At 48.5% G+C, this 576,716-nt stretch overlaps 4 protein-coding genes, 2 long non-coding RNA genes and 8 other non-coding genes across 37 annotated transcripts; 6 read left to right on the top strand and 8 right to left on the bottom strand.

Annotated features, from left to right (window-relative positions):
- Positions 1–69,657: 69,657 nt before the first annotated feature.
- Positions 69,658–103,745, bottom strand: LOC127048473 (class I histocompatibility antigen, F10 alpha chain-like). Its single transcript, XM_050948343.1, has 5 exons — positions 103,547–103,745; positions 87,375–87,650; positions 73,144–73,419; positions 71,043–71,180; positions 69,658–70,682 (listed from the first exon to the last, which is right to left on the bottom strand). Exons 1-5 carry the CDS (start codon positions 103,662–103,664, stop codon positions 70,642–70,644), a joined length of 849 nt encoding a protein of 282 aa, XP_050804300.1. The 5' UTR covers positions 103,665–103,745; the 3' UTR covers positions 69,658–70,641.
- On the top strand, positions 96,958–97,059 carry LOC127048551 (U6 spliceosomal RNA). Its single transcript, XR_007773727.1, has one exon. It is a non-coding gene; the product is annotated as a U6 spliceosomal RNA (small nuclear RNA).
- A 28,763-nt stretch (positions 103,746–132,508) lies between the features above and the next one.
- On the bottom strand, positions 132,509–173,159 carry LOC127048459 (class I histocompatibility antigen, F10 alpha chain-like). 2 transcript variants are annotated; one of them, XM_050948313.1, is made up of 8 exons: positions 173,021–173,159; positions 157,333–157,596; positions 142,844–143,119; positions 141,921–142,196; positions 139,490–139,591; positions 139,095–139,127; positions 133,579–133,617; positions 132,509–132,797 (listed from the first exon to the last, which is right to left on the bottom strand). In XM_050948313.1, the coding sequence occupies exons 1-8, from the start codon at positions 173,100–173,102 to the stop codon at positions 132,793–132,795; spliced, it is 1,077 nt and encodes a 358-aa protein (XP_050804270.1). In that variant the 5' UTR covers positions 173,103–173,159; the 3' UTR covers positions 132,509–132,792. The 2 variants fall into 2 exon arrangements, with proteins under 2 accessions (XP_050804270.1, XP_050804269.1); XM_050948312.1 differs by having other exon boundaries at positions 133,579–133,620; positions 173,021–173,157.
- A 32,590-nt stretch (positions 173,160–205,749) lies between these two features.
- On the top strand, positions 205,750–207,314 carry LOC127048490 (uncharacterized). The gene is made up of 2 exons (XR_007773684.1): positions 205,750–205,836; positions 206,826–207,314. It is a non-coding gene; the product is annotated as an uncharacterized LOC127048490 (long non-coding RNA).
- Positions 207,315–261,840: 54,526 nt separating this feature from the next.
- Positions 261,841–535,348, top strand: LOC127048439 (zinc finger protein OZF-like). 7 transcript variants are annotated; one of them, XM_050948262.1, is made up of 6 exons: positions 514,490–514,644; positions 518,487–518,576; positions 519,271–519,397; positions 524,840–525,070; positions 526,946–527,059; positions 527,420–535,348. In XM_050948262.1, the coding sequence occupies exons 4-6, from the start codon at positions 525,049–525,051 to the stop codon at positions 529,030–529,032; spliced, it is 1,749 nt and encodes a 582-aa protein (XP_050804219.1). In that variant the 5' UTR covers positions 514,490–514,644; positions 518,487–518,576; positions 519,271–519,397; positions 524,840–525,048; the 3' UTR covers positions 529,033–535,348. The 7 variants fall into 7 exon arrangements, with proteins under 7 accessions (XP_050804220.1, XP_050804219.1, XP_050804217.1 ...); XM_050948260.1 differs by lacking the exon at positions 524,840–525,070 and adding an exon at positions 516,312–516,419; XM_050948261.1 differs by having other exon boundaries at positions 519,271–525,070.
- LOC127048417 (deleted in malignant brain tumors 1 protein-like) lies at positions 262,731–413,931 on the bottom strand. Of its 15 annotated transcripts, none has more exons than XM_050948160.1 (22): positions 413,887–413,931; positions 347,142–347,453; positions 330,551–330,865; positions 329,761–330,078; positions 326,651–326,968; positions 325,348–325,662; positions 323,522–323,836; positions 319,051–319,365; positions 313,116–313,430; positions 307,812–308,126; positions 306,629–306,940; positions 298,020–298,334; positions 295,755–296,069; positions 294,362–294,676; positions 290,947–291,261; positions 288,296–288,610; positions 287,821–288,135; positions 285,661–285,975; positions 281,938–282,252; positions 271,519–271,833; positions 269,381–269,695; positions 262,731–263,045 (listed from the first exon to the last, which is right to left on the bottom strand). In XM_050948160.1, the coding sequence occupies exons 2-22, from the start codon at positions 347,371–347,373 to the stop codon at positions 263,041–263,043; spliced, it is 6,225 nt and encodes a 2,074-aa protein (XP_050804117.1). In that variant the 5' UTR covers positions 347,374–347,453; positions 413,887–413,931; the 3' UTR covers positions 262,731–263,040. The 15 variants fall into 15 exon arrangements, with proteins under 15 accessions (XP_050804117.1, XP_050804116.1, XP_050804115.1 ...); XM_050948159.1 differs by lacking the exon at positions 413,887–413,931 and adding an exon at positions 350,332–350,393; XM_050948158.1 differs by lacking the exon at positions 413,887–413,931 and adding an exon at positions 349,208–349,291.
- Positions 437,242–437,324, bottom strand: TRNAI-GAU (transfer RNA isoleucine (anticodon GAU)). The gene has a single exon. It is a non-coding gene; the product is annotated as a tRNA-Ile (tRNA).
- Positions 479,755–479,947, bottom strand: LOC127048529 (U2 spliceosomal RNA). Its single transcript, XR_007773717.1, has one exon. It is a non-coding gene; the product is annotated as a U2 spliceosomal RNA (small nuclear RNA).
- TRNAK-CUU (transfer RNA lysine (anticodon CUU)) lies at positions 499,861–499,933 on the top strand. The gene has a single exon. It is a non-coding gene; the product is annotated as a tRNA-Lys (tRNA).
- LOC127048489 (uncharacterized) lies at positions 506,585–513,848 on the bottom strand. Of its 3 annotated transcripts, none has more exons than XR_007773681.1 (3): positions 512,241–512,976; positions 511,099–511,225; positions 506,585–510,180 (listed from the first exon to the last, which is right to left on the bottom strand). It is a non-coding gene; the product is annotated as an uncharacterized LOC127048489 (long non-coding RNA). The 3 variants fall into 3 exon arrangements; XR_007773682.1 differs by lacking the exon at positions 506,585–510,180 and adding an exon at positions 513,585–513,848 and having other exon boundaries at positions 510,595–511,225; positions 512,241–512,329; XR_007773683.1 differs by lacking the exon at positions 506,585–510,180 and adding an exon at positions 512,985–513,067 and having other exon boundaries at positions 510,595–511,225; positions 512,241–512,329.
- Positions 535,349–539,653: 4,305 nt separating the features above from the next.
- Positions 539,654–539,726, bottom strand: TRNAV-UAC (transfer RNA valine (anticodon UAC)). The gene has a single exon. It is a non-coding gene; the product is annotated as a tRNA-Val (tRNA).
- Positions 539,727–541,502: 1,776 nt separating this feature from the next.
- Positions 541,503–541,584, bottom strand: TRNAS-AGA (transfer RNA serine (anticodon AGA)). The gene has a single exon. It is a non-coding gene; the product is annotated as a tRNA-Ser (tRNA).
- A 16,255-nt stretch (positions 541,585–557,839) lies between these two features.
- Positions 557,840–557,921, top strand: TRNAS-GCU (transfer RNA serine (anticodon GCU)). Its single transcript has one exon. It is a non-coding gene; the product is annotated as a tRNA-Ser (tRNA).
- Positions 557,922–566,348: 8,427 nt separating this feature from the next.
- On the top strand, positions 566,349–566,420 carry TRNAQ-CUG (transfer RNA glutamine (anticodon CUG)). The gene has a single exon. It is a non-coding gene; the product is annotated as a tRNA-Gln (tRNA).
- Positions 566,421–576,716: the final 10,296 nt, after the last annotated feature.

Genomic DNA, 576,716 nt, shown 5'->3' with positions numbered 1-576,716 from the left:
AAGAAAAATTCATCTAAACAGAACTGCAAGGGCTGTGAAAACTAATAAAACAGTAAAGGCCAGCAAGGGGAAGACAACAGTTTTCGCATCTCTGAAGCCGGTATGCTTTGGAAACGCTAAAAAAGTCACAAAAAGTCAGTTCAAACTGGTACAAAGAGCATGGAAAACAAAGGTCCCTAAACAAAATGCCCCCAAGAAACCCCCAAACTTAAAACCCTCCTAAAAGCTAAAGCAAACCCTAAACTGCCTGTGCACAGGACAAAACTCTTGTCCACCTTTCCCCCTCTTCTTACGTTACACCCAGGCTTGCCCAGCCTTGGGTTGTGTGTGTGTGAGTATAAAAGCGGGTTAGGGCACAGGCACTAATGCTTTCTTTCTTCCTCGAAGTGACGTGGGAAGTACCCCGCACTCACCACAATTGTTTTATTAATAAAGCTTTAAAACTTAAATACTTGGTGTGCTCCTTCATCTCCTCCCATAACAATCCTGCGGCCTCAGCATGATCACCTGACGCTCCAGGCAAATTGGTAACATAAATCTGTCACAGTTTTGGTGGACAACTGCCGGGGGGGGGGGGGCCTGCAGAGCGCACCAACTGGTCTGCCCTTGGTATTTCATGTTTGCTCTGCCCAGCAAGATTGGTATTTCAAGCTGAGGATTTTATAATTAAAGGTGTGCCCCACCCTCAGTCGTAGTATGGCTGAGAACCAGAGAGGGGTTTAGTGTTCCTCTCTCCACCCTGGTCGACAGGGAAAGGGTGCAGGTGGGTCTACCCCTGGCCATAAAAGTGCCAGGCAATAGGAGGAGGACTTAAAAATCCTGAGTCCGAGCGAAAGAACAAATCCTTGGTTCATATACCCTCAGCCGTAGCATAACTAAGCAGCAAAGGAGAACTTAGGATTTCTCTCTCTGTCTCAGGGGGGTTGGAGTTTGGTGTATGAACCCTCAGTGGTAGAGGCCAAGTAATACAGAGGGAGGCTTAGTGTCTCTCCCTCCAGCCCAAGGGGGTGAACATTGTAAGCCCCAGTGCTGGCGTGGGCAGCATAAAATTTCAAGTAACTGAAAAAAATCTAAGAAGTTATACTAACGAATTGTTTAGAAAACAAAAGGGTACAGGTCTCACTAAGATGGGATACAATCCCTGGGGTCCCATGGCGGAGCTTCAGAGAAGCGTGCATATTTGGCAGGATTTGTTAAACCTCTATGCCGAGTATAAAAGGCAGAAGGGTAAAAACTTAGGGGTTTCTGGTAATGGAGTCATGGGCCTCAGTTGTGAACCAACTACCTGCCTAAACCATCCAGGTTTCCATCTGTCCATGGGATTATCTGGATAATTACAATTATAAAAAGGAAAAATACCTCCAAAGGCTCTCCCTGGCTCAAGCTGTGAATGGGCCCCGAGCCACAGTGTGGCAAAAGGCTGAAGGGGAAATGCCTTGGGGACAATGTATAATCCAGATAGACCCCGTAGGGCCCCAGCAAAATACCTGGTGAGTGGTCCCAAACCTTCCCTAAACCCAGAGAAACAAACCCTGTTCCTCATGTGGTGGCCTGAAGCAAAATAAAAGGCCCTTTGGCAAGCAACAGTCGTCCCTAATCCCTAAACACAATATTGCTGTGGTAACCACCTAAACCAGGCAAACATCCATAACGAAAACCAGAAAGGGCTATAACGGAACAACTATTAATTGAACAAGTTTGTACATGCCTCAGGTTCCCCAATAGGTGCATTTACGTTGTTTTTTGTCTTTCCCTTTTGCTTTGTTAACAGAACAGGCAGTAAGAGTGGAAGCCCAGAAACACCTCAAACAAAAGTGGTAAAACAGCGCTTGCTACTTCAAGCCTTCAAAATCCTTCACTGTAATACAATGTCTGTATAGTGGCATATTTTTATGGGACTCCTTGGGTTTTGTCCTCCTTTGTTAATTTTACCACTGTTCAAAATTGGCCATGGTAAAAAAAAAGGTCAATTATCCATTGGCAGAGAGGCAATTATGGCATGTCATCATGGGAATGTGGCATCATGTATTCCTGGGTTTTTCCCAAGGGTGGCCCCCTGTCGAAAGCCTCAGGTCCCCTGGCCCTGCATATCCCTCCCCAATTAAATCCCAAACAGGATTACTCAAAAAGGGCTCCTTACCCCGCCAGACAACACCACATAAAACAACACTACATCCCATCGCCATCCAAAGCCCACTCCCAAAAAGTTTGTGTCCATTTAAAACCAATGGCCCCTACCTTTAAAAAAGAAAAATCTCCAGCCATACTGCTAGCGCTTATGGTTTCACTGGGAAAGAAAAATCTGAAAACAATGGCTTAAGTAAACCACCAATGACAGGATATATAAAAAGGTTTTTAATGTCACGAAAAAGTTCAATATACCATCCAAGTCAATACTCCACATTAACAGCTGGCATCAAAATGTGGTGGCAGTATTGGTCCCCGAATGGTGTAGGGTTCAACCTAACCCCCACAGTTCCAAATGTTGATATATCAGCCTCATCCACACACACGTCCAACCAGTATAAAAAGGTAAATATTAAATGCCCCAAACAATTTTCAGCATCCCTTTTAAATTGTAGCCTCTTCCGCTTAGCCCCTATTCTTCAGGAAATAATTCTAACAAAGTACCTCCCCATCTCCCCCCACCAGCAGTGGTGGCCGATGTTACTGGCGATCAAATTAAAAGCACCCACTCAATGCTAAATCCTCCTTAATACCACCTTAAAAACTTTAAATGTTTACCTGCCCCTAACACTTTCAGGTCCCTGCCTTCCTTCCTTCCCAATTGAACGGGGGGAAGGGGGGGCCACCCTCCAACTTGCCCTCCTAAGGCAAATGTTGTCCTTGCCCGCCGCACCCCCCCACCCCAAAAGGCAAACCTTGGTAAGCTCCTTGTAAAACGGGGCCGATACGGAAGCAAATATTTAAAATATTCAGCAAGGGGCCATAAAAAACAAATGCTTAAAACAATAAAAAAGGCCATGGGGCTGGTCACAAGTGCAAATCTCACCCACCTTACAGTGATCACCTCTGCCCTCAAACGCACTGCTAAATTTTCCCTCTACACACGAAACACCCAGTGGAAACTAATTAAAACCATAATCAAGGCTGAAAACCAACTAGTGTGGAATTCGGTGTGCTCCCAGCTTCAACAGTTTTTAACCCAACAAATCTGTAGCATCCAAAAATATGTGCTCCATTAAGCCTGGCCTGGAAAAATCCATTCCCACTCAAAAATCCCCCAAAAGCAAAGGCTTTTTCACTATTCCTAAAGGCTCACAAACTAAAAATGCACAGGCACAGCCTGCTCCTTCACAGCCCTTAGTCTCATAAAAAAAGTGTAAGCCTCCACTATAAAAATCCAACCAGGCCGTTAAAAAGGCTGCCTCTAAAAATGAGTAATCCATTGCAATGTGTAAAAGGTGGCTCCCCCCAATAACATGGCTAAGCGGTATGTGCTAACTGCATCCCCTGACTATCAGCACATTGTGACAAAGTTCCTCCTTTACCTTGAGCCGTCCTGCGCTTATTGGATCTTCCCCACAGTCTGGTTCAACTCCTCCTGTGTCTGATCAGGAGTTGGGAGGTTTAGGGGGAACCCAGGCCCGCTCTCTACTCCGAGTTCCAGCCCAGGGCCCTGTGGATTACAGCTGTCTATAATAACAGCTGCATGACATCTACAGCTCCCTGGGCTACTTCCCCATGGCCTCCTCCAAACACCTTCCTTATCCTCACCACAGGACCTTCCTCCTGGTGTCTGATAACACTTGTACTCCTTAGTCCTCCAGCAGCACAGACTCTCTCTCTCAGCTCTTTGTGCCTCTTGCTCCCAGCTCCTCACACGCACTTCCTCTCCTCTAGCTCCTCTCAGAACTGACTGAAGTGAGCTCCTTTTTAAACCCAGGTGCCCTGATTAGCCTGCCTTGATTGGCTACAGGTGTTCTAATCAGCTTGTCTACCTTAATTAGTTCTAGCAGGTTCCTGTTTACTCTAGTGCAGCCCCTGCTTTGGTCACTCAGGGAACAGAAAACTACTCACCCAGTGACCAGTATATTTGCCCTCTACCAGACTCCTGCACCCCACTGGCCTGGGTCTGTCACATATCCCTCCCCCCTGCTCAACACCAAGGGGTTGGGCAGCTTGGGAAGCCAGACAGTGCACATGTGATAAGCCATCGGCATTGCCGTGACGGCTCCCTGCTCTGTGTTGCACACGGAACTGGAAAGGTTGGAGAGATAAGAACCACCTGGTCACCCTTGTGTTCTTTTCCTTGTTCCGCTGCATCCATTGGAGAGGGGCATGGTCGGTCACGAGGACAAATCTGCGCCCGAGCAAGTAGTAGCGCAGTGCTTCCATGGCCCATTTTACGGCGAGGCACTCCCTTTCCACCACTGCATATTTTTGTTCCCTGGGAAGGAGTTTCCTACTGAGGTAGAGAATTGGGTGTTCCTCCTCCCCGACCATCTGAGATAGAACGGCCCTCAACCCTACTTCTGATGCATCCGTCTGCAGGATAAATTCCTTGGTGAAATCAGGGGCTATCAGTACAGGGTTACTGCAGAGGGCAGTCCTTAGGTCTGTGAATGCTTCCTCTGCTGCGTCAGACCACCTTACCAGATCAGGTCCACGGGCTTTCACTAGGTCTGTCGGGGGCTTGCCCTTGTGGCTAAGTGGGGGATAAATCATTGGTAATACTCCACTACACCTAGAAATGCCCGGACTTGTTTCTTGCTACGTGGTCGCGGCCAATTTTGGATGGCCTCCAACTTGTTCACTTGGGGTTTTACCAGACTGTTTCCCACAATGTAGCCAAGATATTTGGCCTCCATAAACCCTACAGCGCACTTGGCAGGGTTTGCTGTAAGGCCAGCTCGCCTGAAGGTATCAAGTGCTACGTCTACACTACAGGATAAATTCGAATTAGGTTAAACCGATTTTATAAAACAGATATTATAAAGTCGATTGTGCGCGTCCACACTAGGCACATTAATTTGGTGGTGTGCGTCCATGGTCCAAGGCGAGCGTCGATTTCTGGAGCGGTGCACTGTGGGTAGCTACTGTAAAATAATGAGGCCAATAACTTTGATTTGCATCCACACTAACCCTAATCCGATATAGTAATATCCATTTTAACATTACTCCTCTCGTTTTGTAGGAGTACAGAAATCGATTTAAAGAGCCCTTTAAATCGATATAAAGAGCGGTGTAGAGTGGACTGGTGCAGCATTAAATCGATTTAACGCTGTTAAAATCGGTTTAACAGCGTAGTGTAGACCAGGCCAAGGACTGCCTCCACCTTCTCTATGTGAGTTTCCCAGTCTGGGGTATGAATGACCACATCGTCCAAGTAGGCAGCAGCATAACTGTTATGCAGGCGTAATAGCTTGTCCATGTGGCGCTGGAAAGTAGCTGGGACCCCATGTAGTCCGAAAGGGAGGACAGTATATTGAAAAAGATCCTCTGGTGCAGAGAAGGCAGTCTTTTCCTTTCCGTCTTCCGCAAGGGGAATCTGCCAGTACCCCTTTGTCAAGTCTAGAGTAGTCAAGTACCGGGCATTACCCAGACGGTCCACTAGCTCATCTATGCGAGGTATGGGGTACGCATCAAACTGGGATACTTCATTCAGTCGCCAGAAGTCATTGCAAAACCTTGTGGTGCCATCAGATTTGGGCACCAGCACGACTGGACTGGACCACTGACTGTGGGATTCTTTGATGATCCCCAACTCCAGCATTTTTTTTACTTCTGCTTTTAGTTTCTCCCTTTTGGCTGCTGGCACCTTATAGGACCTCATTGTTATTCTGGCCCCAGGGTTCGTGATGATGTGGTTATACGTCTCGGTTGTTCGACACAGTTTTGTTGAGAACACATCTTGATTCTGGAAGATCATCTCAGACACCTCATTCTTCTGGTCTGGTGTTAAATCAGGAGACACTCTCACCTGTTTGGAAGGCTTGTTTTCTTGGGTTAGGTCTTTTTGGACAGTTATGCATGTCTCTGGTGCATGCCAGGGTTTCAGAAGGTTGATGTGATAAATCTGTTCTTATTTTCGGCATCCTGGCTGCTGCATCTTGTAGGTTACTTCTCCCACGGGTTCAACCACCTCGTAGGGCCCCTGCCATTGGGCCAGAAGCTTGCTTTCTGCAGTGGGTACCAACACCATCACCCGATCCCCTGGTTGGAACTGTCAGAATTTTGCCTGGCGATTGTAATAGGTTCTCTGGGTCTCCTGGGCCTTTTCCAAATGTTCCTGTACAATAGGGGTGACACGGGCTATCCAGTCTCGCATCTGTATTACATGTTCTATTATGTTTCTCCCCTCATTGGGTTCCTCTTCCCAGATCTCTTTGGTGATGTCTAGTATGCCACGGGGGTGACGTCCGTATAATAACTCGAAGGAGGAAAACCCAGTTGAGGCCTGAGGTACCTCCCGGATAGCGAACATAAGGTAGGGTAGTAGGGCTTCCCAATCCTTCCCGTCCTGACTTACCACCTTCTTTATCATAGCCTTGAGGGTTCGGTTAAACCTTTCTACCAACCCATCAATCTGTGGATGGTAGACTGAAGTTCTCAGGGTATGTATATGGAGCAGCGTACAGAGGTCCTTCATTAGTTTTGACATAAATGGGGTTCCTTGGTCTGTTAATATCTCCTTTGGTAGCCCTATTCAGGCAAAGATCCCCACCAGCTCTTGGCTATCATTTTAGAGGCTGTGTTCCACAGGGGGACGGCTTCTGGGTAGCGAGTAGCATAGTCCAAAACAACAAGAATATATTGGTGGCCTCAAGCTGTCTTCTCCAGGGGTCCCGCTAGGTCCATGGCTATTTGCTCCTAGGGCACCTCTGTCATGGGAAGGGGTACTAAAGGTGCCCTCAGGTGGGGATGGGGACTGTGCAGCTGACATTCTGGGCAGGACGCACAGTATCTCCCCACTTCTTCATGTACTCCGGGCCAGAAGAACCATCATAGGACTCATGCCAGGGTCTTCTCTACCACTAAATGCCCCCCCAAAAGATGACTATGAGCAAGACAATACAGCATTCTCGTGTTTTTAGGTACTAGGATCTGCTTGCTGTACCTTCTGCCTCTGTACTGGTGCAACCCACTATAAGAGATTCTTCTTCATTATGAAGTAGGATCCTGGTCCCTGGGTTTTCCCTTCCATGGGAACCCCATCTATTTCAGTCACCTCCTTCCAAATGTTGTCGTACTTTGGGTCTTCGGCCTGGTCTTGTCCAAAATTTCTTCTTCCGGGACTAATCTGCCCAAGATCTAGGGGCCCAGTCTCTGTTGCTTCTACTGGTTCAGAGGCGTTAGGTTGGGGGTCAGACTCGGGTGCTTCTCCCTCCTGGGTGGCCTTCTTTTCAGCTGCTTGGGTCCGCCTGCCTACGAGAGTGACCTTCTGGCTTTGAATCAATATTCGGGTTCCTAAGGCCTTAGCTGCCCTCCTTTCCCTTTTCTACTTTCTACCATGTCTGGGGATGGAAAATAAATCTGGGGATATTTCAGAGAAAACTGGGGGTTGACAGTCTACTATGGAGGCCTCACTAACTTCAGGGTTCCCCTTTTCCTCCAATCCTCCTACTGGGAGTAAGTCTCCAAACTCTGGGAAGTCCCTCCCTATGAGCACCGGGTATGGGAGTTTAGGGACTACACCTGCTGCTACCTCAGTAGTGTTCCCCTGAATTTCGAGTTTTACTGGGATGGTGGGGTCATAACCAACTGTCCCATGGACGCATGTTATCCCCGTACGCTTAGCCCGCTGCAGCTGACTACACTTCACAAGCTTCCTCGAGACAAGCGTGATAACACTCCCCGAATCAACCAGTGCCATGGTCTCTATGCCATTTAGCTTTACTGGTCTAGTATACATATGTAGGGTTAGTGAGACCCTCACAAGGTGGATTAGGGAGCATGGGTCTGCCCAGTTCCCCAGGTTACACTGCATAGGCTCCTCAGCATTGGGACACTGTGCAGCTATATATCCCCATTCCCAGCAGGCATAACATCTGTATGGAGCACTAGGCGTTCCCCAGTCTCTTGATTTGGGCAATCTAACCTCTCGATCCTCTTCTCTCTCAGTTCTCTGACTCTTCGTGGCTTCTGGTGAGCCTTCAGCCCCTCTCTTTTTCCACCTGGGTCTCCTGGTGGCCCCGTCACTGGAGCTCTAGGGCTTAGTGCTGCTAGTTTAACCTGAGGTGCCTCTTCCTTAACTGGTTGGGTCAGCTCCCTCGCCGTCCTTCACCTTTCTGCCAGTGCAACAGCCTCATCATAGGTGGAGGGTTCGTTCTGGCTTACCCAGGCACGAAGGTCTGGCGGTAGCCCCCTCATGTATCGGTCGACGACCAGAACCTCTAGTATCTCTTCTGGACCCCGGGACTCCGTTCGCAACCACTTTCGTGCGAGATGGATGAGGTCATACAATTTTGACCGCGGAGTTTTATTTTCCTGGTACCTCCACTCGTGATATCACTGGGCCCGCACTGCAGTCGTTACCCCAGATCTGGCCAGGATCTCTGCTTTCAGCTGGGGGCAATCTGCCGCAGCATCTTCAGGCAGATCAGAAGACCTCTTCAGGAGGTCAGACTAGATGATCATAATCGTCCCTTCTGACCTTAAAGTCTACGAATCTATGATCCTCCTCCAAATTCCTCCTGAAAACTCTTTTTTTCACAAGATGTCTCCAAAAAGCTTGACTATTAATGAGGCTGCTGGTGAGCTGAGACCACGGCCTGTTGTGCTGACCAACACTGTCTCATTGTTTCCTTGCACCTCTGGTCGTCTGCCTCACATCACCCACTGGGGATAAGTTTACCAGGTAAGGGATTTACAGTAGAGGATATGTGGCAAACTTCATAGTCGTCAGAGAAAATAACAAATAATGATCTTATGTCGGACCCCACTCAGCATCAACTCAGGTTTGAATTACCACAAAGGGAATGGTGCCTTGTGAACCAGTCCGTACCAGATGTGGAGTTTGTGCTGCAGAGCAACTTCAGCACTGTTATAGAGACAGTCACTATGTCAGTGTGGGCAGCCACAAACCATGGCACATATTGCTGAAGTTTGCAAAATGACTTGACTTCCTGGAAGTATTCATGCCTTAAACATAAGATAAGAAAGCTGTGACTTGGCTTGACCGGCTTGTATATACCAAATAAATTGTCTGTCTTTCTCCATCTGTGGTCTCATCTTATACTTAGACACTAAGATCCTGCATGTGTTTCCACAGTGCCCAGCACCATGGGGTCCTGGTTCATAACTAGAGCCCCCCCACAAATGCTATGGTTTCTTTTCTGTTTCTTTTTCTCTTAAACACCCACACACACAGAGCTCCACCAATCCAAGCCCTGAGCTCTGCATATGAAACCTCTTGGGCCACATGATTCAGCTTCTACTCATGTTTTTCCATGTGCCTGTGGCTTGGGTGTTACTGCTATTACTTAGCACACTTCTCCACATCATAGGTGCAGGAAGTACAGGTGCTAGCCTCGGGCTCTCAGCCCAGCGTCTGGGGTCCTGGCTGCCAACCCCGTGCTCCTGAGGCTCTGCTGCCAGCCTGCCCCACCTGAGGTCCTGGCTGCTGCCCCTCTTGCCTGGAGGGGTGGGATTTTGTTGCTATGGGCATGGGGGCTGGACAGGGGTAAAGGGGCTGGCTTTCAGCAGCCACCACTCTAAAAATTTTCCAGCGCCACTGCTATACATTTACCCTGGATGTCAGGTGGCAGTGTGCTCACCCAAGAATAACAAGGATTAATCCACGCCACAACAGTGTGTTATATGTGCATTAATAGAGTCTGAGGTAGGCACCAGCATTTTGTATTACTGTGTGAAGTGTGCCTGGTCTATATTTTGCACGGAGTTAACAATATTGGTTTCTAAGCCAGTGTAATCAGTATGAACCTTGTCTATTTACCAGGCCTTAGAGCATTTGGGGCATACATTGTGTTTCTTTAGCAGTGAAGTGGGTTTCCTTGTGACAGTGCAGTGTCTCAGTGTGATCGGTTAATGTGGCATTTGGAAGTTCAGGTAAGTTGAAGACACCTGCATTACCACATATCCCCATGCAGTTCTGGAGTTGTAACAGGAACTTTTCACATAAACACTTACTGGAATCAATACATTTTAGGTTGTTTAATGTATTTATAATCCTAGTTTCTTCTGATAAAGGGGAATTCTGAGCCCATGGAACCTGACAATAAGTGTTTTACAACAAGTGAGACACTCCCCTTCTACTGAACAAAGTCTCTTTCAAATCACAGGTGGTTTCAGAATGTCCCGGCCCTAAATCCACAGAATCATGCATTTGCTCTTATTCTACATTCAGATCTGACAGTGATGCAACTATGTGTTTGCTGGAGGAAGGGATGAATACATGTGTCTATGGGTGCAACCTTTGCGACATCATCTGCCTCTCAAGATTGAGCTGCAGAGATGGGAAAGCCCTATTAGATCCCATTCCATCCATCACCTAGGGGCTAGTGTGTGATTGTTGCCTATTCTCCATTCTCCAGTGTTTTATCCAGTCCATATTACAAGCCCTTGAGGAGAGGCTTCCCTAGCCCAGAGCTTTTTTTGTTTTATAGCTTCTTGTATTCATGTTAAGGTCAAATAATTTCACCCGATGACTATTGCATCCAGCTCAGTGACTTCTGGTTGAGCAGATCTTTTACAAACTGTTGGCCAATCTCAATTTAAAGAATCCAAATGATGGAAAATCCACCACATTCCCAGGGAAGCTGGTCAGATGGCTAAGTAGTGAGGTCTCCCACAGGATTCTTGCCAGCAAGTTAATGAAGTATGGGCTGGATGAATGGACTATAAGGTGGATAGAAAGCTGGCTAGATTGTCTGACTCAATGGGTAGTAATCAACGGCTCCATGCCTAGTTGGCAGCTAGTATCAAGCAGGATAGCCAAGGGTCAGTCCTGGGGCCTGTTTTGTTCAGTATCTTCATTAATGATCTGGAGGACGGCGTGGACTGCACTCTCAGCAAGTTTGCAGATGACACTAAACTGGGAGGAGTGGTAGATACGCTGGAGGGTAGGGATAGGATACAGAGGGACCTAGACAAATTAGAGGATTGGGCCAAAAGAAACCTGATGAGGTTCAACAAGGACAAGTGCAGAGTCCTGCACTTAAGACGGAAGAATCCCATGCACTGCTACAGACTAGCGACCGAATGGCTAGGAATCAGTTCTGCAGAAAAGGACCTAGGGGTTTCAGTGGACGAGAAGCTGGATATGAGTCAGCAGTGTGCCCTTGTTGCCAAGAAGGCTAACGCCATTTTGGTCTGTATAAGTAGGGGCATTGCCAGCAGATCAAGGAAGCGATCATTCCCCTATGTTCAACACTGGTGAGGCCTCATCTGGAGTACTGTGTCCAGTTTTAGACCCCACACTACAAGAAGGATGTGGAAAAATTGGGAAGAGTCCAGCGGAGGTCAACAAAAATGATTAGGGTGCTGGAGCACGTGACTTATGAGGAGAGGCTGAGGGAACTGGGATTGTTTAGTCTGCAGAAGAGAAGAATGAGGCAGGACTTGATAGCTGCTTTCAACTACCTGAAAGGGGGTTCCAAAGAGGATGGATCTAGACTGTTGTCAGTGGTAGCAGATGACAGAACAAGGAGTAATGGTCTCAAGTTGCAGTAGGGAAGGTTTAGGTTGGATATTAGGAAAAACATTTTCACTAGGAGGGTGGTGAAGCAGTAGAATGGGTTACCTAGAGAGGTGGTGGAATCTCCTTCCTTAGAGGTTTTTAAGGTCAGGCCTGACAAAGCCCTGGCTGGGATGATTTAGTTGGGAATTGGTCCTGCTTTGAGCAGTGGGTTGGACTAGATGACTTCCTGAGGTCCCTTCCAACCCTAAAAGTCTATGATTCTATGCACTGAAACCTTCTCGCTCAGGGGTGTGAAAATTCAGCCACCCAAGTGCAGCAAGTTTCAGCACTGGGAGTAACACCCCTCGTGCAGGTGGTTTTCTTAGAGTGCTGGGAGAGCTCTCTCAGCAGCGCTGGCACACGGCCACACTGTCGCATTAAAGTTCTGCCATGGTAAGTGTAGACAAAACCGAAAACAGCTTAATAGAGCCTGACGAAGAACTATCTGCCAGAACCAGGAGGACCAGATAATCCGTCACTGGTGGCTGTTAGTGCTACAAACGGTAAATGAAAATTCTGTCGGCAGAGGGATCATGATCACTGGCAGTGAATGTGAAGAGTCCTGGAGCCAGCAGGGGGCAGCAGCAACCTCCTGAGAGAAATATCCTTCAGCTAGTGTCTCTGGGGTCATTAGTCACCACTCTGTACTTAGCTGTGCATTGAGGAATGCACAAAAAGCAGGACTGACCTGCCTCTTTATATAGTGTGATCATTACATAGAGACTGCAGTTCTGGCACAACTGAACATCACAGGACAGCTGAATTTCCTGGGCATTTTTTCTGAGTGGACAAATTGGCCAAAAAAATGGTTAAAAGCCTGATCATGTCCCCAGAGTCTCACTTGCCACCCCTCGCCCTCTTTACGGGGCTCTGTGTGCTCAGAATGGTCCCCTCTGACTGTAATGTCTCTGACCAGGGACTCTGGGGAAAGTGTCTGCTCTGCGGTGGCCCAGCTGAGATACACCCTTAGCTAAGCATTAACGGTCTGGTCCCTAGCTCGTCCATAGTCCATGCAGAGTGTGTCTGGTTCCAGCTCAGCAAACATGTAACACAGACATCTGTCCCTTACCTCCCTCATGCCAGGGAGGAAATCAGCTCTTTTCCCATTGGCAGTGATACCAAATGGATGGGTACAGAGTCATACATATAGTTCATATATATATTACCAATATCCCCCCATCCCTCACACCCTCTTACCCCATTAGAAGTTGACAGGGCTAAATGAGCCCCTCCATTGACACTCTTAGACACCCAGTAACGGCTCCCTGTTGGAAGCTGCTCTCCTTGCCCAGGCATTGCACAGCTCTTTCCCAGCAGTTACCCAGGGTCTGTGATAAAGACAGAGGCACTTTTTCTGCCCCAAGTCTGTGCTGCTGACTCACAGATCTACCTCCTCTCTCGGCCTGTCTCCTTCTGTCCAGAGGAATGGATCTGAACAGGGAAAAGTTGCATTAGTCAAGGCAAGAGAGCAGGATGCTGCTGTGATCGACACACAAGATGACAAGAATCTGTCCGAGAGTTTCTGCTTGGTGAACAAATAGGACTCCTGGATGTCTCAACAGCAGTTCACTCAGCATAGCTAAGATAGAGCTCATAACCTAGCCCTCGCCCAAACATCTCACCATTACATCCTTTCTCAATCGCTGGGCACAATACCCCCATCCTGCCTGGAACTCAAGTCTGTAATCTAGGCATCATCTTCAACTCGCTCCTCTCTCTAGGTCCTCACAACCAGGCAGTGGGCTAAATGCTGCTGATTCTTTCTGCTTAACAGCCCTAAATATAGCCTGCCACAGGGCGCTTCTGTCACTACCCAGTGCATGTCCCTGCCTGGCCAGTTCGTGTGGTGTCACAGTCACAGACACACCCCAGGTTGTTACCCCTTCACCTGTGTTCATTCTTTCCTTACAAAGCCCCACAGGGCAATGCAGGCTGATAGCGGGAGTGAGGGGGTTCCCCACAACCTTCATTGCTCAGCCTTGGCTCCCCTTCGGAGCTTCTCTTCTGAGCCTCCTTTGGCTTCCTGTTCCTTCCACTTCCAGTTACATTGCTACACCAGTGATTGTCTCACAGGTGTTCATACCCCCTATTGGAAAGCATTTAGCTCCTGCTGGCTGGGCCTATAGCCTTCTCCATGCTGCAGCAACATCAGTGACCAGGCTTCTGCTAACACTGCCTGTCAGCCTGTCCTGTTCACTCACCCAGCTGAAACTCTCAGCCAGTCTCTCATCATCCTGTGTCTCGATCATGGCAGCATCCTTCTCTCTGGCCTTGACTAATGCAACCCTGCCCTGCTCAGATCCATTCAGAATGATGCTGAGAAGATCAGTTCCTACCTGTTGCTTTGACCATGTCACCCCATCTCTTTTAATCCATCTACTTCCTCCCCCTCCTCTATTACATCAAACATAAGTTGTGTGTCTTCATTTTCAAGGCCTTTCATCACAAGTCCCCACCACTGCCACTCAGAGGATTCAGTGGACCTGAGGTCTTTGGCTGCGGGGAGCCCTGCTTTGGCGGTAATTCAGCGGCGGGGGATCCTTCCATTCTGGGACCTGCCGCCGAAGTGCCCCAAAGACCTGCAGAGGAGGCCCTCCGCCGCCGAATGACCACCTGGTGGAAACTGTTCCCCTTCCCCAGGCATTGCCCAGTTCTCTCCCAGCAGTGACCCAAAGGTCTGTGATAAAGGCAGAGGTACTTGCTCACAGATCTACCTCTGCTCTTGGCCTGTCTCTGTCTGTGCAGAGGACTGGATCTGAGCAGGGTAAGGTTGCATTAGTCAAGGCCAAAGGGAAGGATTCTGCTGTGATCGAGATACAAGGTGATGAGAGCATGGCTGAGAGTTTCCGCTGGGTGGATGAACAGGACTCGTGGATGTCTCACTCCAGTTTGCTCAGCATAGTTGAGGGCACGGCTATACTTGCAGATGTAGAGCATTGTGAGTTAAACCATCTTTTGGAGAGTGCAGTAGGGAAAGCACTGTTGTGTGTTTACACTGTCATGGCCACATTTGCAGTATTTGCAGTGGCATTGCGAGCAGTGCATTATGAGCAGCTATCCCACAGAGCTCATCTTCCCATTTTGGTGCTGTGGTTTGTGGGAAGAGGGGCGGGCGGTGCAGGGCATTCTGGGTCCTGTCCCAATGTCCTGTGATGCATCGATTCACATCCCACCAATCCCTGTGTTTCTGTCCACATTTGGCGCCATCTTTCAATGATTTTTGTGCAGCGTGATCTGTCTTCCCTTTTGGTCTGTGGGAATGGAGCCCAAAATGCTGAGGAACATGCTGACGTCTCACCAGCATGTCATGTTTGGCAGTTGAGTTACTCCTTAAGCTACAAAGTGACAGTGAGATGTTGACGATGATATCGATTTGCATACCGCTTACAAAACGAGATAGCTTGTGGCATTTACGGACATGTTTACCATTGTTAAACACCGGTTTTGGGATTGAAAAACAAGAACTGAGTGGTGGGATTACATTGTCATGCAAGTCTGGGATGACAAGCAGTGGCTGCAGAACTTTCAGATGAGAAAAACCACTTTCATACGACTGTGTGAGGAGCTCGCCCCCTGCGGCACAAGGACATGAGATTGAAAGCTGCCCTGCTGGTGGAGAATCAGAGAATCATAGAATATCAGGATTGGAAGGGACCTCAGGAGGTATCTAGTCCAACCCCCTGCTCAAAGCAGGACCAATCCTCAACTAAATCAACCCAGTCAGGACTTTGTCAAGCCTGACCTTAAAAACCTCTAAGGAAGGAGATTCCACCACCTCTCTAGGTAACCCATTCTACTGCTTCACCATCCTCCCAGTGAAAAAGATTTTCCTAAGATCCAACCTAAACCTCCCCCACTGCAATTTGAGACCATTACTCCTTGTTTTGTCATCAGGTACCACTGAAAACAGTCTAGATCCATTCTCTTTGGAACCCCCTTTCAGGTAGTTGAAAGCAGCTATTGAATTTCCTCTCATTCTTCTCTTCTGCAGACTAAACAATCCCAGTTCCCTCAGCCTCTCCTCATAAGTCATGTGCTCCAGCCCCCTAATCATTTTTATTGATCTCTGTTGGACTCTTTCCAATTTTTCCACATCCTTCTTGTAGTGTGGGGCCCAAAATTGGACACAGTACTCCAGATGAGGCCTCAACAATGTCGAATAGAGGGGAATGATCATGTCCCTCGATCTGCTGGCAATGCCCCTACTTATACAGACCAAAATAGCATTAGCCTTCTTGGCAACAAGGGCACTCTATCGACTCATATCCAGCTTCTCGTCTACTGTAACCCCTTGGTCTTTTTCTGCAGAACTGCTTCCTAGCCATTCGGTCCCTAGTCTGTAAGAGTGAATGGGATTCTTCTTTCCTAAGTGGAGGATTCTGCACTTGTCCTTGTTGAACCTCATCAGATTTCTTTTGGCCCAATCCTTTAATTTGTCTAGGTCCCTCTGTATCCTATCCCTACCCTCCAGTGTATCTACCACTCCTCCCAGTTTAATGCCATCTGCAAACTTGCTGAAAGTGCAGTCCACGCAGTCCTCCAGATCATTAATGAAGATATTGAACAAAACCGGCCTCATGATGGACCCTTGGGGCACTCCGCTTGATACCAGCTGCCAACTAGACAGGGAGCCATTGATCACTAACTGTTGAGCCCGACGATCTAGCCAGCTTTCTATCCACCTTATAGTCTATTCATCCAGCCAATACTTCTTTAACTTGCTGGCAAGAATACCGTGGGAGAAGCAGGTGGCTATTGCAATCTGGAAGCTGACAAGTCCAAACAGCTACTGATTGGTCGCTAACCAATTTGGTGTAGGAAAGTTGACTGTTGGAATCGTGTTGATGCAAGTTTGCAGGGCCATTAATCACATCCTGCTCAGAAGAACTGTGCCTCTGAGTAACGTACATGATATTGTGGCTGGCTTTGCAGAAATGGGTTTCTCTAACTGTGGTTGGGCAACAGAGGACACATATTCCAATTCTGGCACCAGCCCACCTAGCGATCGATCCAGCTGGGGTCGATTTATTGCATCTAGTATAGTTGTGATAAATCGATCGTCGAGCACTCTCCCGTTAACTCTGGTACTCCACCAAAATGAGAGGTGCAGGCAGGAGAGCATCAGCTGTGGACTTACCACAGTGAAGACCTTGCAGTACATAGATCTAAATATGTGGACTTTTCATACCTCTGAGCAATGTAGCTGGGTTGACCTAACTTTTATTGCAGAACAAAGCTTAAGTCATTGGAAGAATTCATCCATTGACCTGGCTATCACTTCTTGAGGAAGTAAATGAACAACAGCAATAGAAAAATCTCTTCTGTTTCTGTAGCAAGTATTTCTCCCATCTTTCATGACTTCTCAAAGACAATAGCTAGTGGCTCAGATATCTCCTCATCATCTCTTTGAGTATTCTAGGATGTATTTCACCAGGCACTGCCAAACTGAAGACATTCAACTTGTATCATTAATTACTTTTAATTTGTTCTCTCTCTGTAGTTTAGCCTCAGAGCCTAGAATATAAGAATGGCCGTATTGGGGGTATGTATACACTATGCAATTAGGTTGAATTTATAGAAGTTAAACTTTTAGAATTTGATTTTATACAGTTGATTGTGTGTGTCCCCACTTAAGACCAGTAAGACCATTAATTTGGCAGAGTGCGGCCACAGTACCAAGGCTGGCGTCGACCTCCAGAGAGTTGCACTGTGGGTAGCTATCCCACAGTTTCCGCAGTCTCCCACCGCCCACTGGAATTCTGGGTTGAGATCCCAATGCCTGATGGGTCAAAAACATTGTCGCAGGAGGTTCTGGATACATGTCATCCGCCCCCTGCTCTCTCCCTCCCTGAAAGCAACGGCAGACAATTGTTTCACATCTTTTTTCCTGGGTTACCTCTGCAGATGTTATACCACGGCCAACATGAAGCCCACTCAGCTCACCGTCACCATATGTCTCCTGGGTGCTGGCAGATCTGGGACTGCATTGTTACACAGCAGCAGCTTGTTGCCTTTTGATAGCAGACTGTGCATTATGACTGGTAGCCATCATCATTGTCTCCTGGGTGCTATTTTAGCCGACCTCGGTGAGGTGTCAGGGGCACCTGGGCAGACATGGGTGCTGCTGGCAGACCTTGAAGAGGTCAGTCAGGGGCACCTGGAAGTAAATGGAAGTGACTCCAGCTCATTCTCTTTTTAAGTTTCTTCTCATGGAGATTCAGTCCTGCCTGCAGTCGTACTGCACCGTCTTCTGGTGAGCAGCCAGGAGACGAGGATGGCTAGCGGTCGTACTGCACCATCTGCTGCCAGCCTCAGATATATAAAAGAGATGGAGTGGATCAAAACAAGAAAGAGACCAGATTTATTTTGTATTCCTTTGCTCCCCTCACCCTGCTTCTAGGAGGGATAGCTCAGTGGTTTGAATATTGGCCTGCCAATTAAGGAGTTTTGAGTTCAATCCTTGAGGGTGCCATTGTGTGTGTTTCTCCTTGATACAGCCCCTCCATTTATTGATTTTAATTCCATGTAAGTCATGTCTTCTGTCACCCCTCCCTCCATCAGAGCAACAGCAGACAATTGTTTCACACCTTTTTTTCAGTGCAGAAGCCATAGCACGGCAAGCCTGGAGCCTGTTCAGATCACCACGGTAATTATGAGCACTGTAAACACCATGCGTATTATCCTGCAGTATATGCAGAACCAGAATCTGCAAAAGCAAAATCCTGTGAGTAGGTGACAGAAGAGCGGTGACGAGAGTGATGAGAACATAGACATGGACACAGACTTGTCTCAAAGTATGGGCCCCGACAATGTGAATATCATGCTGTTAATGGGGCAGGTTATAGCAGTGGACGCTGATTCTGGGCCCGGGAAACAAGCACAGACTGATGGGACTCCATAGTGTTGCAGGTCTGGAATGATTCCCACTGGCTGCAAAACTTTCACATGAGTAAGGGCACTTTCATGGAACTTTGTGACTTGCTTTCCCCTGCCCTGAAGCGCAAGAATACCAAGATGAGATCAGCCCTCACAGTTCACAGGTGACTGGCGATAGTGCTCTGTAAGCTTGCAAAGTTAGACAGCTACCGGTCAGTCAGCCATCAATTTGGAGTGGGCAAATCTACTCTGGGGGCTGCTGTGATCCACGTAGCCAACACAATCAAAGAACTGCTGATATCAAGGGTAGTGATGTGCAGGTCATAGTGGATGGCTTTGCTGTAATGGGATTCCCTAACTGTAGTGGGGCGATAGATGGAACCCATATCCCTATCTTGGCACCGGAGCACCAAGGCAGCGAATACATAACCTGAAAGGGGTACCTTTCAATGGTGCTGCAAGCACTGGTGGATCACAAGGAATGTTTCACCAACATCAATGTGAGATGGCCAGGAAAGGTACATGACGCTTGCATCTTCGGAAACTCTGATCTGTTTCAAAAGCCACAGCAAGGGACTTTCTTTCCAGACCAGAAAATAACCATTGGGGATGTTGCAATGCCTATAGTTATCCTTGGGGATCCAGCCTATCCCTTGATGCCATGGCTCATGAAGCCGTACACAGGCAGCCTGGACAGTAGTCAGGAACTGTTCAACTATAGGCTAAGCAAGTGCAGAATGGTGGTAGAATGTGCATTTGGACATTTAAAAACACGCTGGTGCAGTTTACTGACTTGGATAGTCCTCAGTGAAACCAATATTCCCATTGTTATTGCTGATTGCTGTGCGCTCCACAGTCTCTGTGAGAGTAAGGGGGAGATATTTATGGCTGAGTGGGAGGTTGAGGCAAATCACCTGGCCACTGATTACGTGCAGCCAGACATCAGGGCTGTTATAAGAGTCCAGGAGTGCGCGCTGCACATCAGAGAAGCTTTGAAAACCAGTTTCATGACTGGCCAGGCTACGGTGTGAACGTTTTGTTTGTTTCTCTTTGATGACCACTTTTCCCAAGCTTGGTTCACTCTACTTCCCTGTAAGCTAACCACTTTCAGCTCCCCCCTTCGATCACCACTCGCAGAGGCAATAAAGTCGTGGTTGCTTCACATTCATGCATTCTTTATTAATTCATCACACAAATAGGGGGATGCCTGCCAACGTAGCCTGGGAAGGGTGGGAGAGGAGGGAAAGACAAAGTCACACTGCACTTTAAAACTTATTGAATGAAAGCTTTCTGTCGACTGGGCAGTCCTCTGGGGTGGAGCGGTTGGGTGCCCAGAGGCCCCCCCACGGCATTCTTGGGCATCTGGGTGAGGAGGCTATGGAACTTGGGGAGGAGGGTGGTTGGTTACACTGGGGTTGCAGTGGCAGTCTGTGCTCAAGCTGCCTTTCCTGAACATCAGCCATATGCCGGAGCATATCAGTTTATTCCTCCAGCAGCCTTAGCATTGCCTTCTGTCAGCAAACTGACACTACCTATCATCTTCAGCCCACCACTTATTATCTTCAGCCTGCCGCCTGTCCTTGCGTTCATATTGTGCTTTCCTGGACTCTGACATTATCTGCCTCCACATATCCTGCTGCGCTCTTTCAGTGTGGGAGGACTGCATGAGCTCAGAGAACATTTCATCACGAGTGCATTTTTTTTGGCCTTCTAATTTTTGGTAGCCTCTGGGTTGGAGAAGATAGTGTGAGCATTGAAACTTTTGCAGCTGGTGGAGGAAAAAAAAGGGAGAGTGGTAGTTAAAAAGACACATTATATAGAACAATGGGTAAACTCTTTCATTGTAAACCTTGCTGTTAAAATTATATAGCACATGTGCTTTCAATACAAAGTCGCATTTTGCCTCTTATTGAGGGTATGCCGGTTTGGTGTGAGAGATCACATACGCAGGGCCAGGCAACAGAATTCGGCTTGCAGGCAGCCATGGTAAGACACAGTCTTTTGTCTTCTTTAACTTTAATAACATGTGTGAATGGTATCAAACAACAGCACCCTCATTTCCCATACCAACCAGCCATTGGATTATCCATTTATAATAGGCTGACAATTTTAAAGGAAGGGCTGTGGTTTTCGGGTTAATGTGCAGCACAAACCCAGCTAACCCCCCACACACACAGCCAATTCTCTGGGATGATCTTTTCACCCCTCCTCCCACCATGTGGCTAACAGCGGGGAACATTTCTGTTCAGCCACAGGCAAAGAGCCCAGCAGAAATGGACATCTCTGAATGTCCACTTAATAAAATCACCCTATTTCAACTAGGTGACCATGAATGATATCACTCTCCTGAGGATAACACAGAGAGATAAAGAATGGATGTTGTTTGAATGCCAGCAAACACCAGGACCATACGCTGTGTTATGCAATGATTCCAGACTACGTGCTACTGGCCTGGTGTGGTAAAGTGTCCTACCATGGAGGACGGAATAAGGCTGCCCTCCCCAGAAACCATTTGCAAAGGCTTTGGGAGTACATCTAGGACAGCTTCACTTGGATGTCCCTGGAGGATTTCCGCTCCATCCCCAGACAAGTTAACAGACTTTTCCAGTAGCTCTACTGGCCATGAATGCCAGGGCAAATTAATCATTAAACACACTTGCTTTTAAATCATGTATAATATTTATAAATGTACACTCACCAGGGGTCCCTTCTTCACCTGGCAGGTCCAGGAGGCAGCCTTGGGCGAGTTTGAGGTGGGGGGAGTAACTGACTCCAGGTCCAGGGTGAGAAACAGTTCCTGGCTGTCAGGGAAAATGGCTTCTCCACTTGCTTGCTGTGAACTATCTTCAACCTCCTCGTCCTCATCTTCCTCATCCCCAAAACCCTCATCCTTGTTGCGTGCTACTCCATTGACGGAATCAAAGCACAAGGTTGGATACGGCTGTGCTGCACCTCCTAGAATGGCATGCAGCTCATCATACAAGCAGCATGGCTGGGGCTCTGACCGAGAGCCGCCGTTTGCCTCCCTGGCTTTTTGGTAGGCTTGCCTCAGCTCCTTAAGTTTCACGAGGCACTGATACGGGCCCTGTTATGGCCTGTCCTTCATGTCCTTGGAGATTTCTTCAAATGCTTGGGCATTTTGTCTTTTGAAAAGGAGTTCTGATAGCACGGATTCATCTCCCCATACAGCAGTCAGATCTCGTACTTCCTGTTCTGTCCATGCTGGAGCTCTTTTAAGAGTCTGGGACTCCATCACGGTCACCTCTGCTGATGAGATCTGCACTCACTTGCATATTGCCATGCTGGCCAAGCAGGATTCAAAAGTTCGTGGGCCTTTTCCTGTCTACCTGGCCAGTGCATCTGAATTTAGAGCGCTGTCCAGAGTGGTCACAATGGAGCACTCTAGGATAGCTCCCGGAAGCCAATACTGTCGAATTGCGACCACATTACCCCAAATTTGACCATACAAGGTCAATTTCAGCACTAATCCCCTTGTCGGGGGAGGAGTACAGAAATTGATTTTAAAAAGCCCTTTAAGTCCAAAAAAACGGCTTCGTCGTGTGAACAGGTGCAGCGTTAAAGTGATGTAATGCTACTAAAATCAATCTAAACTCGTAGTTTAAACTAAGGCTGGGTCAGACCAAAGGTTCATAGAATCATAGACTATCAGGGTTGGAAGTAGGTCATCTAGTCCAACCCCCTGCTCAAAGCAGGACCAATCCTCAACTAAATCATCCCTCCCAGGGCTTTGTCAAGCCTGACCTTAAAAGCCTCTAAGGAAGGAGATTCTACCATCTCCCTAGGGAACCCATTCCAGTGCTTCACCACCCTCCTAGTGAAAAAGTTTTTCATAATATCCAACCTAGACCTCCCCCACTGTAACTTGAGACCATTACTCCTTGTTCTGACATCAGATACCACTGAGAACAATCTTGATCCATCCTCTTTGGAAACCCCTTTCAGATAGTTGAAAGCACCTATCAAATCCACCCTCATTCTTCTCTTCTGCAGACTAAACAATCCCAGTTCATTCAGCAGCTCCTCATAAGTCATGTGCTCCAAACCCCTAATCATTTCTGTTGCCCTCAGCTGGACTCTTTCCACTTTTTCCACATCCTTCTTGTAGTGTGGGGCCCAAAACTGGACACAGTACTCCAGATGAGGCCTCACCAATGTCAAATAGAGGGGAATGATAACGTCCCTCGATCTACTGGCAATGCCCCTACTTATACAGCCCAAGATGCCACCAGCCTTCTTGGCAACAAGGACATGCTTTCGACTCATATCCAGCTTCTTGTCCACTGTAATCCCTAGGTCTTTTTCTGCAGAACTGCTGCCTAGCCATTCGGTCCCTTGTCTGTAAGAGTGAATGGGACTCTTCTTCCCAAAGTGGAGGACTCTGCGCTTGTCCTTGTTGAACTAGCAGGATAAAGTACTGATTTTGCACCCACTTCCTAAGTGGCTCACTTGAGGATTGAACTCACAGCTCTGGATTAAGCAGGTCAATGCATAAACCACTGAACTATCCCTCCCACTTGAACTAGTTGCCCCACTAGCCCAGTATCCTGTCTACTGACAGTGGCTAATGCCAGGTGCCCCAGAGGGAGTGAACCTAACAGGTAATGATCAACACGGGCAGCTCCAGGCCCCAGCACGCCAAGCGCATGCTTGGGGCAGCAAGCCACTGGAGGTGCTCTGCTGGTTGCCGAGATGGTGGCAGGCAGGCTGCCTTCGGTGGCTTGCCTGCGGAGGGTCCGCTGGTCCCGCTGCTTCGGTGGACCTCCCACAGGTGTGCCTGCAGGAGGTCCGTTGAAGCCGCGAGACCAGCAGACCCTCCGCAGGCAAGCCGCCAAAGGCAGCCTGCCTGCCCTGCTTGAGGCAGCAAAATGCCTAGAGCCGCCCCTGATGATCACGTAATCTCTCTCCTGCTATCCATCTCCACCCTCTTGACAAACAGAGGCTTGGGACACCATTCCTTACCCATCCTGGCTAAAAGCCATTAATGGACTTGACCACCATGAATTTATCCAGTTCTCTTTTAAACCCTGTTATAGTCCCAGCCTTCACAATCTCCTCAGGTAAGGAGTTCCACAAGCTGACTGTGTGCTGCATGAAGATCTTCCTTTCATTTGTTTTAAACCCACTGCCCATTAATTTCATTTGGTGACCCCTAGTTCTTGTATTATGGAAACAAGTAAATAACTTATCCTTATTCACTTTCACCACATCACTTATGATTTTATAGACCTCTATCATGTTCCCCCTTAGTCTCCTCTTTTCCAAGTTGAAGAAGTCTATCCTCTTTAATCTCTCCTCATATGGGACCCGTTCCAAACCCCTAATCATTGTAGTTGCCCTTCTCTGAACCTTTTCTAGTGCCAGTACATCCTACCTAATCTTCACTGGCATTCACTCTGTTAGATATCAAATTGATACTAAACTTTTTGATGAAAACTGAAAAACAAAAAGTCATCTAGCACTCCTGTCATTTCCACATTTTCTGTTATTGTTCTCTCCCTTATTGAGTAGCAGGCCTATCCTGTCCTTGGTCTTCCTCTTGTCTCTAATGTATTGAGATAATATAATATTTTCTTGGTACCCTTTATGTCTCTAGACAATTTAAACTCATTTTGAGCCTTGGCCTTTCTAATTTTGTCCCTACATACTTGTGTTGTTCTGTTTATATAAAGTCTTCATAATTTTTGTAGGACTCTTTTTTTGAGTTTCAGATCATTGAAGATCTCCTGGTTAAGCCAGGGTGGCTGTTTGCCATCCTTCCCATCTTTTCTATGCGGTGGAATAGTTTGTTCTTGTGCCCTTAGTAATGTCTCTTTGAAAAACTGCCAACTGTCTTCTATTGTTTTTCCTCTTAGACTTGCTTCCAATGGGATGTTACCTAGCAATTCCCTGAGTTTGCTAAACTCTGTTTTCTGGAAATCCATTAACTTTATTTTACTGTTCTCCCTCTTCCCATTCCTTAGAATCAAGAACTGTATGATTTCATGATCACTTCCCCCGAGCTGCCTTCCACTTTCAAATTCTCAGCCAGTTCCTTCCTATTTGTCAAAATCAAATCTAGAACAGCCTCTTCCCTAGCAGCTTTCTTCACCGTCTGAAAGAAAAATTATCTCCAAAATTATTTCCAAAAGGAAATGAGCAAAGGTCCCTGTGGGGGAGAAGTCCAAAGTAGCTAGGGTAGCAATCAGAATACTCAGGAGGTTCCAGATAAGAATGAAATCATGGGGTGGGCACACTGTTGATAGGTAGGGGAGAAAAGGACTGTGCTTAGGCACATGCAGGTGCTGGGTGTGAAGCAGCACCTGTAACTGCATTTCCTGGTGCTCATAAGTGTATGTTTGTTTTTGCTCGTCACACTGACATTTACTTTGGGGTCAGGTGGAGACACCTTGAATGCTTTCTAATGGTGGTATCTGAGGGCTTGTCTATGTTTACATTTACATTTCAACCCCCTCAGCACAGCAAGTTTGAGTGCGTTAAAGTACTAGCGGACAGGCTCAGCTCCCAATGCTCAGAGATATTCCCCCTGGGCGCAACCACCCATGCGCATCAAAGCGTTCCCGTGGCAGCGATTTGAAGTTTCTAGTGTAGATGTAGCCTGAGATACTGAATCCCAAATGTCACACAGAGCAGAAGCCCCCGCTGTGCAGCAGCTATCTGAACTCCAGTTTAACACAGATTTTCATAGATGAACGTTCTGTGTGTCTCCATGTGTCTCTGTCGTGGCATTTAGGACACTATGGTTGAAGTGCTCAAGTTTTTTGCCTCAGCTCAGCTTCACAGACCTACTCCCCTTCAGCTTAGTTAGCTGAGGGCCTGGATGCAGACCAGCACACACTGCAGATGCTTACTGGCCCCCCTCAGTGTAGGCCTGCTGAAAGAGAAAAATACTTGAGGTTGTCTAGAGTGGACAGCCCCCTATCACACTGTCTCAAGTGTGGCTGAAATGATTTGTACCTCATTTACATGGGCAGATATGCTGTTTTCAGAAACAGTTCAAGGATGAGATGAATCACTTGTTGAAAGCTATTGTCAAACAATGGATAATTTTCCTAGCACAGATTGGGCCACTGTGTCCCTCCCATTTTCCCTGGGTGGAGGTTCTCTCAGTGACGTGTGGATAGGCTTATCTGTGTTCCTGAGGGAGTAATGGTGTTTGTTCTGCCTCCAGGGAGCATCTCCACAGAATTTGACCAATAAAACTGCTGCCAGGACCTTTGGACTGACCCGATTTCTGAGGGGCGAGGCACCTTTCTGCTGTAAGATGGACACACTGCAGAGTACTTGATGGTGACAAGGAACTTGTTCATTCTCTCTCATACAAAGAACCATGGCAGCTACAGATCCTGCAAAAAACATTAAAGACTTGTTGCATCTGTTCAGATTTGTTTAGAGACCCTGTGACTACTGAGTGTGGACACAGCTTCTGCACAGAATGCACTGCTCAGCACTGCGAGGAAAAGGAGTTTAACATTGTCTGTCTGTAGTGCAGAAAGAGGTTTCAAAAGAGCATCTTAAGGCCAAACAGGGAGCTGAAGAATATTGTGGACTCAATACCCCAGTTATTAAGTTCAGAAAGACAGAAAACCTATAGAAGAAAATATATGTGAGAGACATGGAGACCCTTTGAAATTCTACTGCAAAGAGGATCAGACCCCTGTGTGCATGGTGTGCGAGAGATCCCAGGCTCACAGCACTCACACGGTGGTTCCCAGGGAAGATGCTGTCCAGGAGTACTGGGTAGGGAACATTACTTATCTTTGCTCATAAAAATGTAAGGAAAAAAAGCAAATTTCTCCTTCTAATATAAAGGGAGCCCTTTTAAAAAATTGGCATCACTTTAGTTCTCGTCCAGTCATCTGGTACAGAAGCTGATTTAAATGATAGGTTACAGACTACAGTTAGTAGTTCTGCAATTTCACTTTTGAGTTCCTTCAGAACTCTTGGGTGATACCATCTGGTCCTGGTGACTTATTGCTGTTTAATTTCTCAATTTGTTCCAAAATCTCCTCTAATGATACCTCATTCTGCAACAGTTCCTCAGATCTGTAAAAAGAATGGCTCAGGCTTGAGAATCTCCCTCACATCCTCAGCTATGAAGACAGATGCAAATAATTCATTTAGTTTCTCCGCAATGGCCGTATCGTCCTTGAGTGCTCCTTTAGCACCTCGATTGTCCAGTGGCCCCACTGGTTCTGTAGCAGGCTTCCTGCTTCTGATGTACTTGAAAACATTTTTGCTATTACTTTTTGAGTCTTTGGCTAACTGTGCCTCAAATTCTTTTTTGGCCTTCCTACTTGTGTTTTTACGCTTCATTTGACAATGTTTATGCTCCTTTCTATTTTCCTTACTAGAATTTAACTTCCACTTTTTTGAAAAATGCCTTTTTGCCTCTCACTGCTTCTTTAACTTTGTTGTTTAGCCACGGTGACTCCTCTTTGGTTTTTTTACTATGTTTTTTAATTTGGGGTATACTTGCGGGGGACTGCTTCACCGGCAGCGGTGGGAAGAATAACATCCCAGACCCAGCCCACTCTGCTTCACTGGCTCCCAGTAGCATCACTCCATTTCCTGCTGCTGGTGAGTGTGGGGATTGTTTCCACCCATTCCCCCAAACTGCCTCCCCTGAGCTATGTGGCTGGGAGCTGGGGGAATGGAGAGGGCTAGGGCTGGGTGGTTCTGCTTCCCGCCACCACCAATGAGTGCGGGGGCGGGCACCACCCCTGCTATCTCCCTGCATGGCTACAAGCCTCACACTCCTTAAGTGCAGCCTTCCTCCTCTCAGACCAGAGAGGGACAGCTGTGTAGGACACCGGGATTGCTAGGAACATCCCCACCCACTGCTCTGAGCAGGGTGTGCAAACCGCAGAGAATTTTTAGACCACATTAAATTATATGCATATATGCAAATTAATATATTACATTATTTACATATAATGTCACATAAAGCAGCACAACACTTGACCATCTTGGTCAAAGTTAAGATTCTGCATTGCCGTGTGAGGTAGCTTGTGGGTTGTGTGTTGCTTTCTCCTTTGGAGGAGGAGGTTCACTCTGGAGGTCCTGAGTCTGTCAGGGACACTGGCCAATGGGATAAGTAAGCATGCAGGGGCAGAATGGAGAGTTTCCCTTTACTTGGAAATTCCTTGCTTGTATGGGTTTAGATCAATGGGATGAGGCCTAAGATTACCTTGACTGGTCTCTAACATCATTTGTATTTGAAGGATCTTATCATAGGGCCTGGAGGAAGGTCCCTTGATGACACAAATGTAATATATTCTTGCTTCAAAATGCAAATCAGAACTATAAAGTGTGACCCAATCTGATAACATCATGGTCCTTTAGGCTTAAACCGCTAGCCTGGGTTGTTTCCATCCAAGGGAAAAATGGCTGTTTTCATTAGGATGAGAATTGGATGATACAAATCAGGTGTTTCTTTGGTGCAGTCCTCTGTGTTTACAAAAATGGACACAAAGTCATGTTCCCCTGAACACGAGAGGAACAAACAACTTCCTGCAGTTCGTTTTCACTAGCCCCACGTCTGCTTCTCCAGCTGCCTGTGAGCTCTGTGCATTTGCTATCGGTCAAGACCACACTGACAATGGCTTCTCCTTGGTTTGCTGGCTTTCTCAGAGATTCATAGACTTTAAGTGACCTTCATGGGCTCTTTAAATCGGTTTCTGTACTCCTCCCCAATGAAAGGAGTAGCGCTAAAATCGGTATTACCATATCGGATCAGAGTTCGTGTGGCTGCAAATCGATGGTATTGGCCTCCAGGTGGTATCCCACAGTGCACCATTGTGACCGCTCTGGACAGCAATCTGAACTCGGATGCAGTGGCCAAGCAGACAGGAAAAGCCCCTCGAAATTTTGATTTTCATTTCCTGTTTGCCCAGTGTGGAGCTCTGATCAGCACGGGTGGCCATGCGGTCCCAAATCCAAAAAGAGCTCCAGCATGGACCGTACGGGAGATACTGGATTTGATCGCTGTATGGGGAGACAAATCTGTTCTATCAGAGCTCCATTACACAAGACAAAATGCCAAAGCATTTGAAAAAAATCTCCAGGCTATGATACAGAGTCCACAGCACAGTGCTGTGTGACAAGCGTAATAGAAAGCCAAAGAATCAAATGGACGCTCATAGAGGGAAGGAGGGGGTACTGAGGACTCCAGCTATCCCACAGTCCCCAGCAGTCTCCGAAAAGCATTTGCATTCTTGTCTGAGCTCCCAATGCTGTAGGGTCAAACACATTGTCCGGGGTAGTTCAGGGTATAGCTTGTCAATTTACCCCCGCCCCCCCCGTGAAAGAAAAGGGAAAAAAATCATTTCTTGACTTTTTTCAATGTCATCCTGTGTCTACTGACTGCTGCTGGTGGACGTGATGCTGCAGCAGTGAAGAGCAGTATCCTCTCCCCTTCCCTCCCCGGTGGCAGACGGTACAATATGACTGCTATCCGTTGTCATCATCAGCCCGTGAGTGCTCCTGGCTGGCCTCAGGTGAGGCCGGCCAGGGGCGCCTGGTTAAAAACAGGAATGATTCCCGGTCATTCCCAGTAGATGGTACAGAACGGCTGGTAACCGTCTTCATCATAGCAACTGGGGGCTGAGCTCCATCAGTCCCCTCCCTTTCATGTGTAAAGAAAAGATTCTGTACTGCCTGGACTATCAGAGCAGCGGGATGCTGGGATCCTCTCCCCAGCACCGCTTAATGTTCTGCATGGACTAATAGCAGCTGGAGGCTGCCTCCCCCTCATTTTATCTCACTAACAAGTCAGTGTTTCTTATTCCTGCATTCTTTATTACTTCATCACACAAATGGGGGGACACTGCAATGGTAGCCCAGGAGGGTTGGGGAAGCAGGGAAGCAACAGGTGGGGTTGTTGCAGGGGTGCCCCCTAGAATGGCAGGTAGTTCATAATTTCTGTGGGATCTGACATGGAGCAGCTGTGCTCTCTGGTTCTCTAGTACACTTGCCCCATATTCTAGGCAGGACTGACTCTATTTTTAGACACAACATAAAGGAGGAAATGACCCAGGGAGTCATTCCCATTTTTGTCTTTGCGCCCCCGGCCGATCTCAGCCGGGGGGCACCCATGACAGCAGCAGACAGTACAGAACAACAGATAACCATCATCTCATTACCAACTTACAATGGCACAGCAGACGGTGCAGAACAACTGATAACCATCTCTGCTACCTTGCAACGGCAAATGAATGCTGCTGTGTAGCACTGCAGTACCGCCTCTGTCAGCAGCATCCAGTACACATACGGTGACAGTGACAAAAGGCAAAACAGGCTCCATGGTTGCCATGCTATGGCGTCTGCCAGGGAAATCCAGGGAAAAAGGCACGACATGATTGTCTGCCGTTGTTTTCCCAGAGGAAGGAGTGACTGACGACAGTTACCCAGAACCACCCGCGACAATGATTTTTGTCCCATCAGGCACTGGGATCTCAACCCAGAATTCCAAGGGGCGGAGGAGACTGCTGGAACAATGGGATAGCTACGGAATAGCTACCCACAGTGCAATGCTCCAGAAATCGATGCTAGTCTCGGACCATGGACGCACACCGTCGAATTAAGGTGCTTAGTGTGGCCACGTGCACTCTACTTTATACAATCTGTTTTACAAAACGGGTTTATGTAAAATCGGAATAATCCCATAGTGTAGACGTATCCTGAGTGTGACAGCCATTTGTGCTGTAGCTGGCAATTACAGAAAGGGGAATGAAAGCTGTGCTAAGTCAGAACCATGTAGCAGTGCTCCATCCTGTGGTTTATGCCTCAAAGATGGAAAGAACCCTAATAAACCACCACTACAATCAGTAATACAACAAAGTCCATAAACCAAACACTGAACAGTGCAAACAGGGCCATTAAAAAAGCACCCTAATTTTGTCAGTCCCCTAGCATGTTTTCATTTCCCTTTCTTGTGCAGTTAGCATGAACTTGCTGCTGCCAAACAGGTACCTGCTGGGACAGGGAGAGGGAATTGTGAACTGGAAGGTGAAGGGAGCCAGCACAGAGGTGGGGGACTTCAGGAGATGGATGTGCCCTGTCCAGCTGCTAAGGCCTGGTTGCATGGAGCACCCAATCATGGAATTGTCCAACATGTTCCTGGTATGTAGCACATGGTACTGTGAAGGGGACTCAAGCTGTGGTGTGAGAGCCCTCATTCTTGTAGCCATTAGTGAAAGCAGCCACTTGGATAGGTCTTTCCTTTGAACTGTGTCTTCTTCCCTCAAATGACATTCCTTTTCCAGGAACTGCAATGCCAGTGTCCACTCACAAGTTGCAATTCTGTCCTCAAGCTCTGCAACCTGCCTGTGCCTTTCTGCTTGACTCTCAGTTTGCCTTTCCACTTGCCATGAACCTGTCTCCCTTTGGTATCACACCACGGCCCAGCATAAATTATCACAGAAACACTTCCTCTTGTTCTGGAGTGAGCGTGAACTGTAGAGGTATTGGGAGCAGTAGAGGTTGATGGGCCTGCAACCAGATATAAAACAGTAAGTTACAGTGTCATTCAAAAGTGGGGTACTGCCCCACCAGAGAAAAATGCCTTGTTGAATCTCACAGCCAAAACAGGCAGTGATAAGTTAAAAACCACAATTCTTTTTTGTTTGTTTTCAAACTGCAGACCACCTTGGGCTCTGGGAAAGAGCAACAGGGTGGGAACGGCTTACTACTCCATCATGCTTCTCTGTCATTTCAGGCATTCCACATTTTGGAGGACATAACAATTCTTGTGGTGCCAAATGGCAAAGAGATATTTTATTCCAAGCTACCAGTGGAAAGCCAGCCATTTATCACAGAAATTTTCAAACGTATGGTGACTGAATAGCACACCAAGAAGTGGAGTGGACTGATCTTCTACCAAGTGGACCCAGAAAATATGCCATTCCCCCAAAATGTGACTATCTCTCTGGAGTTCTTGCTACAGGAAAAGTTTGTTGCTATTAGCAAATTCTGGGGAAATCAACAGTTTGCTGTGTTAGCATCCACTTGGATTACTGCCTCCTTACAGTAGCCAACACAGCCTGTTATGACTGCATGCATACACATGAACCCCTTCCCCCAATGTATTTCTGGACTGCCTACACCCTGCTAACTATATCTTGGACACATGATTTCCTCATCTGTGGACTACATGGGCTACATTAACTTAAATGTTCTGCATTTGTAAATGGATGACATTTCAACCTTCCCCACACTGCCCATTTTACTGGTAGATAGTTATCCCATAGCCATGGGAAGGAAATATAAGGTTCTTATTTTTAAACCCAGCACATCTTCCCATGAATGTATGAGTTTCCAGCAAAACTTAAATCTTAAAATCTTGTTTCACTGGTTGATGCCACATCTCCATTTTGAATTCCACATGGCAGGGGGAAGCCAAAGTGCTGGCAGACAAACCATCCTTAGTGGATACATGCTGCTTGTGGCTCTTGTAATAATTGTAGATTATTAGGGTTGGAAGGAATTTCAGGAGATCATCTAGTCCAACCCCCTGCTCAAAACAGGGCCAATCCCCAAATAGCCCCCTCAAAGATTGAACTCACAACTCTGGGTTTAGCAGGCTAATGCTCAAACCACTGAGCTATCCCCCCAACTTTTGCATTGGTTTGTAAAATGGAAATCCCTCCAATTCCTATATTAATAAACAAACATGGAGCCAAAAAATTACTAGGTTCCAGGGTAAGTTCTTCCTCTCCCATTTCTACTGCTGGTTCCACAGGGGCTGCTCCTCCAGAGCGGCATTGAAAAGCTCCTCTCCAGGATGTGCTGCTGCTGTTTCAGTGGCAAAACTTCCTCAGGGACTGGTGTACTCACCAGAGTCTCTTAGTGGCCTGATCCAGCACCCACTGGCTCCTCTTCATTCTAATGCCTGACTCTGGGGTCATCAGGCTGCCACCCTGTCTGACCACATCATGGTGAACCACTGCCAGCTCAGTGTTTGGCTCAATACCCAGGACCCGCTCAAACGTCTCGTAAAAGGGACAGAAAGAGGGTGAGTTCCCAGAGGTGTGGCTCCTATCCCTGGCTTTCTGGTAGTCATGCGTGAGCCACTTAATCTGCTCCCTGGAATTGATCAACAGTTTGTGCTGCATTGCCAGTGTCTTCACTATTAGCTGGTACATGTGGTCATTGCTGGAGCTCTTGCTAAAGTCAGACTATTTGCTCACCACACACCCAGTGTTTAGTTTGTAACAAAAGAGGTGCTGGGGCTCAAACAGTGTTTTTTTCCTTTCATAACTGTTGTGGCAAGGCCAGCGGTGCCAGGACTATGAATTGCCAAGTCTATCAGTGCTGATGCTCAGACCTGGCAAGCCCTGGCACAAATTAAGCACTGCGCACACCAGAGATTCACCAAAATCTGCCTGTGTTCCCCTGGCCAGGAAGCAGCACACTTGGAGAAGGACTTCTTCTGCCTGGTGACCACTGCCAATGCAGGAGAATGTTCACTAAGTTTGAAACACAGAGGCCAGAATAAAATGGGAGGGTTAAATACCCAGCAGCTGCACTCGTGAACAAATGTGGTTGCTTCAATTTCCTGGGAATTATGAGGCTGCTCTTGGGACAGACAGCACAAAGAACATTAGCCACAGGAATTGTGGGATAGTGCTAGAGGACTCCCAGGGCCCAATTCCAGGGGCGCCAGGAGCAAACTGTGTCCATGCTACAAAATGATGAAGTTTGGGCCCAACTCCCACACAGATCCACACTTGAACCCTCCACTCCTGTGGAGTTCTGGGGCCTGAGTCAGACATAACTTGGGGGAGGGATAGCTCAGTGGTTTGAGCATTGGCCTGTTAAACCCAGGGATGTGAATTCAATCCTTGAGGGGGGCACTTAGGGATTAGGGCAAAAAATTGGTCCTGTTAGTGAAGGCAGGGGACTGGACTCAATGACCTTTCAAGGTCCCTTCCAGTTCTAGGAGATTGGTGTATCTCCCATTATTATAATTGTGTGTAGACAGAAAGGGACTTTGGGACTGAACCTGTCTTGAGTCCACCTTGCAGTGTAGACCTATCCTGTGTCTCAAGCAAAAAGGGACATTTATTAGGAAAAGGTAGGGGAGGCAAAATTGTTATAGTGAGTTTAAACTAGGGAGAGTCACCCCTTTGACACTAGCATTGATTTTTTTTTTACATCAATGCCACTGCTCTGCTGAGCAGTAGCAGATTCCAAGGTTTTCCAGGTTGGTTTCCCATTGCAGGAGAAACCAGTGATGTGGAGTCTGGGTATTTTCTTAGTTTAATTTGCTTATTTACACTACACACATCAGTGATTGAACAGAGGTCACAACCTGCTCCCGGAAAACTCTGTCAGAAATCTCAGCATCTGCAACACAATTCTGCACTAAAAGTGATTAGAGGAGAGAGGAAACCTTTCTGTTTGTAAAGCTTCCCCACAAAGAAGTCACGTCACATAACCAATAACAATATTTCTTCAGAGATGGGGCATTTACTTATTTACAAAGGAAAAGAAAGTAGAAGAACGTGTATAACTGCGCCACCTCATGACTTCCACCATAGTAATAAGAACAGGAGTACTTGTGGCACCTTAGAGAATACAAGAAACGAGATAACCAGCATTCTAAAATAGAAACAAAAAACTATATACAAACTATACCAGAAACCCAGGCTGGATCCTCATGCCCAGCTCCTAGAATGCTGCAGTGTGGTGACAGCAATGCTCAGGCAGAGATGAGGGAGCCTGAGGCCATGTCTACACTACAAGTGCTACAATGGCACAGCTAGAGCACCACACTTACATAGCTGTAGCACCATAGATGGACGCCTTCTACTGTGATAGAAAGTTGCTGTTTTTTCCCCACCAATGGCAGCTAGGTCAATGGAAGCATTCTTCTGTCAACTTAGCCACATCCACAATGGTGATTAGGTTGTCTTAAATATAGTGCCTGCGATGTGAATTAGTCACCATAACAATGTTAACCTAAATTTTAAGTGTAGACCAGGCCGCAACTGTGCTGACATTCAGGATGTGGATAACAGTCAGGAAACCTTGGTTATATTTTGAATTTACATAAAACTATTGATCTTCTTGGCAAACAGTAATGTATTTGCACAGCACCCCGTTCCCCGCACCCCCGACCCCCCTCTGCATGAAGAGTAAAACACAAAGTTAGAGCTCAGATAACAACTGTGATGAGTTACCCCCGGAATCAAAACTTTTTTTTCTTATTTGGTGAATGATCAGTTGAAGTCAGTATTTCTGTTCTAAACTGTTCAGTGGATAAAGAGAAATATTAAACTCTGGCAGGGGCACACCTTGATATAGGATCCTGTAGACCAGAGGTGGAAAAAAGGGAAAACTTTCTCAGTAAATTCAGCAGTGACAGAGTAAATCGGAGCCATGTTCTCTGCATTGTAAAATGTCACCTCATTACTTACATAGTTCAAATAAACTTTGAGTTTCCTGGGTGTCTTATGCAGCCACTGTAATACCTTAGAGGAGGTAAGAACCCACATCCCCTCCTCAGGTTTAAGGGGGATCCCTCCCTTCCTCCTCACAGAATATCTGGCAACCCCAATAGCCCAGTCACCGGTTTCCCCCATCTCCATGTCCCAGTAATGCTCTCTGAGGCGAAACCCTCAGATCCTAGGACAAAAACAGAAACATCAAATCGCACAGGATTGTTTGGCAGATCCTGCCATGTTTCTCCACATCTCACACTTTTCCGATCTTCAGACAGGACGAGTCAGGGTTGGGCTGTGGCTGGATCCAGCGTCACATCCTCTGGGGTGAGAGAGAAAATCAGTTTTTACAGTCAGAGGATGGGCAAAGATTTGGTCATTTCAACAACAGGAAGTTAACTAGAGCTTACATGGCAAACTCCAGAGTGAGACACAGTAATGTCAAGTACTGTCCCACTTCTGATTTCATTAAAATGAACCCTATTAAACATCTCATGTAAACATTCCAATAAAATGTTCTGCTAAAATAATAAATTCCATACCACACATACCTTAATGGAACCCGCCCACAGGGTTTATATGACATCTTAGTCCAAACTTCCTGTTTGAACATAGCAGGCAATGTTGTGTTCATTCAAATTAAGAAGACCATGGGTCTCAAATATTAGTCCATGAAGATATTAACCCTATTCTTGCTGCTTTTTCAAACATAGAAATGTCTGTTTAAGCACACAGGAGGTGTTCTGAGCCATCCACCCCTTTTGACAAGTTGAATTGGATTTCACCCACTCACTGCCCTCCTGGTCTTGGTGTCAGTGATAGAAAATATATCTAGTGATACATCTAGGCTTTGGTGCTTTAAAGTTATGGTACAGGAAAGTGGGATGCAGGTAACAAGGCAGAGATATTACATTCCTTCCTGTTCAGATCCTTAGACTATGTTCATCCTTGGGATCTGAGTATCTGGAGATCCCTGAGCCCCACCATCCCACCTCGGAATAGGTGACTGACAGACTGCCTGCTGGAGAGACAAAGGCCATCTCATATGTAGGGAAACTTCCTGCCTAACTCAGATGCCATCACTAAGCTTCACAGCCTGCTTAGAGGCCCTTCTCAGAGCGATGGGGAAGTCCATGTCCTGCTGTCTGACACCTTCCCTGTGCGGAGTCTGCTCTGTAGTTTCTCCACCCACAAAATGTGTGCTACCTTAAGAATCCCTGAGCAGAATGTACAGAAGGTTTAGTAGGATGCTAACTGCTGGGGCTACTTGGAGAGAAGAAGCCTGAACAACACTCTGGGAGAAAGAATCAGGAGTGGGGACATGATTAACAAGGCCAGTGAATAGCATTTCCCACAGGGGGCACAGCAAGAGCTGGGCTGGCTCAGTTACACTGCCAAGTGCTACCAAATGGTCAGTCCTTAATTAATCTATAGACTAAACTAACTACAATGATACATTCTCAGAGGGGCAGGGGCCCCTTTCTTTACCTTCACATCCCCATAACTCAGTCTGGGAGGCCACATTCCCTCCAGGAGAGATACTGTCCTTCCTTCTTCCTCCATAGTCCACTGATGTGTTTGGAGACATTGGATTTACAAATCTAAACATAATATGTACTGTGATCACTCACTGCCTTCTCCACATGGACATCAAACATCACCAAGGGGAAACAGAGGTTTCTTGAACTCCTGATCCAGTGATTATATGGGGACATAAGAATTAGTCTGGAAGGCAACTCCAAATGGCACAGGCACATCTAACACATCTCTTATTCCCTTTATTTTATTCTCCACCTTCCCTAATGGATTGAAATGGCTCATTGAAAAACTAAACACCCCTATGTCAGTAGGGAACAGTGTGGGAGGTGATCTAGTGTCTGAGACTCTTCAACCCTGTCCACAGCTCTTCACGTTGTGATGCACAAGGGGTAGGGAGCTTTCCCCACAGTTCCCCAGCACATTGCAGCGCAATTCACAAACCCATCTGGTCCTGAGGGACGTCACATCCACCTGGATGGGAAACAGAAAGAAAAAAAACATTTAGATTCCATTCCATAAGATTGTTCTACCGGATGATCTGGGGATTGTATCACCATGATGCTTTGTCCCCCAAAGCAACACCTTGGGACCCCCATATTTACCACTGTCATATAATTACGATATGTTTTGTACGAAGTGTGCCTTAGAATGATAAAATCATAGACGATTAGGGTTGGAAGAGATCTCAGAGGTCATCGAGTCCAACCCCCTGCTCAAAGCAGGACCAACCCCCAACTAAATCATTCCAGCCAGGGCTTTGTTAAGCCTGACCTTAAAAACCTCTAAGGTTGGAGATTCCACCACCTCCCTAGGTAATCCATTCCACTGCTTCACCACCTTCTGAGGTATCATTTTACAAGGCTTGATGATGAACATTAATATCCTGTTGGATTGTATGTGCTGTCACTGTATGTGAAGCACTGCTATATGTGTTACTGAAAGATGTGAGTTTGGGAACACCCACAAGCAGCCTTTCAGGTACAACAATGGAGAAGCAAGATAGCATGGATGGCCCATTAAGGGGAAGCCACACTAACAATGACTATCACGGGATCTGTATACAAAGAAGGCTTCTCAGAGGGAGAACGTAGACTATGGACACTGTTTGACTCTCATCATAGCAAAAGATTTTTTCAGAAATCTGGAGGAATCTATAAAGGAGGGGAAGCAACATCATCATTTGACCTAACTGTCCCCACATCTCAAAACCTGGATACGTGTCTGGAGAACAAAGACTGAACTGGGGAAGTGCTTCCAGGCTGGAAAGGAGATTCCCAACCTGTTTATTAAGGAAATCTACTTGGAACATCTGTAACCTGCTTGTATTGTCTATCAGGTTGAGACATTGCTTGATTCAAACACTACCTAGTTTATAGAACTCAGATTGTGATCTTATTTTTTACTTCTTAGGTAACCAAATTTGATCTCTGTGCTTACTGCTTATAATCACTTAAAATCTATTTTTCTGTTTTATATTTTACCTAAAACAATGTGTTGCTTGAAGTACTTGGGAAATCTGCTTAGAGTACAAATGCTGGTGCACATCCACTTTCCCTTGTAGACACGGCAGACTGAGTAATAAACTTACACTGCTCAGGCTTCTGACGAGGGCAGGACAGTACAGCTCTGGGGTCCTAGGCTGGGGAGATGGTGGGAATCAGTTGGAGTCTCTCTATCGTTGGTTCATGAGTGGCTGGAAGAAGCATTCATGTAACTCAGCGGGGTGTATCCCTGCCTGTGGATGTCTATGTAAGTGCAGTATCTGGAGAAGTTTGCAGCTGTCACAGCATCACAGTGTGAGAGGGAGCCCAGGTTGGTAAGCCAGAGGGCTCAGCAGTACCCCAGTTCCAGGTTGCACCCCAGGGAACGCATCACAATCATCCTCTGAACTGCAGAAATTATTTCCTGGTTTCATCTGTCATCCCCTCTCACTGCAAGAATGTCTGATGAGCAATGAATGGGAAGAGGCCTGGTGAAGCTGGATGTCTCATTTCCCATTTACTTGGATACTTGAGAGCAGACATGATGAAAGCCATATTCCATTTCTAATATGTCTCAGAAATGATTTTGCAGACACAGAGATCATCTTGCCCAAACACTGTGTTAAAGTGTAGTTAAAGTTGAGATTATGTTTCAGTAACTAAAGGGCAAAATTCTTTACAAGAATGATGTAATTAGTAAATAAACAGCCATAAAAATCCAGGAATTTCTGAATCACATTTACCTGAATAAGAAACCCAAACATTTGACAGTTTGGAAATTCACTGCTAGAGACCTCAGTTCCGCCCTTATAGTGATGTCACGAACAAGTCAGAAATGCTGACCACCTAATCCATCCATACTAAGTAATTGCATTTTGTCAGTGACCACAAACCAAAGGAGTGTACTCTGAACTGGGCAGTGGCTAAGCCAGATTTGCCTTTTGTATAGTCAAACACACACACGACAGACAAAGTGTTGCTCTGATGTGGCACAGAGCTCACGGAGGGCAGTTGTTGCCCTCTCTTCAGCACAGCCCCAATGCTGCCAGGGGTTCAGGTGAACCCTGGGCAAGTGAACTCCCCACGCACCATTGGACACACAACGAGCACATCTACACATGCAAACATCCTGTGCTTCAGACATGGAACCAGACATTATTAGTGAGACAGGGTGAGGACAGATTGTGAATAGTGGAACTTGGTTCAGATAGAATGTTTTTTAAAGCCTAATGGCTTAAATGGAGCTGTATCTAAACTTCACAGATTCCAAGGCCAGAAGGGACCATTGTGATCATCTAGTCAGACCTCCTGCACAGCACCAAATAATTCCTAGAGCAAATCTTTGTTTGTTTGTTTTTTTAAAATCCAGTCTTGATTTTAAAATCATCAGTGATGGAGAATCCTCCATGATTCTTGCTAAATTCTACCAATGGTTAATTACTCTCACTGTTAAAAATGTACACCTTATTTCCAGGCTGAATTTGTCTAGCTTCAATTTAATGCAATTGGATAGATTGTGCTATATCTCTCTCCGCTAGATTGAAGAGCCCATTATTAAATAGTTGTTCCCCATGTAGGTTCTTACAGACTGTGATCAAGTCACCAATTAATCTTCTGCTTTTTAAGGTAAATAGATTGAGCTCCTTGAATCTAACACAATAAGGCAGGTTTTCTATCCTTTAATCATTCTTGAGACTCTTCTCTGAACCCTCTCCAATTCATCAACATTCTTCTAATCCTTCTTAAATAATGAACAATGGAATTGGACACGGTATTTCAGCAGCAGTCATACCAGTGCCAATCACAGAGGAAAAATAATCTCCCTTCCTACTCAAGATTCCTGTGTTTATGCATCCAATGATTGCATTAGACTTTTTGGTCACAGGATCACACTGGGAGCTCATGTTCAGCTGATTACCCACTATGATCCCCAATCTTTTTCAGAGTCACTGCTCCCACGATAGAGTCCCCATCCTGTAAGCATGACCTACATTCTTTGTTCCTGGATGTACACATTTACATTTTAAAACACATTTTAAAATGTTTGCACCCAAGCAATTCAGATCACTCTGTATCAGTGACTGGAGCTCTATATAATTGACCACTCCCCCAATTTTTGTGTCAGTTGGATTGGGATTTTCAAAGGAGCCTAAGGTAGTTAAGTACCTAATTTCTATAGACCTTCAATGGGATATGGGCATCAGCAGATGCTTTGAACCTCTGAGCCTAAGAGTAGACATGTGTTAGGATATAGATATTCAGGTCTGTCTGCAAAGGCCTATACTTTAAGAATTTAGGTGTATTCTTATCACCTAGCTAGTTATAGAGGTATAAAAGAAAGAATCAAAAATCACGGTCTGTCTGTGTAATGACCTTCTTTTACTGTGACAGTCTGAGGCCTGGTTCTTCGGCTAAGCAGCAAAGGAAGCCATAAGCTGGGAAGTGTATGGTCACATCCTCACATTCCAAACTAGTCACATTGAAATAACGTGCTATTAGGCTATTAGGAATACAATCCTGTCCTGATATTCCCATCACCTCCAGAGAAAGGGAAGAGCCTAGAAGATGTAAAAGGAAACTTAGTTTGATCGCATCCTGTCTGGCAAGAACTCACTTATCAATAGACACAGCTGGAAAACCCTTATGTCTGTATAGATCAGGGGCCGGCAACTTTTCACAAGTGGTGTGCCGAGTCTTCATTTATTCACTCTAATTTAAGGTTTCGCGCGCCGGTAATACATTTTAATATTTTTTAGAAGGTCTCTCTCTATAAGTTTATATATTATTAACTAAACTAGTGTTGTATTGTAAAATAAACAAGGTTTTCAAAATGTTTAAGAAGCTTCATTTAAAATTAAATTAAAATCTTGATCTTACACCACCGGCCCGCTCAGCCCACTGCTGGTCTGGTGTTCTGTTCATCTACACCGGCAGCAGACTGAGCAGGGCCTGTGGCCGGGACCCTGGCTGGCAAGGGTCCAGCAGCCAGAACCCCAGACAGGCAGTGGGCTGTGTGGGGCCAGCGGCCGGGACCCCAGACCAGCAGTGGGCTGAGTGGCTCAGCCTGCTGTCGCTCAGCGGTTCCATCTGCCGGCTTCTGCCAGCCAGGATCCCGGCTGCTGGACCAGCTCAGCCCGCTGCCAGTCTGCGGTCCAGGCGCTGCCCAAATAAAGTGGGTACCTACCTTCTCCCTGGTTCTGGCCCATTCTCTTCCTCTCTTTGCACTGAGCTGAGGGTGGGAGGGCACTGAGCACAGGGCTGGGGGTGAAGGGTCTGGCCAGGAGCTAGAATGAGGGAGAGGGCTCAGCGTTGGGGCAGGAGGTTTGGTTGTGGGGCACTTACTTGGGCAGCTCTCATCTGATGCGAGGGGTGCATGTGGGAATGTGGGGGGGGGAGTGCAGAAGCTCCCATTTGGTGCTCAGGATGAGTGTGGGGATGTGGGGGGTGCATCGGGTGTGGGGAGGCTGGGGATGTGGGGGGGTGCAGGCGTCAGGGCAGAGCGGGGGCTAGGTATGGGTGGCGGTGCCAGAGTCAGGGCTGGGGTCGTGGGGGGTGTGTGAAGAAGTCAAGCAGAGGTCTGGGTGTGTATGAGGGAGGTACAGGGCCAAGGGCAGGGGCTTGGGGTGTGTGGGGGGAGGGTCAGGACTCAGGGCAGAGGGCTGGGTGACTGCCCCCCTCAGAACCTCCAACACCCTCACTCCTTGTCCCCAGACTGCCTCCCTAGGAAACTACCCCCTACCTGTTCCCTGACTGTCCCAACTCTTATCCACACTCCCACCCCCAGGCTGACTCCTGGGACTCCCATGCCCCATGCAACCGCTCCCTGCCCCCTGACAGGACCCCCAGAACTCCCGACCCATACAACCCTTCTCCTACTCCCTGCCTGCTGCAACCCCTCTCCACACCCCTGCCTCCTGACAGTCCCCCCTCCGAACTTCCGACTCATCCAACCCCCTCAGCTCATTGTCCCCTGATCATCCCCTCCAGAGACCCCACCCACCCTAACTGCCTACCCAGGACCGTCCTTGCTCCCAGTCCCCTGACTGCCCTGCCTCCTATCCACCCCCTGTCCCCTAACAGACCCCAGAACTCCCATGCCTCATCCACCGCGACCCCCGCTCCCTGACTTCCCCTCTCCAGAGACCCCTGCCCCTAGCCACCTCCCCCCAGGGATCCCACCCCCTATCCAACTCACACTGCTCCCTGTCCCCTGACTGCCCCCACCCCATATCCACCCCCCCAGCCCCGGACCCCTTACCATGAGGCTCCAAGCAGAGCCAGATACACTAGCCCACGGGAGTGCACAGCCCTGCCCCTCAGAGCACTGCGTGAGCAGCAACCAGGCTCCAGGTGAGCGGGGAACATCTTTTCCTCCCCGCGGAGCCAAACGCTGCCCCACGGGAGCGTGCAGCCCTGGCCCCCAGAGCTCTGTGTGTGCGACAGCAGGGCTCCAGAGGAGGGGAGAAGGCGGGAGAGGGACCGGCAGCTTACTGCACTTGGCCTGGTGCTCCAGCCCCGGATCGCGGAACCCGCGGCTTGCCGTGCCGGTCAGGATTTTTAATGGCACGTGGACTCCCGGCAAGCAGCCGCGTGCCATTAAAAATTGGCTCGTGTGCCATAGGTTGCCGACCCCTGGTATAGATGTAGTTGTGAAATCCTCACTTCTGTATTGTTTTGCATGTTTATTTGCATGGTCTCTGTCTGGTTCTGTGATTGTTTCTGTCTGCTGTATAATTAATTTTGTTGGGTGTAAACCAATGAAGGTGGTGGAATATAATTGGTTAAATAACCATGTTACAATATGTAAGGATTGGTTAGTTAAATTTCAGTAAAGTGATTGGTTAAGGTATAGCTAAGCAAAACTCAGGTTTTGCTATATAGTCTTCAGTCAATCAGGAAGCAAAGGGGGTGGGAATGGGAACAAGGACTGGGGATGAGGGAATTAAAATCATGTTTTGCTAAAGGAGGAAATGGAAACAGGGATGAGAACAGGGACAGGGACACAGGCAAGTCTCTGTGATGTCAGAGCTGGGAAGGGGGACACTAAGGAAGGAAACTGGAATCATTGCTTGCTGGAAGTTCACCTCAATAAACATTGAATTGTTTGCACCTTTGGACTTCGGGTATTGTTGCTCTCTGGTCATGTGCGAAGACTAGAGAAGTGAGAGGGTGAAGGAATAATCCCCCTAACAACATGCATGCTGTGAGAGAGACGCACATTGTAATGAACTCATTGAGATGTTTACAGCCTAACCTGATGACTAATTATAGCTTTATATGGTTAAAAATGCAGAGTTAAATTATGCAAAAATTAATTAAAAACAGCAACAGATGAATAAAATTGATCTGGTATATTTGAAGTTCTGTATCCAAAAACTTGACCACAAGGAGACTTTTTGTGTGTGATTTTCAATATATTATTTGCATAGGCAGAGATTGGGGGAGCATGGGAGGTATTGCCAACCCCCACCCTCCAACTGTACACATTGCAGAGGTGAGGCATGTGTAGGGGAATGGGTGCCTAGATATGTCCATTGGCGTTAGCCCTGCTTCGTTCTCATAGGGAGGGTGAAATAGTGTTTCCTAATGTCCAACCTAGACCTTCCCCACTACAACTTGAGACCATTACTCATAGACTCATAGACTTTAAGGTCAGAAGGGACCATTAGGATCATCTAGTCTGACCTCTTGCACAAAGCAGGCCACAGAACCCTACCCATCCACTTCTATAACAAACCCCTAACCTATGTCTGAGTTGTTGAAGTTCTCAAATTGTGGTTTGAAGACCTCAAGCTGCAGAGAATCCACCAGCAAGTGACCCATGCCCCACGCTGCAGAGGAAGGCGAAAAACCTCCACGGCCTCTGCCAATCTGCCCCGGAGGAAAATTCCTTCCCGACCCCAAATATGGAGATCAGTTAAACCCTGAGCATGTGGGCAAGACTCACCAGCCAGCACCCAGGAAAGAATTCTCTGCAGTAACTCAGATCCCATCCCATATAACATCCCATCACCAACCACTGCGCATACATACCTGCTGATAATCAAAGATCAATTGCCAAAATTAATTGCCAAAATTAGGCTATTCCATCATACCATCCCTTCCATAAACTTATCACTTGTTCTGTTTTCTGCCACCACTGAGAACAGCTGAGCTCCATCCTCTTTGGAACTCCCCTTCAGGTAGTTGAAGGCTGCTATCAAATCTCCCACTCACTCTTCTCTTCTGCAGACTAAACAATTCCAGTTCCCTCAGCCTCTCCTCATAAGTCATGTGTTCCATACCCCTAATGATTTTTGTTGCCCTCTGCTGGACTCTCTCCAACTTGTCCACCTCCTTTCTGTAGTGGGGGGCCCAAAACTGGATGCAGTACTCTAGGTGTGGCCTCACCAGGATGTGGCCTCACCATGATCGGGAAAGGTGCATGATGTGTGTATCTTTAACGACTCCAGTCTCTTCGGAAAGCTGCAAGAAGGAACTTTTTTCCCAGACCAGAAAATTACCACTGGTGACCCTGAAATGCCAATAGTTAATCCTTGGAGACCCAGCCAATCCCTTGCTCTCATGGCTCATGAAGCCATATGCAGGCAGCCTGGACAGCAGTAAGGAGCGGTTCAACTATAGGCTGAGCAAGTGCAGAATGGCGGTAGAATGTATCTTTGGGCCTCTAAAGAGTTGCTGGTGCAGTTTACTCACTAGGTTAGGTCCCAGCAAAAGCAATATTCCCATTAATTTTTCTTCTTAGAACATCAAAGTTAGAAAGGACCTGAGGAGGTCATCTAGTAAACCTCCCTGCTCAAAGCAAGACCAATCCCCAGACAGATTTTTAGCTTAGCTCCCTAAATGGACCCTGCAAGGATTGAACTCACAACCCTGGGTTCAGCAGGCCAATGCTCTAACCACTGACCTATCCCTCCCTCTTGCTTGATGCATGCTCCATAATATCTGTGAAAGTAAGGGGAGGGGGAATTTTCTGGTGGAGTAGGGGACTGAGGCAGATCGCCTGGCAGCCAATTATGAGCAGCCAGACACCAGGGCAATAAGAAGAGCACATTGAGGTGCACTGTGCATCAGAGAGGGTTTGAAAACCAGTTTTACCAATGACCAGACACAGATGTCACAGTTCTATGTGATTTTCATTACCAAGCTGCCCCCTTTTGTAAATGTACTGCCCTGGAACACCCCCACCACCACTCCAACCACAGCTGGCACAGTGAATAGAGATCCTATTATTCTGAATCCATGCATTTTTGTTTAGTTAGGACACCAAACAGTGAACACAGGCACGACTTAATAGAAAAGCAAACCCGGATGTAATAAGGGGTCTAATAACACGGCGGGGAAGAGGGGTGGAAAGACATGGTGACAAAGCTGTGGGTATGACAGCCTTCTGCTGAACGAACCATGCACTGGAATTGAGTGAAAGGGCTCTGGACTTCCCCCCACCCCGGTTCTAGGATGTCTGGGAGAGGAGGATAGGGAGTTTGGTGAGGAGGGCAGGTGGTTCATCACTGGGCACAGTGGGACACTGTACTCCAGTTGCCTTTCCTGCACCTCTACCAGACACCTCATCATCTCTGTTTGCTCCCCCATAACCTCAACATCTGGTCCTGCGTGTTACGCTCATGCTCCCTACATGCTTTCCTGTCCTCTTGTTCACTGTGTATGACCTCTAGCAAGGGTAGATAGACTTTACAGAAGATACATGGTTGAAAACAGAAGGTTCACTCTTTAATGGTGAATGAAGCACTTCACAGCATAAAGCACATGTGTTAGGTACAAGGTCGCATTTTGGGGGTTAAACTGAGCGCATATCAGTAAGGTAAAACACATGGCAGAGATCTGGGGAGCAGAATTCAGTTTGCAGGCAGGCATGGTACCCAAAAGGGCAGGAGGGGTCTTCTTGCTGCTGCTTGGAAAACATCTGGGAAATGGTGGTTGCAAACTCTATGGCCTTTCTTCTCCATAGCAACCAATGCTGCCTGACTGTTTCTTATAATTACTGCGCTTTCATTTGCAAAGGAGGAGCTGTGGGTGTGGGGCACCAGGGCACAATGTGCACGCTCGGCATGGGACCCTCCCACCCCCCCACACACAGCACGGCTATTCGCAGGGGTGATCCCTTTTAGCCAAGCGCAAACAGGGCAGCACACCTGGGGTCATAATTTCTCAGGAAACAGCAACCAGAGCAGATTGCTTCAGTACTGTCCCTCTAACAAAACTTACCCCATTTCACCCAGGAAACCATGCGCAATATCAGTCTCCTGAGAGTGAGAGAGCACGAGAGGGACTGCATGGTGCATGAAGCTGGCCAGAGGCCAGGACCATTTGCTGCTATGCTTTGTGCTGCAATGATGCCAGATCACTTATTACCGGCTTGACGTGGAGAAATGTCCTACCGTGGAGGACGGAATAAGGGAGCCCTCCCCAGAAACCTTCTGCAAAGGATTGCAGAGTATCTCCAGGAGCGCTTCATTGAGATATCCATGGAGGATTCCTGCTCCATCCCCAGACACATAAACAGACTTTTCCGGGGACAAGGCATGCCCTATGTGTAGCTGAACTGGCCATGACGGTGTCCCAATTGTTCAGGATAGATCAAACATTAAACATAATTTCATTTAACCCCTGTACTGTGATTACAAATGTGCACTCACCAGAGGTGTCTTCCCTGCCATCAGGGTCTGGCAGCAATAGGTTCTGGGAGGGGAGTGGCTCCAGAGTTAGGAAAAGGTCCTGGCTGTCGGGCAGCATGGATCCTCCGTTTGACTGCTGTGCATCCTCCTCTTCCTCATTCACAAAGTCCTCCTCGTTGTTGCCAGAGGCTGCCTGAGTCACCTTGGAGGTATTCACAGAGAATTGCAGGGTACTGGCTGGGTCCCCCTGCCCCAGAATTGCATGCAGCTGTTCATAGAACTGGCATGTCTGTGGCTGTGAGCTGGAGTGAATGTTAGCCTTGGTCTTTTGGTAGGCTTGCCTGAGCTCCTTTATTTTTACATGGCAGTGCTGTGTGTCCCTGGTGTAGCCTTTCTTCCCCATGCCCTATGTGATTTTGGCATATATATCAGCATTTCTTCTGCTGGTTTGGAGCTCTGCCTGCACAGATTCTTCTCCCCAAACAGCGATCAGATCCAACATCTCCTATTCACTCCATGCTGGAGCTTGTTTGCGACCCTGGGACTGCACAGTCAGATGTACTTGGCTTGGTGCAGCAGAGTTGAAAGTGCTGTCCAGAGCAGTCACTTTGGAGCACTTTGGGGCACCTCCTGGAGGCCAAGAATGTTGAATTGCCCAGCACTGTGTCTACAGTACCCCAAATTCAACCCTGACAGGTCGAATTTAGCACTATACCTCTATTCAAGGAGGAGTACAGCAGCCGATTTTAAGAGCCCTTTAGGTCAGTGGAACAGGCTTGGTGGTGTAGACACATTCATTATAAAATTGACCTAATGTGGCTAAATTCGACCTAACCTTGTAGTGTAGATCAGGCCGAAGTTCCTTGCCAGTGTGGATACCTCGGAAGTTACAGCACCAGGAGCTGCTTTACTGCACTGCAACTTGCCAGTGTAGACAAGGCCCAAGCTTTAGGTGTAAACCAGGCCTAAGTCCTACACTCAAAGGGAGCTAGGCACCAGTCCAGGCTGCAGGGAAGTATCACTCTCTGCTTGTAATTCACAAGCATGAACCCTCTCCTGGTGTAGCTACCTCAGCCAGGTCAGCACTTTTTCAAGAAAGAACAAGAAGTCGGAGGCAGTTCATCTTATAAGACTTTCAGCCCAGTGACTAGACCCCACTTCAGTCAGGCTGTAGGAGACCTGGTGCAATGTCTCCCTCCCCGAGAGGGCACAGGGTCTAGGAAGTCCCGTCTCTGATCTTACAAGACAGTGCTCTAACCCAGTGGGATGTTCTGAGACAGGACTCCCTCTGTCTGTTTTACTGTATATAAGTAATGAAATAGTTATTGGAAGAAAGAAAGACTCTATCGTCCAGGGCACCCATCTGGGAGACCCAGGGTCCTGCTCCAGGGACTATTTAATTATTCATAACAAGAGGAACAATTTCAACTGTTCATATCCCTGTCTCACTAGGAAAAGTGAACCCAGGTCTCATGCATCCTTGATGAGTATTCCAACCACTGCACCGTGTATTATAAATGGGTGAGAGGCACCCTCTCCTCTGGCCTTTTTTATGGGTCTCAGGCAGGCTCTGAAAATATCTACCATAGCCAACCCCGAAGGGGAGGCAGGCAGGAGAATGTCTAGCTGGGGCTCAGGCAGCAGTTAGATGCTAAGCTGCTGGGTAAAGCTGGGACTTAGGTGGCTGAGCACATGGCCAGCCATTGAGAAGTAGGCACCTCATAGACTTTAGCGGCAGTTGCACAGGCCCCCAGGGTTAGACAGCAGCCGAGCAGGAGGTTGTGAATGTGAGCACTGCCAAGTGCTGGACCTAGTCACTTACAGTGGCTGAGATTTGCTGATCATCAGCAATCGGGGCTGCAGCAAAGCCAGTCTCCGGGTGACCTAACAAGCCCAGCTGGCCTGTAATAGGCTGGCAGAGTGGTTGGAGGAGGCAGCAGTCCGGCTCTGAAGCCCAGCAGCAGCAGTTGGTCACTGGCTGCTCCAATCTTTTGCCCACGACTATGATAGCTCCTGCCTTGGCCTCAGCCCTGCTGCTGCCTTGGCTCAGTCTAGGCAATCTGGGCCTGACCCTGAGCTCTCATTGCTCACATCTGACTTCAGCTCTGGCCCTTGGATCTGGCATCTGGCTTCTCACCAAGGGCTCTGATTCCTGGCTACTGACTCCTGCTGTGACCACTACACATGACCACCCCTACCCCAGTTTCAAACACCGATGTTCCCCTTGTGAGTCCCATCCTAGGTGCCTATCTAAATATACAGGCACCTAAATACCTTTGACAATACCTTAGACATGTTTCCAACTGTTCAAGAAAGAGCCTGGGAGGAGCTGGAGGGAAGTCAGACAAATTTAGCTCTTTCAGTCACTCCCCATAGTTCACTCCATCCCTTCTCCTCTGAGTATTTCTGGGGCTCCTCTCTGAACTCTTGACAGGCTGCCAATATCTTTCTGGTAATGTGCCTAGAACTAAACTTACAGTTTAAGGTGAAATCTCCCCAGAGCCCACGGAACAGGATTGTCCCATCCCTCATTGTGACTTATCTGGCTTTCTCTATGCAGCCCATATAACTGCATCCATTTTGCAGCCATATTGTACGTCAAACTCACATCTAATTTGCTCCAATACTCCCCCTCTTTCTTAGTCTTTCTTGTTTCCCAGATCTCTCCTTCCCATTGAGCCTCTGGGTTCTGAAGTACTTTTCTCCAGTTGCATTTTCCCAGATTGACTCACAATGTTGTATTCTGCCCATGTCTCTAATCTCTCTAGGCACCTTTGTAATTTTTCTGTTCAGGTTAACGTTTGCAGCTGTTCCCAATGTAATATCAGCTGTGAACTTCATTGGTGTGCTCTTTAGTCCCTCAGACAGATCATTCCATTCAAAACAGAGTCCAAAAATAAAGACAGTTGCTGCCGCAAAGAAACTGCAGTCTGAAAGACATGGAAGAGTCATAACAAGGGGTGGGGATGTTGTTTCTCCTTTAAGTCAGAGGTTCCCAGGCTGTGGGGTACGCCTTCCTAGCAGGGCATGAAAGAACATTCAGGGGTTCGCATAGAGGCCCAGGCCAGCCCCAATGGGAGGGGGCAACAAGAGAGCACTCAGCCCTGCTCGGCCCCCAGCTCGACTCTGGCTCCACCCCTGGCCCCAGGCAATGATCAAGTGATCTCTCTCTTGCCATCCATCTCCATCCTCTGACAAACAGAGGCTAGGGACACCATTTCTTACCCATCCTGGCTAATAGCCATTTATGGACTTAACCATCATGAATTTATCCAGTTCTCTTTTAAACGCTGTTACAGTCCTAGCCTTCACAACCTCCTCAGGTAAGGAGTTCCACAAGTTGACTATGCGCTGCTTGAAGAAGAACTTCCTTTTATTTGTTTTAAACCTGCTGCCTATTAATTTCATTTGGTGACCCTAGTTCTTGTATTATGAGAATCAGTAAATAAATTTTCCTTATCCACTTTCTCCACATCACTCATGATTTTATATACCTCTATCACATCCCCCCTTAATTACCTCTTTTCCAAGCTGGAAAGTCCTAGCCTCTTTAATCTTTTCTCATATGGGACCCTCTCCAAACCCCTAATCATTTTAGTTGCCATTTTCTGAACCTTTTCCAGTGCCGGTATATTTTTTTTGAGGTGAGGAGACCACATCTGTATGCAATATTCAAGATGTGGGCGTCCTATGGATTTATACAAGGGCAATAAGATATTCTCAGTCTTATTCTCTATCCCCTTTTTAATGATTCCTAACATTCTGTTTGCTTTTTTGACCACCTCTGCACACTGCGTGGACATCTTCAGAGAACTATCCATGATGACTCCAAGATCTTTTTCCTGACTCGTTGTAGCTAAATTAGCCCCCATTATATTGCATGTATAGTTGGGGTTATTTTTTCCAATGTGCATTACTTTACATTTATCCACATGAAATTTCATTTGCCATTTTGTTGCCCAATCCCTTAGTTTTGTGAGATCTTTTTGAAGTTCTTTACAGTCTGCTTTGGTCTTAACTATCTTGAGCAGTTTAGTATCATCTGCAAACTTTGCCACCTCACTGTTTACCCTTTTCTCCAGATCATTTATGAATAAATTGAATAGGATTGGTCCTAGGACTGACCTTTGGGGAACACCACTAGTTACCCCTCTCCATTCTGAGAATTTATCATTAATTCCTAAATTTTGTTCCCCTGTCTTTTAACCAGCTCTCAATCCATGAAAGGACCTTCCCTTTTATCCCATGATAGCTTAATTTATGTAAGAGCCTTTGGTAAGGGACCTTGTTAAAGGCTTTCTGGAAATCTAAGCACCCTACGTCCACTGGATCCCCCTTGTCCACATGTTTGTTGACCCCTTCAAACAACTCTAATAGTTTATAGACTCATAGAGTTTAAGGTCAGAAGAGACCATTATGATCATCTAGTCTGACCTCCAGCACAATGCAGGCCACAGGCCCATCCACTTCTATAACAAACCCCTAACCATTGTCTGAGTTATTGAAGTCCTCAAATTGTGGTTTGAAGACCTCAAGCTGCAGAGAATCCTCCAGCAATCCAGAGAATCCTGCCCCATGCTGCAGAGGAAGGCGAAAAACCTCCAGGGCCTCTGCCAATCTGCCCTGCAGGAAAATTCCTTCCCGACCCCAAATGTGGCGATCAGTTAAACCCTGAGCATGTGGGCAAGACTCACCAGCCAGCACTCAGGAAAGAATTCTCTGTAGTAACTCAGATCCCAACCCATCTAACATCCCATCACAGACCACTGGGCATACTTACCTGTTGATAATCAAAGATCAATTGCCAAATTAATTGCCAAAATTAGGCTAGCCCATCATACCATCCCCTCCATAAACTTATCAAACTTAGTCTTGAAGTCAGATATGTCTTTTGCCCCCACTACTCCCCTTGGAAGGCTGTTCCAGAACTTTACTCCTCTAATAATTAGAAACCTTGGTCTAATTTCAAGTTTTAACTTCTTAGTGTCCAGTTTATATCCATTTGTTCTTGTGTCCACATTGGTACTAAGCTTAAATATTTGCTCTCTCTCTCTAATATTAATATTAATTTAGTAAGACATGATTTCCCTTTACAGAAGCCATGTTGACTATTGCTCAACAGTTTGTTTTTCTATGTGTCTGACAATTTTATTCTTAACTATTGTTTCAACTAATTTGCCCGGTACCGACATTAGACTTACCGGTCTGTAACTGCCGGGATCACCTCTAGAGCCCTTTTTAAATATTGGCGTTACATTAGCTATCTTCCAGTCATTGGGTACCGAAGCTGATTTAAAGGACAGGTTACAAACCTTAGTTAATAGTTCTGCAACTTCACATTTGAGTTCTTTCAGAACTCTTGGGTGAATGCCATCTGGTCCCGATGACTTGTTAATGTTGAGTTTATCAATTAATTCCAAAACCTCCTCTAGTGACACTTCAAATCTGTGACAGTTCCTCAGATTTGTCACCTACATAAGCCAGCTCAGGTTTGGGAATCTCCCTAACATCCTCAGCCGTGAAGACTGAAGCAAAGAATCCATTTAGTTTCTCCGCAATGACTTTATCATCTTTAAGTGCTCCTTTTGTATCTCGATCATCAAGGTGCCCCACTGGTTGTTTAGCAGGCTTCCTGCTTCTGATGTACTTAAAAAACATTTTGTTGTTGCCTTTGGAGTTTTTGGCTAGCCGTTCTTCAAATTCCTCTTTGGCTTTTCTTATTACACTCTTGCACTTAATTTGGCAGTATTTATGCTCCTTTCTATTTGCCTCACTAGGATTTGACTTCCACTTTTTAAAGGAAGTCTTTTTATCCCTCACTGCTTCTTTTACATGGTTGTTAAGTCATGGTGGCTCTTTTTTAGTTCTTATACTGTATTTCTTAATTTGGGGTATACATTGAAGTTGGGCCTCTATTATGGTGTCTTTAAAAAGCGCCCATGCAGCTTGCAGGGATTTCCCTTTAGTCACTGTACCTTTTAACTTCTGTTTAACTAACCCCCTCATTTTTGCATAGTTCCCCTTTTGAAATTAAATGCCAGTGTTGGGCTGTTGAGATGTTCTTCCCACCACAGGGATGTTGAATGCTATTGTATTATGGTCACTATTTCCAAGCGGTCCTGCTATAGTTATCTCTTGGACCAGCTCCTGCGCTCCACTCAGGATTAAATCTAGAGTTGCCTCTCCCCTGGTGGGTTCGCGTACCAGCTGCTCCATTAAGCAGTCATTTAAAGTATCGAGAAATTTTATCTCTGCATTTCATCCTGAAGTGAAATGTTCCCAGTCAGTATGGGGATAATTGAAATCCCCCACTATTATTGGGTTCTTAATTTTGATAGCCTAATTTCCCTTAGCATTTCATCATCACTATTACTGTCCTGGTCAGGTAGTCGATAATAGATCCCTAATGTTATATTTTTATTAGAGCATGAAATTTCTATCCATAGCGATTCTATGGAACATGTGGATTCACTTAAGATTTATTCCTTCATTTGAATCTACATTTTCTTTCACATATAGTGCCACTTCCCCTGCTGCACGACCTGTTCTGCCTTCCGATATATTTTATACCCCAGAATGATTGTGTCCCATTGATCGTCCTCAGTCCACCAGGTTTCTGTGATGCCTATTATATCAATATCCTCCTTTACCACAAGGCACTCTAGTTCACCCATCTTATTATTTAGACTTCTAGCATTTGTGTACAAACACTTGAAAAACTTGTCCCTGTTTATTTGCCTGCCCTTTTCTGATATGTCAGATTCTTTTTTATGTGACTGTTTATCATCTGATCTGGCCCTTACATTATCCTCTTTCATCCTCTGCTCCTGACTATAACCTGGAGATTCTCTATCATCAGACTCTCCCATAAGAGAAGTCTGTGTCCGATCCACATGCTCCTCTGCAGCAGTCGGCTTTCCCCCATCTCCTAGTTTAAAAACTGCTCTGCAACCTTTTTAATGTTTAGTGCCAGCAGTCTGGTTCCACCTTGGTTTAGGTGGAGCCCATCTCTCCTGTATAGGCTCCCCCCATCCCAAAAGTTTCCCCAGTTCCTAATGAATGTAAACCCCTTCTCTCTACACCATCATCTCATCCACACATTGAGACTCTGAAGCTCTGCCTGCCTATCTGGCCCTGTGCGTGAAACTGGGAGCATTTCTGAGAATGCCACCATAGAGGTCCTGGATTTCAGTCTCTTCCCTAGTGCCTAAATTTGGTGTCTAAGACATCTCTCCTACCCTTCCCTATGTCATTGGTATCTACATGTACCACGACCACCGGCTCCACCCCAGCACTACACATAAGTCTGTTTAGATGCCTCGAGAGATTCGCAACCTTCACACTGGTGCAAGTCACCATACGGTTCTCCTGGTCATCACAAACCCAGCTATCTACGTTTCTAATGATCGAATCTCCCATTACTAACACCTGCCTTTTCCTAGCAACTGGAGTTCCCTCCCCCAGAGAGGTAACCTCAGTGTTAGAGCCAACCCCAGCACCATCTGGAAGGCGGGTCCCAACTATGGGAAGGTTTCCCTCTACTCCCATTGACTGCTCTGCTTCCCTAGGTCTTTCATCCTCCTCAACAGCACAGGGGCTGTCTGACCAGAGGTGAGACAATTCTACAGTGTCCCGGAAAGCCTCATCAACATACCTCTCTGCCTCTCTTAGCTCCTCCAGTTCCATCACCCTGGCCTCCAATGTCCGTACGTGGTCTCTGAGGCCAGGAGCTCCTTGCACCGACTGCACACATACGCATCCGCCCACAGGGCAGGTAATCATACATGCTACACTCAGTGCAATAAACTGGATAGCCCCCACTCTGCTGCTGGGCTTCTGCCTGCATTGTCTCCTAGTTAATGGACGGGTTGTTTAAAGCAAGAGGTTTTGAATGTAGTTTGGTTTATAGGTTTGAAGGGGAATTAGGGGACACAGATAGAACCATCACAGGACCACGCTCTCTTCCCAACTCCCTTGCGAAACTCCCTGTTAGCAGCCCCTGGTCGCAAAGCTCCCTGGTCGCTCGTGCACTGCTTTATAAGGCCCTGGCCTGTGTGAATGTCCCGCTCACTGATTAAGGCTCACCAATTACCAGAGGCTTCTAGCTTTCAGACCTTCCTTTGAAGCTCACGGCCTCCAACTGCCAGCCACAGAACATGGTCCTTCAAACAAACAACCAAACAAACAGACTGACAAACACAAGCTAAACACACAGCAAGTAACCCCCAAACACAAACAAACACACACTACAGACAGTCACTTACCCCACAGATGCTGTATTTGCTCCTCCTTCACCTGGAGAACTCCCTTGCAAAACTCCCTGTTAGCAGCCCCTGGTCACAAAGCTTTTTCAAGGTAGATCAGACTTTTTTTTTTTTCCAAGGTAGATCAGACTTTTACTCTGCCTTTTGGGGTAATGAGGAACAGCTAGAGTTCTGGTTCTGAGAGCAGAACCCTGGTTCTTAGAATTTATGATGCCGATAAAATTTCATTAGTATCCAAAGCACAGGTTTAATAATCAAATGGACTTTTTCAAAATAGCTTTAAACTTTGAGTTATGCAAATGAGCCTTCATCCAACAAAAAATGAAACTGGTCTAGTCTCAATGACCAAACCCTACACAGGCTCACCGATAAACAAAGAAATGACCAAGCAATCTTGGCACTAGAAAGCCAGTAACCTAACTGACGGGGCTCTGATGTATAATTATTTCATGGACATATATTGTATTCATGTATCTGGATTTATATAAGGGGGTGTAACAGAACACCTTAGATGTTCCAATGCAAAAGTCATCACAAAATAACACAGCAGTATATTTTACTCTCCCTCCACATATAGCAATTCTAAATCTCCCCATCCTTTGCATCTCACTCCACCACTGCAAAACCCACCCCACCTGTCTCAGCTGTCTAGTGGTACCTGCTCAAACAGATAAGTTTACAGTGTGCCCAGAAGGCCAAGAGATTCAGGCCATTTCAGACCAATGAACATCCTGCCAGCAGCCCCTCTTGCACACCAAAGAGGGAGGGGACTTTAGCTGGAGTGTCTCCACTCACCTCTAATGGAGCAGTGTCGTGGCATGTGAAGTGAGGTGTCTCTCAGGTAGGAGGGTCTCAGACCATGTAGATCTCTCTGTTGTTAGTATATAGGCCTGTTTGTTAGCCTGAGATAGAATTTTGGTTTGACTTTTGATACTCTTATATCTTACACTAATATGTGTGTGAACAAAAGACAAAGACGCTGTGTGTGTTGCTTCTGCCTGGCCAAATGGGTTTGTTAGTAAAATGGGAAGAGATAAGAACAGTTGAAGTGTTACAGGGCATGGAGGGAGTGTAATATATATGAGCATACACTGAAAGGCTGTCTGGCTTCTTTCTCAAGCCAAGGTCAAGCAACCAGTTAGGAGGGGCAAGGAGGTTGGGGGGAGGGGAGGCATAAGAAACAATAAAAGACAAAGAAAAGCCTGGCCTTGGCCAGAGCACAACCTCACTCCTTACCCCTCCCATTGGGTACAAAACAGGAGGGATGAAGACCCCAGACTGATGACCCTCCAAAACGAAACATGACCATAAAATGTAAGGGGTGAGACAAGGGGCATGCACGGTGGGTATATCTGGGTCTGCTAAAGAGGAAGAGGAGGGAAAATGGGAATGGAGAACAGGGACATAGGCAAAGGCTCTGTGTTGTCAGAGCTGGAAAGGGGGACAGGGGGTAAAGGCTCTGTGGTATCAGAGCTGGGAACAGAACACTGAGAAACAGACTCTGCTAGCAGGTAAAGCTATGGATATGCTTCCTAGGAACTAACCCCAAAAAACATTGCATTGCCTTCACTTCAGACTTCTGGTCTCCTGCTTTCTGTCTGTGTGAAAAGAACCAGGGGAGGGGTGAAGGGAAAGCCCTCTAAGATAATCTAAGAACATAAGAATGGCCAGACTGGGTCAGACCAAAGGTCCATCTAGCCCAGTATCCTCCTGTCTTCCAACAGTGGTCAGTGCCAGAAGCCCCAGAGGGAATGAACAGAATAGGTAATCATCATGAGATCCATCCCCTGTCGCTCATTCCCAGCTTCTGGCAAACAGGGGCTAGGGACATCATCCCTGCCCATCCTGGCTAATAGCCATTGATGAACCTATCCTCCATGAACTTATCTAGTTCTTTTTTTAACCCTGTTATAGTCTTGGCCTTCACAACATCCTCTGGCAAGGAGTTCCAGAGGTTGACCGTGTATTGTGTGAATAAATACTTCCTTTTATTTGTTTTAAATCTGCTGCTTATTAATTTCATTTGGTGATCTCTTGCTCTTGTGTTATGAGAAGTAGTGAACAACACTTCCTTATCTACTTTCTTTACATCAGTTATGATTTTATAGACCTCAATCATATCTCCCCTTAGCCATCCCTTTTCCAAGTTGAAAAGCCCCAGTCTTATGAATCTCTTCTCATACGGAAGTTGTTCCATACACCTAATCACTTCAGTTGCACTATTCTGAACCTTTTTCAATTGCAACATATCACTCTTGAGATGAGGCGACCATATCTATACACAGTATTCAAGATGTGGACATACCATGGACTTAGATAGAGGCAAGATGATATTTTCTGTCCTATTATCTATCCCTTTCTTAATTACTCCCAGCATTCTGTTCGCTTTTTGACTGCTGCTGCATATTGAGTGGATGTTCTCAGAGAACTATCCACAATGACTCCAAGATCTCTTTCTTGAGTGGTAACAGCTAATTTAGACCCCATCGTTTGATATATATAGTTGGGATTATGCTTTCCAATGTGCATTACTTTGCATTTATCAACATTAAATTTCAACTGCCATTTTGTTGCCCAGTCACCCAGTTTTGAGAGATCCTTTTGTAGCTCTCTGCAGTCTGCCTAGGTCTTAACTATGTTTAGTAATTTTGTATCAACTGCAAATTTCGCTGCCTCACTGTTAACCCCTTTTTCCAGATCATTTATGACTATGTTGAATAGGACTGGTCCCAGAACAGACCCATGGGGGACACCACTATTTACCTATCTCCATTCTGACAACTGACCATTTATACCTACCCTTTGTTTCCTATATTTTAACCAGTTACCAATACATGAGAGAACCTTCCCTCTTATCCCATGGTAGCTTACTTTGCTTAAGAGCCTTTGATGAGGAACCTTGGTGAAGGCTTTCTCAAAATCTTAGTACACTATATCTACTGGGTCCCCTTTGTACACATGCTTGCTGATCCCCTCAAAGAATTCTAGTAGATTGGTGAGGCATGATTTCCCTTTACTAAAACCATGTTGACTCTTCCTCAACAAATTATGTTCATCTATATGTCTGACAATATTGTTCTTTATTATCGTTTCAACCAGCTCTTTTTAATAATTGGTGTCACATTAGCTATCCTCCAGTCATTTGGTATAGAAGTTGATTTAAATGATAGGTTACAGACTACCGTAAGCAGTTCTACAATTTCACATTTGAGTTCCTTCAGAACTCTTGGGTGAATACCATCTGGTCCCCATAGGATCATAGAATCATGGAATATTAGGGTTGTAAGAGACCTCAGGAGATCATCTAGTCTAATCCCATGCTCAAAGCAGGACCAACACCAACTAAATCGCCCCAGCCAGGGCTTTGTCAAGCCAGGCCTTAAAAACCTCTAAGGATGGAGATTCCACCACCTCCCTAGGTAACCCATTCCAGTGCTTCACAATCCTGCTAGTGAAATAGTGTTTCCTAATATCCAACCTAGACCTCCCCCACTGCAACTTGAGACCATTGATCCTTGTTCTGTCATCTGCCACCACTGAGAAAAGCCAAGCTCCATCCTCTTTGGAACTCCTCTTCAGGTAGTTGAAGACTGCTATCAAATCCCCCCTCACGCTTCTCTTCTGCAGACTAAATAAGCCCAGTTCCCTCAGTCTCTCCTTGTAAGTCATGTGCCCCAGCCCCCTAATTATTTTTGTTGCTCTCCGCTGGACTCTCCAATTTGTCCACATCCTTTCTGTAGTGGGGGGACCAAAACTGGACACAATACTCCAGTTGATGCCCCACCAGTGCCAAATAGAGGGGAATAATCATGTCCCTCGATCTGCTGGCAATGCTCCTACTAATACAGCCCCAAATACCATTAGCCTTCTTGGCAACAAGTGCACACTATTGACTCATATCCAGTTTCTCATGCACTGTAACCCCTAGGTCCTTTTCTGCAGAACTGCTGCCTAACCACTCGGTCCCTAGTCTGTAGCACTGCATGGGATTCTTCCATCCTAAGTGCAGGACTCTGCACTTGTCCTTGTTGAACCTCATCAGATTTCTTTTGTCCCAATCCTCCAATTTGTCTAGGTCTCTCCCCACCTTAGTGTTATCTACGAAATTGCTGAGGGTGCAATCCATCCCATCATCCAGATCATTAATAAAGATGTTGAACAAAACCGGCCCCAGGACCGACCCCTGGGACACTACGCTTGATACTGGCTATCAACTAGACATGCAGCTGTTGATCACTACCCGTTGAGCCCAACAATCTAACCAGCTTTCTATCCACCTTATAGTCCATTCATCCAATCCATACTTCTTTAACTGGCTGGCAAGAATACTGTGGGAGACTGTATCAAAAGCTTTGCTAAAGTCAAGATATCTCACATCCACCACTTTTCCCATATCCTCAGAACCAGTTATCTCATCATAGAAGGCAATCAGGTTGCCCTTGATGAATCCATGTTGACTGCTCCTGATCACCTTCCTCTCCTCCAAGTGCTTCAAAATGGATTCTTTGAGGACCTGCTCCATGATTTTTCCCGGGACTGAACTGAAGCTGACCGGTCTGTTATTCCCCAGGTTCTCTCCTCCCTTTTTAAAATATGGGCACTATATTTGCCTTTTTCCAACTGACCGGGACCTCCCCCAATCACCACAAATTTTCAGAGATAATGGCCCATGGCTTTGCAATCACATCAGCCAACTCCCTCATCACCCTTGGATGCATTAGATCTGGACTCATGGACTTGTACATGTCCAGCTTTTCAAAATAGTGCAGCAGTCTGGGAGCTGACTTTGTCTGTGAAGACCGAGGAAAAAAAAGCATTGAGTACTTCAGCTTTTTACACATCCTCTGTCACTAGGTTGCCTCCCCCATTCAGTAAGGACCCCACACTTTCCCTGACCTTCTTCTTGTCGCTAACATTCCTGTAGAAACCCTTCTTGTTACCCTTCACATCCCTTGCTAGCTGCAACTCCAATTGTGTTTTGGCTTTCCTGACTAAACCCCCACATGCCCTAGCAATATTTTTATACTCCTCCCTAGTGATCTGTCCACTTTTCCACTTCTTGTAAGCTTCCTTTTTGAGTTTAAGCTCACTGAAGATTTCACTGTTAATCCAAGCTGGTTACCTGCCATATTTGCTATTCTTTCTGCACATTGGGATGGTTTCTTCCTGAGCTCTCAATAAGGCTTCATTAAAATATAGCCAGCTTTCCTGGACTCCTTTCCTCCTCATATTAGCCTCTCAGGGGATCCTGCCCATCAGTTCCCTGAGGGAGTCAAAGTCTGCTTTGCTGAAGTCCAGGGTCCGTATTCTGCTACTCTTCTTTCTTCCTTTAGTCAGGATTCTGAACTCAACCATCTCATGGTCACTGCTGCCCAGGTTGCCACCCACTTCTACTTCCCCTACCAATTCTTCCCTGTTTGTGAGCAGCAGGTCAAGAGGAGCACGGCCCCTAATTGGTTCCTTCAGCACTTGTACCAGGAAGTTGTCCCCAACACTCTCCAAAAACTTCCTGGATTGTCTGTGCACTGCTGTATTGGTTTCCCAGCAGATGTCAGGGTGACTGAAGTCCCCCATTAGAACCAGGACCTGTGATTTGTAAACTTTGTTGTTTGAAGAAAGCCTTGTCTACCTCATCCTTCTGATCCAGTGATCTATAGCACATGCCCACCATGACATCACCCTTGTTGCTCTTGCCTCTAAACTTAATCCAGAGACTCTCAGGTTTTTCTGCAGTTTCATACCGGAGCTCTGAGCAGTCATACTGCTCTCTTACATACAATGCAACTTCTCCACCTTTCTTCCCATGCCTGTCCTTCCTGAACAATTTATATCCATCCATGACAGTGCTCCAGTCATGTGAGTTACCCCACCAAGTTTCTGTTATTCCAATCATATCGTAATTCCTTGATTGTGCCAGTTCCTCAGCTCCGTCACCTAAAAAGAATGGCTCAGATTTGGGAATCTCCCTCATATCCTCAGCCATGAAGATCGATGTAAAGAATTCATGTTGTTTCTCTGCAATGGCCTTATCATCCTTGAGTGCTCCTTTAGCACCTCAATCGTCCAGTGGCCCACTGGTTATTTAGCCAGCTTCCTGCCTCTGATGTACTTAAAAAAATGTTTGCTATTACTTTTTGAGTCTTTGGCTCAAATTGTTCCTCGAATTCTTTTTTAGCTTTACTAACTATATTTTTACACTTCATTTGCCAGTGTTTATGCTGTGTTCTATTTTCCTCACTAGGATTTAACTTCCACTTTTTAAAGGATGTCATTTTACCTTTCACTGCTTCTTTTACTTTGCTGTTTAGCCACGGTGGCTCTTTTTTGGTTCTCTTACTATGTTTTTTTAATTTGGGGTATATATTCAAGTTGAGCCTCTATTATGGTGCCTTAAAAAATTTCCATGCAGCTTGCAGAGATTTCACTTTTGGTGCTGTACCCTTCAATTTCTGTTTAACTAATCTCCTCATTTTTGTGTAGTTCCCCTTTCTGAAATGAAATGCTACAGTGTTGGGCCACTGTAGTATTTTTCCTGCCACAGGGATATTAAATTTAATTATATTATGGTCAGTATTACCAAGCAGTCCAGCTATATTCACCTTTGGATCAGATCCTGTGCTCCACTTAGGACTAAATCAAGAATTGCCTCTCCTCTTGTGGGTTCCAGGACTCCAAGAAGCAATCATTTAAGGTGTCAAGAAACTTTATCTCTGCATCCCGTCCTGAGGTGACATGTACCCAGTCAATATGGGGATAGTTGAAATCCCCCATTATTATTGAGTTTTTTATTTTAATAGGCGCTCTAATCTTCCTGAGTGTTTCACAGTCACTATCACCATCCTGGTCATGGGGGGCAGTAATATTTCCCTATCGCTGTATTCTTATTATTAGAGAATGGAATTTCCATCCATAGAGATTCTATGGTACAGTTTGATTCATTTATGATTTTTACTTCATTTGATTCTATGCTTTCTTTCACACATAATGTCACTCCCCCACCAGCATGACCTGTTCTGTCCTTCTGATATATTTTATACCTAGGTATTACTATATCCCATTGATTATCCTCATTCCACCAAGTTTCTGTGATGCCTATTATAGCAATATCTTCATTTAATACAAGACACACTAGTTCACACATTTTATTATGTAGACTTCTAGCACTGGTCGACAGCACTGCAGTATAGACACTGCCTCCAGCACCAGAAGGGGCTTTCCCATTGTTGTAGGTAATCCACCTCCCAGAATGGCAGGATGTAGGTTGACAGAAACATTTTTCGTTGACCTAGACAAGTCTACACCAAGGGTAGATTGACATAGCTACTTCGCTCAGGAGAGTGAATTTTTCACACCCGAGAGTGCCATAGCTTTATCAAAATCTCTTTTCAATGTAAATCAGGCCCTAGAACTGTTCCCCTCAGACACTGCCCTGCCTGAAAGGTCACAGACAATTTGGTTTGAATGTGATTGGTTATCTTCAAAAAGTAACCAGCAATTTCATTCACATCAGCAACAAGGCAGCTGTGACTGACCAAACACTTCACCACTTGGCATAAAACACTGAATGAGGCTTTGCACATGCTCTGGTGCAGCCAAAGAAACTTGTCTTTGCCTCCCACAGAGCTGCTGTGTAAGATTTCAAAAGCTGTTTAGGAGAAAACCAATCAGCTTCAGCCTGAGGGGTCTAACACTAGTTCTCCTTCCCTCATGTTTCATCTGTTGCATGGCAACTGTGAACCCTTGGGAGCTGGAGGAAAGAGCCAGGGAAGTAAGGGTTTAGAAGTCACTGTACTGATGGCTGAGGACAAGACCATCATAAAATCCTTCCAGGCCATCAACAGAGGGGTTGCTCAGTAACAGAATGTTCTCCTCAGTGTCCTCTGGAAAGTCTTAGATTCCACTAGCCTCCAAAAAGGGACTATCTAGCTAGCTACTCTTAATGTCTCCCATCACCAGAGCTTCAGAGCACTTCACAGTTATTAATGTGTTTGTCCTCACACACCCCAGTGCAGCAGGGCCACGCTATTCTCCTCATTGTACAGGTGGGGACCTTTAACCCACAGAGACTGAGACTTTGTCGACACTGACATTTCCATGGCTAAAACTTTTGTCACTCAGGGGCATGAAAAAATACTGGTGTGAACAGTGCTTTGTGAGCAGGAGCCATGCTCCCAGCAACAAAGTTATTGTCTCTCGATGGAGGTGATTCTATTTTGTCACCGGGAAAGAGTGGCCAACAGCCACGCTGTTGCATGGTATGCAGTGTAAGCAAAGCCTTAGGATCAGATTTTCAAAGCTATTTAGGCAAAAAAATGTGCAGCTGGGTGCCTAGTGGAACTTGTAAAAACTTCGAAGCAGGTTAAGTTCCTAACTCTCATTAACCTGAGAGTTGAGCATCTAAACCACTTAGGCTGTCCCTAGAACAGTGCTCTTCACTATTTTTGAAGTGGGGGGGGCACTTTGTCAAAAAACCTGCAATGTGAGAGCCAATGTGTGGGATGTGGGCATGAGGACTGCAGGGTGGGACCAGGGATGAGGGGTTCAGGGTGCAGGAGGGAGCTCAGGGCTGGGGCAGAGCATTGGGATGTGTGTGTGGGGGGGTGAGAGATCTGGCTGGGGGGATTCTGGGGGCGCAGGGATGAGAAGTTTGGGGTGCAGACAGGCTGCCCCAGGGCCAGAGGATTCCCCCAGTCCTCTCCCTGCCGGCAGCAGCAGCTAGCTCTGAGGCCGGGGCCTCTCTCTTAGAGGGAACCTAAGGAGCCACACTTAGGGTCAATGGGAGCCGCTACTGGCTCCCGAGCCTTGCAATAAAGACCACTGTCCTAGAACATGTGTTCTGGATTTGTTTGATATGTAATCATTTGTTTCCATTACCCTTGCTCACTGTCTCTTGAATCTTTGGTAATAAATTTATCCTTGTTCCCACTATAATGTATTTGTGCTGCGATATTAAGCGCAGTGCTGGTCCTAAGTTGAATCATACAAGCTGGCGTGTGCACTGTTTGTTTGGGGACAAAGACCTGGTATTTCTGTGAGTGTTCAGTGGATGGGGGTTGGACACTACAGGGGAACACTACAAAGGGATTTAGAGACTGAGATGCATCTATAGTTAACCTGCAAGGCAAAACAAGGGCCAACATTTCCCTAAGGAGAATGCATGGGTGGTTGACAGGCTGGTGGTGTCAGGGAGCTGATACCTAGTTTAGCACAAGCAAGACTCTCTCATGCTGGAGGCAGATGGTAATAAGGGTAAGAAAGGGAATAAAGTGATTGAGGGAACTATAGGCTTGTTAGTTTGATGACTCCCAAGTTTAGAGATTCAGTAACAAGCCTTGCTATTGGATTTGCAATTTCATGTGCCAGTTCCTTTGATATTGTTGGATGGAGATTATCTGGGCTCAGCTGACACCTAACCCAGCAGGCTCCTAGATGGCTAAGTTACTGCCATTAAGGTCACACAGGCACCTCAATTTCAGCAACTGAGCATGAACACACCCACCTTCTTCCTGACAGCTGCCGGCAGCTTGTTGCCTAACTAATGCCTAAAGCCCAGCGGGATTCACAGAGTAGGTTTTCCCTGGCCTATCCTGCCTGTAGAACCCGATCCAGTAGCTGTGATCAGGGCACATCTAAACACACAGACAGCCACTGGAGGATGACGTGGTCGTTACCCCCACCCCCATATAATTTTTAGCCCAGTAGTTAGAGCACCTACCAGAACATGAGCAACCCAGGTTCAATTCCCCCACCTGTCTGAGGTGGAACAGGGATATGGCCTTCTGTCTCTCAGGTGTACAAAGATAGGGACCCAGACTCAAGTACCAAACTTCCTTTGAGGAACATGGCTTAGGCAAGCCCCCTACATGACTTTTCCCAAGGCATAGCATAGATGGTACCTCAGCCCTTTTGCTGGCTTCTGTGAATCCCATTTTTAGGCACCTAACTCTCCCTGCGAATTGCACAGGGAGCCTGGGCACTTAACTCAGGGATAGGTATTTCACTGGGCAGCAGAGTACTTAAAACTCAGGCACTACAAGGGACAGTGTTGTGGTGTGTAGGTCCCCCTTGTGTCTCCCACCCCTATTGGAATTTGCAAAAGCAGGTTAGGGGCCTAGCTCCCATTAAAATCAATGTTCCAGGTTTATACTAGACTTTTAACATGTGTGAATGAGTATAGTCAATGCACCTTAAATCAGTCTAGACAAGCCATTTGTGGCTTAGCTCTGGGGTAAACCACAAATGTCTGTATTCTACAACAAATGTTTGTGAAGTGTTGAGATGAACATTTACAATTGTGTGTGTTATCTTGAGTTAATTGGTACTAAACTTTACTCAAGTTAAAATGGGGGAACAAACTCTAGTCTAGAGAAACCCCATAGAATATCTGAGAACACACTGCAAATATCTGAAATCTGTGAACACTATGGAGGGAGAATAGTTTATTTAGGGGCAATTTATTTCAGGTGAAGTGGGTAATGAGGGTGAATGCAATGATAATAAGGGAAAATGTGGGTTGAATTACAGAAAATAATTATTTAGGATATTTAACTGTCGGACCAGCTTCCCAAGGAATGTAGTGGATTTTCCATCACTCAGAGTCAACACTTTCTGAAAGATCTGCTCAATCACAAGTCACTGAGCTGGATGCAGCAGTCATTGGGTGAAATTCTTGAACCTTAACATAAATATAAGACTCTATCAAACAAAAAAAAGCTCTGGGGCTGGAGAAGTTGGGGTATGGGATATTGAAATCTAGGACTAGATGAAATACTCGAATAGCCTCTGAGCGATGGATGAGTTGGGATCTAATAGGTCTTTCCCATCTCTGCAGCCCAATCCTCAGAGCCAAGTCATGGTACAAAAGTCCATACAAACATTCAGCCCCTCCTCCAGCAAACATACAATTGAATCGTTATCAGAACTGCATGTATAGAGTGGGAGCAAAGGTATATTTCTGTGAGCTTAGTGCTTAGACACTGTGAAACCATCTGTGATTCCAAAAAAACTTTGTTCAGCAGAAGGAGTAACTGCCTAGATGTAACACATTTATTGCCCTAGTGTATGAGACATCAGGTTTTATGGGTTTAGAGTTTCCCTTTATCAGAAGAAACCAGGATTATAAATATATTAGGATAAACAAAAATGTGTTGATGATGCTCAAGGTTGCTTAGGTAGAGAAGTACCTGTTACAACTCCAGAAATGCATGGGGATGTCATTCACATACCTGAATTTGCACACGGCACATTAGCCTATCGCACTGAGACTCTGCACTGTCACAAAGAATGCCATTGCACTGTAAAAGAAACACAATTTATGACCCAAATGCTCTATGGCCTGATTGACAGACAGGTTTTGTAGTGATTCAACAACACTGGCTTAGAAACCAATATCGTTAATTCAGTGCAAGTCCCTTAGTGGATGTCATTACATGGTAATAAAGGTGCTTGTATTGTGTAGTTTATTTAGGTAAATATGGGAAATCTAAATCAATAGAATTAAATCAGTTCAAAACCTGTGTAGACCAGGCCCACTTCACACAATAATACAAAACTCTGGTGCACACCTCACACTCAATCCATGGAGATGTAACCCACTGTTGTGGGCTTGGTTGAATGTTGCTATTGTGGGGTGGGCAGAGCTGACACCTGACATCCAGGGTAAATGTGTGGAAGTGGCCTAAACTACAGCAGTAGCACCCAAGCCACATGGAAAAACTTGAGTAAAAGCTGAATCACATAGTTGGCATTACATAACTTAGGTTGGCTTAACCCCGTGGTGCAGACCTGCCCTGAGAGAGAAAGGAGCAGAAAAGAAGCCGTAGCACCTAGGAGATCTAGTCATGAACTAGGACTCCCACAGTGCTCGGCACTGCGCAAACACACAGTCCCTGCCCCAAGGAGATTGCAATCTAAGTATAAGACAAAAGAACAGATGGAGACAGACAAACAGGGGAGTACAAGGAACCCATGACAGAACACTGGTCAGCATGGTACAGGGCCGGCTCTAGGTTTTTTGCCGGCCCAAGCAAAAAAAATTTTGGCTGTCCCCCAACCTAGCCCTGGGCTCCTCGCCACACCTCCCTGCTGCCCGAGCCCTGGGCTCCCCCCACCCACACCCTCTGCTGCCCCACCTCTGGGCTCCCCTCTTCTCCCCCATCATTGCCCCCCCCCCACACCTCCTGCTGCCCCAGCCCTAGGCTCCCCTCTTCCCCCCCACCATTGCCCCCCCCCACACCACCTGCCGCCCCAGCCCTGGGATCTCCTCTTCCCCCCCACCATTACCCCACACACACACATCCTGCCACCCCAGCCCTGGGCTCTCCCCTCCCACCACCTGCACCGTCCTTCCGCCACAGCCCTGGGTCACTGGTAACTCGCTCCCAGGGCAGGTCATTCAGCAGGAATTTTGGATGTGCATAGAACACAGATAGGATTAGTTCCCATATGGTTATAGAAGTGCAGTAAAGTGGAACAATTTTCAGCTTGTGTGATTGGAGGATATCTGGATGCATATTATAAGACTGTCCTCCATAAATGAGGAAAAGTTGAGGTGCCTTTATTATTCTTTTGTTCCACCCTTTCTTTCTGTGGGGAATTTGCCAATGTGATATCACTGTCTTCCTTTAAAACAAATTTTTAAAAAAGGCAATGGCTGTTGAAAATAGCAATTCCAGTCCTAAAAAACACTGTGAAGCATTTCTTGCTCAATTTTATCCTATGTTTTCTATAGCAAGTTACAGTGATCAGTGTATTTGATCTGGGAGAAATGAAGTACCAGCTGCCCAAACTGAGCTTGAGCAGTCCTGAATTTTGAGGTGTTCAAATCTGGAAGGCAGGTGCTATGTGTGTGTGTAGGGGGGGGGCTGTGGGCTCCGCGGGGGAGCATGGCAGCATGTATGCAGCAGCGTGTCTGGAGTTGCACACGCTGGTCTGAGTGGCACGGTAAGGGGGCTGGGAGGTTGGAGAAGGGGTAGGGGGTTCCGGGGGGGCAGTCAGGGGACAGGCAGCAGTTGGATAGGCATGGGAGTCCCAGGAGTTTGTCAGGGGACAGGTAGGGGGTGGGGTACTAGGGGGGAAGTTGGGTGGGGTCTCAGGAGGGGGCAGTTGGGGACAAGGAGAAGGGAGGCTCAGAGAGTAGGTGGGGTCCCAAGGGGCAGTTAGGGGCAGGGGTCCCTGGAGGGGGCAATCAGGGGACAAGGACCAGCAACACTTAGACAGGGGGTGGGGTCCTGGGGGGGCAGTTAGGGGCAGGGGTCCCTGGAGGGGGCAATCAGGGGACAAGGACCAGCAACACTTAGATAGGGGATGGGGTCCTGGGGGGCAGTTAGGGGCAGGGGTCCCAGGAGGGGGTGATCAGGGACAGGGAGCAGGGGGGATTTCTGTGGGGGGCAGGAGGAAGTGGATGGTGGCAGGGTGGGGCTACCCTCCCTCCCTGTGGAGTGTCCTGTTTTTTGAATGTTAAACTATTGTCTCCCTGCCATTCACAGCAGGCTGTAGCATGAGCTCTCAGCTACCTCACTCCCACCCCCTCCCTTTCCAGTTGCTGTGGCCAAGGGAATGCTGGGAAATGTAGTTCTTTCCCTGCTCCAGGGCTGGCTCTAGAGGCAGGGAGCTAACCAGGGAACTACAGCTCCCAGAGGCCCCTGTTGGTTCTCAGCTCCCATGCCGCCCTTGCAAATGGGCTGCCCCAAGCAGGTGCTTGCTTGGCTGGTGCCTAGAGCCACCCATGGCATGGCAGACAATGGTCTCAGTAAACCAGCAGCCTCACCATAGTCGAGTATTTTGTAGATTTCTTTGCAAAAAGTTTTTAAAGAGGAGTTTGAAGCAGCATAACGAGGTAGCTGTGTGGGTGTTTATTGAGGGGCAGCCTGGGCTGAGAAGTGAAGGCTGTGGGGAAGTTTCTTCTTGCTGTCAGCCTGCATTGCCCTGCGGTGCTTTGTAAGGAAGGAATGAACACAGCCATGGTGAAGGGGTAACAACCTGGGGTGTGTCTGTGACTGTGACACCACACGAGCTGCCAGGCAGGGATGTGCACTGGGTAGTGACAGAGGCACCCTATGACAGGCTGTATTTAGGGATGTTAAACAGAAAGAGGCAGCAACATTTAGCCCACAGCCTGGATGTGAAGGCCTAGAGAGAGGAGCGAGTTGAAGATAATGCCCATGTTACAGGCCTGAGTGCCAGGCAGGATGGTGGTGTTGTGTGCAGTGACTGAGAACAGAGGTAGTGGGGGAGACAGGGGCCATAGTGAGGGGGAGGTTATGAGCTCTGTCTTAGCCATGCTGAGCTTGTGCTGCTGTTGAGATGTCTGTGAGTCCTATTCACGCACCCAGCAGAAACTGTCAGCCAGGCTCTTATCACCTCGTGTCTTGATCACTGCAGCATACTTCTTTCTAGCCTTGACTGATACAACCCTGTGTAAGCAGGGGAATAGTCCCGCTATTGTGTGGACCTTTCCTGGCTTATACACTACCCCAGTGAAATGGGCTAGCAAAAGGATCTGAGTCCTTGCTCCCACTTCCTTTACCCAGAGCCCTGCCTGACCTCGAGGGCTCCCCTCCCACTCTCCTGTGTGGCAGAGTCCTAGTACCCCGGACAAAGCTGGGCCCAGGGTTCCTGGGGGGCTCGACCCCCAACCTTGTTTTGGTCACTTAGGGCAGGGGCTGGGGTGTCCCCACTCTGGGGTGCTCCCTCTGCACTGGACGCTTCTCTGACCCACTGATCATTACATACCACTCAACAATACAATTTATTAAATAGCAACCAATTAAAAAAATAAGGAAAAATGGAAAAGGTGAAAGAAAAACACATCACCCTGCTCTGTGGTAGGCAACATCACAAATACACATCTCTGGAGTGTAAGGGCAGTTCACAGTCTGTTCCTCACATGTCCCAGGCCTTCTTCTCAGGCCATGGCTGTGCTTCAGGGATGCTGTGGGTCAGACGCTCTGGCGGTGGCCAAACACCCTCAGGCTCTAGGTGGCAGGATCCTTCTTCCCAGTGTCAGCCCCTCTTATCAGGGTAACAATCCCCTTCCAAGTCATCTTGGCTGGTGTGTCTCCCTTCGCTGGACCCTCTGCCCAGGGTCGTCCCCCCATCACTCTGCCCCATCTGCTCACTGCACCCAGCTCCGGACTGCTCCAGCTCCAGCCCCAGCTCCACTCTCCTCAGCACTGCTCTGCCTCCAGCCCCCAGGCAGCTTCTCTGGCCCCTCTGGCTCTGGTTGCTGCAGCTCTGCTCCCAGCACAGGTCTGCTCCCTGGGCTGCTTCTCTAGTTATCTCTGGCTCAGCTCTGCTCGGGCTCCTGCTCTCCCCTGAGTTCAGACCCAGTGTCTGACTCAGATGATTCCAGCTCACGCCCCTCACCCCCCCAGCCTCCTGACTCCCTCATTAGCCTGCCTGTCCTGTCAATCAGGCTGACCAGGAGCATTGGCCTCTCCCCATTGCCCCTGGGCACTGTTAGTCTCAGGGTCCCAGTTTCCCATCCACCCTTCCCCTTCCTTCTGGTACGGGGGGGCTACCCAACCAAAAACGCACATTGAGTTTTAGTAAGGGGCTAAGAATGTGTTACTTTTGCCCTGCTCCTTTCCTCTGGACAGACAGAGACAGACTGAGAGCAGAGGTGGATCTGTGAGTCAGCAGCAGTCTTGATACCACTTTATACCAAATACTGATGGCTGTTCGGAGGTGGCCACTTGAAAAGAGGCGATGGATTTGTTGTCACTTACTCTGAGCTACAGCATAGCCATCTCCCTTCCTCCCTGCAGAGAAAAGGCAAATGTCAGTGACTGCAGCTCCCAAGGCAGGAACCGACTACGATCAGTGTCCAAGCTCAGAAACAGGGCCCCTGGCCCAGCACAGCCCCCTGGCGCTCAGTAATGGACTCAAGGTCCCAGGTGCTCATGATCAGCAGGAGAGAAAGAGACAGAGTTTCTAAAGATCTCAGCCCACTGGCTACTGAGCTCTTTGGAAAACCTAACCCCATATAAACAGTTTCTGGGTCTGACCCTCCAGCAGCTCCCATTGGGTGTCACTAGCTCAGTCCCGCAGTGGTGCAGTTACACCGCACTGACACTGGCTCCTGTATTGCTGCTGTCCTTAGGGGTGTTTGCAGCGCTCACCAAGTCCAGGGAATCCCCCCATCCCAGGCTCTTTACCTGGGCGTTCCTTTTTCCAGACGACTACTCCGATTATACCACCAATCAGGACAACTGCAGTGATAACTCCAGCCACAACGGGAATCAGACTGTTATTTGGTTCTGAAATGGATTGGAGAGAATAATCAATGGGGGAAAATCCCCAGTAAAACCCTCTTTTATCCCACTGCAGGGATCAGTCAGTCAGCTCCCCAGATAAGGGCTGAGTCCTGCAATCCTCCACCTCTTCCAATGCAGCTACCATGCATAGCACCCCACCACAGAAAGTCCTGGACACCAGACCCAGCCTCTACCAGCTCAATTTGTAATAAATATTTAGCACTTAAAATAGAGGACTTTTACAGCATTAATCAATCTTCATAAACCTAACTGTGGGGAGAGCAGGGATGTCAGTATCATCCCTAAACAGGAAAGGGGGAGACTTGCTGAAGATCACACAGTGAGTTAGTGCAAGAGCCAGGAACAGACTCCAGGAATCCTGACTTCTAGCCCCTCCCTCTCTAACCTACCAGCCCCCACTCCCCTTCCAGAGACAGAATCCAGGAGCCCTGGCTCCCAGACCTCCAGCTCTAACCTACAAGACCCCACTCCCCTTCTAGAGCCAGGGATAAAAACCAGGAGATCTGGCTCCCAGCCCCCTTAGTCTTACCCATTAGCCCCCACTTAACTCCTAGAGCCAAGGACAGAACCCAGGAGTCCTGGCCCCCAGGCCCTAACCCTCCCTTGACCATGATGACTTTCATGACTAATGGAACACGGTCCCATTGTGGGAGTCTGGTGACAAACTGGAAACTGACCTCAAAGCTCTGGATTCCCTGCCATGACTGGAGTTACAGACACAATGCGTGTTTTTTGAGGGGAGCAGGAAGTGAAGAGGGGACGATAGAGATATTTTAATACTGTTCTTGGCTTATATACACCTGTTAAAACCCAAGTTCTGTATACACTTTCAGTTTCACTAATCAGCTTTGCTTGTTTTCTGAAAGATCTACATAATAATACAGCAAAAAGAAAAAAATTTCTAAGAAAATAAGGAAATGTGACTTATGACACAAAAATTGGCAGGGGACGTGGTAGCAGGATTATGATGTGAAACCATCTGATGACTAGATTTCCAGTGCAGGTTGCCCTTTTAGAAATGGTTTGCACTTCCAAATGCTGCATTTTTCCACATCCAAATTAACCAAGCAAAAAGATGGCTGGAAGGCAGCTCCATATGCAATAAATTCTTCCTCAACTTTCTAGTACTAGGGGCATAGGAGACTCTCCCCGCTGATGCAGGGCTCCAATCTGCCTCCTCACTCCATTCCAAGGCCACACCCTCTCTTCCAGCATCACTGCACACAGAAACAAGCTGCTCCCAAAATTAAACATCTCTTTCTGGCCACATGGGCAAGAATGAAGGACCCCCAGAGCTGCGTTTCTGAGAACCTGCTGGATCATAGGACTGGAAGGGACCTCAAGAGGTCATCTAGTCCCGTCCTCTGCACTCATGGCAGGCCCACGAGTGCATGAAGTTGAGACCGGGCTGCAAACTGAAGCAAGACCAATTCTGTCTGGAAATAAGGGGCAGATCTGAGCTTTCCCTGGGATGTGGTAAATTCTTCATCACTTGGAGAGTTTACATCTGGAATGGGCATCTCTTTCTGAAGGATCAGATCTAGTTCGCCCCCACATGACCAGACTGGATTCTGGGGTCCCTGGTGAGATTCCCCTCTGCCCTGGGCTATGCAGGAGCTCAGATCAGATGATTAGAATGATCCCTTCAGGCTTTAATGTCTCACTGTTAATCTTCTCCCTTCAGAGACACTGTATTGCTGGGATGTATCCAACAGCCCCAGAGGCTGCAAACTGGAGAACAAGACATGAGCCCCAGGCACTGTGGGTCATAACTGTAGCACAAGAACTTGACTGCGAGGGACAGGGCCAAAGGGGACAGGGCCTCACAGACTCTCAGGAAATTCCAGCTTCAGCCAATAAATCCGAATGAGAATTTTTCAGGGGTTGAGAGTAATGGATTCCCCATCTCCTACTAGGAAAACAGACACACACACAAACTCCTTACCCCAGGTGACAGAGAGTGGCTCTAACAGGTTCTCATGCTCCACGTGACATGAATAATGGGCTTTGATCTTGGGATCAATCTCCATTGCCACCCAGGTCTGGTAGGTCCCATCCCCACTGGGTAGGATGCCTTCGGAGTAGGTCTCTTGCTGTCTGTTCTCCCCATTTCTCAGCCAGGTCACGGTGATGTCCTGGGGGTAGAACCCACTGATCTTACAGGAGAGGGTGGTGAGGCCGTCATGAGATGACCTGTCACTCACTCTAGCTGTTGGGCGCACTGGGAAAAAGAAGAAATTGAAGTTAGCTATTTTCAAGCTCTAATCCAGGCACTCTTTGCTAGAGGTTTGCAACATGAAATTCTGAGACCCCAGCAGTGGGAGAAGATGAGAGTCGATGAAATGGAATCCCTCTGATGAGGATTTTCCACCATGTTAGAGGATTTCTGTGCCAAATTCACAGCATCAGCATCCCTGACCATATAATATTAATCATAGAATCATAGACTATAAGGGTTGGAAGGGATCTCAGGAGGTCATCTAGTCCAACCCCCTGCTCAAAGCAGGACCTATTCCCAACTAAATCAACCCAGCCAGGGCTTTGTCAAGTCTGACCTTAAAAACCTCTAAGGAAGGAGATTCCACCACCTCCTTAGGTAACCCATTCTAGTGCTTCACCACCCTCCTAGTGAAAAAGTTTTTCCTAATATCCAACCTAAACCTCCCTCACTGCAACTTGAGACCATTACTCCTTATTCTGTCATCTGGTACCACTGAGAACAGTCTAGATCAGGGGTCGGCAACCTATGGCACGTGTGCCAAAGACAGCACGCGAGCCAATTTTTAAAGGCACACTGGAGCCTGCCGGGACTTCAGCATGCCATTAAAAATCCTGCCCAGCCCGGCCCGCTCTCCTCTGCCCTCTGCTCCCCCTGTGGGGGCAGGGAGCAGAAGCATAGCCGTGCACCTGGGGTGGGAAAATGGCCACACTCTCCCGGCACGGCAAGCCACGGGGTCCGCGCTCCCAGGCCGGAGCGCCGGGATGAGCGCAGCAACCTGCTGGCCCCTCCCCCACCTTCTCCCCTCCCCTGGAGCTCTGCTGCCATGCTCAGCGCTCTAGGGGTTAGGGTTGCGCGCTCCCGCGGGACAGCGTTTGGCTCCACAGGGAGGCAGAAACGCTCCCCCCTCCCCTGGAGCCATGCAGCCCTGCGCACTCCCGCGGGGCAGCATTTGGCTCCATGGGGAGGCAGACATGCTCCCTGCTCAACTGGAGCTCTTTTGTCGCCATGCGCAGCACTCTGAGGGCCGGGGCTGTGCTCTCCCGTGGGACAGCGTGTCTGGCTCTGTGTGGAGTCTCAAGGTAGAGGGCCCTGGGCGGGGGGGGGGGTTGGATAAGGGGTGGGGGCAGTCACGGGACAGGGAGCAGGGTGGGTTGGATGAAGGGAGGTGGGATCCTGCGGGGGGGGGTGGCTAGGGGTGGGGGTCTCTGGAGGGGGCAGTCAGGGAGCAAGGGGGGTTAGATGGGGCATGGGAGTCCCCGGGTTTGTGAGGGGGCAGCAGGTCGATAGGGGTCAGGGCAGTCAGGGGACAAGGAGCTGGGGGGATTGTATGAGTTGGGAGTTCTGGGGGTCCTGTCAGGATGCAGGGGTGTGGAGAGGGGCTGGGGCAGGCTGGGAATGCGGGGGGGGTTAGATGGGTTGGGAGTTCTGGGGGTTCTGTCAGGGGGCAGGGAGCGGTTGGATGGGGCATGGGAGTTCTGGGGGTCTGTTTGGGGATGGGGGTGTGGATAAGGGTCGGGGCAGTCAGGGGACAGGTAGGGGGTAGAGTCCAGTCTGGGGACAAGGAACAGGGAGGTTTAGACAGGGGGTGGGGTTCTGGGGGGCAGTTGGGAGCAGGGGTCCCAGGAGCGGGTAGTCAGGGGACAAGGAGCAGCAGGGTTGGAAGTTCTTAGGGGGGCAGTCACCCAGCCCTCTCCCCCGAGCCCTGACCCCCCACACACACCACGCCCTCTGCCCTGAGCCCCGCACACCCCCCAGGCCCCTGCCCTGAGCCCTGAACCTCTCTCATACACACCAAGCCCTCTGCTTGACTCCTTCATCCCCCACACCCCACAACCCTACCCCTGACTCTGGCACTCCCACCCACACTTAGCCCCCCCTCTGCCCTGACACCTCCAGCCCCCAGCCCTGACTCCAGCCCGCCCCCAGCCCTCTAGTCCTGGCTACTGGACCTCCACAGCCCGCTGCTGGTCTTGGGTCCTGGCTGACAGACCCTTGCCAGCCAGGGTCCTGGCCGCAGGCCTCGCTCAGCCCGTTGCCGGCCTAGGTGAACAGAACCCCAGATCAGCAGCGGGCTGAGCAGGCCGGCAGCATAAGATCAACATTTTAATTTCATTTTAAATGAAGCTTCTTAAACATTTTGAAAACCTTGTTTATTTTACAATACAACACTAGTTTAGTTACATAATATATAGACTTAAAGAGAGAGAGCTTCTAAAAAACATTAAAATGTATTACCAGCGCGCGAAGACTTAAATGAGAGTGAATAAATGAAGACTCAGCACACCGCTTCTGAAAGGTTGCCGACCCCTGATCTAGATTCATCCTCTTTGGAACCCCCTTTCAAGTAGTTGAAAGCAGCTATCAAATCCCCCCTCATTCTTCTCTTCTGCAGACTAAACAATCCCAGTTCCCTCAGCCTCTCCTCATAAGTCATGTGCTCCAGCCCCCTAAGCATTTTTGTTGCCCTCTGCTGGACTCTTGCCAATTTTTCCACATCCTGATTGTAGTGTGGAGCCCAAAACTGGACACAGTACTCCAGATGAGGCCTCACCAGTGTCAAATAGAGGGGAATGAGCATGTCCCTTGATCTGCTGGCAATACCCCTACTTATACAGCCACAAATGCCATTAGTATTCTTGGCAACAAGGGCAAATTGTTGATACATATCCAGCTTCTTGTCCACTGTAACCCCTAGGTCCTTTTCTGCAGAACTCCTTCCTAGCCATTCAGTCCCTAGTCTGTAAGAGCGAATGGGATTCTTCCATCCTAAGTGCAGGACTCTGCACTTGTCCTTGTTGAATCTCATCAGATTTCTTTTGGCCCAATCCTCTAATTTGTCTGGTCCCTCTGTATCCTATCTCTACCCTCCAGCGTATCTACCACTCCTCCCAGTTTAGTGTCATCTGCAAACTTGCTGAAAGTGCAGTCCACACCATCCTCCAGATCATTAATGAAGATATTGAACAAAACCGGCCCCAATACTGACCCTTGGGGCACTCTGCTTGAAACTGGCTGCCAGCTAGACTTGGAACCATTGATCACTACCCATTGAGCCCGACGATCTAGCTAGCTTTCTATCCACCTTATAGTCCATTCATCCAGCCCATAATTCTTTAACTTGCTGGCGAGAATACTGTGGAAGACCACATCAAAAGCTTTGCTAAAGTCAAGGAATAACACATCCACTGCTTTCCCCTCATCCACAGAGCCAGTTATCTCCTCATAGAAGGCAATTTGGTTAGTCAGGCATGACTTGCCCTTAGTGAATCCCTGCTGACTGTTCCTGATCATTTTCCTCTCCTCTAAGTGCTTCAGAATTGATTCCTTGAGGACCTGCTCCATGATTTTTCCAGGGACTGAGGTGAGGCTGACTGGCCTGTAATTCCCTGGATCCTCCTCCTTCCCTTTTTAAAGATGGGCACTACAGTAGCCTTTTTCCAGTCATCCGGGACCTCCCCCGATTGCCATGAGTTTTCAAAGATAATGGACAATGGCTCTGCAATCACATTCACCAACTCCTTTAGCACCCTCGGATGCAGTGCATCCGGCCCCATGGACTTGTGCTCGTCCAGTTTTTGTAAATTGTCCTGAACCACTTCTTTCTCCACTGATGGCTGCTCACCTCCTCCTCATACTGTGCTGCCAAGTGCAGCCATCTAGGAGCTCAGCTTCTTTGTGAAGACCAGCGAAAAAAGCATTGAGTACATTAGCTTTTTCCACATCCTCCGTCAGTAGGTTGCCTCCCTCATTCAGTAAGGGGCCCACACTTTCCTTGACTTTCTTCTTGTTGCTAACATACCTGAAGAAACCATTCTTGTTACTCTGAACATCTCTTGCTAGCTGCAACTCCAAGTGTGATTTGGTCTTCCTGATTTCACTCCTGCATGCCTGAGCAATATTTTTATACTCCTCCCTGGTCATTTGTCCAATCTTCCACTTCTTGTAAGCTTCTTTTTTGTGTTTAAGATCAGCAAGGATTTCACTGTTAAGCCAAGCTGGTCGCCTGCCATATTTACTATTCCGTCTATACATCATGATGTTTTTTTCTTGCAACCTCAATAAAGATTCTTTAAAATACAGCCAGCTCTCTTGCATTCCTTTCCACCTCATATTAGTCACCCAGGGGATCCTACCCATCAGTTCCCTGAGGGAGTCAAATCTGCTTTTCTGAAGTCCAGAGTCCATATTCTGCAGCTCTCCTTTCTTCCATCTGGATCCTGAACTTGCCCATCTCATGGTCACTGCCTCCCAGGTTCCCATCCTCTTTTGCTTCCTCTACTAATTCTTTCCAGTCTGTGAGCAGCATCTGAGGTAGAAGCCATACTTGAACAGCTTAATGGGACAAAATCGGAGGGCCCGGACAATCTTCATCTGAGAATATTAAAGGAACTGGCGCATGAAATTGCAAGCCCGCTAGTGAGAATTTTTAATGAATCAGTAAACTCAAGGGTTGTACCGTACAACTGGAGAATTGCTAACGTAGTTCCTATCTTTAAGAAAGGGAGAAAGAGTGATCCGAGTAACTATAGGCCTGTTAGTTTGACATCTGTAGTATGTAAGGTCTTGGAAAAAATTTTGTAGGAGAAAGTAGTTAAGGACATTGAGGTCAATGGTAATTGCGACAAAGTACAACATGGCTTTACTAAAGGTAGATCGTGCCAAACCAACCTGATCTCCTTCTTTGAGAAGGTGACAGACTATTTAGACAAAGGAAATGTGGTAGACCTAATTTACCTCGATTTCAGTAAGGCATTTGACACGGTTCCACATGTGGAATTATTAGTCAAATTGGAAAAGATGGGGATCAATATGAGAATTGAAAGGTGGATAAGGAACTGGTTAAAGGGGAGACTACAACGGATCATACTGAAGGGTGAACTGTCAGGTTGGAAGGAGGTTACTAGTGGAGTTCCTCAAGGATCGGTTCTGGGACCAATCTTATTTAACCTTTTTATTACCAACCTTGGCACAAAAAGCGGGAATGTGCTAATAAAGTTCGCGGATGACATGAAGCTGGGGGGTATTGCTAACATGGAGAAGGACCGGGATATCATACAGGAAGATCTGGATGACCTTGTAAACTGCAGTAATAGTAATAGGATGAAATTTAATAGTGAAAAGTGCAAGGTTGTGCACTTAGGGATTAATAATAAGAACTTTAGATATAGATTGGGGACGCATCAGTTGGAAGCAACAGAGGAGGAGAAGGACCTTGGGATATTGGTAGATCACAGGATGACTATGAGCTGCCAATGTGATATGGCCGTTAAAAAAGCTAATGCGATTTTAGGATGCATTAGGTGAGGTATTTCCAGCAAAGATAAGGAGGTGTTAGTACCGTTATATAAGGCGCTGGTGAGACCCCACCTGGAATACTGTGTGCAGTTCTGGTCTCCCATGTTTTAGAAGGATGAATTCAAACTGGAACAGGTTCAGAGACGGGCTACTAGGATGATCCGAGGAATGGAAAACCTGTCATATGAAAGGAGACTCAAAGAGCTTGGCTTGTTTAGTCTAGGCAAAAGAAGGCTGAGGGGGGATATGCTTGCTCTTTATAAATATATCAGAGGGATTAATATTAGGGAGGGAGAGGAATTATTTAAGCTTAGTACCAATGTAGACACAAGAACAAATGGGTATAAACTGGACACTAGGAAGTTTAGACTTGAAATTAGATTAAGGTTTCTAACCATTAGAGGAGTGAAGTTCTGGAACAGCCTTCCAAGGGGAGTAGTGGGGGCAAAAGACATATCTGACTTTAAGATTAAGCTTGATAAGTTTATGGAAGGGATGGTGTGACGGGAGAGCCTAATTTTGGCAATTGATCTTTGATTATCGCCAGATAAGTATGCCCAGTGGTTGGTGATGGGATGTTGGATGGGATGGGATCTGAGTTACTGCAGAGAATTCTTTCCTGAGTGCTGGTTGGTGAGTCTTTCCCACATGCTCAGGGTTTAGCTGATCGCCATATTTGGGGTTGGGAAGGAATTTTCATCCAGGGCAGATTGGCAGAGGCCCTGAAGGTTTTTCGCCTTCCCCTGCAGTGTGGGGCATGGGTCACTTGCTGGTGGATTCTCTGCAGCTTGAGGTCTTCAGACCACAATTTGAAGACTTCAATAACTCAGGCATAGGTTAGGGGTTTGTTATAGAAGTGGATGGGTAGGGTTCTGTGGCCTGCTTTGTGCAGGGGGTCGGACTAGATGATCACATTGGTCCGTTCTGACCCTAGAATCTATGAATCTAGGTCTAGAAGTGCTCTGCCCGTAGTTGGTTCCTCCAGCACTTGCACCAGGAAATTGTCCCCTACACTTTCCAAAAACTTCCTGGATTGTCTGTGCACTGCTGTATTGCTCTCCCAGCAGATATCAGGGTGAATCAAGTCTCCCATGAGAACCAGGGCCTGTGATCTAGTAACTTCTGCTAGTTGCCGGAAGAAAGCCTCGTCCACCTCATCCCAGTAGTGTAGCTAGTGGGATGCATCAGAAGCAGCTGCTTCTCCTCCCCACATTTTTTAGAAAGTGGCGCCTCTCGGGCTCCGCTCTGAACGGCCTGCTCGGCTTCCGCCCCACCCCCGCTGATCAGCTGTCTCTCCCAGCAGGAGGGAGATAGCTGATCGCGGGGCGGAAGCGGTGCCTGCTGGCCAGCACTGCCAGCAACACGGCTGAAGGAGCCATGAGGCGGGCAGCTGCGGCAGGCCAGCGCAGAAGCAGCTCGCTCAGACTGCGCTTGGCGGGGCTCGCTGCCTTCTTCCCCCACCCCCCAAGAGGTAGAGCCAGCGCTGAGCTGGGCTGCTGCTGCACGCGGCTAGCCCCTCCCAGGCTCTTCCGGTCCCGGGGGCAGCTCCAGCCCCCTCTGCACAGAGAGCCCCGGGAACTCCAGCCCACTCCCATCCCCGATAACCCCTCCCCAAGCTCCATACCCCATGTACCACTCCCATGTACCCTGTGCTCCTGCCTTTCCCTCCCCGTCACCTCCTCTCATACCTCTGTCCTCTGCCAGCCTCCCTGTACAGAAATGGGTGGGGGTAGGCGGCGTGGCCGGAGGGGTGCAGCATGGCCGCAGTGTGGCTGGAGGAGCCAGCCAAGGGGGGGAAGGGGGCACGGCATGGCCGGAGGAGCCGGGGGGCATGGCTGGAGGAGGAGCCAAGGGGGGCACCTTTTTTATGTTTGCTTGCTCCCCCTGCTGATAAAACCCGGCTACGCCACTGCCTTATCCCCCTGGTCTGGTGGTCTATAGCCGACTCCCACCACGACATCACCCTTGTTGCTCACGCTTAATCCAGAGACTCTCAGGTTTTTCTGCAGTTTCATAGTGGAGCTCTGAGCAGTCATACTGCTCTCTTGCATACGATGCAACTCCCCCACCTTTTCTGCCCTGCCTGAACAGTTTATATCCATCCTTGGCAGTACTCCAGTCATGTGAGTTATCCCACCAAGTCTCTGTTATTCCAGTCACATCATAGTTCCTTGACTGTGCCAGGACTTCCAGTTCTCGCTGCTTGTTTCCGAGGCTTCTTGCATTTGTGTATAGGCACTTAAGATAACTCGCTGATTTTCCTGCTTTCTCAGTCTGAGACAGGAGTCCTCCCCTCTTGCACTGTCCTGCTCGTGCTTCCTCCCGGTATGCCATTTCCCCACTTACCTCAGGGCTTTGGTCTCCTTCCCCCGGTGAACCTAACCAGAAGCCTTTGCTCCCAGCCACAGTGACACAAGTACCTTGAAAGGCTCCACTAAGCTCCAGATACAGGGGTCAATAATACGCTAGCTTTGTGCCCATTTCCTCTCAGTCCCTGGATATGAAAAAAGGAATAATCTTGCCCTGGCCAGGGAGCAAAAAATGGACTTGTAGGGCAGTTCGGCTGGGGCTCATGCTCTTCCGGGGCGGCGGGAAGCCAGATGGCCTCACTACTTTGGGCAGGTGTGTCGGGGAATTAGCTTGGCTGTGTGGCAAACTGTCAGCAGCTCCAGCCCTCTGGCAGGGGCTGAACAAACAGTTCAATAGTAGCAGGCCCAGGCCCTGGGTCAAGGCGGGGCAATAAGCAGTCAGTACCTCAGGCCCTCAGGCAGGGGCTGTGCAAACAGGCTGAACATCAAACCCCAGGCTCCTGGCGCTGAGCAGCCGGGGAGACTGACATCCATGGGTGGGTGGCGGGGGGACACAGGCCCACCCAATCCACTGCGTCCAGTCCGGGGCCCTAGCAACGGCAGAAGACCCGCTGCTGTGTCAGAGGGGATCCTTACCACAACACACTGACATTGGCTCTGGCAGTGTTGCAGCCAGACTGGGGTCAGCTGCCCCCAGGCTACTTTTAGACTCTCTCTCTAGAGGTACTTTGTCTGGATGGCGTCCTCCATGGGGTCACACACCATGGGCTCCTCGGGGAAGCTGGCGAGCGGTTGGTTTGGCAGCTCCTCGGGGTAACTGGCACACGGTAGGCCTGGCAGTTCCTCAGGGTAACGGATGAGCGGTAGGCTTGGTAGTGTTTCTGGGCTCGGGCTAGCAGCAGGCATTGGCTAGTCTGGCCAGTTCTTGGTTCAGCCGCCGATCACCATGGTCTCCCCACTGGGAGCTACATCACAGGCATCTGGTCTCTCCAGTGGCTGAGCTTCGAGTGAGCTCTGGGCTTTTATACTTCCTCTTCTGTGCCTTGATCTCTGAGGGGCAGGCGCAGGGTTTGCTGGCTCCACCCACTTTGGTGTCCAGGGAGGCTCATTCCCCTCTGGGGTGGTGGGGAGCCAGACCACCTTGCTACACACTCCCCCTTAAGTCTGGCTCCCACTCATCAGGGCCAGATCCTTCCATACCCCCCAGGCCGGACAGGAAGTCAGCATTAGCATGGTCCTTGCCTGCCTTATGGCGAACCGTAAAGGCATAGGGCTGGAGCACTAGGTACCAACACTGTATTCTCATATTATTGTCTTTCATTTTGTTCAGCCACTGAAGCAGGATGTGGTCAGTGACTAAGGTGAATGGGGCTCCAATAAGGTAGTAACATAGGGCATCACAAGCCCATTTCACTGCAAGGGCCTCCTTCTCCACCACCGCATAGTTCTTCTCCCGCAGGAACAATTTCCGGCTGATATATAAGACTGGATGGTCTTCCCTATCTATTTCTTGAGACAGGACGGCGCCCAGTCCTACCTCCGAGGCATCTGTCTGGAGGATGATGTCTTGGTTGAAATTTGGGCTGCAGGGAACAGGTTTATGGCAGAGACTCTTTTTGAGTTCCTGAAAGGCGTCCTCCCATTCCTGGGTCCAAACCACACATCGAGGGCTGTCCTTGGTTAAAAGGCTGGTAAAGGGGCGGCGATCGATGCAAAATGGGAAATGAAACATTGATAATAGCCAGCAAGGCCCAAAAACCGTTGCACCTGACGCTTTGTGGTGGGAGGTGGGCAGGCCACCAGGGCCTGGACTTTTCCCGCAAGGTACTTCACTTGTCCATTCCCTATAGTGTAGCCCAGATAAGTACTCTTTTGCCATCCAATGCAGCATTTTTTTGCTGACAACCCAGCAGCCCGCAGGGATCTCAGGATTGCAGCTATCCGTACTTAATGATCCTCCCAGTGGCGGCTGTAGATGACCACATTGTCCAGGTAGCCGGCCGCATAGTCTCGATGGGGTTGGAGGACACGGTTCATCAGCCGTTGAAACGTGGCTGGGGCCTCATGGAGGCCAAAAGGCATCCAGGTGAATTGGTACAGACCTGTTGGGAAGGCAAATGCCATCTTCTCTCTCGAAGCAGGGTCAAGGGGGATTTGCCAGTAGCTCTTGCAGAGGTTAAGTGTGCTGACGAAATGAGCCTCCCCTCCCCAGCCAAGCAGCTCATCTACGAGTGGCAGAGAATATGCATCAAATTTGGAAATGATGCCAACACGTCAGAAGTCAATTGGGCTTGGGTACTAGCACTATCGGACTATGCCATTCACTCTGTGAGGGTTCAATGACACCTAACTCTAGCATGGCTTGTCCCTCTTCCTGGACAATCTGTGGCAAGGGCCTGGTCGCTTCTCGGATCACTACCCCAGGTTCTGTCTGAATGGTATGATAAACCAGGGTTGTGTAACCCGGCTGGCCAGTGAAGGTTCGCAGGAACGCCTCCAGGAGGCACCAGGCTTGCTTGCATTGTTCGTTCGTGAGGGTCTCTGTGAGCTGGGGCCACTTGGGTCAGGGTCTTGGGTCAGGGCGGCATGGGGCGCAGTTCTGGCTTTGGTGGGTAAGGGTTAATTAGGGATGGTAAATAGAGGTGCGCAACTGCTTGATTCCCAGGAGCCTACACACCTGCCGCAGCAGTTGGGAAATAAAGTTGGTGCCCTGGTCAGTGAGAATATCCCAGGGCAGGCCTAAAAGAGCAAAGACCTTCACGAGCTCGCCCACAATGATGCGGGTGGTGATGCTCCGCAGCAGTATCGCCTCCGGGAAATGGGTAGCTTCTAGACACGAGTAGTTGGCTCTGGGGTTCTCCAGTGCACAGGTCCCATTCTATCCGATAGAGCTGATCCTGTCGTAGTTCAAAATGTGGCTGCTGCCTCGCCCGGTGTGGGTCAATTATGGCCCCATCAACCGTGGCTAGTTGCTTGTAAGCGTGACAGAGGGTGGGATCAGCCCTTTGGTCACGACAGAAGTCAGTGTGAAGCAGGGGTTCAGTGGCAGCTTCTGGAATGGAGTCCTCAGGCTCTTCTTCCTGACCGCTGGGGGCTGGTGCTTCCTTCCGCTCAGACTGGGTCTCAGGGAGACTCCCTTCCAGTACCGGGGTAGTTGCAGGCCTCTCGTCAGCATTGGAGCGGAGAACTTCTGGGAAGTCTGGCCAGTCCTGCTCCAGGATCACCAGGCAGGCGAGCCGAGGAGCCAGGCCAACCACCATCGATCACGTGACCCCTCCATCCACAGGCAGTTGGGCTTGGGCACTGGAGTAGGGTTGTACGTCGCTGTGAATGTATTGTAGATGGATCGTCCCCAATCGTGTGTCAGCCTGGAGGCCTAGGCTTTGGCGAACCAGCCTCTGGCTGCAGCCTGAGTCAATTAGGGCCAAGGTTGGCCAATTCCCGACAACCACTGGCACCATAATCTTGGCAGCCTGTGGGCGTCGGGTGCAAGCTTCTGCCGTGCAGACCTGGCCGAAGCTGCAATCCATCTAGGTGCAATCTTGCTGTAAATGGTCATATTTCCCACCAGAAAAACAGGGCCCAATATCTGAGCGCCCAGGATGGGTCAGTGTTCCCGCCTGGCCCCTGGGAGGGCTTCGGCTGGTCCCTCGGGCATCTGGTCAAGATGCCAGGCCTTGTCGAACCGGCACCTCAGCAGGTCAGGGTCGGGGCTCCAGGCCCCATGATGGATTTTGTGGTTTACTCCAGATGGCCCACCTTTTCTCTGGGTTAGGGTGCTCCGGTGCTGGTGGGGCAGCTCAAGTGATTGGTCTCACTGGTGCTTCAGCAGCGAAGAAAACCTCCATCAATGTGATGGCACAGTTAAGGTCATAGGCTGATGGGAGAGGACCCAGGCCCTTCCTCGCGATGGGAGTATATGGAAGAATTGCTCCAGAATAATTTGTTCAACGAGCTCATCCGGGGTTCGCCTTTCGGGTTGTAGCCACCACTTGCAGGCTTCCCTCAACTCTTGGGCTGTCATCCGGGGTCGGGACCCTGTAGGGTAGACCAAACTCTAGAACCGCTGTCGGAAGGTCTCCAGGCTAACATTCAGGGCATCTAAAATTGCCGCCTTTATCTGGTTGTAGTCCCAAGCTGTGTCCATGGACAGGCTCCCATATATAATTTGGGCCGTCCCGGTCAGATATGGGGCCAAAATAGTAGCCCACTGGTCTTGGGCCCAGCCTGCGACTAATGCTATCCTATCAAAGGTTACTAAAAAAGCTTCTGGGTTGTCATTGGAGCCCATCTTTGTCAACCGGATGGGAGGGGCCAGGCTGGGGGGCCCAGTGGCACCCACAGGCTGGGGTTCCGCAGGACAGGGCAGCAAGGTCGCCAACTGCTGCAGGCATTGCTGCTGGTGGTCCCAGTTCTGGCATCCTAGCTCCAAAATCAACTGTTGCCATTGGGTCCTGAGCTGCTGGACCAGCTGCTGTTGCTGCTGGAACTGGGCGGCCTGCTGTTGCTGTTGGCTTTTGGCTAAGAACTTTATAAACTTGTCCATATCCATGGTCGCTTGGGCAAGCTCCACTGCAGATCCCTTCTCACAAGGATCGGGGGATCGTTGCCCGCATTCTCCACCATGTATAGGGCAGCCAAGGAGACTGGAAGACGGCTACCCACGACAGACTGACATTGGCTCTGGTAGTGTTGCAGCCGGATTCGGGTCAGCTGCCCCCAGATACTTCCAGACTCCCCCTCTAGAGGTTCCTGGTCTGGATGGCATCCTCCACGGGGTCACACATCAGGGGTTCCTTGGGGTAGCTGGTGAGCGGTTGGTTTGGCAGATCCTCGGGGTAACTGGCAAACAGTAGGCCTGGCAGTTCCTCAGGGTAATGGGTGAGTGGCAGGCTTGGTAGCGCCTCTGGGCTCGGGCTAGCATCAGGCGTTGGTTAGTTCGGCCAGTCCTCGGTTCGGCCACCGATCACCGTGGTCCCCACTGGGAGCTACGCCATAGGTGTCTGGTCTCTCCAGTGGCTGAGCTTCAAGTGAGCTCTGGGTTTTTATACTTCCTGTCCTGCGCCTTGACCTCTGAGGGGTGGGCCCAGGGTTTGCTGGCTCCACCCACCTTGGTGTCCAGGGAGGTTCGTCCCCCTCCGGGACGGCGGGGAGCCAGACCACCTCACTACAGGACTGGATAAACTGACCAGTTAGAGATGGAAAGGGCCCATTTAACAAAAAGTGACATGCACTGCTAAACTGCCCCTCAAACTAGTTAATATTAATTAGCTAATTTCTCATAGGTTGTTACCAAAACTATTTACCCCAATATTAGAGATTTCTAAGGGAATTATGTTGAAAAATCAGTTTCCCAGCCCCTTGGTACTGAACTATACATTACATTGCTGTGTATAGCTTTTACTTCTTGGCATTTGTAAAGAGGGCCAAGGACAAGATAATGTTCTGCTGAGGTTTGTGAGAGAAATAAGCAACTAGTATAATTGTTGCAAAAAACTGGGTACAAATTTCAAGTAACTTTGAACAGAAAGCGCAAACTGTTTGGGAAGGGAAAGATTAGGGTGTGTAATGATGCTAACTAATTTGGGAAATTTGTGTTCACGCTAATAGACAAGGTACATACAGGGGTAATAGTGAGTTAACAGTTTGAAGCAGATTGTCCTCCTGAGTCGGAGTATTAAAGCATTTAACCTCTTCCCTTCTATGTTTGTGCTGATTAACCTTTAACTAAAAAGCTTTGGTAATAAATTGGAGTGTGATTATCCGATGTCTTATTGATAAAAGAATCAAGTAACAAGTGTGTTGCAGCAAAGACAGGTCTTGAGGGGGGGAAACTTTGAGGACACAGGTAACATTCTTCCAGGTTAGTATGGGGAGGGGAATTCCACATGTAGGGGATGGCATGGAAGAAAGGACATAGATGACTGTGGGAGAAGTTTGGACAAAGAGGCAACAAGGACAAAGCTACCGTCATTGTGGAACACAGGGGCTGGGGGTAACAAAAAATATGATGGTACAGACAGTGAATGAGGAAGAACTACATGGTGTTTGAAGCTGGTGTCCATAGAAGTGGTGGCACTTCCATAATTAAGCAAAGTGCTCTAAAATGCACATGCACAGGTAGATTACCTTGATAACTACTGTCTCTCTACAGCGAGATGCTTTTAATATTTTCAATTTCTTATCTTTTTTTCCAGCAGAGTTGGGGGGGAGGGATTGTTTCCCCACCCATCCCTGGTGCAAGGTTAGCTGAATGGCCCCCTATCCGCCTGCTTCATTTTGGAACTGGGGCTGGGGAATGGAGATATAACTTGTAGTGACCTTCTGGGTGGGGCTTGTCCCCCATCTTACCTTTCCTCTGTTGAGTCTCCTTCCCATACTCTAGAGAACTTCTTAGCCAGGGGATACATCTCTCCTCCAAGTAGCGTTTCCACTGCTGGTTGTCAAATACTTCAGCATCCCATCTCCTTTTGGTGATCTGAGCCCCAATATCTGCTGCTCCTAAAGTCATGCTCTCCGTATCAAAGGTAAGAAAGTATCGCCCATCATAGGAATCCTGGTAAAACCCCCAAGTGGTGTTGTCTTCCCGGAGATCACAGCCGTATTTCATCTGGATAATGTGAAACCCTGAAACACAGCTGAGGGTCAGCAGCAGCAGCAGCTCTCTGAAAATCTCACCAAAATCCCACTGCAGGTAGCCCAGTGGTGGTTCTCCTTGCTACTGGACCCTCCTTCCCCTGAGAAATGGGGTTCCCACTTATGCTGTTGGGTCCTACGAGCGGTTCACCAGCAACGGAAACAACCCCATCACCTACATCGCTTCCGGAGGGACCAAGCCCAAGTCCACAGTCTGAGGAAGAACTGGTGACCCCAGCCTCAAGGGAACAGTTCCAGACTGAGCAGGAAGCAGATGACAGCCTTCAGAAAGCTTGGGCGGCGGCACGGAGCACCCCACCGCCTCTCAGCTCTTCTAATCGATCCCGGTTTGTTATAGACCAAGGACTTTTGTACAAGGAAATTCTTTCTGGTGGACACCGGGAAGAATGGCAGCCGCAAAAACAGTTGGTGGTTCCAACTAAGTACCGGGGGAAGCTCTTAAGCTTAGCCCATGATCATCCCAGTGGCCATGCTGGGGTGAACAGAACCAAGGACCGGTTGGGGAAGTCCTTCCACTGGGAGGGGATGGGCAAGGACGTTGCCAAGTATGTCCGGTCTTGTGAGGTATGCCAAAGAGTGGGAAAGCCTCAAGACCAGGTCAAGGCCCCTCTCCAGCCACTCCCCATAATTGAGGTCCCATTTCAGCGAGTAGCTGTGGATATTCTGGGCCCTTTCCCAAAAAAGACGCCCAGAGGAAAGCAGTACGTACTGACTTTAGTGGACTTTGCTACCCGATGGCCAGAAGCAGTCGCTCTAGGCAACACCAGGGCTAACACTGTGTGCCTGGCCCTAACAGACATCTTTGCCAGGGTAGGTTGGCCCTCTGACATCCTTACAGATTCAGGGTCTAATTTCCTGGCAGGGACCATGGAAAAACTGTGGGAAACTCATGGGGTGAATCACTTGGTTGCCACCCCGTACCACCATCAAACCAATGGCCTGGTGGAAAGGTTCAATGGAACTTTGGGGGCCATGATACGAAAATTTATCAACGAATTCTCCAATAATTGGGACCTAGTGTTGCAGCAGTTGCTGTTTGCCTACAGGGCTGTACCACATCCCAGTTTAGGGTTTTCACCATTTGAACTTGTGTATGGTCACGAGGTTAAGGGGCCATTACAGTTGGTGAAGCAGCAATGGGAGGGGTTTACGCCTTCTCCAGGAACTAACATTCTGGACTTTGTAAGCAACCTACAAAGCACCCTCCGACACTCTTTAGCCCTTGCTAGAGAGAACCTAAAGGATGCTCAAGAAGAGCAAAAGGCCTGGTATGACAGACATGCCAGAGAACGTTCCTTCAAGGTAGGAGACCAGGTTATGGTCTTGAAGGCGCAACAGGCCCATAAGATGGAAGCATCATGGGAAGGGCCATTCACGGTCCAAGAGCGCCTGGGAGCTGTAAACTACCTCATAGCATTTCCCAATTCCTCACTAAAGCCTAAAGTGTACCATGTTAATTCTCTCAAGCCTTTCTATTCCAGAGACTTACAGGTTTGTCAGTTTACAGTCCAGGGAGATGATGCTGAGTGGCCTGACGGTGTCTACTACGACGGGAAAAAAGACGGTGGCGTGGAAGAGGTGAACCTCTCAACCACCCTGGAACGTCTGCAGCGGCAACAAATCAAGGAGCTGTGCACTAGCTTCGCCCCATTGTTCTCAGCCACCCCAGGACGGACTGAACGGGCATACCACTCCATTGATACAGGTAGTGCTCACCCAATCAGAACCCCACCCTACCGAGTGTCTCCTCATGCCCAAGCCGCTATAGAACGGGAGATCCAGAACATGCTACAGATGGGTATAATCCGCTCATCTACCAGTGCATGGGCATCTCCAGTGGTTCTGGTACCCAAACCAGATGGGGAAATACGCTTTTGCGTGGACTACCGTAAGCTAAATGCGGTAACTCGTCCGGACAACTATCCAATGCCACGCACCGATGAGCTATTGGAGAAGTTGGGACGGGCCCAGTTCATCTCTACAATAGACTTAACCAAGGGGTACTGGCAAGTACCGCTAGATGAACCTGCCAAGGAGAGGTCAGCATTCGTCACCCATGCGGGGGTGTATGAATTCAATGTCCTTCCTTTTGGCCTTCGTAATGCACCCGCCACCTTCCAAAGGCTGGTAGATGGTCTACTAGCTGGACTGGGAGAATTTGCAGTTGCCTACCTCGATGATGTGGCCATTTTTTCAGACTCCTGGCCCGAACACCTACTACACCTGGAAAAGGTCTTTGAGCGCATCAGGCAGGCAGGACTAACTGTTAAGGCCAAAAAGTGTCAAATAGGCCAAAACAGAGTGACTTACCTGGGGCACCAGGTGGGTCGAGGAACCATAAACCCCCTACAGGCCAAGGTGGATGCTATCCAAAAGTGGCCTGTCCCACGGTCCAAGAAGCAGGTCCAATCCTTCTTAGGCTTGGCCGGATACTACAGGCGATTTGTACCCCACTACAGCCAAATCGCTGCCCCACTGACCGACCTGACCAAAAAGACCCAGCCAAATGCAGTTAAGTGGACTGATGAGTGTCAAAAGGCCTTTACCCAACTTAAGGCAACACTCATGTCGGACCCTGTGCTCAGGGCCCCGGATTTTGACAAGCCATTCCTAGTAACCACAGATGCATCTGAGCGTGGTATAGGAGCAGTGCTCATGCAGAAAGCAACAGATCACAACTTCCATCCTGTCGTGTTTCTCAGCAAGAAACTGTCTGAGAGGGAAAGTCACTGGTCAGTCAGTGAAAAGGAATGCTATGCCATTGTGTACGCCCTGGAAAAGCTACGCCCATATGTTTGGGGACGGCGGTTCCAACTACAAACTGACCATGCTGCACTAAAGTGGCTTCATACTGCCAAGGGGAACAACAAGAAACTTCTTCGTTGGAGTTTAGCTCTCCAAGATTTTGATTTTAAAATTCAACACATCACAGGAGCTTCTAATAAAGTTGCTGATGCACTCTCCCGTGAGAGTTTCCCAGAATTCAGTAGTTAAAAAGTGTTCTTAGAATGTAGAAGTCTGTTAGTTATACACTTAGGAGTATATGTAAAGGTGTATATGTTGTATTAATCTGTTTATTTTCAAGTTCTAGAAGGAAATCGCCGCCAGTGAGCTTCCCCACTGTCTGCAATTTGGGGGGCGTGTCATAAACAGATAGCTAAGGGTTAATGTCTCTTTCACCTGAAGCACCTGACCAGAGGACCAATCAGGAAACCGGATTTTTTCAACTTTGGGTGGAGGGAATTGAGTGTCTAAGGTCTTTGTTTTCCTGGCTGCCTGCTTTCTCTGAGCTTTGGAGAAGTAGTTCTACTTTCTAGTCTTCTGTTTCTAAGTGTAAGGACAAAGAGATCAGATAGTAAGTTCTATGGTTTCTTTTCTTTGGTATTTGCATGAATATAAGTGCTGGAGTGCTTTGATTTGTATTCTTTTTGAATAAGGCTGTTTATTCAATATTCTTTTAAGCAATTGACCCTGTGTTGTATCATCTAATACAGAGAGAACATTTGTACTTATTTTTCTTTCTTTTTATATAAAGCTTTCTTTTAAGACCTGTTGGAGTTTTTCTTTACTTCAGGGAAATTGAGTCTGTACTCACCAGGGAATTGGTGGGAGGAAGAAATCAAGGGGAGATTTGTGTGTTGGATTGCTAGCCTGACTTTGCATTCCCTCTGGGGGAATAGGAAAGTACTTTTTGTTTCCAGGATTGGGAACAGAGAGGGAGATTCACTCTGTTTGGATTCACAGAACTTGTGTCTGTGTATCTCTCCAGGAGCACCTGGAGGGGGGAAGGGAAAAAGGATTATTTCCCTTTGTTGTGAGACTCAAGGGATTTGGGTCTTGGGGTCCCCAGGAAAGGTTTTTCAGGGGGACCAGAGTGCCCCAAAACACTCTAATTTTTGGGTGGTGGCAGCAGGTACCAGGTCCAAGCTGGTAACTAAGCTTGGAGGTTTTCATGCTAACCCCCATATTTTGGACGCTAAGGTCCAAATCTGGGACTAAGGTTATTACAAACTTGTAGTGACCTTCTGGGTGGGGCTTGTCCCCCATCTTACCTTTCCTCTGTTGAGTCTCCTTCCCATACTCTAGAGAACTTCTTAGCCAGGGGATACATCTCTCCTCCAAGTAGCGTTTCCACTGCTGGTTGTCAAATACTTCAGCATCCCATCTCCTTTTGGTGATCTGAGCCCCAATATCTGCTGCTCCTAAAGTCATGCTCTCTGTATCAAAGGTAAGAAAGTATCGCCCATCATAGGAATCCTGGTAAAACCCCCAAGTGGTGTTGTCTTCCCGGAGATCACAGCCGTATTTCATCTGGATAATGTGAAACCCTGAAACACAGCTGAGGGTCAGCAGCAGCAGCAGCTCTCTGAAAATCTCACCAAAATCCCACTGCAGGTAGCCCAGTGGTGGTTCTCCTTGCTACTGGACCCTCCTTCCCCTGAGAAATGGGGTTCCCACTTATGCTGTTGGGTCCTACACTCTCCCAGCTCCTTTCAGGAGGGAACCAAAACCACAAGGGACGCCCTCTCCATCTGTTGGTCTTTGTACACTAAAGACCCCTCACTGCAGAGAGCTCACAACCTTCAAGGAGTACCTCATTGCTGCTTGATGGCACGACCCCTGTCAAGGTCTTTTTTCTACTTTGAACTTTAGCGTCCAAAAAGTGGGGACCTGCATGTACCCTTCTAAGCTTAATTTTTAGTTTAAATCTGATAGCACCGCCACCAGCCAAAATATAGTGTTTGGCACACTTTCTGTTCCCACAAAACCTTCCCTGGGGAACCCAAGACCCAAACCCCTTGTGTCTTAAAACCAGGAGAAAAATCATTCCCCCTCCTTTCCCCCTCCCAGACTTTCCCCTCCCTGGGTTACCCTTAGAGACTACGCTGATCCAAACTCCTTGGATTTTAAAACAGAGAGGAATTAGCCTTTTCCCCAGCTCCTTTCCCCCCACCAATTCCTGGTGAGTTCAGATCCAATCCCCTTGGGTCTTAAACAAGGAAAAAAATCTATCAGGTTCTTAAAAAAGAAAGCTTTTAATTAAAGAAAGAAAAAGTAAAAATTATCTCTGTAAAATTAGGATGGAAAATGTTTACAGGGTATTCAGCTCATATAGACTAGAGGGACTCCCTCCCCCCTAGCCTGAAATTCAAAGTCACAGCAAACAGAGGTAAAATTCTTCCAGCAAAATACACATTTGCAAGTTAAGAAAACATAAGACTAATCCACCTTTTCTAGCTAGCACTTACTATTTTGAACATGAGAGACTGTTTCAGAAAGATTGGAGAAACCTGGGGTGCATGTCTGGTCCCTTTCAGCCCCAAGAGTGAACAAAGAACAAAACAAACAGCACAAAGACTTCCCTCCATCAAGATTTGAAAGTATCTTGTCCCCCCATTGGTCCTCTGGTCAGGTGTCAGCCAGGTTCACTGAGCTTCTTAACCCTTTACAGGTAAAAGAGACATTAACCCTTAACCATCTGTTATGACAACCCCAAAGGGAGTACTCCAGATATTGCAGGGGTCTATCCCCTCCAGCTCTTTTCTGCTCTCTGAGGCTCCCCCCAATTCTGGTAGTTAGGGTCATTCTGGAGAAGAGATAGAGTTCAGGGTGCCTATACCCCACTCTCTCCTGCGTTGTATTAATTTTGCAGGGTCCTAAGGGTCACTTGGTCCCTGTAGCAGGATGGTGACCCGCTCCAGCCCTGGAAGGGTTAAAGCCAGCCCTGGGAGAGGGCTGAGGCTGTGAACGAAAGCCTGGGCTGATTGGGGAAGGCAGCCACAGCGGGGGCCAGGGCTCGCTCCAGGGTTTTTGCTGCCCCAAGGGGGGAAAAAAAAAAAGAGTCATGATCATGATTGGCACCTGCTCCACTGTGCCACTTTCTTCTTCGGCAGCAATTTGGCGGAGGGTCCTTCCCTCCAAGAGGGACTAAGGGGCCCGCCGCCGAAGAGCCCAACGTGCTGCCCCTTCCCCCTGGCCACCTCAAGCACCTGGTGCCGGCCCTGGCTGAGGCCACGCCCCAATCAGGCCCAGATGGTCCCTATAAGAGGCTGCGAGCCAGAAGCCCAAACAGTCTCTCTCTGCTTGTAGAGAGAGAAAGGCCTGGCTGCTAGGGAGCCAAGCAGGATACTGGGGGTGGAGCAGGGTTGGGGGAAGGCTAGAGGAGCCAAGGAGCTCCAGCCTGGAAAACCCCCAGGCTCTGGCCTAGCAGAGGGCCTAAGGCAAGTACTGGGGTTGCAAAGGGACAGCCCAGCAATAGGCAGAGGCAGCAGGTCCAGACCCAACCTTGCCTATGATGAGTGGCTGACACTGCAGTCTGCCTCAGGGTGTAGGGCAAGTTGGTACCTGGCAGTAGCCTACAACTGAGGCGAGGTGGGGGAAGTGGGTGGGGGGTCCCCTGAGCAGGGAGACCTGGAGAAGCAGTGGGGGTACTGACAGGGAGCAGCACCCAGTGACAGGGTCACTCGGGGTCCGAGAGCGACATGGGGGCCAGCGGAAAAGCGAGACATCAGCTGGCAAAGGGTGCTCTGGAGGCTGGAAGCTAATTCTCCTAGATGACCAGCAGGGGGCACTGCCGGGTGAGTCTGGGCCGGATTACAGTCCCCCACCTTCTCCATTCACAGTACCCCATGTCCCTGTGGGGAGGGGGTACAGGTCTGTCCCCCACACTAACCTCTGTTCTGGTTTAATGACCTCACAGAATCCCCAGGGTCACTCTGTTTCCCTGCCCCATCTCCCCGTGCCCCCAACTCAATCTAGGAATGGCAAAGAACCAACTTCAGTTGTTGGCCTCTTTTTCACATGGCCACTGTCTCAAGGTGATACCTTGAATGTAGGATCCCAAGGTGTAAGGATCAGGCCATTGATGGCCCTTAGTTCAGCTGGCCACCATTTTCCTACAGCCAGGCTAATCTTCACGACAACGGCCCCCATCTCGCACACAACCAAGAGTAGACTCAGTTAATACAGCCACTCCTGGGCTGACAGGAGGCAGGGAGGGAAACTAGGGGTGGGGGAACAGGGGGATGTGGGGATGGGAACAGGAAGGAGAGTTTAGGGGACAGGAAGGAAGGCTGTGGTGAACAGAGAACACTGTGCAGATAATGAGGAAGACAAACATGGGGAACGGATCAGACCCCTAGCTTGGTAAATGGGGCAGAATGTGGGGGCACAAAAATAATCCACACAAGGTCCCAAATATGTTCACCCCTCCCCCACCTTGCATTAGATACAGCGAGGTAAATGCCTAGATTATCAGCAGTCACTAGTGATTTTGGGTGCCCAACTGAGACCTTTTAAAGGGACCTGATCAGAAAGTGGGAGCACCCGGCCTCTGCATATGAGACACTCAAATATCACTAATCACTTCTGGAAAAATGTAGGCCAAGGGATTAAAATACAATTTGGTGTCACAGCTATAGGTGAGAGCCAAACCCACTAAGCTGTGTCCCTGAACAATACCACAGGTTTGGACAAAAAACAGTTACTAACCTTCCTGGAATGGTGGTTCTTAGAGACATGTTGCACACGTCCATTCCCCGCACACAGTCGCCAGAAAGTTCTCCCTTAGTGATACCCCTCAGCCTGGCTCTAGCACCTTCTAGCACTCTTATGTCATGGTGCAAGGGGGCTGGTTGACCCTGCACTTTCTCACTTCTTGCCAGCAACTCCAACAGAGGAGTAGGACGTTGGCTTGTGGAATGGACGTGTGCAACACATCTTAAGAAACAACAGTTACAGAAAGGTTAGTGACCATTTTTCCTTCTTCAGATGCTTGCACATATCCATTCCACATTTGGTAACTCCCAAGCAGCACCGTAAGAGGTGGGCTCCAAGTTCATGGACACGTAGATTACAACACTGCCCAGCCAAACCCAGTGCACGTCTAGCTTGCTGGTTGATGGCGTAGTTGGAAGAAAAAGTATGTCTGACGCCCAGGTCGCCTCTCTGCAAATGTCCTGGATCAGGCCTGGGCCATGAACACCACTGAGGAAGCTTGTGCTCTCACAGAATGGGCCGTCAGGAAGACAGGTGATGGGACACCTGCCTGCTCGTACCATGTGTGAATGCACAATGTGATCCAGGATGAAATTCTCTGAGCCGAAATGGGTACGGCTTTCATCCTATCAGCTACTGCCACAAAGAGCTGTGTGAATTTATGGATCAAGTTTCTATGTAGTCCTTTCTACACAGAACAAAAGACCCACATGCACAGCAGTTTTTCCCAATTTGGGAGGGTACAGCTTGCTTATTGGTTCCCCTGGTCAGGTGCCAACTCATTTTAAGTTAACCTCGTAACCCTTTACAGGTAAGACAGTTAGGGTACAGCTGCTAAGGAGGATCTACAGCTAACTGAATATGGTTGGGGAGTTACACAAGGGTGCTATCCACCCTCGTTTACACAGATGGATTCCCAGATTTGTGGGTACAGCCTTTCAAAGCCTTTGAGGAAGTGAATCGACATTTAATGTGAAAAAACTGATCGACCACCCAGCATGGGGTAGAATGCGGAGATCGCAGCTAGGTCTGCCTGAACAGATGAAATCGCTAGACCTGGCCATTTCCAGACTGTTCTGGAGTGTCTGGAGTATCTGAGAGATGACTCAGTGGGTGAGAGGCAGGGGTGCCAGAACAGAGGGACCAAGGGGCCATGGCCTTGCCACTTTAGCAGCAGGTGAGAGTGAGAGGGAGGGGGAGGAGCCTCAGGAGAAGAGGTGGAGTGGGGGGCGTGTCAGGGGAAGAAGCGGAGTCACAGTTTCAGCTGTGAAAGTAGAATGAATTATATTGTAAAAAATAAGAATGGATTAAAGAAATGCTGTATGTTCCTTTAAGCAGAAATAAGAAATGTTGAAATATAGTTGTCAGGAAGAGAAACATTAAGGTACAAAACAATGGGTCCACTTAAGCTAACGTTGGGACATTAACAGGAGATCGGTGATAGTTAGTAAGGAAATAAGATATGCAAGTCTAGCCCAGGTAAACTTATCAGATTCTGCTCCCTTTTGTTATCTTGTTAAGTGCTCGCCTTTTTATCTGTATAAATAAGATAGTTTGTGTCTTGCATGGTGCTCACATTATCTGGGTGTATTAGCAGAGCGCTTTGCTAATAAAACAGAGTGGTCTGACAAACTGTGAGTCCTGAGTCTGACTTTGACACAGCACCGGTGGCACCCCCACTCACAGGGAGGTTCTGGCACCCTGGTGAGAGGCCCTGCTGGGGAGACCAAATGGAGAAACGCTTCCACTTGGCGAGGTAAGTAGCTCTGGTAGATGGTTTCCTACTGCCTAGCAAGACACATTAAAATTGGAACAATAGAGAAGATTAGCATGTCCCCTGCGCAAGGATGACATGCAGATTCGTGAAGACCTACCAGACCTGCTCCGAACAGGCCAGTTCTACAGGTTTAACCGTGAGGCAGATGGAGCATTTGGCCGTGATCTTGTAAGATCAGGTCTGGAAGCGGAGGGAGCAGCATTGGAATCACCACCGACAGGTCTGGAAATAAGCCAAATTAGTGGTGATGTGGACAGGCTGAGGCTATGAGAATAACCTTCACCCATGACCTTCAGCAAGACCTTGTGCACTAAAGGAATGTTGGGGGGTGGGGCAGGGGAGGTGAGAGGCACAGAACAGGTGATTTCTCCAAGGGAGTAAAAAGGCATCTGGGAGCAAGCCTGGCTTATTTCCTGGGTTGCAGTCACACAGACAGCAGAACTGCTGAAATTTCCTGTTCTGTCTGGTTGTGAACAGCTCTACGAGGGAGGTATTCCGGCACTGGAAAATGGTCCTTGCTATGTCAGGGCATAGGGACCATTTGCGGTGAGAAGAGCTGATCTGCCAGCTCATTCTAGGCTCCCGAAAGGTGAGAAGCTTCGAGGTGGATCGAGTGCTTTAAGAAGAGCTCCCACAAGCAAATGCCCTCCTGACACAGGGGGAGAAGAGCGGGCCACTCTCTGCCTGCTGATGTAAAACATGGTTGCCATGTTGTCTGTAAGAACTTGCACCACCTTGCTTGCGATGTGGGGTAAGAACACCTGATGTGCTAGGTGGATCACCCTGAGCTCTCTGACGTTTATCTGTAGCAAGAGTTCCTGCTGGGACCATTGACCTTGTGTCCTGAGGTGCCCGAGATGGGCCCCCAACTGAGCTTGGATGCATCCAAGATTAGAGATACTGAGGGTTGCGGCCTGACAAAGGAACATCCAGGCCTACCAACCAGGGATCTGTCAGAGCACCGAATTTATACGATGGCTGTTTGGCCGGTACATTGAGGCCAGCCAAGTCTGAAGGGGTCTGAGGTGCAATCCCACATACTGCACCATGTATATGCATGAGGCCATGTGACCCAACAGACTGAGTGGGCCTTGACCTGTGACGACACTGACTGGAATTGGGCTTCTGGGGGGAAGGCCCCGGCCTGGGTAGAATCGAGCACTGCTCCAATAAACTCTATCCTCTGAACCGGGAGAAGTATCTGCCTCTGGTAGTTTATCAGCAGGCCCGGTGCTTGAAAGGTTGCTTGTACAAGGTGGACGCTGGCTTTTACTGGGGACTTGGACTGGCTCTTGGCCAGCCAGTCACTGAGATACGGACACACCTGCACCCTTCACCTTCTCAGGAAGACTGCCACTATTACCAGGCATTTCATAAAGACCCATTTGGCTGCTCACAGGCCAAATGGGAGGACGGTAAACTGGTAATGAGCCAGGTTCACAATGATCCTGAGAAAGCTTCTGTGGCCTTGAAAAATAGAGATGTGGAAATAACCATCTTTCAAATTGAGGGTGGCATCCCTATCCCCTGAATCCAGGGAAGGAAAGATGGAGGCCAGGGAGACAATGCACAACTTCAGTCTTTGAGGTGCTGCAGGTCTAGAATAGGTCAGAGACCCCCTTTGGCACTCAGGATTAAGGAATTGTGATGTTGCACTTCATATGCTCTATGGAAATATGCTTATGAATATGATGTAACTGGAATATGTTTCATGCAAAAGGTCTCTTGTATGATGTCATCAGAAAACTTGTAATCTACTGAGGGTGTTCATCCTATTTGTCTGCATGTATTATTTCTATGTCTGGAGTTGGAGAGATAAGATAAACTTGTATCACTGTTGTAGTCACACCAGGTGAGGGCCATCAATGGGGCATTAGGAACTTGATGGCTCCCACTGATTAGGACAATTGATGGTAAGTGGTTTATTTATCTGAAAGCCTTCCTCTGGGCGTGGGGTCGGGGTCGGGGGCAGCAACCCAGGAGGAATGGAGACTAGAGGTCTCAGAGAGATGTGACCATGTCACCTGGTAGTGAAATCCATCTTAAATCTAGTACTTTTTCCTTTAACAGGAGGGGTAGGGACCCAGAGAGACAAAAGATTCCTGCCTTGTGCCAAAGCTATAAAAGGCAGTGGAGCAGGACAAAGGGGGCAGCCAGTCATGAGAAAACCCCTGCTTATCACCTGAGATGTTTTCTGGATCTAACAAAGACTGTAGCAGGGGAAAAGATTGCGCCAGAACTAGGAAAGAGTCCCGTCTGTGAAGTAAACTTATTGGAACATCTTTGAGAGTGAGATATTTCTTGTAATCAGTTTCTTAATGTATTAGGCTTAGACTTGCATGTTTTGTTTCATTTTGCTCTGTGACTTACTTTGTTCTGTCTGTTATTACTTGAAATCACTTAAATTCTACGTTTTATATTTAATACAATCACTTTTGTTTATTAACAAACCCAGAGTAAGTGATTAATACCTGTGGGAGCAAACAGCTGTGCATACCTCTCTATCAGTGTTATAAGCGACGGACAATTTATGAATTTACCCTGTATAAGCATTATACAAAGTAAAACAGATTTATTTGGGGTTTGGATCCCATTGGGAAAGGGGTGTCTGGGTGCTGAAGACGGGTAACCTGCTGACAGCAGTTTTCAGTTAAAGCCTGCAGCTTTGGGAGCATGGCCCAGATCCTGGGTCTGTGTAAACAGGCTAGCGTGCCTGGCTCAACCAGACAGGGTTCTGGAATTCCCAAGCTGGCAGGGAAAACCTGCTCAGGGATGATTTCAGCATATCAGTGACAGTCCCAAGGGGATCTCTGTGACTGAACCCGTCACAGGAATAATGGTAGTGAAACCCTTTCCTTCTTAAGTTCTGAGTCAGCTCCCCCACAGCTCCTACCCAGAGAAGGGCTTGCACCTCCTGGGCTAAACTTTGCTCATGAGAAGGGTCCCTGAAGAGGGACGGGGATGGGGGGAGGGGTAGGAGGGAGGCATGGAAATGAACTAACTGTATAACCCTCCTCCACCATACTCAGCACCCAATGGCCTGTTGGCTGGAGCTGTAATCCATTGGTAGAATACATTTTCCTACCAAAATGGTCTTGCTTTTTTGAGTCTTTTGACTTGGAGGTTGCCCCTTACTACCCTGGCCTTTCCCTCTCATTGGCTGCCAAGGGCACCAAGGAGCCGGAAGACGGATGGGAACATATGTACTCCTACCCTTTGGTGGAGACATAGTACTTCCTATCTGCCTTCCTTGACGTCGGGGACAATGAGGAAGGGGTCTGACACAGGGTTTTAACTGGACCCACGATAGACTCATTGAGAAGCAGAGCTACCTTCGACAGGGCCACTGCAGCCCAGATGTTGACCAGGCTGTTGGAAGACTTTTTAGCTACCTCCACTTCCAGCCCCAAGTTCGAGACCACCTTCTTCCATAACTCCTGGTGATCCTGTCGCTCCAGGTTCTGATAGTCGGTACCTGGCTCAATATCGTAGTTGGGATCAGCTGCTGCTCGGTGTGACAGAGGACTCTTTCTCTCAGATACCACTGAGTACGAGCACCTAGATGGGGGGCCAGGCAGCGGAGAACCTCAGAGGTTCCAAAAAGGCCATGACATCTGCATGAGCCATTGCTCACTGGGCCAGACGATCGGAGGAACCACAACCCCGGGATCCACTATTGCATAGGGCTAATTGCATAGGGTATTGGTACCAGTCCCTCGGCTGGGTGCAAGATTCAAACTCCAGCTTGGATGATGAGTTTTCTTGTGGGGACGAGGGGTGTCTGGTACCCATCGCTCCAAGGGACGGTGCTGAGGATCCAGGGAGCAAGGGGCCTGCTGCCAAACAGGAACTTAGGGCATCATGCTCCCTTCTGCTTGCCTGCACTACTGGCACCAACTGCTGTACTGCTGGCAACATTGGTACCAAACATGCCAGCAAATCCCTGGCCACAACAAACGCCTCCAGGATGGAACCTCAACCCTGCTAGTACCTCACTGCCCCTCTGGTGCTGGCGGCTGGTCGGGTACTGGACTCAACGGAGCCTGTGAACAGGGCGGAGTCAATGGTACTGCCTGCAGGGCAGGGGCAGGGGAGTAGCCAGACACAGGTTGCACTTCCCTGCACTGAACTGGTGGCAGAGCTGACAGCGATCCACAATACAAGTCTCATCCAAGCACTCTAGACAGCTAGAGTGCAGGTCGCTCAAAGGCATGGGCTTGCTGCAGGAGGCACCGGGTTTGAAGCCTGGAGACAGAGACATGCCCAGTTCCAGGAGTGGAGGAAACTCTGCTATGAAAGTCCAACTAACTATTTATTCCGATCAACTAAAGTCAAAAAGTAAGAAAACAACTGTGGGGAAAAGGGATGGAGTAACGAGAGAATCACTGAGAATCTTGAGACGTGCAGGGCAGCTGGTCACAGAACACGCAGAGATCCCAACCAGGGACTCGAGAGCAGTGAGGTGGGTCAGGCCTCCCCACCCACCCCTCTTCTCCTCCATACTGCACTCCACATGGATGAGCAGGGTGGGGGCACCGATGGGGTCTCAGAGAAACCAGACCCTGAAATCCCCCGTGTGTGTTAGAGGCAGACGCAGCTAGAGAGGGGAACACTATTGGTGGTCAATGTGCAGGACTCAGAACAGATTCCGGCGAGCTGGCAGCCTCAGGACTGCGAGGAGGGGGTAAATGGGGGAGGAGGGCAGGAGAGGGCAGCAGGAACAGAACAGCAGCTCCCCAGCGCAGGCTTAGGGGTGGGCGAGCAGAGCCCCTCTCTCAGCACTGGGGAGGCCAGTGTCCATGTGAGCAGGTCAGGCTGGACAGGCTCAGCAGCAGGGGACCAATGGGTGAGACTAGTCAGGAGAGGGTTAAACTAGCTACAGAGGGGGTGGGCTAGGGGGCCAGACACTTGGCAACCCTCTGCCCTGTCACTTAGTCCTGGGGCAGGGCCACCAGGAACCCAGGTGTCCAGGGCAGGATGGGAATTAGTTCTCACTGCTGCTGTCACAATGCTGGGAGCCAGGAGGGACTGGGGCGGGGCCAGGGACACTCCTGAGTGAGGACCAATGTGACAGGCCAGTACCACTCACCAGTCCCCTGTCAGGAAGTGCACAGCAATTACATCAGAGAGACCCTCACCTGCCAGGGACAGTTCAGCAGTGCCAGGCATGAACGCTTATGGATCATCACCCAGTTAAGTCAGACAGCACAATCGGGGGCCTGGCCAGGTGGCTACAGCCCTGCACACTAGGAATCGAGCAGAAAGAACGACTCTTTACACATCTATTGATAGTGTGCAGGGGAACCTGCCTGACCCCGGGCTCCAACCAGGGGACACGTGCTGGGGTTTGTGCTGCCAGGTGTAAGGAAGCCCGGGAGTCTCTGCACATTAGAGGGGCTGATTATCTAACTAACTCTCCAGCCCAAGGCAATGTCAGACCCTCCTCCTGTGGAGTGAAGAGGAATCTGACCTTAGATAAACTCACCTGGGAAATAAGACAAAGCGAACAATGAAGGAGGCTCACTGGTGAGCAGCTTCTCCCCAGGGCTGGAGTGAATGCAGCACTGCCGACTTTTGTGACTTTACTGCGAGTCTCATTATGCTGCTTGGGGAGAAGGATAGCTCAATCGTTTGTGCATGAACCTACTAAACCCAGAGTTGTGAGTTCAATCCTTGAGGGGGCCACTTAGGGATCAGGACAAAATCAGTACTTGATCCTGCTAGTGAAGGCAGGGGGCTGGACTCAATGACCTTTCAGGGTCCCTTCCAGTTCAAAAATTTTTTTGGGGTGGTTTTATTAAATCCCCAGTTCCTGGACTTATGGGATTAGAGGAGTCTCAGATCTCTTTTCTTACAGCAGTAACTTCTAGTCCTTCTAGGAGCAAGGAAAACCCTGGAAATGTGTCCCTTAAAGGTTCAAACCAGAGGGCAAATAAAAATAACCTCCAATATTATTCCCAAAATACTCACAACATTTAAGCCAAACTCAGGATTTTGGGGCCCGACATGTCTGAACACTTGGGGCTGTCGATATTGGGATTCCCCATCACTCGGTGTCTGGGAATTGAGACAAGATGCCTCAGAGCCCTGCTCTAGCTATAAGGTCCGACAGCATCACTGTCGTAGCCGGGAAGAACAAACTCCTCCGTGCAAGAATCACTGGGTGTGATCCTCTGGCCTCATTGACCAGGATAGTAACTTCTAGCTTTAGCACCTCTGCCACTCTGCCCAGGAAATTACAATACACGAGGGGCGGGGGGTCCCCCGAAGGGCAGCAGAGGCAGCTACAAGTGGGACTGGTAGCAGAAATCTGGGGTGTTTGGGGAGGGGACAGTATGAGAGTCCCACTTTGGAGGGTGTCAAAAAATCTCTTTCACATGGAAATCTCCATTCTGCAGCCCTCTCCCCCACCCCGCACGTGTCCCTCTGTCCCCCACGTTCACACTGACTCCAGTGACAAAATGCCTGAGGGCTGTCCCCTCCCCCCATCTCCAACATGCATCCCGGTGTCCCTTCACCCTGTTTACATCAACCACATGTCTCCCCCCTCAATGTCCCTGCATCCCTATGTCGGGTCGTGTCCTTCACTCACCCTCGCTCTGGTTGTAGAGCTGACCCAGGGTGTTCAAACTTGCTTTGAACCATTTCTGGTGGCGCTGTGCCCACCAGGTCCTCTCGTCCCAGAACTCCGGACCCTCGTTCTGCGCCATCCACACTGGGCGGGCTCCGCCCTCTGCATCCCGCTGGTGTAGACGTAGATGACTTGATCGTCCACGTACACAACACGGCTGTACCAGGGCAGCCCCGGGCCGGGCTCTGACACCACCGTGTCCAATACGCGCCTGGAGTGAAGGCCTGGGGGGGTGGGAGGGGGAAGGGAGAGTCAGACCCAACCAGACCCTGCCAGGGAGCCCCTGGCAATACACGAGAGGCGACGCCAGCCCTCAGGAGTGCTCCTGTGGGAGAGAGACCTTGGAAAGGGCTCACAGAACAGCCTGACCGGGGAGAAAGAGATGGTGGGGCAGAAGGAGAAAGGGAGGCAAGGATGGAGGGGGAGTGAGAAGGAGACGGGGTGCGGAGGTACGAGGGGATGGAGCAGATGTGATGAGTAGGGGAGCATATGGGGAGAGTTTATTGGGGGTACAGGGGAGTGTGAAGAAGGAAAGGGGGCCCAGGAGGAGGGCCACGGCTGGAGTGCGGTGTGGGGAAAAGGAAGGGGGTGTTATGGGAGAGGGTGGGGCAGGAGGACCGGGGGATAGGAGATGCAAGAGCTGAAGCTGGGGAAGGCAAGGTGGGCAGGGGAATGTGTCCAGGCTACAGCTGGGAGCCATGACACCGGCTGTGCACACATTTTACTATAATTTATTCAGAACATAAGAGCGGCCATACTGGGTGAGACCAAAGGTCCATCTAGCCCAGTATCCTGTCTTCCGACAGTGGCCAGTGCCACGTACCCCGGAGAGAATGAACAGAACAGGGAATCTTCAAGTGATCCGTCCCCTGTTGCCCATTCCCAGCTTCTGGCAAACAGAGGCTAGGGACACCATCCCTGCCCACCCTGGCTAATAGCCACTGATGGACTTAATCTCCATGAACTTAGCTAGTTCTTTTCTGAATCATGTTATAGTCTTGACCTTCACAACATCCTCTGGCAAGGAGTTCCACTGTCTGACTGTGTATTGTGTGCAGATATACTTCCTTTTGTTTGTTTTAGATTGGCTGCCCATTAATTTCCTTGGGTGACCCCTAGTTCTTGAGTTACGTGAAGGAGTAAATAACACTTCGGTATTCACTTTCTCCAGACCAGTCATGATGAAGACTATGATTTTGTCATGGATATTTTTAGTACAAGTCCTGGACAGGTCACAGGCAACAAAGAAAAGCTCACAGAAGCCCGTGACCTATCCAGACTTTTACTAAAAATATCCATGGCAAAAAGGAGAGCTCAAGCTCAGCTGCGTGACCCACACACCATCTGCTGGGGCGAGGCAACTGCAGGCCACTCAGAGCTCCAGGGTCCCCCTGCCGCCTACAGAAACTGGGAGCGGTTGCTTCCTCCACAGCCCATGGAGCCCCCCGCCATTCCCAGCTGCAACAGGTGGCAGGGGGACCCCACAGCTTCCAGCGGCCACGGGCTGAAGTCATGGAGTTTGCTGAAAGTCACAGATTCTGTGACTTCCACGACCTCTGTGAAAAAACACAGCCTTAGTCTTGATTTTATAGACTTTCATCATATCCCCCTTAGTCGTCTCTTTTCCAAGCTGAAAAGTTCCAGTCTTATTACTCTCTCCTCATGTAGCAGCCATTCCATATCCCTAATCATTTTTGTTGCCCTTTTCTGTACCTTTTCAAATTCCAATATATCTTTTTTCAGATGGAATGACTATATCTGCATGCAGTATTCAAGATGTGGGCGTACCATGGATTTATATAGAGGCAATATATTTTCTGTCTTATTATTAATCCCTTTCCTAATGATTCCCAACATTCTGTTAGCTTGTTTGATGGCCACTGCACACTGAAAAAATGAGGAGTCCTGTGGCACCTTAAAGACGAATGCATTTATCTGAGCATAAGCTTTCGTGTATGCATCTGAAGTGGGTTCCAGCCCACGAAAGCTTATGCCCAAATAAACAGCCCCCCTGGAGCCTTCCGTCACCTCAGTAACGTGACATGCAGCATTTGGAGGACTGAGGCCTTGTTCTCTAGTTCCTAATGGCCAGTTACAGACCAGAGCCCCCCCCATGCTGGGCGCTGGACACACACAACACGCACAGCCCTGCCCTGGCTTATGTCTGAGCTGAAGAACAGACAGATCTAACGGGGACAGAGCTCTCCCCTTTTCTTCCCCCAGCTGCCGAACACCCTGTGTCCCTCCTGCCATTCCCCTTCAGTCACAATCTCACCGCCTGATCTGGCAAGCAGGGCTGCTGATGCTGCTCCTCCTTGGCTAACTAAAGATTCAGTGGAGCAGAGGGCCCGGACCCGGGGTCTCCACCTCCCGGGTGAAGGCTCCAACCACCCGGCTACAGAGCTGTTCTCACGCCCTTGCTCTCTGGCCCAGTTCTAGTTCTCCCCAGAGGAACAGCTCCCACAGGAGTGACGGAGGGAGCCCCACAGCAGAGGGCCCCACAGCTCAGGGGCTAGGACACCCTGGGAGCTGGCAGAGCCCTGCTCTAATCCAGTCTCTCCTGCAGGCAGAGACGGCCTGGAGCCCGGAGTCTCCCTCACCCCAGGTGATGCCCAAACCACTCGGCTCCTCCCACACTGTTGTGAGCTCATGTGCGGGTTCGATCCAGCAAACGGCCTGAGCACACCCACGGCATTGGGCCCCCAGACGAGTTAGGTGGAGGACACTAGTCGTCCCTTGGTCCATGCATCGCTGTGGGGCTCAGGCATCCGGGCACCTGGCGGGAAGCTGTGGAGCGCAGGCCCAAAGGCAGGAACATAGATCCCAAGGGACCTGTTACTGCATAAACAAAGGTGCCAAGTGAGTTCAGGCACCTACAGGGCTCAGTAGCAGCTGGGGCAGTGAGGGGGGGTTCTGTGAACCCCAGGGGGCCTGATGCTGGGATTTAGGCACCTTCACCCCTTTACGGCTCTAGCCCTTGGACACTGCAGTGACGGGAGCAACAGGGGCACCATAGATCACAGTCTGATCCCGCTCCTGCCTCTCAGAGACCTGGCTCCCTCCCTCTGACTCTGCCCTGCAGCGACCTCTGCTCTCCACTCACCTGCTGCTTCCAGCCTCTCCGTCTCCCCTCCGCACTCCACCTTTTCTTTCGCACAGCCCTGCACCTAACTTCTCTCCTTTCTTCTCTCCATGCTGCTGTTTGCCATTGACCCCGCTGCTCCCCTCAGTCACCCTCTCTGACCCCAACCCCAGCTCTCCCTTCATTTTCGCCACTTCCCACACTCGTCCTCGGTAACTTTAACTTCCAAGTCGCTGGCCCATCTGACCCTCTGCTCCTCATCTCCTAACCCTCCCTTCTGCATTCACCTAGCAGCCCTGGATCAGCTCCTCCACACTTAAAATGGCCATGCACTGGACTTGGGGTCATCAAGCCCTGGCCTCTGAGCTCTCCGGTGTGGATTTCCCCGCTCCGACCATCAGCTGGTTTTTCTCACGCACCAATCATCTCTCCCCATGATTCGTAATGTGTGTGCCTCAGTTTCCCTATGAGCTGCATGGTTAAAGAGGTTATGGAAAAGGTTGTTTACTCTGCAGAGATCCAGGTGTGACTGATGCCTGGCTGCCTGGGGTCTGGGCCCCATGCTGATGGGGACTGCCCGGACATTTGGAACCTAGCAACTAATGAGACTCATCCTCTGCAGGAAGCCTGTCTGTGACCAGCTGGAAAACAAAGGGCTGAAGAGGAGGCCAGGTGACAGTGTTTGCCAACAACAAAGGACAGGGTGGGTGGGGGCCCCTGGGGTTAAGTGTGGGCTTTTGGAAAGAGAAGCATCTGGACTGGGACTAGAGAGAGAGCTCTGTGTTCTGGACTGACCCAGGTCTTTGCTGTAGCTTCCCATTCTTTACGTTAACTAAATATTTTTTACACTGTGTTCCAGACACCCAGCAAACCCTCCTGTTTGTACAGTGCTGGCTGAGAGTCACCCCAGAGTCCGGAAATCGGGAGCACATTGTCCCCTTTGGGAGTGCAGGTCTCCACAGGTGTCTGGTTACGGTGGAGTCACTGAGGGGAGCTCATGGCAGGAAGCGGGGGTGCTGAAGGCTCTGAAATTCTGTCCCAGAAGGAAGTGGAGCCAAGCGGCTCACTTCAATGAGAGTGAGAGACCCTAAGGGGGTTAGAGCACTAGTCGGTCAGGTGGATTCCTGACAATGAAACGTAACCTTCTCCCTCCTCTCCACGTTCCCTTCCCCTCCTTCAATTCCCACCTCCCTCTCCTTCACAGATGCAGACATTTCTCATCTGCTCTCCTCCTAAGCCCTCCATTCACCTCACCCCATCTCCTGATCTCCCTCACACCCACTCTCCTCCCTCCCTCACTCTTCTCTTTAACCTCTCACTCTCCTCTGGCTCTTTCCCCTTCACAACACAAACACATTTTAGAGTCTTCCATCAGAAAGACCTTTGACTCCATTTGCCTCCCCAGCTACCGCCCCTTCTCCATTTCATCTCTCAGCTCATTGAATGTGCCTCTGCAATTGCTGCCTGGAATTCCTGTCTTCCGGTTCTATCCTAGACCCTACCTACACCAACTTCCATGCCTTGCGCTCCACAGAAATTGCTCCTGCCAAAGTCTGTAATGCCTTTTCCTAGCTAGCACTCAGACTCAGCACTCCATCCTCACCCTCCTTGGTTTGCCAGCCACCTGACACCATTCACTACAATATTCTTAAAATCTTGTCCTCCTTGGCTTCCTTAACTTTGTCCCCTCTGACCTCTCTAATCACTCCTTCACCATGTTCATCAGAGGATTTTCCTCATCCCCCCTCCAGCCTGTTGATGTCACTAGGCATAAATCTAGGCCTCAGTGAACCAAAGCTCCTCCATGTTGAACTCTACTTGATCTAGAAAGCTAGCAGCTGTGAAATTAAATGTGTTACAGTACATTATCAGTTGCAGCACAGCTAAAACTGGTCTAAAGCAGTAGTGATAAGGCCTGTGCACCTTTAGCAGAAGGACAAGATAACTTGCAGAAGGAAAACTTACTAATGAGCTGCCGCGGCCAAGATTACTTAATGCACCTGCGCTTACTTAACTGTTACAGGGGGAGAAAGGAGGTGAGGGGGGAGGAAGAAAGAAGAAAGAGAAAAAAAACTTATAAAACGGGAAAAGCCATTTGTGTAGGGGTGCATGATTTGAGGCGTTCGTCTCCTTGCACCGCTTTGAGATCTCAAATAAACTTTGCTTGCTTCTCCACCCTGGTGTGTGTTCATTGGTGCTATGCACTCTGGGCAACGAACCACTGTTGCTTGCCTCGGGCACCCTCTGTGTCGGCAACAAGCCCTCTGTGGAATTCTGTCCCCACCAGGACTCTGTCCTTCGTCCCCTTCTCTTCTTCCCTACACTTTATCTCTCGGCAAAGTCATCTACAAACACAAATTCAACTACTATCTCTGTGCTGATGACTCACAGATCTACCTATCCCCTCCAAACTTGTCTCTTTCTGCTCAAATTACAGTCTTGGCCTGTCTCTCCGATGTCTCCTTGTGGCTGTCTCATCATCAGCTCAAGCCCCGTGTGGTTAAAACAGAGTTCCCAACCTTCCCCCCAAGATCTCCCTGCTATCTCCTTTGTCAGACACTGTGGATAACGCCACCATCCTGCCTGTCACTTAGGTCCATAACCTGGGTGTCATCTTTGACTCGGACCTCTCTCACTAGGTCCTCACATCCAGGTTATGTCTAAATCTTGCTAACTCTTTCTGCAGAACCTCTCTAAGATGTGGCCTTTCCTGTCCACCCCCACCGCTAAAACTCTGCTCCAGGCTCTCAGCATCTCGTGTCTCAACTGCTGCAACATCCTTTCCTCTGGCCTTGACAAACACAGGCTCATCCCGCTTAGATCCATTCAGAAGATGCTGAAAAGATCATTTCCTAGCCTGTTGATCTGACCACATCACCTCTCTCTTTGCCTCACTCCACTGGCTCCTCCTTCTCCACTGCATCAAATATAAACTGCCTGATTTCAACTGTGAGGCCCTTCACAGCCTAACCTCACCTGACCTGTCATCTCTCATTTGCTACCAAAATGTCGACTCCCACCTCCGATCTGCACACGAGTCCAGCCTCTATTACCCACTTTTTACATTTGCAAAAAAGCCCCTTTTTGTCCCATGCTGCCCCTCATGCCTGGAAGGAGCTCCTGGTAAATGTCTGCAAAACTACCTCATCCTTCAAAACCCTCCTCAATGGCCTCCTTTGCCAAGGTGCCTAAAAACTTAGATAACCGTTAAGCCACTGGTACTCTGAGACCACAGACTGTCACGCTGGCTAGTGCTGGCTCCTTATAATCCCCATCCGTCTACATCCATCTGTTGTCTCCTGTCTTATACTCCGATGGGACCGTATTTTGTTTTGTACCTGTACAGAACCTGGCACATGGGGGTCCAGGACCAGGACTGAGGTGCCTGGGTTCTGCCATAAAACAATAATAAATAACGAAGATGATGATAGTAGGGCAGATAGGTTTACTTTTTTAAATTGGCTTGCTCCTCCCATGAGACATCCCTGTCTCGTTGGCCTTGTTTTGCATGAAAGACTCTGTGGCCAGCTGGAGAACTTGAGAGGTGGATGTTTAAGCCGAAGAAATAAGAGGGGAAGGAATTATTATTTCATGTCTCAGTAGCACATTCTAGCTTTAATCATGCTGGGGCTCCATTGTACTGGGTGTTGTACAGACAGCGCAAGTGACAGTCCTTGCTCCGAACCCATTACACTCATTGTAATTGCCAATTTTGGTTGGATGTATTCCTGGATGTTTCGTCAGGACAAAATCTTTAATTCCTGGAGACTCCAGGACAATCCTGGAAGGTTGGCAACCCTATGCTGATGCCACCTCTACCTAGTTTTTGCTCTGCTTTTAACTATTTAAGTTTTCTTGTTTGTTTCTTTTTACCAAAATAGTTAAATAACCCCCCTAGTGCGAGTGCAGTTCTATCGGTACAGCCGTGCTTTACACCAGCGTAGCTTATTGCTGTAAATGAAGGGAAACAATCTGTATGAGTATAACCAGGGCTTAAACTCAGCCGGAGCTTTCCAAAGCGGAGCACAGGTAAATATTTTCAGACCTTGACTCCAGCCTGATGCTGCTGAATGGAGGAACAGAGAGGGGAACTGTGGGGCATTCCAGGAAATACTCGATGACAATTTAAGCCTTGAGTATAACTGTGTCCACATTAAGGCTATGTCCGCACTGCACTTTAGTTGGTAAAATATTTGACACACAGGAGTGTGAAAAAAACACCCTGACCAACAAAAGTGTTACCAATGAAAAGTGCTGGTGCGGACAGCGCTTTGTCAACACAACTGTCACCTCTCGTTGAGGGTGGTTTTATTTTGTCAGCGTGTCTCTCTCTCCTGCCGAAGAAGAGCGGCTACATTGAGAGCCTTGTAGCTGTCAGGTGAGCAGTGGAGACGTAGCCCAAGTGGTGATTTAGGCTAAGTCTACACTAGACAGTTCAAAGTGCTGCCGCAGGACCGCTCCCACAGCTGTGCTTTGACCTGACAATGTGGTCACCCGCGAGCACGGGGGAGAGAGCTCTCCCAGCACTCCTGGTAAACCAGGTCGACGAGGGGAGTAGCCCCAAGTGCTAGGAGCCTGGCTACACTGACGCTTTACGGGTGGAGTTTGTGGAGCAAAAAAAAAAAAAAAACCGTTTCACAGGAGCTGGGGAAATTAGCAGGCCCCACCCACACTGTGGCCGTGCTCGCTGCCCTCTCCGCAGCCCTGGGCACATGCGGCACATCCCGTCACCCCGCCGGGAAGGAGCCACGCCTGGATCGCAGCCGAGCGGGAGAGGCGCGAGGCTCCGGACCCTGGCAACAGTGAGGGAGAGCGGCTTGGGGCCGCGCGAGCGGGCCATGTAAAGTTTATCGGCTCGGTGGGGACCCCAGCCGGCTCCTCGTTCCTGTAGGGGGGCAGTGTCCTTGCCACACGCCAGTATGTCCCGCCAGCCGCCCACAGGCCAGGTAAGGAGCCAAGTCCCTGTCTCTCCCCCCCGCCCCCATCCTGGCTCCTCAGCTGAGCGGCATTCCTCCTCACTCCCATGCTTGCAACTGTAATGGCAGCGCAAGCCTGGAGGGAGAGGGTGGTGGCGCAGCTTCCAGTTCTTGGAGCTGATGGTGAGTAAGAGCTCCGGCACCAGGCGGGCAAGGGGGGCTGGCAAGGGGACTGCTCCCCCAGGAGGTAGATGGGGGGGGGCTCAGCTGAGGAGCGAGGGGGGACTCGGCTCCTTACCTGGCCTGCGGCAGCCGGCAAAACATGATGGCACAGGGTGGGGACACTACCCCCCTACAGGGGCGAGGAGCCGCCGGGGTCCCCCCCGCGAGCCAATAAACTTTACATGGACCACTCGCGCGGCCCCAAGCCGCTCTCCCCCACCGCTGCCGGGGTCTGGAGCCCCAGAGTGCCCCCGTCTCCCTCCAGGCTTGCGCCACCATTACAGCTGCAAGCCTGGGAGGGAGGAGGAAATGGAATGCCAGGTGCTTGGGGAAGAGGCGGGGCCAGGGCGGGGATTTGGGGAGGGATTCAATAGGGGAAGGAGGGGGTAGAGTCGGGGGGGGGGAGAGTCCCTCCGAGAGGGCAAAATTGCTTGTTTGCCCAGTGTCCCGACCGCACATGGGTCAGGAAGCGGGACAAACAAGCAAAAATCGAGACGTCTGGTCACCCTACCAGGGGAACCCCCACCCGCTATCCCCATGAAACCTCAGTCATGGCTACTGCCTGTCACCATCTAGCCCCCGCACCCTGGGGCGGACTGCAGTCTATCAGCCAATCATCATAGGAGACAAAGGGTTTGGACTGGCTGCCTTTACTCACACTCAGGCTGCCCCTCTGCAACCCCAATACCCACGTGGGCCTTTGACCAGGCCCTGCAGCCTGGAGAGTTGCTGGCCTATGGCTTCCCACCCCCTAAGGCCTTTCCTCAGCCCTGCATCACTCACTAGATCCCTCTGGTGAGCTCCCCCGCAGCCAGGCCTGTCTCTTTCTCTCCAGTCAGAGTGAGACTGCTCAGCTTCTGGCTGCCCCGGCCTCCTTATAAGGCCCAGTTGCTTTGTCTGGGGCATGGACCCAGCTGCAGCTACTTCCGCCAATCAGCCAGGGCTTTGCTCTCTTCCCCAGGCCCAGCCCTCTGCAGGGCTTTTCCAGCTCCTTCAGGGCTGGAGCGGGTGTTCACCCCGCTTCAGTGAGCTTGGCCCCAAAATCTGTTGGGTTTCAGGTCCTGCAGCTCCTCCCCTTAGGCTGTGGTGGGGATCCCTTAGCAGTGGGCGGACTTCCGCCCGTCCACTACCCAGAACCCAATAGGTACAGTGAGCTTGGCCCAGACCTTCTCTGATCATCATCAACATCCTTCTCTACCCATGCATACACACTCCTGCAGGCCCCAAGGCAGGGCTCTGCACCACTAGAGTTACATCCTGACGTGGGGGCCTCCTGTCTCATTGCTGCAGGGATAACCCAACGCACACCTCCTCCCACTTCTCTGCTTTCATTCCTGGTCCCTGACTCAACCCCACAAGACCAGACTGCACTGGGCCTAACCCTGTTTACGTCAAACCAAGCCTGTTACTGAGGTGATGTGAGGGCAACAATGTGCCTGAGACCACTTCACACAAACCCCCCAGGCCAACCCGCAGCCTCACGCAGCTGGATAAGGGCTGCTGAGCTGCCTGGGGCCTGAGCTGCTGCCGCATGGTGAACTCTGGGCCAAGACTGGGGCCATGGAAGATTCAAGTCCATGCTAGGAAATGCAAGATGTGCCTGTGCCTGCCCCTCCCCACCTTACTGGCACCTGAAGCTCTTTATCCAGCAGTCACAGGAGATCCCAACAGCACAAACACAGCAGTTGTGCCACACTCTGCAAAGGGAGCTCGCACCCAAACTGAGACCTGATCAGTGCAAAGATCCTGGAGCTCTAACCTCTCCCCTTGCCCTGGACACATCGCTAGAGATCAGACACATCCCCTCCCTAAACTGACACCTCTAATTAGACTTGTCTCCATTACAGACACGACCCACTGACTGTGGGGTGACTGGACTGGTGCTGACAGAGCCCAGCTGTATGTAGCCAAGGACAAGCCACACTCAGGAGTTCCAGGCACTGGGGTGAAACCCAGCGTGAAGAGCCTTCTGGGAGCCATTAAAGGTCAGAGATCCAAGAAGCCTTTTCCCCTCATTTAACCCTGGTCTATGGGGGAGGGTGATTTACTCCCTCTCACTAACTTTCGGCAAATCAGGAATCCTGTCTGAAAGCCCTGCCCTGCTTGGAGACACTGGGAATGAAACAGCCTGGGCAGCACTTGGAATAAGGTGACCAGACACCAAGTGTGAATAATCAGGACGGGGGTGGGGGGTAACAGGACCCTATATAAGAAAAAGCCCCAAATAGCAGGACTATTCCTATAAAACCAGGACATCTGGTCACTGTAGCCTGGAACCAGGGATTTCCCCACAGCCAGAGCACCTCACGGGGCTGCGAGGGGCCTGTCAGTGTGTGCAGCACCCACAAATGCTGGCCCCCATGGTGCCGCACCCCCTGGCTGGGAGCGGTTGGCATTAGATGAAGGGGTCACAGTTCGGGTCAGTGGCTCTCAGCCCCCTCCCCCCACTACACACATTGTCCCAGCAGCGCCGCTGACAGCACCTGGCACAAGGGGGCGGGACCCCCCAGTCACTATAGCAACATCAGTGTTCGCTGTCAGTGACCGCTCAGTGCTGGGGGGAGCGCGGGGAGGTTATCCCGACACCTCTGAACGCAGAGCCCAGAACTGCCCCCGGCCCCCAGCTCCCCCCTCCCCGCACCTCCCTCCCTTCTGCCCCCCCCGACACCCAGCTCCCCCCTCCCCGCACCCCTCAGCCCGGCTGCCCCCCGACACCCAGCTCCCCCCTCCCCGCACCCCCCGGCCCGGCTGCCCCCCGATACCCAGCTCCCACCTCCCCGCACCCCGCGGCCCGGCTGCCTCCCCCGACACCCAGCTCCCCCCTCCCCGCACCCCCCGGCCCGGCTGCCCCCCGATACCCAGCTCCCACCTCCCCGCACCCCAAGGCCCGGCTCCCCCCCGACACCCAGCTCCCCCCTCCCCGCACCCCCCGGCCCGGCTGCCCCCCCCGACACCCAGCTCCCCCCTCCCCGCACCCCCCGGCCCGGCTGCCCCCCGACACCCAGCTCCCCCCTCCCCGCACCCCCCGGCCCGGCTGCCCCCCCCGACACCCAGCTCCCCCCTCCCCGCACCCCCCGGCCCGGCTGCCCCCCGACACCCAGCTCCCCCCTCCCCGCACCCCCCTCCCTTCTGCCCCACCCGACACCCAGCTCCCCCCTCCCCGCACCCCCCTCCCTTCTGCCCCACCCGACACCCAGCTCCCCCCTCCCCGCACCCCCCGGCCCGGCTTCCTCCCCCGACACCCAGCTCCCCCCTCCCCGCACCCCCCTCCCTTCTGCCCCACCCGACACCCAGCTCCCCCCTCCCCGCACCCCAAGGCCCGGCTCCCCCCCCGGCCCCCAGCTCCCCCCTCCCCGCACCCCCCGGCCCGGCTCCCCCCCCCACACCCAGCTCCCCCCTCCCCGCACCCCTCGGCCCGGCTCCCCCCCCCACACCCAGCTCCCCCCTCCCCGCACCCCCCGGCCCGGCTCCCCCCCCCACACCCAGCTCCCCCCTCCCCGCACCCCCCGGCCCGGCTGCCCCCCCGACACCCAGCTCCCCCCTCCCCGCACCCCCCGGCCCGGCTGCCCCCCCCCGACACCCAGCTCCCCCCTCCCCGCAACCCCGGGCCCGGCCCTCCCCCCGCAGGGCTACAGCCCCCAGCAGCGCCAGGCCCATCGCCGCCCCGCAGCGCGGCAGGACTCGGCCCATGGACCCGCTCTCGGCCGGTCCCAGCCCGGCCCGGGAACTTCCCTGCGCGCTGCCAGCGCCCGAGTCCCCGCTCCTGGCCGCGGAACCTCTGCGCTGCGGGGATTGGCTGAGAGGGGAACCTCCCGCCAATAGCGACGCAGAGACCCGCCCGCATCACCGGTCGCTGGGCAGACCCGGCCGGGCAGGCGGAGGGGCAGGGGAAGCGAAACTCTGAGGCGGATTTGGCGCCGCGCAGAACTTGTCCCCGGGGCTGTAATGACCAGAGCAGCGATTACCTGTAGCCCCTCCCCCCCTTTGCTACAGGGGCCAGTCGGACCTTTGTTGGGAGTGTCCCAGCTGGGGAGACGCTGTGCTCCACTCTAGCCCTAGAGACTACAACTCCCATGATGCCCCGGGGGAGGAGTGTGAGATGGGGATCTGTTTGGGGAGAGGAGCCGGGCTGCAGAGGTGGGGCTCTGTCCCTAGCAGGAGCTGCTGCTGGGCGTTCTCACACTTTTGTTCTGGTGACCCCTTTCACACAGCAAGCCAGTGAGTGCGACCCCGCAGGGCCAGCGCTTCCACTTGGCGACGCTAGGCAGTTGCCTAGGGCGGCAGGATTTGCAGGGCAGCGTTTCGCCGCTCTTAGTGGAAATTCGGCCGCAGGGGGTCCTTCTGCTCCAGGTTTTCTGCAGAAATTTGGCGGTGGGTCCTTCACTCGTTCCTGGACCCGCCGCTGAATTACCCCAAAGATACGGAGCGGAAGGACCCCCCCCCCCGCCGCCGAATGCTCAGAGGAGGAGTGCTGCCGCCCAGGGCGGCAAAAACCCTGGCGCCACATCTGCACCCCCTTTATAAATTAAAAACACGTCTTTGTCTATTTAACACCATTATAAATCCTGGAGGCAAAGTGAAGTTTGGGGTGGAGGCTGACAGCTCACAACCCCCCATGTAATAACCTCGTGACCCCTTGAGGAGTCCTGACCCCCACTTTGAGAGCACCTGTGTTAGAGTGACCAGATGTCCTGATTATATAGGGACAGTTCCGATATTTGGGGCTTTGTCTAATATAGGCACCTATTACCGCCCGCCCGCTCTGATTTTTCACACTTCCCATCTGGCCAGGCCAGCTGCTGCTGGGAAGCTGCTGGAGCCTGCCAGGGCTTAGAGCTGCAGGGAGCCTCAAAGGCTGTTGGTGGCTTCACTGCAGTCAGAGCAGAGACTGTTGCTGTGCTTGGAGCCTGCAGGGAGGAATGGGGAGTAACCCCCTGTCAGTAACCTAGTCCCAGATTTGGACCTTAGCGTCCAAAATATGGAGGTTAAAATGAAAACCTCCAAGCTTAGTTACCAGCTTGGACCTGGTAAGCTGCCACCACCCAAAAAATTAGAGTGTTTTGGGGCACTCTGGTCCCCCCAAAAACCTTCCCTGGGGACCCCAAGACCCAAATCCCTTGAGTCTCACAACAAAGGGAAATAAACCTTTTCCCTTCCCCCCCTCCAGGTGCTCCTGGAGAGATACACAGAGGCAACCTCCGTGAATCTAAGCAGAGGGATTCCACCCTCCCCGTTCCCAGCCTGGAGAACAGAATTACCGAGAGTCAATCTCTCTTCCCCCCTCACCCAGAGGGAATGCAAAGTCAGGCTAGTAAATCTAACACACACAAACTTCCCTCCGCCCAGAGTTGAAAAAAAATCCTGTTTCCTGATTGGTCCTCTGGTCAGGTGCTTCAGGTTACTTTTTTTTCAGGTGAAAGAGACATTAACCCTTAGCTATCTGTTTATGACACCCCCCTTCTGGCTTGGGAAAGTGCTGGCAAGGGAAGGGGCACAGCAGAGAAACTGAGTCTGAGGAGAGGCATCAGGGGCTCTGGGAGGGATGCATTAGCCTTGGGCAGGTGGGATCCAGCAGCCAAATGGAGGGAAACGCATCCCTCCATTGAACCGAGACCCAGAGCTGCTGACATTTGGTGGGCCCAGCTCCCGTCGGCAGAGGGGTGTGCAGCTTGCTGCCTTGGCTGGACGGGTACACAGAACCTGCAGAGTGCTGGCTCCAGCTGCAGATCTCCAACCGCTCCCATGCAAGTGTCTAGGACTCTGAAATCCAGAGGAGTGTGCGCTCCGGGTGGGGTAAATGGGGGCAGTGTAAATGCCAGTTATACATTTCATTTACTGCTGTACCCTGTATTTGTGAATTGATTTTATTCAACTGCCTCCTGTGGATTTAAATTAGTGGTGACATTTAATCTTAGTCTGTTATTCTGTTTCTTTAAATTAATTAAAGATATGTTAAATCTAATTTAAGTACATTGGATATATATTATTTATAACTGGTATTTTTGAATTAGACCAGCGCCACAGATTATTGTTAGAATAGGTTTATTCCTGGAGTGTACGCCATTGTGTGTGTACCAGGGCCCAGCCAGGTGGAGGCATCACCAATTTTAAATTCCTTTAGGAGTAAAGGGACTGTAGCAGAGAGGTGGAGTCCCACCATGGGCAGTAGGTTAAGGCTTGGGTTGGGGAGGCAAGCCCCAGACCCGCCCCTTTCACCCAAGGCCCTGCTCCTTTGATGCCCACTGGACTCCGGAGGCCAGCCCCCATTGTGGCCGCTGGCCCCCACCCTGTGCCCCCAGTCCTCTCCAGTTGGCTGCTAGATCCCCCCTCCCCCTGCCCAAGGCTAACACATCCCTCTCAGAGCCCCGAGCAGCCCCATCTTCTCCCCCTGGCCCCCAGAGCACTGGGCAACCCCACCCCCCAGCCCCCAGAGCCCCAGACAGCTCCATCTTCACCCCCCTGGCCTCCAGAGTGCCAGGCAGCCCCATCTCCCCTCCTCCCAGGCCCCAGAGTGCTGGGCAACCCCATCTCCCCCCTCCTCCCCCACAGCACCTGGGCATACCCATCTTCCTGCCCACCCCCCAGAGCACCTGGCAACCCCATCTCCCCCCCAGACCCCCAGAGCAGCTTGGCAGCCCCATCTTCCCCTGCCCCTAGCCCCCAGAGCAGCTGAGCAGTCACGGATCCTCCTCCAGCCCGACTCCAGCCCCTGGAGCAAGCTGGAGCAGCCACTCAACCCCACTCAGTCACCTACCAGAGAAGCCAGGCAGCCGTCTGGCTCTGTTTTGGGAAGGCTGGGGGGCCGGGGCTACAGCGTGGCTAGAGAGGGCCAGGGGGAAGCTGGCTGGGGTTGCCTGGAGCGCTGGGGATGGGGTTGGGGCGAGCTGGGGCCACACAACTGCCTGGCACTGGGGGGGAGGCACTAACCTTGGGCAGGTGCCAGTGGCCATAATGCAGGGGGGTACCTGGGGGCGCAGGACAGAGGCCAGTAGCCACAATTGGGGCTGCGCTCCGGGTGGCATGGAAGGTGTGGGGCCTTGCCTGGAAGGGGTGGTGCTGTGGCCAGGCCAGCTGTTCACTCACCGTCCATGCCCAGCACCCTGATGCTATTATCTCATCTACTCTGAGCTCCTGCTGAACGCAGGCCTGAGACCTTCCAGTGATGCCTTTATGGAGCTCAGTAATTTGTCTGTCGTGAAGGATCTCCAGACACTTCATGAATTAGGCCTCCCAGGCCGCACCCCCTTTGTGGGGAGTGATAACACTGTAACTCCCACGGAGCTGACCTAGCCATGGGCAGTTTGGGGAGGCAGGGAGCCATTACCCCCCAAATGGAGGTGAGGGGTTGGGGGCACAAGGAGCCACATGCCACTGTCCCCCCTCCCCATTTCTGCAAGCATTGGGGAGGGGGACTCTGTCCTCACGCTGCACTGCCCCCCCCCCCCCACAACTCTGCAGCTGGATGCCACGTCCCAGATCCTAGTGCCTGTTTTCATTGCCCTCTAGGTTGCTGGGTGCCCTGCATGGTCGCATCCTTTCCCTATAAAATGGGGAAGGGAGAAGGAGGTAGGGTGAAAGGGGGGGGAGACTGTGGGAAAGTAAGGGGAATGGGATAGGGCAGGGGGAAGAGAAGGGGATGGGGAAATGGGGACATGTGGAGAGGAAGGGGGCTTAGGGTTACTGTATTTCAGGTTCTTAAAAAGAGGAGATGGAGGGAGGAGGATGGGGTAGTGGGGGGGCACAGTTGGGGGTTCTGGAGGGGACAGTGGAGCTGGGGGTACAGTTGGGGTGTAGTTGGGTAACTGGAAGGCGGCCTGTGGGGAAGGTGGAGGGTACAGTTGGGGAACTGGAGGGGGAGCAGGGGATACAGTTGGGGGCACTGAGGCAGTACCTGCGGCTGGACAGTAGTGTCACTCCTTGTCATGGTGGCAGGGCAGCTGGCACAAACCCAGGACCCGGTGCCAGTCCCCCAGTCAGTGCCTCCCTGTGTGACCCCTTCCCCAGGGCATGTCAGGGGCCCCATTGGTGTGTTGGAGGGTGGCAGGTGCCTGCTCGGAGGAGGGGGCAGAGTCAAATGATTGACAAGGGACAGCCCAGTAAGAAAAGCTAACCTGACCCATAGGGAGTGAGATGCCTCTCGCCTGAGAAGCCATTTTGGAGGGGTCTGGAGCTGGCTACAGCAAGGGCAGGGTTGGCTGTTGGGGCTGGTGAGGCCCTGGCCGGAATTCAGGATCCCTCTTGGAACAGCAACACCCATCAGCCTGGCCCTTTTCCGCTCCAGGGTGATGCCCAGTTTAGAGTTTTGTTGCAAAAATTCCCCATCCAGCCTGGCTGAGTTAGCGCCCCCGCCCCGACCCCCAGCTGAGATGAGTCACCACATGGCCCCATTGCTCTGGCTGCTGGGGCAGGGTTGCTGCGAGCTGAGAGTGTGTCTGACTGCTCGGGTGGGAGACTAAAGTTATGTGTTTAGTAGAGTTATTGTAACCCGCACCCAGAGTCCAGCACCCCCTTGGGTGAGGGGAAATCCTGGGGGCAGAAGCAGCCTGACTCCTGTGTGAAGAGGATCCCAACCAGCAGCAATCATCAGCCCCTCTGCAGTGACTGAGGCATCCAGAGCCATCTCCAAACCTACTGTGTCACCATCCTTTATCCTTTAGTTAGCTAGTCAGGGAGATTGTTTGTTTGGCAGACCCCTCTGCTCCCTGAACTGTGTTCTCAAGCCAAGGGGTCAGGGGTTTGTGGATTTTATTACCAGCTGCTGCCTATAAATCTGAACAGGGACTTACGACCCTATCCCAAGTGTGAGTCACTTGGGCAGTGCTGAGTCCACTCAGCCATATTGCTAACAGCTGCACAGACGATATCGTAGTCACAGGTCATCAAGGGCCCCTACAAAGTACGTGCACCAAGAGGACACTAACTGTACATTTGCTATATCAGGTCAGGTTCCTGGGGAAATTCATCTGTATTATCAGCATGGGCACCAATGACCCTTAGAATAGTGTTTTAACCGGTGTGACAGACCCAAACCAGTGGAGTACAGGAATCTGGTCCTATTGGTATCCAAGAAGTGGGCGGGCGAAGGCACTTCATACCCTGACCCCGCCTCCTCCAGGGGCCGGTGGAGGACCCCTGCAGAGATCTAGTGCAGTCCTGGCCAAAAGAACTCCAGAATCGCCGTCCGGAGGTTGGCCAGGAAACCCGGGGTCGGGACCAGGATGTTGAGCCGGTACCAGAGCATGGACAGGACTAGTTAATTAAGCACCAGTGCCCTCCCCCGAAGGGAGAGGCACCGGAGTAGTCCTGTCTATTTCCGGAGCCGCTCCGTCACCCTGCCCTGCAAATCGTGCCAGTTCTCCGGCGGAGACGGATGCGTGGCAGAAAGGTAAACGCCAAGATAGAGCAGCGGACCCATGCTCCACCGGATGGCCTGAAGCGTGAGTGGGAGGGAGCTCACCTGCCACCGGTCACCGACCACCAGACCAGAGCTCTTGACCCAGTTGACCCGGACGGAGGCTGCCGAGTACACAACCTGGCAAGCCTCCACCCGTGCCAAGTCGCCTGGGTCCTGGACCACGAGGAACACATCGTCAGCGTACGCCGACAGGACCAGCCGCAGCCCCAGCTCCCGAAGCACCAACCCCATCAACCTCTTGCGGAGGAGACAGAGGAAGGGCTCGATCGCCAGAGCGTACAGCTGGCCCGAGAGGGGGCACCCCTGCCACACTCCCCGTCCGAAGCTGACCAGCTCGGTCAGGGTCCAGTTGAGCCAGACCAGACACTCCGCAGAAGTGTACAGCACCTGGAGAAAACCCACAAACAGGGGTCCGAAGCCGAACGCTCGCAGAATGCCCAGGAGATACCCGTGATCCATCTGGTCGAACGCCTTCTCCTGATCCAGGGACAAGAGGGCGAACGACAGACCATCCCTACACCCCAATTCCAGAAGGTCCCGGACCAGATACAAATTATCAAAGATGGTGCGGCCCGAGACGGTGTAGGTCTGGTCTGGATGGACCACGTCCGCCAGCATGGACACTAGCCGCAGCGAGATAGCCTTCGCAACAATTTTGTAGTCCGTGCCGAGGACCGAGACGGGACGCCAATTCCGTAAGTCGCGGAGGTCCCCCCTCTTCGGCAATAAGGCCAGCACGGCTCGCCTGCACGAGAGAGGGAGGACCCCGCTCTGCAAAGACTCGGCCCAGACGGTGACCAGGTCTGGGCCGAGGACGTCCCAGAACACGCGGTAGAACTCCACGGTCAGCCTGTCCAAGCCCGGAGATTTATTGGTGGGCATGCGACGGAGGGCTTCCGAAAACTTGGCCAGAGTGAGAGACAGCTCTAGCCGGTCCCGGTCGCCCATGCTGACCGTCGGGAGCCCGTCCCAGAGCACTCTGCAAGTGACAGGATCGGTCGGATCCGGGGAGAAAAGAGTGGCGTAGAAGGCCCTGGCCCTCTGGCACATCTCCGCCAGATCCGTGAGGGGGGTGCCGTCCTCCGCCAGGAGGCAGGTGACGTGCTTCTTGGCCCCCCTCCTTTTCTCCAGGGCGTAGAAGAAGCGGGAGCCGCGATCCATCTCCTGAAGGAGGTGGATGCGGGATCGAACTAAAGCACCCCGGGCCCGATGGTCTTTGAGGGTCCGGAGCTCCTCCCGCTTCTCCCGGCACGCTCCGCAGAGGGATGGATCCTCGGGGCTGGCAGCCAGATGCCTCTCTAGCTCCAAGACCTCCTGCTCCAACTGCCCTATCGCCACATCCCTCCGTCGGCTGGCACCCTGAGTGTAGTCACAGCAGAAGAGCAGGGCGCGCACCTTCCCCATATCCCACCACCGCCACGTCGAGGAAAAGGCGCGCCTCTGCCCTCGCCAGGCCAGCCAAAACTCCCGGAAGGACGCCACGAAGCCCGCATCCTCCAGCAAGCTATTATTAAAGTGCCAATAGGCCGGCCCCGGCCTCTCCGCGCAGAGAGAGGCCGTCACGGTGGCAAGGTGGTGATCCGAAAAGGGGGCCGGCCGAACGCTGGAGGAGTGGGCCCGTGAAAGGTGGAAACGTGACAGGTAAATACGGTCCAGCCGGGAATGGCGCGACCGATGGGCCTCAACCCGGATGAAGGTGAACGTCGAGACGTCGTCCGGGTGGTGGTCGCGCCAGACGTCCACCAGGGAGTGGTGTTCGACGATCTCCCGGAGGACGTCGCGGCGGCCGGGCACTATGATCTGCCTGAAGAGGCTGCAGCAAACTACCCCCAGCTGAAAGCGGAGATCCTGGCCAGATCTGGGTAACAACTGCAGCGTGGGCCCAGCGGTATCACGAGTGGAGGTACCAGGAAAACAAAACCCCGCGGTCCCAATTGTATGACCTCATCCATCTTGCACGAAAGTGGTTGCAAACAGAGTCACGGAATCCAAAAGAGATACTAGAGGTTCTGGTCATCGACCGATACATGAGGGGACTACCGCCAGACCTTCGTGCCTGGGTAAGCCAGAAAAAACCCTCCACCTATGATGAAGTTGTTGCACTGGTAGAAAGGTGAAGGACAGCGAGGGAGCTGACCCGACCAGTTAAGAAAGAAGCACCCTAGGTTAAACTAGCAGCACTAAGCCCTAGAGCTTGAGTGACGGGGCCACCAGGAGAGCCCAGGTGGAAAAAGAGAGGGGCTGAAGGCTCACCAGAAGCCACAAAGAATCAGAGAACTGAGAGAGAAGAGGATCATGGGGTTAGACTGCCCAAAGCAAGAGACCGGGGAATGCCTTGGGCTCCATACAGATGTTATGCCTGCGGGGAGTGGGGACATACAGCTGCACAGTGTCCCAATGCTGAGGAGTCGATGCAGTGTAACCTGGGGAACTGGGCAGACCCATGCTCCCTAATCCACCTTGTGGGGATCTCACTAACCCCACATATGTACACTAGACCAGTAAAGCTAAATGGGGTATAGACCACAGCACTGGTTGATTCGGGGAGTACTATCACGCTTGTCTCGAGGAAGCTTGTGAAGTGTAGTCAGTTGCTGTGGGCTAAGCGTACAGGGATAACATGCGTCCATGGGACAGTTGGTTATTACCCCACCATCCCAGTAAAACTCGAGATTCAGGGGAACACTACTGAGGTAGCAGCAGGTGTAGTCCCTAAACTCCCATACCCGGTGCTCACAGGGAGGGACTTCCCAGGGTTTCAAAACTTACTCCCAGTAGGAGGATTGGAGGAAAAGGGGAACCCTGAAATTAGTGAGGCCTCCATAGTAGACTGTCAACCCCCAGTTTTCTCTGAAATATCCCCAGATTTATTTTCCATTCCCAGACAGGGTAGAAAGTCGAAAAGGGAAAGGAGGGCAGCTAAAGCCTTGGGAACCCGAATACTGACTCAAAGCCAGAGGGTCGTTCTCGTAGGTAGGCAGACCCGAGCAGCTGAAAAGGAGGCCACCCCGGAGGGAGAAGCACCTGAGTCTGACCCCCACCCTAATGCTTCTGAACCAGTAGAGGCAACAGAGAGTGGGCCCCTGAATCTCAGGTAGTTTAGTCCCAGGAGAGGAAATTTTGGACAAGACCAGGCCAAAAACCCAAGGTATGACAACATTAGGAAGGAGGTGACTGAAATAGATGGGGTCCCCGTGGAAGGGAAAACCCAGGGACCAGGACTCTACTTCATAATGAAGAAAAATCTCATACCGGGTTGCACCAGTAAAGGGGCAGAAGATACAGCAGATCCTAGTACCTCAAAAACACCAGAATGCTGTATTAAGTCTTTCTCAGAGTCATCTTTTTGGGGGCACTTGGGGGTAGAGAAGACACTAGAACAAGTCCTACGACGATTCTTCTGGCCCGGAGTACATAAAGAAGTGCGGAGGTACTTTGCGTCCTGCCTGGAATGTCAGCTGCACAATCCCCGTCCCCACTTGAGGGCACCTTTAGTACCCCTTCCCATCATAGAGATCCCCTTTGAGCGAATAGCCATGGACCTAGTGGGACCCCTGGAGAAGTCAGCTCAGGGCCACCAATATATACTTGTTTTTTTGGACTATGCTACTCGCTATCCAGAAGCCGTCCCCCTGCGGAACACAGCCTCTAAAACAATAGCCAAGAGCTGGTGGGGATCTTTGCCCGAGTGGGGCTACCAAAGGAGATATTAACAGACCAAGGAACCCCATTTATATCAAAACTAATGAAGGACCTCTGTACACTGCTCCATATACATACCCTGAGAACTTCAGTCTACCATCCGCAGACTGATGGATTCGTAGAAAGGTTTAACCAAACCCTCAAGGCTATGATAAGGAAGGTGATAAGTCGGGACGGGAAGGATTGGGACGCCCTACTACCCTACCTTTTGTTCGCTATCCGGGAGGTACCTCAGGCCTCAACTGAGTTCTCCCCCTTCGAGTTATTATACGGGCGTCACCCCTGTGGCATACTAGACATCACCAAAGAGATCTGGGAAGAGGAACCCAATGAGGGGAGAAATATAATAGAACATGTAATACAGATGTGAGACCGGATAGCCCGTGTCACCCCTATTGTATGGGAACATTTGGAAAAGGCCCAGGAGGCCCACAGAACCTATTATAATCGCCAGGCAAAAGTCCGACAGTTCCAACCAGGGGATCGGGTTGGTACCCACTGCAGAAAGCAAGCTTCTGGCCCAATGGCAGGGGCCCTACGAGGTGGTTGAACCCGTGGAGGAAGTAACCTACAAGGTGCAGTGGCCAGGACGCTGAAAACAAGAACAGATTTATCACATCAACCTTCTGAAACCCTGGCATGCACCAGAGACATGCATAAGTGTCCAAAAAGACCTAACCCAGGAAAACAAGCCTTCCAAACAGGTGAGAGTGTCTCCTGATTTAACCCCAGACCAGAAGAATGAGGTGTCTGAGATGATCTTCCAGAATCAAGATGTGTTCTCGACAAAACCGTGTCGAACAACCGAGATGTATCACCACATCGTCACGAACCCTGGGGCCAGAATAACAACGAGGCCCTATCGGGTGTCAGTGGCCAAAAGCGAGGAAATAAAAGCAGAAGTAAAAAAAACGCTGGAGTTGGGGATCATCAAAGAATCCCACAGTCAGTGGTCCAGTCCAATCGTGCTGGTGCCCAAACCTGATGGCACCACAAGGTTTTGCAACGACTTCCGGCGACTAAACGAAGTATCCAGTTTGACGCGTACCCCATAGTTTGCATAGATGAGCTGGTGGACCATCTGGGTAATGCCTAGTACTTGACTACTCTAGACATAACAAAGGGGTACTGGCAGATTCCCCTTGCGGAAGACGGAAAGGAAAAGACTGCTTTTTCTACACCAGAGGGTCTTTTTCAATATACTGTCCTCCCTTTCGGACTACATGGGACCCCAGCTACTTTCCAGCACCTCATGGACAAGCTATTACGCCCGCATAACAGTTATGCTGCTGCCTACTTGGACGATGTGGTCATTCATACCCCAGACTGGGAAACTCACCTAGAGAAGGTGGAGGCAGACCTTGATACCTTCAGGCGAGCTGGCCTTACAGCAAACCCTGCCAAGTGCGCTGTAGGGTTTATGGAGGCCAAATATCTTGGCTACATTGTGGGAAAAGGTCTGGTAAAACAGCAAATGAACAAGTTGGAGGCCATCCAAAATTGGCTGTGACCACGTCACAAGAAACAAGTCTGGGCATTCCTAGGTGTAGTGGGGTATTACCGACGATTTATCCCCCACTTTGCCACAAGGGCAAGCCCCCTGACTGACCTAATAAAAGCCCGTGGACCTGATCTAGTAAGGTGGTCTGACACAGCAGAGGAAGCATTCACAGACCTAAGGACTGCCCTCTGCAGTAACCCTGTACTGATAGCCCCTGATTTCACCAAGGAATTTATCCTGCAGACGGATGCATCAGAAGTAGGGTTGGGGGCTGTTCTATCACAGATGGTCGGGGAGGAGGAACACCCAATTCTCTACCTCAATAGAAAACTCCTTCCAAGGGAACAAAAATATGCAGTGGTGGAAAGAGAGTGCCTTGCCGTAAAATGGGCCATGGAAGCATTGCGCTACTACTTGCTCGGGTGGAGATATGTCCTCGTGACTGACCATGCCCCTCTCCAATGGATGCAGCGGAACAAGGAGAAGAACACAAGGGTGACCAGGTAGTTCTTATCCCTCCAACCTTTCCAGTTCCGTGTGCAACACAGAGCAGGGAGCCGTCACGGCAATGCCGATGGCTTGTCATGTGTGTACTGTCTGGCTTCCCAAGCTGCCCAACCCCTTGGTGTTGAGCAGGGGGGAGGGATATGTGACAGACCCAGGCCAGTGGGGTGCAGGAGTCTGGTAGAGGGCAAATATACTGGTCACTGGGTGAGTAGTTTTCTGTTCCCTGAGTGACCAGAGCAGGGGCTGTACTAGGGTAATCAGGAACCTGCTAGAACCAATTAAGGCAGACAGGCTGATTAGATCACCTGCAGCCAATCAAGGCAGGCTAATCAGGGCACCGGGGTTTAAAAAGGAGCTCACTCCAGTCAGGGGGGAGGAGCCAGAGGAGAGGAAGTGCGTGTGAGGAGCTGGGAGCAAGAGGCACAAGGAGCTGAGAGTGGGAGGCTGTGCTGCTGGAGGACTAAGGAGTACAAGCATTATCAGACACCAGGAGGAAGGTCCTGTGGTGAGGATAAGGAAGGTGTTTGGAGGAGGCCATGGGGAAGTAGCCCAGGGAGATGTAGCTGTCATGCAGCTGTTACAAGAGGCACTATAGACAGCTGCAATCCACAGGGCTCTGGGCTGGAACCCGGAGTAGAGGGCAGGCCTGGGTTCCCCCCAAACCTCCCAACTCCTGATCAGACACAGGAGGAGTTGATCCAGACTGTGGGGAAGATCACTGAGGTGAGCAAGTCTGCCAATAAGCGCAGGACCCACCAAGGTAGAGGAGGAACTTTTACAAACCGGTTACATTATATTTACCTCCTGTTTAATATAATTACTGTGTTGAATTGTGTATGTATTTCTTGGGAACCTCCAAATATCTGGCAGGTAAATGGGGGTTACACTGGTGTTAGAATTTCCCTCCTAAGCTGCCCTGATGATCCTGCCAGGAAGGGGCACGGGGTGTGGAGGCACTGCCAAATAAATTCATATGGGAAGAAAATAAGTAGGTTACACCCTGCTGAGCTGGAGGCAGGATCCAGAAGAACCCAGGCCTGTCCACCAAAGCCTGTAAGGAGATTACCTCCTTTAGGGCTAGCCTGGTGGGTGGGGAGCACTGTGATGCTGTGGAATGTGAGAGACACTTTATCATACTGATACCAGTATTATAAAATTGCGATGAATTGTGCTAGATATGTCTTGTGAGGTATCTGTGAAAATGTTATGATTTGCCAAGTATGATCATCTTATTTATATGTTTGTATCACCTTTGTAGCATGAGTTATAGATAGGTAGGGTATATCTGTGTTTCCAAACTTGTGCTGTTTCTGGGTGACACCCCCACGCAGACTGGCATCAGCACTGCCTGGCCTGTTCAATGGCCCATCAAGGATCATCAGCTGTACAATGAACCATTGAAAGGCCAAGGGCTACACCTTATGACTCAGCAGGACTTGTAGGGGCATGTCTATGGACAGGGGACTCTTAAGGTTTTGTCTACACTCCCCAGCTTTTAGTGACACAACCCTGTCGCTGTATCAGAGGGGTAACCGTGTTAGTCTGGATCTGTAAAAGCAGCAAAGAATCCTGTGGCACCTTATAGACTAACAGACGTTTTGGAGCATGAGCTTTCGTGGGTGAATACCCATTTCGTCGGATGCATGTAGTGGAAATTTCCAGGGGCAGGTATATATAAGCAAGCAAGCTAGAGATAACGAAGTTAGTTCAATCAGGGAGGATGAGACCCTGTTCTAGCAGTTGAGGTGTGAAAACCAAGGGAGGAGAAACTGGTTTTGTAGTTGGCAAGCCATTCACAGTCTCTGTTTAATCTTGAGCTGATGGTGTCAAATTTGCAGATGAACTGAAGCTCAGCAGTTTCTCTTTGAAGTCTGGTCCTGAAGTGTTTTTGCTGCAGGATGGCCACCTTAAGGTCTGCTATAGTGTGGCCAGGGAGGTTGAAGTGTTCTCCTACAGGTTTTTGTATATTGCCATTCCTAATGTCTGATTTGTGTCCATTTATCCTTTTCCATAGAGGACTGGCCTGCCACCCAAGGCCAGATCAACAGAGCCAGACATTCACCCAGAAGCCTCCTACTGCAAGACAAACCCAAGAAAGAAACCAACAGGACTCCACTGGCCATCACATACAGTCCCCAGCTAAAACCCCTCCAACGCATCATCAGGGATCTACAACCCATCCTGGACAATGATCCCACACTTTCACAGGCCTTGGGTGGCAGGCCAGTCCTCGCCCACAGACAACCTGCCAACCTGAAGCATATTCTCACCAGTAACTGCACACCGCACCATAGTAACTCTAGCTCAGGAACCAATCCATGCAACAAACCTCGATGCCAACTCTGCCCACATATCTACACCAGCCACGCCATCACAGGACCTAACCAGATCAGCCACACCATCACCGGTTCATTCACCTGCACATCCACCAATGTAATATATGCCATCATATGCCAGCAATGCCCCTCTGCTATGTACATCGGCCAAACTGGACAGTCGCTACGGAAAAGGATAAATGGACACAAATCAGATATTAGGAATGGCAATATACAAAAACCTGCAGGAGAACACTTAAACCTCCCTGGCCACGCTATAGCAGACCTTAAGGTGGCCATCCTGCAGCAAAAAAACTTCAGGACCAGACTTCAAAGAGAAACTGCTGAGCTTCAGTTCATCTGCAAATTTGACACCATCAGCTGTTGAGAAATGAATACTGGGGGAGGGGGGACCTGATAATAGGCTTCATATAAGTTAGGTTAAGGGATGTTAGGGACAGGATGGTGAACAACTGTTCTCCAGGTGCACTGAAGATAGGAGAAGGGGGAATCAGCTTACTTTGCCGTGAGGGAGATTTAGGTTAGGCATTAGGAAAAACCTTCTATGAGGATAGTTAATCTGTGCAACAGGCGCACGCTCTCTCAGCTTCGACGGCCCATGGGAGGAACCGCTCTTTAGCATATTGACTGTACTCACTGCTTGGGATTTAAGCCGTAGGCTCCTCCACCGCCCCCTTATCACACCACTGAGACTTCAGCCTGCCTTCCTCTCTGTGACCTTGCCTCAGTGAGTCTACTTGGACTGGACCCATGGAGAAGGCTTCACACCCAGCGGAAGCAATGCAACCCCCACCTCTGGACTGCAGTGACTCCCAGCCCGTGCAAAACAGAAGGGTTTATTGCACCTCTGAACCCAGCAAGGGGCCTCAAGCAAGAAACTCTCAGCACCATCCTGATAACAGGCTTCATGTAAGTTAGGTTAAGGGCTGTTAGGGACAGGATGGTGAACAACTGTTCTCCAGGTGCATTAAAGTAGGAGAAAGGGAAATCAGTTTACTTTGCCATGAGGGAGATGTAGGTTAGGCATTAGGAAAAACCTTCTATGAGGATAGTTAATCTGTGGAACAGGTTGCTGCAGACCCACAGGCGAATGCTCTCTCAGCTTCGACAGCCCGTGGGAGGAACTGCTCTTTAGCATATTGACTATACTTGCTGCTTGGGGTTTAAGTCGTAGGCTCCTCCACCTCCCAGTACCACACCTCTGAGCATTCAGCCTGCCTTCCTCTCTGTGACCTCGTCTCAGTGTGTCTACTTGGACTGGACTCCTGGGGACGGCTTCACACCCAGAGGAAGCAATGCAACCCCCATCTCTGGACTGCAATGACTCCCTACCCATGCAAAACAGAAGGGTTTATTGTACGTCTGAACCTAGCACAGGTAGTTCTCAGGGGCCTTGAGCAAGAAACTCTCAGCACCCTCCTGCTAGGCTTGTCCCCATCCAGGTGGGTTCAGGCCATTCTTTGTTCCCAGTCCAGCAGTGACTCCTCCTACCTGTGTCCTCTACCCTATATAACCTCCCAGGCCCCTTCTCCATCTTCCCCAGGCAAACAGATCTCCAGAGGACTCTCCTGCACCTCTTTGTTCTCTCCACTGCCCCTAACTGGCTGGCTCCAAGTTGGGATGGGCCTTCAGGTCATCAGTTGCTAAGTTACAAAGTGTCCAGGCCATGGTCTGGGGTCCCAGCTGCTAGACTGGGTCACACCCATAGGTTTCGACTCCGTGGGTGCTCTGGGGCTGGAGTACCCACGGAAAAAAAATAGTGGGTGCTGAGCACCCTCCATCAGGGCCCCCCGCCTCAAGCCCTGCCAATCAACTCACCCCTGTCCCCCACAGTGCCTCCCACCGGCTGCCATCAGCTCTGTGGCAGTGTGCTGGGTGAGGAACGGGGGGCAGGCCTGGGCAAAGCATGGCCCAGATGCAGGGAGTAGAAGGGGTGGAACCAGCCACTGAGACGTTCTGCAGCCCTGCATGGCCATTGCCTGAGAGAATATGGCTGGGAAGATGACTCCCACTGCCTGCCTGGGCTTGGGTATTGGGGTCCCTCGTGGCCGAGCCAGGCAGGGAGCGGAAGTCACCTCCTCCCCAGCCAGGCTCTTTCAGGCAGCTACTGGGCAGGGCTGCAAAGAAGCGACTGGGAGGGGCCAGCCTTAAAAGGGGCTCCGGGAGAGCAGCAGAACATGCCAGGACAGCAGGCGCAGCAGACAAAACGCTCCCCTCCCCAAACCCTGCAGGTAACATGGGGCCGGAAGAGTGTGCTGGCCCCGGGGCTGGGCACGGGGGGACATACATGTGACCTGCCCTTTTGCTTGTGCCACTCCACTATAGGGAAGCACTAGCTGAATATGGGGCACCCTCATGAGAGGGGGCAGAGCAGGGGCAGGAAGAGGTGGGGTGGGGTGGGGTGGGGTGGGGGCATGGCCTACGACAGAGCAGGGGGTCGAGCACCCACCCCGGGAAATCTGAAAGTCAGCGCCTATAGTTATACCTAGTCCTCTACAATAATAAACTCCCCCCACCACCATCTTGGTTAGACTTGCAGCACATAATGGAAACTGAGGCACACACAGGATACACACGCAACATTAGGAAAATACCCCACTTCGTCACACAGGTTACCAAGAGAAGATATGGAATCCCCATTGTGGAGGTTTTTAAGAACAGACTGGACAAACACCTGTCAGGGATGGTCTAGGTTTATCTGGTGCTGCCTGAGCTCAGGGGCTGGACTTGATGACCTCTTGAGGACCCTACTAACCCAGCATTTCTATGGCTCTATGAATGGTGAAAAGGACATCAGATACACTTATAAACTAAACGCAGACACTTATTCCTGTCCAACAAACTTCCTCAGCTGAGGATGGCAACAGCACTACCAGCTGCGAGTATATGATTATATGTTATAAACATGAAATTCTACAGAAAAAAAAAATACATCCCCCACCATATACACACAAGCAGTTACTGCTCATATATCTTTCAGAGTGGCAGCCGTGTTAGTCTGTATCCGCTAAAAGAACAGGAGTACTTGTGGCACCTTAGAGACTAACAAATTTATTTCAGCATGAGCTTTCGTGAGCTACACCTCACTTCTTTGGATGCGTAGAAAGCTCATGCTGAAATAAATTTGTTAGTCCCTAAAGTGTCACAAGTACTCCTGTTCTTTTTGCTCATATATCTAGCGTACGGTACAGGGTGTGCAAACAGCACTGCACAGCACAGAGCACTGAGTACACACACTAAAACTAGCAAATACTAAAATCTTATTAAGAGTTTTTATCGATTAAAATTATGGAAATTATTTTGTGTAAATCAAACATTTTTACAGAAAACTATTACATCTGAACAGTAATAGTTTTGTGGTCCAGTGAGCAGATAGATGAGGCCAGAAATCCCACACTGGAGACTCCAAGTGCCAGAGAAAAGTTTGGGAGGGGCTGATTGGTTCTTGTAGGGAGACAAACTAGAGCTCCTCAATCTTCCTCTCTGGGATCCCCTCAGGTTGTGGCACAGACTCCAACAGGCTCGGTTAAGCTGCAGAATTAAACACAGGCAACGTCTATGAAAGGGAACCTGCCATAATGTTTTGCAATGACAGTGCACACTGCTGTGGGATGGTCACCCTAGTGGCTGCAGTGTTCATTGGACAGAATCTCTAACCCTGCTGACAAAGCTTTTAGCTCCAGTGTCAGAGATCCTGTGTTCCTGAAGATGAGGTGCTGGGCTTTGTCCCTGCTGCTTCCTCCCTGCAGTTTCACTGGAGACTGTTCTCTGAAGCAGCTGGATTTATCATTACAAATCTCAGCCCACGCTGTATCAGCAGCCACAGAGAAATCCCTCTCACTAGAGTCTTTCACACTTAAATTAACCTCAGAGAAAAAGAGGGATTTCACTGCAAACCTGTTCCTGCACCCCCAGTGTGAATAAAAGGGAAATAAGAGATCCAGAACTTCTCTGTTCTGTTCCTTGGGGCTGGTTTGCTAGAGGGGATGGGCCAGTGAGACTCAGGGTCCAATGACTTGGACGAGGTGTCCCACTCCAGAGGCCTTAGTGAGAGCAGTGAACCCCTAGGCTAGAAGCAGCAAAGAGTCCTGTGGGACCTTACAGACTAACAGACGTTTTGGAGCATGAGCTTTTGTGGGTGAATACACGACATGCATCTAACGAAGTGGGTATTCACCCACGAAAGCTCATGCTTCAATACGTCTGTTAGTCTATAAGGTGCCACAGGATTCTTTGCTGCTTTTACAGATCCAGACTAACACGGCTACCCCTCTGATATTTGACACCCTTGGCTAGAGCCCCCCTCACTTACCTTTGGCAGTCATGTCAGAGCCACTAGATCCTTGGTCATCTGCTGTGCAGAGGAGGAGAAGAGAGAGTATATTAGCATCTCTCACAAGGCAGGTTTCAGCGCAGTTAGTAGATACGAGGACTCTTATCCCAAGGCAACAGTCATCACCTGACTCTGCCCTAGCAGTGAGGTAGTGGGTGCATAGATTGCTCTACAGTGCAGCTGCCCTGGATTTCCATTATTCACATGCCAAAAACGTTACCCTTGTAGGGGGTGAGCACTGCTTTGTGCTCTTCATGCCTCTTCAGAACAGGAGCACTGAATACTCAACATTCAACGGCTAGCAAAGTAGGAGATGCTGGGCTAAGGATACTCCTGCCAAACAACCTCAACTCTGCTCCCTTCGGTCTGTGCCCAGAGGGGTCCCTCAAGCAGACCACAGACTTCACCCTCCCCCCCTGCCTACCGACAGCAATTCCTGCCTTAATCAATGACACTGCACAGAGTAGCGTGGACGGTATGAAGAGGAATGCTGATTTGGGGAGGTGCTGGGCACACAGACAAGGGCAAGTTTGGTTTGGCCTGGTGCTGTTCTTCCCAGACCCATTGGGGCAGAGTTTGAGTTGTGCAGGAAGCATCATTCTACCTCTGCATATCCTGGATTGCCAATCTTTGACTTCTGGGAATTAAACACACTGTACCAAAGGGGCGTGGCCTCCCTCAGAGATGGAGAGTGAGGGAGGGCCAGACCTCGGCTGCCACACTGGAAGTGGAAGGGCAGGACAGGAACTGGACATATAAGAGGTGAGCCCTGCAGCTCAGTTGAGCCGGAGTTGCTGAGGAAGTCACACGCTTCCAGCCCGCTGCTGGAGTCCTTGGAAGACTTCTGGTATCTTGGGGGCGTCATTGGGACAGCAGAACTGCCAGACATGCCCGATGCTGAGGACCTGCTGGGATTGCCACTGGCAGTGTGCACTGCGGGGAGACGGAGGATGATCCCGGGGTTCAGCTACACAAAGAGGGGAGGGAAGGAAGTAGCCCAGGGGCAGCGACTACTGTCCAGCTACGTTGCTGGCTGGCACTAGGTCAGTGTGCTGCGGCTGGATCCCCACTGATCCAGTGGCAGACTGTTCTGCCACTCTTAGAGCCACGGGCTGGGACACGGTGGAGTCGGGTGGGCACATGTCATCTGGCCACCCTAACCCCGGGGTTGGCAGCCTCCCCACCTTAGGCCAGGAGGCCTGAGCAAGTCGATAGCCCCTGCCTGAGCCCTATACTGTTTCTTGCTCTTCCCTGCCTGAGGGTTGGAGCCTGTCATAAATATACACAGGGCAGCTGTACTGAATTGCCTTACCTGTAAGGGGTTAATCAGTTCAATTAACCTAGCTGGCACCTGACCAGAAGGACCAATGGGGAAAGAAGATACTTTCAAATCCAGGGGCGGGGGGAAAGAGAGGTTTTGTTTGTGCTCTTTTTATTTGTTCCCTGTCTGGACGAAGAGAGACAGACCAAGCAAGTAAAGCATTTCCTGAAAACATACCTGAAATAACACATCTAAAATTACAGAAATTGTAAGTAAAGGCAAGGAAATGCTTTAGATTATCTTCTGTTTTAGCTTGTGAATTTTCCCTATGCTAAGAGGAGTTTTATTCCTGTTTTTTGTAACTTTAAAACCGAGCCTAGAGGGGAATCTTCTGTGTTTTAAATCTTTTTATTACCCTGTAAAGCTACCTTCCATCCTGATTTTTGCAGGTGTGATTCTTTAACTTTTTTAAAAAAATAAAATTCTTCTTTTAAGAACCTTATTGGTTTTTAGTGTCCTAAAAACCAAGGGGTTTTGTCTGTGCTCGCATTGTACCAATTGGTGAGGATATTATTCTCAAGCCTCCCCAGGAAAGGGGGTGAAGGGACCTGGGGGGATACTTTGGGGAAACAGGGATTCCAAGTGGCCCTTTTTCCTGGATTTTTGTCTAAATCACTTGGTGGTGGCAGCAATACCATCCAAGGACAAGGAAAGGATTGGTGCCTTGGGGAAGTTTTAACCTAAGCTGGTAGAAATAAGATTATGGGGTCTTTCACGCAGGTCCCCATATCTGTACCACAGCATTCAGAGTGGGGAGGGAACCCTGACAGAGCCCTAGACTGCTGACTCCCCCTTGCTTAGACTGTTGTTCCAGGAGTGTGTCAGCAAAGGGGCATGGCCTCCCTCGGAGACTGACACCGAGGGAAAGCCACACCAACCTACACGCTTACATACTCTCATTCTGAGGGAGCCCAGGGCAGGGCTGAGCACCCGCAACCTTAACTCCACATAACAAAAGTTCTTGCAAGTGAATTTCCGTTGTTCTGGAGTAACAAGGAGGAGTGAGGGAGGCACAACTGAGGGCCAACTGTAGGAGGAAGGGTGGTGGTCTCAGGAGGTTGTGTTGGCACGTCTCAAACCCCCTCCGTTACCCGCTGGAGGCACCCATGAGAGGGTAGAGAGAGATCCAGATGACCACATCCTAGCAGGGCCCAGCAGTTCTGCACATTTTATACCAACTCTTGGTGCTCGGCATTAGATGGCCTCAGACACAGTCCATCATTTATGTGAATATTTCCCATAGTTGTTAGTCTTGGTCTTGTTCCTAAAGGAGACAGCTGAGGAGGGGATTTGAACTCGTGGTCATCGAGGTGACAGAGTGGTGCTGATCTGACATCAATGGAAAGACTCTCATTGGCTTTAACAGGCTTTGGATCAGGCCCAGACTTCACAAGCACCAAAACCCAACTTTCAGATGAGTCAAAAGAAGTGTAACATTAAAAGCAGGTCAGACACCTTCAGAGTCACACTCAGCCACACACAGCACAGCTTTAGGGGGATAATTCAGTCCAAAACCACTGTATACATTCCTGACCAGCGCCTTGTCGGTACCAGCAAAACTGGAACCCATACCCGCAAGCAATGCAATTCCACCAGAGATGAGACTGATGGAGCAATTGAGGAGATGGGGTTCAGGTGGGTTTAATCACTGTATCATCTAGAGTTGCTCTGAGCAACGTTAGACAACGTGTCAACAGCCACTCTACACTACTGGAGAAGACATCTGTTGGGAAAATAATACAGCAGGGCACAGATTATCCAACAAATTCTGGGAATCTATTAGGAAAAATTTTTATTCCAGAAGGTGGAGAAAACTACTAGAGGAGAGACTGTTCTAGTTTTGATTTTGACAAATAGGGAGGAACTGGCTGAGAATTTGAAAGTGGAAGGCAGTTTGGGTGAAAGTGATCATGAAATCATAGAGTTCATGATCCAAGAAATGGTAGGAGGGAGAACAGCACAATAAAGCCAATGGATTTCAAGAAGGCAGACTTTAGCAAACTCAGGAAGTTGATAGGTAAGATCCCATGGTAACAGGGCTGTACGGCCCTAAGGGGGTGCAGGGCCCGGGACAATCCTCACTCCACCCCAGACAATAACAGAAAATGTGGAAATGGCAGAAGTGCTAAATGACTTTTCTGTTTCGGTTTTCACCAAAAGATTTCATAGTGATTGGACGTCTCATGTAGTGAATGCCAATTAAAATGAGGTAGAATCTGGGGCTAAGATAGGGAAAGAACAAGTTAAACATTATTTAGACAAGTTAGATAGCTTCAAGTTGCCAGGACCTGATGAAATGCATCCTAGAATACTCAAAGAGTTGACTGTGGAGATATCTGAGCCATTAGCAATTATCTTTGAACAGTCAGGGGAGATTCCAGAGGACTGTAAGAGGGCAAATATAGTGCCAGTCTACAGATAAGGACAGCCTGGGGAATTGCAGACCTGTCAGCTTCACTTCAGTTCCCAGAAAGATAATGGAGCAAATAATTAAGCAATTAGTTTGCAAACACCTAGAAGATAATAAGGTGATAAGGAACATGGATTTGTCAAGATCAAATTGCGTCAAACCAACCTGATAGCTTTCTGTGACAGGAAAACCTTGTGGATGGGGGAGAGGCAGTAGATGTGGTATATCTTGACTTTAGTATGGTCCTGTCTACACTGGCACTTTAGAGTGCTGACATTTTCTTGCTCAGGGGTGGGAAAAAACACCCTCCTGAGTGATGCAAGTTTCAGTGCTGTAAAGTGCCAGTGCAGTCACAAAACCAGTGCAGGGAGCCGTGCTCCCAGTGCCCCTCATGAGGGTTGCTTTTTTAGAGCGCTGGGAGAGCTCTCTCCTAGCGCTGGTGCCGCGATTACACGCTGGTGCCACAGCAGTGCTTTAACGTTGCTAATGCAGACAAAGCCTGTGACTTTTAAAACTGTCTCACATGACTGTCTCATAAACTAGGGAAATACAGCCTAGGTGGAGCTACGATAAAGGTGGTTGCAGAACTGGTTGGAAAACAGCTCCCAGAGAGTAGTTATCAGTGGTTCAGTGTCAGCCTGGAAGGGCATAATGAGTGGAGTCCCACAGAGATCAGTTCTGGATCCAGTTCTATTCAATATCTTCATCAATGATTTAGATGATGGCATAGAGAGTACACTTATAAAGTTTCTGGAGATACTTAGCAGGAAGGGGTTCCAAGTGCTTTGGAGGACAGGATTCTAATTCAAAATTATTTGAATAAACTGGAGAAAAGGTCCGAAGTAAATAGGATGAAATTCAATAAGGACAAATGCAAAGGACTCCACTCAGGAAGGAACAATCAGCTGCACACATACAAAATGGGAAATGACTGCCCAGGAAGGAGCACTGCGGAAAGGGATCTGGGGGTCATAGTGGATCACAAGCTAAATATGAGTCAACAGTGTAACGCTGCTGCAAAAAAAGCAAACATAATTCTGGGACGTATCAGCAGGAATGTTGAAAGCAAGACACAAGAAGTAATTCTTTCACTCTACTCTGTGCTCATAAGGCCTTAGCTGGAGTACTGTGTCCAGTTCTGGGCACCACATTTCAGGAAGGATAGTGGACAAATTGGAGAAAGTCCAGAGAAGAGCAACAAAAATGATTCATGGTCTAAAAACATGAGAGAAGATTGAAAGAACTGGGTTAGTTTAGTCTCCAGAAGAGAAGACTGAGGGGACATGATAATAGTTTTCAAGTGCATAAAAGGTTGTTACAGGGAGGAGGGAGAAAAATTGTTTTCGTCAATCTCTGAGATTAGGACAAGAAGCAATGGGCTTAAATTGCAGCAAGGGAGGTTTAGGTTGGGTAGTTAGGCACTGGAACAAATTGCTTAGAGAGGTTGTGGAATCCCCATCATTGGAGGATTTGAAGAGCAGGTTAGACAAACACCTGTCAGGGATGGTCTAGAGATGAAACTTAGTCCTGCCCTGAGTGCAAGGGACTGGACTAGATGACCTCTCAAAGTCCCTTCCAGTCCTATGATTGTATGGTACTAGAGCAATAGTTGGAGATTTCCCTAAAATCTACATTGTAAACAAGGCCTATGAGCGGGAGTGAGGATCTCCTGTCAATGGCTTCAGGCTAAAATCCACAAGCAAATACTGATGGTTGTTCAGGGATGGCCACTTGAAAAGAAGCAATGGGTCTCTTGTCACTTACCCTGAGCTACAGCGTAGCCATCTCCCTTCCTCCCTGCAGAGAAAAGGCAAATTTCAGTGAATTCAACTCCCAAGGTAGGAACCAACTCCGATCTCTGTACACAGCTCAGAAACAAGGTCCCTGGCCCAGCACAGCCCCCTGGCACTCAGTAATGGACTCAAGGTCCCAGGTGCTCTTGATCGGCAGGAAAGAAAGACACAAAGAGGCAGAGTTTTCCAAAGATCTCAGCCCACTGGCTGCTGAGCTCTTTGGAAAACCTAGCCTAATATAAACTGTAACCTGCACCTAGTTTCTGGATCTGACCCTCCAGAAGCTCCCATGGGGATCATTAGCTCAGTCCCACAGTGGGGTAAGGCCCAGCAAGTCCAGGGAATCCCCCATCCCAGCCTCTTTACCTGGACGTTTCTTTTTCCAGATGACTACTCCAATTATAACACCAACCAGGATAACTGCAGTGATAACTCCAGCCACAATGGGAATCAGACTGTTCTTTGGGGCTGAAATGGAATGCTGAGAATAATCAATGGGAAAAAATTCTACCCCCCACTAACACCACCCTTTCATCCCACTGCAGGGATCAGTCAGACAGCTCCCCAGGTTAGGGCTGGGTCTTGCAACCCTCCACCCCTTCTAGGGAGCTCCACGCAGCCACCATGCACTACATCCCACCATAGGAAGTTCTGGACACAGCCTCGACCACTTCAATTCACAATAACTATGTAGCACATAAAATAGAAGACTTTTGTAACATTAATCAATCCTCATAAACCTCTGTGTGGGGAAGGATGGATGTCAGTATCGTATTGAAATTGGAAGGGAGAAAAGACTTGCTGAAGGTCACACAGCGAGTCAGTGCAAGAGCCAAGAACTGAACCCAGGAGTCCTGGTTCCCAGCCCTTAAACATCCAACCCACCCCCCCCCCCCCCCTTTGAGCATACAGACTTTCATGACTAACGGAACACAGTCCCATTGTGTGATTCTGGTGACAAACTGGAAACTGACCTCAAAGCTCTGGATTTCTCTGCCATTAGTGGACGAGACGCTGGATATGAGTCAACAGTGTGCCTTTGTTGCCAAGAAGGCTAACGACATTTTGGGCTGTATTAGAAGGGGCACTGCCAGCAGATCAAGGGAAGTGATCACTCCCCTCTATTCAACATTGATGAGGCCTCATCTGGAGTACTGTGTCAAGTTTTGGGCCCCATACTATAAAAAGGATGTGGAAAAATTGGAAAGAGTCCAGCAGAGGGCAACAAAAACGATTAGGGGGCTGGAGCATATGACTTATGAGGAGAGGCTGAGAGAACTGGGATTGTTTAGTCTGCAGAAGAGAAGAGTGAGGGGGGATTTGATAGCTGCTTTCAACTACCTGAAAGGGGGTTCCAAACAGGATGGATATAGCCTGTTCTCAGTGGTAGCAGATGACAGAATAAGGAGTGATGGTCTCCAGTTCCAGTGGGAGAGGTTTAGGTTGCATATTAGGAAAAATTTTTCACTAGGAGGGTGTTGAAGCACTTGAATAGGTTACCTAGGGAGGTGGTGGAATCTCCTTCCTTAGAGGTTTTTAAGGTCAGGCTTGACAAAACCTTGGCTGGGATGATTCAGTTGGGGATTGGTCCTGCTTAGAGCAGGGGGTTCGACTAGATGGACCTCCTGAGGTCCCTTCCAACCCTGATATTCTATGATTCTATGATAATGGAGTTACAGACACAATGCGTGTTTTCTGAGGAGGCAGGAATTGAACAGGAGAGGAGAGAGATATTTTAATACTGTTCTTGGTTTATATAAGCCTGTTAAACCCCAAGTTCTCTATACACATTCAATTTCACTAATCAGCTTCTCCTGTTTTCTGAAAGAGGCAAATAATAATACAGCAAAAAGAAAAATATTTATATGAGAATAAGGAAATGTGGTTTATGACACAAAAATTGGCAGGGGACGTGCAGGATTTTGATGTGAAACCATCTGTTGACTAGATTTCCAGTGCAGACTGCCCTTTTAGAAATGGTTTGCAATTCCAAATGCTGCATTTTTCCACATCCCAATTTACCAAGCAAAAAGAGGGCTGAAAGGCAGTTCCATGTGTAAAAAAATACTTCCAAGACTTTTTTGTGCTAGGGGCATAGGAGACTCTCCCCCATGATGCAGGGCACTAATCTGCCTCCTCGCTCCATTCCAAGGCCATTCCCTCCCTTCCAGCATCACTGTGCACAGAAACAAGCTGCTCCCAGAATTAAACCTCTACCTCTGGCCACAAAGGCAAGAAAGAAGGGCCTGTAGAGCCATGTTTCTGAGAACCGGCTGAAGTTGAGAATGGGCTGGAAGCTGAAGCAAGGCAAATTCTGACTGTAAATAAGGGGCAGATTTGAGCTTTCCTTGGGAGATATTCTCCATCCCTTGGAGACTTTACATCTGGAACAGGCATCTCTTTCTGAAGGATCAGCTCTAGTTTGCCCACAGGCTACCAGGTTGGTCCCTGGTGTGATTCCCCGCCCTGGGCTATGCAGGAGCTCAGACTACTCTCTTCCAGACTTAATGTCTCATTGTTAATCTTTTCCCTTCAGAGACACTGTATTGCTGAGACATATCCAACAGCCCCAGAAGCAGCAAACTGGAGAACAAGACATGAGCCCCAGGCACTGTGGGTCATAACTCTAGCACAAGAACTTGACTGCGAAGGACAGGGCCAAAGGGGACAGGGCCTCACAGACCCTCAGGAAATTCCAGCTTCAGCCAATAAATGGGAATGAGAATTTTTCAGGGTTTGAGTTTAATGGATTCCCCCTCTCCAACTAGGAAAATAGACAAACACACAAACTCCTTACCCCAGGAGATGGACAGTGGCTCTAACAGGCTTTCATGCTCCACCCAACATGAATAATGGGCTCTGATCGTGGGATCAATCTCCATTGTCACCCAGGTCTGGTAGGTCCCATCCCCACTGGGTAGGATGCCTTCAGAGTAGGTCTCTTGCTGTCTGTTCTCCCCATTTTTCAGCCAGATCACGGTGATGTCCCGGGGGTAGAACCCACTGACCTTACAGGAGAGGGTGGTGAGGCCGTCATGAGATGACCTGTCACTCACTCTAGCTGTTGGGCGCACTGGGAAAAAGAAGAAACTGAAGTTAGCTGTTTTCAAGCTCTAATCCAGGCAGCCTTTTCTAGAGCTTTGCAGCATGAAATTCTGAGACCCCAGCAGCGGGGGAGGGTGAAAGTTCATGAGACAGAATCCCTCCGATGAGAGAGAGCCACCATGTTAGAGGATTTCTGTGCCGAATTCACAGCATCAGCAATGCTGAACCCCCAATCCAGGTCCCTCACCAGATTCTATGAGTGTGGTAACCAGAAGCCCCTGCTCCCAGCCACAGTGACACAAGTACCTTAAAAGGCTTCATTAAGTTCCAGATACAGGTGTCACAGATGTTAGCCCTTAATCACACGCTACGTTTGTGCTCATCTCCCATCAGTCCCCGGATAAGAGCGAAGAATCTTGCCCTGGCCGGGGCTCAAAAAAATGAACTAGATAAACTAACCAATTAGAGATGGAAAAGACCATTAAACAAAAAAATGACACACGGTTATAAACTGCCCCTCAAACAAGCCAATATAGGGGAGTTGTTTCCCAACCATTCCCGGTGCAAGGTTAGCTGAACGGCCCCCTACCCCCCGTTTCATTTTGGAACTGGGGCTAGGGAATGGAGATGTAACTTGTAATGACCTCCTGGGTGGGACTTGTCCCACTGCCTTACCTTTCCTCTGTAGAGTCTCCTTCCCGAACTCTAGAGCACTTCTCAGCCAGGAAATACATGTCTCCTCCAGGAAGTGTGTCCATCCTTGGTTGTCATCTACCTCAGCATGCCATCTCCTCTTGGTGATCTGAGCCCCAATATCTGCTGCTACCCATGTCATGGTCTCCTTATCGAAGGTAAGAAAGTCTCGTCCATCATATGAATCCTGGTAAAACCCCTGAATGATGCCGTCTTCCCGGAGATCACATCCAAACATCGTCTGGATAATGTGAAACCCTGAAACACAGCTGAGGGTCAGCAGCAGCCTCTCTGAAAATCTCAGCAAGGCCGCACTGCAGGAAGCCCAGTAGTTCTTCTCCTTGCTACTGCGCTCTCCTTCCCTGAGAAATGGGGTTCCCACTTATGTTGTTGGGTCCTACCCCGCCCAGCTCCTTTCAGGTGTGAACCCAAACATGCAGGGGGCGCCCTCTCCATCTGTTGGGTCTTGTACACTAAAGACCTCCCACTGCAAAGAGCTCACAACCTTCAAGCAGTACCTCACTGCTGTTGTTCTTGTATGCTCCCTGCAGGGGGTGCAGGGTGGCATGACCCCAAAGGGAGTACTCCAGATATTGCAGGGGTCTGTCCCCTCCAGCTCTCTTCTGCTCTCTGAGGATTCCTCCAGTTCTGGTAGTCAGGGTCATTCTGGACAAGAGAGAGAGTGCAGAGGGTCTGTACCCCACTATCTCCTGCTCTGGTTGTACTAATTTTGCAGGGTCCTCAGGGTGACTTGGTCCCCCACCTCCTCCATTCACAGTACCCCATGTCCCTGTGGGGAGGGGGTACAGGTCTGTCCCCCACACTAACCTCTGCTCTGGTTTAATGACCTCACAGAATCCCCAGGCTCACTCTGTTTCCCTGCCCCATCTTCCCTGTGCCCCCAACTCAGTCTAGGAATGGCAAAGAACCAATTTCGGATGCTTGGCCTCTTCTTCACGTGACCACTGTCTCAAAGTGATTCCCTGTAAGGATCAGGCCACTGACAGCCCTTAGTTCAGCTGGCCACCATTTTCCTACAGCCAGGCTAATCTTCACAACAACGGCCCTCATCTCGCACACAACCAAGAGCAGACTCAGTTAATACAGCCACTCCTGGGCTGATAGGAGGCAGGGAGGGAGACTCAGGGTGGGGAAGGGTGGGAGATGTGGGGTTGGGGACAGGAAGGAGAGTTTAGCGGAGAGGGAGGGAGGCTGTGGTGAACAGAGAACACTGTGGGGATCATGAGGAAGACTGAAACATGTGGGGAACAGATCAGACCCCTAGCTTGGCAAACAGGCTAGAATGTGGGGGCACAAAAATAACCCACACAGGGTCCCAAATATTTTCACCCCCCCCCCCCCCCGCATTAAATACATCAAGGTAAATGCCTAGATTTTCAGCAATGACTAGTGATTTTGGGTGCCCAACTGAGACCTTTTAAAGGGGCCTGATCAGAAAATGGGAGCTCCCGGCCTCTGAATATCAGACACCCAAATATCACTAATCACATTTGGAAAAATGTAGGCCAAGTATTAAAATACAATTTGGTGTCACAGCCATAGGTGAGAGCCAAGCCCACTAAGTTGTGTCCCTGAACAATGCCACAGGTTTGGACAAAAAACAGTTACTAACCTTCCTGTAATGGTTGTTCTTAGAGACATGTTGCACACGTCCATTCCACGCTAGGTGTGCGTGCACTGCACACAGTCACCGTAAATTTTTCCCTCAGTGATACCCAACAGGCTTGCTCTACTGCCCTCTGGTACCATGTGCTTATGTCGCAGTGTGAGGGGACTGGTTGACCCCGCACTTTCTCAGTTCTTTCTTGCCAGCAACTCCAACGGAGGAGGACGACAGTGGCTCATAGAATCGACATGTGCAACATGTCTCAAAGAACAAGAGAGTTACAGAAAGGTTAGTAACCATTTTTTCTTCTTCAAATGCTTGCACATATTCATTCCAAGTTCGATGACTCCCAAGCAGCACCGTAAGAGGTGGGCTTGGAGTTCATGGACACATGGATGACAACACTGCCCAACCAAACCCAGTGCATCTCTAGCTTTCTGGGTGATAGCGTAGTTGGTAGAAAAAGTATGTACTGGTGCCCAGGTCACTACTCTGCAAATGTCCCTGGATCGGGCGTGGGCCATGAACACCACTTAGGAACCTTGTGCTCTCATAGAATGGTCTCTGAGGAAGGCAGATGGTGGGACACCTGCCTGCTCACAGCACATGTGAATGCACAATGTGATCCACAATGAAATTCTCTGAGCCTTTCACCCTATCAGCTACTGCCACAAAGAGCTGTGTGGATTTATGGATCCACTTTCTATATAGTCCTTTCTATATAGATAGGGCGTGCCTAACATCCAGAGTATGGAGATCTCATTTCTCCCTATTCTTGTGTGGCTTTGGGAAGAAAATGGGCAGAAAATACCCTGATTGCAATGAAACTCCAAGACTACCTTTGGGAGGATCACAGGGTGGGGGTGACATTGTACCTTGTCGTTAAAGGACACTGTATACGGAGGTTTTGACATAAGAGCTCTAATCTCGGAGACCCTCCTGACTGAGGTAATTGCTACCAGAAAGCCGACCTTCCAGGAAAGGTACAATAGAGGGCACAATGCCTGCGGCTCAAAGGGAGGCCCTGTGAGCTCTGACAGGTTTAAGTCCCCCAGGGGGGTGGGTTCCCAGATTTGTGGGTACAGCCTTTCAAAGCCCTTGAGTAAGTGAATGGACGTTTCATGTGAAAAAACTGATCGACCACCCAGCAGAGGGTAGAATGCGGAGATCGCAGCTAGGTGTGCCTGAACAGATGAATCACTAGACCTGGCTGTTTCCAGACTGTTCTGGAGTATCTGCTTCATCTGAGAGATAACTCAGTGGGCGAAAGGCAGGGGTGCTGGAACAGGGGGAACGAGGAGCCATGGCCCTGCCACTTTAGCAGCAGGTGAGAGCAGGGGGTGAGGGGGCAGAGCTTGAGGAGACGAGGTGGAGTGGGGAGAGGGGCATCAGGGAAGAGGCGGAGTCATAGTTTCAGCACTGGTGGCCCCCCACTCAGGGAGATTCTGGCACCCTGGTGAGAGGCCTTGCTAGGTAGACAAAATGGAGAAACGCTTCCATGTGGCGAGGTAAGTAACTTTGGTAGATGGTTTCCTACTGCCTAGCAAGACCTAGCAGACCTGCTCCAAACAGGCCAGTTCTGCAGGTTTAACCATGGAGCTGTCAGGCAGATGGAGTATTTGGCCATGATCTTGCAAGATCAGGTCCGGAAGGGGAGGGAGTGGCATTGGAGTTGCTACCGACAGGTCTAAAAATAACCCAAACTAGTGCTGACCTGGCCAGGCTGAGGCTATGAGAATAACCTTCGCCGTTGACCTTCAGCAAGACCTTGTGCACAAAAGGAATGGTGGGAAAAGGCACAGAACAGGTGATTTCTCCAAGGGAGTAAGAAAGCATCTGTGAGTGAACCTGGGTTGCAGTCACATAGACACCAGAACTGCTGACATTTCCTGTTCTGTCTGGTTGTGAACAGGTCTACAAGGGGAACACCCCACCACTGGAAAACGGTCCTTGCTATGTTGGGGCATAGGGACCATTCGCGGTGAGAAGAGCTGATCTGCCAGCTCCTTCTGGGCTCCCGAAAGGCGAGAAGCTTCAAGGTGGATCGAGTGCTTTACGCAGAGCTCCCACAAGCAAATGGCCTCCTGACACAGGGGGGAGAGGAGTGGGCCACTCTCTGCCTGTTGATGTAAGACATGGCTGCCATACTGTCTGTAAGAACTCGCACCACCTTGCTTGTGATGGGGGGTAACAACACCAGACATGCTAGGCAGACTGCCCTGAGCTCTCTGACGTTTATCTGTAGCAAGAGTTCCTACTCGGACCACTGACCTTGTGTCGTGAGGTGCCTGAGATGGGCAGACTCTGTGAGCACCGAGTCCAAATGATGGCTGTTTGACCAGTACACTGAGGCCAGCCAAGTCTGAGGTGCAGCCTCGCATACCACACCATGTATATGCACGAGGCCATGTGACCCAACAGCCTGAGCGGGCCTTGACCTATGATGACATTGACTGGAAGTGGGCTTCTGGAAGGAAGGCCCTGGCCTGGGTACAAGCAAGCACTGCTCTGATAAACCCTATCCTCTGAGCCGGGAGGAGCATTGACTTTTGCTCCTTTATCAGCAGACTCAGTGCTCGAAAGGTTGGTTGGACGAGGTGGTTCTGGCTTTCACCTGGGATTGGACTGGTCCTTGACCAGCCAGTCACTGGATACGCATACACCTGCACCCCTCACCTTCTCAGGAAGGCTGCCACTATTACCAGGCATTTCATAAAGACCCATTTGGCTGCTGACAGGCTGAATGGGAGGACGGTAAACTGGAAAAGAGCCTGGTTCACAACAATCCTGAGAAACCTTCTGTGGCCTCGGAAAATAGAGATGTAGAAATAGGCATCCTTCAAATCAAGGGTGGCATACCAGTCCCCGACAGCCAGGGAAGGAATGATGGAGGCCAGGGAGACCATGCGGAAGTTCAACTTTTTGAGGTAACAGTTGAGGCACTGGAGGTCTAGAATGGGTTGGAGATGCCCTTTGGCTTTCAGGATTAAGAAATAAGGGGAGTAAAACCCTTTCCCTTGTAAGTTTCAAGGCACTTCCTCCAGGGCTCCTCCACAGAGAAAGACTTGCACTCCTGGGCTAAAAGTTGCTCATGAGAAGGGTCCCTGAAGATGGACAGGGATGGGGGGTAGGAGGGAGGCATGGAACCCACTGAAGCATATAACCCTCCTCCACTGTACTCAGCACACAATGGTCTGTGATGATAAGGGATCTACGAGCTGAAGCCAGAGAGATGGTCCAAAAACAACATGGGGGCAGGATCTGGTATGCGGACTGGTGTAATGCCTTCAGGTGCCGAGTCAAAAGTTCTGCTTGGAGCCCCCTGAGTATCCATGAGGGCCAGGCAGTGAGGCTGAGGCAGAGGGGGGGGGCAGCTGTCTGCACCTATAACTTCTGTTCTGTTTTTTGAACAGGTCCTGACAAGGCGGTGGGCCTGGGAAGTGGGTAGGTTGTTGGGGCTTGAAATGTTTCCTCAAAGGCACTGGGGCACAGAGATTCGCAGACTTGAGGGTGGCTCTGGAGGCCTTTAGGCTGTGCAGTTTGGCATCTGTTAGCTCTGAGAAGAGCGAAGCCCTTTCCAACCGAAGGGCTTGAAGAGACTGCTGGACCTTTGCCTGTAGGCCAGAGGACTGAAGCCAGGAGCCCCTTTGCATGGCTACTGCTGATGGGCTCAGCAGTAGCCATGCAAAGGGTGTCAAGGGTGGCTTGTAGGGAAGCCCTGGCCACTGCCTTCCCTTCCACCAGAGCAACTATCTCCTGCCTGAGATTGAGAGGCAGAGCTATCTCTGATGGGGCCATTGCAGCCCAGACGTTGACCAGGCTGTTCAAGGACTTTTTAACTACCTCCACTTCCAGCCCCAAGTTTGAAGCCACTTTCTTCCATAACTTCTGGTGAGCCTTAAAGTGTCCTGGAGTGCCAAAACACCCATCCCTGTCTCTTCTGGGCAGGAGGCAGCCTGCACCAGCATGGGACCTTCCTGCTCTCTTTCTGCACCAACCGGATTACACAGCTCCGGATTCTGAGAGTAGGTATCTGGTTTGGTATCATAGTCCGGGTTGGGAGCTGTTTGATGTGACTGAGGAATCCTTCTCTCAGACATCACTGAGTAGGAGTGTGTAGACGGGGGGACAGGCAGCAGAGGAAAACCCCATGGGGTCCAAAAAGGTCATTGCATCGCATGGCCATTGCCCATTGGGCAGGGGCTTGGAGGACCTCCCACCCTGGGATCCACCATTGCATGGGACTGATTGGTGGGATACTGGTACCAGTCCTTTGGCTGGATGCAAGATTCAGTCTTGTGGGGACCACAGTGCTGTGGTACTTGTTGGCTCCAAGAGATGGTGCTGAGGATCGAGGGATCGGTGCCGAGATGGGGAAGCCTGCTTCAACATAAGCAGAGAGGGTTTCCCTCTAGACAGTGCCTAGGGGCCTGGTACCAAACAGGAGCTCAGGGAAACATGCTCCCTTCTTGTTTCCATCACTGTTCTTATACTGCCGGCAATGATGGTACTGGAAGTGCCGATAAGTCCCTGGCCACAACAAATGCCTCCGGGATGGATGGCACCACAACCCTGCTGGTGCCTCACTGCCCCTCTGGTGCCAGCAGCTGGTCTGGTACTGGACTCAATAGAGCCTGTGAACAGGGCGGAGTCGACAGTATCGCCTGCGGAGCAGGGGCAGAGGAGTGGCCAGACACAGGTCGCACTCCCCTGCACTTCCCATGATTGTCCATTCTTAGAGATGGGGAACCTCTCAGACAGCTGCTTCTTAGGTTTCCTTCTTGGCCCCGGGCATGGGGAACGGTGCCAAGAGTCCCGAATGGACTCTCTCTGCAGCAGCTTCTTCATATCAACATTGAGGTACACGGTGCCAAGTCTGACTGGCTTTGTTCCAAAGAAGGTCTGAGCGCCACTTCCATCAGAAGGGACTTCGGCCTGGCCTCCCTGTCCTGTTTCATATGTGGATTGGACTGGTGGCAGAGCTGACAGTGATCTGCAATAGGAGTCTCACCCAAGCACTTTAGACAACTGGAGTGCAGGTCACTCAAAGGCACGGGCATGCTGCAGAAGGCACCTCATTTGAAGCCTGGAGACCGAGGCATGCCCAGGAGCAGAAGAAACTCTGCTACGAGAGTCCAACTAACTATTTATACTGATCAACTAAAGTCAGAAAGTGAGAAAACAACTGAGGGGAAAAGGGATGGAGTAACGAGAGAACCACTGAGAATTTGGAGAGGTGCAAGGCAGCTAGTCACTGAACACGCAGAGATCCCAAGCCAGGAGCCCGAGAGCAGTGGGGTGGGTCAGGTTGCCCTATCCAACCCTCTTCTCCTTTGTGCTGCACTCCACAGGGATGAGCAGGGTGGGGGCACCGATGGGGTCTCAGAGGGACCAGACCCCGAATTCCCCCATGTGCGTGTTGGGGGCAGATGCAGCTAGAGAGGGTGTCATAAACAGACAGTTAAGGGTTAATGCCTCTTTTATCTGTAAAGGGTTAAGAAGTTCACCTAGCCTTGTCATAACATTTTTTCCCAGATCTGGACCTTAGCGTCCAAAATATGGGTGTTAGCATGAAAACCTCCAAGCTTAGTTACCAGCTTGGACCTGGTAAAGCTGCCACCAGCCAGGGATTTATACAGTGCCTAGCTCACTGTGGTCTCCCCAAAACCTTCCCTGGGGGACCCCCAGACTCAGATTCCTTGAGTCTCACAACAAAGGGAAATAACCCCCTCCCCTTGTTACTTCCTCCCAGGCTCCCCTCCCTGGATGACCCTAGGAGATTCCCTGCTTCCAGTCCTGGAAACACAAGTACCGAGAGAGCTAATCTCTCTCCCGCCCTCACCCAGAGGGTATGCAAAGTCAGGCTTAGTAAATCTAACACAAAGAGATTTTCCCCCTGACTTCTTCCTCCCACCAATTCCCTGGTGAGCTGCAGACTCAATTCCCTGGAGTCTCCACTATAGAAAAACTCCAACAGGTCTTAAAAAGAAAGCTTTATATAAAAAAGAAAGAAAAAGACATTAAACATAGTCTCTGTATCCAGGTGACAATATACAGGGTCAATTGCTTAAAAGAAAAATGAATAAACAGCCTTATCCAAAAAGAATACACTCCAGCAACTACACACGTATAAATACAAAAAAAACAATATAAACCTATTGTCTTACTATCCTTATACTTACAACTTGGAAACAGAAGATTAGAAAGCCTGGAGATAGAAAGATCACTCTCAGAGCCAAGAGGGTCAGACCCAGGTCAAAGAACAAAGAACTCACACCCAAAACTTCCCTCCACCCAGATTTGAAAAAGTCTTGTTTCCTGATTGGTCCTCTGGTCAGGAGTTTCAGGTTCCCTGTGTTAACCCTTAGCTATCTGTTTATGACAAGCCTAGCTGACACCTGACTAGAAGAACTAATGGGGGAACAAGATGTTTCAAAAGGAAGGAGGGAAGTTTCCTTTGTTTAGAGTCTCAGTTTTCAGCTGGAGTGAAAAAGATCAAGGAATCAGCCTCTTATCGGAGTAGTAAGTTTTAGAAAGGGATAAATAGGTTTATGTTTATTTTCTTTGTAACTTGTCTTGGTACCATTAAGGGAATTATCAAATTTGGGTATTCTTGTGTGTATTAAAGTTATTGCCCAGGGGAACATCCTCTGTGTTTTGAATCTGTTGTCTGTGAGAGTAGCTGGTATGCTAATCTCTCCCAGAGGGTTTTCTTTTACCTTTCTTTTCTTTAATTAAAAGCCTTCTTTTTAAATACCTGATTGATTTTTCCTTGGTTTTATATCCAAGGGGGTTGGATCTGGATCCACCAGGAGTTGGTGGGAGAAAGGAAGGGGGATGGTTAATTTCTCCTTGTTTTAAGATCCAAGGGGTCTAGATCTAGCTTTACCAGGAAATTGGTGAAGTCTCTCAAGACTACCCAGGGAAGAAAAGTAGTGCTTGGGGGTGGTGGCAGCAATACCAGATCTAAGCTGGTAACTAAGCTTAGAAGTGTCCATGCAGGTCCCCACATCTGCACCTTAAGGTTCAGAGTCGGGAAGGAACCTTGACAGAGGGGAACACTGTTGGTGGCCAAGATGCAGGACTCAGGAGAGTCTCTGGTGAGTTGGCAGCCCCAGGATTGTGAGGAGCGGGTAAATGGGGAGAGGAGGGGGCAATCGGGAAAGTGATTAGGGATGGGGCAGTCAGGACAGAACAGCAGCTCCCCAGCATAGGGTTAGGGGCAGGCGAGCAGAGCTCCTCTTTCAGCACTGGGGAAGCCAGTGTCCATGTGAGCAGGTCAGGTTGGACAGACTTAGCAGCAGGGAACCAATGGGTGAGACTAGTCAGGAGAGGGTTAAACTAGCTAGAGAGGGGGCGGGCTAGGGGGCAAACATCTGGCAACCCTCCGCCCTGTCGCTTAGTCCTGGGGCAGGGCCACCAGGAACCCAGGTGTCCAGGGCAGGACAGGAATTAGTTCTCATTGCTGCTCTCTCAGCACTAGGAGCCAGGAGGAATTGGGGGGGGATGCTACAATAAGGGGCTGGGGACACTCCTGGGTGAGGACCAATGAGACAGACCAGTACCACTGACACGGGGGAATCAGGGATTGTCACTCACCAGTCCCCTGTCAGGAAGGGCACAGCAATTACATTAGAGAGACCCTCACCTGCCAGGGACTGTTCAGCAGTGCCAGGCACTGAACGCTTATGGATCGTCACAGTGCTAAGTGAGATAGCACAATCGGGGGCCTGGCCATGTGGCTACAGCCCCCCACATCAGAGACTGAGCAGGAAGAACGGCTCTTTACACATCTGTCGATCGTGTGCAGGAGAACCTGCATGACCCTGGGGGCTCCAACTGGGGGACACGTGCTGAGATTTTGCTCCCAGGAGTAAGGAAGACTGGGAGTCTCAGCACATTGCACGGGCTGATTATCTAACTAACTCTCCAGCCCAAGTCAATGTCAGACCCTCGCTCTGTGGAGTCTGATCTTCGATAAACTCATTCTGGAAATAAGACAAAGCGAACAATGAAGGAGGCTCACCAGTGAACAGCTTCTCCCCAGGGCTAGGGTGAATGCAGCACTGACTGCTCCTGTGACTTTGCTGTGCGTCTCATGATAGCAGATGATTTTATTAAATCCCCAGTTCCTGGATTCATGGGATTAGAGGAGAGTCTTAGATCTCTTTTCTTATAGCAGTAACTTCTAGTCCTTCTAAAAGCAGGGAAAACCCTGGAAATGTGTCCCTGTGGTGGGGCGGTTCCCCACTCCAGCGGAAAAGGGGTTAAAGTCAGCCCTGGGAGAAGGTTGCAGCTGAAAGCTGCTAGGATGGGCTGACTGGGGAAGTGGCTGCAGCTGGGCCACACCCCAATCAGGCCACAGCTGGCCTGTATAAAAAGGCTGTGAGCCAGAAGCAAAAGGGAAGTCTCTCTTCACGCTGGGAGAGAGCAGAGCCTGGCTGCCTGCAGAAGGCGTACTGGGAGTGAAGCAGGGCTGGGGAAAGCCAGGGGATCTGAAGGCTGGCAACTTCCCAGACTGCAGGGCCTGGTCCAAGGCCCACAGAGTTATTGGAAGACAGTAGGTCTGAACCCCCTCGCCTATGATGAGTGGCTTTTACACTGCAGTCTGCCCCAGGGAGTGGGGGCTTAGTGATGACTGGCAGTAGCCCAGACTGAGGCAAGGTGAGGAGTAGAAGGTTGGGGGTTCCCAAGAGAGGGGAGACCTGGAGGCAGAGTGTGGGAGTATTGCCAGGGGGCAGCACCCCAATAAAAGGGCCCAGGGGTCTGGGAGGGACACAGAGCCAGAAACAAGCAGGAACATTTCACTTCAGGACGAAATGCTGAGATAAAATTTCTTGATACTTTAAATGACTGCTTCATGGAGCAGCTGGTACGGGAACCCACAAGGGGAGAGGCAACTCTATATTTAATCCTGAGTGGAGAGCAGGAGCTGGTCCAAGAGGAAACTATAGCAGGACCGCTTGGAAATAGTGACCATAATACAATAGCATTCAACATCCCTGTGGTGGGAAGAACATCTCAATAGCCCAACACTGTGGCATTTAATTTCAAAAGGGGGAACCATGCAAAAATGAGCAGGTTAGTTAAACAGAAGTTAAAAGGTACAGTGACTAAAGTGAAATCCCTGCAAGCTGCACGGGTGCTTTTTAAAGACACCATAATAGGGGCCCAACTTCAATGTATACCCTGTTAAGGGTAGTTAGCATGAGCAACTCCATTTTGTATGTTTCCCTATTTTGTATCCATCATTAACTAAAAGCGAGCACATCACATACACAGCTCCCAAGGGCAGCATTAAAGAAAGATAGTCAGAAACAGGAAAGACGATAGGAACACAGCTGTAGCAACACAATTAAGGAAAAATTCTAGTATGCAAGGTAACAACTGGACTGTGCACTAGCCAGAATGAGGACCGTGACTGACTGTAATAGGCTAAAGATAAGAAAATGGCTTATTGGCTAAGGCTTCCAATTCACAAGGGTAGCATGCACTCCTAAAAGGTATATAACTTCTATGTAATCTGCAGCCTGGGTCTCTCCCTGATTAGCAGGGGGACACCACGTTCGAATGTTGTTTGAACCTTGCACGATAAAACTTTATTTGGACACTCTGTAAATCTTTGGGTTTTGTGCCTCAGCCTAGAAACAAACAGTGCGTGGCCTACAGGTATAATTCGCAACAACCCCAAATTAAGAAACACAGTAAAAGAACTAAAAAAGAGCCACTGTGGATTAACAACCATGTAAAAGAAGCAGTGAGAGATAAAGACTTCCTTTAAAAAGTGGAAGTCCAATCCTAGTGAGGCAAATAGAAAAGAGCATAAACGCTGCCAAATTAAAAGCAGCAAAGAGTCCTGTGGCACCTTATAGACTAACAGACGTTTTGGAGCATGAGCTTTCGTGGGTGAATACCCACTTCGTCAGATGCATGCATTCACCCACAAAAGCTCACGCTCCAAAATGTCTGTTAGTCTATAAGGTGCCACAGGACTCTTTGCTGCTTTTACAGATCCAGACTAACAAGGCTACCCCTCTGATACTTGCTGCCAAATTAAGCACAGGAGTGTAATAAGAAAAGCCAAAGAGGAGTTTGAGGAACAGCTAGCCAAAAACTCAGAAGGTAATAACAAAATGTTTTTTAAGTACATCAAAAGCAGGAAGCCTGCTAAACAACCAGTGGGGCCCCTTGACGATCAAAATACAAAAGGAGCACTTAAAGATGATAAAGTCATTGCAGAGAAACTAAATGGATTCTTTGCTTCAGTCTTCATGGCTGAGGGTGTTAGGGAGATTCCCAAACCTGAGCCGGCTTTTGTAGGTGAAGAATTTGAGGAACTGTCACAGATTTAAGTGTCACTAGAGGTGGTTTTGGAACTAATTGATAAACTCAACATTAACAAGTCATCGGGACCAGATGGCATTCACCCAAGAGTTCTGAAAGAACTCAAATGTGAAGTTGCAGAACTATTAACTAAGGTTTGTAACTTGTCCTTTAAATTGGCTTCTGTACCCAGTGACTGGAAGTCAGCTAATGTAATGCCAATATTTAAAAAGGGCTCTAGAGGTGATCCCAGCAATTACAGACCAGTAAATCTAACGTCAGTATTGGGCAAATTAGTCGAAACAATAGTTAAGAATAAAATTGTCAGACCCATAGAAAAATAAACTGTTGAGCAATAGTCAACATGGTTTCTGTAAAGGGAAATCGTGTCTTACTAATCTATTAGAGTTCTTTGAAGGGGTCAATAAACATGTGGACAAGGGGGATCCAGTGGACATAGTGTACTTAGATTTCCAGAAAGCCTTTGACAAGGTCCCTCATCAAAGGCTCTTACATAAATTAAGCTGTCATGGGATAAAAGGGAAGGTCCTTTCATGGACTGAGAACTGGTTAAAAGACAGGGAACAAAGGGTAAGGATTAATGGTAAATTCTCAGAATGGAGAGGGGTAACTAGTGGTGTTCCCCAAGGGTCAGTCCTAGGACCAATTCTATTCAACTTATTCATAAATGATCTGGAGAAAGGGGTAAACAGTGAGGTGGCAAAGTCTGCAGATGATACTAAACTGCTCAAGATAGTTAAGACCAAAGCAGATTGTGAAGAACTTCAAAAAGATCTCACAAAGCTAAGGGATTGGGCAACAAAATGGCAAATGAAATTTAATGTGGATAAATGTAAAGTAATGCACATTGGAAAAAATAACCCCAACTATACATACAATATGATGGGGGCTAATTTAGGTACAACGAGTCAGGAAAAAGATCTTGGAGTCATCGTGGATAGTTCTCTGAAGATGTCCATGCAGTGTGCAGAGGCAGTCAAAAAAGCAAACAGGATGTTAGGAATAATTAAAAAGGGGACAAAGAATAAGACTGAGAATATATTATTGCCCTTATATAAATCCATGGTGTGCCCACATCTCGAATACTGTGTACAAATGTGGTCTCCTCAACTCAGAAAAGATATACTGGCACTAGAAAAGGTTCAGAAAAGGGCAACTAAAATGATTAGGGGTTTGGAGAGGGTCCCACATGAAGAAAGATTAAAGAGGCTAGGACTCTTCAGCTTGGAAAAGAGGAGACTAAGAGGGGATATGATAGAGGTATATAAAATCATGAGTGATGTGGAGAAAGTGGATAAAGAAAAGTTATTTACTTATTCCCATAATACAAGAACTAGGGGTTACCAAAAGAAATTAATAGGCAGCAGGTTTAAAACAAATAAAAGGAAATTCTTCTTCACACAGAGCAGTCAACTTGTGGAACTCCTTACCTGAGGAGGTTGTGAAGGCTGGGACTATAACAATGTTTAAAACGGAACTGGATAAATTCAGGGTGGTTAAGTCCATTAATGGCTATTAGCCAGGATGGGTAAGGAATGGTATCCCTAGCCTCTGTTCATCAGAGGATGGAGATGGATGGCAGGAGAGAGATCACTTGATCATTGCCAGTTAGGTTCACTCCCTCTGAGGCACCTGGCATTGGACACTGTCGGTAGACAGATACTGGGCTAGATGGACCTTTGGTCTGACCTGCTACGGCCGTTCTTATGTTCTTATGACACCAGCCTGCAGAGGGAGCCCTGGAGGCTGGATGAGCTAATTCCTGCAGAACACCAGCAGGAGGCGCCATGAGGTGAGTCCCGCACATTTACAGTCCCCTAAAGGCTCAAACCAGAAGGCAAATAAAAATAAGCTCCAGTATTATTCCCAAAATACTTATGACATTTAAGCCAAACTCAGCATTTTTGGGGCCTGACTTGTGATGTCTGAACTCTTGGGATTCCCGATCACTTGGTGTCTGGGAATTGAGACAAGACAGCTCAGAGTCCTGTTCTAGGTATAGGGTCTGACAGCCTCACTCGGAGCTGGGAGGAACAAACCCCTCCGTGCAGGAATCACTGGGTGCGATTCTCTGGCCTCGGTGACCAAGAGGTCAGACTAGCCAGCTCTGATGGGAGCTTTTGGCTTTTGCACCTCTGCTAGGGAAATGACACATGAGGGGTGGGGGGGGGTGCCCCGAAGGGCAGCAGAGGCAGCTGAAAGTGGGACTAGTAGCAGAAATCTGGGGTGTTTGGGGAGGGGACAGTATGATAGTCCCACTTTGGAGGGTGTCAAAAAATGTCTTTCACATGGATCCTCCATCCTGCAGCCCCTCTTCCTCACTCCATGTCCCACTGTCCCCCACATTCACACTGACTCCAGCAAGAAAATACCCCTTCAGGCTCTGTCCTCTCTCCCAATCCCTAACACGCTTCCTTGTGTCCCTTCACCCTGTTTACATCAACCGTGACTCCCACTCCATGTCCCTGCATCCCTAGGTCGGGTCTGGTCCTTCACTCACCCTTGCTCTGGTTGTAGAGCTGACTCAGAGTGTTCAGACTCGCGTTGTACCATTTCTGGTAGCGCTGCGCCCACCAGGTCATCTCGTCCCAGAACTCCGGACCCTCCTTCTGTGCCATCCACACTGGGCCGGGCTGTGCCCTCTGCGTATCGCTGGTGTAGATGTAGTTGACCTGATCGTCCACGAACACAACACGTCTGTACCAGGGCAGCCCCGAGCCGGGCTCCGACATCACCGTGTCCAATATGCGCCTGGAGTGCAGGCCTGTGGGGGGGGGAGGGAGGAGTCAGACCCCACTAAACCCTGTCAGGGAGCCCCTAGCAATGTGAGAGAGGCAGTGCCGGCCCTCAGCGCCGCTCCTGTGGGAGCGAGGCCTGGGAAACAGCTCACAGAACAGCCTGACTCGGGAGAAAGAGATAATGGGGTAGAAGGAGAAAGGGAGGCAGGGCTGGAGGGGGAGTGAGAAGGGGAAGGGGTGAGGAGGTACAGGGGGATGGAGCACATGTGAGGAGTAGGGAACCATATGGAAAGAGTATACTGGGGGTACAGGGGAGTGTGAATAAGGAAAGGGGGCCCAGGAGGAGGGGCAGGGCTGGAGTGCGGCGTGGGGAAAAGGAAGGGGGTGTTATGGGAGAGGGTCGGGCAGGAGGACTGGGGATAGGAGATGGAGGAGCTGAAGCTGGGGAAGGCAAGGTGGGCAGGGGGATGTGTCCAAGCTACAGGTGGGAGCCAGGACACCAGCTGTGCATACAATTTACTACAATTTATTCAGTACATAAGATTGGCCATAGTGGGTCAGACCAAAGGTTCATCTAGTCCAGTCTCCTGTCTTCCGATAGTGGCCAATGCCAGGTGCCCCAGAGGGAATGAACAGAACAGGGAATCATCAAGTGATCCATTCCTTGTTGCCCAATTCCCAGTTTTTGGCAAACAGAGGCTACAGGCACCATCCCTGCCTCATCCTGACTAATAGCCACTGATGGACCTGTCCTACATGAACTTAGCTAGTTCTTTTTTGAATCGTGTTACAGTCTTGACCTTCACAACATCCTCTGGCAAAGAGTTACACTGGTTGACTGTGTGTTGTGTGAAGAAATACGTCCTTTTGTTTGTTTTAGAACTGCTGCCTAATAATTTCCTTGGGTGACCCCTAGTTCTTGTGTTACATGAAGGGGTAAATAACACTTCGGTATTCACTTTCTCCAGACCAGTTACGATTAAGACTATGATTTTGTCATGGATATTTTTAGTGTCAGACCTGGACAGGTCACGGGCAACAAAGAAAAGCTCACAGAAGCCTGTGACCGATTCGTGACTTTTACTAAAAATATCCATGGCAAAATGGGGATCTCAGCTGTGTGATCCACACACCACCTGCAGGGGCGAGGCAACTGTGGGCCACTCTGAGCTCCTGGGTCCCCCTGCCGCCCATGGCAACTGGGAGCGGTTGGTCCCCCCACAGCCCACAGAATCCCCCCCGCCCCCCCACAGACACTCCCGGCTGCAACAAGTGGCAGAGGGACCGCAAAGCTTCCGGCTGCTGTGTGCTGAAGTCACGGAGTTTGCTGGAAGTCATAAAACCTGTGACTTCCATGACCTCTGTGAAAAAAACAAAGCCTTAGTCTTGATTTTATAGACTTTCATCATTTCCCTCCTTAGTCATCTCTTTTCCAAGCTGAAATGTTCCAGCGTTATTAATCTCTTCTCATGCAGCACCCATTCCATACCTCTAACCCAGGGGTCGGCAACCTTTCAGCAGTGCTGTGCCAAGTCTTCATTTATTCACTCCGATTTAAGGTTTCGTGTGCCAGTCATACATTTTAATGTTTTTAGAAGGTCTCTTTCTATAAGTCTATAATATATAACTAAACTATTGTTGTATGTAAAATAAATAAGGATTTTAAAATGTTTAAGAAGCTTCATTTAAAATTAAACTAAAATGCAGAGCCCCCCGGACCGGTGGCCAGGACCTGGGCAGTGTGAGTGCCACTGAAAATCACCTCGCATGCCACCTTTGGCACCTGTGCCATAGGTTGCCTACCCCTGCTCTAATCATTTTTGTTCCCCTTTTCTGTACCTTTTCCAAATCTAATATATCCGTTTCCCAATGGAATGACTACATCTGCATGCAGTATTCAAGATGTGACCGCCCCATGGATTTATATAGAGGCAATATATTTTCTGTCTTATTATCAATCCCTTTCCTAATGATTCTCAACATTCTGTTAGCTTGTTTGATGGCCACTGCATACTGAAAAAACAAGGAGTCCTGTGGCACCTTAAAGACAAATGCATTTATTTGAGTATAAGCTTTTGTGTGTGCATCTGCTGAAGTGGGTTCCAGCCCATGAAAGCTTATGCTCAAATAAAGTTTAGTCTTTAAGGTGCTATAGGACTCCTCGTTATTTTTGCGAAAACAAACTAACATGGCTGCCCCTCTGAAACTGCACACTGGGTGCATGTTTTCAGAGAACTCTCTATAATGACTCCAAGATCTCTCGAGTGGTAACAGCTAATTTAGACCCCATCACTTTATGTATAGCTGGGATTACGTTTTCCAATGTGCATTACTTTGCGTTTATCCACACTGAATTCCACATACCATTTTGTTGCCCAGCCACCCAGTTTTGTAAGATCACAGAATCATAGAAGATTAGAGTTGGAAGAGACCTCAGGAGGTCATCTAGTCCAACCCCCTGCTCAAAGAAGGACCAACCCCAACTAAATCATCTCAGCCAGGGCTTTGTCAGGATGGGCTTAAAAATCTCTAAGGAAGGAGATTCCACCAGCCCTCTAGGTATCACATTCCAGTGCTTCACCACCCTCCCAGTGAAACAGTGTTTTCTAATACACAACCTAGACCTCCCTACCGCAACTTAAGACATTGCTCCTTGTTCTGTCATGTGCCACCACTGAGAACAGCCGAGATTCCTTCTCTTTGGAACCCCCCTTCAGTTAGTTGAAGGCTGCTATAAAATCCTCCCTCACTCATCTCTTCTGCAGACTAAACAATCCCAGTTCCCTCAGCCTCTCCTCAGAAGTCATGTGCCCCAGGCCCCTGGTCATTTTCATTGCCCTCCACTGGACTCTTTCCAATTTGTGCATATCCTTTCTGTACTGTGGGGTCCAAAACCGGATGCAATATTCCAGATGTGGCCTCACCAGAGCCGAACAGAGGGGAATGCTCCTACTAATACAGCCCAATATGCTGTTGGCCTTCTTGGCAACAAGGGCATACACTTCACTCATATCCAGCTTCTTGTCCACTGCAATCCCCTTTGTGACTCTTCACAGTCTGCTTTGGACTTGACTTAGGCATGCTGCGGCTGCACCCCAGGTCCCCTGTAGGGATCGGGCCCCATTGTGCCAGTCACTGCACAGGCCCTGCCCCACAGAGTTCACAGGCTGATCCCCCATCCCCACAGATCCACAGGCAAGATCAGGGCCAAAGGAGATGGGAATGACAACAGCTCCCAAAGGGCCTGATGCTGCAGAGACTGAATCCCTGATCCCTTCACCCATATGAGTGTCCCACTGACGTCAGACACGGCTCACAGGAGTTACACATCCGGGGGGGTCAGGACCTGGGGGGGGAGGAGTCAGGCTGATGCAGGCTGGTGACTTATTTGGTCCCATTAGTTCCTCAATGTCTCAGGGGTTATTTAGTCTCAGACCCTGCAGATTCGCAGTGTGGACCCTCACTCACTCACACAGCCCCCCGGAGCCGTCCCTCACCTCAGTAACATGACACACAGCGTTTGCAGGATTGGGACCTTGTTCCCTAGTTCATAACTGTCAGTTACAGAGCAGAGCCCCCCTCCTCCGTGCTGGGTGCTGGACACACACAACAGGCACAGCAATGCCTTGGCTTATGTATGAGCTGAAGAACAGATGGATCTAATGGGGACAGAGCTCTCTCCTTTTCTTCCCCCAGCTACTCCAGCTGCTGAACACCCTGTGTCCCTCCTGCCAGAACCAGCCACTGTCCATTTCACTCCCTTCAGTCACAGTCAGACGGCCTGATCCGGAGAGCAGGGCTGCTGACGCTGCTCCTCCCGGGCTAACTAATTAAAGAGTCAGTGGAGCACAGGAACTGGACCCGGGGTCTCCACCTCCTGGGTGAATGGCTCTGTAGCCTGGTGGTTGGAGCCATTCTCACGCCCTTGCTCTCTGGCCCAGTTCTAGTTCTCCCCAGAGGAACAGCTCCCACAGGAGTGATGGAGGGAGCCCCACAGCAGAGGGCCCCACAACTCAGGGACTAGGACACCCTGGGAGGTGGCAGAGCCCTGCTCAAATCCTGTCTCCCCCGCAGGCAGAGGGGGCCTGGAACTAGGAGTCACCCTCACCCCAGGTGGTGCCCAAACCACTTGGCTCCTCCCACACTGTTGTGTGAGCTCGTGTGAGGGTCCGATCCAGCAAGTGGCCTGAGCACACCCACGGCATTGGGCCCCCAGACGAGTTAGGTGGAGGGCACCAGTCGTTCCTTGGTCCATGCATCGCTCTGGGGATCAGGGGTCCGGACACCTGGCGGGAAGCTGCAGGGCACAGGCCGAGGTGGGAACATAGATCCCGAGGGACCTGTTACTGCACAAAGGTGCCAAGCGAGTTCAGGCACCTACAGGGCTCAGCAGCAGCCAAAGGGCCTGATTCTGGGATTTAGGCACCTTCGCCCCTTTATGGCTCTAGCCCTTGGACACTGCAGTGATGGGAGCAACAGGGACACCACAGATCACAGTCTGATCCCGCTCCTGCCTCTCAGAGACCTGGCTCCCTCCCTCTGAAACTGCCCTGCAGCAACCTCTGCTCCCCACTCGCCTGCTGCCTCCAGCTCCTCCCTCTCCCTCCATCTCTTTTTTTGCACAGCCCTGCACCTAACTTCTCTCCTTTCTTCTCTCCATGCTGCTGCCGTCTGCCATTGACCCCGCTGCCCCCCTCTGTCACCCTCTCTGACCCCAACCCCAGCTCTCCCCTCATTTCCGCCGCTTCCCACACTCGTCCTCGGTAACTTCAGCTTCCAAGTCGATGGCCCATCCAACCCTCTGCTCCCCATCTCCTCGCCCTCCCCTCTGCATTCACCCAGATGCCCTGGGTCATAGAATATCAGGGTTGGAAGGGACCTCAGGAGGTATCTAGTCCAACCCCCTGCTCAAAGCAGGACCAACAACAACCAAATCATCCCAGCCAGCACTTTGTCAAGCCTGATCTTAAAAATCTCTAAGGAAGGAGAGTCCACCACTTCCCTAGGGAACCCATTCCAGTGCTTCACCACCCTCCTAGTGAAACAGTGTTTCCTAATATCCAACCTAAACTTCCCCCACTGCAACTTGAGAGACCATTACTCCTTGTTCTGTCATCAGGTACCACTGAGAACAGTCTAGATCCATCCTCTTTGGAACCCCCTTTCAGGTAGTTGAAAGCAGCTATCAAATCTCCCCTCATTTTTCTCTTATGTAGACAAACAATCCCAGTTCCCTCAGCCTCTCCTCATAAGTCATGTGCTCCAGCCCCCTAATCATTTTTATTGATCTCTGTTGGACTCTTTCCAATTTTTCCACATCCTTCTTGTAGTGTGGGGCCCAAAATTGGACACAGTACTCCAGATGAGGACTCACCAATGTCGAATAGAGGGGAATGATCACGTCCCTCGATCTGCTGGCAATGACCCTACTTATACAGGCCAAAATGCCGTTAGCTTTCTTGGTAACAAGGTCACACTACTGACTCATATCCAGCTTCTCGTCCACTGTAACCCCTAGGTCCTTTTCTGTAGAACTGCTTCCTAGCCATTTGGTCCCTAGTCTGTAATAGTGAATGAGATTCTTCCGTCCTAAGTGCAGGACTCTGCACTTGTCCTTACTGAACCTCATCAGGTTTCTTTTGGCCCAGTCCTCTAATTTGTCTGGTCCCTCAGTATCCTATCCCTACCCTCCAACATATCTACCACTCCTCCAAGTTTAGTGTCACCTGCAAACTTGCTGAGAGTGCAGTTCACGCCATCCTTCAGATCATTAATAAAGATATTGAACAAAATCGGCCCCAGGACCGACCCTTGGGGCACTCCACTTGATACAGACTGCCATCTAGACATGGAGCCGTTGATCACTACTCATTGAGCCCGACGATCTAGCCAGCTTTCTATCCACCTTATAGCCCATTCATCCAGCCCATACTTCTTTAACTTGCCAGCAAGAATACTGTGGGAGACCGTATCAAAAGCATTGCTAAAGTCAAGGAATAACACATCCACTGCTCTCCCCTCATCCACAGACCCAGTTATCTCCTCATAGAAGGCAATTAGGTTAGTCAGGCATGACTTGTCCTTGGTGAATCCATGTTGACTGTTCCTGATCACTTTCCTCTCCTCTAAATGCTTCAGCTCCCCCACTCTCCAAAAGGGCCATGCACTGGACTTGGGTTCACCAAGCCCTGCTCTCTGAGCTCCCTGGTGTGGATTCCCCAGCTCTGACCATCACCTGGTCTTTCTCAGCATCACCTACCAATCACCTCCCCCCATGATTTGTAATGTCTATGCCTCAGTTTCCCCAATGAGGTGGGGGAAAAGGTTGTTTACTCTGCAGATATCTAGGGTCTGGCCCCATACCTATGGGGACTCCACAGACATTTGGAACCCGGCAACTAATGAGACTCATCCTCTGCAGGAAGCCAATTGTGACCAGCTGGAAAACAAAGGGCTGAGGAGGCCAGGGGACACTGTTTGTCAAGAACAAGAACAAAGGACAGGGCAGGTGGGGGTCCTTGGGGTTAAGTGTGGGCTTTTGGAAGGAGGAGAAACATCTGGACTGGGACTAGAGAGAGCTCTGTGTTCTAGACTGACCCAGGTCTTTGCCGAAACTTTCCATTCTCTACATTAACTAAAGATTTTCTACGCTCTGTTCCAGACACCCAGCAAACCCTCGTGTTTGTACAGTGCTGGCTGAGAGTCACCCCAGAGTCCAGAAGTCAGAAGGCACATTGTTCCCTTTGGGTTGCAGATCTCCCTATGTGTCTGATTCTGGTGGCGTCACTGAAGGGAACTCATGGCAGGAAGCGGGGGTGCTGAAGGCTCTGAAGTTCTGTCCCAGGAGGTGATGAAGCCCCGTGGCTCACTCCAGTAAGTGTGTGTGACCCTAAGGGGATTAGAGCTGTGTGACTGCACCGGTTGCTCATGTGGATTCATGACAATGAAACATAACGTAACCTTCCCTTCCCCTCCCCTCCCCTCCTTCAATTTCCACCTCCTTCTCCTTCACTGATGAAAAATTTCTGCATCTGCTCTCCTCCTAAACCTTCCATTCACCCCACCCCATCTCCCGCTCTCCCTCACATCCACTCTCCTCCCTCTCTCCCTCTTCTCTTTAACCTCTCACTCTCCTCCAGCTTTTTCCCCTCACAACACAAATACACATTAGCGTCTTCCATCAGAAAGACCCTTGACTTTGTTTTGCCTCCCCAGCTACAGCCCCTTCTCCCTTTCATCTCTCAGCTCATTGAATGTGTGCTCTACAATCACTGTCTGGAGTTCCTGTCCTTTGGTTCCATCCTAGACCCTACCTACACCAAGGGTACGTCTATACTATGGGATTACTCCGATTTTACATAAACTGGTTTTGTAAAACAGATTGTATAAAGTTGAGTGCACGCGGCCACACTAAGCACATTAATTCGATGGTGTGCGTCCATGGTCCGAGGCTAGCGTCGATTTCTGGAGCGTTGCACTGTGGGTAGCTATCCCGTAGCTATCCCATAGTTCCTGCAGTCTCCCCCACCCCTTGCAATTCTGGGTTGACAGCCCAGTGCCCGATGGGGCAAAAATCATTGTCGCGGGTGGTTCTGGGTACAGCCTCACCCCTCCTTTCGTGAAAGCAGCAGGCAACCATTTCGCGCCTTTTTTCCTGGGTGAACTGTGCAAACGCCATAGCACAGCAAGCATGGATCCTGCTCAGATCAATACCGCAATCGTGGACGTTGTAAACACCTCGTGCATTCTCGTGCAGTCTATGCTGAACCGGGACCTGCAAAGCCAGGCGAGGAGGCGGCGGCTGCGGTGGCTACAGCAGCGCAGTGAAGAGAGTGATGAGGACATGGACACAGATTTCTCTCAAACCGCGGGCCCCTGCACTTTGGAGATCCTGCTGGTAATGGGGCAGGTTCTAGCCATTGAACGCCGATTTTGGGCCCAGGAAACAAGCACAGACTGGTGGGACTGCACAGTTTTGCAGGTGTGGGACGATTCCCAGTGGCTGCGAAAATTTCGCATGCGTAAGGGCACTGTCATGGTACTTTGTGACTTGCTTTCCCCTGTCCTGAAACTCCAGAATACTAAGATCAGAGCAGCCCTCACAGTGGAGAAGCGAGTGGCAATAGCCCTCTGGAAGCTTGCAATGCCAGACAGCTACCAGTCAGTCGGGAATCAATTTGGAGTGGAAAAATCTACTGTGTGGGCTGCTGTGATGCAAGGAGCCAAAGCAATCACTGAGCTGCTGCTACGAAAGGTTGTGACTCTGGGACATGTGCAGGTCATATTGGATGGTTTTGCTGAAATGAGATTCCCTAACTGTGGGGGGGTGATAGATGGAACACATATCCCTATGTTGGCCCCGGAGCACCAGGGCACCCAGTACATAAACCGCAAGGGGTACTTTTCAATGGTGCTGCAAGCACTGGTGGATCACAAGGGACGTTTCACCAACATCCACGTGGGATGGCCAGGAAGGGTTCATGACGCTCGCATCTTCAGAAGCACTGCTCTGTTTAAACTGCTGCAGCAAGGGAATTACTTCCCAGACCAGAAAATAACAGTTGGGGATGTTGAAATGCCTAAAATTATCCTGGGTGACCCAGCCTACCCCTTGATGCCATGGCTCATGAAGCCATACACAGGCAGCCTGGACAGTAGTTAGGAGCTGTTCAACTACAGGCTGAGCAAGTGCAGGATGGTGGTAGAATGTGCATTTGGCCGTTTAAAGGGACGCTGGCGCACATTACTGACTCGCTCAGAGCTCAGTTAAACCAATGTCCCCTTTGTTATTGCTGCTTGCTGTGTGCTCCACAATCTCTGTGAGAGTAAGGAGGAGACCTTTATGGCGGCGTGGGAGGCTGAGGCAAATCACCTGGCCGCTGACTATGCGCAGCCAGACACCAGGGCGATTAGAAGAGCACACCAGGAAGCGGTGCGCATCAGAGAAGCTTTGAAAACGAGTTTCATCACGGGCCAGGGTACGGTGTGACTGCTGTGTTTGTTTACCCTTCATGAACCCCCCCACCTTTATTGACTCCTTCCCTGTAAGCAACCCACTCTCCCCCTTCGATTACAGCTTGCTTAAGGAAATAAAGTCACTATCGTTTAAAAATCATGTATTCTTTATTAAAAAGTAATTATAAAAAGAGGCAGAGAACTGCTACCTCCTTTGTCAGTCACTATGGATAATGCCACCATCCTGCCTGTCACTTAGGTCCGTAACCTGGGTGTCATCTTTGACATCTCTCTCTAGGTCCTCATATCCAGGCAGGAATGTCCCCAGCTATTCTGGGGCTCTACAGGGTGTGTGTGTGGGGCTCCAGGCTTCTGTGGGGGGAGGAAGTGAGGAGGCTAGACCCAGGCCTCTGCGGGGAACAGCTGGCTTGGGGGGAAGGTGAGGAACCACAACCCAGCACTCACCGGTGGCACGGCTGGGGCCAAGTCGCTGCATCTCCCACCACCGGTGGGCGCAGGCCCAGCCCTGCTGCACAGCTCAGGGGAGTGGGGGAGGGGCTGGGGTGGAGCAGGGGCGGGAAGAGGAAGGGCTGGGGCTGGAGCAGCACACACCTGCGCAGGGCACGAGGCAATGTAGTGCCCCAAATTTCCTGGTGCCCTATGCAGCTGTGTATTTTGCATATGGGTAAGGATGGCCCTGCATCCAGGTTATTTCTAAATTTTGCTGACTCTTTCTGCATAACCTCTCTAAGATGTGGCCTTTCCTGTCCACCCCCACTGCTAAAACTCTGCTCCACGCTCTCAGCATCTCATGTCTCGACTGCTGCAACATCCTTTTCTCTGGTCTTGACAAATGCAGGCTCATCCTGCTTAGATCCATTCAGAAGATGCTGAAAAGATCACTTCCAAGCCCACTGATCTGATCACATCACCTCTCTCTTTGCCTCCCTCCACTGGCTCCTCCTTCTCCACTGCATCAAATATAAACTGCCTGATTTCAGCTGTGAGGCGCTTCACAGCCTAACCCCACCTGACCTGTCAACTCTCATTTGCTACCAAAATGTCGACTCTCACCTCTGATCTGCACACGATCCCAGCCTTCATCATCCACTTTTTACATTTTCAAAAAAGCCCCCTTTTGTCCCATCTTGCCCCTCATGCCTGGGAGGAGCTCCTGGTAAATGGCTGCAAAACTACCTCATCCTCCAAAACCCTCCTCAATGTCCTCCTTTGCCAGGGTGCCTAGAAACTTAGATAACCGTTAGGCCATTGGTACTCTGAGACCATAGCCTGTCACGCTGTCCAGTGCTGGCTCCTTATAATCCCCCATCCGTCTATATCCATCTGTTGTCTCCTCTCTTATACTCCGATGGGACTGTACTTTGTTTTGTACCTGTACAGCATCTGGCAATGTGAGATCCAGGACCAGGACTGAGGCACCTGCGTGCTGCCATAAAATAATAATAAATAACAATGCGACGATAACAAGGCTGGTAGCTTTACTTTTTTTGGCCTGCTCTTCCCCACTAGAAATCCCTACCTTGTTGGCCCTGTTTTGCGTGAAAGACTCTATAGTGTGGAAGCAGAGAAAGAACTGACAGGGATGTGAAGGGAATTTCAATGCATACAGTCCCTTCTACGAGCAAGAGTCAGGCTAGCTGTAACCCTAATAACGTGAGACTTGTAGAAGCAAGGATTGTCTGAGGCGAATGGGAAAGAACTGTGTGAGAAATTGTGACCTTGTGTTAGATAAGTATGGAATGTAGACTATAGTCTAAATCAGGGGTTGGAAACCTTCCTGAAGTGGTGTGCCGAGTCTTCATTTATTCACTCTAATTTAAAGTTTTGTGTGCCAGTAACACATTTTAATACTTTTAGAAGGTCTCTTTCTATGTCTATATAACTAAATGATTGTTGTATGTAAAGTAAATAAGGTTTTTTAAATGTTTAAGAAGCTTGATTTAAAATTAAATCAAGATGTAGAGCTCCCCAGACCGGTGGCCAGGACCTGGGCAATGCAAGTGCCACTGAAAACTAGCTCGTGTGCTGCCTTCGGCACCCATGCCATAGGTTGCCTACCCCTGGTCTAAATAGAGGTGAGAAAAATAAGATATCAGGATGACCTACGTATAAACGAAATGCAGCTGTTGCTCATTATTGTCAAGTATCAGAGGGGTAGCTGTGTTAGTCTGGATTAAACAAAGACTGTGAATGGCTTGCCAATTACAGAACCAGTTTCTCCTCCCTTGGTTTTCACACCTCAACTGCTAGAACAGGGCCTCATCCTCCCTGATTGAACTACCTCATTATCTCTAGCTTGCCTGAATATATATACCTGCCCCTGGATATTTCCACTACATGCATCTGACGAAGTGGGTATTCACCCACGAAAGCTCATGCTCCAAAACGTCGGTTAGTCTATAAGATGCCACAGGACTCTTTGCTGCTCATGATTGTCTGTAAAAAAGGTATAAATGCTTGCTGTAATTGCTTACCTGGAGAGAGACCTGTTTAGCTCTCTCCCTCCATGCAACTGCTAGAGATAAAGTATCTGATTTGCTGCACCCAACCTGAGAGTGAGAACTCTGTAGCTGGAGAACTTGAGAGGCGGACGTGTAAGCCGAGGAAATAAGAGAGAAGGAATTATTATTTCATGTCTTGGTAGCACATTCTAGCTTTAATCATGTTGGGGCTCCATTGTACTGGGTGTTGTACAGACACAGCAAGTCACAGTCCCTGCCTTGAACCAATTACACTCATTGTAATTGTCAATTTTAGTTGGACGTATTCCTGGATGTTTCATCACGTGACATAATCTTTAATTCCTGGAGACTCCAGGACAATCCTAGAAGGTTGGTAACCCTATGCTGATGCCACCTCTACCCGATTTTTGTTCTGCTTTTAACTATTTAAGTTTTCTTGTTTGTTTCTTTTTACCAAAATAGTTAAATAACCCCCTAGTGCGAGTGCAGTTCTATCGGTACAGCCGTGCTTTACACCAGCGTAGTTTATTGCTGTAAATGAAGGGGAACAATCTGTATGAGTATAACCAGGGCTTAAATTCAGCCGGAACTGTCCAAAGCAGAGCACAGGTAAATATTTTCAGACCTTGACTCCAGCCTGATGCTGCTGAATGGGGGGACAGAGAGGGGAAACATGGGGGAATCCAGGAAATAGTCGATAGCAATTTAAGCCTTGAGTATAACTGTGTCCACACTAAGGCTATGTCTGAACTGCACTTTCATTGGTAAAATTTTTGACACACAGGAGTGTGAAAAAAAACATCATGACCAACAAAAGTGTTACCAATGAAAAGTGCTGGTGTGGACAGCACTTGGTCGACACAATTATCACCCCTCGTTGAGGGTGGTTTTATTTTGTCAGCGTGTCTCTCTCTCTCCTGCCGACAAAGAGCGGCTACACTGAGTGCCTTGTAGCTATCAGGTGAGCAGTGGAGACGTAGCCCAAGTGGTGAATTACGCTAAGTCTACACTAGACAGTTCAAAGTGCTGCCGCAGGAGCATTCCCACGGCCGTGTTTTGACCTGACAGTGTGGTCACCCGCGAGCACTGGGGAGAGAGCTCTCCCAGAGCTCCTGGTAAACCAGGCTGAAGCCTGTCTACGCTGGTGCTTTACAATGTTGAAACTTGCTGCGCTCAGGGGGTGATTTTTCACTCTCCTGAGCCAGCAAGTTACTGCACTGTGAATTGCCAGTGTAGACAAGTCCTTAGCTAGGATGGTTTCAAACTGTACAAAAGTGGTACAAACACTGCATGTAGACCAGCCCTAAAAAGTTTATTCCACCTGTTTAAACTTCATTGTTAACACCCCTTGGCCTTCTCTACATGCAAATTCACACCAGTTTAAATTACGGTGTGAGTTAAACTGGCTTAGTTAAACCAGTGCAAGTTACTCTGTGGACACTCCTTTTCCAGTTTGAGAATGGCTTTTTTCTGTTTACCTTAAGTCAGTTAGGCCTTGTCCACATGCAGAGTTGCACCAGTATAACTAAACATAAGTGATTCAGTTAAACTGGACATTTGTATTCCGATGTAAGAGAAGTTTTTTTCAGTTCAGGTTAAGTTACTGGGAAATCAGTTTAAGGTAAACTGAAAAAAGATTATGCCAATATACAAGGGTCCCCAAGGGGTTTGCACTCATTTAACTACATTTGTTTAACTAAACCAGAGCAAATTTGTGTGTAGCAAAGGCCTGTTTAAACCAAGCACCTGCCAAGCAGAAAAAAGAAAAGCTGTCCTTGGTAAAGACTCAATACCTCGTGGCCCTTCATTTGAGGACTGAGAATTCCCACTCTAAGTCTCTGGTACTCCAAGGAGAACTCCAGCAAAACAGGGCAGATGAGACAAAATAAAACAAAGAGGGCAAAAAACCTTTTTGGGCCTTTTTGTTATCCCGTAGGAAGCAACAGAAATGGACACACTATTTCCCCCTTCTCAGGTCACCTGTAATATAATGAGCACAGAGGATTTTTCTTTCAACAAAGGCCCAGCCAGGCACGGACGGGAGCTGGTGCTGGATGTAACACATTAAAAAAGCCAAACCAACCAGTGAGAATGTGAGCTTGGCCCAGACCTTCTCTGATCATCATCACCATCCTTCTCTGCCCACACACACACTGCAGGCCCCAGGCCAAAGCTCTGCACCACTGGAGTTACACCGGGACTGGGAAAGAACCCCTGAGATGGAGGCCTCCTGTCTCACTGCTGGAGGGATAATCAGACACATGCACCCCCCTCACTTCCCTGCTTTCGTTCCTGGCCCCGGACTCAACCCCACAGGGCTAGGCTGCACTGGGCCTAACCCTGTTTATGTCAAACCAAGCCAACCCACAGCCTCACCCAGCTGGATCAGGGCTGCTGAGCTCCCTGGGGTCTGAGCTGCTGCTGCAGAGAGAACTCTGGGCCAAGATTGGGGCCATGGAAGATTCAAGTCCATGCTAGGAAAAGCCTGATGTGCCTGTCGCTCCCCACCTTACTGGCACCTGAAGCTCTTTATCCGGCAGTCACAGGAGATCCCAACAGCACGAACACAGCAGTTGTTCCACACTGCAACCGGAGCTGCACCCAAACTGAGACCTGATCAATGCAAAGATCCTGGGGCTCTAACCTCTCCCCTTGCCCTGGACACATTGCTAGAGACCAGACACATCCCCTCCCTAAACTGACACCTCTAATTAGACTTGTCTCCATTACAGACACGACCCACTGACTGTGGGGTGACTGGACTGGTGCTGACAGAGCCCAGCTGTATGTAGCCAAGGACAAGCCACACTCAGGAGTTCCAGGCACTGGGGTGAAACCCAGCGTGAAGAGCCTTCTGGGAGCCATTAAAGGTCAGAGATCCAAGAAGCCTTTTCCCCTCATTTAACCTTGGTCTATGGGGGAGGGTGATTTACTCCCTCTCACTAACCACCAGCAAATCAGGAATCCTGTCTGAAAGCCCTGCCCTGCTTGGAGACACTGGGAATGAAACAGCCTGGGCAGTGCCTGGAACTGGGGATTTCCCCACAGCCTGAGCACCTCACGGGGCTGCGAGGGGCTTGTCAGTGTGTGCAGCACCCACAGATGCTGGCCCCCATGGTGCCGCACCCCCTGGCTGGGAGCGGTTGGCATTAGATGAAGGGGTCACAGTTCGGGTCAGTGGCTCTCAGCCCCCTCCCCCCACTACACCCATTGTCCCAGCAGCGCCGCTGACAGCACCTGGCACAAGGGGGCGGGACCCCCCAGTCACTATAGCAACATCAGTGTTCGCTGTCAGTGACCGCTCAGTGCTGGGGGGAGCGCGGGGAGGTTATCCCAACACCTCTGAACGCAGAGCCCAGAACTGCCCCCGGCCCCCAGCTCCCCCCACCCCCCTCCCTTCTGCCCCCCCGACACCCAGCTCCCCCCTCCCGGCACCCCAAGGCCCGGCTGCCTCCTGACACCCAGCTCCCCCCTCCCTGCACCCCCCTCCCTTCTGCCCCCCCGACACCCAGCTCCCCCCTCCCTTCTGCCCCACCCGATACCCAGCTCCCCCCTCCCCGCACCCCCCGGCCCGGCTGCCTCCTGACACCCAGCTTCCACCTCCCCGCACCCCCCGGCCCGGCTGCCCCCCCACACCCAGCTCCCCCCTCCCCGCACCCCCCGGCCCGGCTGCCCCCCCACACCCAGCTCCCCCCTCCCCGCACCCCTAGGCCCGGCTGCCCCCCCCACACCCAGCTCCCCCCTCCCCGCACCCCTCGGCCCGGCTGCCCCCCCCCGGCACCCAGCTCCCCCCTCCCCGCACCCCTCGGCCCGGCTGCCCCCCCCCGGCACCCAGCTCCCCCCTCCCGCACCCCCCGGCCCGGCTGCCCCCCGACACCCAGCTCCCCCTCCCCGCACCCCCCGGCCCGGCTGCCCCCCCCGACACCCAGCTCCCCCCTCCCCGCACCCCCCGGCCCGGCTGCCCCCCCCCTCGGTCCGGCCGCCCCCCCGGGGGTCTCACCCCGATACTCACGCGAGTGGCCCCCCCGCAGGGCTACAGCCCCCAGCAGCGCCAGGCCCATCGCCGCCCCGCAGCGCGGCAGGACTCGGCCCATGGACCCGCTCTCGGCCGGTCCCAGCCCGGCCCGGGAACTTCCCTGCGCGCTGCCAGCGCCCGAGTCCCCGCTACTGGCCGCGGAACCTCTGCGCTGCGGGGATTGGCTGAGAGGGGAACCTCCCGCCAATAGCGACGCAGAGACCCGCCCGCATCACCGGTCGCTGGGCAGACCCGGCCGGGCAGGCGGAGGGGCCGGGGAAGCGAAACTCTGAGGCGGATTTGGCGCCGCGCAGAACTTGTCCCCGGGGCTGTAATGACCAGAGCAGCGATTACCTGTAGCCCCTCCCCCCTTTGCTACAGGGGCCAGTCTGACCCTTGTTGGGAGTGTCCCAGCTGGGGAGACGCTGTGCGGCAATCTAGCCCTAGAGACTACAACTCCCATGAGGCCCTGGAGAGCAGTGCTCGGACGGGGGCGCAGAGGAGCCATACCGCTGGTGTTGAGCTCTGTCCCTGCCGGGAGCTGCTGCTGGGTGACCAGATGTCCTGCTATTGCAGGGACAGTCCCGACATTTGGGGCTTTGTCTAATATAGGCGCCTATTACCCCCCAGGCCAGCTGCTGCTGGGAAGCTGCTGGAGCCTGCCAGGCCTTAGAGCTGCAGGGAGCCTCAAAGCAGGGCCGTCCTTAGGCATAGGCAACATAGGCAGCTGCCTAGGGCACCTGAAAATTTGGGGCATCACTGGGTCTTAGTGTCCACCCTTTTGTTTTCCTATCCCTGTTCTGACCCTTCCTGCAGGCTCCCACAGATGGCTGCTCTAGCCTGGTGAGTCTTCCTTGGGAGGGAATCTAGTAGTTAAAAGTGAAAAAACCTCCAGCCTGCCAGACCTATTAGCACAACATTGAAACTGTTAAAGAGACATTCAAGGGGTAATAAAGCCATTTAACAGGCATTTGCCAACCCCAAGGTATATACTGACAGGTTTCAGAGTGGTAGTCCTGTTACTCTGTGTCAGCAAAAAGAAGGAGAGTCCTTGTGTCACCTCAAAGACTAACAAATTATTTGGGCATAAGCTTTTGTGGACTAGAACCCATTTCATCAGATGTCCACGAAAGCTTATGCCCAAATACATTTTTATACTGTCAGTTTCTGACTTTACTGACAAAAACAGTTGTGCATTAATGTAATATTTACACATAACATGTCAGTCTACAGGACCTTAGTTTAAAATTTGCTTTAAAAATATTTCATTAGTGAGCTGGTGAAGATTATAAAATCACATTTCTAAAAAATGCTTGCATAGAGTTTTAGATGCTGTCATAAACAGATAGCTAAGGGTTAATGTCTCTTTCACCTGAAGCACCTGACCAGAGGACCAATCAGGAAACCGGATTTTTTCAACTTTGGGTGGAGGGAATTGTGTCTCTGTGTCTTTGTTTTCTGGCTGCCTGCTTTCTCTGAGCTTTGGAGAAGTAGTTCTACTTTCTAGTCTTCTGTTTCTAAGTGTAAGGACAAAGAGATCAGATAGTAAGTTCTATGGTTTCTTTTCTTTGGTATTTGCATGAATATAAGTGCTGGAGTGCTTTGATTTGTATTCTTTTTGAATAAGGCTGTTTATTCAATATTCTTTTAAGCAATTGACCCTGTGTTGTATCATCTAATACAGAGAGAACATTTGTACTTATTTTTCTTTCTTTTTATATAAAGCTTTCTTTTAAGACCTGTTGGAGTTTTTCTTTACTTCAGGGAAATTGAGTCTGTACTCACCAGGGAATTGGTGGGAGGAAGAAATCAAGGGGAGATTTGTGTGTTGGATCGCTAGCCTGATGTTGCATTCCCTTTGGGGGAATAGGAAAGTACTTTTTGTTTCCAGGATTGGGAACAGAGAGGGAGATTCACTCTGTTTGGATTCACAGAGCTGGTGTCTGTGTATCTCTCCAGGAGCACCTGGAGGGGGGAAGGGAAAAAGGATTATTTCCCTTTGTTGTGAGACTCAAGGGATTTGGGTCTTGGGGTCCCCAGGAAAGGTTTTTCAGGGGGACCAGAGTGCCCCAAAACACTCTAATTTTTTGGGTGGTGGCAGCAGGTACCAGGTCCAAGCTGGTAACTAAGCTTGGAGGTTTTCATGCTAACCCCCATATTTTGGACGCTAAGGTCCAAATCTGGGACTAAGGTTATTACATGGTGTGCAGCTGGTGGGAGACAGAATCCAGAAGCCAGTAGAAATATTATATTTTTCTTTTCTCTGCTAAGGGCTTTTTAGCAGAGAGAAGCAGTTGGTTTTAAAAGGGAACCAGAGAGAATTTTTTTTTCTGCTCTCTCTCGCAGTTTGTGGCTTGCATGTTAAGGGTCTTTTGTCATGCAATAGCCCTCCCATTAGGAGTCAAGTACCAGCACTTATAGGCATGCAAATAAAGTGGTTTTTCTGGTTTCCCTTCATTGAACATTAGCTAGAAAGAGAAAAGGAAAATTAGCTAAAGGCACTGTTGCTAGGCAGAATTCAGGAGGCAACAGAGAACCTGCAGTGCAGAAGATAAACACCGGAGGGCACCCCAACACAAGAAAACAGGAATCATGACTTCTAAGGCAAAAATTGACGCCGAAGAGCAAATCAAAGAAGCTGAACACAGGCGACAACTGGAAATAAAACAAAAAGAGATGGAGATGAAAGAAAGAGAAGAACAGATCAAAGAGGCAGCCTTCCAAAGAGAAAAGGCAGCCCAAGAGGCAGCACACAAAAGAAAACTAGAAGAAGAAGAGGTGGCCCACCGCCGAGAAATGGAAAAGCACCAAAAAGAAATGGAAAAACAACAAAAAGAGAATGAAGAGAAGGAAAAACAGAGAAAACATGAACTGGAGTTGGCAAAAGCTGGGCTGCATGTGCCAGCCAACCCTAACAACCCGGCGCCCATTATTGCTCCACAGCACAGGAAATTTCCCACCTACAAGGCAGGTGATGACACCGAGGCCTTCTTGGAAAATTTTGAAAGAGCCTGTCTTGGGTACAGCATTCCCGAAGACCAGTACATGGTAGAATTGAGGTCACAGCTCAGTGGACCTTTAGCAGAGGTGGCAGCTGAAATGCCTAAGCACCAAATGAATGACTATAAACTTTTTCAAACCAAGGCCAGATACAGGATGGGGATAACCCCAGATCATGCCCGTCGGCGTTTCAGAAACCAAAAGTGGAAACCAGAGGAGTCATTTCCCAAACACGCCTACTACATTGCAAAAAACTATGAGGCCTGGCTAACAGGAAACAACATTCAAACCTTGGAAGAACTGAACCTCCTCATACAAATGGAGCAGTTCTTGGATGGTGTTCCTGAAGACATCACATGGTACATACAAGATGGAAACCCCAAGAATATCGCTGAGGCGGGGGAGATTGGAGCCAAATGGATGGAACTGGCAGAAAGCAAGAAAGCTACTGTCAAGGGGAACGATTACCCCAGGGGGCACACAGACCATAAACCCTACAACCGAGGACAGCCAAAGACCCCACATACCACCCAAGTAAAGCCACAGATACCCTACCCTTCAACCTCACCAGTCTCCAGTAACTCACCTCGGCCCAGTGACCCATCAGATGGAAGATGCTTTAAGTGTAATGAACTGGGACATATCAAGGCCAAGTGTCCCAAGAACACCATGCGAGTGCAATTCATTACACCACCATCACACCAAAGATCCCCAGGCCCGGATGCCTCTCAAATACCCTTGGAGCGAAGGGAAAATTTGAGAGTGGGCGGAAAGAAGGTTACTGCGTGGAGAGACACGGGGGCACAAGTGTCAGCTATCCACCAATCCTTCGTTGACCCCAAATTCATCAACCCAAAGGCCAAAGTTACAATTTACCCCTTCATGTCACAAGCTGTAGACTTGCCTACAGCTCAACTGCCTGTCCAGTACAAAGGCTGGTCAGGAATGTGGACTTTTGCAGTCTATGACAATTATCCTATCCCCATGCTACTGGGGGAAGACTTGGCCAACCAGGTGAGGCGGGCCAAGAGAGTGGGAATGGTTACACGTAGCCAAACCAGGCAAGCTTCCAGACCCATTCCTGTTCCTGAGCCGTCCACAGAGGCCCCGTCTGTGTTACCAGAGACCCAGACAGAGGTAGTGGACCCGGATTCCATGCCAACCACTGAAACAGCCACAGCACCTCCAGTCCCAGGCCCGGAACTGGAACAGCAACCAGCACCAGCAAGTGAAACTACATCTTCAAACTCAACGCCAGAGGGCGCCAGCGAGCCAAAACTGGCAGAAGCAACAGACAGCCATACCCAAAAGGCTCAGCCAGAGCCTGAAATACCCTCAGGTGCACCAGCGGAGAGCGGTTCACCAACAACGGAAACAACCCCATCACCTACATCGCTTCCAGAGGGACCAAGCCCAAGTCCACAGTCTGAGGAAGAACTGGTGACCCCAGCCTCAAGGGAACAGTTCCAGACTGAGCAGGAAGCAGATGACAGCCTTCAGAAAGCTTGGGCGGCGGCACGGAGCACCCCACCGCCTCTCAGCTCTTCTAATCGATCCCGGTTTGTTATAGACCAAGGACTTTTATACAAGGAAATTCTTTCTGGTGGACACCGGGAAGAATGGCAGCCGCAAAAACAGTTGGTGGTTCCAACTAAGTACCGGGGGAAGCTCTTAAGCTTAGCCCATGATCATCCCAGTGGCCATGCTGGGGTGAACAGAACCAAGGACCGGTTGGGGAAGTCCTTCCACTGGGAGGGGATGGGCAAGGATGTTGCCAAGTATGTCCGGTCTTGTGAGGTATGCCAAAGAGTGGGTAAGCCTCAAGACCAGGTCAAGGCCCCTCTCCAGCCACTCCCCATAATTGAGGTCCCATTTCAGCGAGTAGCTGTGGATATTCTGGGCCCTTTCCCAAAAAAGACGCCCAGAGGAAAGCAGTACGTACTGACTTTAGTGGACTTTGCTACCCGATGGCCAGAAGCAGTCGCTCTAGGCAACACCAGGGCTAACACTGTGTGCCTGGCCCTAACAGACATCTTTGCCAGGGTAGGTTGGCCCTCTGACATCCTTACAGATTCAGGGTCTAATTTCCTGGCAGGGACCATGGAAAAACTGTGGGAAACTCATGGGGTGAATCACTTGGTTGCCACCCCGTACCACCATCAAACCAATGGCCTGGTTGAAAGGTTCAATGGAACTTTGGGGGCCATGATATGAAAATTCATCAACGAATTCTCCAATAATTGGGACCTAGTGTTGCAGCAGTTGCTGTTTGCCTACAGGGCTGTACCACATCCCAGTTTAGGGTTTTCACCATTTGAACTTGTGTATGGTCACGAGGTTAAGGGGCCATTACAGTTGGTGAAGCAGCAATGGGAGGGGTTTACGCCTTCTCCAGGAACTAACATTCTGGACTTTGTAAGCAACCTACAAAGCACCCTCCGACACTCTTTAGCCCTTGCTAGAGAGAACCTAAAGGATGCTCAAGAAGAGCAAAAGGCCTGGTATGACAGACATGCCAGAGAACGTTCCTTCAAGGTAGGAGACCAGGTTATGGTCTTGAAGGCGCAACAGGCCCATAAGATGGAAGCATCATGGGAAGGGCCATTCACGGTCCAAGAGCGCCTGGGAGCTGTAAACTACCTCATAGCATTTCCCAATTCCTCCCTAAAGCCTAAAGTGTACCATGTTAATTCTCTCAAGCCTTTTTATTCCAGAGACTTACAGGTTTGTCAGTTTACAGTCCAGGGAGATGATGCTGAGTGGCCTGACGGTGTCTACTACGACGGGAAAAAAGACGGTGGCGTGGAAGAGGTCAACCTCTCAACCACCCTGGAACGTCTGCAGCGGCAACAAATCAAGGAGCTGTGCACTAGCTTCGCCCCACTGTTCTCAGCCACCCCAGGACGGACTGAACGGGCATACCACTCCATTGATACAGGTAATGCTCACCCAATCAGAACCCCACCCTACCGAGTGTCTCCTCATGCCCAAGCCGCTATAGAACGGGAGATCCAGAACATGCTACAGATGGGTATAATCCGCTCATCTACCAGTGCATGGGCATCTCCAGTGGTTCTGGTACCCAAACCAGATGGGGAAATACGCTTTTGCGTGGACTACCGTAAGCTAAATGCTGTAACTCGTCCGGACAACTATCCAATGCCACGTACCGATGAGCTATTGGAGAAGTTGGGACGTGCCCAGTTCATCTCTACAATAGACTTAACCAAGGGGTACTGGCAAGTACCGCTAGATGAACCTGCCAAGGAGAGGTCAGCATTCGTCACCCATGCGGGGGTGTATGAATTCAATGTCCTTCCTTTCGGCCTTCGAAATGCACCCGCCACCTTCCAGAGGCTGGTAGATGGTCTACTAGCTGGACTGGGAGAATTTGCAGTTGCCTACCTCGATGATGTGGCCATTTTTTCAGACTCCTGGCCCGAACACCTACTACACCTGGAAAAGGTCTTTCAGCGCATCAGGCAGGCAGGACTAACTGTTAAGGCCAAAAAGTGTCAAATAGGCCAAAACAGAGTGACTTACCTGGGGCACCAGGTGGGTCGAGGAACCATAAACCCCCTACAGGCCAAGGTGGATGCTATCCAAAAGTGGCCTGTCCCAAAGTCAAAGAAGCAGGTCCAATCCTTCTTAGGCTTGGCCGGATACTACAGGCGATTTGTACCACACTACAGCCAAATCGCTGCCCCACTGACCGACCTGACCAAAAAGACCCAGCCAAATGCAGTTAAGTGGACTAATAAGTGTCAAAAGGCCTTTACCCAACTTAAGGCAACGCTCATGTCTGACCCTGTGCTCAGGGCCCCGGATTTTGACAAGCCATTCCTAGTAACCACGGATGCATCTGAGCGTGGTATAGGAGCAGTGCTCATGCAGGAAGCAACAGATCACAACTTCCATCCTGTCGTGTTTCTCAGCAAGAAACTGTCTGAGAGGGAAAGTCACTGGTCAGTCAGTGAAAAGGAATGCTATGCCATTGTGTACGCCCTGGAAAAGCTACGCCCATATGTTTGGGGACGGCGGTTCCAACTACAAACTGACCATGCTGCACTAAAGTGGCTTCATACTGCCAAGGGGAACAACAAGAAACTTCTTCGTTGGAGTTTAGCTCTCCAAGATTTTGATTTTGAAATTCAACACATCACAGGAGCTTCTAATAAAGTTGCTGATGCACTCTCCCGTGAGAGTTTCCCAGAATTCAGTAGTTAAAAAGTGTTCTTAAAATGTAGAAGTCTGTTAGTTATATACTTAGGAGTATATGTAAAGGTGTATGTGTTGTATTAATCTGTTTATTTTCAAGTTCTAGAAGGAAATCGCCGCCAGTGAGCTTCCCCACTGTCTGCAATTTGGGGGGCGTGTCATAAACAGATAGCTAAGGGTTAATGTCTCTTTCACCTGAAGCACCTGACCAGAGGACCAATCAGGAAACCGGATTTTTTCAACTTTGGGTGGAGGGAATTGTGTCTCTGTGTCTTTGTTTTCTGGCTGCCTGCTTTCTCTGAGCTTTGGAGAAGTAGTTCTACTTTCTAGTCTTCTGTTTCTAAGTGTAAGGACAAAGAGATCAGATAGTAAGTTCTATGGTTTCTTTTCTTTGGTATTTGCATGAATATAAGTGCTGGAGTGCTTTGATTTGTATTCTTTTTGAATAAGGCTGTTTATTCAATATTCTTTTAAGCAATTGACCCTGTGTTGTATCATCTAATACAGAGAGAACATTTGTACTTATTTTTCTTTCTTTTTATATAAAGCTTTCTTTTAAGACCTGTTGGAGTTTTTCTTTACTTCAGGGAAATTGAGTCTGTACTCACCAGGGAATTGGTGGGAGGAAGAAATCAAGGGGAGATTTGTGTGTTGGATCGCTAGCCTGATGTTGCATTCCCTTTGGGGGAATAGGAAAGTACTTTTTGTTTCCAGGATTGGGAACAGAGAGGGAGATTCACTCTGTTTGGATTCACAGAGCTGGTGTCTTTGTATCTCTCCAGGAGCACCTGGAGGGGGGAAGGGAAAAAGGATTATTTCCCTTTGTTGTGAGACTCAAGGGATTTGGGTCTTGGGGTCCCCAGGAAAGGTTTTTCAGGGGGACCAGAGTGCCCCAAAACACTCTAATTTTTTGGGTGGTGGCAGCAGGTACCAGGTCCAAGCTGGTAACTAAGCTTGGAGGTTTTCATGCTAACCCCCATATTTTGGACGCTAAGGTCCAAATCTGGGACTAAGGTTATTACAGATGCACAATCATCTTTAGCCTTAAATGCGTGGATCTTCAGACAGTTTTTTAAATAAATCCTTCAAAAGACCTCCCTTATCTAAAATACACATTTTAATTACCATAGTTAAAAAAAAATTGCTTCCAAGTCTTCCTGTCCTTTCTGTCCATCCCTTCACCACCTCTCCTCCCACTCCCCAGTGAAGAGAGCCCTTAAAGGGACAACAGTCCTTCCCTTCCAGATAGCTGGACAAAGAGTTCCCTTTCTTTACTTCTGACTATCCAACAAACTAGTTTTAAAAGAACCCTCCAGCAAAATCAGTACCTTAGTAAGACAAAATCCTTGTTATACCTAAAATCTTTGGAAACATTTTTTTTAAAGTTGGTGAAATTTCATAACCATGTCTCTTGTTATGGAGATCACACAAAGTAAATTACTGTTCCCTTTTTCTAAAAGCAATGAACATTGTTATGAACACACTAAACCTCTCTGATTAATTTAAAAGAATGTCTTTGTTTCAGTGAGTTAAATATGTAGTAATCTGGAATGCTGGTTTAAGATTTGAGTACATTTAAAATATAAATTCAACTTAGAAATACTGATGAAGAAAATGTAAAACAGAGAAGAGCTGCATCATGTATTCCATTATATGTAATGTTGTATTCAGCAGGACAGCTGACTCACCCTTACTATGAAGTTTTTGCAAATAAATCTCTGACAAACTTCAGGGCATATCAAAAAACCTGTGATTGACATTTTTTATTCCCAAATTTTAGTGCTTTTAATTAGGTACTTTCTTCATGTCCATTCTGCATGAGGGAGAGGGCATGGAAGTCTCTGCGGGGGACTGTGACTCTCCGCCACCATGAGGCAGGCTGGGCATCTCATTATCCTTTGCTGTCAAGTACCTCCTCCCCCTCCCCCACCAGGCTGTGAGCTTGGGCTGCCATCCGGCATAGGGGCACCAGTTTAATAATACTGCGTAGGGCCCCATAAATCCTAAGGACGGCCCTGCCTCAAAGGCTGTTGGTGGCTTCACTGCAGTCAGAGCAGAGACTGTTGCTGTGCTTGGAGCCTGCGGGGGGGAACGGGGAGTAACCCCCCTTCTGGCTTGGGAAAGTGCTGGCAAGGGAAGGGGCACAGCAGAGAAACTGAGTCTGAGGAGAGGCATCAGGGGCTCTGGGAGGGATGCATTAGCCTTGGGCAGGTGGGATCCAGCAGCCAAACGGAGGGAAACGCATCCCTCCATCGAACCGAGACCCAGAGCTGCTGACATTTGGTGGGGCCAGCTCCCGTCGGCAGAGGGGTGTGCAGCTTGCTGCCTTGGCTGGACGGGTACACAGAACCTACAGAGTGCTGGCTCCAGCTGCAGATCTCCAAGCGCTCCCATGCAAGTGTCTAGGACTCTGAAATCCAGAGAAGTGTGCCCTCCGGGTGGGGTAAATGAGGGCAGTGTAAATGCCAGTTATACATTTCATTTACTGCTGTATCCTGTATTTGTGAATTGATTTTATTCAACTGCCTCCTGTGGATTTAAATTAGTGACATTTAATCTTAGTCTGTTATTCCATTTCTTTAAATTAAATAAAGGTGTGTTGTCTAATTCAAGTACATTGGATGTATATTATTTATAATTGGTATTTCTGAGTTAGACCAAAGCCATAGATTAGTGTTAGAATAGGTTTATTCCTGGAGTTTGTGTGTACAGGGGCCCAGCCAGGTGGAGGCATCACCAATTTTAAATTCCTTTAGGAGTAAAGGGACTGCAGCAGAGAGGTAGAGACAGGAGTCCCACCATGTGCAGTGGGTGAAGGCTTGGGTTGAGGAGGCAAGCCCCAGACCCGCCCCTTTCCTCCAAGGCCCCGCCTCTTTCATGGCCATCGGACTCCTGAGGCCAGCCCCCATTGTGGCCGCTGGCCCCTGCCCTACGCCCCCAGTCCCTTCTATTTGGCTGCTGGATCCCCCTCTCCCTGCCCAAGCCTAGCGCATGCCCTGCCAGCACCAGGCAACTCCATCTCCCCCCCTCCCTCCCCAGGCCCCTGGAGCAGCCAGGCAGACCCATCTCCCCACCCCACCCCTGGAGCAGCTGGGCAGTCTCAGATCCTCTCCCAGACCGGCCACCTGGCAGCTGCGTGCCTCTGCTCCAGGAAGGCAGGGGGAGGTGGCATGGTTGGAGAGAGCCAGGGGGAAACTAGCTGGGGTTTCCTGGCGCTCCGAGGATGGGGTGGGGTGGAGCTGAGGCCAAGCAGCTATCTGGTGCTGGGGAGGAGGCTCTAGCCTTGGGAAGATGTTAGCGACCATAATGAAGTGGGTGGGCTGGGGGTGTAGGACAAAGGCCAATACCCACAATCGAGGCTGGGCTCCAGTTGGCGCAGAAAGGGCTGGGGCCAGGCCAGCTGTTCACCCACTGCCCATGGCCAGCATCCTGACACCGTTATCTCATCTACTCTGACCTCCTGCTGAATGCAGGCCTGAGCCCTTCCAGTGATGCTTTTGTGGAGCTCAGTAACTTGTCTGTCATGTGAGGATCTCCAAGCACTTTATGAATTAGGCCTCCCAGGCCACACGCCCTCTGTAGGGAGTGATTACACTGTAACCCCACAGAGCTCTCCTACCCATGGGCACAGTTTGAGGGGGCTGGGAGCCATTACCCCTCAAAGGGAGTGAGGAGTGGGAGGCACAAAGAGCTGCATGCCACTGCCCCCCTCCCCATTCCTGCAAGCACTGGGGAGGGGGACTCTATCCTCCCGGTGCACCACCTCTCCCACACCTGTGCAGCTGGATGCCACCTCCCAGGTCCTAGTGCCTGTTTTCATAGATTCATAGACTCTAGGACTGGAAGGGACCTCGAGAGGTCATCGAGTCCAGTCCCCTGCCCTCATGGCAGGACCAAATACTGTCTAGACCATCCCTGATAGACATTTATCTAACCTACTCTTAAATATCTCCAGACATGGAGATTCCGCGGTCTCCCTCGGCAATTTATTCCAGTGTTTAACCACCCTGACAGTTAGGAACTTTTTCCTAATGTCCAACCTAAATCTCCCTTGCTGCAGTTTAAGCTCGTTGCTTCTTGTTCTATCATTGGAGGCTAAGGTGAACAAGTTTTCTCCCCCCTCCTTATGACACCCTTTTAGATACCTGAAAACTGCTATCATAATTTCACAGTTTCAGCACCAGTGGCCTTCCCACTCATAGGAAGGTTCTGGCACCCCAGTGAGAGGCTCTGCTGGGGAGACCAAATGGAGAAACGCTTCCACTTGGCGAGGTAAATAGCTCCGGTAAATGGTTTCCTGCTGCCTAGCAAAACCTAGCAGACCTGCTCCGAACAGGCCAGCTCTGCAAGTTTAACCATGGAGCTGTCAGGCAGACAGAGCATTCTGCCGTGATCTTATGCGATCAGGTCTGGAAGGGGAGGGAGTGGCATTGGAGTTGCTGCTGACAGGTCTAGAAATAAGCCAAACTAGTGCGGACATGGCCAGGCTGAGGCTATGAGAATAACCTTCATCCTTGACCTTCAGCAAGACCTTGTGCACAAAAGGAATGGAGGGAAAGGCGCAAAACAGATGCTTTCTCCAAGGGAATAAGAAGGCATCTGTGAGCAAGCCCGGATCGCAGTCACGCAGACAGCAGAACTGCTGACACTTCCTGTTCTGTCTGGTTGCAAACAGGTCTGCGAGGAGAGTACCTCGACATTGGAAAATGGTCCTTGTTATGTCGGGGCATAGAGACCATTTGTGGTGAGAAGAGCTGATCTGCCAGCTCATTCTGGGCTCCCGAAAGGTGAGAAGCTTCAAGGTGGATCGAGTGCTTTATGCAGAACTCCCACAAGCAAATGGCCTCCTGACATGGGGGGAGAAGAGTGAGACACTCTCTGCCTGTTGATGTAAAACATGGTTGCCATGTTGTCTGTAAGAACTTGTATCACCTTGCTTGTGATGGGGGGTAAGAACACCTGACATGCTAGGCAGACCACTCTGAGCTTTCTGATATTTATCCATAGCAAGAGTTCCTGCTGGGACCACTGACCTTGTGTCCTGAGGTGCCTGAGACGGGCAGGCACTGTGAGCACTGAGTTCATATAATGGCTAAAGCAGCAGAGAGTCCTGTGGCACCTTATAGACTAACAGACGTTTTGGAGCAGGAGCTTTCGTGGGTGAATACCCACTGTATCTGACGAAGTGGGTATTCACCCACGAAAGCTCATGCTCCAAAACGTCTGTTAGTCTATAAGGTGCCACAGGATTCTTTGCTGCTTTTACAGATCCAGACTAACACGGCTACCCCTCTGATACTTGACATATGATGACTGTTTGGCTGGTACATGGAGTCCAGCCAAGCCTGAAGGGGTCTGAGGTGCAACCTCGCATACCGCACTACATACATGCATGAGGCCATGTGACCCAACAGCCTGAGTGGGCTTTGACCTGTGACAACACTGATTGGAATTGGGCTTCTGGGAGGAAGGCCCTGGCCTGGGTAGAATCAAGCAACACTCTGATAAACTCTATCCTCTGAGCTGGGATAAGAGTCGACTTCTGGTCATTTGTCAGCAGGCCCAGTGCTCGAAAGTTTGTTTGGATGAGGTGGATGCTGGCTCTCACCTGGGATTGGACTGGCCCTTGACCAGCCAGTCACTGAGATACAGATTCACCTGCACCCCTCACCTTCTCAGGAAGGCTGCCACTACTACCAGGCATTTCATAAAGACCCATTTGACTGCTGACAGGACGAACGGGAGGACAGTAAACCGGTAATGAAGCTGTTTCACAATGATCCTGAGAAACCTTCTGTGGCCTTGGAAAATGGAGATGTGTAAATAGGCATCTTTCAAATCAAGGGCGGCGTACCAGACCTCTGCATCCAGGGAAGGAATGATGGAGGCCAGGGAGACCATGCGTAACTTCAACCTTTTGAGGTAACAGCTGAGGCATTGCAGGTCGAGAATGAGTCGGAAATGCCCTTTGGCCTTCTGGATTAGGAAATAACGGGCGTAAAACCCTTTCCCTCTTAACTTCCAAGGCACTTCCTCCATGGAGAAGGTCTTGCACCTCCTGGGCTAAAACTTGCTCATGAGAAGGATCCCTGAAGAGGGATGGGGATGGGAGGAGGCATAGAACCCACTGAAGCATATAACCCACCTCCATTGCACTCAGCACCCAATGGTCTGAGGCAGGGGTCGGCAACCTTTCAGAAGTGATGTGCCAAGTCTTCATTTACTCACTTTAATTTAAGGTTTTGCATGCCAGTAATACATTTTAACATTTTTAGAATGTCTCTCTCTATAATATATAACTAAACTATTGTTGTATGTAAAGTAAATAAGATTTTTAAAATGTTTAAGTTTCATTTAAAATTAAATTAAAATGCAGATCTTATCAGTTTAGTCTGATTCTTGCCCTTGCTTTTCCTTGATGTTTTTTCTAATGTCTGGCACATATTTGGATACTTTAAGCTACACACAGGCTTCTGAGTGATCAGTTGTTAACTGGCTCGGAGAGGGACAGAGGATAGATTTGATGTGTGAAAATGCCTGTTCACACAGGTATGTGGATCCAAATGCTGAAAGCATTGCAAACGCAACTTTCTTCAAACAGTTAAATTTCACTGGCAGGGACATCCAGCAGGTCAGAATAGAGGCCCCATGATCTCTCTCAGTAGCTTTAAGTGCGCTCTGCAGATCCACAAACTTTGATGTCCACAATTCTGAGCTTTTTAACTGAATTAGCTGCATTTCGAAATCTTCAACACCCATCCACTGAAATACAGACAAATCCAAGTCACTTTCAATGAACTTTTCAGGTTTAATTAGAAAAGAAAGCATTGGGCCAAATCGCTGGAAATTTTGAAATCTGTCAGAAAATTCTGATTCCAGTTCTTGCATGTACTTTCCAATCTCATCGACATTGACAGTGCAACGTGTCCATAGCTCTTTTATGTGTTGAGGAAGTAGCGGAAAAGTAGAAGTTTGAATATCCCTGGAAAAAACTGCTAGTTTTATAACAAATGCTTTCCAGGCTTCATAAAAATCCAGAACTGTTTGCCCTGCACCCTGGAGACAGAAGTTGATTTAATTTAGGTGAGTGGTGATGTCAGTTAGAAACATGAGCTTACACAGCCATTTGTCATCATCCAATTTGAGGTAGTTCTGTCCCTTTTCGGATAAAAAGGCCTTGACTGCTGTGACAATGCGGTTCTGGCGAGACTCAGCTGAGAGTGCCAATTCAGGACCAATTGCTCAAACAGGGCAGTTACAGCCCTAGGCTGGGGTTTTTCCACCTCTAAGGCAAACCAAACCAGCCAGACAAAAAGGACTTCGGTTTTACCCCACTGGCTAACCACAAGTCACACAAGCAATTTTCTTAGACACTCCAGTCTCCCAGTATTACCACCAGTGCCACTCGTCCTGGGGATGAATGGTTATGAAAACCAACACCCCAGTAAAAGAAAAAGGTTCTCTCAATCCCAAAGAACCAAGCCCCAGACCCAGGTCAATATACACATCAGATCTTACCCACAAATCACGCTGTTGCCAATCCTTTAGAATCTAAAATCTAAAGGTTCAGTCATAAAGGGAAAAAAATAAAGATGAGAGTTAGAATTGGTTAAATGGAATCAATTACATACAGTAATGGCAAAGTTCTTAGTTCAAGCTTGTAGCAGTGATGGAGTAAACTGCAGGTTCAAATCAGTCTCTGGAACATCCCCCGCTGGGATGGGTCATCAGTTCCTTGTGCAGAGCTTCAGCTTGTAGCAAAGTCCCTCCAGAGGTAGGAAGCAGGATTGAAGACAAGATGGAGATGAGGCATCAGCCTTATATAGGCACTTCCAGGTGTAAGAACACTTCTTTGTTCTTACTGTGGAAAATTACAGCAAAATGGAGTTTGGAGTCGCATGGGCAAGTCCCTGCATATTTTGCTGAGTTACAAGGCGTATCTGCCTTCTCTCAATGGGTCAGTTGTGTAGCTGATGGTCCTTAATGGGCCATCAAGCAGGCTAGGCAGAGCTAACACCAACTTGTCTGGGGTGTTTCCCAGAACTGCAGCACCAATTTGAAATACAGACAGTATAGAGCCAATACTTATAACTTCAACTACAAAATGATACAGATATACAGACAGCATAATCATAACCAGCAACCCATAACCTGGTCTTAGACACCTTATATGACCCCCTTTACATAAGATTTGGTGCCACTATAGGACCTTGGTTGCAACCCATGTTCTATATGGTCCCAGTTTATATCAATAACGTCACACCCCCAACGCAAAATTGATGCAGGAAGGGATGACACAGACATCACTGACTGCATCCCAAGAACTCCCCATTCTTGGGTCTGTCTCACTACAGCTAGTGTTGAGTTAGAAGCCATATCAGTGTATAACAGAAATGGTTTATCAAAGTCATGTTCAATAACATGATTGAATCTTTTTACAAACTCAAGGTAAAACTTAGTTTGAACAACAGTGGATTGGATCTGCTCTTGCAGCAGGATTCCTGTATGTCTTATCCCGCCAAGAGCTAAAGAAACTAGCTATTTTATCTATACAAGCTCTGGCAAATGTTTGAAACCCAATTAATATCAAATCAACATAGATATTAATGTTGTTCACAGTGGAGGAATCTTGGCATTTAGCCATGCAATCAATATGGTAGTGTGCCTCAGTTTCCCCTTTCCTAGTGCACATTAGGTCTGGATTGTCTTTTCCCTGTGAAAAGTTTCAATACTGTTTACAGGCATTAACTGTGAAACATTAGTATAACAAGGCCTTTTAACATAAAGTGTGTTCTCATGTACTGCTTTCAACACGTTCAAGGGACTTTCCAAAGGATTGGGCACATTGTACATTCTTACAGTTCTTGGTAATAGCAACACATTAGTTACCAAAATCACCATTAGCAATAACAACAAATTCATTGCATGTGTCCATCTACAATCATGTTTGTTATGCCACACCTTTGGATTAATACCATTGGAGTTTGGGAATTTTAGGGTTAACTTTTGGCTTCTCTTTGCAAAATTTAGTTTTCTCTTTTCTCCTTGTTCTGCAGGATTAAACCCTGATTTCTCTTGCTTAACCAAATTCACTGACTGATGGGGTGGGCTTCCTGTGCTAACAGCTATTAGCAACTCTTTCTTCTCCCTGCCAGCCAGGTAGCTTGCATTAACACAAACACCAGCTTTTAACTTCTTAGCTGCCACCAATTCCAATGTTGGACTCTGTCTTACAGAGATACCACACAAATCCAAAGGGTTTGAGGGTGAGAGTTTGTTTGCTCTTCCCTGCATCCTCAAGCGTTTAGACATAAAACCGTTTAGCTCCGAAACACCAGTAACCAAATCTGTCCTTAGATCCTGAAGCACAGACTGCTTACTCACAGAATCAGCATGGAGACATTCCTGTCCCAACACCATTGTCTTCCCAACAATCTAGCCACACACAGCCACGCGGTTATAGGGCTGCTTAATTTTCTTAACAGCTTTTACTCCATCTAAGACCTTTTTAAAGCTACCCACACTGGATCTTTCAAAAGGAAAGTCAGTGGATTCATTTACAATAGAAAATTTCTGGCTGTTAGGAACTGAAACTTCCTTGATTAAATCACTTTCATACCCTTCAGTTGCAGTAAATTGCTTGCACAGGCTACCATGAGGATTTCTTTCCCCAGGAGCTTTTCTAAGCAGCAATTCACGCCTCTCAGAAATTCTGCCCTCATCCTCTTCATCTAGGGCTTGCTCTAAAGGAACACTTTCCTGAGCAACCACAGACTCTTTCTGGGTCTCATTTACATTCAGAATCACCTTTGGCCCACCAGGCAGATTTTTACACAACTCCCTTTCAGGCAAACTTATAGACCTTCTAGATAACAGATTAGAAGCATTTTTCTTTCCTTGGCCATGAACAAGTTCACCAGTAACTGCACACCACACCATAGTAACTCTAGCTCAGGAACCAATCCATGCAACAAACCTCGATGCCAACTCTGCCCACATATCTACACCAGCGACACCATCACAGGACCTAACCAGATCAGCCACACCATCACCGGTTCATTCACCTGCACGTCCACCAATGTAATATACGCCATCATATGCCAGCAATGCCCCTCTGCTATGTACATCGGCCAAACTGGACAGTCGCTACGGAAAAGGATAAACGGACACAAATCAGATATTAGGAATGGCAATATACAAAAACCTGCAGGAGAACACTTCAAACTCCCTGGCCACACTATAGCAGACCTTAAGGTGGCCATCCTGCAGCAAAAAAACTTCAGGACCAGACTTCAAAGAGAAACTGCTGAGCTTCAGTTCATCTGCAAATTTGACACCATCAGCTCAGGATTAAACAAAGACTGTGAATGGCTTGCCAATTACAGAACCAGTTTCTCCTCCTTGGTTTTCACACCTCAACTGCTAGCACAGGGCCTCATCCTCCCTCTAGCTTGCCTGCATATATATACCTGCCCCTGGAAATTTCCACTACATGCATCTGACGAAGTGGGTATTCACCCACGAAAGCTCATGCTCCAAAACGTCTGTTAGTCTGTAAGGTGCCACAGGACTCTTTGCTGCTTTTGCAGATCCAGACTAACACGGCTACCCCTCTGATACTTAAGTTCAGGAATCTTTTCCTTCTTGCTACAAGTTGTCAGACTGTCAGTAGGTAACACAATTAAATCACCTTTTTGCTGTCCTTGTGCCCTGGCTAGGGTATTACCCTGATTAGACAGAGCTGGTACACCCTTTTCCAACCATACATTAGCAACAGGCAAACTACAAGCACAAGAATTGTCTGGTCTCTGGGATTTTGCTATGACACTAACTCAATGCAACCTAGTTACAGGGCCATTCTTCCCACCAGACACAAACTTAGGACCATTCCCCTCCTGGGCTTTAGCTGTATTTACAACCAACTCTGAGACAACTGCACTATTCTCAACCATCACAGGCTGAAAGGCACCTTCTGTCTGCTCCGCAGACACAGAAAAGCTGGAGACACCTTCTGCTTCACCAGACACACAGCTTGGGATCTCATTTCCCTTGTCCCAGCACATAGGGCTGTTCACAGACAACTGCTTGGAGACTGAGGTAGCTTCCTCTACAGGCAAGTCAATACCCCTGACAGACACAGGCACATTTCCTTCACTGTTTGCCCTGCACCCTGGAGACAGAAGTTGAGTTAATTTAGGTGAGTGGTGATGTCAGTTAGAAACATGAGCTTACACAGCCATTTGTCATCATCCAGTTTGGGGTAGTTTTGTCCCTTTTCGGATAAAAAGGCTTGACTGCATCAAAACAGTGTACAAAGCTCACCAAAACCTTGCAACAATTTAGGCACCACATGTTGATGTGAAGTGGAATGTCATTATAGGCACTGTCCATCTTGTCTAGCAGTGCTTGAAACTGTCTGTGAGTCAAAGCAGATTGAGCAATAAGGTCATTCACAATTTGCTCCACTGTATTCATCACATTATTAAGCTCTGAATTAGAAATTTTAGCACACAGGTTTTCTTAATGGATGATACGGTGAAATTTGACTGTCTGGCGGCCAATCTGATCTTCAAGTAACTTTACAAATCCCTTCTGTTTTCCGACCACGGCAGGAGCACCATCTGTTGTCATGCAAAATATTTTTCTGATTTCAACGCCTTGTTCTTCAAAATGGTTTACAAAACTTTCCAGTATATCTTCCCCCTTTGTTGTGCCATGCAGGGGTTTAGGCAACAAAGTTCTTCTCGGATTTCATCAGAAGCAAAATATCTTATAAAATCTGCCAAACATGGAACATTGTTTATATCCACGCTCACATCAATTGCAACGCTAAACACTGCTGTGTCTTTTAATGCAATCGTCTGCTTTTCCTTAATGTTTTCTGCCATTTCGCTTACGCGTCTCTCAACTGTTCTGGCAGAGATGGGCAGTTCTTTTATTCTAGATACACATCTTTATTTGGCAAATCATTGAACAAAACCGCCAAACTGCTTAGAAAAACTTCTTTTATATATTCCCCATCTGTAAATGACTCTTTTTCTTGGCAATGCACTGTGCAATTTTGTAACTTCCTTCTGTGGCTTGATTTTTACGTACACTTGAGCATTTAAAAACACTGCTTTGCTTCTCATATCCTGCTACTGCCTTTTTGATTGAGTCAGTCTTGTCTGCTTTGTCAAGAGAGGTTTTCTCATGCTTTGTTTGAAAATGTCGAACACTTGATGTGCAACAAACAACACTTTCACAACAGAAAGCATAAACAGCACAGCCCTTCTTTTGAATAAATCCAAATGTATCTGTAACCCTTCTGCCCCTCTGAGTTGGCAGCAACAAGGGCCGGGTTCAGTATCTAGGGGTTCCGTTTCAGTAACACAATGCATAACCGGCTCGAGCCCCCACTCAGTGACCTGGGACACTCACATACCACACCCCCCTGGGTGCCTCTAGGAGGCAATACTTCCCCTCTCGCAAGCACAGAGTCTGAGTGTAGCAAAATCTTTTTAATAAAGGAAGGAATCAATGCGGCATCCCATTGGAGAAACACCACAAACAGGGTTATAACACAAACCATAAACAAAAACCCACCTCCAAGTATGTTTGGCATTGTCCTTTTTCCCCTTAGGGTTTTAAGTCCAATCACCCCAAAGTCCAACAAACCAAAAGTCTCTGGTCAATGCCACCCCAGAGTTCGAGAGTTTATCTGTAGAGGTCCCTCCCCGCAGCCTGGGTAGAAAGAGGCACCTTACATGGTCCGGGGCCAACTGCCCTGCCTCTCCGTGGGTTCTGCTTCCACCTTCTCCACGAACTGCTCCGCTTTACCAGCCGCACCATGCTGCTCCTCCAGCCGCCCTCAGAAACTGCTCCGCTCCACCAGCTGCTCTGCTCCATGAGCTGCTCCAGTTCTCTGTGCAAACTGCTCGGCTCCACTCGCTCTGTGGGCCGCTCCACCCGTCCCACAGCTACTCTGCTCTGCTAGCCGCTCCGCTGCCACCAGCTGTCCCATGATCCGCTCCAGACAGCCCCACAACTGCTCCACTCCGCCAGCTGCTCTGTTCCACGGTATAGCTACAGGATCGCCTACTAGTTAGCACAGTACTCAGTGCTCTCAGCTCAGTAATTTCAGCTCTTTAGTGATTTCAACTCTCAGTGATCTCAGCTCTTAGTGGGGGAGCCCCAGTGCTAGTGCACCATTAGCCCAAAGTGAGTTCAGCTCAGTAACCTGCATTTAGATTCTTGAGGGAATAAAAAAATCAACTCTGACATTCCACAGTGGAGAGAGGAGGGGGTGGAACTGGTGCTTCTGGCTCCACAAGGAAACTGCACCACCAGGCACAGATACCTGTCCCCAGCCTCTCTCAATTCACTGGGTTTTGGAACCCATGTCCCTTGTCTAGCAAGTACCACCCAACTGAGGGTGAGTCATTTGTCACCAAGCAGTCCCACAGCTCGGCAGTCTGGGATAGGGTAGGCGTGCCTATGCAAATACACTCTCTGAAATTCTTTCCACCAGATGTCAGGGTAGAGCTTATCCTGACTCTGCTTACATATCTGTCCAGGAAGGCTGAAATGAATGGACATCTAACTTTGCTTTCTTAGGAGCTGCCACTTTGTCAAAGGTACCCGTAGACGTGCGGACTCACTCCTGCGGCACCTCCTGCTGGTCTGTTCTGGGAATTAGCTCTTCCAGCTCCGGAGCACCCTCTGTAGGCCAGTGATCCGCCTGTCCTCTGGCTCCCATGTCCCCCCTTGGACCCAGTGCCCTTTTTACCTGGGGTGCTGCCATGAGCAGTAACCCCTTTCTCTCAGAGTCTCCCTCTCCCCAGGGAAACCCCATCCACTATCCCCACCTCGCCTCAGTAGATGGCTACTGCCAGTCATTGTCTAGCCCCATGCCCTGGGGCAGACTGCAGTATCAGCCACTTATCACTGGCAAGGTTGGGTTTGGACCTGCTGCATTGGCCTACTCCTGGGCTGCCCTCTGCAACCCCCAGTACCTCTTGGCCTTCTGCTAGGCTGCAGCCTGAGGCTGTCCAGGCTGGAGCTCCCCAGCTCCTCTGCCTTTCCTCAGCCCTGCTCCACTCAGGTACCCTGTGTCCAGCTCCCTGCAGCCAGGCCCTTCTACAGGCAGAGGGAGACTGTTTGGGCTTCTGGCTCACACACAGCTGAGCCTACTTTCCCCAATCAGCCCAGGCTTCTTGCCCCAGCCCCAGCCCCAGTCCCAGCCCTCTCCTGGGCTGTTTTAAGCCCTTCAGGGCAGGAGCAGGGGACCATCCTGCTACAGTACCCCTCAACTTACAGTGGAAAAAAAATCATGACAGATGGCATACGCAATGTCAAACACAGCGTGCTGTTCCACGTGACATGATAGTGATGTAAGCTGCAAATCGAGGCTTAAAAATATCCCAGTACAGTGGCGCTGGAACAATTTTTAAGGTGGGGTGCTGAGCTGTGGCCCCTCTTGTCCCTGTCTGAACCCCTCACTGCCACAGGCTGAGGCCAGTGGTCCACAGTTGTGGACGGCTGCAGAGCCCCAGGGTGAGGCCAGGAGCAGAGCCCCGGACCAGCAGCCAGGACCCCAAGGTGACAGCAGAGTTCCTAGAACCAGAGTCCGGGACTGGCAGCGGGCTGAGTGAGGCAGGTGGACGGGACCCTGGTTGGCAGGGGGCTGTTGGTAGGACCTCAAGCTGGCAGCAGAGCCCCCGGGACTGGTGGCTGGGACCCAGGGCTGGCAGTGGGCTGAGCAAGGCCAACGTCCAGAACTCCAGAATGGCAGCAGAGCACCTGGGACTGGTGGCTCTGGAGTCCTTCAGGCTGTGCAGTTTGGCATCTGTTTGCTCTGAAAAGAGTGAAGTCCTTTCAAACGGAAGGTCTTGAATAGACTGCTGAATCTGTCTGTGGGCCAGAGGACTGAAGCCAGGAGCCCCTTTGTGTGGCCATTGGTGACACCATAGCCCAGGCCACCTCATCCGCTGTGTCAAGGGTGGCTTGTAAGGAAGCCTTGGCCACCACCGTCCCTTCCACCAGAGCAACAATCTCCTGCCTGGACTCCTGGGGAAGCGAGTCTTTACATTTCAACATGGAGTGAAAGTCATATCTGCTATAGTCCATTGGCAGAATACGTTTTCCTACAAAAATTGTCTTGCTTTTTTGAGTCTTTTGCCTTGGGCCTCACAACCCTGGTCTTTCCCTGGTCTTTCCCTCTCATTGAATCCTGAGGCCATCAAGGATCCGGGAAAGGGATGGGAGTATAAGTTCTCCTACCCTTTGGTGGAGACACAGTATTTCCTATCTGCCTTTGATGTGGAGGGCAGTGAGGAAGGGGTTTGCCACAGGTTTTAACTGGACCCATGATGGCGTCATTGAGAGGCAGAGCTACCTTCGACGGGCCCACTGCAGCCCAGATGTTGACCAGGCTGCTGGAGGATTTTTTAACTACCTCCACTTTCAGCCCTAAGTTCAAGGCCACCTTCTTCCATAACTCCTGGTGAGTCTTGAAGTGTCCTGGGGCAGCAAAACACCCATCCTTGCCTCTTCTGGAGAGGAGGAAGGGGCAGCCTGCACCAGCATGGGACCTTCCTCCTCTCCTTCTGCACCAACCGGATCCCATAGCTCCAGGTTCTGAGAGTCGATACCTGGCTCAGTATTGTAGCCAGGGTTGGGTGCTGTTTGATGTGACAGAGGAATCCTCTCAGACACCACTGAGTAGGAGTGTGTAGGCGGGAGGCCAGGCAGTGGAGGAAAACTCCAGGAGTTCCAAAAAGGCCATTGCATCTGCATGGGCCATTGCCCACTGGGCCAGGTGCTTGGAGGAATCCCCACCCCGGGATGCACCATTGCATAGGGCTGATTGGTGGGATACTGGTACCAGTCCCTCGGCTGGGTGCAAGATTCAAACTTCAGCTTGGATGATGAGTCATCTTGTGGGAACGAGGGGTGTGTGGCGCCTGTCAGCTCCAAGGGATGGTGCTGAGGATCCAGGGATCGGTGCCGAGGTGGGGAAGCTGCTTCGACATAAGTAGAGAGTAAGGGACTGGTACAAAACAGGAGCTTGGGGCATCATGCTCCCTTCTGCTTGTCCACACTGCTGGCACCAACTGTTGTACTGCCAGCAATGGTGATGGTGAACACACCAGCAAGTCCCTGGCCACCACAAAGCTCTCTGGAATGGATGGTACCTTAACCCTGCTGGTACCTCACTGCCCCTCTGGTGCCAGCAGCTGGTCTGGTACTGGACTCAATAGAGCCTGTGAACAGGGCGGAGTCGACAGTATCGCCTGCGGAGCAGGGGCAGAGGAGTGGCCAGACACAGGTCGCACTCCCCTGCACTCCCCATGATTGTCCATTCTTAGAGATGGGGAACCTCTCAGACAGCTGCTTCTTAGGTTTCCTTCTTGGCCCCGGGCATGGGGAACGGTGCCGGGAGTCCCGTATGGACTCTCTCTGCAGCAGTTCTTCATACCAACATTGAGGTACACGGTGCCAAGTCTGACTGGCTCGGCTCTGAAGAAGGTCTGAGCGCCGCTTCCATCAGGAGAGACTTCAGCCTGGCCTCCCTGTCCTGTTTCATATGTGTACTGAACTGGTGGCAGAGCTGACAGAGATCAACAATAGGAGTCTCACCCAAGCACTTTAGACAGCTGGAGTGCAGGTCACTCAAAGGCACGGTCCCTTTGGCACTCAAAGGAAGCACTGCATTTGCTTTGGCACTCAAAGGAAGCACTGCATTTCAAGCCTGGAGACCGAGGCATGCCCAGTTCCAGGAGCAGAAGAATCTCTGCTAGAAGAGTCCAACTAACTATTCATACCAATCAACTAAAATCAAAAAGTGAGAAAACAACTGTGGGGAAAAGGGATGGAGTAATGAGAGAATCACTGAGACTCTTGAGAGGTGCAGGGCAGCTGGTCACAGAGCACACAGAGATCCCAAGCCAGGCACCCGAGAGGAGTGGAGTGAGTCAGGCCTCCCCACCCACCCCTCTTCTCCTCCATACTGCACTCCAAAGGGATGAGCAAGGTGGGGGCACTGATGGGGTCTCAGATCCCAAATTCCCCCATGTGCGTGTTGGGGGCAGACACAGCTGAAGCGGGGAACACTGTTGGTGGCCAAAATGCAGGACTCAGGACGGTCTCTGGCGAGCAGGCAGCTCCAGGACTGCGAGGAGGGGGTAAATGGGGGGAGGGGGCCAGGAGGGGGCACTTGGGACAGAACAGCAGCTCCCTAGCGCAGGCTTAGGGGCGGGCGAGCAGAGCCCCTCTCTCAGCACTGGGGAGGCCGGTGTCCATGTGAGCAGGTCAGGTTGCATGGCCTCAGCAGCCGGGGACCAATGGGTGAGACTAGTCAGGAAAGGGTTAAAGTAGCTGCAGAGGGGGCGGGCTGGGGGACAGACATCTGGCAACCCTCCGCCCTGTCCCTTAGTCCTGGAGCAGGGCCACCAGGAACCCAGGTGTCCAGGGCAGGATGGGAATTAGTTCTCATTGCTGCTGTCTCAGTGCTGGGAGCCAGGAGGGATTGGGGCGGGACCGGGGACACTCCTGGGTTCTGAACAATGTGACAGGCCAGTATCACTGACATGGGGGAATCAGGAATTTTCACTCACCAGTCCCGTCAGGAAGGGCAGAGAAATTACATCAGAGAGACCCTCCCCTGCCTGGGACAGTTCAGCAGTGCCAGACACTGAACGCTTATGGATCATCACTGAGTTAAGTGAGACAGCACAATCGGGGGCCTGGCCAGGTGGCTACAGCCCTCACATCAAGGACTGAGCAGGAAGAACGGCTCTGGACACATCCATTGATAGTGTGCAGGGGAACCTGCCTGACCCGAGGGCTCCAACCAGGGACATGTGCTGGGGTTCTGCTGCCAAGAGTAAGGAAGCCCTGGAGTCTCTGCACGTTGCAAGAGCTGATTATCTAACTAACTCTCCATCCCAAGTCGATGTCAGACCCTCCTCCTGTGGAGTGAAGAGGAATCTGACTTCAATAAACTCACTCTGGAAATAAGACAACATGAACAATGAAGGAGGCTTACCAGTGAGCAGCTTCTCCCCAGGCTGGGGTGAATGCAGCACTGCCTGCTCCTGTGACTTTATTGTGCGTTTCATGACAGCAGGTGGTTTTATTAAATCCCCAGTTCCTAGATTCATGGGATTAGAGGAGAGTCTCAGATCTCTTTTCTTACAGCAGTAACTTCTAGTCCTTCTAGGAGCAGGGAAAACCCTGGAAATGTGTCCCCTAAAGGCTCAAAGCAGAGGGCAAATAAAAATAAGCTCCAATATTATTCCCAAAATGCTCATGACATCTCGGCCAACTCAGGATTTTTGGGGCCTGACTCGTGATGTCTGAACACTTGGGGTCGTCGATATTGGGATTCCCCATTAATCGGTGTCTGGAAATTGAGACAGGACGTCTCAGAGCCCTGTTCTAGCTATAGGGTCTCACAGTGTCACTGTTGTAGCTGGGAAGAAGAAACCCCTCCGTGCAGGAATTGCTGGGTGCAATTCTCTCACCTGGGTGACCAGGAAGTCAGACTAGCTGGATCTGATGGGAACTTCTGGCTTTCACTCCTCTGCCATTCTGCCCAGGAAATGACCACACATGAGAGGCGAGGGGTCCCCCGAAGAGCCGCAGAGGCAGCTACAAGTGGAACTGGTAGCAGAAATCTGGGTGTTTGGGGAGGGAACAGTATGACAGTCCCATTTTGGACAGTGTCATAAGAACATAACGTAAGAACGGGCGTACTGGGTCAGATAAAAGGTCCATCTAGCCCAGTGTCCTGTCTACCGACAATGGCCAATGCTAGGTGCCCCACAGGGAATAAATGGAACAGAGAATCATCAAGTGATCCATCCCCTGTCGCCCATTCCCAGTTTCTGGCAAACAGAGGCTAGGGATGCCATCCCTGCCCATCCTGACTAATAGCCTCCATGAACTTAGCTAGTTCTTTTCTGAACCCTGTTATTGTCTTGACCTTCACAACATCCTCTGGCAAGGAGTTCCACAGGTTGACTGTGCATTATGTGCAGAAGTACTTACTTTTGTTTGTTTTAGACCTTCTGTCTATTAATTTCCTTGGGTGACCCCTAGCTCTTGTGTTACATGAAGGGGTAAATAACACTTCGGTATTCACTTTCTCCAGACCAGTTACGATTAAGACTATGATTTTGTCATGGATATTTTTAGTGTCAGACCTGGACAGGTCACGGGCAACAAAGAAAAGCTCACAGAAGCCTGTGACCTATCCGTGACTTTTACTAAAAATATCCATGGCAAAATGGGGAGCTCAGCTGCGTGACCCACACACCACCTGCAGGGGCGAGGCAACTATGGGTCACTCAGAGCTCCGGGGTCCCCCTGCCGCCCACGGCAACTGGGAGCGGTTGCTTCCCCCACAGCCCATGGAGGTCCCCTCACTACTCCTGGGTGCTACAGGTGGCGGAGGACCACACAGCTTCCGGCCACCGCGGGCTGAAGTCATGGATTTTGCTGGAAGTCACAGATTCCATGACTTCTGTGACCTCTGTGAAAAAATACCATAAGTTTAGTCTTGATTTTATAGACTTTCATCATATCCCCCTTAGTCGGCTCTCTTCCAAGCTGAAAAGTTCCAGTCTTATTAATCTCTCCTCATACAGAAGCCATTCCATGCCCCTAATCATTTTTATTCCCCTTTTCTGTACCTTTTCCAATTCCAGTATACCCTTTTTCCAGTGGAATGACCACATCGCATGCAGTATTCAAGATGTGGGCGTACCATGGATTATATAGAGGCAATAGGATATTTTCTGTCTTATTATCAATCCCTTTCCTAATGATTCCCAGCATTCTGTTAGCTTGTTTGATGGCCACTGCGCATTGAAAAAGTGAGGAGTCCTGTGGCACCTTAAAGACAAATGCATTTATTTGAGCATAAGCTTTCGTGTATGCATCTGACGAAGTGGGTTCCAGCTGATGAAAGCTGATGCCCAAATAAATTTGTTAGTCTTTAAGGTGCTACAGGACTCCTTGTTGTTTTTGCTGAAACAAATTAACACGGCTACCCCTCTGAAACTGCACACGGAGTGGGTGTTTTCAGAGAACTATCCACAATGACCTCAAGATCTCTCTTGAGTGATAACAGCTAATTTAGACCCCATCATTTTATATGTATAGCTGGGACGATGTTTTCCAATGTGCATTACTTTGCATTTATCTACAGTTCTGGACAGACCCAGGTCTTTGCTGTAACTTTCCATTCTCTGTGTTAATTAAAGATTTTCTACACTGTGTTCCAGACACCCAGTAAACCCTCCTTTTTGTTCAGTGCTGGCTGAGAGTCACCCCAGAGTCTGGAAGTTGGGAGCACATTGTCCCCTTTGGGGGTGCAGGTCTGCCCAGGTGTCTGGTTCCAGTGGAGCCACTGAGAGGAACTCATAGCAGGAAGTGGGGGTGCTGAAGGCTCTGAAGTTGTGTCCCAGGAGATGTTGAAGCCAAGCGAGAGAGTGTGGCCCTAAGGGGGTTAGAGCTGTGTGACTGCACCAGTCGGTCAGGTGGATTCCTGACAATGAAACGTGACCTTCCCCCCCTCTCCCCCCTGCCTTTCCTTCCCCTCCTTCAATTCCCACCTCCCTCTCCTTCACAGATGCAGACATTTCTCATCTGCTCTCCTCCTAAGCCCTCCACTCACCCCACCTCATCTCCTGATCTCCCTCACACCCACTCTTCTCCCTCTCTTGCTCTTCTCTTTAACCTCTCACTCTCCTCTGGCTCTTTCCCCCTCACAACACAAACACATTTTAGAGTCTTCCATCAGAAAGACCTTTGACTCCATTTGCCTCCCCAGCTACCGCCCCTTCTCCATTTCATCTCTCAGCTCATTGAATGTGCCTCTACAATCACTGCCTGGAGTTCCTGTCCTCCGGTTCCATCCTAGACCCTACCTACACCGACTTCCACACCTTGTGCTCCACAGAAATTGCTCCTGCCAAAGTCTGTAATGCCTTTTCCTAGCTAGCACTCAGACTCAGCGCTCAATCCTCTCCCTCATTGGCTTGCCAGCCACCTGACACCATTCACCACTTTTCTTAAAATCTTGTCCTCCTTGGCTTCCTTAACTCTGCCCCCTTTGACCTCTCTAATCACTCCTTCACCATGTCCATCAGAGGATCTTCCTCATTCCCCCTCCAGCCTTCAGTGGGGTTCTGTCCCCACGAGGGCTCTGTCTTTGGTCCCTTTCTCTTCTTGCTCTACACCTTATCTCTGGGCAAAGTCATCTGCAAACACAAATTCAACCAGCATCTCTGTGCTGATGACTCACAGATCTACCTATCTACTCCAGACTTGTCTCTTTCTGCCCAAACTACAATCTTGGCCTGTCTCTCTGATGTCTCCTTGTGGCCGTCTCATCATCAGCTCGAGCTCCATGTGATTAAAACAGAGTTCCCAGTCTTCCCCCCAAGACCTCCCTGCTACCTCCTTTGTCAGTCACTGTGGATAATGCCACCATCCTGCCTGTCACTCAGGTCCATAACCTGGGCGTCATCTTTGACTCGGACCTCTCCCCAGGGCCTCACATCCAGGTTTTGTCTAAATCTTGCTGGCTCTTTCTGCAGAACCTCTCTAAGATGTGGCCTTTTCTGTCCAGCCCCACAGTTAAAACTCTGCTCCATGCTCTCAGTGTCTCATGTCTTGACTGCTGCAACATCCTCTTCTCTGGCCTCGTGTGACGATGCGGTTCTGGTGGGACCCAACTGAGGTACCAATTCAGGACCAATTGCTCAAACAGGGCAGTTACAACCCAAGGCTGGGTTTTTTCCACCTCTAAGGCAAACCAAACCAGCCAGACAAAGAGGACTTTGGTCTCATCCCACTCGCTAACCACAAGTCACACAGGCAATTCTCTTAGACACTCCAGTTTCCCAGTATCACCACCAGTGCCACTTGTCCTGGGGATGAATGGTTATGAAAACCAATACTCTAAGAAAAGAAAACGGTTCCCTTGATCCCAAAGAATCAAGCCCCAGACCCAGGTCAATATACAAATCAGATCTTACCCACAAATCACGCTGTTGCCAATCCTTTAGAATCTAAAATCTTAAGGTTTATTCATAAAAGGAAAAAATATATAGATGAGAGCTAGAATTGGTTAGATGGAATCAATTACATACAGTAATGGCAAAGTTCTTAGTTCAGGCTTGTAGCAGTGATAGAATAAACTGCAGGTTCAAATCAAGTCTCTGGAACATCCCCTGCTGGGACGGGTCATTCAGTCCTTTGTTCAGAGCTTCAGTTTGTAGCCATTTCTCTCAGAGGTAAGAAGCAGGATTGAAGACCAGATGGAGATGAGGCATCAGCCTTTTATAGTCTTTTCCCGGTGTAAGAATCTCTTTGTCCTTACTGTGGAAAATTACAGCAAAATGGAGTCTGGAGTCACATGGGCAAGTCCCTGCACTTTGCTGAGTTACAAGGTGTATCTGCCTTCTCTCAGTGGGTCACTTGTATGGCTGATGGTCCTTAATGGGCCATCAAGAAGGCTAGGCGGAGCTAACACCAACTTGTCTGGGATGTTACCCAAAAGCATAACACAAGTTTGAAGTTCAGACAGAACAGAGCTAATATTCATAACTTCAACTACAAAATGATACAGACATACGGACAGCATAATCCTAACCAGCAACCCATCACCTGGTCCTAGACACCTTATATGACCCCTTTACATAAGATTTGGTTCCAACACAGGACCTCGGTGGCAACCCTGTTCTATATAGTCCCAGATTATATCAATAACGTCACACCTTGACAAACACAGGCTCATCCTGCTTAGATTTATTCATTCAGAAGATGCTGAAAAGATCATTTCCCAGCCCACTGATCTGACCATGTCACCTCTCTCTTTGCCTCCCTCCACTGGCTCCTCCTTCTCCACTGCATCAAATATAAACTGCCTGATTTCAGCTGTGAGGCCCTTCAAGCCTAACCCCACCTGATCTGTCAACTCTCATTTGCTACCAAAATGTCGACTCTGCACACGATCCTAGCCTCCATCACCTACTTTTTACATTTTCCAAAAAGCCCCTTTTTGTCCTATCTTGCCCCTCATGCCTGGGAGGAGCTGCTGGTAAATATAGACTCATAGAATATCAGGGTTGGAAGGGACCTCAGGAGACCATCTAGTCCAACCCCCTGCTCAAAGCAGGACCAATCCCCAGACAGATTTTTACCCCAGTTCCCTAAATGCCCCCCTCAAGGAGTAAACTCACAACCCAGTGTTTAGCAGGCCAATGCTCAAACCACTGAGCTATCCTTCCCCCCCAGGCTTTTAAGGGAGCACCTGGATTTGAACCAGGGACCTCTTGATCTGCAGTCAAGCGCTCTGCAAAACTACCTCATGCTCCAAAACCCTCCTCAATGCCCTAATTTGCCAGGGTGCCTAAAAACTTGGCTAACCATTAGGCCATTGGTGCTCTGACCACAGCCTGTCATTCTGGCCAGTGCTGTCTCCTTATAATCCCCATCTGTCTGTATCCATCTGTTGTCACCTGTCTTATACGCAGATGGGACCTTATTTTGTTTTGCACCTGTACAGCACCTGACACACGGGGGTCCAGGACCAGGATTGAGGGGCCTGGGTGCTGCCATAAGACAATAATAAATAACGAAGATGACGAGAGCAGGGCAGGGAGCTTTACTTTTTAAATTGGTTTGCTCTTCCCATGAGACATCAGTCTTGTTGGCTCTGTTTTTCGTGAAAGACTCTATGGCCAGTTGGAGAACTTGAGAGGTGGACGTGTAACCCGAGAAAATGAGAGGGGAAGGAATTATTATTTCATGTCTTGGTAGCACATTCTAGCTTTAATCATGCTGGGGCTCCATTGTACTGGGTGTTGTACAGACACAGCAAGTCACAGTCCCTGCCCCGAACCAATTACATCATTCTAATTGCCAGTTTTGGTTGGACGTATTCTCGGATGTTTCATCACATGACATAATCTTTAATTCCTAGAGACTCCAGGACAATCCTGGAAGGTTGGCAACCCTATGCTGATGCCACTTCTACCCTGTTTTTATTCTGCTTTTAACTATTTAAGTTTTCTTGTTTGTTTGTTTTTACCAAAATAGTTAAATAACCCCCCTAGTGCGAGTGCAGTTCTATTGGTACAGCCGTGCTTTACACCAGCGTAGCTTATTGCTGTAAATGAAGGGGAACAATCTGTATGAGTATAACCAGGGCTTAAATTCAGCCGGAACTGTCCAAAGCGGAGCACAGGTAAATATTTTCAGATCTTGACTCCAACCTGCTGCTGCTGAATGGGTGGATGGGGGTGAGGAAGACGGACAGAAGGGGGAAACCATGGACGATTCCAGGAAATACTCGATGGCAATTTAAGACTTGAGTATAACTGTGTCCACACTAAGGCTATGTCCACACTGCACTTTAGTTGGTAACATTTTTGACACACAGAAGTGTGAAAAAAACACCCTGACCAACAAAAGTGTTACCAATGCAAAGTGTTGGTGCGGACAGCACTTTGTTGACACAACTATCACCCCTCGCTGGGGGTGGTTTTATTTTGTCAGTGTGTCTCTCTCTCCTGCCGAGAAAGAGCGGCTACACTGAGTGCCTTGTAGCTGTCAGGTGAGCGGTGGAGACGTAGCCCAAGTGGTGATTTAGGCTAAGTCTACACTAGACAGTAGGAGCACTCCCATGGCTGTGCTTTGACCTGACAGTGTGGATACCCGCGAGCACTGGGGTAGAGAGCTCTCCCAGCGCTCCTGGTAAACCAGGTTGACGAAGGGAGTAGCTCCAAGCGCTGGGAGCCTGGCTACATTGGCACTTTACAGCGCTGAAACTTGCTACACTCTGGGGGGTGATTTTTCACACCCCTGAGCCAGCAAGTTACTGTTCTGTGAACTGCCAGTGTAGACAAGCCCTTCACTATGATGGTTTCAAATTGTGTAAAACAGAGATGAGAATAAAACAAGGATGGGAAAAAAACCTTTTCAGGTCTTTGCAATCCCTTAGGAAGCAACAGAAATGGACACCCTATTTCCCCCTTCTCAGGTCACCTGTAATATAATGAGCACAGAGGATTTTTCTTTCAACAAAGGCCCAGCCAGGCATGGACGGGAGCTGGTGCTGGATGTAACACATTAAAAAAACCAAATCAACCAGTGAGAATGTGAGCTTGGCCCAGACCTTCTCTGATCAGCATCAACATCCACCTCTGTCCACACGCACACAGTCCTGCAGGTCCCAGGCCAAAGCTCTGCACCACTGGAGTTACACCGGGACTGGGAGTGACCCCTGAGATGAGGGCCTCCTGTCTCGTTGCTGCAGGGATAACCCGACACCCCCCATCACCACCTTCCCTGTTTTTGTCCCTGGCCCGACTCAGCCCCACAGGGGCAGGCTGCACTGGGCCTGTCATAAACAGACAGTTAAGGGTTAATGCCTCTGTTACCTGTAAAGGGTTAAGAAGTTCAGCTAGCCTAGCTGACACCTGACCAGAGGAACCAATGGGGGAACAAGATGATTCAAGAGGAAGGGGGGAAGTTTCCTTTGTCTCAGTGTTAGTTTCAGGTTTGTGCCGGAGTGAGAAGACCCAGGAACCAAACAGGGTGTGAGTATTAAAGAAGGAATAAATTAGTTTATGTTTATTTTGTGACTTGTCTTGTGCATTAGAGGGATAATCAGATTGGCTCTTCTTTTGTGTAACTAAGGTTTTGTCCAGGGGAACATCCTCTGTGTTTGGAATCTGTTGTCTGTGAGTAGCTTTTATGCTAGTCTCTCCCAGAGGTATTTCTTTTACCCCTTTTCTTTAATTAAAAGCCTTCTTTTTAAGAACCTGAGTGATTTTTTTCCTTGTTTTGAGATCCAAGGGGTTTGGATCAGTGTTCAGCAGGAAATTGGTGGGGAAGTCTCTGAAGGTTACCCAGGGAAGGGTTACAGTTCTTGGGAGGGAGAGATTTGGGCGGGAGGGGGAAGACAGAGTTTCCCAAATGACTCAAACAGCTGTTTTAAATGATTTGGGTGGTGCCAGCATACTGATCTAAGCTGGTAATTAACCTTAGAGATTCTCAGGCAGGTCCCCACATCTGTACCCTAAAGTTCAAAGTGGGGGTGAAACCTATGACAGGGCCTAACCCTGTTTATGTCAAACCAAGCCTGCTACTTAGGTGATGGGAGGGCAACAATATGCCTGAGGCCATTTCACACAACTCCCCTAGGCCAACCCACAGCCTCATCCAGCTGGATAAGGGCTGCTGAGCTCCCTGGGGTCTGAGCTGCTGCTGCAGGGAGAACTCTGGGCCAAGATTGGGGCCATGGAAGATTCAAGTCCATGTTAGAAAAAGCAGGATGTGCCTGTGCCTGCCCCTCCCCACCTTACTGGCACCTGAAGCACTTTATCCGGCAGTCACAGGAGATCCCAACAGCACAAACACAGCAGTTGTTCCACACTCTGCAACCGGAGCTGCACCCAAACTGAGACCTGATCAATGCAAAGATCCTGGGGCTCTAACCTCTCCCCTTGCCCTGGATGCACAGCCAGAGACTGGACACATCCTCTCCCTAAGCTGACACCTCTAATTAGACTTGTCTCCATTACAGACATGTCCCATCACTGACCCTGGGGTGACTGGACCGGTGCTGACAGAGCCCAGCTGTATGTAGCCAAGGACAAGCCACACTCAGGAGTTCCAGGCACTGGGGTGAAACCCAGCATGAAGAACCTTCTGGGAGCCATTAAAGATCAGAGATCCAAGAACCTTTTCCCCTTCATTTAACCCTGGTCTATCTGGGGTGGGGAAGGTAATTTACTCCCTCTCACTAACCATCATCCAGAGCTCTGCGAACAGGAATCGTGTCTGAAATCCTCACCTTGCCCTGATAGGCTGGGAATGAAATAGCCTGGACAGTGCCTAGATCAGGGATCGGCAACCTTTCAGAAGTGCTGTGCCGAGTCTTCATTTATTCACTCTGATTTAAGGTTTTGCATGCCGCTAATACATTTTAATGTTTTTAGAAGGTCTCCTGTAAGTCTATAACATATAACTGAACTACTGTTGTATGTAAAGTAAATAAGGTTTTTAAAATGTTTTTAAGAAGCTTCATTTAAAATTAAATTAAAATGCAGAGCCCCCCGGACTGGTGGCCAGGACCCTGGCAGTGTGAGTGCTACTGAAAATCAGCTCACATGCCGCCTTTGGCAGGTGTGTCGTAGGTTGGCTACACCTGGCGTAGAACCAGGGATTTCCCTGCAGCCTGGGAGCCTCACAGGGTTGTGACGGGCTTGTCAGTGTGTGCAGCACCCATAGGTGTTGGTCCTAGTGGTGCCGCACCCTCTGGCTGGGAGTGGTTGGCATTAGATGAAGGGGTTACAGTTTGGGTCAGTGGCTTTCAGCCCCCCCCCCACACACATTGTCCCAGCAGGGCCCCTGGCAGCACCTGGCACAAGGGGGCCAGGACCCTCCCCTCCCATCACTATAGCAACATCAGTGTTCGCTGTCAGTGACCGCTCAGTGCTGGGGGGAGCGCGGGGTGTTTATCCCGACACCTCTGAACGCAGAGCCCAGAACTGCCCCCGACACCCAGCTCCCTGCTCCCTGCATCCCCCTGGCCCAGCCGCCCCCCATATCCAGCTCCCCCTCCTTGCACCCCTTCCGGCCTGGCTGCCCCCAAGACCCAGCTCCCCCCTCATGAATCCCCTGGCCTGGCTGCCCCCCAATACCCAGCTCCCCCCTCCCCACACACCCCTGGCCTGGCTGCCCCCCAATACCCAGCTCCCCCTTCCCCACACACCCCTGGCCTGGCTGCCCCCCGACAGCCAGGTCCCCCCTCCCTGCACCCCCGAGAGGGGTGCGGGTAGGGGGAGGCCCAGAGCTGGGGCGGCAGGGGGTGCAGATGCCGGGGGGAGAGCCTAGAGCCAGCCCTGACCGCTGGGAACTTGTCTGTTGCAGGAGGAACTTCAGCACTTCCTGCCCCTCTCCCTTTGCAGTGAGTGAGACCACAGTAACTCCTGGCACTTCTACAGCATCGTCACACCCGCTCTCCAAGGTGCACCCTCCGCCCTCAGGGATCTCTTCTCTCTTTCCCTGCTTCTTTTGGAATGTGGAGTGGGAAAAACCCTCCCTGGGCCGAGACTTAGGCAAGAGGGGGCAGTGGATTCAGGATGGTCCTAGGTTCACCCAGCCAGGCCAGTAATTGACAGTTGTAAGCTGGGAACGCGGGCTCCTCATCTGCCTCTGAGCCACGCCAGGGTGGGGGTTGTGATCACAGAGAGCCCCTGAGAGCACCAGAGCCCTACAGGCAAAGCACAGAGCCAGGGAGGAGGTGACCTGTATTCCCAGCTCTCTATTAGCAGGGTGACAGCTCCCTACACAGAGGTTCATTGCTTTCCTGCCATTTCTATAGTTTCTTTAACCCCTAAGTGCCTTATTGACTATGCACAGCCCCCTGAATATGCAGCCACCTCTGAGGAAGAGCACATCAGCCACACACAGGGGAAAGCTCAGTCAAGGTTTATGGGGCAAACTCCTGCTCTTATGGAAAGTGCCCCAGGAGGTCTGAAAGGCCTTGGAGTTGAAGGCCCACGGTCCAAGCTACACACACACTCACACCGTGACCTGCTGGGAGTTCAGTCCAAGGGGGAGAAAGCTGGGATTCCCCCTTGCAGTTCCAGTGTATCACCCTGATGCTCACAGCCCCAAGTCATCCCCCCAGGCTGCTGTGATGAGAAAGCACTGCCTGAGTCCAGCATCTGCCCAGCAGCCATTTAAACAACTGACCCTTTTTCAGCACGGCTGTCTGCAGGGCTGAACCGGGAATCCAGGAGCAAAGATACAGGCTGAGCCAGGGCCAGGGGGGGATTTCATTCTAGTTTCTCTCATTGGCTCATTCGCTTGGGCATTTTCTCCATAGGTCTGGGCTCAGATCCCCCTACCCTTCAATGCAGTGGGGAGAACACGTCTGTCTCTGGGCTGGGGGATACCGTCCTCCACCCTCCAGGGGATCACTCTGTGGTTATGGGTAACTTTAGCCTGGACATCGAACTGAACCTCCCCAGCTCAGTCTGTCTTTGCTCTTGGCTTCCCCATGCCTGGCTAGGTGGGGTTCTCCTCTGTGTGCCATTAATGATCCTGGGACCACACTGAAAACATTAGTGCTCCTGTCCCCGTTCCATGGTCAGCTTCCCAGCACCACTCATGGGACAGAGGGGTCCCAGGCTGGGTCACACAATCAGGGGATTTTCTCTCCCTCTCAACCCTGGATCCCAGCCCCGTCCCCAACAGGAGCTAACCTCAGGGCAAGGTTGTGTTGAGGTAGCATTGCCCTCCTTAGACGAGGATGGGAACATTTCTCCCTCCTCACATGATTTCTCAGAAGCGGCAGCATCTGACTCACTGGGGCTGGAATTAAACAGTGGAGCGTGTTAGCTGTCAGAGCTGGGCACCCCCTGTAGCCCAGCCAAAGATCTCACATGGCAGCCTGGCACAGAGCGGGTCACATGCAGGCAGCTGGGGCTAAACTGCTGGTCATGCCCGTCCCTAAGGGAATTTGCAAAGTGACCAACCCTGCATGTTTCTTTGAATTTATCAATTCCACGCTGCACCTGAGACATGCAGCATTAGTGCATTTACACACACACCCTGCTGGGGTTTAATGCCACTGTTTAAACTGGTATTAGCCACTGCAGCAGAGAATGATATTTTATATGTATAGCATAATATGAGCCACAATAACCACAGCTGTGTCTCTCTTCCCTAATTTAATTGGGATTAGCCATCCCAGAGTGAACTCTGATTAGGATTAGCTGGTCTGTGATATCTTTACCCTGCACAGATGCAGATTAGCTGGGTTTGAATATAATCTAGTCTGCAGTGCGGTAGACAGTGCGTTATCTGAGTATGTCTATATATTAACCTAGTTTGGATTTAACTGTTTGCCGGTATAGAATACAAGTTATAATCAATTTTACTGAACCTCTGATTACTGGGAAATAAAGGGATTTACCTTCTCCACCCCCAGACAGTGTGATGATCCTGTAAAGCCACCCTACAGCTATTATCTGACACCCCCAGAACTGTACAGCAATCTTCAAGCACAAATCAATGCATGTTGTGAAGTCACCTGCTGCTGGAGCACTGCCCAGCAAATAATGGAGGGGCCATGTGTTTAACCCTTCTGCCCATAAGAGTTGGTAGCAATAAGGGTCGGGTTCAGTATCTAAGGGTTCCTTTTCAATAATACAAATCAAAACCAACTCAAGCCCCCACCCAGTGACCTGGGACAATTATACACTGCCCCTCGGTGCCTCTGAGAGGCGATACTTCCCCTCTCGCAAGCACAGGGTCTGAGTGTAGAAAAACTTTTTAATGAAGGAGGGAAACAATGCAGCATTATGTTGGGGAAACACCACAAACAAGGTTCATAAACATAAATCATGAGCCAGATGACTCACTCTCAAGTAGGTTGTGCTGTGTTCTTTTCCTTTGGGTTCTTAAGTCCAGCAACCCAAAAGTCACCCCACTTACACTTGCTGTCCTTGGTCAGTGGAGCCCCAGAGTTCAGAAGTTCATCAGCAGAGTTCACTTCCCAACCTGGGTGGAGGAAGGCATGGAGACACCTTACACGCTCCGCTGCTTGGGCCCTGCCCCCCACAGCCAATTGCCACACCTCTCTGCAGGGCTCCAGTCCTCACCACCAACCATCCCGCTGGCCACACCTCTCTGAGTTGGCCATGCCTCTCCACTAGCTATTCACCAAGATGCCTTCACCCCCCAACCACACACACACTTAACACAGCTCTCAGTGATTTCAGCTGTTAGTGGGGGAGCCTCACTGCTGGTGCACACTGGATAATCTTCTTGCATCAGAACCCCTGGCCCAAAGTAGGTCTAATGCTCAGACCTACATATCAGTGATGCCAGCTCTGCTGCATGTAACAAGACTCTTACTTGAGCCTAATAGCTCTGTTATTAAACACAGAGAAAGGAAAGATCAAAGTGGTGTTCAGGACCGGGGGAGGGGCGCAACATCAACAGGTACAATCAATAGTTATAATCAATCAACAGGTACCAGCCTCTCTCAATTCATGGGGCTTTGGCACCCATGTCCCTTGCCTGGCTCAGTCAGAAAAGGCCAAGTACAGTTCTGCTGTCCTTGATTCACACAACCAGGATAACAACCATTTATTACTCCTGCCCCAATAACAAAGAGACTGGGGATCCCACAGCAGCCAAAGTGACCATTTGGGCAGCAGTCCCTTCATGCTAGGCAGGGTGCGTGGGCCCATGCGAACGAGATCAGCCCCTGAAGTCCTTTTCCACAGCTCACCACCAGATGGCAGGGAGAGCTCATTCTGACTCTGCTTTCGTGTGTGTGTGTGTGTGTGTGTGTGTGTTCGTGTGTGTTCGAGGGGAGATGCACATGTGTGAGCAGAACAGGGTGTATTGCAGGGTTTGTGGATTTAGACTAGGATTCTCCCAGGTACCTCCCCCTATCCAGTCCTCCAACCTAACCTCCCCTCACATTGTGCCCTTTTGTCCTGTAAGGGCTGCTCTACTCACAGTTTTGGCACCAATTTAAAACTGGGTTTCTGAACCTATAAAGTTAATTGGTGCCTCCTCTAGTGTGGGCGAAGTTATAGTAACACAGCTGAGTTGGTACATCTGTCAGAACAAGCTATGCCAACAGAAACCCTTTCATACTGACATACCTGGGCCCACCTTAAAGGGTGGTACATCGATTTAACTAGATGAGTTTAAAACCCCCACCTAGTTAAATTGATGCAAAGACTCTTTAGACCAGCTCTTATTCTCAAATATAGATCCAGTGTTGCCAACTCTGGCTATTGTATAGCAAATCTCACAAAATTTGGCATTTTCCTAAGAGTCCCAGCTCCTGGAGTCATGGGATGATGTGAGAATTTCAGCTTGGAAAAAAAAAAACGTAAATTTCTAGCCTTCATAGCTGAGGAAGAATCTTGATAATGTGATTGCCTGAGGCTCAAAACCCAGAATGCAAACAAACTCCCCCCTGTTGTTCAAAGGCTCATTATTTGTGAATCAGTGTTCTGATTTTTGGAGGGTATAAGTGGCACATGCCATCTGCACACCCCTAGCACCCAGATACAACTCTGCAAGTGCTCCCTGCCCTACCGAGTCATCAGTAAGCTAACCAAGGCCTTTATGCATTGGACAGTTCCCTCTTCCAAAGTCTGATTAGATAAAGGAAAGTTCAACAGACCCAAGGCAGCCCTTCACCCAGCCCCTTTGCAGGGGGGCAGACTGCATGTGAGTATGTCAGTCCCACGGCCAGGCACAGCCACCTTCCCTGGAACCAGGCCCTCAGCACCCACTGCAGCACCTCTCCCAGTAACACGCAGCTCCTGCAGCTGGCTGGGAGATCCCCCTCAGCTCTTTCCCCTGGAACTCCCCTGCTCTGCCCCCTGGCCTGTTTGCTCCTACCTGAGCACTGGGAGCCTTTTCTCAGGGCCAGGGCTCATTAGCCAATTAGCTGCCACTCAGGCAGTCAGGCCCAGCTCCACAAAGGGATTTATTCTCCTAACGTCCATTGAAACCCTTGGTTGAGCCTGGATTTAAGTACTGACAGCTGGCTGAGCTGGGCTGGTTCTCCCGAAAGAAGCCCGGCATAAATAGACAGGGCCCTGACTCCCCTCGATGGCCCAGCCAGCTGGGGCAGGGGCCTTCCCAGGATCTGGGAATGTCTTGGAGCTGGCCGTGCTCTAGAGCTAAAATCCCCTCAGGAGTTTCCCTTTCCCCTTTAATGCACCAATACAGACAGAAAATCCCCTCAGATGTGGGGCCTTCCACGGTTTTAAACCCCAGCCATTTCCCTGGGTTTGGAAGGAAAACTGTTGCCCCGAGTCTTTGCCTGAGATGGGGGATCTCTGGGTGGTTCATGCCCCACAATCCTCAATCTCCCCTCAGATCTCAGTGTCAGATCCTTTTCCTTTCACCATCAGTAACACTCAGCCCATCCGGGGTTAACAGAGTTTCCCCTTTTATGGCAATAACAACTGGCAGGTTGGCGACTGACAAGACTTGTTCCATATTTAAGAGTCATGTGGTTCCTGACAGGCCAGGCCTTTATTCCCACGAGCCCCTGCGTCCCTGTCCATTCACGTCCTTCCTTACATCAAGGTATCTGTGCACCATGGACAGTGCTCAACTATTCCTGCTTCTGTGAGAAAAACACTCAACCCAGCAACTGCCACCCACTGGCCGCCTGCCCCAGGCACTGGCAGCTCCAGTCACTACTGACAGGCTGCAGCCTGGGAGTGCCTGAGCCCAGCCAACAGGAGATCTGAGTAGCGCCTGTAATGGGGCATCTCTGAGGGAGGGAAGCGCTGGACATTGTCTCAAACCTGGAGCTTCACAGGGCTCTCAGGTGCCTTTTAAATCTCCACAAAGCTGCTCACTGCCTGTGGCATTATTATTTGTCTTACAATAGCACCTGGAGCCCCTGACTGGGGACCTGTTGTGCCGGGCGCTGCACAGACCCTGACTGCAATCAAGGTCCCATTGTGCCACATACTGTACAGACCCTGAGCAAGATCAAAGCCGCATTGTGCCTGTTGCAGCACAGACTCCCTCTGAGATCAGGGCCCCATGAGCTGTGTGCTGTATGCACATAGGGACACTTTCTTCCCCAGCGAGTTTACATTCTAAATAGACAGGGGAAGGATTCTTATCCCCATTGTACAAATGGGAAAACTGAGGCACCAAGTGGCTCAGTGACTTGTCTAAAGTTGCACACAGAGTTGGAGACAGAGCCAGGAACTGAACCAAGGTGTCCTGAGCCCCAGGCCAGTAGCTTCACCACAGAGAATCCTGTTACTGCCCCTGCGTTACATTTCCAGACAGATGGCAGCCCCGTCAGCCTGGAGGGGGCTGTGGAGAGGGAGAGACATTATTAAGGGCAAGCAATACACAAGGATTTGGGGAGACCTATAATTGAAAGGGTGTCATGCAGGGCTGGGCTGAGGGGAGGCTGGGGTCTGAGCCCAGACATCAGTTCCCGTCTGGCTGAGTCTAGCGATCCAAGGGGGAATGTTCCTGCTTAGCACTGATGTGCTGCTGGGGCAGCCTCCTCCACCCCATGTTGTCCCACCCTGGGGCAGGCCCTGCCAGTGAGGAATACCAGGGGCAGCTAGGCCAGTGGCTCTCTATCCCCACAGGCCTGAGTTCCGCCTGCCAGGCACCTTGTACTGCCAGTGGTACCTCTGCAGACCAGACATCGACACCCCCCAGTCAGCCCCACCATGGGGTCAGCATTTCCCACCATTCTACGCTGGCCAACAGCAGGGTGATGGTGGGTGAACCAGGCCCTATGCAATGGCTGGGCAGGGATCAGGGACACAAGGCTCCCTACCCTTCTTGCCGGAGAGTCTGGCCAGAGACATCATTCCCTCCCTAGGTAAGGGGGCAGGCCAGAGACAGTCTGGGAGATACAAAGCAGGCTGCAGCAATGCCGGAAAGCAGCTACTGAGATGGGAACAGCCCCATGGGAGGGTGGGGGGAGATTTGTGATCATGATTTGTGTCAGCAGCTACAGGGTGGGGTTTGTGGGTTAGAGCTGAGGGTCTGGGAGCCAGGACTCCTGGGTTTGATCCCCAGGTTTGCTGCTGAGTCACTGTGTGACCATACAGCCAGGTCCCCTCCCCTGCTGTGCAGTGGGGATAATGCACTTTCCCTTTCCCCCCGGGGCTGGGACCCCACCAGTACTGACTGTACCCAGATCTCTGGATGGAGGCGGCGCTAGACATGCAGAAGCTGTGACCCAGGCTGTGACCTTTGCCCGCTGCAGGATTTTCACTGGAGATTCCTACCCAGAGTTGTGAATGATTTGGTTGTCAGTATCACAGCTCTGGGGCGAGGGATGGGAGTGCCAGGGAAACAGCCCCCTTCCCCCCAGGTCCATAGCACCCCAACTGGCCTGTCAGCACTTCCACCCTGCCTATCACGTGCTCTGCAGGGCCTTGTCTGCAATAACCCTGTTTTTATCCTCATGACACAAGCAGATTCTTCTCTCTCTCTTTGCACTTGGCTCTCCTTCCACCCAAGCTCTGACCCTGCACAGGGCTGGACTGTGGTGCAGATGCTATAGGTTGGTGCCTAGGGCCTGGCACCTGTAGTCAGGTTATTACATCAGATGCTGAGCTGGCATTTAGCAAAGACGTCAATGTCTAGTCCTTCCGGTTGTACAGACACAGTTGAGAACATGAGCCAAGTACAACTGACCTCAGGCCCACAGGCTGGGATTTTCATAGGGATTTAGACACCCTCTTCCCACTGAGTTTAACACAGCCAAATATATTCAATGACTGTCCCATGGTGCCATACGCCTCACACACGGGGGTGGGATCCCACAATACCCCATTGCCCTGGTCTTTGCCTGCTGGTCTGATTCTGTGCCAACTCCTGTGACTGGAAAAAAGAAACGTCCCTGTCTCTGACACTGGCAGAGAGAGTTGTGACAGGATCCCCAGGGTGCAGCCTGGGACGGTGGGTCCACTGTGCCCTCTGAACTCTCTCCTGGGCTGTTTCTCACAATGCCTCAGTAGTGACCAGCAGCAACCCCTCCAGGTGCTGTTATCACTCAGCACAACAGCATGTGGAGACCCCACACCCAGCTAGACTGCGTGAATGCTCCCAGAGCATGAACCACACGGAGAAAGGCACCAGAACCAAATCCCCCCAGCACCCAGCACTGTACCCCACTGATTTATTAATTGGGTCACCACTTCATCAATGCAAAGTGGGTATACACCAACCTTCAATACCTGAGCAATTTATCATTCACTTCAGGCAAACCCATTGGTAAAGTTAAACAAGTTCATTGATTACAAAAGGTAGGTGTAACAGGGTGCTGGCCAGGAGATCCTGGCCAGGCCCCTGTTAGCCTAGCTCCAATTAAGGGGTATTATTGGTGCTGGCTGGGTGTGGCTCACCTAAGGGCTTGAGGAGAAACACCTGTGGGCCTTATTAACCAGGAGGCTATATAAAGCTGGCAGGCAGGAAGCAAGGGAGGGGGTTGGCTGCAAGTTCCCTGCTGGCTGAAGTAGTTAGTGTCCCCCAGGTTGCTGGGTGGCATGGACTATATAAATGGTGGTGGGGACTGACACTAGGACTAAAAGGCCACTGGTGCTTGCACACAAAGCGGTCTCCAGCTGGTCTGTGGCACAAGCAGAGAAGTGCTCTGTTACTTGTTGGGGCTTGTCTGGGATCAGAAGCCAGCAAATGTGGTTGGTGACCTGGATGTGGAAGAGACCCTGCAGTGGCTGGTAAAGCAGCAAGAACAGACATAGCAGGTCCTGCAAAACTTCCAGCAGTCGAGACAGGCCTTCCTAGCCTGGCAGGCAGAACAGCAGCAGATCCTGCAGGAATTTATCCCAGAGCAGACCAGTGTACAGGGGCAACTCCAGCAATGTGCGGAGAGTCCTGTGGGATGAGAGGGATAGCTCAGTGGTTTGAGCATTGGACTGCTAAACACAGAGTTGTGAGTTCAATCCTTGAGGGGGCCATTTAGAGAACTGAGGTAAAAATCTGTCTGGGGATTGGTCCTGCTTTGAGCAGGGGGTTAGTCTAGATGACCTCCTGAGGTCCCTTCCAGCCCTGATATTCTATAATTATATGGGACGGTGCTGGGCTGGGGACTTTGTAAAACGAGCCTGGCGGATGATCCAGATGCCTTTCCTGGGACCTTCAAGCAGGTAGTGCCGGGTGGGAGAGGACAATGTGGGCTCTCCGACTGGCTCTGTACTTGACAGATGAGGCTCAAGTAGCCTACATGGTGTTGAGCAAGGAACAAGCCTGGAGTTATGAGGCAATAAGAGCAGCCATTATGGACTGACTGGGCCTGTCAGCTGAGCGGTACCAACAGATGGCCCAGTGGATGGCAGCAGTGTGGCCCCAGGCATATACCCAGAGGCTGATGGACTGGGCCACGTGCTGACTCAGGCCTGAGGCACATACCATGGGGGAAATCATGGATACCTTGGTCCTTGAACAATTACTGCAGAGCCTGAGACCATACACATCTGGGTGACGTGTCCCCAGCCTGGCACAGTCAAGGCAGCCGTCAGATTGACGGAGGAGTACATAGAGGCTGAGGACCAGCCCCAGAAGGACAGAGAGCCAGGGAAGAGACCAAACCTTTTTCTGGAAGAGGCCAGGAGAAGGGGGAGCCCCGAAGAACACCCGAAAGGCCCACCCAGCTAACATGTTGGCAGTGTGAGAGACGGGGACACACAAAACGGGACTGCCCGGATATGGAGTGTAGGTGGGTGGAATTTTGTGGATGGACTCAAGTGGAAGGGTAAAAATGGGGGCTGAACATGTCCACTATCCTCATGAAGGTTGGGAGAAAACCCCAAATGGGCCTGGTAGACACGGCATCAGGCTATATTCTCATACAGAGGGTGTTGGTGAAACTGCACTGGCAGGTCGTGGGGGCAAGGATCGTCCTTGGGTGCATCCATGGGGACAAGAAGTCCTGCCCAGTGGCCCAGGTACCCCTGGAAGTGAAGGGCTGCTTCAGATGGAAGTGGGTGGGGGTGCTGGAGGGGCTACCAGACCCGGTGGTGTTATGCAGGGACTGGGGCCTGCTGCCTAAAAGGAAATGGTGGCGTACCCCGAGGGAGTGTGTGGATATCCCAAGCCCGAGGGCCTCAGGTGGGAGGATGGGCAAAGTCCCGTCAATAGCAAAGAGATTCCTAGAAAACAGAGCCCAGAGAGGGTAGACCTGGGGGAAGGGCATATGGGGGAGCTGGCCAGCCTGAGCCCTTCAAAAGAAGGGATGGGCCAAGGGTAGCACCCCATAACAGTGCTCCCTGTGGACAAGACCCTGAACCCACGGGGTAGTGTGGGGGAAACTGAAGTGTGGAAGGTTCCCCCAGATGCTGGGACAAATTCTGACCCCCTACCAGAGGTACAGGAGGAAAAGGGGATGGGATGCCTGCCGAGGTGTGACTGGTGTGATGACCAGCAGGCAGAGGCAGAGCTATAGGGGTAGCCACTCCCTGAAGAGTGTACATCTGTGGGAAGGGATGGAGAACAGACCAGCCGAGGTGGCCGGGGAGCTTTCCCCGGGAGGGCCCACCCCGGCAAGAGGGTGAAAGGGGCCGAGGTCGGCCAGACCTTGCGCTTCTTAAGGGGGGAGGCATTTAACAAGGTGCTGACCAGGAGATCCTGGCCAGGCCCCGGTTAGCCTAGCTCCAGTTAGGGGTATTAATTGGTGCTGGCTGGGTGTGGCTTGCCTAAGGGCTTGAGCAGAAACACCTGCAGGCCTTATTAGCCAGGAGGCTGTATAAAGCTGCCAGGAAGGAAGCAGAGGAGGAACAGGAAAGGGTGGTGCCTGTGTGGTTGTAGGTCCTTGCCGGCTGAAGAAACTAGCTGTCCCCCGGTGAAGTGAGTGGCATGGACTATATAAACAGTGGTGGGGACTGACACTAGGAATAAAAGGGCACTGGTGCTTGCACACTAAGCGGTCTCTGGCTGATTTGTGGCACAATCAGCAGAGCACTCTGTTACGGTAGGTTTTAAGTGGTATTAAGTGTAGGCAAAAAGTCAGAGTTAGTTACCAAAAGAAAATATAACCACACAGTCTAAACTGTCAACCCTATTCGACTGGGCAACATCTAGAGTAAGCAATTTTCTCACCCCACCGGATCCTGCAGTCCACAGTATACAGATTTCACCCCTGAAATCTGGGCCAGTCCCCTCAGTTGGAGTCTCAAGTCTTCACCATGCTTGTTGCTTGCAGTGCAGGTGAGTGAAGGAGAAATGTCCAGCGTGTGGCCACTATGTCTGTGTCTGTTTTATACCCTCAGACTAGGGTGACCAGATGTCCTGAATTTATAAGGACAGTCCCGATATTTGCGGCTTTTTCTTATATAGGCTCCTATTGTCCTGATTTTTCATACTTGCTGTCCAGTCACCCTACCTCAGAACCATGTGCTTGGGGAGCACAGGTCCAGGCATTTCTGGGGGCCTTGCGAGTCTCCAGGCCAGGCTGAGCAATTCCCCTGGTGTGGTCTCATGAATTGTAACTCCCTTGCTGGACATTGGCTGGTGATGTCTGTTCAGCACCCACCTGGGTGTTGGTTACTTCTCTTGTCGTTATCGCTGCAGAGCCAGTATCTGGGCACCTCCCAAATCCACAGCGTATTTTAGTGACAACTACATAAGACTATCTCATAACTTCATATGCACTAAAGCTATACATATTTAGATAGAACCGTCACTTTCAGCCAATCATAACCTTTTCCCTGATACCTCACATGGGCATGCTTTATATACAATATCACAATTCTATGCAGATGCAATGAAACACCCTGTAACCCCATATTCCTCAAGGTATAGAATGCCACAGCAGGAGACTGGATTGTGTCAGACCCTTTGGAGAAAAGATGAGGCAAATTCCCAGCTGGCGAAGGTCCCAGTGATCAATAACTTGGAATGAATAAGCTGCTGGAGAGAAAGAAACCCTGTAATACAACAGAATCTCCCCATAGCAGAAGGGAGTCAGTGGACAGAGATTGCTGGGTCAGCAGGGTCTCTCTGCCCCTAGCTCAAGGGTCCTACGCTCCAGGTATCTGCCCCGATGAAGAGCTATAGGCAGAATCTTCTCCCATCTATGCTGTAGAGCAAGAAGAAAATTGTTGAGAGGCGGTTTTAGCTGTGGGGGATCCCAGCTAGAGAAGGAGGATGGGAATTCATCTCTGGGCCTCTCCCACTGTGCCCTCTGATGGACCCCAAACTGTTATTTGCACAGAACCACCCGGTCCTTACAGTGGGACAATGGACAGGCCTCCAGGCGAGAGCATAACAAGCCTGCAGTCTTGTCCCCAGAATCATGCTATGGGGCCCCAGTGCATTCTGGGAAGCTGGCTGCGCTCTGCTCTCAGGGGTGACTTTTGGATGCTGTTCTGGCCCCTTGGGGTTTCCTGGGTTTGGGCGAAGGCAGCGCGTCTGTTACAGAATCCCAGGCAGCCGGGGAAGGGCAATGGCTGGGCACGACCTTGCAGATTCCCACAGACAGAGTAACGAGCTATGGGCCCCCATCTCCAGTCACTGCTGGGCTCCCTTCTCCCCTTATGGAGACCCTGTGCCCACTCATGTGCACTGGGATGTCTGGGCCCTGTACCTGGGATTTATTCTCTGGCTGCCAGAGGGTAGGGGCCTGAAACACAAGCAGAGAATGAGGGTCAGGGCAGGGGAGCAGGATAATCCCTCCCCCGCAGTGACCTCAATTCCCCTCAGTGCTCCACACAACCCTGACTCCTCCTTGCCCAGGCCAGTCCCATCCCAGTGTGCCCCCCCTACAGCAGGACACACAGCACCCAGCCAATGACAGAGCCCACTCTGCCCCCAGCAGGGCCAGGTTAGGGTGATCGGCCCTGCCCCATGGCCCTGCCTCACCTCTCCTGGGGGGGGGGGGGGGCAGTGGAAGGAGCCATCCCACCCCTTGGGCTGGTTGGGCCACCGCAGTCCCCAGACCTCCCCACATCCCGGCTCTGTGGGGACTGGCTCTAACCTGCTGATTATCTCCTCCACAGGCACCTGCCAGAGCCACATGGCCAAGACGATGGCAGTCAGGATCCCAAGGCATGGGGGGCCCTTCTTCCCAGGGGCTGCGGGATGGAGAAGGGCCCAGGTCACTGAGGGGAGCAGCCTCTGGGGCATCCTCCTGGGGCAGCCACAGGCCTTTGCCATGACCTGCTCCCCAAGGGCCTTTGCAGAGACCCTGCCTCCAGGGGAGGGTAAAGGCTGAGCCAGGATGGGTGCAGAGGACAGGCAGTCTGCCAGGCACTGCCAGACATGCAGGTTGGCAGCAAATACAGCAACCTAGCCCTTCCCTCATAATGTCATCAGCCTGTGGAACTCACTGCCACAAGAATGGACCATATTCAGGAACTTAATGAGATTTACTGATGGATCAGCCATTTCTGTCAGTCACACCAATACCTAGAGCAAGAAGAGTTCACACTGACAATGGGCAGAGATATTGACATTCCTTCTGGAAGTGCGGGCTCTGGCAGGCTGCTGAGTTGCACCCTCCTGCTGCTGGGACATCTCCAGGGATGACTGTGTGCAGTAGGTACTATTGCCATTGGGCAGGATTCCACTGGAGTCCTTCTCCAGCAGGATGTCTTCTCCGTCCTGCATCCAAGAGACATGAATGGGATGTGGGTAAAAGACCCTGGTGTGGCAGGAGAGTGTGGGGGTTGTTGGGGGAGCGGGGGGGGGGGGGTTCTGCAGGAAATGGAGATCATGGGGAGTACTGGGGGGAGACACAGAACATGAGCTACATGCCAGGAAGTGGGACAATGTAACAGACGAGATAGAGGCCATGCAGTATGCTGAGTACTCCTGTGTGTGAGACTGGTCTTCACCCATTTACACTGATGTGTAAGTGGAGCTGGTTAATCTGGTGTAAATCCCCTCTGCAGAGTGACTCATACTGCTCCCATCAGTGGAGCTGACCTGTGTAGTTATCAGCATAAGTCTGGGCACGGGTCTCCTTCGCTGAGTGCTGTCCCACACTATAACACAGCTACACCCAGGCAGGTTGTCACTGGGCCGTCCAAACACACATGTGCTATTTAGGGAGCTAAAGGCCAGATTTCCAAATGCCCTTTGGTGCCTAATCCCAGTGATTACATAGGGAGTCAGGTGCCTCCATTCAGAAATCCCAGCTGGCCCCTCTGCATCTTCTGGTGCTTAAATACCTTTGTCACACGGCCCTGAGTCCCTGTCCTAGTCCATGTCTCTGCCCTTGACTGCGGAGGTGCCAGTCCTGGGCACCAGAAGCTCAACACAGGTTTTTTCTTTGTATAATGACAACGTGCCTTCCCCTCCCCTGCCCCGGCTTTTCCTGTCTCCTTCACACACACACAAATGGCTGGACCTTTTCTAGCCCAAACTTGCCAAAATTAATCAACTCTCGGCACACACCTGGAATGTTTTAGCCTGAAAAGGGAAGCCTGAGGCTGTTGGAAGCCAATGGGAAAGGCCCTTCAGAATGGAGATGCCCAGGTAGCCAGAACTGGCTAATAATCTATCTGCACAATAACAACCCATAGCGCCGTCTAGTTCATTTAATCAATTGATTCAAAGCACTTTACAAATGAGGTTGGTGTCATTATCAGATGGGGAAACTGAGGCACAGGGCCAAAGTCACCTAGCAGGTCAGTGGCAGAGCTGGGAATAGAACCTAGATGTCCTGAGTCCCAGACCAGTGCACTATCCACAGGGCAGTGTTTCTCAATGACCAGTCTGTGGCTGGTCTATGACAGCCTCCTTGCTGGTCCCTGAGATTTCCCTGACACAGAGTATGAATATTTAAAATGTTAAGGTTTTCTGTACTTGCATTTGCCATCACTGTATCCATTCAATTATTGCTGAACAAGAAATTCCCATGAACCATTGTTCAGTTTGTTCCCTCCAGTGGTCCCTGACAGTTCAGGAAGGCAGCAGGCCCGTCCCTAGTGTCAGAAAGGTTGAGAAGTGCTGCACTAGGCCATACAGCCCCTTTGGGACATGCCCAAGTTGCACTGGAGTCAAGTCTATACCCTGTTGCCCCAGCCCATGAGAGATCCCCGCTGCTCACTCACAGTCACACTGCCGGTCAACCACTGCCCTTCCCCACGGCAACAGTTGCCACAGGTTCTCCAGGCACTCGTACTGCAAGATCCACTGGACATGCTTGTGATGGGATCCCCAGGGTGCAGCCTGGGACTGTGGGACTGCTGTGCCCCCTGAACTCTCTCCAGCCTGGGCTTTCTCTCACTACACCTTTCTAGTGACCAACAGCAACGCCCTCCAGGCACTGTTATCACTCAGCACAACCGCACGTGAAGCCCCACCCCCAGCTGCTAGGTTGCATAAATGCGCCCAGAGCCACTCATGAATCTCTTCAAGTAAGGCACCAGCCAAATCCCCTCTCCCCCTGGCTCCCAGCACTGTACCTCAGCACTAGACCATTGAATGTATTAACTGATTCATCACTTAGTCAATGGAAAGTAGACATGCACCAGCCTTTGTAAAACCCCTGAACAAATTTACCAAACACTTCAGGCAAACTCACTGGTAAAGATAAACAAACAAGTTTATTGTCTATAAAAATAGATTTTAAGTGGTATTAAGTGATAGGCAAAAGTCAGAGTTGTTACCAGAAGAGAAAATATAACCACGCAGTCTAAACTCTCAACCCTATTAGACTGGGCAACATCTAGAGTAAGCAGTTTTTCTCACCCCACTGGATATTGCAGTCCACGGGCCAGTTCCCTCAGTTGGATTCTCAAGTCTTCTCATTGTTCTTGTGGCTTGCAGGAGAAAGGCCCCACATGTGGCCACAGTTTCTGTTGTATACCCTCAGACTGATGTGCTTGGGGAGCACAAGTCCAGGCATGTCTGGGGGCCTTGCTGAGTCTCTAGCCAAGATTGAGCAACTTCTGTCATGCAGGTGAGTCATTGCATTGTAGCTCCCTTGCTGGACAATGGCTGGTGATGTCTGTTCAACAGCATCCACCTGAGTGTTTTTTACCTCCCTTGTCATTGTCTCTGCAGAGCCAGTATCTGGGGCACCTCCCAAACCCACAGCATATTTTAGTGACAATCATACAGCACATTCTCATAACTTCATATGCATTAATGATACAAATATACAGATAGGGAATTGACTTTCAGAAGATCATAGCCTTTCCCCTGATACCTTACAAGGCATGCTTTATATGTAAGATCATGATTGTGACAGGTTGGATCACAGAAAACCCCTTGGGAATGCCAACAGATGTGCCAAGATGACTTCTGCCCCTGCTTTCCCTGCCAGCTTGGGACTCAAGCACCTACCTGGTTGTGCCAGACACACTTGCCAGCTACAAACACAGACCCAGATCTGAATCACATCCCACACAACCTGCAGGCTTAACTGTAAACAGCTTCAGAAGTGATCCTGTCTCCAACACTCAGATGCCCAGCTCCCAGTGGGGTCGAAACCCCAAATAAATACGTTTTACCCTGTGTAAAGCTTATACAGGGTAAATTCATTAATTGTTCACCCTCTATAACACTGATAGAGAGATATGCACAGCCATTTGCCCCTCCCTCCCAGGTATTAATACACACTGTGGGTTAATTGATAAGTGAAAAATGATTTTATTAAATACAGAAGGTAGGATTTAAGTGGTTCCAAGTAATAACAGACAGAACAAAGTGAATTACCAAGCAAAATAAAATAAAACATGCAAGCCTATGCCTAATGCGGTAAGAAACTGAATACAGATAAAATCTCACCCTCAGCGATGTTCCAATAAGCCTCTTTTACAGACTAGCCTCTTTCTAGTCTGGGTCCAGGAATCACTCACACCCCCGTGGTTACTGTCCTTTGTTCCAGTTTCTTTCAGGTATCCTTGGGAGTGGAGAGGCTATCTCTTGAGCCAGCTGAAGACAAAATGGAGGGGTCTCCTAGGGTTTTAAATAGACTTTCTCTTGTGGGTGGACACCTCTCCCTCCCTACCCTGTGTAGAGTCCCAGCTACAAGATGGAGTTTTGGAGTCACATGGGTAAGTTACATGTCTATGCATGACTCAGAACTTACAGGTAGCAGCCATGGTTCACATGCTGTCTTGAATGTCCTGAGGTAGACTTCTTATGTGGATTGGAGTCTTCCAAGATCCATTGTCCGTTAAGTATTTCTTGATTGGGCGCTTAACTTGCAAATTCCTTTCTAAAGAAGCTGCCCAAATGCCTTACTAAGACTACTTAAAATCAAACAAGTACACAGCCAATATTCATAACTTTGAATACAAAAATGATACATGCATACAAATAGGATGAATATATTCAGTAGATCATAACCTTTGCAGAGATGTGTTACCTGGCATATGTAGCATAAAGCATATTCCAGTTATGTCATATTTACATTCATAAGCATATTTCCATAAAGGATTATGGGGTGCAACGTCACAATGATCATACAAAAATAAGGAATATGAGGGTTACAGGAGCACCCCTAAGGTACAGAATGTCTCAGTGCTGAATCCAGGTTTTGCCGGCCGTCTCCCCACGTTGCTTCTGGGGGATGGGCGGCTGCATGTCAGAAACCCACGTCCTCATCTGGACATCAAAGCTGATGAAATCCCTCCTGTTGTAGGTGAACTGGAACCTCAGGTCCACATGGGCCTAGCTACTCAGAGCACAGCTCATGTGAACCTGCTGAGTGCAGGGGAGGGAGAGAGCTCAGACCGTGCACTGAGAACTGGGAAATGGGTGTGGTGGGTGCGCGGGGTCAGAGGGGCTGAAACTTTTCCAGTTCCACTCTATCCTTTCTGAGATGTAGTGACCAGATCTGCATGCGGTATTCAAGGTGAGGGTGCACCATAGATTTATATAGGGGCATTATGATATTTTCTGTTTTATTTTCTATCCCTTTCCTAATGGTTCCTGACATTCCGTTAGCCTTGGAAAAAGCTGTTTCCACAAAGTTGTTATTTTGTGTGGGAAAATTTCAAATTGATTTTCTGTTGGGGAAATCAAAAGGGAAGCTCCCAGGGCTGCCCAGCTCCCTGCCTGGGATTCTCCCGAGATGAAATTTCTGGAATATTTTTTCCCCATGGAAACCTCCCATTTCTGACTTTCCCTCCAATCAGGAATGAAACTGTTGGGGGGTGCAGGGCTCCAGGTAACTGGCAATATGGCATGGGGTTAAAAGTTTACATTCTCAGGCCTGCCATCACCCTCGAATTACCCCTTAGATTAATCAATATGTTCCTTTAAAGCTAGCATGAGTACATATAATCATTTATCATTTTCTTTTGTTCTTTTGTTTATGGTATAAAATGTAATCGAGCAAAGGGGGGGGGCTCTGTAGTGTGGGTAAAGGATATAGTTTAATTAAAGGATCCGGTACTTAATGAAAAGGGGAAAAGGATAGTGATTCGTGCATGATCTGAGATTTTATATCTCCTTGCACCTTATTTGACTCAAATAAAGATACTTGCTTCTCCACTCCGGTGTGGTCATTGGGGATACGCACACCGGGCAAACGAACCCCAACTGTTGCCCCCCTGCAACAAAACCACTTCTGGGCATGTGATTTGTGTGGGAGAAAACTCCATTTCCCATCCAGTTCTGCTTTGGGCAGCATCTAGCACAGCGAGGCCCCGATCCCAGATGGGAGTGATTCTGAGCGGGCAGCTCTCTCGTGCCCATTAGTAACAATAGCTCTCAGACACTCACCACCCATCTCGTTGTGCAGCTGCATCCACGACCTAGTAATGACTTTAGAGTCCTCCTTGTGCCCCAGAACTGCTGGGTCTTTTCCTTGATATACTCAGTGCCCACAGCCTGTGCTGCCCACTCCAAGGAGGGCCTGACCTCTCGTGCACGATCTTAACATCACCCAGCTGGGCAATCATGAAGCAGTGAAGGGCCCCTTCTTTGTCAATGATGTCTGTGACCAGCATGGCCAGTCTGTGGTGCCCTAAAGCCACAGTGTACAGGGAGATGTCAGCAAACCAGTGAAGTGCCAGAAACCACTAAGGCTTATGGCTAAAAGCGGCCGAGTCATCAGGCTGCAAATTGGCCACGTCACAGCCTCAGCTTGACCAAGGTAGGAGGGGTAACAACAGCAGAGAGCTTGAGTTATGCAGTGACTTGTTTCCTTGCTTGGGGGAGGACAGGGTTATTCAGTGGGAACTAACAGAGACCTCCCACTCCCAGCCATGCCGCCCTGCCCTCAACCCCATTCTGAGTGAGGGACGAGCTGGGATCTGTCAGTAACTCATACTGTGTGGAGCCGAGGGGGAATCAGGAAGGATGATCTCTCAGCCTGCACCTCTGAAAGCTGGTTCATTCTCCCTAAAGAGCTGTCCTCGCCTCCATGGGCAAATACTCTGAGGCTGGTAGGAGTGCTTACTGCAGAACCAGGAGTGTTTGTGGCCTGTGTGCATGTCTGTGTTGTGTGATGAGTATGTGGAGTGTGTGCATGTGATATCTGCATGTGGGTATGTGGGGGAGGGGTTGGAAGTATGCACATGAGTGTGTGTGAAGTCTGCTTGTGTGCATGTGAGAGTTTGTGTGTGTGTGTGTGTGTGTGTGTGTGTGTGTGTGTGTGTGTGTACGTTGGGGTGTGCATGTGGTGTGGATAAGGCCCTTCGTTTTTAACTGACTTTTTACTGAAAAGTTCCCGAGTTTTACAGAAGCCGTTATTAGGTGTTTACTGGTTTTCACCCCAATTCTGGCTCACTCAGGTACACAGAAACACTGATTGTGGTAAGTAAATCCGACCTGTGACAGTCGGTCGATGTGTTTATGTTATTAATAAATTAGTGTAAGTGCAAGGCTGTCTGTTAGTGTAAGGCAGTGGGGAGGAAGATACAAACACACACACACCCATGTGCAGACCATTAAAATGCAGTTCCTGATATAAACCACAACATTAACATCCTTTGACTTTCAATACTCAGAGGTTTCGCTCTTTGTTGCTTTTTTGTGTCCTCCTGTTCCCCAGGTGTCATCCTGATATTGACCCAGATAACTGGGAAGATAATATTCAGCACTGGTTTTCATCCATTTTTTAATTTTTTGTAATAAACACTGATACATTACCAGGAAAATTTAAACAAAATAAAATCTGAAAACAAAGGACCTGGGATGTATGGGGTGCATGTGTGTGTGTGCAGAGGTGATGTGTGAGGGAGCACACAGGGTCACTTCCCCACCCTTGATTTCCGCCAGGCTTTCTATGCTTATATGTTTATATGAACCCAAGGAAACACTAACCAACTGAAAACATCACCACCACCACCACCAAGGGGAAAAACGAGCCCCCAAATTCAAGGTACAGGAGAAATGAAACACACAGCCAGAGCTCATCTGCAATTTGAATGTAGGACCATTCACCTTAAGCGACAATCCTGCTCTTAGACCAATAAGCCACCCATGCAAGGGAGGGAGGCAATTTGAATGTCTCAGAATAGTGGCAGAAAAAAACAGGTGGCTGTATCCAGAAAATTGAAAACTACAGTGCCTGACTTAGAATCATAGAATCACAGAATATAAGGGTTGGAAGGGACTTCAGGAGGTCATCTAGTCCAACCCCCTGCTCAAAGCAAGACCAATTCCCAACTAAATCATCCCAGCCAGGGCTTTGTCGAACCTAACCTTAAAAACCTCTAAGGAAGGCGATTCCACCACTTCCCTAGGTAACCCATTCCAGTGCTTCACCACCTTCCTAGTGAAATAGTGTTTCCTAATATCCAACCTAGACCTCCCCCACTGCAACTTGAGACCATTACTCCTTGTTCTGTCATCTGCTACCACTGAGAACAGTCTAGAGCCATCCTCTTTGGAACCCCCTTTCAGGTAGTTGAAAGCAGCTATCAAATCCTCCCCTCATCCTTCTCTTCTGCAGACTAAACAATCTCAGTTCCCTCAGCCTCTCCTCATAAGTCATGTGCTCCAGCCACCTAGTAATTTTTGTTGCCCTCCACTGGACTCTTTCCAATTTTTCCACATCCTTCCTGTATTGTGGGGCCCAAAACTGGACACAGTACTCCAGATGAGGCCTCACCAATGTCGAATAGAGGGGAATGATCACATCCCTCGATCTGATGGCAACTCTCCTACTTATACAGGTCAAAATGCCATTAGCCTTCTTGGCAACAAGGGCACATTGTTGACTCATATCCAGCTTCTCGTCCACTATAACCCCTGGGTCCTTTTCTGCAGCACTGCTTCCTAGCCATTCGATCCCTAGTCTGTAACAGTGCATGGGATTCTTCCGTCCTAAGTGCAGGACTCTGCACTTGTCCTTGTTGACAAGGTTGTCTTCACTCTCCAGCCCACCCAAAGGGGGGGGGGGCAATCACAGCCCTAGAGCAACAAACCAAACTGAGAGCCCAAGAGGCTCTCATACCACAGAGTGTGGGGAAAAAACACAGGCCAAAACAGGGAAAAGAAAGAGACAGACAGCTGCAAAGGCACCCTTTTGCCCGGGCTTCTCTTGGCATTTGACCCCGGAACCTCTCGCACCCTAAGCGACACTCAGACTTCCAAACTCAACAAACCAAGCTTCGGAGCAAAAGCAAACATTGTTTCTTGCAATTTGAGCAAAAACAAAAGAAGAGAATAGAAACAACTCCACCCCCAAAAGAAAAGAAAAGAACCGCCCCCCCCAGAACAACATGCAGACCTAGCCATACAATGAAGAAGTACTGCGCCTGACTTCACCTTTCCAAGATCTTCCCCATGCTCTCTCACATAATAAGTGAGATTCATACACCTAGACCAACGAACCAAACCGAGACTCTAATGAAACACTCACTCCACTAGTCCGGAGTTCCCCTAAACCAAGAAATAGCCACAACAAGCCCAGCAATAAACACTGCCAGGGGCATGGCTTGGCTGGGAGTCAAACTCACAACCTCTCACACCTGAAGAAAGAACCCCGTTTCTGGACAAATAAGCCCAATGTGAAAGCTGCCCTCCAATCATCATTCCTCAGAATGAGCTCAAGAAAATACGAGCCAAATGAAAATACCACCTACACCACCACGAAAAACGAGCCTTGACATTTAAGGTACAGCAGAAACAGAACACACAGCCAGAGCTTGTCCATGTTATGAACGCATGACCACTCGCTCCCTTAGGAAGAATCCTAGTCTTAGACCAACAAACCACGCCTACAATGGAGGCAATTTGCACGCCTCAGAATTATGGTAGAAAGAACAGGCAGCTGTAGGAAAAAACAGCTCTCAAATTGAAACTACAGTTGAAATAAAAGCCACAGGTGGGGTTTGTCCAGGATTTGAACTCATGCTTTTGCACCCAAAATGAGATTCTTATCTCGTTATTGGTGTATCAATCCCACACTGGCAATTCAATAGTTTATCCCCTGGTTTTTGACCAAGAGGCCACACCCCTGCACCCTTTTTTGGCATGTTCCTAAAGAGGGGAGCATATATAAAGAAGTATTTTGCTTCAGTCAAGGTTGGCTCTGTCTTAGAGTGATGTGTGCTGCAGTTTCTTTTTAGAAGCTCGTGGATCTCCAAAGAGCTAAACTGGATCTCCAAAGAGCTATGCCACGGAGCCCAGTCGATTGCGGAGACCGACTGGCCACTACTGGCCACGGAGCTACCAGAGTCAGGACTAATGGTAGGAAGTGACCCAGCGATGTATTTGGGCGTTCTGTGACTGGAACCCTGTGCTACAGTATTTGGTTGTCATAGGGCCCTGGGTCAGAAAGCGGTGGCGCAGGGTGCATCCTGGTTCCCCTATCCTACCTGTGTTTGCCCTTAATCACTGTTGCCACATGGGAGGGCAGCTCTTTAAACTCTAACCACTGCTGCACAGACCCATATGTGCTTCTGCCACCAGAGAGCAGGGCTGCCCCATATCGATATGGCCCATCAGGCACTGCTGCTGCCGGAGAGTGGTGGTCCCTTTGGATTTTGGCCACTAGATGCTGCTGCCACCAGTGAGAGAGCAGCCCCTTGGACTGTCCCCACTTACTCTCACCAGAGGAGGTGCCATCTTAGAGTCCCGCCACCTGCTTCTACAGCCCCGCAGTTAAGAGGTGAAATGGGCAGTTGAGGCTCTGAAATGAAGCCGCACCTCAGACCTGCGCTGGCCTCCTGACACATGTTGGAGAATTAGGGCAGCCACTCAGTCCTTCGAGAGAGAGAGTGAGTGTGACTAGGCTACACAGTCACCATGGACGTGGAGAAGCTCTGAAGTGGATGCTGGGAAGCCAAGAGCAACAGGCAACCCAACAGCAACAGGCACAGCTGCTGGAGCAAATGGCTGCCCAGCAGCAGCAGCAGTTGGCCCAGGAAGACAAACAGCACAAGCAGCTAATCTGTGAGCTGGCAGTCCAACATCAGATGCAACAAGAGTATCTAATCTAGCAAATGATGGTTATTTTATAGCTGACCCGGAATATCCAATGCCACTGCAACTAGGCCAGGAGGTGACAACCCAGTTTTGGCAATGCTTGTGTGGCTGGCAAACATTGGGCCCTGTGGCAATTGTGACACCTTTCTGATCACCTTCAAGCAGGTAGCCACTGTGGCCCACTGGGCTGCCTCAGTGTCCCTGTATTTGACTGGCCCAGAACAGGCAGCTCTACCCCCTTGATGCGATGGGCTACACAGAGGTGAAGGTGGACCCCACAGGCATCAACCCTGAGATATTTTACCAGCAGTTCTGTAGAGGGAGAGATCCCCGTGGAGCCAATCGCCGGCAGTCGCTCAACACCTCTGGGACTACTGCTGGTGCTGGCTCAACCCTGAGAAGTTGATGGGGCCTGAGGGTGGGACTGGAACCTGGTTGGGGGTTTTCCTCACACATCAGGTATTTGTGAGAAGTAGCCAGTCAAGGTGGAAACACCCTCACAGTAGTTAACATCTTGTGGGTACTGTTTGGGGCACAGGTAGCTGAGGTAGTCATGCTGGAGCAATTTCCCTAAATTCTCTCCCCTGGGTGGCTATAAGTGGTAGATGAGGCCCCTCCTTCCTGGTACTGCTTGAAAGGTCTGGGCCAGCTGATTCAGCTGCTCTGGTTCCAGGTTGAGGTCCTGTCCTACTGCTATTGGAGTTGGACCTGGTGGGACCACTGCTTGAGACCCCAGTTCTGATTCAGAGAGGCATGGAGCTATCAACAAGCTCTCTGGGGCTTTCTAGGCTTTCAGGAGGTTGACATAGAATGTTTGGCTCTATTGCCATTGTATCTTGTAATCCATGGGTTCCACTCTCTGAACCATCTCAAAGGGTCCTTGCCACCTCGCGAATAGCGTTTACTCAGCTGATAGTAATAACAGCAGAACTCAATCCCCTGGTTCAAACATTCATAGGTGGGCTCCCGGATTCAATAAACATGCCTGGTTTTGTTGGGCTCACACAAGTTTTCCCTTGGCAAAATCTCCAAGGATCTTGAGCACTCCCAGAGCTGTATGATATAAGGCATTGTGCCCATGTCTTGGGGCTCTTGTTCCTCCCATGTCTCCTGAAGGAGGTCCAGGATCCTCTGGCCCTGTCTCTCATAAATAAGTTTGAAGGGGGAGAACCCCGTAGAGGCCTGGGGCACTTCCCTTACTGCAAATAGCACTGTGGGTAACGATTTTTACAAGTCCATTGGTCAGTGTCTAACTTCCTTAGCGTCGCCTTCAGGGTACCATTAAATTATTCCATGAGGCCTTCAGTCTGTGGATGGTAAACAGATGTTTTGAGGTCCCATATCCCCAATAACTGGCTCATTTCCTCATTAGTTAAGATGAAAAGTTGGATCCTCTGTCGGTGAAGATCTCCTTCGGGATTCCAAACCTAGTAAAGATTTTCATAAGTTCTGCCACTATGGTAAGTGCATTAGTGGTCCATAATGGGACAGACTTCGGGCACCACATTGCATAGTCCACAACCATTAGGATATGATGGAATCCCAGTGTGCTTTTCTCTAAGGGTCCCACCAAGTTGACTCCAATCCACTCAAATGGCACCCCGACAACCATTAGGGGGATCAGGGAAGCTGGCATTCAGGGCAGAAGGCGCAGAAGTCCTATACCTCCCTATGAATGCCAGGCCAGAAGAACCTGAGGACCACTCGTTGGAGTGTTTTCTCCTGCCTCAGGTGTCTGGCCCAGGGCACTGACTAGGCTAACCATAGTAAGCTGCACCAGAACCTCAAAGGAACCAGCAGTTGTCACAACACCTTCTGTGTTTGGAGGTCCCTGGTTATGCTGTAGAGACACTCATTGTGGATCTCAGAATGAGGCTCTGCAGTACCACTGTTCTCCATCTCTCTTCTCCTCAGGGTCAACCACTTATTCCCAGGTGTGACTTAAAGTCTGGTCCTCCTATTGTTCCCTTGTGAAATCTCCATTGTCCTTCAGCCAATCATGGCCAGTCTCATCTGATACTTCCACCTCTGTGGGGCACAAGACCAAGATCTCCACCTGTCTTGAAGGGCATTCACCCGGGTCCTCTGGCCCCTTCTGGTCTAGTTGCCCCCTCTGATTTGGTTCTGGGTTGGTTCTGGCAGGGTGACTGTTACTCAGCCTTGTAGAACCTCTCCAAACCACCTCCAGTCTTGCCCCAATATTTTTGGATATGATAGAGCCACTGCTAAGCTGACCCAGCACATCTCCTCGCAGACCCCTACCTCCAGCCACAGCCTGGTAGCCAGGTAAGTTCATACATCATAATGAATGCACTGGAGGTAGATGGGAGGCCCATGATAGGTATGGAGGTTGGCCCAAATGATCATCTGACTGCAGCTGGAGTCGACATCAAGCCCATCATTGGCGTACCATTGACTCACACTAGGACCAGGAGTTTGGCTAGGCCTCTCTTCAGAGCCCAGGGGATTGCCATCCACACTTGGCCATAACTAAAATCCATGTAGGAGCTTTCCCATTTGAAATGCCCCTCCTGGCATTTCACGAGTGAGATAATTCCTCAGACTGTTACAGGCCCTTTGTACTTGAGTTTGCAACAAGAGCCGCCCCTTAAATAGACCTCAAGATGGGCTCCTGACCTCGGAGGGTATAATGGAAGAATGTGAAAAGACCTTTCAGACCTTAAAGGAGTGACTAAGCCAGGGATCAGTCCTATTCCACCTGGACTTCATAAAACCAACCATCTGCCAAATGGATGCCTCCCAGGTGGGTCTCAGGACAGTGTCATCCCAGGCACTGGATAGTGAAGAACATCCCATCCTATATCTGAGTCAGACATTATTCCTATGAGAGACCAAGTACTCAATGATAAAAAAGGAGGCACTGGCAGTGATGGCTCAGTTCCATGAAGAATACAAACACAAGGATCATGAGATATAGCAAAAGTGAACATAATTTCTCAAAACTTTGTCAAAAAGAAAAGAAACAAACCAAAAAAACAAACAAACTCCGCAACAGGCAGGGCAGAGCTAGGCATAGAATGAAAAAATACTGCACCTGACTTCACTTTTCCAAAGTCTTCCCCACCGTCTCTCATGTGCCAAGTGAGAGTCATACTCCTAGACCAATGAACTGAGACCCTAATGCAGCTCTCACTCTAAAGCAGAGGTGGGCAAGCTACGCCCCATGGGCCAACTGTCCTGCCTGGCCCTTGAGCTCCAGACCAGGGAGTTTAGCCCCTGGCCCCTCTCCGGCTATCCCCCCTCCCTTGCAGCCACGCCACTGCATGGGCAGCACGGCTTGCATCTGCCCACCTCCCAGGCTTTCCAATAAGCCAGTCCTGCTGCTCTGAGCAGCATGGTAAGAGGGCAGGGAGTGGGGAGAAGGGGGGTTTGGATAAGGGGCAGGAGGTCCTGGGGGGCATCAAGGGACAGGGTGTAGATGGATGGGGTGGAGGTTCTGGGGGGGGGACAGGGGACAGGGAGCAGGGGTGGTTGGATAAGGTGTGGGGTCACGAGGGTGGGCAGTCAGGGGACAAGGAACAAGGGGGGTTGGATAGGAGGTCAAGTCCTGGAGGGGCAGGGGGTCCTGGGAGGGGGTGGGCAGGGGACAAGGAGCAGGAGAGGTTGGATAAGGGGCAGGGAGTCCCAGGGAGCAGTCAGGGACAGGGAGCAGGTGGTGATTGGATAAGCATGGGAGTCCTGGGGGCCTGTCAGGTGGCGACGATGCAGATAGGGGTTGGGGTAGTCAGGGGACAGGGAGTGGAGGAGGGTTGGATAAGGGGCAGGGGATCCCGGGGGGGCAGTCAGGGGACAAGGAGCAGGGGGGTTGGATGGGTTGGAGTTCTGAGGGGGGCACTCAGGGGATGGGAAGTGGGAGGGGGCGGGTAGGGGGTGGAGGCCAGGCTGTTTGGGGCGGCACAGCCTTCCCTACTCGGCCCTCCATACTGTTCTGTAACCCTGATGTGGCTCTTAGGCCAAAAAGTTTGCCCACGCCTGGTCTACAGGATGTTGGAGAAAAACACAGGCAAAAAAACCTGAAAGGGACAGCAGCAAAGCCAGCCTTGACAAAGGCTTAGATAAAATTGGAATCCATGATCTCTTGTGCCCTCTTAGAACTATAAGAAAACCAGCATTCCTCAGAAATTTCCAAAAACAAAGGAACAAAGCCACAGACAGAGGCAAAATGAGCCCAGGAATTTGAAGGTAGAGCAGCAAACTTCACCTTGGGGAGGGCTTGTAGGGCAGTTGAACCCAGAACAGGTCACATCTGAAGGGAATATCATACCCTTAAACCAAAAAGCCGGGTTTTGCTATTCCTGCCATTGTCAGGCCCCTGATTTTATTTATTTTATTTTATTTTTTTGTCTAAAATACAACAGACAAATCTAACTGTAAAATTTAACCATTTATAAATGGAGCTTCCACAGTGGCTCAATAAAATAGGAAACAATCTGTGTATGTGTGCACAGATGGCTACTGATATGTAGAATTCCATGCCTGTGTTTTTGCTTCCCAGGGTGGGATACTTTGATCCCATGCCAATTAGGGGAAGAATGTGTAAAAGACAACTCCAGGAAAGCTTCAAGAGTTCTCCTTTCCGGCTGAACAGGGTGCAGGTCCAGGCATCCCCAGAGCAGGTCGGAGCAGGCCCAGGCACGCCCAGCTTCTGCTGCTCCTTTCTGGCTGCTCCATTAGCTTCTTTGGTAGTGGGCGGGGAGTCTGCCTCTGCCTGGTGGATGGATATGGTCTAGGGACCTCAACCTCACCCTCCTGAGGCCAAATATTAAGTCTCTCCTCTTCAGTGGGGTGCTCAGAAAAAACTCTCCCCACCCTCTGTTACAGCTCAACTTGTGCTTCCTCTGTCAATTGTGCTCGGGAGCATGATCTGCACTGGGCTACATTTGGGGGACATCCTAATGGGTCAGCCTGGTGGCACTGCAACTGACTTCACGGGTCATCACCTCAAGCCACGTTTCCCAAGGGTGGCCAATGTTGCTGTTCAGGCTCACCCTGCCAGCCATTGGTAAAGACTCACTTTGGAAGGGCTTCTCTGGGATTTGAACCTCGGCCATCTTACTCTCAAAACAAGAATTTTTGTTTAATTTAAATAGCGGATCCAGTAAAAAACACCATTTACAAATGAAAGCAAAACACTTACAAAAGATCTATAGGGAATCCAAATAATAGAAAGTACAGTTTTCACTGATGTACTGAATTTGGGCTTGTCTACAAGATAAACTACTGGCAAAATATCCCATAAATGCTGAAGAGTCTATGCCAACTCCTTAACTTGAAACACAGCATCCTTCACTTTCAGCGTAAGAACCCTCCCCGTGTGGTAATAAATATAAACAGGAAGGAAACAAGGTAACTCCGCTCAAGTGAAAGACGTCTTTCGTATTTTTTTATTTTTAAAGGGGCACATGGTTCTGTCACTATTGGTCCCCTGCTCCATCAGCATCTCTTTAAGCACTTTCTCAAGCACCTTCAGCAACCTGGGTGCGATGTGGCCAGCAGTCGTCAACCAGAGAGGTATGGCTTCAGGGTATCGGATGACATAATCCTGTATCGCCAGTATGTATCCATAGTCAGTCGTTGCCTTCTCCATGATTCTCACCAGGTCCATCCTGATCCTCTTGAATGGCAACCTGACCAACAGGGGAGGGACCAGTGGTGTCTTTAGGAGTTTCTTGGTCCCTGCTAATTGATAGTTGGGGCAGGAGACATAATAGCCTTTGGCCTGAGCATGTACCACCAGTCAATAGAACCTGAGTGTTACTTAGTCCAGGGTCTTCTAACATTTGAAGTGCCCCCAGCGGGTATTGCATAGATCAGCTGTAACACCTGCCACTGGAACCTCTTGGGGAACAGGAGTTGGGCTCTAGTCTAGTTTCTCTGTGTGTCTCTGGTCACCTGATACAATGTCTTTTCCTGCACATTGAAATGGGGCCATAGCTCCCCCAAATGGGGATTGATCACCTCTCCATTAACACTGACAAGCTGTTTGTAGGTCCGGCTTAGTGTCAGGTCCTTCTTCTGGATGCTGATAAAATCCATCTCCATCATCAGAGCGCCCGAGGCTTGGGGGTTAGGATTTCCCTTCCTCCCTTCTGTCAGTCCTTGTATAGAGGGGCCTTTTCCAGGGTTGTCATCATCACCCGTTGCTTGATTCAGGGTCCCCACCTTTGGGGGATTGGGGTCCTGCACCTAGGGACCTCCCTCTTCCTGGAAGAGGCAGTTGCCCCAAGTTTTCACGATCTCTTTAAACTCCTCTAAATCCCACCTCAGAATCACTGGTCTGTGAGAGTCTGCGAGATTGCAACCCACACCATCCTAGTGTGCCCACTTATCTTGAGTTCAGTTTCTCTCACAGGACATGGGTGTCCATCTCCATGGACACACTTGAGGTAAACTGTGTCCACATCATCTCCTGCATCTACCAACTGTTGCCAGATCGTGGTCTGGCTATACCCCAAGTTTATTAGTCACCACCACAGACTTTCCATTGACCAACAATTTAATGGCAGCCCCTCTCTTCCTGGCCCAGCTGGCTGCCATCCAGGTTTGTTCATATGAACAATGCATAAAGGGGCAGTTATGCCAGAAATTACCGGGGCATCTGCAGGAGTAGCAGGGGCTGGCAGAGGGGATTCCCCCCTTCCTCCATGGCATCTGGGGTTCAGACTGCTCAAGGGCCTCCTCTCTCATGCTAGATGAGGGCCTCTGGGTCTCATAAATCTGGGACTTTGTGCCAGTGATCAGGTCCAGCTCCCTGCTGGGCCATTGGTCAAGGCCTGAGCCCGGGTCTCCCATGTGTGCATCTGTGACGTTATTGATATAATCTGCGACCATATAGAACATGGTTGCAACCAAGGTCCTGTACTGGCACCAAATCTTATGTAAAGGTGTCTAAGACCAGGTTATGGGTTGCTGGTTATGATTATGGTGTCTATATGTGTAACTCTTCTGCCCCTCTGAGTTGGCAGCAACAAGGGCTAGGTTCAGTATCCAGGGGTTCCGTTTCAATAACACAATGCATAACCGGCTCGAGCCCCCACCCAGTGACCTGGGAAAATCTTACACACACCCCTAGGCGCCTCAAAGAGGCAATGCTTCCCCTCTCGCAAGCACAGAGTCTCGGTGTAGCAGAAAAGGTTTAATACATGAGATAAACAACAAACACTAAATTGGGAAAACATCTCAACTAGAGTTCCTAGACCAAACCGTGAGCAAAGACCCACCCCAGGAAATTGGGCTGTGTCCTCTTTCCTGGGCTCTTGAGTCCAGCAACCCCCAAATCACCCACAGTCCCAAAAGTCCCACAATCCAAAAGTCTCTGTACTGGGTCAGTGCAGCCCCAAAGTTCGAGAGTCTATCTGCAGAGGTCCCTCCCCCCAGCTTGGGTAGAAAGGGGCACCTTACGTGGTTCGGGGCCAACTGCCCTGCCTCTCCGTGGGTTCTGCTTCTGCCTTCTCCACGAACTGCTCCGCTTTACCAGCTGCTCCACTCTGCTCCTCCAGCCATCCTCAGAAACTGCTCTGCTCCACCAGCCGCTCTGCTCCACCAGCTGTCCCGTGATCCGCTCCAGCCGTCCCCACAAACTGCTCCACTCCGCCAGCTGCTCTGTTCCACAGTATAGCTTCAGGCTCCCCCACTAGTTAGCACAGTACTCAGTGCTCTCAGCTCAGTAATTTCAGCTCTTTAGTGATTTCAGCTCTTAGTGATTTCAGCTCACAGTAGGGGAGCCCCAGTGCTAGTGCACCATTAGCCAAAAGTGAGTTCAGCTCAGTAACCTGTATCTGGATTCTTAAGGGAATAAAAAATCAACTCTGACATTCCACAGTGGAGAGAGGAGGGGGTGGAACTGGTGCTTCTGGCTCCACAAGGAGACTGCAACACCAGACACAGATACCTGTCCCCAGCCTCTCTAAATTCACTGGGTTTTGGAACCCATGTCCCTTGTCTAGCAAGTACCACCCAACTGAGGTTGAGTCATTTGTCACAAAGCAGTCCCACAGCTCGGCAGCCCGGGATGGGATAGGCGTGCCTATGCAAATACACTCAGGTGTGCCTATGCAAATACACTCGGGTGTGCCTATGCAAATACCCTCTCTGAAATTCTTTCCACCAGATGTCAGAGTAGAGCTTATCCTGACTCTGCTTACATCTGTATGTATCATTTTGTAGTTGAAGTTATGAGTATTGGCTCTATACTGTCTGTATTTCAAATTTGTGCTGTGCTTGTGGGAAATATCCCAGACAAATTGGTGTTAGCTCTGCCTAGCCTGCTTGATGGCCCATTAAGGACCATCAGCTATACAATTAACTCATGGAGAGAAGGCAGATACGCCTTGTAACTCAGCAAAGTATGCAGGAACTTGCCCATGTGACTCCAGACTCCATTTTGCTGTAATTTTCCACAGTAAGAACAGAGAGGTGTTCTTACACCTGGAAAAGCCTATATAAGGCTGATGCCTCATCTCCATCTTGTCTTCAATCCTGCTTCTTACCTCTGGAGGGACTTTGATACAAACTGAAGCTCTGCACAAAGGACTGAATGACCCATCCCAGCAGGGGATGCTCCAGAGACTTGATTTAAACCTGCAGTTTACTCCATTACTGCTACAAGCCTGAACTAAGAACTTTGCCGTTACTGTATGTAATTGATTCCATTTAACCAATTCTAGCTCTCATCTCTACCTTTTTCCTTTTATGAATAAACCTTTAGATTTTAGATTCTAAAGGATTGGCAACAGCGTGATTTGTGGGTAAGATCTGATGTGTATATTGACCTGGGTCTGGGGCTTGATTCTTTGGAATTGAGAGAACCGTTTTCTTTTACTGGAGTGTTGGTTTTCATAACCATTCAGCCCCAGTATGAGTGGGACTGGTGGTGATACTGGGAGACTGGAGTGTCTAAGGAAATTGCTTGTGTGACTTGTGGTTAGCCAGTGGGGTGAGACCGACGTTCTTTTTGTCTGGCTGGTTTGGTTTGCCTTAGAGGTGGAAAAACCCCAGCCTAGGGCTGTAACTGCCCTGTTTGAGCAATTGGTCCTGAATTGGCACTCTCAGCTGGGTCCCGCCAGAACAACATCGTCACAGCATCATCCCAAGTAGCCTTGGGATCTCTCAGGCATGACACTTTTAGTCTTAGGGTCACTGACATGGGTGGCCATTCCTATGGTGCCTTCTGCCAAACGTTCCGAGCCAGTATCCCTACTTCCATCTGGGGTATCTGGGTGAATGGTTCCAGGGCCACTTGTTCCAGTACCTGTTCCCCTGTATACCTTTCCGGTTGCAGCCACCTCCAATAATGCTCTTTAAGGTGCTGAGTATGGCCTGGGATCCAGCGCCTACAGGGAATCTTTCTTGATAGTAGCATTGGTGCTGCGTTTAAGGGTGATTACAAAGGCATCCAAGATGGTGGTTTAAATCTGGTGTAGTTCTGCACTCCTTTGGATCTAGAAGCCGACATACAGTTTGGGCCAGGAGCATCAGATGTGGGGCCAGTAGCATGGCCCAGTGCTCTGGGGGGCCCTTGCACCACTCCTGCCACTGTCGTGCAGGTGATCAGGAATGCCTCCAGATCATTTCCAGGGCCCATCTTCGTCTGTTTCACCGGGGGGTTACTGGTAACTGCAGCCAGACCAGAGCTGACCCCTGTGACAGGAGGAGGGTGGTTACTTGTTGGACCAGCCATAGCTGTTGTTCATGTTGTTGGGTAGCCAGCTCCCATATAAGCTGTTGTTGCTGTGCAGCCTGCTGGTGGTGAGATGGGTGGCCACCCGCTGAAAGAATTGGTGAGGTGTAGATACTGTTGCACCAGTTGTTGTTGCTGACTCTTGACCTGACACTACAGCATCTTATCTGTCTCCATAGCTCCTCCTCACTTGTGTCCTCTTTGCTTTCTTGGGCCTCTCTCTCTCTCTTCTTCTCTTCCTTTTCTCTTTCTCAGTCTTCCAGCAGACCTGGGTAGTGGTTCCTGCATTCTCAACTGGTTGTGATTGGAGGGAAGGAGACAACACAAGAGCGGGTGGGGCCCCAACTGATCCACCCTCCCCATTCTGCCATCACCAGCTGCCCCAAACCTAATGTGTCACCCAATGGGCTCTGAAAAACTATGGCATATCTGAAAAGTCAGTTGCAGTCTTTCTGGTTGCCCCACTATTTCCCTGTGGCCTAACTTGCCCTCCATCTTGGCCACCCTCTAAAAGTTGAAAAACAAAAAGTTGGAGCCATAAATGGCTTCAAAGTGCACCGTGATCAAACCATTTATTTCAGTGGCAGAAACGCCATGCTTCTAACTAAAGTTGCCCGACTGCCCCACAACAAGTGGGAGGCCATCACGTTCAATAGCAGCAGTACTCATGGAGCAGGAGTAATTAGGTGGCAGAGGAAATTTCCTGCAGCCAAAAGATAGGTCTTGAGCACTACGACCTTCTGGACTAATGACAAACTCTACTTACGCCATTGACCAAACTGTTTCTCAGAGCTCAACAGCTACTTCTCCCAGTTCATGTTCCCCATGTTGTTGCTGACCCCAAACAGTCCCCCCAAAATGTTAACTACTGTGGGGGTGTTCCCATCTTGGGCTGGCTACTGCTCACAAATCCCTGATGGGTGAGGGAAACCCCCCACCAGGGTCCAATCCCACCCCCAGGGCCCTACTCTTTTCTCGGTTTACCATGGCTCTGGCTGCCGCCTAATACACCTCCAACAGTGTCACCAAAGTCCAGCAGTCACCTGGAGCACTTACTATAATAGTCATATCATCTGCATGAGCGACCACCTTCATTACATTAGCTCCATCACTCAGTCCCACCAGGCTCTGGTCAGGGCAAACCATGCCCTGCATTGCCCTACTGCTGTGGAGAACTCCCAGAAAAAGATCCAAGGAGAACACATGCAGAAGGTGGCTCAGGAGACAGCCCTGTTATATGCCCTGAGGGCACAGAGATTTTGTTCCCTTGGCAACCATTCACTAACGGGCAGATCAAGGCCTGTTTGTACAGCCCCTGCAGCCATCCGATAAAGTCCCCAGGAACTCCGTACTGTTGGAGTACTTGCACAAATAGCTTAGGTTGACTTGAGACAGAGCCTTGAGTTGTTCAGGGCAAGTGGTACCCATCCCACTGCCTCCAACACGTAAATTCGCAGACCTCCCACAGGCTGCCTAAGGAATCTGTGACAGTCTGATCTTGCAGCACGTTGGACTGGCTACAATGCACCAATCAGTCTGCTACCCCTCCCAGCCTGCTCTTGAGTAGATCTGGTAGTTGGAATACTACAACAGGGCAATGGGCCTCCAGTTTTGCATTTCAGCCAGGTCTTTCGTCTTGGCCAGCAAGACGAGGGTAGGATCATATTGTGATGGATCCACTTCCCTCACATCACGTTCCTGGATTGGCTCAGTAAAACTCCTCTGGTTATTTCCTGACAGCAGCTGTGAGCAGTTCCTGGCTAAGCAGAGAGACTGCTCCTGTGCCGGCTGAGCAATGTCCCGACCCCGGAACAGTTCCGCATAATAGGCAGCCACGATGGCCATAATTCTACTGTGGTCTTGCATTACCCGATCTGCAGGTCCCACCCTGAGTCCCCACATCTCCCTGCTTTGTCTCCATTCCCTGCAGGCTGCTAAGATATCTGGGGAGGTTGCCTCTCTTTTCATTCAATGGTCTCGCTCAAATTGGGCCTGCTGCCACCTTATCTCCCAGTGGCCAGTTGTCACTTGATATGGTCGTGCAATTGCATGTTGACTGGCTCCCCTGCCTGGATGATCCTGTGGAAATCCCACAGGCAATGCTGCAAGACTTGGCACTTCTGGTATTCTGTAATATTGTGATGTTTACGCGACCAGCTCCTCCTTTGCTGACTCCCACTAATCCCCCTGGTTGCCATAGAACTGTCTGATGACATCTCGTTCGGCCAGCACTGCCTGTGCTCTCTGCACCACCCCTTTATCTTGCAAGTTCTGGGTGTTCCAACTTCCAATATCCTCTGCCATGGATCGAGGAGTTGCCCACGTTGAGGCACACGGTGAGTGCAGCATGATCGGAACAGTCCATTGGCACTATCCCGCACCGGGCTGTCGACGTGCTCTCTTTCACATAAATCCGGTCAATGAAACTCCACGCCTGTCTCCGCAGAAAGGTGTGCCCCATCTGCGTCTGGTTTGAGCTTGGAGAAGAAGAGTAAGAGGCTACCACACAAATTGCATTGGTCCCCTGCTGGCAGTAATCCATCCTGTACTCCGGGGTCTCAAAGCACAGGCTAGAGCACCCATAATGGAAGTGCTTGTATGAGCCACAGCTGAAACAGGCCTTAGTCTGTCCTGCACACCAGCAGTAACCCCACTCTGAACCAATGTAAAACATGCTGGGAACATAACTGTTCACTCTCATCCCTCCGAAGCTCAATTGTCCCCTGAAATTCACCTGTCCACACCCCGAATGTGTCATGCACCCTGGCCAGGGCCTGGAGCAGAGACAGTAAACCAGTAAACCAGGTTTGTTTGGTTTAGTCTTTCTTTCTTTCTCTTTTATTTCAATTATTTCAGTTACTGGGTCAGTTGGGATTGTGTGTCTGGGGATTGTTTGAGCCTTTGTTCCCTTGATCAGCCTCAATCAGCCTAGTGATCACCCTCCCCCTGTGTGATTAATGGGGTGGGGGGGTAGGACTGACCTAGCAGAGAAGGCCTTAAAAGCTAGAGGCTAAGTGACCAGGGGAGTTTGAGAGGGAGTTTGTAGGAGGGAGTCTTGAGATTGTAAGACTGTTCTAGACTTGATTTTGACAAAAAGGAAGGAGCTGGTTGAGAATTTGAAGAGGAAGGCATCTTGGGTGAAAGTGATCATGAAATCATAGAGTTCATGATTCTAAGGAGTGGTAAGGGGGAAAACAGCAAAATAAAGACAATGGAATTAAAGGCAGCAGATTTTAGCAAACTCAGAGAGTTGGTAGGTAAGATCCCATGGAAAGCAAGTCTGAGAGGAAAAATAATTGAAGATAGTTGTCAGTTTTTCAAAGACACGTTATTAAGGGCACAAGAGCAAACTATTCCAATGCTTAGGAAAGATATGAAGAATGGCAAAAGACCACACTAGCCTAACCAGAAGATCTTCCATGATCTAAAAATCAAAAAAGAGTCCTACAAAAAGTGGAAACAAGGTCAAATTACAAAGGATGAAAATAAACAAATAACACATGTATGTAGGGGCAAAATTAGAAAGGCAAAGCCACAAAACAAGATCAAACTAGCTAGAGACATAAAGTGTAACAAGAAAATATTCTACAAATATATTAGAAGCAAGAGGAATGCCAAGGACAGGGTAGCCCTGTCATAACTATAAAAGGAAGGGTAACAGCCCTCATGTGTTCAATACTATAAAATCCCTCATGGCCAGAGACACCAAAATCCTTTTACCTATAAAGGGTTAAGAAGCTCAGGTAACCTGGCTGACACCTGACTCAAAGGACCAATAAGGGGACAAGATACTTTCAAATCTTGGTGGGGGGAATGCTTTTGTTGTGTGCTTTTTGTTTTGGGGGTTGTTTGCTCTTCGGGCTAAGAGGGACCGGACCTCAATCCATGCTCTCCAAATCTTTCTGAACAAGTCTCTTATATTTCAAACTTGTAAGTAACCACCAGGCAAGGCGTGTTAGTTGTATCTTTGTTTCCTCAACTTGTAAATGTTCCTTTTGCTAAAGGGTTTACCTCTGTTTGCTGTAACTTTGAACCTAAGGCTAGAGGGGGTTCCTCTGGGCTCTATGAATCTGATTACCCTGTAAAGTTATTTCCCATTCTGATTTTACAGAGATGATTTTTACCTTTCTTTCTTTAATTAAGAGACTTCTTTTTAAGAACCTGATTGATTTTTCCTTGTTTTATGATCCAAGGGGGTTGGATCTGGACTCACCAAGAATTGGTGGGGAGAAAGGAGGGGGAATGGTTAATTTCTCTTTGTTTTAAGATCCAAGGGTTTGGATTGGTGCTCACCAGGAATTGGCGGAGAAGTGTCTCAAGGCTATCCAGGGAAGGGTTATAGTACTTGGGAGGGAGATATTCTGGGAGGGAGGGGGGCAGGTAGACAGAGTTTCCCAAATAACTCATAAATAATTTGGGTGGTGGCAGCAAAACCACATCTAAGCTGGTAGTTAAGCTTAGAGGTTCTCATGCAGGTCCCCACATCTGTACCCTAGAGTTCAGAGTGGGGAAGGAAACTTGACAGGCCTATTACCAAATTAAGAGGGTTAAACAATAACAGAAAACGTGGAAATGGCAGAGGTGCTTAATGACTTCTTTGTTTTGGTTTCACCAAGAAGGTTGGTGGCATTTGGAAACTTAACATAGTGAATGCCAGTGAAAATAGGGTAGGTTCAGATGCTGAAATAAGTAAATAACTAGTTAAAAGTTACTTGGAAAAGTTAGATATCTTCAAGTCACCAGAGGCTGATGAAATGCATCCTAGAATACTCAAGGAACTGGCTGAGGAGATATCTGAGCCATTAGCAATTATCTCTGAAAAGTCATGGAAGACAGAGAAGATTCCAGAAGATAGGAACATATAGTGCCTATCTGTTAAAAGAGAAATAAGGGCAACCCAGGCAATTACAGACCAGTCAGCTTAACTTCTTTGCCAAGTAAGATAATGGAGAAAATAATTAAGGAATTAATTTGCAAACATCTAGAAGATAATAAGGTGATAAGTGATAGTCATCATGGATTTGTCAAGAACAAATCATGTCAAACCAACCTGATAGTTTTCTTTGACAGGGTAACAAGCCTTGTGGATAGGGGGGAAGCAGTAGATGTGACATATCTAGACTTTAGTAAGGCTTTTGATACTGTCTCACATGACCTTCTCATTAAACTAGGGAAATACAACCTAGATGGAGCTACTATAAGGTGGGTGCATAACTGGTTGGAAAACCATTTCCAGAGAATATTTATCAATGGTTCACAGTCAGACTGGAAAGGTATAATGAGTGGGGTTCCACAGGGATCAGTTCTGCGTCCGGTTCTTTTCAATATCTCAGTCAACGATTTAGATCATGGCATAGAAAGTACACATAAAGTTTGCAGATGAAACCAAGCTGGGAGGGGTTGCAAGTGCTTTGGAGGATAGGATGAAAACTCAAAATGATCTGGACAAACTGGAGAAATGGTCTGAGGTAAATAGGATGAAATTCAATAAGGACAAATGCAAAGGACTCCTCCTAGGAAGAAACAATCAGCTGCACACATACAGAATGGGAAATGACTGCTTAGGAAGGAGCACTGTGGAAAGGGATCTGGGGATCACAGTGGATCACAAGCTAAATATGAGTCAACAGTGTAACACTGCTGCAAAAAAAAGCAAACATCATTCTGGGCTGTATTAGTAGGACTGTTGTAAGCAAGACATGAGAAATAATACTTCCATTCTACTTCACACTGATTAGGCCTCCACTGGAGTATTGTGTCCAGTTCTGGGCACCACATTTCAGTAAAAATGTGGACAAATTGAAGAAGGTCCAGAGAAGAGCAGCAAAAATGATTAAAGGTCTAGAAAACATGAGCTATGAGGGAAGATTGAAAGAACTGAGAGGGGACATGACAACAGTTTTCAAGTACCTAAAAAGTTGTTACAAGGAAGAGGAAGAAAAATTATTCTCTTAACCTCTGATGATAGGACAAGAAGCAATGGGCTTAAACTGCAGGAAGGGAGGTTTAAGTTGGACGTTAGGAAAAACTTCCTAACCGTCAGGGTGGTTAAGCACTGGAATAAATTGCCTAGGGAGGCTGTGGAATCTCCATCGTCGGAGATTTATGAGAGCAGGTTTGACAAACACCTGTCAGGGATGTTCTAGATGATGCTGGTCCAGCCATGGGTGCAGGGGACTGGACTGGATGACGTCTAAAGGTCCCTTCCAGTTCTATAATTCTATGATCAGTGTCAGGAACCAAGCTGAGGTCAATATCTGGGAACCTGTAATCAAGGGGATTTGCAGCGCAGAGAAGCAAGCAGGGTATAAGGCAGGGGTCTCAGACTCAATTTACCTTAGGGCCAGTGCCAGTCCTCAAATCCTCCCAGTGGGCCAATAATGTAATTCATGCTGGTCAGAACCCATCCCCCAAAACTCCACAATGTGGACTTGAAGAAACACTACTTGATCCTTGCGTCTTTACACTTTCCTTTTTCAGCCACTTATCCATTGAACTTGTGTACAAAAGTTCTAATAAAAACAACCCAGAGAGATTGCTAACAACCAACAAACTAGAAAATGAGAAGATTCATTCAAATCTCACTGAAGTAAAACAGCACTCCGGAGAGAATGACAATTACTGAGGCACCTTAACACTGCTACACGGGCTACAACGTGCTTCCGGCTGGTTTGGCTCAAACAGCTTTTCTTCCACCACGAGGTCTGTCCCTAGGAGGGTGTCCTGCAAAGGACAAATTAGCTTGGACCACCTCCCACGTACAATGTGGCCTCTGCTCACTCTGCCCTCGATGCCAACTTCCCCTGTCTGACAATGACAGGGGTCCGAGGTGCCATCTGCGTGCCTGGGGTCTCAGCTGCCGCCCTGCCCACCACAGGGCTCAGCCTACAGGCCCCATGCCAGGGTCTGGGCTGCCAGCTCCGCACTCCGTGGGGCTTCTGCTGCTGGACCCCATTGACCGCCCCGGTCAACTGAGCTCCACTGAGCTAGTGCTGCAGGTCCCGCTGACCGTCAGAGCTTGGGCTGCCAGCCCCAACTGCCTGGCCCCACTCTCTCTGGGGCTTGGGCTGCCAGCCCTGCAACCAGGTCCCACCTACTGCCTCCAATGCCTGGGGTCCTCTGGCTGATATTAGTGATTTTTTTCTGGCAAATCCCCTGTAACTTTCCGCAAACCCCCAGGGGTTCTTGAACCACTGCCCTAGAGTAATATCTCCTTCCTCAGAACTTCCTAACTCCCTAAAAAGCAGATTAAAAAAAGAAGCTTGGCCTTGATTGGGGCTATTCGTAGGAGAGAAGTTTATCTTTCAAGGACTCCTTAATTAAAGCTTGGAAAAAAAGATTTCATTGGAAGAAACAGATTTCAGCCAAAATGATCGATTTTGTGATAAAAAACATCAACAATCTGTTTTGGCACAAGAATTCATCTTTTCCAGACAAAAGTTGTTTTTTCCTAGTAAAATGCTTTCAACAATACTATTTCTCTTTGGAAAAGCATTTTTTAACAAAAAGAATTATGTTTTGATAAGCTTCACCAGCCAAAGGAGGACTGAGTTTGCGACTATTGTTGACACCTGATGAGTGTGGGAACCTTACCTCACAGATTTCCCAAATCCATTCTGTTTTCTTCTTCCTCCATCCCCACTCCTCTCCCTCAATAAAGTTCTCTTTGTTGTAACCTCTGGACTCAGGGCTTGTCTACACTACCAAGTTTTGTCAATGAAATTAATATTGACACAAAAAAAATCAACAAAAGCAAAGTCACCAAAGTGTGTCTACATTTGCTCCCTCTAGCCACAGATTGTGTCCACATTTGGGGCACCATCATTGGCAGCATGAGCAATGCACTGTGGGTATTTATCCAACAGTGTCTGGTGACACCATCTGTCGCTAGGTGTTGTGGGAAGGCGGAATGGAGCGCAGTGCATTTTGGGAAGTGCAAAATATCTCATCATGCACTGCTTTGTGTCACAGCCTGCCAATGGTTTCTGGCTTCCTTTTGCACTGTTTTTCCAACTGTTAGTCTTTGCCATGCACACCAGCATCTGCAGTGAGGAAGGGTGGATCCCACAATTCTCTCCTATTCACTGTAAAGTGTTGTGAGGACATCGTGCATGGCAGCACAGTTACTCACGAAGTTGTTACTGACAAAGGAAGACTCGCAGGCACCCAACATTCTGTGTGTTAGGGACAGCAGCAACATAGTGCTTTTGGCATTCACAGAGCAACTGCATACGGTAAACCATCGCTTTTGGGCTAGGGAAACAAGCCCTGATTGGTGGGATCACATTGTCATGCAGGTGTGGAATGAAGACCCGTGGGTACAGAACTTTAGGACACCTAAAGCAACCATTCCTGCAACTATATGCTGAACTGGCCCCCGACCTGCAGCTCAAGGACACCAGAATGAGAGCTGCCCTTTCGGTAGAGAAGTGTGTTGTAAACGCTATGTGGAAACTGGCAAATCCAGACTGCTATTGGTCAGTTGCAAATCAATTTGGAGTGGGAAAGTCCACTGTTGGGATTGTATTTCTCCAAGTGTGCAGGACAATAAATTTCATCCTGCTACGAAGGACCATGACTCTGGGAAATGTGCATGAAATAGTGAACAACTTTGCAGAGATGGGTTTCCCTAGCTGTGGCGGGGCGATTGATGGCACACCCATTCCAATTTTAGCACCAGACCACCTTGCCTCTGAGTACATCAGTAGGAAGGGATACTTCTCCATGGTGTTGCAGGAACTTGTGGATCACCATGGGGTTTCACAGACATCAATGCAGGCTGGTTTGGAAAGGTGCATGACACGTGCATCTTCAGGAACAATAGCGTGTACAGAAAGCTGCCCACAGGAACTTTCTTTCCAGACCACAAGATCACAGTGGTGGATGTGGAAATGTCCATAGTAATCCTGGGAGACCCGGCTTACTCCTTACAGCCCTGGCTCATGAAACCTTACACAGGGCACCTGGACAGCAGCAAGGAGCATTTTAACAACAGGCTGAGCAGGTGCCGCATGGTAGTCGAATGTGCCTTTGGCCATTGGAAAGCTCACTGGAAGTGTCTCAGTGGCAGGCTAGACCTTATCGAGGATAATATTCCTGTGGTCATAGCCATGTGCTGCCCTTTGCATAATCTGTGTGAATCTAGGGGTGAAATGTTTGCTCAGGTGTGGAGCACTGAGGCAGAGCGCTTGGCTGCACAATTTGAACAGCCAGAGGCTAGGGATGTCAGAGGCGCCCAGAGGGCTGCTGTTAACATCAGAGAGGCTTTGAGGAACCACTTTGAGAATGAGGGGCAGTAACACACGTCTGCTTTGGAGTTGCTTCCCTGGTGCATCCATGTAAAATTTTGGAGCCAAATATCCATGCAAGAAAAGGCTTTAGAAGCCTGTGCCTGAGATTGAATGGATTGCTATGCAATTTTGTAGAACACAGAATAAAAAAGTTGTGCCATTAAAAAATTTTGCCTTTATTGATTGTTAAAAAGGGCAAAACCTCACAACTGTGTGTAGGTCCAGCTATCATTGTCCAAGCTGTGAGAGAGGGTGGGCTGATGGGGAAACTGAGGAGTACCACAAAGTGAAAAGGAATGTTAATTGCTGGTGGGCGTAGAGGAGCGGTTGCTTGGCAAAGAATGGTGCATGTGCACATGCTTCAGTGGAGGTCAACCACGGAGCTGCTCACTCTGAAGCTTTATTAAAGACCCGAGCACCTCTGTCTGCTAGGGAAGCGACTGAGTGGAAGATAAAAGTAATGGAGGATCAAATGCTTGATTCTCTTTTCTGTCCTGCCTTTAGGCTTCTCAGCGCTCTTTTCGTTCCCTTGTGTGTGTGTCAGAGTGCTACAGCACCTCTCTGAACATATCTTCTTGGCTTCTTTCTTATCTGCCGAAGGAGGTCGGCAGGGATGCAAGGTGTGTTCCTATAGGTCTCAGTTGCTGTGGACAATGCACAGAAGAGGGACTGTTACATTCCAGCAAACAATTGAAAAATTTCACTAACAAGAACCTTTTGCAACCAGTAGCAATCATTTTCTCACTGACTCTAGGGAGGCACACATCTCTGCAAGCATCCAAACCATGGTGAGTGTTGGGGTGGGGGAGAGGGTGGGTTTGTGTATGGAAAAAACTCATAGACTCATAGACTCTAGGACTGGAAGGGACCTCGAGAGGTCATCAAGTCCAGTCCCCTGCCCTCATGGCAGGACCAAATACTGACTAGACCATCACTAATAGACCTTTATCTAACCTACTCTTAAATATCTCCAGAGATGGAGATTCCACAACTTCCCTAGGCAATCTATTCCAGTGTTTAACAACCCTGACAGTTAGGAATTTTTTCCTAATGTCCAACCTAAATCTCCCTTGCTGCAGTTTAAGCCCATTGCTTCTTGTTCTATCATTGGAGGCTAAGGTGAACAAGTTTTCTCCCTCCTCCTGATGACACCCTTTTAGATACCTGAAAACTGCTATCATGTCCCCTCTCAGTCTTCTCTTTTCCAAACTAAACAAACCCAATTCCTTCAGCCTTCCTTCATAGGTCATGTTCTCAAGACCTTTAATCATTCTTGTTGCTCTTCTCTGGACCCTCTCCAATTTCTCCACATCTTTCTTGAAATGCGGTGCCTAGAACTGGACACAATACTCCAGTTGAGGCCTAACCAGTGCAGAGTAAAGCAGAAGAATGACTTCTCGTGTCTTGTTTACAACACACCTGTTAATGCATCCCAGAATCATGTTTGCTTTTTTTGCAACAGTATCACACTTTTGACTCATATTAAGCTTGTGGTCTACTATGACCCCTAGATCTCTTTCTGCCATACTCCTTCCTAGACAGTCTCTTCCCATTCTGTATGTGTGAAACTGATTGTTCCTTCCTAGGTGGAACACTTTGCATTTATCTTTATTGAACTTATCCTGTTTACCTCAGACCATTTCTCCAATTTGTCCAGATCATTTTGAATTTTGACCCTGTCCTCCAAAGCAGTTGCAATCCCTCCCAGTTTGGTATCGTCCGCAAACTTAATAAGCGTACTTTCTATGCCAACATCTAAATTGTTGATGAAGATATTGAAGAGAACTGGTCCCAAAACAGACCCCTGCGGAACCCCACTTGTTATACCTTTCCAGCAGGATTGGGAGCCATTAACAACTACTCTCTGAGTACGGTTATCCAGCCAGTTATGCAACCATCTTATAGTAGCCCCATCTAAACTGTACTTTCCTAGTTTATCTATAAGAATATCATGCGAGACCGTATCAAATGCCTTACTAAAGTCTAGGTATATCACATCCACCGCTTCTCCCTTATCCACAAGGCTCGTTATCCTATCAAAGAACGCTATCAGATTAGTTTGACACGATTTGTTCTTTACAAATCCATGCTGGCTATTCCCTGTCACCTTACCACCTTCCAAATGTTTGCAGATGATTTCTTTGATTACCTGCTCCATTATCTTCCCTGGCACAGAAGTTAAACTAACTGGTCTGTAGTTTCCTGGGTTGTTTTTATTTCCCTTTTTATAGATGGGCACTATATTTGCCCCCTTCCAGTCTTCTGGAATCTCCCCTATCTCCCATGATTTCCCAAAGATAATAGCTAGAGGCTCAGATACCTCTTCTATTAACTCCTTGAGTATTCTAGGATGCATTTCATCAGGCCCTGGTGACTTGCAGGCATCTAACTTTTCTAAGTGATTTTTTACTTGCTCTTTTCTTATTTTCTCTTCTAAACCTACCCTCTTCCCGTAAGCATTCACTATACTAGACATTCCTTTAGACTTCTCAGTGAAGACTGAAACAAAGAAGTCATTAAGCATCTCTGCCATTTCCAAGTCTCCCGTTACTGTTTCCCCCTCCTCATTGAGCAGTGGGCCTACCCTGTCCTTAGTCTTCCTCTTGCTTCTAATGTATTGATAAAAAGTCTTCTTGTTTCCCTTTATTCCCATAGCTAGTTTGAGTTCATTTTGTGCCTTTACTTTTCTAATCTTGCCTCTGCATTCCTGTGTTATTTGCCTATATACATCCTTCGTGATCTGACCTAGTTTCCATTTTTTATATGAAGCCTTTTTAGTTTGTAGGTCACGCAAGATCTCAAGGGTAAGTCAAGGTGGTCTTTTGCCACATTTTCTATCTTTCCTAACCATCGGAATAGCTTACTTTTGGGCCCTTAATAGCGTCCCTTTGAAAAACTGCCAACTTTCCTCAGTTGTTTTTCCCCTCAGTCTTAATTCCCATGGGACCTTACCTATCAGCTCTCTGAGCTTACCAAAATCCGCCTTCCTGAAATCCATTGTCTCTATTCTGCTGTACTCCCTTCTACCCTTCCTTAGAATTGCAAATTCTATGATTTCATGATCACTTTCACCCAAGCTTCCTTCTACTTTCAAATTCTCAACAAGTTCCTCCCTATTTGTTAAAATCAAGTCTAGAACAGCTTCCCCCCTAGTAGCTTTTTCAACTTTCTGAAATAAAAAGTTGTCTGCAATGCAGCCCAGGAACTTATTGGATAGTCTGTGCCCCGCGGTGTTATTGTCCCAACATATATCTGGATAGTTGAAGTCCCGCATCACCACCAAATCTTGGGCTTTGGATGATTTTGTTAGTTGTTTGAAAAAAGCCTCATCCACCTCTTCCACCTGATTAGGTGGCCTGTAGTAGACTCCCAGCACGACATCACCCGTGTTTTTTACCCCTTTTAGCCTAACCCAGAGACTCTCCACACTTCCGTCTCCTATGTCCATCTCCACCTCAGTCCAAGTGTGTACATTTTTAATATATAAGGCAACACCTCCTCCCTTTTCCCCCTGTCTATCCTTCCTGAGCAAACTATACCCATCCACACCAACATTCCAGTCGTGTGTATTATCCCACCAAGTTTCAGTAATGCCAATAATGTCATAGTTGTATTTATTTATTAGCACTTCCAGTTTTTCCTGCTTATTACCCATACTTCTTGCATTTGTATATAGGCATCTAAGATACCGGTTTGATCTTGCCTCCCAGCTTTGCCCTGACCCTGCTTCCTCTCTGCCATTATAGCCCGTGCTCCCTCCTGTTTCCAACCCATCTCCCAGGTCTTGTTCCCCACTTACCTGTGGGCTTTGCTCACCTGTCCCCGTCGAACCTAGTTTAAAGCCCTCCTTACTAGGTTAGCCAGTCTGTGCGCAAATAAGGCCTTTCCCCTCTTTGAAAGGTGAACGCCATCTGTTCCTAGCAGTCCTTCCTCGAATAGCATCCCGTGGTCGAGGAAGCCAAAGCCCTCCTGGCGACACCATCTTCGCAGCCAGGCATTCACCTCCACGATGCATCTGTCTCTGCCCGGACCCCTACCTTCAACAGGAAGAATCGAAGAGAATACCACCTGCGCTCCAAACTCCTTAACCCGTATTCCCAGAGCCCTGTAGTCACTCTTGATCTGCTCAGTGTCACACCTCGCAGTATCATTTGTGCCCACATGGATGAGTAGCATGGGGTAGTAGTCAGAAGGCCGGATAATCCTCGACAATGTCTCTGTAACATCTCGGATACGGGCCCCTGGCAGGCAGCATACCTCCCGGGATGAACGGTCAGGGCGACAGACAAACAATCATGGCTTGCAGCTTTGCAGGGAAATCATTCTAAAATTATCATTCAATTTCCCGCAGGTGGGCACCCTTCTAGCAGACATCTCACTGCTGCGGATAAGCAGGAAAACCAGGGCACAACTATTGCATGCCTGTGGCTTTCACCCTGGTCTATATGCAGCTCATCTATCTGCCGCTTTGGTCCCTGCTTCAGTGATTGCTGAATGGCAGGGGACAGTTTCCTAAAACGGGGAAAATAACAAGTCAGCACTGCCATGGAACCTGTAGCAGAGGATTAACAAGTACAGGTCGTACCTCCCTGGTCTGGCATCCTTGAGACCTGACCAGTGTCGGACCAGGGGAGGTCAACACCTTCCCGCGCGTCTGAAAATGCCTGGGGTCCCAGCCACTCACCCCAGGTAGCAGCCACCCATGGCCCTGCCGGCCCCAGGTCCCTGTCAGCCCCCTCTGCAGCCACCCATGGTTCAGCCGCCAGCCCCTCTGCAGCCGGAAGGTTCCCGACTGCCGGTCTCCGCTCCTGGCCCTGACCCAGGGCTCCGCAGCTGCCCCCCAGCTGTAGTCTCAGCCTGGGGCAGTGAGGAGCATGGACAGGGGGGCAAGGCTGGGGGTCTGGGACCACAGCTTGGGGAGGCTATGGAGCCCTGGGTCAGGGCCAGGAGTGGAGACTGGTGGCCGGGAACCTGGCGGCTGCAGAAGGGGCCGGCAGCTGAACCATGAGCTGCTGCAGAGGTGGCTGATGGAGATCTGGCACGGCAGCCAGGACCCCGGGTGGCTGCAGAGATGCTAGCAGCGGAGACATGGGGCAGCATTGGAGCCCCTGGGCGGGAGTGCAGTCATGCTCCACCTGTGCTGGACAATGGATATTGCCAAACCAGGGAGTAGCAGTTAAGAGAGGTAGGACCTGTACCTCTTGGAAACTTTCCAGAGCATCTCTATGGATAATTCCATGGAGATCTCGATGTCCATCAACACCCTGCTTGGCCATGCCGATTAGCTACACTGGGCAATGTGCAGCTCACAGAAACACAACCCGCCTCCCACTTTTCGATTCCCTACACAAGCCTCAGCAACTTACCCTGCATCTCCTCTCCTGCTTCCTGCTTGCTATGAACTTCAGGTGGGGAGAACAGTGCCTGGCTGCCTGCCCCAGCGGGCAAGCCTGCTGTAAGCTCCACATCCTCTTCTAGCTCAACTTCTTCACCAATATGTCAGCCTCCCAGTTAGCTCCTCTTTCTGCTGTCTCCAAAGTATCCACAGGGCTATCGGCGATAGAAGTGGGGTCACCACTGAGGATCAGCTCCTTATAAAAACAGTGGGTCTTAGGTGCACCACCGGAGTGATGGTTTGCCTCCCTTGCCTTATGGTACGCCTGCCTCAGCTCCTTTATCTTCGCTCTGCACTGCTGCATGTCCCGATCAGAGGCCCTTTTCACATAAGCCTTGAGAAATGTGCCCATATGTGTCCTGATTCCTACGGGTCACTTACAGCTGCGACTGAACAGACTCCTCTCCCCATATACTGATCAGATCCAACAGCTCCGCGGCAGTCCAAGCTGGAGCCCGTTTGGTGTGATCGCCAGCCATGTTCACCTAGGAAGACTCCAGGGCACCAGAACACCTCTCCATGTTGAGCCAGCAAACAGGAAATGGGATTTAAAATTCCCGGGGCTTGCAACGGGGAGGGGAGGATTGTTGTTTACCTGGCTGCAGAGCAGTGGAGTTCAAACTGCTGACCAGAGCAGCAGAATGGGGATTGTGGGACACTTCCTGGATGCCAATAAAAGTGAAAAAAACAGGTATGGTGTCTACACTGGATGTTTGTCAACAATAAAGGGAGGGGAAAAGACAAAAGTCTCTTATGGGGTAAAAGTTTTTTGTTGCCAAAACTGGGCGTTTTTCACAAGAAAAGTCCCATTGCAGTGTGTACGCTTTCACTGTTTTGTCACCAGAAGGCAGTTTTTGGTGACAAAACTTGCCAGTGTAGACAAGCCCTTAGTGTATGCAAATGGTAAAGAGTATCAGAGGGGTATCTGTGTTAGTCTGTACCCACAAAACCAACAAGGAGTCTGGTGGCACCTTAAAGACTAACAGATTTATTTTGGGCATAAACTTTCATAGGTAAAAAACCCACTTCTTCAGATGCATCTAAAGAAGTGGGGTTTTTTTTAACCCATGGAAGTTTATGCCCAAATAAAAGGTAAAGAGTTGCCCACCAGGGCATCCAGGGTGCTGTATATAGTAGTTTTCTGGGTGAGGATCAAGGCAGCATTAGTTAAGTCTTTAAGGAAACTCCCAGAAAACTAAATCTGTCCCTATTTTTGTGAACCGCACCTGGCAGAACAGTTACATGAATAAGAGAACAGAGACAACATACAGATATGCATATTAACTTAATGGGATTGGGAGCTATTTGTATCCTGTAGTGGTAGAATAGGGCCATAAGCGCTTGGGTTCCAGTTGCTATTAATTTTTTTATTAGATGCTATTTCTTTGCATTTTGCCACTAATATTGAAAAAGTAGAAATAAGAGGAAATAAGTGGGAGAGAAACCACTTTCTTCCTTGCTTGGGCGTTTCTCAAGGTGAGTCTGCATCTCTGCTGTGGTTTCTGCACCTGTAATCTGCACTCTCAGTGGTTTAATCTTTATATCATGAACTGAGGGGAATGTTTGGGTCTTGGCTTTTAAAAGCTGGAGACAATGTCTCTGGATCTTCAAAGCCCAGTTCCACAGACGTTTCTTCTGTATCCCCATGCAGTGGGGTCTAGGGCTGGGAAGGGATGAGGTTAGGGTTACTGGATCATTGACTATTAAGAAATGCTGATTATTTAGTGAGTTATAGAGTTCCCCTTTGCGGGTTTGAACGTGCTTTACAGAATATACAAACTAGATAGAAACCTTGTTCACTTCCGACATGCAGCCAGTTCTGGAGAATTGCAGAATGGTTTCAGTATCCCTACAAACCAGCTTTACACTACAAGAAGCATAGAAGAATACCAGCTCCCATTAATGTGACAGCTTTAGGAAGAAGGTAATTATCCAAACTGGAATTAAACCAGGACCCTTGTCAGTTCCAGGGTATTTTTAATCATCCCAAATGCTTACAATTAGATTTAGGTGAAATTTTTCAGCCAGAACATTTTTCACCAAAAAATACAAATTAGAGTTGCAAAAAACCTTTCTGTAAATTTGTGCTGGATTTGTTGAATTGTTTTGGTAAAAACTAAAACTAAAAAAAAAAACTTTTATTTTTTTTCTATATTAAATGTTCTGATTTTTCCATTTGAAACTAATTTTTGTTTCAAATTTTACTTCATTTTCATAACTTTAAAAAAATAGGTTAATATAAAAAGCTCAGACATTTCAGGACTACTTGAAATGATTTTTTTTTCCCGAATGGCCAGGGCATTGAAAAATCAGTTATTCACCCAACTCTGGTCAGGACCTCTGGTTTGCATTTCCTCTGAAGGAGGGCATTGGGGTCAGTACCAACAGCTAAAAGAGCACCATGTACTGTCACTAACACCACTTCCTGTAGAAGGTGAAATAATTTACCTTAGACATAAAATTACATTAAAAATCCTATGTTAAAAACATTGTTTATGTTGCAAAATCGATTCTATATTAGAAGGCACGCTACATTAGCGTATCAGGTCACTTGTTGATTGAGATGCAGTATATCCCTCTACATCATCTTCGGTGCCAAGAAGTCCTATTGCCAGTCACTCAAATGTCAATACTTCTAATGATCAAACCCCTCACCACCGCAGCCTGTCTTTGTCACCCATCTGTACCCCTCCCCTGCAGCAACTTCCTTGGTTCATAAGAAATTGTCAGTCTCCACTTTCTCAGACAGAAGCCAGGTCTCTTCTAAGGGGTGTGTGCAGTAGCGGGGCTAATAGGAGGGACAGAGGAGGTAGCTGCACCCCCACTGGCCATTATGAGTATATGTGTGTGTTGGGATGGCTTTTCATACATATTATGCAATTGACAAAGGGAGGTGTACAACATGAATTTTCACAGGGGGCTGGTAGCATGCCTGTCCCATACTCACTTAGAAGAGTTGGCTCCTGTTCTGTGGGGCTGAGCCAGCTTCCTAGTCTGGGTGATGTAACATAATGTGCAGGGTTATGTGGAACTGTGACCCTATATGTTGGGTAGCAATGCCAAGAGCAGGAAGCTGGGTCCAGCCCAGACAGAAGCCATTGCTTCCAAAGGAGTGTGAGGCAGGCGTGCTATCCAGTCTTAGAATCACGGAAGCGTAGCCCTGGTCTACACTACGAGTTTAGGTCGAATTTAGCAGCGTTACATCGATTTAATTCTGCACCTGTCCACACAACTAAGTTGTTTTTTTCGACTTAAAGGACTCTTAAAATCAATTTCTGTACTCCTCCCCAATGAGGGGATTAGCACTGACTGCGACATCGCTGGGTCGAATTTGGGGTAAAGTGGTCGCATTCAACAGTATTGGCCTCCAGGAGCTATCCCAGAGTGTTCCATTGTGACCGCTCTGGACAGTGCTCACAGCTCAGATGCAGTGGCCAGGAAGACAGGAAAAAGCCCGGGAACTTTTGAATCTCATTTCCTGTTTGGCCAGCATGGCGATCTGCAGGTGAGTGCAAACCTCACTGAAACGATTGTCGGCCGTTGATTTCACGGAGGGAGGGAGCGGGGAACAAATGAATACAAATAAATACAAAACAAATCTGGTCTCTTTCTTGTTTTGATCCACTCCATGTCTCTTATACTTCTTAGGCTGGCAGCAGATGGTGCAATACAACTGCTAGCCATTGTCATCACCTGGCTGCTTGCCAGAAGAGGGTGCAGTATGACTGCAGGCAGGACTGAATCTCCAGGAGAGGAAATTTAAAAAGAGAATGACCTGGAGTCACTCCAGTTTATGTCCAGGCGCCCCTGACTGACCTCACCAAGGTCTGCCAGCAGCACCCATGTCTGCTCAGATGCCCCTGACCAACTTCACTGAGATCGGCTAAAAGAGCACCCAGGACACGACGACGATGGCTACCAGTCGTAATGCACCATCTGCTGCCAAAAGGCAATGAGCTGCTGCTGTGTAGCAATGCAGTACCATGTCTGCCAGTACCCAGGAGACATACGGTGACGGTGAGCTGAGTGGGCTCCATGCTTGCCATGGTATGGCATCTGCATGGGTAACCTGAAAAAAGGTGAGAAATGATTGTTTGCTGTTGCTTTCATGGAGGGGGGTGGGGGGTGACGACATGTACCCAGAACCACAAGCAACAATGTTTTTAACCCATCAGGCATTGGGCTCTCAACCCAGAATTCCAATGGGCAGTGGAGACTGTGGGAACTGTGGGATAGCTACCCATGGTGCAATGCTCTGGAAGTTGATGCTACTGTGGATGCACTCCTCTGAGTTAATCGTCTTAATCGTCTTAAGTGGAGACACACACAATTGACTGTATAAAATCGATTTCTAAAAAATTGACTTTTATAAATTTGACCTAATTTTGTAGCGTAGACACACCAAATTTTGTAGCGTAGGCCCTTTTTAAAGACACTATAATAGAGGCCCAACTTCAATGTATACCCCAAATTAAGAAACACAGTAAAAGGACTAAAAAAGAGCCACAGTGGTTCAACAACCATGTAAAAGAAGCAGTGAGAGATAAAAAGACTTCCTTTAAAAAGTGGAAGTCAAATCCTAGCAAGGCAAATAGAAAGGAACACAAACACTGCCAGCTTAAGTGCAAGAGTGTAATAAGAAAAGCCAAAGAGGAGTTTGAAGAATGGCTAGCCAAAAACTCCAAAGGTAATAACAAAATGTTTTTTAAGTACATCAGCAGCAGGAAGCCTGCTAAACAACCAGTGGGGTCCCTTGACGATCAAAATACAAAAGGAGCGCTTAAAGACGATAAAGTCATTGCGGAGAAACTAAATGGATTCTTTGCTTCAGTCTTCACGGCTGAGGATGTTAGGGAGATTCCCAAACCTGAGCCGGCTTTTGTAGGTGAAGAATTCGAGGAACTGTCACAGATTGAAGTGTCACTAGAGGAGGTTTTGGAATTAATTGATAAACTTAACAGTAACAAGTCATCGGGACCAGATGGCATTCACCCAAGAGTTCTGAAAGAACTCAAATGTGAAGTTGCAGAACTATTAACTAAGGTTTGTAACCTGTCCTTTAAATCGGCTTCGGTACCCAATGACTGGAAGTTAGCTAATGTAACACCAATATTTAAAAAGGGCTCTAGAGGCGATCCCGGCAATTACAGACCGGTAAGTCTAACGTCGGTACCGGGCAAATTAGTCGAAACAATAGTTAAGAATAAAATTGTCAGACACATAGAAAAACATAAACTGTTGAGCAATAGTCAATATGGTTTCTATAGAGGGAAATCATGTCTTACTAATCTATTAGAGTTATTTGAAGGGGTCAACAAACATGTGGACAAGGGGGATCCAGTGGACATGGTGTACTTAGATTTCCAGAAAGCTTTTGACAAGGTCACTCACCAAAGGCTCTTACATAAATTAAGCTGTCATGGGATAAAAGGGAAGGTCCTTTCATGGATTGAGAACTGGTTAAAAGACAGGGAACAAAAGGTAGAAATAAATGGTAAATTCTCAGAATGGAGAGGGGTAACTAGTGGTGTTTCCCAGGGGTCAGTCTTAGGACCAATCCTATTCAATTTATTCATAAATGATCTGGAGAAAGGGGTAAATAGTGAGGTGGCAAAGTTTGCAGATGATACTAAACTACTCAAGATAGTTAAGATCAAAGCAGATTGTGAAGAACTTCAAAAAGGTCTCACAAAACTAAATGATTGGGCAACAAAATGGCAAATGAAATTTAATGTGGATAAATGTAAAGTATTGCACATTGGAAAAAATAACCCCAACTATACATTCAATATGATGTGGGCTAATTTAGCTACAACGAGTCAGGAAAAAGATCTTGGCATCGTGGACAGTTCTCTGAAGATATCCACGCAGTGCGCAGAGGTGGTCAAAAAAGCAAACAGGATGTTAGGAATCATTAAAAAGGGGATAGAGACTAAGACAGAGAATATCTTATTGCCCTTATATAAATCCATGGTACGCCCACATCTCGAATACTGTGTACAGCTGTGGTCTCCTCATCTCAAAAAAGATATTCTAGCACTAGAAAAGGGCAACTAAAATGATTAGGGGTTTGGTGAGGGTCTCATACGAGGAAAGATTAAAGAGGCTAGGCCTCTTCAGCTTGGAAAAGAGGAGACTAAGGGGGTATATGATAGAGGTATATAAAATCATGAGTGATGTGGAGAAAGTGGATAAGGAAAAGTTATTTACTTATTCCCATAATACAAGAATTAGGAGTCACCAAATGAAATTAATAGGTAGCAGGTTTAAAACAAATAAAAGGAAGTTCTTCTTCACACAGTGCACAGTCAACTTGTGGAACTCCTTACCTGAGGAGGTTGTGAAGGCTGGGACTATAACAATGTTTAATAGGGAACTGGATAAATTCTTGGTGGTTAAGTCCATAAATGGCTATTAGCCAGGATGGGTAAGGAATGGTGTCCCTAGCTTCTGTTCATCAGAGGATGGAGATGGATGGCAGGAGAGAGATCACTTGATCATTGCCTGTTAGCTTCACTCCCTCTGGGGCACCTGGCATTGGCCACTGTCGGTAGACAGATACTGGGCTAGATGGACCTTTGGTCTGACCCGGTACGGCCGTTCTTATGTTCTTATGTTCTTATAGAATCGTAGAATCACAGAATATCAGAGTTGGAAGGAACCTCAGGAGGTCATCTAGTCCAACACCGTGCTCAAAGCAGGACCAATCCCCAACTAAATCATCCCAGCCAGGGCTTTGTCAAGCCTCTCCTTAAAAACCTCTAAAGAAGGAGATTTCACCACCTCCCTAGGTAACCCATTCCAGTATTTCACCACTCTCCTAGCGAAATAGTGTTTCCTAATATCCAACCTAAACCTCCCCCCTGCTACTTGAGACCATTGCTCCTTGTTCTGTCTTCTGCCACCTCCGACAACAGCCAAGCTTCATCCTCCTTGCACCCTAGGACTTCCCCTCTGCACTAAGCTGTGATTAGGGTTGAGGTGCTGGGGTGGAGGGTGCTGCTGCAAGTTATTGGTGTCCCTTCACCTCTCCTCACAGAGGTGACACTTGCTCTGTAATTTTGTTTAATGTCTTGTAGCTGGGAAGCTGCACAATTCATATCAAGACAGAAGCATCAAATCTTGGTATGACTTTAAAAGAGATTTTAATAAGAAAAAAGAAGAAATTCAAGCTAAAAAAATTACATGAATTAAAAAAAAGCAGGAAAAGTCTACACAGTTTGACCAATGGAAAATTATACAGAGGAAATTTGGCAACGTGTTCCTAAATGTGCTTGTATTTCCTGCAAGTTTAGAAGCCTCTCTGAACAGTATTATATCAGTGTGTCACAGCTGAGCTTTTCTCAGAGAAATAAGCAGATCATATAGAGTTTGCTGCTTCATGTTGTATTTTATCTAAACTCAATTATTCTTATATTGATGATCCAAGGATGTATTGTTCAGATTCTTCATAGTCTGGGTCATGAGACTTGTCTTTCACCAGCCCAGAGCCGTTTTCACTTCTTAGTGAATGCAGATTCTAACCTGAAAATATTAGATTAAATATATTCAATGTGTGTATTATATTATAAATATATAAAATATTCTCATAGACTCATAGACTCATAGGTCAGAAGGGACCAATCTGATCATCTAGTCTGACCTCCTGCACAAGGCAGGCCACAGAACCCCACCCATGCAATTTTATACAACCCCTATCCCAGGACCGAGTTTTTGAAATCCTCAAAAATGGTTTGAAGACCTCAAGCTGCAGAGACACCACCAGCAAGCGACCCGTGCCCCACGCTGCAGGGGAAGGCGAAAAACCTCCAGGGCACCTGCCAATCCGCCCTGGAGGAAAATTCCTTCCCGACCCCAAATATGGCGATCAGCTAAACCCTGAGCATGTGGGCAAGAGTCACCAGCCAGCACCCAAGAAGGAGTTCTCCGCAGCAACTCAGTACCCATTGCATGCAACATCTCCCCGCAGACCACTGAGCAGACCTGTCTGGTGGTAATTCAAGATCAATTGCCCAAATTAACGATCCTATCATAACATCCCCTCCATATACTTATCAAGCTTTGTCTTAAAGCCAGGAAAGTCTTTTGCCCCTACTACTTCCCTCGGAAGGCTATTCCAGAACTTCACTCCCCTAATGGTCAGAAACCTTCGTCTAATTTCAAGCCTAAACTTCCTAATATCCAGTTTATACCCATTCGTCCTCGTGGTTACATTAGTACTAAACTTAAATAATTCCTCTCCCTCCCTAACGTTAACCCCCTTGATATATTTATATAGGGCGAGCATATCCCCCCTCAGCCTTCTTTTGGCCAGGCTAAACAAGCCAAGCTCTTTGAGTCTCCTTTCATAAGGCAGTTTTTCCATTCCTCGGATCATCCTCGTAGCCCGTCTCTGAACCTGTTCCAGTTTGAATTCATCCTTCTTGAACATGGGACACCAGAACTGCACACAGTATTCCAGATGGGGTCTCACCAACGCCGTATACAACGGTACTAACACCTCCTTATCCTTGCAGGAAATACCCCGCCTGATGCATCCCAAAATCGCATTTGCTTTTTTAACAGCCGTATCACATTGGCGACTCATAGTCATCCTGCTATCAACCAGTACCCCAAGGTCCTTCTCTTCCTCCGTCGCTTCCAACTGATGCGCCCCCAACGTATATCCAAAATTCTTATTATTAGTTCCTAAATGCATGACCTTGCACTTTTCACTATTGTATTTCATCCTATTTCTATTACTCCAGTTTACAAGGTGGTTCAGATCTTCTTGAATAGCATCCCTGTCCTTCTCCGTGTTAGCAATACCCCCCAGCTTCGTGTCATCCGCGAACTTTATTAGCACATTCCCGCTCTTTGTGCCAAGGTCAGTAATAAAAAGGTTAAATAAGATCGGTCCCAAAACCGATCCTTGAGGGACTCCACTGGTGACCTCCTTCCAGTCCGACAGTTCACCTTTCAATACGACCCTCTGGAGTCTCCCCTTTAACCAGTTCCTTATCCACCTTACAACTTTCATATTCACTCCCAGCTTTTCCAATTTAACTAACAGCTCCCCGTGCGGAACCGTGTCGAACGCCTTACTGAAATCTAGGTAAATTATATCTACCGCATTTCCTTTATCTAAGTAATCCGTCACCTTCTCAAAGAAGGAGATCAGATTGGTTTGGCACGATCTACCTTTAGTAAATCCGTGTTGCAATTCGTCACAATTACCATTGACCTCTATGTCCTTAACTACTTTCTCTCTTAAAATTTTTTCCAAGACCTTACATACTACAGACGTCAAGCTAACAGGCCTATAATTACCCGGATCACTCTTTCTCCCTTTCTTAAAAATAGGAACTACATTAGCAATCCTCCAGTCATACGGCACAACACCCGAGATTATCGATCGCTTAAAAATTCTCGCTAACGGGCTCGCAATTTCACGCGCCAGTTCCTTTAATATCCTGGGGTGGAGATTGTCCGGGCCCTCCGACTTCGACCCATCGAGCTGTTCAAGTACGGCCTCTACCTCAGTTGCAGTAATATCCACTTCCATATCCACATTCCCGTTTATCATCCCTCCATCATCGCAAGGTTCCTCACTAGTCTTATTAAAAACCGAGGCAAAGTACTTGTTTAGATGTTGGGCCATGCCTAGGTTATCCTTAACCTCCATTCCATCCTCAGTGTATAGCGGCCCCACTTCTTCTTTCTTTGTTTTCTTCTTATTTATGTGGCTGTAGAACCTTTTACTATTGGTTTTGATTCCCTTTGCAAGTTCCAGTTCAATGCGGCTTTTAGCCTTCCTCACTTTATCCCTACATGTTCTGACCTCAGCAAGGTAGCTTTCTTTACTGATCCTGCCTTCCTTCCACTCCCTGTAAGCTTTCCGCTTTTGTCTAATCCCCTCTCTGAGTTGCTTGCTCATCCAGTTTGGCCTGCAACTCCTGCCCATGGTTCTTTTCCCCTTTCTCGGGATGCAGGCTTCCGACAGTCTCCGCAGCTGCGACTTAAAGTAATTCCAGGCCTCCTCCACATTTAAATCCACTAATTCCTCCGTCCAATCCACTTCCCTAACTAATTTCCTTAACTCTTTAAAATTAGCCCTCGAGAAGTCAAAAACCCTAATCGCAGATCTACATTTGTTTATCCTTCCATCTAGTTTGAACTGAATCAGCTCATGATCACTCGAACCAAGGTTGTCCCCTACCACCATTTCTTCTACAAGGTCCTCACTGCTCACCAACACCAAGTCTAAAATGGCATCCCCTCTTGTAGGTGCTTCAACTACTTGATGAAGAAATCCATCCGCTATCACATCCAGAAAAATCTGACCCCTATTATTCGTGCAAGTACTCGTCCTCCAGTCTATATCCGGGAAGTTGAAGTCCCCCATAATCACACATTTCCCCTTTGTGTTTACTTCATTAAAGACATTAAAGAGGTCTCTATCCATATCCCAATCCGATCCCGGCGGTCTGTAGCACACCCCAAGCACTATCTCAGGGGAAGCTCTAGTTGCTTTTTTACCCAGCGTGATTTTTGCCCAGACGGACTCCGTCTTATCCATTCCATCGCATCTTATTTCGCTACATTTAATTTCATCATTGATGTACAAGGCTACTCCCCCACCTTTGCCTTTCTTCCTGTCTTTTCTGAACAGCACATAGCCTTCAATACCCGTGCTCCAGTCATGAGTACTATTCCACCAGGTTTCGGTGATCCCTATAATATCCGGCTTCACTTCCTGCACGAGTAACTCCAGTTCCTCCATCTTGTTACCTAGGCTCCTCGCGTTAGTGTACAAACCTTTTAATTTTCGGCGTTTGGCGTCAGTGACATTCTCTCCCCCATCGTGCACAAACTGTCTGCCACCAGCATCACCCGTTACTCTGGTTTCTACTCCACTATTCCTCCTTGGATCAAATCTTGGGGCCGCAAGGGTATCCCCGCTCACTTTGTTTACTTCCCTCTCCAGGTTATGTTCTGGCGTGGAGATCTCCCGAACATTTCCCAACCATCTCCCCCAACTTTCTAGTTTAAAGCCCTCTTGATGAGGTCGGCGAGCCTCCATCCTAGAATCCTATTTCCCTCCTTGCTGAGATGAAGTCCATCCTGAGCAAACAGTTGTCTATCCGTAAACGCGTCCCAGTGACCGTACATCCCAAAGCCCTCCTTATAACACCACTCCCTGAGCCATCTGTTGATCGCCATAATCTTGTCCCTCCTTCGTCGCCCCGCTCTAGGAACCGGCAGAATCCCACTGAAGATCACCTGAGCCTCGATGTCTTTAAGCCTCTTCCCCAGTCTGAAATAGTCCTCCTTGATACAGTCCAGCGAGTAACTAGCCGTATCGTTCGTTCCCACATGAAGGATAATCAATCCTTCTAATCATTGTATTCATTCTATATTTAGATGCACTTGTATAACAAGGCTGTGCACCCTACAGTATGGATAAGATGTTATACCCTCTTTATTCTTCTAACTGGGCCCATGACAAGTTTCGATCCGTTAGGTTTATGAACAACCCAATAAATGCTAGTTAGATTTCCTGAGTGACAAAACTTACTGCACTACATCATGTATAAAACTCGAGCACTTAAAAGCAAAAAAATGAATATCATACATTGACCAGAGGTTTAAGAGTAGAGGAGGAGGAGGTGGCTGCATGGGTGGGGGCTACTGGCACATTGTGCACTGGGAGGACAGCACCAAGTAGAATTGTTGTAAAAAACCTCACCATGTTTGGGTTCTACATTAAGAGACATTTTGGGAAAAGAGGCAGAGGAAAGAGAGGCAGCACATTTATCCTTCTAACAAGATCCTGCCCAAGCTTTTGAAAATTTTGCAAAACAGATAAGGGCAGTTTGTACACAAACTGTGACACTTAGAAAGATGGAGAACATCAGAGCCAGGAGAATACAGCACCACTGTGTAGTGAGGTTTTGAAAATTCAGTGGTTGGGCAACCTGTCAAGTCTAGACAAACTGGATGCCAATGATAAGAGTAGGCTTGCAAAGACCAAACACCACTTCAATTCTGCTGTGAAAACATCATTGTGGATGCTATAACTATGTCATTGTAGCACCCTAATGTAGACACCACAGTGAATGTTTTTTTTCCATTGCTGTAGGTACTCTACCTCCCCAAGCAGTGGTAGCTAGCTCAATGGAGGCATTCTTCTGTAGACCTAGTTTGTCTACACCAGGTCATCATAGCTACAGTGCTCAGGGGATGTGAATTTTTCACACCCTTGAGTCATGGAGCTATATTGATCTAAATTTTATGTGTAGATCAGGCCTGAGTTCCCAAAAGTGGGTGCTTAAATCTTCAATAGAGTATCCAAAGGAAGACCTGTGAAAATTCCCCTCTAAATTGCTGTAATGGGCCTGTCTAAAGAGAAAACCCACTTCGCAGAGTATGTGTGGACAGGTTCAGGTAGGTACGGGAGGAAAATGATGGCTGGGAACAATTTAAAAGGAATCTGTCCCCCAGATAGTTTTTTGTAATTAAATATAGAGATAAATCTTCAAAAAAATGTGTTCTCTGTTTATCACATGTATCCTAAACTTGACATCATTTAAAAAAGTTTTAATTTCAATACATTTCCCTGAAAAAGCGTGGCCAATAAACTACACTCAGTCTGCACCATACTAACATCAGTGGGAGATGAACCTACTATTCAGGGAAGGATATGCCTGTTACATTGGCGTCTGAAAGAGCAGTTAGAGAAAACTGAATCTGGCACATAGTAAAGGCTCATAAGGGGCATGATAAGAGAAAAGAGGACTGTGCTTACTATTCTTATTAGTTCGTACATTTGTAAAACATTAAATCAACACACTGGGCCAGATTTTTCAACAGAGCTCATTTAGGCTCGGTACTAAGGGGCCAATTTTCAAAAGAGCTCTGCCTGATACAACCCTCTGCTGTTTCAGCTATTCACCTTTCTTGAGCAGAGATTGCCATTTATGCAGAATTGTGTAGTGAGATTTGTGGTATACTCAGTGGAGACTAAGATGTAAAACATCAGACTACTCACTTCCGACTGAAAAATGGATTTGAACTCTGCCCTCAGGAGCTGAACGGTTGGTTATCATTCCAAATGGAAAAAATGCCAGAAACAATCATGTGACAAGCAGAGTGTTTCTCTTGTGTCACATACAGCTATCTTCTCATTCTACCACTTCTCTCTTAGTTTTGCACCCAACATTACATCAATTCCCTGCACAGCACAGAGGTGAGAGACAAAGATGAACAAAGGGATGGAATGCAGCCTTATGAGCAAAGGCTGCAGAAACTCGGTATGTTTAGTTTGGAAAAGAGGCGATTAAGGGAGGACATGACAGTGGTCTTCAAATACTTGAAAGGCTGCCACAAAAAAGATGGGGAAAAATTGTTCTCTCTTGCCACAGAGGGCAGGACAAGAGGCAGTGGGTACAAACTACAGCAGAGCAGATTTAGATTAAATCTCAGAAAAAGACTTTTTAACTGTAAAAACAGTAGGACCATGGAATATGATGGCTGTCTATGGAGGTTGTGGAAGCCCTTTTCCTGGACATTTTCAAAAGGAGGCTGGATTCCACTAGATGACCCTTGAGGTCCCTTCTAACCTTGTAATTCTCTGATTTAAAATCACATTATTTTTAGACATTTTCTGATTTTTGGAGCCTATTTCATGATTTTTGAACACTTGGGTTTGGCAGAGCTGGAACGTCTGGTTATCATTCCACAGGAATATATATCAGGAAGGAGACTCTCCACTGTCATACTCAGGTTCTTCTCATTTTGTGGCTTTTTTGTTAGTTAACACCCACCTTTTATATAACCCCCCTATTAATTAGATTCAATAAAATTTTCAAAGAACAGACCTGAGCAGAGAACTCCAGCATCTTCACCATGCCCACAGTTATGCTGGCCCCATCCTCTGGAGGAACAGTCCCGAAGATAGGATTCACTCCCAGAGCAACTCACATCATCCAGCCAGATCTGCCCTGATCCTTGCCCATGATAAGCTGAGCCAGGTGCATCGATGGCGTGTCCACATCCCAATTCTTTGCAAACAACATTGGCATCTGATGTGTCCCAGGAATCATCACAGACTGTCCCCCAGGTGCCATTGTAATGAATCTCCACCCTCCCAGAGCAAGGATCTCCCCCATTCACCAGTCTGATCTGTTTGCTTCCTGTAGGGAAAAAAATCCAACTTTTAATATCATAGTCCTGTGATCTTCTGACTAACTTGAATGTATTCAAGTCAGCGGGACCCAATGTTGTTCACCCCGACTGCTAAAGGAATTAGCTGAAGAAATCTCAGCCCACTGGTAATAATATCTGCAAACTCAGAGATGACAGGAGAGGTCCCAGAAGACTGTAGAAGGGCTAATGTAGTGCCCATCATTTAAAAAGAGGGACAAAAGAAATTTGGGGAACTATAGACCTGTTAGCCTGACCTCCATACCTGGGTAGCCACTAAAGCAAAGTATAAAACATTCCATTTGTGAATACTTGCAGGATAAAGGGATGATCATTAGAGCCCAGTATGGATTTACTACAAAGAAATCATGCCAAACCAGTTTGATATCCTTTGACAGTATAACTTGTTTGGGCATAGGGGAATATGGTGCACACAATATACCTGGACTTTAGCAAGTTTTTGACACAGTCTCACATGACATTCTGACAAGTAAGATGGACAAATGCCAGTTTGGCTGAACTACCATTAAGAGAATACACAATTGGTTAAACAACCGCAAACAGAGAGTAACTTTTTAATGGAATGATGTCGGATTGGAGGGAGGTCTCAAGTAAGGTTGCACAGGGATCTGTTCTGAGCCCAGTGTTCCTTAACACGTTAATTTGTGACCTGGATGTAGGAATAGAAAGCATACTGATCAACTCTGCATATGACACAAAACTGTGGGGGTTGCCAACAATTTGGATAATTGAGCTAAAATTCAAAAGGATCTAGATAAATTTGAGAACTAGGCTATAGATAACAAAATAAGATTTAGCAAAGACAACTGTAAGGTGCTACAATTGGGAAGAAAAAAACAAAGGGACAAATACAGAATGGTGGATAACTGGCTTGGCACCAGCACCACTGAGTAGGATCTGGGAGTTGTGGTGGGTCACAACCTCAACAGGAGTCAGCAATGTGATGCTGTTGCAAAAAAAGCAAATACAATTTCAAATTGCATTAATAAAGGCATGGTATGCGAATCACGGGAGGTGACAGTAACACTGTACTTGGTGCTGGTAGGGCCTCAGTCAGAGCACTAGGTACAGTTTTGGTCACCAGTGTATACAAAGGATGTAGAGAAACTGGAAAGGATCCAGTGGTGAGTGACAAAGATGATCAAAGGGATGGAACACAAGCTGTATGAGCAAAGGCTGAAGGAACTGGGTATGTTTAGTTTGGAAAAAAGGAGATTTAGAGGGTACATTATAACAATCTTCAAATACTCGAAAGGCTTCCCCAAAAGAGATGGAGAAACATTGCTCTCTTGCAACAGAGGGCAGGACAAGAGCAGAACAGGACAGGCAGGACAACTACAGCAGAGCACATTTAGATTAAATCTTATAAAAACTTCCTAACTGTAAGAACAGTAGAACAATTAAACAGACTGCCTGGGAGGTTTTGGAATCTTCTTCACTGGAGGTTTCCAAATGGAGGCTGGAGAGCCATCTGTCTTTGATGGTTAAACAAAACAAATCCTACATCTTGGCAGGGGGTTCAACTAGATGACACGCGTGGTCCCTTTTAACTGTATGTTCTATGATTCCATGATTTTAAACCATATTTTCTGCCAATTTCCTGATTTTTGGGACCTAATTCATGATTTTTGAACACTTGGTTTGACAGATCTGGTTACTATTCTACAGGAATATATGTCAAAAGAATTTTGTGACCAGCAAGGAGACACTCCACTGCCATACTCAGGTTTCTTCTCATTTTATGGCTTCTCTGTTAGTTACCACCCACTTATAAAGCTTTCAAAGAACAGACCTGAGCAGAGAACTCCAGCGTCTTCACCGTGCCCACAGTTGTGCTGACCCCATCCTCTGGAGGAACAGTCCCGAAGATAGGATTCGCTTCCAGAGCAACTCACATCATCCAGCCAGATCTGCCCTGATCCTTGCCCATAATGAGCTGAGTCACGTGCTTTGATAGCACGTCCACAGCCCAGTTCTTCACAAACAACATTGGCATCTGATAGGTCCCAGGAATCATCACAGACTGTTCCCCAGGAGTCAGTGTAATGAATCTCCACTCTCCCAGAGCATCGATCTGCCCCATTCACCAGTCTGATCTGTTTGCTTCCTATGGGGAAAAAAAAATTCGACTTTTAATATCATATTCCTATGTTCTTCTGACTAATTTGAATGAATTCAAGTCAATGAGGCTCAATGTTGTTCACCTCTGTCTACTAAAGGAATTAGCTGAAGAAATCCCAGCCCACTGGAAATAATATTGGCCAATTCACGGATGACAGGAGCGGTCCCAGAAGACTGGGAAATGGTTAATACAGTGCCCATCTTTAAAAAAGGGGGAAAAGAAGGAGACAGGGAACTATAGGCATGTGAGCCTGAGCTTGATACGTTGGAAACTACTAGATTAATGCATAAAACATTCAATTTGTGATAACTGGAGGATGAAGGGCTGATCACTAGCACCCTGCATCAATTTACTGTGAACCAATCATGCCAAACCAGCTTGATTTCCTTCTGGTGGACATAATATATCTGGACTTCAGCATGGTTTTTGACATAGTCCCACATGACATTCTGAGAATAGTAAACTGGAGAAATTCGGGCTTGGCAGAACTACTATTAAATCGATACATAACTTGTTAAACCACTGCAAACAAAGGGTAACTTTTAATGGAATGATGTCAGATTGGAGGGGGCCTCAAGTAAGCTTCCACAGGGATCTCTTCAGGGTATGATGTCATTTAACACCTTTATTAATTACCTGGATGTAGGACTAGAGAGCATACCAATCAACTTTGCAGATGATACAAAGCTAGAGGGGTTTGCCAGCATTTTGCAGTTTGAGCAATAATTCAAAAGGATCTTGGTAAATGGTAGAATTGAGCTAAAGACAACATCACGAAATTCAACAGATAGAAATATAAGGTGCTAAAGTTAGGGAACAAAATTCAAAATCATCAATACAGAATGGGGGAAAACCGGCTTGGCAGCAGCACTGCTGAGGAGGATTTGGGAGTTGTGATAGACTGCAGCCTCAACATGAGTCAACAATGCAATGCTGTTGGGAAAAAAGGAAATGCAATTTTAGGTTGCGGTGATGAAGCAGAGAAACTGCGAAGCTGCAGAGTAGGTGTTAGAGAGCCTTTAGGCCCAGCTAGCCCTGCTGTGCTATACCTGCAGTCCATGCAAGGCCTGGAGGCAGCATGGGATGAAGAGAGCCAGGCTGAGTTTGGGCTAACTGGTGAAGAGGCAGGAGCTAGCTGTCTCCCCACCTGAAGGGGAAAAGCACTAGCTGGCCAGCCCGGGCAGCCATCTGGGAGTAAGCACTGTCTCCCAAACCAAGGTCGACTGTGAAGGAGGTGAGCCTCCAGCACCTGAGGTAACTGAGTGAGCAAACCACAGAGACATTGTGCGGTCCACTCTTACCAAATTGCTTCTGTCTGGGACCACAAGCTGGGCACCACTGAGGGAACTGGGATTGTTTAATCTGCAGAAGAGAAGAGTGAGGGGGGATTTGATAGTGGCTTTCAACTACCTGAAAAGGGGTTCCAAAGAGGATGGATCTAGACTGTTCTCAGTGGTGGCAGCTGACAGAACAAGGAGCAATGGTCTCAAGTTGCAGTGGGGGAGGTTTAGGTTGGATATTAGGAAAAACTTTTTCACTCAGACAGTGGTGAAGCACTGGAAAGGGTTACCTAGGGAGGTGGTGGAATCTCCTTCCTCAGAGGTTTTTAAGGAGAGGCTTGACAAAGCCCTGGCTGGAATGATTGAGTTGGGAATTGGTCCTGCTTTGAGCAGGGGGTCGGACTAGATACCTCCTGAGGTCCCTTCCAACCCTGATATTGTATGATTCTATGACCACCAAAGACCCAAGAGGGAGTCCTACGTAAAACAAGCCACCCAGCAAAATGGACTAGAGGCTCCAAAGCTCAAATGGAACAGAGTGATAGGAAGTAGCCCAGGGCAGCAGATTCTGACTCCCAGCTGGGCTGCCCGCCACCTTCCCTCCTCCGTTCAGAGATTCAGCAGCAGTCGGTCCAGCAGATGGGCACGATGCTATGGGCACATACTCCAGTGGAGTCCCCACTGTGACTGCCGCCCCTCTCAGGCTTACCAAGATGGGGCCTGATGATGATCCCGAGGCCTTTCTTGGAACCTTTGAGCTGGTGATCACAGTAGCCCCCTGCCCTGAGACCAATGGCACGTGGTGCATGGCCCATGCTTAACAGAAGTAGCACAGATGGCGTATTGTGCATTAGACCCTGGTGAATCCAAAATTCTACTTATGGGAGGAGTCATGGGCCCAAACAGTCCCACACTGAAATTCTCTGGTGAGCCAGGATGAGGACCTACTGCATGAATAAAGCATAAAGGTTTGGGAATTGTGAGACGCACTTTGCAAAATTGTAGCACTTTTAAGCACTTTCCATCTGATGACCTCAAAGCACCTAACCAAAACCAATGAAATTACACAAACTCCTGTGAGGCAGGCAAGTATTTGGATGGAGAAACTGAGGCATGGGTTAATTAAGTTCCCTGTCTGCTGCCTTTTTACATCAATGGAAAGGCTCCCCTTGAGTTCAAGCCTTAAATGAAGGGTCCAGTGGGATGGGGAGGCATTAATCTTCACATTTCTAGCTCTGCTTTCAACACCAATCACCATGCTGGAGCAACTCAGGTAAGGCAAGCGAGGGAGGAGGAAGGTGGTTGGAACTGGAGAGCAGCGAGGAATGGGGGCAGTTGCAGAGCACAGAGGCAGGGGTGAAAATAATTTAGATTTCTTACTGGAGCTGTCCTATCACAAGCCCCCTTGGGAGGAGGAGGGGGCTCAGGGCAGGGGGTTGGAGTGCTTGTGATATGACAGTATCTGTAAGAAATTGAAGTGTGGGATGGAGTGTGGGTGGCTCAGGGCAGGGGGTTGGGGTGGGCATGGGGGAGCTAAGGGCAGGAGTGTGGGGAGCTGTCCAGCCGCCAGATCCCCCAGGCTGGCTGGGGCAGCGGGAACCGTACTGTTCAGCCATCTCAGCACTGGGGCTGGAGCCTGGGGGCGCTGTGGTCATGCTGCCCAGGGGCTGTGGGTGCTGGCTGAAGCCCACCTGGGGCTGAGGGCTCGAGCCCACTGCCCCCGCCTGGTGGCTATCCAGTGCTGGGGCCGGGGGCCAATGGTGGGGGGGGTGATTTGGGCTCCTGTGGAGGAGGGCAGAAGGTGAGGGGTGAGCCGACCATGCCCAGCACCGGGACAGAAACCTTACTAGTCAGCTGGCAGCTTCCAGAACCCTGCCCCCACCAGCCACTCTCTTACTGGTGCACCTCAGCGGGGCACACTGGCCTTTGCACAGAGGCGAGGAGGAGGAGAGCCGTGGATGGGGACAAGTAGGGAGTAGGAAGTAAATCCACCTAGGGAGTGGGAGGGAGCCGAGGGCTGGCTGAGCGAATGGGGAGAGGGGGACTGCAATGAGTGAGTGGCCGGGGGCCGAACACGTGCAGGAAGAGGAGAGGAAGAAGAACCCGGGGAGCAGGCGGACAGGGTTAGGGTTAGGCGAGGAGGAAGCCCATGCAGCAAGTGGCAGGGAGGAGAGGCTGGGAGGGGAGATGGGAGAAGAATTGTAGCAAGCACTGCAGGGCAAGGGGAGGACAGGAGATGCAAGCGGCAGCTGGGTGCATGAGTGGGGGGAACCTTCCAACCAGGCACTAGCAAGGGGAGGGAGGGAGACTGAGCAAGGAGGGGACTGCGTGGTGTGAGGAGTGTCTGGGCAGGGGAAACCCCCATCACCACTCCAGGCATTAGCAAGAGGGGGTGGGGTAGGGAGGCTGAGCAGAGAGAGCGGGACTAGGGCGGGGGAGAAGACAGGGGAGGAGGACCCAGTGAGCAGCAGCTGGGCTGGGGGAATAAGGGGGGAGAGGAGGAAACCCCACACAGAGCAATCGGAGGGAAGCAAAGACAGGGGGACGCTGTGGCTGGGACACCAGGAGGAAGCCCATTTAGCTGACCCAGAAGCAGGGAGGGGTGAGGGGCCAGCAGCTGGGAAAGCATACCTGACTTCAAATTTGAGCTTGCTTGTCTGTTCAGGGGCAGCTGAGGAGACTACCTGCTACTCAGCCTTCCCAGCCACCTCGGGAACCTGCATGAACCATAAACAAACGTCCGAAGTGTGGAAGGCAGGGAGGGAAGAAGGGGGCCATCAGGGTCCCAGCATTTGGCAGTGGGTCTGGGACACCTGTGTGGAAAGGCAATGCCTTTCCTTGCCTTTGCTATGGGCCCCCCATGCTTCTCACCCAGAACGTACAGGATGCATGCTGGATGTGGCTCAAACCCAAAACAAGGATGGGGGCTCGGGTAGCCAAGCTGCTCCTACTTGAGCAGTTTACTCAGATACTGCCCACTTGGAGAAAGGAGAGGGTGTTACAGCACCTAGAGATCATCAAGAGATCATAGCAGACACCATTCGGCTCATTGAAAATTACCTGGCCACCAAGACCCCTATAAACGACCCTGCAACATTGGTCTGGGGGGGTCTTAAAGCCACACACAACCACAGGAGGGAGCACCCAGGGAAGCCAGGATCTTGAGGCACTCAAATCTACTCCCACCTCACTGGGATACCGGAAGGTCCAGGGTCTTCTGCCTCAGAAACCTGGGGTTATTGACTCACACCTCAGTTTGAGAGATCACTGACCCATTTTAGGTGAAGATGGGGGTATCGCTGGAGCCTGAACTCAGGGGATTCCTAGGGGATAGGACCCCTCAAATACATGGGTGTGGCACCAGTTACCACAGCCAACGCCAAGACCGGTATTTCACTTGTGACTGTCCCGGGCACTGGTCCCGAGCTTGTCCCTCCATGGAGTGAAGTTTGGGGAAGATCTGGACACTAGGGGGACAAGCTTGACAAGGCAGATCTGCAAAGTTGGCCATCCCTGTACAAGTGAATGGAATAGAAATTGTGGGGCTTGTTGACCAAGGGTGTGGCCAGACCCTCATCCAGACCTTGGTGATTCCTAACCCTGGACCAGCTTGTGGCTTCATCCTGCTACAATGTGTCCATGGGGATGTGAACCTAATCCACACACTTCAGTGACTCCAACAGTAGGGGAACCAGAGTCCCTGTCGGTTGGCATTGCACCTGTGGTAAACGAGGAGCCTGGGGGACACCCTTTTATGGACGCTCAGCCAGTCAGTTAGCTATAAAAATCCTTCTTAGTATTTGTACTCTTCTTGCCTTACCAGTTAAGGGTTAAGAAGTCTCATGAAAATGCTTAGGTAAGAGGAAGTGAGTTGGCACCTGGCCAAAAGAGTTGATGGGAAGACTAGAAACTTTCAAATTGGAAAAAAATCTGCCTCTCTCAGCTGGTCTTTCATCTTTCAGCTGAAGAAACCAAGCCAGCAGGTTTCCTATAAGACCGTCGGAACCAGGTATGGAAATTTCCCAGCATCCATACCTAGAATAATTTATTTGGAACTACATAGATGTAAGGAGGACAGGAAATGTTTAGATAGATGTGATTAGGTTTCCATCTTTTGGCTTGTGAATTCCTCTGTGCTGATCACAGGTACTTCTGTTCTTTTGTAATGGTTAAGCTGAACCCCAGGGAAGCAATTCCTGGTGTTTAATCCTTCCAGTTGCTTTTTAACATCTAGCAGCAGCCCTGATTTTCCAGGCGTTTTCTCTTTTTTAAAAATACAAATCATCTTTTTGAGAACATGATTTGGTTCCTGTGTCTTAGGAAGAAGGGGGGCTCTGCGCACAGGTTATTCAGTTAGCTACTAAGAGGAACAAAGCGTTCCAGGTTCAGCAGATCGCAACAGCTGATTTCTTTTCCTTTTCCTTTTCTCAGCTCTTCCCCGGAGAGGGGGAGTGAAAGAGATTGGGGATACCTCACAGGAAGGAATTCCCAAGTGCGCCTAACTGGGCTCTCAAAGGGGTTTTGCATTTGGGTGGTAGCAGTGATACAACCCAAGGCCAGGGAATCTGTAACCTTGGGAGTTTAATACAAGACTGGAGTGGCAAAGTATTTTTAAGGTCTTTGCAGGGCCCCACCTTCTGTACTCAAAGTGCCAGAGTTGGGAATCCAGCACCAATGTTTGCCTACCCTGGTATTGTTGGCTGCGGCTGGAACTGTTTTGGGGAGTTGCTAAAGGAGCGTGTGAGTCCCCCTTCAGACTGTGGGATCTCCCTGCCTCCAACCAGAGGTCCTCCTGAGACCCTAACCAACGGTGAAAGTAAGTTGAAGGACTTACCAGTACACCGGAGTCCTGAGAAGGGGGTGGGGCCTCAACCGGAAGAGGTGTGGCCTTAAATTCCCAGGCCCTTTTAATCAAGATTTAAGGGGCCCAGAGATTTGGCTGCAGTAGTGGTGGCTGGGAGCCACAGGCCCTTTAAATCACTCCCGAGCTACCAGCAGGGATTTAAAGGGCTTGGGGCTCCAGCAGCTGCTACCACCCCAGCCCTTTAAATCCCTGCCAGACTCCTGCTGCCGGAGCCCTGGGGTAGCAGCAGCGGGGCTTTGGTGGCGATTTAAAGGGCTCCGGGATGGTAGCAGCAGCTGGAGCCCCGGGGCCCTTTAAATCCCTGCCGAGGCCCCACTGCTACCACCCCAGCCCCTTAAATCCCCAGCAGAGCCCTGCTGCTGGAGCCCTGGGGTAGTGGCAGCGAGGCTCCGTTGGTGAATTAAAGGACCAGGGGTTCCCAGTTGCTGCTACCGCAGTGGAACCCTGGACCTTTAAATCACCGCTGGAGCCCTGGGGGCCCTGCCTCTGCCGCAACCTCAGGGTTCCGGCAGCAGGGCTTGGGTAGGGATTTAAAGGGCCGGGTCCTCCAGCTGCTGCCTGGGGAACCTGGTCCCAGTACGGCACACTGGCTGTTGCAGGTATGCTGTACTGCGGTGCATCAGCTTACTTTCACCTCTGACCCCAACCCTTGCAGGTGAGGGGACAGTCCATGCATCTGGGAGGAGCCAGCAGAACAGGGCCCTGTCACAGCATCAGGAGGAGGCCCCTCCATTACCTGAGTCTGATATTCTGACCCAGTTCTCCAACTGTGTAGAGGAATAACGGGTGGGCAACATGCTGAGCTAAGCACACACTCAAGTGACAGTAGTAAATGGGGAGACCATCAAGCCCCATGAAGCAGGACGGTTCCCACACTTTGAAATTCAGGGTGAACGCTTATACCACATTGAAAAGGACCAGCAGACTGGGGAAGTTTGGGATCAGCTTCTGGTACCCAACTGTACTGGAGAGAGATGATGCAACTCACCCATGTCATACCCTTCACAGAGCACCTAAGGAGGGAGAAGATGTTAGCCTGGAGTCTACAAAGATGTTCCAGATTTTTGTGCCTCATGCCTGCAGTGTCAGCCTACAGCTCCTCAGCCCACAGAGAGCCTCTCCCTCCCGCTAGTAGCTATGCCATTCCGCAGGATTGGAATGGACATAGTCGGCTCCCTGGAGAACAGTGCCTCAGGCTACTGATCATTTTAGTTACGGGAGACTGTGCAACTAGGTACCCTGAAGCAATACCATCACATTCTATGAATGCCAAAACGGAGGCCACTGAAGCCATGAAAACCTTTGCTTGAGAAGGGATGCCATGGGAGAGCTCAGCACGTCAGGGAATGAACTTTATGCCCCAGACAGTCAAGCAACTCTGCCAACTGCTGAAAATCAAGGTTCTCAGGACATCTGTTCACCACCCCCAAACAGGTGGCCTGGTGGAAAGATTCAACAGAACACTGAAGAGGGTGCCCTGGAAGTTAGGACATGTGACACTGAGACCAGTTACTCCCTCCTCCCCTGTTCTCCAGGCAAGAAGTCCCCCAGTCCTCCACTAGCTTCTCACTATCTGAGCTGTTATATGGGATGCAACTCCATGGGACTGTAGAACTCCTTTGAGAAATGTAGCAAGATCAGCTATCTCAGGCTAATAACATAGTATAATATGTCTTGGACCTATGGGAGAAGCTTGGTGTCCAGGGCTCATTTGCCAGGGAGAACCACCTGCATACCCAGAGCACCCAGGAAGCAGGGCTCACCTCTGGAAATTGCAACCCAGTAATTGAGTTCTTCTTTATTACCCACTACCATTACCCCCATATTAAAACTCCAAGCCTGCTTGCAAGGGCCTGTAAGGTGGTGTGAAGAGTAGGGCCATAAACTACAAAATCTGAGAACTGAACAAGTGAAAAGTACACCAGATCTACCATGTAAATCTTTAAATACCTTGGAAGGCCCAGTAGCTTACCAATATTAGAATTAGGCCCTCAGGTTGGCGAGGTCTCAGAGCCAGCAATGGTGAAGACTGGAAACAATCTCACTTAGACCAGAGATCCCAGACTAAACAGATGATTGATGTCTTCTCTTTTGTGTTTTTGACTCAACCTAGACAGATCCATAATCCATAACATCCAAATGAAACTGGGGCTTAAAGTCAGAGAAAATTCTCAACCCCTTCCCCAGGAGTTGAGGGGAAACACGAAGCGAGAACCCAATCAATGCTAGAACTAGGAGTAATCGAGAAATCATTCAGAGACTGGAAATGCCCTGTAGTATTGGGCCCCAAGCCTGATTGGATCACTTGGTTTAGTAATGACCTCCAAAAGGTCAACACAGTCTCAAAATTTGATGTGTAACTGATGCCTTGCATTGACAAACTTCCTGACAGGCTAGGGGAAACAGAGCACATCACCACCTGGATCTGAAGAAGGAATATTGGCATATCCCCATCAAAGTAAAATCCAGGGAAAAGAGAGCTTTCTCCTCTTCTTTGATCCATCCTTCCCTGCTCGCCCCCTGCCCTCCATCAGGGGTTGACATACACAGGGGCATCATCTGGGAGGAGTGGAGAGGGAGGACCTGGGTTCCCTTGCCCCACAAGCCTTAAAGACTGAGGCTGCTCAACCAATGAGGGGGAAGAGATCCAGGTGCTCCAACAACTGGGCCACCTGGCCCTCCAAGTCACCTGTTACAATTGCATTAACAGAGGCACAGCATGCAAATCACAGGAGGTGACAGTAACACTCTAGTTGGTGCTGGTAGGACCTCAGCTGGAGCACTACGTACAGTTATGGTCAACAGTGTATAGAAAGGATGTAGAGAAATTGGAAAGGGTCCAGCAGTGAGTGACAAAGATGATCAAAGGGACGGAACGCAAGCTGTATGAGCAAAGGCTGAAGGAACTGGGTATGTTTAGTTTAAAAAAGAGGAGATTAAGGGGGTACATGACAATGATCTTCAAATATTTGAAAGGCTGCCATAAAAAAGATGAAGAAACATCATTCTTTCTTCTCACAGAGGGCAGGACAAGAGGCAATGAGTTCAAACTACAGCATAGCAGATTTAGTTTAAATTTGAAGAAAAACTTCCTAACTGTAAGACAATGGAACAGAGGCCTCGGGATGTCGTGGAAGCTCCTTCACTGGAGGTTTCCAAAAGGAGGCTGGACAGGCATCTGTCTTGGATGATTTAGACACAACAAATCCTTCATTCTGGCATGGGTTAGACTAGATGAGCATTGCAGTCTATGATTCTATTATTTTAAATCACATTATTTTTAGCCAATTTCCTAATGTTTTTGGGCCCGTCTCCAGATTTTTGAAAACTTGGGTATGGCAATGCTGGAAAGTCTTTTTAACATTCCACAAGAATATATGAATGTTAAAGGCTGTTTTCCCTACAAGCTGAGACGAGGTTACCCCAAGTCAGCTAGCAGCCTCTGGTCCCAATTAAGGGCTGCCAATAAGCTTCTTCAGGGTGAGAGGCTGTGTTCCTTCCCATAGGGGAAATAGCCAAACCTGAGTGTCTGCTAGGTAAGGACAAAGACCCTAGGGAAAACCAACAGGGCACACCCTGTGCCAACAAGGGGGCAGAGAAAGGTACCTCACTGGGGTTTTAGTTTATGAGAAAGTTTCTTTTTTGTTTGGTGGAGGATCACCCCTTAGACCGACTGTCAGTTTGGCCAAGGGAACACAGAAGGGGAAAGGCAAACTCTGCCCAGAGAGGGGCTGATTTAACCCCAGGCCCACCATCGCCAGAGGGGAAGCGCTAAGCTCTGGCGAGACAAAGGAGGTGCCTTGACACAATATATCAAAAGAATTGTGGGACAGAAAGTAGATTTTCCACTGTTCTTTTCATTTTATGACTTCTCTGTTAGGTAACATTAACCTCTTACATTAACCCCCTATTAATTAGATTCAATAAAACTTTCAAAAAACAGACCTGAGCAAAGAACTCCAGCATCTTCACCGTGCCCACAGTTATGCTGACCCCATCCTCTGGAGGAACAGTCCCGAAGATAGGATTCATTTCCAAAGCAACTCACATCATCCAGCCAGATCTGCCCTGATCCTTCCCCATAATGAGCTGAGCCAGGTGCATTAAGGGCGCTTCCACATCCCAATTCTTGGCAAACAATATTGGCATCTGATTTGTCCCAGGAATCATCACAGACTGTCCCCCAGGTGCCATTGTAATAAATCTCCACTCTCCCAGAGCATCTATCTATTCCATTCACCAGTTTGATCTGTTTACTTCCTGTAGGGAGAAATTGCACATATTAATATCATGTTCCTTTGATCTTCTTACTAATTTGCATGAATTCATGTCAGGAGGGCCTGATTTTATTCACTTCAGTCTGCTAAAGGAATTAGCTGAAAAAATCTCGGTGCCACTGGCAATAATGTTTGCAAATTCATGGATGACAGTAGAGACCTGGGAAGACTGGCTAGGGACCAACATAGTGCCTATCTTTAAAAAGGGGGAAAAGGAGGATGGGAAACTATAGACCAGGCATCCTGACTACATACCAGGGAAACTACTAGCGTATAAAATGAGCAATTTGTGATTACCTGGAGGATGAAGGGATGATCACTAGCACCTTGCATGGATTTATTAAGAACAAATCATGCCAAACCAGTTTGATATTATTCTAAGAGCTTGTCTGCACTTTGCACTGGATGGGCAGCAATTGATCCAGTGGGGGTTGATTTATCGCATCTAATCCAGACGTGATAAATCAACCACCGACTGCTCTTCCATCGACTCCGGTACTCCACCAGAACGAGAGGTGCAGGCAGAGTTGACGGGAAAGCATCAGCTGTCGACTTACCACAGTGAAGACACCACAGTAAGTAGATCTAAGTAGGTTAACTTCAGCTATGCTATTCATGCAGCTGAAGTTGCATAACTTAGATCGATCCCCCTCGGTAGCGTAGACAAGCCATAAGACATGGTAATTGGTTTTGAGGATGAAGGAATCACAGTGGCCATAATATACCTCGACTTTAGCAAGGCTTTTGACACAGTCCCACATGACATTCTGATAAGTAAGCTGGAGAAATGTGGGCTTGGCAGAACTACCAGTGGATGGATATGTAATTGGTTAAACAACTGCAAACAAAGATTGATTATTAATGGAATGATGTCAGATTGGAGGGCGGTGTCAAGTGAGGTTCCACAGGGGTCTGTTCTGGGTCTGGTGTTATTTTAACATCCTTATTAATGACCTGGATGGAGGAATATAGAGCATACTGATCAAATCTGCAGATAGCACAAAGCTAGGGGGGTTGCCAACATTTCAGTGAATTGAGATAAAATTCATAGAGATCCTGATAAATTGGAGAACTAGGCTACAGATTAAAAAAAAGGAATTCAGCAAAGACAAATGTAATGTTCTATATTTAGGGGAGAAAAACCAAAGGTATAAATGTAGAATGGGAAGTAACTGGCACATCACTGCTGAGAAGGATCTGGGAGTTGTGTTGGATCACACACTCAACATGGGTCAACAGTGTGATGCTGTTAGGAAAAAGGCAAACACAATTGTAGATTACTTGATGAAAAACTGCCAGCCTGCACAGCAAGTGTTAAAGAGAGCCTTTGGGCTCAGCTAGCCCTGCTCTATCTGCAGCCTATGCCAGGCATGGGAGCAGGGGTGAAGAGAGCCTATCTCAGTTTGGTGCTGACTGGTGAAGAGTCAGGAGCTAGCTGTCTCCCTACTTGAAGGGAAGGAGCAGTCATTGGCCAGCCAGGGCAGCTGACTCAGAGTAAGCACTTTTTCCACAACCAAGAGAGACTGTGAAGGGGCCTCCAGCACCTGAAGTAGCTTACTGAGTGGAAACCAGAGACGTTGTGGGATTTTCCCTCACCAACTTGTGGGTGCTGTGCCTGAAGGAGCTGGAGATTGTAGCAAGGCGCTGCCCTAGACCAAGAGGGAACTAAGCAGGAAACAAGCCATCCAGCAAACTGCACTAGAGGGGCCATTCCTCAAACTGAACGGACCAGTAGAAAGTAGCCCATGGAAGAGGATTTTCACTTCCTGCTGGGAGGGATCCCCTCCCTGTTCAGGGGCTGACATCCTAAGGGACCTGGGTTTGGGCTCAATGGAGAGGAAGGGCCCGGATCTCACTACTCCTCTAGGCCATAAACACTGAGGCTACTCAACCAATCAAAGGGCTGAGAGCCAGGCACTCTAACCACTAGGCTGCTTGGCCCTCCAAGCTACCTGCTACTGTTGCATTAACAGAGGCATAGCATGCAAATCACAAGAGGTGACAGTACCGCTCCACTTGGCGCTGGTTGGGCCTTGCTGGAGAACTGTGTCCAATATGGTCACCAGTGTATAGAAAGATTGTAGAGAATCTGTAAAGGATCCAGAGGAGAGCGACAAAGATGAGCAAAGGAAAAGAATGTAACCCACTTGAGAAAAACTGAAGGAACTGAGTATGTTTAGTTTGGAATAGAGGAGGGTCCGCGGGGAAGTGATAGCAGTCTTAAAATACTTGTAAGGCTGCTGTTAGTATATAGACCTGTTGGTTTGCCTGAAATAGAATTTTGAGTTTGATTTTTGATACTCTTATATCCTTACTAATATGTGTGAACAAAGACCAAAGACACTGTGTGTTCTATTTCTCGCAGCCAAATGGGACTTTTAGCACAATGAGAAAAGATAAGAAACAGAGTTAAAGTGTTACTGGGTATGCTAGTATATGTATGAGCATACACTGGAAGGCTGCCTGGCTCCTCTCTAAAGCTAAGATTAACAACCAGTTAGAGGGGCAAGAGGGGGTGGGGAAAGACACTAAAAGCCAAAGAAAGGCCTGGCATTGGCTAGTACACAACCTCACTCCCTACCTGTTCAATGGGATACAAAAAGGTGGTACCAAACCCCTGACTCGAGACTCTCCAAAACGGAACTTGACCATAAATTGTAAGGGGTGGGACCAACACCATGCATTATAGTTATAATTATACCTGCTAAGGAAGGGGGAACTGGAACATGGGGACAAAGGTTCTGCAGTGTCAGAGCTATGCATATGTTTGTTTGAAACTAACCCCAGTGAATATCACATTGCCTACACTTCGGACTTCTGGTCTTCTGCTTTCTGCCAGCAGGACACAAATAGATGGAGAAAAGTTGTTCTCTCTTGCCACAGAGGGCAGGGCAAGAGGCAATGGGTTCAAACTACAGCAGAGCAGATTTAGATTAAATCTCAGGAAAAACTTCTCAACTTTAAGAACAGGCGGACAATGGAACAGAGGCCTAGTGAAGTTATGGAAGCTCCTTCCCTGGAGGTTTTCAGAAGGAGGCTGCATAGCCATCTGTCTTGGATGGTTTAACCACAACTCATCTTTCATCTTGGCAGGGGTTAGACTCAATGACCCTACGGGTCACTTTAAACACTATGCCACTATGATTCCAGGATTGTATGATTTTAAATCTCTTTATTTTTAACCAGTTTCCTGATTTTTTAGTGATAACTCATGATTTTTGAATACTTGGGTTAGGCAGAGCTTGAAATTCTGGTTACCATTCCAAAGAAATATATCTCAAAAGAATTGTGTGACAGACAAGGAGATTCTCTACTTTCTTACTGAGTTTCTTCTCATTTTATGGCTTCTCTTTTAGTTACCACCCACTTATAAAGCTTTCAAAGAACAGACCTGAGCAGAGAACTCCAGCGTCTTCACTGTGCCCGCAGTTATGCTGACCCCATCCTCTGGAGGAACAGTCCCGAAGATAGGATTCACTCCCAGAGCAACTCACATCATCCAGCCAGATCTGCCCTGATCCTTGCCCATAATAAGCTGAGGTAGGGGCATCAATGGCATGTCCACATCCCAATTCTTTACAAACAACATTGACATCTGATGTGTCCCAGGAATCATCACAGACTGTCCCCCAGGCACCATTGTAATGAATCTCCACTCTCCCAGAGCAACGATCTGCCCCATTCACCAGTCTGATCTGTTTGGTTCCTGTAGGAAAAAATCCCAGCTTTTAATATCATATTCCTGTGATCATCTGACTACTCTGAATGAATTCAAGTCAACGGGGCCTGATGCTATTCAACCGAGGGTACTGAAGAAATTGGCTGAAGAAATCTTGGCGCCACTGGCAATAATATTTGCAACTCATGGATGACAGGAGTGGTCACGGAAGACTGGAAAAGGGCTAATGTAGTGCCCATCTTTAAAAAGGGGGAAAAGGAGAAGCCAGGAAACTATAGACCAGTCAGCCTGACCTCGATGCCTGGGAGCTACTAGAACAATGTATAAAACATTCAGTTTGTGAATACCTGGAGCATGAAGGGGTGATCACCCAGTATGGATTTACTAAGAACAAACCATGCCAAGCCAGCTTGCTTTTCTTCTTTGACAGGGTAACGGGTTTGGTGGATAGAGGGAATGCAATGCACACAATATACCTGGACTTTAGCAAGGCTTTTGACACAGTCCCACATGACATTCTGTTAAGTAAGCAGGAGAAATGCCGGCTTGGCCAAACTACCATTGAGTGGATACATAATTGGTTAAACAACTGCGAATAAAGATTGATTGTTAAAGGAGTAATGTCATATTGGACTGAGGCCTCACGTCAGGTTCCACAGGGATCTGTTCTTGGTGCACTGTTATTTAACAACTTTATTAATGACCTGGATGTAGGAATAGAGAGCATACTGATCAAATTTGCAGATGACACAAAGCTAATGGTGGTGGTGAACGCTTTGGAAGACAGAGCTAATATTCAAAAGAATTTTTGATAAATTGGAGAACTGGGCTATAGACAACAAAAAGAAATTCAGCAAAGACAAATGTAAGGTGCTACACATAGGGAAGAAAACCCAAGTGCACAAATACAGAATGGGGATTAACTGGCTTGGCAGCAGCACTGATGAGAAGGATCTGGGAGCCATGGTGGATCACATCCCCAGGCAGCATGTCAGCAATGTGATACTGTTGCAAAAACAAACAAACAAAAAAAACCCACAAATGTAATTTTAGGTTGCATTAACAGAGGCATAGCATGCAAATCATGGAAGGTGATAGTACAGCTCTACTCAGCGCTGGCTAGGCCTCAGCTGGAGTACTGTGTCCAATTTTGGTCACCAATGTACAGAAAGTATGTAGAGTAACTGGAGCAATAAAGATGATTAAAGGAATAGAATGCAAATCATATAAGCCAAAACTGAAGGAATTCAGTATGTTTAGTTTGGAAAAGAGGAGATGAAGGGGCAAATGACAGCGGTTTTCAGATACTTGAAAGGCTGCCACAAAAATGATGGAGAAATTTTGTTCTCTTGACACAGAGGGCAGGACAAAAGACAATGGGTTCAAACTACAGTGTAGGAGATTTTGATTAAATCTCAGGAAAAACTTCCTAACTGCAAGAACAGTAGGACAATGGAACAGACGTCTAGGGAGGTTGTGGAAGCTCCTTCACTGGAGGTTTTCAGAAGGAAGCTGTATATGATAGCCATCTGTCTTGGATGATTTAGACACAAAAAATCCTGCATTTTGGCAGCAGCTGACTAGATCCCTTCTAACACTATGATTCTATTATTTTAAATCACATTATTTTCAACCAATTACTTGATTTATGGGACCTATTTCATGGTTTTTGAACACTTGGCTTTGGCAGAGCTGGAAAGTCTGATTACCATTCTACAGGAATATATATCAAAAGAATTATGTGACCAGGAAGGAGACTCCCCACTCTCATATTCAGGTTCTTCTCATGTTATGGCTTCTCTGTTAGGTATCACCCACCCATTATATTTATCCCCTATTAGTTATATTCAAAGAAACTTTAAAAGGACAGACCTGAGCAGAAAACTCCAGCATCTTTACTGTGCTCACAGCTGTGCTGACCCCATCCTTTGGAGGAACAGTCTCGAAGATAGGATTCATTTCCGGAGCAACTCACTTCATCCAGCCAGATCTGCCCTGATCCTTTTCCATAGTGAGCCAAACCAGGTGCATTGATGGCATGTCCACATCCCAATTCTTTGCAAACGACATTGGCAGCTGAAAGGGCCCAGGAATTATCACAGACTGTCCCCCAGGAGCCATGGTAATAAATCTCCACTCTCCCAGAGCAACGATCTGCCCCATTCACCAGTCTGATCTGTTTGCTTCCTGTAGGAAAATATTCCAGCTTTTAATATCATATTCCTATGTAGAAGATGAATAACCTGCTTTAACTGAGAATCTCAAAACAGCTATAACCATTTAGTCCTGAATGCTACCTTCATAATTCTACTTTAATAAGATTCAATAGAGCATTCATAGAACATACCTGAGCAGATAACTCCTGCATCTTCGCTGTGTCCACAGTTATTCTTACCCCATCTACTAGAAGAACATTCCCAGATATAGGATTCAGTTCCAGAGCACTTCACTTTGTCCAGCCAGATCTGCCCTGATCCTTCCCCATAATAAGCAGAGACAGTTACATTGATGATGTGTCCACACCCCAGTTGTTTGCAAACAACATTCGAAGCCAGTAGATCCCAGTAATCATCACAAACTGTGCCCCAGGTGCCATCATTATAAACCTCCACTCTCCCAGCACAATGATCTGCTCCATTCACCAGTCTGAGCTGTTTGCTTCCTATAGGGAAAAATCCCAGCTGTTAGTATCGCATATTGCTAGTGAAGATTTCTGAATGAAGATATCTGAACAAATGACACCAATATTCTCAAGCAAAACTAATGCTATATAAAGACCAGGAAATATATAATGATGAAAAATCCTTTTTTATTATAATCAATAAAATATTAAGTGGAATTTAAGCTAATAAGAGAAATAATTCTGATATTAAGTATCAGAGGGGTAGCCGTGTTAGTCTGGATCTGTAAAAGCAGCAAAGAGTCCTGTGGTACCTTATAGACTAACAGACATTTTGGAGCATGAGCTTTCTGATATTGGATCTCATGACCTTTAGAACCCGAACCCGAAGTAGGTTTGAGGGCTTTTATTCTTCGTCAAAACACGTATACGTATACTGTTCTTTTGTTGCCTTTGTTTTTTCATTGTGGGTTTTGGTATTTAATACATATGAATTTAAAATGGCAGCACATCAAATGAATAAATAAAATGGGAGGAAATGGAGAACAGGGAGATTCCACTGATACTAGACCAGTGGTCTTATCTATCATTTCTTGACAGAGCAAATACTTGGAGACAGAGCAGAGTAACAGTTAAATCTGGATATGGTCAAGCAAGCAAGTTTTTTTAATTGAAAAGTCAGGATTCTCTAATTTACTAGACTTTTTTTGAAAAGTTCTGTCAGAAAGATAACTGAAGAAAATAAACAAACATGGTGTAAGCAGAAATAGCCCTTCATTATGCTTCTTTGTTTCTTAGCCTTTGACCATTTTTTGATCTGTTACAAAGCTGTATCTCAGTATGGTAAGAAAGTCCAGTGGTAGAGAACTGAGTTGGGAGACCTGGACTTAATTCCCTTTTCTGTTATAAACTTTATGTGTGACCTTGGACAAAGACCGTTCTATTCTTTGTGCCTCCGTTCCTTACCTCACAGGAGTGTTGCAATGATAAAATCTTTAAAAATTTGGAGGGATGGGGATTATATGGGGATTGGGGCCATAAAATACCTTAGTTAATTTTTAAAAAATGCACACCTTGCAACTCTACCAGTTTTCCTCATAGACTGCAAGTTTTCAGATCTTTCTGTGGGTGTGCAGAGAAAATGCTGGCACGCAAGGATGTTTACTGGGAGGGATGAGACTTCCACTGAAAACAAAGAAAACGTCCTTCCCCTGGGTTTTACCTATCGATGCTCGGGCCTATGTCTGAGTGTTCCCTTTTCTCACGTAGCTTAGACTGTTTGGAACTGATCAAATGTGTGTGTGGAATGAGTGGGGAGATGAATTCAAAATGAAATGTGTGGAGTAGAGATGGGTGGATGTAGAATGGGTAGGTATAGAGTGTGGAGATGGTAGTACAGAATGAGTGGCTTTATGTATTCAGTGTGTGTGTATGCAGAATGATGGGTGTGTGTGTGTGGAGTGAATAGGGTTAGGAAGTGGAGAAAGTTTTGTCTGGGGAATATGCGCATTGCCAACACGTAGGGGGAAGGATGGGTTGCAGTGAAAGTTGGTGCAGGATGAATGCGATCAAGTTGTGTGGAATAAATGTATGGAGAAAAAAGGTAAATAGGACAAATGGGCAGTGTGTTTGTAAACTAATATATGTTAATGAATATTTATACAAGTACATGCACATTAGAACATGCTGGGTTTTGTCTGTAAATGTTGGCAGGTATGAAAGTGTTTAATAGTGAGATGCTTGAGAAGTCTATGCTGGAGCCAAGGTTACTTGAGATATTTAAAACAACACATTCAGATATGGTTAGATATTAACAAGTTGGAGGTGCAGGGGATAGCAAGCTGATGAGGTTTGCTGTTAACATTAAAGACAAAGTTCTGTCAGTGCTATATGGAACTGTATAAGGTAGAGGAGAAGTGCTCGTTGAGTGGAGGTTGCCAGGTCTGATATATCTGTGATTGACACTCTTGCCGCACTGCTCTAAGTAAGGCAGATAATGGGAGCCAATATTTGCAGCACATACGGTTTGTTCAAAAAGTAGGTTTTCCTAGCACTAGGCAGTACCTGAGGCACTCATTGGACCCACTGATTAACTCTGGCTATCTGTAATGGACAGGTATAGCATGAATATACTAGGGCAGGGACTGTGCAGGATTCTACACAGTACACTACTCAGTACACCATCACTTCCAATACACCTGATTCCAGATTTGGAAATGGGGTCAGCAATGCCAAGCAGTAATATGTGCGTGTGATGAGCAGGAAGATTTTCCTCTAATCTGCACAGCTCTCTTCTTATTGTATTGCTTTTCTGTCACTTAATACACAATTCTTAAATTAATCCCCAGCAAATCAGCTTCAATAGAGAATGAACAGACCTGAGCAGAGAACTCCAGCATCTTCACCGTGCCCACAGTTGTGCTGACCCCATCCACTGGAGGAACAGTCCCGAAGATAGGATTCGCTTCCAGAGCAACTCACGTCATCCAGCCAGATCTGCCCTGATCCTTGTCCATAATGAGCTGAGCCAGGTGCATTGATGGCGTGTCCACATCCCAATTCTTGGCAAACAACATTGGCATCTGATGTGTCCCAGGAATCATCACAGACTGTCCCCCAGGTGCCATTGTAATAAACTTCCACTCTCCCAGAGCATCTGTCTACTCCATTCACCAGTCTGATCTGTTTGCTTCCTACAGGGAGGAATTCCAGACGTTAATGTCATTCCTACTGAAAAAGAAGAGGTTTGTAAGGTTTCAGGAACATCTGGGCAAATGAACATGATGTTCATAGCAATTTACAACAGTGAATATCTTCTGTGGAGCTATTGCAGTGGCTGGTGGGTTTCATCTCCTCCATTCCTTGCATTTCAGAACCGCATAGGCCCATTCCACACTCAATCTTAGGAATGATTAGAAGCAGGGTTGTATATTTTTTCAGAATTTGTAACATTTATTTTTTTTCACTCTCACCAGCTGGCTATTGAGGAAAAGTCCTCTATATATGTTACACTTGTGTCCTTTTATTGACTTAAAATGGGTTCAAAGCCCATTGAAGTTAATGGAAAGAATCACATTGATTTCAACAGGTCCCACATAATTAATATGTTTGAGTCAGTTTTTAAAATTGTGTTAAGCTGCTATTTAAACATTATTAAATGGTTCAAATCAATTTTGCATGAAAACAGATTATTTCACTTTTCATGATTCCTAATTTTTAAAAAACAATTACAATTCTCTGGAGCGCTGATTTTAGTTTTTAACTAAAATTATGACTAGAAATTTCTGCCATAAGAAAGTCAGTTATAAGCTCTCTCTCTATCTCTGCACTACAGATACCTGCACACTGTACTGGCATCACTAGTGTCATGCAGATTATTATCCAGAATTCTACTTCACACCATGCAAGAAAATCTCCATGCTCCCAGAACACTGATTTTCTGCATTCAGCACTCTGTGCAAATCAGAATGGTCTTTGCTCTGTAGTCACGGGAAATTCAGTGAATAACATTAATGGCTATATGTATTACCTACAAGCATTGTTAAACAAACAAACATTGGTAGGGTACAGAATCGAACATCTGAAAATTAGGAAATGCCTGGTTTATGGTTGCCTGTTCCACATTATTTTTGCTTCCTTATGCATCCAGTATGTGCACTGAATGAGGCCGGGGTCTTGTGGAAGTTAAAGACTGTTTTATAATGCATCTATCCAAGTGGATTGCACAAGGCAGGCTCAACTTTCTCTTACTAATACTATCATTTGGGGGAGCTCCCCCCTGCCTATGTGTTGCCCCAAAGGGGGGAAGGATGGTATGTTGGGAACCCTGTGTTGGGTTGAAAGGAGTAGGGAAAAGGGCTGGGCAGTGTGGGGTGAGCTGACCTCTTTCTACCAGCTCCTGCTGGAGCTGCTCTGCTAGCTCAAAATGCAGTAACTGCTGCTGCTGCTTTGGCAGCGGCCTGAGACCAACCTTGGAATTTTCAAGGTTGACATTTTTCTGAAGAACCCAGGGGAAAGAAGGGAAATGGTGACTTGCAACACTCGCCAGCTTAGCTAAATCTGGATGAAACTTCACAGGACAAAGAAAAGACACTTTGCTACACTGAGGGAGTTCCCTCTACTAAATAGCCAAGCCTGCTGCAAACAATGGAGGTGTCAAAGCTTCTAAAGAAAAAAAAGAAAAGATTGCAAGAATGCAGTATAGTGGAAAATGTTAGGCTGCCTAAATCTAAGGGTTGCTACAGTTTTACAGTTTTGTTAGAAACTTCCATTGCATCCATGATAGTAATGATTCTGATAAGGATGAGAACCATTATACTTTACTTCCCGCAGAGATCCCCCCTCACTCTCATGCCACAGCAGGGAGTTAAAATGACTATTTAACAGGTGAAGTCCTGGCCCCCTTGCATTTGTTGGCAAGTCTCCCATTGATTTCAGTGGGGTGAGGATTTCACTCTAAATCTCAGGAATTACAGAACCAGCCACCATGCCTAAAGCTATCTTAGAAATGAGACTTGTATCAGTCCAACACCTTGAAGCTAAATTTGAATATTCTGAGTTTGGAACATGTAGCCACAGTGACAAGAAGATAACCGGTCGTAGAGTAGGACAGACAGGATTTAAAAGCTTTTGAGAAATGGAATGGAGAAAAATGTCAGCCAGCCCTTGAAAATAAAAGACCAGAATAATAAAATACTCATCAGAGTCCTGTAAAGGATAATTTGTTAATGTGTAAAAAGAAAGAGATCTTAGAATATTGATGGCTGGGTAATGAGCCTTCCTTCTAAATCTGCAGGGGAGGAATCAGAATAATTCACTGGTGAGTGTTACAGCCCCCACTATGTGCCTGATCCCCAGAGGACATGAGTCTGTTACAGCCTGAGCTCGAGAGCCTTAGTTCAAGCTGTAGCAGCTTCTGTGTTTCCTTCTGTAATTCAATTGTCAGTGTGCTGGCCAAGAGGGAAATTGTCATAGGTTAGATTACGTGCTAGTATTACTTTATTATTGCATTCTTTAGCAGATTGCAATTCTTCCCTCCAGATATCGAGCATTTTTACAGAACTCTAAGTGGTTAATACCTAGCTTCTCTGACCAATTTACTTCTTCCCCTGATACTGCTGTTGTAATTTATATCCGTATTTCAGCAGGAACATGTGACGATGCTTGTTAGTCTAATTAAATATAGGCCGGTGTGACAATATGGCTAAAATTAAGTACATATAGTTGAAAAGGCATTTTTGTACGGAAAAACATGCTGCTCTCACATATCACTAAAAGAACAGCTAAAAGTGGAGAGATATAATTTACTTGTATTTTTCAAAATCTTTGAATAAAATCTCAGAAAAATTATTAAGGAAAAAACCCACAAAGTAAGAGAAAAAGTTTTGTAATGCTACAAAGTCAAGGGCTAAAAAGCAAAGAATCATAGTAAGGGCTGCATCTCAAAAGACATGAATACTGTGATGCCGCATAGGTTAGTACCAAGCCTGATATACTTAGTATATTTTAAATTATTAATTCATAACCTCAGACCACAAATGATTTGGAGCAGACATAGGCCGTGAGTTGGAGAAATCTGGTGATAACACTAAGGACAAAATTCTGTCCCAACTTCATTGTGCTGTTTAGGACAGAATGTAGAAACAAATGTGAGAAAGAATTCTGGGTCCATCAGGGAGATTCTTCTCCACCATACTCAGCTACCGTCTCCTTTTATTGCATCTTGTTTAGTTAATATTCATCTCTTATATTAATTCTCTTAATCAAATTCAATAGAGCAATCACAGAACAGACCTGAGCAGAGAACTCCAGCGTCTTCACCGTGCCCACAGTTGTGCTGGCCCCATCCACTGGAAGAACAGTCCCGAAGATAGGATTCACTCCCAGAGCAACTCACATCATCCAGCCAGATCTGCCCTGATCCTTGTCCATAATGAGCTGAGCCAGGTGCATTGATGGCGTATCCACATCCCAATTCTTTGCAAACAACATTGGCATCTGATGTGTCCCAGGAATCATCACAGACTGTCCCCCAGGTGCCATTGTAATAAACTTCCACTCTCCCAGAGCATCTGTCTACTCCATTCACCAGTCTGACCTGTTCGCTTCCTGTAGGGAGAAATTCCAGATGCTATTGAAGAACAGGATTTTTGTAAGATTTCAGAAAACACCTGAGCTACAAAGACAACCGCAGCAATTTATGACAGTGAACATATGATCTGGAGGTATTGCAGCATCTGGTGGGTATCATCTCCTACTTACAATGTATTTTGCAACTGCACAGGGCAGTGAAATGCACATTCAGACTTGATGGGGTTATGAGTGAAATTTTATGTTTGTCATGGTCACAACAGAAGTCAATGGTGTTTGATTCCCTTCACCCAGCCCCCTCCCCCCCAATTAATATTCCTTGTTATTCTGGTTTATCTGCTTGTAAGCAAGTCTCCTTTGTGAATTTTTACATATTTGGATCCCTATGTGTTCAGTATAGTGGATTGTGAGTTTTTAAGTGGTTTAAAATATTAAATAAATATTAGTTGGTTTCAAATTATGTTTCTTGTAAAATAAAGAATATTAAATTTCTCATAATATTTCTTGTGACAAATAACTTAATGTGTCCTGGGACTTTTCTTTTTTCAATTTAAAATTATAACTTTTCTGTATTTTGCCTTTAGAGACAACAGGGCTTGGTTGCAGGTTTTCTCTGCATTTCCATACTGTAGCTGACATCTCAGTGCTATGTCATCATTACTGTCCCACAGGTATCCTTGCCTCAATCTCAGCTCCATTCCTAGTTTTAATTTCCCAGTTCAACAGTCTGAGTTTAAAACATTAGTTAGGTTGCAAAATACAGTGTGGCCAACTGTGACATATAACAGGATTTTGGCCCTGCTATAGGTAACATCATGATGACATGAAAAATTCTGGGGTTCACACAATTTGGGGGAAGGTGTGTCCCCATCCCACAAAGCCCTACAGTCAAGGGGATGGATCTAACTCTGCTCTTAGGAGGAGAAAGACTATTTATAATTTTGCCTGAATAAATGCCAGAAAGACTCATGACCAGCAGAGAGATTTTTCTCCATCACACTCAACTGCCTTCTGATTTTCAATCGCCATTTTCTAACATTCATCCTTCATATTATTTCTTTGTTTATCAGTTGAACAGAGTGTTCACAGAACAGACCTGAACAGAGCACTCCTGCATCTTCATGATGCCCACAGTTATGCTGCCCCCAACCCTCGGAAGGACATTCTGAGAGAGTGGATTCAGTTCCAGAGCATTTCAACTCATCCAGCCAGATCTGCCCTGATCCTTGCCCATAATGAGCAGAGACAATTGCACTGATGGCATGCCCACATCTCAGTTGTTTGCAAACGATACTGGCATCTGATAGGTCCCAGGAATGATCACAGACTGTCCCCCAGGTGCCATTGTAGGAAATCTCCACTCTCCCAGCACAGCGATCGATCCCATTCACCAGTCTGACCTGTTGGCTTCCTGTAAGGAAAAGTCTTGCAATGTAAGTTGTTTAGCATTTTTTAAAAACCAAGCTAATTTTTAGTTATTAATTATTGTTGTTTTGTTTTATTTATTTGTATTACAGTACTGCTTTGGGGCCCCAATCAAGACTGAGGCTCCATAATGCTAGATACTTGCTAAACACACAGTAAGAGACAGTCCCTGTCCTGAAGATCCTGCAATCTAGATAAAGAAGACAGACAAAGCGTGGGGGAAAGTATGAATGTCCCAATTTTACACATGGGCAACTCAGGCAAAGATAGATTAAGATCCAGATCTGTAAAGGTATTTAGGCATTGTTCCATTTTGCATTGCAACAGCTAAGTGACTTACAAGTCTAAGCTACATTATGAAAAGTGACAGACATTTAGGAGTCAAATGGCACTTGAGCTCCTAAGAGCCAGATCCTCAGAGGTATTTTGGTGCCAAACTCCTACTGATTTCAGTGTGAGTCAGGGTCTAAATGGCTTTGAAGATCTAAGTGCCCAAGTCACTTTTGAAAATGAGTCTTTGGCTCCCTACTCAGTTAAGCATTGCAACACGGAGCAAAGCAACAGCTAAATATATTTAGAAACTTCGACCTAAGTTATTTGTCCAAGGTGAATAGAAAACCTACAGCAAAGCCGGAAATGGAAACTATATCTTGGGAACCTCAAGGCAGTGAAAGTGATGGATGGAAATATGTCAGTGGCTAGTAAAAGCCTAAATATGGACCTTAATTTTCGGCATCCATAGTATCTAAACTCCTTGATAAGTTAGCTTTGCGCTCTGGTGCTATTCTTGTCATGATGAGATATCAATGGACGATTAAAAAAATTCTTCACAATTAATTTTTTTTGAATTAATCACATGGGTGAACTGCGATTAATCGACAAACCTAGTAATTATGAATGGGAAATCCTCATCCAGTGAGTGTAGTTTTAGTGGTGTCCCGCAGGGATCAGTTTTTGGCACTAGGATATTTAAACATTGTTATCAATTGCATGGAAGAAAATATAAAGCGTGCAGATGACGCAAAGATTCTGGGAGTGGTTAATAATGAAGAAGACAGGTCACTGATACAGGCCAATCTGGATCTCTTGGTAAGCTGGGTGCAAGAAAGCAATGTGTGTTTTAATAAGGCTAAATGTATATATCTAGGAACAAATAATATAGGCCTTACTTATAGGATGGAAGACTCTATCCTTGGAAGCAGCAACTCTGAAAAAGATTTTGGAGATGGTAATGGATAAACAACTGAACATGAGCTCCCAGTGCAACACTGGGGCTAAAAGGGCTAATACCATCCTTGGATGGACAAACAGAGGAATCTCATGTAGGATTAGAGAGGTTATTTTATCACTATATTTGGCACTGGAGTGACAGCAGCTGGAATACTATGTCCAGTTCTGGTGCCTACAATTAAAGAAAGATGCTGATAAAATGAATAGTTCAAAGAAGAGCCACAAGAATGATTAAAGAACTGGAGAATATGACTCTAGTGATAAACTAAATATATTGACCTCCTTGAGACTAACAAAGAGAAGGTTACGAGGTGATGACCACAGTCTATAAGGGCCAACATGGGGAACAAATTTTTGACAATAGGCTCTTCAGTCTAGCAGACAAAAGGTATAACATGATCTAATGGTTGGAAGCTGAAACTAGACAAATTCACAATGGAAATAAGGTATAATTTTTTACCAGGGAGGGAATTTAGCCATTGGAAAAAATTAACAACAATCATGGTGGATTCTCCATCACTTTCAACGTTTAAATCAAGATTGCATGTTCTTCTAAAAGTTATGTTCTAGGAATTATTTTAGGAAGTCCTATGTCCTTTTTTTAAATAAGTAGTCAGACTAGAGATCACAATGGTCCTTTCTGGCTTTGGAATCTATGATTTATTTTCCTGTTAATCAGGTTCAATAGAGAATTCATTGTCCACACCTGAGCAGAGAATTCCTGCGTCTTCATAGTGATGACAGTTATGTTGATCCCATCCTCTGGAAGAACATTCCCAGAGCTTGGATTCATTCCCAGAGCAATTCAGATCATCTAGCCAGATCTTCCCTGATCCTTCCCCATAATGTCCAGAGAGATTTGAAAGAAGAGCGTGTCCACATCCAAGCTGTTTGCAAACAATATTGGAATCTGATAGGTCCCAGAAATCATCACAGACTGTTCCCCACATGCCATCATTGTAGATTTCCACTCTCCCAGAGCAGCGATCTGCCCCATTCACCAGTCTGAGCTGGTTGCTTCCTGTAGGGATAAATCTCTGCTGTTAATATGTCATATTCCTATTGAACAGGAAGTCAGTGTTTGCATGTTACCAGAAATAAAACAATTAATCAAGCTGACATCCTTGGTAATTCTTGGTGGTGCTCCCTCAGGAATGGAGATTTTGAAGTGCATCAAAGGAGCTATGTCCTAAACACACTATATATTTCCAAAAGTCAAAAGCCTTGTTGTTCCTCATTTAGATTTGAGGGTTTATAAGTAAGAGTGTACTTTATGCCCATGGGTTCTGTGACAGAAATTTATGACATTTAAATATTTCCCCCTCCTAAACTGTCAAGCCCTTTGTGATTCTGGAAATCTGCCATTGAGCAAAAGTCCTCCATGAATTTTTGCAAAATTGTTTCTTTATATGTCCAGAACAGTGGAATAAGTGTTTCCAAATGGTATTAAGCTGTTTAAGTATCATAAAACAGTTTCATATTTTTTCTTGTAAACTTTTAAAAAAAATCTTAATTTTTTTGGATGACAAAAACCTTAATAACTATTATAATATTATGTGCCATGTTTTTTCCCTTTTAAAAAATCTGATATTATGGCTTTTCAACTATTTTGCCTCAACAGACAACCAGCTTTAGTCTTTATGTTTTCTTCACATCTCCACACTGGAGCTGCCAGCACACTACGCTTGCTTCCCCACATATCACAGAGGCTTTAGCGCTCTCCTTACACTAACTCCCCATACCAACATGCTGAACAATTCAGAATGAACTATGCTCTGGAGTCATGGGAAATAGACAGAATAACATGAATAGCTTCCAACACTTATGCAGCTTCTGTGTGACATTTTACACAAAATATCTAATGAACTGAATAGCATATTTGCAAATATTTTTTATATTACACACACAAGCACAAAAAGTATGTTAAAAGACCATTATTAAAGTTCGGAAATGCCAGACTTAAGATGCAATATTAATTTGCCCTCGTATGCATATGCCTTAAGATGCTGTCTTTAATTACACGATCACATGCTATTATTTCACCAGGACTTCTGCCTCATTCAGTGCACGGAATGGATAGTGTTCAGGGAATGAATCAGAATTATGTAGTGAAGGAGGCTGTTGTCTGAAGGATCCCTGTCTGATTTCCTGCAGAAATTGGAAGGTGTGAGATGGACAAGGCAGGAGGCTACAGGGACAGAAAGGACAGTCGTTTGGTTCATGCATAAAGGACTGGAGGTTCTTGTGTCTTCACAAACTGGCTCCAGCCCATTCTGAAATCTTGTCACTTGCAGAAAAAACAACCACTCAAGAGTTGGTGATACTGTTATTACTGTAGATAACAGAGATTAGGGCTTTATTGTTTTAGGCACTAAACAAAAATATAGTAACAGATGGTGTCTGCTCTGAAGAGTTCGTAATCAAAATAGATGACACAGACAAAGATTGGGAAGGGCAATGAAAGCAGAGAGAGGTGCTTAAGGTACAAACAAGTGTTCAGTGCCTTTGAGAAATTAAGGCCTAGATGTTTGAATTATTCAAACCCCTAAAATGTGTGGGCATTGAACAGTGTGCAGATATTGGTCTTGATCTCTGTAGTGGTCCCTCACAGACAAGTTGGGAGGGAGGCAGGTCCTTTCAGAGGTCCAGAGAGGCCGGGCCATATCCGGCTTTTGAGGCCCCTAACCATAATAAAAAGAAAAAATGACAAAACATGAAAACAAAATAAGACACCAAAAAAGAGTGAGCCTTAATTTGGATTTTTTTAAATTTAATAAATGCTTTTCTAGCATCTTTCTGTGCAAATGTACTAATTACTGAGGAAAAGCAAGTTGTGAAATGCCAAAAAAAACACATGCATGCATCTAAGGAAGTGGGTATTCACCCACGAAAGCTCATGCTCCAAAACGTCTGTTAGTCTATAAGGTGCCACAGGATTCTTTGCTGCTTTTACAGATCCAGACTAACACAGCTACCCCTCTGATACAAAAAAACACAAATGTCTAAATTTGAGGCCCCTTTGAGCTTGAAGCACAGGCCAAATGGCCCTCCTGGCCCCTCTCTGATTGGCCCTGGAGGGAGGCCCCACTGCCTTACTACTGGCAGACTGCAGGTAACAGTTTTATAGGGGAGAGCTCCAGCTCCTGAGGCAGGGTGAAGCCCAACAGTCTTTAGCCCACAGCCAACTGGCTGGGGCAGACAGCTACAAACAGTCTATACAAGAACTCTCACTCCCTCCAGGTCGGGCAGAGCCACAAGAAGTTAGGGCTCTGGCTCATATTCAAGGCAGAGCTGTAACAGTCTGTAAGTCTAGACCCTCAAGCAGGGTGGTGCGGCAAACAGTTAGAACTCAGGCAGGGTGAGCACCAAAGCAGGCCTCTTGGCCTAAGGAACGGGAGCACTGCCACCCCCAGGATGGGGAGGCTGAGGGTAAGGGGACACAGGCCCCGCCCAGCTACACCGCATCCTAGCCCTGGTGAACATTAATTTATTAAAATGCGTCAGACATTCAGATACCAAAGCGGTGAGTGCCATAGAAAAATTCTTGACAGATTTGATAATAATGTATTCAGAGGAGGGTTTTGTTGGTTTGCAATAAATATGGCCGGGGAGACCACTAAACAATGAGTATAAAGAGAAATACCAAGCAGCGGCCTCATCCTGTGCCTGGAAAGAGAAAAGTTCCAGAAGAAAAAGAGATTATATAACAAAAGAGCATTATAATACATATGCATAAGAAGGCATCAGTAAGTTTCCACGATCCACCTTAATTTTGGAATTTCCTAACAGGCAGTAAGATTTTCAAAATTTAATTAAGAACATAAGAACATAAGAACGGTCATAATGGGTCAGACCAAAGGTCCATCTAGCCCAGTATCCTGTCTACCGACAGTGGCCAGTGCCAGGTGCCCCAGAGGGAATGAACAGAACAGGTAATCATCAAGTGATCTCTCTCCTGCCATCCATCTCCATCCTCTGACAGAGTCTAGGGACACCATTCCTTACCCATCCTGGCTAGTAGCCATTTACGGACTTAACCATCATGAATTTATCCAGTTCTCTTTTAAACACTGTTTTAGTCCTAGCCTTCACAACCTCTTCAGGTAAGGAGTTCCACAAGTTTACTGTGCGCTGTGTGATGAAGAACTTCCTTTTATTTGTTTTAAACTTGCTGCCTATTAATTTTATTTGGTGACCCCTAGTTCTTGTATTATGGGAATAAGTAAATAACTTTTCCTTATCCACTTTCTCCACACCACTCATGGTTTTATATACCTCTATCATATCTCCCTTTAGTCTCCTCTTTTCCAAGCTGAAAAGTCCTAGCCTCTTTAAGCTCTCCTCATATGGGACCCTCTCCAAACCTCTAATCATTTTAGTTGCCCTTCTCTGAACCTTTTCTAGTGCCAGCTTATCTTTTTTGAGATGAGGCGACCACATCTGTATGCATTATTCAAGAAGTGGGAGTACCATGGATTTATATAAGGGCAATAAGATATTCTCAGTCTTATTCTCTATCCCCTTTTTAATGATTCCTAACATCCTGTTTGCTTTTTTGACCACCTCTGCACACTGTGTGAACATCTTCAGAGAACTATCCATGATGACTCCAAGATCTTTTTCCTGATTTATTGTAGCTAAATTAGCCCCTATCATATTGTACGTATAGTTAGGGTTATTTTTTCCAATGTGCATTACTTTACATTTATCCACATGAAATTTCATTTGCCATTTTGTTGCCCAGTCACTTAGTTTTGTGAGATCTTTTTGAAGTTCTTCACAGTCTGCTTTGGTCTTAACTATCTTGAGCAGTTTAGTATCATTTGCAAACTTTTGCACCTCACTGTTTACCCCTTTCTCCAGATCATTTATGAATAATTTGAATAGGATTGGTCCTAGGACTGACCTTGGGGAACACCACTAGTTACCCCTCTCCATTATGAGAACTTACCATTAATTCCTACCCTTTGTTCCCCATCTTTTAACCAGTTCTCAATCCATGAAAAGACTTTTCCTCTTGTTCCATGACAACTTAATTTATGTAAGAGCATTTGGTGAGGGACCTTGCCAAAGGCTTTCTGGAAATCTAAGTACCCTACGTCCACTGGATCCCCTTTGTCCACATGTATGTTGACCCCTTCAAAGAACTGTAATAGATTAGTAAGACATGATTTCCCTTTACAGAAACCACGTTGACTTTTGCCAAACTATTTATGTTCTTCTATGTGTCAGACAATTTTATTCTTTACTATTGTTTTAATTAATTTGCCCGGTACCGACATTAGACTTACACGTCTGTAATTGCTGGGATCACCTCTAGAGCCCTTTTTAAATATTGGCGTCACATTAGCTAACTTCCAGTCATTGGGTACAGAAGCTGATTTAAAGGACAGGTTTCGAACCCTAGTTAATAGTTCCGCAATTTCACATTTGAGTTCTTTCAGAACTCTTGGGTGAATGCCGTCTGGTCCCGGTGACTTGGTAACGCTGAGTTTATCAATTAATTCCAAAACCTCCTCTAGTGACACAGCACTTCAATCTGTGATAGTTCCTCAGATTCTTCACCTACAAAAGCCGGCTCAGGTTTGGGAATCTCCCTAACATCCTCAGCCATGAAGACTGAAGCAAAGAATTCGTTTAGTTTCTCCACAATGACTTCATTGTCTTTAAGCGCTCCTTTTCTATTTCTATCATCGAGGGGCCCCACTGGTTGTTTAGCAGGCATCCTGCTTCTGATGTACTTAAAAAACATTTTGTTATTAGCTTTGGAGTTTTTGGCTAGCTGTTCTTCAAACTCCTCTTTGACTTTTCTTATTACATTTTTACACTTAATTTGGCAGTGTTTATGTTCCTTTCTATTTATCTCGCTAGGATTTAACTTCCACTTTTTTAAGGAAGTCTTTTTATCTCTCCTTGCTTCTTTTACATGGTTGTTAAGCCACGGTGGCTCTTTTTTAGTTCTTTTACTGTGTTCCTTATTTTGGGGTATACACTGAAGTTGGGCTTCTATTATAGTGTCTTTAAAAAGCGTCCATGCAGCTTCCAGGGATTTCACTTTAGTCACTGTACTTTTTAATTTCTGATTAACTAACCCCCTGTGAAAGTAGAATGAATTATATTGTAAAAATAAGAATGGATTAAAGAAATGTTGTATGTACCTTTAAGCAGAAATAAGAAATGTTAAAATACAGGTGCCAGGAAAAGAAACATTAGGCATAAACAAGGGTGCTAATGGCGAAACATTAACAGAAGATCGGTAATAGTTAGTAAGGAAATAAGATTTAGCCCAGGTAAACTTATCAGATTCGGCTTCCTTTGTTATCTTGTTAAGTGCTCGCCCTTTTATCTGTATAAATAAGATAGTTTGTGTCTTGCATGGTGCTCATATTATCTGGGTGTTATTAGCAGAGCGCTGTGCTAATAAAACAGAGTGGTCTGACAAACTGTGAGTCCTGAGTCTAACTTTGACACTCCTAATTTTTGCATAGTTCCCCCTTTTGAAATTAAATGCCACAGTGTTGGGCTGTTGAGGTGTTCTTTCCACCACAGTGATGTTAAATGTTATTATATTATAGTCACTATTTCCAAGTGGTCCTGTTATTATTACCTCTTGGACCAGCTCCTGCGCACCACTCAGGACTAAATCTAGAGTTGCCTCTCCCCTTGTGGGTTCCCATACCAGCTGCTCCATGAAACAGTCATTTAAAGTATCAAGAAATTTTGTCTCTGCATTTTGTCCTGAGGTGACATGTTCCCAGTCAATATGGGGATAACTGAAATTCTCCACTATTATTGAGTTCTTAATTTTGATAGCCTCTCTAATTTCCCGTAGTATTTCATCATCACTATCAGTGTCCTGGTCAGGTGGCCGAAAATAGATCCCTAATGTTATATTCTTATTAGAGCATGAAATTTCTAACCACAGAGATTCTATGGAACATGTGGATTCTCTTAAGATTTTTACTTCATTTGATTCTACATTTTCCTTCACATATAGTGCCACTCCCCCCGCTACACGACCTGTTCTGTCCTTCTGATATATTTTATACCCCGGAATGATTGTCCTCAGTCCACCAGTTTTCTGTGACACCTATTATATCAATATCCTCCTTTATCATGAGGCACTCTAGTTCACCCATCTTATTATTTAGACTTCAAGCATTTGTGTACAAGCACTTTAAAAACTTGTCACTCTTTTATTGTCTGCTCTTTTCTGATGTGTCAGATACCTTTTTATGTGACTTTTTATCATCTGATCTGGCCCTTACATTATCCTCGTCCATCCTCTGCTCCTGACTATAACCTAAAGAATCTCTATCAATAAACTGTCCTTTAAGAGAAGTCTGTGTCCGATCCACATGCTCCTCTGCAGCAGTCGGCTTTCCCCCATCTCCTAGTTTAAAAACTGCTCTACAACCTTTTAAATGTTTAGTGCCAGCAGTCTGGTTCCACTTTGGTTTAGGTGGAACCCATCTCTCCTGTATAGGCTTCCCCCACCCCAAAAGTTTCCCCAGTTCCTAATGAATCTAAACCCCTCCTCTCTACACCATCATCTCATCCATGCATTGAGACTCTGAAGCTCTGCCTGCCTACCTGGCCCTGTGTGTGGAACTTGGACCATTTCTGAGAATGCCACCATAGAGGTCCTGGATTTCAGTCTCTTCCCTAGCAGCCTAAATTGGCCTCCAGGACATCTCTCCTACCCTTCCCTATCTCACTGATACCTACATGTACCACAGCCACCGGCTCTTCCCCAGCACTACACATAAGTCTGTCTAGATGCATCGAGAGATCCACAACCTTCGCACCATGCAGGCAAGTCACCATACGGTTCTCCTGGTCATCACAACCCAGCTATCTATGTTTCTAATGATCGAATCTCACATTACTAACATCTGCCTTTTCCTAGTAACTGCAGTTCCCTCCCCCAGAGGGGTAACCTCAGTGTGAGAGGCAACCTCAGCACCATCTGGAAGGAGGGTCCCAACTATGGGAAGGTTTCCCTCTGCTCCCGTTGATTGCTCTGCTTCTCTGGGCCTTTCATCCTCCTCAACAGGGTAGGGACTGTCCGACCAGAGGTGGGACAATTCTACAGTGTCCTGGAAAGCCTCATCCACATACCTCTTAGCCTCCCTTAGCTCCTAAAGTTCAGCCACCCTGGGCTCCAAAGTCCGTACGTGGTCTCTGAGGGTCAGGAGCTCCTTGCACCGAATGCACACAAACACCACCCGCCCAGAGGGCAGGTAATCATACATGCTGCACTCAGCGGAAAAAACTGGATAGCCCCCACTCTGCTGGTGGGCTTCCGCCTGCATTGTCTCCTAGTTAATGAAGGCGTTGTTTAAAGCAAGAAGTTTTGACTATTGTTTAGTTTATAGATTTTAAAATGAAAAGAACAGCAATGGGTCCTTGCCCCCTGCCCACGCCCCTTCCAAATTCCCTCGCAAAACTCCCTGTTAGCAGCCCCTGTTTGCAAAGCTGAATGTATTGGTCGTATTCTTGAAACATGCAAATGATCACATGACTCTTTGCATGTTTCAAGAATATGATCATTACTTTAAATTTAACTCTAACCTCTTGTGCAGCTCCTAGAGCTATTATTGGTTGCACATGCAGCTTTTTCAGATTGATCACCATCTTCACAATGTAGAAGTACTAGGGGTATTTATTTTATCAACCTGCTAAATTCTACCTCTATACTATGCAGGATTAAAACAGGGGAAAAAACCATGCAAAGGCATCAAAGGCCAGACTTGAAGAAGGCAAGTAGGCACCTAAAATGCAGACAGGTGCCTAGTGGGATTTTCAAAAGCATCTCTAGGTGTCTATCTCCCTCTTTAGGCTCCTAAATGCCTTTGGAAATCTGACTCTAATTAGTTTCTCCTCTCTACACCCGAGGACTGCTAGCATTCCTCATTCCAAAGCTGAACCACACCACACTATTCCAGTCTGACGTTACCAGACATTTCTATCAGTGCACTTCAGTCTTGATCTATAGCTCCCAGTGCTGTTCTAGCCCTTTGCCTCTCCTGGGCAGAAACTGCCAGTTGTGCAGAATTAAGTGGTGAAATCTGTGGTTCTGATCAGTGGGGATTCTGGTGAAAGAGTCGCCAGACTCCTCGTTTCTGAGTCAAACCTGGATTTGAACACTACTCACAGGATCTGAAAGACAAGTTATCAAGAATTGTGACCAGTAGGGAGATTCTCCTTTATCATTACCAGCAGCCTTCTCATATTGTTGCCTTTGGGTTTGTTAACATTAATGTATATTAATTCTCTATTAATCAGGTTAAACAGAGCATTTGCAGAACAGACCTGAACAGAGAACTCCTGCATCCTCTTTGTGTCCACAGTTGTGCTGGCCCCATCCTCTGGAAGGACATGCCCAGAGATAGGATTCATTTCCAGAGCAGTTCAATTCATCCAGCCAGATCTGTCCCGATCCTTCCCCATAATGAGCAGCAGTTACATTGATGGAACGTCCACATCCCAGTTGTTTGCAAACAACATTGGCATCTGATAGGTCCCAGGAATCATCACAGATTGTTCCCCAGGTGCCTCTGTAATTTACCTCTACTCTCCCTTCACAATGGTCCGCTCCATTTATGAGTCTGACTTGCTTGCTCCCTGTAAAAATAAATTTCAGCTATTAATATATTCTATTACTGTTGAAAAATGAGGATGTTCCAGAAATTCAACCACTAAGAAAATAATGCTGACATCCTTAGCAATTCTTGACTGTGTTTTCTCAGATTTGGATGTAATATAGAATGTTACACAGGATCTCACCTCCAATATACTTCATAGTTTTCAATCCTCTCAGAGCCTGTTCTTTATTTAGACTTAGGAGGGTGTTTATTTGTCATGGCTATGGTTTCCTTGACAAAACCTGTGACTTTTATATTCCCACCTTGACTCTCATAAATAGTCAAGCACTGTGTCATTGCTGCTAGCCTAATGCTCAGCATGTCCAAGGGATAAATACAGTGCAACTAGGATGTGGGTAGGTATTGATTAACTTGTTGCTCTCTATGTTCTTGCTTCTACTAACACATCTGTCTAGACCGGCAGGACTCCTGCTGTTTAACCTCTCAGCCACCATAATGCTTTAGTCCAGTGTCTGTCTTGCACAGAAGTTGCCACTGGTAGTAAAATCCCTGGCATGAACAGTGGGGATTAAAGAAAGACTCACTTCTGAGCCAAATATCAACTTGAACTCCTCCCTCAGGAGTCGCAAGGTTACTTATCGTTCCACAGGATTGAATGCTTGAAAAAATCATGAATCCCACATGGGAATTATCCTTTATCATACTCAGCTACCCTTTCATTTTATTGCTGCATTTCATTTTATTTATTTAGATATGTATAATATAATGTATATGTTTTACTTTGACGTTATGCTTTATATTTTATTTATTTAAATAAAATTCTGTTAGTTAAATTCACCTCTATCAATACTCTGTTGTTTGGGTTAAAATAGAGCCCTTGCACAACCTACCTGAGCAGATGACTCCTGCATCATTGGAGTGTGCACAGTTATGCTGGCCCCATCCCTTGGAAGGACAGGTCCACAGACTGGATTCAGTTCCAGAGCAGTTCACATTGGCCAGCCAAATCTGCCCAGCTCCTTCCCCATAATGAGCAGAGACAGTTGCATTGATGGCATGTCCACATCCCAGTTGTTTGCAAATGACATTGGAGTCCAACAGATCCCAGGAATCATCACAGAGTGTCCCCCAGATGCCATTGTAATAAATTTCCACTCTCCCAGAGCAGTGATCTGCACCATTTACCAGTCTGATCTGCTTGTGTTCTGTAAAGATAAATGCCAGCTATTAATGTGTCATCGTTAGAGAACTGGAGGATGTCTGTAAGATTTCAAAAATAAAATGCCAGAGTAAGAGACAGGGACATTGTCAGCAATTCCTTACTGTGCTATCTCAGATGTGGAGATTGTTATTCAGGGACTCATCTCCATCAGAAGTTGCATTTCTTTACCCTTTTCGGGCCTGTTCATCTTTCAGACTTCGACCGGGGTTAAAAGTAAAGCTATGTGTTTGTTGTGGCCATGACTTCTGGGACCAAATCCATGATATTTTTCCCCATAAATAATGCTCTGTCATTCTGGGCATCCTGATACTGAGCAAGACTTAGGCATGAATTTTGAATTTTGGCTCTCTACCTGTTCAGTGCAGTGTGGTAAGTGATTTTTAAAACTTTTAAACCATTTTTCCAGTCAAATAAAAAAGTTACCGTCTCATAATTTACCAAAATATTTAATACAATATTATGTGCCATGACTTTTCTTTTTCCTTTGTTTTTTTTTGACAAAAATGGTTACTTTTGTGAATTTCTGATTCCAAACATTTAGCCTTAGTTACAAGTTTTTTCCACATCTCCACACTGCAGCTGCTTGCATACCAAATTGTTATTATTGGTATCCCACCAATTATCTGGGACATTGCCTACATGTCATGTGCGGAAATCTTGACTCTCTCATCACATGGATTATGCTAGTCAAACTCTCTCCGCAGTTCAGAATCACTTATGCTCTGGAATGATGTTATCCACTGAATAAAACCCACTACGATATTTTAGAAATTAGGAGATCTATGCATAAGTGAAATTATAACTGGTTAAACAAGAGCTTGCAGTACTGTATGCACTGCATTACTGAAAGGAACAGCCTGTGTTCAAGGTATACATTTGTCTTTTGAATGGAGTGTTGAGGGATTCAAGTACAGTACATTCCACGGGCTAGATGACTGTTATCCAAGGATTCCAAAGGAAATAAAGAATGAAATAGTGGAATTACTGACAAATTTATGCCCTATTCTTAAACAGCTGTTATTAGAACATCACTATCATGGTGTCTGTTTAAAAAAATAAGAACAAAATGGAGACACTCTTGGTGAGGAAGTTAATAGGGGAACTTAAGCTTTCAGTTTTCCCCAAGGCGTTCTGCAGATGTGTTATATTTTTTGTTGCTATAGAGTATGCAGACTGACATAGCTTTGTCTATGTATTGGCAGGGAGTAGACCTAATCTTACATGTTTTGTTATGTGCTATTTTTGGTCTTGCTTAAGAGGAGTTTAGATTTACATGGGTGGTTTAAGATCTATGTACCAGTGTATGCAGTTATTCTTGGGAGGGTGCATGCCTTTTCGGGTTTTTAAATCTAGAATTATTTTTTTATTATTATTTGCATTCTGTTGGCTCAGTAATAGGTATGGGCAGGAAACCATTTTCCACAAAATATTTCAGGATTTTGACATTTTTCCTTTTCTGTGTTGGGATGAAACAGAAACCTTTTGAAGCTTTTCCTGAAAAATCAGAGTGAGAACAAGCGAGATAAAGAAAACAGCTTCAGAACAGCCAATAGCCTAATGGCTTGGGTGCCCACTGGGCATGTTGGTGGTCCAGGTTCAAGTCCCTTGTCCAATAAATATTTCATTATTTAACAGAAAGTGGGAAAGCTCCAACAGGAGAGATGAAGAAAGCCAGTAACAAGGTGATTAGTGCATGTATCTGGGATGTGAGTGACCGTGGTCCAAGTCCTTTGTCTGAATCAGGCTATTGGAAATTCTGGGGTGAAATCGTTTAGCTGAAACTGCTATTTTCCCACAACCAGTTTCAGTTTCAACAAATTGGTATTTTCTGGAGAGAACTTTTTTTTATTTTTTGAAAAATTTGCAATCAGCAGCCTATGTTGGACTTTATATTAAATTTTTGAGTATGTATTTACACTGTTTTGGACATGTGTAAGCAGGTACATTCTCCATTTGTATCATATTTTTAATACTTTTATAATAGAGACAGAAACATAAAAATGAGAAGTCTAAGAACGCATCTTTGTTTAGAAACCCATACAGCTAATGGTATACAGAAATGATGGTTGCTTGGGTGTCTTAACCCTGCATTACTGCATCAAATTATCAAATTTAGATTCCTTATGTAACCTTAATTCTGAATTTCTTGGGCTTGAAATGCTTAAGTTTGTGATAATTACAGATTTTTACATTTAATTTACTGATATGTACTCTCAACCTGAACTCTGCTTAAACAGTGAAAATGGGGCAGGTTCAGAAGCTAAAATAGATTTTAATAAGGCTTTTGATACAGTCTCACATGACCTTCTCATTAACAAAATAGGGAAATACAAGCAAGATGGAGCTACTACAAGGTGGGTGCATAACTGGTTGGAAAACCATTCCCAGAGAGTAGTTACCAGAGGTTCGCAGTCATGCTGGAAGGGTATAATGAGTTGGGTTCTGCAGGGATCAGTTCTGGGTCCGGTTCTTTTCAATGTCTTAATCAACTATTTAGATCATGGCATAGAAAGTATCCTTATAAAGTTTACAGATGAAACCAAGCTGGGAGGGGTTGCAAGTGCTTTGGAGGATAGGATGAAAATTAAAAATGATCTGGACAAACTGGAGAAATGGTCTGAAGTAAATAGGATGAAATTCAATAAGGACAAATGCAAAGTACTCCACTTAAAAGGAACAATCAGTTGCACACCATACAGAATGGGATATGACTACCTAGGAAGGAGTAATGCCGAAAGGGATCTGGGAGTCATAGTGGATCACAAGCTAAATATGAGTCAACAATATAACACTGTTGCAAAAAAAGCAAACGTCATTCCTGGATGTATTAGTAGGAGTGTTGAAAGCAAGACACAAGAAGTAATTCTTCCACACTACTCTGTGCTGATTAGGCCTCAACTGGCGTATTGTGTCCACTTTGGGCGCCACATTTCAAGAAAGATGTGGACAAATTGGAGAAAGTCCAGAGAAGAGCAACAAGGATGATTAAGGGTCTGGAAAACATGACCTATGAGGGAAAATTGAAAAAACTGGGTTTGTTTAGTCTGGAAAAGAGAAGGCTGAGAGGGGACATGTTAAAAGTTTTCAAGTACCTAAAAGGTTGTTACAAGGACGAGGGAGAAAAAAATATTCTCCTTAAGCTCTGATGATAGGACAAGAAGCAATGGGCTTAAATTGCAGCAAAGGAGGCTTAGACTGGACATTAGGAAAAACTTCCTAGCTGTCAGAGTGGTTAGGCACTGGAATAAATTGCCTAGGGATGTTGTGGAATCTCCATCATTGGGGATTTTTAAGAGCAGGTTAGACAAACACCTCTCAGGAATGGTCTAGAGTAGGGGTGGCCAACGTGAGCCTGAGAAGGAGCCAGAATTTACCAATGTGCATTGCCAAAGAGCCACAGTAATATGTCAGCAGCCCCACATCAGCTCCTCCACCCCATTCCCAGCACCTCCCACCCACTGGCAGCCCCTCTGATCAGCGCCTCCCCCTCCCTCCCCGCACCTCCCGATCAGCTGTTTCATGGCGTGCAGGAGGCTCTGGGTGGGGAAGAGCGAGGGCACGGCAGGCTGAGGGGAGGGGGCGGGAAGGGGTGGGGTGGGGGCAGGGCATGTGGCAGAGTCAGGGGTTGAGCAGTGAGCACCCTCAGCACATTGGAAAGTTGGTGCCTGTAGCTCCAGCCCTGGAGTTGGTGCCTAGACAAGGAGTCGCATATTAACTTATGAAGAGCCGCAGGTGTCTCCAGAGCCACAGGTTGGCCACCCCTGGTCTAGATGGTGCTGGTCCTGCCATGAGAGCAGGGGACTGGACTTGATGGCCCCTCAAGGTCCTTGCCAGTGCTATGATTCTATGATTTTATTTTTTTCTTGGAATTTCCTTTGAAAAATACTATGATTTATTTAACATTTCATACAAGAATATGAGACAAGAGAATGCTACCATTCAGTATATGTAATGATTTGAAGATTTATAATATCAATTTTAAATAATTATTTATTTCTACTTTTAAAGACAGATTCACTGATACATCCAGCTAGTAAAAGCAGTCAGGGCAGTGAAGCTAGATTCACAGCTGCTTTGTACCTGAAGAGCAGGACAAAGCAGCCAAAGGGTACTAGTGAATCTGGACTCTAATTTTCAACTGACTTATTAGCCCAAAGGGGTATGTTTTGGAGACTGGCTCTACATGAAGGGAGTCCATGGGTCCCAATATCACTGAACTTTAAGGGATCTATGCTCCTGCCTCGTTTCTCTTGGCAGTGTTGATAATAGTGTGTGGTGGGTCCATGGTAGCAATCCCATGGGAAGCCTTTCAAGCATAGATCAGAGCATGTGGCAGTTGTAGTAAAGTAATGTCCCGCTGAGAAACATGTGCCCATTTTACCTTATATCAACGACTCATCTACAACCAGCAGAATTAGTGCCTGCAGTTTAAGTGTATAAGCAGAGCAGTGACTGATTGAGTCACCACTGATGCTGCCATGATTCCAATAAAAAATTACATGAGCTGTTGATCTGAGCCTATCTGTAGCATATATATTCATAACAATTAGATACAAGAAACATTGATAACTTAGCTTAATTATAACCTAATTTCTTGAAATATAGTGTATGCACAAAATTTTAATACATTTTAACAGTATGGAGAGTTTGAAGAATCTGTTTTATTCCATTATTAAAAGAATTTGGGACAAAAGAAAGACAGACAATTTTTTTTAAAATGAGTACGTTAACTCAAAATGGATCTTTTAACTCAAAAACTGGATTTACTTGTGAATTCTCAGAAAATTAAGTCTGTACTCATAGAATAAATGCAGTAACTCTGGGGCAGGTGTGATGTAGGTTTTCTACATAACAAAGAGGTTGAATGCCTGCTTTAAGTGCAAAACAGAATTCAACCTTTACTATGAAACTGTGATTGGTGCATTCATAATTCTCTGTTACCCCGGTTAAATAGAGCAGAAACAGAGCTAACCTGAGCAGAGCACTCCTGCATCCTCATGATGCCCACAGCTGTGCTGACCCCATCCCCTGGAAGGACATGTCCAAAGGTTGGTTTCAGTTCCAGAGCAGTTCACATCATCCAGCCAGATCACCCCTGATCCTTGCCCATAATGAGCAGAAACAGGTGCATTGATAGCACGTCCACATCCCAGTTCTTTGCAAACAACATTGGCATCCGATAGGTCCCAGGAATCATCACAGACTGTCCCCCAGGTGTCTTGGTAATAAATTTCCACCCTGCCAGCACAGTGATCTGCCCCATTCACCAGTCTGATCTGTTTACTTCCTGTAGGGTTAAATCTCAGCTGTTAATGTGTCATAGGAACCAACTGATGATTATGAGATTTCAGAAGTAAAACAGCTGAACAGAGTATACCACATCCTCAGCAGTTTCCTACTGTGCTGTGACAGAGACTGGTTCCCATCTCCCACACAGCTCACTCCTCATTCACACTTCGGAGGGCTGTACGTGAGGCAGCATGTTGATAATGGCCATAACCCCGCAGCCAAAATTCAAGACATTTAAAGTTGCTTCCCTGCTCAGATGGCTGGTCTGTGTCATAACAGGCAGCCAGCTACTGGGCTAGACTCTTCCATGAATTTAGAAACCTGTCTACCCCTAAGCCCACTTTCAGTTGGACCCATATCTGGTCAGTGTGATGCTTTCAATTTACTTCACAAGGCTTCTGGATCAAAACTGACAGGTCCAGTGCAGTGCAGAATAGGCTCCATACATTGTTTTAATCTAGTATGTATGAATTATAACACAGCTTCAAAAAATGGTTGTGCCATGACTTAATGTTCACATATTGAAAGGATGATTTTTGCTCTGACAAACATGCAGGATTCTTTGTATGCGTTTCTGAATCTCCTCATTGTAGCTGCCTGCACAGCACCCTGGCATCATTAGTGTTCCACAGATCACCCAGGATATAGCAGCGAACACCATGGAGATAAACCAACTTTCACCACTCTGAGCAAACCAGACCTGAGTTCTGGAGTGATGTGAATATGTTGAGTAGCAATTACTACAGTACACTACAAATTATACATTCTATAGGTATGAAATTATAATTATTTAACAAATGTCTACAGTAGTGAATTTGCTACAGTGATAAAAGAAGCAGCATCTGTCACCAGGTCACCAGTTAATGAAGTGTGGACCTAATTCAGCAAAGCAATTAAACGTGTGCCTACTTTGCAGAATCGAGGCCCGAGACAGGAAATTATACTCTTGAATTGAAGTTTAATTTTATTATTTATTTAATTAAAATCCTAAAGCTGGTTGAAATTTTTAAACAGAAAAATTTCTCCAATAAAATATGTGATTTTGTCAGCATTGATTCCCCCATCCCCTCCTCCCCCAGGAAAATGTCAATTTCAATGAATTTTCCCAATTTTTTAATGGGAAAGTTAGACCTAAAATATTTAGCTTCAAATCATCATTCTAAAATGTCAAAAATTTTAACACATTCAAACAAAATGCTTAATTTCAATCAAAAAAAAATCATGCCAACATTTCTGAATAGAACCTTTTTGGAACATTTGTTTACATGAAAATTATTGATATTTAATCTTTTTGTCCTGTTTCTGAATGAAAAGAAGTATAGAAATATATGAATTTCGCAAGGGAAATTCCATTTTTTGGACAGCTCTACTGGAAATTCACTATTATGAAGTCTATTTTCACAAAAGAAACAGACAAAGAAAACCAAAAAACCCCAAGAGCCGTCCTTATTGGGATGGTTCCTTGTTGGGATGGTAGTGGGGAAAATGAATTATACTCTTCAACTGAAGTGGTGTTTCATTATTTATAGGGCTGTCAAGTGCTTAAAATTAATCATAATTAATCACACATAATTAATCATTAATAATAGAATACCATTTATTTAAATATTTTTGGATGTTTTCTACATTTTCAAATATATTGATTTCAATTACAATGCAGACTACAAAGTACACACTGCTCAATTTATATTTATTTTTTATTTCAAGTATTTTCACTGTAAAAGAAACACAAAAGAAATAGTATTTTTCAATGCACCTAATAAAGAAATTGCACCACAGTACTTGTATCATGAAGGTTGAATTTACAAATGTAGAATTATATACAAAAAAACCTGTACTCAAAAATAAAACAAATGTAAAATTTTAGAACCTGCAAGTCTACTCAGTCCTACTTCTTGTTCAGCCACTCGCTCAGACAAACAAGTTTGTTTACATTTGCAGGAGATAATGCTGCCCACTTCTTGTTTACAATGTCACCTGAAAATGACAACAGGTGTTCTCATGGCATTGTGGTAGCCAGTGCGCTAAAGATTCATATGTTTCTTCATGCTTCAACCACTATTCCAGGGAACATGTGTCCATGATGATGATGGGTTCTGCTCGATAACAATCCAAAGCAGTACAGACTGATGAATGTTCATTTTCATGATCTGAGTCAGATGCCACCAGCAGAAAGTTGATTTTCTTTTTACTGGTTCAGGTTCTATAGTTTCTGCATCGGAGCATTGCTCTTTTAACACTTCTGAAAGCATGCTCCACACCCTGTCCCTCTCAGATTTTGGAAGGCATGTCAGATTCTTAAACCTTGGGTCAAGTGCTGTAGCTGTCTTTAGAAATCTCACACTGGTACTGTCATAAACAGATAGCTAAGGGTTAATGTCTCTTTCACCTGAAGCACCTGACCAGAGGACCAATCAGGAAACCGGATTTTTTCAACTTTGGGTGGAGGGAATTGAGTGTCTCAGTCTTTGTCTGCCTGCCTGCTTTCTCTGAGCTTTGGAGAAGTAGTTCTATTTTCTAGTCTTCTGTTTCTAAGTGTAAGGACAAAGAGATCAGATAGTAAGTTCTATGGTTTTCTTTTCTTTGGTATTTGCATGCATATAAGTGCCGGTACTTGCCTGCTAATGGGAGGGCTATTGCATGACAAAAGACCCTTAACATGCAAGCCACAAACTGCGAGAGAGAGCAGAAAAAAAATTCTCTCTGGTTCCCTTTTAAAACCAACTGCTTCTCTCTGCTAAAAAGCCCTTAGCAGAGAAAAGAAAAATACAATATTTCTACTGGCTTCTGGATTCTGTCTATCTCCCACCGCTGCTACTCATGTAATAACCTTATTCCCAGATTTGGACCTTAGCGTCCAAAATATGGGGGTTAGCATGAAAACCTCCAAGCTTAGTTACCAGCTTGGACCTGGTACCTGCTGCCACCACCCAAAAAATTAGAGTGTTTTGGGGCACTCTGGTCCCTCTGAAAAACCTTCCCTGGGGACCCCAAGACCCAAATCCCTTGAGTCTCACAACAAAGGGAAATAATCCTTTTTCCCTTCCCCCCTCCAGGTGCTCCTGGAGAGATACACAGACACAAGCTCTGTGAATCCAAACAGAGTGAATCTCCCTCTCTGTTCCCAATCCTGGAAACAAAAAGTACTTTCCTCTTCACCCAGAGGGAATGCAAAATCAGGCTAGCCACTTCAACACACACAGATCTCCCCTGATTTCTTCCTCCCACCAATTCCCTGGTGAGTACAGACTCAATTTCCCTGCAGTAAAGAAAAACTCCAACAGGTCTTAAAAGAAAGCTTTATATAAAAAAGAAAGAAAAAATACAAATAGTCTCTCTGTATTAAGATGACACAATACAGGGCAATTTCTTAAAAGAATATTGAATAAACAGCCTTATTCAAAAAGAATACAAATCAAAGCACTCCAGCACTTATATTCATGCAAATACCAAAGAAAAGAAAACCATAGAACTTACTATCTGATCTCTTTGTCCTTACACTTAGAAACAGAAGACTAGAAAATAGAACTACTTCTCCAAAGCTCAGAGAAAGCAGGCAGGCAGACAAAGACTGAGACACTCAATTCCCTCCACCCAAAGTTGAAAAAATCCGGTTTCCTGATTGGTCCTCTGGTCAGGTGCTTCAGGTGAAAGAGACATTAACCCTTAGCTATCTGTTTATGACAGGTACCTTCTTTGTTTTTTGTCAAATCTGCAGTGAAAGTGTTCTTAAAATGAACAACATGTGCTGGGTCATCATTCAAGACTGCTATAACATGAAATATATGACAGAATGCAGGTAAAACAGAGCAGAAGACATACAATTCTCCCCAAGGAGTTCAGTCATAAATTTAATTAACACGTTGTTTTTAACGAGCATTATCAGCATGGAAGCATGTCCTCTGGAATGGTGGCTGAAGCATGAAGAGGCATACGAATGTTTAGCATATCTGGCATGTAAATATCTTGCTATGGGGCTGCAACAGTGCCATATTCTCACTTTCTGGTGACAATGTCAATAAGAAGAGGGCAGCATTATCTCCTGTAAACGTAAACAAATTTGTTTGTCTTAATGATTGACTGAAAAAGAAGTAGAACTGACTGTCCTTGTAGGCTTTAAAGTTTTACATTGTTTTGTTTTTGAGTGCTGTTATATTACCAAAAAAAAACCCTACATTTGTACACTACTCTTTCATGATAAAAAAAATTGCACTACAGTGCTTGTATGTGATAAATTGAAAAATACTATTTATTTCATTTATCATTTTTACAGTGCAAATATTTGTAATAAAAATAATATACACTGATTTCATTTACAACACAGAATGCAATATATATGAAAATGTAGAAAACCATCCAAAATATTTAATAAATTTCAGTTGGTATTCTATTATTTAACAGTGCTATAAAAACTGTGATTAATTGCGATTAATTTTTTTGAGTTAATCGCATGAGTTAACGGCGATTAATTGACAGCTCTAATGACTAACTTAAAATCTTAAATTTCCAGATTTGAACGTACTTTTGGTTGAACAGTTCCACAAAGCTTAATTGACATCCATAGACAGAGGGCCTATAATTATACTCTAAGCATTTGAAGAAATAAATAAGTCATGTAAGTGAAACTGACCTAGAAGCCTAATTGTCAAATAGGGAAGCTTCTGAACTGGGGATATATAGCTCAGTAGTGATACCAAAACTGCCTACCCAGAATATTATAGAATTAAAGTGAGAACCTCTTTATAATAAGACTGATTTGATGTAATATTTTGAATTATTATTTCTTGATAATTTCAACACCCAGTGTTACATTCAATATTCTGTGTCAACTCTTATGTGTCCATCTTTATTTTTCTGTCTGTAATTTGTTGACTACATATTATAGCAAAGCAACCTTAATTTCCATACAGTCATAGTGCACAAGGTGAAGGTAATGGATTAATTAAACTCATGTAACCATCTTATGTCCTTATATTATATACTGTAGATGCTAAATTTTGCAGTTGTGAACTCCAGCGACATAGCTTTCCCTCTACAATTCCCAATCTAATACTGGTAACATATATGAATTTCAGAATGGATCATGGTCTTCCTGGGGAATAGGAGGAAGTAGGGACACCTATTGTATTAGTTTGATTAACTCTAGATCTGTGCAATGAACAGACAGCACAAGTACAAATGTAGTGAGATACTGATTAACCTTTGTACCTCAATCATTTCAGTGCTGACAGTTCACATTAATGAAGACACTGAGACTCACATGCTATTTCTGTTCTGGGCCCCCAGGCAGCTCTGCCAGTGCACAGCATTTCTAACCTGCAGCAATCATTCAATCAACTGCTCAAGTCTTTTGCCTCTCTTGATCGGTGTTTTGCCATTTTTTAATATTAGGGGATGAAATACATGAGTAAGTGAGTAAGAAAAGAGACACACTAGAATCTTTCTCACTTCTGACTCATATATGGCTTTGAACTCAGCTGTCAGGATCTGAAAGGCAACAAATACCAAAACACTGTGTGACCAGCAAGGAGATGTTCCTGTATCTTTATCTGCTGACTTCTTATTTTATTGCTTTAAATTTAATTAATCAAGTTGAAGAGAACGTTCATAAAACTGACCTGAGCAGATAACTCCAGCATCTTCATGATCTCCACAATTGTGCTGACCCCATTCTCTGAAAGAACATACCCAGAGATTGGATTCATTCCCAGAGCAATTCACATCATCCAGCCAGATCTTCCCAGATCCTAGCCCATATCGAGCAGAGACAGATGCATTGATGGCGTGTCCACATCTCAGTTGTTTGCAAGCAACGTTGGCATCTGATAGATCCCAGGAATTATCACAGATTGTTCCCCAGGTGCCATTGTAATAAATCTCCACTCTCCCAGAGCAGTGATCTGTTCCATTCACCAGTCTGATCTGTTTGTTTTCTGTAGGTATAAATCACATTTGTTAATGTGTCATTCTCTTATCCTACAAGAAAGTTTTTGTAAGAATTTAGAAATAAAACATCTGAGCAAATGATAGACATCTTTCTAACTGTGCTATTCCAGATGTGAAGCTGTTGCAGGTTGCCAGATGGTTTCTCATCTGCTATACACTCTGTAATTCTCAGACCCCACAGGACCTGTTCCTCAGTCAAATTTGAGGGGGGTTAGGGTTATATTTTGTCATGGCCATGACCTCTGTGACAAAATCCTTGATGTTTAAGGGTTTTAATTTGTTCCCATAAAATGTCATCCCTTTCCCATTCTCAGTAGCCTGCAAGATTCCTCCATGACGTTCTGCAAACTTGTCTCGCTATGTGCGCTGTGTAGTGGAGTAATGGCTTTAAAGCTTAGCTGGAAATATTCATCTGTACACTGCTTTTCTGGTCAAAGAGCAAAGGACTGTTTTGTACTTTTATTTCCATTTATCCAAGTGACCATTTTGTCTACATGACATTCTCAGAAAGCAAATATTTGAGATAAGAAGCCTGTAAATGACTGAAAAGCATAATACCTTTTTATTAACAAGTTTTACCCTAAGCTTAGAAATAATTTTAGTGTCCGAGTGGCTAGCAACTTCCTCGTGCAAGTGCTGGAGGAACCAATGAGGGGCCATGCTTCTCTTAACCTGCTGCTCACAAACAGGGAAGAATTGGTAGGGGAAATTGAAGTGGGTGAAAACCTGAGCAGCAGTGACCATGAGATGGTTGAGTTCAGAATCCTGACAAAGGAAGAAAGGAGAGCAGCAGAATACAGATCCTGGACTTCAGCAAAGCAGACTTTGACTTCCTTAGGGAACTGATGGGCAGGATCTCCTGGGAGGCTAATAAGAGGGGGAAAGGAGTCCAGGACAGCTCGCTGTATTTTAAAGAAGTCTTATTGAGAGCACAGGAACAAACCTTCCCAATGTGCAGAAAGAATAGCAAATATGGCAGGTGGCCAGCTTGACTTAACAGAATATTCAGTGAGCTTAAACACAGAAAGGAAGCTTACAAGAAGAGGAACCTTGGATAAATGACTAGGGAGGAGTATAAAAATATTGCTCAGGCATGCAGGGGTGTAATCAGTAAAGCCAAGGCACAACTGGAGTTGCAGCTTGCAAGGGATGTGAAGGGTAACAAGAAGGGTTTCTACAGGTATGTTAGCAACAAGAAGGTCAGGGAAAGTGTGGGAGGTGACCTAGTGACAGATGATGAGGAAAAAGCTGAAGTACTCAATGCTTTTTTTGCCTCTGTCTTCACAGACAAGGTCAGTTCCCAGACTGTTGCACTGGGCAGCATAGTATGGGGAAGAGGTGAGCAGCCCTCAGTGATGAAATAATAGGTTAAGAACTATTTAGAAAAGCTGGACATGCACAAATCCATGGGACTTGATTTAATGCATCCGAGAGCACTGAGGGAGTTGGCTGGTGTGATTGCAGAGCCACTGGCCATTATCTTTGAAAATGTGTGGAAATCAAGGGAGGTCCTGGATGACTGGAAAAAGGCAAATATGTGCCCATCTTTAAAAAAGGGAAAAAGGAAAACCCAGGGAGCTATAGACTGGTCAGCCACACTTCAGTCCCCAGAAAAATCATGGAGCAGGTCCTCAAGGAATCCATTTTGGAGCACTTGGAGGAGAGGAAGGTGATCAGGATAGTCAACATGGAGTCACCAAGGGCAAGTCATGCCTGACCACCCTGATTGCCTTCTATGATGAGATAACTGGCTCTGTGGATATGGGGGAAGCGGTGGATGTGATATAGCTTGACTTTATCAAAGCTTTTGATATGGTCTCCCACAGCATTCTTGCCGGCAAGTTAACGAAGTATGCATTGGATGAATGGACTATTAGGTGAATAGAAAGCTGGCTAGATTGTCAGACTCAACAGGTAGTGATCAACAGCTTGATGTCTAGTTGGCAGCTGGTATCAAGTGGAGTGCCCCAGGGGTTCGTCCTGGGGCTGGTTTTGTTCAACATCTTCATTAATGATCCGGAGGATGGCGTGGACTGCACTCTCAGCAAGTTTGAGGATGACACTAAGCTAGGGAGAGAGGTAGATATGCTGGAGGGTAGGGATAGATACAAAGTGACCTAGGCAAATTGGAGGATTGGGACAAAAGAAACTGATGAGGTTCAACAAGGACAAGTGCAGAGTCCTGCACTTAGAACAGAAGAATTCCATGCACTGTTACAGGCTGGTGGCTGAATGGCTAAGCAGCAGTTCTGCAAAAAAGGACCTGGGAATTATAGTGGACAAGAAGCTGGATATGAGTCAGGAGTGTGCCCTTGTTGCTAAGAAGGTTAATAGCATATTGGGCTGCATTAGTAGGAGCATTGCCAGCAGATCGAGGGAAGTGATTATTCCCCTCTATTCAGCACTGATGAGGCCACGTCTGGACTATTGCTTCCAGTTTTGTCTCCCCTCCCACTACAGAAAGGATGTGGACAAATTGGAGAGAGTCCAGTGGAGGACAACAAAAATGATTAGGAGGCTGGAGCACATGACTAATGAGGAGAGGCTGAGGGAACTGGGCTTATTTAGTTTGCAGAAGAGAAGAGTGAGGGGGGATTTGATAGTGGCCTTCCACTATCTGAAGGGGAGTTTCAAAGAGGATGGAGCTCTGCTGTTCCCAGTGGTAGCAGATGACAGAACAAGGAACAATGGTCTCAAGTTGCAGTGGGGGAGGTCTAGGTTGGATATTAGGAAAAACTATTTCACTAGGAGGGTGGTGAAGCATTGGAATGGGTTACCAAGGGAGGTGGTGGAATCTCCATCTTTAGAAATTTTTAAGGCTCAACTTGACAAAGCCCTGGCTGGAATGATTTAGTTGGTCTTGGTGCTGCTTTGATGACCTACTCAGGTCTCTTCCAACCCTAATCTTCTATGATTGTATGAACTCTGAGACTGATTATTTTATTTCACTGGTGTTGAAAATGATAAATTCATTACAGCCACATCTTATAATTTCTGCTAAACAGGTTAATCTGATTAGGGTCTTAATTCAGGAAAAATTTTAAGCACATATTCTTCCTATTCAGTAAGGCTGGTAAGCATGTTTCACTTTAAGCACAGGCTTAAATCGTATTGATGTAACTGAAATTCAAACACAGAGTTACAGTTAAGCAAATGCTTAAGTGCTTTTCTGAATACGGATGGATCACTGACTCATGAGCTAGATGCAGTGAAGAGCAATTGTGTAGTGGTGGCATTCTAGAGAAATTAAACACTGAGATATGGCGATGATCATCCGTAGTGGTCTCCCATGACTCTGAAAACTTTTGGTGTTTACAACTGTTTTGACACTGGATAAGTTAATAAATATTTTATATAAAATATTTATAAACTCCCTGTATTATTTATTAATAGAATTCAAAAGAATCAGAGTGCTCTTTTGATTTAAATGGAACCTAAGCATCTACTTCAGTGCTTAGTTAAAAAGGGATAATCTGCTGAACTGGAGCCTTAGGTATGTCTATGCTGCCGTTCAATGTGTGACTGCACCACACTTGGTTTACATCGAAAAAGGGTGAATCTTGGCTGTTTTCAGTGGTACCTGATGACAGAACAAGGAGCAATGGTCTCAAGTTGCAGTGGAGGAGATTTAGGTTAGACATTAGGAAAAAAAATCTCTAAGAAGGTGGTGAAGCACTGGAATGGGTTACCTAGGGAGGTGGTTGAATCTTCTTCCTTAGAGGTTTTTAAGGTCAGGCTTGACAAAGCCCTGGCTGGATGATTTAGTTGGGGATTGGTCCTGCTTTGAGCAGAGGTTGGACTAGATACCTCCTGAGGTCTTGTCCAAACCTAATGATTCTATGATTCTACTCACAGTAGCACAGCGAAAATAGCATAGTAGACATGGCAGCATGGGTCAGCGCAGGATGGCAGTGCAAGAACCTATCCAGCATCTTCAGAGTCTTTATACAAACCAAACTGAAGCCCATAGTACCACATTTGCAATGCTATTTTTAGCTTTGCTTATGTAGGTAAAGCTAACATAGGTATTACCTGTGATGCAATTATACTTCAGGTTGCAGTGTAGAGGCATCCTTAGTTAACATTCACCTTATATAGTAATTCCAAGTTAAATGGGCTTAGTAGAGCATTCACAGAACGGACCTGAACAGACAACTCCTGCATCTTCGTTGTGCCTGCAGTTATGCAAACCCCATCCTCCAGATGGACATTCCCAGAGATTGGATTCATTCCCAGAGCAGTTTACATCATCCAGCCAGATCTGCCCAGATCCTTCCCCAGAATGTGCAGAGATAGTTGCACTGATGGCGTGTCCACATCCCAGTTCTCTACAAATAACACTGGAGTCTGACAGGTCCCAGGAATCATCACAGACTGTCCCCCAGGTGCCATTGTAATAAATCTCCACTCTTCCGGCACAACGATCTGACCCATTCACCAGTCTGATCTGTCTGTTTCCTGTAGAGATACATTGCAGTTGTTAACATGTCATATTCCTATTGAAAAAAGAAGGTTCGTGAGATTCCAGAAATAAAAACACATGAACAAATGATACTGTTTTACTCAGCAATTCCGGACTGTGCTGTTTCCGATGTGGAGATTTTGAAAGTTGTCAAATGGTCTTATCTCCTATGAACTTTTTACTTAACCCGAACAGAGCGCACTCCTTATTCCGACTTAGAGGGTTAAAGTGAGTCTGAATGTTTGCAATGGTATGAGTTCTGTGACAAGGTTTTGGGGTTTTTGCACAACAAAAAATCATGCTCTTTGTCATTCTTAGCAGCCTGCTTTTTCCCTTCTATTTGCTTTTTCATATTTTCTCTGGGAGCCTGGTGCCAATTCTACTGAAGTAAAGGGGAGTGTTTCCATTGAGTTCACTGGGCTTTGGATCAGTGTAGTGCACTAAGGGCTTACCAATAGTCAACTCATAGTTTAAAACTATTATTACATGGCGTCAAACAATGTTTCATGTAAAATAAAGATTAGGTGATTTTTTTTTACAGTTTTGCATCACAAATGAAGTCATAGAATGTCATGACTTCTTATGTTTTTAAACTAAAATTGACTTTTGAATTTTTGTCTTGACAAAAATCTAGCTTTGGTTGTAAACTTTCTGCATCTTGACACTTAATGTTCCACAGATCATCCAGGACTCTGACTGACATACCACAAAGGGGAATCTCATCTTACTCCACACACCAATTACGTTCATTAAAAGTTTCAGCTATTCAGAGACAGTGTCCTATGTTTAGAGCCCTGCACAGATACAAAGTTTGGATCTACATCGATCCATGATCCATGTGGATATAAGGCGTATATCTGTGGATTTGCAGGGCACTACCTATGCTCTGGAGTGGAAACAGTATAGGTCTGATTCATGTAAGACCTTTAAAATATGCTCAAGTCTCAATGACTTCAATGGGATTGAAGTGCTTTTCTGAATAGGGGTCTAGAACTAACTACTGTATATTAGATTGATATAGTCTATGCATATGAATTACCGTGGTAAGTTACTAATCAGAAGGGTTAGTACCCAATTTGCGATCATGAGACAAGGACCTGCTTGTATCTCAAGGTTTCCATTTATATCCACATGTGGACAAATGAGACTCAAATCCAGATGAATGGCACTCGTGGATTCTGAAGGAAGTGAAGTGTGAAATAGTGAAATTAATGACAACTTTATGCCCAATCCTTGAACAGCAACTGTTCTCAAAGCATAGAAAGTGGCTATTGTGGTGCCTATTTTGTAAAGAAAGAGAAAAAGAAAATAAAAAGGCAACAAGGATGCTGTGCCAAACTTGAAGATAAAACTTCAGTTGTGTCCCCAATGTGGCTGCTGCTTTTGCTCCTTTTACAGATGAATTTAGAATCTAGACCACTGTTCCTCTCCCTGTGCCCAGAGGTCCTCCTGTGCTGGAAGGCAGGGTCACACACTGAAGGGCAGGTGTCATTAATCCTGCACTTACCTGAACAAATCACACTGGCATCATTACCATGTGGGCACTGAGGTGCCTCCAACGTGGTAACAGGGCTGTGACCCAAGTGCGGGTCAGAACTCTTATCGTGAAGTGAGTCTGTCCACTCAGAGCCATTTCCTTCCCCAAAGTATCCTTCGCCCGGAGCCAATATGGCGAATCCACAGTCAAGCTGATTGCAAAGGACGTTGGCGATGGATAAGTCCCAATGTGAGTCACACAGGGCTCCCCAGGCACCATGAGCCTGGATCTCCACTCTCCCTGAGCACTGTGTGCTGCCATTCACCAGCCGGAACCCTGGGTACCCTGGGGAGAAGGAGAAGGGTTTAGAGAGGGACCCTTTGAGCTATTTATTATCAAGTGTTATGAGGGAATTTTATTCTCTTATAACATCAAAATGTTTCTGTTTCTGTGTTTTAGAACAAATTTATACTAGTCCAGTGATCCAAGTTCCATTCATAGAAAGGACATTTTATTAGTATATTTATTAATGTAGTCCAGAATACTTTCCATAATTGTTTAATCTGATCTAGGATTTAGGGAGTTTCTTTGTAACATCACTGTGCAGCACAGTTTGTGTTCCAAGTTTGCAGTTTATACACCTGGGCAACCATATGGCCTGTTTCCAGTGTCCAGTGTCCAGTGCATTCACTATTCAACATTGGTGAGGCCTCATCTGGAGTACTGTGTCCAGTTTTGGGCCCCAAACTACAAGAAGGATGTGGAAAAATTGGAAAGAGTCCAGCTAAGGGCAACAAAAATGATTAGGGGGCTGGAGCGCATGACTTATGAGGAGAGACTGAGGGAACTGGGCTTGTTTAGTGTGCGGAAGAGAAGAGTAAGGGGGGATTTGATAGCAGCCTTCAACTACCTGAAAGGGGGTTCCAAAGAGGATGGATCTAGACTGTTCTCAGTGGTACCTGATGACAGAACAAGGAGCAATAGTCTCAAGTTGCAGTGGGGGAGGTTTAGGTTGGATATTAGGAAAAACTTTTTCACTAGGAGGGTGGTGAAGCACTGGAATGGGTTCCCTAGGGAGGTGGTGGAATCTCCTTCCTTAGAGGTTTTTAAGGCCTGGCTTGACAAAGCCCTGGCTGAGATGATTTAGTTGGGGATTGGTCCTGCTTTGAGCAGGAGGTTAGACTGGATACCTCCTGAGGTCCCTTCCAACCCTGATATTCTATGATCTATGACTCCAGCTGAGTCCTGTCTTTTTTTCTACTTCAAGGGATACAGCACACAGTAGACTAGAATATGTCACTGGTATTTTAGAGTCATCCTTGTGAAGTCTTACGTGAGCATATGATGCTGACAACATTAGCAGGACCACATGTCTGATTCACATGTGATGTTCTGGGACAATACACAAGGTGAGATTCATTCCCTACACACTGGAATGTTTCATTCCAGACTGTTCCATTTCCTTCTCCAAACTGAGCTCCTCCCAGGATAGATATGGCTGTTCCACAGTTTAGCTGGTTGCAGATAACGATGGCAGCATTGAGACTGAAGTGGGAATCACAGACTGTAGACCATGTTTCTTCTCCATGTCTTACTTCAACACGTCCTGAGCAGACACTGTCCCCTCCAGCAAGTCGGGGTGTAATATGACCTAGATATATTGAGTGAGAATATTAGAACAATGTGCAATATGTATTATAATATTAATTTCAATGCCACTAGCTGTGGAGTAATATGCAATTCAGCATGAATAAAGGAATAAAATTTGGCCCTGTGCAATCTAAGGATATAGCTATATCATTAAAATGTACGCATTGAATCTATTATCATAATTAACATTATATTAAATCACAATCTGCTACTGCCATTTAGAAAATCAATATTTTAAAAATATTGTGTAACTATTACTTATTCACTGAGTGCTCCAAAGCATGCTAGACCTCATTCACTCGCATAAAAATTAGTTTCTAGCCAGCGTTACTTCCAATTTAAAATATAGACAAAACCACAATGAATGGTACTGAAAAACATGAGGAGGAGAATAGGGACAGAGAAGAAAAAACATTATTAATAGATGATTATAAGGATTTTTAAAAGTTGTTACATTCTGCTAAGTCTTGCATATGTATTCACACACTCTCTATGTAAACAAAGATAAAAATGGATACATACATTATGCAGAATTTACACATACATTGCACCTGCAAGTGGTAATGCCTGTAGTTAAGATTTCCTGCCACTTCCCATTGTAAAATCCAGTTTTACATTGTTTGGCAACGTTACCAAACTTCAACAATTTGCACTGAAATTGTCCATGCCAAGCGTATGCCTTTTTTTGTTTTGTTTTTGTTTTTAAAGACAGTTGAGCTGTTTACAAGAACGAGATAAGTTGTTTTTTCCCAAGGGATGAATTGCTTATAAAATTTTATTGAGAAACTCTCGTCCTTCCTTACATTGGAGCAGGGACTTGCAATTTGGAAGGGAGGTCACTCTGGTGTCAGGGATGTGACTTCTGTTTTTTCTCATTAAAACCTGCACAAATCCTGCCAAGTTAGGTGCCTTTGAATAACTGCAATTCACGCATGCTCTGTGGAGACCTGTTAGAGTTCAGTTGCTAAATTCTCTGAAGATTCCATACTGAACATACTCCAGCCCCTCAGAGCTCCTATATGTGACCAGACTGTGCATCCTGGGGTTGCAGGAGCTTATAGGATTTTCCCTTCAATTGCTGTTCCAGGCTGAGGTGGTCTAAGCACCAGAGCTGGGAGGGAGATGTCTCCCTTCTTGCCCCCTGCTTACTCCCAGGCAGCAAGAAGGGGAAAGCAGCTTAACTCAGAATGCAGAGGGTGATTAATGTGGAGGTAGGCCTGAGGAGAGCGTAAGGAGAAGCAGAGGGAGAAGGAGATAGTAGCCAGATGTTGGGGTGGGAAGCAATGGGAGACAGGGACTGGTGGTAGTGGTGGGAAGTGATTTCAATGGACGTTTGGTCCCTAGGCACTTCTGAAAATTCCAATAGGTGCCTGTCTTCTTCTTTAGGCACTCCAATGCCTTTAAAATCTAGCCTTGTGTCTAGTAGCTCTAACTCCCTGATATGCACAGCCAGCCTCCTCCCCATGTCTGTCCCTGCCCCTCACAGCTGAGCATTCCAGTCGGGACTCAGGACCTTGTGGGAAGGGGCAAATGGGAGAAGAAACGTGTGGAAGGGAGAGAGGGTCAGGGGTAGCTTAGAAGACCAAGAGAAGTGGGGAGGGACAAGGGAACATTGGGGTTAGCGGAGTGAGGGGTGATACTGCAGAGGTGGAAACAGAGGGACCTTAAAAGGGAAAGGGAATGTCAGCAGGAGGAGATGGGGACCCCAGAAGTAGGAAGCCCATTGAAGGGATGATGTGATACAGGTGCCCAGAAGAGGGAGAGCAGCCAGCTCCTGTATTCTGCTTTTTTATCTCCACCACTATCCTATGGTGAGTAAGGGATGTGATTATTGCTCTAGAGAGTGGGAAGTGGAGGAGAGAGAGGAACCAACCAGGGCACCCTCAGAACTTCCCCACGGCATGCACGGTCACTCCCTGTGGAGCCAGGCCCACTGCAGTTGCTAGCCCCATCACTTCACCCATTGAACACTCAGCCCCCACCTTCTAACCTGGCCCATCCAGGTGCAGTGTCACCCCCTATCTCTGAGAAGGGGCATAGGCAGTTGGATGCTGGTCATGGCTGGGCAGGCCCCAGGGAGGGAGTTCTAGTGCAAGACCTGCCCAATAGCAATGATGAGGAGGAGCAATGCTGGCCAGCCCACTGCCCAACGTGCCCACTCAGGTCTGGCCCTGCTGCCCCCGCCAGGATAGAAGGCTGATGGGGCCAAACCTGAGTGGGGCAGCCTGACTGCTCTTCCTGACTGCTGCCAATATTACACACTAGCCATAACATGCATACACCTGTGGGAGCCTCTTCCACCAGCTGCCTCCTCCCTCCCTGTAACTCTCCTAAGTGCCTGCATCCCTCTTCCTGCCCCTGCCCTAGATCTGCAGGGGAGCAGAGAACAGCCACAAGTGGCATGTCTCCTGGGCAGACAGAGCAGAACCAGCAACAGCCAATGCTCAGGACAGCAAACTGTCCAACAAAGAGGCCTCAGGCACCTGCACCACTGCCCTAGATCTCCTGGTGGGCTATGATTCCCCTCTGCCACTGACTGGAATTAAGAAAATGAACTGTGAAATTGCTGTAAAATGAGAGACATATAAAAATTGAAACACAGCTGGAATAGTGAAAATCGTTTACAAGTGACTGAGGATATGAATTACACAAATGTCTCCCCAGTGTCCAGTAAGGTTAATAAGAATTACAGGTTTCTATTTTTATTTCTCATCAGGGTCAGAGGAATGTGACACTCTAGATTAATTCCCTTTTCTCTCAAGAGGATTTTACCTTTAAGGATGGATTTCTTACCTGAACAGGTGACTCCACCAGGCTTATGATGATCACAGCTATGCACACCCCATCCTCTGTGTTTGCACTCCAAGAGAGATGACTCAGTACCATCACAGGCAACTTCATCCAGCCAAATTGGCCCAGAACTGGACCCAAAATGAGCTTGATCATCGACACTAACAGCAGATCCACATCCCAACTGCCTACAAACAACTTCAGCATCTTCCATTTCCCAGACACCATCACACACCATCCCCCACTGATCCTTGTGTTTAACCTCCACTTTCCCAGCACAGGGGCTGCCTCCATCCACCAGCCTCAGCTCCTCAGTAGCTCCTTCAAAAAGAGACATATTGTGGGGTTACTGGAGAGAGCATTGAGCCACATAGCCACCATTATTATTCATCTGAGAGAGAGAGAGAGAGATGCAAAGTAAATTCCAGAATTAAAGTTCCCCATGTATCCTTAATTTGTTTCCCTTGGGCATATGCATTATGATACACTCTTTAAATTACATGAGTATTATTTACACAGGACCATGGCTCCTTACTTAGGCCTTGCATGATCTTGGAGAGAGGATCTCTTTGATTTTGATCTCTTTGAATAACAAATATTTGAAGAAAATGAAACTGGGGAAAGAAGGGGACTGATTCTTTTATTGTTGTGACAAATGTTTTGGTATTTTTTGTTTGAAACAATTGAATACCAACCCAGTGATCTGAGCTCCCTGCAGTAAAGACATTTTATTGTTACACCATGAGTCTAGAACAACCATCTCTGGTATTTTAGTCATCACTTTAATTCTTACCTGAGCACACAATGCTGACATCATTTGCATGTGAGCATGTCTCATTCAAATGTGAGACCCTGGGACAATAGAAGAGTTGTGACTCATTCCCTGCACACTGAAGTTTTTCATTCCAGATTGGCCCATCTCCTTGTTTAAAGTGAGCTCCTCCCAGGATCGATACCACTGCTCCACAGTTTAATTCACTACAGATAACACTGGCAGCTTTGAGATCGAAGTCAGCATCACAGACTGTAACCCATGTTTCTCCATGTTCTATCTCAACACGTCCTGAGCAGATACTCTCCCCTCCAATCAGCCGGGACTTAATATGGCCTAGAGAATCAATAAAGCCAGCGAGTGAGACACTGACATTCTGCAGCATCTTATACACCTTGATCTGGCGAAATATTACTTTCAAATATTTTCACTGGAAACCATAAGACAACGCAGTGAGTATGTTTCAATTATGCAGCGTCTTATATGCTTAAAATGCAGAGTTAGACAACATAATTTAAAAAACACAGTTGTTAACAGTGTTTTTAAACCAATACTTTATTTTTGTTAATTACCGTTTTATTACCATCCATTCTTCACTTTGAATTCACACACAGACACTATTACACAAACATTTTTAAAGTCAGGTTATGCTTGAAACACACAGGTCAGGATTTTCAGATACAAGTACCTAAATTTTGACTTATAAATTGATATTTAGGTACCCAAATAAATGCTCTTATGTAGATGTCTTAATATGGATTTAGGAGACTAATTTTAGACACCTAAGGGCATGTCTACACTATGAAATTAGGTTGATTTTATAAAGATGATATTTAGCAACTGATTTTTATATAATCGACGGTGTGTGTCCATATTAAGCACATTATGTCGGTAGAGTGTGTTCTCAATACCTTGGCTAGCATTGACTCACGGAGTGGTGCACTATGGGTAGCCATCCCACAGTCCCTGCTGCCACTGGAATTCTGGGATAAGCTCCCAATGCCTGATGGGGCAAAAACATTGTCGTGCTTTTGGGTACATGTCATCAGTCTCCCCTCCCTCCCTCTCTCCCTCCTTGAAAGCAACGGCAAACAATCAATTTACGCCTTTTCGCTGCAAGCATGGATTCCACTCTGCTGTACACTGCTTTGCAAGCATTACAAACACCTCGTGCATTATCCTGCACTATGTGCAAAGCCTAGTGAGGAGCTGCAGACAGATGTGTCTGAAGGCACGGGATGTGGCAACTGGCATATCATGGTGGCATTGGGCATGTTGATACAGTGGAACACCAATTCAGGGCCTGGGAAACAAGCACAGACTGGTGGGACCACACAGTACTGCAGGTCTGGGATGATGACCAGTGGCTGCAAAACTTTAGCATGCGTAAGGACACTTTCATGGAACTTTGTGGGTTGCTTTCCCCCATCCTGAAGTGCAGGAATACCACAATGAGACCTGCTCTGACAGTTGAAAAGTGCATGGCGATAGCCTATGGAACTTGCAACACCAGACAGCTATTGGTCAGTCGAGCTATTGGTCAGTCTCAGTTCAGAGTGGGCAAATCTACTCTGGGGGTTGCTGTGATCCAAGTAGCCAGGGCAATCAATACTCTTCTGCTAAGAAGGGTAGTGACTCTGGGAAACGTGCAGGTCATAGTGGATGGTTTTGTTGCAATAGGGTCCCCTAACTGTGGTGGGGTGATAGACGGAACGCATATCCCTATCTTGGCACCAGCCACCTTGCCAAAGAGTACATAAACCAAAAGGGGTACTTCTCAATGGTGCTGCAAACACTGGTGGATCACAAGGGCCGTCTCACCGACATCAACGTGGGATGGTCAGGAAAGGTGCATGACATGCGTATCTTTAGGAACTCTGGGCTGTTCGAGCAGTTGCAAGAAGGAACTTTCTTCCCAGACTGGACAATAACCGTTGGTGACATTGAAATGCCAGTAGTTATCCTTGGGGACTGTAGCGAGGCGGTGGGATACCCCACAGCCTCGCCAAGGGACGGACCTCCCCTAACACCGACGTGGGCGGAGCCACTGGGTCCTGCACCTGCCCCTCAGAGGTCACGGCACAGATCCAGAAATATAAAAGCTGACCTGCAGAGCTCAGTTGGGAACCAGCCACCGGAGAGACCAGATGTCTGCGACCGAGCTCCCTCTGGGGAGACAGCAGAAGACCGCGGCCGGCCTGAGCTCGCATCCGGCCAGCCGAGTCTACTCCTTGCTCGCTACCCCGAGGAGGACCAGCCAAGCCTACCCCTCGCTCGTTACCCTGAGGACTGGCTGAGCCTGTCCCTCCCCAGCTACCTCGAGGACTGGCTGAGCCTGCCCCTCCCCAGCTACCCTGAGGAGGAGCCAAGCCTACCTTTTGCCAGCTACCCCGAGGACTGGCCAAGCCTGTCCCTCCCTAGCTACCCCGAGGAGGAGCCGAGCCTACCTTTTGCCAGCTACCCCGAGGAGCAGCTGAGCTTACCGTCTGCTACTTACCTGGAGGAACCGATGGTGTTCGAGACCGCCAGCGATGCTACCACAATTCAGGTACCCTACGAGGGGGAGTGTGGAAGTAGCCCGGGGGCAGCCGACCCCAGTCTGGCTGCAACACTGCCAGAGCAGGTGTCAGTATGTTGCGGCCAGGATCCCCACTGACAGCAGCGACTCCCCGCCGCTGCTAGGGCCCCGGGCTGGGATGCAGTGGAGTGGGAGGGCCTGCGTCCCCCCTGCCACCTACTCCTTGGGTGTCAGACTCCCCCCCTTTTGCCCTGGCCTGGAGAGCCTAGGGCCTCTTGATAATTGAACTGCTGACTCAGTTTCTGCTTAAAGGCCTGAGCCTTTGACTATTTGCTTGCTGCCCCGCCCTGACCTAGGGCCTGGGCTGCTGTTGAACTGCTGACTCAGCCCCTACGTAAAGGCCTGAGTCCTTGACTATTTGCTTGCTGCTCCACCCTGACCTAGGGCCTGGGCTGCTCTAGAACTCTTGGCTCAGCCCTGGCTTAAAGGGCCTGAGACCCTAACAGTGTGTTTGCTGCTCCACACTAGCGCAGAGCCCGGACTGACGGTCAGCTAGAAGAGGTGGTGGGATACCCCACAATCCCGTTGAGGGACGGGCCTCGGCCGGACACCTTTACACGTGGCAAGCCAGGCAGGAGCTCTTGCCCAGGATGAGGAGAGTGATCCCCCACAGGAGACATGGATTTGACCAAGCTCTTCACACTCTTGACAGAGAGCCAGGAGTGACAGCAGGCGGCCCAGATGCAGCAGCAGCAGCAGCAGCAGCAACAGGCCGCCCAGCTCCAGCAGCAACAACAGCTTGTCGAGCAATTGGGAGCCCAGCAGCAGCAGCTGACCCAGGACTTGACGGTGCAGCACCAGGAGTTCCAGCAACAATGTTTGCAGCAGCTGGTGTCAGCGCTGCCCCGCCCCATGAAGCCCCAGTCGGGGGGCACGGACAGGGCTCCCCAACTCACGTCACCCATAAGACTGTCCAGGATGGGATCGCTAGATGACCCCGAAGCCTTTTTGGTGACTTTCGAAAGAGTGGCGCACGTTGCCGCCTGGGCACCAGCCCACCAGTGGGCCACCCTCTTGGCCCCATACTTGACAGGGACGGCCCAAACTGTGTACAGAGGTTTATCCATGGAGGATGCCAGGGACTATACCCAAGGAAAGGCAGCGATTTTGGATGCCTTAGACATCAGCCCGGAAACCTTCTGGCAGCGGTTCCGGAGTCTGACTTAGAACACGGGCACCCGCCCCCGGTTGGTGGCTCAGGAGCTGAGAGACTGTGTCAGCGGTGGCTACAGCCCAACAGGCTGAACCCCGACGAGCTCATTGAGCAAATCATCTTGGAGCAGTTACTCCACATCCTCCCGTTGCGGGGAAGGGCTTGGGTCCTCCGTCACCAGCCCTCAATGGTAGCAGCCACCATCACCCTCATGGAGGGCTTCCTGGCGGCGGAAATCCTGGTTAGGCCGCTTGTACGGGGCCACCCTCCAGGGATCAAGTGCCCCAACCCCGAAAGATGGGTGAGCACCGGGGTCGAACCACGGAATCCCCCGCGGAGTCAGGAGTCCCGCTATAGACGTCCCGAGTGTCCCCCTCGGCAAACCCTTACAGGCCCCTAGACCAGGACTGGCTGCGCCCCACGGAGTCCCCCAACGAGACAGAGGGGAGGTTTGGCCTGGCCCAGAAGACTCAAAATTGAGCCCTGTTTCTCCTGTGGGAAGCATGGGCACCTCCAACGAGACTGCACTGAGATGGACTGCAGCTTTGGACACATATGCGCCAGAGAAAACCATGCCCGACCGCCGCAGGCTGCCAAAGTCACCGTCCCCATAGTTGTCGGGGACTGCCAGACACGGGCCCTGGTTGACTCTTGCTGTGGTCAGATGCTAGTCTGCCAAAGCCTAGGCTTCCTGGAAGACCCTTGACTGGGAACCATCCAGTTGCAGTGAATACATGGCAAAGTTCAACCTTACGTCAGTGCCCGACTCCCACTTACCGTGGATGGAGTCACTCGAACCATGGTGGTCAGCCTGGCCCCGCGACTCACCTACCCTGTGATCTTGGGGTGTGACTGGCCAGAGTTTCCAAGTGTCCTGGGGTCGCATGCACAGGAAAGCCCCAAGGTCACCCCAGCATTGAAAGGGGACTGCCGCAAGAACCCCACAGAGGAGGCTGAAGAGGCGGGGCCTGGGAGTCAGGAAGGCGCGTCGGAAGACCCCCGACTAGTGTCTGCGGATGTCCCCAAAATCGACACGGATTTCTGCCGGGACCAGAGGGAGGACCCCACTCTGGGTCAGGCATATGAGCAGCTGGCGGTGGTAGACGGCGCTCTGATTGGTCCGGCCCGGGCCAAGGTATGGCCCCATTTCAAGCTACGATGCGACTGCCTCTATCGGGTGAATCGAGATTCCTGCACCAGGGAGGTCCAGACACAACTGTTGGTGCCTCAGTGCCACCGACGAGCAGTGATGAGACTTGCTCACGACGTCCCAGCTGCCGAGCACTTGGGCCAGGAAAAGACCCTTGCTCAAATTCTGTCCCAGTTTTTCTGGCTCGGGGTGCACCAGGAGGTGCGGAGCTATTGTAGCTCCTGTCCAGAGTGCCAGCTGGCCACTCCCTCATGGATGGCCCCGGCCTCTCTAATCTCCATGCCCATTATGGAAACCTCGTTTGAGCGGGTGGCAATGGATTTGGTGGGGCCCCTCCCAAGAAGCCGGGCCGGGTTTCTCTACATCCTGGTCATTGTGGACTACACTACCCGCTTCCCCGAAGCTGTCCCACTCCGGAGCATCACCGCCAAGACCATTGCTGATGAACTCGTCAAGGTCTTTGCCCGCGTGGGCCTGCCCCGGGAGATCCTCACCGACCAGAGCACCAACTTCACCTCCCGGTTGCTGTGGCAGGTGTGTAGACTCCTCTGGATTAAGCAGCTACGCACCTCCGTGTACCACCCTTGCCCTCCAGCAAGTCAAAACTATTGGCCCGGTGGCAGGGGCCATATGAGGTGATTCGGAAGTTCAGGCTGGTCACCTATGAGATTAACCAGCCAGACCGCCGGAAGCAAACCCAGTGGTATCATAGCAACCTCTTGAAGCCCTGGCGAGAACGAGAAGGCCTCCTAATTAATCCCTGTCCACCAGAGCCTGAATTAGGACCCCGGGTTACCCTGACTGAAGATGCCACGATGTCTCAGCTCGGAGAATCACTAACTGAGGAGCAACGGAAACAGACCGGGTGCCTCCTGCTGGCATTCCATGGGACATTCACCTCCCAGCCGGGCTATACGACCCTCGTATACCATACCATTCAGACCGAACCGGGGGTGGTAATCCGAGATCCAACTAGGCCTCTACCCTATCGTATGTGGCAGGTCGTCGAAGAGGAAATCCAGGCGATGCTAGAGCCGGGCATTATTGAACCATTGCAAAGTGAGTGGCACAGTCCAGTAGTCCTGGTTCCCAGACCGGACGGCACCCAGCGCTTTTGCACTGATTTCCGCCGTGTCAACTCCATCTTGATGTTTGACGCGTACCCAATGCCTCAGGTAGATGAGCTGCTGGACCATTTAGGAAAGGCCTGCTTCCTCATGACACTCGATCTAAGCAAAGAGTGCTGGCAGATTTCCCTTGACCCTGCTTTGCAGGAGAAGACTGCATTTGCCACAGCCACAGGCCTCTACCAGTTCACCCGGATGCCCTTCGGTCTCCATGGTGCCCCTGCAATGTTCCAGCTGCTCATGGATCGCCCCCTTCTTCCTCATCAAGGGTACGCGGCCATGTACCTGGATGATGTCGTCATTTATAGCGACGGTTGGGAGAACCACCTGGAGCAGGTAGCGGCTGTCCTGAGGTCCCTACGAGCTGCAGGATTAACCGCCAATCTGAAGAAATGCCATATCAGATGGCAGGAGACCACCTACCTGGGGTACACGATTGGAAGGGGACAAGTGAGACCGCTTGTGGGAAAGGTCCAAGCCCTAGTGGCATGCCCACCTCCCACTACGAAGCTTCATGTCTGCCAATTCCTCGGACTTGTGGGCTACTACCGGAGATTCATCCCCGACTTCACCTCCATCGCAGCCCCTTTAACAGGACTCTTGACCAAAACCAGTCCCAGATGGATGGAGTGGACCCCGAAGTGTGACCGTGACTTCCGGGCCCTCAAAGACTGTCTCTGCTGCGAACCTGTCCTGTACAGCCACGATTTTACCCCAGGGTTCATCCTCCAAACAGATGCCTCGGAGGTCGGAGTAGGGTTGGTCCTGTCTCAGGAGGTGGATGGGGAGGAACAACCAGTTATATACCTCAGTCGGAAATTATTTCCATGAGAACGGCACTACGCTGTAATCGAGAAGGAGGCCTTGGCAGTAAAATGGGCTTGTGACGCCCTGCGTTATTACATCCTGGGGGCCCCCTTCATACTAGTCACCGACCACGCTGCACTTTGCTGGTTGGCCCAAATGAGAAATAATAATATGCGGCTAATGCAGTGGTACCTGGCACTACAGCCCTCTGCTTTTACCGTACACCATAGGGACGGTAAGGACCATGCTAAAGCGGATTTCTTGTCCCTCCTGGGAGAGTTGGACAGGTCTGGCCCCGATGGATGGGAGCCAGCCTTGAGGGGGAGTGTGTGTAGCGAGGTGGTGGGATACCCCACAGTCCCGCCGAGGAACGGGCCTCCCCTAAGACCAACGTGGGCGGAGTCACTGGGTCCTGTGCCCGCCCCTCAGAGGTCACGGCGCAGACCCAGAAGTATAAAAGTTCACCCACATAGCTCAGTGGAGAACCAGCTGCCAGAGAGACCAGACATCTGCTACCGAGCTCCCTCTGGGGAGATAGCAGAAGGCCGCAGCCAGCCTGAGGTCGCAGGGGGCCAGCCGAGCCTGCCCTTCGCTCACTACCCCGAGGAGGACTGGCTGAGCCTACCACTTGCTCATTACCCCGCGGAGGACTGGACGAGCCTACCCCGCTCCAGCTACCCCGAGGACTGGCTGAGCCTGCCCCTCCCCAGCTACCCCAAGGAGGAGCCAAGCCTGCCTTTTGCCAGCTACCCCGAGGAGCAGCTGAACCTACCGTCCGCTATTTACCTGGAGGAACCGATGGTGTTCGAGACCACCGGCAACGCTACCACGACTCAGGTACCCTACGAGGGGAAGAGTGGAAGTAGCCCGGGGGCAGCCGACCCCAGTCTGGCTGCAACACTGCCAGAGCCAATGTCAGTGTGTTGCGGCCAGGATCCCCACTGAGAGCAGCGAGTTTCTGCCGCTGCTAGGGCCCCAGGTTGGGACGCAGTGGAGTGGGAAGGCCTGCATCCCCTCTGCCACCCACACCTTGGGGTGGCAGACTCCCCCTTTTCCCTGGCCTGGAGAGGTTCCTGATATTGGAAATATTGACTCAATCCCTGCTTAAAGGCCTGAGCCTTTGACTATTTGCTTGCTGCCCAGCCCTGACCTAAGGCCTGGGCTATAATTGAACTACTGACTCAACCCCTGCCTAAGGGCCCGAGTCCCACACTGTTTGGGTCCCACCCTGACTTAGGGCCTGGGCTGCTCTAGAACTCTTGGCTCAGCCTCAGCTTAAAGGGCCTGAGCCCCTAACCGTGTGTTTGCTGTCCCCCACTAGCACAGAGCCCGGACTGACAGCGAGCTAGAAGAGGCGGTGAGATACCCCACAGCCCCGTCGAGGGATGGGCCTCGGCCGGACACCTTTACAGGGACCCAACCTACCCCTTAATGCCATGGCTCATGAAGCCATACACAGGCAGCCTGGACTCATAGACCCCTAGACTTCAAGGTCAGAAGGAACCATTATGATCTTCTAGTCTGACCTTCTGCACAATGCAGGCCATAGAATCTCACCCACCCACTCCTGTAACAAACCCCTAACCTATATCTGAATTATTGAAGTCCTCAGATTGTGGTTTGAAGACCTCAAGCTGCAGAGAATCCTCCAGCAAGAGACCCATGCCCCATACTGGAGAGGAAGATGAAAAACCTCCATGGCCTCTGCCAATCTGCCCTGGAGGAAAATTCCTTCCCGACCTCAAATATGGCGATCAGTTAAACCCTGAGCATGTGGGCAAGACTCACCAGCCAGCACCCAGGAAAGAATTCCCTGTAGTAACTCAGATCCCAACCCACCTAACATCCCATCACAGACCACTGAGCATACTTACCTGCTGATAATCAAAGATCAATTGCCAAAATTAATTGCCAAAATTAGGCTATCCCATCATATCATACCCTCCATAAACTTATCAAGCTTAGTCTTGAAGCCAGATATGTCTTTTGCCCCCACTACTCCCCTTGGAAGGCTGTTCCAGAACTTCACTCCTCTAATGGTTAGAAACCTTCATCTAATTTCAAGTCTAAACTTCCCAGTGTCCAGTTTATATCCATTTGTTCTTGTGTCCACATTGGTACTAAACTTAAATAATTCCTCTCCCTCCCTAATATTAACCCCTCTGATATATTTATAAAGGGCAATCATATCCCCCCTCAATCTTCTTTTGGTTAGGCTAAACAAGCCAAACTCTTTGAGTCTCCTTTCATAAGACAGGTTTTCCATTCCTCGGATCATCCCAGTAACCCGTCTCTGAACCTGTTCCAGTTTGAATTCATCCTTCTTAAATATGGGAGACCAGAACTGCACACAGTATTCCAGATGAGGTCTCACCAGTGCCTTATATAACGGTACTAACACCTCCTTATCTTTGCTGGAAATACCTCGTCTGATGCATCCTAAAACCGCATTTGCCTTTTTAACGGCCATATCACATTGGTGGCTTATAGTCATCCTGTGATCAACCAATACTACGAGGTCCTTCTCCTCCTCTGTTACTTCCAACTGATGCATCCCCAATTTATAACTAAAATTCTTGTTATTAATCCCTAAATGCATGACCTTGCACTTTGCACTATTAAATTTCATCCTATTACTATTACTCCAGTTTACAAAGTCATCCAGATCTTCCTGTATGATATCCTGGTCCTTCTCTTTGTTAGCAATACCTCCCAGCTTTGTGTCATCCGCAAACTTTATTAGCACATTCCCACTTTTTGTGCCAAGGTCACTAATAAAAAGATTAAATAAGATTGGCCCCAAAACTGATAGTAACCTTCTTCCAGCCTGACAGTTCACCTTTCAGTATGACCCGTTGTAGTCTCCCCTTTAACAAGTTCCTTATCCACCTTTCAATTTTCATATTGATCCCCACCTTTTCCAATTTAACTAATAATTCCCCATGTGGAACCGTATCAAATGCCTTACTGAAATCGAGGTAAATTAGATCCACTGCATTTCCTTTGTCTAAAAAATCTGTTACCTTCTCAAAGAAGGAGATCAGGTTGGTTTGGCACACTCTACCTTTTGTAAAACCATGTTGTATTTGTCCCAATTACCACTGACCTCAATGTCTTTGACTACTTTCTCCTTCAAAATGTTTTTCAAGACCTTGCATACTACAGATGTCAAACTAACAGGCCTATAGTTACTCGGATCACGTTTTTTCCCTTTCTTAAAAACAGGAACTATTTTAGCAATTCTCCAGTCGTACGGTACAACCCCTGAGTTTACCTATTCATTAAAAATTCTTGCTAATGGGCTTGCAATTTCATGTGCCAGTTCCTTTAATATTCTTGGATGAAGATTATCTGGGATCTCTGATTTTGTCCCATTAAGCTGTTTGAGTTTGGCTTCTACTTCGGATGTGGTAATAACTACCTTCATATCCTCATTCCCATTTGTCATCTTGCCATTATCCCTAAGCTCCTCATTAGCCTTATTAAAGACTGAGGCAAAGTATTTATTTAGATATTGGGCCATGCCTAGATTATCTTTAACCTCCATTCCATCCTCAGTGTTTAGCTGTCCCACTTCTTTCTTTGTTTTCTTCTTATTTTTATGGCTATAGAACCTTTTACTATTGGTTTTAATTCCCTTTGCAAGGTCCAACTCTACATGGCTTTTAGCCTTTCTCACTTCATCCCTACATGTTCTGACCTCAATAAGGTAGCTTTCCTTGCCAATCCTGCCTATCTTCCACTCCTTATAGGCTTTCTGCTTTTTCTTAATCACCTCTCTGAGATGCTTGCTCATCTAGCTTGGTCTACAACTCCTGCCTATGATTTTTTCCCCCTTTCTTGGGATGCAGGCTTCTGATAGTTTCTGCAGCTTTGACTTGAAGTAATTCCAGGCCTCCTCTGCCTTTAGATCCACAAGTTCTTCAGTCCAATCCACTTCCCTAACTAATTTCCTTAATTCTTTAAAGTTAGCCCTTTTGAAATAAAAAACCCTAGTCCCAGATCTATTTTTTTTTATCCTTCCATCTAGTTTGAACTGAATTAGCTCATGATCACTCGAACCAAGGTTGTCCCCTACAACCATTTCTTCTATGAGGTCCTCACTACTCAACAAAACCAAATCTAAAATGGCATCCCCTCTTGTTGGTTCTTCAACCACTTGGTGAAGGAATCCATCAGCTATCACATCCAGGAAAATCTGAGCCCTATTATTATTACTAGCACTTGTCCTCCAGTCTATATCTGGGAAGTTAAAGTCTCCCATGATCACACAATTCCCATTAGTATTTACTTCATTAAAAACATTAAAGAGGTCTCTATCCATATCCAGATCAGATCCCGGCAGTCTGTACCACATCCCAAGCACTATCTCAGGGGAGGCTCTAGTAGCTTTCTTTCCCAATGTGATTTTTGCCCAGACAGACTCTGTCTTATCCATTCCATCACTTCTTATTTCTTTACAGTTAACCTCATCATTGATATACAATGCTACTCCACCACCTTTGCCTTTATTTCTGTCTTTCCTAAACAGCACATAGCCTTCAATACCTGTACTCCAGTCATGACTACTATTCCACCATGTTTCTGTTATCCCTATAACATCCAGTTTCACTTCCTGCACCAGTAGCTCTAGTTCCTCCATTTTGTTACCTAGGCTGCTCGCATTAGTGTACAAACATCTTAATTTTTGCCATTTGGCTTCACTGACATTCTTTATCTGGTTAGGCACAGACATTCTACCACCAGTATCACCTATTAGACTGGTATCTACACTACCCTTCCTCCTTATGTCCATTCTTCTGCTCATGGCTGTATCCTCTCTTACTTTGTTTTCTTCCCTCTCAGTGTTGAATTCCGGCATGGAGATTACCTGGACATCTCCCAACCATCTCCCCCAAATTCCTAGTTTAAAGCTCTCTTAATCAGTTGTGCCAGCCTCCATCCTAGAAGTCTATTTCCCTCCTTACTCAGGTGAAGTCCATCCCGAGAGAACAGTCCTCTGTCCATGAATGCTTCCCATAGCATGGGATGGGCCATACATCCCAAAGCCCTCCTTATAGCACCACTGCCTGAGCCATCTGTTGATCGCCATAATCTTGTCACATCTTTGTTGTGTGTAGTCAGGAGCTGTTCAGCTATAGGCTGAGCAAGTGCAGAATGGTGGTAGAATGTGCATTTGGCCTTCTAAAGGGCACAGTTTACTGAGTAGGTTAGACCTCAGTGAAAGCAATATTCCCATTGCTTATTGCTGCTTGCGGTGTGCTCCATAATATCTGTGAAAGTAAGAGGAAGACGTTCTGGCAGAATGGGGAGTCAAGACAGATCACCTGGTGGCCAGTTTTGAGCAGCCAGATACCAGGCAATTAGAAGAGCACATCGAGGCACGCAGCACATCAGTGGGCTTTGAAATAGAGTTTTTTTCCGGCAATTGTGTGATATGTGTGTTTGTCATTGATGCAGAGCCATCCCTGTCGGTGAATGTACTTCCCTGTAAACCAATCCCTGCTCCTACCACAGCTCATAATAAAGTTCATAAAAAACCCTGAGATCACAGGCACCGCTGAATAGTAAAGGAAGCCTGGGTGTACAAAGGGTCTGATAACATGGTGGGGGAAGGAGGCAAGGACAAGGTCACATAGCTTATTGTAGCCACATAAATAAATTAAAGCTGCTTGCATAGTAGCCTTCTGCTGCTTGAATCATTCCCCGGTGTTGAGTGGCAGGGTGCCCAGAGCCTTCCCGACCCCACATTCTCGGATGTCTGGGTGAGGAGGATACAGGACTTGGTGAGGAGGGCAGGCGGTTCATCAGTGGCTGCAGTGGGGCTCTGTAGTCCAGCTGCCTTTTCTGCATCTTCACCAGCCTCCTCATCACATCTGTTTGCTCCCCCATAAGCCTTAACATCTCGTCCTGTGTGTTGCGATCATGCTCACTGCATGCTTTCCTGGCCTCTGACACCATACACCTGCATGCATTCAGCTGTGCCCTATCAGTGTGGGAGGACTGCATGAGCTCTGCAAACATGGCATTGCAAGTGAGCTTTTTTCACATTCTAATCTGTGATAACCCCAGGGACAGAGTTGATGCAGGGATCATAGACACATTTTCAGCTGCAGGGGGGGGGGAGCGGGAAGGGGAGAGAGCAAGGGTAGACTTTACAGAAGATATGTTGTTGAGAACACAAGGTTGACTCTTTTACAGTGAATGAAGCACTTCGCCCCAGACAGCACATCTGTTTTAGGTACAAGATCTCATTTTGCCTTTAAATTGAGCACCTACCAGTATGGTGTCACAATACACATGTCTGGGCAACAGAATTTGGTTTGCAGGTAGCCATAGTAAGCAGAAGGGTCGGTGGAGTTTTCTGCTTCAGCATCGATAATGTGGGAATGGTTGCAAACTGCAGAGCCCTCCTTCCCCACAGCAACCAATGCTGCTTGTGATTGCAGTTGAAAAGGAGGGGCTGCGGTTTTGGGGTGGATGTGCACAACATGCACTGTCGGCATGGGACCCACACACACAGCTTGGCTGTTCTCAGAGATGATCCCTTTTAGCCAAGTGCAAACAGCCCAGCAATCTGGGGTCAGAATGTGTTGGAGGTCAGCACGTAGCGGGGATTATTTTTCCCTTATTAAACTTCCACTATTTTAACCAGGTGACATGAGTGATATCAGTCTCCTGAGGCTTAAGACAGCAAGATAAGGAGTCCATGCTCCAGGAATGTGGCCAAAACCCAGGACCCTTTGCTGCTATGCTTTGTGCTGCAATGATTCCAGACTACTGGCCTGGCATGGTAAAGTGTCCTGCAGTGGAGGATAGAATAAGGCAGCTTTCCCCAGAAACCTTCTGCAAAGGCTTTCAGAGTACCTCCAGGAGAGTTTCATGGAGATGGCCCTGGAGGATTCCCACTCCATTCACAGACACTTAACCAGACTTTTCTATTAGCTGTACTGGCCGTGAATGCATCCCAATTGTTCAGGGCAGATCAAACATTAAACATAATCACATTTAACCCTTGTAGCATCATTACAAATGTGCACTCACCAGAGGTGCCTCTCCACCATCAGGCTCCAGGAATGATAGGGGGTTGGTCTAGATGACCTTCTGAGGTCCCTTCCAACCCTGATATTTTATGATTCTATGATTCAAGCTGGGCCTAAAAAACCTCCCCCGATCACCACAAGTTTTCAAAGATAATGGCCAATGGCTCAGAATCACATCAACCAACTCCCTCAGCATCCTTGGATGCATTAGATCTGGCCCCATGGACTTGTACATGTCCAGCTTTTCTAAATAGTTCTTAACTTGTTCTTTCACCACTGAGAGTTGCTCACTTCCTCCCCATACTGTGTTGCCTGGTGCAGCAGTCTGGGAGCTGACCTTGCCTGTGAAGACCGAGGCAAAAAAAGCATTGAGTACTTCAACTTTTTCCACATTATCTGTCACTAGGTCGCCTCCCCCATTCAGTAAGGGTCCCACACTTTCCCTGACCTTCTTCTTGTTTCTAACATACCTGTAGAAACCCTTCTTGTTACCCTTCACATCCCTTGTTAGCTGCAACTCCAGTTGTGCCTTGACCTTCCTGATTAAACCCCATGCATGCCCGAGCAATGTTTTTATACTCCTCCCTAGTCATCTATCCAAGTTTCCACTTCTTGTAAGCTTCCAGACCAGACTTAGGCACCTAACTCCCTTTGAGGGACAGGGGTTAGGACACAAGTCTCTCCTTAGCATCTAGTCTTGGCTAGCATAGGCAGCTTCTCACTCAATATTCTGGCTTTTGTGAACCCCATTCTGAGGCATCTGACTTTCCCCATGCATTGTACAGGGAGCCTGTGTGCCTAAAAATCAGACTTTTTGAATTCCACTGGGTGATGAGGTGTAATATGTAAATCTCCTTAGTGACACTAACCCTCAGGCTCCTTTAGGGCCATTTACACCCTATTTTTGAAAATGTCAAACATATCCAAAAGGCGGCTGATCTCTAGCTGCCGAAGCTTCTAATTTCAGCTGTACAAACTACTGAAAATTCTTACCATGTTGCATTAAAATAAAACAAAATGAGAAGTGGAAATGAGAGAGATTTAAAAACAAATGTACAGCTTGGAGAGGGTGATGAGGCAGAGAAAAAAATCAATCGCTTGGTTAAAGAGCAGGGGGGAAAAAGACAGAAATATGGAAATTTTCCAGTTAAAAAAAAGAATTTCAAACTTACTTAGAGAGACTCAAGCACTAATTTCACATAAATGCTAGTTAAGATAGTGGAGAGAAAACCGTTTTTGTAACACAGATGGGAAAGGTAATGCTTAAAAAAAAAACCACTTTTTTCCCTCAGGAATCAGGTGAGATGCAATAGAAGGTGATTATAAAAGAATAATACATTTCACTGTTCATACAAAAGGCTTCATCCTGGAAGTAGCCGAAGATACAACTTTGGGCTGGATTCTCCTCCAATTGAAAGTGGTGGGAATTTTGCTATTGACTTTAATGGGACAAGGATTGAGCTCTTGAGTGTTTTAAGGAAAAATGCTCTACCTTTTGTGAAACACCTCTGCCCATTTGTCATGGGAAGGAAGGAAAACGTAATCCACTGTCCAAGAAGACACAAGATGACATAAGCAAATAGGGTGACTAGATGAGAGGGAGAAAATATCGGGACACATAGGAAGAGGGGTCCACCGGCGGAGCAAAACAAAGCCGAATGGGGCTGGCGGAGCAGCGAGTGGGGGGCGGGGGAAAGGTGAGTGCTGCTGGTGGAGCAGTGAGGGGAAAAAAAATAAAAATGGCGAGTGCTGCCAGTGGAACGAAATATCAGGACAAATTGCCTCCTGACCAAAGATCAGTCGGGATGCGGGAAAAAGACCTAAATATTGTTACAGTCCCGATTTCATCGGGCCATCTGGTCACCCTATAAGCGAATCAGATAGCTGTGTGTGCCATTGCTTTGGAAACGATGCATTGAGTGAAGCTGTTTCTCCAGCAGGGAGCGGTAAGAGGAGCTGTGCTGTCCATCCCTGAAACACCCACATAACTGTTCAGAGAAGAATGCGCTGACAATCAAGTCACCAATACTGAGAGGAATTAACACCATTTGGCTAGGGAGAGGTCTACCTCGGAATCTCTGCCTTCTTAAGAAGGGCTCCTTCGTGCCAAGACTGCCATTTGCATAATTCAGAACCTTTACAAATCATGGCAGTCACACCAGGATTTCCTCATTAGCCAGTGATATAAATAACAACAGTTACAGGAGTTAATCCAGATTGCATTCATTTCTCCCTCAGGCCATTGAAATGTGATACACACATGGGCGGTGGGTGAATGGCTGGCTTGAGATGGCAAGCCCCAGCCCTGCCCCTTCTGCCCAAGTCCACATCCCTTCCACACCCACCAGAGCCCAGCCTCATTGTGGCCACTTGCCCCTGCCCTGTGCCCCGAAACCCCCTCCCCGTTATGGCCCCTGCCCACGGCTAGCACCTCCCCCTCCCCCAGCAGCACCAGACAGCTGTATGGCCCCAGCTCCCCCTCAGCCCCCAGAGCAGCCGGGCAGCCACACCACAGCTCCAGCCTTTCCGGCTGGTCAGACAGCCACATGGCTCCAGCCCCTGGAGCAACCTGGCATCCATGCTGCTGCCCCAGCCTTCCCGGCCGGCCAGAGCATGGTAGGGGTCACCCCTGTTATTTTGGGAAGGCACTATACAGGGAGCCTGGGAAGGTAATGCCTTCGCTTGCCTATGTTATCCGCCGCCCATGGATACACATCATTTTGCCTTGAGGGAGTCAGATGGCTGATTTCTTACCGGAACAGAGCACTCCAGCAGGATAAGGGCAAGATTTTAATTCCCATCCTCCATGTTTGCAGTCCCAGAGAGCTGACTCGTTACCATGACAAATAACTTCTGTGAGCCAAGTCAGTCCAGAATGTTCTCCAAAAATTAAAGCTTCAGACGTGGCAACAGCAGATCCACATCCCAGCTGTTTACAAATGACTGAATGATACTGCCGCTCTGTTTCATCATCATCACACACCATCCCCCACTGATCCTGGTGTTTAACCTCCACTCTCCCAGCACAGGGGCTGTCTCCATCCACCAGCCTCAGGACATCAGCACCTTCAGACAGACAGAAAACATGGTTGCAAGAGAGAGCACCCTTATTGTTGTCAATTATCACATCTAGCTCTGTCAATATCATGAATCAAATCCCAGAATGGGCTTCATCTCCTCTCTCCCAGTCATATTCCTCACAATAATCAGACAATGGAAGGCAGGGGTCAGTAGCATGGTAAAAATTGAGGTCCATGGTGATTTAAAAAAAAATTGAAAGACTGAATGACAACCTCCCACACAATGTCTGCCACTAAGTACGGTAATTTTGTCAAGCATCTGTCACACAGTTTAGTGGTGCCAACCCCTGGTGGAAGGTGTTGCCTTCACAAATCCCACTCATCTTCTCCTGTATCATCCAGCTGGGCTATTGCATATGAGCCTAGTCACAGCCGAAAGATACACAGCAATGTTCCTGGCAGCCCTCAAGAGACCCTTCACTAGATCCAATTCCTCCAGACACCAAGTACCTTCCTTTCCCTCCAAATTACTGGAAAACATTCTCATTGGGAAGCAGCAAATCTCCCTTTTACCTGAGCACCTGCGGTTACCCACTGCATCAGCCATACCCACCAGCTGTTGAATCGCTTGCTTTGCACAGAACTCCCCAGCAAGGGGGCATTTCAGAAAAAATAAGGGGTGTGGGAGTTATGTCAGCTTTAGACCTTTCTATGGGATAGTCTATGCTGCAAAGGGTGGGTGGTGCTGGAAAACATTATGGGACATATATGAAAAGTTGAGGGAGGCAACTGCTCCACTTGCAAATGGTGCCCCTACTCCCCAGCCTGCCTATTTCCCTTACCACTCTCCCCTAATCAGTGCCGTGCATAACCTCTCTTCCTCTTCCCCCCGTGACCCATCCCTCCTGTACCCAGTCAGTGGACCCCCGCTCCTCTCTCACGCCCACTGCTGCCCCTTTCCCTCCCCAGTCATTGCCCAGAGAGTAGGATGACTATATTTTCAAAGTGAAAAGACAGACATTTGACTCAGGCTAGGAGGCTGGGAAGTTTCCCACAGGATGATTTAGTGTGGGTCAGAGAGGGGCATACAGGAAGAATTTGGCAGTTGAGGAGAGGGTTGGAGTGAGAAAAACCAGCCAAAAGCTTCTCTCCTGTAAGGCCAGACTCTCTTCCCCCAGTCTGCTCCTTTTCAGTCGCTCAGAGAGTGCAGAGTGGCCAGAGTCTGGTGCTAACTGCCCTGCTCAGAATTCTCCCAGAGAGGAAGAGCTCTCAGCCGCTATAAAGCCAGTGTACCTGGCTCCTTCACCAACTCTTGGTGCAGGGAGCACATAGGGGATGGAAGGGGACCTGCTGGAGTACAGATACGCACTGCCGTTTCCCAGGTGGTCTAAGTCAGAGCAGTCCCTAGGCCTACCTCATTCTTCTGTCTTGTACTGAGGAGATAATCTGGCCCTAATGCTTTTACTTGAGTGGTAATTAGTTCTGGAGTCATTGGCTTTGCTAATAAACAGCTCTGGGCTCACAGTGCTCCAGGATCAAGAGATTTTGTACAATATGCATAATCTGTGAGTGAGAATAGTCCCTAATTATTGAAGTATATAAACTTTCTCCCTGGTACTCATCTACAGGAGACAGACACAACTTTAGTTTAGTTTTCTTTCTATGAGAAGACAGTTCTTCCTTTTTACATCATTTGTGACTGAAAGCAAAAAAAATCACTAAAACCTATTGGACCCCAAATTACAATCCTTTAGGGTCAGTTTGTCTCAGTTCTATGTGTGAACTAAAGCAGGTACTTACCTATGGTGGAGTGAAAAGAAAGGAGAAGCCAGAGCAACTGAATAGAGAGAAGTTCCTTCATCGTCACCCTGACCCGTCTTTCTCCCTCACTGCACTGGTTGAATCTAAACCTCCTGCCAAGGCTTATCTGTGTTTGAGATGTGACCACAAAGAAGTGGAAGGGAAATATACAGATTCAGCTGCTGGCGTCAAGTGCAGGAAAAAACAAACTAGAACTTCTGAAAACTCACACCCAAGGCGTGGGGGTCACCTGCAGCCACACACACATCACAGAACCAGAGCTTCTTTTGGCAGTTGGGATCAGCTATATCAGAGAAGAGGAAGCGAAGACCAGTAGTGGAAACACAGTTTCTTAAGATTTCCTGTATGGCATATGTCTATCAATTATAGCAGATGCCCTCAGAGGTTGAAGAAATTCTTCAATTACACTTTCTAAGCTGTGAACATTACCGATGGTGGGGACTCTGCTTTGGCTGTTATAATCAAAGATGATACAGTTGATTTGTCTTGGTGCATTTTTTCCATTCTTTTAACATGGTTGAAAAACACTGTAGACAAATGCTACCCATGCATAACTGATATTGTAGCAACTGTCCCATTTGACATTTTTGGAATAGAGCATTTCAATTTTTCATTTAGCAATTAAATGTATTTCAGATTTTTTTAAAGTCTAAATTGGAGCAAAATGTTTTGATTTTATCAGAATGAAACATTTTGTTTGAACCAAAATGATTTCCCCCCCAGAATTTTGTTTTGTGGGAAATGTTGAATTCTTTGGGTTTTAATCCTTTTTGTTCAAAATTGCAGGAAGTCTTGCAAAATGGAACAACCCAACTTTCATTTCTAAGTCATTTGCTGTTTATACTGTTTAACATTGTATCCAGCGTTTCTGTCCTCCCAGCTCTTATCTTCAAAACATGCCATCTTGCAGGATGCCAGATGGTAGGTGCTGAAATCTAATCTGGCTGCCTATGTCGTGCTGCAGCTGCCCTGCATTAATTAGTATTTATTTGTTTATTTATTTCCTAGAGACTTCCTTTAGTATTAAAGCAGCAAAGAGTCCTGTGGCACCTTATAGACTAACAGACGTTTTGGAGCATGAGCTTTCATGGGTGAATACCCACTTCATCGGATGCATGACGTTAGCGTTAGCAGCAGCAGCCCAGTGTCCATCTGACTTTTATAGCTAAAAGGCAAAAGTGAATGTATTAGAACTACAGACTTAAATTCATTCACATCATTACATCTAAATCACAATACAAAACTTAAAAAAATAGATTTCTTTAAGGGTGCAATTATCTATCTCTGTCCTTAACACTCATTAGCATAACTATAGATATGGTGGGTTTGGGCATCTGTTTCGTTGCAACTGAGCCTTGAAAAAAGACCATGTGTATGTGCTCAAGTGACAAATGTGGAGAGAAATGGGAGAGTGAGCTCCTGAGACCAACGGGCTGCTCTTTTAACCTTCTAGTTCCCTCCCTGAATGACTGAAAGTGCTGCATTTTCTGCAGAAAGCTACCTGCCTGGCAGCTGCCAGTTGCTGTGAAAGAAAGATTTATTCAAGTGAGGAAAAAAGAAAAGGAAGCCCAGGAAACCCTGATATAAGTAACTGCCCCTAAAAGGTAAAGGGAACTTGATCAAAAATCAAACTGAAAATGGGAAGTGAATGTGCACTACTCGTGGACATTTTCCTCATTAAGATGCTTCCTTTCAGTTAGAAAAGGCAATACAGGATGCAAAGTTTGCTGACTGCTTTGTGCTGACATTACTAACACCAACTGCAGTGCTCTGGGAAATGCCTGAAACTTCACTGAACTAGTTTCCACAAGATTTTAGAGAAAGGAAGATGTTAGAATTCTTATTATTTATGCAAGGTTTTACTACAATACTAATTTCACCATACATCCCTTTATTAAATAAGAAGGCTGAACTGTATTTACACAATTGCTCTAAACATGCCTAAAAAGCCTAAATAATAAGCAATTTACTACATAAACAGGAACAAAACATTGACAAGCATTTGATCAAGATAATTACAAAGAGGATAAATCCAGGAGTGCTTAGACCAATATTGGTCAGCTCCAGCATGGTCAGGTAGCTGTTAACAATGAACCTAAGAGATTATTTTCTTATACTCTTGAGCAAAGAAGTGGTGTCATTGCCTGTTATCAGATGTTAGCTGGGGCCAGTGAAAGCAGTTTCTTCTATAGCCAGTTATTTACTGCACCTGGTACCCAATTAACCATGTTTTATTTCTATTACTTCAGTCCAAACCTTAAATAAGTTAACACTAGTATTTTGAAGGGCCCCTACAAGTTTAATTCAATAACTTCTTTCTCAAGATCTCATTCTTTTTGACCACATGCTTTAGACCTGTGGCTCATGCCAATATCCCAGTTCAATTAAAAACCATAGCTCACCTAAATCTAATGTGGGCCTGTATTCCTACAGAAGGGGATCACTCTTAACATCTCATTTTGTACCCCAAATGGAAAAAGATCTAAAACTTGATAGGTCAATATGCTCTGAACTTTTCCGCAGTCTAATACCTCTTTTTGGAGATGGGGTGATGAGAAGCATGCAGTATTTAAGGTGTGGGCGTACCATGGATTTAGATAGTGGTATTTGTGATGTTGCACTCCATATGCTTTATGAAAATATGGATATGAATATGACATAACTGGACTTATGCTTTATGCGAAATACCTCTTGTAACATATTATTCAAAAAGTTATAATCTACTGAATGTGTTCATTCTGTTTGTATGCATGTATCATTCTTATGTGTGAAGCTAGAAATATGAGATATGAACTTGTGTTACTGATGTAGTCATACAAAGTGAGGGTCGTCAATGGAGCATTAGGAACTTGATCACTCCCATTTACCAGGACAATTGGCTGCAAATGGCCTTGTTTACCTGAAAGCCTTTCTGTGTATGTGTGAGCCAGCCCATGAGTAATGGAGACTGGGGTCTCACAGAGACGTGTGACCATGTCACCTGATGCTGGAATCCATCTTAAACCTTGTACCTTTCCATTCAGAAGTGGGGAACGGCATCAAATGGAGACACAAAACTTCTGCCAAATCTATAAAAGGGAGTGGAGCAGGACAAATGGGCTGCCAGTCATGAAAAAAACCCTGTTTACCTCCTAAGATGTCTGCTGGAACTAACAAAAATTGAACCGGGGAAAGGATTGGGCCCAAACTAGGAAGGAGTCTAGTCTGTGAAAGAAGATCATTGGAACATCCTTGAGAGTGAGATATTACAGGTAATCATTTTCTTAGTGTATTAGGTTTAGACTTGTGTGTTTTGTTTTATTTTGCTTTGTGACTTACTTTGTTCTGTCTGTTAATTAAAACCACTTAAATCCTATTTTTTTGTAGACTCATAGACTCATAGATTCATAGGTCGGAAGGGACCAATATGATCATCTAGTCTGACCTCCTGCACAAAGCAGGCCACAGAACCCTACCCATCCACTTCTATAACAAACCCCCAACCTATGTCCGAGTTATTGAAGTCTTCAAATTGTGGTTTGAAGACCTCAAGCTGCAGAGAATCCACCAGCAAGTGACCCATGCCCCACACTGCAGAGGAAGGCGAAAAACCTCCAGGGCCTCTGCCAATCTTCCCCGGAGGAAAATTCCTTCCCGACCCCAAATATGGCGATCAGCTAATCCCTGAGCATGTGGGCAAGACTCACCAGCCAGTACTCAGGAAAGAATTCTTAATAAAATCACTTTTGTTTATTAATAAACCCAGTGTAAGTAATTCTTACTGGGGAGGAGGGCAAATTGCTATGCAATCTCTTTTTCAGTGATAAAGAGGGCAAGTACTTATGAGTTTCCCCAGTATAAGCTTTATACAAAGTAAAATGGATTTATTTGGGGTTCAGGCTCCCAAAAAGGTGGTACACAGGGTGTGGGACAAGTCCCTGTTAACTGAGATGCCCCAGGGCTGAGTCTAAGGAACTGTCTCAATGTCTAAGGAACTGCAGGGGGTGACCATTCTGGCAGGGAGGTTTCTCAGTGGTATCCCATATCATCCAGTGGCAGTCTTAAGAGGATCTCTGTGACCAGATCTGTCACAGTATTATGATATTTTCTGTCTTATTATCTATTCCTTTCCTAATGGTTAAGAACATAAGAATGGCCATACTGGGTCAGACCAAAGGTCAATCTAGCCCAGTATCCTGTCTACCAACACTGGCCAGTGCCAGTGCCTCAGAGGGAATGAACAGGACAGGTAATCATCAAGTGATCCATCCCCAGTCGTTCATTCCCAGCTTCTGACAAACAGAAGCTAGGAACGCCTTCCTTGCCAATCCTAGCTAATAGCCATTGATGGACCTATCCTCCATGAATTCATCTAGTTCTTTTTTGAACTCAGTTATGGTCTTGGCCTTCACAACATCCTCTGGCAAGGAGTTCCACAAGTTGACTGTGTATTGTGTGAAGAAATATTTCCTTTTATTTGTTTTAAACCTGCTGCCTATTAATTTCATTTGGTGACCCCTAGTTCTTGTGTTATAAGAAGTAGTAAACAACACTTCCTTATCTACTTTCTCTACACCAGTCATGATTTTATAGACCTCAATCATATCTCCACGTTTCTTTTCCAAGCTGAAACGTCCCAATCTTATTAATCTCTCCTTATACAGAAGCTGTTCCATATCCCTAATCATTTTTGTTGCCCTTTTCTGAACCTTTTCCAATTCTAGTATATCTTTTTTCAGATGGAGGGACCACATCTGCCCACAGTATTCAAGATGTGGGCGTAAAATGGATTTATATAGAGGCAATATGATATTTTCTGTCCTATTATCCATCACTTTCTTAATTATTCCCAGCATTCTGTTTACTTTTTTGACTGCTGCTGCACATTGAGTGGATGTTTTCAGAGAACTATCCACAATGACTCTGAGATCTCTATCTTGAGTGGAAACAGCTAATTTAGACCCCCTCATTTTATCTGTATAGTATGAGATTATACTTTCAATTTATCAACATTAAATTTCATCTGCCTGTAGCAGGGTGCAACTCACCACCATGGTGCCTCCTGCTGGTCAGTATGGGAAAGGAGTGCCTTCCTCTGGCCAATTTCTCCCCTGCCCATCTGCAGTCCCTTTATCTCCACAAGTTCAGGCCCTGCATCCCTCCTGGACCCCAGTTCCCCTTCTCTTGGGGTACTGCCCCTGACAGTGTCCCCACACTCTGCGTCTCCCCTTCCAGGGGAACCCCAATCCCCTATACCCACCTTGCCTCAGTGGCTACTGCCAGTCATCTTCTAGCCCCTTCTCTCAGGGGCAAACTGCAGTCTGTAATGGCCACTCATCACTAGCAATGGGGTTGGACTGGCTGCTTTTTCCTGCCCTGGCTGCATCCCCAGTACCTCCTCAGGCCTTTGCTGTAAGGCCTCAGCCTTTGAGGTCACTGGGCCAGAACTCCCCAGCTCAGCCTGCCCTTTCCCGGCACTGCTCTGTGCAAAGTAAATCCTGTCTCTACGAGGCAGCAAGGTCCTTCTTGCTCCACTGTTGGGGCAAGACTGACTTCTTTCTCCACAGAAGCCCTAGAATCATAGACTATCAGGGTTGGAAGGGACCTCAGGAAGTCATCTAGTCCAACCCCCTGCTCAGAGCAGGACTAATCCCCAGATCCCTAAATGACCCCCTCAAGTATTGAGCTCACAACCGTAGGTATAGCAGGCCAATTCTCAAACCACTGAGCCATCCCATCCCCCCATTGTCCTTGTTGAACCTCATCAGATTTCTTTCGGCCCAATCCTCCAATTTGTCTAGGTCACTCTGGACCCTATCCCTACCCTCCAGCGTATCTACCTCTTCTGCCCCCCAGGGTGCAATACATCCTACCCTCCAGATCATTCATGAAGATGTTGAACAAAACCGGCCCCAGGACCGACCCTTGGGGCACTCCGCTTGATACCGGCTGCCAACTAGACATGCAGCCATTGATCACTACTCGTTGAGCCTGACGATCTAGCCAGCTTTCTATCCACCTTATAGTCCAATCATCCAGCCCATAATTCTTTAACTTGCTGGCAAGAATACTGTGGAAGACCGTATCAAAAGCTTTGCTGAAGTCAAGATATATCACATCCACTGCTTTCCCCATACCCACAGAGCCAGTTATCTTATCACTGGCCTGGTTGGGCCCTGATTGGCTGCCTCAAGCCCGCTCGTGATTGGCTCTCTGGGGCAGCCCTTTTCCAGAGCTGTTTTTAACCTCTTCCAAAACAGAGTGGGATGACCCCGCCCCACTACACTGCCATTTGTTCCTCACTCACCTAGTTCTGAGAGAGGCTTTTGTAGCTCTTCTCAGTCTGCCTGGGTCTTAAATATCTTTAGCAATTTTCTATCATCTGCAAATTTTGCCACCTCATTGATTCCCCTTTTTTAAGATCATTTATGAATATGTTGAATAGGACTGGTCCCAGAACAGACCCCTCGAGGGCACCACTATTTGCCTCTCTCCATTCTGAAAACTGACCATTTATATCTACCCTTTGTTTCCTATCTTTTAACTAGTTACCAACCCGTGAGAGCACCTTCCCTCTTATCCCATGGCAGTTTATTTATGGGTATGTCTACACTATGGGATTATTCCAATTTTACAGAAACCGATTTTTGGAAACAGATTGTATAAAGTCAAGTGTACGCGGCCACACTAAGCACATTAATTTGGCAGTGTGCATTCATGTACCAAGGCTAGTGTCGATTTCCGGAGCGTTGCACTATGGGTAGCTATCCTGTAGCTATCCCATAGTTCCTGCAGTCTCCCCTGCCCATTGGAATTCTGGGTTGAGATACCAATGCATGATGGGGCAAAAACAGTGTCTCGAGTGATTCTGGGTAAATGTCGTCAGTCAATCCTCTGTCCGTGAAAGCAACGGCAGACAATCATTTTGCACCCTTTTCCCTGGATTGCCTGGGCAGACGCCATAGCAAGGCAACCATGGAGCCTGTTCAGCCTTTTTTCAATGTCACTGTATGTCTACTGGATGTTGCTAACAGACACGGTGCTGCAGTACTGCACAGCAGCATCCCCTTGCCTTTTGCAAGTTAGCAAAGATGGTTACCAACTCTACTGTACCATATGCTGCTTTGCAAGTTGAGAATGACGGTTACTAGTCATACTGTACCATCTGCTGCTGTCATGTGTGCTCCTGGCCGGCCTCGGTGAGATCAGCCGGGGGCACATGGACAAAAATGGGAATGACTTCCCAGGTCATTCCCTTCTTTAAGTTTTGTCTAAAGGCAGAGTCAGTCCTGCCTGGAATATCAGGCAAGCCTACTAAAGAAGCAGAGAGGCAAAAAGCCGCTCCGGGTCAGAGCCCCAGACATCCCGCAGAAATGATGAGCTGCATGCCATTCTAGGGGGTGCCCCTGCAACAACCCCACTCGTTGCTTCCCTCCTCCCCCACCCCTCCTGGGCTACCCTGGCAGTGTCCCCCCATCTGTGTGATGAAGTAATAAAAAATGCCAACACCATCGAATTGCAGCCACACAAACCCTACTCCGAGATGGCAATATTGATTTCAGCACTACTCCCCTCATCGGGGAGGAGTACAGACATTGATATTAAGAGCCCTTTATATCGAAATAAAGGGCTTCATTGTGTGGACGGGTGCAGTGTTAATTCGGTTTAATGCTGCTAAATTCGAAATAAACTTGTAGTGTAGACCAGGCCTTGCTTAAGAGCCTTTGTTGAGGGACCTTGTCTAAAGCTTTCTGAAAATCTAAATACACTACATCCACTGGATTCCCACTGTCCACATGCTTGTTGACCCCCTCAAAGAATTCTAGTAGATTGGTGAGGCATGATTTCCCTTTACTAAAACCATGTTGACTGTTCCCCAACAAATTATGTTCACTTATATGTCAGACAACATTGTTCTTTATTATAGTTTCAACCAGTTTGTCCAGTACTGAGACTTACAGGCCTATAATTGCCAGGAACACCTCTGAAGCCCTTTTTAAAAATTGACTTTACATCAGCTATCTTTCAGTCATCTGGTACAGAACCTGATTTAAATGATAGGTTACAGACTACAGTTAGTAGTTCTGCAATTTCACATTTGAGTTCCTTCAGAACTCTTGGGTAAATACCATCACGTCCTGGTGAGTTATTGCTGTTTAATTTATCTATTTGCTCTAAAACCTCCTCTAATGATACCTCAATCTGGGACAGTTCCTCAGCTCTGTCACCTAAAAAGAAGGCTCAGGTTTGGGAATCTCCCTCACATCCTCAGCCATGAAGACCTATGCAAAGAATTCATTTCGTTTCTCTGCAATGGCCTTGAGTGCTTCTTTAGCACCTCAATTATCCAGTGGTCCCACTGGCTGTTTAGCAGCTTCCTGCTTTTGATGTACTTAAATTTTTTTTGCTATTACTTTTTGAGTCTTTTGCTAACTGCTCCTCATATTCTTTTTTGACCTTCCTAATGATATTTTTACACTTCATTTGCCAGCATTTATGCTCCTTTCTATTTTCCTCACTAGGAATTAACTTCCACTTTTTAAAGGATGCCTTTTTGCTTCTCACTGCTTTATTCTCCTTCCTATTTTCTTCACTAGGATTTAACTTCCAGTTTTTAAAGGTGTCTCTTTGCCTTTCACTGCTTCTTTTACTTTGTTGTTTAACCATGGCAGCTCTTTTTTGGTTCTCTTACTATGTGTTTTAATTTGGGGTATACATTCCAGTTGAGCCTCTATTAAGGTGTCTTTAAAAAGTTTCCACACAGCTTGCAGAGATTTCATTTTTGACACTGTACCCTTTAAGTTCTGTTTAACTAAACTCCTCATTTTTGTGTAGTTCCCCTTTCTGAAATTAAATGTTACAGTGTTGGGCTGCTGTGGTATTTTTCCTGCCACAGGGATATTAAATTTAATTATAGTATGGTCACTATTATCAAGTGGTCCAGCTATATTCATCACTTGGACTTGATCTTGTCCACTTAGGATTAAATCAAGAATTGCTTTTCCTCTGGTTGGTTCCAGGACCAGTTGCTCCAAGAAGCAGTCATTTAAGGTGTCAAGAAATCTTATTTCTGCATCTCGTCCTGAGGTGACATGTACCCAGTCAATCTGGGGATAATTGAAATCCCCCATTATTCATGAGTTTTTTACTTTAATAGCCTCTCTAATCTCCCTGAGCATTTCAAAGTCACTATCACTATCCTGGTCCAGGGGTCGGTACTATCTCCCTACGGCTATATTCTTATTATTAGAGCATGGAATTTCCATCCATAGAGATTCTATGGTACAGTCTGAATCATTCATGATTTTTACTTCATTTGATTCTACGCTTTCTTTCACATATAGTGCCACTCCCCCACCAGCACGACCTGTTCTGCCTTCTGATATATTTTGTATTCTGGTATTACTGTATCCCATTGATTATCCTCATTTCACCAAGTTTCTGTGATGACTATTATATCAATATCCTCATTTAATACAAGACACTCTAGTTCACCCATTTTATTGTTTAGAATTCTAGCATTGGTATAGAACCTGTCAGAGTTCCTTCCCCACTCTGAACTCTAGGGTACAGATGTGGGTACTCACATGAAAGCCCCCTAAGCCTATTTACCAGCTTAGGTTAACAGTAAGTTGCCACCACCAAGCGTGTTCCAAATCTTAGGGGACAGCCACTTGGAACTCTGCCTTTCCCCAAATATTTTCCAAGTCTCTAACCTCCCCTTTCCTGGGCAGATTTGAGACTAATTCACCTCCCACCAATTCCTGGTGAGCCCAGATCTAAAAACCCTTGGATCTTAAAACAAGGAAAAATCAATCAGGTTCTTAAAAAGAAGAATTTTAATTAAAAAAAAGGTAAAAATCATCTCTGTAAAATCAGGATGGAAAATAACTTTACAGGGTAATCAGATTCATAGAGCTCAGAGGAACCCCCTCTAGCTTTAGTTTCAGAGTTACAGCTAATTAGGGATAAACCTTCTAGCAAAGGAACATTTGCAAGTTGAGAAAACAAAGATAAAACTAACATGCCTTGCCTGGATGTTACTTACAAGTCTGAAATACGAGAGACTCGTTCAGAAAGATTTGGAGAGCATGGATTGATGTCTGGTCCCTCTTAGTCTCAAGAGCCAACAACCCCCAAAACAAAGAGCACACAAACAAAAGCTTTCCCCTCACCAAGATTTGAAAGCATCTTGTCCTCTTATTGGTCCTTTGGGTCAGGAGTCAGCCAGGTTACCTGAGCTTCTTAACCCTTTACAGATAAAAGGATTTTGGTGTCTCTGACTAGGAGGGATTTTATAGTATTGTATACAGGAGGGTTGTTATCCTTCCCTTTATAGTTACGACAGAACCACTGTAAAAACTTGTCTTCTTTTAGATACCTGACATTACACAATGTAATTGAATGAGACTCTTTTTTATTTGACTGTTTCTGATCAGACCCTGCATGTATTTTATCATTTTCCATCCTCTCATCCTTATTAGGACATAGAGATTCTCTATTAATAGATCCTCCCCTAAGGGATATCTGAACCACATGCTCCTTTGCACCTGTCGGCTTTCCCCCAGTCCTTAGTTTAAAAACTGCTCTGCGACCTTTTTAATGTTAAGTGCCAGCAATCTGGTTCCATTTTGGTTTAGGTGGAGCCCATTCTTCCTTGTAGGAGGGGTGCAGGTCTCTCCCTTTCTAGCAGGGTGGGAGACCACTCTTCCTTGCTGTTTCTCAAGCAGGGCCAGCAGCCCCTGGGTAGTGCCCTGCTGGTGCTCAACCTAAGTAGGTGGTCTCCTGGAAGCCAATTCAGCACTTCTTGGGGACAGCTGTCAGGCTTGTGCTGAGAGGGATCACAGGACGGCCACCACCCGGTTATGTGCTCTTCCCAGTGTTGGCTGTAAATCACCACATCGTTCAAATAGGCAGCGGCATATTTGAGATGTGGATGAAGAAGGCAGTCTATTAACCACTGGAATGTCACGGGGGCCCCATGAAGCATGAAAGACTTGTGGGTAAATTGGTAAAGCCTACTAGGTGTAGCAAAGGCGGTCTTCTCCTTCGAGTTGGCTTCGAGCTGTATCTGCCAATATCCTTTTGTCAGGTCCAGGGTGGTCATATAGCTGGCGTTGCCCAATCGGTCCAGGACTTCATTGATCCGGAGCACTGGGTACGCATCAAACTTAGAAATGATGTTAACTTTCCAGAAATCAATACAAAATCTTTGGGTCCCGTCTGACGTGGGGACCAGAATGATGGGGCTCTGCCACTCACTTTGGGAGGGTTCTATGATCCCCAACTCCAACATGGCCTGTACTTCCTGCTCCATTGCCTCCCACAGTTGGTATGGGAGGGGTCAGGTGGTTTCCCATACCACCTCTCCGAAGGGAGGGGGGTATGGATGATGTGTTGGGTCTGCCCCTGTGCAGTCATGAAGTTTTGGGAGAAAGGAGAAGGAGAGGAATAGCTCAGTGATTTGAGCAGTGGCCTGCTAAACCTAAAGTTGTGAGTTCCATCTTTGAGGGGGCCATTTAGGGATCTGGGGCAAAATCAGCACTTGGTCCTGCTAGTGAAGGCAGGGGACTGGATTCAATGACCTTTAAAGGTCCCTTCCAGTTCTATGAGCTAGGTATCTCTCCATATTAAATTAATTAAAGGATCTGGTCTGTTTTATTTGCTCAGAAGCAAGAGTTTTGCCAAAGAGGGGCTCTTCTCACTCCATCGGAATAGGCACCTGAGGCCTCAGTTCAGGGTCCCAGGGGATATGTGGTTATGTTGGGTCTGCCCCAATCACACCAGGCCGTTAAGACATTGATATGGTAAATCTGGTGTTTCTTCCACCACCCCGGCTGGTGTATCTTGTAGTTAAGTGGCCCCACTTGGTGAACCACTTTGTAAGGGCCTTGCCACCAGGCTAACAGCTTGGACTCCTCCGAGGGGAGCAATACCAGGACCTGGTCCCCAGATTCGAAGGTCTGGGCTCGGGTTCCTCGGCTGTAGGCTTGGGATCACTGGGTGGCCTGCAGGTTCCCCTTGGCTAGGTCACCAACTTGTCTCAGGTTTTCATGCAATTGCATCATGTATTGCAGGATCCTCTGGGTCAGCAACGGGCTCTGTTCCCAGGTCTCCGGCATGCGGTCCAGCAGCCCCCGTGACTGGTGTCCGTACAGTAATTCAAACAGGGAAAATTGAGTGGAAGCTTTGGTACCTCTTGAATAGCCAGTAGCAACAGTGGGAGGAGTTGGTCCCATTGGCGCAACCCTTTTAGAGGACATTTTCTCATCATCCCCTTTAGTGTCTGATTGAATCATTCCACAAGGCCATCGGTTTGAGGATGAAAAATTGAGGTTTGCAACTTCTGGATTCCTAACAGGTGACAAACTTCACGGAGCAGCCGGGAGGTGAAATTTGTTCCCTGGTAGGTTAGTATCTCCGGAGCAAAGATCTTCAGAAGTTCAGCCGTGATGCTATGGGCAGTGATGGACTTTATGGGGATGGCCTCGGGGAAGCGGGTAGCATAGTCCATGATGACTAGGATATAACAAAAGCCTGCTGTGCACCTCATGAGGGGTCCAATTAGGTCCATAGCAACCCTTTAAAAAGGGGTCCCCACCATTGGCACAGGCACCAGTGGTGCTTTCAGGACTCTGGCCAGTGCAGCCTGCTGGCATTTGGGACAGGATGCATAGAAGTTCTTGATGTCCTGGTGTACTCCTGGCCAGTAGAACCTGGCTAATATTTGAGCCAGGGTTTTGTCTTGGCCCAGATGGCCTGCAGCGGGGATATCACAGGCCATCCTCAACACGGTCTGCTGGTGACAATGTGATACCACCAGTTGGGAGCGGGGTTCATGGGTACAAGGGTCCTGGTAAACCCAGCAGAGGCGATCACCCTTGAGTTCAAACCGGGGCCACTGAGTCACACACTGTGGGTCTGTAGTGACACCATCGACATATGCCACCTGGTCATAGGCCCAGCTAAAGGTGAGGTCCTCTCTCTGATCTCAACATAAGTCCCCATCTATGCCCCAGAGAGGTCCCTGGTCTTCGGGCGTCACCCGGGGTTCCTCTGAGGGTTGGTCAGACCTCCCTCGGGGGAGTCTAGAAGGTCTCTGGGGTTTTGTCCTGCCTCATCACCCTCAAGGGGGTCTCCTTCCAACCCCAGCCTCTCCGGTGCAGTCTGGATGGTTGCTGCATGCTGGAAATGGCTGAACTATGGCCTGTCTCTTCCGAGGATGGTGAGATAGGGGAGGTTTGGGGCAACTCTCACTGTCATTCTCCAGGTCACTCCCTCAGTTGTGAGGGACAGCGGAGCACTGATGTACATCTTCACATCCCCATGTACACAGTGGAGTCGGATGGGCCTGCGGGTCAAGCAGTCAGCTGGGACAAAGTTTCCCTGCACCATTGTTAGGCTGCACCCCGAATCCACAAAGGCCTCCACTGGCTTCCCCCAAGACTGGCCGGGACGGTCACTTTGGGCCTAGGACATTAGTGGGCCTGTTGCATCTCTGGCATAGATCTCACCGAAGGAACAATCCATGGCAGAGCACTGCTTCTGGAGGTGCCCTAACTGGCCACACCTGAAGCAGGGGCTGATCACTGTTGAGCCTCCAAATTCAGTCGAGCCTCTGAATTCAGAGGACGATCTGGGATCTCTCTCAGAGGAGTCCTTCATCCACTGTCATGGCTCATAAGAGGGCAGGAGGACTTCAGGGTCAAACTAGGGGGGGCCCCCATTGTGTCAGCTGTTTTTGCAGCCTGAGGGTGGGTAGGGTGCCGCAGAAAGTATGGAGTGCTTTCCCCAATTTGGCAGGGAGGTTCGCCCTGGGTCTGGAGGTCCGAGGGTCATCAGGGCCTCAGCTACTAAGAAGTCTTCCATGAGTCCAACTGCCACCTTCAGGGTTGTAGGCGAGTGCCGCAGGACCCATGCCCTCCCTCAAGGCAGGAGGACGTGGATAAATTCTTCTACTACCACCGGCTTGGCCATTTCTGTGGCCATTTCTGTTGCTCCGTTGGAGACAGCGCCAGTAGGCACCCTTAAGCTCCTGGGCCACAACGCAGTGTTGCGCCCCCAGCAGATAAGTCTTCCCACAAAACCTATGCTGAAAGGTTTTGGGTATTATGTCCAGAACATCCAAAATAGCAGCATTAATGGCCCTGTAGTGTTGGGCCTCATCGTTAAGAAAGCCCTGATAGGCGGCCTGGGCTGCCCCCATCAAATATAGGGCTAGGAGCATGGATCATTGTTCTGGGGCCCACATGGCAACCAAGGCAATCCTCTCAAAAGTGATCAGAAATGCCTCTGGGTCATCTTCAGGACCCATCTTTGTGATCTGGATCAGTATGGTGGGGGCCACTGGGGCTCCTACCCCTCCAGGACTGGGGTTCTGGGGCAGCAGGGCAGCAAGGTGTTGGAAGCATTGCCTCTTCACAAATGGGGTGGCCAGGGTAGGGGGACACATGCCCTCCCACTCCACTGCATCCCAGAAAGTCTCATCTATGTACCTTTCTGACTCCCCCAGCTCCTCCAGTTCAGCCACTCTGGTCTCCAAGGCCTGTACATGGTCTCTGAGGGCCAGGAGCTCTAACATTAGCAGGTTCCTAACATTTTGTTAGCTTTGTTGCCTGCTGCTGAACTTCGAGCATATGTTTTCAGAGAACTATGCACAACGACCCAAAGATCTCTTTCTTGAGTGGTAATGGCTAATATTGACTCCATCATTTTGTATGTATAGTTGGGATTATGTTTTCAAATGTGTATTACTTGCATTTTTCAACATTGAATTTCATCTGTCGTTTTGTTGCCCAGTCACACAGCTTTGTGAGATCCCTTTGTAACTTTTCACTTGAGTAATTTGGACTTAATTATCTTGAGTTATTTTGTATCTGCAAACTTTGTCACCTCACTCTTTACCTCTTCTTCCAGACATCATTTAAGGATATGTCGGACTGCACTGGCCTAATATGGCCTAGTCCTTGGGCGGGGCAGGGGACTATTTATCTCCCTCCATTGTGAAAACTGACCATTTATCCCATGCCAGCTTAGTTTGCTTAAGAGCCTTTGGTGACAGACTTTAAGAGCTTTCTGAAAGGCGAAAGGAACTGGATCAAAAATAAAACTAAAATGGGAAGTGAATGTGCACTAGTCATGGATATTCTCCTCACCAAGATGCCCCCTCTCAGTTAGAAAATGCAATACAGGATGCAAAGTTTGCTAACTGCTTTGTGCTGACATTACCAGCTTACTCTGGCCCTGGGCCCCAGGAAACCTTAATCCACTTCCGTTCGCTATGTGCTTCTGCGTGGAGCCAGGGATCGTGCATGTTAGACAGGAAGGTTTATGCTGCAGTTAATGACTGTGTAACTGAAATATTTACTTCCAAAACCATTGAAGATTAACTCAGTAACTTCCTTGTTCTCACGACCTCACTCTTTTTGATCACATGCTTTGGACCTATGACTCATGCTAATATCCCTACTCAATTAAAAACCATAGCTCACCTAAATCTATGTGGGCCTGTATTCCTACAGAAGGGGATCACCTTTAACATTTCATTTTGTACCCCAAATGGAAAAAGACCTAAAACTTGATAGGTCAATATGCATGTGGCCCTTCCACTTTTAGCTCTTAACATAATGTAACCAGAACAAAAGTTAGGAATACAGGAATACAAGCATGTGCTCAAAAAGAATGAGATCGTGAGAATGAGGAAGTTATTGAATTAATCTTCAGTGGTTTTGGAAGTAAATATTTCAGTTACACAGCCATTAACTGCAGCACAAACCTTCCTGTCTAACATGCACGTTCTCTGGCTCCATGCAGAAACACATAGTGAACAGAGGTGGATTAATGTTTCCTGGGGCCCTGGGCCAGAACAAGTGGGGGACCCTCACCGACCCCTTCCGCATGCAGCCCAACCTACAGCTCCATCCCTTTCTGCCCCTTCCCCAGGCCACCCCATTCCACCCAGGGTTCCCCAATACCACCCACCCACTGCAGCTCCACAAACCCTTTTTCTCCTCTCTGTCCCCCACCACCCTCCCGTGGCCCCATGATCGGAGGAGCTCTGTTCCCACACCACAACCCAGTGCCTCATCAGGGAGTGAGAGCTCCTGAAGTCCCAGAGCCACCCGGGGATCCAGGTGCTGAGGCTTTCCCTGTGACCCTGGGCTTCTGTAGGGGACCAGGGTCAGGGTGCTGGGGCATCTCCTCCCTTGCCCATCTGCCGCGTCTTCTGGAGAGTGGGTGCAGTGTGGGGGCTTGCTCTGTCACCACGTGGCTTCTGCCAGGAATGGGTTGGGGGCACTGGTGGGGGCTTCCCCTGTCCCACAGCTGCTGCTGCGAAAGAGCTACTGGGAGGAGCTTCCCTTATCCTTCAGATTCTACCAGGGATGGGATCGGGGGCCACTGGAGACAGACTTTCCCCATTCCGCGGCTCCTGCCGTGTATGGAGTCAGGGGCTGCTGGGGCGGGGGGCTTCCCCTGCCAGCATTGCTGCCTCAGAGTGGGGTCAGAGTGCAAGGACATCCCCTGTCTTCTCCACCCAGCAGCCAGGGCTTTAGGTTCATGCTGGTGGCAGCAGATTTTTCTGGTTGTTCACCAGTTGTCCAAGACCTCTGGGCACGGGCCCAATCAGCCACTAATAGTGACTATTCTAAGCAAACTGCCACTAATAGAGAATATTCTAAGCAAACTGTTTTACAATAGATAGCATTAGAAGAAAATAGGCAGTGGCTGTAGATTTCATAGTGGAAGCTGGCTAGAACAGTGCCATGCAAACGCCTGTTCTCACTTTCAGGTTACTTTGTAAATAAGAAGCAGGCAGCATTATCGCCCATAACTATAAACAAACTTGTTTGTCTAAGCAATTGGCTGAACAAGAAATAAGACTGAATGGACTTGCAGGCTCTAAATTTTTATATTATTTTATTTTTGAGTGAAGTTATGTAAAAAAATCTACATTTCATAGAATCATAGGACTGGAAGGAACCCCAAGAGGACATCAAGTCCAGCCCTCTGCACTAATGGCAGGACCAAGCACCATCTAGACCAGTGGTCCCCAATGTGGTGTCCGTGGGTGCCATGGCGCCCGCCAGGGCATTTATGTGTGCCCACCTAGTGCCCAGCAGGGGAAAGAAGCTATGGCCCTGTGCCTGCCAGAGACAGAGAACTCAGGCTGCAGGCACAGTATTCTCTGTTCCCAGCAGGTGTGGGGCCTGCCTAGTGCCCTGCAGGGGAGAGAAGCTGCGGCCCCATGTCTGCCAGGGACAGAGAACTCCGGGGCTGTAGGCTGCAGGCACTGGTGTTCTCAGTCCCCAGCAGGCGCGGGTCCCGCCTAGTGTCCAGCAGAGGAATCTAGGGCCCCGCACCTGCTCGGGACAGATTACTCTGGGGCTGCAGGCACCAGTGTTCTCTTTCCTCGTGGCTTTTCTCCGGCTTCTGTCTTGATTCATATATTATGTAATATTAAATATGATTTTTTTGGTGTTATTTAATGTACAAATACAAAATAAGCCTTGAAAAATTGTTGGTGCCCACCACACTCTTCTGAAAACATGAATGTGCTACTGGCCACAAAAAGGTTGGGGACCACTGATCTAGACCATCCCTGACAGGTGTGTATCCAACCTACTCTTAAAAATCTCCAGTGAGGGAGCTTCCACAACACACTAGGCAATTTATTCTGGTGCTTAACCACTCTAACAGTTAGGAAGTTTCTCTTAATGTCCAACCTAAATCTCCCTTGCTGCAATTTAAGCCCATTGCTTCCTCTCCTATTCTAAACTGTTAAAGAGAAAAATTGTTCTCCATCCTCCATGTAACAACCTTTTAGGTATTTGTAAATGGTGACCATGTCCTCCCTGAGCTTAGCGACCAGGAGCTGCTAACAGGGAGTTTTGCAAGGGAGTTTGGAAGGGAGGAGGGGTCCCTTGTTGGTCTCATCTGTGACCCATTGGTCCCTTGAACCCATAGCCTGAGCCACATTGAAAACCTTTCTGTTTACAGCAAAGAGGAGCGGACAGAGAGCTGTAGACGGGAATCTGAGAGTTTGACAGAGGGAGGCTTACAATGGTGAGGAGGACCCGCAACACCTGTGCCAACACTGCTTCTGTCTCCTCCACCTGCGCCTGTAGCCAGACAGAGCACCAAAGCATGGATGCTTTTACCCAGATTCTGGTGTGGGCTTGCAAAGACTGTAATTTGCAATTTCCACTTACTGATATCCAGGCTGGGGGTGGCATCCAATGTGAAAGGTGCCTACTGGTGGAATCTCTCAGGCAGCAGGTGGGAGAGCTACAGGAGGAGGTGGCCAGGCTGAGGAACATCCATGTCCATGAGCAATTCCTGGACAGTATCCATGTGGAGACAGCTGATGGTGCTGTCCCAGTTGACAGGACTACTGACACTCCAGTGGAAGAGGAGATGCCTCAGGGTGTACCTGACACACCAGTGGAGGAGGAGGCTCAGGGTGGACACAGCCAGCTGGTTACTTCTAGCAGCGGGCAGTGCTCCACCGCTGCTGCGAACCCTCCTGTTGTGGTAAAAAATACAGGAGAGAAGAAATCACCCCCAACAGTTAAGGGGGTGAAGCCTCGTACCCCTAAGGCTGGGAGGTCTGCTGCCACCACTGATAAGAAACGTAGGGTAGTGGTGGTTGGAGACTCTCTGCTGAGGGGGACGGAGACACCCATCTGTTGCCCTGACCGTTCATCCCTGGAGGTATGCTGCCTGCCAGGGGCCCGTATCCGAGATGTTACAGAGGCTTTGTCGAGGATTATCCGGCCTTCTGACTACTATCCCATGCTACTCATCCATGTGGGCACAAATGATACTGCGAGGTGTGATGCTGAGCAGATCAAGAGTGACTACAGGGCTCTGGGAGTACGGGTTAAGGAGTTTGGAGCGCAGGTGGTATTCTCTTTGATTCTTCCTGTTGAAGGTAGGGGTCTGGGCAGAGACGGATGCATCGTGGAGGTGAATGCCTGGCTGCGAAGATGGTGTCGCCAGGAGGGCTTTGGTTTCCTTGACCACGGGATGCTACTTGAGGAAGGACTGCTAGGAACAGATGGCGTTCACCTTTCGAAGAGGGGAAAGGCCTTATTTGCACACAGACTGGCTAACCTGGTAAGGAGGGCTTTAAACAAGGTTCGACGGGGACAGGTGAGCAAAGCCCACAGGTAAGTGGGGAACAAGACCTGGGAGATGGGTTGGAAACAGGAGGGAGCACGGGCTATAATGGCAGAGAGGAAGGAGGATCAGGGCAAAGCTGGGAGGCAAAATCAAACCAGTATCTTAGATGCCTTTATACAAATGCGAGAAGTATGGGTAATAAGCAGGAAGAACTGGAAGTGCTAATAAATAAATACAACTATGACATTATTGGCATTACTGAAACTTGGTGGGATAATACACACGACTGGAATGTTGGTGTGGATGGGTATAGTTTGCTCAGGAAGGACAGACAGGGGAAAAAGGGATGAGGTGTTGCCTTATATATTAAAAATGTACACACTTGGACTGAGGTGGAGATGGACATAGGAGACGGAAGGGTGGAGAGTCTCTGAGTTAGGCTAAAAGGGGTAAAAAACACAGGTGATGTTGTGCTGGGAGTCTACTACAGGCCACCTAATCAGGCGGAAGAGGTGGATGAGGCTTTTTTCAAACAACTAACAAAATCATCCAAAGCCCAAGATTTGGTGGTGATGGGGGACTTCAACTATCCAGATATATGTTGGGAAAATAACACCGCGGGGCACAGACTATCCAATAAGTTCCTGGACTTCATTGCAGACAACTTTTTATTTCAGAAAGTTGAAAAAGCTACTAGGGGGGAAGCTGTTCTAGACTTGATTTTAACAAATAGGGAGGAACTTGTTGAGAATTTGAAAGAAGAAGGAAGCTTGGGTGAAAGTGATCATGAAATCATAGAATTTGCAATTCTAAGGAAGGGTAGAAGGGAGTACAGCAGAATAGAGACAATGGATTTCAGGAAGGCGGATTTTGGTAAGCTCAGAGAGCTGATAGGCAAGGTCCCATGGGAATTAAGACTGAGGGGAAAAACAACTGAGGAAAGTTGGCAGTTTTTCAAAGGGACGCTATTAAGGGCCCAAAAGCAAGTTATTCCGATGGTTAGGAAAGATAGAAAATGTGGCAAAAGACCACCTTGGCTTACCTTTGAGATCTTGCGTGACCTACAAAATAAAAAGGCGTCATATAAAAAATGGAAACTAAGTCAGATCACGAAGGATGAATATAGGCAAATAACACAGGAATGCAGAGGCAAGATTAGAAAAGCAAAGGCACAAAATAAACTCAAACTAGCTATGGGAATAAAGGGAAACAAGAAGACTTTTTATCAATACATTAGAAGCAAGAGGAAGACTAAGGACAGGGTAGGCCCACTGCTCAATGAGGAAGGGGTAACAGTAACGGGAGACTTGGAAATGGCAGAGATGCTTAATGACTTCTTTGTTTCGGTCTTCACTGAGAAGTCTGAAGGAATGTCTAGTATAGTGAATGCTTACGGGAAGAGGGTAGGTTTAGAAGAGAAAATAAGGAAAGAGCAAGTAAAAAATCACTTAGAAAAGTTAGATGCCTGCAAGTCACCAGGGCCTGATGAAATGCATCCTAGAATACTCAAGGAGTTAATAGAAGAGGTATCTGAGCCTCTAGCTATTATCTTTGGGAAATCATGGGAGACGGGGGAGATTCCAGAAGACTGGAAGGGGGCAAATATAGTGCCCATCTATAAAAAGGGAAATAAAAACAACCCAGGAAACTACAGACCAGTTAGTTTAACTTCTGTGCCAGGGAAGATAATGGAGCAGGTAATCAAAGAAATCATCTGCAAACACTTGGAAGGTGGTAAGGTGATAGGGAATAGCCAGCATGGATTTGTAAAGAACAAATCCTGTCAAACTAATCTGATAACATTCTTTGATAGGATAACGAGCCTTGTGGATAAGGGAGAAGCGGTGGATGTGATATATCTAGACTTCAGTAAGGCATTTGATACAGTCTCACATGATATTCTTATAGATAAGCTAGGAAAGTACAATTTAGATGGGGCTACTATAAGGTGGGTGCATAACTGGCTGGATAACCGTACTCAGAGAGTAGTTGTTAATGGCTCCCAATCCTGCTGGAAAGGTATAACAAGTGGGGTTCCGCAGGGTTCTGTTTTGGGACCGGTTCTGTTCAATATCTTCATCAACGATTTAGATGTTGGCATAGAAAGTACGCTTATTAAGTTTGCGGACGATACCAAACTGGGGGGGATTGCAACTGCTTTGGAGGACAGGGTCAAAATTCAAAATGATCTGGACAAGTTGGAGAAATGGTCTGAGGTAAACAGGATGAAGTTCAATAAAGATAAATGCAAAGTGCTCCACTTAGGAAGGAACAATCAGTTTCACACATACAGAATGGGAAGAGACTGTCTAGGAAGGAGTATGGCAGAAAGAGATCTAGGGGTCATAGTGGACCACAAGCTTAATATGAGTCAACAGTGTGATACTGTTGCAAAAAAAGCAAATGTGATTCTGGGATGCATTAACAGGTGTGTTGTAAACAAGACACGAGAAGTCATTCTTCCGCTTTACTCTGCGCTGGTTAGGCCTCAACTGGAGTATTGTGTCCAGTTCTGGGCACCGCATTTCAAGAAAGATGTGGAGAAATTGGAGAGGGTCCAGAGAAGAGCAACAAGAATGATTAAAGGTCTTGAGAACATGACCTATGAAGGAAGGCTGAAGGAATTGGGTTTGTTTAGTTTGGAAAAGAGAAGACTGAGAGGGGACATGATAGCAGTTTTCAGGTATCTAAAAGGGTGTCATCAGGAGGAGGGAAAAAACTTGTTCACCTTAGCCTCCAATGATAGAACAAGAAGCAATGGGCTTAAACTGCAGCAAGGGAGATTTAGGTTGGACATTAGGAAAAAGTTCCTAACTGTCAGGGTAGTTAAACACTGGAATAGATTGCCTAGGGAACTTGTGGAATCTCCATCTCTGGAGATATTTAAGAGTAGGTTAGATAAATGTCTATCAGGGATGGTTTAGACAGTATTTGGTCCTGCCATGAGGGCAGGGGACTGGACTCGGTGACCTCTCGAGGTCCCTTCCAGTCCTAGAGTCTATGAGTCTATGAGTCAGTCTTCTCATTTCCACACTAAACAAACCCAATTTTTTTAATCTTCCCTCATAGGTCATGTTTTCCAGACCTTTAATAATTTTTGTTGCTCTTCTCTGACTTTCTCCAATTTGTCCATATATTTCCTGAAATGTGGCAACCAGAACTGGACATAATATTCCATTTGAGGCCTAATCAGTGCAGAGTAGAGCAGAAGAATTATTTATTGTGTCTTGCTTTCACCACTCGTGCCAATACATCCCAGAATGACATTTGCTTTTTTTGCAACAGCATTACACTTTTGACTCATGTTTAGCTTGTGATCCACTATGACCCCCAGATTCTTTTCCATGGTACTCCTTCCTAGGCAGTCATTTCCCATTTTGTATGTGTGCAACTGAATGTTCCTTCCTAGGAGGAGTACTTTGCATTTATCCTTACTGAATTGAATCCTATTTACTTCAGATCATTTCTCCAGTTTGCCTAGATCATTTTGAATTTTCATCCTATCCTCCAAAGTACTTGCAATCCCTTCCAGCTTACTATCATCCGCAAACTTAATAAGTGAACTCTCTATGCCATGATGTAAATCGTTGATGAAGACATTGAAAAGAACCGGACGCAGAACTCATCCCCGTGGAACTCCACTCGTTCTGCCCTTCCAGGCTGACAGTAAACCATTGATAACTACTCTCTGGGAACGGTTTTCCAACCAGTTATACACCCACCTTATAGTAGTTCCATCTCCCTTGAATTTCCCCAGTTTGTTAATGAGGTCATGTAAGACTGTATTAAAAGCCTTACTAAACTCTAGCTATACCACATCTACTTCATATCCCCTATCTGCAAGGCTTGTTACCCTGTCAAAGAAAGCTATCAGGTTGGTTTGAATCATAGGATCAAAGAATGTCAGGGTTGGAAGGGACCTCAGGAGGTCATCTAGTCCAACCCCCTGCTCAAAGCAGGACCAATTCCCAACTAAATCATCCCAGCCAGGCCTTTGTCAAGCCTGACCTTAAAAACCTCTAAGGAAAGAGATTCCACCACTTCCCTAGGAAACCCATTCCAGTGCTTCACCACTCTCTGAGTGAAAAAGTTTTTCCTAATATCCAACCTAAACCTCCCCCACTGCAACTGGAGACCATTACTCCTTGTTCTATCATCAGGTGCCACTGAGTACAGCCTAGATTCATCCTCTTTGGAATCCCCTTTCAGGTAGTTGAAAGCAGCTATCAAATCCCGCCTCATTCTTCTCTTCTGCAGACTAAACAATCCCAGTTCCCGCAGCCTTTCCTCATAAGTCAGTTTGACATGGTTTGTTCTTGACAAATCCATATTGATTTTTACTCATCACCTTATTATCTTCTAGATGTCTGCAAACTGATTCCTTAATTATTTGCTCCATTATTTTTCCTGGTACAGAAGATAAGCTGATTAGTCTGTAATTTTCTGAGTTACTTTTGTTTCCCTTTTTATAGATGGGCACTATATTTGCCCTTTTCCAGTCTTCTGGAATCTCTCCCATATTCCATGACTTATCAAAGATAATTGCTAATGGCTCAGATATTTCCTCAGTCAGCTCCTTGAGTATTCTAGGATGCATTTCATCAGGCCCAGGCAACTTGAAGACATCTAACTTTTTTTAACTTGTCCTTTCCCTATTTTAGCCACTAGTCCTATCTCATTTTCACAGGCATTCACTATGTTAGGCATCCAGTCACCACCGAACTACTTGGTGAAAACCGAAACAAAGAAGTCATTAAGCACTTCTGCCATTTCCACATTTTCTGTTAATTGTTTTTCTGTCTTCATTGAGTAACAGGCCTACCCTGTCCTTTGTCTTCCATTTGCTTCTAATGTATTTGTAGAATGTTTTCTTGTTACTCTTTATGTCTGTAGCTAGTTTGATCTCGTTTTGTGCCTTTGCTTTTCTAATTTTGCCCCTATTTACTTGTGTTATTTGTTTACATTCATCCTTTGTAATTTGACCTAGTTTTCACTTTTATAGGACTCTTTTTGATCTTTAGATCATTCAAGATCTCCTGGTTAAGCCCAGGTGACAACTGGGCTTAACCAATTGACATTGACAACTGTCTTCAATGTTTTTCCTCTCACACTTGCTTTCCAGGGGACCTCACCTACCAACTCCCTGAGTTTGCTAACCTCTGCCTTCTTGAAATCCATTGTCTTGATGTTATAATTTTTCCTCCTACCATTCCTTAGAATCGTGAACTCTATCATTTCATGATCACTTTCACCCAAGCTGCCTTCCACTTTCAAATTCTCAGCCAGTTCCTTCCTTTTTGTCAAAATCAAATCCAGAATAGCCTCTTCTCTAGTTGCTTTCTCCACCTTCTGGAATAAAAAAATTGTTTCTTATACATTCCAAGAACTTGTTGGATAACCTACGTCCTGCTGTGTTATTTTCCCAACAGATGTTTGGTTAGTTGAAGTTCCCCATTACCACCAAGTCCTGTGCTTTGGATGATTTTGTTAGTTGTTTTAAAAAATGCCTCATCCACCTTTCTTCCCGGTTAGGCGGTCTGTAGTGGACCCCTACCATGACGTCACCTTTGTTTTTTACCCTTACCCATAGACTTTCAACAAGTCTGTCTCCTATTTCCATCTCAACCTCAGTCCAAGTGTATAAACTTTTAATAGAAAAGGAAAAATCTCCTCCCTTTTTTCCCTGCCTGTCCTTCCCGAGCAATCTGTACCTTTCTGTACCAATGTTTCAGCCATATGTATTAACCCATCAAGTCTCTGTGATGCCAACTATGTCATAGTTATGTTTATTTACTAGCACTGTGAGTTCTTCCTGCTTATTCCCCATACTTCTCGCATTAGTATACAGACATCTAAGATACTGATTTGATCCCCCCCACACTGGTTTTCACTTGTCTCTACTTTATCCCTGCTATTACAGCCCATGCTCCCCCACCACACACACACATAATTTCTGACCCTTCTCCCAGGTCTCTGTGTTCTTGACTTACCCATGGGCTTTGGTCGCCTGCCCCCATTGAACCTAGCTTAAAACCCTCCTCACTAGGTTAGCCAGGCTGGATCAAATATTTGAAAGTTGCACTTTCACAGAAAAGAGATAGTACTACAGACTATATATGAGGTGAATGGAAAAATGATATTTTGTTCATTTATTAAAATTCCACTGTAAAAAAAAGACAAAAGACAATGTAAAGTGAGCACTGTACACTTTGTATTCTGTGTTGTAATTACAATCAATATATTTGAAAATTTAGAAAACATCAAAAATATTTAATTAAACAAATGGTATTATATTATTGTGTGATTAAAACTGTGATTAGTCACAATTTTTTTAAATCTTATGATTAATCACGATTTTTAATCACTTGACAGCCCTACTTTTTATTTGATAATTTGAGAATATCCAGGTTAGTTAATTTTTATTTTCAGGAACATTTATGGAAAGCAAAATGGTGTTGGAGGTGTTGGGATTTGGGATTTGGTAGTTCCCAGCGAGTCTGATGCTGGGTAGAAATCATGGGACTTCGATCCAATGTGATTCAATCCAATTCAATAAAGCTTTATTCAACATGTGCACAAAGAGAGCCCCTGGTACAAAGAATCAGGCAGAGTCCCTCCAGCAAGGAGCCCCTCCCCTCGCTACTTTATAGCACATGGTGCTTATATAACAAGTTATATAACAACTTACATAACATGACCCTTTAACCAATCAGAGTTAAACAAACCCATATCTGGGTTTGTTTATCACATGTTCATAGTGCTCCAGTCCACATGCCGAGCTCACACCCCTCCCTGTGGCCTTCTCCAGACTGTTCCGAGGTGGGGGAGCCACAGCATGCTTCCCTATGCATAAGCACCCTGTAAACCACATTTTATCTAAAATAAACACAACCATACCCTTCAGAGGTAATACTCTCACAAATATGTATTACTCTCACAAGTCTTCACATGGCAATTATTTGCACAGTCATCTGGAAAAGATTTTGATTTACTTAGCTTAAGAAAATAAGAACGGGCATCCTGGGTCATACAAGTGCTCCATCTAGCCCAGTATCCTGTCTTCTGAATGTTGGCTGGAGTCAGATGCTTTAGAGGGAATAAATAGCACAGGGAAAGGATCATGTAAACAATCCTCTGTTTTCCAGTCTGAGCATCTGGGAGTCAGAGCTTTAGGGACAACCAGAGCATGGAGCTGCATCCCTGATGATCATGGCTAATAGCCACTGATGCACTTATCCTCCTTATCTAATTCTTTTTTGAAGCCAGCTATACTTTTGGCTTTCACAAAACCCCCTGGCAATGAGTTCTACATGTCAACTATACATTTGTGTGAAAAAATACTTCCTTATGTTTGTTTTAAACCTGCTGCCTATTAATTTCATTGGGCTACCTCCAGTTCTTGTTACGCAAAGGGATAAATAAAACTTCCTTATTCACTTTCTCTGCACCATTGATGATTATGTAGACCTCTATCATGTCCCCGCTTAGTTGTCTCTTTTTCCTAAACTGAACAATCCTAGTCTTTTGATTCTCTGTGCATATGGAAGCTGTTTCATATGCCTAATCACACTTCGCTTAAGAGCCTTTGGTGACAGACCTTAAGAATTTTCCAAGTCCAAGTACACTATATCTACCAGATTGCCCTTGTTGACATTTGTTGACCCCCCTAAGAGAATTCCCAAAGATTGGTGAGGCATAATTTCCCTTTACCAAAGCTATGTTCACTCTTCCACAACATAATGTGTCCATTCTATGCTTTATTATAATCAATTTGCCTGGTCTGAAGTTAGGCTCACTGGACTGTAATTGCCAGAATTGCCTCTGGAGCATTTTTTAAAGTTGGCATGGCTTCCTGTGGGTCATAAATATTTCAGTCATCCAGTCAGTGAGCAGAAGCAATACTCTAATGACTTAGGGCACAGATTATGCAATGAGAATAGCAAGTCACTTATAGAGGAGACTTGCATGAACGTTCACAGCAAATGAACAATCCATAAATTAAAGCTTTTACAAAATATTGAACACGATAACAATTAATTCATAAAATCTGTAGCAAATAATACGAGGGGGACGTTACTGTGCTGAAGCCAGCTTCTTGTGTAGTGAAGTGATGAACTCTCTGCTGTTCCATAGGAGGGAAATGCCTACAACCAGCTGGTCTGAATGGAAGACGAAGCTCAACTGATGTTATCTAGCTCATTAAAAATTAAGTTTTGCAGGTAAGAAATGAGTAGTGGGAGTACAGCCTATATTCTTCATAGTGGCGTCATTATGATAGGATTTAGACATAATTGTAATGTATTTCATACAAGATGGGGCATGTAAGGTGTCATTGGAAAAGTTATGATTTGATTAATATGATTATCCTATATGCATGCATGTACCATTTTTATATGAAGTTATGAATACTGACTATGTATCTGTATTTCAAATGTGCTCACTCTGGAAAACACCCACAACTAGCATTTCAGGTACAACATAAAGAAGCTAAACAGTGCTGATGGCCCATCAGCAAAGACAATGGACTGTGGCAGATCTTAGCCTTTCTGTAAACATTTCAGCCAGCCTGTAAGTAATGGCTGCTATGTCTCAGACTACATGACACTGAACTCCATTTTGTTTACCTGCATTTTCCACAAACTGGGCTGGGAACTGTTTTTGGAACAAAGGCTTCCCACCATATGTTAAAGCTATATAAGGTGGGGTGTGACATCATCTAGGGGCCTCACTCCCCACACAGGAGAACTCCTGGAAACACCTGAGGAACAAAGACTAAACTTAAGGTAAGTTCTGGACACAAGCTAAATGAATTTCTAGCCTGTGTATGAAAACTTGGTAAACTGCTTGTATCATCAGCCAGGGAGAGAAGTTAGGCTTAGTCTGTGTTTTCTTTCTTCGCTTGGTAATTTGCTTTGATCTGTTTGCTATCATTTATAATCACTAAAAATCTATCTTTTGTAGTCAGTAAACTTGGTTTTTGCTTTATCTAAACCAGCATGCCTTTTAGTGAAGTGTCAGGGGAAAATCTCAGCTTGGTTAAGCAGAGGCAAAGCGACCGAGGAGAGCTAGTGAACAGAGGACCACAAATAGGGGAAATTGAGAGGGGAGAAGGAGAAGGAGATCCTCTGCTGAATTGAACAAGGTGCGAGTATGAACTTTGTGGTGAGTGAGTTTCAGTTTGCTTGACTGTTTGTTTGTGTCTTTCTTTCACTTTCAGGTTTATTTCAGCTATTTCAGTTACTGGGTCAGTTGGGATTATGTGTCTGGGGACTGTTGGAGCCTTTATTCCCTTGATCACCCTTGATCAGCCTCAATCACCTTCCCCCTGTGTGATTAACAAGGGGTAGGACTGACCTAGCAGAGAAGGCCTTAAAAGCCAGAGGCTAAGCAACCAGGGGCGTTTGAGAGGGAGTTTGTAGAAGGGAGTCTTGAGATAGTGACTATGGTTAGGAAGGGCCAGCTCGCCTGTGCCAACACTGCTCCTCTCTCCTCCACTTGTGCCTCTAGTGAGACTGACAGCCCGATCATGGATGCCTCTACCCAGATCCTGGTGTGGTTTTGCAGAGACTGTGACCTGCATTACTCACTCACAGAAAACTAGACTGGAGGGACCATCCAATGAGAAAGGTGCCTGTGGGTGGAATCTCTCAGGAAGCGGGTAGGAGAGTTACAGGAAGAGGTGGCTAGGCTGAGGAGCATCCATGCTTACAAGGAATCCCTTGAGAGTATAGCTGTGGAGATGTCCAAGACAGGGGAAGCTATCCAGCTACAGAGGGCTGCTGTCACACTCCTGGGGAAGGAGGATATGGCTCTTTCAGAGGGAGGACAATGGCAGCTGGTTACTTCTGGCAACAGGCAATGTTCCACCAGTACACCCTCCCACCCCCTATGTTGACGGAGAACTGTTATGCTGCTCTTGCAATGAGAGATGAAGAATCGCCACCTAAGGTGGAGGAGGAGAAGCCACGTACCCCCAAAACTGGGAGGTCTTCAGCCACCACTCCCAGGAAGAAATGTAGAGTAGTAGTAGTTGGAGACTCTCTTCTAAGGGGGATGGAGGCACTCATCTGTCGCCCTGGCATGGCATCCCGGGAGGTATGCTGCCTGCCAGGGGCCCATATTCTAGATGTTATGAAGGGATTGTCGAGAATCATCTGGCCCTCTGACTACTACCCCATGCTACTCATCCATGTGGGCACTAATGATACTGCGAGGTCTGACCCCAAGCAGATCAGAAGTGACTACAGGGCTCTGGGAGTACGGGTGAAGGAGTTCAGAGTGCAGGTGGTGTTCTCTTCTATCCTTCCAGTCAAGGGTAGGGGCCTGGGCAGATGGAGGCACCCTAGAGGTGAATGCATGGCTGCAAAGATGGTGTCACCAGGAGGGCTTCGGTTTCCCAGACCATGGGATGCTGTTCCAGGAAGAAGGACTGCTAAGCAGAGATGGGGTCTACCTATCAAGGAAGGGGAAGAGCATATTTGGACACAGACTGGGTAACCTACCGAGGAGGGTTTTAAACTAGATTCGAAGAGGCCAGAAGACTAAAGCCCACAGGTAAGTCAGATACATGGAGATCGGGGAGAAGGGTCAGAAATTGGGGAGAGCATGGGCTGTAATAGCAGAGATCAACAAGAGACAAGATGGAACTTGGAGGGGAGGGGAATCAAATCAGTATCTTAAATGTCTGTATATTAATGCAAGAAGTATGGGGAATAAGTAAGAAGAACTCATAGTGTTAGCAAATAAACAGAACTATTACATAGTTGGTATCACAGAGACCTGCTGGGACAATACACATAATTGGAATATTGGTATAGGAGGATACAACTTACTGAGGAAGGATAGGTAGGGGGGAAAAGGGAGGAGGTGTTGCCTTAGGTATTAAAAATGTATACACTTAGTCTGAGGTTGAGATGGAAATAGGAGACAGACTGTTGAAAATCTCTGGGTAAGGATAAAAGGGGTAAAAAATAAAGACGATGTCACAGTAGGGATCTACTGCAGATCACCTAGCTAGGAAGAAGAAGGGGATTAGGAGTTTTTCAAACTAACAAAAACATCCAAAGCACAGGACTTGGTGATAATGGGAGATTTCAACTAACCAGACATCTGTTGGGAAAATAACACAGCAGGGCACAGATTATCCAATAAATTCTTGGAATGTATTGGAGACAATTTTTTATTCCAGAAGGTGGAGAAAGCTACTAGAGGGGAGGCTGTTCTAGATTTGATTTTGACAAAGGAGGAGGAACTGGTTGAGAATCTGAAAGTGGAAGGCAGCTTGGGTGAAAGTGATCATGAAATGAGAGAGTTCATGAGTCTAAGGGATGGTAGGAGGGAAAACAGCAAAATAAAGACAATGGATTTTAAGAAGGCAGATTTTAGCAAACTCGGAGTTGGTAGGTAAGATCTCATGGGAAGCAAGTCTAAGGGGAAAAACAATAGAAGGCAGGGGGTGGTTTTAAAGAGACATTATTAAAGGCACAAGAGCAAATTGTCCCACTGTGTAAAAAAGACAGGAAGTGGCAAGAGACCACCCTGGCTTAACCAGGAGATTTCGAATGATCTAAAAATCAAAAAAGAGTCCTACAAAAAGTGGAAACAAGTCAAATTACATAGGAGGAATATAAACAAATAACACATGTATGTAGGAGCAAAATTAGAAAGGCAAAGGCACAAAATGAAATCAAACTAGCTAGAGACATAAAGGGTAACAAGAAAATAGTCTACAAACACATTAGAAGCAAGAGGAAGACCAAGGACAGGGGAAAACAATAACAAAAAATGTGGAAATGGCAGAAGTGCTTAATGAGTTCTTTGGTTTGGTTTTCACCAAGAAGGGGAGATCTCAGAAGACTGGAAAAGAGCACAGATAGTACCTATCTATAAAAAGAGAAACAAGGGCAACCCAGACTATTATAGACCAGTCATCTTAACTTCTGTACCAGGTAAGATAATGACAAATAATTAAGGAATCAATTTGCAAACATCTAGAAGGTGATAAGTGATAGTCAGCATGGATTTGTCAAGAACAAGTCATGTCAAACCAACCTGATAGCTTTTTTTGACAGGGTAACAGGCCATGCAGATGGGGAAAGCAGTAGATGTGGTATAGCTAGACTTTAGTAAGGCTTTTGATACAGTCTTGCATGACCTTATCATTAAGAAACTAGGGAAATATAACCTAGATGGAACTACTATAAGGTGGGTGCATAACTGGTTGGAAAACCATTCCCAGAGAGTAGTTATCAATGGTTCACAGTCAAGTTGGAAGGGTATAATGAGTGGGGTTCCACAGGGATCAGTTCTGGGTCCGGTTCTTTTCAATGTCTTCATCAACTATTTAGATCATGGCATAGAGAGTTCACTTATAAAGTCTGCAGATGACACCAAGCTGGGAGGGGTTGCAAGTTCTTTGGAGGATAGGATGAAAATTCAGAATGATCTGGACAAACTGGAGGAATGGTCTGAAGTAAATAGGATGAAATTCAATAAGGACAAATGCAAAGGACTCCTCCAAGGAAGGAACATTCAGTTGCACACACACAAAATGGGAAATGAGGCCTAGGAAGGAATACTGCAAAAGGGATCTAGGGGTCATAGTAGACCACAAGTTAATATGGATCAACAGTGTAACACTGTTGCCAAAAAATGCAAACATCATTCTGGGATGTATTAGTAAGAGTGTAAGCAAAATACAATAAGTGATTCTTCCACTCTACTCCATACTGATTAGGCCTCAATTGGAGTATTGTGTTCATTTCTCGGTGACATATTTCAGGAAAGATATGGACAAATTGGAGAGTCCAGAGAAGAGCAAGGAGGATAATTAGGGGTCTTGAAAACATGACCTGTGAGGAAAGATTGAAAAAATTGGGTTTGTTTAGTCTGGACAAGAGAAGACTGAGAAGGGGACATGATAAGCATTTACAAATACCTAAAAGGTTGTTACAGGAGGATGGAGAAAAATTATTCTCCTTAACCTCTGTGGATAGGATAAAAAGCAATGGACTTAAATTGCAGCAAAGAAGGTTTAGGTTGGACATTAGGAAAAGCTTCCCAACAGTCAGGGTGGTTAAGCATTGGAATAAATTACCTAAGGAGGTTGTGGAATCTCCATCATTGGAGATTTTTAAGAGAAGGTTAAACAAACACCTTGTCAGGAATGTGCTAGATAATACTTAGTTCTGCCTTGAGTGCAGGGAACTGGACTTGATTACCTCTTGAGGTCCCTTGCAGTTCTATGATTCTATGACAGTTGCATATCTTTTCCACATTGAAGGGAGAGTACTCTATTTATGAGCTTACATTGTGCAGTGCAAGGTGGTACAATTTCAGGTTTATAATCCAGCAGGAGATGCAAGCCTGGGGAGGTGGAAAATTGGCAAGTGTTTGCTGTTTGTACTTGGGGTGGCTTAGGTACTGAATTCAGGTAGCTCAGTCTGGGTGAGTGGTGCCACCTGCTGTTGTGTTGGATGAAAGCAGGACCTGGTGTGTCTGACTGTGTCTCCAACCAGGCAGTGTGAGAAAAAGGTCAGCCCAGATGGTAGATTAGAGGGGTAGAGTTCCTAGGATGCACCCCTGGGATGACAACCCATCACAGAAGTAAAACTACTTTTTTCCTTGTTCTGACCCTGATGGAGAGAGTTCATGTCTTATGTTCTGTGGCACCTTGAAGACTAACAGATGTATTGGAGCATAAGCTTTCATGGGTGAAAAGCTTATGCTCCAATACATCTCTTAGTCTTAAAGGTGCCACAGGACTCTCTGTTGCTTTTTTACAGACCCAGACTAACAGGGCTACCTGTCTGATGCATGTCTTATGTTGATAAATTGCTTTACACTGTGGCTTCTGAATCTGGAATCCAGACTCTGAGTTGATTAATCACATGACCACAACAAGAAGATACTGTTTGAGACTTCATTTTCAAATGCCTTCAGCAATATCTCTGGACATGTGTGTTTGATTTCAACTGTGTCATTTCATAGCCTCCTGTCTGTGTAAATAAAGGTGTCTTTACAATCATCCCTACTGATAGACACGGGCAGGTATTAACCTCTGCATTTATTTTTTTCCCAAGTGGTATAAAATGCTTCTATTGCCCAGGCTCCAGGGACAGGAGAAGAAGATAACACAGACATAATGTATTAACAAATGACAACACAATGAGATTATCGCTATAAAATACAGTCTCTTCAGGTTCCATTATCAGTATATAGCCCAGTCTTATTCTTTGCCCTGTTGGTCAGCAAACTTTGGCTCTCTCTGACATACAGGGGAAACATCCACACTCTATGGGTGAAATCCCAGCCCCATGGAAAACAATGAAAAAGCTCCTACTGACTTCAAAGGGGCCAGGTTTTCACCCTAGATCTCTCCAGAAGAGAACCCGCACCACCTGCTAAAATTAATTCAAATTGAGAATGTGTAAGCAAAAGTCTCTCAACAAATTTCAATGGTCATGAAGGCAACACAGGGCAGGAGCCAATATCTAGCTATTGTGGGACAAGAAGAAACTTTCCCTAGGGCCAGGTTATCTGTAAGGGGTTCTTGCACCTGCCCCTGAATCAGCTGGTACTGGCCACTGGATGGACCCCTGCTCTGATCCATCTAGCTATTTCTAGGTCCTTGTGACCCTTATCTATTCTAAGTTCTTCTGTGTCCCTAATAACTGCAGTATCTGAGAACCTCCAATGTCCTCACAAAACCCAAACGAGACAGGGAGTGATGGTATCTTCATTTTACAGGTGGGAAACTGAGATGCAGAGAGTAAGTGACTTGCTCAGAGTCATATAGGATGTTAGCAGCAGAGCAGGAATTGAACTGGAGTCTCCCAAAAGATAAAGCTCTAACCACTGGGAAATCTTTTCTCTCGTCAGACTTCTCCTAGTTCTCAGGTTTTGAGAGCTACTTACATTATTGTGTATGCAAAACTAATTCAACTTTCAGCAAATGCAAGATAAATTTCTGACACTCAGATGTATACACAGGCACTTTCAAAAATATTGTTAGGGACAAGAGCCTACTCAGAGATTCTGGCTACTGTACACAGGAGTTTTAAAAATATAACCCTGATTATCAGTGAAATAGTAAACTATTAAAAAAAATTACTTTCTTTCTCAAACTGCACCAAGACAGCTAGTTCCCTTCCATTCATTAAATCAACAACATAAATATGAGCAGATGTAAACTAAATTAAGATTCCAGTGCTATAGTTGTGCTGATGTCAACAGATGGCATACTGAGTGTGTCTGTATTAATGTGCTATACTAGCAAAGGTGAATCTAAATTCCCAAGGGGTAATCAGAGTATGTTATTTTATGGACTGTGTAGCAGGGTGACACCTGCAAAAAGCCACCACACCTCTGGAATTCTCTTAAAAATACCACTGTCTTTGGAGAACCAGACTCTCTCCAGAAATCTGGTGGCACAGGCCAAATAAATAATCTGACAGTCTTGAAATAAAGTTCAAATAAAAACAAATAACTCTTCTCTCGGGTTTCTGCCTCCCAGCATTCCTGCTAGGGTTGCACACTATGCATGGAGACCTGATGGATAAAGTAAAAATTAAACAACAGGGTTCCCCATCTGCACAAGAGACTGTTAGCAGCTCCAAATCCTGATCCTTCTACAGTGTCCTCCATTATGAAGGAAACTGCTTAATTTTCTCCCTTCTCAGCATCCTGGCTGTGTACGCATCCAGATCCCAGTGGCCCCTGACAATACATTTGTCAGGTTTCCTTCACTCTTAAAGAAGAGGGTCACCTTGACCCACTCACACTTGAAGGCTGTAATCCTAGACCTTAGGTAGAGTCAGCAGAATGGGTTGTTGCCAAAACACAAATGTCCACTCTGTGACCTATTCCTCTCTCTGAATGTTTGATTTTTTGTCCCCAGCTCTGTCTTGAGGTTGCAACACCTCAGAAAGGTTAGCATGATCACAGCAACTTCCCTCCTTAGTCTCTGAGGGTCAGTACACTCTGTTACAGGCCTCTGTACTGCCTTTATTTTTCTCCTCTCAGAAATACATTATTTTATTTCTAATCTATCTTCATATGAGTTCTTGTGCTGTTGCTTCCAATAATCAGTATTCACCTTCTCCGAACCTTTTCTATTTCCATTTTATTATTTAGAGATGAAGTGACCAAAACAGAATGCAGCATTTGTGTGCAGCATTTCATAGTAAAGACCTTTCTGTGAAACAGTGATGTACTCTGCTTACATTCTAGTATTAATCTCACGGAGGATTCATCCAGTGAACATTCCTGACTTCTCAACTGATCAGTACCCACACAATAAAAATGCCTGCTTTGTCTATGTATCAGGTAAGCCCATCATGCCAGAAGAAGCATTTCTGAGAGAAAGAGGCAAAGCTTTTACCAGGGGTGGCTCTAGGCATTTTGCCACCCCAAGCATGGCAGGCAGGCTGCCTTCAGCGGCATGCCTGCGGAGGGTCCACTGGTCCCGCGGCTTCGGCGGACCTCCCGCAGGCACACGGGAAGTCCGCTGAAGCCACGGGACCAGTGAACCCTCTGCAGGCATGCTGCCGAAGGCAACCTGCCTGCCGCCCGCGGCGACCGGCAGAGCGCCCCCCACGGCATGCACTTGGCATGCTGGGGCCTGGAGCTGCCCCTGCCTTTTGCATCATCACAAGATTAGTTGATCTCATCAATTTGTTCTGACACTGATCCCTCAGAGTTACCATGTCCTACAGCATCATAATCTGTGTCTCCAGAAGGTAGGAATGGGCTTTCCTTCTTCGTCCCATAGACACCTTCACTCTTCAGAGAGTACAGCCTTCAACATGAAAACACCTATGGAGTTGCACATAGTCAATAGATCCATTCTATGGGTAAGCGCAGTCACATAGCAAGGGTGGCGTGCACGCTACAGTTTGAATTAGGTAATGTTCCCTCTTGAACTGCTTGAAGGTGAGCCCTTGGGCATCTGTGCTCCTTGGTGCATCAGGAGTACAATTGCCACTGCTGCCACCTTTGAAGTTCCAGAAGCAAGCTGGAGGTGATGGGGAAGGGGCTCCCCTGGGCAGGCACTGAGTCACTGACCAAGAGGAAACAGGACTCTAGCACCTCCTGACCTGGGAAACATCAGAGATGAACCCCAGAAAGGGGCAGTCCCCACCCAAGAAGAACTGCCCCAGCCCCGCCCCCCAGCTGGCCACTCCCTGGTTGGCTCATCTTTCTGGGGTCCTCAAGCAATGCTGCCTTCCCCTTCCCTTTCTGTGAGAGGAAAAGTCCATTAGGTCAAGTGTAGACAGGGTTGGGTGTCAGGGCCAATGAGAGATGCGACCGTGAGGGTCTATTGTGTTCCTTAATGGGCCATTCAGCCATTCAATACCATTATTTGATTTGTCCTTTGCCTTCATGTGCTGGCTAACTACCCTGTGGACATTACCATAAGAGCAAACATAAACACAAAGCACAAAGTTGGAAAATGAGGCATTTGTTTTCTTTGTTGTGCTGCTTCACTGTGGGGCTGCCCTGTCATTGGGGGTCCCGTAGAATCATAGAAGAGCAGGGTTGGAAGAGACCTTAGGATGTCATCTAGTCCAACCCCCTGTTCAAAGCAGGACCAGCACCAACTAAATCATCCCAGCCAGGGCTTTGTAAAGCCTCTCCTTAAAAATCTCTAAGGAAGGAGATTCCACCACCTCCCTAGGTAACCCATTCCAGTGCTTCACCATCTTCCTAGTGAAATAGTGTTTCCTAATATCCAACCTAAACCTCCCTCACTGCAACTTGAGACCATTGCCTCTTGTTCTGTCATCTGCCACCACTGAGAACAGCTGAGCTCCACCCTCTTTGGAACCCCCTTTCAGGTAGTTGAAGGCTGCTATCAAATCCCCCCTCACTCTTCTCTTCTGCAGGCTAAATAACCCCAGTTCCTTCAGCATCTCCTCATAAATCATGTGCCCCAGCCCCCTAATCATTTTTGTTGCCCTCCGCTGGACTCTCTCCAATTTGTCCACATCCTTTCTGTAGCAGGGGAACCAAAACTGGATGCAATACTCCAGGTGTGGCCTCACCAGTGCCGAATAGAGGGGAATAATCACTTCCCTCGATCTACTGGCAATGTTCTTACTAGTACAGCCCAATATGCCATTGGCCTTCTTGGCAACAAGGACACACTGCTGACTCATATCCAGCTTCTCATCCACTGTAATTGCCAGGCCCTTTTCCGCAGAACTGCCACTTAACCAGTCAGTCCCCAGCCTGTAGCGGTGCATGGGATTCTTCCTTCCTAAGTGTAGGACTCTGCACTTGTCCTTGTTGAACCTCATTAGATTTATTTTGGCCCAATCCTCCAATTTGTCTAGGTCACTCTGGACCCTATCCCTACCCTCCAGCCAACTAGACATCGAGCCGTTGATCACTACCTGTTGAGCCCAACAATCTAGCCAGCTTTCTATCCAACTTATAGTCCATTCATCCAATCCATACTTTTTTAACTTGCTTGTACTCCACCATGTCTTCTAGAGAAGTCTGCAGCTCCATCAAATGCACAAGCAGCCATTTGTTTGGGGTCCAATTGACAAGCATTTAAATCTTCTAAGATGTGGGTAGTCACAGATGCAGCCAATTTGTCTTTTATAACTTGAACATCTAGAAATACATCTACTGGCCTACCACTGACATCAAGAAAACATACACAATGACTTAATACTTGATGCTCATTTGCATCGGTGCATTCATCACCCATGTATGCAAATTTTTTGAATGTGGTGAGAAAGTTCTTCACTTTTTCAACTGTTGAGTCTTTCATTGTTTCACCACATGCTTCTTGCCAGTCAGTTGAGTTTCTTGTAGAAAGACAGTGAGCATTTGCTGGTCTTGTTTGGGACCAGTGTTCAACTTCAGGATGAACAAGAGACAATGCACTTAACACTGGCCTCCAGTCTGTAGTGTGTGGTGTCTCTTCCTAAATAGAAAGTATGATGCCACAGGCATGTTTGTTCGCATGAACTGTGTTGTGTCTCCAGCATTCTTAACAGTCTCATTAACACTCACCACTGTTGTCCTTGGTCAGAGGAGACTCAGAGGTCAGAGGTGCTTTCACATGAGTTCACCTCCCATGTGGGGGGCAAGAAGGCACCTTGCTCGTTCCTCCAGCTGCTCAGTGTTGGCTCTGGCCACCATTGTTTGTTGTGCCACCGTTCCCTCCATCGCTCTGTTGCCAATAGTTCTGCGCTGTCACTTTCTACTGCCACCTGCCCCTGTGACCTCTGCGCCTTGGTCTCTTGAGGTTCCACCAGCTCTCAGTGATTTCAGCTGAGCTCTCAGTGGAGGAACCTCACTGCTAGTGCACTCTTCCACAGAAACACTGTCCCACAGCCGGTCTAAGTACTTAGACTTGATTATCAGTGATTGCAGCTGCAGTGGTCACTTAACAAAAGAAAAGACTATCTATGGAGCCTAATCAGCTCTGTCTTTAAACAGTGGAGAGGGACAGGTCAAATAGTACTTGTGACTCAGGCAGACCATCAAGCAAAACATTTCCCCACCCTCTCTTTTGATGCCCTCAATCAGCACAGGCTAAGTACAGTTCTACTGCCCTTTACTCATACAATAAGAACAACATTTCATTACCTCCCCCCGCCCCACATTCAAGTGATTTGTAACCCAACCACAGATAACACAGCTCTGTTTGCTGGATATCTAGGTAGATTAGGTACAAATAATAATTTGGAATTATTAGATTAGCCAGCGTCACCGAAATGAATACACTGACATTGTCATAAAAACCAACAGCTGTATAAAGAAACTAGTCTATGTTCATACTTTTCAAATCTATTATACTTTTTCAAGTATCAGAGGGGGATCCATGTTAGTCTGGATCTGCAAAAGCAGCAAAGAGTCCTGTGGCACCTTATAGACTAACAGATGTTTTGGATTCATCCGACGAAAGCTCATACTCCAATATGTCTGTTAGTCTACAAGGTGCCACAGGACTCTTTGCTGCTTATACTTTTTTCAGATACACGTATTTTATCATATGCTTTTAAAGTGTGCATTAATGTTTCAATTTCAATTCAAATTTCCAAACAATCAGTAAATTGGCAATTCTGCATGTAAACTAGTTCACAAAACTGGGGCGGAGAAGGTGTTGGGGAAATTCAGCGGGGGTGTACAGAAATCCCTATGGCTGTCATTCCATCTCCAGACTCAGCAGATACTTTGGTTTCTGCACTGATCAAAAAGGTCTCTCCAGACACAGAGATCTGCAGCATCTGTCTCAGCTCTAGTCCCATTAGATTCCCTGTCCCCGTCCTCTCAGTGCCAAGTAGTTACACAGACATTGAAATCAGATGAACAGGCCTTAATAAATCTAGAGACTAAAGTGAATGCAGTGATACAGTCTCTCAGGGGCAGGCCTTTTCTGTACCTTCATGACCCTGCAGCTCAGGCTGTGCAGCCACATTCCCTTCAGGAGAGGCTCCGTTCTTCCTTCTCCATCCAGAGTCTACTGATCGCTTTGGAGACTCTGGGTATTGGTGGGTAGCGGCCGATCTATTAGGGGTCGATTTATCGCATCTAGTCTAGACATGATAAATCGTTCCCTGAATGCTCTCCCACTGACTCCAGTACTCCACCACCGCTAGAGGCACAGGCAGAGTCGATGGAGGAGCACCAGCAGTCGACTCACCTCCGTGAAGACGCCATGGTAAGTCAGTCTAAGTACATCGACTTTAGCTACTCTATTCTTGTAGCCGAAGTTGCGTAACTTAGATTAATTCCCCTCCTCCCCCCAGTGTAGACCAGAGCTCTGAATCTTTAAACCTAAACACAGTATTTGGTGTCATCCCTTGCTGCCTTCTTCACACCAACCCCAAAAATCACCAAGGGGAAGGAAAGAACCTTTGAACTCCTGGCCCAGTGATTATGTGGGGACATAAGAGTTAAGCTGCAGCATACCCAGATGGTTAAAGAGGGACATTCAGCCCTGGTCTACACTACACAATTACTTTGTTATAACTACATCATTCAGGGGTGTGAATAATCCACACCCCTGAGTGACATAGTTATATTGACTTGAGCACTGGTGTACACAGTGCTATGTTGGGGGTGGGGAGCTTCTGACCCCACCTTGCTTGGCATGGATGGAGAAGCAGGGCCTCGTTAGATCATAGCTGTTCCTTAGTCCCTTCTGTCCAATGAGGGGTTTATATATCCTGTCAGACACCCTCTCCCTTCATTTTAGGGTCAGGGTGATGCTCTGCAGTTCTTGTGCCCCCCATCTCGTTCTCTCTCTCAAAAAAAAATCTGCACTCTTTTGGTCCTTCTTGGCCCAATGAAGGATTTCAAAACTATATGGCTGTAATGAGAGGTACCGTGGCATGATATTGGGACTGGTGTCCTTCATGGTGTTCAGTCACTGTAATGGGGCATGATCCATCCGTGCATCTATGACCCATTTCACTGCTAGGGCCTCCTTCTCGATGACTGAGTAAGGTGCTTCCTGTGGGAACAACTTCCTACCAAGGTATACTATGGGGTGTCCCTCTCCATCAATACAGTGCCCAGACCCACTTCTGAGACATTTGTCTGGGCTGAAAACTTCTTGGTGATGTCTGTGTGGATGAGCATGGGTTCTTGACTCAGCCCTTCTTTTAGCTCCCAGAAGACTTTCTCGCATGCCACTGACCATGGGATCTTCCTTGGGCTGGCATTCTTTACCAGGTTGGTTAAGGATTCTGAAATGGTGGCAAAATCCAGAATGAAACTTCAGTGGTACCTGGTGAGACCAAGGAAGAGGTGTACCAGACATTTGGTACTATGGACTGTGCATTGCACCAGAGGCTGTGCCTTGTCATTTAGTGACTTTTTTTTCCCCAACGGCATCACATTGCTGACTCGTGTTGATGTTATGATCCACCACAACTCCCATATCCTTCTCAACAGTGCTGCTGCTGAGCCAGTTATCCCCATTCTGTAGTTGTGCCTTTGGCTTTTCTTCCCTAAGTGTAGCACCTTACATTTTTCTTTGCTGAATTTCATTTTGTTGCTTATAGCTCAGTTCTCCAATTTATCAAGATCCCCATGAATTTTAGCTCTATCCTCCAAAATGTTGGAAACCCCCGCAATTTAGTGTCATCTGCAAATTCGATCAGTATGCTCTCTATTTATATATCCAAGTCATTAATAAAGATGCAAAACAACACCAAACCCAGAACACATCCCTGTTGAAACTCACTTGAGATCTCCCTCCAATCTGACATCATTCCATTAATAGTTATTCTTCGTTAGCAATAGTTTAACCAATTTTGTATCCACTTAATGGTAGTTCTGCCAAGTCCACTGTAGTGGGCCGGCGTGGCTCCCCTCCTCCCCGGAGAGGGTCGAGCCCCGGCAGAGGCCAGAGTGGGTGGAGCTATGGAGCTCTGAGCCCACCTCTCAAAGGGTCAGGCAGCGACCCAGAACTATAAAAGCCAGCCTTCAGGGCTCAATCAGGCACCAGCAGCCGGAGAGAACAGACATCCCTCCTGGAGCTCGAAACTGGGAGACGCCGGTGACCCAGGGGAGCCGCCTGGACTGGCCGGAGCTTCTCCGCGCTCGCTACCAGGAGGAGCTGCCGGAGCTTCCCCGCGCTCGCTATCAGGAGGAGCTGCCAGACCTTCCCCTCGCTCGCTACCAGGAGGAGCTGTCGGAGCTTCCCCGCGCTCGCTACCAGGAGGAACTGCCAGAGCTTCCCAGCGCCTGCTGCTACCCGGAGGAGCCGCCGGCGCTACCACGGCCCGAGTATTCCGAGGAGCTTCCGGACCTACCACCACCCAGCCCCGGTCGCGAAGAGCCTATGCTCCTGGACCCCGCTGAGGACAATGTTAGGACCCTGGTAGTCCTGAGAGGGAGTACGGAAGCAGCCCGGGAGCAGCCGACCCGAGTCAGGCTGCGGAGTTGCCGGAGCCTATGTCAGTGTGTTGAGGCCAGGAACCCCACTGACTGACCAGCGGAGTGACAGCTGCTGTTAGGGTCCCTGTCTGGGACACAGTGGAGTGGGAGGGCCTGCGTCCCCCCTGCCACCCCACTCCGGGGTGTCAGACTCCCCCTCTCCCTGGCCTGAGGAGGCCGATAACTGTTATCACTGAGCTTACTGATTCAGCATTTGCTGCCCGCCCTGACCATGGGCTGGGCCTCCAACCTGGTACTGTTGCTCAATCCTGCCCCAAGGCCTGAGATTATGGACTCAGCGTTTGCTGCCCCGCCCTGACCAAGGGTTGGGCCTTAAGCTATTACCGTTGCTCAGCCCTGACCCAGGCCTGAGCTTACTGATTCTGTGTTACTATCTGTCCTGACGTAGGAACCAGCGCCTCGCGGTTGTTACGGCTCAGCCCTGCCGGAGGGCCTGAGCCCCTCGCCCATTGGGCGGACAAGTACTGCAAGGACTGCCTGGCTAACTTCCCAGGCCAACCGGAGCAGAGTGGGACAGCGTGGCTCCCCTCCGCCCCGGAGAGGGTCGAGCCCCAGCACCCCCACATTTACACGTGGTACCAGAAGTGGGGAGAGCGAACCCTTGGCCCCTGTGAGAAGGGGCCGAAGGGGGACATCACCCTCCCCTAAACGATCATGGAGATGGAGCGGCTGTTCCGGCTGCTGGCGGAGAATCATGACCAGCAGCAGGACACCCAGCTCGAGCAGCAGCAGCAGCAGGCCACTGCCCAGCTTGAGCAGCAGCAACAGCGAGATGCTGCCCAGCTCCAGCAGCAGCAGCAGCTTATGCAGCAGTTTGGGACCCAGCTGCAGCAGCTGGTGGCCACGCTACCCCATCCCATAGGAGCGCCAGGGGACGGCGCTGGGGCACCCCGCTCCGCTGCCCCAGTACGACTCACCAAGATGGACCCCGACGATGACCCCAAGGCGTTCCTGGTGACCTTCGAATGCGTGGCCCTCATTGCAGGATGGGCCCGGGACCAATGGGCCACTCTTCTGGCCCCGTATCTGATCGGGACCGCCCAGACGGCATACCGGGGCTGACGACGGACGAAGCCAGAGATTACAGCCAGGTCAAGGCCGCGATTTTGGATGCCCTAGACATTAGCCCCGAGACCTTTCGGCATCAGTTCTGGGGCCAGACGAATCCCCCAGGTGCCCGACCTCGGCTGGTGGCCCAAGCCCTGAAGGAGGTGTGTCACCGATGGTTACAGCCAGAAACAAGGATGGCAGAGGAGGTTACCGAGCAAGTCATCCTAGAGCAATTCGTACGCACCCTGCCAGCCCGAGGACGAGCCTGGGTGCTCCGCCACCGGCAGGCAACGTTGGCCACAGCCGTCTCACTGATGGAGGACTTTCTTGCAGCCAAAACCTCCGTGGGACCCACCTTTCGGCCTCCAAATCCCGGACCCGAATGCCATACCTCGGACAAAAGGGGGAATGCCCTGACTGGGCCCCGAAACCTGGGCCGCGGGCAGGACACCCGTCCGGGGCCTCAGGCCTGATGCCCGGATCTGGCCCCTCAGTCTGGAATGGCCCCCTCCGGGTCGGGGCCCTCGAGGGCCCAGCAGAGCCCCCTCAGAGGTCCCAGGGGAGCTCCCTCCAGGGGTGAACACTGAACTAGGACCTTGTTTCCGGTGTGGGCAGATGAGACACCTGCAGCGTGACTGCGCAGAAATGGACTGCAGCTTCGGGCAGGTTTGTGCAGGGGACACCCAGGCCCGGTTGCCACAGGCCCCCAAGCTTACAGTCCCAGTAGTCATCGGGGACCAGGCAACCCAGGCGTTGCTCGACTCCGGCTGTGGCCAGACATTAATCCGGCAGGCTCTGGGCCCCCGGCAGACCCCCGCTTAGGAACGATACTTCTACAACGTATCCACGGGGACGTCCGGCCATACCCCAGTGCCTGTATCCCGCTGACGGTAGCTGGCGTCACCTGACGGGTCATGGTCGGCCTAGCCCCTTGGCTGGCATACCCGGTGATCCTGGGGGGGGGGACTGGCCCGCCTTTGAGGAGGTCCTCCGATCGACACCGGCACTGGAAGCAGAACGCCAGGAGGCCCTACCGGAGAAAGTGGATGGGGCCCTGGGGACAGAGGTGGAGAACGAGGAAACCGGTGACCCTCAACTGGAGCCCGCGGTCGAGCCCCTCCTTCATACCGACTTTTGCCGAGACTAGAGGGCTGACCCTACCCTTAGTCAGGCCTATGAACATCTCGCGGCCATTGATGGGACCGTCATCGACCCTCAGCTCGCAACCCAATGGCCCTACTTTGAGTTGCGCCAGGACCGTCTTTACTGGATCAACCGGGACTCCCGCACGAAAGAACCCCAGACGCAGCTGCTGGTACCGGCTGGTCACCGGCGCACCATGATGAAGCTGGCCCATGACGTCCCGACCGCTGGGCATCTGGGCCATGAGAAGACCCTCACCCGGATCTTGGCACGGTTCTTCTGGCCTGCTGTTCACCAGGAGGTGAGGAACTACTGTAGCTCCTGCCCAGAGTGCCAGTTAGCCACTCCGCAGCACGTGCCCAAGGCACCCTTGGTCCCTATGCCGATAGTTGAGACCCCCTTTGAATGAGTGGCCATGGACCTGGTGGGCCCGCTCCCGAAGAGCAATGCCCAATTCCACTATGTCCTGGTCATCGTCGACTATGCCACACGGTTCCCCGAGGCCATCCTGCTGCAGAGCATTACTGCCTGGACCATCGCCGGGGAACTGGTAAAGATCTTTGCATGGGTGAGCCTGCCCCATGAAATTCTGACCAATCAAGGCACCAATTTTCTCTCCAGGTTGTTACAGCAGGTCTGCAAGCTCCTGGGTGTAAAACAGCTACACACCTCCATCTACCACCCGCAGACGGATGGGTTGGTCGAGCGGTTCAACTGAACCCTTAAGGAGATGCTGCAGAAGTTCCCCCCGAAGGAATTACGCCAGTGGGACCAGCTGCTCCCTCCCCTGCTGCTAGCTGTCCAGGAGGTGTCCCAGTCCTCAACCAAGTTTTCCCCATTCGAGCTGTTGTATGAACGTTGCCCACGGGGCCTGCTGGACTTGATGCGGGAGACTTGGGAGCAGTCCCCCTCTCCAACCCAGGGACTCTTGAAGTATGTCCTTCAACTACAGGACTACTTTGCTCGGGCGGGGACCCTAGCTTGGGAAAACTTAAAGGCTGCGCAGGACAGGCAGGAACGGACCTATAACCGCGAGGCCCAGGTGCGCGATTTTGAACCCGGGGACCGGGTTCTGCTCCTTCTACTCTCGAGCAAATCGAAACTACTGACTCGTTGGCAGGGGCCCTATGAGGTGGCTCGGAAGGTTGGGCCTGTCTCCTACGAAATCCACCAACCGGACCGGCGTAAGAAGACCCAGTGATACCATGTAAATCTTTTAAAACCATGGTGAGACCGGGAGGGCCTATTGATTAACCCTTACCCACCTGAACCGGAGCTGGGTCCCCGCGCACCCCAGGCAGAGGACCTTGCTGCTCCCCTGCTCTGCGACTCCCTGACAGGAGAGCAGCGCAAGCAGGCCAAGTGTCTCCTGAAAGCCTTCCAAGGGACCTTCACAGCCCTACCGGGGTACACAAGCTTGATCTACCACTCGATCCAGACCGAGCCGGGGAAGGTAATCCGAGAAACGACCAGGCCGCTACCTTACCAGATGTGCCAAGAGGTGGAGGAAGAGGTGCAGGCCATGCTGGCCTTAGGAGTCATCGAGCCATCTCGGAGTGAGTGGTGTAGCCCGGTGGTCTTGGTGCCCAAGCCCGACGGCACCCGCCAGTTTTGTATAGACTTCCGGCGGGTGAATGCCATCTCACGATTTGATGCCTACCCCATGCCCCGGATGGACGAGCTGCTGGGCCGCCTCGGGGAGGCCCAGTTCATAACTACCCTCGACCTCAGCAAAGGGTATTGGCAGATTCCACTCGAGGAGACCTCCAAGGAAAAGACAGCGTTCGCTACCCTGACAGGACTCTACCAATTTATGCGGATGCCTTTCAGCCTCCATGGGGCCCCAGCGACCTTCCAGTGGCTGATGGACCGCCTACTGCTGCCCCATCAAGAGTATGCCGCCGCTTACCTGGATGATGTTGTGGTCTATAGCCGCAACTGGGAAGACCACCTAGAGCGAGTGGCGGCGGTCCTGTGGTCCCTGCGACAGGCGGGACTGACCACCAACCCAAAAAAATGCCGCATCGGATGGCAGGAGACCATATATCTGGGGTACACTATCGGGGGAGGCCGAGTGAAGCCCCTTGTTGGGAAGGTACAAGCCCTGACCACCTGCCCGACGCCCACCACAAAACGCCACGTCCGGCAGTTCCTGGGGCTTGTAGGGTGCTATTGGCGCTTCATCCCCCAGTTTGCCTCCATCATGGCACCTTTAACCGGACTGCTGACCAAGAACAGCCCCTGGCAGATACGATGGTCCCAGAATGTGAAGAGGCCTTCCGGACCCTCCAGACGTGCCTTTGCCCACAGTCAGTGCTATATAGCCCAGATTTCCACCGGAGGTTCATCCTCCAGACGGATGATTCAGAGGTGGGGCTGGGGGCCATCCTGTCCCAAAAAGTTGATGGAGCGGACCACCCAGTGCTGTACCTCAGCCAGAAGTTATTTCCGCAGGAGAAGAACTATGCAGTGACTGAAAAAGAAGTGGACTTGAGGCGGGGGATGTGTAGTGGGCCGGCGTGGCTCCCCTCTTCCCCGGAGAGGGTCGAGCCCTGGCAGAGGTCAGAGTGGGTGGAGCTACGGAGCTCTGAGCCTGCCCCTCAAAGGGTCAGGCGGCCACTCAGAACTATAAAAGCCGGCCTCAGGGCTCAGGCAGGCACCAGCGGCTGGAGAGAACAAGCGTCCCTTGGGGAGCTCGAAACTGGGAGATGCCGGCGACCCAGGGGAGCCGCCCAGATGGGCCAGAGTTTCCCCGCTCTCGCTACCAGGAGGAGCTGTCGGAGCTTCCCCACGCTCGCTACCAGGAGGAGCTGTCGGAGCTTCCCCGCGCCTCCTGCTACCCGGAGGAGCCGCCGGCGCTACCGTGGCCCGAGTATCCCGAGGAGCTCCCGGACCTACCACCCAGCCCCGGTCGTGACGAGCCTATGCTCCTGAATCTCGCTGAGGCTGATGTTAGGACCCAGGTAGTCCTGAGGGGGAGTACGGAAGCAGCCCGGGAGCAGCCGACCCCAGTCAGGCTGTGGAGTTGCCGGATCCTATGTCAGTGTGTTGCGGCCAGGAACCCCACTGACTGACCAGCGGAGTGACAGCCGCTGTTATGGCCCCGGGCTGGGACTCAGTGAAGTGGGAGGGCCTGCCTCCCAACTGCCATCCCACTCCGGGGTGTCAGACTCCCCCCTCCCTGGCCTGAGGAGGCCGATAACTGTTATCACTGAGATTACTGACTCAGCGTTTGCTGCCCGCCCTGACCACGGGCTGGGCCTCCAAACTGGTACTGTTGCTCAGTCCTGCCCCAAGGCCTGAGATTATGGACTCAGCATTTGCTGCCTCGTCCTGACCGAGGGCTGGGCCTTTAAAACTGCTATTGTTGTTCGGTCCTGATCCAAGGCCTGAGATTACTGACTCAGCATTTGCTGCCCGCCCTGACTAAGGGCTGGGCCTTTAAAACTGCTATTGTTGCTCAGTCCTGACCCAAGGCCCAAGCTTCCTGACTCAGCGTTTGCTGCCTGCCCTGACCTAGGGCTGGGCCTTAAAACTGCTACTGTTGTGCAGCCCTGACCAAGGCCTGAGCCTATTGACTCAGTGTTTTTGCTGCCCCACCCTGACCAAGGGTTGGGCCTTAAGCTATTACCGTTGCTCAGCCCTGACCCAGGCCTGAGCTTACTGATTCTGTGTTGCTATCTGTCCTGACGTAGGAACCGGCGCCTCGCGGTTGTTACGGCTCAGCCCTGCCGGAGGGCCTGAGCCCCTCGCCCATCAGGTGGACAAGTACCGCAAGGACCTGCGGGCTAACTTCCCGGGCCAACCGGAGCAGAGTGGGCCGGCGTGGCTCCCCTCCTCCCCAGAGAGGGTCAAGCCCTGGCACCCCCACGTTTACACCCACATTTCTGCAGCTTACTTATCAGAATGTCATGTAGGAATGTATCAGAAAACTTGCTGAGGTCCAGGTATATTATGTCCATTGCATTCCCCTTATCCACCAAACTAGTTACCCTGTCCAAGAAAGAAATTACAATGGCTTTGCGTGGTTTGTTCTTAACAAATCCATGTTAGCTACTAGTGATTACCCCTTCATCCTCCAGATATTCGCAAAGTGAATGTTTTAGACATTATTGTAATGGAGTTCACACTCTTCTCTCAAGCGCACCCTGGCCAAGTGTGCATGCCTGCACTCTCTCTCTCTCTTTCTTACTGCTCTGGGACAGAGCAGTATTCCAGAGCTCCCTCCTCATACAATGTCATTGCCCTCTTGGGGCTTCCTTGCCACAACTCTCTAGCTGGACCATTATGCTTCAGTTTTTTCCTCTGGGGTGCCTCAATGTCCAGGCTGTGATGTTTCATTCCATATGTTTTATGGAAACGTGTGTATGAATGTGACTATGGAGGAGGAGGGATAGTTCAGTGGCTTGAGCATTGGCCTGTTAAACACAGGGTTAAGAGCTCCATCCTTGAGGGGGCCACTTAGGGATCTGAGGCAAAATCAGTACTTGGTTCTGCTAGTGAAGGCAGGGGGCTGGACTCAATGACTTTCAAGGTCCCTTCTAGTTCTAGGAGATGGGTATATCTCCTATTATTATAACTGGAATACATTTTATGCTAAATATGCCATATAACATATCTTTGCAAAAGTTATGATCTGCTGAATATATTCATTCTATTTGTATGCATGTATCACTTTTATATCTGAAGTTATGAGCGTTGACTCTATGCTTGTGTAAGCAGGGTCAGGATAAGCTCTACACTGACATCTGGTGGAAAGAATTTCAGAGAGTGTATTTGCATAGGCACGCCCACCCTATCCCAGACTGCCAAGCTGTGGGACTGCTTGGTGACAAATGACTCACCCTCAGTTGAGTGGTACTGGCTAGACATGGGACATGGGTTCCAAAACCCAGAGAATTGAGAGAGGCTGGGGACAGCTATCTGTGTCTGGTGGTGCAGTCTCCTTGTGGAGCCAGATGCACCAGTTGCACCTCCTCCTCTCTCCACTGTGGAATGTCAGAGTTGATTTTTTTTTTATTCCCTTAAGAATTTAAATACAGGTTACTGAGCTGAAATCACTTTGCGCTAATGGTGCACTAGCACTGGGGCTCCCCTACTATGAGCTGGAATCACTAAGAGCTGAAAATCACTAAAGCTAAAATCACTGAGCTGAGAGCACTGAGTACAGTGCTAACTAGTGGGGATCCCAAAGCTATACTGTGGAACAGAGCTGCTGGTGGAGTGGAGCAGTTTGTGGGGATGGCTGGTGGCAGCAGAGCGGCTGACAGAGCGGAGTAGCTGTGGGACGGGTGGAGCGGCCCACAGAGCGAGCGAAGCCGAGCAGTTTGCAGAGCAGCTCATGGAGCAGAGCAGCTGCTGGAGCGGAGCAGTTTCTGAGGACGGCTGGAGGAGCAGGGTGGAGCGGCTGGTAAAGCGGAGCAGTTCGTGGAGAAGGTGGAAGCAGAACCCACAGAGAGGCAGGGCAGTTGGCCCCGGACCACGTAAGGTGCCCCTTTCTATCCAGGCTGGGGGGAGGGACCTCTACAGATAAACTCTCGGACTCTGGGGTGGCATTGACCAGAGACTTTTGGGTTGTTGGACTTTGGGGTGATTGGACTTAAAACCCTAAGGGGAAAAAGGCCAGTGCCAAACGTACTTGGAGGTGGGTTTTTGTTTATGGTTTGTGTTATAACCCTTTTTGTGGTGTTTCTCCAATGGGATGCCACATTGATTCCGTCCTTTATTAAAAAGATTTTGCTACACTCAGACTCCGTGCTTGCGAGAGGGGAAGTATTGCCTCCTAGAGGCGCCCAGGGGGGTGTGGTATGTGAATGTCCCAGGTCACTGGGTGGGGGCTCGAGCCGGTCATGCATTGTGTTACTGAAACAGAACCCCTGGATACTGAACCCGGCCCTTGTTGCTGCCAACTCAGAGGGGCAGAAGGGTTACACTTGTGTCTGAAGTGTTTGCTGTGGGGAGTACATAAGGAAGGTTTGGCCAATGTAGTGTGAAGAGGTTATTCAAGTAATTGGAAGTACTTAATTAACAATGGACTTTGGGAGATATCAATCCACATCTGCTTAGCTAACGTAAACAAAGGCATTGGCCTGCAAAAAGCTGAATCATTCACGGACATGTGACTGACCCATGTGGCTACAAACTCCATCTTGCTGTGGTGATTTTAGCAGAGAAGAACAAAGGGGTTTCCACCCACAAGAGAGAAGACATAAAAGGCCCTCCATTTTGTCTTCAGCTGGCTCAAGAGGCTGCCAGCCAGAACACCCCTGTTTATCACCTGAGCTGTAAGCTGGAACTAACAAGGAGGGGAAAGGATTGGGCCCAGGCTAGGAAAGAATTCAATCTCTGAAGTGTGCTTATTCGAACATCTTTGAGGGTGAGACATTACCCGTGACCAGACGCTTAATGTATTAGGCTTAGGCCTGGTCTATACTACACTACATCAGGTCGAATTTAGCAGCATTAAATCAAATTAACCCTGTACCTGTCCATGCAATGAAGCCATTTACTTCAACATAAAGGCCTCTTAACATTGATTTCTGTACTCCTTCCTGACGAGGGGAGTAGCTCTAAAATTGACGTTGCCAGTTCAAATTAGAGTTAGTATGGAAGCAATTCAATGGTATTGACCTCCGGGAGTTATCCCACAGTGCACCATTGTGACCGCTCTGGACAGCAATCGGATCTTGGATGCACTGGCCAGGTAAACAGGAAGAGGCCTGAGAACTTTTGAATTTCATTTCCTGTTTGCCCAGCATGTAGAGCACAGGTGACCACGCAGAGCTCATCAGCACAGGTAACTATGCAGTCTGAGAGTTGAAAAAGAGCTCCAGCATGGACCTTATGGGAGGTACTGGATCTGATCGCTGTATGGGGAGACGATTCTGTGGTAGAAAGCTGTGTTCCAAAAGACGGAATGCCAAAAATTTGAAAAAATCTCCAAGGGCATGATGGAGACAGGGAACAATAGGGACTCAATACAGTGCTGCGTGAACGTTAAGGAGCTCAGACAAGCCTACCAGAAAACCTAAGAAGCAAATGAAAGGTCCATGTCGGGCCGCAGACATGCCACTTCTACGCTGAGCTGCATGCAGTTCTAGGGGGTCCCCCACCACTACCTCACCCCTGACCATGTATTCCGATAAGGGGGTAATCTCAGCCATGCCTGAGGATTTTGTGGACGGGGAAGATGAAGAAGAGGAGGACGACGAGCTTGCGGAGAGCACACAGCACACCTTTCTCCCGAATGGTCAGGATCTTTTTCTCAGCCTGATTGAAGTACCCTCCCAACCCTCCCAATATGGTATCCTAGAAAATGAAGCCACGGAAGGGACCTCTGGTGAGTGTACCTTTGTAAATATAAAACATGGTTTAAAAGCAAACATTTTTTAATTATTAATTTTCCCTGAGGACTTGGGATGCATTCGCGGCCAGTACAGCTACTGGAAAAGTCTGTTAACGTGTCTGGGGATGGAACAGAAATCCTCCAGGGACACCTCCATGAAGCTCTCCTGGAGGCACTCCAAAAGCCTTTGCAGAAGCTTTCTGGGCAGGCCAGCCTTGTTCCATCCTCCATGGTAGTACACTTGACCACGCTATACTAGTAGCAAGTAATCTGGTATCATTGCATGACAAAGCCTGGCAGCATATGGTCCAGGTGTTTGCTGGCATTCAAGCAACATCCGTTCTTTATCTCGCTGTGTTATCCTCAGAAGAGTGATATCATTCATGGTAACCTGGTCGAAATATGGGAATTTAAATAAGGAGACATTCAGAGGTGGCCGTTCCTACTGGGCTGTTTGCCTATGCCTGAAAAGAAATCCTTCCCTTCAGTTAGCCAAGCGGTGGGGCTTGGGGGAGCCCATTGGCACTGAGCTGTTCATGTTTGGCTAGCAGGGATCTTCCCTGATACCAGCCATGCAGTGGGGGGAGGGTGTAGCGAGGCGGTGTGGCTGCCCTCCTCCCCAGGGAGGGTTGAGCCCCGTCAATCACCCCCCAGGGCGGAACCGCTGGGAGGAAGTCCCGCCCCCAAAGGGTCAGGCGGTGACCCGGAAGGATAAAAGCCGGGCCCCAGCCCTCAGTCAGGGCTCAGCTGCCGGCGGGAGCAGATGTGCCCGCTGACCCTCGTCACCGGGAAGCTGCTGAGGCCCGAGGCCGGTACGACGAGGAGCTGCCAGAGCTGCCCAGCAGTCGCTACGACGAGGAGCTGCCAGAAATGCCCAGCAGTCGCTACGACGAGGAGCTGTCGGGGCTGCCCAACAGTCACTACGGCGAGGAGCTGTCAGAACTACCCCGTCCCTACTATGGCCCCGAGGACCTGGCCCGCCGTCCCGGAGGTATTCCCGAACCTACCGCCCTGCGCTGACTGGAAGGAACCCATGGTGCTGGACGCCCCAGCGGACCAGGTAGGAACCAGGGGGGAGGCTGGAAGTAGCCCGGAGGCAGCTGACTACAGTCAGGCTGCAGAAGGCCCTGCGCCTATGTCCGTGTGTTTGGTCAGGACCCCCCCCCCCCCGACCGCCACTGGCGGTGTCAGCCGCTACTAGGGCCCCGGGCTGGAACGCAGAGGAGTGGGTGGGCCTGCGTTCCCCCTGCCACCCGTAATCGGGTCACAGACTCCCCACCCCCATTGACTTTGCCACTGCTCTGCCCTGCCCCAAAGGGCCAGAGTCGATAAACTACTGCTGTACTGACTTTGCCCCTGCTCTGCCCTGCCCCAAAGGGCCAGAGCCGATAAACTACTGCTGTGTTTGCTGGTGCCCCGCCAGACCCAAGGGATGCGCCCCAATTATTTAACTGTGTTGCTGTTCGGTCCCGCACACAGGGCCCGAACCGCCGGAGCAGACTGCGGTCCCGAGGGCAGAGGCCCTCGGACGATGAGACGAGGCCGGTGTGGCTCCCCTCCTCCCCAGGGAGGGTTGAGCCCCGGCACCCCCTCGTCCACATTTGGTACCAGAAGTGGGGAGTCTGAACCCCTCACCCCTGTGAGGAGGGGCCGGTAGGAGCACTACGATACCCAGCATTTCTCGGACCGAGACATGGATCTGGAACGGCTGTTCCAACTGCTGGCGGAAAGCCAGGAATGGCAGCAGTCGGCGCAACTGCTGCAGCAGCAACAGCAGCAAACCGCCCTTCGTGAGCAGCAGCAGCAACAAGATGCCGCCCTCCTCCAGCAGCAGCGACAGCAGCATGCCGCCCAGCTGGAGCAGCAACAGCAGCTTATCCTGCAACTGGGGGGCCAGCTACAGACGCTTCTCGGGACTGCCGCCCAACCCGCCGACGGAGCCACGGGAGAGGATGCCGGTGGTCCCCGGGCACCGGCGCCCCTACGCCTGACCAAGATGGGCCCGGGGGACGACCTGGAGGCCTTCTTGGTCATGTTTGAGCGGGTCGCTCTAGTCCCCGGGTGGGCCCAAGCACAATGGGCCACTCTCTTGGCCTCCTATCTGACCGGGCTAGCGCAGTTGGCCTATCGCGGGCTGGCAACGGAGGACGCCCGAGACTACGACTGAGTGAAAACGGCGATCCTTGACACCTTGACGTCAGCCCCGAAACCTTCAGACAGCAGTTCCGGGGCCAGACATATCTGACAGGCGTGCGTCCTCGACTGGTCGCCCAAGGCCTGAAGGAAGCCGGTCGCCGCTGGCTGCAGCCTGAAACCCGTACAGCGGAGGAGGTAACTGAGCAGGTGGTTCTTGAGCAGTTTATGCATATCCTGCCTGCGCAAGGACGGGTCTGGGTCCTCCGCCATCGGCCCGCCACCCTGGGGGCTGCGGTCTCCTTAATGGAGGATTTCCTCGCTGCAGAGACTTCAGTGGGGCCTGCCTTCCGGGCCCCAGCCCCCGGACCCGACCAACCCCATGGAGGGAGAAGAGGGTCCGCTCTGTCTGGAACGCGGGGCCCGGGTCACGGGCGGGGCCCCGAGCCGGCCCCTCTGACCCAACGTTCGGAGTCTGCCCTGCCCGTGGGCACAGGGACCTCTCCCATGGGCTCTTCAGAGCCCCACCGAGGCCCCCGAAGCCCTCGGGCCAGTGGGCCCCGGCGCGGGCGCTCGGAAATAGGACCCTGCTTTGGGTGTGGGAGGACCGGCCACCTACAGCTGGACTGCTCCGCGATGGAGTGTGACTATGGGCAGGTATGCGCAGGAGAAGGTCAGGCTCGACGACCCCAGCCCCCTAAGCTCACGATCCTGGTGGTCGTGGGGGACCAAGCCACGACGGCTCTGGTTGACTCCGGCTGCAGTCAAAACGTTGGTTTGTTAGGCCCTGGGACCGCCGATCGACCCCGGCCTGGGACCTATCCACCTTCAGTGTATCCATGGAGACGTTCTGCCCTACCCGAGCGCCCAGGCCTGGCTGACAGTCAACGGCCTCACCCGGTCGCTAACTGTCGGGGTGGCCCCCTGTCTGGCCTACCCCGTCATCTTGGGGTGCGACTGGCCTGCCTTTGAGAGGCTCCTTCGATCCATCCTGACCCTGGCGGCTGAGCCCCTGGAACCCCTGGAGCGGACCGAAGGGGGCCCCGAGGAAACTGGGGCAGAAACCGGGGAGGCTGGGGTCTCGACCGAAGGGGACCCTTCCACGCCCCGCTTTGACACGGACTTTTGTCGGGACCAGTGGGCTGACCCCACTCTCCAAAGGGCCTATGAGCAGCTCGCGGCCATCGACGGGTCAGTCATCGACCCGGGCTGGGCTACGCAGTGGCCCCACTTCGAGCTCCGCCAGGACTGACTTTACCGGGTCGAGCGGGACCTCCACACGCAAGAGCCCCAAACACAGCTTCTCGTGCCCCGATGCCATCGACGGGCCGTAATGAGCTTGGCCCACGACGTACCAGCGGCGGGACACCTGGGGCATGAGAAGACCCTGGCACGGATTCTGGCTCGATTTTATTGGCTGGGGATAGACGGAGATGTGAAGCGGTACTGTAGTTCATGCCCGGGGTGTCAACTGGCTGCCCCACCCTGGACACCGAGGGCGTCCTTGGTCCCGATGCCTCTAATTGATACACCGTTCGAGCAGGTCGCCATGGACCTGGTGGGCCCGCTTCCCCGGAACACGCCGGGATTTCAATATGTCCTGGTCCTAATCGACTATGCCACCCGGTTTCCGGAGGCCATCCCGCTGCGGAGCATCACGGCCCGGACCATCGCAGGTGAGCTAGTGAAGGTGTTCGCCCGCATGGGGTTGCCTAAGGAGGTCTTGACAGACCAGGGCACAAATTTCAAGTCCCACTTGCTGAAGCAAGTCTGCCGACTCCTGGGGATAAAGCAGCTCCATACCTCCATCTACCACCCCCAGACAGACGGGTTGGTGGAGCGCTTCAACTGCACCCTTAAGGGCATGCTCAGGAGGTTCCCGCCAGACAAGCTTCGCCACCGGGACCAACTCCTCCCGCCGCTGCTCCTCGCTGTCCGGGAGGTTCCCCAGGCTTCGACCAAGTTCTCCCCCTTTGAACTCCTCTATGGGCGGAGGCCACGGGGCCTCCTGGACCTCATGAAGGAGACGTGGGAGCAGTTGGCCTCCCCAACCCAGGGGCTTCTCCAGTAAGTCCTCCGACTGCGGGAACACCTAACCCAGGCCGGAATCCTGGAGAGGGAGAACCTTAAGGCGGCCCAGGAGAAGCAGGAGCGGGGTTATAACCAGGACACACAAATGCGGGAGTTCACCCTCGGAGACCGGGTTCTTTTACTCCTCCTCTCCAGCGAGTCAAAGTTGCTGGCCTGTTGGCAAGGCCCCTACGAGGTGCTTCGGAGGGTGGGGCCCGTCAACTACAAGATTCGCCAGCCGGGCCACCGCAAGGAAAGGCAGTTGTATCACATCAACCTGCTGAAGCCGTGGCGGGACCGGGAGGGCCTGCTGATGGACCCATGCCCGCCAGAGTTAGAGTTGGGTGCGGAAGGGGCCCGGACGGGGGAGGTGTCAGAACCTGCACTAGGAAGCACCCTGACGGAGAAGCAACGGGAGCAGGCCAAGTGCCATAGGTCTTCCATTGGACCTTCACGGCGCTACCGGGCTGCATGGGCGCCACTTGTCACACGATCCAAACAGCGCCCGGGAAGGTCGTTAGGGAGACTACCCGGCCTATCCCATACCGAATGCGAGCAGAGGTTGAGGAGGAGGTTTGGGCAATGTTGGCCTTAGGGGTCATTGAACCATCCCAGAGTGAGTGGCGCAGCCCGGTGGTCCTAGTACCTAAGCCGGACGGCTCCCGGCGCTTCTGTATAGACTTCCGAAAGGTGAATGCCATCTCCTGTTTTGACGTGTACCCGATGCCCCAGGTCGACGAGTTACTCGGCCACCTCGGAGAGGCCCACTATATCACCACGCCGGACCTCAGCAAGGGGTACAGGTAAATCCACCTCGAGGAGGCGTCCAAGAAAAAGACCGCCTTTGCCACCCCATCCGGGCTGTATCAATTTACTTGGATGCCCTTCGGCCTCCATGGCGCCCCCGCGACCTTTCAGCGGCTGATGGATCGCCTCTTGTGACCACACCAGGAGTATGCGGCCACCTACTTGGACAATGTCGTGATCTACAGCCGCTGCTGGGACGGCCATCTGGATCGGGTCGCGGCGGTCCTCCGAACCCTTCGGGAGACGGGGTTAACAGAGAACCCCAAGAAGTGCCGAATAGCCTGGGAAGAAACGACTTACCTCGGTTACACCGTCGGGCAGGGGCGGATAAAGCCCCTCGTGGGAAAGGTCAAAGCCCTGGCGGAGTGCCCCACCCCGACCACGAAGCGGCAAGTACGGTGCTTCTTGGGGCTCGTAGGGTATTACCGGCGGTTTATTCCCCAATTCACGTCAATTGCTGCACCCCTGACTGGGCTGCTGATGAAGAACAGCCCTCAAAACATGCACTGGACCCCGGAGTGTGAAGCAGCCTTTAAGACGCTCCGCAACTGCCTGTGCCAGGAACCCGTCCTACATAGCCCTGACTTCGATAAATCCTTCATCCTTCAGACGGATGTGTCTGATGTGGGCTTGGAGGCTGTCTTATCTCAGGAAGGGGCCAGAGGAGACCACCCCATCCTGTATATGAGCCGCAAGATATTCCCCCGGGAGCGGAGCTATGCCACGATTGAAAAGGAGGCCCTCCCAGTCAAGTGGGCCTGCGAGGCTTTTTGGTTCTTCCTCCTGGGGGGCCCGTTCACTCTGGTCACCGACCACGCCCCACTCCAATGGCTAATGCGGATGAAGGATAACAATGCCCGCATTATGCGCTGGTACTTGGCCTTGCAGCCCTATGCATTCACCATCCGGCATAGGGCTGGCAAGGACCACATCAATGCGTACTTCTCCTCCCGTCTCGCTGAGATGGGGCAGCCCGACCCCAACCGACAGGGTCTGGACTTGGGGGGGGAATGTAGAGAGGCGGTGTGGCTCCCCTCCTCCCCAGGGAGGGTTGAACCCCGTTAATCACCCCCCAGGGCGGAACCGCTGGGAGGAAGTCCCACTCCTCAAAGGGTCAGGCGGTGACCCGGAAGGATAAAAGCCGGGCCCCAGCCCTCAGTCAGGGCTCAGCCGCCGGCGGGAGCAGACGTGCCCGCTGACCCTCGTCACCGGGAAGCCGCTGAGGCCCGAGGCCGGTACGACGAGGAGCTGCGAGAGCTGCCCAGCAGTCGCTACGACGAGGAGCTGCCAGAGCTGCCCAGCAGTCGCTACGATGAGGCACTGTCAGAACTACCCCGTCCCTACTACGGCCCCGAGGAGCCGCCAGACCAGACCTGGCCTGCCGTCCCGGAGGTATTCCCGGACCTACCGCCCTGCCCTGACTGGGAGGAACCCATGGTACTGGACACCCCAGCGGACCAGGTAGGAACCAGGGGGGAGGCTGGAAGTAGCCCGGGGGCAGCTGACTACAGTCAGGCTGCAGAAGGCCCTGCGCCTATGTCCGTGTGTTTCGGTCAGCCCCCCCCCCCCCCCGACTGCCACTAGCGGTGTCAGCCGCTACTAGGGCCCCGGGCTGGAACGCAGAGGAGTGGGTGGGCCTGCGTTCCCCCTGCCACCCATAATCGGGTGGCAGACTCCCCCCCCCATTGACTTTGCCCCTGCTCTGCCCTGCCCCCAAAGGGCCAGAGCCGAGAAACTACTGCTGTGTTTGTTGGTGCCCTGCTTGAACCAAGGGCTGGGCCCCTATTGACTTTGCCACTGCTCTGCCCTGCCCCAAAGGGCCAGAGCCGAGAAACTACTGCTGTGTTTGTTGGTGCCCCACCCCGACCCAAGGGCTGGCCCCTATTATTTAACTGTGTCGCTGTTCGGTCCCGCACACAGGGCCCAAACCGCCGGAGCGGACTGCGGTCCTGAGGGCAGAGGCCCTCGGACGACGAGACCAGGCCGGTGTGGCTCCCCTCCTCCCCAGGGAGGGTTGAGCCCCGGCACCCCCTCATCCACAGAGGGGTAAAGCGATCATCCCAGAGAATTGGAGGGTGGGGGTGGGGGGTTTAGTTTGGTTTCTGCTTCTGCTGCTGCACATTAACATGAAAACCGCAGCACTCAATGGGCTTTGCTTGGTATGGGAAAGGAAGGTGCTGCTTTTATGAAGGTTGCAGAAACCAAAAGACAATGGCTTACCATGGCTGCATGCAAGTCGAATTCTGCTGCCCGGACCTGTGTCTGTGATCTCTAACACCAAAGCTGCAGGCACTCAATATTAAGATGCAAAATGCGACTTTGTACCGAAATCACATGTGCTATGTAATGTGAATAGTGTTGTTCACTGTGAAAGACTATAAGCATTGTTCTGTAAAATGTATCTTTTTAAATACTTCTCTCCCTTTTTTCCCTCCCACAGCTGTAAATTTTTCAAGCATCCCTCCTCTGTCCCAAAGGATATCTCAGATAAAGCGGCAAAAAAAAATGCACGTGAGACAACATGTTCTCTGAGACCATGCAGTCAACCCGCAATGAAAGAGCTCATTTCAATGAGTGGAAGGACACAGTATCAAAGTACAGGAAAGCTGCCAGTGAACGTGAGGCCAGGAGGGATGAACGTGAGGAGAGGTGGCAGCAGGAAGATCAGAGGAGGCATGATGCAATGCTGGGGCTGCTGCGTGATCAAACTGATGTGCTCCGGCATCTGGTGGAGCTTCAGGAATGGCAGCAGGATCACAGTGTCACTGCTGCCCCTGTATAACTGCCCTCCCACCTCCCCAAGTTCCATAGCCTCCTCACCCAGATGCCCAAGAATGCGGTGGGGGGATGCTCCGTGCACCCACCCACTCCAGCCCAGTGGACAGCCCAAGCAAAAGGGCTGTCATTATTTTGAACTTTTGAAGTGGTCTTTTCCTTCCCTCCTCCCCTCCTCCTAACCCCCCACCCCCCGGGCTACCTTGTCAGTTCTCTCCCTATGTTTAAAATCAATTAATAAAGAATACATGATTTTTAAACAATAGTGACTTTATTTCCTTAGAAAGCAAGCTGTGATCAAAGGGGGGAGGGTGGGTGGCTTACAGTGAATGAGTCAATCAAGGGGGCGGGTTTTCATCAAGGAGAAACAAACAGAACTTTCACACCGTAGCCTGGCCAGTCATGAAACTGGTTTTCAAAGCTTTTCTGATGTGCAGCGCTTCCTGATGTGCTCTTCTAATCGCCCTGGTGTCTGGCTGCACGTAATCAGTGGCCAGGTGATTTGCCTCAGCCTCCCACCCCGCCATAAATGTCTCCTCCTTACTCTCACAGAGATTGTGGAGCACACAGCAAGCAGCAATAACAATGGGGATATTGGTTTGGCTGAGGTCTGAGCGAGTCAGTAATGTGCGCCAGTGCGCTTTTAAACGGCCAAATGCACATTCTACCACCATCCTTCACTTGCTCAGCCTGTAGGTGAACAGCTCCTGACCACTGTCCAGGCTCCTGTGTATGGCTTCATGAGCCATGGCATTAAGGGGTACACTGGGTCCCCAAGGTTAACTACAGGCATTTCAACATCCCCAACTGTTATTTTCTGGTCTGGGAAGTAATTCCCTTGCTGCAGCCATTTAAACAGAGTAGTGTTCCTCAAGACGCAAGTGTCATGAACCCTTCCTGGCCATCCCACGTTGATGTTGGTGAAACGTCCCTTGTGATCCACCAGTGCTTGCAGCACCATTGAAAAGTACCCCTTGCGGTTTACGTACTAGGTGGCCTGGTGCTCCAGTGCCAAGATAGGGATATAGGTTCTATCTATTGCCCCACCACAGTTAGGGAATCCCATTACAGCAAAGCCATCCACTATGACCTGCACATTTCCCAGAGCCACTACCTTTGGTAGCAGCAGCTTAGTGATTGCTTTGGCTACTTGCATCACAGCAGCCCCCACAGTAGATTTGCCCACTCCAAATTGATTTCTGACTGACTGGTAGGTGTCTGGCATTGCAAGCTTCCACAGGGCTATCGCCACTGGCTCCTCAACTGTGAGGGCTGCTCTCATCTTGGTATTCTGGCGCTTCAGGGCAGGCGAAAGCAAGTCACAAAGTTCCATGAAAGTGCCCTTACACATGCGAAAGTTTTGCAGTCACTGGGAATTGTCCCACATCTGCAACACTATGCAGTCCCACCAGTCTGTGTTTGTTTCCCAGGCCCAGAATCGGCATTCCAAGGCTAGAACCTGCCCCGTTAACAGCATGATCTCCAAAGCGCTGGGGCCCACAGTTTGAGAGAATTCTGTGTCCATGTCCTAATCCCTCTCATTGTTGCGCTGCCATAGCCGCCTCCTCCTCGCCTGTTTTTTCAGGTCCCGGTTCAGCATAAACTGCACAATAATGCGTGAGGTGTTTACAATGTTCATGACAGCTGTCTTGAGCTGAACAGGCTCCATGTTTGCCATGGTATGGCATCTGCACAGTTCACCCAGGAAAAAAGGTGTGAAATGGTTGTCTGCTGTTGCTTTCATGGAGGGAGGAAGGGAGAGGGGGGCCTGATGACATGTACCCAAAACCACTCGCAACAATGTTTTTTGCCCCATCAGGCACTGGAATCTCAACCCATAATTCCAATGGGAGGGGTAGACTGCGGGTACTATGGGATAGCTACCCACAGTATAACACTCCGGAAGTCGATGCTAGCCTCTGTACATGGACGCACACCGCCGAATTAATGTGCTTAATGTGGTCGCATGCACTCAACTTTATACAATCTGTTGCCAAAAATAGATTTCTGTAAAATCGGAGTAATCCCGTAGTGTAGACATACCCTTAGACTTGCATTTTACTTTATTTTGTTTTTGTGACCTTCTTTGATCTGTATGTTAATACTTGAAACCACTTAAATCCTATTTTTAATACTTAATAAAATCACTTTTGTTTATTAATAAACCCAGAGTAAGTGATTAATTCCTGAGGGAGCAAACAGCTGTGCATCTCTCTATAAGTGTTGTAGAGGGTGGATAATTTATTAATTTACCCTGTATAAAGCTTTATACAGAGTAAAACAGATTTATTCAGGGTTTGGATCCCATTGAGAGCTGGGTATTTGAGTGCTAGGCTATTTTCAGTGAAGCCTGCAGCTTTGGGGGAGTGGCCCAGACCCTGAGTCTGTGTTGGGCAGGCTAGTGTGTCTGGCTCAACAAGACAGGGCTCTGGGGGGCCCAAGCTGACAGGTAAAACTGGCTCAGAGGTAATTCCAGCACACTGAGTGACAGTCCCAAGGGAATCTCTGCGACCGAACCTCTCACACAGGCCTCTTCCCCTCAGTGGCTAATGGAGGGGACAGGACCCAGGCCTACCCACTACTCTGAGTCCCAGCCCAGGGACCCTGTAGATAGCAGCTGTCTGCTGTGTCCATTCATTCAAGTCCCACTGCTGTTCTAATTCCCTGGGCCACTTCCCCATGCCACTGCACCATCTTTGCCCTTACCTCAGGGCTTTGTCCCAATAAAGTCACAGCACAAATTTAGGGCTTCTTCTTATTTTCTCCAGCTCTTGGCAGTGACATCCTGTCTGGAGCTCCGAAGCTCTGCCAGCCAGCCACACCAACCATGCTCCTACAGCTCCAGTGAAGAACTGACTGGTTCTGACCCAGCAGCTCTCTTTATACTAGCTTGCTGGGCCCTGATTGGCTGCTTCACACGCAGCCACTTCAGAGAGCTTGGAGGACTTTTCTACTGCTCTTTCCTGGGGTGAGGTGGGGTGTGGCAGGGCCTCAAAGCCTCCAGCAGGGGGCCTCGGGGCTAAGTCCACCCCATCACAATCACTCAAGTAGCTTCCCAGCTATCGAAGTCAGGCTGACTGGTCTATAGTTCCCAGCTCCTCCTTTCCCGCCTCAGCAAGGAGGAGCCGCTTTCCAGAGGCACTGGAGAGCCAGAGCGTCGGCTTGTGGAGGCGGCGAGCCTCAGCCATGGAGGAGCCGGCCCAGCGCAGGGGGACAGCAGCCCTGCAAAGGCAGCGGCGCCACTAGCAGGAAGCAGTCATACCCCCCACCGCTCCTGCCCAGGCTGTGGCCTGGCATCCCCCCTGGGGGCTCCTGCAGGCTGCAGCAGATGCATGCGGGCACCGGCTCCCGTGCACCCCCAAGCTCCCCACTCGCTGTGCTCAGGCTCTGCGGCTCCCAGGCATGTGAACTGCCACTGGGATGCAGGGCCCTGAGCCTGCTCCGGGAAGGGCAGCAGCAATGGCAGCTTACACTCCCGGGAGTTGCAGAGCCCGAGCACAGTGTGGGGGGGGGAACGGGGGGCACACAGGGGCCTCTGCCCACATGAATCTGCTGCAGGAGCACCCAGGAGGAGTGGTGCTGGGCTGCAGCCTGGGCAGGAGGGGTGGGGGCGCGGCTACTCCCCACTAGCAGTGCTGCCATCTTTGCAGGGCAGCTGCCCCCTGCGCTGTGCCGGCTCCTCCATGGCTGTGGCTCACTGCCCCCACAAGCGGGTCACTCTGGCTCTCCAGTGCCTCCAGAAGACAGCTCCTCTCTGCCGAGCTGCTGCAGCAGCCCAGGCCCGGCAAAGCATGTGAGTGGACTCAGGGCAGGGGCCGCCAGTGTGGGGTGGGGAGGGCTCACGGGGAGGCTATGCATCCTCCAGGGGAGTTCAAGGGGCAGAGAGGGGGGAAATCTGGTCTGGGGAGCAGCCCCTGGCAGCTCACATGCTCGGGAGTCGCAGAGCCCGAGCGTGGCGAGGGAGGAGCCGGGGGGCGCATGGAGGCCAGCACCCACATACATCTGCTGCAGCCTGCAGGAGCCCCGGGGGGGGGGGTGCAGCCTGGGCAGGAGGGGGTGACGAGGACAACTGCTCCCCACTAGTGGTGCAGCTGCTTTTGCAGGGCTGCTGCCCCCCTGCGCCGCACCGGCTCCTCCATGGCTGGGGCTCGCCACCCTCGCAAACCAGCGCTCTGGCTCTCTGGTGCCTCCAGAAGGTGGCTCCTCCCTGCTGAGCCAGGGCACCGCTTTTTGGTGCCCCCAACCGCTTGGTGTCCTAGGCGACCGCCTTCTTCACCTAGTGGTTGCACCAGCCCTGTGTCTTCCCCTTCGGCTGTACCTTTTTATTTTCCACTCCAGGCCCTCTGCATTAGGACTTAATCATGACCCCTCTGATTTCAATAATGTCTCAGGTCTCTCGTCTACTTTTCATATTATTTAATGATGTACATCATCTAAGCTTACATCTTGCATAAAAGTGTTTTATAAAAACAAAACAAAAATTATTCTGTTGGGGCTTAGACAAAGTAATGATCAACAAAATTGTCATTGTTGCTTTGCAGGCCCTGCTACAAAGTATCTTTAAGTTTGTTTTTGTTAATATTTCTGATAGGCCCTAGGATGAGAGAGATAATACCTCATAAAGTGGGAAAGTGCTTCCAAATGACAAATGCTTGCCCACGCCTAAAGCATAACAACTAACACAGAATGTCTGCCTGCAAAACTGTTTCACTAAAAGAGTTATCAACATTCCCCCTAAAACTCAGGACAGCTTTCTTACCCCCATGGCCTGATCTCTGACTGTGGCTTTTTAAAAAATGTGTTTGTCTTCGGTTTAGATTTTAAAAAACATTAGAAAAGAAGAAAGGGGGTGGAGGCGGTAGGAAGGTGTGTGTGGAGGGGTGCAGACTCCTTATCCCTGGCAAAAAACAAACAAAAAAAGCAAACTTTTTTTACATATATTAATTTTTTCTTGTTTTTTTTTGTATAAATCCAAATGTTAAAAAAACAGGCTTTTTTTAAATTAAAGCACATCTGTAAACTCCCCTCAATTGCCAGTTTTCATATTCTTACCCAGTTCCTGTTCTGGTACTTTAAAAACACTATTTTTAAAAGAACAGGCTAGTATCTTAAGCCTTTTTAGTTCACTAAACTTCTACAAAATATCCCTAAGAGTGTTTTGTTACAGCTCAGTCAATACGGCTTTTTCATGTTAAACTTACAAACAAACAAACATAATGCTTCAAATAGGCCTCACTGCATAAGTCAAATTTTGCGTAAGTTGGGAATGCATCTCCAACAATTATGAAAAAAAATGTATGGAACTTACAGAACTTTGTCCTTAAGTCTGGATTTCTATAAATTGGGTTTGTGTAACCCGAGGAGCCTCTGTAAAAGACAATATAATTTTCAGTTGTATTTATTGCAAAGCAGGAGAAGAAGCAGACTTCTTATCTCTGATCCACTTACTCATAGATGCTGTTTTTGCTAACAGAGGCTTTGCTGTAAAAGCATGCTGCTTCAAATTTGTCCTTATTAAAAAATAACCATTAGTCTAAATCATAGGGAAAACTTTTTATCATTATAAATGACTTTTATAAACATGTTCTCTATGTTTTTAACCCTGGGATGTTTCTGCCTTCTATTTTTTTATTGAAAGACCTATGTAAAAGTGCTAAATAAAGAAATGTGTCTTCAGATAGGCTTGTCTTTTAAAGTGTTTATTCCTTTAAAAGACTTAATATAACTTTCACTCGTATTGTTAAAAAGTGAGTGAAAAAACAAACTTCTCTCTAATCCACTGGTTTACAGAATAAGGGGAATATAAACTGTCTGTTACTAAGGCCCTATATTTCATATAGGTTTGTCTTTTAGAGCGTTTATTTCTTTACAAAACTTAGTATAAATGTCACCTCTATTTGTTAAAAAGTGGGGGAAGAAGCAGCCTTATCTTTGATCCACTGACTCAGGGCTCCCCAGAGGGGGAGCGGGGGGCAATTTGCCCCAGGCTCCACAGGGGCCCCCAAGAGAATGGCTGAAGCTCCCACCCTAGCCCCTTACCCCCGCCTCCGCCCCTCTCCCGGAGCCTCAGCGCACCCAGCAGTGTCCCCGGACAGCGCTGCAGTGTGGCTCCGGCGAGGCCCCTGAGCCCCGCCCCGCTCAGAGTCCCGTGGTCACGGGGCGGGGCTGCGAGCTCCAGGCTGACCGGGGGGGAGCTGAGCTCAGCCTGAGCTCGCAGCCCCGCCCCCTGATCACGTGACTCTGAGTGGGGCAGGGCTCAGGGGCCCCCCGGGAGACATGCTGCCACTATTCAGCGACGCGCTGAGGCTGCGGGTGAGGGGGGAGCCAAGGGTAAGAGGCTGAGGCCGGGGGGGTTGGCTAAGGGGCAGGGAGTCCTGGGGACAGTCAAAGCACAGAGAGGGGGCAGAGGCTGGGGGGGCAGTTGGATTGTAGGTGTTTGAGGGGGGGTCTTTCAGGACTCAGCGGGGGGTGGATAGGGGTTGGGGCAATCAGGGTGTTGCAGGTACAGAGGGTGCCCGAGGCAAGCAACAGTGGTTCGTGCCCCGAGTGCTTAGCGCCAATGAACACACCAGGGTGGAGAAACATGCAAAGTTTATTTGAGATCTCAAAGCGGTGTTGGGAGACTTAGCATGCCTCAGATCCAGCACACCTACACAAGCGGCTTTTCCCTTTTTATAAGTTTTTTTTTCCTCTTCCTTCTTTCTTCCCCCCGCCCCTCCTTCCTCCCCCGTAGCAGTTACGTAAGCGCAGGTGCATTAAGTAATCTTGGCCGCGACAGCTCATTAGTAAGTTTTCCTTCTGCAAGTTATCTTGTCCTTCTGCTAAAGATGCACAGGCCTCATTATTTCTGCTTTAGACCAGTTAGAACTGTTGCAACTGATAACGGCTGTTACACCTGGCCTTTTAGGTCGATTAAAGTTCAAACATGGAGGGACTCTTGCTTGCTGAGGCCTAAAACCAGGAAGGCTCCATACCCTTGTGGCCTTCCACCCTCCCGAGTTACTTAGGGTTATGCTTAGTGACACCAACAAGGGGACAGGGAGCAGGGGTGGGGTCCTGGGGTGGTGATGGTGGGAGGTCTCTGGGGGACGGTGAGGGGACATGGCACAGGATGGGTCGGGGATTCTGAGGGGGGTGGGCAGTCGGGGGGCAGGAAGTGGGTGGGGATCGGGTAGGGAACAGGGCCAGGCTGTTTGGGAGCACAGCCTTCCCTACCCTGAAGCTCATTCAGCAGTTTGAGGCTTGCAGAAAAGCCAAGCTGTTAGCTTTTCCCTTAGGGCTACCCTCCCTTTCACTTCTCAAATGCCAAATTATAGCTGGTATTTAATTTCAGTGCCACAGGGAGATTCATGTCAGGGGAGGGTAGCTTCCTTTAAAATTAGCCACTGGGGGAAGGATCACATGAGAAGAGCAATATCCTTCCCATCCCTACCAAGGGAGACCCGCCCCCCCTGGCCCCGCATTCCCTGAGGCTCCAGAGGGGTTAATTCAGTGGTTCTCAAACTTTTGTCGTGGTGACCATAGCAAACCCTTGAGTGTATCCCCCCCTTATAAATTGAAAACACTTTTTTAGATATTTAACACTATTATAAATGCTGGAGGCAAAGAGGGGTTTGAGGTGGAGGCTAACAGCTCGCAACCCCCAGTAATAACCTTGTGACCCCCTAAGGGGTCCTGACCCCCAGTTTGAGAACCCCTGGGTTAATTGAATTTTAGCACCCTGCGTCCGTTCACATTCATGTGCTAGTTTGAGCATTTCAGTTTTCACAACATAGGCTCATCCCACATTCTGGAACAAGCTCAAATGCTCAGTTTGTGGAGTATGGACATAATCTATACTAAAGACAAACCCACAGTAACTGTCTCCAGTTTGTGAGGGACCCCATGGAGCCAGTCTCTAGGAAACAGATAAATTCATGGAGGTTAAGTCCATTAATGGCTATTAGCCAGGATGGGTAAGGAATGGTGTCCCTAGCCTCTGTTTGTCAGAAGGTGGAGATGGATGGCAGGAGAGAGATCACTTGATCATTCCCTGTTAGGTTCACTCCCTCTGGGGCACTTGGCATTGGCCATTGTCAGTAGACAGGATACTGGGCTGGATGGACCTTTGGTCTGACCCAGTATGGCTGTTCTTATGTTCTAATGTAAATGAACCCAAAGTTATGGAGACAGATATGAGTCAAGGAAGCCAGCAGAGTATCAGAAACCTGGAAAAATCTCTGACTGGATGGGCTCGAGCATTTGGTCACAAGCTGAGGTGGTTCAAAAGTTTTGGGTTTTTTTTAAGCAGAATTTTTTTATTGTTTCTTTAAAACAGTCAAACACAGCAAGCAGCAAATATCTGGCCGCACGCTTCTGAAACCTCAAACCAGGTTCAGATTTTGGCAGACTAATTTCAGCTTTTCAATTAAAAAAAAACACAACAAATTTTGAAGGAAAGCAGACATTGTCCATGATTTTTTTCTGCTTTTTAAAAACCCCTAGTTTTCAATCCAGAAAAAGTTTTGATGGAAAATATTTGTCCAACCCTTTTAATGAGCTTTAGTGCCTTTTAGCACTAGCTGATGCTGAGAACCAGTGATACCTTGTAAAGAAGTTTTCTCAAAACTGGGTTTGTGCTGACATGCGGAAGGTTTATTTTTCCCAGGGCCTCCCGTTGGGGGGAGCAAGTGGGGCAATTTGCCCTGGGCCCCATAGGGGCCCCCACAAGAATATAGTATTGAAATTTTTTTTATGGAAGGGGCCTCTGAAATTGGTTTGCCCCAGGCCCAACTGAATTCTCTGGGCGGCCCTGCACTGATTCACAGGCACTGTTCTCGCTAACAGGGGCTTTGCTGCAACTCCAAATTGTCCTCACTAAAAAATAACCCATGGTAGTCTAAAACACTGGGGGAAACTTTTAAAAATTGTTTGTTACTAAGGGCTTATAGTTTTAACCTTTATTAAAGTACCTATGTAAAAGGGCTATATGGCAAGAAAGATGCTTGGGGTCTGGTTTTTTTTAGATAAGAATAAGGCAGTTAAAGGGGGAGGGAGATGGCTTTTGTTTAAAAATCTTGGGACTATAGGATTGGTTCAGGAAAATGTATTCTATGACACAGCTGTAGAAAGCATCTGATTGGTCTGATCCAAAGGTGGTGATAACTAGCCTGAGGGGCTGTGAACCTGCCTCTTTCCCCAGGAACAGTTGAAAGAGTAAGATCTCTCTCTCACTCAACCATGTGCTGTCTATGTTTGCCCTTTGCAAAGAGGCTTTCTTTTCCCTTTTCTTTCCTGTTCTCACTTTTAACCTCTCTTTATGCATTTCTCTTTTATTTAACACTTTTTAAATACTCTTTTCTTTACCCATCCTTGTATTTAATAGTTTAAATGTTTCTTAACCAACCTTATATTTTTATCATGTGTTTACTAAACAGTTTCTGCTTTTTTTTTGCTATATGTATTTTTAACCTATTTTTCAATATTATTTAATATTTTTAAATGCTTTTTTCTTAATCTACCCTATATTTAACATTTTAAATGTTCTTCTCTTAACCTGCCTGTGTATTTTTACCATGTGCTTCCTAAACACTTTCCTTTATGTTTCTCTTTTATTTAACTCTTTTTAAATGTTCTTTTCTTAACTTACTCTTATATTTAATACACCTTTCACATTTATCTCAAAAAATTTATTCTTTAATAAAATACCAAACTAGTCATTTAAAACCCTCTCCTAACTAAACCTCACCAAAAATCTCTTTTCTTTAATAACTTGCCTCTATTCTGTCAGACTAACCCTTTAAAAACAAAAATCTCCATTTTTTTTTAAAGTTCTCTCTTTTGATTCTTTAACACCATTGTCAAGGTTTTTTCCCCACTCTGAACTTTAGGGTACAGGTGTGGGGGACCTGCATGGACCCTTCTAAGCTTAATTACTAGCTTAGATCTGGTAACACTGACCTACCCAGAATTTCAGTGTCTGGGGCACTTTCTGTCCCCCCAAAACTTTCCCCTCCCTGAGTTGTCTTGAGAGGCTTCACCACTTCCCTGGTGAACACAGATCCAAACCCCTTGGATCTTAAAACAAGGGGGAATTCACCTTCTCCCTTCCTTTCCCCCCACCAATCCCTGGTGAGTCCAGACCCAATCCCCTTGGATCTTAAAACAAGGAAAAATCAATCAGATTCTTAAAAAAGAAAGCTTTTTATTAAAGAAAGAAAGATAAAAATCATCTCTGTAAAATCAGGATGGAAAATGCTTTACAGGGTAATCAGATTCCTATAGACCAGAGGGACCCACCCTCCCCGCCCCCGCCCCCAACCTTAGGTTCAAAGTTACAGCAAACAGAGGTAAAAATACTTCCAGCAAAAAGAAACATTTACAAGTTGAGAAAACAAACATAAGACTAACACGCCTTGCCTGGCTAATTATTTACAAGTTTGAAACATGAGAGACTGATTCAGAAAGATTTGGAGAGCCTGGATTGATGTCCCGTCCCTCTCAGTCCTGAGAGCGAACAACAGCAACACAAAGAGCACAAACAACAGACTTCCCTCCACCAAGATTTGAAAGTATCTTGCCCCCCTACTGGCTTTCTGGTCAGGTGTCAGCCAGGTTTACTGAGCTTCTTAGCCCTTTACAGGTAAAAGAGACATTAACCCTTAACTATCTGTTTATGACACGCCCCCCAAATCGCAGACAGTGGGGAACCACACTGGCGGTGATTTCTTCCTAGAACTTAGAATAAACAGATTAATAAAACACATGCACCTTTACATATACTACTAATTATGTAAAACTACAAGATTTTTCACATTTCAAGAACAATTTTTAACCAGTTGATTCTGGGAAACTTTCACGGGAGAGTGCATCAGCTACTTTGTTAGAAGTTCCTGAAATGTGTTGAATTTCAAAATCAAAATTTTGGAGAGCTAAACTTCATCGAAGCAGTTTTTTGTTGCTTCCCTTGACAGTATAAAGCCACTTTAGTGCAGCATGGTCAGCTTGTAGCTGGAAACGCAGTCCCCAAGCAAACGTATGGGCGTAGCTTTTCCAGGGCATATACAATGGCGTAGCATTCTTTTTCACTGATTGACCTGTGGCTTTCCCTCTCAGACAGTTTCTTGCTGAGAAACACGACACGATGAAATTCTTGATCCGGTCCTTCCTGCATTAAAACTGCTCCTACACCATGCTCAGACACATCTGTGGTTACTAGGAATGGTTTGTCAAAGTCTGGGGCCCTTAGCACAGGGTGAGACATGAGTGTCGCCTTAAGCTGGGTAAAGGCCTTCTGACACTCATCAGTCCACTTAACTGCATTTGGCTGGGTCTTTTTGGTCAGGTCTGTTAGTGGGGCAGCGATTTGGCTGCAGTGTGGTACAAATCGCCTGCAATATCTGGCCAAGCCTAAGAAGGATTGGACCTGTTTCTTTGACTTTGGGACAGGCCACTTTTGGATAGCATCCACCTTGGCCTGTAGGGGAGTTATCGTTCCTTGACCCACCTGGTGTCCCAGGTAAGTCACTCTGTTTTGGCCTATTTGACACTTTTTAGCCTTAACAGTTAGTCCTGCCTGCCTGATGCGCTCGAAGACTTTTTCCAAGTGTTCTAGGTGTTCTGCTCATGAATCAAAGAAAATGACCACATCATCGAGGTAGGCAACGGCAGATTCTCCCAATCCTGCTAGGAGACCATCAACAAGTCTTTGGAAGGTGGCAGGTGCATTTTGCAGCCCAAAAGGAAGCACGTTAAATTCATACACCCCCGCATGGGTGACGAATGCTGAACTTTCTTTGGCGGGTTCATCTAGCGGTACTTGCCAGTACCCTTGGTTAAGTTTAATGTAGAGATGAACTGGGCATGTCCCAATTTCTCCAATAGCTCATCGGTGCATAGTATTGGATAGTTGTCGGGACGAGTTACTGCATTTAGCTTATGGTAGTCCACGCAAAAGCGTATTTCCCCATCTGGTTTGGGAACTAGAACCACTGGAGATGCCCATGCACTGTTAGAGGGGCAGATTATACCCATCTGTAGCATGTTTTGGATCTCCTGTTCTATAGAAGCTTGGCCATGAGGAGACACCTGGTAGGATGGGGTTCTAACTGGGTGAGCATTACCTGTGTCAATGGAGTGGTATGCCCATTCAGTCCATCCTGGGGTGGCTGAGAACATTGAGGTGAAGCTAGTGCACAGCTCCTTGATCTGTTGCCGCTGCAGACGTTCCAGGGTTGCGGAGAGGTTCACCTCTTCCACGCCACCGTCATTTTTTCCTTTGTAGTAGACACCTTTAGGCCACTCAGCGTCATCTTCTCCCTGGGCTGTAAACTGACAAACCTTTAAGTCTCTGGAATAAAAGGGCTTGAGAGAATTAACATGGTACACTTTAGGCTTTAGGGTTGAGGTGGGGAATGCTATGAGATAGTTAACAGCTCCTAGGCACTCTTGGACCGTGAATGGCCCTTCTCATGACACTTCCATCTTATGGGCCTGTTGCGCCTTCAAGACCATAACCTGGTCCCCTACTTTGAAGGAATGCTGTCTGGTATGTTTATCATACCAGGCCTTTTGCTCTTCCTGAGCATCCTTTAGGTTTTCTTTAGCAAGGGCTAAAGAGTGTCGCAGTGTGCTTTGTAGGTTGCTTACAAAGTCTAGAATGTTAGTTCCTGGAGAAGGCGTAAACCCCTCCCATTGCTGCTTCACCAACTGTAATGGCCCCTTAACCTCGTGGCCATACAAAAGTTCAAATGATGAAAACCCTAAACTGAGATGTGGTACAGCCCTGTAGGTAAAAAGCAACTGCTGCAACACTAGGTCCCAATCACTGGAGTGTTTGTTTACGAATTTACGTATCATGGCCCCCAAAGTTCCATTAAACCTCTCCACCAGGCCATTGGTTTGATGGTGGTAAGGGGTGGCAACCAAGTGATTCACCCCATCAGCTTCCCACAGATTTTTCGTGGTCCCTGCCAGGAAATTAGTTCCCGAATCTGTAAGGATGTTAGAGGGCCAACCTACCCTGGCAAAAATGTCTGCTAAGGCCTGGCACACAGTTTTAATCCTGGTGTTGCTTAGAGCTACTGCTTCCAGCTATCGGGTAGCAAAATCCATGAAAGTCAGAATGTACTGCTTTCCTCTGGGGGTCTTTTTTGGGAAAGGACCCAGAATATCCACAGCTACTTGCTGAAATGAGACCTCAATTATGGGGAGTGGTTGGAGAGGGGCTTTGACCTGGTCTTGGGGCTTTCCCACTCGTTGGCACACCTCACAAGACCGGACATAATTAGCAACGTCCTTGCCCATTCCCTCCCAGTGGAAAGACTTCCCCCACCGTTCCTTGGTTCTATTCACCCCAGAATAGCCACTGGGATGATCATGAGCTAAGCTCAAGAGCTTTACCCGGTACTTAGTTGGAACTACCAACTGTCTTTGAGGACGCCAGTCTTCCTGGTGTCCACCATAAAGAGTCTCCTTGTATAAGAGTCCTTGTTCTACAACAAACCGGGATCGATTAGAAGAGCTGAGAGGCTGCCTCCGTGCTGCCTCCCAAGCTTTCTGAAGGCTGTCACCTGCTTCCTGCTCAGCTTGGAACTGTTCCCTTGAAGCTGGAGACATCAGTTCCTCCTTAGACTATGGACTTGGGCTTGGTCCCTCTGGAAGCGATGTAGGTGATGGGGTGGTTTCCATTGATTGTGAACTGCTTTCCGCTGTGTACTGTGTGATATTTCAGGCTCTGGCTGAGCCTCTTGGGTAGGGTTGTCTGCTGCTTCTGCCAGTCCAGGCCCGCTGGTGCCTTCTGGCGTTGGAGTTGTAGATGGGTTTGCAAGCGCTGGCGTCAGTGCTGGCAACGGTTCTGGTACGGGTTGTTTTTCCAGTTCCAGTTCTGGGACTGGATGCACTATGGCTGTTGCAGTCGTTGGCAGGGGATCCGGGTCCACCACCTCTGTCTGGGTCTCTGGTAACACAGACGGGGCCCTTGTGGACGGCTCAGAAACAGGGATGCGTGTGGAAGCTTGCTTGGCCTGGCTGCGTGTGACCATTCCTACCCTCTTGGCCAGCTTCACCTGGTTGGCCAAGTCTTCCCTCAGTAGCATGGGGATGGGATAATTGTCATAGACTGCAAAAGTCCACATTCCTGACCAGCCCTTGTACTGGACAGGCAATTCAGCTTTAGGCAAATTTAAAGATTTTGACATGAATGGGTGAATTGTCACTTGGACCTCTGGGTTGATGAATTTGAGGTTCACTAAGGATTGGTGGATAGCTGACACTTGTGCCCCCGTGTCTCTCCACGCGATAACCTTCTTTCCGCCCACTCTCAAGGTTTACCTTCGCTCCGAGGGTATTTGAGAAGCATCTGGGCCTGGGGATCTTTGGTGTGATGGTGGTGTAATGGACTGTAATCGGTTGGGGTTCTTTGGGCAGTTGGCCTTTGTGTGTCCCAGTTCATTACATTTAAAACATCGCCCAGCTGACTGGTCACTGGGACGAGGTGGGTTGCTGGAGACTGGCGAGATAGGACAATAGGGTGTCTGGGGCTTTCCTGGGTTGTAGGTGGGGCCTTGGGTTGCCCCCGATAATAGGTTTTAGTTTCGGTTTGCCCCCTCTGATATTTACTCCTCTTGCTAGTAGTTTTTTTTTCTGCCACTTCCACCCATCTGGCTCCAATCTCCCCCGCCTCAGTTACAGTTTTGGGCTTCCCATCTAGGATGTACCTTTCTATTTCCTCAGGAATACCCTCTAAGAAATGCTCCATTTGCATCAGGAGGGACAGCTCTGGCAGAGATTTAACATTTGCTCCTGATATCCAGGCATCCCAATTCTTTCCAGTGTGGTAGGTGTGTCGGGTAAATGACACATCTGGTTTCCACCTTAGGGCTCTGAACTGCCAGCGGGCATGCTCAGGTGTTAGCCCCATTCTGATTCTGGCCTTGGTTTGAAAAAGATCATAATCGTTCATGTGTTCCTTAGGCATTTCAGCCGCCACCTCTGCTAAAGGTCCACTGAGCTGTGGTCTCAGTTCTACCATGTACTGGTCTTCAGAGATGCTGTACCCAAGGCAGGCCCTTTCAAAATTTTCTAAGAAGACCTCAGTATCATCACCTGCCTTGTAGGTGGGAAATTTTCTGGGATGGGAAACATTACCTGGAGAAGGGTTTTTAGGGTTGGCTGGTACATCTGGCTTAGCCTTTGCTAAGTCCAGTTCATGCTTTCTCTCTCTTTCTCTCTCTTCCATCTCTTTTTCTCTTGTCTCCATCTCTTTTTGTTTCATCTCCATAGCTCTCCTGTGGTCAGCCTCTTTGGCTTCCTCTTCTGCGTCCAGCCTAGCCAGTTCTAGTTTGTTAGCTGTTTCACTGGTACTCATTTTCCTGCTTCTTGTGCTGGCCACACACCCCTGCAGCTCACTGACTGGGATGCACTCAGCTCAAGGCTGCTTGGTTAACAGAGATTTTCTAACTAGCTATACCCAAGAGGTAGAAAGAAAGAAAACAATTCAGCTTGTAAATTCCTTTTGCTGTCTGCTTGCTCATAGCTTGAAGCCTCCTCTTAACAAAGACCCTTGTTAAAAAACTTAACACCTCTGCCCTCAGGCTGCTTTCCAAGCAGCTAGAAAGGAGAGAAAAAAAAATCCCACTGGCTTTTGGTTCCTAAAAAAAATCTCAGCGCTGCCACTATGTCAAGGTTTTTTCCCCACTCTGAACTTTAGGGTACAGATGTGGGGGACCTGCATGGACCCTTATAAGCTTAATTACTAGCTTAGATCTGGTAACACTGTCCCACCCAGAATTTCAGTGTCTGGGGCACTTTCTGTCCCCCAAAACTTTCCCCTCCCTGGGTTGCCTTGAGAGGCTTCACCACTTCCCTGATGAACACAGATCTTGGATCTTAAAACAAGGAGGAATTAACCATCCTCCCTCCTTTCCCCCCACCAATCCCTGGTGAGTCCAGACCCAATCCCCTTGGATCTCAAAACAAGGAAAAATCAATCAGATTCTTAAAAAAGAAAGCTTTTAATTAAAGAAAGAAAGATAAAAATCATCTCTGTAAAATCAGGATGGAAAATGCTTTACAGGGTAATCAGATTCCTATAGACCAGAGGGACCCACCCTCCCGCCCCCCCCCCCAGCCTTAGGTTCAAAGTTACAGCAAACAGAGGTAAAAATCCTTACAGCAAAAAGAAACATTTACAAGTTGAGAAAACAAACATAAGACTAATACGCCTTGCCTGGCTAATTATTTACAAGTTTGAAACATGAGAGACTGATTCAGAAAGATTGGAGAAACCTGGGGTGCACATCTGGTCCCTTTTAGCCCCAAGAGCGAACAAAGAACAAAGCAAACAGCACAAAGAAAGACTTCCTTCCACCAAGATTTGAAAGTATCTTGTCCCCCTATTGGTCCTCTGGTCAGGTGTCAGCCAGGTTCACTGAGCTTCTTAACCCTTTACAGGTAAAAGAGACATTAACGCTTAACTAGCTGTTTATGACAACCATGCCAAATGAGACCTTTAAAATCCTCTCTCCTTACGAAACCTCACCAAACAATCTTTCTTTCCTTTTTTCCTCTAAACCTTACCAAAGCTTTCTTTCTTTATCTTTAAGCTCTCTCAGGCTATTCTTTCAACCTTGAAGCCTGCCCTGAGAGCAAAAAGCCATTTTTCACTCCAGTCAAGGCACCGATATACATGTGCTATTGTACTCTCCTGGGCTCAGGCACACCTGACTCCAGTGGGAGTGGTGGATAATGGGAAGACATTCAGGAGTGGAAAGATTCTGGGTCAGAGAGACCTCTTGTCACACTCTGGGTGGTGCAACCCCATCAAGTGCTGGCCTGAAGAGCTGTGCAACCTGGATTAAGGTCCTAAATATGGAGCTGTTCACCCTGCCTATGGCTCAGGTCCCTGGGCAGACCCAGCAAGGATTGGGGGGAGGGGCTGGTAGCTGGGGGTCTCCAGGATATCATTCTGGGGAATGACTATCACGCTGAGACAAAATTTAGTCCCTGTTTCTGTACCAGCCGAGGATTCGAACCAAGTGAGCCACAAGGCTCAGAAAGGAGGTGTGGATGAAAATGCAGGTAGCTCGGCTGGCAGGGATAAGGAGGTGTTTTCTCCCCCTTGCTTGAAACACACAGGCAAGGCTGTTAAGCTCAGGGCACCTTTCTGTCTGTAACCAGACACCTGGATCTGAATGGGGCAGAGGAATGGCCCGCACTCACCTCGACAGGGGAAATGTGTGAGTCACACTGACTCAAATGCTGCGATCAAGGGAGCCAGCTCATGTCCTATTCTCACTGGGGAAGTAGAGGCAGAGCTGAGCACAGTGGTAGCTGAGACCCAGCTGAGTGTGGGGCGACAAGGGTGAGGAAAGATGGTTGCCAGACATGTTTGTTTTCTCCAGGAGTGGGAGAAGCCCCAGAGAAGGTAAAGCAGCTGGAAGGTCACTGCTGGTAACAGAGACTATGTTGGAGAATGGTTGTGGCCATGGTGAGTTCTCTTAACCAAAAGAAACTGAATCACAGCCCACCAGGGAGGGGTGGAGGAAGGGAAGCTGAGCAAGGGGGGGCTTCCAATGTGCAGGAGCACTCTGCACCCCTGCCTCACCAAATCCTTGGAAACCCAGACATAAGGTTGGGTCAGGGGGTCACTTTCTATACCAGCCTAAGGGCCAGGGCACCCCAGGCTGCAGCCAAGATGGCTAACATACGGAGTAATGGATTTTCAGAGCTGAAAATATTTACTTTGGAAAATTCCAAGTTTTGAGAAGAATAAAAAAAAATTAGAGAATTTAGTATAAAAGGGACCTATGAGTTTTCATCAACTTCACTTAAAAAAAATGCCCTGTATCCAAAAACTTCTTGCAGAATCATGAAAAATAAATTGGAAAACATTTCACAGAAATTTTTTTGGGGAAAAAAAGTAAGTCATTAGTCTTGTCCAGTGCTACTCATTGACAAAGAATCATTTTATGTGGGTGATAGCCATCTGAAAGAGACCAGTTTGCAGCTTGTATTGTGTCAGATTTTTTGAAGCAATTTTGTTAAAATGAAGCATTCATTAAATAATTAAACAACCCTAAGTATTCTCTCTCTTTTGGAATTGTGACCGGGCCTTGTGGGGGTCACAGCTGAGGGCCAAATTCAGGACATACTGATGATAAAAACAGGGCAAACACACCTCAAACTGGTGGTTATTCTAACACTGGAGTTCAACAAGCCAGTAACAAAAGTGAATTGTATGACCATACTGGTTAACAAGAAGCTAGAGCACGTTTCCCTTAGGCATGCCAGCCCCATCATCACCCAGACATATGGTTTTTGTGAGGAGCGGTTACTGAAAACCAGATACATCATACATAAGGTTCTTCTAATCCCAAAGGATCAGCCACTCCCCAGGTCAATATATATACTTTAGATCTTATCAAATACCACACTTGTAGTCAATCCTTTAGTAACTAAACACTAAAAAAATATGATTAAAAAGAAAAGTCTTGTTAAATGGTTAAAGGAATCGTATACATAATTTATTTCAGAGTCTGTAGATCAGGTTCACAGTGATAGTAAATCTGATAGTTTGTAATAAGTCTCTTTGGTTAACCCATTAGATTGGAGGTCATCAGTCCTTTGTTCAAAGCTCTCCTTTGTTTGAAATCATATCCAGAGATGTGAGGCAGGAATGAAGGTAAAATGAGGTCAGTCTCCTTTTAGACTTTTAACCCAAGTGCACGGAAAGTTACTGGCAAGAGATGGGGTCTTAGATTACATGTCCTTACATGCCTTGCTGAATCATGAGGAAGCCGTTGCTTCAGTGCTCTCTGACACCTCTCCAGGAGGGGCTCACTGGGCGAGCAGATTGTCCTTAATAGGTCATCAAGCAGGCTGGCTAGCCTTGCTGCAAATCTCTTTGGGTGTCACTCAAGAAAACAACGTTTGAGATACAAAACACATGGCACATATTCATAACTTCATATGCATAGATGATACATGGATTTAAACAGGACAATGCTTAGCAGTCTCACTTTTCCTTTGATACCTTGCATGACATACTTTGTACGAGATTTATTGCACATTTGTAACAGTGGTGACCATATTAGTGTAACTAGTTATCTTCCTTTTTATGCAGTGTCATAGGAATTATTATTTTAACTTCTTATTCTGCTTTGCTGTTTACCTATGAGGAGATATGATCAAAATTGGTTGGCGTAACAATTGACTGAGCTTGTATTATTCCATTTTAAAGTTTTCACCTTGAGGGACTTCATGATTGTTTATTTACTATTTGTTTAAAAGTGATCAGTCCTTGAAGCAATGCTATTGGGGGAGGAGTCTTGGCTAGCCTTCTTGGAGGGTTTGAGTCTGTAGAGCATAAACTACTTTATAAAAGTTAATTAAAAAGTTAAAATTAGGGCTGTCAATTAATTGTAGTTAACTCAAAAAAATTGTGATGAAAATATCTATCACCCTTAATAGTAGCTTTAATCGCACTGTTAAAAAAGACTACCAATTGAAAATTATTAAATATTTTTATGTTTTTCTACATTTTCATATATATTGTATTCTGTGTGGTAATTGAAATCAAAGTGTATTTTTATTACAGATCTTTGCGTTGTAGAAATGATAAACGGGAGAGATGATGTTTTTTAGTTCACCTTGTGGAAGTGTTGTAGTGCACTCTCTTTGTTGTGGGGGTGCAGCTTACAAGTGTAGATTTTTTATTTTTATTTTTTGCACTCAATGACAGAACAATGTGGAACTTTGAAGCCTGCAGGTCCACATGGTCCTATTTATTGTTCAGCCAGTTGCTAAGATGGGCAGGTTTGTTTGTACTTGCGGGAGATGGTACTGCCCTCTTCTCGCTTTCTGGTGACATTGTAAGTGGGAATGGGCATTATGCATGCCACTTTTGTAGCTGATGTTGTGGGTATTGATGTGCTGGACATTCGTATGCCCCATCATGCATCGGACAACATTCTGGGGGACGTGCTTCCATGCTGATGATTCTTGTTAAAAAAATAATGTATTAATTAAATTTGTAACTGAACTCTTTGGGGGAGACTTGTATGTCCCCTGCTCGGTTTTACTGCCATATATTTCATGTTACAGTAGTATCAGATGATGACTCAGCACATTTTAAGAACACTTTCACAGCAGATTTGACAAAATGCAAAGAAGGTACCAATGTGAGATTTCTAAAGATAGCATCAGCACTCAAGCCAATGTTTAAGAATCAGAAGCGCCTTCCAAATCTGACAGGGATGAGGTGTGGAGCATGCTTTCAGAAGTCTTTAAAAGATCATAGAAGATTAAGGTTGGAAGAGACCTCAGGAGGTCATCTAGTCCAACCCCCTGCTCAAAGCAGGACCAATTCCCAACTAAATCATCCCAGCCAGGACTTCGTCAATCTGGGCCTTAAAAACCTCCAAGAATGGGGATTCTACTACCTCCCTAGGTAACCCATTCCAGTGTTTCACCACTATCCTAAAGAAAAACTTTTTCCTAATATCCAACCTAGACCTCCCCCACTGCAACTTGAGACTATTGCTCCTTGTTCTGTCATGTGCCACCACTGAGAACAGCCGAGCTCCATCCTCTTTGGAACCTCCCTTCAGGTAGTTAAAGGCTGCTGTCAAATCCCCCCTCACTCATCTCTTCTGCAGACTTAATAAGCCCAGATCCCTTAGCCTCTCCTCATAAGTCATGTGTCCCAGCTCCTTAGTCCACCGGAGGGCAACAAAAATGATTATCTCGGATTTGTCCACACCCTTCTTGTAGTGTGGGGCCCAAAACTGGACACAGTACTCCAGATGTGGCCTCACCAGTGTCGAATAGAGGGAAATAATCACGTCCCTCAATCTGCTGGCAATACCCCTACTTATACAGCTCAAAATGCTGTTAACCTTCTTGGCAACAAGGGCACACTGCTGACTCATATCCAGCTTCTTGTCCACTGTAATCCCCAGGTCCTTTTCTGCAGAACTGTTGCTTAGTCAGTTAATTCGCAGCTATAGCAGGGCAAAAGAGTAGTGCTCTGATGCGGAAACTACGTAACCCAAACTACCAAAAAAGAAAATCAGCCCTCTGCTGGTGGCATCTGACTCAGATAATGAAAATGAACATGCATCAGTTAACACTACTTTGGATTGTTATCAAGCAGAACTATCATCAGAATAGATGCATGCAGTGGTTCCCCAGGAATTGAAATTAGGGGGGCTGTTTTAATTTACAGGGGGGGTGTCAGGAACAATGAGATAAAGAAAAGAGATATGAATAAAATAAATGTTTTGTTAGGATTATGCAAATTTAACATAAGAATAATGCAAGTTACACCAAAACACATAACAAGTCTAGATTTCTAATTCATATATGATCTGGAAAAAGGTATAAACAATGAGGTGTCGGAATTTGCAGATAAGAAACTAATCAAGATAGTTAAGTACAAAGAACACTGGAAAGAGTTACAAAGAGATTTCACAAAAGTGGGTGACTGGGTAACAAAAGGGCAGATGAAATTCAGAGCTGATAAATGTAAAGTACTGTTATTCACATTGGGAAAACATAATCATGAGTGGTGTGGAGAAAGTGAATAAGAAAAAGTAAGCCATCATGGGGTAAGAGGAGAGTCCTCGCATGGATCATTAACTGGTTAAAAGATGGGAAACAAAGGATAGGAATAAATTATCAGTTGTTAGAATGGAGAGAGATAAATAGTGGTATCTCTGAGGGGTCAGTACTGGGACTATTACTGTTCAACATACTCATAAATGATCTGGAAAAATAGGTTAACAGTGAGGCGGCAAAATTTGCAGATGATACAAAACTATTCAAGATAGTTAAGTCCCAGGCAGACTGCAAAGAGCTACAAAGGGATCTCATAAAACTGTGTGACTGGGCAACAAAATGGCAGATGAAGTTTAATGTTGATAAATGCAAAGTAATGCACATTGGAAAACAACCTCAACTATACATACAAAATGAAGGAGTCTGAATTAGCTGTTAACACTCAAGAAAGCTCTTGGAGTCATTGTGGATAGTTCTCTGAAAATATCCACTCAATGTGCAGCTACAGTCAATGATTCCCAACCCACAAATGTAGAATTATGTACCAAAAAACCCTGCAGTTAAAAGAAAACAATGCAAAACCACAGAGCCCACAAGTCCACTCAGTCCTACCTCCTGCCCAGCCAGTCGCCCAGACAAACCAGCCTGGTGACACCTGCAGGAGACAGTGCTGCCCACCTCTTGTTCACAATGTCACCTGAAAGTGAGAAAAGGCGTTCCCATGGCACTGCTGCAGTCAGTGTCGCAAGATACCTATGTGTCAGCTGTGTCTCATGCCTCAGCCACCACGCCAGGGGACACGCGTCCAGTGATTTCCCTACACACACCCCCAGTTTTGTGAGCTAAGTACATACCAATTTAGTGACTGTTTGGAAATCTGAATTTAAACTGAACCATTAATACACACTTTAAAAGCTTATACAGTGTATGATAAAATATGTGTGTCCAGGCTGGTTTGTGGTTTTGCATTGTTTTGTTTTAACTGCAGGGGGTTTTTGTACATAATTCTACATTTGTGGGTTCAACTTTCATGATAAGGAGACTGAACTGCAGTACTTGTATTGGGTGAGTTGGAAAGTACTGTTTCTTTTTTTTTTCTTTTGCAGTGCAAATACTTTATATTTTTTGTAAGTGAGCACTGTACACTTTATTCTGTGTTGCAATTGAAATCAATATATTTGAAAATATAGAAAACTGAAAAATATTTAAATAAATGGTATTCTATTATTGTTTAGCAGTGCTATTAATGAGGATTTTTTTAAATTGCTTGACAGCCCTAATTCATATATGATCTGGAAAAAGGTATAAACAATGAGGTGTCGGAATTTGCAGATAAGAAACTAATCAAGATAGTTAAGTACAAAGAACACTGGAAAGAGTTACAAAGAGATTTCACAAAAGTGGGTGACTGGGTAACAAAAGGGCAGATGAAATTCAGAGCTGATAAATGTAAAGTACTGTTATTCACACTGGGAAAACATAATCATGAGTGATGTGGAGAAAGTGGATAAGGAAAAGTTATTTACTTTTTCCCATAATACAAGAACTAGGGGCAATCAAATGAAATTAATGGGCAGCAGGTTTAAAACAAATAAAAGGAAGTTCTTCTTCACACAGCACACAGTCAACTTGTGGAACTCCTTACCTGAGGAGGTTGTGAAAGCTGGGACTATAACAGCATTTAAAAGAGAAGAGAATTGGATAAATTCATGGTGGTTAAGTCCATAAATGGCTATTAGCCAGGATGGGTAAGGAATGGTGTCCCTAGCCTCTGTTTGTCAGAGGATGGAGATGGATGGCAGGAGAGAGATCACTTGATCATTACCTGTTAGGTTCACTCCCTCTGGGGCACCTGGCATTCACCACTGTCGGCAGACAGGATACTGGGGTCTGGGCTGGATGGACCTTTGGTCTGACCTGGTACGGTCGTTCTTATGTTCTTATATTTAATGGAAAATATTAAAAAATGAAAAGTTAGTCAATTTCAGAAAAACAGAACAAAAAAGTCTTTGACCAGTGAGAGGTGCTATCTCCCCCCCATGCCATATCTCAGGGACACAGCGTGATTGGGGAGTAGACCTAGAAGAAAGGGTGGAGCTTCCCAGTGAAAGAGGTGGTGAAAATGTAGATTGGGGCCTCCATACCAGGGTGATAAAATGACACCAGGCCCTGCTCATAGTGCAGATACACCCCGATCCTCCAGGGGCTCCCAGTCAGGGGCAGGAGGGTCTCTGGGGAGGTACGAGCCCGGTAATGGCTCCCACACTGATCCACAGCCCAGATCATCTCCTCAGGAGAAAAGTTGATCCAGCCCTTCCTCCTGACAGACTCTCCGGCCACTCCCACAGCCCAGGTCCTACCACCCCCGACCTCTACGTCCCAGTAGTGTCACCCCGAGGTGAACCCTTCCAAGCCCAGCACACAGGTTTCACTGTCAAATCTCTCAGGGTTGTCAGGCACTCCTGCTGCAGGCCCCTCCATTTCACAGATCCGCGATTCTCAGAGATCAGGAGGCTGGGATGAGCTGTGTCCGGATCCAGAATCGCTATCACTGTAGAGATGAGGCAGAACATCAGGGGCAGAGCCCAGCGCATCGACATAGGCACTGACTCCGTGGGTGCTCAGGGACTGGAGCACCCACAATGAAAAATTAGTGGGTGCTCTGCACCCACCAGCAGCCAAGCTCCCCATCCCCTGCCCCAGTTCACCTCTACTCCACCTCCTCCCCTGAGTGCGCTGCATCCCCGCTTCTCCCCCAACTCACAGTGCTTGCCGCTGCGAAACAGCTGTTTTGTTGCATAACAAGCTCCGGGAGGGAGTAGGGAGGAGGGAGAAGGCGGTGCACTTGGGGCAGAGGGAGGGCTGGGGTGGGGATTTGGGGAAGGAGTCCAATAGGGCAGGGAGGAGGCAAAGTTGGGGCAGGGACTTTGGGGAAGGAGTTAGAATGGGGGCGGGGCGGGGGTGGGGTCAAGCACCCACCATCACCAGCAGAAGTTGGAGCTTAGGCTCATTGGGGCTGTTTCCCATCCTCCCCACAGCTCTGTCTTAGCTAGGACACTCTCTGATATCCAGCCTCTACCTCCCGGGGACCTGCTTCTCTGCATTTCACTGCAGCTCTCCTACCACGCTCTAGGGGCAAATGATTCCCCTGAAAGAGCTAGAGATGCCTCTAGCTCCCATTGGGCCTGTCTGTAACCTCTACAGAGGTCACTGTGAGGAACGAGCTCAAGTGTTACACACACAGACATCATTTCATCCGTTAAAAGAACTCAGTAGCCACCTGCTATAAAATCTGTGCTATGGGGCTGCTATCACGTCTCCACAGCTAAGACCACAACTGAGTCTCCAATCTACGCCTGAGTTGGGAGCCCTCTATTCTAACACCCACAGAGTCGTATCAGGCTCAAATCTGGTAGATTTGGTCTGGGTCTGAGGAAGAATTTTTCTACCAAATTTGAACTGAATTGGCCAAAGGGCTACTGATTGACAACTCTGTAAAAACAGAGTCCAAAAAGCATTAAGACAATTACCCGCAGCCAGTTAAGGTAATTTACAGTTTCCTAGAATCATTCTAGTTCATGAAGTCAATTAACAACACAACACATGAGAATTCACCATGTGTGTCCAGTAAAACCCCAACTCTGAACCATAATTACCAACTTCTGTGAGCACCTACCCCCCGAACTGACAGTGGGTAAGTTCCCGGCCTCAGGAGCACTCTGAGGTATTGTAATTACACTGGAGCACTCGTGACTGCATAGTTAAGTATGAGCATGTGTTTCATGCAAGGAAACCAGGGACAAATCTGGTCTTTTCATTGACCATACTGCTCTTTCCCTGTGACTTCTGGCATGTGTGCATCTGCTGGGCAGCAGAGTGGTGCATGTGTGTGTGTGCGCACGTGTGTGTCTGTCATTAAAATACCAGCTTCGCTTACCTGCATTTTTGCTGACTTTACTCCAGCCTGAAATCAAACACACAAGAGGTGAGCAGTCCCCAGAGCATGGACTGCTGACATAGGATGCAATGTCATATGAGGGAAAGGAGACACATGGCACTTATCAAGTTCAGCCAGGGATTTCCCTGCAAACAGAGACATCGTATGCAGTCAGTTCTACAACAGCTCCTGGGTTAGGGAATGTGCCTTTAAAGGGCCACTTTGCCCTCTCTACTGTGCTCTCCGCTGGCCTCTTTCTGCCCAGATCTCCTGGCCTGAGCTCCATCCTCACAGATCTTTCCATGGATCACACCCTCCTTCCTGGCATCTGACCGTTGCTGGGCTCCCATGGCCCTGCCCTAGCTGGGCTTACCTGTGGTGTAGTCTCTACACTCCCCATGTGCCAGGCAGCTTGGCAAGGGGCTAGGCCCTGATAACATGGAAGTGAGGGTTTAATGAGCTAATCCTTGGCCCTGGACACTGGATCTCAGTGAATGGGCCTAGCAACATTAGTTAGCTTCTTCTCATTGAGTTTGTGTCTCTAAGTGTCAGAGAGTGGTAGGAGACTTTGAGACTGCGCTGAGCCCCTGTTTCCAGGGCATCAGGATCCCCCCACCCCACCATTCCTTTAAATGCTTTAGCAAAAAGGTACATTGGCCCAGGCAGACCCACCAGGTTTGGATATGGACACTCCCCTGTGGGCACATTAGAAAGGAGGAGGCTAAAATCAGGCTTATGCTGGAAACTGAGCAGCAACCTTATCTATGGAGAGTTACCCCACTCTGTGATTAGTCAGAGCTCCCCGTCTGTTTGATTCCCAGAGTCTCCTAACAGATAGCGCAGAGACAAAAGCCAAAGTCTGTCTAATTATGTTCAGTGAGAGAAAATCATTCAAGCCTCCTGAGAGCCCAGACATTTACCTCCCTTGTTCTCCAGCTCAGAGCGCAGAATCTCTGGAGGAGAAAAGGAAGAAGGAGGTGAGGTTTCATGTTGTTAATTAACTGGGTTATTCCTATTGTTATTTCAGGGAACTTGTCTCAGGAACTTACCTCTCTCTTTCTCCAGTTCAGATTGCAGATTTCCTAAATAAAGAAGAGTGAAAGAGGTGAGATTCTGGGGGGTGATGGTCCTCTCTAATACTAGCAGAGAGCTGCTATTTTACAGAAAATCATAGATTCACAGAGTTTAAGGCCAGAAGGGTCATAGTCTGACCTCCAGTACATCACAGACCTTAAACCCTCGCTCAGTCACCCCTGTACCATGCATGAGGCTATGATTTAATCACGGGTATTTTCAGAGAAAGTTGTGGACAGGTCACGGGCAATAAACAAAAAAATTCAACATGACTAGTTCATGACTTATAGTATAAGTACCCCTAAGTAAATCTTAGTGGGGATGCTGCTGGAGAGGGGGCAGGGCCAGTGGCACCAGCTGCTCTGGCCACCCGAGGGACCTCTGCTCAGGCAGTCTCTGGGGCCTGCCCTACCAGCTGCTGCTCAGGTGATCCCCGGGACCAGCTGCCCTGGGCCACTTCAGCAGCGGCTAGCAGGCAGTGCACCTCGCTGTGGGGCTGCCTGAACTACTGGTGACCTCATTTGAAAAAAGATGTTGAAAAACTGGAAAGGATGCAGAAGAGCCACAAAAATTATTTGAGGGCTGGAAAAAATGCCTGAGTGTGAGAGTGACTTGTAATAATGGGATTATTCACACACTTAAAGTTAACCCTGATTCTAGCTGATTTGGGGCCCTGAGTGTAAAATGGGATAAGAAAGGGTTACTCACCTTGTGCAGTAACTGCAGTTATTTGAGGGGTGTGTTGCTCTATGCTATGTGTATTCATACCCTTGGGCCTCACATCGGAGATTTTAGGTAGCAGTTTCTGTTTGGCCCACACATACACTCTCCCCATCTTGCGCTCTGCATTAAGTCAATATAGCGGTGTGCAAACTGCCCCTGGTTCCTTCTCTACCACAGAGCTCATAGGTAAGGGCTTGTCAAGGTCTGATTCCCCACTCTGAACCTTAGCGTCCAAAAGATGGAGTACCTGCATGAACCCCTCTAAGCTTAATTACTAGCTTAGAAATGATAGCGCTGCCACCACCCAAAAATATAGTGTTTTGGGACACTTTCTGGCCCCCAAACCCTTCCCTGGGGACCCCAAGACCCAAACCCTTGGATCTTAAAACAAAGGGAAATAAACCATTCCCCTCCTTTCTTCCTCCCAGATTCTTCGCTCCCTGCGTACACTAGGAGATCGCTGTGATTCAAACTCCTTGAATCTTAAAACAGAGAGGAAATCCACCTTCCCCCCTTCTCTCCCACTCCCAGACTCTCCCTGAGAGAGAGACAGTGACTCTAACACAGAGAAATCAGGCTTTTCCTCCCCCCTTCTCTCCTTTCTCCCACCAATTCCCTGGTGAGTCCAGACCCCGTCCCCTGGGGTCTCACACAAGAATAAAAAAAACAATCAGGTTCTTAAAAAGGAAAAGCTTTTAATAAAAGAAAGCAAAAAGTAAAAATTATCTCTGTAAAATCAAGCTGGAAAATGTTACAAGGTCTTTCAGCTTATAGACACTAGAGAGAATCTTCCCCCCAGCACAAATACAAGTTGCAGCAAACAAAGATACAATCCTTCCAGCCAAATGCAGAATTGCAAATAAAGAAAACAAACATAAGCCTAATCCGCCTTATCTACCTAGTACTTACTATTCTGAACAAATAAGAGATTGTACCAGAGAGATTGGAGAGAAACCTGGTTGCACATCTGGTCCCTCTGAGCCCCCAGAGAGAACAACCACCAAAAACTAACAGCACACACAAAACTTCCCTCCATCCAGATTTGAAAGTATCCTGTCCTCTGATTGGTCCTCTGGTCAGGTGACAGCCAGGCTCACTGATCTTGCTAACCCTTTACAGGCAAAAGAGACATGAAGTATTTCTGTCCTATTAACCCTTAACTATCTATTTATGACAGGGCTCCAAAACAGAGGGGAAGGAGGAAAGTAGTGGAGCACCCACAGGGACACACCTCTCAAAGAGCCACAATTACAGCACAAGGTGAGTAACCCTTTTGTTGTCTTTCAGTGGTGTCTCTGCTCTCAGCGACACTGCAGCAGTACCTTTAATGGAGGGCTGGGGTTTCAGTACAGAGGTATTGCCTGGGTGAGAGAATGGCTAAAACACTGGCCTTGCTGTGAGCAGGATTTGAACTTGTGCAGGGGAACCCTATTGGATTATCAACTCCAACGCTTTAACCACTCAGCCATCACAGCTGGGAGCACAAAATTGCTACAAAGCCAGAGAAACTGGTAAAGAATCACAATACCCAGATGTGAAATCATCTGAACTACAGAATTCCCACTGCAAACCTGGCTCCCAAAGCACAGGGGGGATTTGGGTTTGTTCTCTTTGCTTAGCCATGTACAGTCGCACAGAGAGCGCGTTTAAAAGTCTCCCCTCCCACAGAGCGGGAATGGGAAATGATTCTCAACTTGAAGCCTGATGTAGGGTGACAACACGTCCCAATTTTATCAGGACTGTCCCGATATTTGTTTGTTTGTTCCATGTCCCGATTGATGTTTGGTCGGAACACTGGACAAACAAACAATTTTGCCCTATACTCCGGCACACAGGCAGAGTCCGGAGGGACACTCGCCTCCCCAACTCCGTCCCCTCCTTCCCCCATTGGATCCTTCCCCAAATCCCAGCCCTGGCATTCCTCCTCCCTCCCAGGTTTGCACACGGGCCATGGCCATGGCCGGGAGTGCAGCACGGAGGCTGCTCCAGCCCTGCAGCCTGCGGGGCAGTGCAGTGGGGCTGGAGCCAGGTGGGCGGGGGGCGGTGACACACGTGGCACAGACACACTCCTGCCGGCAGGGGTCGGGCCCGCCTACCTGGTTCGCTCCTTACCCGGGAGCTGCAGGAGGGGCCCAGAGCGCAGCTCGGCCGCAGAGCTCGGAGCCCAGGCTGGGTCCAGGAGCAAGGGGATGGGGGAAGCTGGGGTTGTATCGGGGGTTGGAGCCGAGAGTTGGGTGGAGATGGGGCTATGCCACTGCCGCTTGGTGGTGGGGGGGCCCTCCGGCTTTTTTTTTTTGGTCCGCCCCCCACATCCCGATATTTCATCTTTGACATCTGGTCCCCCTAGCCTGCTGTGAATGAGGATGTCTGGACCAAGGGGCCAGGGACTGGCCTTTGCTAAAGAAACCACTGTCAAGTTTTAGCTAATTAGGACAAGTCAAAAAATAAGAACCTCAGGTCTCAGTAACTGCTACAGGCAGCAAATTCCCACAGGGAGCAGTTTCTGGCACTACACTTGTGCAGCTCTGCTCCCCGGCTCTTCTCAGGCTCCTGCTCTCTCCTTAGCTCTGCCCCACTCTGGCCCAGACAGTTCCAGCTCACACGGAGGATGGGACCCCCTGGCCTGGTGACTCCCTCATTACACTGCTTGGCCTGTCAGTGCGGCTAACTTGGAGCTTTGGCCTCTCCTCATTGTCCCTGGGGACTGTCAGTCTCAGGGTCCTGATTTCCCATTGATCCTTCCCCCTTCTGTTGGTGCTGGGAACTAGCCAACCAACCCCCCCAACACACACACACACTAAGTTTTAGTAAAGGGCCAGGAGCCCCCTTACACAAGCCAGCCCCATGAGGGTCACTGATGTGCAGAGAAATCAGCCTAAGCTGGTCCCATAGTGTAATGGGCAGCACTCAGGACTCTGAATCCTGCAATCTGAGTTCAATCTCAGTGGGACCTTGTGGTGAAGCCCCAGATCTCACAGTGCTCAATTTCCCTGTCTCCAGCTGTGTAAGAGTGAATCTTTCCTCTCTTGCTGGGTGACTCAGACCTCCTAGAGCCAGGGCTTTCGCTGGGATGGCCACAAGGGGTTAGGGCTCTAGAACTTGCTACTCTGATGGTTGGGATTCTTGCTGCTACACCTCATGCTCACAAGCTTGGCCCTTGTGCTTTTAGCCACACTTTTCCTTGGGCCCACATGGCGCTTGTAGAAAGGAGTGCCAGGGCTGGGATTAATAGTCAGGGCTTGGCAGGAGGGAAGAAGATTCCCAGGCTGGAGCCCCACATACCTTCCCTCCTCCGGGCACCTAGAGCAGAGGCAGCCCAGCTCTGTCTGCTGGATACCTCAGCAGAGTAGGTGAGTTCATGTAAATACAGTTTGGTCCCAAAGCCTCCTCCAACCCTGGTCATCACTAGCTGTCAGGGGAGAGCTCATTCACACCTCGCTTACAAATCATCATTTGAAATTCTAAGGTTGGCCAACATTGCCGAAGCCAATGCACCGACCTTGTCAGCAAACACAACAGCTGGGTGAGGAAACCCGGCTTTGTCCAGACTTTCCAAATCTATTTTACTTTCTCAGGTACAAGTATTTTTCATATGTTGTATCTGCTTTTAAAGTGAGTGTTAACGTTTCAATTTCCATTCAAATTTGCAACCAGTGACAACATTGGCAGCGCTGCATGTAACTACTTGAGCACTGTGGGGGGGTTGGGGAAATTCGGGGGAGGGATGCACAGCTCCCTGGCTGGGGGGTGTATAGGGAATGCCCAGTTTCACTGAATTGAGTCTCCTACTGCAGCACCTCAGTAGGTTACATCAGAGAGGAGCTGCAGTATCTAGGCAGTGGGATGCCTGTGCCTTTAAGAGCCCAGCCCTGGGAAGCCCATGCTGAGAGGTTCTGCCTGTGGGAGGAGAAATAGAAAAGCCCCTCTGCTCCCCCACCCTGTTTTTGCAAACACTGGAGTCTCAGCCCTCCGGAGTAACTGTTACCCCTCTGCCCCTGCCTCTGCCGGGGTTTAACCCTCTGGCAGCTCCTCCCCCTGAACTCCAGCTCCTTCCCCCGTCCCTAATTTTGCCCTTCAGCCCATCTCCTAACTCTGCCTGCAGCTGCTTGACACCTTGACCAGTCAATTTCCACCCCCTGCTCAGACCCTGGCCACCCCCTCCTCTGATTTGCCCCCCTTTGCCCTCTTTAATCCCTGTAAAAAGTAGGGAGGGCTGGGTCCCATTCTCTGATGGGGGGGCTGGGCACCTGGCCCCTGCCTGCCCAATGCTGAAAGCGCCCCATGATCTTGCGGATGTTTGCCGAGTGCTGCAGGGTCATCTGCAGGGAGAGAGAGACGTGGTTAGGAGGTGATGCAGCCAAGGATGCCTCACCCAACACTGAGATGCAGCCACCTCTGGGGTGGGTTGCACAAGCCTGGAAGAATAAAGGCCTCTGGGCATATAGCATGTTCCTTCCCTACACACACATGCACACGTGCACACGCGCACATACACACACACAGAGAATATCCCTAAGGAATTAGAATCACCTGCTGCCTTCCCCTATCCTGCTGGATCCCCAAATGACGATGCTCTTCAGCCTAAACCCATGTCCCCTCTTTTCCCAGTGCTCATCAATCCCAACCCTCAGTCCCTCCTATGCACCCTGCTCCTCACTCCCAACCAGAACCTACTCCTTTTCACCCTTCTCCTCTATCCCAACCCACAGCCCCCTCAATCCCAACCCACAGGCCCCTCCTCCTCACGCTGCTCCTCAATCGCAACCCACAGCTCCCCCCTTTCCTCCAGCAGCAGGTGCTTCAGACCCCTTCAGGAAGATTTTCTTGCAAGGTTTTGTGTATGAATCTACATGTGGATTTTACAGTATGCTGGAAATATGTTGAGTTGCTTGCCGAAATGATCACTTTTGGCTGGTGTTGGATTCCCAGTCTCCATGTTATAGGAGCAGGAGAAATAAAGGATTGTTATCCTTGTTGTGTCAATTGAGGGCAGCACAACTGTGCTCGGCAGACCCCAATTGAGGGACTCACCCTCAATTCAATAGCACTTGCTAGGCAGGGGACATGGGTTCCAAAGCCAAGTGGGCTGGGGCGTGGGTCCTAATACTAAAATTTAGGGGTTGGATCAATGTTAGGACAGGGTGACTGTGGAGTGATGAGTGAATCTCTAGATAACATAGTGAGTACGGTGCCTTCTTATTTTCCCCCTTTTCCACCCAGGGTGGCAAGTGAACTGTACAGAGGCACCTCTGGGCTTGCAATGACTAAGGACAACAGCTGTGAGTGGGGTGCAGAGAGGGGATGGCTCATGTTAAAGGATTTTTGGTTGCTGGACTTACGAACCGTAGGGAGAAGGACACTGTCCTGCTTATTTGGGGGTGGGTCTCTTCCTCGCGGTTTATGTTTATGCATTGGAGCTGCTGACATGACTTCTGCTAACCCTGGGCTTACATTGCAATGTAGACATACCCTGAGAGGTCATCTATAACATGATAAAAGCCTTGTGGCCCGGCTGGCCTGGATCATCTGACTTGCACTCCTGGGGCTCAGGTTGTGAGGCTAAAAACTGCAGTGTAGACAGTTAGGCTCAGACTGGAGCCCAGGCTCGGAGACCCTCAGCCCTTGTGGGGTCTCGGAGGCTGGGCTCAAGCCCAAGTGTCTACACTGTAATTTTATTACCCTGCAGCACAAGTCCCACAAGCCTGAATCAACTGACCCAGGGTTTGAGAATAGTGACTTGGGTGTGTTTATGACAGTGTAGACATAATGCTAGGCTATGTCCACGCTGCAATGAAACACCCAGGGCTGCCCTGTGCCAGCTCAGGCTCCTGAAGCTTTGGCCGTGGGGTGGTAAATTTGCAGTGTAAATGTCTCAGCTCAGGCTCAATACTGGGCTCTGGGCCCCCTCAAAGTTGGGAGGGAGTTTAGCAAGCAAAAATGTAAAACCGCAGTGAAGTATTACCCTGGACTCAATGGCATTTCTCCATTGATCTGTCTGCTTTGGGGCAGGGACAATAGCACATCCTGCTGCATTCGTTATTTCATAGGGTGGATTAGGATTTTCATTCTCAGACACTGGGCACAAAGCAGGACTCAACCCTCGGCATAAACTAGGTGAGCTGCCCACAGATTCTGGCAGCCACAATGAGCATTTGGTGTGAGAGCCCAGACCTGCCCCTGTCCCAGAGGGAGTGGGTCATCCATGAGGGGACTGGACCACTGAGCTACCAGCTCCTAACTCCCAAACGTTCAGTAACTCTGTTATCAGTGCCTGTGTGTGTAATTTAAACCATATGAAAACCCACACTGGGCTAGACCAAAGGTCCTTCTGACAGCAGCCAAGAGCAGGTGCCCCAAAAGCCACTCAACAGGGCACCACTGGCAGTTATTATCCCTGCCCCAAAGCAGACGGACCAATGGAGAACTGCCATGAGTCCAGGGTAATACTCCACTGTAGTTTTACCATTTTCACTTGCTAAACTCCCGCCCAACCTTCTGGGCTCCTAGAGCAGGGGACTGAGCCTGAGCTGAGACATGGACACTTCAACTTTACAGCCCAAGCCACGTGACCCTGATTAATCCGACACAAGCCTGCCCTGGGTCTTTCATTGCACTGTAGACCTACCCTAATGTCATGTCTACACTGTGATTAAAACACCTAGGGCACCTGTCTCAAAGCCTGGGTCAGCTGACTCAAGGTTATGGGACTTGGGCTGCAAGACTATAAAATTACAGTGCAGACAAATGGGCTTGAACCCAACCTCTGAGACCCCATGAGGGGTGAGGGTTTCTGAACCCAGGCTTCAGTGTGAACACAAATATCTGCACCACAGTTCTTAGCCCCTCAGCTTTAGCTCCATGAGCCCAAGTCAGATGACCCAGGCCAGCCATGCTGCCACCTTTATCCCAGGAGAGATGGACTCTAAGGGTACGTTCCCATTGCAGTGTAAGCCCAGGTCTGGCACACTGTGCTCAAAGCAGCACCAGGAAGCCCCATATTCACCACTCTCATATAATGATGATACGTTTTGAACAAAGTCTGCCTGGTGAGGTATCATTTTAAAAGTCTTGAACTGTTCATCTGCTGAACATTAATGTCATCTTGCATTCTAAATGCTCACATTGGTTTTGGAAGTTACGAAGTTTGCTCTGTGTGCATTACAGAAATATGTTATGAGGTTGGGAAATGCCCACCACCAGCATTTCAGGTGCAAAAATGGAGGAGCCAGACTCACTGCTGGCCCATTAAAGGTAGCTACACTCCCAAGGACTATCCCAGGAACCGTGTACAATGCAGACTTCGCCGAGATAATACAGCAACAATGGACACTACTTGACTCACATCATAGCAAAGGAGCTTTCTAGAAAGTTGGAAGAAACTATGAAAGAGGGATAGAGACATCATGACTTGGCATGTCTCCCCCACAACTCAACAGGTGGAAACACACCTGGAGAACAAAACTGATTCAGAAATCAGAAGATAATAATAATAATACATTCATACCAAAGTCCCCAAATAGCTTGTATTGGTTTTTCACCAGAAAATTTTCAGTTTGAGGAATTTTGTTTTCCCAGTCAGACCTTGCCAAGGGAAGCAGCGAGAAAATGTTTGAGTTGTCTCCTTCAGAACAGCTTGGCCTGGACACTCTATCTGTGGGTCACTGTCGTGGCCTTGCTGAGAACTGGAGTATTTTAATAATTTGGGGAGGTCCCAGGGTGTTTGGGGGAGATTCTGAGGCTGTTACCTTTTGAGATAAAAACTAACACATACAGGACTAAGAAATTTTTTTTAGAAATCTGAGATTTAGACATTTTATTTAAAGCAAGGGAGTTTCTGAGCAGGTTTTTGTTTGTGGGAAGCAACATTGTTTGATCTGTCATTGTACCAAAGGAGGAGATGGTTTTCTATAAAGGAGGGGTGAAGACTGAATGCATCTGATAAAGATGGGATTTGAACCCAAGTGTGCAGAGCACCATGGACTAGCAGTCTATCATCTTAACTACTCAGCCATTGGGAAATCGACAGAAGGAGAAATCTAAGGCCAGCAAAGATAGGGACATTAAGGTGTTTTTAAATACTAAGCAGAAGCAGGGGCTGAATGAGCTCCCCCCTCACACCTAGTGACCAGCTGTGGGAAAGACTTCAGGAACAGACCATGTTTGCATAGACATACCTACTCTGCCTAGGTATGCAGCATGATGGGGCCGCTTCCCCAAAATGACCAGTTTTGGCTGGTGGCGGGTTACAAATCACTTTAGCACTGAGTGGAATGAAATGTTATCATCCTTCCTGCATGAGTGAAGGGCAGCAGAACATACCTAGTCTGTCCTGATGGAGGGGTAGGTGGGCGAGGAATAGCTTTTATTGGACTGCATAGAAGTGATTGAGAACGTCACCCTAAACCAGTGGTCCCCAAACATTTCACACTGTGCCCTCGTATCCATGGCTGTAGCCCCTCAGAAGCCAGAGTCGAAAACCGGGGCTGGGAGTGGGGCTGTTGCTTGCTGAAGAGAGGGGTACAGACAGGGGTAAGGGAGTGGAGGCCGAACTAGGAGTCAGGGCCCCAGGCTGAGGTTGGGGTTGGAAAAGAGCTCGGACAGAGTGGGGCTGAGTGGTGCTCCCTCCATGGGGGCTGGCTGCTATGAATCTTCCTGTGTCCCCCTAGGAGTCATGCCACACATTTTGGGGACCACTGAACCCTACTCGCTAAGCAGGGCCTAGTGATGCCAAAGCCCAGGGAAAGGGAGAACAAGTGCAGGGGCCCCCAGCACTGAAACCATGCCCCCCAACTTCTGTCTGTGGCTCCGCCCCCTTCCACACCTTCCACCCATGGCCCCATGCACTGTCACCTCTGTTCCACCCCTTCCCCTACTGGTCCCACCCTGTCACTTCTTTACCCCTGCCCCGCTGTGGCCCTGAGATCAGAGAAGCTCTGTGCCCCTGCTGCAACCCCCGGGCCATAGCATGGAGTGAGAGGTCCTCCAGCCCTGGGGATGACATGAGGGAGACTTTTCCAGGGGAACCTAATTACTACAGGGCCTCTAGTCATGGGCCCCACTGTCTCTTTGATGACGTAAGGTTTGAGGAGGCTGAGCCCAGTCGAGCCTCCATTACAAGCCGCCCAGGCTACCACTGCTCAGTGTGTGGCCAGTCTCTCTGTGTTCTCTGCTGTTCTTGCTGGGGGGCCTGCCTGGCCTTAGGGGTGGGGTCCCCCCCGGCAGCCGCCCAGGGCTCCAGAGGCTCAAAGGGCACCTTGTGCCAGTGCAAAGGTGCTCACTGCTCTCCCCTGCCCCAATGCTCCTCCATGGCCCCATAGAGGGTTAGGGGGAGCGAGGAGCAACACTATGTGCTCCATGCGTCCTGGTCACTTTCCCCACCTGGGTTGTGCTGTGAGGCTGAGGAAAGTGACCTGGATGCAGGGAACTCAGATGATGTCACTTCTTGCCCCTCCACTCCGACTCCGCAGCCCCTAGGGGTGCCTGGAAGAGCAGGGTTCCAGGGAGGAGGGGGCAGCAATGCCAGCTGCTCCATGCACACAGGTCACTGTCCCCACGTGGGTGCAGGAGGGGGTGCAGGGGTTAGGGTGAAGGGGGTGCAGGAGAGGGGCAGTGGCTGGTGGCACAGGAGGGCAGTGCAGGAGTTAAGGGTTAAGGGGACACAGTGCAGAGGTTTGGGCACAGGAGGGGGCAGGAGTTGGGGTGAAGGAGGCGCAAGGGTTGGGAGTGAAGGAGCTGGGGGGAAAGGGGGAAGAGATCGTCCAGGGGCATTGGGGATGTGCCAAAGTACAAGTTTTGCCCAGGGCACAATCTCCCCTAAGGCTGGTCCTTGATAACATTTCTTTCTGGGAGGGGGAGGGAAGAGAAATGAGGTGTTTTCTCTCTGTTTCTTTCCTCTCCATTTTCTGCTCCTTCCTTCAATTCCAGAAACCTCCCTTGTGTTTCAGACTGTGCAGTGACGCCCTCACCACCCCAGGCCTCTGGAGCCTTTGGAGCAGAAAGATCCCAGGAGCTGAGGAGGAATCCAGGGGTGAGTAGCTGGCAGGAAGGAGTCCTAGCAGCTCTTCTGGGAGCGCAGGGGAGGAATGACTCCCCCTTATCTAGATTCTCCCCGTGGGGCTCTGGGGAGCAGGGACGGTTCTGTGATAAATTCTATCCAACATCCCCGTTTGATCCAAGCTGAGGGGCGTCTCAGCTCTGCATGATCCCCTTGGCAGCACCAAACAAGGGATATTTTCCACTGCCCAGGAGACCCAGCCAGGGATTGATGTGCTGCAGATATGTTGGGAAAGGGACTGTCTGAATTCCCAAGGCAGGGAATGAACAATCTAAACCAACATCTGTCATAAACAGATAGTAGGAGTTAATAGAACAGAAGTACTTTATATCTCTTTTGACTGTAAAGGGTTAACAAGTTCAGTAAGCCTGGCTGTCACCTGTCCAGAGGACCAATCAGGGGACAGGATACTTTCAAATCTGGAGGGAGGGAAGATTTTGTGTGTGCTGTTAGTTTTTGGTTGTTGTTCTCTCTAGGGGCTCAGAGGGACCAGACGTGCAACCAGGTTTCTCTCCAATCTCTCCGATACAGGCTCTTAATAGTTCAGAATAGTGAGTACTAGGTAGATAAAGCGAGTTAGGCTTATGTTTGTTTTCTTTATTTGCAATTCTGCATTTGGCTGGAAGGAGTTTAAATGTGTATTTGGCTGGAAGGAGTTCAGATTTGTATTTTGCTGAAAGGATTTTAATTTGTATTTGTATACTTAGGCTGGGAGGGTATTCCCAGTGTCTATAGCTGAAAGACCCTGTAACATATTCCATCTTAAATCTACAAAGATAATTTTTACTGTTTTTCTCTCTTTAATTAAAAGTTTCTTGTGTAAGAACCTGATTGTTTTTTTATTCTGGTGAGACCCCAGGGGACTGGGTCTGGATCCACCAGGGAATTGGTGGGGAGAAAGGAGGGAAGGGGGAGAGAAAGGTTAATTTTCTCTCAGTGTTAGGATTACTTTCTCTCTCAGGGAGAGTCTGGCAGGGGGAGAGAGAAGAAGGGGGGAAGGTAAATTTTTCTCTCTGTTTTAAGATTCAAGGAGTTTGAATCACAGTGATCTTCCAGGGTCACCCAGGGAGGGGAAGCCTGGGAGAGGCAACGGTGGGGGAAAGGGTTTACTTTCCTTGTGTTAAGATCCAGAGGGTCTGGGTCTTGGGGTTCCCCGGGCAAGGTTTTGGGGGGACCAGAGTGTACCAGGCACTGGAATTCCTGGTTGGTGGCAGCGCTACAGGTTCTAAGCTGGTAATTAAGCTTAGAGGAATTTATGCTGGTACCCCATCTTTTGGACGCTAAGGTTCAGAGTGGGGGGTTTATACCATGACAACATCATTAACCACAAACACACTCTAACCATGCTCAAGCCAGTAGGGAAATGGGCAGGAATTCTTGCTGTTCAGCCATGGCCACACTTGCAGAGCTGCACAGCAGTGAGTGTGCTGGGGAAGCTGGTCTGAGCAAACAATTGGAAATGACCCTTCAGTGAGAACAGAACCAGAGTGTAGAAAGGCCCCTGTGTTAAGTGGTTGTGGCTGAGAGCTTAGGGAGCTGGAGTATGACACGATAGGGGTCTTTCTGTGGAGGTTTGATTTTTGTCAGCTAGGGAAGGCTGGTGTGTGGTCTCTTCACAGCTGTACTTTCAGTGATGCAAGTTTCTCTATCCCATTGTTCCATGGGCCTCCTACTAGATTGCCAGCTGCTTTTCAACTGCAGTGTGGAGACTGTTTGTGTGTGGGGAAAGACAATGTGTGTGTTGAGGTAGGTAGGAGCGGATCATTATTATCACTGCTTGAAAGAGGGAGAAGCTAAGGCTGAGAAAGGAGAATTGACTTGTCTTAGGTCACACAGCCTGTCAGTGGCAGAGTTGCGAGTAGGACCGAAGAGCCCTGATTTTCAAACTAACCATCAGATCTTGAATGAGCTGAATAAAGAGCTTTCACATGAGCTCCAGACCAATAACAGTGCACAGTAATTATTTAGCAAGTATTTGAGGAGAACTGCAAGTTTAGAGAGAATCATGAACTGCTCAGAGACAATTAATGCAGAGAAGCAGCAAAATTCATCAAACATATAATTGGTTATGACTTATTTCCTTGGTCTTCAAAGAGAAGAACAAGGACCTGAGTCTCCTCCCTGTCAATAAGCCCCTGCTCAGCCAATCAGGGTAGAGACTGAGGACAGGAGGCTGAGGGTTCTCACCAGAGAGCCTAAATGAAGGCCCAGGTCACTGGTGGGGATCACTGCCAGAGCAGTATTTCAGCCCCACATTTTTGGGTGGACCTTCCACAGTGGGAGCTGCCGAGCACTCCCCTGCAACGCACACACCGCCCCACCCCCCCGCCCCGCCACCCACCCACCCCTCTCCTGGTATTGGGAGAGAAACAGGAGAAAGGAGAAAAGATGCAAGAGACAAAGAGAAAGGAGGGAGGGAGGGATGGAGGAAGAGGTGAAACCAAAAGGACAAACCCTAATGTCCCCAGTGAGTCTAAGGGATAAAATCTCAGGTGTGGAATAAAATTCTGCCTCCTTAAGCTCGTGTTTTCCATGCCTAGAATTCAACTGTCACCAGATGGATCAGACTGAACAGGTTTCAAACCTCGAGGAGGCTCTTACCTTCTAAACAGGGACAGCTGTTTTCTAGTAAAATCACTAAAAGGGAAGGAGAAAACTTGAAAGAGATTCCTCCTGGTGCTCACATACGTGAACCCGAATACTCTCTCAGTCCTCAAAGACAGACCTTGAGAAGGAGACTTGCTGAAACAAAGCCACAGGGGTCTCTGAGGTTTCCCTGGCTCCTCGCCCCTGTCGTGCCTGGCTGATGTCAGCATCTCTCTGTGAGGTCACCACCTCCCCACCACCTTTGACCAATAGTCTGAGGTCCTGCAAAAGGCCTTTGTGATGTCACTACCACACACCCCTCCCTTGCTGTGCTAATGTCCTGCCACTGGCCAGGTACTTTGGAGGTTTGAGCTATTCCCTGTGGATCACCCCACTCAAGGAGCATTCGTTCTAGGAAGCAAGCCGGCTAGACAGGAAAACATCAGAGGCTGTTCACAATGCTACAGTCACTTTTTCAGAAATTAGTTGACTTTATGGCCAGAAGAGACCATTAGAGCATCTAATCTGACCCCATTCATATCACAGGCCTCCTGTATGACACAAAAGCTACATTTTGGGCAAACACATTCCAGAAAGACATCTAGTCTTCATTAAATGACATCAGGAGATGGCGAATCCACCACTTTCCTTGGTAGCTTGTTCCTGTGCTGAATCATTCTCGTTGTTGACTATTTGTGCCTTAGTTGTAATATGAATTTGTCTCTTTTCACCTTCCAGCCACTGGGTCTTGTTATGCCTTTCTCTGCTCGATTAAAGAGCCCCTTAATACCCAATATTTTCTCTCCATTAAGGCACTTCAAGACTTCAATGAAATCACCTTTCAATTTTCTTTTGATAAGCTAAACAGGTTGACCTCTTTCAATAGCTCTCTAGAAGGCATTTTTCTCCAGCCCTCAGAACATTTGGCGGCTCTTTGCTGCCCCAGCTCCAATTTCACAATAGCTTTTTCAAATGAAGACACCAAAACTGGAGGCAGTATTCCAATATCAGTCTCACTGATGCCGTGTCACCTCCTGTGATGTTATTGACATAATCTGTAACTATAGATCACTGTTGCAACCACTCATATGTTTGCAGCCAATATTGTAGAAAGGTTGTTGTGTAAGGGGTGGATGGAGAGGTTCTGACTGGCTGATTATAATGATGCTGTCTCTAGACGTGTATCATTTTTGTAGTTGATGTTATGAATAATGGCTGTACGCTGCCTGTATTTCAAACTTGTGCTATGCTTCCCAGGAACGCTCCAGCCAGAGAAGTTGGTGTCAGTTCTGCCTAGCCTGCTTGATGGCTCATTAAGGACCATGAGTTATACAACTGACCCACTGAGAGAAGGCAGATACGCCTTGTGACTCAGCAAGGTATGCAGGGACCTGCCTATGGACAGAACTTTAAGGTTTTTTTTCTATGCCACGTGCTGGATAGAGTGTCCTTTGGACAAAGAAAGCAAAGACCACATGGCAAGAGACTATAAAAGGCTGATAACTTGTCTCCATCTTGTCTTCAATCCTGCTTCATACCTCTGGAGGGACTTTGCTACAAACTGAAGCTCTCTACAAAGGACTGAATGACCCATCCCAGCTGTGGATGGACTCCAGAAACTGTATTTGAACCTGCAGTTTATTCCATGACTGCTACAAGCCTGAACCAAGAACTTTGGCATTACTGGATGTGAAGGGTTCAAAACCATGTGCATTTTATATAACAACTTGATCTATGGATTGTGCCAGCTCTTTTCCAGACCCAAAGTCCAGAGCATGGTCAAGGGACCAGAGGCCTAGCAAATCGTGATCAGCTAAGAGAAAGCTGGGGTAAACAGAAAGCCTTGCTTGCTAAGATAGGCCTGGTCAGCAAATTGCCAGGTGTTGGAGCTAAGAACTAAAGAATTGTGTCTTATTCAGAGTTGCAAATTGAACAAAGAATCCCTCTTCCTATTGTGTTAGTCTCCTCTGTAGGGAGACATTCTTCCCACAGATCCAACCTTGAGTTTATGAGAAGTTGGCACATGACAGTGTAAGATATGGCATCCTTCCATCTCCCTTCCCAGGGACCAATGCCTTGCCTTTAGACACACAGAAAACAATCTTTATTGCCATATATTGTCACTGTTTCTTTTCTTTAACCCCTACGAATGTACCTGTTGGACTATCAAAGGAGTTGCTCCAGTCCTGTGGACCTCAAATCAGAATTCAACACAGATATTTTATACTAATAACATTTTATCAAATTATTAATTAAATGTTACTTGCTAACTTGAGACCATGGACGGAGACATTATGTAACCTGTTAACCATTGGCTAATGTGCTATCTTGTCTTGCTGCAAAACCTAAGCTGGGGTGCGGAACTGCCTACCCTGTCACTTTCCCCCGCCCATGGAAAACCTATATATTCTTTTGTAATCAATTGATTGACAGTGTCTCTGAGCCTAATAAGCAAGGTGACACTCCACCAACGCTGTGTGTAATAAACTCCTATTATTGACCTCTACGCAGTGTAGATTTATCTCCTTCACAGATACCTGCTGAATAAAGAGGAGATTCAGCACTCAGTGGTGCCTGGCTGAATGTGCCTCCTCTCCCCACAGCTTGGTGATCTTTTGAGGAAATGGAGAAGACTGCCTTTGCCTAGCTGTACATTTCTTGCAAAAGAAACAGGTCTTTTTGGTGACAAGTGTTGAAAGGAGCCACTAGACAAATGTGGAGACAAGAAAAACATCCCTCAACTGAACTTGCATCTGGGGATGCTGAAGCCCCAACACAGAGTGCTAAATGCTATATGAGCACTGCTAGTGTCAGGAGAGTCTCTACCAAAGCCTTTTTCCACCAGCAGGGGCCTCTCTGTGCACAGAACTCCTGGCAGCTTGATGGCTGCAGGCAGTGGAGAACTCTATTTTGGCATCTCTTTGTCTCTTTGGGGTGAACATCTGCAGTGACTGTTGAAAGACCTCTGGACAGGGGTCTTTGGGAAGAGCTGGCTTAAGAGCCTTCCTAGTAATCAGGAAATTCTGGCTTGGCCTGACAGTTCTTCCTTGCTGAACCTAATGTCTCTGTTGGCTCCTTTTTCGTATCTCTTTTCATAAAAAGAAAAGACCTGTCATCAGAATCCTTCTAAGTGGTGGTTCAAGATGGAGAGAACTTTCCTTGCGGCTGAGTCTTGGTGCCATGGGGCATGTCTCACCACTGCAGTGCCTCCTGTTGGCCATCCTGGCAATTAGCTCTGGTCCCCCGGTGCGCCTTCATCCAGTGGCGTCTGGCTGCCATCTGTTCTATCATTAGGACTCATGTCACTCTCAGGACTTCAGTGTCCTCTTATGGATGCAGCCCTCTGGCTGCGCCCAACTCAGGTCTCTCCCCCCTTCCAGGGGGCAGCTGTCCTCTACCCAGACACTGGCCTCAGTGGCCAGCTGCAGTCCACCAGGGTGTAGCCACCTGTGTCAGTGGTGACTGAGGCAAAAGGGGTGCAACTCCAACCCCCACCATCTGTTTCCCTGGATCACTTCCCCACAGACCTAGCACCTTCCTCTGCCTTTGTATCAGGGCCTCGGTCTGGCAATAGTGGGCCAGGAGGTCACTCATGCTCCCCTTACCCACCCAGCACTACTCTGATCATGGTACCCCCCCACCTCCTTCCTTCAGGGCAGCCAATCCTCCCGTCTCAAACTCCAAGGAGTGACTGACTCTTGCTGTGCTGAGCAGCCCTTTATATATGGGCTGCTCCAGCAAGCCTTCTTCTGATTGGCTCTCCCAATAAGCCCTTTCCTGACTGGCTGAGTTCTGCGCCACCTCTGCAAGGCTGCCTTAACCTTTCTCCTGCTTGTTTGGGGCAGCCACCCTATCACACTTGGAAAGAGGCAAATGAGAAGTCTAGAGCTGGTGGAAAGGTTACCATGACTCAGAACTGAGTCGAGGTTGCTGCGACTGAAACACAGATCACTAGCCACTATATGATCACAGTGGCTGGTGGGAGAAGCACATGTTAGAAGCCCTCTGTCAACTCAGCTGTGGCTTTCTGTGCATGGAGAGCCAGACACCGCAAGCTCTGCAAGCCTTGAGGGAAATGGGGAGCGTCTGTACTTTGGAATTTGCAGGTGTTGTCCTGGGCCATCAAATGGAACAGTTGTAAATGCTTTCTTGAGGCAGGCACCATGGCTTAGCTGGCTAAATCACCTACCTAGTAAACAGGAGGCCCTGGGTGCAACTCCCAGTGGTGCCTTGTTGTATGGCTTTTGTCTCCTCTGCCCACATTTTCCTGTGTCTCTCTGGGAAACAGAAGAGACCTCCCTTGGTATCCAAGTAATTGCTTTTTAAGGAAAAGGCTTCTTTGGAGAGAAGCATTGGAAAGAATCAAATCACAAGCCTGGAGCTGATGAAAAGGCTGCTGTGACTGGCATTGGGATGGCGGTTGCTTCAACTGCAATTGCTGCAACACAAGAGCCTGCACCACACGTCCTTGGGATTCGCTGGGGATGTCCACACACAGAGGTCATGTCACCTTCCTTTTGATTGTCAGTGATGAGAAATGGAGCAGCTGGGAGAAAAGTCCCAGACAGCGGCACCGTGGCTAAGCTGGCCAAGGCACCTGCCAGGTAAAGTGGAGGTTAGGGATGCAGTACCCAGTGGTGCCTTGCCAAATGTGTCTGCTCTTCCCACCTTTTGGTCAATCTTTTGAGGAAGCAGAGAAGACTGCCTCTGCCTTGCAGTGCAAATGCTTCCAAAAGAAACCGGTCGTTTTTTCTGACAAGTGTCGGAAGGAGGCACCTAAGAAACTTGGAGACAAGGAAAAGGTCATCGTAACTCAACTTGCATCTTGAGGCTACAACACAGAGCACTGAGCACTGTACGACCACAGCTGGTGACGGAAGGGGCTTTTCCAAAGGCATTTTCCACTAGCAGGGTCCTCTCTGTGTGCAGAATTCCTCATCGTTTGATGTTTACAGGCCCTGGAGATCATATTTGGCATCTCTCTCTCTGTCTCAGTGAACATCTGCTGTGGCTATTGAAAGTCTGTGATGGGATCTAGGGGATGCAACCTGAGCCCTGTGTCCCACCGCCTGGATTCCCTCTCACACTGTGATGCTGTGACAGGCTGCGAATCTCTGGCCCATATTGCACTTACACACACATCCACAGGTAGGGGCACATCCAACAGAGTTACATGAATGCTTCTCCCAGCCACTCCTAAAACTAATGCTAGAGAGCCTCCCGCCAATTCCCCCCATCTCTGCAGCCTGGCACCCCGGATCATACCATCCTGCCTTAATCAGAAGCCTGATCGGTGTGAGTTTATTATGCAGAGTCCACCCCACCCTCACTGTGAATAGTACATGAACCAGCCTTGTAATGGAGCTGAGATTTCCCAAGCAAATTTTCTCAAGCAAAACACTATTTTATGTACAGCATAAAACAGATTTATTAACTACAGACAGATGGAGTTTTGAGGATTAGAAGTGGTAGGCATAAAAGATCAAAGTAAGTTACCAAAGGAAAATTCACACTCTAAACTTTACACCTTATTACACTAGGGCGTAGTTCAGTTATGCACACAGGAAGGCTTAATGCTCGAGCTGCAGCACATGCTGGGCAGGCTTAAGGCTGGGCTCCCCATGGCAGGAAAGAAGAAGACTCGGCCCCTGGAGGGGCAGGCTGGGCCTTCCTGGATCCCATTTGCTCACAGCCAGCGCCCTGCCCCCACTCCCAAGTCATCCATTGTGCCCCCAGGTCAGCCAGAATGAAGCAGCAGTTTTCACTGCACTACGTCCACTTATGGCTTACAGGTAACTCCCAGACCCCCCACAGCCCACCATCTCGGCCAGAAAGGAGCCCACTCAGCCTCACCATTGCTTCTTTTCCTTCCCTCCAGAACCCCACTTCTCCTGGCCTGTACGTAGCTATCTCTGGGATGCCAAGAGGCACGCAACAGGATCTATCTCCCAGAAGCCAACCGCACCTCCATGGGTTGGGCCCTCAGAAGGGCAGATGGGGGTTTCCTGGATCCCAGTTGTTCACAGCTAGCCCAGTCCCCACTTCTAAAGCCATCAGTCATGCCCCCAGGTGGGCCATAAAGGGACAGCCATTCTCCACTGGACTCAGCTTTGCTTGTTTTCCTTTCACCCAGAACCATCTTTCTTCTCCTGGGATGCAAGTAGCCATCCCTGGGATGCCAAGAGGCAGGCACAGGATTCTACCTCCCAGCAGCCAACTCCACCTCCCCAGACTATGCTACTAACCCCATTTAGCTGCACAGCTTCTGCCCTGCCTTCCTCAGCTCGACTTTCCTCTATTGCCCCATTCCTGGCTTACTTCCTCCTTTGGCAAGTCATGCAAAGGAGGCCAGCAGGAAGTGACAGCCTCTATAGGCCAACCTCCAAGGGCAGAGGAGGCCAAGCCACAAGCCTCCAAAAGGTGACACGCCGTACTGCTCTAGGTTCCCCAGACTGACGCCAAGGTGCTTTATCCACTGACGTCAGCACCCTCTGTCATGCGGGGGTTGGAGTTTATCCCAGGGACAGGCCAATAGCAGAAGAAGGAGCGCCTTCCTGGACAGCAAGGGGAAAAGGAAGCCAGTATGTTTCTGCTAGATTTTGATCCAGGGACCTTTTATGTGTTAGGCAATTAAGATAACCACTACACTACAGAAACCCCATCCGCTTGGCTGGTGCTCGGCCTGGCACACAACGATGGGCAAACCTAGAGACAGTGGTGGCAGCCCTCCAATAGGTCAGCTGGCAGTGCAGAGGACTAGAGCCGGGGCTCATGAAGTCATCCTTACGTCGCCCTTGTGACTCCAGCTTAAGGAAGAGCTGCTTTTTCTTCCCCTTGCTGAGGGAGAGCAAGAGAAGAATGAAAGGTCAGGTGGGTCAACTCAGTGCAGAAGCCCACGGTGTCTTTTCTTGCTGCATAGCCTGAAATGAGGGACTTGGGGCAGTTAAAGGACCTACTGCACTTTCAGAAGAACTCTACCCTGCACACAGGGGGATAGAAGAGCATTCCAAGGCCTGGGATTGAACCAGAGACCTTTAGCTTAGCATTCACCCAACTGAACTACTTCAGCAGCTGCTAGGTTTCTTTTTATCCTACTGCTTTTCTGTCTGGGATGTTTTTGTCAGCTGAGACACAGAAAAAGGAGGTCACTGGGAGTGGCCCATGAAGGCAAGATTCACTTTTGCCTTCCTTGCTCGGCTTTACTCACTTCCTCGCCCTATTCCTGCCTTAGTTCCTGGGTTTTCTGACGGCGACAGGGGCCCAGTGGTATGAGGAGGAAGCTGGGCAGCTAGACTCTGGTGACAAAAGTCCTGCCGCCACTTGCCACCCCACTCTCTTCTCCCAGCTTCACATCTTGGCCAACAGGGACTTGGTGCCCAGCACTGCAATGGAAGGCAGTGGACAGAGCCACCCTTGCCTTGAAGATCCAACTCATTAAACCATATCTTCAATCAGTGCTGGCCAATGAGAGACCGATATCGCTTGCTATTTTAGCATTTGAAAATCCCATTGGCCAATCTTTGGATCTCTCTAATGCTGTGCTTCTGTTCATGAGGGCAAAGGTGAAAAAAGTGACCTTTGAACTAAAGCACTGGGGTTAACATCCTAACGCTGTCTCCTCCTGTAACACTATTTAATACTGGCCCACCCTGTGCTGGTGACAGTTCCATTTCTAGATGTTAGTACAGTTCAGTTACTGTCAAAATTAAAAAGTTTCTATATGCTCAGAGGAAATGAATTTGTTTTATTTACTTATACATGGCATGAATAAATACAGGTTTGCAGATCCTCGCCTGCAAATTTATCATCTGATATGACAGAGAGAATCATGCATCCACATTGTGCATCAAAATCATGAACTGAGGCTATGGCTACACTTGAAACTTCAAAGCGCTCCCATGGCAGCGCTGCCGCGAGAGTGCTTTGATGTGTGAGTGTGGTGGCAGCGCCAGCGCTGGGGGAGAGCTCTCCCAGCGCTGCACGTACTCCACATCTTCTATGGGTGTAGCTTGCAGCGCTGGGAGCCGCGCTCCCAGCGCTGCAGCACTGTTTACACTGGTGCTTTACAGCGCTGTATCTTGCAGCGCTCAAGGGGGTGTTTTTTTCACGAGCAAGAAAGCGAGTGAGCGAGAAAGTTGCAGCGCTGTAAAGTGCCAGTGTAGCCATGGCCTGAGCTACAAATGCAATAAAAAATAAGCTATTCCAAAGTGTAACGTTTTGGGGAGCGGGCACTGAAGACACTTCTTGCCTGGGATGCCACTTGGTCTAGGGGAGGCCCTGTCAGGGAAAGCAGGAGTTAGTGTCACATGCCTATTTTCAGGCTGTAATCTGTGGGCACCCTGCTCTGCGGGAGGGATCGCGGTAGCCCAGACTCAGGGCTGGAACAGGCCCCTGATTGAGGGGGTGGCTGCATGGTTTACAGCGCTCTGATGTCTCAGACAATGTGTCTTTCCCAAAGCCTCAGATCTGCGTCCCCAGAAGGCTCCTGCACTGCCTCTGCTCCTTTCACAGTCTATAGCAAGGAGCAGCAGCAAGGGTCAGGAATGAGCCATAGGGCACTAGGTGGGGGGCAGAGGCTTCAGGAGCCCAGAGTGTTTGCCTGTCTGGGGCATTTTGGCTGAGACCTCAGGGACACATTGTGAGGCAGAATCCCAGGCATCTGTATGAAAGGAGCATAAGGACGTAAGAACGGCCGTACTGGGTCAGACTGGATCCATCTAGCCCAGTTTCCTGTCTTCCTATAGTGGCTAAAGCCAGGTGCTTCAGAGGGAATGAACAGAACAGGTGATCATCAAGTGATCCATCCCCTGTCACCTACTCCCAGCTCCTGGCAAACAGAGACTAGAGTCACCATTCCTATCCATCCTGGCTCAGAGCATATCCTCCATGAATTGATTTAGCTCTTTTTTTGAACCCTGTTATAGTCTTGGCCTTTACAACATCCTCTGGCAAGGAGTTCCGCAGGTTGACTGTGCGTTGTGGAAAAAAATACTTCCATTTGTTTGTTTTAAATGTGCTACCTATTAATTTCATTTGGTGACCCCCCTAGTTCTTGTGTTATAAGAAGGAATAAGTAATACTTCCTTATTTACTTTCTCCACACCAGTCATGATTTTCTAGCCCTCTGTCATATCCCCCCTCAATCACCCTTTTTCCAAGCTGAAAAATCCCAGTCTTGTTTTCTCTCCTCATATGGCAGACACTCCACACCCCTTTTTTTGAACCTTTTCCAGTTCCAATACATCTTTTTTAAGACGGCGCGACCATATCTGCATGTGATATTCAAGATGTGGGCGTACCATGGATTTATGTAGTGGCAATAAGATTTTCTCTCTCATTATCTACCCCTTTCTTAATGATTCCTAATATTCTGTTCGCTTTTTTTGACTGCTGCTGCACACTGAGTGGATGTTTGCAGAGAACTATCCACAGTGACTCCAAGATCTCCCACTTGAGTTGGAGCAGCTATTTGACATCCCATCGTTTTCTATGTATCGTTGGGATTATGTTTTCCTATGTGCATCACTTTGTATTGATCAGCAATGAATTTCATCTGCCATTTTGTTGCCCTTTCACCCAGTTTTGTGAAATCTCTTTTGAACTCCTCACAGGCTGCTTTGGACTTAACTATCCTCAGTAGTTTTGGATCATCTGCAAATTTTGTCAGCTCACTGTTTAGCAGATCGTTTATGAATATGTTGACTAGTCCTGGTCCCAGTACAGACACCACTAGTTACCTGTTTCCATCCTGACAACTGACCATTTATTCCTACCCTTTGTTTCCTATCTTTTAACCAGTTATTGATCCACGTGAGGACCTTCCAGAGGTGAAAGTAAGCCAGTATGTTCCGGTATGGGGTACCGGCAAGAGCCAGTACACTGTGCCAGCCCAGCCCGGCTTCCCCAGGCTGATGATTTAAAGGGTCCAGGGCTCCCTGCAGCAGTTGGAGCCCCAGGCCCCTTAAATCACCTCCCGAGCCCACCTGCCGGAGCCCCAGGGAGCAAGTCACTGCCTTGGATGCTGCTCTCTCCCGCTCTGCCAACACAGAGCAGGGGCGGCAGAAGCTTCCTTACAGTGGAGGGGGCACCGTTGTCCGAACTGTGGCACCCCCATGACACCCCTTCCCTAAGGACCCACACTCACACCACCTCTCCCCCCGAGGCCACACCCACAGAACGCCTCTTCCGCCCAAGACTGCACCCTTTCCCCCCCCTCCATCATTTGTCCTAACAGCCAGTAAAGAGAGGTGGGGCCATGGCCCTCTAACCCCCCTGTTCCAGCACCCCTGAGACAGAGCTAAGCAGGCAGCAGTGTGTGCGTGTGACAGAGACTGATGTGCTGAGCTGAGCCCATAAGAGAAGGGGGGCTGATGCCAACATACTCACTCTTCCCCAACACACACTGTCTCTCCCCCCCCACACACACACAGCAGTTGAAAAGCAGTTGATAATCTAGTAGGATGCCCATAGAACAATGGGATAGAAACCTGCATCACGTGATGCTGTACGAGCCCATGAGGCATTGCAAACCCTTCCCAAAGCACCCTGCAGCCAGTTGCACAGTGGGATAGCTACCCACAGTGCACTGCTCTCTGTGGTGATCCAAGAGATGCCAGCATGGATGTGCTCTGGTGACACAGGATGGACATGCAACAGCTGTTCAATTAAAACACCTTAACTAAAGCCACATTACCCTTTAATGCAGGAATAGCTTGAAAGTGAGACAAGACCCAGCTCCCTTGGAGCTAAAGAGCCACAACTGCCTCTCTAGTTAGCAGGATTTGAACCTGCACAGTGAGACCCCAATGGATTGTTAGCCTATCACCTTTAACAACGTGGCCACAACTACTTGCTTGATATGTGACTCTCATAGACTCTAGGACTGGAAGGGACCTTGAGAGGTCATCGAGTTCAGTCCCCTGCCCTCATGGCAGGACCAAATACTGTCTAGACCATCCCTAATAGATATTTATCTAACCTACTCTTAAATATCTCCAGAGATGGAGATTCCACAACTTCCCTAGGCAATCTATTCCAGTGTTTAACTACCCTGACAGTTAGGAACTTTTTCCTAATATCCAACCTAAATCTCCCTTGCTGCAAGTTTAAGCCCATTGCTTCTTGTTCTATCATTGGAGGCTAAGGTGAACAAGTTTTCTCCCTCCTCCTGATGACACCCTTTTAGATACCTGAAAACTGCTATCATGTCCCCTCTCAGTCTTCTCTTTTCCAAACTAAACAAACTCAATTCCTTCAGCCTTCCTTCATAGGTCATGTTCTCAAGACCTTTAATCATTCTTGTTGCTCTTCTCTGGACCCTCTCCAATTTCTCCACATCTTTCTTGAAATGCGGTGCCCAGAACTGGACACAATACTCCAGTTGAGGCCTAACCAGTGCAGAGTAAAGCGGAAGAATGACTTCTCGTGTCTTGTTTACAACACACCTGTTAATGCTTCCCAGAATCACGTTTGCTTTTTTTGCAACAGTATCACACTGTTGACTCATATTAAGCTTGTGGTCTACTATGACCCCTAGATCTCTTTCTGCCATACTCCTTCCTAGACAGTCTCTTCCCATTCTGTATGTGTGAAACTGATTGTTCCTTCCTAAGTGGAGCACTTTGCATTTATCTTTATTGAACTTCATCCTGTTTACCTCAGACCATTTCTCCAATTTGTCCAGATCATTTTGAATTTTGACCCTGTCCTCCAAAGCAGTTGCAATCCCTCCCAGTTTGGTATCGTCTGCAAACTTAATAAGCATACTTTCTATGCCAACATCTAAATTGTTGATGAAGATATTGAACAGAGCCGGTCCCAAAACAGACCCCTGCGGAACCCCACTTGTTATACCTTTCCAGCAGGATTGGGAGCCATTAACAACTACTCTCTGAGTACGGTTATCCAGCCAGTTATGCACCCACCTTATAGTAGCCCCATCTAAATTGTACTTTCCTAGTTTATCTATAAGAATATCATGCGAGACCATATCAAATGCCTTACTAAAGTCTAGGTATATCACATCCACCGCTTCTCCCTTATCCACAAGGCTCGTTATCCTATCAAGGAATGCTATCAGATTAGTTTGACACGATTTGTTCTTTACAAATCCATGCTGGCTATTCCCTATCACCTTACCACCTTCCAAGTGTTTGCAGATGATTTCTTTAATTACCTGCTCCATTATCTTCCCTGGCACAGAAGTTAAACTAACTGGTCTGTAGTTTCCTGGGTTGTTTTTATTTCCCTTTTTATAGATGGGCACTATATTTGCCCCCTTCCAGTCTTCTGGAATCTCCCCCGTCTCCCATGATTTCCCAAAGATAATAGCTAGAGGCTCAGATACCTCTTCTATTAACTCCTTGAGTATTCTAAGATGCATTTCATCAGGCCCTGGTGACTTGCAGGCATCTAACTTTTCTAAGTGATTTTTTACTTGCTCTTTTTTTATTTTATCTTCTAAACCTACCCTCTTCCCCTAAGCATTCACTATATTAGACATTCCTTCAGACTTCTCAGTGAAGACTGAAACAAAGAAGTCATTAAGCATCTCTGCCATTTCCAAGTCTCCCGTTACTGTTTCCCCCTCCTCACTGAGCAGTGGGCCTACCCTGTCCTTGGTCTTCCTCTTGCTTCTAATGTATTGATAACAAGTCTTCTTGTTTCCCTTTATTCCCATAGCTAGTTTGAGCTCATTTTGTGCCTTTGCCTTTCTAATTTTGCCTCTGCATTCCTGTGTTATTTGCCTATATTCGTCCTTTGTAATCTGACCTAGTTTCCATTTTTTATATGACGCCTTTTTAGTTTGTAGGTCACGCAAGATCTCGTGGTTAAGCCAAGGTGGTCTTTTGCCACATTTTCTATCTTTCCTAACCATCGGAATAACTTGCTTTTTGGCCCTTAATAGCGTCCCTTTGAAAAACTGCCAACTCTCCTCAGTTGTTTTTCCCCTCAGTCTTGATTCCCATGGGACCTTACCTATCAGCTCTCTGAGCTTACCAAAATCCGCCTTCCTGAAATCCATTGTCTCTATTTTGCTGTACTCCCTTCTACCCTTCCTTAGAATTGCAAACTCTATGATTTCATGATCACTTTCACCCAAGCTTTCTTCTACTTTCAAATCCTCAGCAAGTTCCTCCCTATTTGTTAAAATCAAGTCTAGAACAGCTTCCCCCCTAGTAGCTTTTTCAACTTTCTGAAATAAAAAGTTGTCTGCAATGCAGTCCAGGAACTTATTGGATAGTCTGTGCCCCGCGGTGTTATTTTCCCAACATATATCTGGATAGTTGAAGTCCCCCATCACCACCAAACCTTGGGCTTTGGATGATTTTGTTAATTGTTTGAAAAAAGCCTCATCCACCTCTTCCACCTGATTAGGTGGCCTGTAGTAGACTCCCAGCCCGACATCACCTGTGTTTTGTACCCCTTTTAGCTAACCCAGAGACTCTCAACACTTCCATCTCCTATGTCCATCTCCACCTCAGTCCAAGTGTGTACATTTTTAATATATAAGGCAACACCTCCTCCCTTTTTCCCGTCTATCCTCCCCTCTCACTACACTCTAGTTCTGTTCTCACTGAGTGATCAATTCCAGTTGTTTCCTCAGACCAGCTTACACAACACACACACTGCTGTGCCATTGTGTAAGTGTGTCCATGGCTGAACAGCAAGAATTCCCGCTCCCTTCCCTTCTGGCTGTAGCATGAGGAGAGTGTGTTTGTGGTTAATGATGGTGCTGTAGATTGTTGTCCATTTCCTGCCTAGATCATTCAGACAGTCCCTTTCCCATCATATCCCCAGTACATCAGTGAATGCAATAGCAGGGGGCAGGTTTTCTCTGGGGCACTGAGCTTTGCCAGGGGGTTAATGGCTCCTTTCTTTTCTCACCCTGGAGTAAACTCAGCTTTTTATTCCATCTTGATGATTCATGGAATAACAACAGATGACCAAAGAAAGAAGTGGACAGGGTGGGTCTCAGGGGAGGGGCAGAGAGGTTCAAGAGGTGGGCAGGGCAGGGGAGGGTGCAGAGAGGCATGGGTGGTGAGCAGGGCGGTTCTCAGGGGAGAGGTCAGAGAACTGAGAGGGATGGACAGGGCAGGTCTCAAGGGAGGGTCAGAGAGGTGTGAGCGCTGGGCAGGGCAGGTCACAGGGGAGGGGGCAGAGGGGTGCAAGCAGTGGGCAGGGCTGGTCTTAGGGGAGGGGGCAGAGAGGTGCGGGCGATGGGCAGGGCGGGTCTCAGGGGAGGTCTCAGAAAGGTGTGGGCGATGGGCAGGGTGAGTCTTAGGGGAGGGGGCAGAGAGATGTGGGCAGGGCGGGTCTCAGAGAGGTGTGGGCGATGGGCAGGGTGAGTCTCAGGGGAGGAGGCAGAGAGGTGTGGGCGATGGGCTCACAGAGGTGTGGGCGATGGGCAGGGTGAGTCTCAGGGGATGGGGCAGAGAGATGTGGGCAGGGTGAGTCTCAGGGGATGGGGCAGAGAGATGTGGGCAAGGTGAGTCTCAGGGGAGGGGCAGAGAGGTGTGGGCAGGGTGGTCTCAGGGGAGGGCTCAGAGAGGTGTGGGCGATAGGTAGGGTGAGTCTCAGGGGAGGAGGCAGAGAGGTGTGGGCGATGGGCTCAGAGACGTGTGGGCGATGGGCAGGGTGAGTCTCAGGGGAGGGGGCAGAGAGATGTGGGCAGGGTGAGTCTCGGGAGGGGGCAGAGAGGTGTGGGCGATGGGCTCAGAGACATGTGGGCGATGGGCAGGGTGAGTCTCAGGGGAGGGGGCAGAGAGATGTGGGCAGGGCGGGTCTCAGAGAGGTGTGGGAGATGGGCAGGTGAGTCTCAGGGGAGGAGGCAGAGAGGTGTGGGCAGGGTGAGTCTCAGGGGAGGGGGCAGAGAGATGTGGGCAATGGGTAGGGTGAGTCTCGGGGAGGAGGCAGAGAGGTGTGGGCGATGGGCTCAGAGACATGTGGGCGATGGGCAGGGTGAGTCTCAGAGGAGGGGGCAGAGAGATGTGGGCAGGGCGGGTCTCAGAGAGGTGTGGGAGATGGGCAGGTGAGTCTCAGGGGAGGAGGCAGAGAGGTGTGGGCAGGGTGAGTCTCAGGGGAGGGGGCAGAGAGATGTGGGCAGGGTGAGTCTCAGGGGACAGGGCATGTCTACACTACAGGATTATTCCGATTTTACAGAAACCGGTTTTTGGAAACAGATTGTATAAAGTCGAGTGCATGCGGACACACTAAGCACATTAATTCGGTGGTGTGCGTCCATGTACCAAGGCTAGCGTCGATTTCCGGAGCATTGCACTGTGGGTAGCTATCCCATAGCTATCTCATAGTTCCCGCAGTCTCTCTCTCCCATTGGAATTCTGGGTTGAGGTCCCAGTGCCTGATGGGGCAAAAACAGTGTCGTGGGTGATTCTGGGTAAATGTCGTCACTCAGTCCTCCCTCCGTGAAAGCAACGACAGACAATCATTTCACGCCCTTTTCCCTGGATTGTCCGGGCAGACTCCATAGCACGGCAACAATGGAGCCCGTTCAGCCTTTTTTCACTGTCACCGTATGTCTACTGGATGATGCTGACAGACGCAGTACTGCAGCGCTACACAGCAGCATCCCCTTGCCTTTTACAAGTTAGCAAAGATGGTTACCAGCCATACCGTCCCGTCTGCTGCTTTGCAAGTTGACAATGACAGTTACCAGTTACACTGTACCGTCTGCTGCTGTCATGGGTGCTCCTGGCCGGCTTCGGTGAGGTCAGCCGGGGGTGCATGGACAAAAATGGGAATGACTCCCCAGGTCATTCCCTTCTTTAAGTTTTGTCTAAAGGGAGAGTCAGTCCTGTCTAGACTATCAGGCTAGCCTACTAAAGAACCAGAGAGGCAAACAGCCACTCTGGGTCAGAGCCCCAGACATCCTGCAGAAATGATGAGCTGCATGCCATTCTAGGGGGTGCCCCTGCAACAATCCCACCCATTGCTTCCCTCCTCCCCACCCCTCCTGGGCTACCGTGGCAGTGTCCCCCCATCTGTGTGATGAAGTAATAAAGAATGCAGGAATTTGAAACAACACTGACTTTATTGCCTCTGCAAGCAGAGCTCAAAGGGGGAGGGGAGGGCAGCCTCCAGCTGCTATGATATTCCAGGCAGGACTGAATCTCCATTAGAAAAAGCTTAAAGGAGAGAATAACCGGGAGTCATTCCCATTTTTGCCCAGGCTCCCCCAACCGACCTCACCGAGGCCAGCCAGGAGCACCCATGGGACAACGATGACGGCTATCAGTCCCACTGTATCATCTGCCATCCGCAAAGGAAGGGAAGGGAAGGGAAGGGAAGGGAAGGGGATGCTGCTGTGTAGCGCTGCAGCACCATGTCTGCCAGCAGTATCCAGTAGACATTGAAAAAAGGTGAGAAATGATTTTGTTCCCTTTGCTTTCACAGGGGGGAACGACATATACCCTGAACCACCAGCAACAACGTTTTTGACACTTCAGGCTTTGGGAACTCAGCCAAGAATTCAAATGGTTTTCGGAGAGTGTGGGAACTGTGGGTTAACTACAGATGTCAGTCGCCCCTCCCTCCATGAGCGTCCATTTCATTCTTTGGCTTTCTTGTACACTTGTCTCAGCTCCTTAAGTTTCAGCATTGTGAGTCCCTGTTCTGGCCTCTGTCTATTATAGCCTTGGAGATTTTTTCAAATGCTTTGGCATTTCGTCTTTTGGAATGGAGTTCTGATAGAACAGATTCATCTCCCCATACATAGATCAGCTTCAGTATCTCCCATTGTCATAAACAGATAGTTAAGAGTTAATAGAACAGAAGTACTTCATGTCTCTTTTGCCTGGAAAGGGTTAACAAGTTCAGTGAGCCTGGCTGTCACCTGACCAGAGGACCAATCAGGGGACAGGATACTTTCAAATCCTGAGGGAGGGAAGTTTTTGTGTGTGCTGTTAGTGTTTGGTTGTTGTTCTCTCTGGGGGCTCGGAGGGACCAGACATGCAACCAGGTTTCTCTCCAATCTCTCCGATACAGGCTCTTATATGTCCAGAATAGTACGTACTAGGTAGATAAAGCGAGTTAGGCTTATGTTTGTTTTCTGTATTTGCAAATGTGTATTTGGCTGGAAGGAGTTCAAATTTGTATTTTGCTGTAAGGATTTTAATTTGTACTTGCATACTTAGGCTGGGAGGGTATTCCCAGTGTCTATAGCTGAAAGACCCTGTAACATATTCCATCTTAAATTTACAAAGATAATTTTTACTTTTTTTTCTTTCTTTAATTAAAAGCTTTTCTTGTTTAAGAACCTGATTGTTGTTGTTTATTCTGGTGAGACCTCAGGGGACTGGGTCTGGATTCACCAGGGAATTGGTGGGGAGAAAGGAGAGAAGGGAGAGAGAGAGGCTAAATTCTCCCTGTGCCAGGATTACTTTCTCTCTCAGGGAGAGTCTGGGAGGGGGAAAGAGAAGGAGGGAGGAAGGTGAATTTTCCTCTCTGTTTTGAGATTCAAGGAGTTTGAATCACAGTGATCTTCCAGGGAAACCCAGGGAGGGGAAGCCTGGGAGAGGCAACGGTGAGGGAAAGGGTTTACTTTCCTTGTGTTAAGATCCAGAGGGACTGGGTCTTGGGGGTCCCCGGGCAAGGTTTTGGGGGGACCAGAGTGTACCAGGCACTGGAATTCCTGGTTGGTGGCAGCGCTACAGGTTCTAAGCTGGTAATTGAGCTTAGAGCAATTCATGCTGGTACCCCATCTTTTGGACGCTAAGGTTCAGAGTGGGGAATTGTACCATGACACCCATACGGTCCATGCTGGAGCTCTTTTTCGATTCTGGGAGTGCATGGTCACCTGTGCTGATCAGCGCTCCACGCTGGGCAAACAAGAATTGAAATTCAAAAGTTCGCAGGGCTTTTCCTGTCTACCTGGCCAGTGCATCCGAGTTCAGATTGCTGTCGAGAGCAGTCACAGTGGTGCACTATGGGATGGTGCCTGGAGGCTAATACCATTGAATTGTGGCCACATTAACCCTACTCTGACATGGCAATACCGATTTCAGCACTACTCCCCTCGTCGGGGAGGAGTACATATACCGGTATTAAGAGCCCTTTATATCGATATAAAGGGCTTCGTTGTGTGGACGGGTGCAGGGTTAATGCGACTTAACGCTGCTAAATTTGATATAAACTCGTAGTGTTGACCAGGCCAGAGAGAGCAGCAGGTTTCCCCTACTGTTTTCCACTCTTGTTTTCTTGGCTAGTTTCTCCTCTGCACCAACTTGCTCTTCTGTTTTGTGAGTTTGGCTAGCTCAGATGGTAGAGCATCAGACTTTTACTATGAGTGGTCCAGGGTTCGAGTCCCTGGTCAGATGCTAAACCACTCGCCAAGATCTTTAACTGTCTTTCTGGAGTCCTCTATGATGTTACTTTTTCTCTTCAGGATTTTCCCTTTCCTCAGAAGGGCCTTTTTGTGTGTGGGTTTGAAGGGGCAACTTCCTGGCAGGCCCTCTGTCCTTGCAGCCTGGAGGAATAAAGGCCTCTGGGCATGTAGCATGTTTCTCCCCTGCACACACACACACACACACACAAACACACAGAATATCCCTAAGGAATTAGAATCACCTGCTGACTTCCCCTGTCCTGCTGGATCCTCAAATGAAGATGCTCTTCAGCCTAAACCCATGTCCCCTCTTTTCTCAGTGCCCCTCAATCCCAGTCCTCAGTCCCTCCTATGCACACTGCTCCTCACTCCCAACCAGAGCCTACTCCTCTTCACCCTTCTCCTCTGTCCCTACCCACAGCCCCCTCAATCCCAACCCACAGCTCCCTCCTTTCCTCCAGCAGCAGGTGCTTCAGATCCACCTCAGGAAGATTTTCTAGCAAGGTTTCGTGTATGAGTCTGCATGTGGATTTTACAGTATTTTGGGAATATGTTGGGTTGCTTGCCAAAATGATCACTTTTGGCTGGTGTTGGATTCCCAGTCTCCTTGTTATAGGGGCAAGAGAAATAAAGGGTTGTTATCCTTGTTGTGTCAATTGAGGGCAGCCCAACTGTGCTTGGCAGACCCCGATTAAGGGAATCACCCTCAATTCAATAGTCCTTGCTAGGCAGGGGACATGGGTTCCAAAGCCAAGTGGGCCGGGATCTTGGTTGCACTGCTAAAATTTAGGTGGTAGACTAACTTTAGGACAGGGTGGCTGTGGAGGGGTGAGTGAGTCCCTAGACAACATAGTGAGTACGGTGCCTTCTTATTTTCCCCCTTTCCACCCAGGATGGCAGATGAACTCTACAGAGGCACCTCTGGGCTTGCACTGACTAAGGACAACAGGTGTGAGTGGGGTGCAGAGAGGGAATGGCTCATGTTAAAGAACTCTTGGTTGATGGACTTACGAACCGTAGGGGGAAGGACACTGCCCGGCTTATTTGGGGGTGGGTCTTTCCCTCGTGGTTTATGTTTATGTGTTGGGGCTGCTGACATGACTTCTGCTAACCCTGGGTTTACATTGCAGTGTAGACATACACTAAGAGGGCATCTATACTGTGACAAAATCCCATTGGCCTGGATAATCTGATTTGGGCTCCTGGGGCTCAGACTGAATCCCAGGCTTGGAGACCCTCACCCCTCGTGGGGTCTCGGAGACTGAGCTCAAGCCCAAGTGTCTACACTGTAATTTTATTACCTTGCAGCACAAGCCCCACAAGCCTGAATCAACTGACCCAGGGTTTGAGAATAGTGACTTGGGTGTGCTAATGGCAGTGTAGACATAATGCTAGGCTATGTCCACACTGCAATGAAACACCCAGGGCTGTCCCGTGCCAGAGCAGGATCCCAGGCTAGGGCCATGGGGTGGTAAATTTGCACTGTAGACATCTCAGCTGAAGCTCAAGATCGGGCTCTGGGAGCCCTCAAGGTTGGGAGGGAGTTTAGCAAGCAAAAAAGGTAAAATGGCAGTACAGTATTACCCTGGACTCAATGGCATTTCTCCATTGGTCTGTCTGCTTTGAGGTAGGGACTATAACACATCCTGCTGCATTTGTTATTTCAAAGGGTGGTTTAGGATTTTCATTCTCACACACGGTGCACGAAGCAGGACTCAACCCTCGGCATAAACTAGGTGAGCTGGCCACAGATTCTGGCAGCCACAATGAGCAATTGGTGTGAGAGCCCAGACCTGCCCCAGTCCCAGAGGGAAGGGGGTCATCTGTAAGAGCCTGGACCACTGACCTATCAGCTCTTAACTCCCAAACTTTCAGTAATTCTGTTATCAGTGCCTGTGAGTATAATTTAAACAGCCATACTGGGCTGGATCAAAGGCCCATCTAGCTCTGTGTTTTGTCCTCTGACTGGAGCCAATACCAGGTGCCCCAAAAATTAATCAAAAAGGAACCACTGGGAGTTGAACTTAGTATCTTCTATTTACAAGACAGGTGCTTTAGCCAGCTAAGCCATGGTACCTGCCTGTGGTTGGAAACCCACTGTCTGCCCACACCTGACTCCCTGCCATCCTCACTGGGGCTTGAAAAACTTTGCTTGTGTTTCGATTCTGCAAAGCAGAGGAGCAGGTGAGGTTTTATTGCAAGCTGTGTGTGTGTGTGTGTGTGTGAATCTTTGGCCAGGTCTGCACTACAAAGTTACTTCAGCATCATTATATTGCTCAGGTGTGTGAAAAACACATAACGCTCCCTCGGTCAGCAGCTTTTGGCTAGTGTACACACTGCAATACCACATCTGGAGACAAAACTGCCCTGTTTTGGTGATGAAATAAAACCACCTCGACGAGAGGCCTAGAGCTTTGTGCAGCAAACTTAAAGGGACACATTGTCAGTGTAAATGCTGCTGATCATTAGATCACCATAACTGGCCTCCACCAGTATCCCATAAAGTCTGCTGTGAACTCACCTGCCCTGCATTCCTGCTACAGAGGCTGGGCCCCTCCCCTTTCATAGCTCCAGAAAGTTCTGACAGCTGAGCCGCTATCTACACTGGGATTAGGATGATAGAACTGCATTGCCAGCCTAAGTAATGTAATTACACCAACCTAATTTTGTAGTGTAGATCTGTCCAAAGAATCACACACACACCTTGGGAGTAAAACTTCACCTGCTCCTCTGCTTTACAGAATCCAAACACAAGCAACACTTGTCAGGGCCCAGTGGGGATTGGCAGAAAGTCAGGTATAGACAAACACAAGGCTTTAAATAACAGCAGGTACGATGGCTTAAGTTGTTAAAGTACCTGTTTTCGTAAACAGGAGATCCTGGGTTCAACTCCCAGTAGTACCTTGGGGAGTGGCTTTTGGGGCACCTGGTATCGGCTACTGTCAGAAGACAAGATTCAGTACTACATGGACCTATGGTTTAAATTACACTCCCTGGTGCTGATTGTTACTGAAAGTTTGGGTGTTAAGAGCTGATAGGTCAGTGGTCCAGTCCCATCAATGCAATTTTACCATTTCCACTTGCTAAACTCCCTCCCAACCTCTATAAAATTACAGTGCAGACATATGGGCTTGAGTCCAACCTCTGAGGCCCCATGAGGGGTGAGGGTTTCTGAACCCAGGCTTCAGTGTGAACACAAATATCTGCACCACAGTTTTTAGCCCCTCAGCTTTATGTCCATGAGCCCAAGTCAGATGACCCAGGCCAGCCATGCTGCCATCTTTATCCCAGGAGAGATGGACTCTAAGGGTACGTCTCCATTGCAATGGAAGCCCAGGTGTGGCACGCTGTGCTCAAAGCAGCACCCTGGAAGCCCCATATTCACCACTCTCATATAGTGATGACATGGTTTGTACAAAGTCTGCCTTGTGAGGTATCATTTCAAAAGTCTTAATCTGTTGAACTTTAATATCTTGTTGGATTGTGTGTGCTCACATTGGTTGAGAAGTTATGAAGTTTTGATCTGTGTGCATTACTGAGATATGTTATGAGGTTGAGAAATGCCCACCACCAGCCTTTCAGGTGCGACAAGGGAGGAGCCAGACTTGCTGCTGGCCCATTGAAGCTATCCACACTCCCAAGGACTATCCCAGGAACCGTGTACAATGCAGGCTTCTCAGAGACAGCACAGAGACAATGGACACTGCTTGACTCACATCGTAGCAAAGGAGCTTCCTAGCAAGTTGGAAGAAACTATGAAAGGGGGGAAGAGACATCATGACTTGGCCTCTCTCCCCTACAACTCAGCAGCTGGAACCACACCTGGAGGACAAAGACTGAACTGAACTGATTCAGAAATCAGAAGAGAATAATAACAATAATACTTTCAAACCAAAATCTCCAAACAGACTAGTATTGGTTTTTCAGGAAAAAATTTTCAGTTTGGAGACTTTTATTTTCTCAGTCAGACCTTGCCAAGGGAAGCAGGGAGAAAATGTTTGAGTTGTCTCCTTCAGAACAGCTTGGCCTAGACACTAGCTCTGGTTCACTGCTCTGGCCTTGCTTGGGTTGAGGGTATTTTAATAATTTGGGCAGGTCCCACGGTGTTTGGGGGAGATGATGAGGATGTTACCTTTTGAGATAAAAACTAAGAAATACAGGACTAGAGAATATTTTTTTAAAGAAATCTGGGATTTAGACATTTTATTTAAAGAAAGGGAATTCTGAGTTTCTGAGAAAGTTTTTCTTCACAAGAAGCAACATTGCTTGATCTGTCATTGTACCAAAGAAGGAGATGGGTTGTCTACAAAGAAGGAGTGAAGACTAAACATATCTGATGAGGATGGGATTTGAACCCACACGCGCAGAACACAATAGACTAGCAATCCATCACCTTAACCACTCAGGCCCCTCATCTGAGCTGTTAAAAAAGAGACAGGAGGAGAAATCTAAGGCCAGCAGAGATAAGGACAATAAGAAGTTTTTAAATACTAAGTGGAAGCAGGGTCTGAATGAGCTCCCCCCTCACATCTAGCGAGAAGCTGGGGGAAAGACTTCAGGAACAGACTGTGTTTGCACAGACACACCTACTCTGCCTAGGTATGCAGCATGATGGGGCCGCTTCCCCAAAATGACCAGTTTTGGCTGGTGGTGGGTTACAAATCACTTAGGATTGAATGGAATGAAATGTTATTATCTTTCCTGTATGAGTGAAGGGCAGCAGAACATACCTAGTCCATCCTGATGGAGGGGTGGATGAGGAATAGCTTTTATTGGACTTTGTAAAAGTGATTGAGAACATCACCTTAAAACAGTGGTCCTCAAACATTTCACACTGTGTCCTCTTATCCATGGCTGTGGACTCTCGGAAGCCGCGGTCAAGAACTGGGGCTGGGACTGGGGCTGTTGCTTGCTGGGGAGAGGGGTGCAGACGGGTAAGGGGGTCAAGGCTGAGCTGAAAGCCAGAGCCCCAGGCTGAGTGTGGGGTTAGGGAAGAGCTGGGACAGAATGGGGCTGAGTGGTGCTCCCTCTGTGGGGGCTGGCTCAGGCCCTGAGCTGCCCCCATGAATGTTTCTCTGTGTCCCCTTAGGAGTCATGCCCATATTTTGGGAACCACTGAACTCTACTCACTAATCAGGGGCTAGTGATGCCAAAGCCCAGGGAAAGGGAGAACAAGTGCAGGGCCCCCAGCACTGGAACCATGTGAAGGGGCTGCAGGAGAGGGGCAATGGCCGGTGGCACAGGAGGGGGCAGGAGTTAGGGGTGAAGGAGGTGCAAGGGTTGGGAGTGCAGGAGCTAGCAGTAAAGGGGGAGTGGGGATCATCCAGGGGCAATGGGGAAGTGCCAAAGGACAAGCTTTGCCCAGGGCACCATTTTCCCTAATGCTGATCTGAGCAAACAGTTGGAAATGACCCTTCAGTGAGAACAGAATCATAGTGTAGAAAAGCCCCTTTGTTAAGTGGTTGTGGCTGAGTGTTTAGGGAGATGGCTTAAAAAACAACAGGCATCTCTCTGTGGAGGTTTGATTTTTGCCTGCTAGGCAAAGTTGGTGTGTGGTGTCTGCATGGCTGTATTTTCAGTGTCTGATAACCCATGGTGCCACAGGGAGCCAAGTCTAGACATAGTCAGAGGCTCTATGCCAGGGTTTATCAAACTTCCTTTCACTACAACCCCCCTTATGCTAAAAAAACCACCTTACTACATGGCCCTGGAAAGAGGGACCAAGCCCCTCCACACTGAGCAGAGGCAGAGGAGAGAAAGCCTGAGCCCTGCCCCATTGGGGGAGGGCAAAACCAAAGCTTGAGGGATTCGGCCCTGGGTGGTGGGGCTCAGACTTTTGGCTTCAGTCCCAGGCACCAACAAGTCTAATGCCAGCCCTGGCAACCCCATTAAAACAGGGTTATGACCCACTTTGGGTTCCTGACTCACAGTTTGAGAACCACTGCTCTATGCTGATGGGAGAGTTTTTTCCTGTGGGTGTAGTTAATCCATTTCCCAAGAGGTGGCAGCTACATCAGTGGGAGAAGCTATATTGATGGCTGTGCAAGCTGTGGTATTTACCACATTTAAGAAATTTAATCAAACCCCATTTTTAAAACCACCTGTGGTCTGGGAATGGCAAAGGAGCTTGATGAAGCAGGGTTTGTCCTTCAAAGTCCCGGAGATCACAATTCCATACACTTGTCCTCAGTGGGGTATAGCTCAGTGGTAGAGTGCTTAACTGCAGCTCATAATGGACCTCAGTTCAAACCCCAGTGTTCTCTTATAACCTTCTTTCTTTTTTTTAAAAAAAAGGAAAATATTTTCATTTCCATTCTCCATTATGTTGAGGAGCTCCACTATACAGGGGTGCTTGATATGAATGTAAACACTCAACATTTCGCTGTCCAAATGCGTAAAAACCTAGCAAAGCTGTCCATCAGCTGAAATCAGTTCCAGTCCTCTAAGTGTCTAGTTTATGTTTCATCAATTAAACAAAGGTATCATATGAATGTGCATTTGCAGATCTCTCTTCTCCAGGAGCTATGCTGTGCAGAACAAGAACTACATCCAGTTGAAGTTCAGGAGTCTGATGACAAATATTCTGAGGGCTGGAAAAAATGCCTTCTAGTGAGCTATTGAACAAGCTCAACCTGTTTAGCTTATCAAAAGAAGATTGAAAAGTGACTTCATTGAAGTCTTGAAGGGCCTTAATGGAGAGAAAAGGTTGTGTACGAAAGGGCTCTTTAATCTAGCAGAGAAAGGCATAACAAGACCCAATCGCTGGAAGGTGAAAAGAGACAAATTCATATCACAACTAAGGCATAAATATTCAATGGAGAGAATGATTCACCACAGGAGCAAGCTACCAAGGAAAGTGGTGGATTCTCCATCTTCTGATGTCATTTAATGAAGACTAGATGCCTTTCTGGATTGTGTTTGCCCCAAAAGTAGCTATTGTGTCATACAGGAGGCCTGTGATATACAGGGGGTCAGATTAGATGCTTTAATGGTCTCTTCTGGCCATAAAGTTGACTAATTTTGAAAAACTGAGTGTAGCATTGGGAGCAGCATCTGCTGTTTTAATGTCTAACCGGTGTGGTGCCTAGCTTCTTGAGTGGGGTGATCCACAGGGAGTAGCTCAAACCTCCAAAGTGCCTGGCCAGGGGCAGGACATTAGCACAGCAAGGGAGGGGCGTGGCAATGATATCACAAAGGCTTTTTGCAGGACCTCAGACTATTGGTCAAAGGTGGTGGGGAGGTGGTGACCTCACCGAGAGAAGCTGATATCAGCCAGGCAGGACAGGGACGAGGGGCCAGGGAAACCTCAGAGACCCCTGTGGCTTTGCTTCAGCAAGTCTCCTTCTCAATGTCTCTCTTTAAGGACTGAGAGAGTATTTGGGTTCATGGACATGAGCGCCAGGAGAACCATCTTTTGAGTTTTCGCCTTCTCTTTTAGTGATTTTACTAGAAAACAGCCATCCTGTTTAGAAGGTAAGAGCCTCCTCGAGGTTTGAAACCTGTTCAGTCTGATCTATCTGTTGACAGTTGAATTCTAGGCATGGAAAATACAAGTTTAAGGAGGCAGAATTTTATTCCACACCTGGGATTTTGTCCCATAGAATCAGTGGGGACATTAGGGTTTGTCTTTTTTGTTTCACCTTTTCCTTCATCCATCCCTCCCTCCTTTCTCTTTATCTCTTGCTTCTTTTGTCCTTTCACCTGTTCCCCTTCCAGCACCAGGAGCAGTGTGTGTGTGTGTGTGTGTATATGTGTGTGTTGCAGGGAAGTGCTCTGCAGCTCTCACTGTGGGAGATCCACCCAAAAATATGGGGCTGAAATAGTGCTCGGACAGTGATCCCCGCCGGTGACCTGGGCCTTCATTTGGGCTCTCTGGTGAGAACCCTCAGCCTCCTGTCCTCAGTCTCTACCCTGATTGGCTGAGCAGGGGGTTATTGACAGGGAGGAGACTCAGGTCCTTGTTGTTCTCTTTGAAGACCAAGGAAATAAGTCATAACCAATTATATGTTTGATGAATTCTGCTGCTTTGGTGCATTAATGGTCTCTGAGCAGTTCATGATTCTCTCTAACATTGCACTTCTCCTCAAATACTTGCTGAATAATTACTGTGCACTGTTGTTGGTCTGGAGCTCATCTGAGGGCACTTTATTCAGGTCATTCAATGTCTGAAATTCAAGATCTGACGATTAATTTGAAAATCAGGGCTCTTGAGTCCTACTCCCAACTCTGCCACTGACTGGCTGTGTAACCTAAGACAAGTCAATTCTCCTTTCTCAGCATTAGCGTCTCCCTCTTTCAAGTAGGGATAATAATGATCCGCTCCTACCTATCTCAACACACACATTGTCTCTCCCCACACACAAACAGTCTCCACACTGCAGTTGAAAGGTAGCTGGCAATCTAGTAGGAGGCCCATGGAACAATGGGATAGAGAAACCTGCATCACTGAAAGTACAGCTGTGAAGACACCACACACCAGCCTTCCCTAGCTGACAAAAATCAAACCTCCACAGAAAGACCCCTATCGTGTCATACCCCAGCTCCCTAAGCCCTCAGCCACAACCACTTAACACAGGGGCCTTTCTACACTCTGGTTCTGTTCTCACTGAAGGGCCATTTCCAATCGTTTGCTCAGACCAGCTTCCCCAGCACACTCACTGCTGTGCAGCTCTGCAAGTGTGGCCATGGCTGAACAGCAAGAATTCCTGCCCATTTCCCTACTGGCTGGAGCATGGTCAGAGTGTGTTTGTGGTTAATGACGTCGCTGTAGATTGTTCGTTTCCTGCCTTGGGAATTCAGACAGTCCCTTTTCCCAATGTATCTCCAGCACATCCAAGCTTCTTGCATCCATGTCACTTTCCTCAGCCAGGCTGCATAAGGGGAGGGCAGAGAGAAGCAGCTTCTGAGGCTCCCCTCACAGCACAGCCCAGGTGGGGAAGGTGACCAGGATGGATGGGGCACTTAGTGTTGCTCTTGGCTCCCCCCAACCCTCTGTGAGGCCACGGAGGAGTGTTGGGGGTGGGTGAGCTGTATATTTGTGTCAACACTTGCCGCTCCCCCCACAATGTTCCTCCACTGGGTACAAACAGGGGTGAAATGTGGGAGCCTCCCCAGGAAGCAGTGTCAGACACTACACTGGCAGTGTGCACCTTTGCACTGCCGCATGGTGCCCCTTTGATCACCGAGTACCCCGGCTGATTTGGGGCCCCTGCAAAAGTCTCCCCCATGTCGGCCCGAAGGCTAGAGGAGCTCCCACCCCCTGCTTTGGCCCAGGGGCTGCAGCAGGGACACAGAGCGTCTCTGGTCTCAGGGCTGCAGCAGGGGGGCAGGGAGGAGTAATGAGTGAGCAGGGTGTGGTCAGTGGGGAAGGGGTGAAACAGAGGTACCCAGTGGATGGGGCTGTGGGTGGAAGGCGTGGAAGGGTTGAAAGAGGGCAGGGCCGCAGGCAGTAGAGTGTTTGGGGCCAAGGTTCTGGTGCCAGGGCCACTGCCCTTTTTCTCCCTTTCCGTTGGCTTTGGCATCACTAGCCCCTGCTTAGCGAGTAGGGATCAGTGGTCCCCAAAATGTGGGGCATGACTTCTAGGGAGACACAAAGGAACATTACTGGGGGCACCTCAGGGCCTGAGTCAGCCTCCATGGAGTGCAGGGAGGGATCACCACTCAGCCCCACTCTGTCCCAGCTCTTCCCCAACCCCACCCTCAGCTTGGGCCTTGGGTTCTGGCCCAGCCTTCATCCCCTTACCCCTGTCTGCACCCCTCTCCCCAACAAGCAACAGCCCCACTCCCAGCCCATGTTCTCAACTGTGCTTTTCAAGGGGTCACAGCCATGGATAAGAGGGCACAGTGTGAAATGTTTGGGGACCACTGGTTTAGAGTGACGTTCTCAATCACTTCTATGCAGTCCAATAAAAGCTATTCCTCACCCACTCACCCCTCCATCAGGACCGACTATGTTCTGCTTCCCTTCACTCATGCAGGAAGGATAATAACATTTCATTCCACTCAATCCTAAAGTTATTTGTAACCAGCCAAAACTGGTAATTTTGGGGAAGCGGCCCCCTCATGCTGCATAGCTAGGCAGAGTAGGTGTGTCTATGCAAACACGGTCTGTTCCTGAAGTCTTTCCCCAGCTCCTCACTAGATGTGAGGGGGCAGCTCATTCAGCCCCTGCTTCTGCTTAGTATTTAAAAAGTCCATATTGTCCCTATCTTTGCTAGCCTTAGATTTCTCCTCCTGTCCCACTTTTGATAGCTCAGGTGAGGTGGCTGAGTGGTTAGGTGCTGGGCTGTTAATCCATTGTGCTCTGCATACATGGGTTCAAATCTCAGCTGCATTCAGCCTTTTCCCTTCCTTGACAAACAACCTACTCCCCCTTTGGTACAATGATAGACCAAACCATGTTGCTTCCTGCAAACAGAAACCTTCTCAGGAACTCAGACCCTCCTGCTTTAAATGAAATATGTCTCAACTCCAGTTTTCTGAAAGAATCGTCTAGTCCTGTATTTCTTAGCTTTTATCTCAAAAGGTGACATCCTCATAATCTCCCCCAAACACTCTGAGACTTGCCCAAATTATTAAAATGCCCCCACCTCACCAAGGCCACGACAGTGACCCACAGCTAGAGTGTCTAGGGCCAAGTTGTTCTGAAGGAGGCAACTCAAACATTTTCTTTCTGCTTCCCTTGGCAAGGTCTGACTGGGAAAACAACATCCATTAAATTGAACATTTTCTGCTGAAAAACCAATACTAGTCTGGTTGGGGGATTTGGTTTGAATGTATTAGTAGTATTCTCTTCTGATTTCTGAATCAGTTCTGTTCAGTCTTTGTCCTCCAGGTGTGTTTCCAGCTGTTGAGTTATGGGGGAGAGAGGCCAAGTCACGATGTCTCTACCCTTCTTTCATAGTTTCTTCCAGCTTGTTAGGAAGCTCCTTTGCTAGAATGTTTAGCAAGCAGCATCCATCCTCACAAGGCAGACTTTGCACAAACCATATCATCATTATATGAGAGTGTTGAATATGGGGCTTCCAGGGTGCTGCTTTGAGCACAGCGTGCCACACCCGGGCTGACATTGCAATGGAGACGTACCCTTAGAGTCCATCTCTCCTGGGATAAAGATGGCAGCATGGCTGGCCTGGGTCATCTGACTTGGGCTCATGGAGCTAAAGCTGAGGGGCTAAAAACTGGTGCAGATATTTGTGTTCACACTGAAGCCTGGATTCAGAAAACCTCACGCCTTGTAGGGTCTCAGAGGTTGGGCTCAAGCCCATACGTCTGCACTGTAATTTTATAGTCTTGCAGCCCAAGCCCCATAAACCTGAGTCAGCTGACCAAGGCTTTGGGACAGGTGCCCTGGGTGTGTTAATCACAGTGTGGCCATAATGTTAGGATATGTCTACACTACAATGAAACACCCATGGCTGGCCTGTGTCAGATTAATCAGGATCATGCGGCTTGGGCTGTAAAATTGCAGTGTACGAGTCTGGGCTCAAGCTCTGTACCCTGCTCTAGGAGCCCAGAAGGTTGGGAGAGAGTTTAGCAAGTGGAAATGGTAAAACCGCAGTGAAGTATTATCCTGGACTCATGGCATTTTTCCATTGATCTATCTGCTTTGGGGCAGGGACAATAACGTGCTGCCGCATTCGTTATTTCCAAGGGTGGTTTAGGATTTTCATTCTCAGACACGGTGCACTAAGCAGGACTCAATCCTCAGTGTAAATAAACAAGCCACCAACACATCACTGATTCCAATAGCAAGGAGCAGGTTTCCTCTGGGGCACTGAGAGTTTTCAGGGAGTTGGTGGCTCCTTTCTTTCCTCACCTTGGATTAAACTCAGCTTTTTATGCTATCCTTGATGATTCATGAATAATAACAGCAACATGAAGAAAGAGGAGAGTGAATATCTCACTGCCAGGGAAAAGTGGCCATGTCTTCTCTGTCTGACCATTGCCATTGCAGGAGAGAAGGTTTCAATGGGATTGAATGCCCTGGCTCAGACAAGCGACACCAGGAGATTTTGCTGTTCATGGATCCATGCAAAAGAAATTGTGTCTCTGTGTGAAAATGGGGAGGGAAATGAAATATCCACATGGTGGTGCCTACTAGGCACCCACTAGCTATTGTGACTTGAGCACAAGAGGGGACATTTGATCCAGAAGCCTGGCCGTGCCTGGAGTTCTGCAGGTAGGGATGCGAGCTGCATTTCCTCTGAGTCCTGAAGCTGGGCTGCAGCCTGGCCTAGGAGGCAGCCCTATTGGTTGACCTACTGGCCCAAAGTCACTTGGGCAGTGTTGCTGTTCCCCAGGAATGCTGAAGGGCCCAAGGGAAAAAGGCTCAATACTCCTCCCATCAGTCAGGGCGGAAGAGGAGGGCTGCAAGAGTGGGCAGGTTGATGGCTGGGCCTTCTAGCATTCGGCTGAGGACACGGTGGGGAACGCGAACTGGGAGAAATGGTTGCTGGCCTGTGAGGAATGGTTTGGCCGGTGGTGTAAATGGACCTTGTCATTACCTACAAGGTTGTGATGCTCAAGTCCCATCTGTGGGGAATTTCCTCAGCCATGTGTTTCCTCCTGCTCCACGAGTGCTGGGGAGGAGTACAGAAATCAGTTTAACGAGCCCTTTATATCGATATAAAGGGCTTTGTTGTGTGGACAGGTGCATGGTTAATTCCGTTTAACGCTACTAAATTCAGTTTAAAAGCGTAGTGTAGACCAGGCCTAAGAAAGCAGCTGTTTGACCTATAAACAATGACAAAGTAAAACCTGCAAGAGCAGCCTTTCCACTGAGAGGCCTAATAATAAGATGTTACTAATAACTGAGGAAAGAGTCACAAATGACTCAAAACCATACTCAGTAGAAGCCAAACGGGAACACAGACAACACCACTTTTCTTCACTGCTCTTCAACCATGATATTCTCCCCATAGGGAGGTCCACCGCTCCTGGAGGTTCAGTGCCACAATAACAGGGTGATGTGTGCAATGGATGGAGGAAGCTACTATTCCATCTCCCTAGTCCAAAAATCAGTTTAACAGCTAGTCCTGAGATAGAGGAAGCATCAGTTATTAAAGTGATAAGAACTAATTTAACATTTTGATTCCAGCCAATGTTAAAATGATCTAACATTCAGGTCAATAAAAACGTTTCTAGTCCTCTGCATAGAACGCTTAAATGATGCAAAAATAGCAAGTTTAGTTGAAAAAGTCATAAAAGGGACATCATCCCTAATCTGACACTTGGTGAAATGTAAGTCTAGAACACACAACTGATTTGGGGATTGCGCCCTGCTTCTCAACAGTCTGCCCTGTGGTTGCCACTCGCAGTCATGAGCTACTCCAGATGGCTCAGGCCCTCTCATGGATTAGTAACTGGTTAGCAGCTTGGAAAGAAAGAGTAGGATTAAATAGCCAGTTCTTGCAACGGAAAGGGGTAAATAGTATGATACGAGACTACAGACATTAGAGCTGGTCAGTTTAGACAAGAGATGACTGAGGAGAGATACCATACAGCACCAGTTCTCAACCAGGTGTCTGCCAAAAGAAACCAGGCTTGACCCACCTCCCCAAGCCACCAAGCCTGCCTCCCTGGTTTGAAGGGGGGCAGAAAGGGCACAACAAAAAATTGCAGCATCAACGCAGAAGAGAGAACTCATCCCCTGTCATTATCAGTAAGGGTTGCCTCACAGCCACTGACTCCCTGAACAGGAATAGCAAAAGTCCAATCACAATTCTACTTTCTTTCCACAACAAGAGATAATGGCCTCACAAAATTAGGGTGGGGGGTGGGAGCTGCTCTCCTGAGACAGCCCTGCTGCTGCCCAGGCGCATGGCAGACAGAGCTGGGCTGACAAGCCAGAGAGTTTTGATTGTTTGAAGGCCCAGAGGGAAAAGATACAAGTGCTCATGTAGCAGAGAAGAGTTTTAATCCATTGACCTCTGGGTTATGGGCCCAGCTTGCTTCCACTGCACCACTTTGCTGGCTCTTTACACCCCCCCACCACTATATGGATTAGCACCTTACGAGTTCTTATGCTGGCAGGCAGATGCACAGGCTGCTAGGCAGCTGCCCTGGTCACAGGATTTTACAGCTTCTACAGGGTAAAAGGGATCTATTTGAGGTTTGGACCCCATCGGGAGCTGGGTAGTTGAGTGCCGGAGACGGGAGCACTTCTTAAACTGTTTTCAGTTAAGCCTTCACCTTGTGGGGGACGAGGTTCAGCCTTGGATCCGTGTCTGTAGCAGGCAAGCGCCTCTGGCTCAATCGGCCCCCACCATGCCCCTGCTGTAATAGCAGACTAAAACGCCTTGCAAAGGAACAGGAGCCGGGATCTCGAACAAATGTCAACATTTTATTAAGATGACATTCAAAGAAAAAAAAAAGGTGTACGGTACAGTGTTTAGACATAGAAGTTTCTGGTGATCAGGGAACAACGCACAGATTACCCAGGGGATTGGAAGTTCGTTTAAGATCGGGTGGCGTAAGGAATACATAATCTGCAATAGCCTCGACTTGGGGTGATGTTCTTCCATCGTTGTCGATGAAGACCTCAACAACTCATTTGTTCGATGACCGGGTTCTGTGCTTCCGAAGATGACTGATCAGTCCGATTCGGGTGTGGAATGTCCTGTCACACGTCGGGCAGACATGTGACGGCACTGTCGATGATGTGAGGGCAGCTCTGTACTTGCGCAGCTCATGCTTTCTTTCAGCCTCAGCAGAGGTCTTTCAGCCTCGCCTCAGAGGTATTACTGTCTGTGTGAATGAGGCTGCGCCATGCTGGACGGTTCAGTGTGAGGGTTTCCCATGTGGCAGTGTTGATCTTGAGGGACTTCAGAGAGATCTTCAGCGTGCCCTTGAACCACTTCTTTTGTCCTCCATGGGAGCGCTTTCCCTGCATGAGTTCTCCGTAGAAGAGCTGTTTAGGAATGTGCTCATCTGACATTCTCACGACATGTCCGGCCCATCTGGTCTGGGCTCTCATCAGCAGTGTGTGAACTGATGGCAGACTGGCTCTGGTAAGGACTTCAGTATCGGGCACTTTGTCCGGCCATCTGATTTTTAGAAGCTTTCGCAGACAGGAAATGTGGAAGTGATTGAGCCTTCGTGCATGACTCCGATAAACAGTCCACGTCGCGCAGGTGTACAGCAGAGCTGGAAGCACCGCTGCTCAGTAGACCTTCAGCTTCATTGGTAGGCTGATCCCTCGACATTCCCAGACGTTGGAGTGCAATCAGCCAAATGCAGAGCTAGCTTTAGCAATTCGGCAGTTTACTTCATCATCGATTGACACTGCTTGGGAAAAGGTACTGCCCAGGTACGTGAAATGGTCCACTGCCTGAAGTCTCTGTCAATTTACGGTGATGGACAGTTCTGAGTACGGAGCGTGGGGAGCTGGCTGGTGCATGACCTCAGTCTTCTTGATGTTAATGGTGAGATCGAAGTTGTTGCATGCAGATGAAAACTTGTCCATACTGGATTGCATTTCTGGCTCTGTACTAGCATTCAGAGCAGAATCATCAGCAAAGAGAAAGTCTCAAAATACAGTTTCCTTCACCTTGGTGATGGCACACAGTTGCCTCAAATTGAATAGTTTCCCATCGGCTCTGTACTTCAGGCCTACTCCTTCAGTGCAGTGTTGAAAGGCATCAGTCAGAGTGGCAGAGAATATCATGCTGAACAAAGTGGGCGCTAAAACACACCCTTGCTTGACGCTGTGGAAGTAGGGAAAGAATTGACAAGGATTTGTAGGGGATCTTAATGCATGTCAGTCTGTTAGCAAGAGTTAGGCCAGCTGTAACCCTAATGACGTGAGATTTGTAGAAGCCAGGTTAGTGTGAGGCGAGTAGGAAAGAACTGTGTGAGAAGTTATCACGACCTTGCACTGATAATCAAATACGTAGACTGGTGCCCAACGTGAGGAAAATAAGATAGCAGGATATCCTATGTATAAACAAAATGCAGCTGTTGCTCATTATTGTCTGTATTATTGCTTGTTATTGTCTGTAACAAAGGTATAAATGCTTGCTGTAATTGTTTACCTGTTGAGAGACCTGTCCGGGACTGGGGCGACCCAGTGTCGTAGGGCACTCCCTACCTCTATTGCAATTGCTGGAGTTAGAATAAAGTATTTGATTTTGCTGCACCCAAACAAAAAGCGAGAACTGAGTTTTTCTCCGACAACGCCGTTGGTGACTGGGAAGGCCTCAGATGTTTCACCGTCATCCAGGACGCGAGCTATCATACTGTGATGAAATTGACATACCATTCATGTGAATCTGTCCGGACAGCCAAATTTCGACATGATCCTCCACAGGCTGTGGCAACTGACAGAGTCAAACGCTTTCGTGAGGTCCACAAAAGTTGTGTAGAGTTCACGATTCTGCTCTTGACATTTCTCCTGTAGCTGACGCACAGCGAAGATCATGTCAATAGTCCCACGTCCCTTGCAGAAGCCGCACTGTGATTCTGGCAGTAAGCCCTGCTCCAGGTGAGTGACCAACTGGTTCAACAGAACCCGTGCAAGAACTTTCCTAGCTGTAGAGAGCAGCGAGATTCCACGGTGATTGTCGCATACCTGGCGATTGCCCTTCATCCTTATAGAGGTGCACGATGGACGCGTCTCTAAATTCCTGAGGAATGGATCCCTGCTTCCAGAAGGACTGAAACAGCTCAGTGAGTTTCCATAGCAGCATGGGTCCACCGACTTTGTACACCTCTGCTGGTATGGAATCTGACCCTGGGGCTTTGCCACTTGACAGCTGGTTGATGGCTTTCTTCACTTCGTCCTCTTCTGGTGAAGCATCCATGGAGTCATTGCAACCTGGGACATCTTGTCAATGGCCTCATCATTAATGACTGAGGGGCAGTTGAGAACTGCTTCAAAATATTTAGCCCATCTCTGGAGAATCAGCTATCATCAGTGCACTGCACAGACAAGCTGATCCTGCTTGGCGATTTTAATGCAAGAGTCGGATGCGCTGCCACAGCCTGGGAAGGAGTCATTGGGAAAAATGGAGTGGGAAAGTGTAACAGCAATGGTCTGTTACTGCGGAAAACTTGTGCAGCACATGACCTTCTGATCGCCAATACGGTCTTCCGCCTCCCTACCCGTAACAGGACTTCGTGGATGCATCCCCTTTCCAAGCACTGGCATCTGATTGACTACGTCATCATCAGGAGAAGGGACAGACGAGATGTCAGGGTTACAAAAGCTATGTGCGGCGCTGACTGTTGGATGGGTCACAAGCTCATAGTATCTAAAATGAAGCTCTGTACCATGCTGAAGAGATGACCACAAGGCTGTAAAGCTCTCAAAAGGATCAACGTGTCAAAGCTGAAGAACAGCTGCATCACTGAAAATCTAGCGGAAGACCTAGAGAATGAGTGTGCTGATCTTTGTATTGAGGATGACGACTGGGGGTAAAAGGTTAACGTACAGACACTGAGTTAGGAGGGTACGTTGTCCATGTGAGGGCTACGTTCAGGTGTGGAGTATAACGAGTGGATACGACGATGAGGATAGATTGACCCGCGTTTGGTGAGTTTTAACGTTCAGGGTTTTTTAATCTTTGCCACAATCTAGTTTAAGCAGGGTCGGTATGAACTCTACCCTGCCATCTGTCGGTGATCTGTTGTAAAGGCCTTTTGGGGCTGATGTCATTTGCATAGTTACACCCACCCCGGATTGCATGATCGGAGTGGTTGTCCAAATGGTCATTTCAGCTGCTGTGGGATCCCCAGTCTCTTTGTTATTGGGGCAGGAGTAATCCAGTATATTTTCCTGTTTACTTTGAATCAAGGACAGAGTAACTGTACCTGGCATTTGAGGTCTAAGAGCTTTACCCTCGCCTGAAAAGGACTCACCATTAAGGGGTCTGGGTTCCAAAAGCTTGTGAGAGGTAGCAATGAATGTTTGTTTGGTTTTTGCTGGTTTGTTCCTGTAGATTTCCCTTTTTTCTATCTGTGATGTGTAAAGACAGAGGTGGTGTTAGTGCTGAAATCATTTGCCTTAAACTTATACCATTAGATCTCTTTCATGGTCTATTTTGGTCCTGAGAGGTAAAAGGCTGCTATGTGTGTGTCCTGTTATAGAGTGAGATAGCACAGGTTGGTTGCAGAGGTGGTGCATGTGCCACAAAAGTTGTGCCCCTCCGCCCCCAGCTCTGGTCCCAGAGTCCAGAATTTGCATAAACCCACCCACTGACCTGTGACTAACAATCTCACCCTGCTAACTCTTCTAGCAAAACAGGCCAAAGAAAGTGTATGTAAACCCTGTACTGCAGCCCCAGTGCTATTTTCAGTTCCTTCCCACAGAACTTTCACTCCATACCAGTCCAGTTCCTTGCTGTTGCTTGTCTTAGCGCTGCATGCATGTGCTATACCAGACCCTGAGCTGATTCCTGACTTTTGTGCTCCATACAGCCTTGCCTGTCCTTGTCTCTGTGGGGCAATGGGTCAGCGTGTTTGGCTGTTAACCGAAAGGATGGTGGTTTGAGCCCACCCAGGGATGGCCATAAGCCTGTGCTACTTCTTTGCTTCCCCGAGACCTGCAAAGTAAAAGGCTGCTCTGTGTGTGGTGTTATGGAATGAGGTAGCAAAGATGGTGCATGTGCTACAAGACTTGTGTCCCCCACCTGCAGTCCCTGAGTCAAATCAGCAAAATTTCCTTGCCATTAGAGTGGAAAAGAGCATTTTATCCAACTATGAAGTAATTTACAACTTTCAGTGTGTAAGTGAAATCAGAGCCCACCAGCTTAAATATGTCTAAAATTTGCACTTAAGCATTAATGATTTTACATCTATGATACAGAACTAAATATGTATTGGAATTATAAAGAGCTCTATTTTTAAACTAGAGAGAAACAAAGACAATAAAATCTGTATTTAGTAATTTCAAAAGAAATACATAATGTTAAATACAAATATTCTTTTTCAATCTCTCTTAATTCACTAGGCTTTGGAACCCATGTCCCTTGCCTAACGAGATTTCTGTAGATTCGGGTGAGTCCTGAAATCATGAACTGCTAAGTACCGTTCTACTGTCCTTGATTCATATCACCAGGATAACTACACTTTATTACTCCTGCTCTAATAAGAAAGAGACTGGGGATCCCACAGCAGTCGAAATGATCATTTGGACAAGCACCTCCATCATGCAATGCGCGGTGGGTGTGACCATACACATCAGCAACAAAAGGCCTTTACAACACATCACCAACAGATGTCAGGGTAGAGTTCATTCTGACCCTGCTTACATCCTCCCCCCAGCCAAGAATTGGTGGTCCTGGTAAATCACACTCCCTGTTATACCAACTCATTGGTGTTGAATGCTGAAGTTATGGCTAGCAAAAGTAGCCACCCATCTCTGCCCTGTGGCATCCAGCCTAGCCCTTGTTAACACATAAGTCAGTGGATTGTTCTCTGTCCAGACCTGAAACTGAGCACCAGACAAGTAGTCTCCAAATTTCTCAGTGATGGCCCATTTCAAGGCCAAGAACTGCAGCTAGTGAATGGGATAGCGAGTTTCGCTATCAGACAACCCTCAGCTGGCAAAGGCTACAGATTTACATTTGCCTTCCACTTCCTGGTACAGGACTGCTCCCTGACCCTTCAAACTGGCATCAGCATGCAGGATAAACAGTTTGTTTGGGTCAGCAAGGACTAGGACTGGCACATGAATCAGGCAAATAATGATTTCCCGTAAAGCTCTGTCACATCTCTCATCCCGCCATGTCCCAAATGGAGAAGAGAGGAGCCCCTCCCCTGTCCCAGGCCAGGAACACCAGACCTGTGGGGATGACGTTTTCATGGCTTGGCCCAGGCATGCCAGAGCTGCTTGGGAGAGGAGTTTCTTTCTCAGCCCAGGCCCACTGGAGTTGCTGTTGTAGTGGGGGTTAGGTGTCTTTCACCTGGTTCTTAGATGTTCTGATGAGAGGGGACAGGGGAAAGTTTTTTATTCCCCCTGCAGCTAAACCCCTTACTTCCCCACAACTTTCTACTCTAGCCTGATCCGTCTCCTGCATCTCAATTCTCTTTTTCCTGGTCTCGTTTCAGAGCCCTCACAGCCCAATTCTTTGCCCTAACCCTGAGCCCTCTACTGCACCCTGAACCTCTCATTCCAACCCCACCCCAGAGCCAGTGCCCTCATCCCCCTGCACTCCAACTCTCTGTCTCATGTAGCCTGATTTAGGGTGTACTAATAATATTAATTTGAACTATATGATGAAAAATTAATTTATTAGCTTACATTTTATTTAATTGAGTTACAAAGTTACAGTTGCATTACTGCTATTCAAAAGATACATATGGCATTATATGCAACAAAGTTCTGGGGAATATACTTACAGCCTTTTTTGATAACCTGGTGGTAAGAGGCACAGGACCAACCTTGCAGTTCAGATTTCTCAATTCTTGAGTGAAAGATGCAGTGCTTAGAAAAAGCTAATGTTACTTAGGGTTTACTTGACTACGTTAAACTTAAAATCAAAACCTAATAAAGAAAGAATAAAAATGTAGGGAAAGCGAGCTTAGCCTAGTTCCCTTGAAACTTAAAGTTTAAGAACAAGTACAGCCTCCTGATAGTAGATAGAGAGTGAGTGGAGGAAGTAAGTCAGAACGATAGAGCGAAGTGCTCTAGCGAGGTGCGTTACCTCTTTTATAGGGGACAAAGAATGGAAATCCTTCCTCCTATCCCCAAATTTCATCCCTCACCCACAAAACATTAGGGTACGCTTACTTCATAGGCTAGTACGTTTGTGTGTGTTGATGACATGTACATATGCACATAAGTTCCCTTGTGCAGATTTAACAGTGGTACAACACTGAAAAAACCCTATGCCATTCTCCATTGTCAATTGGTCTAGGTAAAGGTCTCAGACAGGCGTGGGTACTTATCTATTTAAGTAACAAGATAAAGGTCAATTTTCCTTTCTGAGTAAAAAGTCAAATTAGATATGCTAACTTTGCCTTAGCTTAACATACAGGATATGGCGTGTAGGTCCGCATAAGTCTTCTGCCCCAGCATCCTAATCATTTGTATTGCCCAATGCTGGACTCTCTCCAGTTTGCCCACATCCCTTCTCATGTCAGTCCCAACCCCAAAAGTACCCATATTTCACCCCAATGGCCCCCAAATGCCAGCTTTTAATATGTAAATAGGGTGCTGCCATGGTCAAGTCACTCCCGAGCTCTCCAGTGGAGCCTGCTGGTGGAGAACAAGGTGAAAATTAGCCAGGACGTCGCTCAGTCAATTCCCTCTGGTCCCAGCAGGTGGTATCAGAAAGCTCCAGGATCGCTCACTTCCCTTTCTCTCATCAGATTCAGGCCCAGGGTTACAAATGCACAAACCAGTTGGGATTCTCCCCTGGGCTCAGAGTGTGCGGCTGCTCTGAGAGCAGGGCCAGCTCTAGGTTTTTTGCTGCCCCAAGCAAAAAGAATTTGGGCTGCCCCCCGTCCCAGTCCTGGGGTCCCCCCCTGCACCCGCCTGCTGCCCCAGCCCTGGGCTCCCCCCCCCGCCACACCTGCTGCCCCAGCACTGGGCTTCCCCCTTTGCCCCCCACCAGTGCCCCCCACATACACTTCCTGCCGCCCCAGCCCTGGGCTCTCCCCGCCCCCACCTGCACCCTCCTTCCGCTGCAGCCCTGGGTCACTGGTAACTCGCTCCCAGGGCGGGTCATTCGGCAGGAATTTTGGATGTGCACAGAACACAGACAGGATTGGTTCTCATATGGTTACAGAACTGCAGTAAAGTGGAACAATTTTCAGCTTGTGTGGTTGGAGGATCTCTGGATGCATATTATAAGACTGTCCTCCATAAATGAGGAAAAGTTGAGGTGCCTTTATTATTCTTTTGTTCCACTCTTTCTTTCTATGGGGAATTTCCCAATGCAATATAACTGTCTGCCTTTTAAACAAACAAAAAGGCACTGGCTGTTGAAAATAGCAATTCCAGTCCTAATAACCACTGGGAAGCATTTCTTGCTCAATTTCATCCTATTTTTTCTACAGCAGGTTACAGTGGATCAGTATATTTGATTTGGGAGAAATGAAGTACCAGCTGCCCAAACTGAGCTTGAGCACTCCTGAATTTTCAGGTGTTCAAATCTGGAAGGCAGGTACTGGGTGTGTGTGTGTAGGGGGAGGCTGTGGGCTCCGCGGGGGAGCACGGCAGCATGTATGCAGCAGTGTGTCTGGAGCTGCGCGGAGCCAGACACAGTGGTCTGAGTGGTACGGTAAGGGGGCTGGGGGGTTGGAGAAGGGGTATGGGGTTTCAAGGGGGCAATCAAGGGACAGGGAGCAGGGGGGGTTGGATGGGGCGGAGGTTCTGGGGGGGCAGTTAGCAGACAGGCAGTGGTTGGATAGGCATGGGAGTCCCAGGGGTTTGTCAGGGGACAGGTAGGGGGTGGGGTACTGGGGGGAAGTTGGGCGGGGTTTCAGGAGGGGGCAGTTGGGGACAAGGACTAGTGGTGCTTAGATAGGAGGTCTGGTCCTAGGGGGCAGTTAGGGGCAGGGGTACCAGGAGGGGGCAATCAGGGGACAAGTACCAGTGGTGCTTAGATAAGGGGTGAGGTTCTAAGGGGCAGTTAGGGGCAGGGGTCCCGGGAGGGGGCAATCAGGGGACAAGGACCAGCAGCGCTTAGATAGGGGGTGGGGTCCTGGGGGGCAGTTAAGGGCAAGGGTCCCGGGAGGGGGTGATCAGAGGACAGGGAGAAGGGGGGGTTGGATGGATTGGGGTTTCTGTGGGGGGCAGGAGGGAGTGGATGGGGGCAGGGTGGGGCTTTCCTCCCCCTGGAGTGTCCTGTTTTTTTGAATGTTACAATATGGTCTCCCTACCACTCTCCACTCACAGCACGCTGCCACGAGGTTCCCCTCCTTCCTTTCCAGTTGGTAGTGGCCAAGGGAATGCTGGGAAATGTAGTTCCTTCCCTGCTCCAGGGCTGGCTCTATAGGCAGGGAGCTAACCAGGGAACTACAGCTCCCAGAGCCCCCTGTTGGTTCTCAGTTCCCATGCCGCCCTTGCAAATAGGCTGCCCCAAGCAGGTGCTTGCTTTGCTGGTGCCTAGAGCCGCCCCTGTGTGAGGGGATGAACTTGCACACTTCGGATATTAGTGCAAAGATACAATTTCAATTTCTCTTTGAGAAATTGGAGGGCAATTTATATTTGGTAAAAATCTTTTTTTAGCGAAAGGAAAGCTGCAGTGACAGCCTGGTTACTGGGGTGCAAAACACTTTCCTCCTGCGAGAAAAAGAAGTTAGAATTATAAATTTACAGCATTTGTTCCAATGTCGGCACAGGTTTAATTTTGCTTCTGTGTAGGTTTGTTTCAGGCTGTGACCGTTTTGGTTTATTGGGTTGGTTTTTTCTTTTAGTAGGAATGGAGCTTTTAACTGATATTTGCTGGATTGGAATGGCTGACCTGCAGCACTAGTTTTGAGAAAGTTCTGCATATTTTATACAGATTTGGCCAGTATTCAAGGATTCAATTGCTTTATAGGAGATTTTAGTAGTCAGGCATATTTATTTTATGGTATTTTATCATCCTGCTGGAGCACACCTTTTTGATAAAATGTTGAAATTATTAATTTATGGCATTTATTTATTTTTAAAAACAAAGTTTTTCTTAATGTTTGGGTTTAAATTAAGCATTGTTTTTGGCTTCAATTTTTCTTTTATGTTTTGGTTGTTGATGGGATCTTTAAGAATTTAGGATTTAATACTAAAATTTGGACAGATTTAGATTATTTAAAGTAAACTCTGTTTAATATTTTATTTTAATAAAGGTTGTATTGCTGTAAACCCTGGCCGGGGGAAGAGGAGATGAGCCTGGCCTTTAAGTGAGAAGGAGCAGAGGCATGGGAGGCATGGATCCCGTGAAGGGTGGGGCCAGGTGACGGGGGGCACAGCCCCCCAATTTTTTTTGTCTAGCCCACCTCAGTCCTCCGCCAAACGAGAAGAGTCTGATGCCACCCCTGCTGGTCACTGGGTATTACTGCTGCTTCATGGGAAACATGCTTTGTGCAATACCCAGGGTACGTCTACACTATAGGATTATTCTGATTTTACATAAACCGGTTTTGTAAAACAGATTGTATAAAGTCGAGTGCATGTGGCCACACTAAGCACATTAATTCGGCTGTGTGCATCCATGGTCAGAGGCTAGCGTCGATTTCCGGAGCGTTGCACTGTGGGTAGCTATCCCATAGCTATCCCATAGTTCCCGCAGTCTCCCCCCCTTGGAATTCTGGGTTGAGATCCCAGTGCATGATGGTGCAAAAACAGTGTCGCAGATGATTCTGGGTAAATGTAGTCACTCAATCCTTCCTCCATGAAAGCAATGGCAGACAATCATTTCGCGCCCTTTTTCTCTGGATTGCCCTGGCAGACGCCATAGCATGGCAACCATGGAGCCCGTTTTGCCTTTTGTCACTGTCACCGTATGTGTACTGGATGCCGCAGACAGACATGGTACTGCAGTGCTACACAGCAGCATTCATTTGCCTTTGCAAGGTAGCAGAGATGGTTACTAATTGTTCAGTACCCTCTGCTGTGCTATTGTAAATTGGTGATGAGATAATGGTTATCAATCATTCTGTACCATCTGCTGCTGTTATGGGTGCTCCTGGCTGAAGTTGACTGGGGGCACCAAAACAAAAATGGGAATGACTCCCTGAGTCAATTCCTCCTTTATGGTTTTTCTAAGAATAGAGTCAGTCCTGCCTAGAATATGGGACTGTGTACTAGAGAACCAGTGTATCAGAGAGCACAACTGCTTTGTGTTAGATCCTGCAAAAATGATGAGCTGCATGCCATTCACGAGGGGTGCCCCTGCAACAACCCCACCCGTTGCTTCTGTGTTCCCCCAGCCCTCCTGGGCTACCGTTGCAGTGTCCCCCCATTTGTGTGACGAAGTAATAAAGAATGCAGGAATAAGAAACACTGACTTGTTAGTGAGATAAAATGAGGGGGAGGCAGCCTCCAGCTGCTATGACAGTCCAGGCAGGACATTAAGCGGTGCTGGGGAGAGGAGCCCAGCATCCCACTGCTATGATAGTCCAGGCAGTACAGAATCTTTTCTTTAGACATGAAAGGGAGGGGACTGATGGAGCTCAGCCCCCAGTTGCTATGATGAGGACGGTTACCAGCCGTTCTGTACCATCTACTGGGAATGACCCAGAGTCATTCCTATTTTACCCAGGCGCCCCTGGCCAACATCACCTGAGACCAGCCAGGAGCACTCACGGGCTGATGATGACGACGGATAGCAGTCATATTGTACCATCTGCCACCAGGAAGAGAAGGGGAGGATACTGCTTTTCAGTGCCACAGCATCGCATCTACCAGTAGCATGCAGTAGACATAGGGCAACACTGAAAAAAGTCAAGAAACAATTTTTTCCCCTTTTCTTTCACGGGGGGAGGTGGTAAATTGATGACATATACCCTGAACCACCTGGGACAATGTGTTTGACGCTACAGGCATTGGGAGCTCAGCCAAGAATGCAGATTTTTTCGGAGACTGCTGGGACTGTGGGATAGCTGGAGTCCTCAGCACCCCCTCCCTCCCTCTATGAGCGTCCATTTGATTCTTTGGCTTTCCATTACGCTTGTCACACAGCACTGTGCTGAGTCCTTGCTATGGCCTCTGTCTGGAGATTTTTTCAAATGCTTTGGCATTTTGTCTTCTGTAACGGAGCTGTGATAGAACAGATTTGTCTCACCATACAGTGATCAGATCCAGTATCTCCCATACGGTCCATGCTGGAGCTCTTTTTGGATTTGGGGCTGCATGGTCACCCATGCTGATCAGAGCTCCACGCTGGGCAAAGAGGAAATGCAATTCAAAAGTTTGCGGGGCTTTTCCTGTCTACCTAGCCAGTGCATCCAAGTTCAGATTGCTGTCCAGAGCAGTCACAGTGGTGCACTGTCAATTTGCGGCCAAACTAACCCTAACCCAATATGGTAATACCGATTTCAGCGCTACACCTCTCGTCGGGAAGGATTACAGAAACTCGTTTAAAGAGCCCTTTATCAGGACTGGCTCTTCCATTTAGGCGACCTAGGCAATCGCCTAGGGCGCCAGGATTATTGGGGAGAGGCATTTTGCCGAGGGAAAGGCAGGCGGCTCCGGTTGACCTGCCGCAGGCGTGCCTGCAGAGGGTCCGCTGGTCCAGTGGCTCCGGTTGACCAGCCGCAGACACACCTGCGGCAGCTCCACCAGAGCCGCGGGACCAGCGGACCCTCCGCAGGAATACCTGAGGCAGCTCCACCGGAGCTGCGGGAGCAGCGGGCGGGGCGGGGAAATGGCCGTGTGCCTAGGGCGCCAAAAACACTGGTGCCAGTCCTCTTTATATCGATATAAAAGGCCTCATTGTGTGGAGGGGTGCAGCGTTAAATCAGTTTAATGCCGCTAAAATCAGTTTATACATGTAGTGTAGACGAGGCCCCAGATCGGTGGGAAAAACACTCTGTGCATTACCGTGACTGGTCCGTGGGTGTCACTGCTCCTAGAAGGCAGACACACGCTGTGCATTACACCACCTGGCCACTGGGTGTCATTGCTCTATCAATGGAAACGCTTTCTGTGCATTACCCTGAATGACCACGAGGTGTCACTGCTGCTCCAAGGGAAACATGCTCTGTGTGTTACCCTGATTGGCCACTAGGTGTCACTGCTGCGCCAAGGAAAACACCTTCTGTGCATTACTCTGACTGCCCACTTGGTGTCACTGCTGCGCCAAGGGAGACATAAGAGCGGCCAGACTGGTTCAGACGCAAAGTCCATCTAGCCCGGTATCCTCCTGTCTTCTGACAGTGGCCAGTGCCCCAGGTGCCCCAGAGGGAATGAACAGAGCAGAGAATCATCAAGTGATCCATCCCCTGCCGCCCATTCCCAGCTTCTGGCAAACAGAGGCTGGGGACACCCTGGCTAATAGCCCTTGATGGATTATCCACCGTAAACTTATCTAGTTCTTTTTTGAACCCTGTTATAGTCTTGGCCTTCACAACATCCTCTGGCAAGGAGTTCCACAGGTTAACTGTACAACTGCCCTGCGTTTACCCCCCATCCCCTCCCCTCCCCAGGTTATATATGGAAAAGAGGATGAGGAGAGCCATGATGTGTCTGTCACTGGCTGGGGCCTCAGCTTCCTCTAGGCAGCAGTGATGCAGGCTCCTTTGGTCAGTGCCCATGCAACTGTGTTGGGGGAAGGGGGAGTAGAGGCTCATGCTCCCCAACCCCATACCCCTCCCCCAGCAGCTGGGGAATCCAGGCCAAATGTAGTCCTGGTAGCTGGGCCGGGATTAGCCTGGGCTGGGGTAGGGCTGGGGAGGAATTTGGGGGGAGACAGACGCACCTGCTGTGAGGGAAGATCCTCCCATTCCCTGCCAACCCCCTTCACTCCTTGCAGCACGGCACCCCCTAGCATTTCTTTCTCTGTCATGGGAGCTATCTGTTGCCTGCTTCTCCCTTAACATCGTACCTCTCCACCCTGGGACACTGGCATCGCCTGTCCTGTGCAAACAGGCAGACTCCGGTGAGCCCCATGGCACTGCCCTGCAATTGTGGGGGCAGCTGTTGGATGGAGACATATCGAAATATGGGGGTGGGCAAGGCTGGGGACCAGGACTCCTGGGTTCTCCCCTCAAATGTGGTAGGAGAGTGGGGGTTAGAGGGTAGAGTGGGGGAGGGGAAGGGCTGGGATTCAAGGCTCCTGCTTTTTCTGGTTTTCTCCACCTCCTGCAGCTGCCTCAGTCCTTTCAGTGTGTTTCTTGTTCCAAATTCATTTGCTGACTTGTGTAACTCACCCCAGAGGTGGCTGCATCTCAGTGTTGGGTGAGGCACCCTTGGCTGCATCACCTCCTAACCATGTCTCTCTCCCCCTGCAGGTGACCCTGAAGCACTCGGCAAACATCCACAAGATCATGGGGCACTTTGAGCACTGGGCAGGCAGGGGCCAGGCGCCCAGCCCTCCCTCCAGAGAATGGGACCCAGCACCCCCACTTTTTACAGGGATTAAAAAGGAGCAAAGGGGGGTAAATCAGAGAAGGGGGTGGCCAGGGTCTGAGCAGGGGGTGGAAATTGACTGGTCGAGGGGCCAAGCAGCTGGAGGAAGAGTTAGGAGAGGGACTGAAGGGCAAAGTCAGGGAGGGGGGAAGGAGCCAGAGTTAAGCCCAGGGGGAGGTGCTGCCAGAGGGTTAAACCTGGCAGAGGCAGGGGCAGAGGGGTAACACTTATCCCAGTGGGCTGAGACTCCAGTGTTTGCAAAAATAGGGTGGGGGAGAAGCAGAGGGACATTTTTTTCCCCGTCCCATAGGCAGCACCTCTCAGCATGGGCTTCGGAGGGCTGGGCTCTTAAAGGTACAGGCATCCCACTGCCTAGACACTGCAGCTCCTCTCTGATGTAACCTACTGAGGTGCTGCAGTAGGAGACTCAGTTCAGTGAAACAGGGCATTCCCTATACGCCCCCCAGCCAGGGAGCTGTGCACCCCTCCCCCGAATTTCCCCAACACCCCCCCCCCAGTGCTCAAGTAGTTAAATGCAGCGCTGCCAATGTTGTCACTGGTTGCAAATTTGAATGGAAATTGAAACGTTAACACTCACTTTAAAAGCAGATACAACGTATGAAAAATACTTGTACCTGAGAAAGTAAAATAGGTTTGAAAAGTCTGGACAAAGCCGGGTTTCCTCACCCAGCTGTTGTGTTTGCTGACAAGGTTGGTGCATTGGCTTCGGCAGTGTTGGCCAACCTTAGAATTTCAAATGATGATTTGTAAGCGAGGTGTGAATGAGCTCTCCCCTGACAGCTAGTGATGACCAGGGTTGGGAGGAGGCTTTGGGACCAGACTGTATTTACATGAACTCACCTACTCTGCTGAGGTACCAAGCAGACACATCTGGGCTGCCTCTGCTCCAGGTGCCCGGAGGAGGGAAGGTGTGAAGGGCTCCAGCCTGGGACTCTCCCTCCCTCCTGCCAAGCCCTGACTATTAATCCCAGCCCTGGCACTCCTTTCTTCAAGTGCCATGTGGGCCCAAGGAAAAGTGTGGTAGGAAGCACAAGGGCCAAACCTGTGAGCATGAGGTGAAGCAGCAAGAATCCCAACTATCAGAGTAGCAAGTTCTAGAGCCCTAACCCCTTGTGGCCATCCCAGCCAAAGCCCTGGCTCTAGGAGGTCTGAGTCACCCAGCAGGAGGGGAAAGATTCACTCTTACACAGCTGGAGATAGGAAAATGGAGCACTGTGAGCTCTAGGGCTTTACCACAAGCCAACACAATGTCTCACTGAGATTTGAACTCAGATTGCAAGACTCAGAGTCCTGAGTGCTGCCCATTACACCATGGGACCAGCTTAGGCTGATTTCTCTGCACATCAGTGACCCTCATGGGGCTGGCTTGTGTAAGGGGGCTCTTGGCCTTTTACTAAAACTTAGTGTGTGTGTGTGTAGGAGGGGTTGGTTGGCTAGTTCCCAGCACCAATAGAAGGGGGAAGGATCAATGGGAAATCAGGACCCTGAGACTGACTGTCCCCTGGGCAATGGGGAGAGGCCAAAGCTCCAAGTTAGCCGCACTGACAGGCCAGGCAGTGTAATGAGGGAGTCACCAGGCCAGGGGGTTCCATCCTCCGTGTGAGCTGGAACTGCCTGGGCCAGAGTGGGGCAGAGCTAAGGAGAGAGCAGGAGCCTGAGAAGAGCCAGGGAGCAGAGCTGCACAGTTGTAGTGCCAAAACCTGCTCCCTGTAGGACTTTGCTACCTGTAGCAGTTACTGAGACCTGAAGTTGTTCTTATTTGCTAACTTGTCCTAATTGGCTAAAACTTGACAGTGGTTTCTCTAGCAAAGGCCAGTCCCTGGCCCCTTGGTCCAGACATCCTCATTCACATCAGGCTAGGGGGACCAGATGTCAAAGATAAATATCGAGACACAGGGGGTGGAGCAAAAAAAAAATGCCAGAGGGCCCCCCTGCCACCAAGCAGCAGTGGCACTGCCCTGTCTCCACCCAACTCTCGGCTCCGACCCCCAATACACCCCCCAGCTCCCTGTGCCCTCGCTCCTGGGCCCAGCCTGGGCTCCGAGCTCTGCAGCCGAGCCGTGATCCGGGCCCCTCCTGCAGCTCCCGGGCAAGGGGCAAACCAGGCAGCCGCGCCCAGGCCTGGCCCCTCCCGGCAGGAGCGTATCTGCCCCATGTGTCTCCGCCCTCCGCTCACCTGGGCCCTGCCTGCTCCACGCTGCCCCCAGCCCCACTGCGCTGCCCTGCCCCGCAGGCTGCAGGGCTGGAGCACCCTCTGCGCTGCGCTCCCGGCCCCAGCCATGGCCCATGTGCAGATCTGGGAGGATGAATGCCGTGTGCTTGGGGAAGAGGCGGGTCCAGGGCGAGGATTTGGGGAGGGATCCAATGGGGGAAGAAGGGGGTCAATAACTCTGAAGAACCCCCTGAGACACTCTCAATTCTCTCCCCACCCCAAGTAAATCCTGTTCTGCTCCTTTCATGGAGATGCCTGGGACACCACCTCACACTGTGTCCATGAGGGGTCAAGCAATCTCTCAGCACCTGAAGCCTCTGCCACTCCCCTGGTGCCCCATAGATCAGGAATAGCCCTGGTTCTGCTCCTCTCTCTAGCGTGCGAAAGGAGCCAAGTCAGCGACTCCATGGGAGCTATGGGGCTGCAGAACCAACAGAGAAAAAATAGGTGCTCAGCACCCACTGGCAGCCAGCTCCCCCCCCCACAACAGGCCTTGCTGAGAAGCTCCTCCTCTTCCCCTTCAGCACCTCCCACTTGCCAGTGATCAGCTGGTCAGTAGGGTGCAGGAGGCGCCGGGGTGGGGAGGGGGAGGAGCAGGGATGGGAAGAGGTGGGACGGGACAGGGTGGGGGCTTGGGGGAAGGGGTGGAGTGGGGGCAAGGCCTGTGGAGGAAAGGGGGGATTTGTCCCGGACCCCAGACCTCTCTAGGGCCAGCCGTGAAGGGAAACGCTGACTATCACAGTGAAAAAAGAACTGACTAGCATTGCAAGGGAGACAGAGGGAGATCCGCACTCATCAGGTCTCTTCTCTCGCCCAAGGTGAGCCAGACACTGCTCTCTCCTGACTCTCACTCTAGCAGCTGGACGCCAAGGAGCCATTTCCCCACAGAAAGTGCATTGAGTGCCCCTGTGGTGCTGGGGGGGCTGGTGCTGCTGCTGCCTGTCCGGGCTGGCAGGGGGGCTGATGTCTGCACAGACTCTCAGCTGCCAGGCCGGAGGGGGCACTTGGAACCTTACCAGACTGGCTCAATGAAGACGGGGGGTTGACAGAGCAATACAGACGCTCTCCAGAGCGCGGAGCAGCATCCGCCCATGCAGCCAGGCAATGAGCATTTCCCACAGCCTGGAGCCGAGGGGGAGGCAGCAGCTGCTGTTCCAGCTCCTGGGGGACAGGCCCTGTCAGCCAACAGACACTTCTTACTCACCACAGCTAAGGGCGTCGGGTTCCTCCGGTGGGGGTGTGGAGCAGCCATTCATTTTCCTGTCCTTTGTGTGTGCAACTGCTGACAAAAACATCCCAGACAGAGAAGCAGCAGGCCAAAATACTATCATGCAGCTGCCAAAGTAGCTCAGTTGGGAGTGCATTAAATTGAAGATCTAAAGGTCTCTGGTTGAATCCTGGGCTTTGGCAGGCCCTGTCATCCCTCTTTGGGCAGGAGTGGCTTGTCCTCTAGGAGCACAGCAGTGCCTGCATCCAAGGTGAGTTCCTGAGCTTGGGCTCTGCAGTAAGAAAACACAGAAGGGGCTTCTGCCCCTAGTTGGCCCACCTAACCTTTAATGATGAGAGCTGTCTTTCCCAACATGGTAGGAAGAAAGTGAGGCAGGGCAGCCCTCAGGCATGGTGCTAGAGGGCTGCTAGGCAGGGATTGGGGATGAAAACTTCTCTGTGTAGCACCAAGGAAGAAGCAGCTGTAAAAGTGGTGACCCAACACACCTCTCCTCTTCTGGGCACCTAGAGCAGAGGCAGCAGGTGCTGACAGCTCCAAGGGAAGGCTTAAAAGCCACAGAGCAACTGAGGTTAGGGCTAGAGGAGGGCAGGACCATGCCTATGTGTGGCCTTCAGACAGGCACAAAAACACCCAGCCAGGCTGTTCCCTGCCATGCCAAACACCCACTGAAGGTCACCAGCATGTGGGGCAGCTGCTGATGCTCTGTGGCCAACGTCACAAGATGGTAGGAAAGCAAGGCCAGCCCCCATGGTGGGGCTTCTGACTGGTCCCACTCCAGGTTGTCACTTTTGCACTGGGGCAGGAGATTTTACCCCAAGAGGCTTTTCCTGAGCTGGCGAGAAGCAGAAAAACACCCAGGCTCCGGAGATGCTATGTAGCAAGTCCCCTCCAACACAGGGACAGGTGCACACGCTGGCCCGGGCAGCCGCCCACTTTCCTTGGCAAGTCAGGATGGGCAAAGGCTAGACTGGAAGCACCTGTGGCTCACGCCCCAGCCTTTGTGACGCCCACTCCCCACAACTCCTTCCTGGAGCTCTAGCTGAAGCCAGAGCATTCGCCTGAGCGGCCAAGAAGAGGGTCCAGCCCTGAAGAGAGCAGGATGTTCAGCACAATGGCAAAACTGTGGAAAAACAACCATGAAAGGACTTGAACCCTTAATCTTTTGATCTGTACTCAGATGCCTTATCCATTAGCCCACATGAGAAAAACCCCTCCAAACACTTCTTTGGGAAAGGCAGACATTGTGTTTCTTAGGTCAGCTACTGAGGGTGTCCAGACTCTCTGGGCACAAGAAGTAGAGTTCCCAGCAACACGGGAGACTTAATTCTCTGGAGCCAGCTGCAGGGCTTTGGCAGGGAGGCTCAGGCATGGGGGATTGGGGTGCAGTGGACGGACTGGCTGTCTAGGTGTGGAGATTTAGTCACACTGAGGCACAGGAGGGAGGAGGAGGAGGAATCCTGCTGACAGGCAGTGGATGTGCAGAAAAAGAAGAGGGGTTCCTGGGACTTTTTTTTGCCTCTTTTGCCTACCAGATCGCTCCTGTGGGGAATGGGGAAAAAATTCTCAACAAGCACAGGTAGCTCAGTTGATAGAGCATCAGGCTCTTAATCTGAGGGTCCAGGGTTCAAGCCCCTGTCTGGGCACTCAGCTTTTTAAGTGGCCTTGTGTGCCAGGAGCCAAATGATTCCTGGTGCTGTCCACCAGCCACATGCAGATTCCCAGAATCCATGGCCATTTCCTGGAAAGGTTCCTTTCCTCAGGAATCAGGAGAGAGGCCACATCCTCAGGAGCAGGCCTAGAACACGCAGTCTCTGGCTGGCAGGAAGCGCTGTGGGGCCAGGTGCTGAGAGAGCTCAGAGGAAGAGCAGCAGACATGAGGGGAAGAGGGACAGAGGGCAAGTGTATAGGGGGTTCTGGTCCGGCTATTGGGGCAAACTTCCCTGGTTTATACATGACCCTGGTGCAACTTGCCAGAGAAAGGATCTGAGTCCACACCCCCTTACCCAAAGGCCTGCCTGACCCCAAGAACGCTCTTTCTACTCTCATGTGTGGCAGAGTCCTCATAACCCCAACAAGGCTGGGCCCAGGAATCCTGGGGGGCTTGACCCCCAATATTGTCCTGCTCACTTGAACAGGGCTACAGTATCCCCACTCTGGGGTACTCTGTCCACTTTGGGCACTTCCCTGACCCACTCATCATTGCATTGCATTGCATTGCTTCAAGCAAATACAATTTATTATCCAGCAATTAATGTAAAACATAAGGAAAGATTAAAGGAAAACATGTCACCCTGTTCTGTGGTGCAGGGAGATCACAACCAGCATCTCTGTAGCGTCAGGGCAGGTCACAGTCTCTCCCTCACACGTCCCAGACCTCCTTCCCAGGCCCTGGCTGTGCTGCAGGAACACAATGGGTTGGACACTTGCTCTGGCAGTGGCCACATGCTCTAGGTAACAGGACCCTCGTTCCCAGTGTCCACCCCCCTGTAGAGGATATGACACCTCCCCCCCCCCCGAAAGTCTGGCCTGCGAGGCCTCTTGACTGGTGGCATTTCCTTGTGCTGGGCCTTCTGCCCAGGGTCCCCCTCGCTCTCCCAAGCTGCTCACTGCACCCACCTCCAGCCCCAGTGCTGCTGTGGCTCTCCCTCCATCTCCCTGGGCTGCTCCTCTGGCCTCTCTGGCTCTGCTTGCTGCAGCTATTCTCCCAGCACAGATCTGCTCCCCGGGCAGCTTCTGTGACTCATGCTGCTCCGGCTCAGTTCCTGGCCTGGATCTGCACTGGTTCTCCCTGGCTGATGGAGCTCTGCTCCCCGGTTCTTCCCAGGCTCGTCCGCGCAGCTCCAGACACATTGCTGCATACATGCTGCCGTGCTCCCCCGCAGAGCCCACAGCCCCTCCTCCACACACACACACTCAGCACTTGCCTTCCAGAGTTGAACACCTCAACATTCAGGAGTGCTCAAGCTCAGTTTGGGCAGCTGGTACTTCATTTCTCCCAAATCAAATATACTGATCCACTATAACTTGCTGTAGAAAAAGTAGGATAAAATTGAGCAAGAAATGTTTCCCAGTGGTTATTAGGACTGGAATTGCTATTTTTAACAGCCAGTGCCTTTTTGTTTGTTTAAAAGGAAGACAGTGATATTGCATTGGGAAATTCCTCATAGAAACGAAGAGTGGAACAAAAGAATAATAAAGGCACCTCAACTTTTCCTCATTTATGGAGGACAGTCTTATAACATGCATCCAGAGATCCTCCAATCACACAAGCTGAAAATTGTTCCACTTTACTGCACTTCTATAACCATGTGGGAACCAATCCTGTCTGTGTTCTGTGCACATCCAAAATTCCTGCACTGGGGCGGCAGGCAGCGTATGTGGGTGAGCCCAAGGGATCAGGGCCGGCTCTAGGTTTTTTGCCGCGCCAAGGAAAAAAAATGTTGTCTGCCCCCCGCCCCAGCCCGGCCCCCCCCCCACACCCACCTGCTGCCCCAGCCCTGGGCTCCCCCCCACCAGTGCCCCCCACACACTGCCTGCTGTCCCAGCCCTGGGCTCTCCCTCCCCTCCACCTGCACCCTCCTTCCATCACAGCCCTGGGTCACTGGTAACTTGTTCCCAGGGCAGGTCATTCAGCAGGAACTTTGGATGTGCACAGAACACAGACAGGGTTGGTTCCCATATGGTTACAGAGCTGCAGTAAAGTGGAACAATTTTCAGCTTGTGTGATTGGAGGATCTCTGGATGCATATTATAAGACTGTCCTCCATAAATGAGGAAAAGTTGAGGTGCCTTTATTATTCTTTTGTTCCACTCTTTGTTTCAATGCAATATCACTGTCTTCCTTTTAAACAACTAAAAGAAAAAAAAAGGCACTGGCTGTTGAAAATAGCAATTCCAGTCCTAATAACCACTGGGAAGCATTTCTTTCTCAATTTCATCCTACTTTTTCTACAGCAAGTTACAGTGGATCAGTATATTTGATTTGGGAGAAATGAAGTACCAACTGCCCAAACTGAGCGTGAGCACTTCTGAATTTTCAGGTATTCAAATCTGGAAGGCAGGCGCTGGGTGTGTGTGTGTGTAGGGGGCTGTGGGCTCCGCGGGGGAGCACGGCAGCATATATGCAGCAGGGTGTCTGGAGCTGCACGGAGCCAGACACGCTGGTCTGAGTGGTACGGTAAGGGGGCTGGGGGGTTGGAAAAGGGGTATAGGGTTCCGGGCGGCAGTCAAGGGACAGGGAGTAGGGGGGGTTGGTGAGGAGGAGGTTCGGAGGGGGGGCAGTCAGGGGACAGGCAGTGGTTGGATAGGCATGGGAGTCCCAGGAGTTTGTCAGGGGACAGGTAGGGGGTGGGGTCCTGGGGAGAAGTTGGGGGGGGTCTCAGGAGGGGGCAGTTGGGGACAAGGTAAAGAGAGGCTTAGATAGGGGGTGGGATTCCAAGGGGCAGTTAGCGGCATGGGTCCCGGAAGGGGGCAATCAGGGGACAAGGAGAAGGGAGACTTAGATAGGGGGTGGGGTCCTGGGGGGCAGTTAGAGGCAGGGGTCCCGGGAGGGGGCAATCAGGGAACAAGGATCAGTGGTGCTTAGATACGGGGTGGAGTCCTGGGGGGCAGTTAGGGGCAGGGGTCCTGGGAGGAGGCAATCAGGGAACAAGGACCAGTGGTGTTTAGATGGGGGGGGGTCCTGGGGGGCAGTTAAGGGCAGGGGTCCGGGGAGGGGGCGATCAGGGTACAAGGACCAGTGGTGCTTAGATAGGGGGTGGGGTCCTGGAGGGCAGTTAAGGGCAGGGGTCCTGGGACGGGGCAATCAGGGGACAAGGACCATTGGTGCTTAGATAGGGGGTGGGGTCCTGGGGGGCAGTTAAGGGCAGGGGTCCTGGGAGGGGGCGATCAGGGTACAAGGACCAGTGGTGCTTAGATAGGGGGTGGGGTCCTGGAGGGCAGTTAAGGGCAGGGGTCCTGGGACGGGGCAATCAGGGGACAAGGACCAGTGGTGCTTAGATAGGGGGTGGGGTCCTGGAGGGCAGTTAAGGGCAGGGGTCCTGGGACGGGGCAATCAGGGGACAAGGACCATTGGTGCTTAGATGGGGGTGGGGTCCTGGGGGGCAGTTAAGGGCAGGGGTCCTGGGAGGGGGCAATCAGGGGACAAGGACCAGTGGTGCTTAGATAGGAGGTGGGGTCCTGGGGGGCAGTTAGGGGCAGGGGTCCCGGGAGGGGGTGATCAGCGGACAGGGAGAAGGGGGGGTTGGAGTTTCTGTAGGGGGCAGGCTGGGGCTTTCCTCCTACTGGAGTGTCCTGTTTTTTTGAATGTTACAATATGGTCTCCCTACCACTCTCCACTCACAGCGCTGCCGCATGAGGTCCCCCTCCTTCTTTTCCAGTTGGTAGTGGCCAGGGGAATGCTGGGAAATGTAGTTCTTTCCCTGCTCCAGGGCTGGCTCTATAGTCAGGGAGCTAACCAGGGAACTACAGCTCCCAGAGGCCCCTGTTGGTTCTCAGCTCCCATGCCGCCCTTGCAAATGGGCTGCCCCAAGCAGGTGCTTGCTTTGCTGGTGCCTAGAGCCGCCCTGCGGGGGGTGACGCTCCGGCTCCCGAGCGGCAGGGCAGCCTGACCTGCAGTCCAGCCTGTGCACCTCAGGCTGCCGTGAGCGCCATCCTGCTACTGAAGCTAGAATTGCAGAGTCAGTTCCAGCTCAGCCTGAAAGCCTCAGCTGACAGGGAACATCTTGGTTCAGGGCTGGCTCCTGGCTTTTTGTGTGCCTCCCGCCTTCCCCCTCCCAAAAAACACAGGGGCAGGGGCTGCAGTGCTGCCCCTTGGAGAGTGCCGCCCCAAGCACGTGCTTGGGGCACTGGTGCCTGATCCCAGCACTGGAAATGGAACCCAGGAGTCCTGGCTCCCAGCCTCCCTTCCTCTAACCACTAGACCCCACTCCCCCGCCCCTTTTTGGGAGCCAGGACTCCTGGGTTCTAGCCCCATCTCTGGGAGCAGAGTGGGGTCTAGTGGTTAGAGCAGGAGGAGCCAGGACTCCTGGGTTCTACTCTCAGTGCTGCTGTGTGACCCTGGACCTCTGTTTCTCCTCCCACTTTTTGGGTATGGAGCCTGTAATCTCTCTGGGGCATGGCCTGTCTCTCGCTGTGTCTGGGCAGCGCCTGGCCTGACAGGGCCCTGATCTTAGCTTGGGCAGGGACTGTCTCTGTGTCTGTGCAGCCCCTGGCACAACAGGGGTTTGAGTCTGCCCCAGTCTCTGCAGGTTCTGCTGTTGTACAGATAAATAGTCATGATACTAAAAGGCGTGGCAGTGCGTGAGTGCACCACCATTGCCATGCAAGGGGAAAGCCGGTACAAATTACCGGGGCCCGGTGATCCAGAAGAGGGTCCAGGGCCTGGCTTCATTGCCCTGTTTAGCTGGTCCACACTTGCTGGTGGGCCTGAAAAAAATTTTCACCAGGGCCTGAACCCACTTTCTGCAGGCTTGAGTGTATGGGGGGCCTTGCCCCCCTCCATGGAGCATGGGGGTGCCAATAGGCACCTATGCATGGTCCCCCCAAGCAGCGCCAGAATGGAAATAGGGGGCCTGTGCCCCCAACATGGAGAATCTGGGGTGCAACCTTGCTTAACGAGTCAGTCTGTCCCTTCTCTGACTGTCCCATTCCAGCTTCAACTAGCGCTTGTGGTTCATTTGTTCTTTTTCATTCCTTTTCTTCTCTAGCTTGTATGTTCTTGCTTTCTTTCTCCCCCTCTACCTTTCATACTCTTCCTTTCTTTCCTTCTTTTTCTTTTTTTTCCCTCTCCCTTTATTTCTTTCTTTGCCTTCCATGTTCTTTTCGCTCTTGCTTTCTCTCTGGTTATTTTTTTCACTCGCTCTTTTTCCTCGCTCCCTTCCAAGCAGGTTCTCCTTGCAAGCAAATTTTGACAGGTTTTCCTCCTGATCAGTGAGTGGATTAAGCACGTCTTCAGTGGGGGTTTGGCAAGCCAGAGAGCAGGGAGCAGGCTGGCTGGGTGTCTTTGTGGCTGTCTGCTGGCCACACATAAGCATGGTCCTCCCCTCCTCTTGCCCCTCCCTCACTTGCTCTGTAGCTTTTAAGTCTTCCCTTGGAGCTGTCAGCACCAGCCGCCTCTGCTCTAGGTGTCCAGAGCAGGAAAGGTGTGTTGGGCTCCAGCCTGAGACACTTCCACCGTCCTGCCTAGCCCTGACTATCAAGCCTGGCCCTGGCACTCCTTCCTTCAAGTGCCATGTGGACAAGAGGGAACATGTGGCTGCAAGCAAAATGGCCAAACTTGTGGGCATCAGGTGAAGCTGTGAGAATCCCAAGCATCTGGTCAAACCACAGGACTGCAGGCATCAGCAACCAGGGTAGTAAGTTCTAGAGCCCCAACCCATTGTGGCCATCACAACCAGGCCCTACTGGGCAAGTCACCCAGCAGGAGGGGAAAGATTTGCTCTTTCACAGCTGGAGACAGGGAAGTTGAGCACTGTGAGCTCTAGGGGTTTACCACAAGGTCCCACTGAGATTTGTACTCAGATTGCAGAATTCAGAGTCTTGAGTGCTGCCCGTTACACCATGGGACTGGCTTGTGCTGCTGTCTCTGCACATCGGTGACAGTCTGGGGCCAGCTCGTGTAACAGACTGTTGGCCCCTTACTAAAGCTCAGTGGGTTTTTGGTTGGCTAGTTCCCAGTACCAATAAAAGGGGGAAGGATCAATGGGAAATCAGGACCCTAAGACTGAAAGTCCCCAGGGGAAATGGGGAGAGGCCAAAGCTCCAAGTTAGCCGGACTGACAGGCCAGGCAGTGTAATGAGGGTGTCACCAGGGCAGGGGATCCCATCATCTGTGTGAGCTGGAACTACCTGGGCCAGAGTGGGACCCAGCTAAGGAGAAAGCAGGAGCCACTTGCCACCCCACTCTCTTCTCCCAGCTTCACATCTTGGCCAACAGGGACTTGGTGCCCAGCACTGCAATGGAAGGCAGTGGACAGAGCCACCCTCGCCTTGAAGATCCAGCTCATTAAACCATATCTTCAATCAGTGCTGGCCAATGAGAGACCAATATCGCTTGCTATTTTAGCACTTGAAAATCCCATTGGCCAATCTTTGGATCTCTCTGATGCTGTGCTTCAGTTCATGAGGGCAAAGGCGAGAAAAGTGACCTTTGAACTAAGGCACTGGGGTTAACATCATAACGCTGTCTCCTCCTGTAACACTGTTTAATACTGGCCCACCCTGTGCTGGTGACAGTTCCATTTCTAGATGTTAGTACAGTTCAGTTACTGTCAAAATTAAAAAGTTTCTATATGCTCAGAGGAAATGAATTTGTTTTATTCACTTATACATGGCATGAATAAATACAGGTTTACAGATCCTAGCCTGCAAATTTATCATCTGATATGACAGAGAGAATCATGCATCCACATTGTGCATCAAAATCATGAACTGAGCTACAAGTGCAATAAAAAATAAGCATTCCAAAGTGTAATGTATTGGGGAGCAGGCACTGAAGACACTTCTTGCCTGGGATGCCACTTGGGCTAGGGGAGGCCCTGTCAGGGAAAGCAGGAGTTAGTGTCACATGCCTATTTTCAGGCTGTAATCTGTGGGCACCCTGCTCTGGGGGAGGGATCGCGGTAGCCCAGACTCAGGGCTGGAACAGGCCCCTGATTGAGGGGGTGGCTGCATGGTTTACAGCACCCTGATGTCTCAGACAATGTGTCTCTCTCAAAGCCTCAGCTCTGCGTCCCCAGAAGGCTCCTGCGCTGCCTCTGCTCCTTTCACAGTCTGTAGCAAGGAGCAGCAGCAAGGGTCAGGGATGAGCCATAGGGCACTAGGTGGGGGGCAGAGACTTCAGGAGCCCAGAGCGTTTGCCTGTCTGGGGCAATTTGGCCGAGACTTCAGGGACACATTGTGAGGCAGAATCCCAGGCATCTGTATGAAAGGAGCATAAGAATGTAAGAACGGCCACACTGGGTCAGACTGGATCCATCTAGTCCAGTTTCCTGTCTTCCTATAGTGGCTAAAGCCAGGTGTTTCAGAGGGAATGAACAGAACAGGTGATGATCAAGTGATCTCTCCCCTGTCACCTATTCCCAGCTCCTGGCTCAGAGCATATCCTCCATGAATTGATTTAGCTCTTTTTGAATCCTGTTATAGTCTTGGCTTTTACATCTGCCGTGATGTTGTCCAGTAGCATGCACACATTCCTCTCCTCAGCACAAATACAAGTGGCAGCAAACAAAGATACAATCCTTCCAGCAAAATACACATTTGCAAATAAAGAAAACAATCAAAAGACTAAACCGCCTTTCTAACTGGTACTTACTACATTGAACAGAAGAGCCTGTTTCAGAGATTGGTGAGCCTGTATGTACATCTGGTCCCTCTTAGCTCCAAGAGAGAACAGAGAACAAAAGAAAGCAGCATAAACAAAGACTTCTCTCCACCGAGATTTGAAAGTATCTTGTCTCCTGATTGGTCCTTTGGTCAGGTGTCAGCCAGGTTCACTGAGCTTGTTAACCCTTTATAGGTAAAAGAGACATTAACCTTTAACTATCTGTTTATGACACCCCCGGCTGAATATATTTTGCGGACTAGGAGGTCCATGCGCCTAGCCTCCTTGGACTTGGGAGCAGGAGCTTGCTGGCCATGACGCTCCCTCTCGTTTACTGATTGAACTACTAGGGAGCAAGTAGGTGGGTGTATGTAGAGATACTCATACCCCTTGGAAGGTACCATGTATTTTCTCTCTACTCCCCTGACTGTGGGGGGGATCGAGGCTGGGGATTGCCAAATGGTGTCTGCGTTTGCTTGAATAGTGCAGATAAACAGCAGGGCCACTCTAGTAGGTGCGTCTGCAGATAGGATGTCCACTACAGGGTCCTCTATTTCAGGGACCTCCTCCACTTGCAGATTCATATTCTGTGCCACCCGTCTCAAGAGGTCTTGATGTGCCCTTAGCTCAACTGGATGAGGGCCAGAGGAGGATGTTCCTGCCACAACTCCGTCTGGCGAGGAGGAAGAGGAGAGGCCAGGGAGAGGAGGGTCCTGTCGGGGCTCCTCTTCTTAGGAGCGGCATCAGACTCAGGTGGGACCTGGGTGTCTGCAGGTGGCACTGAAGCCTCATCCGTACCCACTGGGGGGAGCGGCTTACGGTTGCCTCTGGTGTCCAGTGTTCTGATGGGGCAGACCGTGGTGCAACTAAAGGAACACCTTGGGCTTGGTGGTACGCCCATGGTGTCCAGAAAGACCACTGATGAGGTCCTTGCTCATGGCTCTGGCTCTCAGGAAACATATGGCTGGGGACATCCGAGTCACGATCCTGTGGATAGGAAATGCTACCAGCCTGTGATGACACCGAGGTGTGTCTCGACGGCCAAGGCGGTGCGGATAGACCCTGAGAGGGAGCCACATCTCGGGCTGGTCTTTCTCGGGATGGTACCGGGAGCTGTAACGGTACCGCGAGGTAGACTGGGACCTACAACCGAAGTGGTGCCAGGAGGTTGACTGGGATCTCAAGTCCCTTCGCCTGGAGCGGCTGCGAGATGCGCAGTGTCGTGAACAGTGCCGGGAGTCAGATTGGTACTGTGAGTATCTGGCAGGCGAACGGGAGGCCGAGCAGTGCTGCGAGTGCGACCGGTACCGCGATGGAGAGCGGTGTGGGGACTGCGAGCGGCGTCGGGATCGGGATCAGTGGCGTGACCAAGATCGTCGGCGGGACCGAGATCTTGAACGATGCCTCTTGGTGGCTCCCATGGAGGGCAGCCTCAGCAAGGCAGGCTTGCCAATAGATTGGATGACCCGCACCAGCAGTGGTGGGGGTTGAGGCAGCGCAGTCTCCGTCATCGCGATCAATTCCTGCGCTGTGGAGGTCTCTGGCGTGGATGGGAGAGCGAGCTCGACCACAGCGTGAGCTGGGGAGCTTTTGGGCACCTGACTCAACAGCCCTTGCGGGACTGGAATCAACAGTGCCGCACCCTGCAGTGCCACACTCGGTGGTGCCGCAGCAGATGACAGTGCTGTGCGATCCATCGTCAACGGGCGCTCCTTCTGTGTGCCGAAGCAGCTGGAGCGCTGTGTTGCTTCCTGGGCCGCAGGGACAGGGAGCGGTGCCGAGCAGACATTGGTGCCAGTGGGGTTCAGTGCCGTGGCTCCTTCGCGGTACCGGAGCCAAAGGAGCGCTCCTCACAGATGGAGGCTGTTGAGCACTTGGTACAGATGTCGCAGGGCTAAGTGCCGCCTCCACGAGGAGCTGTTTCAGTTGAAAGTCCTGCTCCTTCTTCGTCCTCGGTTTAAATGACTTACAGATGCAGCACTTTTCAGGAAGGCGGGATTCCCCTAGGCACTTGAGGCAGCAGTCGTGGGGATCCCCTATTGGCATCGAAATTTGGCACGCCGAGCACGGTTTGAATCCCGGTGACCTAGGCATGAGCCCAGCATCGGGGTGGAGGAAAGGGGCTAATCCCCGATCCCCCCTCAACAACTATATATATACACAACAATTAACACTAACTACAACTGTAAAAACTCCAACTATAAAGACAATTAACAGTAAAGAACAATGAGTAAGTTAGGGAAGTGGAGATCAGCAAAGCCGCGCTCCACAGTTCCAACGACCGTCACGGGCAGTAAGAAGGAACTGAGGGGCCGTTGGGTCGGCAGGGGTATATATCCGGTGCCATAATGGTGCCACTCCAGAGGGCGACCCAGCCGACCCACCGAGTGTTGCTAGGGTAAAAATCTTCCGACGAACGTGCACGCAGCGCGTGCACACACCTAACTGGAATTGATATGAGCAAGCACTCAAAGAAGAACTCCCCATAATCCTTTTAAGTGAAGGCTCCTCTCCTTGTTTTGTTGTGATGCCTCTCTTTGTTCTGTTGTGAACTCTGGGCTCCGGGAGCTGCTTATCAAAAAAAAAACCACAGCTACTGTTTGCTGTGAATGAGTAGAGAGAGGCAGGGGGGCTCCCTTTGGAACACCCACAGCTAAAGTTAGCTTGAAGAGAGAGGCGGTGGATGGAGGGAAGTGGGGGGGGGGGTGTCCATTTTGGCGAGCGGCTGCTTATCTGGTCTGTGAAAAAAATCTAACAGCTGCTGTTTGCTTTCAATGAGTAAGTGGTGGGAGTGGGGGGGTCGGAACTTGCCACGCAGGGTGCTGACACTCTCAGCACACCAAAAACCCACTCTCTCCCTCCACGCTCACTGTCACACTCCACCCCACCACACCCCCCTTTTTAAAAGCACGTTGCAGCCACTTGAATGCTGGGATAGCTGCCCATAATGCACCACTCCCAATGCTGCTGCAAATGCTGCAAATGTGGCCACACCAGTGCGCTGTCAGCTGTCCGTGTGGATAGACTGCAGCTCTTTCCCTACTCAGCTGTATGAAGGCAGGTTTAACTCCCAGCGCTGTACTGCTGCAAGTGTAGCCATACCCTGAGTGTCTGTGTGATAAGTAACCCTGACCCAGCAGCTTTGACTCCAGCAGCCTGCCTCTCACACCCCAAGCACATTCTGGTTTGGGGGGGAGTAGGCTCAGTGTTTGAAGAGAAGGACAGGGGTAGGAACCTTCTGTTCATTATACTGGACCTAACCCCCAATTTTACTTGAGCAAACATGAGCTATTTGATACTGTGCAATACTGCTCCTGTGCTCTGTTCCCAAAGTGTTCTGCAGCGGGGGGGAGGGGAGGGTCCTCTGTGTCACTGGCATATTGGGGTGATACTGAAAAGAACAGAGTAGAGGTAGCATTGTGGGGCTGGCATGAACCTTCGCTCTTAATTTCCCCTACCAAGAAGGGAGGGGATTGAAATCCTTACCCAGTGAGGTCACATTCTCATAGTTCTGCTGCATGACGTCTCTGCAGAGAGCTCTTTGGACAGGGTCCAGCAGAGCCCACTCTTCTCTGGTGAAATACACAGCCACCTCCTCAAAGGTCACTGGCCTCTGAAAGAGCAAGAGTCCAACACTTAGTATCTTCTGCCCCAATCACAGCCCCACTATTTGTGGGGTAGAGAAGCTCATCAAAGGGAAGCTCTGGGTGGATTGCAGTCAACAGAGTCCAACCCCCACTCTGCTCAGAGCCTCCAGGAAACACCAGGGCAGGGGTCGGCAACCTTTCAGAAGTGGTGTGCCGAGTCTTCATTTATTCACTCTGAGTTAAGGTTTTGCGTGCCAGTAATACATTTTAACGCTTTTAGAAGGTCTCTTTCTATAAGTCTATAATATATAACTAAACTATTGTTGTATGTAAAGTAAATAAGGCTTTTTAAATGTTTAAGCAGCTTCTTTTAAAATTTAATTAAAATGCAGAGCCTCCCGGACTGGTGGCCAGGACCCAGGCAGTGTGAGTTCCCCTGAAAATCAGCTCATGTGCCACCTTCGGCACGCGTGCCATAGGTTGCCTATCCCTGCACCAAGGTGAGGAGACGAAGCGAGAGCCCCTTGTCTCTCCCAGCAGATCCATCACACACCTGCTAGCCACAGACTGATAGAGGAGGTGGAGCCCCGAGCCAGGTCAAAGGAGAACTCCCTTGTAGGAAGCACAACACCCTCCCCATTATGAGGTGCTGGATATGAAGGGAGGGGAATCTCCCCTAAGCCTGACTCATGGGTGCCCCCTTCATATCTCACAGCAGCCGCTGCTTAGTCAGGTCAGGCTCCAGCACTGGCAGTCTGGTCAGTTTTCCTAGCTCCGTGTAGATGGGTTATTTTCTGTTTAACAAATTAGGGCATTTCCACCTCCAAACCCTATGGGTCTGTTCCCAGAATATAGGCTCCTTATTAAACAACTCTCAGCAGGTTTGTCACATTCTGTCCTCCTCCCTTTCTCCACCCTGTGCATTTCCTGCCCCGCGCCAACCTCCAAACCAGACTGTGCAAACCTTCCCATCTCCGCTGTATTTGCTGTTCCTCTCCCTCCCCTGCAGTAACCCTCCAGCAACCCCCTGATAATCCCTACCTGAACAGGCTCCTCTGGAGCCATTTCTCTTCCCTGTGTCATGGGAGGATGGGATGAGCTGGAGCGAAACATGGACGTCATTCTGCAGCCTGGGAGGGTGAGAAGGGCAGTTGTGGGGGTTACAGAACAAGCTTTAGTTAATTTTACAGGACGATTCTCCAGGGCCCCGTCCCTGCAGACAGACATCCTAGAATCTGCCATCCTGGGAAATGCTTGATCTCTTTATTACAGTGTAGACCTGGCCCCTCCTGCCAGGCTAAGCGCACAGACATATTTTTAACCTCCTTTCTCCCTCTCCTCACCCCGTAACAAAGTCTCGGAACACAAGGCTAGAAAAGAGCAGAACCAAAGGAGTCACTGTGGGGAATTCCCTCGGCCACCGGCCCCACGGCAGTCACACTCCAGCAGGGGGAATATGGAGTCAAGAACAAGCTTTTCCTCTGTCTGAGCCTTTTCTTGTTCACTGGAAAGTGGTTCTGCCCAGGAATGCTGCAATACCTGTGTCTGGGTGGACTAGAGAGCTGGAAATGTCTCCCCCAAACTCATTTCTCCCACTGCCCCTCTCAGTCTCTCCTTCCTCTGTCCTCTCTCCCTGCTCCTCTGGCTGGGAAAGTCCCATTCCTGGGGGCTTTGCTCTCCCATGGCTGGATTTTCTCCTGGCAATTGCTAATGGGAGGAGAGGCTGTTTGTGCAGAGTCACTTTCTTGCCACTCCCCAGCACTTTCCCTGAGATCTTTCAGTTACCTGCAGACTCTGGCTCAGAATTTGTATTAATAGGGCCCAGGTCTGCCCCAAGGGGCTAATATCAGCTGGAGAAAATCATTACCTGGGGTGGGCACATAAGAAGTTTTAATTAAGATCACCTCCCAGCACAGACCCCCACTGGGGGAGCAGCAGCTGCCAAGCCTGGTCTCCCAGATCACAATGGAGGCTGCAGCGTTTGACCCAGGAAGCTGAACCTCAATATCCTGAGCAGAGAGGGACAGAGCGTTTGAGCAGCTTCCCTCCTTTAGCTTTCTGGGGAGAGCAGCTAATGAGAGCCCCTCCTCACAGACAGAATTGCTAATCTCGTTTGCCCCACTGTGTATCTGGAGTCGCTCCTTGTCTTTCCACGCACTGACTCTGATTAACAATGGTCTCAATGAAACCAGATTTCAGAAGGAATGAGTCCAGAATGCCTTGGAAGAAACCACTGTGCAGCAGTGCTGATCCCCCTCCCACCTCCCTCACCCCCCAGCTCTAGGGCAAGGACTTGCGGGTGGGGGTGGGGCATGAATAGTCCCTATGAGACGGAAAGCTCCTGCAGTTTTCAAGAGGGGAGAAAAGGAAGATGTGTGATTGCACCTGACAGTGTTTGATAAGTGGACAGGAAGTTATCAGGGCGAGTGGCCTGGCTGGGGGCTGCCTGGCAGCGCTTGGAGCCAGGAATCCGGCACAAACTGACCAGGGAGCAGGATCGGGGTTACTAGCAGCCCCCAGACACCCCCCAGTACCCGGAGCCCAGAACCCACTGCCAGGGGCCCCAGACACCCCCACAGCCCCAGTCAGGGTCCCGCCAGATCTTCCCTGGGGCCCAGTCCCCCGAGTCCCCGGCCAGGGACCCCGAGCCCCCCCCCGAGCCCCAGCAGCCGCAGTGAGAGCCGGACACTGGCGACGTGCAGGGAAAATGGGGCACAATCGGGGGGGGGGACAGGGAACTTCTCAGGGATTGGGGGCGGGGGGCACCCTGGGTGTTGCTCTCTGGGGAGAAAGGGGGCAGGACGGGAGGGGACGGGGGGGTCCCCACGGCGGGGGGGGCGCAGCGGTAAATCCGAGGGGATCTCACCCCCGCTTCTCTCCCCGCTCCTCGGGGTCTCCGGCTCTTCCCCCCCCGGCCATGTCCGGGCCGCACCGACACTTCCCCCCCGCCCCCCCGGAGCCCCCCCGCCCGCTCTCACCCCCTCCGGCAGCCCCCGCCCGGCCCCACGGACGGACCCCAGTGGGGCCGGTCCCCCCGCCCCGGACACGGGGGGCAGAGTCACCGCCTGGCCCCGCCCCCCGGCTCCGGTCCCTGGAGGCTGCAGCTCCGCAGCGGGGGCGGAGTCCGGGCCGGGCACGGGAGGGTTAATGAAGGTCTTTCCCGCTGCGATCTGCGCATGCCCAGAGCTCCAACGGCACAAACCCTTCTCGGGCCCCGGCAGAGAATCCAACTGCCCCGCACGAGCCACTCCCCGCGCGCGTCGCGCTCCGGCTCCGCCTCCCTCGTTGACGTCACTTCCGCTCCCGGGAGAGTCCGGAACTCCATCTCCCAGCGCCCTCTCCAGCCCAGCTAAGGGAGGGGTTCAGCAGCTGAAACTGCGCATGCTCCGTGCGAGCCCTGGGGAGAGGGTGAATAAAGCTGCTGCTGCCGCCTCCGTGTGAGCCGGTGAGTGAGAGACCCCGGGGGGGCGATGGGGGGCAGTGACTCTCGGCCCCGGGAACCTGCGAGAAGCCTCGGAGCTGCCTGGGCCGCAGGAGCTGCAGCAGGATCCGCCCCGGCCCCGCCCGCTGGGATGGGGGGGCGGAGCCTGGGGCCCGGGGGGTCCCTGTGGGGGGGGGGTGTCGGGCGGGGAGGGGAGAAGCCGGAGTTGGGGGGGGGGAACTGTCTCTGGGCAGCCAGGAAATTCCCGGGGGGGGGGGAGTTAACTGGCTCCTGTCCCTGTTTGCGCCTCTCGCCCCCGGTACAAATTCTCTCTGGTTCTGCCCCTTTTCTCTCCGCAGCTCACCGGGGTGTGAAATCCGGGAGATCCCCCCTCCCCCCCAGTGATCCGCTCTCCCGTCCCTCTGTTTCCCGCTGGGCTCTCCGTGATTCTCAAATGTCCCTTTAAAATCTCTCCGAGCTGGGGGATTTCCCCTCCCCTTTTATCTGCAGTGTCGGTGGGTCATTGCCCAGAACGTGGCTGCCCCTGGCGTGAGGCTGGGGTGAGATGCCCGTTCCCTGCCAGGGGGGGAAGGGAGGGGCACGTGTCCCCCATAGGGACTGCCCAGACCCGTCTCCCAATCCCAGTTACTGCCCCCTAACTACCAACACAGATGTCCCCAGCCACCGGTTTCCATTCACCTGCCCATCCCCCACTGCTGCCCCCTTCCCTCATCCAGGGATCTTCCAGCTCCCCCACCCCACTTTGCCCTCTTAAAGCAGCTTCTCAAAGGGCTCCCTGCTGCCCACGGGAATGGTGGGGGTGGGGGGAACCATCACTTTAAAATACAGTCCAACAGGCCCCCTTTTCCCTCTAGTTATTTAACAGCAATATAAAATTCTCTGAGATCTTGGTGGTGTTCAGAGAATATTAGAGTTTGAAAGGACCTCAGGAGGTATCTAGTCCAACCCCCTGCTCAAAGCAGGACCAATCCCCAACTAAATCCTCCAACACATTTTTGCCCCAGATCCCTAAATGGTCCCCTCAAGGATTGAGCTCACAACCCCAGCTTTAGCAGGCCAATGCTCAATCCACTGAGCTCTCTCTCCTCCCTCTCTTATGTTATCAAGTGCGTAGTTTGACACATATTCTCTGCAAATCTCAAAGATAGAGAAAAAGTGGGGCTTAGGATATTTTTTATCAAATTGTCTATTTCTAATTGACTATGGCCTGAGATTTTTTCCCTGTCTCTCTAATTATAAAATACTAAGAAAATCTCAAATTTACACCTTTTCTCAGATTCCTGAACGTGGATATAAAATGTTGGCAAATGTTTCCCATTTTCTCTCTCTTCAGTTATCAAATATTGATGTGAAACACTCAGATTTTACCTCGTATCAACAACTGATATAAAATCCCTCTGTTGTTTCACTTTCCCCTCTAAACATATTTAATACCCATCAAATCCAGAGGCCTCCCCCTGTTTGGGGACCAGTGGTTCCCAGCTGGTAACAGGAGAGATGGCTGGACCCTTTTCTTTTCTCCAGCTGGCACTGGGTGAGGAGGTCGCTCTGAGTGCCGCATGGGTCCAGAAGTATCCCAAAGCCCATGACAAATGGTCTCTGTGAGGGGTTGCTTCCCGCAATGCTAAGATATAGCTAGTGACAGGGCATGGCCCTTTCTTGCCCTCCAGGCCTTCCATTCTCCTGTTAAAGAAGCACCCCTCAGGGATCCCTCTGCTTGTGTGACTGGCCAGCAGGGGGCAGTGATAACTTTCTATCCACTTAGCAGACACAGTGAGGTAACACTGTTGCTGGAGTACGGGATGGGGTATCTGTGTGGGGAGATTGAAGCTGAAGGGGCATTGTGGGAGGGGGAGTCCTCTGGGTGACTGGACAGGGGGTACCCTAATCAAATTGGTGGGTTTTTTGGGGGGGGGGGTTCTGATGTGCCCAGCCCTGAGGCTGTGGGTCCTGGAGGTGGGTATCACTGGGGACTTGTTGGTGCAGAACACTGAGGGTGGGCATCTCTTGGGGAGGTGGGGCAGGGGGTTAGAGGGAGCCTGGTGCTGTGCCAGGGACTCAGTCATGCCCAATGCACAGAACTGGGTGGGGGAGTCCCAGGCGCTAGGTTGGGATGCCAGGCAAGCAGAGGGAGGGGTCCCGTTGTGAAGCAACAGGGGTTCCCAGGCAAATGGCATGCCAGATCCTGCTGGAGGACAGGTGGGGGTCCTAGGCAGACAGTAGGGGAATCCTGTGCAGACAGTGAGGGACTGAATTCCCAGTGAGGGGTTCCCTGGGGGGGTGATCCCTGGCTGTTGGAGGCTCTTGGTGGGGGGAACCCTTTAGGATTCCCAGCCTGCCAGTGATGGTCTGGTGGGGGTTCTCTGCCTGTGGGGTGCTGAGGGGTATCTGGAGTCCCTGTTCAGGGATTTTAGGGTCCCAGGGAATATCTGGTGGGACCCTGACTGTGGGGTCTGGACTCTGGGTACTGGGGGTGTTTGGGGGCCCCTGGATGAAGGCTCTGGGGGCTGCTACTAACCATGCTCCTTCTCTCTGATCAGCTTGTGCCAGAATCCTGGCTCCAAGCATTGCCCAGCATTTCCCAGCCACGCCCAGTCATCGTGATAACTTTCTATCCATTTATCAAACATCTTGAAAACTCCAGGACCTTCCAGTTCCATTGGGAAAATTTGTGCCCCGAGTCCTTATACTAGATCTGATGGGTGAGGCAGGTGGGAAGGGGGCTGGAAATGCCACACAATGGTCTCTTCCACAGCATTCTGGACTCATTCTTTCTGAAATCTGGTTTCATTGAGAACATTGTTAATCAGAGTCAGTGCGTGGAAAGACAAGGAGTGACTCCAGATGCACAGTGGGGCAAATGAGATTAGCAATTCTGTCTGTGAGGAGGGGCTCTCATTAGCTGCTCTCCCCAGAAAGCTAAAGTAGGGAAGCTGCTCAAACGCTCTGTCCCTCTCTGCTCAGGATATTGAGGTTCAGCTTCCTGGGTCAGACGCTGCAGCCTCCATTGTGATCTGGGAGAGCAGGCTTAGCAGCTGGTGCCCCCCCCCAGTGGGGTTCTGTGCTGGGATGTGATCTTAATTAAAACGTCTTCTCTGCCCGGCCCAGGTAATGATTTTCTCCAGCTGGTACTAGCCCCTTGGGGCAGACCTGGGCCCTATTAATACAAATTCTGAGCCAGAGTCTCCAGGTAACTGAAAGATCTCAGGGAAAGTGCTGGGGACTGGCAAGAAAGTGACTCTGCACAAGCAGCCTCTCCTCCCATTAGCAATTGCTAGGAGAAAATCCAGCCATGGGAGAGCAAAGCCCCCAGGAATGGGACTTTCCGAGTCAGAGGAGCAGGGAGAGAGGACAGGGGAAGGAGAGACTGAAAGGGGAAGTGGAAGAAATGAGTGGTGGGAGAGATTTCCAGGTCTCTAGTCCACCCAGACACAGGTATTGCAGCATTCCTGGGCAGAACCACTTTCCAGTGAACAAGAAAAGGCTCAGACAGAGAAAAAGCTTGTTCTTGACTCCATATTCCCCCTGCTGGGGTGTGACTGCCGTGGGGCCGGTGTCCAAGGGAATCCCCCACAGTGACTCCTTTGGTTTTGCTCTTTTCTAGCCTTGTGTTCCGAGACTTTGTTACGGGGTGAGGAGAGGGAGAAGGGAGGTTAAAAATGTGTCTGTGGGCTTAGCCTGGCAGGAGGGGCCAGGTCTACACTGTAATAAAGAGATCAAGCATTTTCTCAGCATGGCAGAGTCTAGGATGTTTGTCTGGAGGAAAAGGGCCTGGGGGAATCATGATGTGAAATTGACTAAAGCCTGTTCTGAAACCTCCACAACTGCCCTTCTCGCCCTGCCAGGGCTGCAGAATGACATCCATGTTTCGCTCCAGCTCATCCCATCCTCCCATGACACAGGGAAGAGAAATGGCTGCAGTGGAGCCAGCTCAGGTAGGGATTATTTTTTTGAGTGGGTGTTGATGGGTTCCTACAGGAGAGAGAGCGACAGCAAATACAGCGGAGATGGGAAGGTTTGCACAGCCTGGTTTGGAGGTTGGCGCGGGGTAGGAAATGCACAGGGTGGAGAAAGGGAGGGCAGGGGGTGACAACCTGCTGGGAGTTGTTTAATAAGTGGCCTAGATTCTAGGAACAGACCCATGAGGTTCGGAGGTGGAAATGCTCTAGTTTGTGGAGCAGAAAATAACCCAGCTACATGGGGCTGGGAAAAGTGACCCGACTCATAATGCTGGAGCCTGACCCGACTACCCAGTGGCTGCTGTGAGATATGAAGGGGATCCCCACCAGTGAGGGTTAGGGGAGATTCCCATCCCTTCATATCCAGCTCCTCACAATGAGTAGGCTGTTGGGCTTCCTACCAGGGATCTCTCCCTGGTCCCTGCTAGGGCCCCCCTCTCCTCTATCAGTCTGTGGCTAGTAGGTGTGTGATGGATCTGCTGGGAGAGATAAGGGGCTCTCTCCTTGTCCCCTCACTCTGATGTTTCCTGGATGCTCTGAGCAGGGTGGGGGTGGGACTTCGTTGACTGCAGTCCACCCAGGGCTTCCCTTTGATGGGCTCCTCTCCCCACAAATAGTGGGGCTGTGAATGGGGCAGCAGCTATTGAGTGTTGGACTCTTGCTCTTTCAGGGGCGTGTGACCTTCGAGGAGGTGGCTGTGTATTTCACCAGGGAAGAGTGGGCTCTGCTGGCCCCCACTCAGAGAGCCCTCTACTGGGATGTCATGCAGGAGAACTATGAGAATGTGGCCTCACTGGGTAAGGGTTACTGTCCCCTCGGTTCTTGGAAGGGGAAATGGAGAGTTAAGGTTTACACCAGCTCCACAGTGCCACCTCTAATCTGCCCAGTTTCAGCATCACCCCAATATGCCAGTGACACACACACTACCAGAGACCCTCTCCTGCTGCAGAACGCTTTAGGAACAGAGCACAGGAGCTGTATCGCACAGTGTCAAATATCACCTGTTTGCTCGAGTAAAACTGAGGGTTAAGTGCAGCATAATCAACAGAAGCTTCCTAGGGGTCACCAGATGAAATTAATAGGCAGCAGGTTTAAAACAAATAAAAGGAAGTTCTTCACGCAGCGCACAGTCAACTTGTGGAACTCCTTACCTGAGGAGGTTGTGAAGGCTAGGACTATTACAGCGTTTAAAAGAGAACTGGATAAATTAATGAAGATTAAGTCCATAAATGGCTATTAGCCAGGATGGGTAAGGAATGGTGTCATTAGCCTCTGTCAGTGGATAGAGATGGATGATAGGAGAGAGATCACTTGATCATTGCCTGTTAGGTTCACTCCCTTTGTGGCACCTGGCATTGGCCACTGTTGGTAGACAGGATACTGGGCTAGATGGACCTTTGGATCTGACCTGGTTCAGCCATTCTTATGTTGTGTATATATATGTGCCATTTGGTGCAAGGAGCTCCTGGCCCTCAGAGACCTTTTGGAGGCCAGGATGTTAGCTTCTCCAGTTCCAAGAGAGGCAGAGAAGTATATTGATGAGGCTTTCCGGGACACTAGAATTGTCCCAGCTCCGGTCAGACAGCCCCCCGCACTGTTGAGGAGGATGAAAGGCTCAGGGAATTAGAGCAGTCAACAGGAGCAGAGGGAAAGCTTCTCATAGTTGGGACCCTCCTTCCAGATAGTGTAGAGGTAACCTCTTGCACTGAGGTTACCTCAGCAGGGGAGGGAACTCCAGTCATTAAGAAAAGGGAGCTGTTAGTAATGGGAGATTCGATCATTAGAAACAAGGATATCAGGGTTTGTGATGACCAGGAGAACCGTATGGTGACTTGCCTGCCTGGTGCGTAGGTTGCGAATTTCTCAAGGCATCTAGATAGATTTATGTGTAGTGCTGGGGAGGAGCCAGTGGTCATGGTACATGTAGATACCAATGACATAGGGAAGGGTAGATGAGACGTCCTGGAGGCCAAATTTAATCTGCTAGGAAAGAGACTGAAATCCGGGACCTCTATCATGGCATTCTCAGAAATGCTCCCATTTCCACGCGTAGACCCAGATAGTCAGGCAGAGCTTCAGAGTCTCTGTGTGTGGATGAGATGATGGTGTAGAGAGATGAGGTTTAGATTTATTAGGAACTGGGGAAACTTTGAGAATGGGGGAGCCTATACAGGAAGGATGGGCTCTACCTAAACCAAAGTGGATCCAGACTGCTGGCACTTAACATTAAAAAGGTTGCAGAGCAGTTTTTAAACTAAGCAATGGGGGAATGCCAATGGCTGCAGAGGAGCCCGTGGATCGGACAGAGACTTCTCTTAGAGGAGAGTGTAATGATAGAGATTTTTCTAGTTTTAGTCAGGAAGAGAGGCTGGAAGAGGATAAAGTAGGGGCCAGATCAGACGAGAAGCATTCACACAGAAAAGAATCTAACAGATCAGAAAAGGGCAGACAAATAAACAATGACAAGTTTTTAAAGTGCTTGTACACAAATGCTAGAAGTGTAACTAATAAGATGGATGAATTAGAGTGCCTCGTGTTAAGAGGATATTGACATAATAGGCATCACAGAAACCTGGTGGAGTGATGACAATCAATGGGACACAATCATTCCAGGGTACAAAATATATTGGAAGGACAGAGCACGTCATAGTGGGGGGTGGGGAGGGTAGTGGCAGTGCATGTTAAAGAAAGTGTAGACTCAAATGAAGTAAAAATCTTAAATGAAACCGCATGTTCCATAGAATCTGTATGGATTGTAATTCCATGCTCTAATAAGAATATAACAATAGGGATCTATTATCGACCACCTGTCAAAGACAGTGATAGAGAGGATGAAATGCGAAGGGAGAGTAGACAGGCTATCAAAATAAAGAGCTCCATAATAATGGGAGATTTCAATTATTCCCATATTGACTGGGTCCAGGTCATCTCAGGACAAAATGCAGAGACAAAATTTCTCAATACTTTAAATGACTGTTTCTTGAAGCAGCTGGTACAAGAGCCCACAAGGGGAGAAGAAGCTCTCCATTTAGTCCTGAGTGGAGCGCAGGATCTTTTCCAAGAGGTAACTATAACAGGACCGTTTGAAAATAATGATCATAATATAACAAATTTTAACAGGCCTGTGGTGAGAAGAATAGCTCAACACTATGGCATTTAATTTCAGAAAGGAGAACTATGAAAAAATGAGTGGGTTAGTTAAACAGAAATTAAAAGGTACAGTGACTAGAGTGAAATCCCTGCAAGCTGCATGGAGGCTTTTCAAAGACACAATATTAGAGGCCCAACTTAAATGTATACCCCAAATTAAAAAACACAGCAAAAGCACTAAAAAGAGCCACTGTGGCTTGGCTTAACCATGTAAAAGAAGCAGTGAAAGATAAAAAGGTATCTTTTAAAAAGTGGAATTCAAATCCTAGTGAGGTGTATATAGAAAGGAGCATAAGTACAACCAAATTAAGTGTAAAAATGTAATAAGAAAAGCCAAAAAGGAGTTTGAGGAACAACTAGCCAAAAGCTCAGAAGGTAATAAAAAAATGTTTAAGTACATCAAAAGCAGGAAGCTTGCTAAATAACCAGTGGGGCCCCTGGACGACTGAAATACAAAAGGAGCCCTTAAAGACGATAAAGTCATTGCGAAGAAACTAAATGCATTCTTTGCTTCAGTCTTCATGGCTGAAGATGTTAGGGAGATTCCCAAACCTTTTGTGGGTGACAAATCTGAGGAATTGCCACAGATTGAAGTGTCACTAGAGGAGGTTTTGGAACGAATTGATAAACTTAACTGAAACAAGTCACCAGAACCAGATGGTCTTTACCCAAGAGTTCTGAAGGAACTCAGATGTGAAATTGGGGAACTATTAGCTATGGTTTGTAACCTGTCTTTTAAGTCAGCTTCTGTGCCCAATGACTGGAAGATTGCTAATGTAACGCCAATATTTAAAAAGGGCTCTAGAGGCGATTCTGGCAATTACAGACTGGTAAGTCTAACATCTGTGCCAGGCAAATTAGTTGAAACAATAGTAAAAAATAAAATTGTCAGGCACATAGAAGAATAGAAATTGTTGGGCAAAAGTCAACGTGGTTTCTGTAAAGGGAAATCATGTCTTACTATTCTATTAGAGTTCTTTGAAGGTGTCAACAAACATGTAGACAAGGGGGATCCAGTGGACATAGTGTACTTAGATTTCCAGAAAGCCTTTGACAAGGTCTCTCACGAAAAGCTCTTACATAAATTAAGTTATCATGGGATAAGAGGGAAGATCTTTTCATGGATTGAGAACTCGTTAAAAGACAGGGAACAAAGGGTAGGAATAAATGGTAAATTTTCAGAATGAAGAGGAGTAACTAGTGGTATTCCCCAAGCATCAGTCCTAGAACCAATCCTATTCAACTTATTCTTAAATGATCTGGAGAAAGGGGTAAACAGTGAGGTGGCAAAGTTTGCAGATGATACTAAACTGTTCAAGATAGTTAAGACCAAAGCAGACTGTGAAGAACTTCAAAAAGATCTCACAAAACTAAGTGATTGGGCAACAAAATGGCAAATGAAATTTAATGTGGATAAATGTAAAGTAATGCACATTGGAAAATATAACCCCGATTATATATATAATATGACCGGGGCAAATTTAGCTACAACTAATCAGGAAAAAGATCTTCTTGTTATTGTGGATAGTTCTCTGAAGACGTCCAGCAGTGTGCAGCAGAAGTCAAAAAAGCAAACAGGATATTAGGAATTGTTTAAAAAGGGATAGACAATAATACAGAGAATATCTTATTGCCCTTATATAAATCAATGGAAATGACTAATTTAGACCCCATCATTTTATATGTATATTTGGGATTATGTTTTCCAATGGGCTGCACTATGTGCTACTCTGACATCTAGTACTGCTGAGATCCTGCATTCAGTAATATCCTTTCCTGTTCCCTTTCTCCACTGAACCCCACCAGCCCATGGTTACTGTTCCCAGCTTCCCCGGGACTCTCTCTTTGTCTCTGGACCTCTCTGTCAGCAAGAAGCAGTGCCAGGGAGACTAGCTCTCTGTCTGGAGACTTCGATTTCTGGGATGTGGATTTATTTTCTATGTGTTTTAGGAGACTTTGAAATTGAGTGTCTGTGACATTAAGCACAGTACAATCTGGAGTACTGAACAGCTGCGTCCCCTCCGATCCCCAGGCTGGGGTGCCTTTTACACTGCTCTACTGTGAGAGCCGCCACTCCAGGGCAGTTAACACACAGTCTCCGGCATGTAAGTCACTCCCAGCTTCACAGTATTGGGTGCTGCTCGTCAGCAACTCCCGAATGACAGTACCCACTGGAGAACCCCAGAAAATTCTCTGCTCCCAGACATCCTCCAGAAATGTGTATCTTGTCCTGTCCAGCACACTTCTGAACAATGAGAGCTCATATGAAATCTGTTGTTTCATCAATGGAAAATGACATTCACCAGCCTTGTTATCCCAAATGGAGTTTCCAACACACTTTAATCCAACCACACTGGTTAGATAAAACAATAAACCAAGATTGTTAACTACTGAAAAAATAAAAAGATTTTCAGTGACTATAAGTGATGAAGCATAAAAGTCAGACTTGTTTACAAAAGAAATGCAAGAGAAAACACAAACAAATGTTTAACTTAACAAGCTAAAACAGATTTCAAACAAATGTTTCTCTCACCATCTGCTGACAGGCTGGCTTTCCTTTCAGCCAGGAATCCCTCTAACCTGCCCCTGCTGCCCACATTCAGTTCTTCAGGAGTTGTCATGAGCAGAGGGAAAGGGGAGAGAGAGTCTCATGTATTTTCCTCGCCTCTTTTTATAATTCAGTCCTTTGTACTAGAAACAAATTCAGTTCTCAGCTGAGTCATGGTGACAGGCAGTCGTAGATATGAGCTTCAAGTGGTCCCTGTGATGGAATGTAAATGTCTTCTTCACACCTTCCCCTTCCTGGAGAATGGCTATTTGACCAGCTGTTTGCCTTGCTGTCTCTGAGGAACTTAGGGTTGCAACTTTTTCAGTAATATCATACCATAAAATCTCATCACTTTACATACAATGTTGCTACACATTTTAAGGAGGATATTCAGTAGATTGTCTTTTCAAATGTTACCTCACAAGTCATACTGTGATAAATGAAGAGGAGGGGAGGGATCTTCCTTTTCTAAACACCCAGCCAGCCAGATTGCTGTAAAATCCTTGTTGGTGTGATTTCTCTGTTTGCTTTACCTGTAAAGGGTTAACAAGCCCACAGGTAAAAGAAAAGTAGTGGGCATCTGACCAAATGAGCCAATGGAAAAGCTGGAACTTTTTTAAATGGGACAGTAACTTTCCGTTTGTCTGTTGTTCTCCGGAGAAGGTGACACGGAGTAGCAATGCTGTGTATGGCTTGAACCAGGTTTGAAAATTCATCGTCCATACCTAGAAGAAATGATTTGGACAGAGAATGTTTAGACAGACACAATCAGGTTTATATTTTTTATTTTGGCTTTTAGAGCTTCTCTGTGCTATCCCAGATGCTTTTGTTTGCTTCTAAGCTTTAAGCTGAACCCCCAAGAAAGCTATTTTGGGTGCTTACAAAAATTGTTTCTTTTAAAATCTAGCAAAAGTCTAAGTTCCAGATGTATTGTTTTCCTTTTCAGTTTTAATAAAATTTACCTCTTTTAAGAACAGGATTGGATTTCTGGTGTCCTAAGAGGTTTGTGCATGTTGTTTAATTAGCTGGTAGCCACAGCTAATTTCCTTTGTTTTCTTTCTCAGCTCTTTCCCAGAGAGGAGGTGAAAGGGCTTGAGGGTACCCCAGAGGGAAGAATTCTCTAGTGCTCCTTCCTGGGTCTAAGGATTTGGGGTTTTTTGAATTTGGGTGGTGGCAGCATTTACCAAGCCAAGGTCAGAGAAAAGCTGTAACTTTGGGGGTTTAATACAAGCCTAGAGTTGCACAAATTAATTTTTAGAATCCTGGCGGGCCCCCACTTTCTGCACTCGGAGTGACAGAGTGGAGATTCAGCCCTAACGCATGCTATGAACAAAATTGATCATAATTTTCTAGAAGAGTGAACATAGGGGCACAGACTTGCACAGTGTCTGTCTGTGTGTTCCCAACATATCTGTGGGTATTTCAGTCCCTCACAAGGAAGGTGTTTGGCATCTTCAGACACCTGAGGAACCAGTCCTGGGAATTCACTGGTTTATTAAGTGACACTGTATGGAATTGAGAGACACTTTATATTATTATTATTTTATTATAAATACCAATATGATGAAATTACAATGAATCGTGCTAGATATGCCATGTAAGGTGTCAATGAAAATGTTATGATTTTCCTCGTTTGATAATCTTGTTTCTATCTTTGTATTGTGAGTTATGGATATGTAGGGTATATCTGTATTCCAGACTTGTGTAGTGTTTCTGAGTGACACCCCTAGACATATTGGCTTCTGCGCTGCCCAGCCTGTTCGATGGCCCATCCGGGGTCATCAGCTGTACAATGAACCCAAGGGGATACACCTGTTGAGTCAGCAAGACATGCAGGGGTATGCCTGTGTACTGAGACCTCCAGGGCTTTTCCATGCCATGTGCTGTGAAGCTTGTGCTTGGGACACAGGAAGTAGAAGCCACTTGGCAAAAGGAATATAAAGGGCAGCTGCATCATCTCCATTTTGTCTTCAGTCCCCCTTCCTACCTCTGGAGTAACTTCTCTACAAACTGAATCCTGAAACAAAGGACTGAATGATGTGGATTTGTACCAGAGAGCCTGTCAAGCCGGAAACTCACCAATACTGCTAAGAACCAGATATATAGATTTCTGAATGTATCTGAATGTTTTCCCATTTTAACAACTTCCTTTTTCTTTCCTTCGTTTATAATAAACCTTTAGTTTAGATGCTAAGGATTGGCTGGCATCATAGTATTCTGGGTAAGATCCAAACCTATACAGACCTGGTCATGTGGCTGACCCTGGGGTCAGAAGAACACTTTGTTTATGTGAGCAGAGTTTTAAAATAACCTTTTACTGTACTGAACCTAGGTGCTGATTGGGAGTCAGAGAACTGGAATGCAGTAAAGGGGGCCGTGTGATGTCTTTTTTCAGTTTCTCGATAACCAGTGTGGGGGATCAGAAACACAGTTGGTGACTGATCAGTGAATTTCACTTCCGTGTTAGCTTCCAGTTTTGGGAGCATCTGCTCTCCCTTTTTCAGCCTGCCCTGGTCTTGGCAATTTCAGTGTGGACTGCCCCAGGCACACTGGGTCGCACTAAGCACTGACGTTAAATTAATAGTGTTTTTTATGATACAATCATATAAAATCAACTGAACTCCTTTGTTTTCTTTCATCTGAGCAGAGTTTCCAGTTTCCAAAACTCATATAATCTCCCAGCTGGCACAAGGGGCAGAGCCATGGGTTCCAGACCTCCAGGGCTCAGAGGAAAGAGCGCTCCTAAGAGTTCCCTGCACAGGTGAGGAAAGAGTAAACCAACTCAGAATCTGTAAGTGCCTGAAGGAAACATCTGGGATGCTTTACAATGCCCTTGGAAGGTTTCTCAGTTCATTATTGTCCCTAGCAGGGGTCATATCCTCAGGGTAAATATAGCTCATAGCTTCCTGTAGACCCTAGCAGACACCAGGCAGTAGCTTCCTCCCTTCCCCCTGTGAATTTGGATGGGATGTGAGGGCCAAATTGATCCCCTCCTCTCTCCTGTTTAGGGGAAGAGTTTGGAGGAGTTAAGTTCTTGTTTTTATTTGACCTCTCTCAAGCACTTGTTTTGGTTTGGCCTTCCCCTCTCTATCCCTGTTTGAGGTTTCTGTCTCTATCACAGCAGGTGACGCAATGGTATGTGAGAGAGAGGAGCAGAATTCTCAGCAGGAAAATGTTGAGCAAGTGGCTAAACACAGAGAATTATCGAAGAGGAATGTGTCCAGGAGTCATGAGCAGGGAAAATCCTGTGAGATTCAGCACAGACCAGAAAGAGAGCAAGGAAACCAGCCAGGGGAGAAAATGGGTAAATTTATTTCCTGTCGGGGAACTCAGAAGAGCGTCAAGGAAACCACAACACAGCAGGAAATCCTCATGGGAAAGAGGAAAAATACATGCACTGAGTGTGGAAAAACCTTCACTTGCAGCTCAGACCTTTCTCAACATCAGAGAATCCACACAGGGAAGAAGCCCTATGAATGCCATGAGTGTGGGAAAACCTTCACTTACAGATCAAATCTTGTTAATCATAAGAGAATCCACACAGGGGAGAGGCCCTATGAATGTCGTGAGTGTGGGAAAAGCTTCACTCGCAGCTTGCACCTTCTTATCCATCTCAGAATCCACACAGGAGAGAGGCCTTTTGAATGCAGTGAGTGTGGGAAAAGCTTCACTCGCAGCTTTCAGCTTACTAGGCATCAGAGAATCCACACAGGGGAGCGGCCCTATGAATGCCGTGAGTGTGGGAAAAGCTTCACTTGCAGCTCAAACCTTTCTCAACATCAGAGAATCCACACAGGGAAGAAGCCCTATGAATGCCATGAGTGTGAGAAAAGCTTCACTAGCAGCTCAGGCCTTTTTCAACATCAGAGAATCCACACAGGGGAGAGGCCCTTTGAATGCAGTGAGTGTGGGAAAAGCTTCACTCAGAGCTTTTGCCTTACTAGGCATCAGAGAATCCACACAGGGAAGAAGCCCTATGTATGCAGTGTGTGTGGGAAAAGCTTCACTCACAGCTTTTGCCTTTCTCAACATCAGAGAATCCACACAGGGGAGAAGCCTTTTGAATGTAGTGAGTGTGAGAAAAGCTTCACTTGCAAGTCAAGCCTTATTACCCATCTCAGAATCCACACAGGGGAGAGGCCCTATAAATGCAGTGAGTGTGGGAAAAGCTTCAGTTGCAATTCAAACCTTATTATGCATCTCAGAATCCACACAGGGGAGAGGCCCTATAAATGCAGTGAGTGTGGGAAAAGCTTCACTGACAGCTCAGCCCTTTCTAAACATCAGAGAATCCACACAGGAGAGAGGCCCTATGAATGCAGTGAGTGTGGGAAAAGCTTTATTACCAGCTCAGAACTTTCTGTTCATCAGAGAATCCACACAGGGGAGAGGCCCTATAAATGCAGTGAGTGTGGGAAAAGCTTCAATTGCAATTCAAACCTTATTATCCATCTCAGAATCCACACAGGGGAGAGGCCCTATAAATGCAGTGAGTGTGGAAAAGGTTTCTCTAGCAGCTATCACCTTACTAGGCATCAGAGAATTCACACAGGGGAGGGGCCCTATGTATGCAGTGATTGTGGGAAAAACTTCATTCACCGCCAGCAGCTTATTAGCCATCAGAGAATCCACACAGGTATCAGACCTATGGAAGCAGTGAGTGTGGGAAAACTTGTCTTGCCACTGAGCCCATGTGAGCCATCAGAGAATCTGCAAGGGGGATCAACACCATAAAACCCTCTAGGGCTATCAATACTTCAATACTTTCCTGATTCCCACAGAGTAACTTTTAAAAGCTGTTTGAAGCACCGATATCCCTCAGCTTGCCCATATGAGTGAGTGGCCCATTTTTGCATTTTGCAGTTTGACCTCTTTGAGGTGGACTCATTTGTCCTTTCTATCAACTCCATTCTCCCATGAGTAATTCTAGTGTGCCCTTCCTATCAGGAACCAGGGAGCATCACATTTATACCAGTCCTCCTATTGCAAAGTTATTGTTAGTCACCAGTGATACAGATTGTATCATTGCCAATTGTTCTCATGCTGTGCTGAAGAGCAGTTATAATGGGAACTTTTCATATTACATTTAAATGAAGAGGAGCAGGGGCAGGAAAAAAGTGTCATTTCAGCCTCTGTGGTACTGGAAGGAGATGTAAAAAGCGACAGAGTCCTGTGGCACCTTATAGACTAAAATACGTATTGGAGCATAAGCAATATACAAAAACCTGTAGAAGAACACTTCAATCTCCCTGGACACACAGTAGCAGACTTAAAAGTAGCCATCCTGCAGCAAAAATACTTCAGGGCCAGGCTTCAAAGAGAAACTGCTGAGCTTCAGTTAATCTGCAAATTTGACACCATCAGCTCAGGATTAAACAGACTGTGAATGGCTTGCCAACTACAAAAGCAGTTTCTCCTCCCTTGGTGTTCACACCTCAACTGGTAGAAGAGGGCCTCATCCTCCCTGATTGAACTAACCTCCTTATCTCTAGACTGATTCTTGCCTGCATATTTATACCCTCCTCTGGAAATTTCCACTACATGCATCTGACAAAGTGGGGATTCACCCACGAAAGCTTATGCGCCAAAATGGCTGTTAGTCTACAAGGTGCCACAGGACTCTTTGTCATGTGTTACAGATCCATATTAACACAGCTACCCCTCTGATACTTGGAAGGAGATGGGGTGACTCAGAGATTCCCTCCTTTCCCATCATGGCAGAACTGTTACCTTTTGTCTGAGCCAGGCAGAGTTTATCGTCATCACATTCTACCCCTCCACTTCTCAAAGTGTCATGGGATGAAGTGTTCTCAGTTGTCTGTGCTTGGAGATGATGCTTTGACTTATTTAATCCTATACCAGAGTTGCTATGATTGGAGATGAAAGTATCAAAGAGCAAGAAGGGGAATTCAAATGGATCCTAAATGCGGTGTGATCATTTCGAGTTTAAATCTCAGGTTCCATCTATTGGTCAAGCCAGTTCTGGCAAGGTGGCTGCTTTTCCCCCCATTATGGGAATTCTAGGATACTAAACATGTTGTAAATAACTTAACTGACTGTTGAGACAGTGCTCAGTGAAATATGTCTGAGTGGATCAGAGAAGAATGTGGTGGGAGAATCTCTTGTCCTGATTCTAAATACTTAGATGGAACCTGCTCTGGAATTTCAATTTACACTTTCATTGTCATGTATTCTATCTCTCTGTGATCTGGGTTTCTCTCTTTCTTGATGACTATGTGGTCACACAATTAGATATTAGTTCAGCTCAGATTTATTGGAGAATTTAAGACAAATGACCATTTGCTGAAGTCATCATTTCTCACTTCAGCTTTGCTTTTTCCCCATCCTTCCGTGATAATATGGAGAAAGTTCAAGTGCAGTTCTGTCAATAGGAGAGGACTCTCCAATTTACTGGCCATGCTAACAAAGACACAGCAGTGACTTAAAATCTCCACTTGGAAATGTTGAAAAACAGCAGACCGGACTAACTGAAGGAAGTGCATATGACCACAGTGTAGTTCAATTGTTTAAATCAATATTGTCTCAGATGGCTGTGTTGACAGGTGAAGGCCTCCTGCTGATGTCACGCTATCTACACAGGGGATTAGAGATGTGTAACTACGTTGCTCACCTGTGTCGATTTTTCACACCCCTGAGCAATAATTATACCGATAAATGTCTTTAGTGTAACCCAGACAGTTTTCTCTTGTATTTTCTGCATTTGTATCACTTCTCCCCTACTTCCTACTATTCTGAAAGATTTAAAGTGTGAAAAGAGGTATTTTTCCTCATGATGCTAACATTCCCCCTTCCACCGACACGTGTGGCAGAAGAACCACAGAGATATGAACTCACAGAAGTGTTGGGACAAAGCACAACTTGAGCCAAGGTTCAGTTGTTGGCAATGGGGATTAAAAGAAAACTAACATATGTGATCAGAATTTGTGATCTTTGACTATATTAGTGTTACTAGTGAAAATGAAATTATAGGTGGTGTTACTGATGAAAGAGTAAGAGACTAATTGTTTGATAATCTGAATTATTTTGGAAAACTGAAAGTTGTCTTTTTTTCTTCTTTTAGTTGTACAGGAAATGATGGTTAATCTTCAAAAGTTAATTTGATTTAATTTACTCCCTGTAGTGTAAGGAGTTCTGGTAGAAAACCTCACTCCAAAGGTTGGAGTGGGAGAGTAGGTGTTAGAAAGAGTATATAAGAGAATATTGGGCCTGTATAGATTTTATTTTTTTGTATTTCAAATAGAGCATATTTTACTTAGCTTCAAAGTCAATTTCTGTTAAAAGGAAAACTACTCGAGGAGACAAGTTGTATAATTTTTACCCACTTACACTGTAAGCGTCACTGACTTCCCCACTTCTCTAATTTGCAAAGGAAAGGCCTGACATCTGTCATAGGACATGTCCAACAGGTAGGAAAGCTGCAGTTGTCAACCATCAATACCAGGGAAAAGGTTGAAGTCCATTGCCTTTCATATCTAAAAGCCATCTAGAGGCTAGTCTACACTGAAAAGGTGTGTTGACATGGCCACATCTCTCAGGGGTATGAAAAATCCACTCCACTGAGAGAAGTAGTTAATGTGACCCAAGTCCCAGTGTAGACAGTGTTATGTTGTTAGAAGAATATTTCCGGTGTTTGAAAGGTAGACACAGCCTTAGACAGACTGATCCCCTCTGGGAAGCGAGTCATGACATCAATTCCAGTTTTGACCCATCTCCCTTTATGTGAGAAAGCTGCTAGTATGGAGGGCTGAGCCAGCTGTCTGATCACCTGGTTCAACTGAGGGAAAAGCTCTAATTACCCATCAGTCCAAAGACTGAGAGAATTGTTGAGGTCCAACCATTGCCATTTTAGTATTTTATTGTTCCTTTCTCTCTGTTTTGTATTGGCCTTTCTCTTCTGTCAGAGAGTGACTGTATAGCTCAGTGCATGCGTGAGAAATGCTCTTTGGTGCCAATTGGCAGAGAGGACAAAGTAATTCACAAGAAACTCCTGCCTCAGACCTGACAAACTCACACCTAATGCTCTGATTTTTATGATATTTATCCAGGAAGCATAGCAGTGAGATCTCTACTGAAAGCTTGTAAATTATTATTACTCCTGATCACTGCAAGAGGTGTGTATGAGTCCTATTGAAGGAGTCATGTAAGTATATGGAAAATTATGCCCATATGGTATTGTCATGAAAGTGAGTCATCCCAATCAAAGTTCTTGTTGGGAATGGCCCATTCAAGTGGGAGGGAATTGTCCCCTGTCCATTGCTAGCCAGTTATGTGATGTGTTGCTGCATTGTCAACCTTTTCACTAGCCCAGAAAAGCCAATGGAAAACTATCAAAGACAAATTATAGACATCGAAACCCTGTGGAAGTGTGAATGACAATGAGGAAATGGTCCTTTCTGTGAATATGCACAAAAGACTGATTCATTTTATAACAGGATGGTGCGGAACACTCTGGGTCCATTCACCAAGGAGATCACTAATGACCAGTGGTGCTTCAAGAAAGGCAGGGCTCTGGCTCCTAGGGACTAGCAGTCACTGCAGTAGACTGTCACCTCAGACTTCAATCTACTTAGGTAGGAAAGGTAACTATTAAAAAGTGTAGGTTGCATTTTGTGATTTTGTTTTGTTGGTAACGGTTGGTTTCCATCATTAATATTTGTTTGTTTAAATTTCTGTCCCTTGTTAAAGAATTTCCCTTTGTTCAATAACTGTGCTCAAGTGCTATGTGTGATCCAGTAGCAGTGGGCTACAGTAAAACTGGTAACCTGGGCTGTACCATTGCTTCTGGCAGAGAGGATCTGGGATTTTTCTGAGCCCTGGTCTACTCTAGGGGAGGGAATCAATCTAAGTTACGCAACTTCAGCTACATGAATAACGTAGCTGAAGTCGATGTACTTAGATCGACTTACCGTGGTGTCTTCATCGCGGTGAGTCGACTGCTGCAGCTCCCCGGTAGACTCTGCCTGCGCCTCTCACCGAGCTGGAGTACAGTGGTTGACAGAAGAGTACTCGAAGATCGATTTATTGCATCTACACTAGAGGCAGTATATCGACTCCCCGCTGGATCGATCACTGCCTGCCGATTCAACAGCTAGTATAGACATACCCCGAGTATCTGGTGATTGGAGCTGGACCTCAGAAGGGGACACACTGAAGGAACTCGGGTTAAGGTGCCTTTATTGTCAACGGTCAAGGTTGCTGTAGCTCAGAGGACGGTGCTTGACTGCCTGACAGGCTGATGAGTTTGGTCACCAACATCCAGCTGCCAAATGCAAACGTCCCTGTTCCACGTGGCAGGTGGCCACAAGGAGACTCATGGCCCTCGGCACCCTGGGAAGGGTCACAATGTTCATCTATGTTGATCCACAAAGGGAAAGCTCCCTATAGCATAAAACTCTGCCCTGTGAAATCATAGAACATGTGCTCTTCGCTCTGTGAAAGCACATAAAGAATCCAAGCGCTGGAGGGTAGGGTTTGGGTCCAGAGTGACCTAGACACATTGGAGGATTGAGCCAAAAGAAATCTGATGAGGTTCAACAAGCACAAGTGCAGATTCCTACATTTAGGATGGAAGAGTCCGATGCACCGCTACAGGCTGGGGACAGACTGGCTAAGTGGCAGTTCTGCAGAAAAGAACCTGGGGATTACAGTGGACAAGAAGCTGGATGTGTAAATAATGTGCCCTTTTTGCCAGGAAGGTTAACAGAATATTGGGCAACATTAGTAGGAATGTTGTCAGCAGATTGAGGGAAGTGATTATTCCCTTCTATTTGGCACTGATGTGGCCACATCTGGAGTACTGCATCCAGTTTTCGGCGCCCCGCTACAGAAAGGATGTGGACAAATTGGAGAGTGTTCAGCGGAGGGCAACAAAAATTATTAGGAGACCTAGCAATATGATTTATGAAGAGAAGGTGAGGGAACTGGAGTTATTTAGTCTACAGAAGAGAAGAGTGAGGAGGGATTTGATAGCAGCCTTCAACTACCTGAAGGGGGATTCCAAAGAGGAGGGAGCTCGGCTGTTCTCAGTGATGGTAGATGACAGAACAAGGAGCAATGCTCTCAAGTTGCATGGGGGGAGATCTAGGTTGGATATTAGGAAAAACTTTTACACGCACAGGGTGGTGAAGCACTGGAATGGGTTCCCTAGGGAGGTGGTACAATCGCCATCCTTCGAGGTTTATAAGGTCTGGCTTGACAGAGGGGGCTGCATTCCTGTGCCAAACAGTCACTGGAAGGAGGCAGACAAAGGCCTTTAAATTGAGGTGTCCATCACTGTCAAAATATCATCTCCCTCCTTCAGCTCACTGGCAGCCTGAATTTCTTCCTTATCCTACCACAGTCTTGTCTAGACTTAGCACTATCCAGCCCCTCTGTATGTAGTGGGCAAAAACCACAAACCTTGTCTTTAAAACAAGCTGTCCCCTTCCTTCTTAGGGAAGATTTTCTATGATTGAAGTTGAGCTTCACTTCCCCTCTCCTAGGGGCAGGTTGGGTGTGGGGCCAGCTCCCAATGAGATCTGTTTTCACCTTTGCCCCCTAACTCTGCTCCCAGCTGTCAGGCGGCTTCCAGCCCATCCACCCTGCATACTAGCTCCATGGTCATGTGTCACCCCCTTTGCCAGCACACGTAGCCTGCAGGAAAGCTGCTCCTGCCAGCTGTGGTGGTGCTATAGTGGTGAGCATAGCTGCCTTCCAAACAGTTGAACAGCTGGCTTCAATTCCCAGCCAATGCAATAATGGCTTTTCTCTTTTGTTGGTTCCTTGTCTAGAAGTGGTTTAATTTCAGTCACATTGTGTTACAATCACATTATCAATAGAATGAAGCAATAAATGTGTCAAAGCCCAGCAGGACACACAGGAGGGAGGGATACCAGGGGCTGGAATGTGTCATCTGAGAAGACAGAACACTTGGAAACCTGCATCTCCCATCCCCTGGCCTTCTGTGTTCTGATTCCAGCTGTGCGCGATGTTTGTATCATGTTTCTGCATGATGGGGAAATAAAGTTTTGAGTCAGTTTTTGCTCCTACAGATTCCTTTGCTGTTACAATTATATTGATATGAACAAAAGGGAAGCAAAAAAACAACAACAAAAACCCACCCAAATTGCAATACCGTTAGGGAAAGAGAAGATCGGGGTAAGCCAAACATTTCAAAATAAAAGTTAATACTAAAATGGGAGCTGGGGGAGAGAGATCAGGTATGTGGAGACCCCCTTGATATTTGAAACCTACAACTACCCAGCTTTCTGAACGCCTGTGATGAGCAAGATCGAGTTGGGACATCTTTAATCATGTATTGTCTCTCTGTGTTCTGTCCCTTTCTTCTCCCCCCATTATTCTTCTCCAATGTCTCTGCCTTTCTCCTCTTGCTCCCTCTCCCCCTGCCCGTTCCCGGGCACTCACAGTCTACAGCATGTAGGAAAAGCCAGAGTTTCATAGATTCATAGACTCCAGGACTGGAAGGGACCTCGAGAGGTCATCGAGTCCAGTCCCCTGCCCTCATGGCAGGACCAAATACTGTCTAGACCATCCCTGATAGATATTTAAATATTTTACTGGCTGCAGCCACAAAGCGAGAAAAATTACACTTCTGGTTCAGAGTCAGTGCACACACACAAGAATCAATGGGCTTTTAATTCCTTAGGTTCTGCCACCATATGCTGCTTCCATTTCACTTCAATCTTTTCCAAAGATTTCTCATTGTGCACAGCAACATTACACCCTTGGGAGAGAGTGGAGCAGAAGCTGCATTAATTTAACCTACAAAAACCAAACAAATAGAAATGTAGATTAGATTAGAATAGAAATGTACTCTCCAGATTCCTCCAGCCCAGGGGTTGGCAACCTTTCAGAAGTGGTGTGCCAAGTCTTCATTTTTTCACTCTAATGTAAGGTTTCACATGCCCGTAATACATTTTAATGTTTTTTGGAAGGTCTCTCTCTACAAGTCTGTATGTTATGTAACTAAACTAGTGTATTGTAAAATAAACAAGGTTTTCAAAATGTTTAAGAAGCTTCATTTAAAATTAAATTAAAATGTTGATCTTACACCGCTGGCCTGTTCAGCCTGCTGCTGGTCTGGGGTTCTGTTCATCTAGGCTGGCAGGGGGCTGAGTGGTGCCTGGGGCCAGGACCCCAGCTGGGAAGGGTCTGTCAGCCAGAACCCCAGACCGGCAGCGGGCTGTGCGAGGCTGGCAGCCAGGACCCCAGACTCAGCCAACTGCCGCTCAGGTTCATTCGCCGGTTCCTGCCGGCCGGGATCCCGGCTGCCGGACCTGCTCAGCCTGCTGCCGGTCTGGGGTCCCGGCCCTGCCCACATACAGTGGTTCTCCTCTCTCTGCACTGTGCTGAGGGTGGGAGTGCACTGAGCATAGGGCTAGAGGTGAAGGGTCTGGCCAGGAGCTAGAATGAGGGAGGGGGCTCAGGGTTGGGGCAGGAGGTTTGGGTGTGGGGGCACTTACCTGGGCAGCTCCCATTTGGTATGAGGGATGCAGGTGGGAATTTGTGCGGAGGGTGCAGGAGCTCCCGTTTAGTGCTCAGGGTGGGAGTGGGGATGTGTGCGGAGGGGAGCAGGGGCTCCCGTTTGGTGCTCGGGGTGAGGATGTGTGGGGTGCATGGGATGTGGGGAGGCTGGGGATGTGGGGGGGGTGCAGGTGTCAGAGTAAGGGGGCTGAGTATGTGTGGGGGTGCCAGAGTCAGGGCTGGGGTCATGGGGGGTGGAGGGGTGAAGGAGTCAACAGAGGGCTGGTTGGTACAGGGCTCAGGGCAGGGGCCTGGGCGGGGTGTGGTAGAGTCAGGGCTCTGGGTAGAGGGCTGGGTGACTGCCCCCCCCCGAACCCGCATCCCTCCTGCTCCTTGTCCCAACTACCCCCTCCTGGGACCCCACTCCCTATCTAAGCCTCCCTGCCCGTGTCCCCTGACTGCCCCAACCCTTATCCACAGCCCCGCACCCAGACAGAACCTCCCAGACTCCCGTGCCTATCTAACCACTCCCTGCCCTGACAGGACCCCCAGAACTCTGGACCCATACACCCCCCCCACTCTCTGCCTGCCACAACCACTCTCCACACCCCTACCTCCTGACAGCCCCCCCAGCTCCTTGTTCCCTGCCCCCCCAGACACCCTTAACTGTGCCCCCAGGACCCACCTTGCTCCCTGTTCCCTGACTGCCCTGTCTCCTATCCACCCCCCCCAACAGAGCACGGGACTCCCATGCCCCATCCACTGCCCCCTCCAGAGACCCCCACCCCAACAACCCCCCCGGGATCCCACTCCCCATCCAATCCACCCTGCTCCCTGTCCTCTGCCCCCCACTAACCCCAACCCCCCAACCCCAGACCCGTTAACATGAGGCTTCCCGCTCATTTGGAGCCCTGCCGCCGCACGTGCATCCCCGCCCCTCAAAGTGCTGCGTGCAAGGCGGCAGGGCGCCGCATGAGTGGGGAGCATCTTTCACTCCCTGCAGAGCCAAACGCTGCCCTGCTAGAGTGCGGAGCCCCGACCCCCGAGCGCTGTGCGCATGGCAGCAGGGCTCCGGGAGAAGGCGGGGGAGGGGCCAGCGGGTTGCGGCGCTGGCAGGATTTTTAATGGCACACTGGAGTCCTGGCAGGCCCCAGCGTGCCATTAAAAATTGGCTCGCGTGCCATCTTTGGCATGCATCCCATAGATTGCCGACCCCTGCTCCAGCCTAACCTTATGCTGATGCACCTCAGCCCAGACCCGGTCATGGTTTGAAGCTTCCATTGCTTAAATTCCAGGACACTGAGGGGTTTCAGCTCCCCTTTGCCCAGAGGGAACCTTCACCCCACTAACAACCAGGTTCTTGTCCATGGGATCACTGTAGGGGGCTGGGTCCCTGTTTGTCTATTCTCGCTATCTAGGACAAGCCAGGGCGCCTCTACAGAAATCAATGGCACACCCACATCTTGAATACTGCGTGCAGATGTGGTCACCCCACCTGATAAAAGATATATTGTAATTGGAAAAGGTTTAGAAAAGGGCAACAAAAATGATTAGGGGTATGGAGCAGCTCTCGTATGAGGAGTGATTAATAAGACTGAGACGTTTCAGCTTGGAAAAGTGATGATAGAGGTCTATAAAACAATGATTGGATTGGAGAAAGTAAATAAGGAAATGTTATTTAGTCCTCTAGACACAAGAACTAGGGGTCACCAAATGAAATGAAGAGGCAGCAGGTTTAAACCAAACAAAAGGAAATTATTTCTTCACCTAACACACAGTCAACCTGTGGAACTCTGGGGCACCTAGGATCGGCCACTGTAAGAAGACAGGATACTAGGCTAGATGGACCTTTGATCTGGCCCAGTGTGGCCATTCTTATGTTGTGTATTTATGAACTGGGGTGTTTGAGCACCCAGGGCCCTCTGTGGAGCTGCCCTTCTACTTCTATGCTCTCATGTTTCATTGACTCCAGCCATTTTTCTATTCCTCATCAGCATAAACAAGTTGCCCTCACCTCCTGTCCCCTCCAAGAACCAGTGTCCCCTGTCTTGTGTAAATCACTGACCTCTTTCCTCTCTCAGCACTGACTGCTCCTCCATGTCCTTGTCCCTCCCTCTGTGCTGATGGGACCCTTCTCTCTTGTCCTTCCTCATCAAGCAGCTCAGAGGATGGGAATCTTAGAGTCACCATGGTGCTTTAGGAGCAGAAACCCCCACAGAGCTTCCATGCAATTGGTACTTTGCCCTCACTGCTCAGGATTGAAACTTATGCAGGGAGATTGGCTGGGCCACATGCCAGCTGAATATTAGCAAAGCAGCAGGGGTGAAAGGCAAATGTGGGGAGTGCACCCAGGGCCTTATACATGCAAAGCAGGCACTGTACCACTGAGCCACATCCCCAAGAAGGCCTATTTTGCTGACTGTTAAACTCAGAGCCTGCCTCTTTCCAACGCATCCAGTGGCTTATAAGCTTCATGGGAAACCCTTTCCCCCTAGTCATGCTCTCGTGCAGGTTGCTGGTTCTTAGGGGTCACTTTGCAGCAGGGCCAGATTCAGTGTGTGGGGCAGAGAGAGTGTGTGCATCCTGGACTCAAGGTTAGCTCAAAAGAAAAATGGCAAGGGAAAAACTGCTGGCTGGGAGCTAAATATGCAGGACAATGGGTTGGGATTCTTCTACGCTCAGATTTGTTATGTAGCTGGCGGTCTCCCAAATGATGGTCTGTTCCTTCCCTCAAAATGCCGACTAACCCTCTTCTTTTGAATTTAAAGCTCCATGAAAGGAAAAAAAATAATGAGGAAGGAACCATAAAAGCTATGGATGTATTTGAGAAAGGACTTGGAGTGATAGAAGACCAAGGGAGAGAAAGCAGCACTGTTCCTGCCTGGTTTTGAACCAGGGACCTTTTGCATGTAAGGCAAATCTGATAACCACTATACTACAGAAACTAGCTACTGTCAAAGCTGGAGCCCTTTTCTAAGGCTTTCTCAGTAACTGCTACACCAGCTGATTTCCCTTTGAAGAACAAGGAAACAAAGGCCATCAAGAACGTATGTTTTTTGGATGAGCCAAGAAAAGGGAGCAGCATTGTGCCCCTCAGGTAGGTCCTGTTCATTTCCAGGTCAGAAAGCAAAACTCTTCTGCAAGAATATCCAAAAAATATTGTTTCACTTCACTTCACTTCAGACGTACAGTTGTGTGGCAATTAAATTATGACTCTAAAGTTTCATAAAAGCAAAGAACGCTAAACACTAATAGTGTGGGAAATACGGATGTATCTGAGAAAATGGCTTGAAATGAAGAAAGACAAAAATTGATCGATTGAGAGAACAGGCCCTGTTTCCCCCTGGTTTGGAGCTTCTCTCACAACTACTGGAATAGAAAAGCTAAGCAAATGAGGTTCTAGTGTTCCAAAGCAGATTGAAGTGAGGTCATTTTCTCCTAAATGGTAATGTCAGGAGTGGGATTTGAAACCATGTCTCTATGCAAAGACCAGAAATACCCAGGAGATAGGAAAAAAAAGTCGTAAAATTAGCACTTTAAACCAGTCCACCAGCCTAATGCTACAAAGAACATGACTTATCAACCCTAGTTTTCATTAATATTTGATGAATTCTTTAGGAAAGTCGAGATGGCACATCTCTTTCAACTCCTAGAGACCTTCCAGAGCACAGCTGATTTTTAGACACACTCACCTGGATCTGAAGTTACACGTTTCCTGGAGCTCCATGAGTTCTGCTGTGTTGTAATCTCCCTGTTCATGTTCTAAGTGAACAAAAGATGGGCGCTGGCATTCTGAGAAAGTAATGGTGAACCTCAAAATCCTGCTCTGTGGGCCAGACAGTTAAGCAAGCAGCACCCACAACCTCTACCATGAGAGCATCCTGTCTGGGAACAACTCACTTACCAACAGCTGGGGTGTGAAATCCTCATTTCTGTGTTGTTCTGTCACTGTAGTCCCCACTTTCCTATTGCTTGTCTGTATAATCTCTGTCTGGTTCTCTGACTGTTTCTGTCTGCTGTATAATTAATGTGTTGGGTGTAAACCAATTAAGGTGGTGGGGTATAATTGGTTAAATAATCATGTTACACTATGTTAGGATTGGTTAGTTGCATTTCAGTAAAATGATTGGCTAAGGTATAGCTAAGCAGAACTGTGGTTTTACTATGTAGATTGCAGTCAATCAGAAAGTAAAGGGGGAAATGGGAATGGGGGTAGGGGAACTGGAATTATGTTTTGCTAAGGGGGGAATAGGAACAAGGACACAGACAAGCCTCTTGTGGTGTCAGAGCTGGGAAGGGGGACACTGAGGAAGGAAATTGGAATCATTGCTTGCTGGAAGTTTACCCCAATAAACATTGAATTGTTTGCACCTTTGAACTTCATGTATTGCTGCTCTCTGGTCATGCAAGAAGGACCAAGGAATGGGAAGATGATGGGATAAACCCTCTAACTAGTACTTTTTTCAGGGTGTAAAAATCCCCAGAGCCAGTATAATTAAGCTGACCTAAGCCATTGTTAGATAGTGCTAAATGAAAGGAAAGATTATTCTGTCAATGTAGCTAGTACAGGGATGGAAAGCCCCTCCCCTCACTGTAGCAACTGTCTACTCCACAGTGCTAGGGCAGTATTTTAAGCATAGACAGGCTCAGTGTGAGACCAGATCCAGCTCCATGGATGCTCAGGCACTAAGATAACAGCAATGACAATACACTAATGCTTCTGTAATTGGCAGGATTTGAACCTGTGTGGGGAAACCCCAATAGATTTCTAGTCCATCACCTTAACCACTCAGCCACAAGTGCCTCACTACACAATGTTTCTGTTCTCACAGGCTTGTCACATCAAATTGCTCAGGCCAGCTCTCCCAGCACACTCACGGCTGTGCATTACTGTAAGTGTGTCTGTGGTGAACAGCAAGAGTTCCTGCCCATTTCCCTTCCGGCTGGAGCATGATTAAAGTGTGTTTGTGGCTAACGACATTGCTGTAGATTGTTGTTCATTCCTCACACTGACAATTCAGACAGTCCCGTTCCTATTTGAATCTCCACCATATCATTCCAATAGCCGGGGGCAGGATTTCTCTGGGGCACTGAAATGTTTCAGGGGGTTGGTGAGTCAGCTCAGCCTTGCATTCCATCCCTGATGTTTCATGGACTGACAACAGCAGCAGAAAGAAAGAGCCGAGCCAATAGCTCCCTGCCAGGGATGCAGGTGACCACGTCCCCTCTGTCTGCCCATCACCATTGCAGGAGAGAGGGGTTCACTGCAATCGAATGCCCTGGCTCAGACAAGAGACACGGGGAGGTTTTGCTGTTCATGGATCTGTGCAAAGGAAATTGTGTCTCTGGCCATGGCTACACTGGCGCTTTACAGCCCTGCAACTTTCCGGCTCAAGGGTGTGAAAAAAACACCCCCCTGAGCGCTGCAAGATACAGCGCTGTAAAGCCTCAGTGTAAACAGTGTCGCAGCGCTGCAAGCTACATCCCATGAGGATGTGGAGTACGTGCAGAGCTGCGAGAGCTCTCCCCCAGTGCTGGCGTTGCCACCACACTCACACGTCAAAGAGCTGCCACGGCACTTAGCTTAAACTGGAACTGTCTTTTATTAAAGGCTGGTTTCCCCACGTCAGTTTCATAAGCTCTGCCAGAAACACCCTGGGTTCTCTCCTGCCTCGATGGGAACTGAAGGAAATTGTCCCCTGCTGCTCTTGGCTCCAGGCTGATTTTCCTCGGGAGGGGACATGGAATTGATTTGTTCGCTGTTGAGAAGGGAGCCAGGCCAGTTCTCAGGGAACCAGAACTCCCAGCATCTTCCCAGCCCAACCCAGGCTGCTGCCATGTCCCAGCCTCTGTTCCCCTGGGTGCCCTGCATGTTTGACTCTAAAGTAGGCCGGGAGCAGCAGCTGGGGCAGCCTGGGCCAGGCAGATCGAAGGAGTTTAACAAGCAAAAAAGGTAAAATGGCAGTGAAGTATTACCTTGGACTCGACTGCATTTCTCCATTGGTCTGTCTGCTTTAGGGTAGGGACAATAACACATCCTGCTGCATTCGTTATTTCAAAAGGCAGTTTAGGATTTTCATTCTCACACACGGTGCACAAAGCAGGACTCAACCTTTGGCGTAAACTAAACAAACTGCTCACAGATTCTGGCAGATTCTGGCCACAATGATCATTTGGATGAGAGCTCAGACCTGCCCCTGTCCCAGAGGGAGGGGGTCATCTGTGTGGGGACTGGACCACTGACCTACCCGCTCCTAACTCCCAAACTTTCAGTAACTCTATTATCAGTGCCTGTGAGTGTTATTTAAACCATAAGAAAAACCACACTGGGCTAGACCAAAGGCCGATCTTGCTCTGAGGCCACATCCAGACTACTCGCTGTATCGGCGGGTTAAAATTGATTGCTCAGGGATCGATATATCCCACGCGGTGTGGACGGGTGAGTAAACCGATCTTAGATATTCGACTTCAGCTACGTTATTGACGTAGCTGAAGTTGCGTATCTAAGATCGATTTCCCCCCCCCAGTGTGGACCAGCCCTCTATCTCATCTTCAGACAGTAGCCAAAAACAGGTGTCCTAACAACCAGGCACCACTGGAAGCTGAACCCAGGATCTCTTTTTTACAAAACAGGCATGTCAGCCAGCTAAGCCACGGTGCCTGTGGGTGGTTAAAACCCAGTGTCTGCCCACACCTGACTCCCTGCCATCGCCACCGGGGCCTGACAAGCTTTGCTTGCGCTTGGATTCTGCAAAGCAGAGGAGCAGGTGACGTTTTCCTTACAAGTTGTGTGTGAGTGAATCTTTGGCCAGGTCTGCACTACAAAGTTGTTTCAGCAGAATTATATTGCTCAGGAGTGTGAAAAACACACAACGCTACCTCCGTTGGCAGCTTGTGGCTGGTGCACACACTGCAATGCCACGTCTGGCACAAAACTGCCCTGTTTTGCTGACAAAATAAAACAACTTCGATGAGAGATCTGCTCTGCTCTGGCAGACAGGAGCAAATCACTGCCGTGGATGCTGCTCTCTCCCGCACTGCGAACACAGAGCAGGGTGGCAGGAACTTCCTTACAGTGTGGGGGAGCCACTGGCATCCGAACTGTGACATGCCCATGACACCCCTTTGTTGGTGTCACAAAGCATAACCCTAAGTAACTTAAAAGGTAAAAGGCAATAAGGATATGGAATCTCCCTGTTTAGGCCTCAGATGAGCAAAAGTCCCTCCATGTTTAAACTCTAATTGACCTAACAGGCCAATAAATAGAAAGGGCCAGGTGCAACATCCGTTATCAGTTGCCATACAGCTCAAACCAGAGTAAGGCAGAACTAATGAGGCCTGCATACTTTTGGTTGAGGGAGGGGTGATAACGGTTCACAAAGAAGAAAGGACAAGGTCGTAATTCAAAGGAGTGGCCCTGACAAGATAGACTTGTAGTCTCCAGCCTTGATTAACTGTTTAGTGTAACTGCTTAATGTAACTGCTACAAGGGGGAAAAGGGGAGGGAGGAAAAAGGGACGGGCTTAGCTAAAAGTAAAGTATAAAAAAGGTAAACTGCTTGTAGTAAATGGGCTGGATCTGAGGCGTGCCAAGTCTCCAAGCTCCGCTTTGAGATCTCAAATAAACTTGTGTTTTGCTTCTCCACCCTGGTGTGTTTATTGGCGCTAAGCACTCCGGGCACGAACCACTGTTGCTTGCCTTGGGCACCGTCTGTGCCTGCAACAGTTTTGGCGTCCCTGGGTGGGCATCAAGGCTAAAATCAGCCTTGCCCGGACCCCTCTCGGTGGCCGACGGATCGCGACCATGACCGAGGCCCAGCGCGCACCGGTGACTTCATCGGGTGCCTCGGCAAATACGCAGTTTGATCGACCCCAGAGGGCACAACAGTGCAAGGCGCTCTGACAGTGGAGAAGCACCTGCGGGCGAAGGTGCAGAGCTGGTCCCTCGGATAAGGTAGGAACAGTCCAGTTGTCTGGATTTTTCTTTTTCCTTTTGCCTGTTAGGATCTGGGGACGCCCAGTGTCACCCCAGGATATGGGGCAGGGACAGAGTACAGGTAGGGCACGGTGTACACCCTTAGAATGCATTCTAGCCAATTGGGAAGTGTTTAGATCAGATCCATTAACTAAAAGCAAATTGAAAAGATTCTGTACAGTAGACTGGCCTCAATATCAACTGGAAGGTCAGGAGAGGTGGCCACCGGAGAGATCACTTAATTACAACACGATCCTTCAGTTACTTTTGTTTTGTCAGCGTACCAGCAAATGGAATGAACATATGTATGCACAGCTGTTTAGGTTGTTAAGAGATAGATCAGATCATTTGCAAAAGTGTAATCTGACTCCGGCAGGTCCGGCAATTGCTACTGGTATTCCCCAGAACTCCCCTCCAATTGTAATAACAGATTCGGTGTCCCCTTCGGCTGTAACACCCCCACCGTATAACAAGAAGGTGCTTAAAGCCCCAGGGAGTACCCACCCAGTGGGACTCTATCCGTTGGTTACAAAAGCCAGGTTAGCACGCACGCCAGAGAGGGATGATGAAGAGGCTACTATCCTGCAAGTTTACAACCATGTCCCTTTTAGCCCTGTGGAACTGGCAGCCTTTAAAGCACAGGCTGGGGAATTTTCAACGAACCCAAGCCAGTTTATCTCAGTTTTTGAGGGGTGCCTAGCTAGTCACAAGCCTGACTGGAATGACTGTCAAGTCCTTCTAAGAACCCTGTTGTCTGAAGTGGAGCGGAATCAGGTTATAGCTAAGGCAAGGGAGGAAGCACAACGGAGACATGAGCATGACCTACATGCCCCCCACCCTGATGTGGCGGTCCCCCGGACTGATCCCGGGTGGGACCCTAATGCTGCCCCGCAATTCACTCTCCTCACTTCCTATAAGGATTTGATTTTACATGGTCTCCGGCAGTCAGTGGTTAGACACAATAACTGGGCCAAGCCCTATGAAATTGTGCAGGAGTCAAAGGAAAGCCCCATTGCCTTTTTGCAGCGTATTTGGGATACAATCCGGCAACATACTAATGCAGACCCCGATGACCAGGCAACTGAGGCAATTGTCAAGGGCATCTTTACTAGCCGTGCAGCCCCTGATATTAAAAGGAAATTACAGAAAAAGGAGGATTTAATGGGCATGACCATGGCACAAATTCTGGAAACGGCCAATAAGGCTTATAGCCTTAGAGAAGCAGAGAAGGAAAAGAGACAAGTGAAAATGATGGTTGCAGCAGTACAGGCTGGTGGCAGTAGAAGGTTTCAGGAAGGTGGTAGGGGCCGAGAGATGAGAGGTCGTGGGCGTGGATGCCCTGGTTCACAGGAGAGACGTCTGGGTCGCAACCAGTGTGATATATGCAGACAGGAGGGACACTGGAAAAATGAGTGCCCCGAGAGGGAAAGTACCTCTATGATGGCAGCAGGAAATCAAGACTAGGGGTGTCAGGGGAGACGGACCATCCTGCCTCTGGAACCCCGAGAAAAAATGCAGGTGGGAAATTCAGAAATAGACTTTCTAATAGACTCTGGAGCAGCACGAACTGCTGTAAACCAACCCCTTCAGCTGCCAGTGGCAGATTCTCTCACAGTAGTGGGTGCTACAGGAAAAGGAGCTGAGTGTCCAGTGTATGCCCCAGCGGAATGTGCCTTGGGAAACAGAACTATATCTCACAAGCTGGTCTACCTCCCTGATTGCCCAACACCCCTGCTAGGACGGGATCTGCTTTGTTGCTTAGGAGCCACCCTGCATTTTACCCAAGATGAAATAACCCTTACCTTACCCCCCGAGAATGCCTGGGTAATGGCCCTTGCAATTAAGCCTTCAGCTGTGCAAGCCCCAGAGTGGAGCCAGTGGAAGGACCAGGTGTACCCCTTGGTATGGGCATCAGGGGTCCCAGGAAAGGCTACCCATCAAACCCCCATTAATGTTCAGCTCCTGCCAGGAAAAGGTCCAGTGCGAATCAAGCAGTATCCAATCAAGAGGGAAGCCAGAGAGGGTCTGCCGGGAACTATAGACCGCTTTCTACAGTGTGGTGTGCTTCGAGAATGTCAGTCAGCTTGGAACACCCCCATCCTGCCTGTGCAGAAGCCCGATGGCACGTACCGGTTAGTGCAGGACCTGAGGGCAGTTAACGAACGAGTTAAGACTCTGCACCCCCTGGTCCCGAACCCCTATACATTGTTGGCCTCGGTAGGGGGACAGTACACCCATTTTTCAGTTCTTGATTTGAAAGACGCTTTCTTCACAATTCCAGTCGATACTGCATCTCAGGAGATTTTCTCCTTCGAGTGGGAGGACAACAAAAGGGTTAAAAAGCAGCTCTGCTGGACAGTGCTAGCCCAGGGGTTTAAGAATTCCCCCACACTTTTCAGTCAAGCCCTGGCTAGAGACTTGGAGGAGTGGAACAATGAGGATGAAATTCTCCTCCTGCAATATGTAGATGACCTGTTAATTGCTGCTGTGGGTCTCACCCTGTGCCTTAAAGCTACTGTGAGTCTTTTGAACTTTGTTGGACTCCGGGGATATCGGGTAGCACAAAGCAAGGCTCAAATTGCTCTCACAGAAGTGCAGTAGTTAGGATTTCACCTAAGGCAGGGAGAGCGTCAGCTTTCAAACAAAAGAAAGGAAGCTATCTGTCAAGTACCTGTCCCAAACAATCGTAAAAGGCTCAGGGCGTTTCTGGGAATGGCAGGCTTCTGCAGAATATGGATCCCTGAATTCGGACTGTGGGCAAAACCATTGTACGAGTGTGTTAAGGGAGCAGATCACGACCCCTTTCACTGGTCCCCAGAAGCTGACAGGGCATTTAAGATCCTAAAGAGAAAACTGATGGAAGCCCCAGCCCTTGGTCTGCCGGATCTCTCTAAACCGTTTCAGCTGTATGTGCATGAAAGGAAAGGGGTGGCTCTGGGAGTGCTTACTCAGTTGTTAGGCACCTGGAAACGTCCTGTGGCTTACTCTTCCAAACAACTGGATCAGGTTGCCAAGGGGTGGCTGGCGTGTCTACTAGCAGTCGCCGCAACTGCCCTAGTACTTGAGGAAGCCAAAAAGCTAACTCTGGGAGGGACTGTGCAGGTCTATACTCCTCACATGATACAAACCCTGCTGGATGCTAAGGGTGGTCTCTGACTCACACAGGCTCGGGTGGCTTGGTATCAGGCTAAGCTTTTGGAAAACCCTGAAGTCACCCTGCAGGCTTGCCCCTCCCTTAACCCAGCCACTCTTTTGCCAGAAACAGAGGAGCAGGAACATGACTGTTTAAATGTCATAGATGCCCAATACTCCAGCCGCCCAGACTTAAAAGATCAGCCACTCCCAAATGCAGATTATGAGTGGTACACTGACGGCAGTAGTACTGTTACAAACGGGCAAAGGAGGGCCGGCTATGCTGTTGTAACTCTCCACGAGACAGTGGAAGCAGAGAGTTTGCCTGCCGGGACATCAGCCCAGCTGGCTGAACTAGTAGCCTTAACCCGCGCACTTGAGCTGTCAAAACGAAAAAGAGTTAACATTTTTAATGATTCCAGATATGCCTTTGGAGTGCTACACGCTCATGTAGGTCTGTGGAAGCAGAGGGGAATGCTGACAGCCCAGGGCTCTCCCGTCAAGCATGGACCCCAGATTCTTCGGCTTCTGGAAGCAGTACAGCTCCCCTCAGCGGTAGCAGTGATACACTGCAAGGCTCACCAAAAGGAAGACCATGATGTAAACAAGGGCAATGCCAGAGCAGATAGGGAGGCCAAGCGAGCTGCTACCCTGGAACCACTGGAAACTGAGGATGCCCAGATGCATGCCCTCATCCCATCTGTAGGGGAGCTCCCAGTCCCTCAGTACTCTCACGAGGAAAGAAACCTGGCTGACACACTTGGACTCCAGGAAAAGGAGGGATGGCTTCACTCCACAGAAGGAAAAATCCTCCTACCAAACAGCCTAATGCGGCCAGTGCTACAAAGACTACATCAAACCACTCACGCTGGCAGAGTGTCTCTAACCCAGCTTGTAAATAAATATTTCCTGACCTCTGGACTCAGACCTCTGGTCTCCCAGGTACAGGCCGAATGCTTAATCTGCCAAAAGAACAAGCCCAGACCAGGACTTTCAGTGCCATCTGCTACTCTGGAACCCACCCCGGGTCCAGGACTGGTCTGGCAAATAGATTTTACTGAGTTCCCTCGAACTCAAGGGTACAGATACCTCCTCGTCTTAGTGGACCGATTCAGCGAATGGCCGAAGCCTTCCCATGCCGAAATAATACTGCCAGAACAGTGGCTTTGAAGTTTGTCAAGGAGATCATTCCTCGATTCGGACTTCCCCAGTGGATGGAATCTGACAATGGACCAGACTTCACATCAAAGATCATTCAGAGTATCTCGGATGTCCTACAGCTCGCCTGGAAGCTCCACACTCCATGGCGACCTCAGGCCAGTGGAGTAGTGGAACGCACCAATCAGACACTCAAGCGACATCTCTCAAAGGTCTGCCAGGAGGCCTCTCTTCGGTGGCCTGATGCACTGCCCCTTGTTTTACTCCGTGTCCGTGCTCTCCCAAAGGGTAGATTAGGGCTTAGTCCCTTCGAGATTATGTTTGGAAGGGCATGGCCTATGAATGGTACACCGGTTCTGTTAGGGGAGTGGGAAGTGGGATGTGGTTTCTTGTCTCACTACATGTGCTCTCTGTCTGCTGTTCTCTGTTCTCTTCACAGGTACACCAAGGACTTGCAGCCTCTCCCGCTAGACGAACCTATCCACTCCCTGCAGCCAGGTGACACCGTCCTCATTCGTACCTGGAAGGACAAGCCTCTCCAAGAGAAGTGGAAAGGACCCCACACCGTCCTGCTGACCTCCCACACAGCGGCCAAGGTTGAGGGACTGTCGTGGAAAATGTTCTTTCCTACTTTCCCATACAAAGGTTTCGTAATAGTCAGAACTTTGACACCTGGTTTTCCCCTACTTGCGGTTAAGCTATTACACGTTGCTTGAGCTTTTTAAGAAACTCATACCCAAAAATACATATTGGTGTACCTTTAGTCAAATAATTATAAGTTATATTTTATGTTTGCACAAGCAACTTAATAAACTATAATGAACCAGAAGCTATTAGTACATTCCGGCAGTGGTGGGCTGGTTACTTCCTCTTTTTAGCAGCATTATTCATAGTTTGTGTATAATAAAATCAAAGAGTTAGCCTTAGGCATGTTAGTAATGATTATTTTCTTATTTTCTATATGTTAGTATACTATATGTTAGTATGATTAAGGCCTATGGCCTTGATGTAATTATTAGCTTAATCAAGACCTGGCTCCAGGGCCTGGGGTTTATTTTCTTTATCAGGACATAAGAACTGGATCCACCACTCGAGACTGAAAAGAGTGCCAGCTTCTGAGCAGTGTACCGTTCAGCCAGCACCAGAGACTGCCAGTGACGATCTGGGACTTAAACTGTTGTTTAAGAGACATAAGGACCAAGCCTCACCCTCTTTAATCTCTTAGGTCCTTATATGGGTGGGAGCCCTTTAGTGTGGTCTCACATCCCTCCTATTTGTCGACCATAATATTGCTCTCTTCACCAGCGGTGGACAGTGCACGTATTGGTACACACAGTATACAGGGGCCCCAGCAAAAGGGTTCACGGGTTCCTATCACCCTGCTTACCCCCTGTGGGTCCCACCTGGGTACAGGTTCGTGGGCAGCCCCGCTATTATTTCCATCCTTCTGGTACGGAATAATAGATGCAGTGTTTCCCCTTTGGGCGCCCTAATTCCCTTCCCCGGGAAAACCCTGAAACCTGGTTATGTTTGTTTTCAGAGGGTCGGCCTAACTTGTTGGCCTGGTCCCTCCTGTTCTTAATTTGTCTGCTGTTAGTGATTGTTATTTTATGGATATTCGGGGAATTATAGTTGTTAGGCCCTAAGGTCACCTACTCGGTATGGATCCAGGTCCAAAGTCTGCCATAATGTTACTTTTTGCCATGGGGGCACTTTTCTTGTTAGTCCCCGCTTCCCTCCCAGCCCATGCGGGGTGGAAAGGAAATCTCACTAACCTGGAAACAAACACCTATGAAGCCTTAAAAATTGCCTTTGCCCAAGAATTTAACCTTTCTAACTGCTGGATATGCTCCCAAATCCCGCACCATGCAGCAGGATTGCCATGGAGGGCAGTTCCCCAAAATTGGTCAGATATTTGCCAGGTATGGCAGAGCTTTAATGGCTCTCAATATCCCCCACCCATCCCAAAAATTGCCCTTGGATGGCCCACTCTAGCTGCAAACTGTTCCAAGGAAGCCCAGTTTAGCCTCACCAATTATCCTTGAATGCCCATCTGGAACAGCGCTGTTATCCCTAAGCCCATCAGGCTTCGTGCCGTTCTCTCTGGCCTCCTCTGTCATGCGCAAAATAGGACGGCCAACCACACATGGTTTGCAGGTAATAGCACCTGTCAATATTATTTAACCCCGACAGCTAACGTGTCCATTCCGGTTTATAACAGCTCCGGACAGGACTCTGGGGAAGGGATTGCATATTGGACCCCTGCAGAGGCGGCACAAATGGCTCAGGGATGTAATGGCTTGTTGGGCAATGGCCTGCTCTATCCCATATGTGGTCAGAATGCCTATAAATGGCTCCCTCATGGGTGGTATGGAAGCTGTTACCTGGGATTCCTTGTCCCTCCGTTGCGGGTCCTGGCCCAACCCCCATATGGCCTCCCCAGACGGCGTAGGTCGCTGTACGCCACCCCAGAGCCCATTAGTGAGGGAGACAGGCTTGGTATGATCCTTCTTCCATTATATGGGGTGGGACGACTGGCCCAACTCTACCGGAGGCTTTCTGTGTTCCTCACCAAGTTTGCTAATGACACCCTGGCTATACAAAAAGGCATCAGCTCTGAGCTTTATCAGCTCCGACTGCTGGCCCTGCAAAACTGCCAGGCCCTAGATTATGTTCTGGCTTCACAGGGCAGAGTGTGTGCCCTTATTGGAGATGAATGCTGTACTTATGTTCCAGAAAATGCACAGGACATTAACAAACATATCCTGTCAGCAGAACAAGCTTTAAAGCAATGGAAGGCCCAAGAAAGGGAACCTGTCACTTTTGACTTCCTCTGGAGTTGGTTGCCCAACCTAGGAGGAAGAGGAGGGGGCCTCATGCGGCTCCTCCAAACAGGGGTGATGCTGTGCCTGGTCACCCTCATCCCGATTGCTTGTTTTAAGATGCTCCTCCGTAAGCTTTGTGCCTCTCGTACCCCAGAACTCCCGATGTACCCCCTTATTGATAACCCCAGCTCCATGGCATTTAATCATATCTTGTCCGCAGAGTATGAGAAAACTCAGCCAAAAGCTTGTTGAGTATTCTCAAAGGAGGGAATTGTTGGTGTCACAAAGCATAACCCTAAGTAACTTAAAAGGTAAAAGGCAATAAGGATATGGAATCTCCCTGTTTAGGCCTCAGATGAGCAAAAGTCCCTCCATGTTTAAACTCTAATTGACCTAACAGGCCAATAAATAGAAAAGGCCAGGTGCAACATCCGTTATCAGTTACCATACTGCTCAAACCAGTATAAGGCAGAACTAATGAGGCCTGCATACTTTTGGTCGAGGGAGAGGTGATAACGGTTCACAAAGAAGAAAGGACAAGGTCGTAATTCAAAGGAGTGGCCCTGAAAAAGATAGACTTGTAGTCTCCAGCCTTGATTAACTGTTTAGTGTAACTGCTTAATGTAACTGCTACAAGGGGGAAAAGGGGAGGGAGGAAAAAGGGACGGGCTTAGCTAAAAGTAAAGTATAAAAAAGGTAAACTGCTTGTAGTAAATGGGCTGGATCTGAGGCGTGCCAAGTCTCCCAGCTCCGCTTTGAGATCTCAAATAAACTTGTGTTTTGCTTCTCCACCCTGGTGTGTTAATTGGCGCTAAGCACTCCGGGCACGAACCACTGTTGCTTGCCTTGGGCACCGTCTGTGCCTGCAACACCTTCCCTCAAGGAGGCTCTTACCTTCTAAACAGGGACGCCTGTTTTCTAGTAAAATCACTAAAAAGGAAGGAGAAAACTCAAAAGAGGTTCCTCCTGGTGCCAGGGCCGGCTTTAGGAAGTGTGGGGCCCAATTCGAACATTTTCGGTGGGGCCCTGGCAGGGATGACTAAAAAAATACAAAAACCTTTCATTTCTTCCATGTGTTATTTACTTTCCATATACAATTATATATTATTTACATTGCATCATATATACTGTTGATTGCTTATTAATGACTGCCGTTTCACATGTGTGGGTCCCAGCTGCTCCCTCCGCCCTCATTGAAGCAGGTGTGCAGGGTTATGGCCTGGCAACTGCAGGGCAGCAGTGGACATGGGGCTGGTTGGAGGTAGGGCAGGGGCTGACTGGAGGTAGGGTCTAGCTGCAGGCAGGGCAAGGGGTGCAGGGCTGGCTGGAGACAGGGGGATGTGGGGTGGGCTGGTTTGGGGCGGGGCCACAGGGGGATGCAGCAGGGGTTGGGAGGGCTGGAGACAGAGGAGCGCTAACTGGCTAGCTTCAGGCAGGGGAGTGGAACGGGGTTGGCTGGAGACAGGGCAGGGGGCTTGGGGCTGGGTGTGGGCAGGGCAGGCAGGGTGTGCAGGGCTGGTGCGGGCAGGGCTGTGTGGAGGGCTGGCTGGCTTTGGGCAGGGCCACAGGGGTGTGTGGCAGGGGGTGGCTGGAGACAGGGCAGGAGGTTTGGCAGGGGCTTCCTGTGGGCATGGGGTGCAGAGCTGGCTGTGGGCAGGGGGGACAGGGCTGGTGTGGGCAGGGCAGGGGGTGCAGCAGAGGCAGCTGGAGCCCCGGCCCTTTAAAGAGCCCCCAAGCCTCCCGCTACCCCAGGGCTCTGGGGGTTATTTAAAGGGCCTAGAGCTCCCCTGCTTCTACCCCGCCCTGGACCTTTTAAATAGCCGCGGGAGCCCTGGAGAATACATGGGGACTGCGGGGCTCCGGCTGGCTATTTAAAGGACGGGGTGGCCGAAACAGCTGGAGCCCTGGCCCTTTAAATAGGCCCCAGAGCCCCCCGCTTTCCCACGGCTTTGGAGGCTATTTAAAGGGCCAGGAGCTCCAACCGGGGCTGCGGGGCAGCTTGCTGCGCTCCGGCCGGGGCTCCAGCTGGGAGAGTGGAGCTGCAGAGCAGCCACGCTCCCAGCTCCGCTTTGATCAGGGCAGCAGGGCCAGGGAAAACCCCAGAGCAGACCTCAGCCGACAGTAAGTAAAAAAAATTTTAAAGGAGCCTAAGGCGTGGGGCCCGGGAATCGGTTGAATCGGCCTAAAGCCCGCCCTGCCTGCTGCTCACGTCCGTGAACCCGAATACTCTCTCAGTCCTCAAAGAGAGACCTGGAGAAGGAGACTTGCTGAAGCAAAGCCACAGGGGACTCTGAGGTTTCCCTGGCTTGTCCTGCCAAACTGATGTCAGCATCTCTCTGTGAGGTCACCACCTCCCCACCACATTTGACCAATAGTCTGAGGTCTTGCAAAAGGCCTTTGTGTGTCACTGCCACACCCCTCCCTTGCTGTGCTAATGTCCTGCCCCTGGCCAGGCACTTTGGAGGTTTGAACTACTCCCTGTGGATCACCCCACTCAAGGAGCATTTGTCCTAGGCAGCAAGCCAGCTAGACAGGAAAACATCAGATGCTGCTCCCAATACTACACTCTGTTTTTCAGAAATTAGTCGACTTTATGTCCAGAAGAGACCATTAGAGCATCTAATCTGATCCCCTGCATATCACAGGCCTCCTATATGACACAATAGCTACTTTTGGGGCAAACACATTCCAGAAAGGCATCTAGTCTTCATTAAATGACATCAGGAGATGGCGAATCCACCACTTTCCTTGGTAGCTTGTTCCTGTGGCGAAACAGCCTCGCTGTTGAATTTTTGTGCCTTATTTGTAATATGAATTTGTCTCTTTTCACCTTCCAGCCATTGGGTCTTGTTATGCCTTTCTCTGCTAGATTAAAGAGCCCTTTAATACCCAGTATTTTCTCTCCATTAATGCCCTTCAACACTTCAGTGAAGTCACCTTTCAATCTTCTTTTGATAAGCTAAACAGGTTGAGCTCTTTCAGTAGGTCACTGGAAGGCATTTTTCTCCAGCCCTCAGCACATTTGATGGCTCTTTGCTGCTCCAATTTCACAACATCTTTTTCAAATGAGGGCACCAAAGCTGGAGGCGGTATTCCAGTATCAGTTTCACTGATGCCGTGTCACCTCCTGTGATGTTATTGACATAATCTGTAACTGTATAGATCACCATTGCGACCACTGTTCTATATTTGCAGCCAATATTGTAGAAAGATTGTCGTGTAAGGGGTCTGTGGAGAGGTAATGATTGGATAATTAGAATTATGCTGTCTCTAGATGTGTATCATTTTTGTAGTTGATGTCATGAATATTGGCTCTATGCTGCCCATATTTCAAACTTGTGCTCTGCTTCCAGGGAACACTCCAGACAAGTTGGTGTCAGTTCTGCCTAGCCTGCTTGATAGCCCATTAAGGACCATCAGCTATACAATCGATCCATTGAGAGAAGGTAGATATGCCTTGTGACTCAGCAAGGTATGCAGGGACCTGCCTATGGACAGAACTCTAAGGTTTTTCTATGTCACATGCTATATACAGTGTCCTTGGGACAAAGAAAGCAAAGACCACATGGCAAGAGACAATAAAAGGCTGATGCCTCTCCTCCACCTTGTTTTCAATCCTGCTTCATACCTCTGGAGGAACTTTGCTACAAACTGAAGCTCTCTACAAAGGACTGAATGACCCATCCCAGCTGTGGATGGACTCTAGAGACTTGATTTGAACCTGCAGTTTATTCCATGACTGCTACAAGCCTGAACCAAGAACTTTGCCATTACTGGGTGTGAAGGGTTCAAATCCATGTGCATTTTATATAACAACCTGGTTTTTGGAATGTTCCAGCTCTTTTCCAGACCCAAAGTTCAGAGTATGGTCAAGGGACCAGAGGCCTAGGAAATCGTGATCAGCTAAGAGAAAGCTGGGGAAAACAGAAAGCCTTGCATGCTAAGATAGGCCTGGTCAGCAAATTGCCAGGTGTTGGAGCTAAGAACTAAAGAATTGTGTCTTATTCAGAGTTACAGATTGAGCAAAGAATCCCTTTTCCTATTGTGTTAGTCTCCTCTGTAGGGAGATATTCCTCCCACAGATCCAACCTTGAGATTATGAAAAGTTGGCATATGTCAGTATAAGATATGGCATCCTTCCACCTCCCTTCCCAGGAACCAATGCTTGTCTTAAGACACACAGAAAACAATCTTTATTGTCATATACTTTCACTGGTTCTTTGCTTTAACCCCTAGTAATGTACTTGTTGGACAATCAAAGGAGTTGCTCCATTCTGATGGACCCCAAATCAGAATTCAACATAGATATTTTATACTAATAACATTTTATCAAAGTATTCATTAAATGTTAACTTGCTAACATGAGACCATGGGCGGAGACATTATATAACCTGTTAACCATTGGCTAATGTGCTTATCTTGTCTTTCTGCAAAACCTAAGCTGGGGTGCGGAACTGCCTACCCTGTCACTTTCCCCCGCCCATGGAAAATCTATATATTCTGTTATAATCAATTGATTGACAGTGCCTCTGAGCCTAATAAGCAAGGTGACACTCCGCCAGTGCTGTGTGCAATAAACTCCTCTGCTTGACCTCTACACGGTGTGATTTACGTCCTTCAGAGAACAAAGAAAGAGGTGGAGGCCAGGTGACCATGTTGCCAGGGAAACAGAACAAAGGACAGAAGAGGGACAAAAGGGCCTGGCTGAGCTGGGTCATTGGAAGCAAGGAGTCTGCTGGTTTTGGGACTCAAGGGGAGAGCCCAGGCTCTGAGTTTTGGGTCTCATGAAGATGGATTTTGCTGAATCTTCCTACTTCCTGTGCTAACAAAGAGCTTTCCCAGGCTGTATTCCAGAGCACTAATAAACCTTCTGTTTTACAACGCTGGCTGAGAGTCACTGGTGATTGTGGAAATTGGGGGTGCATGACTCCTTTGGGGGTGTGTGTAAGGCTTTCCCAGGTGTCCTGCTAAGGAGACTCACTACAGGAAGCTCCTGGCAGGGCACAGGGGTGCTGAAAGGTCCAAGGTCAGTCCCAGGACGTGCTGAAGGCAAGGAGGTTTCCCCCAGTGAAAGCGTCCCCTGGGCGTTGTCACACTGATGAGGACTCTGCCTGAGTTTGGTTCAGAGCTGTTCCAGAGCACTGAGCCTGTTTCAGCCCCCCAGCATGTGACCTGCAGGTGCCACTCTGGCAAAGCTCCCTGTTCCTGGGCTTTGGCATCACTAGCCCCTGCTTAGTGACTAGAGGTCAGTTTAGGGCAGTGATTCCCAAAATGTGGGGCATGCCTCCTAGGGGGGCACAGAGGAACGTTCATGGAGGCACCTCAGGGTTGAGCCAGCCCCCATGGAAGGCAGGGAGGGAGCACCACTCAGCCCCACTCTGTCCCAGCTCTTTGCCTACCCTACCCTCAGCCTGAGCCCCTGGCCCAGCCACGACCCCCTTACCTGTGTCTGCACCTCTCTCCCCAGCAAGCCACAGCCCCACTTCCAGCCCTGGTTCTTGACTGCAGCTTCCGGAGGGGCCTTAGCCATGGATAAGAGGGCACAGTGTGAAATGTTTGGGGACCATTGGTTTAGAGTGACGTCCTCAATCACTTCTATGCAGTCCAATAAAAGCTATTCCTCACCCACCTACCCCTCCATCAGGACGGACTAGGTATGTTCGGCTGCCCTTCACTCATGCAGGAAGGAGAATAACATTTCATACCACTCAGTGGTAAAGTGATTTGTAACCTGCCACCAGCCAGAACTGGTCATTTTGGGGAAGCGGTCCCATCATGCTGCATACCTAGGCAGAGCAGTGGTGTCCATGCAAACACGGTCTGTTCCTGAAGTTTTTCCCACAGCTGGTCACTAGATGTGAGAGGGGAGCTCATTCAGCCCTTGCTTCCACTTACTATTTAAAAACACCTTAGTGTCCCTATCTCTGCTGGCCTTAGATTTCTCCTCCCATCTGTTTCCTAACAGCTGAGATGAGGTGGCTGAGTGGTTAAGGTGATGGACTGCTAATCCATTGTGCTCTGCATGCATGGGTCCAACTCCCATCCTCATCAGAGGCATTTAGTCTTCACCCCTCCTTTATAGACAACCATCTCCCCTTTGGTACAATGACAGATCAAACAATGTTGCTTCCAGCAGACAAAAACCTGCTCAGAAACCCCCTTGCTTTAAATAAAATGTCTAAATCTCAGATTTCTAAAAAAAATTTCTCTAGTCCTGTATGTCTTAGTTTTTATCTCAAAAGGTAACAGACTCATAATCTCCCCCAAACACCCTGGGACCACCCCCAAATTACTAAAATACCCCAGTTCTCAGCAAGGCCACGACAGTGACCCACAGCTAGAGTGTCTAGGCCACGCTGTTCTGAAGAAGGCAACTCAAACATTTTCTCCCTGCTTCCCTTGGCAAGGTCTGACTAGGAAAACAAAATTCCCCAAACTGAAAATTTTCTGCTGAAAAACCAGTACTAGCTATTTGGGGACTTTGGTTCGAATGTATTATTATTATTATCTTCTGATTTCTGAATCAGTTTTATCCTTCAGGTGTGTTTCCAGCTGTTGAGTTGTGGGGCAGAGATGCCAAGTCATGATGTCTCTACCCCTCTTTCATAGTTTCTTCTAACTTTCTAGAAAGCTCCTTTGCTATGATGTGAGTCAAGCAGTGCCCATCGTTGCTGTGTCATCTCAGCGAAGTCTGCATTGTACATGGTTCCTGGGATAGTCCTTGGGAGTGTAGCTACCTTTAATGGGCCAGCAGTGAGTCTGGCTCCTCCATTTTTTCACGTGAAAGGCTGGTGGGGGGCATATCCCAACCTCATAACATATTTCTGTAACACACACAGAGCAAACTTCATAACTTCCCAAACTAATGTGAGCACATAGAATGCAAGACGACATTAATGTTCAACAGATGAACAGTTCAAGCTTTTAAAATGATACCTCACCAGGTGGACTTTGTTCAAAACGTATCATCGCTATAAGAGCGTGGTGAATATGGGGCTTCCAGGGTGCTGCTTTGAGCACAGCGTGCCACACCTGGGCTTACACTGCAATGGGAACGTACCCCCCTTAGAGTCCATCTCTCCTGGGATAAAGGTGGCAGCAGAACTGGCCTGGGTCATCTGACTTGGGCTCATGGAGCTAAAGCTGAGGGGCTAAAAACTGTGGTGCAGATATTTGTGTTCACACTGAAGCCTGGGTTCAGAAACCCTCACCCCTTGTGGGGTCTCAGAGGTTGGGCTCAAGCCCATATGTCTGCACTGTAATTTTATAGTCTTGCAGCCCAAGTCCCATAACCCTGAGTCAGCTGGCTGGGCTTTGAGACAGGTGCCCTGGGTGTTTTAATCACAGTGTAGACATAACATTAGGGTAGGTCTACAGAGCAATGAAACACCCAGGGCAGGCTTGTGTCAGATTAATCAGGGTCACGTGGCTTGGGCTGTAAAGTTGCAGTGTACGTGTCTCAGCTCAGGCTCAGTACCCTGCTCTAGGAGCCCAGAAGGTTGGGAGGGAGTTTAGCAAGTGGAAATGGTAAAACCGCAGTGAAGTATTACCCTGGACTCATGGCAGTTCTCCATTGGTCCGTCTGCTTTGGGGCAGGGATAATAACTCCCAGTGGTGCCCTGTTGAGTGGCTTTTGGGGCACCTGCTCTTGGCTGCTGTCAGAAGGACCTTTGGTCTAGCCCAGTGTGGGTTTTCTTATGGTTTAAATTACACTCACAGGCACTGATAACAAAGTTATTGAACGTTTGGGAGTTAGGAGCTGGTAGGTCAGTGGTCCAGTCCCCTCATGGATGACCCCCTCCCTCTGGGATAGGGGCAGGTCTGGGCTCTCACACCAAATGCTCATTGTGGCTGCCAGAATCTGTGGGCAGCTCACCTAGTTTATGCCGAGGGTTGAGTCCTGCTTTGTGCCCAGTGTTTGAGAATGAAAATCCTAATCCACCCTATGAAATAACGAATGCAGCAGGATGTGCTATTGTCCCTGCCCCAAAGCAGACACACCAATGGAGAAATGCCATTGAGTCCAGGGTAATACTTCACTGCGGTTTTGCCTTTTTTGCTTGCTAAACTCCCTCTCAACTTTGAGGGGGCCCAGAGCCCAGTATTGAGCCTGAGCTGAGACATCTACACTGCAAATTTACCACCACACACTGAAAGCCTCAGGAACCTGAGCTGGCACGGGGCAGCCTTGGGTGTTTCATTGCAGCGTGGACATAGCGTAGTATTATGTCTACACTGTCATAAACACACCCAAGTCACTATTCTCAAACCCTGGGTCAGTTGATTCAGGCTTGTGGGGCTTGTGCTGAAGGGTAATAAAATTACAGTGTAGACACTTGGGCTTGAGCCCAGCCTCCGAGACCCCAGGAGGGGTGAGGGTCTCCGAGCCTGGGCTCCAGTCTGAGCCCAAATGTCTACACTGCAGTTTTTAGCCTCACAACCCCAGGAGTCTAAGTCAGATGATCCAGGCCAGCCAGGCCACAGGGCTTTTATCACAGTATAGATGCCCTCTCAGGGTATGTCTACATTGCAATGCAAGCCCAGGGTTAGCAGAAGTCATGTCAGCAGCCCCAACACATAAACCTAAACTATGAGGAAAAGACCCACCCACAAATAAGCTGGGCAGTGTCCTTCTCCCTACAGTTCGTAAGTCCAGCAACCAAAAGTCATTTAACATGAACCATCTCCTCTCTGCACCCCACTCACAGCTGTTGTCCTTAGTCAGTGCAAGCCCAGAGGTGCCTCTGTAGAGTTCATCTGCCATCCTGGGTGGAAAAGGGGGAAAATAAGAAGGCACCGTACTCACTATGTTGCCTAGGGACTCACTCATCCCTCCACTACCACCCTGTCCTAAAGTTGGTCTAACACCTAAATTTTAGCATTGGGACCCAGGCCCTAGCTCACTTGGCTTTGGAACCCATGTTCCCTGCCTAGCAAGTGCTATTGAATTGAGGGTGAGTCCCTCATTCGGGGTCTGCCGAGCACAGTTGTGCTGCCCTCCATTCACACAATAAGGATAACAGCCCTTTATTTCTCCTGCCCCTATAACATGGAGACTGGGAATCCAACACCAGCCAAAAGTGATCATTTTGGCAAACAGCCCAACATATTTCCAACATACTGTAAAATCCACATGTAGATTCATACACAAAACCTTGCAAGAAAATCTTCCTGAGGGGGTCTGAAGCACCTGCTGCTGGAGGGAAAGAGGGAGCTGTGGGTTAGGATAGAGGAGCAGAGTGAGGAGGAGAGGCCTGTGGGTTGGGATTGAGGAGCAGCATGAGGAGGATGGGCCTGTGGGTTGGGATTGAGGGGCACTGGAAAAAGAGGGGACATGGGTTTAGGCTGAAGAGCATCATCATTTGGGGATCCAGCAGGACAGGGGAAGGCAGCAGGTGATTCTAATTCCTTAGGGATATTCTGTGTGTGTAGGTGTGTGTGCAGGGAAGGAACATACTATATATCCAGAGGATTCCTCCAGACTGCAAGGACAAAGGGGCTGTCAGGAAGTTGCCCCTTCAAACCCACAGACAAAAAGGTCCTTCTGAGGAAAGGGAAAATCCTGAAGAGAAAAAGTAAGATCAAGGAGGACTCCAGCAAGATAGTTTAAAATCTTGGTGAGTTGTTGATCACTTGACCAGGGACTTGAAACCTGGACCCTCAGATTAAAAATCCGTTGGTCTACCAACTGAGTTAGCCAGGCTCACAAAAGAAAAGAGCAACTTGATGCAGAGGAGAAACTAGTCAAGAAAACAAGAGTGCGATACTGTAGGGAAAACCTGCTGCTCTCTCTGGCCTGGTCAACACTATGAGTTTATATCGAATTTAGCAGCATTAAACTGCATTAACCCTGCACCCGTTCACACAACGAAGCCCTTTATGTCTATATAAAGGGCTCTTAATACCGATATCTGTAATCCTCCCCGATGAGTTGAGTAGCGCTGAAATCAGTATTGCCATGTCAGATTAGGGTTAATGTGGCTGCAATTCAACGGAATTGGCCTCCAGGCGCTATCCCACAGTGCACCATTGTGACCACTCTGGACAGCAATCCGAACTCAGATGCACTGGCCAGGTACACAGGAAAAACTCCGTGAACTTTTGAATTTCATTTCCTGTTTGCCCAGTGTGGAGCGCCGATCAGCACAGGTGACCATGCAGTCCCAGTATCAAAAAAGAGCTCCAGCGTGGACCATATGGGAGATACTGGATCTGATCTCTGTATGGGGAGATGAAACTCTTCTATCAGAACTCCGTTCCAAAAGACGAAATGTCAAAGCATTTGAAAAAAATCTCCAAGGCTATGATGGACAGAGACCACAACAGGGACTCAACACAGTGCTGAAACTTAAGGAGCTGAGACAAGCATACCAGAAAGCCAAAGAATGAAATGGACGGTCATGGAAAGAGGGGTGACTGACGACTATAGGTATCCCACAGTTTCCGCACTCTCCAAAGAACATTTGAATTCTTGGCTGAGTTCCCAAAGCCTGAAGGGTCAGAAACATTGTCACAGGTTCTTCAGGGTATATGTCATCACCCACCATGAAAGCAAAGGGAAAAAAATAGTTTCTCACCTTTTTTCAATGTCACTGTATGTCTACTGGATGCTGCTGTCAGACATGGTGCTGCAGCACTACCCAGCAGCATCCCCTTCCCTTCCCTTGCGGACGGCAGATGGTACAGTAGGGCTAGAATCTGTCATCGTAATCCTGTGAGTGCTCCTGGCTGGCCTCGGTGAGGTCGGCTGGGGGTGCCTGGGCAATGATGGGAATGACTCCAAGGTCATTCTCTCCTTTAAGCTTTGTCTAATGGAGATTCAGTCCTGCCTGGAATATCATAGCAGCTGCAGGCTGCCCTCCCCTCCCCCCTTTGAGCTCTGCTTGCAGAGGCAATAAAGTCAGTGTTGTTTCAAATTCCTGCATTCTTTATTACTTCATCACACAGATGGGGGGACACTGCCACGGTAGCCCAGGAGGGGTGGGGGAGGAGGGAAGCAACGGGTGGGGTTGTTGCAGGGGCACCCCCTAGAATGGCATGCAGCTCATCATTTCTGCAGGATGTCTGGGGCTCTGACCCGGAGCGGCCGTTTGCCTCTCTGGTTCTTTAGTAGGCTTGCCTGATACTCTAGCCAGGACTGACTCTCCCTTTAGACAAAACTCAAAGAAGGGAATGACCTAGGGAGTCATTCCCATTTTTGTCCATACGCCCCCAGCTGACCTCACCGAGGCCGGCCAGGAGCACCCATGACAGCAGCAGACGGTACAGTGTAACTGGTAACTGTCATTGTCAACTTGCGAAGCAGCAGACGGGACAGTAGGGCTGGTAACCATCTTCACTAACTTGCAAAAGTCAAGGGGATGCTGCTGTGTAGCACTGCAGTACCGCGTCTGTCAGCACATCCAGTAGACATACGGTGACAGTGAAAAAAAGGTGAACGGGCTCCATGGTTGCCGTACTATGGCATCTACCCGGGCAATCCAGGGAAAAGGACGCGAATTGATTGTTTGCCGTTGCTTTCACAAAGTGATGACATTGACCCAGAATCACCCACAACACTGTTTTTGCCCCATCAGGCACTGGGATCTCAACCCAGAATTCCAATGGATGGAGGAGACTGCGGGAACTATGGGATAGCTATGGGATAGCTACCCACAGTGCAACGCTCCGAAAATCGACAGTAGCCTCGATACATGGACACACACCGCCGAATTAATGTGCTTAGTGGGGCAGCGTGCACTCAACTTTATACAATCTTCTTCCAAAAACTGGTTTCTGTAAAATTGGAATAATCTCCTAGTGTAGACATACTCTGTGATTAACAACTTTGGTAGCTAGTTGAAAGGCTGATGGTTCAAACCCAAGTGAAGATGGAGGTGGTTTTTTTTACTGATGAGAATCCAGTACATTTTAACAGGCAGAAAGTCTCCTCAATACTGGTCTAGCCTCATTGGGCAAGCATAAGTAGTACCTTTGTCAGATGCATTGGTGGTATAGTGGTGCCTTGTAAGCAGTTGATTTGGGTTCAATTCCCAGCCAATGCAGTGATGTGATACTTTCTCTGCTGGGAAGTGATTTAATTTCAGTCCCATTGTATCAGTTTAGCAATGGAATGAGAGAATCAATGTCCTGCAGGTCATTCAACACAGTAGAGGAAGAAAGGGGTGGGACTATACAATGAGCTGTTGGAGTTATCCTGGTATTACAATGTTTGGTTTACTTTTTAAAAGAAATTTCCTTTACTTCCCTCTCCCTTTTAGACTCAGAGCCTTTAAGTTCAGAAGGGACCAATGTGATCATCGAGTCCAACCTGCTGCACCTCACAGGCCAAAAGACCCCCCTCCCCTCCTGTAATAGACCCGGGAGGGGAGGCAGCTCTGTGCTCTGCCCCTATCCCAGGCAGCGCTTGGACACCCTCTGCTCCCCTCCCCCAATGGGTGTGCAGAGATGTGCCAACAGCACTAAGATGGCTCCCTGCCCCCTCTGCCTCTGTCTCTCCATGCCACTCCCAGAAATGGCCAGCATGTCCCAGTATTCCCTGGGGCAGGAAGAGTGTCTCCATTCACTGCCTCTGCCCTGAGTACCGACTCCACAGCTCCCATTGGCCAGGAAGTGCAGCCAATGGGAGCTCTGGGGGCGGTGCCTGCAGGCAGCGGCGCACGGAGACCCCCTGGCACAGCTCACCTAGGAGCTGCTGACACAGGGTTGTGTGTACCAGTCACTTTGGGAGCTGCACTGCCCGGGGTAAGCGCCACCTGGGGAAAAGCCACTTCACAGGCATTCAGAGAGGGAGAGGAGACAAAAGTGGGAGCAGGGGAAGTATAACAGACCTTTTGAGCATAGAAATCACTACTGCTCCTACAACAGCAGGAGCTGGGAAAATTAAGCCCTCATGTTTCTGCCTGGTTTTGAACTAGGGACTTTTTGCTTGTTAGGCAAACATGATAACCACTACACTACATAAACTCTGTTGCAGGATACAGGGGGATCCCTATTGGATTTCAACTCCAATGCCTTAACCTCTCTGTCATCACAGTTGTTAGCACAAAACTGCCCCACTGCCAGAGAAACTGGTAAAGAATCACAATGACCAGGTGTTAAGTCATCTGAACTACAGAATTCCCACTGCAAACCTGGCTCCTAAAGCACAGGGGGGATTTGGGAAATGATTCTCAACTTGAAACCTGATGTAGGATGACCAGACGTCCCGATTTTATCGGGACTGTCCCGATATTTGCTTGTTTGTCCCGTGTCCTGACAGATGTTTGGTTGGGATACTGGACAAACAAACAATTTTGCCCTCTTGTCCGGCACACAGGGAGAGCCTGGAGGGACACTCGCCTCCCCGAATCCACCCCCTCCTTCCCCCACTGGATCTCTCCCCAAATCCCGGCCCTGACCTTGCCCCCAGCCCCACCCCCTCACTGCCCCCATTGGATCCCTCCCCAAATCCTCACCCTGGCCCTGCCTCTTCCCCAAGCATGCGGCATTCCTCCTCCCTTCCAGGTTTGCACACGGGTCATGGCCATGGCCGGAAGCGCAGCGCGGAGGCTGCTCCAGTCCTGCAGCCTGCGGGGCAGCGCAGTGGGGCTGGGGGAAGTACGGAGCAGGCAGGGCCCAGGTGGGCGGGGGGCGGAGACACACATGGGGCGGACACGCTCCTGCCGGGAGGGGCCGGGCCCGGCTGCCTGGTTCGCCCCTTGCCCGGGATCTGCAGGAGGGGCCTGAAGTCCAGCTCGTCTGCAGAGCTAGGAGCCCAGGTTGGGCCCAGGAGCGAGGGGATGGGGGAGTTGGGGGTGTATAGGGGTTAGAGCCAAGAGTTGGGTGGAGACAGGGCAGTGCCACTGCTGCTTGGTGGCAGGGGGGCCCTCGGGCTTTTTTTTTGCTCCGCCCCCCATGTCCCGATATTTCATCTTTGACATCTCGTCCCCCTAGCCTGATGTGAATGAGGATGTCTGGTCCAAGGGGCCAGGGACTGGCCTTTGCTAGAGAAACCACTGTCAAGTTTTAGCCAATTAGGACAAGTTAGCAAATAAGAACAATCTCAGGTATCAGTAACTGCTACAGGTAGCAAAGTCCTACAGGGAGCAGGTTCTGGCACTACACCTGTGCAGCTCTGCTCCCCGGCTCTTCTCTGGCTCCTGCTCTCTCCTTGGCTCTGCCCCACTCTGGCCCAGGCAGTTCCAGCTCACATGGAGGATGGGACCCCCTGGCCTGGTGACTCTCTCATTACACTGCCTGGCCTGTCAGTGCGGCTAACTTGGAGCTTTGGCCTCTCCCCATTGTCCCTGGGGACTGTCAGTCTCAAGGTCCTGATTTCCCATTGGCCCTTCCCCCTTCTATTCGTGCTGGGAACTAGCCAACCAATCCCCTGCCCCTCAAACACACACACACTAAGTTTTAGTAAAGGGTCAAGAGCCCCCTTACACAAGCCAGCCCCATGAGGGTCACCAATGTGCAGAGAAATCAGCCTAAGCTGGTCCCATGGTGTAATGGGCAGCACTCAGGACTCTGAATCCTGCAATCTGAGTTCAAATCTCAGTGGGACCTTGTGGTAAAGCCCCAGAGCTCACAGTGCTCAACGTCTCTGGCTGTGTAAGAGCAAATCTCTTCCCTCCTGCTGGGTGACTCGCACCTCCTAGAGCGAGGCTTTTGGCTGGGATGGCCACAAGGGGTTAGGGCTCTAGAACTTGCTACTCTGATGGTTGGAATTCCTGATGTTCACAAGTTTGGCCCTTGTGCTTCCTATTACACTTTTCCTCTGGCCCACATGGCGCTTGAAGGAAGGAGTGCCAGGGCTGGGTTTAATAGTCAGGGCTTGGCAGGAGGGAGGAAGAGTCTCAGGGTAGGTCTACACTATGGGATTATTCCGATTTTACATTACCCGGTTTTGTAAAACAGATTGTATAAAGTCGAGTGCACGCGGCCACACAAAGCACAATAATTTGGCGGTGTGTGTCCATGTACCGAGGCTAGCGTTGACTTCCGGAGTGTTGCACTGTGGGTAGCTATCTCATAGTTCCCGCAGTCTCCCTCATCCATTGGAATTTCCCTGTCTCCAGCTGTATAAGAGTGAATCTTTCCCCTCCTGCTGGGTGACTCAGACCTCCTAGAGCCAGGTCTTTGGCTGGGATGGCCACAAGGGGTTAGGGCTCTAGAACTTGCTACTCTGATGGTTGGGATTCTTGCTGCTTCACCTCATGCTCACAAGTTTGGCCCTTGTGCTGCCTACCACACTTTTCCTTGGGCTCACATGGCACTTGAAGGAAGGAATGCCAGGGCTGAGATTAATAGTCAGGGCTTGGCAGGAAGGAGGGAGAGTCCCAGGCTGGAGCCCTTCACACCTTCCCTCCTCCGGGCACCTGGAGCAGAGGCAGCCCAGCTCTGTCTGCTGTGTACCTCAGCAGAGTAGGTAAGTTCATGTAAATGCAGTCTGGTCCCAAAGCCTCCTCCCAACTCTGGTCATCACTAGCTGCCAGGGGAGAGCTCATTCACACCTCGCTTACAAATCATCATTTGAAATTCTAAGGTTGGCCAACATTGCCGAAGCCAATGCACCGACCTTGTCAGCAAACACAACAGCTGGGTGAGGAAACCCGGCTTTGTCCAGACTTTTCAAACCTATTTTACTTTCTCAGGTACAAGTATTTTTCATACGTTGTATCTGCTTTTAAAGTGAGTGTTAACGTTTCAATTTCCATTCAAATTTGCAACCAGTGACAACATTGGCATCGCTGCATGTAACTACTTGAGCACTGGGGGGGGGGTGTTGGGGAAATTCGGGGGGGGGGTGCACAGCTCCCTGGCTGGGGGGCGTATAGGGAATGCCCGGTTTCACTGAGTTGAGTCTTCTACTGCAGCACCTAAATAGGTTACATCAGAGAGGAGCTGCAGTGTCTAGGCAGTGGGATGCCTGTGCCTTTAAGAGCCCAGCCCTGGGAAGCCCATGCTGAGAGGTGCTGCCTATGGGACGGGGAAAAAAATGCCCTTCTGCTTCTCCCCCACCCTATTTTTGCAAACACTGGAGTCTCAGCCCACTGGAATAACTGTTACCCCTCTGCCCCTGCCTGTGTGGGGGTTTAACCCTCTGGCATCGCCTCCCCCTGGGCTTAACTCTGGCTCCTTCCCCCCTCCTTGACTTTGCCCTTCAGCCCCTCTCCTAACTCTGCCTCCAGCTGCTTGGCCCCTCGACCAGTCAATTTCCACCCCCTGCTCAGACCCTGGCCACCCCCTCCTCTGATTTACCCCCCTTTGCCCCTTTTTTATCCCTGTAAAAAGTGGGGGTGCTGGGTCCCATTCTCTGGAGGAGGGGCTGGGTGCCTGGCCCCTGCCTGCCCAGTGCTCAAAGTACCCCACAATCTTGTGGATGTTTGTCGAGTGCTTCAGGGTCACCTGCAGGGGGAGAGAGACGTGGTTAGGAAGTGATGCAGCCAAGGATGCCTCACCCAACACTGAGATGCAGCCACCTCTGGGGTGAGTTACACAAGTCAGCAAATGAATTTGGAACAAGAAACACACTGAAAGGATCGAGGCAGCTGCAGGAGGTGGAGAAAACCAGAAAAAACAGGAGCCCTGGATCCCAGCCCTACTCCTCCCCCACTCTACCCCCTAACCCCCACTCTCCTCCCACATTTGAGGGGAGAACCCAGGAGTCCTGGTCCCCAGCCTTGCCCACCCCCATATTTTGATATGGCTCCATCCAACAGCTGCCCCCACAATTGCAGGGCAGTGCCATGGGGCTCACCAGAGCCTGCCTGTTTCTACAGGACAGGCGATGCCAGTGCCCCAGGGTGGAGAGAGACGATGTTAAGGGAGAAGCAGGCAACAGATAGCTCCCATTACAGAGAAAGAAATGCTAGGGGGTGCCGTACTGCAAGGAGTGAGGGGTGTTGGCAGGGAATGGGAGGATCTTTCCTCACAGCAGGTTCGTCTGTCTCCCCCCAAATTCCTCCCCAGCCCAGGCTAATCCCAGCCCAGCTACCAGGGTTAAATTTGGCCTGGATTCCCCAGCTGCTGGGGGAGGGGTGTGGGGCTGGGGAGCATGAGCATCTACTCCCCCTTCCCCAGACACAGTTGCATGGGCACAGACCAAAGGAGCCTGCAGCACTGCTGCCTAGAGGAAACTGAGGCCCCAGCCAGTGACAGACACATCATGGCTCTCCTCATCTTCATCCTCTTTTCCATATATAACCTGGGGAGGGGAGGGGATGGTGGGTAAACGCAGGGCAGTTGCATAGTTAACCTGTGGAACTCCTTGCCAGAGGATGTTGTGAAGGCCAAGACTATAACAGGGTTCAAAAAAGAACTAGATAAGTTTACGGTGGATAGGTCCATCAAGGGCTATTAGCCAGGGTGTCCCCAGCCTCTGTTTGCCAGAAGCTGGGAATGGGAGGCAGGGGATGGCTCACTTGATGATTCCCTGCTCTGTTCATTCCCTCTGGGGCACCTGGCACTGGCCACTGTCAGAAGACAGGAGGATACTGGGCTAGGTGGACTTTGCGTCTGAACCAGTCTGGCCGCTCTTATGTCTCCCTTGGCGCAGCAGTGACACCCAGTGGGCAGTCAGAGTAATGCACAGAAGGTGTTTTCCTTGGCGCAGCAGTGACACCCAGTGGCCAATCAGGGTAACACACAGAGCATGTTTCCCTTGGAGCAGCAGTGACACCTCGTGGTCATTCAGGGTAATGCACAGAAAGCGTTTCCATTGATAGAGCAATGACACCCAGCGGTCAGGTGGTGTAATGCACAGCGTGTGTCTGCCTTCTAGGAGCAGTGACACCCATGGACCAGTCACGGTAATGCACAGAGTGTGTTTCCCACCGATCTGGGGCCTCGTTTACACTACGCGTATAAACTGATTTTAGCGGCATTAAACCGTTTTAACGCTGCACCCCTCCACACAATGAGGCCTTTTATATCGATATAAAGAGCAGGACCGGCACCAGTGTTTTTGGCGCCCTAGGCACACGGCCATTTCCCCGCCCCGCCGTCTGCTCCCGCAGCTCCAGTGGAGCTGCCTCAGGTATTCCTGCAGAGGGTCCGCTGGTCCCGTGGCTCCGGTGGCGCTGCCGCAGGTGTGTCTGCGGCAGGTCAACCGGAGCCACTGGACCAGCGGACCCTCTGCAGGCACGCCTGCGGCAGGTCAATCGGAGCCGCCTGCCTTTCCCCCGGCAAAATGCCTCTCCCCAATAATCCTGGTGCCCTAGGCGATTGCCTAGATCGCCTAAATGAAAGCGCCGGTCCTGATAAAGGGCTCCTTAAACGAGTTTCTGTAATCCTTCCCGACGAGAGGCGTAGCGCTGAAATAGGTATTACCATATTGGATTAGGGTTAGTTAGGCCGCAAATCGACAGTGCACCACTGTAACTGCTCTGGACAGCGATCTGAACTTGAACGCACTGGCCAGGTAAACAGGAAATGCCCCGTGAACTTTTGAATTGCATTTCCTGCTTGCCCAGCGTAGAGCTCTGATCAGCACGGGTGACCATGCAGCCCCAAATCCAAAAAGAGCTCCAGCATGGACAGTACGGGAGATACTGGATCTGATCGCTGTATGGGGAGACAAATCTGTTCTATCACAGATCCGTTACAGAAGACAAAATGCCAAAGCATTTTAAAAAATCTCCAAACAGAGGCCACAGCAGGGACTCAGCACAGTGCTGTGTGACAAGCGTAACAGAAAGCCAAAGAATCAAATGGACGCTCATAGAGGGAGGGAGGGGGTGCTGAGGACTCCAGCTATCCCACAGTCCCAGCAGTCTCTGAAAAAATCTGCATTCTTGGCTGAGCTCCCAATGCCTGTAGGGTCAAACACATTGTCCCAGGTGGTTCAGGGTATATGTCATCAATTTACCCCCTTCCCCCCGTAAAAGAAAAGGGGAAAAAATTGTTTCTTGACTTTTTTCAGTGTTGCCCTATGTCTACTGAATGCTGCTGGTAGATGTGATGCTGTGGCACTGAACAGCAGTATCCTCCCCTTCTCTCCCTGGTGGCAGACAGTACAATATGACTGCTATCCATCGTCATCATCAGCCCGTGAGTGCTCCTGGCTGGTCTCAGGTGATGTTGGCCAGGGGCGCCTGAGTAAAATAGGAATGACTCTGGGTCATTCCCAGTAGATGATACAGAACAGCTGGTAACTGTCCTCATCATAGCAACTGGGGGCTGAGCTCCATCAGTCCCCTTCCTTTCATGTCTAAAGAAAAGATTCTGTACTGCCTGGACTATCATAGCAGTGGGATGCTGGGCTCCTCTCCCCAGCACCGCTTAATGTCCTGCCTGGACTGTCATAGCAGCTGGAGGCTGCCTCCCCCTCATTTTATCTCAGTAACAAGTCAGTGTTTCTTATTCCTGCATTCTTTATTACTTCATCACACAAGTGGGGGGACACTACCATGGTAGCCCAGGAGGGCTGGGGGAACACAGAAGCAACGGGTGGGGTTGTTGCAGGGGCACCCCCCGTGAATGGCATGCAGCTCATCATTTTTGCAGGATCTAACACAAAGCAGTTGTGCTCTCTGATACACTGGTTCTCTAGTACACAGTCCCATATTCTAGGCAGGACTGACTCTATTCTTAGATAAACCATAAAAGAGGAATTGACTCAGGGAATCATTCCCATTTTTGTTTTGGTGCCCCCAGTCAACTTCAGCCAGGAGCATCCATAACAGCAGCAGATGGTACAGAATGATTGATAACCATTATCTCATCACCAATTTACAATAGCACAGCAGAGGGTACTGAACAATTAGTAACCATCTCTGCTACCTTGCAAAGGCAAATGAATGCTGCTGTGTAGCACTGCAGTACCATGTCTGTCAGCGGCATCCAGTAGACATACGGTGACAGTGACAAAAGGCAAAATGGGCTCCATGGTTGCCATGCTATAGGGTCTGCCAGGGCAATCCAGAGAAAAAGGGCGCAAAATGATTGTCTGCCATTGCTTTCACGGAGGAAGGATTGAGTGACGACATTTACCCAGAATCATCTGCGACACTGTTTTTGCACCATCATGCACTGGGATCTCAACCCAGAATTCCAAGGGGCGGGGGAGACTGCGGGAACTATGGGATAGCTACGGGATAGCTACCCACAGTGCAACTCTCCGGAAATCGACGGTAGCCACGGACCATGGACGCACACAGCCGAATTAATGTGCTCAGTGTGGCCACGTGCACTCGACTTTATACAATCTGTTTTACAAAACCGGTTTATGTAAAATAGGAATAATCCTATAGTGTAGATGTACCCTGGGTATTGCACAAAGCATGTTTCCCATGAAGCAGCAGTGACACCCAGTGACCAGCAGGGGTGGCATCAGACTCTTCTCGTTTGGCGGAGGACTGAGGTGGGCTAGACAAAAAAAATTGGGGAGCTGTGCCCCCCGTCACCTGGCCGCACCCTTCACGGGAGCCATGCCTCCCATGCCTCTGCTCCTTCTCACTTAAAGGCCAGGCTCATCTCCTCTTCCCCCGGCCAGGGTTTACAGCAATACAACCTTTATTAAAATAAAATATTAAACAGAGTTTACTTTAAAAAATCTAAATCTGTCCAAATTTTAGTATTAAATCCTAAATTCTTAAAGATCCCATCAACAACCAAAACATAAAAGAAAAATTGAAGCCAAAAACAATGCTTAATTTAAACCCAAACATTAAGAAAAACGTTGTTTTTAAAAATAAATAAATGCCATAAATTAATAATTTCAACATTTTATCAAAAAGGTGTGCTCCAGCAGGATGATAAAATACCATAAAATAAATATGCCTGACTACTAAAACCTCCTATAAAGCAATTGAATCCTTGAATACTAGCCAAATCTGTATAAAATATGCAGAACTTTCTCAAAACTAGTGCTGCAGGTCAGCCATTCCAATCCAGCAAATATCAGTTAAAAGCTCCATTCCTACTAAAAAAAAAACCAACCCAATAAACCAAAACGGTCACAGCCTGAAACAAACCTACACAGAAGCAAAATTAAACCTGTGCCGACATTGGAACAAATGCTGTAAATTTATAATTCTAACTTCTTTTTCTCGCAGGAGGAAAGTGTTTTGCACCCCAGTAACCAGGCTGTCACTGCAGCTTTCCTTTCGCTAAAAAAAGATTTTTACCAAATATAAATTGCCCTCCAATTTCTCAAAGAGAAATTGAAATTGTATCTTTGCACTAATATCCCAAGTGTGTAAGTTCATCCCCTCACACAGGGGCGGCTCTAGGCACCAGCAAAGCAAGCACCTGCTTGGGGCAGCCCATTTGCAAGGGCGGCATGTGAGCTGAGAACCAACAGGGGCCTCTGGGAGCTGTAGTTCCCTGGTTAGCTCCCTGCCTATAGAGCCAGCCCTGGAGCAGGGAAGGAACTACATTTCCCAGCATTCCCTTGGCCACTACCAACTGGAAAGGAAGGAGGGGGAACCTCATGTGGCAGCGTGCTGTGAGTGGAGAGTGGTAGGGAGACCATATTGTAACATTCAAAAAAACAGGACACTCCAGGGGGAGGAAAGCCCCACCCTGCCCCCATCCACTCCCTCCTGCCCCCCACAGAAACCGCCCCGCTCCCTGTCCTCTGATCACCCCCTCCCGGGACTCCTGCCCCTAACTGCCCCCCAGGACCCCAACCCCTGTCTAAGCCTCCCTTCTCCTTGTCGCCAACTGCCCCCTCCTGAAACCCCCCCAACTTCCCCCAAGGACCCCACCCCCTACCTGTCCCCTGACAAACCCCTGGGACTCCCATGCCTATCCAACCGCTGCCTGTCTGCTAACTGCCCCCCCAGAACCTCCGCCCCATCCAACCCCCCCTGCTCCCTGTCCCTTGATTGCCCCCTTGAAACCCCATACCCCTTCTCCAACCCCCCAGCCCCCTTACCGTACCACTCAGACCAGTGTGTCTGGCTCCGCGCAGCTCCAGACACACTGCTGCATACATGCTGCCGTGCTCCCCCGCAGAGCCCACAGCCCCCCCCCCCACACACACACATCCAGCACCTGCCTTCCAGATTTGAACACCTCAAAATTCAGGAGTGCTCAAGCTCAGTTTGGGCAGCTGTTACTTCATTTCTCCCAAATCAAATATACTGATCCACTGTAGCTTGCTGTACAAAAAATAGGATGAAATTGAGCAAGAAATGCTTCCCAGTGGTTATTAGGACTGGAATTGCTATTTTTAACAGCCATTGCCTTTTTGTTTGTTTAAAAGGAAGACAGTGATATTGCATTGGGAAATTCCCCATAGAAAGAAAGAGTGGAATAAAAGAATAATAAAGGCACCTCAACTTTTCCTCATTTATGGAGGACAGTCTTATAATATGCATCCAGAGATCCTCCAACCACACAAGCTGAAAATTGTTCCACTTTACTGCAGTTCTGTAATCATATGGGAACCAATCCTGTCTGTGTTCTGTGCACATCCAAAATTCCTGCCGAATGACCCGCCCTGGGAGCGAGTTACCAGTGACCCAGGGCTGCAGCGGAAGGAGGGTGCAGGTGGGGGCGGGGAGAGCCCAGGGCTGGGGCGGCAGGAAGTGTATGTGGGGGGCACTGGTGGGAGGGAAAGGGGGAAGCCCAGTGCTGGGGCAGCAGGTGTGGGGGGGGGGGGCCCAGGGCTGGGGCAGCAGGCGGGTGCAGGGAGGGACCCCAGGGCTGGGACGGGGGGCAGCCAACATTTTTTTTGCTTGGGGCAGCAAAAAACCTAGAGCCGGCCCTGCCCTCAGAGCAGCCACACACTCTGAGCCCAGGGGAGAATCCCAACTGGTTTATGCATTTGTAACCCTGGGCCTGAAGCTGATGAGAGAAAGGGAAGTGAGCGATCCTGGAGCTTTCTGATAACACCTGCTGGGAGCAGAGGGAATTGACTGAGCAACGTCCTGGCTAATTTTCACCTTGTTCTCTGCCAGCAGGCTCCACTGGAGAGCTCGGGAGTGACTTGACCATGGCAGCACCCTATTTACATATTAAAAGCTGGCATTTGGGGGCCATTGGGGTGAAATGTGGGTACTTCTGGGGTTGGGACCCACATGAGAAGGGATGTGGATAAACTGCAGAAAGAGTCCAGCATTGGGCAATACAAATGATTAGGATGCTGGGGCACAAGACTTATGAGGACCTACAGGCCATATCCTGTATGTTAAGCTAAGGCAAAGTTAGCATATCTAATTTGACCTTTTACTCAGAAAGGAAAATTGACCTTTATCTTGTTACTTAAATAGATAAGTACCCACGCCTGTCTGAGACCTTTACCTAGACCAATTGACAATGGAGAATGGCAGAGGGTTTTTTCAGTGTTGTACCACTGTTAAATCTGCACAAGGGAACTTATGTACATGTCATCAACACACACAAACATACTAGCCTGTGAAGTAAGCGTACCCTAATGTTTTGTGGGTGAGGAATGAAATTTGGGCATAGGAGGAAGGATTTCCATTCTTTGTCCCCTATAAAAGAGGTAACCCACCTCGCTAGAGCACTGTGCTCTATCATTCTGACTTACTTCCTCCACTCTCTCTCTATCTAGTATCAGGAGGCTGTACTTGTTCTTAAACTTTAAGTTTCAAGGGAACGAGGCTAAGCTCACTTTCCCTACGTTTTTATTCTTTCTTTATTAGGTTTTGATTTTAAGTTTAACATAGTCAAGTAAACCCTAAGTAACACTAGCTTTTTCTAAGCACTGCATCTTTCACTCAAGAACAGAGAAATCTGAACTGCAATGTTGGTCCTGTGTCTCTTACCACCAGGTTATCAAAGAAGGCTGTAAGTATATTCCCCAGAACTTTGTTGCATATAATGCCATATGTATCTTTTGAATAGCAGTAATGCAACTGTGACTTTGTAACTCAATTAAATAAAATGTAAGCTAATAAATTAATTTTTCATCATATTGTCCAAATTAATATTATTATTACACCCTAAATCAGGCTACATGAGACAGGGAGTTGGAGTGCAGGGGGAGGAGGGCAGTGGCTCTGAGGTGGGGTTGGAATGAAAGGTTCAGGGTGCAGTAGAGGGCTCAGGGTTAGGGCAGAGAATTGGGCTGTGAGGGCTCTGAAACGAGACCAGGAAAAAGAGAATTGAGATGCTGGAGAGGGATCAGGCTAGAGCAGAAAGTTGTGGGGAAGTGAGGGGTTTGAGCTGCAGGGAGAATAAAAAACTTTCCCCTGCCCCCTCTCATCAAAGCATCTAAGAACCAGGTGAGAGACACCTCACCCCCACTACAACAGAAACTCCAGTGGGCCTGGGCTGAGAAAGAAACTCCTCTCCCAAGCAGCTCTGGCATGCCTGGGCCAAGCCATGAACACGTCATCCCCACAGGTCTGGTGTTCCTGGCCTGGGACGGGGAGGGGCTCCTCTCTTCTCCATTTGGGACATGGCGGGATGAGAGATGTCACAGAGCTTTACGAGAAATCATTATTTGCCTGATTCATGTGCCAGTCCTAGTCCTTGCTGACCCAAACAAACTGTTTATCCTGCATGCTGATGCCAGTTTGGAGGATCAGGGAGCAGTCCTGTACCAGGAAGTGGAAGGTAAATGTAAATCTATAGCCTTTGCCAACTGAGGATTGTCTGATAGCGAAACTCGCTATTCCATCCACCAGCTGCAGTTCTTGGGCTTGAAATGGGCCATCACTGAGAAATTTGGAGACTACTTGTCTGGTGCTCAGTTTCAGGTCTGGACAGAGAACAATCCACTGACTTATGTGTTAACAAGGGCTAGGCTGGATGCCACAGGGCAGAGATGGGTGGCTACTTTTGCTAGCCATAACTTCAGCATTCAACACCAATGAGTTGGTATAACAGGGAGTGTGATTTACCAGGAGCACCAATTCTTGGCTGTGGGGAGGATGTAAGCAGGGT

The sequence above is a fragment of the Gopherus flavomarginatus genome, chromosome 3 (genome assembly GCF_025201925.1).
Source record: "Gopherus flavomarginatus isolate rGopFla2 chromosome 3, rGopFla2.mat.asm, whole genome shotgun sequence".
Lineage (NCBI taxonomy): Eukaryota > Metazoa > Chordata > Testudines > Testudinidae > Gopherus > Gopherus flavomarginatus.
The sequence above is the reverse complement of the archived record's forward strand: the minus strand, read 5'-3'. Positions and strand labels throughout refer to the sequence as shown.

Coding starts and splice junctions, on each gene's coding strand:
- LOC127048473 (XM_050948343.1), bottom strand. CDS start 103,664: ATGGCGCAGAACGAGGGTCCGGAGTTCTGGGACGAGAGGACCTGGTGG. Junction 87,651..103,546: donor GCTCTACAACCAGAGCGAGG/GTGAGTGAAGGA, acceptor GCTGTGTTTCAG/GGTTTCACATTATCCAGATG. Junction 71,181..73,143: donor GCCACTCTCTGTCACCTGGG/GTAAGGAGTTTG, acceptor AATCCATTTCAG/AACCAAATAACAGTCTGATT.
- LOC127048459 (XM_050948312.1), bottom strand. CDS start 173,102: ATGGGCCGAGTCCTGCCGCGCTGCGGGGCGGCGATGGGCCTGGCGCTG. Junction 142,197..142,843: donor GGAGACTCTACAGAGGAAAG/GTAAGGCAGTGG, acceptor TCTTTTTCCCAG/TGCGCCCAACAGCTAGAGTG. Junction 139,128..139,489: donor CTGGAAAAAGAAACGTCCAG/GTAAAGAGGCTG, acceptor TTTTCTCTGCAG/GGAGGAAGGGAGATGGCTAC.
- LOC127048417 (XM_050948158.1), bottom strand. CDS start 349,268: ATGAAGGAACTTCTCTCTATTCAGTTGCTCTGGCTTCTCCTTTCTTTT. Junction 325,663..326,650: donor TGTCAGCATCATATGCTCAC/GTAAGACTTCAC, acceptor CCTTCTCCCCAG/GGTACCCAGGGTTCCGGCTG. Junction 306,941..307,811: donor TGCAGGAGTCATCTGCTCAG/GTAGGTTGTGCA, acceptor TTATTTTTACAG/GGAGCAAGCAAGTCAGACTC.
- LOC127048439 (XM_050948260.1), top strand. CDS start 518,496: ATGACATCCATGTTTCGCTCCAGCTCATCCCATCCTCCCATGACACAG. Junction 518,577..519,270: donor CTGCAGTGGAGCCAGCTCAG/GTAGGGATTATT, acceptor TTGCTCTTTCAG/GGGCGTGTGACCTTCGAGGA. Junction 519,398..526,945: donor TGAGAATGTGGCCTCACTGG/GTAAGGGTTACT, acceptor TCATCTGAGCAG/AGTTTCCAGTTTCCAAAACT.